Raw genomic sequence first — 576,716 nt, forward strand, 5'->3', positions numbered from 1 at the left:
TGGTCTATTTTACTGAAGGAAGGGCCCTTGTGTTTAAATCAGTATCTCCACATAATGCATGAGGATAGCTTTGCTAGCATTAAGTCCATAGTGTTGGGTTAGAATTTGTGTAACACAGATAGCTCTAACGCAAAGTTAGACAGACAGATCTGTACAGAGAATTTCACTATATCCGTCCCTCCTGATCCTCCAGAATGTGCATGAGGACCCAACAGAGACATGCTATGTCCCAAGGCAGTAAAAGGAAATTTGTCCTTTTCCTTGTCTATCACATAGAAATACCTCTCATTTGTCTATATTTGCAGATAACTAGCTGATGAGGTGGGCTGATAGTTGATCACAGACACTGAATTTTGTGTAGAAACATGTATTGGATGAAAAGTTGATGGAGCTGGGCTTGTTGTTTGGAGAATGAGCCTTCCAGTACCTAAAGGGAGCTTATAAACAGGAGGGAAACCAACTTCTTACATGCACAGATAGTGATATGACAAGGGACAAGGTTTCAAACTAAAAGAGGAGATATTTCAATAAGATACTAGAAGGAAATTCTTACTATCAAGGTGGCAAGGCATAGGAACAGGACACACAGTAAAGCTGTGAATGTCCCATTCCTGGTGGTGTTGAAGGCTAAGTCAGATGGAGCCCTGGGCAACCTGGTCTGGTGGGTGGCAACCCTTCCCACAGCAGGGGGGTTGGACCTGGATGGTGTTTCAAGTTCCTTTCAGTCCAGGCTATTATACAATTCTACGATCATGGGAAAAAAATTCTCCTTGCAACTATGTGAAGGCACATGGAAAACAGGGAGGAGATTCAAGATAGCCAGTGTGGTTTCAGCAAGAGCAAAACTTGCCTGACCAATCTAGAAGCCTTCAATGATGGAATGACTATATCAGTAGACACCTCGACTTTTATATGGTCCCAAACAGCATCCTTGTCTCTAAATTGGAGACTTATGGATTTGAAAGGTAGACTATCCAGTGGAATGGGTTGGATGGTTGCATCCAGAGTTGTGGTCAATGTCTCTGTGTTCAAGTGAAGACCAGTGAAGACTGGCATTCATCAGAGTTCCATATTATGACCAGTTATGTTTAATGTCTTTATCAGTAAAATATGTTATTATGAATTGGTACGGTTTGGTTAAGTGAAGGTTCTGGAGAGACCTTATAGCAACCTTCCAGTACTTGAAAGGTACCTACAGGGAAGATGAAGAGTGGCTTTTTATCAGGGATTGTAGTGATAGGATAGGAGGGAACCGTTTAAAATGAAATAGGGCTGATTTGTATTAAGTATATCTGTCACGTAGTTATCTAGATCAATCTGTGTCCGTGACAGGGGGGCAGTTGGCCCATGGGCCCGCTGGCCCCCAAAAATGGGAAGGAAAAAGGTAAAAGAGGCAGGGAGATGGGAACTGGGCTCAAGGAAACAAAAGGAGCAGCAGCAACGATCTAAGGAGGAAAAACTTATTTTACTAGCTATGATATTGGAATGCAAGACAATACACCATAATACAGTCTAATTGAAATTGAGGCTAATAAATCAAATAAAATAAGAGAGAGTGAGTTTTCCGAAGACCGAGAAGCCAACTTTGAAACTGAAGGCTCATGTCTTGGAAGCACAACCACATCTGTTGCCAGGCAGTGAGAGAGAGAGGACCAGTGTCACTTCCATGATGTATTTTCCTCTTTGACCATAAGGTTCTCTGGGACGTGTAGTTCTTCTTCTCTGTGCTCCACATGATGTCATGATGTGGAATACCAATAGAAAAAATTACAAAACCATAACAATATGGAAGAAATTCTTCACTGTGAGGGTTGTGAGGCACTGGAAGAGATTGCCCAGAGAAGCTGTGGATGTCTGCTCCACAGGGCAAAGGTTCTTCAAAGGAATCTTTAGAGATTCCTTTCACCCCAAACCACTCTATGATGGTGGTTCTATGAAATTTAGCCCTGACTTTAATTGATTCTGTCATCTTTAAGACAGAAATTGGAGGGAGAAGGAGATTCCCACTCTGCTAGGTATCTACTTGTACAGATGTGTACAGTACAGTTTTGATGATTTCAAAATTGATTCTTACACATTCAGACTTCCTATGTTTCTATCTCCTTGCTTTCCTCTGCAATAAGCGTACATACTTTGCTTTGTTAGAGTATTCAAATGGTGGAGATTTGTCTTTACTGAAATTGTCTTATATCACACACCATGAACATACTTCTATTTTTTTTTTTTTTTTTTTAATCATGATGAAGATAGCTGTTAACAAAGGTTGCTAAATTAGTTCCTTAAACTCAATGAAAAGTAACAGTAACAGACTGGTTATGAAATTAAGTATCTTGTTTTGCTTCCAAGGAAATAGCAGAAACTATTTTGTGGTTGAAATAATTATGGATATGGGTGTGTTTTATATAACATGGGGACTTAATTGCTGCATTTAAAGCACTCTGACTATTTTTAAAGGGCTTTTATTTATAATAAACTTCTGCATGTCCAAAATTGGTTGCAGCAGTTTTAAAAACTGTAGACAAAATGCATGAGACAGAGCCTTGAAATTTACACCACTTCCAAAACACGGCCATCCTGAGATGGCTGCTGCTGACAGTGCTCCCAAGTTCATTTGAATTTCTGCAGCATTACAGAGAAATAATTAAAATCCTTGGCCTCATTTTTCTGCCCAAGTACAAATTTTCTGACATTTTAGTGTGCTCAATTTACAAGTGGAAATCAGTGTTTAGTTGTAAAGAGTAACCTGTTTCTGGTTTTCGTATCCCTTTCTGGATGTAGAAATTAAGCTATGTGGTAGAAAGCAAGCTCTGAAGTTAATATGTAATGGAGAACTGCAGAACTGCACAGGCAACATAAACACTAATGGCTGGAAGGTCAAGTGATGGGAAGACCTAGACTTGTTCAGTGGCAGTGAATTGCTGACTGATGTTGTCCAGAAATCCATGAAGGGTCAGATGATGCAGGAAAAAAGCAAAAAAAAAAAAAGAAAAAGCAGCATTTGTCATGCAGAACTTCCAGTATTTCCTGGAATATACATATATATTTATCATTCTGAAGCATTAACACTGGAGAGATGTTGAGAAACAAGATCAGTTTATCTCCCTGACCATAATAATGAGCAGAAGCCTTCTGAAGGAAACAGCATTGAAAAATGTACCCACCAGTAAATGACTGAGTGTCCCAGCATATGATGTACAAAATACATAGCCCCTGCTTGAGGCAGAGTTCCTGACCCATTGCAGAGAGCCTGGAGGAGCTCTGGAGTAGCAGATCAGACAAAACATTCTATACGAATTCAGATATCTTTGATAGCAAGATCAAGAGTGAGTAAACGGGGCCAAAAAGCCCTTTGGGAAGAGTCACCAGAGGGAAGAGCAATGTGGTTCCTGAGCTTTGCAACAGACAGAAGATGGAGCAGAGTATAATTCAGGTCTTTGTGCCTTGTGGCCCTGTCTGGGTTTAAAAAAGAAGTAGTATTAAACTGTCCAGAAGGTGAAATATAGGCAATTCAAGAGCCCATAGAGCATTCACTCATTCTGGGCAATATGGGATGATTTGCTAGACTCAAGTCTACATTCTGACCAGCGCAGCTTCCTGAGACTTTGATGCATGAATTTACAGGACAGATTTACGGGGGAGACAAAAGAGCAATTTGACATCTTGTTGGTTTTTTTTTTCATTCTTTCATTTTTTCTTTTTCCCCCTCTGCTTCCTGACTGGCATTACACACAGCTCCCACACTTCTCCAGTTCAACTGAGACTCAATCCATCACTGATTTATATGTATATAAATCACAGATGAGATCAGAGGCAGAGTGTTTGCATAAAGGAAAAGTCTACTTTTGTAGCTTGAGCAGGATCAGTAATTAGCAATAGGATTAACCCCAAACTGGATGTACGGAGTACAGTAATATTGTGAAACAGATTTCAGAGCTGAAGTTTGTGGCTGACATTATCAAACCCAGTAAAGAAAAATGAATCTTTAAAGAAAGTTTTAAGCTACTCTGTCAGTTCTTTCCAAAGCAATGGAATTGGTAAAAAAAAAAAAGGGACATGAAAAGCAACTGTTTTTTTTTTTTTTTTTTTTTTTTTTTGTGAAACTGACAGTTGTGCATTTCTATTTGCCCCCTTTTTTCTCTCCATGTCATTCAGCAGTTTATCCGTATGATTCTGAGACAATCGCAAAGAGAATAAACAAGAACTGTAAATGCTTTTGAAAAAAGTTTGTTCTTTGTGGGTTTTTGTTTTGTTTTGTTTTGTTTTTAAAGAGTATTAAAGCTGTGCATCAAGCAGTTCTGAATGATGTCATTAAAAATTAGAAAATACAGATGCAAAAATTGATGGGAAACATCAAATCTTTCTAGAGAAGACAGATCCTAGGCTATTCAACTTGCAGTCCTGGGTTTACTGCCTTTGCACTGCTCAAGCTATCTTTCCTTTGGCATTTCTCATTGATGGTTTTGGCATTAGCATGGTTCATCTGCTGGTTTTGTGGCTATCAGTCTGCCCATGTTTGGTCATGAGGATGAGCCGTTCAGCTTGTAAGGAGAGTGGAGGTTAGATGTTATCTGCTATACAGAGAGATAGATGTCCATCACCTTTCCCTTTGGCTTTCCAGAACAGCTTGTCTCCTCCTTTCGAGTAGCATTTAACTCTTCTGCTGATAGAACCCAGGAAAACCTCAGTTGGTCCCTCTACTTTTGGTGAAATTTGGGATACAGTTATGTTGTCCTGTTTGCCTCTAGAAGTCATTCAGGTCCTGGATATGACCTGGGAACTGGGATATTCAAAGCTTGATCAGAAGTTTGTAATTCCCTTGAAACACTGTCTGACAGGAAAAGGGAGATAGCAAATACTGAAGACTACATCTGTGCTATTAAAGAAGGCATGACAAGGGCTATACTAGAGCCCTGTTGTGCTATCCTCTATACTGTTTAATACTTAGCACCTTTCCTGCCAAATATCCCTCTCTCAGACAATGCTTGGCCTCAGCTTAGAGCTATAACAGAGGCCAAGGACTATTCCCAGCAGGCGTGATGAAAGAGGCCCTCTTGTTTGAGGGAAAACAGAGCTTGGTTGTGTGGACTCAGCAGCACTAAGGAGAGAGCCCAGCTGCTTGTCTCTCTCCTATTTGATTCTCTGGTAAAAATACTAGCAATGAAGAACTGATATGTGGAAGAAAAGTAGCCATATTTTATCAATTGGATTATACATAGTTCAGCTGTTTGCAACATGACTGCTACAAGAAAACAGCTGAACAGAGTTGGGGCTTCTGGTTTTCCATGGTTCTCAGCTGGTTCTGGGACAGCCATGAACAAACCTCTGGACTCTGATGCTGCTGATTCCCACCAGCAGAAACCCAAGTAAAATACAGGCACTATTCAGATACCAAATAACCCTGAAGGTGACTAAAGAAAGAAATTCCACAACTTTGCCTGAGGATTGGCACAGAGGTTCTTGGGGGAGAAAAGCATGGCTCACATAGTCTGCTTTTGAGCAAAAAAACAATCCAGAAAATGGCAAAAGATTTCTACCATTAATTCAAAAACATTACAGCATCATTTGTAAGGGCGTACAGTGTATGGACAGCTTTAAACAGTAACTATTTCAAATAGTGTCTTCACAGATCATTTTTAGAGTGTTATTTTCACGGCAAAAATGTCTGCATTCATAATTACAGAAGGAAGTTCAAGGCTTCTGGAAAAGGAGAGTGAAAAGATGGAATAAAAGATTGCATGTGGGGAAAAGAGATTGAGAGTTACTCAAGCACTGAAGTGATAATATATTCTTATATTAATCTGAATAATTTCCTAGTTTCTATTTTAATATGTAGAATAGGGAATTCTGCATCCCTCATGTACTGATTTGGTCAGAAAAATCACCCGTGCTGTTTTATACAAAACACTGCAGCAGACAGAACCAATTTCCATTAGTGTTCACATTTTTTTCCCTAAAGCATCTACTTACCGTTAATGTAACTGCTCTACATTGTCCTCTTATTGTCCTGGACATGAATAAATCATTAGCCTTATTTTATTAATGAGGCCTAGCTAACAATATTCCCAAACTGACTGTGCTCTCATATCTTTCAGTGTTACAAATAGGTGCATGCTATACTTTTGTTTCTCTACTGGGAAAGTATGGAAGCTTCACCAAGGTGATTATGCAGATAAATCAATAAGCAAGACTTGTTCCAGGCAAAGCTGGAAGGAAGAGGTCAGGTTCAATTTATGATTCATTTTTTTCTTAAGCACTGGAAACTTTTTTCTGCTTTTACATGTTATACTTGGCATCTGTATTAGATAGTACCTTTGTATCTTCAGTATTGTAATGAAAAGCCTTAAGCATCCTTAAGCATGTGTATTCCTGAACACTGTTACAGCAAACCACTGTTTTGGAAGCTGGTGTAACCTTACAGATAATTGTGAGCAGCAGTAGGAACAACTCTGTGCCAGTACTGGGAGAAGTGATGGTTTTACAATGCCATATTGCAGGGTAGAACTTTGCTTCTTTATTTGCACTGACTTGTTTCAGGGTCATTTTGTGATGCAGCCTGTGAGGGGAGATTGAAGGGAAGTGTGTATGGGAAAAGAAATGAGAAGAAAAAAAAAAAAAGAGAGAGAGAGAGAGAGAGAGAGAGAGAGAAATAAGAAAAGAAATGAGAAAAAGCTGATATGATATAAAGAAAATCATAAAAGACAAGAACTGGGGTGGACAGAAGCTTGAAGATGATACAGAGAATGTTGTACTGGGTGAGCTGCTGAAATGACCACAGAATTAACAAGAACGCAGTATGAAGACTAGAATTTGAGTTAGATGAGACTAAGGGGAAAGCCAGCAGTTCTGTATTAATGGCACTGTGGCTGTGCTTGCTTCTGAAGATATTCTACTTGAACTCCATAATAGCCATATCCCAAGATATTTAATTCTGGCATTTGGCCTTAAAATTGATTTCCCTCAGTGTTCTCACTGCCTGATTGGGGATGGACAGATTATCTTACAAACATGATGCATCATCACAGTTGCATGGATGGATTTCTCTCCAGCTATAACTCCCAGCCCTTTGAATATTTTTGTTGACCTGAGAACAGAGAGCTTTCATTATATATTTTCTGCCTTTTCACTATGATTTGGAAAATTACCTTAGCCACTGTTTACTCCATCTATGGTAATACACACTCACAGGGGATCTTTCCTGCCTATCTCACATTACGTACCTTATTCCCATAACAGTAAATGGTCCCTCTTGCATTTCTCCCTCCATGAATCCAGATACTCTTGAGAACGGTGCTATATAAATGCCTAAATGGATAAATCAACAAGATACTGCTTTTCTCTGTACCCCTATAGGAAGGAATATGGGGACTGTGCACTCCTCAGTAGTCTCTCTTTGCTTTTAGAATGAAGTATATTTTCTACCACTCCAGCAAGAGAAGACAAGAGGTGTCTGATGCCAGTGAACTCCTGTACTTGCTTTGAATACTACAGTGCTATTGTTTTTAATATTTAAAGCTGCAATGTTGCCATGTAACTGGGGAAATAGCTTTTTGTGTTTAAATATTTTATGGCTTGTTGGAGTCCAAGTACAAGAAGAATTTCTTTAGTATGCTAGAGGCCCACCCTGACTGAAAAGTTTTTGTTAACCCTTGAATGTATCAAAATTACTCTGCATTGCAGAAATATGTTAAGCATGATCTGACTCATTTAGAGACCATGAAGGTCTGCAAAGTTTCTATCTTTTCACTTTTCTATAGACCTTTGTTTATCTTGTTAATAGGCTTTCAATATTGAAGAAAATCTTTTATTTCATATTGGATTATTTGTTCAGCATTTTATAAATATAACATTTAAAAGTGTGTTTATTTATAAACTGTTCCATCATTGCAAGCTTCCAGAACTCATTGATATCAGAAATAAAAGCTTAATTGTGAGTATTGGCTACTGTTTGCTATTTCAAAGTTGAACAAATTGCTCTGCCCTCGCTGCCAAAGAAGGCCAATGGTATCTTGGGGTGCATTAAAAGGAAGGTGGACAGCAGGTCAGGGAACGTGATCCTCCCACCTCTTCTCTGTCCTGGTAAGGCCACATTTAGAATATTGTGTCCAGTTCTAGGCTCCCCAGTTCAAAAAAAGACTGGGCTTTTTTGGAAGGAGTCCAGCAGGGAGCCACCAAGATGATAAAAGATCTGGAATATCTGCCATATGAGGACAGATGGACTAAATGAGTCTGTTCAGCCTGGGGAAGACTGAGGGGGAGTCTGATTAATGTTTATAAATATGTTAAGAGAGGTGGGAAGGAAATGGAGGAGGCCAAGCTCTGCTTGATGGTGTATAGCAGTAGGACAAGGAGCAGTGGCATAGAACTTAAACATCGGAAGTTTCAACAAACATGCATGAGAACTTCTTTACAGCAAGGGTGACGGAGCACTGGAGCAGGGTGCCCAGAGAGGTTGTGGAGTCTTCTCCTATCAAGACCCAAATGGATGCCAACCTGTGTGATCTATTGCAAAGTAATAGCTAAGGAGTTGGACTCAATGATCTCTTGAGGTCCCTTCCAACCCCTGTGATTCTGTGAATGTCTCTTAAAAATCTGGGAAAGAGCTACAGCCCATTTGGCTCCTGTGAGGTATGTTCAGGGTGTCACCAACCCTGCAAAGTTTCTTCTCATCCCAACTGGAATCTGCTGAAATTTGATCTCTTCAGAAGGTTTGTGTTTGTGCACTGATGGTGAAATCAGAAAAAATAAAAATAAAATAAAATAAATTGAGGACAGAAAAACCAATTTCTGATATTAGCAATGAAACAAATTGTTTTGAATCAGTTACTGAATTGCAACAATTGTCTGCCTGTCCCCTTTCATTGATCTCATTGCAAATACAGTAAGTACTGACCACATATGGGAGATGGGTTTTGCCACTGCTTTGCATAGACAACTAAAGTAGTAGGTTTATTGTGAAATTAAGGAATAGGGTTAGGGTCGAGCAACATCATGGGGACACTTGAGAATGCTGACTGCACAGGACACTCATAGATAGCAGTGTTACAAAACCAAAATCTCTTAAAATATAGCAATAAAACAAACAAACAAACAAACAAACAAACTTTTCTCGTGAGCTTCTATAAATTACAGAAATATTTGCCTAAAATCCTAATGTTAATGAAGTATTTTAGGGGAAACCATAATTAACTTCTTCAAGGATGAAAAAAATATACAGCGGATAATCACTCTGCTGAAAAACACGTTTGTTTTCTCTTTACATTAAAAGTTAATGATGTGCGTTGGCAAGCAGAATGAAGTACAGATGATGGTTTGAAAGCACCCATGCCAGATGTTTGGAGTAGTTTTTCTCTATGCTCTGTTGCTCACACGTCACTCCCAAATGTTGCCTGCAAGGCTGGCCTCAGGGCTCCTGATGCAGGATCTGAAAATCTGTGGGTGAAACTTTGTATTTGCTGACCTAACCTGAGCACGGAGAGCATTACAGATAGGATGCAGGTGCTGTAAGACTTTTGCAGGTAATGTCAGCACCTGCCAGGCACTGGAACTTGCAGCCCTGGTCTGAGTGCATGGCTGTCTGTATGACATGGAACACAGAGAAACATCTCATTTATAACCGATGAAAAGCAATGAACTGAGTAAGGAGACCTAAGGTCCAAAATGAAACTGGAGAGGAAAAGTCTGTGTATTTTCAACTTTACTCTCTCCAGTTTCTAGATGTATAATTTATTCTTTTCCTAAACACCGCAAGGATATCTGCTTCAGTTGGCAGCCATAGGTTTAGCACACTGACCTTGGATATGAGAAATCACATTCAATTTTCTTTTCTGCCTGAAGGTATGTGAATTGAGATCTATGTGAGAGACTTGGCCATCATGCTAGTCTGGGAGAAATGTGTTGAAAATTGCTCTTGCTTCTCCACTGTGTGTGAAGAAATTCGGAATTACTGTGGCATAGAGAGGAAGTGAACCTCAGAAGGACTCTGTGCTCCTGTGCTGACAGCAGAGAGGAAGATCTGGGAATCAGCCACGTTCCAACAGTTACTTGCAATGTAGTTAAAATTTATATCAGTATTGGAAAAGGGAGGATTGAAATTCTTTTCTTTTTTGTTCCATTGCTCGACTGCAAAATCAGGCTTGCTCCCTTCAGCAGTTAAGCACCCCTATGCCAACACAGCAACAATCCAGAGCAACACTCCAATGGTACCTGAGTGTGTGCAGCCCACATATAGCAAGCGTAGGGCCCTGTGGAGAAATTGGCTTCTCATCAGAGGAAAAGTGGCTGTTAGCTCTGCAAGGGAGGGAGCCCTGCAAGGCATGTGATGTGGACATGTACAGGAAGGTCAGTGGGATGTGGTGTACTTGAGCGCTGGCTATAGCACAGGCCCTTCAGCGCATGGAGGGAGCCCTTGCTGCTCCAGCAGAACAGGGTGGGGGATAAGAAGGCAATATCTTGCTTGGTGCATTTAGGATTCTGTTTATGATATCAAAGCTGTTGGATAAAAAGCTGGGAGGTGAGAGGGAGTGAAAAGTGTGAGAATGAGGGGGAGCAGCTTCTGCAGAATGTGTGAGAGGAACAAGTGCAAGGGGGTGTGGATGGAAGGCACTGTATGTGACTAAATACCCAAGAAATACAACTTTAAGACCCATTCCTCCCTCCTGCCTTCTTCTGGCATCTCTGGGAGCTGTGTGTGAGCACCAGTGATGCTTCTTGCTTTCACTCGGTTACAAAGTTCCTGTTGCAATAGGTTATGCCTCAATTTTTAGATGATCCCAGGAAAGTCTGAGACAAACATATACATCTGAGAGTAATATTTGGCCTGTTGTGCTTTGATCTTTCAGTGAATATTGAATTTTAACTATTAAAAATACATGAAAAGTATTCAACTGCAATCAAACATCACCTACACCGTGAAAAATAAACCCTTCCCAGTTTTGTTGCTCTCTTGAAGTCTTAAATATATCAGATAATGCGCTGAATTCCTGCCTCTGAAATAGCTTAGTTTTTTCTCTTCAGACAGTCCTCTTCCCCGTAGAAGACTACCTTGACCCAGGCTCTGTGGAAGTCCAAGTCCAAAGACACTCTGCAAAACAAAGGAATAATGAATGGCCTGTGATATAAAACTGGTGTGGAATGGCAGCTTAGAAAAATCTCAGTGAAGAAACAGACTGAGTAAAAAGTGGCATCACATGCAGCAGATTTTTATTCCTGATTTTCATATTCAAGGGATGGTTCATGTCTGCATCTTCCAATATGATTGGCTGTACAGGGCTCTGAGCAACCTGATCTAGCTGTAGATGTCCCTGTTCCCTGCAGGGGATGATGGATGATGATGATGGACCAGATGATTTTAAAGGTCCCTTCAAACTCAAAGGATTCCATGATTCTATGAACATTACGTTTGATGAGTCCAGTTGCCCTGTGTGGAGTTCCTTCCTTGGAAACCCTATAGCAGGTCACTGAGTTACTAATTCTGGATGCAGTGAGTCCCTGGGAAGTTTCAGGTTCATATACCCGCTCCTCCCATTTCATTCATCTGAAAGGACCCAATTGGGCTTTTGCCCATTCAAAAAGAAAAATAAACAAAAGACAGCAGGACATCCATGACTGTTTCAGGGGAGAAGTTAAACAAGGAATCTGAATCCAAATCAGGCAGAAATGAAGGGTAGGAGATGTAGGGCACAACGTCATAATTACTTAACTTCCTTATTCCTAGGTAATTCATGGGAGAAATAACCTTCCCTGATTTGAGGGTATGGATTCATTTTATCAGTCTCTGAGGAGTAGGAACTCACTGAATTAGAAACATGAAGAAATAGCCTGTGCCATCTTTCCAGAGGAGATTTTGTCAGAATCTGAATAGTTTCATAGGAAAATGAAAGACCATTCCTGATATTTTGATGACATAAATACAAAGAAAGTTAAATGAGTATATTCATATTTTGAAATTGTTATGGTTTTGCAATTTGGTTGGTGTTGGTATTCCACATCAGAACACCATGCTAATAATGGGAGTAAAGGGGACAAGTTTTTTTTTTTTGTGAACTGCCTTAATGAGCATGTGGGGAGGGGCACCGGAAGGGAAGTGAGGAAGGGGACGGCGTTGCTGGACCGGCTCCCTGCGAGGAGACAGCGTGGTCAGACCTTCCTGCCTTCCACAGCTCCATCGGTGAGATTTGGGACTTGGTATTCTCTTTGTTGATACTCTCTTGTTGTTGTTTAGTGTTATTAGGTTATTAAACTGCCATTCGTTCTCAGATCACCTTTTTCCTCCCTTATTTTTTGTTAGACCTAATCGCAATCTCCCTTCCCTTCCCCTCTTCTGAAACGCACGTGGCCGGGCCGGGCCGCGCCGCACTCTGCCGTACCCTGCCGCTAGAGAAAAGGGGGGGGGGGCTTTTGTTCCTGCTGCCCCGGGTCTGTGCCCACTGTCCCGGAGTGAGCTCTAGAGAGAACCCCGTGACATTTTTGGTGGAGGATGCGGGCAGAGCTCAGGGCAATGTTTTGGGCAGTAATTAGGTGGTTTTTTTCAGCAGCCCTGTATGTAGGACTGATAGTCCGTAGGTTCCTGTGGTCCTGGCTTAAGGACTTCCTGATGTTGGGGGTAGGGGTAGATTTATTAAGCCGATGGCTGGCAGGGATAGAGATATCTGCCTGGCTCCCTTCCAGAGTAAGGAACATCACAGGCACCGTGCTTGAACTGGCTCACGAATGCTCTGAATTCCTTAAGTATGACTGGGGTGTCAATTGGAATACTGTGTTGTTAGTCTCTCTAATTGTAGTAGTTTACTATAAATTGCAGAGAGACTTGCAAAGAATAGTGCAGAGAGACTCAGGAAAAGGGCCAGAAGCATCGGGACCCCCAGTATCAGGTAATCTCACCCCTGAACACCAGAGGGACCTTGGGAAATTAATAGAACCCCTGAGTGAGTGTGGGAGATCAGGGGGATCTCAGATCGAATGGCTTATGAAAAAGATAGAGAGTCTCGAGAATGAGATCCAAACCCTAAGGGGAAGGCAACAAGTTAATCCCAGCCGACCACAGGAAGCACCAGCATCAGTGTCAGTCGCCCCAGTGGAAGGCCAGAGATGGGAACGTGTGTCCTCACGTCTGGAACGGATGGAGGAAGTAGAGGAAGATCCTGGTGAGGGACCCTCCCCAAAACCACCGAGAAAGGCAACCCAGAAGACTAACAGACACAGAGAAGATAGTGATGATGAGGGAAAAGTCACTGCTTCCTCTACTCGTAAACCTCTGAAAATTACTGAAATCCAAAGTGCAAGAAAGGAGTTTGCCCGACTCCCAGGTGAACGCCTTGTCACTTGGCTGCTCCGGTGTTGGGACAATGGGGCCTCCTGCATGTCCCTAAGCTGCGATGAGGCTCGTCAATTAGGAAACATCGCTCGAGACTCATCTATTGATAGAGGGATCAGCAGATGTCTCGATGGAGTCGCCAATCTCTGGGAGAGGATTCTATCAGCTGTAAAGGCAACCGGTCTTCTCAAAGGTGATTTGGAGCCTGTACTGGAAAAATGGAGTACAGCTGAGGAAGGTATCCAGTACCTGAGAGAAATGGCTGTGGCAGAAATGCTGTTCGATCCCACGTTTGTCCCTGGGGACCCAGAGTATTACCATGACCCAGAAAAGGTGAGCGGTACTCCGGAAATATGCAAGAAACTCATACGGTCAGCACCAGTGAAGTATTCCAGTGTACTATTAACGAACTCTGATAGGTATGATGAGCTGGGTAGGAGACCTGAAATTTTTGAGCTCATCCTTTCACTGCAAAATATCGAATACTCACTACTGCCACACCGTACCACCATCGCAACCATCTGTAAAATGGTGGATAGAATGGACCAAATGGAGAGAAGACAGGACAACATGCAGAAGAGCTGGTCTGCGGCAAGGAACCACAGTGAACCTGTGGCAGTCTCAGCCGTCAGACGCAAACGCACACCTGTCCGAGTGAAGGACCGCAGTGAGCCTATGTCACGTGGTGCCATGTGGAACTACCTGCGTGACCATGGAGAGGATATGAAGAAGTGGCATGACGAACCCAATTTTGTACTGCGAGCACGGGTAAGAAAATTACAAAAGAGGTCAGCCACTACTGAGGTTGCCTCTACCGCCTCAGACAACCAATAGAGGGGCCCTGCCCTCAGCTGGGGGGGGAGAGGGATAATAGAGTGTATTGGACTGTGTGGATTCGGTGGCCTGGCACATCAGAACCACAAAAATATAAAGCACTGGTGGATACCGGTGCACAGTGCACTCTGATACCCTCAGGTTTCGAAGGGACAGAACGGATACATATACATGGGGTGACTGGGGGTTCGCAGGAACTGTCTGTATTGGAGGCCGAGATAAGCCTCACTGGTAGAGACTGGCAGAAACATCGTATAGTGACTGGCCAGGGGGCTCCTTGCATACCTGGAGGGGTGTTCAGTACACTTGGAATCGTTTGCCCCAGGGGTGGAAACACAGCCCGACCATCTGCCATGGGCTGATCCAAGCCACGTTGGAACAGGGCGGTGCTCCAGAGCACCTGCAGTACATAGATGATATCGTTGTGTGGGGTGATACAGCGATGGAGGTTTTTAAAAAAGGAGAACGGATAATCCAAATCCTCCTGTCTGCTGGTTTCGCTATTAAGCGAGACAAAGTGAAGGGCCCTGCCCAAGAAATCCAGTTTCTTGGGGTGAAATGGCAAGATGGGCGTCGCCACATCCCAACTGATGTGATCAACAAAATTACTGCAATGTCTGCGCCCACTGACAAAAAAGAGACACAGTCCTTCCTGGGTGTGGTAGGCTTCTGGAGGATGCATATCCCAAATTATAGCCTCATTGTGAGCCCCCTCTATCAGGTGACCCGAAAGAAGAATAGCTTCGCGTGGGGCCCTGAACAGCAGCAGGCCTTTGAGCAAATCAAGCAAGAGATAGCCCGTGCTGTGGCCCTGGGGCCAGTACGGATGGGACAGGATGTGAAGAACATCCTTTACACGGCTGCTGGGGAGAAAGGTCCCACTTGGAGCTTGTGGCAGAGAACCTCAGATGAGACCCGAGGCCGACCCCTAGGATTCTGGAGTAGAGCATACAGGGGGTCGGAAGAGGGCTACACTCCAACTGAGAAGGAGATCCTAGCCGCATATGAAGGGATCCGGGCTGCCTCTGAGGTAATTGGCACCGAAACACAGCTTCTCCTGGCACCTCGACTTCCAGTGCTGAATTGGATGTTTAAAGGGCAGGTTCCCTCCACTCACCATGCCACAGACGCCACATGGAGTAAGTGGGTTGCACTAATCACACAGCGGGCCCGGATGGGGAACCTCAGCCGTCCAGGGATCCTAGAAGTGATCATGGACTGGCCTGAAGGTAAAAAGTTTGAAGCACCACCAGCAGAAGAGGTGTCACGCGCCAAAGAGGCTCCCCCATACAATGAACTTCCAGAAAACGAAAAGAAGTTCGCCCTGTTCACTGATGGATCGTGCCGCATTGTTGGGAAACATCGCAGATGGAAGGCTGCAGTGTGGAGCCCCACACGACAAGTTGCAGAGGCCACGGAAGGAAGAGGAGAATCGAGTCAATTTGCGGAGGTAAAGGCTGTCCAGCTGGCCCTAGACATTGCTGAGCGGGAGAAATGGCCAGTGCTTTACCTCTATACTGACTCGTGGATGGTGGCCAATGCCTTATGGGGGTGGTTGCAGCAATGGGAGCAAAACAACTGGCAGCGGAAAGGTAAACCTATTTGGGCTGCTGAACTATGGAAGAACATTGCTGCCCGAATAAAGAACATGGTCCTAAAGGTGCGTCACGTAGATGCCCACGTGCCCAAGAGTCGAGCGACAGAGGAGCAACAAAATAACCACCAGGTAGATCGAGCTGCCAGAATTGAGGTGGCTGAGATAGACCTGGATTGGCAGAATAAGGGAGAGTTATTCCTAGCTCGGTGGGCCCATGAGACCTCAGGCCATCAAGGCAGAGATGGAACACATAAGTGGGCTAGAGACCGAGGGGTGGACATAACTATGGACGCTATTGCGCAGATCATCCATGATTGTGACACCTGTGCCATGATCAAACAGGCCAAGAGGATGAGACCTCTCTGGGGGGAAGGGCGATGGGAAAAGTATAAATATGGGGAGGCATGGCAGATTGATTATATCACCCTGCCAAAGACTCGTAATGGTAAGCATTATGTACTCACCATGGTGGAGGTAACCACCGGATGGCTTGAGACATATGCGGTGCCCCACGCCACTGCCAGAAACACCATATTAGGCCTAGAGACACAAATCCTGTGGCGACATGGCACCCCAGAGAGGATCGAATCAGACAATGGGACTCATTTCAAAAATTCACTGGTGAGCACTTGGGCCAAAGAACATGGCATCGAGTGGATCTATCACATCCCCTATCACGCACCAGCCGCTGGTAAGATCGAGCGCCACAACGGTTTGCTGAAAACCATGCTGAAAGCGATGGGTGGTAGAACATTTAAGAACTGGGAGAAACATCTAGCGGAAGCCACCTGGCTGGTAAACACCCGAGGATCAGCCAACCGAGACGGCCCTACACAGTCCAACTCCCTGCGTACCGTGGAGGGAGACAAGGTTCCTGTGGTGCATGTAAAGAATATGCTGGGAAAAGCGGTTTGGGTCCTTCCAGCCTCTGGAAAAGGGAGGCCCCTCCGTGGAACTGTCTTTGCACAGGGACCTGGGTGCACCTGGTGGGTGATGCAGAAGGATGGGGATGTTCAGTGTGTGCCACAGGAAAACTTGATGCTGGGGGAGTGCAGCCTGTGACTCCATGTGTGTATATATATATATATATATCTGTATGTACATATGTAATGCATGTTAACTAATGTTCTGTTTTATATGTTGATAAAAGTTAGGCATGATGTGATGATGTGTAATAAGGGGTGGAATGTTATGGTTTTGCAATTTGGTTGGTGTTGGTATTCCACATCAGAACACCATGCTTCATAATGGGAGTAAAGGGGACAAGTTTTTTTTTTTGTGAACTGCCTTAATGAGCATGTGGGGAGGGGCACCGGAAGGGAAGTGAGGAAGGGGACGGCGTTGCTGGACCGGCTCCCTGCGAGGAGACAACGTGGTCAGACCTTCCTGCCTTCCACAGCTCCATCGGTGAGATTTGGGACTTGGTATTCTCTTTGTTGATACTCTCTTGTTGTTGTTTAGTGTTATTAGGTTATTAAACTGCCATTCGTTCTCAGATCACCTTTTTCCTCCCTTATTTTTTGTTAGACCTAATCGCAATCTCCCTTCCCTTCCCCTCTTCTGAAACGCACGTGGCCGGGCCGGGCCGCGCCGCACTCTGCCGTACCCTGCCGCTAGAGAAAAGGGGGGGGGGGCTTTTGTTCCTGCTGCCCCGGGTCTGTGCCCACTGTCCCGGAGTGAGCTCTAGAGAGAACCCCGTGACAGAAATGTACTGTTGCAAAACGAAACAAGTTTAGAGAATGTAATTGTGCAGTACACTAGAAGCTCTATTTTCAGTCATGTCAGAACTAAAAAAACCTATAAAATAAAATGAAATTTAATAGCCTGCTTTTATCAAGACAGCCCTGAAGTACAGCAATCCAAAGAGACACAGTGGCAGAGTTGGTCTGGAATTTTCTGGTGAAACTTTTTTGATCTGAAAATAGTAGTTCCATCTAAGCTGAAGAGTTTTGTGGAAACTAGTCAGCTGAGAAGAATTTCCAGTAAAATAAAACCCAGGGCACATCAGAAATTGTCTTGACTTCTTGCCAAACTGTCTCATGTTCTGCTTGAAGAACAGATTTCAGAATGTGGCTCAAATTCTTTATCATGCAAAATCCCTCACCCCAGTTACTCCTGAGCTTTCTGACCTTTGCTCTTACTGTAATCTTTCCATATAGCTGCTTGTGTGACACAAGTTGTCCTCCAGAAGTGCAGCTTTTGATTATGCTCATTGTGACTCTGCTTTGCATCAATCCAGAGCGAGCTGGAAAAATTCAGGTACTTCTCTGAACCCTCTACTTTATAGGGTGACAGTCAGTTCATCCTGAGCTGGGTGGCTTTTCTTCATTGCTTACTGCCTGGTTTACCCCAGGTCCCACAGGACTGGACAATTATTTCTCTGTCTTGTTTCAGAAAAACAGAGGACTAATCACATTTACCCAAAACAGCATGTTTTTCGGAATGATATTTCCATCAAGTTTTCCTACTTACTTGCTATACTGGAATAAATCAACAATTGATACATGGGTTTTACAATCAAATCAAAACCCTGAGTTTTAAATGTCCTCAAAGAAGGAATGAAATCCCATGGGATGAAGTCTCTTTCAAAGAAGTGACTACATATCTCACACTTTTCTAATCCTACATTTTCAGTCTTCCAAGAGCCGGAACTGGGAGCTATTAATATCAGCAATGACTAGCAGTCTAATAGAGAAAGAAAACTGATTGCTCCTTCCCTGCATATCTATTCATGTCTGTGTTAGTTATCCTGTGGACTTATTAAAGCCCCATGCTGTTAGAAGCATAGAGTCAAAGTTCATAATGAAGACCACCAAATACTGTGTGAGTTACATCACCAGATTGACTCGTCTCTATTGCAGGAAGTCTACTACTTAATTTTTCTTGCCTGTAATAGAAGAGACTGCTGAAGAATGATAACAGAAAGCTCAGGGGCTGTAGGACTGTATGCAGCTGTGTTTGTAATGGGGAAGCTGCATGACCTGCAACTTTTTACCTTAACCAGATTAATCTTGTTAGTTTGAAGCTGACTTTTGCATTAGATTTCCCCTCTCCTTTCTCAGAATTATTGAATAAACTGAAATTACTGCCTACAAAACAGTCACTGAAGCTGAAATAACCAAACAGCATCTGTGAGATCAATCATAATAACGTTTTTGTTCTCCACTAACAACAAAATTTACCTCTTTCCCTTACCCCACACATACCTCTATTGATTCAATTTGTAATTAGCAATTCTTGCTGTTTGTAACACATGGAAATAAAATGTTTGCTATCAAGATTTTTTGTTTTGTTCACTCACACATGCACAAAATGAGAGTTAGCCCTAAGTATATGTACATCTGAAAGAATATGGCAGTAAATAAATTCTGTGGCAGACCTTCAAGCAAATGCTCATGGATCATATTAGATATATGTAAAATTAAATCTGAAATTAGTATGTGGGTGGTAATTTATCTTGAGGGACAAAGACTGTAGCAGGCCTCTTACCACAACACCTGCCAGGGATATCTAGCCCAAAAATCACAGTTTCCCATCTGGAGGGAATCAAAAGGGGTGGGAAGCAGGCGGCAGGCCTGGCCAGCCCACACACAGCTCTGGGCTTGGGACAGAGACCCAGCCACGCTGAAAATCCCCGAGCTGGCTCCCCTGAGGCCAGCCGGGTGCTGGCGGTGTCTGGGAGCAGAGGAGTGCCGGGAGGAGCTGAGGTCTCGCAGCAGATGTACTGGCATACTTGCTGCAATGCTGAAGAGCCCTGTCAAGGGAAAATTATTTATCTTCGGCTTTTTGTCAGGGTTTTCAGTAGCTGAGGCTTTCTGCTCGTGAAATATTTCCTTGGTGCTTAAATTGTTCTCTTGTGCTGCTCTTCTGAGCTTTCAGATGCTTCATCCAGTACGGTCTGACAGGCTCCACAACAGCCCACTAAAATCAGATGCATGATGCCAGATAGAGATTTGCCAAACCCCATTTCTATGAAAGCTATCTCCATTTGGTTACTACAGCGGTGATCTAAAGTAGAAAGTAATCTTGTATTCATGAATACATGTATTCATCTGCTGTATTTGCCTTTGATGGCTAGGTACCAATAATTTAGCAAGTGACACGTACCGACATTCACTCCAGAAGTTCAGACTGTCCCAATAGAATAGCAGCACCAGTAATATAAAGTACACCGCCTTTTTCTCTAGAGCAACATTATTTATGCATGACATGGAATAATGCCTAACAGGAGCCATGAAAGGAAGAAAAGTGCAACGAGCGAGTGTGTATATGATATGACCTTGTTAACATTTCACCGCAGCATAATCTTTTTGTACTTTCAAGCATGATAAGTTAATGCATGCCACTGTGAGACATATTGGAAGTGACAGATAGACATCTATTTTAAAAACCTGGTTCAGGGACTGTCACTTTGCCACTAAGCAAAACAAACAATGGACTAAAGAACAAAAATGAAAAACCTTATAGAAACAATAAAAATCCATCCTTTTTTTCTTCTGAATATTCTCGAACACCCCGCAGCTTCCATCTGTAGAATTTGATGAGGTAAATCTGAGTAATAAATGTACACTGTGACAAACAATTTACAGTTTAATCTAGAAAGCATGAATATTGGCATGAAAGACTGCCAATCATGTGTGAATCTGAGGATATGCTAGTCATATAGAAAGCACCCAGACAGAAATGTGAAAACTGGTCTTGAAAAAAGTTATATCGCTGAATTTTTGTGTATATTCAATGCAGGGCCTTTCCTGGAACTAACTTAAAAGAATGAATGTTGTACAAATAGGATGTATATCATAAAATGAGATTGCTTAGATTTAGGTTTTTGAAACTGGCAAAGCACTTTCTTCCTTGCATATACAACAGTGCAGCTTGACTAAGTGAGAAATTGGGAGCTGTCAAGTGGATGTCCAATGACACAAAACAAACAAGTGGTTGCTTGATCCATAGTACACCATCAGTTCAAGGTAGACATCAAGAAAGGTTTCTCTAATGCAATGCTGACAGACAGCTTGTCTGTTGCATGCTTGTGGCATAATTCTGATTTATAAGAATGCTTAGCAAAATTGCTTCACTTTTACATAGCAAAAGCAAGATCTAGACATATGTCTTCCACGGGGAGAAAAACTGTCCCATGGAACAAGCAATGAAGTCCAGACTGTTCTTCCTCTGGAACTACATCTTTCACTTTCTCAACAAAAATATACAATTTCAAAATGAACAGGGGACATTTGCATGGTTCAAGCTATACACTGATTGCTCAGAACACTTTGCCATTTAACTTCTTCAAAGACTACCTTGCTTGGGTTTAGGTTTTGAATAGTCTGATGATAGTCTTGCCTCTACTCAACAGCAAGTCTATTGCCAAATGATCCCAGTCATCCTGACAGAATATGGAGTGGAAATTCTTCTGTGTGATTTTTCTCTCTTTCCTTCACATAAAATTTATTTGGTCAAAACCCAGTGTGGAAATGAGTTTTGTTTTCCAATTTTGCGGTCACTGGATGCTGGTAAAATGAACTAATAGTGATGTAGCATTTGAAGAGAACTATGAGAGCCCTAACATTCAAAAAGGTGAGCAGAGAACTTTCTAAACAAACTACAGTTATCTTGAGCATTCTCTGGAGTTTCTATGCATGCTAAGGGTATCATCAAAGAATCATAGAACCACAGAATGGCTTGGGTTGGAAGGGAACTTAAAGCCCTTCCATTTCCAACCCCTTTGCCATGAACAGGGACACCTGCCACCAGATCAGTCTACCCAGGGTCCCATCCAACCTGGCCTTGAACCTCCCACTGCCTCTCTGGGCCACCATCCACTCTCTTGAAAATTTAATCCAAACATCTGAACTAAATCTATGCCATTTTGGCTTAAAGCCACCAACCCCTGTCCAATCACTACACTGTTTGATAAAGTCTTTCCCAATCTTTTCTGTAGGCCTCTTTAAGGACTGAAAGACCACAATGAGGTCTCCTCTCACCCTTCTCTGCTCCAGACTGAGCAAGACCAGCTCCCTCAGCCTGTCTTTGTAGGAGAGGTGCTTCAGCCCTTTGATCACGTTTGTGGCCTCCTCTGGACCTGCACCAACAGCTTCTCATCGTTACTGTGTGTGGTCCCAAGACCTGGATGCAGTGCTCCAGGTGGGTCCTTGCAAGAGAGGAGCAGAGAGAGACAGTCACTTCCCTTACCCTTCTAATCATGTTTTAAGGTGCAATTGACGTTTCTGCAGTAAATACTTTTTGACTTTAATTGTGTAGAATACACCGCTTACTCCATATTTTTGTTTTGTTCTGTTTTGTTCTTTTTTCTGTTTATGGTGAGAAATAGGACACCACTGGAGAAACAGTTTTACTGTCAATGGAGGAAAAAGTAATTTTCCTTGACATTTTCCCCATGAAATAAATTTAAAGAAAAAAAAAAAAAAAAAAGGAAAAAAAGAAAGGTTACACAGATCGGAAACAGTTTGTATCCAGAGCTTTAAAACAGAAAAAAAAGCCATGTTCCTAGACCAAAAGCTTGAAAATGTACATGGCAGCCTCACACGCTTCCATGGAACTGCAATGAATGTAATGAAGTATTAAACAGTAAATTTAGCACAAAATAGATTGGAATTATAGTTGCCTAACTTCATAAAGCTTAGTTACAGAATAAATACAGTGGAAATGCCTAATAATTTCACCGAAAACCCTGTTCATTGTTGAGAGTAGTTGAGAGGACTGACAGGAAGCAGTAAATGCAGCATTAAAGCAAATCAGTAATAACAACTTTTTGGACATTATTTCATCCTTTTTTTTTTTTTTTTTTTTTTAAATTTTCTTCCTATTTTCATTTTAAAGCAAACAATTTCCTGTAATTTTTCTCTCTCTTTTTTTTCTTCTCTCAAGTTTTTGCTTTTTCCATCACAAGCCTTCCAAAAGAATTGAAGAAAAGGGTAAGGAGATTTTTTTTTTTTTTCTGGAAGTCTTTCCATGATCTTTAATCATGGAAGAGAATTTGTTAAGAAGTCTGACGGAATAGATTGTTCTCATGCCACACATCATATTTAATTCTTTCAAACCAGCGTTGGGTGGAAAAAAATTCCAAATCATGGACTGAACCATTCTTGTTTCAGCTTCGTCCCTCTATAAGGCAAATGCAAACTTCAGATCTGGTCCCCATCTCTTTAGTATTCAGATTGATGTTTATTTTTGTAATTACTATAAAGAGATTTGCTGTAAAATGTTGATCCTGAGTGGAAGTATCCCAGAATCCCTGCTGCTGAGTTCCTGGGTTTGGCTTCCAGCTGTAAACCTGAACCCGCATCTGACCTTTAAAAGAATTTGGGATGATCTTTTCTATGTGTGTCTTCTGAGGATGTGTGCTACTCCCTGCTACAGCTACAGCTGCAACCATGGAACTTCAGCTGATGGTTTCTCTTTCAACACGATGCACCTTTCACATTACTGTGTAGAATACATTTAGTATTGAGAGCAAAAGCTTGTTTCTTTTCCTAGTATTCCTCAAGTAATCCCTGACCTTAATAAAATCTGAATATTTTTCTAGCTTGTTATTTACATTCATCCCAAGATCATTACCAAAAGTCATCTGTAGAAAAGGATTTTCACAGAAATGATGGCTTCCAAAAATGGCAGAGACACTCATCAAAGAGCTTACAAAAATGAAACAAGTGGTTGTGCTCCACAGATGTTTTGAAATTTTTCATCATCATTATTAATTAGCTCAATGAAATTACTGTTCAAAAGAGAAATGCATGCCAGTAACTGCTCATCTCATAGAGTGTTTTGTTTTAAGACTGTGTAATACCACTGATGGATAAAGTTCTAAAGATTTGAAAGTTGGATTGTTGATATGAACAAATCACAGTTCATATTTCTGTCTGACTTTTCCTGAGGTTGAAAACAGACTCACAGATGAAACATCTCTTTGGGGAGGCTGAGGGGAGTGCTTTTAAAACAGAGGAGACTTGGTTAAGCAAATGAGACTGATATCTCATTGGTTTTAGGGACATGTTTCTGCAAAATCAAAAGCAGGATTTTCTTTCCATAATTTTATTTAGAGGTTGTCACAGCCAAACCTGCCTTAATCATTTAAGTCTAAGTTTTGATGGCATATGATATCTGTCACGAAGCTTAAGTTCTTGCACTTTATTCATCCCCTCCCAATTATCTCCAAATTCTCCTTCCTCCTCCCTGCATCTGATTTCATCCAAAAACAATCCGTGACCTCGCAGGCATCTTCTTCACTCCAGCATTCACCATCAAGGAAGTCTTTTGCCATTTCATTTCTGCCTCTCCTCATTGACTTCCCTGCAATATGATGCTGAGCTGTCCTCAAAGCTCAGGAGATTTGCACTTAATTTTAGAAAGAGGCCAAATAAATGAATCTTAGATCTAGATCCAAATCTGAAGTTTTCTGTGTCTCTGGCCTTTTGATAAATCTCTCCAGTTTTGTCACTCCCCTGCTTATTTCATACGTACATTCCCCAGCATGTGGGAGTGCTGTTGTTTGGGTCAGAGAACTGGAATCCTGGAGTTGGGAACTCACATTCTTCTAAATTACTCCCTTCGTGGTCTTTATGACTAGTTACTAACTTGTTTATTTAAGTGACACTGACCCAGGGTGTTCCTCATTTTTTGTGCCAACTTGACACATAGTTGACATAATTTTTGGAAGCTATATTTATCTATTTTAGAAGCCAATAACACTTTGAAGCTATGAAAATTGGCACAGATCCCTAAGTTGGCCTCTGCAAAACTTAAGTGTACTAACTCAGCGGCAACTTTTGATAATTAGTTATTAAAAGACCGAGTTTATCAGTCATCTACCTAAACAAAAGGTACAATTAGTAACCTCACAGGATGGGAATTAGTTGCTTTTTCTTGCAGACCCAGATGTTTTTCGAACTTTCTTATCCTCTCTAGATCCAGATGCTCCATTCTTCTGGTCACCGTACGTGTTGCCTAAGGCCACTCTCAACTGAACTAGATCAGCTTTGCAACTCACTGTGATCCTAAACATCCTTGTTTTAGCAGCAAAGTGTCAGTAAGTTGGTAACAAGTTTGTTTTTTTTTACCAATCTACTATCTCTGATATTGCTGCTGTGAGCCACAATGCAGTTATCACTGCTTTTGGTGCACTTAACCACGTCCTTCATGTTTTGCAAAGCACTGAGTGCTGTTTCAAAGGAGCTTGAGAACTCGCCTGCATTATACACAGCATGTTCTCCACTTTTGCTTGTTTCACTGTAGTAAAGAACTTTGTCACAATGATTTTCTCTGCTTATAGGATGAACTATTGATTTAAACTGTCACTGTAGAGAAATATTATCATTCTCTCAGACAGTGCTGGAATTTGGCTCTCAAAGTGTACTGGAAAGACATACTTGAGGCAATTTCTGTGCTGCACATCGTGCCAAGCATCTGAGTTTTCCTTTCAGAAGCGCCCAAAGATGTTATTGCCAAGTCTCACCATTAAACCAGGAGACATTATTTTTGGTTTTCAATTTTGTTTCTCTCTCATGGGTTTGCATTTTTTTCCAAATCCAATTTACATTTCATTCTACATCTGCCTTCTTAGGAGATCAAAGTGTTTGTACACTGTACAAATGTAGGTTTCCACACCCATCCCTATTTTTTCAGTTTTAGAAGGCACATTATAACATGCGAAATCAGTTTTTCACAGAGCCAGTAGTAACAGAGGCACATATTTCTGCAGATTAATAATTCTCTTTACTGTTGCTCTCATGAATTCTTCTCCTCCCTTTTCCTTCTTCCCTCACAATTTCAAAGTCCACCCAGTGATTTCAGTGATCAAGTCACATTTATACAATTATCTGCTTCAAAGACATTTTTAAGGAGAAAATTAAAAAACAAAATAAAGGATGAACTGGCAACACGAACAATTTCCTCTTCACTTTAATCATTACCATATCCATTTAAAAAATAAATCAATCCTTCTGATTTCAAATAGAAAGGATCTTTTCTAACTTGGTGGTGTGCACCACTGCTATTATCACTACCACAAAATAGAAGAGTAGGAACCAGAAGAAATGCAAAATTCTAGATCAGTTGGCTTCACAAAAGAAAGAGTTGGTTTGGGTTTCCTGTTCCTAACTTTAGGTTTCTGAAAGCTATGTGTTTGCTCTGAATTAGTTACATAGGCTTTCTCTGCAGGCAATGGCAAGAGATGCATACCTCCAGTTCTAAGGTAGCTGAATGCAATGGACCAGCCCCTGACACTGCTTGCGTTTCTCCATGGGCTTCAGAGATTGCCTGCATGACTGCCTTAGAAGAGATGACATCACTCTGGCAGGTAAATATAGGTGAGATTAATCTTATCCTCCATGTCTTCCTAATGAGATAAGTATATTTTTACTATGTATGTAACCTACAACTATTTGTGAACTCGTATGGATATGCACAGATATAAATACACATATAAATGCAGATAAATAAAGAACGCATGTGTGCTAACCCAATATTGCAGTTGGGTTAATGAACAATAAACACTCAGCTCAGAATGCTTTTGTGCAACCAAACATTAAATTGACATAAATTGCTTTATTCAAAACAATGGAGCAGTTCTCTCCAGTCCTTCAATGGAATGTAAGCAGAAACAAAGAAATCCATAAAATACATCAAGATTGTGCAAATATTTTTAGACCTCCTCTGAGGCATTTTAAAGCTACCCATTCAAAAACAAACAAAAAACAACAACAACCAACCAACCAAACAAAAAAGATGATGAAAATGTTCAGTTCCATGTATTTATTGTTCTGTGTGACAATGCCTGTTTTGTGATACATTAGTGAGCTTAACACAGCTATGGAGTCAACAACCATGACCTGTTAGGCACATATGATACAATACAATAAGATGGCTGGCCCATTTGGGTGAGATATGGAGAAATCAGAAAGCTCAGTGCTCACACTGTTAAACCTCAGGAGCTACACAGAGCCAATGGGACAGCGCGGCATGCATTTATTTCCCTGAATCTCAACACAGATGGTAGCCCTAATTACAGGCTGCCAGCTTCAGCATTTCCTCCTTCATGCTGGTTTTATTTTGGTTTGTTTTCAAATGATGTATTTCTTCTCTGGTACCACAAGGACAATGAAATAACAGTCTAGGGCTACTGTTATTGAAATTTCTAAACACAAAGCAAAGTAATATATATGGGTGAAAAGGCTGCTTCATTTTATTTTTTTAAACACTTGGAAGCTTGTAAAATGCCATATATCCCATATGTCTTTGTGGCAGTTATTGTTGAGTAATGCAGAAAATGACCTTGCTTGGTCTCTGTTAGTGCAACTGCCTCTTTCTTTTGGCAGAGAGCAGCATAATTGCATGGAGGCTGAAGTTTCCATTTCACTTCTTGTGAATAAAATATATTGGTATGTACATGTACATAAGGATGACGCAGCCATATCGTTTTCTTTCTTTCTTTTTTTTTTTTTTTCTTTTGTTTTGTTTTAATGGTGCGCTCATAGTTCATGATGCTAGTAGATGATTATGCAGTTACCACTCCATTTTCTGACTTTGCTTTTCAGACCTGCAGTGAAAATGGTGAGCAAGGTGGGCAGTGCTTTTCTTCCCATGGTACCACCTGTGAGTGCATAGCTGGATCAGTGCAGTTGTGATTCTTGAAGTCCGTCAATTTAGTAAATTTTCCCTTGGATTTATTATACTTTGCCTACTTGGAATTAAATATATATATATATATATATATATATATGGTAGAAAAATTGGCTGCTTTTTTTGTTTGTTTTCACTTCAGTGCTTCATAGGACATGGATGATCAGGAATAAACAGTATAAAAAAATAAATAAAACAGTATGTTCTTAATAAAGGTGTTTAAAAATAATAATAATTTAAAGAACTACCTCTCACAGAGCTGGTCATTTGCAGGAGCTCATAAAATGCCGACAGAAAATACTGTGTTCCAAGTACAGCATCTTTTCTGTATTGTCCTTATACACTACTTAGAATTTTGTTAAAAGGTGGGGTGCTGGAAATGAGACACATCCTGGCAGAAGCACAAGCAGTTTTTTGTGAGAGTCCACCCACTGAGAAATCTGTGAAAGCAGCTGTAGGCAGAGGAATGATAGCAGTGGGATCTGGAAGTGATCCTCAGAAAGAGTGAAACAACAGGAGCACAACACTCAGTTCCACCTTTACTGTGTCCAAAAGAAAAGAAGTAATGCTTCAGTATTTCCAGTCAGAAAGTGCATTGTGAAATCCACCCTGCTCCTCAACTCCTGATCTATTTTGGAAGTTATTTCTGGTACTGAGAACACTGGTAAAATAATTAGGAAAAGCTTTAAAAACAATAACCACACATTAAGGTCATTTACTTGCAATTGTAGACAAACATATCACCGCACTTTACAAACACAGCTTAAAAAATGGCTTCAAACTGTGGTTATAGAGCTCAGTAAGTTTCCAGAAGTCCAGCTGAGACTCTCACTCATTTCATTGTTAGTTCTTTTTGTATTCTCCAACATGAATGCGCGTGCATCCATTTTATATCCACTTGTCCTTGTACTCACTTGCCCTTCAGAAGAAAAGACTCTTTCCTCTCAGAGACATGCTTAAAGAAATAAACAGTGTATTCTCTGAGACTTTCTTGTGCTACATAAAGCTATCAAAGTCCTTTCAACTTCTATGTGATGTGTTTTCCATTCTGTGGTTATTGTCCTAGCCCGAGCTTTCACCTGTTCTGTTCTGTTCTGTACTCACCTATCAGTGATGGAGGTAGCAGAGACTACTCTAGCAGTGCATTGTGTAATCATGTCAATAGTTCTTTCTTTAACTACAAAACATACCGTAAATCCTTGGCAAAACCTTAAAAACTGCCTCAGAGGAAGTAAATGGTTGTGCAGTATTTCTATTTGGTTGAAATTCAGACCCACGAGTTACTAAAGATTTGAACCTTATTCAGTGAAGTTTTGTAGGTAACTTGCTCATTTGTCAGCCAAAGGACATGAGCTACCTTTTCAGCGTGCAGCTAAGCATAGCTGTTTCTTAATGATCTTAAAGAGAAAAAATTGGTAGGATGGGACTTGCGGGAGTGTTTGTTCCAGGCTGGAAAACTGTAAATTAGCTTTAACAAGAATGTGATAAAATTGTAATAAAAGTAGAATTTATTATTTGTATTCTTTGGATCCTGAAGCTTAGTGTCTACTTCAGACAAAGAAGTCTACGTCCCTGCCCATCCTGTCCTCCTCCAGCACGGGAGGAGCTCAGGATCCCTGCCAGCCATGTCCTCCTCTCGCTTTCTGTTTTTATAAAGCACTTTATGTATATTCATTTTTGCTTTACCTTTTACATTGTTATGTATTTTTTAGTATAAAAAATACCTACCCTGGAGTCAGGAGAGAAAACTACAAAATTGTTTAACGTTTATCCCCATTCAAATGTGCCTGTCTGTTCTGGAGGATGCCAGGTGCTTCAAAGGCTGCCAAACTTATGGCAGGGCCGTGTGGCGCAGCCGCCTTCAACAGGGAACTGAGCTAATAGCCCCACATGTATTTCATTTAAAAATATGGACAAGCATTCAATCAAAATGAATTTTGTCATCTTGGTCAGGACTGCATTCAATCTGCATTGAGAGACATGAAAGGACGCTCTGTTACCCATATTTTATAACAATGACTCATTCAGCTACTGTAATCCCAGTCAGATATAGCACAATGCCATTCCTTGCCTCTTTCTTTTCTTTCAGCTGTAACTTCTCCTTTGCTACACACAAAACTCAGTGGTTGTCAAGAAGGTCTTGTTAGCACCCGCTTTAGGGGCTACCTACTTACATGCAAGGCTTTGCACTTTCATACCATTTTCTCCCTCTAACTCTGACCCTTTTTCTCCAAGTATGAAAATGTGTTTCATCTTCCACTTGCAGCTGCAGGACAGGAAAACAGCTCCAGTCACAGATCTGTGCGATACAGTCTTTTTGCCTGATTTGTCTGATGAAAAATGTATAAGCAAGTAGAAAACATTATTATCCCAAAGCAATTCGTACACAAAAGCATTACAGCCCCACTCGCCCCAGCAGAGGCAGCAGATAACTCAGCTACATACATATATTTTATTATTATTATTATTATCTAAAAGGGATTTACCTTCTATCATTGTTTCCTAAACTGTTTCCAATGCTCATTAAAAGAACTGGATAAAAAAGAAAAGCCTTAGTGAAATCCTGTACTCAGTGAACACTGAATTTGCTCACAACAAAATCAGAAATAATAATTGGGAGAAATAAGCATGTAAATTAATCTGTGGTTCTCGTTAGATAGCACTGAGAAAGAGATGCTTTCTTGGGAAGCTGACTGACTCAGATACTGAAGACATGAAGCAATTTTAGTAGCAATGATCAAATGAAATAAAAAGGATTTTCTGTCAGAAAAATCACCATTAAATAACCAAACATGCAGCACCAGATTGCACTCATGTCAGAACATGCAGTTTCCCTTAAGCCGGTGGGAGAAAATAAAGAAAGAAATGTAAGGACTGTGTGTAACCCACACAGAAATCAATTAATTGTATTTAAAACAATCTGCCACCTCCCGCCTGCCTGCTGCCTGCCTCGCACCAGCTGGGTGCGTGAGCTGCAGGACTCAGGGCAGGGCACAAGCCAAGGTCTGTGCTCCTCTCCAGGCAAAGGTGGGTTTGAGGTGATGTGTTCCCCACCCCAGCTCCCAGCTGGCCCCAACACGATGTGACAGCCCTGACCCCATAGCCAGACCATGGGCAGTGGGCACCCCCAGCCATGGACTGTGAAGAGACAGCAGCTGGGTTGGGTTTCCCTGAGTGGCTCCGCATTTGGTTCTTGTCAGGCCGGAGGGAGCCGAAAGCGTAGCGATGGGTGGATTATTTCAGCTAAGTGATCAGCAGACTGAAGTAAGTGGCTAGACCACAGGTATTTGGAGACAGTAACTGTAAGCTCAGTGTATGCACTGACTAAAATAGCTTCTCGGCAGCTGTAAGTTATTATGTAAACACTGGAATCTTACATCCTTTAATAAAAGCCACTGAGGAACCAGAGCAAATTTAGTTTTGTCTTATGCACAGTCTTATGAAAAAACATATAAAAATGTTCCACGGTAGACTGTTGCAACATTTCTAAAGACATAGCGTTTTATAAGAATCCAACCAAGTAAATTAGGCTAGAGTTTATTAAAAGTCAATTTAATAAATAAATATATAAACTGTATTGGGGACATCCAAAAGGAGGAAATACTTCTATCTAACAACCTTTTGTATGTGCTCATTTCTCCCTTGGAATCAAAGCAAAGCACATGAATCAAAATGATACTTATGGCCAATGAATGCAACTGCTTCTCAGCCTGTTTAGGGATGTGGGTCCCTTAGGTCAGAAGGGCCTCACATGTTCTGATTCCAAAGGAGGGAGAGATGTTTCTGAGCACCGCACCCAACTATGCTCATTGTGTGTGGGAAATCACAACAGCTGCACAGAGTTTAAAATGCATGCTTGTGGATACAAGCTATCTTCTACCAGCTAAGCTGCGTCTGGGAACTCCTAATGCAAAGATGACTACATTTTTGGAAGAAAATCACTAAAACAGGTGACAGTCTATTTCCATGTAATTTAAACATCCAGGTATGTGTTTCCTCTCGGGAACAAAGAACATTTTCAAAAACCTGAAGAAAGAGCCTCCTGTCTCTTTTGCACTCATACACAGGATAGACATTCTATGACTTTTATACAACTAGCTGAATTCCTTCTGCTTAAGATTATAATAAACAAAATGCAAAACAAACTCATAAACGACAGAGTATACTTACAAATCAATGAGCAGAAGTGAGCTGAAGTCTCAACTGACCAGGAGAGGCAGAGATGCTAATCAGATGTAAAATGGAGCTCTGTGTACCTGGGACCTGGCTAAGGATGATGCCCTGGTATCAGGAGTTTATGCTTGTGATGCTTACTTTTGCTACTGGTCTCCAGATGAAGGAGGTCATACTTGTCTGTTGTGTTCATTTATTCCTCGAGTGTATAATTACAGGCCTCAGGCTTCTCTTGGACTTTTAGGCCAAGAAATAGAGACTTTTTATTTCCCCTCTTCAGAGAAACTTGAACTCTGATTTGCTTAGCTCCCACCTGAAGCATCAGAGGCAGCTAGAACCTGGACAAGCTACATCAGTGCTTCTGTTGAAACACAAATCACTCAGGTGCCTCCTAGGTGTATACAGAAAATCTGTGTACACCTGCAACATCTGGGTTTGCAGAGGGATTTTCCTCAAAATTATACTGGTGAGGATGGTTGAATATCATCTACCTACCTTGTTATGATAACTAAGACCATAAATGCTCTTTTGTTAGAAAACACAAATCAGTAGTAAAGCACTTGACCAGTCAGCTGTCTCTTTGATGTATAACAGTGTGCTATAGATCTGCAAATTGTTACAGGGAGCTGGCAAGCTTTATGTGGCTCCTTTGTGGCTGAACATCTATTGAATGGTCAAATGCAGTAAAAGAGGCTAGGCACAGTAATCTAAATGATGCTTTTCACTCCATGTTCATGTAATAAGTTCACTATTTGCACAGGCTACAGGTATACAGAAGAGAGAAAGATGAATGATGCACAACAGCAGGGACATCATGGCATAGCAGATGTTCAATGTTCCCAGCATCCAAATGAATGACCTGGTGGTCTTTCTCTAGGAGCTGAGGCCATGTGCAACACTACTAGGGCGGATCTGCTGACCTACCAACATCGACCTTTTTAAAAAATAACAACTCTGCTCTAAAATTCATTATCTACTTTTGCTCTAAAGCTGTAAAATTCCTATGAATTTGTTTCACAAAAGCTTATATTTCAATATGTCTTAAATATTTTACTAAAAGTATTATTCTTTTATTATCATTTAATCCAATGTAGTATGAACATGACATTTGACAGCCTGTGACTGAAAATTCCAGCTGCCTTTCTGGATTACTAGCATAAAGTTTTTCAGCTGTATATAGCAAGCCGGTAGGGTCAGAAAAAAAAAAAAAAAAAAAAAAGCAGCCTGAATTTTCTATGCAGATCAGTGAAGCTGCTGCTGGATTGTTATTCCTCCCCTTAGTGGGAATCTGAAGAGACCAAATGAGTAGAATTATCTTCTCTTCACTAGTGGACTCGTTTCTCAGAGGAAGGGTCCAGGGAGTACATGAAAAGCACTGGGTACACTTTGAAGTCTTTGGAGCTTCATGATAGTCAAGAATGCAGGCATGAGGGTCCAGTGAGAAGGCCATCATGGTTCCCATGTTATGCTGGTCCTTACATAAACCTCCTTCCCATGGAAAGCCATTTTTTAAGTGGTCAGGCTGTGGCAGGAGGGGAGTTGTGTTTGGCAGCTTCTTTGGAATTCAGTGATGAGAAGTAAGCCAACTGTATATCCCAGAGAATGAAACTTCTGCCTCTGTCCAGCCGGTGCACATACAGGGACCTGAAGTCTTCTACCATCGAGGCTGTGGCATAGGAGAGTGCTCACAGTTTACATATGGTATGCCAGTGAAAACATGGGTGTGAGGAAACCAGAAGTGGTAGCTCAGCCATAGGGTGGAGAAGCAGATTCTCAGCACTAATGTGGGTCAGTGATAGCTCCAGGCTTCAAAGTGCCCAGGGTATGGCGTGGGACTGCTTTAAGCTGTGTGAACCCAGAGCAAAGAAATGGTTTCTGTTGCAAAGTTTTACTAACATGTAACTTAATCTGAGCAATCTCATCTAAGTGATATACATTTTAATGTCAATAACTCAGACTAGAAAAATCTGAATAATATTGAAGGTGCAGAGATCATTTCATGTAAGTAAGTAATTTATTCTGAGAAGATGGAATAGTATCCATTAGGAAACAGACTTTGGGCTCATGGCAATCTGATGTGGCGGAGACATCCTACACGATTTCTGTGGAATTTATTCTTTACAGTTTTCTCTTAATTATACTAGTTATCATTGGAGTATGCAAAACACTGTCCAAATAGTTATAAGCCTTTAGAATTTTGAGTTAGAAAAGTCACAGCTTGTGATGAAGACTGAAAAGCGTCAGATGAGGAAATAAAACTCTTCCTCCCAGAACTGAATAGCTTTTTTTTCCCTGAAAAACAGCCAGTAAAGCCACCCTAAATGGCTCTAAAATTATACTGAGGAACACAACTGCAATGTACTAAAAAGGTTGTCACACATGAAAAATCATTCTTCTCAAAAAAGGCCAACTTCTGTTCAGTCACGATAATGGCTCAGCTAAAACATAACAAAAGGCGTAGAAGTCCAGCTCTCTTTCCTCGGGCAGCACTTTCACAGAAAACAAATTGCTTGTTTCCTGGGGAAAGCCAGGCAAAACATAAAACTGAGGCAAGGAGTAGATAGACACAGTGCAGGAGCACTGGGTAGGGCAGGAAAGAAGACTTCAGCCACAAAATCCAGCTGTTATTAGGCAGGAGCAAGGCAGCCCTCTGAGCATGATCCTGTGTAATAAGGCATGGAGCTGCAGGGAACCTGGCACAGTGAGGCACAACTTTACAGTTTTGAACAGCAAAATAAACCTAGCCACTCAAAGTCATTTGTTTCCCTTCTCTCCCAACTCTCACTTTGCATTTGTAAATGTGTCCATGGGGGTGAAATATCCTTCCTTCTGAGCATCCATCCACACAGGCACTTTTCTTCCTAGCAGGACCATCTCTGTGCCATGCACCATCATCTCCAGCCTTCCCATGAACAAAAGGAGGAAGGGAGAGGGGAAGAAAAATGTGACTTGCATCATGGTCACTTCTCAAAGCTTTGTCATGCTCAGCTAGGCTGGGCTGGGCTGGTGGCTCTGCTGTACTGTGGCAAGTAAAGGGTGTCAGAGGCAACAGCAGAGATGGGGAGAGCTGGTGTCAAGGGCAGCGATGGGGGACAGAGTAGGCTGGTCTGGTAACTAGAGATTAACAGAAGCAAGCTGTATCTTTTTTGTTTAGATAGCAGTTAGGCCTTTTTTTACCCAGCCACAGGGACAGATGAGCTGCCTACAGGCTCTACTGACATGGGAATGAGCAGTGAGTCCTGGGGACAGAGATCAGGCATGAGTGCGCCCTGAGATGCAGAATAAGATCAACCCAGCAAGACCTGCATAAAGCACTGTCCCAGAAGCCTCCATAAACCCAGAATAGGAAAGGATTTAAGCCACTTTATCCCACCTGACTTCTGGGCTGAATCTGCCTAACTTAGAACAATTCAAATATTTCCTTTGTCTGTGTATACCAGTGCCAGTACTGGGCATTTGACTCTTCCTGTACTATTTCCTGCTCAAATAGCTTTTCCCATCTCAGCTTTTCCCACTCTTCCTGAAGTAAAACACCTCAATAACAGATAGTTAATTACAGCAGGCACTTGAAGGCTAAGGATGAATTGAGGATGGCAGAAGTGGCCATGGGAATTTAGGGGAGTGATACTAATGGAAACATCTGAATCGCAAGCAGGGATGTGCTACCACAGACTTACAGGGAGAGGTGATCTGGTCCAGATCCCAGCTCCAAAACCAGGCAGATGATACTCAGCCCCTCTTGGCAGGCGTTCATCTGAGTGCTCCATAATGGGCATGTTGATGGAGATCCTGCAGACTGCCTCTAAAGCCCTGTCCTTGTGGTGAGAAGCATTCACTGCAGTGACTTGCTGCTCCACATTATCCCAACCTAGCTTTTAGCTTAGGCCTGCCTTTGAATAAAGTATTCTTAAGTTTTACCTTTTTCTTTTGTAAAAGTGGAAACAAATAAATATTCTCCTCCTTAATAAGTGTGCTTATATGAAGATGAGCTTCATGCCCTTCAGACTGCTCTCCCAGTTTTCACTCATTTCTGCCCCCTGAGCCAAAGCAAGAGGTGTGATAAAAGAACAACAACCCAAAAGCAAGCAGCAAGCACAGCTCCTTACTGAATGCCCTCTTTAAACCTTTATTGTGCCAGGAAGAGCAATTTTTCCAAGTCCCTGGTAAAGCAAAGTAATATTGTAATAAGGCACTGCTATGACTCATTGCATCAATCAGTAATCATTTCTCTGGTATCTGGGCTGCTTGATGGATTTATCTGTTGTCTCTCGTTTTATGTTTAGTCTGTGAGAAATATGGAAGAGAAACCGTCTTCTGTGTGCTGTTGGGAGGCATCAGTCTCTGAGAGTGCTAATTGCTGCCCTAATGTAAAATAATAGACAACAACAATTGCTACATTACAAGTGAATATTGAGAATGATGGCAAATCACACTGATCCCTCTGGTAGCGATCGTTGTAGCAAAATCAGGTAATTACCATCTACTGTTGAATGAAGCAGAAAAAGCTGTGTCCTGCAACTACATATGTTGGGGTGCTCTCCAGTTTATCTGTGAAGTCAGGCTTGCCAGCTGCTGAAATGCAATTTGGGAGATAACTGGAACAGTTCTTCTCAATGGATGTAAAGCAATGAAGGCTCTGATGAGAGACAAAGGGAGAAGGATTAGGTCACCTCGTATGTTCCAAAATAAACAAAAGGAAAAATAAATCTTTAAGAAGGACTTAAAGAAGGAAGGTGGGAGAAAAGTAGAGATAAAGAAAAATACTGTGAGATACTGTGGAAAAGCATAGCGCTCTATTTGAATGTGTGTCACTGGGCATGGAAATGAAAGGAGATGCTGCTATTCCATTTTCTGTGCACTGAATGTTTAAAGTGCAGATGAATCCCTTTGCCTATGGTGGGGGCTGCTCCAAAGTCACTGCTGTCCTGTGTTTCAGTGCAGAGGAAGAAAAGCACCGGAGCAAGTGGCTTCCTCCTATTTGCTGACTAACAACTTGTAAAAGAAATATTTATCTTTTTTTGTTTGTTTGTTTTTGTGTTTTGGGTTTTTTTTTTTTTTTTTGCATTATTCTCCTACAAGCAGTAAAAGCAGTCTAGCCTGGAAGAGACAAGTAATTTGTTCTGTCAGCTGCTAAATGTCCTGGGCACTCAGTGCAACCCTGCAGAAACATCCCAGCAGCCAGGAGGTAGCAGGGCAGCTCTGTGCCCCAGGAAGGCTGGACAACAAGGTAGGTTCTCATCTGTGTTGCAGCACAAGCAACAAGCTTTCTCCTGCCCCTGTTTGGTTTATATCCATCACTAACAAACCTTAAAACATGTCATCAATAGTCAGATCAGAGGATTGCGCCCAGAAGTGCATTTGGAATGGCTCAGAGCACAGCTTTTCTTGTTCATCTCTATTTTGAGAGCCAGAAATCGGTGGGGTCACAGCTTAGTTTCTGCCTTGGGCTCCCTGGAATATTTCTCTCCAAACATTGCATACTGTAATGCACAGTACACATGCCATGTTTCTTTATGAAAATCTCTGCCTTTTGCATAATTACATGCAAATGGGGTCACTGTACCACAGACCTTAATCTAGCATTAAACCCCTCAAATATCACTTGCACTAGAATATCCTATATGTTATTCTCATTCCACTGTGAATTTATCCCAAAGCTAATACCCATTTGTGTGTTTTTTTCTAAATGTGCAATAGCCTAAGCACACACTTTCATCCATTAACCTCATACTGATGGAGACAGCACAGAACTCACAGGGCTAAATTCTAACCTAAGTTCAACTTGTGGACTTCAGTGCAGCTGAATGCATATAGTTGGACTCTAATTTTGACTCACACATGAGAAACAGTAGGGCTGTGTAACACGTACTTGTGACTATGCAGGAATTACACATATGAAAAATTACGTTACAGAAAACCTATCCATCAAGAAAATGACAGCCTAAGGAAATTGTAACTTTCAGTCTTTCTCCTCCATTGGCAACATTAATTGTTTTGAAAACATCAAGTCTGACCACTCACTACATTGGCTCCCTATAGAGCTTCTCTTCAGATTCATGTTCCCATTAAATGGCCTAAAACATTTGCAGAGGCAAGGAATGTACTTGAGTATTGAATTAGCTTGGCATGAAGGATCCATCTGTAACAAGAAATGTCTTTTGTCCAAGAGCTTTCCAGGAAGAAGAGTCAGTTCTCTGGCCTGTGCATCTGACAGGATTTTAATCCACTTTCATTAGTAAAATAAGAAAAAAATATATATTTTAATTAAAACAAAACAAAACAAACAAACAAAGAAAAGCACAGAGTTTGTAACGTTCCAGAAATGTCTATGTACATGAACAGAATCACAGAATAACAGAATCACAGAATGACCCAGGTTGGAAAGGACCTCAAGGATCATGTAGTTCCAACCCCCCTGCCTAGCAGGGCCACCAAACATACACCTTTACTAGATCAGGTTGCCCAGGGCCCCGTCCAACCTGGTCTTGAACACCTCCAAGGACGGGGCATCCACAACCTCCCTGGGCAGCCTGTTCCAGGGCCTAACCACTCTCCTAGTGAAGAACTTCCCCCTAACATCCAACCTAAATCTTCCCTCTTTTAACTTAAAACCATTTCCCCTAGTCCTGCTATTGTCAGAATGACATGCATGTCCTTCCTTTTGTGTTGCCAGAAAGCATAACAGTGAAAGCATTCAGCTACAGTGGAGAGTAGTATACAAGAGCTTGAATGGAAAGACTAAGAATATTAGCACATGATATACAAAATAAAAGGAAATGGATAATCTTTCAGCTACCAGGTCAGTGGGTCAAATCTATCCCTCATGAGCTCCAGAAGTAATGCCTCTTATTTTATTATGTTGGCCCACAGTGTCAGAAGTGGATACTGGTGGTAAGGCAGCAGAGGTTGACCTTTCCCTCCAATATTTATTTCATTACATTTTCTTGCTGTGTGACAGATGGCAACAGAAGGGCAAGTTGACAGAATGGTGTCTGACATGGAAGTATATATAGACTAAAGGTATGTCACCAATTTCCTTCATGAAGAAAAAATGGCACCATTGACATTCCTTGACTCTTGATGAATGTTTATGGAGACCAAACAGTGGATATGAGCACAGTGAGGCAGTGGGTGGTGTGTTTCAACAGTGACAATAGTGACTTAAGGGCAAGCCCATTCTAGATGACCATGCACAGGTGTAACAGCACAAAATCAAGAGCTCACCTGCACAAATCAGCTAATGGTGGAGACAATGTTGAAAAACAGCGTTTTGTGGCTGAGAAATCAATCTCTATCAAATAGTGTCACTGTGCTCTTTGCATCTGTTGTAGTTTCCATGGAAATAGGAGGTATTACTTCCAGAATTACCTACGTAATAACAGATCTGCATGCAGCTTTTTGGTTTATCAGTTCCTCTACTTGGAAGAAATCAGCAATCAAATTTGACTCAACTAGAGGCCAACAATCTTGAAATGAACTAAGACAACATCTAAGGTTACATTGTACTGCACAGAGCTGAATGCTCTCTAGTATTCTGGGACGCAAGAGGAGTTTACAGGGTCATGAAGAAAACTTTCCTTGTGAATGTTCACTGCTGGATTCTCAGCTCCTTCCTCCAAGTCCTCTGCAGTTCACCATTACCCAATGAGAAAAAGCAAGCTGTGAAGTGCAGGAAGTCCAAGTGTTAAATGCAGGTCATTGTATGAAGTCTTGGCGAGATGGCAGTAAAAATTTCAGCTGGTACCAAAGTTAAATTTCACAGTGAGGCTTCATTTTATACTGCCCCCTTCTACAGACCACAGACCCAAAACAAGATCATGGAAGAAATCTGCAGCCTTGGGCAGAGCAGCAGCAGGATTGCTTGGCCATTTCTACAACTAAACTTTGTTCAAGTATCTACAATCTGGAATACTGCTGTAATATTAAGATTAATCAATTAATCTTCCCACTGACAGTGATCTTTTGTGTACAGTGCTTTATGATGCAAAATTTTAGCAGCACGTGTTAGATACATACATAGCCTTACAACAGTTTCTTTGGCACAGAATTTCATCTATCTATCCGCATATTTTAAATGTGGTTAGTAATTTGTTTTTGAGTCCATTTATATCAATACTTTATTATGGATTTTAAGGAGGGGTATAAAACATTTCTGTCATTCTCAACTTTAAATTTACCCGGTGTGATTAAACATTACCTATGGGAGGATAGGTGTGATGGAAAAAATGGAGGTTTGCCAGACAAATATTGCTTGAAGAAGGTTTAATTTTGCAAGTGAAGAAATTCACGCAGTGCAGGGTAAAGTCTTGAAAGCTTGAACCTGTCCCCTCTTACACAGTCCATAAGCTGCCCCAGACCTCCAGTTAGCTTTGCGGTCAGCCAGTCTGGAGATTTACAAGCACTGTAGTGATGGTGATTAGAAACCACAAGGTCGGAAGTCCAGCCTCACAAGGAGGTCTGAAGATATGGTGCCTACACTCTGGGGTTCACAATGCATTGAGGTGTCCCACAAGAAACGCTGGATCCTTTCAGCCACCCTGGAGATGTTACACATCAGGAGGCAAATCTGATGTGAAACATCCCAGCATTGTAAGGGCTTCACAGTCCTGCCTTATATTTTTTTTTCTGGAGGCCATTTTAAAAAATCTATCTGTAGATGAAGGAGTTAAATGCTATATTTCACCTCCACCGCGACTCATATTGCAAGGCTTGTCTAATTCATGTTTATGTGCAGTCTGATTCCTCTGCTAAGTGCATTTACTCTCCCACCCAATTTGGCATGCAGTGAACAGTGCACAAAATAGATTTAATTGATTTGTACAGGTATTAAAACAGATTATCATCTACGCAGATTTGGAGCACAGTCACTGTGTGTTAGCCAAATAGATGATGTAAATAATAATTGTATGAAACAGAGGGTTTCAGAGAGCTGGGTATTAGTGGATCGTGTTAGACAGCAAAAGAATTTCACATTTACCCAGCAGACAACAAAGGACGTCCAAACATATCGTGAGATGAACTGAATATCCAGGAATGGATGATATAGAATGTCAGTGTGGATATTAAGAATAACATTTTTATGCAAAGGCACTTGATCTTAGGTATTCCTGTAAATAATATGCATGATGAAATGCACCAATTTCCAATGCAGTCCAGAACTTCCCATATAGGCACTGACCACAGATAAAAGCCTCACGTAGGAGGCATAACTGAGCATATGTGTGCAGACCCAGCAAGAAAATTCTGCTCTAAAACTCATATATGCCCAACATCCAACGGACAATACTGACATACTGATATATCACTGATAAATAAGCAAAGCAAATGTTACCAAATCTCCACCTTCTGCATACAGTTAATGAAGGAGAAACATAAAACAGAATCACAGAATCATTAAGGTTGTAAAAGACCATCAAGATCATCTAGTCCAACCATCAACCCATCACCACTGTGCCTGGTAAACCATGTCCCTCAGCGCCACAAGTTATGTGAGCCATTGTCCTCTCTCTTGGAAAGGTTGTTGTCCCTGATATTTTGGAACACTGTTACATATTCATCCCACCTTGCTCCAGTCTGGCACAAGATGACCATGGGCTCCTGGAACTGCACTGATCTGAGTGCAGCACCAGGACATGCTGGTTGCCTGGGGATGAGGATAAAACCATTGCACGCAGTGATCTTTCCATGCAGCATCCGCAGTGACCGTGCTTTTCTATTAAATGAAATTGTGGAAGGAAAATGAAAAACCTTGCCTGGAGAAAAAAGGAGGCACGCTGTGAAGACGTAGAGTAAAAGACTCCCTTTTGTGTGCAAAAGGGGGAGGGTTGTTTTTCCAAGGGCACAGGACGCTCTTACATGATCAGGGCTGTAGAAACTGAAAAAGAAATTGCACAGCATATTCTTTAATGAAATGTCTATGACAGCTGAATTAAAACATTATTTAATAGAGTTTGCTCTGAGATTTGAAGTTTGTTTCTCTTTGTTCCACAGCCCAAGAGACCACTCTTTCTTTATGTCTCCCTGATGTATGAAATCACTGCAGTGTCCCTTGCACGGCTTCAGGAACAACGAAGGCTGGAAAAATACTCTTCTCAGGTAATAAACTCTTAGCTGGCCCATTTTTTTCCCCCTTTTACAATGAATGTGCAGTTGAACAGTCTCCTTATTCAGCAATGATCGCTGTGCAGTTCTGACCAAAACTCTGTTGTTCCAGTTGATTTTGAAAGGTGTCTGTTCAGAACAACGTAAACTCCAACAAAACTCCCTTCTGTGATTTTAAGGCTCTTGCACAATTACAGACATCATAGCTCCCAGGCTTTGATTCAGAAAAATACTTACATGTTGGACTTCAAGGGGATTTTTCAGACACAGTGTAAGTTGCCTATGCATATTATTGCATAGAGGTCTGAAGACAGAGTGCTAGTAATTATAGTTCTCTAAGAGCATGAAAAACAATCAGGAATTATTGGGCTTGGTGTTCAGAGGCTGAATAGTTTAAAATGTTGATTATTCTATGGTATGATAAGAAAACAAAAGCCAAAACAACTAACACTTCCTAGCAAATATCTGAAAAATATTAGAAAGGTTACAGAAGGATGGATTACAGAATTGATTGTGTGCCTACGAAGAATTATTCATCACCCAGCACCTCAAAGGGCATTATAAACCAGGACTGCATTTTACTTTGTGGTTAGAGGAAACATGAAGCTCTTGCTTTCAAAACCCCAGTCCAGCTTCTAGGAGATTTCTCCTTGAACCAAGGTCAGCCACTGCTTTTGCAATGTATCAGCTGATGTATCACATGTAGATCCAGTGTGGTTCTCTCCCATCCCCTGACCTGTTCTTCCCTACTGCATGTTGCTGTCTATACAGTTCCTCCTCAGTAAGTGGAAAAAAGGAAACCAGATCAAATTTCAAAGACTAAAATACTGCCTCTAAATAAAAAGAATAAAAAGAAAATTGATTGCGGTAGGCCCAGATTGTATCCAGAGATGTCAGCGGTATTAGTTTTAGAAAGTAGTGAAATAATAAAAAGCCTTGTCAAATAAAATCTTCAAATAAAATTTAAGATTTCCACTGAAAGTGGAAAATAGCACTTTATTGTGTACTATTATTATTGTGTACTAATACAGTTTTGAAAACAGTGTTATATAACCTTCAGTTGCTTCAGTTTAAACCTATTTATTTATGATACAACTGACCTATTCTTATCTTACAGTATTTTTATAGACAAACGTAGCTTGCATTCAACAACAGTCCTTCTTCTGTGGGTAGCAGAGAGATTTGTACTTTTATTACAACTAAAGTGCAGGTACAGCTTTGTCAAGACAAACTAATTGCATCAAACACAGACCTGATAGAGTCTTAATAACAACAGAGCTACACGGTTGAAATGTGTGCTCCTCTCCTCCTGGGAAATCTAAAATCCACAGAGGTACTTCTTCAGGTAAATGTGTCTTAGAGGCTTTTCAGTGTCACTGTTCACTGACGTATTTGCCATCAGCAGAAGAGAATGTCATGGGACAGAATATAAACTTTTTTTTGGAGAGCAGGCAGCACAAAGCTGGCCTTATTTTGTTTTTCTAAAGTTACTTGGCACTGTGGATCTCTAAATAAATATAAAGTCATTCACAATCAAACGGGCAAGCAAGAAATGACAAGTGTTTTGACAGTGTTCAAAATACTTTGAGGTATTTTTAGCATATTTCTGAGTCGTATTAGCTTAACCTGTAATAGAATATAAATGAGCCCATATGGCAGAGATGTAATTATGTTCCATGTGAGAAATCCCTGTGGTAGATTTGGGGAAAAAAAACTCACCACATGTGCCTTCTGGAGGGCACGATTTACACATGATTACCTACTCATTTGCATCGAGAAGAATATGAAGTAACACAATGCTAACAACACTGTAATGAAAAGGGCAAGCAAAGACTCCAGATCCCTGGGGGTGCTGATCCCTCTGACTGACATCCAGTTAGGAGCAGGGAATTCTTCCCTTTAGGGAGTACATTTTATGAAGCGATCTTTGATTATGTGGGCACAGTAATCACAAGTCTTAATTATTATTACTGTGAGAGAATGGGCTACAAATCTCCGGGGAACGTCTCTGTCACAGATACTTTGCCGGCGAACGCTCTAAATGAGTGTTTTCCCAAGGATCATTTTCATTCCAACCTGATATTTAGCTGAAGTTTCTTTGACTACTAGTCATGAAACATTAAATATAGATTAGAGGCAGAGAGATGTTGAAAGTTAAAATTCACCGGAGGTGCACACCCGTGCACTTGAGAGACAGCCCCAAATGTTGTCCAGATGTTGTAGCAACAAGGCTGAGGGTTCCCAAGCTGCAGCACAGCCACAACAGAAGAGAAAGTGGATGTTTAGCATTCCACCGGCCTTCTGTTTAGTTTGCTTGTAGTGTATTAATTTAGCAGAAAGTCCTAACAGCCTGTTAGCGGTAGATGTTACCAAGTATACACTGCCCTGAAAGAATGAAGAAATTCTTTTATAGCAATAAAGGGAGTAATTCAAAGCATGTAATTGATTTTCCACATTTTCAAACTGTGATAAGACTAAGCTTTAGCAACAGAAACATATGTTTGCAGTTTTGCCAATGTTCCTCAATGAATTAAAAAAAAGAGCCTATAACTTATTGGTTAGATTGTTAACATGCATTGGGCATTTCAGTGGCTATTAAAGCACTTGCCAAAACACTATCATCTTCTAAACAGAGGTGGTAGGTACGGCTTTTTTTCATGCCACGGGACACGTTTTCATGATTATCTAAAGTAACAGTTTTTGGAGGAGGAATGCGACAGAAGAACAACTAGGCTTTCTTAATGAGCTATTGTCAGGTTTCTGTGCTGTCCTCCCTTACCTCCTCCAGCCTTTTCACTCTGAAGAGGCAGACTGAGGCACAGCTTGTGCCTTAGTATACTCTCACAGCACTTCAGCCTGCTGCTGAGCAGTGTCTGACAGCCACGCTGCTGTCCCCAGGCTTCACACTGGTCCTCACAGCCCACTCTGGGTCTCTGATGAACCTCCCTGATAACATCCAACTCAGAGTAGAAGCATTTGAGTAATTTCCAAATGTCAAGCAATGCACTGCAGAACAGCAGCAGGAGGCTCAGGTGAACTCCTGCAGCTGTCATTTCAGATAGAGTTTAAGTCCAGAAGGAACATTTAGAATTATTATTGTGGCCTTTTGCCTCAAACAAGCCTCAAAATTGTAACAGGAATACCTGTATCAAATAAAATAATTTGATGGTGTGTAAGAGCTTATCTCTTGGAAAGACAGCCAATCTGAGTTTAAAGGCTCCAAGTAACAGAGCTTCCAGCAAAATCTTTTGATGTTTCTCTCATTCAGCAGTTTTACTGTTAAAAATATGTGCTTGTTTCCATATTAACAATGTCAGAATTCATCACTGCAGTTCAGAACAATATTTGCTTTCTCCTGACACCACAAACAGACAGTGCAGAGTGCTACGGCCAGACTACAGAACCCACCCTCAGGTTTGTCATGTTTCAGCAAGAGGTCACCTTCCTTTTTCGGACATATTGCAACTTCCGTTTTCTTTCTATCATCTTGCATTGTGAAAAATGTAGGATGCCTTATAATTCCTTTACAGGGAGAATAAAAGAAAAAAAAGCTAGGTGACGGCCTCAAAATAATCTTACCTGCCAAGATACACAAGGGAGATACAGAAAAATTGAGTCCTATTCCCACTTTCTTGGCCTTGGAGTTGACATTTCAAACTTAAAGTCCTGTTGGGCGTGCTAAGGCCTGAACTGCAAACTCAGATTCCCTTTGTGTTTCAGTAAATGCTCATGGAAAGCAACTTAGTCGGAGGTGGCAACATTCACTGGGACCCACCAGAGAGCTGAGATAGTTACAGTGGAGAAAGAAGCAGAGGTTCGTGTCATCACATGTCATTTGCTCCAACTCCCATGTCGGAAGACTTGCCAGAGAAGGAAACAGCTTGGAGGGTTGCCTGCTCCCAGTCAGGAGGGTGTTTGCAGTATAGGGGTAAGGAAACCATCTTTTGGCATAGCAAGAAGTTGGCAACACTGACTGAGAATCAAACAGGGCATGGGGGAAAAACCCTCAAAGACTGGAAGTGCAAGTTGGTTCATGTTCATTCCCTCAGGACAGCACAGAGCATCCCCCGCAATGGGTGAATTAGTAGGTTTTAAACCACGTAAGCAGGCTTCAGACAACAGGAAATGGGAATACAAGACCTTTTAAACAAGACTCTCTAGGTTTGAGTTGGCAGATGGTGGGAATAAGTACTGAAGTTTGTCACCATTTCACTGCCGTTTGGTGCCAGGAAGCAGCACCTTGTGTGACTTCCCCCTGGACAAACACAGCAAAGATCAGCATCTGAACGAAGGCAGGTTTCCTGGAGGTCAGAGAAAGGAGAATATAGAGGCCAGGAGTTTCTTCCACCTCTGCAAGTTCTTCTGCAAGCAGGGACAGACTTGTTGTTGCTTCTGACACAACGGTGGGTGATGCATTTCATGAGGCAGCCGCACTCTTCCAGCACAAAGTGGGGTTTTAAAATCTCTATACATGAAGTATAGAGATTGGCTGAGAGATGTGCTTGCTGCCCCCTTTCCCCACAGGAACTGGTATTTGTAGAGTCACAAGGCTTTTCTTCTACAAAACAATAAAAGTAGAAAGGCAAAATACTGCTGAATTCATTCTGTTGTTTAATCTGACAGCCTGGAAGAAACAGAAAAACAAACAAAATCCCCAACGGTTGCACTAACCTATCCTTCCTCCATACATGCCTCCTCCCTTTCAAAAGCTATGCACAGTGAAAACACAAAAGGAATGCTGCTAACTTCCCTGGGGTTTAGAGAGCTGTTTGCAGTGACCACTGCGGGCAGTGTTGTTTACATGGATATATTAACAGCAGCAAAACCTAACTGCTCAGCTCCAGGTTTTAGCAGCTTTTAAGACCTTAGTGAGTAGCTGTGCAGTGTCCAAAGAATACTATGGACTGTGCAAGGTACTGGCATGAGGGTAATGTGAATGGAGGGTGTTCCTCCACAGATATAGCCAAAACCTTGATGATCCCAGATATTCCTGCTTTCTACTCTCAATTTGCACTTAAGAACTCCAAATAAACAGAGCCTTCGTACAACAAATTTGTTTCTGCCGCTTTCCAGCCCTTCTTTTGTTTGTTTGTTTGTTTTTTTCCCAGTAGTTTGGAATATAGTAATAATAACAATTACAGTAATAAAGAAAAAAACAAAGAAAGAAGAAAGGGAAAAGCTACAGGAACTGCGTGTGCTTCACTGCAAATGCTGCTGATGTAATTCTCTTTGAAGTGAGCAGCAAACTCCTTTGGAGGTTAATGAGAAGAGGATCAGGCCCTCCACACTGAACTCGCATTGAGAGCAGATAAGATCTTGAATCACTCAGAGCCAAGCATGTTATTTGTGCAATATGGGCAGGCTGAGTCAATCTCTGAATATTTTTAATGGGTGTCAACGTGAAGTGTTAATTCCACAAGTTATGTTGTTTGCCAGTGCCTGCTCTCCAGGCTGCCTCCATAGATGGTATACATGCCTCCATCACCTATGAAGAATAGCTATTGCACAGAAATTTCCAGAGCCACTGCAAGAAAAAACAGCATTGAGAAAATAGAAAATGAAACTTTTACAAAGAACTGGAAAAATAAAATGATTGAAGAAATACCTGCTTTACCTTCACATTCTTGGCTTGCATAGAAGTAAAAGTAGCCCCATTTTAAAGAGGTACAACAACTTTTCTAAAAAGACTCCCAAGTCAAAACAAGTGTTTTGTAACTGGTCATTCTTGGGAAACTAATCTTAATCTCCTTTTTATGATAAAATAGAGGAAAAAGGTTCTGAAGAGTCAAACATTATTATCTGCCCCTGGAAAATGCCTTTATGTAGAGGATCAGAAAAAATGAAAGGAGCGAAGCATTATGAACATCTTTGGAATGAGAAATCTTTAATTTTTACATTACATTTTTTCTATCCTCGTGATCTCAAAGCACTTGTTAATGCATCTTGAACCCAAGAATAAATTACGACCCTACCAGGGGCAACAGGAAACTTGCTGTTGCCTTAGCAGGGTGAGGATTTTACCCTTACTGTAAAGATATCTTTAGAAGCACTGGGCCCACATGCCCACTTGTATGGAAAAAGTCAGCTGGAAACATAGCAAAGCCTACCACACAATTTCCTTTTCATTCTCCCCTGAGGGAAGATTTTTAATCTCGGAGTAGAAAACAGGATCCAAGGAAAGCTGAAGGAAAGCCTGTGGTTGCCATCTAGAAGGAACTCCCAACCCACCACCACCCGCAGCCACAGCTGGGCCCATGCCTGCCCTGGTGCAGTGCCTGCCTGCTGCCCTGGGCCATGCTGTCAGGCAGGCTGGGCACCCATAAGCAGCCAAGAGAGCAGCGGGGAGGGTGCAGGAGGCTGCTTTGTGTCAGAAGGATTTTGTCTAGTCTTCAGAAACACCCAAGCAGAAGTTGTGTCTCAGTTTCTACCTTCCCTGGCTCTGGAACACACTGATGGAGAATTCTCAGTGGTTTCTGCAAGCTCTGGTGAGCCATTTCCTTTCCACATCAGTTGTAGTGACCCTTCAGCTACCTTTGGCAGGGGCCGCAGTTTCCAATTCATCTCAAATCTTGCCAATGCAGAAGATATCTCCTGCTGCCCTTCTCTTCTGCCTCCTTGGCCTCTCCTTGCTCACACAACACAGCCTCCTGCCTTCCCAGCCCCCATTTCTATCTCTTTCTCCCCATATCCTCAGCAGTGGGGGACAGGAGCCCCAGCACGATGCCAAGAGTTACAGGACTAGAAGCACTCGTTACAGCATTCTTTACATGTTGGTGCTTCTGGGCTTAGGGCTCTTATGCGTTGCCACTCAGGAACTGCTAACCTTTGCCTTTGTGTCAGGAAGCAAAGATGGCACTCAGACATCATGTTACAGCAATGCCGGTTGCGGCTCTTCACTGGAATGGGAGAGATTCAATTTCTTCACCTTTACAGCTGGGCACAATTTGTTTCTAACAGTTTCACTAACATTAATGTACCCAGTCCTACAAAACACTAATCTCTTTAGCACATTGCAAAATTTAATTTCCCTCTGAACTTATTTTTTTTTTAAATTAAGAAGTAAATAATGTTTTAGCTTAGGGCTTCATGTTAAGAAGTGACTAATTCCTGTCTCTGCTCACAGAAGGCAGAAGGAAAGCCTGCAGTTGACATCTAGAAGGAGCTCCCAACCCACCACCACCTGCAGCCACATTGAAGTGAAGATTTTTTACTTTTACTGCCATCGACAAATAAGTACTGAAAAGTCAACAAGAATTACAGTAAACTTTTTTCCTTCCTTCCTTCCTTCCTTCCTTCCTTCCTTCCTTCCTTCCTTCCTTCCTTCCTTCCTTCCTTCCTTCCTTCCTTCCTTCCTTCCTTCCTTCCTTCCTTCCTTCCTTCCTTCCTTCCTTCCTTCCTTCCTTCCTTCCTTCCTTCCTTCCTTCCTTCCTTCCTTCCTTCCTTCCTTCCTTCCTTCCTTCCTTCCTTCCTTCCTTCCTTCCTTCCTTCCTTCCTTTTCTTCCCTTCCTTCCTTCCTTTCCTTCCTTCCTTCCTTCCTTCCTTCCTTCCTTCCTTCCTTCCTTCCTTCCTTCCTTCCTTCCTTCCTTCCTTCCTTCCTTCCTTCCTTCCTTCCTTCCTTCCTTCCTTCCTTCCTTCCTTCCTTCCTTCCTTCCTTCCTTCCTTCCTTCCTTCCTTCCTTCCTTCCTTCCTTCCTTCCTTCCTTCCTTCCTTCCTTCCTTCCTTTTCTTCCCTTCCTTCCTTCCTTTCCTTCCCTTCCTTTTTTCCTTCCTTCCTCCCTTCCTTTCCTCCCTTCCTTTCCTCCCTTCCTTATATATAAAAATATTTTTAGAAACCTGCCTGGATATTTTGAGGTTTTAATTTCCCTGAAGGTAATCATGAAGGTGTGATTGTACCCTTTTCTTCTCAATTTTATACAGAGCCAATTTATCATAATGCACAGTAACATCTGAACAAGTGGAAAATCCTTATTTGCTCATGCTATACTTTCAGTGCTAACTCAAGATCAGCTATGTTTGGATAACATCTGTTCTTGTATTTAAGAGTAAAAAGTCTCAAACAAAGAAGCTGTAGAATCGCTTCAGGGCCATTTGGTTCTTTGGCCAGCAAAGACTCTGTGATGAATGTTGCGTGGTCAGACCTCAAAAATAAACTGGTATCTGAATGACTTGTGTTCTGACAACTGCAAGAGCAATGTAGCTCCTACTAAAGTCACAGAGATGGCATAGGCGAGCAAGCAGCAGAATGGGATCCACACAAAACTGGCTAGGGATGCTTTAATGGCACATGCTGCCGGTAACTTCCTCTGTCAACTGCAGGGATTGAGGGCAGCCAGGATAGCCTCCGCCCTAGGTAGGTGGGGGAAAAACAAAACAAAATCCAACACATAACCTGGTAAGCCAGGAAAATGAGCCAATTCAGCACACCCCCTATAGTGCTTCTGCCAGTAGGACACCCATGGAGTTCACAGAAGAAGCAAATGTTACCTCTGAGGGAGGGTGGGAACCTGGGAGGGTGGGAACTCAAGTGTCCAGGATGAAGCTGCAGGCACTGAATCAGTGGTGGGGAAACTGCCAGGGAAGACTGACACGCTCTCGTCTTTCAGAAACAGACTGCAATCTCCTGTGGCTACCAGCTCCATCCTTCACTTCTGTAGTAATCTAGGCATGGTAGTGGAGGTCAAACTAGTCACCAGTGATAACACAATAGTAATTAATGTAAGGAAGACAACACAACAAGTCATACGGCATTGATGAGTCATACTGTTAGTCTCTTAACAGCAATGAGACCAACACTGAGTCATCACAGTAATGTAAAATCTGATACGGATCAAATATGAAACAAAACAACATAAACCCATCCCAGCTTGGGGATACAGAACAATTCTGTTTTTTTTCTTATAATCTTTATCACACGATAAACGACTTTTTAAATTGTGTTGCAGTAAGTAGTTAATATTTTTAAGGGTTGTACTAGAACTAGTCAAAAACACTCCTCCATTCAGAGGGATTCTGCTGATATGAACAAATGAACATGAGCAGACTTCATTTAATGTGATATACTACTGAACCTTATATGTTAGCCTTATATGTTAGCCTACAATTACACCTTCCTAGACATTGCAGACCATTAATAACGAAACAGTCTAAAAGACAGCTAATTGCAGATAAATGTCTATCTCTTCAGTTATAAATCTGGTGAAGTTATTTCTACGATAGCCCATCAGGAATATCTGTCACAGTGGCAGATACACCCTTCCCAATGCACCATGTTTACATTGTAGCTTTATGGTTAGTGTGAAGTTCCACCTAAATGCAGACACACCACAGCCAGCACTATGAACCTGGGGAGAGAGCCTTGGAATACTTGGAGAAGACAAGGTTTGCAGGGTCTCCTCTGTCTGCAACATTTCAAGTGACATCTGTGGCTAATTATGGGTCTTCACTGAGAGTCATCTGACTGGAAGGCTAGAGGCTATTTATTCAACCTCAAGATAAGCAACGTAATTTTGCTGATTTGAATGCAAACAAGGGCAAGACCTCATGCATGGAAGGCTCTCTGATGTGGTTACGCTGGAAGTTTAGACTAAACACAACTTGAGATCTGAAGCACAGTTGTCAAGGCCTACAAAATCAGGATGCTTCCTTAAAAATATATAAATTGTTTGAAGTGTTGACTACAACTAAACTGCCAAAGTGTCATTGCTTTTATCTGCAAACTGTAGCACTTGCACTTATATATTGCTTATTATGACCTATTCTGCTGATTCACAAATACTCTCCCAATATTTTCTACTTGATTCTGTGTTCATATAGGAGTTATTACTGACCTAAAATGATTAACAAAATGCCTTTCATGTTTCTTAAAGGGCCTAGTTAGTGTTATCTAATCTGTTTTAACACAGTTACTGAGCTACTCTCAAATCAGCATGGGGGCTCAAATGCTTGTGATATGTCCAGGACCCAAAACTGGGGCGCTTAGTTTGTTCTTACACAGCTATTTCAGGTTTAAAGTGTTTGGAGACTTATAAAAACTGAAAAGGGAAAGCAAAACCTCAGCCTCAAAGTCACCATGCCTTGTTTCCTAAGCTCAACTCCACCCCATTCTTAAAATTATGATACTGTTTCAAAAATGATCAGGAACTCAGAACAAAGCCCTTCTGTGGCAGCACTTCTGTACAAGGGGTTCAACCTAAAGCAAGAAAAACAAAGTTCCCTTTCTCTTCGTGAGTGTGAATCATTGCCAAAGCCTTCCAACACAACCTATGAGCTACAGATGCAAGTATGTGTGAGAGCTACAAGGGCAAGAGCATGAGAAACCCCCACAGCTGTGGAACGGAGAGTGACCCTCGCTTCTAATGGGAACACACAACAGAAGGACTCGCATTTTTAATCAGTCTTTACGTTCAGAATCCATATGATCTATTTGCTCTACATCTGCAAACCATGCAGAACAATGATGCTCCAGTTCAACAAGTGCAAACAGTGATTAATACAAATCTAATAATGAAAAAAGGGAGGGAATTATTTGATATTTAGGATGTTTAAAGCTGATTTTACACAGTATTGCTACAGAATCCTGAAGGACTATCAATGCAAACTTCTATAATGCAATTCCAGTGTTTGAGCACTATAGGGTCAATTAGTGATGAAAACAGAGCCTTACCTCAGTTTCCTTGCTTATAAAGGTAAGCAGTTTGACCTTTTCTCACCTCTTCAACTGTCAGAAGAAATTCTGCTAGCTGAAGCTTTTTGTGATGCCATGCAGTACTGGGATGGAGGAGTCGTCACACAAATGCAACCCTTTTGCAGACAGTACCACCAATAATTACATATGTCACACCAAGATCTTGACATATTTCCCTGCTCAGCTGTTGCGTGCACACCTTTCAAATGGATCATGGGGTTGTTCTACAAGTTGCCTCTTTTGACTAGGGGGACAAGAGACCGATGAGGTACTACTAGTCTGTGGCCCATTTTCAGAAGTACTCATCTTGTGCATTTATGGCAGCCTCATTTCATATCTAATGATCACCCTTTTGAATTATACCAAGTTTCCAACTACTGTCCACTTAAACAAATTACACCATCTGTAACACACTTGCACCCAACAGAAATCACTGAGATGGCAGTAGAAAGGTGGGCACCATCCACAGGGCAGAGTTCAGACCATGTAGACTTCAGCTTTTCCATTTGATCAGGGGAAGGGGGGAAAAACAAACAAACAAAAAAGCAAAAAAAACCCAAACAAGCAAACAAAAAAAAAAGCAACACTTTTTAAAGTATATGCATGGACTAGAAATTTGGGGCATTACGTTATGAACTAACCAGAAATCCTTCCCCTTACCAATAGGATTTGTTATGGAAACAGCATATAATTTCATTCCAATACCACAAATTTGCCACTACATTAAAGAGCATTACTGTTACTGAAGGATGAACAGTAAATCAGCATCCCCAGTTCTCCAGGCTACAGCCCTCTTCAGCGGAATGGTTTGAGTAACTTGGTAATTCCCAGTGCCCCTTCATTTCAGGCTATAAATACACCCTGTGAGAGACAGCAAAGTTGTCGACTAAGGAATGCCTTAACAAGTACTTCTAAACCTAGGATACTTTGCTATACCGCAGCTTTTGTTCTTACATTATTCATCTTGTCAGGGAGGAGAGGAACTGGGCAACACTGCTTCTTTTTAGACAGGGATGCTGTCTCTGGAAAACACAGTACATCAATTACACAGATGGTGCTGTAAAGAATCCTCTCTGAATTCCCCAGGGCAGCGGACAGATTTTGTTTAAGGAGCAAGGTAAAAGTATCAGTGATCACCACGCTATACCTGTGCAGAAGACACCTTTATATTATATGAGTAGAAAGTCTCCAATAGAACGATATTTGACACGTTGAGAAATAAAAGCGTAAGAAACGAGGGAAGTCACACAGATAGCACCAGAGTGTTCAGTAATGGCTGTGACCTTTCAAATTACTGCAATGTGAAAGTTCACAAAAATTAGCAAACAAAAAGGCAGAGGTTTGCTCTTCTAAACAAGGCGAGTCATTTCAATGACTGTACTGTGCTCCTGAGTGTGTTTATTGAAACAACCAAGACTGAACGTGGAAATCAGCTTGGCAATATATGGAAAAAAAAAAATCTAAGAACTGGAGAGATCCCATATTTGTTGCAAAGCACAAACTGCAAAGATTAATGTTTTACTTCATAAGGAAACAATTCTATTACTGAACTTTCCAAAGTATTTTGTTTTTAAATTGGTCCTCCATCCCTCCCTGCCATAAATACAAAGTTTCTATCACAATCAAACGCGTTCTCTCATGCATAAATAAATCACACGCATTCAGCTGCAAGAAGACAGATCAGTCAAAATGGCTCAAATGTAATTATACACTGCCCAAAAAGAATTCCATTGCAAATGAAACGGAATGGCTCGCAGCCCAGGTCATCAGCTGAATGCTGACCGGTACAACTTTTAATGCTAAAATTCTATAGAAGAAAAAAAGAAAATACTGGGGAAAAATGGGGAAAATATCTGAGGAAGCAAAAAAGTAAAGTTATTTGAAACAAATTACAAATGAGGGAACAAACCTCCATCCTCTCATCTCACGTCATTACAGGAGGTTTGAAGCTTCCCTTATTTCTCTATGGCTGTTTACGCACCACAAAAAAAAAAAAAAAACCAACAAAGTAAATGCGCCTCAAATTATTCCCACCTTTCTCTCACTCTGCAGAATGAGACGCTGTACAGGGTTACAGCAGCGGAAATCAGATCCCCATAATTAGGCACTCTTTCCTAAGAAAACCACGCACACAGAACGGCACTTGGAACGGTGAATACTGAGACACACACAAAAAAATGGTGTGTTTAAAGGTTTAAGAATGCGCGCAGTTTTTGTAAAGCTGGAATATTTCCACGAAGACACCCTTTAACTCTGGATTAACTGAATGCTTCGGGAAAACAAAACTATTTTACTCATTAAAATATTCTGACAATATTGCAACATAATCTGAGTTTCACTCGGAGCAGTGAGAAAATCTTTTTATTTTAATAGGAAAGAGAGAAGAAAGGCTAAGTTGAGAGAACCCTTTTCTTTAAGGGGAAAAAAAAATAAAAGAACTGGTGAGCTTCTTTCTTCTCCTGCCATATAGCAGATCTCTTCTTGGATTTCACACCACCAACCATACCCTGTCAGAGATCTTGAACAGTTTACATTACTTCTTTTGAAGGATTAATCTAGACCGGCCCAGAGATAAAAACCAAAACGCACAATGAATTCCTGCATTGAATTCCAGCTTGTTACTGTGAACTCAACACAAGAAAAGAAAAAAGTAATCCCACACATCTTGTAGCATACACACTGCTTTCACACAGCATCTGACTTACACAGAGGAATACGTGAAAGGACAAGATAGTTTTGTACAAAACCTCAATTTATTTCAGAGAAATTAAAAATATGGTATTTAATATATATAAATTTCTATTCCTCTATAAATATAGATGATCTCGTGATAATGAACAGAAATAAATGCATACCAAATTCAAATAATTTTGCATTTCAGGGTATGGTAGCCATAGATAATGCTTATGAACCTAAATACAGGCATTTGTAATATAAAAAGTTTAAAACAATACAATCAGGAGAGAAGCATTCTGCTGTTTCTCATACAGAGGACTAAATATTCAAACGCATCCGTTGAAAGTTACATTTCATTTTTAAACCTTTTTATTTTATTGTATTGTATTTTTGCAAGAAGCAGCACATTCCCAGGAGCATACAAGGGAGTAGATACACTGCACACATGGCATCAGATCTTCGTAGTGTGCCATGTTATTACCATAGTGGAGGAAAAAAAATAATAAAAGGAAAAAAGAAAAGCCAGCACAAGGTCTTTAAGGTCTAACACCCCACCAGAGCGCTCAGACGTTCTCATTTTCTGTTTTCCCTTTGTTTTTACTACCGGCAAAAATCATCACACCCTCAGAATGTGTAATGAATTAAATGTCAATGAATTAAAATTCAGGGGAACGGCAACGGCTCAAACGCTTCCAAACTGAGGAGCCAGCTTATGGATTTAATTAAAAGAAAAAAAAATCTGAACGCTGCATTTTATTCCGATGAAGCTCTTTTTACTGAGCTCATATTTCCTGATCCTGTTTGCGCAGAGCCCGCAGTTAACCCCAATGAGCACCAGCAGGCAGCAAGGCGTTCCAGGTAGTTCTCCCTCAATGTTTTCCTTATGGGGAGAACAACGCCAACGCACACGAGCTGCCCCATGAGGACAGAGGAAGCTGCAACTGACTCCTGGGTCTGGATTTGCAGGTGGCCTTTATCTTTTTCTCCAAAAACTCTGCACTTTGTCAATGACAAGAGCAACATTTCATTTCTGAGGGAGAACGCAGAGTGGGCACCTCCCGGCTTTACAGCTCAGAAGTTCACCAGGGTGGCTAAAATATATAGATATATAAAGGAAATTTGGTATACCTGTGTCCCCATTCACCTCCAAAGCCATCAGACATGCTACAAGTGCAGACAGTGATTGACCTCAACTCCTGGCCGAAGCGCAACAGAACAGCCAACTCCTTCTTCAACTATGTGGTGCATTTCAATCAATTTAACAAGGAGAAAGGACAGCCAGCAGCCAGTCCCTAATACAGGACACTGTGGTAATACTCTCCCTTTGCAAATAAAGGACGAATAGACCTTCGAGCAGGACAGGCTATTGTTTGTCACCTCCCAGAAAATTGGGCCCCATGGACAAAACTTGTCCTGGGAGGGTTGGGGCGTGCCAAAGCGTGGTCCAACAGCAGTGCCAGGCCACATAAATGGCTGGGTGGCCCTCCCGGACATGCTGTCCCCACATGGTATGGGGCAGGAGGCTGTGAGGCAGTGCACTCCTCCCCACCCTGCCACCCCCATAGTCCTCAGGCAGGCAGGGAGCGGTACCCAGGCCAAGGTTGGCTGGAGCTGCTCCACGCCGGCACTGGGCAACCGCCCCAGCCCAGGCTCTGCTGCTCCTGAAACTCTGAGCAAAGCCACTGCAAAACCTGCGTGAGGGAGAGGGAAGGGGGCTGGTTTGGTTTCTTTTGCCGGAAATTTTTCCCATCCTGCCTTACAAAATAAAATCCCAATGCCTTTTTTTAAAGTTAAAAAAAATAACAAAAAGTGGTGGCAAGGCAGTAAAATCTGCAAATGGGTTAAAAATGTCCTAAATAATTAAAAAAAAGTGAGTTGTTTTTTTGTTTTTGTAATTTAAATACAAATATACTTACAAAATCTTACAGAAGCTATTTACATCTCTCTCTTCCAGCCTCACAGTATGTTCAGTTCCTATGGGAAACTGCAAGAGAGAGGAGAGGGAGAACAAAAACCCCCAAGTCTGTCCCAAGCACAGAGTTCCCCACCTGACTTCCTCTGCAGGAACACCAGCAGTCCGCACTGTTTTCCAGCCCGGCCGTGGGCTCACACGGTGGTCTCGCCCTGTTTGCTGTTGGTGAGCCTGGTGTAGAACTTCCGCCAGGAGTTGAGTGTTTTCCCTGACCAGATCCAGAAGCCCGAGGTGATGCCCACAATTAAGGTCATGAGATACTTGATCATGAAGACAGTGAAGTCTGGGCTCATGGGTGGGTGATGGCTGCTGTGGTTATTGGGGCAGGGGATGGCATAGCTCTTACAGCTCTGCGTGACCCAGCTCCTTTCCCACTGTTCCCTAAAAGCTTGCTCGTAAAAATAGCAGGCAATGACGATGGTGGCCGGTACCGTGTAGAGGACGCTAAAGATCCCTATCCTCACCATCAGCTTCTCCAGCTTCTCTGTCTTGGTGCCATCGTGCTTCATGATGGTCCTGATCCTGAAGAGGGACACGAAGCCGGCCAGCAGGAAGGAGGTGCCGATGAACAGGTAGACGAACAGAGGGGCCAGCACAAAGCCCCGCAAAGCGTCCACGTTGTTGATGCCCACAAAGCAGACTCCGCTGAGCACATCTCCGTCCACCTGCCCCAAGGCCAGGATGGTGATGGTCTTGATGGCTGGCACAGCCCAGGCGGCCAGGTGGAAGTACTGGGAGTTGGCCTCAATGGCCTCGTGGCCCCACTTCATGCCGGCCGCCAGGAACCAGGTGAGGGAGAGGATGACCCACCAGATGGAGCTGGCCATGCCGAAGAAGTAGAGCATCATGAAGAGGATGGTGCAGCCCTCCCGCTTCGTGCCCTGTGCCACGGTCCGTGAGCCGTCCTCGGCAAAGCGCTCGTTGCAGACCACCCTCTCCTCCAGCAGGAAGCCGGCGATATAGGCCACGGCCACGGCAGTGTAGCAGCCCGAGAGGAAGATGATGGGCCGCTCGGGGTAGCTGAAGCGCTTCATGTCCACCAAGTAGGTGAGGACGGTGAAGAGCGTGGAGGCGCAGCAGAGCACCGACCAGATGCCGATCCAGGTGCGGGAGAAGCGCAGCTCCTCGGGCCCGAAGTACATGAGCCCGTAGAGGCGGCCGGGCTCGCAGGGCGCCCCGCAGTCCTTCTCGCCCAGGAAGCGGTAGTTCAGGTACGAGGGCACCTTCAGCGCCCGCGGGCAAGAGAAGCGCCCTCGGGCCTCGCCCGGCCCCGAGCCCCCCGCGCCGCCCCCGCGCTGGGGGTTGCTGGTCCAGCTCTCGGGGCGCAGCGCGGGCGTGGGGGTGCCGCGCTCGGAGGCGTTCTGCCCCACGCACAGCTCGCCGGCCCCGTGCACCGGGAACTTCTCGCAGCGCAGCGTGTCGGGCCACTGGAAGCCGAACTTGTTCATGAGGGCCTCGCAGCCCTGCCGGGCGCGCTCGCAAAGAGAGCGGCAGGGCGGCAGGGCCTGCTCCAGCACGGTGCACACCGGGGCGTACATGGAGCACAGGAAGAACTTGAGCTCGGCCGAGCACTGCACCTTCACCAGCGGGTAGAACTGGTGCACCTCCAGCCCCGCGTCCTCCTGGTTGGTGTGGCCCAGCAGGTTGGGCATGATGGTCTGGTTGTAGGCGATGTCTGTGCACAGCGGGATGGAGATGGGCTGGCAGTAGCCGTGGTCCGGGATGGAGATGCCCCGCTCGCTGAGCGCCGCGGGCTGCGCCGCGGGCTGCCCCCCGGCCGGCAGCGCCGCCGCCCACAGCAGCAGTAACAGCGGCAGCGCCGGCGGCCGCCGCGGGCCCCGCTCTCCGCCCGCCCGCCGCCCGCCGCCAACTTCCCCGGAGCCGCCGCCCGCCGTCCCGCGCCGCTCGGCCATGCTCAGTCGGTGCCGCCCGCCCGGCCGGGCTCCCGCCGCCGCGCCGCCGCCGCTGCTCCTCCCGGCCCGAAGTTGCGACTCATGAAGGGAGCGGGGCGCAGTGACGGGGCGGCCCCGGCCGCCGCTCCGGAGGCAGCTCCCTCCCGCCGCGCTCCGACTACCGCCGCCGCCTCCTCCGCCGCCGCCGCCGCCTGACCATTTGTGCCGGCCCCTCGAGCCCGCGCCCCTCGCCTCGCCGCGCCGCGCCGCGCTCCCTCCGACCGGTTTCCAGGCGCCCCGCAGTCTGCCTTTCACCGGGAGGGAGGAGCCTTGAAACCGACGCCGAACTTTCCTGCGTAAGGGACCGTCTCCCAACGCCTCAGCCGGGGGCGGGCGCAGGCGGGAGCGGGGCCGCACAAAGGCGGCGGGGGCGGCGCGGGGGCGGGACGGGACGCGATGGGACGGGGGGCGGGACGGAGGGGCCCGGGGGGGGGCGAGCGCCTCTTGTGCCGCCGGAGGAGGGGGGGGAGGCTGCCCCGGGGGACCCCCCGTCCCCCTCCTCCTCCTCCTCAGGCCGCCTCAGCAGGCAGCGCGGTCCCGCGGTCGCCGCTTCCATCGGGCGGGACAAAGGACGAAGCCTCACACAAAGCCCCGGCCCCGCGCACCACGCGCTGCCCTCAGCGGGCGGCCGCCCCCCTCCGGCGGCGCCGCGGCCCGGGTCCCCCCTGTGCTGTACGGAGATGGGGCACTGCCGGTTCCCCTCGGCGTCCCCCTCCCAGGACGGGCAGCTGCGCTAATTCCGGCTCCGTGAAAGCCCAGCGGGAGCTCGGGAGGGGAAATCGATATTTGCCAAATGGAGACGGGCGCGGTGCTGTGGGGAGGGGGACACGGGACCCGGGCCGTGCTGCTGTCGGGCTGCCAGGACTATGTTTGCAGGGGGTGAAGGAAAGTGGGGACGGGAAACAATAGCGGGGCATCTTTGCGGGAGTTGTGTCGGGACGGAACGATCGCTGGGACAACTTTGGAGGAGAGGCGGTAGTATGAAGGCTGAGATGGTGATAGCTGCTCTGAGCTGTGCAGGGAGGTGTGGGAGCAGCCAGAGGCATCGCAAGTGTCTCGCTATTCGATGTCGATGTACGTCCTCTGTCTAAAACCTGTACAGCAGTAGCCTGAAATACAAATCATGATAATATGGCTTTGCCATCACCCTTGCTCCACTTGCCCAATGGACAGCTATTCGAGTTTAATTTAAGGTGAATGCTGCCTTAAAGTACTTCAGGTCGGGCTTTTACCCTATTTGCTATATCCTGATTAGGAAGTGTTCTGCCATGGGCACACAGTAGTTGCCAGCAGTGGCCATTTCTTCCCGTGTGTCTGGAGTGCAGAGTGGCAGTTCTGTTTGTTCTTCCAAAATGTGTAACCAGAAAAATGGTGGTGGCTGGATGGGGGATTTACTGTACTCACTGACATTGGATATGAATAAGATACTGCTGCTGGAGGTGAGGAGGATGCTAGCACGTTTTCCAAGCAGTGAGTAACCAATCCTCTGTGCCGTGGACATGGAATCATTAAGGTTGTAAGAGACTCCTGAGATCACCTAGTCCAACCATCAGCCCATCCCCACCATGTCCACTGACCTTGTCCCTCAGTGCCATATCTACATGTTTCTTGGACACCTCCAGGGACAGTGAGCACTGATGGGTTGCAAAAACCCATTAGGAATGGGACAAGCCCAGCATTTATTCCAGGCTGCCACAAGTGGCAAGTGTTAATGAAAGACATTCGTATCTCTGGGAGAGCTGCAGATAAAACTTGGACGTGCTATTTAGGCCACTGTCTTTCTCCCAGCAGTGCTGTCCCACATTCAGACTAATTAATAGCGAGATCTATGCTGTGTAACGACTGTAGGAGTGGGATCATGTTTAGGAATTGCACAACCTTAAAGATGTCGATTGCTGATGTCCTCAATTACTGAGGTTCATCGGATTCTTTCAAGAGCTCTCTTCTTTGAGGACCGTAGTTCAAAAACAACGTGTGCAAATGTTGCTTTTTTCCATCGTTTACTGAAAAAAAAAGTTTGATTCATTGCAGAATGTATTTACAGGTTTAATCTGCAGATTCTCCTCTTCAGATCTGCCTCAGTAATTAAAATTACCCCTTCCTAGCTCAAGGCTTAATTTGCATTCAGCTAGAATTGTTTTCCTATTCACTCTGAAACAATTCAACACTGCATCTTTGGACAGGATCATGTTTCATGCTGACTCTTTCTCACTTAAAATGAATATGGACTTCAAGCCACTACCAGGAAGCTTCTGTGGCTTTCCACCTGTGGTTTCTAACCCTAGGAGTACATTTTGCAGTCCATGACAGGTGGTTAAGATACACAGGTCCATCTTCAGTTGTCTTAGATTTTCTCTACAGGGGTGATTGTTTTATTGTTTGTAATATTTAGAAAAGGTTTCTCAAACTTAAACGACAACAACAACAGAAAACCCACTGAAAAGTCACTAAGTTGCTGTGTGCAACAAGCCAGAAGTTTTCAAGGAGAAGGATTGGTGTATACCAGACAAGGTTGGCACACACTTGTAATACCTGTTATCAGACCAGCTGGTATGGAAGAAAAAACAGACATGTGTCTGGGTTAACACACCGTTTTTGTGGTTCTGAAGCAGTAGCTACTAAAGCTAAATGTGGCTTGGGAACAGTTACTTAGATTTCAGGTATGGGTGTACCAGTGAGACCAGCTTAGAAAGGAAGAAAGAAGCAACTGGGATGAATGGGGTGCTGCGGGGAAAAGAACCTGGCTGAGAGCTGTTAAGTTCACGCACATTCATTCCTAGGACTTGATGGTTTTAACTGTTTACTGAGTTTTCCTGTAACAAAAGAAAATTCTTTGTGGTAAAAAATCCTCCCAGTAGCACTTGTCCTAGATTTCAAGTACCCCAAACCACAAAACTCATCAGTAGAAGCATAATTCTCTGTGGCTCAAAACACCAGCTTCATTTAAACTGAGCCAGAACAAGAAAAAGACACAAGTTCAAGTCTGTCAGCTACTACTGCTACAAATGCCCCTGCCACCAAACCATCGGCATGCTCCAGTCTCACAGTTGCAGCTCCAGCAGTGGAATGTTCTGTGTCCTGCACATGGCAGTGCTATCAGTGGATGAAAGTTTCCCCCCAAACAAGACCTTCTTCCCCTGCTTCCATCACCCCACTTATCTCTCTCTGAAAAAGGCCTTGAAGTAATTGTTTCTCCTTATCGTAAAATCATAAATCATTTGAGTTGGAAGGAACCTCTAAAGGTCATCTAGTCCAACTCTCCTGCAGCAAACAGGGACACCTACAGCTGCATCAGGTGTCCAGATCCCTGTCCTCCCTGACCTTGGCTGTCTGCAGGGATGGGGAATCCACCACCTCTCTGGACAACCTATTCCAGTGCCTCACCTCCCTTACCGTAAACAACTTTTTCCTTACATCCAATCTAAATCTTCCCTTTTTGGTTCGAAACTATTTCTCCTTGTGTTGTCAACACAGACCCTGCTAAAGGGTCTAACCCTTTCCTTCTTATAGCCCCCCTTTAGATGCTGTTCTCCCCGGTGCATTCTCCAAGCTGAACAGCCCCATCTCTCTCTTCCTCATAGAAGACGTGTTCCATTTTTGTGGCCTTCCTCTGGACACACTCCAACAGGTCCACATCTCTCCTGTACTGAGGACTCCACATCTGGACGCAGTGCTCCAGGTGAGGTCTCACAGTGCAGAGTAGAGGGGCAGGATCAGGTGATGGCCCTGACTTGCTGGCCACGTTACTTTTGATGCAGCCCAGGATATGGTTGGCTTTCTGGGCTGTGAAGGTACACTGCTGGCTCATATCCAGCTGCCATCCACTGTTCATGTCACTGACGAGGAAAGAACACTGGTCCCAGTACTGACCCATGAGGAATACCACTTTTCACTGATCTCCATCTGGATATTGGCCACCACTCTGGGTACAATTTCCCAACCAGTTCCTCATCCATTGAAGAATGTTGTGGGGGACCATGTCCAAGACTTGCTGGAGTCTAAATAGGTGACATCAATGTGTCTTCTACTGTGTCTCCATTGACACAGTAATGCTATCACAGAAGGCCACTAGATAGATCACACAGGACCTGCCCTTGGTGAACCTGTGCTGGTTATCCCGTATCACCTCCCTTTCTTCCGTGTGCCCGGTGGAGGTGTTTAAGGTCTCAAACTTACATTATTTCTATCTCAGTAGCATCCTCACTATGCTGCTGTCATCAGGGTGCATATCTGAACTTTACTTGTTTTGATGAGAGGGATGAAAATTAAAAATATTTGAGGAAAAGCAAATGAATTTCTAATTTTGGAAAGAAAAAGTAGTTGCACTATTTTCTTGCTTTCCTGTAAGGGGTTGACAGAAATAAAGTGAATGTTTCATTCCCACAGCCTTTAAGGAAAGCTTTTTCCCTAGAGGAAATCAGTTTTATATCACAGACCTATGCTACAGACTGATAATGCAGTACAACCACAAATGATGTGTGTAGTAAGGTTAATGCCCCCACATATCAATGAGAACTAAAGACAAATGATGACATAAATGTATCTTTGTCCAGTAAATTAAAACAAAACCTAATGAACTTTTTTGCTCACAATTTTTTGGGGGTTTTTTGGGGGGGGGGGTAGGGGGCAGAGGGAGTGCAGCATTACTGCTAGATGGAAAGAAAGGCTTTTTATTAGCTCAGTAGAGATAAGTATTCAAGTACGTAACGTACAGAGATTAGTAATAAGTAGATGTAATATGTAGAATGTATACTACATTCATGAATCCGCTCAGCATGACCTAGAATCCCCTCTAGACAGGGGATGAAATAGAACAGATCTTCGGTTCAGATGGGCCTCATTTCAGCATCTCTCTTTCCAGTGCTGGCAGCACAGGTTATGTCAAATCCTCACCAAGCACAGAAGAAGATGGTGGCTGAAGAATCAGTATGGACTGCACAAGTGTGGTGAAATGAAGGTGGTCACAGTGTCATACATCTCAAACTGTACGATGAAACAGGGTACTTTCTTCCATTGCCATGTTAAAGCTACTGCATATTTCTGATGATAAAATCTTGAATCCACATAATACAGACTCCTTAAACTAAATTGTTTAATTCTCTAATTTGATACAGAAATATACAGACCAAACTTCCGGAGAAGAATTATCTCAGGCAGTGTTTATGGTTGTGTAGTAAGACAATTTCACTTTGCAGCATACCGATGACTTAGCCATCTTCCCAAAGGCCACGAGTGTCTCACAGATCTATTCCTGCCGGAAGAATAAAATCCTGACAATGTAAAAGCCTACCTTGGTTACTGACTATTTCTTGGAACATCTAGAAGACTTGGAAGTATGCCTGCATGGACAGAAATAGCAAACACATGCAGCAACTGGCAGAGCAGATTGGTAGGAGCTGACCACGAGCCCTATTTGATGGTGCAGCCAGCAGCCAGAGGACTGCAGCAAAGCATCTCACAGCTGTACAGCCAAGTGCTCAGAAGGCCATTTCAGCCATTTCAGCTCTGAGCCAGTTGTTATTCACAGGTGCTTGACAAGATACCAAGTAATTCCCTTACCATCAGGTCTCCTAGGTCGTCTCACTCTCAGATTTCTCCCAGATGCCTTTGTACTTGCCTTTTATTAATTGGCTGCATTCCTTTGTGGTTGTTGATTTCGGTAAAAAATTTACTTTGTATCTGGGGGTTGTGAGAATAGGAGAAATAGAATGGAAATGGAGCTCTAGCCACCGAAGTCAGTGGTAATTTACTCCTGCTGTGTGACACCTATTGTAACCCAAACTCCTATGGTGTAGCACTGGCTAGGAATAAAGAGCAATCTCTGACTGGCGCTCCTGTAAGTCAGACCCCCATTACAGTTAGTTTATACACTTTAAAGATGCACAAGGAGAAACGCTGTGCACAGTCAAAGCAGACTACAAAGAGCCTCTTCCTCCTGATACCAGCAGCATTTTTTTTTTTTTCCTTACTATCATTTATTCAAGATAGATTGAGTACGTGGAGATTTGATTTTGTTTTCTTTTCAGAAGAAATGCAGATGCTCCCTTGCAAATTGAAGCCGCATGTTGCCTGCCTTTCCTGACGCTGGCGGAGAGGCGTGGGGCTGCAGCCTCTATGCTGCTGCAAGAAGTTTTCTGGGGAATGAGACAAAGTCACAGCTCTTAAAAGGGCAATTGCGGATCACAGCTCATTTTGTTCAGAGGAAACGTGAACATTTTTACTATCTTTTTACTTCCCTTTATTGGGTGAGTTCTCCTGCAGTTACGTACTGTGCCTGAGAACAACACAGCCTCTCTCTTGTTCCTTAGACACAGATGATGATTTAAGGGCTGGAGCCTGCAGTCCTTACTCCCCAGAGCAGACCTGCTGCTTTTATTGATGCAAAGGAAGTGAGTAGAACTCGGTAAGGCTGGGATGTGAGGAGAAATTACAGGAGGAACTTTCACTGTTTCTGGCCTTGTGCTGCTTCTGCCGTGCTTTAAGCATGTTTCCATTAGTGAAATTACTCCCTATTTACACTGATGTAAATGAGATTAAGATCATATTTATTTGTCATATTTAGTATTTTAAAGCATCACATGTAAAGGCATATGTGACAGGATAGAGCGGAGGGAAGTTTGTCTTTGTCTTTTAGGCACACATGCATTTTCCATGAATGTTATTGAGAGAATGAGCAGGATGAGGTCAGAGCTGGGAGTAATTCAGAGCTTCGATTTGCCTTTATCTACAGAATGTGGCTTGGTGCAGATTAGAAGAGAATCTCAGCTTTCACTTTAAAAGAAATCTTTTGGGCTTTTGTTTTACTTTGGAAAGACAGTTTTAAATATTTAACCAGTGTAAACAGAGGCAAACTGCCCAGGAAGATTGAAAGGACTGAGCTGCTAGGATCTGCTTGTAAGCATTTCTTCTCCCCTGAATGCATTCTTTTTCATGTCAGAGGAGTCAGCTCTATTTTGAAGTAAATTCTTTTCAGAAACTTCGGGCTGGTTTTGTGAAAGGAATTGTCCTAGGGATGGGGAGCACTGGTTTTCTAGGCCTTCTCTGGTTCTGCAGCTGGTTTTTCCTGTTGGAATTTCCACTGCTCTGTGACCCTGGCCGCACACCCACTTTTTGACAAGGCAGCACCTCCAAGAGTATTCAAGATACTGCACGTGGATCCCATGTAAACCATTTCTTAGCCTCATCTTGGTGTCCTGAGTGATCTGTTCTCTTCAGCTGCCCGTGTGCTGAATGCAGCATCTGAATCAAGGTTTTCTTCCTTATACTGGAGTCTCATGCTCAAGTGTCCCATGTCATGTCTGAGATGGCCAGTATGCAAACAGCCACAGCCTTGGGGCTGCTGGGCGGGAGTCAGCCCATGTACAGGATTTATTCTGGCTAGACAGAAACACATAATATTTCTGCAAAGCCACTGAATTTTTGTATTTCTATTTATATACTTTTTTAGTATTATATAGCTTCCCCTTGGACATACCTTAGCTCTTAAAAAAATGCAGACTGATATAAATAGCTGCTGTTTGCAATAGGAGTGCACTGTGCCTACACGTACATCCTTCCAAGTACGTATCTGACTGCAGATAAGCTTTGGAGATTGAGGTCTTCTTTTTGGCACAGAAGGGCTAGCAGCATCCTTAACTTTATCTACACTAATACAGGCTGATACACTGATTCTGGTTTAGCTACAAGAATCATATGTATTTGACTGCTTGACTGATATATTAGTTGAGAAAAAGGAATCAGTGAGTGCTAGTTCTAAAACTTCTCATTTTAACTTTGCTTGGCATGAGAACAGCCTTGTTTTTCTCAACCATTCTGCTTCACAGGAGAACTGGAGTCACAATAACTACTTTTATCTTTGCATCCACCAGGTGCGGGGACTTTTTCCTCAGATTTCACATATATTGTGTTGGATTAGGATGTACTAAGGATAGAAAGTTGCTCATTATGGCCTAACGAGCAGTGGAAATTTGCCAAATTGGGGAAAAATAGCTAGAGGTCAGCCAAAAGTCACTGGGATGAGGCTGATGATGGAAGAATGAGGAGAAAGTACACGGTTGTACGACCACCTTGGATGCTATTACACATCCTCAGAGGGACATTAGCATATATTAATGAGTTCTTGGGAAAGAATGAATATGTATGCAAATATACTGCATATGTATGTATTAACTGTTTAAATGTAGAACCTGAACTCTGAGAGAGCGCACCTGATTTGTGAAGTTGCCTGGTACATATTATAAGGAATAAAGGAATGCCACTTGCTAACACCACACTGGCTTTATAGAGTTTTCTTCACAGATTTTGGATGACAACAGCACTGCCACAACTAGCAAAAGGGTTTAGTGAACTGCTTTGGGAGATACTTTTCCCTCCTTCTTGCGTTGGCTGCTTCCAGGTTACATGATGGAGACTTTTTACAGCTGTAGTTGATCTGCAGCAGCGGTTCCAGTGAAACTGCTGTGAAACCACATCCTTGAACCCACATCTCTGGGATAGGCCAGTCAGCATCATTTCAACCATTAGAAAGCCATGAAAAACTGTATTCTCAAATGAAGTGCTAGACAGGAGAAGATTTAGAGATGCTTCAAATGAAAGCAAGCCTGACTTTGAGACAATGCAACACTCAGAATGCCAAGGAAAAGCAAGGAATATCTTAAACCTAATTGTTTTGCCATCTCTACCACTTCTTTTCTTTTTCTTTTTTTTTTTTTTTTTAATTTTCTTTTGAAATGTTCCACACTGGGGATATGAGGCTTAAAGGCTTGTCTGTTTCGGAAGAAAGTGCCAATATTAAACGAACCCCCTGTGCAGACACTCTTATTTCAGTTTAAATGTATCTTTCAAGGAATTAGCAAGTTGATTCCTTGCTGACATAAGCTTAATCAATATGAAGCACTCAGGCTGATGTAAATTTGTCTCCTCGATGGGGTTGCTCCAGTTTCTCTAGATCTCTTTCAGAAAGCATTTAGTTAAATCAGTTTTTTCTTCAAATGGACAAGCCCGCATTCATTGAAGGTTTGCATGACAGCATTGTTGCCAGCTAAAAAAAAATGAATCACTTTAGCAGTACGTAAATAACTTTTCTTTTGTTGAGTACCACCCATTAGAGATCTTGGAGCTGAAAATATCAATAACTTTGAACAGCTTTGCATCAGTGTTCTTAATCCCCATTTTCCAAATGCAGGAGCAAACGCACAGAGAAACAATGTGTTTCCAAGGTCAGAGAAAATGTGTGTGGTAAAGCTGGAGAGGAAATATAGGCACGTGATTTTGGAAATAGCCCAATGGCTTTGAATATCTTTGGCCCCAGCATCTTTTGGGGACCTTATACTTAAAAACTGGTGATGCCCAAGCTGTCTGGTAATTGGCCCTTTAAAGTCAGATTGCCAGAGCTGGACTGATATATCCCAGAGTAACTAGTCTGTAACCTCTCATTTGAGATTTGTAAATACAAGGCCGACTTTTTCCTTTTGAATGATGATCTGTCCTTGTAATAAAATCACCAACTTGATAAATATTTATTTCTAATGGTATCCTCATCTAGTTATACATATAGACATTCTAATCTCAAATTCTGAGGCAAAAAGGGTATTCTACCACTTGTTATGGCTGTACCAAGTATATTTTCTCTAGAGATAAACATTTCAAATATTACTCTCAGAGTAGAGCTTTTTAGACTAAGAAGAGGAACACAATGACAGTATTTATATAGTACTATCATCCATTCTGGAAAAATGGTCAAGGTCCAAACAACCATTCCATCTGCTCTGTATTAAAGCAAGTTTTTTATTTTGAAGTCCTGTAAGTGTTGGTTCTGGTCTAGACTGTCCATTAGCTCTGCTGGAAAAAAAAGATAAAGGTCTGGTGAGCTTGAACTGAGCTTCCCAGATCAGGTGTGGGTTCAGAAGAAGAGCATAATGCTATGGCATGAATGATTGCAAGGTAACTGTGTGTAACATAGACCAGAGCTAATGTTGTTGTCACCACAAAGTGCTTGCTCATTCTTTTGTTGAGTGATGTTACTGGAAATTACTGTGTCTTGAAACACACTGAAAATGCTTCCAAAGCTTGAAAAAAAGCCTTCTGCCCTTTGCCATACATGTTGTTCTTACACCATGAAGTCTCTCTGGAGTTCAGTTGCACCAATAATTTGCCAAAAGAAGGGAGACAGCATTTTTAGCTACTAAGAACTTAGCTGTGCGGTACTGAAGCAGTACATGATTACTGCAATTAAAAGGGGAAGCTTGAGACAAAAGCTGTTTAAAAATATTTGCAGACCTCTCAGATCTGTCTGTTCCCCTGCTCCCTGGGTACTTGGACACCTTGGCACCTCAAAGTCTCTAACATATTTCTTCTGAGGGATAAAAGCACAGCTCTGTTATTTCAGAGAGGGAAATCTAAGGCAGAATGAGATGAAAATGGCCTGAATCAAATTCAGGTGAGAAGTCTCTGTTAGAAGAGGGAATTTAACCTGAAGCTTGCGATTGCATTTCTTTTTCGGGAGTCTATGTTCCCTCCATGGAAAACTTTGGAGGGTTGTGAATTGTGATTTTTTTAAGGTCCCTGATCCCTTCATCAAACTTCTGGCCATTTCTCCCAGCCCTCAGAAGAACAGGGCCGAGTCACCTTGAGCTAACTGCCCTGAGAATTGAGAACTGGATGGCAGGGCTCTTTAAAATGGATTTATTTAATCTCACAGTGTTGGTCTGTAGCCAGGATAGGACCTTAAACTGTAATCTCTCATAGTAGCATGTCAGTTTCTTAACGTATCTTCTCTTGTCTTAAAAGCAATCAGTGTGATAAGATGAACATCCTGACTAAGCATTTTTATAGTTATATATTTATTTCTTGCTTCAGCTCCAGTTTCCTCTCCCTACATCCCTCATGCGCTCTAAGTAACAAATGTCTCTCTCAGCATGCACTGTCAATAGCCACTGAAATACCTATCAAAGCAGCACTCATGTTGTCAGTTAGTAGGAAGGGAAGCCTCAAGGCCAAGACTATATAGCAGACTTTCCATCTCTACTAACCTGCCGGTTTTTACAGGGGCTCTGGTGCTGTGATGGGATAAATGCCTGGCACTGAGGTGCACTGCACACATGGTTTTAATTTACACACCAGACCAGCTGTGATACATCTCAAGTGACTTATCACTGGTCACTCTAGAGAGCAGATATCTTCCTTAAAAAAGGAGGAGGCCAAGATGAGACTGTCACTTTTTCATTGTGGATAGAAGAAAGGAATCCTAAATGCTTCTCAGCAAGCCTAACTAATGAGGTGGAGGGTGTGGAGCATGTCACTGGCAAACTGATATTTGTCATACTATTCAGCAAGTCCTCCAGCAGTAAATTGGAGCAAGAGGTTAAGATTGGAGGCAGCCTGGGCTGTATTGACCATGCCTTGGTGGAGTTTGTGATCTGGAGGAATGCAGGCCTGGCTAAAAGCAGAGCTAGGACCCTGTGCTTCAGGAGAGAAAACTTCAGCTACTCAAGGAACTACTGACTAGGATCCCCTGGGAAACTGTCCTTAAGGGCATGGGTGCAGAACAGTGCTGGCAGCTCTTAAAGGACACCATTTTGAGAGAGCAACGGCTGATCTGCTGGTTGCTGATCTGCTCTCCATCATATTTGAAAAATCCTGGCTGTCTTGTGAAGTCCCTGGAGACTGGAAAAAAGGAAACATTACTCCCATTTATAAGAAAGGGAGACCTGGGGAACTACAGGCTTTGGTCTTGGGACTGGTGCTCTTCAACATTTTCATCAATGACACAGATGATGGCATTGAGTACACCCTCAGCAAGTTTGTGGATGATACCAAGCAGAGTGGTGCCGTTGATACATTGGAAGGAAGGGAAGCCATCCAGAGGGACCTGAACAGGCTGGAGAAGTGGCTCGTGTACACATAATGGGGTTCAGCAAGGCCAACTGCAGGGCGCTGCACTTGGGTCAGGGCAACCCCAGGTATTTATACAAACTGGGGGAAGATCTCCTTGAGAGCAGCCCTTTGGAGAGGCACAAGGGGGTCCTGGTGGACGGGAAGCTGGAGATGAGCCAGTGTGCAGCCTGCAAGGCCAACTCTATTTTGGGCTGCATTAAAAAAGTGGTGGCCAGCAGGGAGAGGGAGGTGATTGTCCCCCTCTACTTGGCACTTGTGAGGCCACATCTGGAGTATTGCATCCATGCCTGGGGCCCCCAATATGGGAAGCTCTTGGAGTGGGACCAGAGGAGGGCCCCTATGATGATCAGAGGGCTGGAGCACCTCTCCTATGAGGAAAGGTTGAGGGAACTGGGCTTGTTTAGCTTAGAGAAGACTCCTGGGAGACCTCATTGCGATCTTCCAGTACTTGAAGGGAGTGTTTGAACAGGAGGGGGAATGGCTGTTTATGAGGGTGGATAGTGATAGGTCAAGGGGGAATGGTTTTAAATTAAGGGAGGTTTAGGTTAGAGATTTGGAGAAAGGTTTTCACTCAGAGGGTGGTGACGCACTGGAACAGGTTGCCATCCCTGGAGGCATTCAAGGCCAGGCTGGATGTGGCTATGGGCAGCCTGGTCTGGTGGTTGGCGGCCCTGAATATGGCGGGGGTGTTGAAACTGGATGATCATTGTGGTCCTTTTCAACCCAGGCCATTCTATGATTCTATGATTCTATGATTCTATGTTTCTATGTTTCTATGATTCTATGAATTGATTTAAGCCCCCCCCCCAAAAAAAAAATAAAAAAAATAAAAAAAATAAGGACCAGAGACATGGCATCCTGTAAACTGATGTCGTCATTGTCAGAATTCACATCTAAGTTAGACTTGAAAATATTCTTAGTAACTATGCAGCAGGAAATTTTTATGTGCAGAATTGCTGAATTAAAACAGAGGTCAAATAGAGGTTGATAAACATTTTGACATTGTCAATTTATGGCTTTGCTACACTAATTTGTCTGTTGGGTGACTACTTATCTGAAGCTACTCGGAGAAGACTCGACCAGGAATTAAGTGGAAGTTTCATGGTTACACGGCCCTTGGTATGCACCCAAATATTTCTCCTTCTCTTACTTTGACCTGTATATGGGAAGTGATACTTTGGTAAATGTTGACAGCACGTGGAAGCAAGTTTTCCTTCAGTATGTGTATATACATTGCCTTCAGAACTCTCCTACTCTTTGACATCTTCCTTCAGCTCAAGAATGCAACAGAACTGATTGATCTTTTAAAAACAAGAAGACAAATAATGATATTTGGCTGAGGTAATGGACCTAAAATCAGCAAAAAGCAATATTTTACAGAAGGAACTACCAACATAATACGCAAATTCTGCCTGCGTGCATGTCGTTTTCATGGTAATTAGTTCACTATTACTCAGGGGGATTTTATTTTTGTTTTGTTTTGTTGTTGTTGTTTTTTAATTCTCTCTCTCTTTTCTTGAAGCAGAAAGCAACCAATGAACTCAAAACCTCCTACTTACGCTAACAGCTTTTGACCCAAGAAACATAACATGCCTTTATGTTTTATCAAGATAAATTTCAGACATAATTAGTTTTTGTAGATCCAAGTCTTGGCCTGTTCATCTCACAAGAGGATAACCATGCAATAAAAATAAATAAAATTGTCACCCTTCTGAATTCAGAACTTCTGATACTATCTGACCCCATTCAGAGATTTCTTTCACATTTGCTGCTGACAGCTGCATCTTTCTCTGTTCTGCTCCCCCTACCAATTCCATTCAGCCTGTATAGCTTCTGCCTCTGACTTGGACATGTGTAGCCTTCTCATATTGCTGTACACTAATGACATAAAAAGAACTTTTAGGAGGTACTCATGCTGTAACCAGACATCTACCATATATAATACAGTGCTACTTACAGTTTGTTTCCATTCCATGCTGGGGGATTAGATCGAAGGTTGAAGGCCAGAGTATTTCAAATGAAGAAGCCTCTTCTGCAAGTCCTTTCTTTAGAACTGTCCAGGATGCAACCTCCTTATTGAGTTCTATTGGGAACTACAAAGTTCCCAAGTAAAGCATTTTTATCATTTATTTTTTTGTCCTGGCATCTGTATCTTCTATCACAGGCTGTCCACATCTATAGCCAGGAATATGCCTCTGATCTGAATTGCTTTTGCTCCTGCCCTGGAGAGCTGCTGGGCAGGCAGAACGGTAGGGAACAGGCAGCACCCCAGGTGATAAAATGTCCCATTTCCATTCTGCTGTATGGAAAAATTTAAAAGCTTTGATGTCTGAAGGCATATGCACTCCAGCAGAGAGAACTTCACATCTCATCCTCTCCCTAGTCTAGAGTATTCCATTATTTCACAAGCTGCCTGACAATGCAACACATACAAAAGTTGGATCACCATATCAGATCATGAACCAGCTTTCCTGAGTGTTGTACTTAAGACAATTCTTAACTGGGATGAAAAATGGTAGTTTAAAAACCCATCCAGAGAAGGATGTTTGGTGTACCTGAAATAAGGTTCAGTACAATTAATTTGACTAAACAATTCCAAGGAAATTATCATATCAATATGAAAAATGTAATGGAGGAGTTACTGCATGAATGCTCTGATTACCTACATTCTATAACACATAGGGATATCAAGAAGCTTGTGGGCACCAAAATCCATAATTTCCACCATCATGTGTTTTTGCAGTAGAAAGTAGAATTAAGCAAACACATTCTTTACTATTTAATAAAGCAACTCATAATGTTACAGATATTAGTCTTGATACTGACACAGAAAGCACGGCCCTGCTTCCATGCTCATAGCCAAGACATTATTGGCATTTCCTCCACAGAGTGTACTGTGGTAGTTTATCACCTTGATGCTGAACAGGTAAATATGCTCTCCGCAGGGCTACTCTTTAAATTCATCCAGAAAGGGAGTCAGAATTCATCCTCTCATTTATGCTTTGCCTCCAAGTCCTGCTGCATGCTCAGCTTAAGAAAGTGGGAGAGCTTAACACCCAGCAGTGCAATGGCTGAGCTGCTGAATGCTGTCAGAACAAGAGCCAACAAAGCAGTACAAACTGCCAAAGGATGCACAGGAACACAAGATGGTCAGGGAGCAGCTAGAAGCAATACCTGTACTGGTTTTAAAGAAAGGAAAATCCTGCCTATCCAGATAATTACATAAGTTTGGTCTTAGTCACTGGTAGGAAAAATAATCCTGAATGTAATTATGAACAGATTAAAGCCAGTTTCAGAGGAAGCAGTTGGCTTGAAACGGTGTGATTGCACAGCACCCGGTGGCGCAGTGGTTAAAGACGCCGCCTTGCAACACTGGGGCCCGGAGTTCGAATCCCCCCTGTGGCGCAAGTGGTAGAAGTGCCGCTCTGCTACACAGAGGCTCGAATTCCGGGGGCTGGACTCGATGATCTCTAAGGTCCCTTCCAACCCGCACGAAACTATGAAACTATGAAACTATGAAACAAGCTGTATTGATTAAATTATCACTCTTGACAACTGATGGGGGAAGCAATAAAGCTGTTTTAAGAAAGCAACCCACTTGGTTTGAGCAGATACAATATAGAGGGCAGGGTTATCATATGGAGTTTTAGATAACTGTAATTACAAAAGCTGTTCATTGTAGTGCTGTAAGAAATTGTAGGAAAATCAAGCAATTGAGTTAGTCAGAGTTTAATTTAGGAGTTGGAGACATGGAATCACACTCAGTTTTCATCAGGAAGCTGCATGTTGGTGCTAAATGGCTTGGAGGGCATAATTTTGGAAGATCTACAGCAAAACATTTTAGCACATGTAAGTGATAGGGCACCAGTAACAGATATGTCTGATCTGAAAATTAAAACAATGACCATCTGCTGCCTTGGAAAACTAGTTTTGTGGATCTGAACTACTAATTCCAAGAAGAGGCAACAGCTGCATCTTGGAGAAGGAAGACTACATCCCATGCTGATGTGCAGCACAAGGAAGTTTAGGACAAGTTAATATCCACATCAGTGTCAGGCAGCTTAGCACTGATAGTACAGTATAGACTAATTTAAAATGGGTGTGTACCTTAGTTACACTTGATGCACAATAGCTTGTTAAATTGTGGTTCAGTAAGGATAACATGTTTCACACACATACGTGGTTTTTTTCCCAAGCTTTTCTATCTTGGGTAAGAGCAGCTCAGTTGAATAAGATAAAATGGCAAAAGCTGGAGACAGGGGAAGTTCTTCAAAAGGTTGCAGGCAAAAATGGAAAACATTTGAAAAGATCACAGACTGAGACAGGAAATCAAGGCAAGGGATTGGCTTTAATTAAAAGGATTATAATGATGATGATGGTGCGTCAGACAACAGCAATACATGTTCAAACCAAAAACCAAAGAAATGCCGTCAAGGCCTAAAAGCTGATATAAAGTTCATGACTGAATATTACATTTCATTAGTCTATTTTTAATAGTGAAATAATTCCTGAATGTGAACGAACAACAATGTCATAGTGTTCCCCACATCTGGAAGGACATTCTAAAGCAGACAGAGAAGAAAAGGACCATTTAACTAATTTTGATAATTAAAATTCCTGAGTTTTCTACAGCTCCAAAATTTAGCTGTCTGTCTGTAGAAATCAGAAGTCAGAAACAACCATCACCACTTGCAATAAAACCACAAATTCAGAAGTTTTGCTAGACAAAGGAGGCAGTGTAGATTCATTAGTCATGTGTATTTAGCACACACACACACATGCAGGACACAGATTTGCACAGTAAGAAGAGACAACAGGCAAATCAAATGCACAGAAACTGCAGAAGTATGATGTGCTTGCCAAGACTCAGACACAAGTCTTCACAGGAGTCTGCTTGTGAGCCAATTTCATATTTGAATAATTGAAACAACATCTACTGGAAATTAAATATACACCATAAAATACATGTGTGTATTCACCTTTATGACAAAAGTATTAATACAAAGGTGTGATATTGAGATTGTCTAGGAAAACATCTTGTCCTAGAAAATATAAGAGCTTTGTGTTCAAAGGAATTAGAAAATAAACTCCCTTTCTATGAAGCCCCCTTCCCTTGGGATTTGGAGTAAGAAAGAACAGAGAATTTCTAAGAAATGCCAGGTTTTCTTTGCTGGCGTATTTCTCACTTTGTTCTGAATGGAAACAACTTGAGCTCAAAAGGTAAAATTCATTGACTGTAGATTTTACTAAGTGTAAGTTTAGCAGAGAAAGCAGAAGAAAGTGAAGGATGTGCTAAATATGACTGCATTTTACAACCCCTTTCTTCTTCTTTTGATAAGCACTTAACAGAAGTCTATTCAGCGAGAGCTGCCAATTCTTATTTTTACCATATGTACAGATCGAGAATGTCAGAGGAAATGTGTACTGCAAATTAGGGTGAACTCTGTGGCCTGAATGTTAAATAAGAGGGCAAATTATGCAGGATTTGTCTACTATTTTGCTGCTCTCATTTGTGATTTCTTTGGGCAGGGCACCTTTATAAGACTGTCCTAAAGATTTTATCATAATGGAATGTTTTGCATAATGGAAAACACAATCACCTCAGATCTTCTTTTGCATGACAAACCCTTGATTAGAAAAATAATAGGATGGAAATGGAATTTGTATTTATACAGGCAGGCATCGCAACCAAGGAGAATGGCAGCTGACCTCAATACACTAGAGAACTGACATAGGCAGATGCAAAACCTCTCTCTTTACAGTAAATTTAGCCTAGAAATAGATTGGGAAATGAGTGCGAGTCATATAAAAGCCTTCCTATGGTGAAAAGTTTCTTATTCATGAGGAAGGCATCTGAGATATACAAAGATAGCGCATATTTTCAAATGATTCATAGCTGTTTCTATACTGTAAAAATCACATTACACCACCGTGAAAACAAAACTGTTTTGATATGGAAGAAAACTTGAAATGCCTGAGATTTTGTAATATACATCTGATTCAGCTTTTGCAACTGAGAGTGTTTAACTTCCTCGATGCACTGTTACAAAACAAAGAATAAATATAATGGTCTAAATCAGCTTAACCAACCATCTATCTGCATGGTTAGGAATTGCTGGATTGTTATTTCAGAACTGAATGAAGCCGTGCTCCTATCTTGGTCCAGATTCACACTCACATCTGTATAAACATTTGCTGATACGCCTTTGTCGCAAGACACATAGACCCATTGGATTTATTTAATTATTCAGTTCTAAGAACAAGGTTTATTTAGCAAGCAGAAGCATGGAAATAAAATGCTGCACTGTCAGGGAAATTGTAAAATCAGAAGATGTATTTTGCACACTGCAGTTTTCTTATTAATCTAAGAATATAATGTGGCCCTGTGTGATAGGAAGTAATGAGTTCAGTTTAGAAGATAACAATGTAATTTCATTGCTGTCAATGATCTTGATGGCACAAAACAGTGTTGTTCTCTGCCAAGTTCATACTTTGCATAGGTCTGACATTGATTTTGGTTGATAAGGATTCCAACACAGCTGGTTTAAAGGAGAAGACTGTAATGCAACCGCTTAAAATGTGCCTTGCTAAAAAAATGCTACCATCTGCTATTACTGTTGTAATAGCAGGAGTTACATGTGCTGGCAAAGTGCTAATTACAGATGGGTTTGTGGTTAGTTCTGAAGTTGTCCTGAACTGAAGTGCATTGGCCAGTTTTGATACATCAGTTAGCCTGGGAAAGGATCAGTATATTTCTGTAAGCCACTTCACCTCAGCCAGATAAGGATAAAATCTTGGCCTACCTTTGGTTTTCTGATAGCCATTTCCTCTGTACCTTCCTCACTGTGATTTGATGGGATGCTCTTAGTCTAATCCAAATTCTCCAGAACTGCTATTGAAAGCTGCAAGGGTGGGTGTATCCAGCACTGCTCGGTATCAAGCTTGTCATTTTAGCTGTACGTATCTGTATGACTAGAGTTACATGTGTCAGCTTTGAGATAATCTCACAACTTCATTGTGGTCAAAGATCCTGAAAAAGCAAAGCATGGCTGATCTCTGTGCAGTACCTCTTCATGTTATTATCTTAACAGTAAACTCTCAGCTGATTGCAGTTTGGCCCTTATCAGTTTTACCTTCAAGCAACAGATAAAATCATTTCAGTTTGCTCAGGAGTAGACCCACCTTAAATAACGCACATCTTTACAGACAGCTGACAGGTAACAGCAACCTTTTCAGGAGAAGTATCCTTTCAGTATAAAAAATGTCACAAAATTGGCCACAACAATTAACACACACACACATGAACAATGGGTAAAGAAATCCAGGTCTGCAGCTTTTCAGTGCCTGAAGAAGAAGATTTAATTGGGGATTAGTACTGCAAATTGCTTCACCTGGCTTCAAGCAAGCTCTAAATGGACTGGTTGATGAGAAGACTAAAAAGATAAGCCATTTTAATGATCATACATAACATGCCTACAGGATCCTCTACCTGAACAGCAGTATAACAACTTTCTTTGAGGAATAGTTTGCAGTATATTACAGAGTGAATCTCTCACATCACCTAACCAACTCCTTCCAGTTGTCTGAACACAGAAACACATCCATGCATGTTTCCAAATGCTGTTTAATATCATGTATTAGCCTTCTCCAAATTACTGGGAACAAATCCTGTGCCAACATTGGATACTCAGCATGTGTATTTGTTCCCTCCCTCTGCTTTCCTGTAATTGATTACAAAGCTGCAAATAATCCATCATGACATTGGTTTCATTTGTGGGGGGAAAAAAGCGTTTATGAAGCATACTCTGAAATAGGAATCTTAGTTGTAGTAGTCTGCTCAGCCCAGCTCAGTGGCAGCTCTGAGCACACCCCCAGATTACAGCAATAAGCCAAACTCTGTAATGATAACCACTTTCAGCTGCAGCATTCCTTTCTTTTCCCCCCCTCCTCTGTACTACACTTCCAGTAAGCTGATCCTGGATGCTGTTTAGCCAGTTCCAGTTTTGGTGTCTCCTCTATCCAACCAGTGAAACACAAGCAAACAAACAAATCCCGTAAGGAAGGGAAGGAAGTTGTGAGAGCAGTGTCATGGTTATTGTTACTAGGGAAACCACTTCCTTAGTATTCATGTGTTCAGCAGAACTGTCTGCCTGTGTCTACAAGTCTCAGGCAATGTCATGAAATGAATGGCAACCAGGCAGATAAACTCAGACCAGCACAAAATGCACTACCAATGTCCATGATGTTTCAAATGAAAATCCAATTTCTGTAAATCAGCTCTAAGCTGAACTATCTCACCATAATGTGCTTTTATGACAAGTGTGTGTGTGTTTGGAAGAGGAGTCACTCTTTTCTCTGGCTATACTCTGCTCTTCTTTTGCTCAACATTAATACAATGTCTGTGAAGGCAATCCGTATTGAGAGGCTAGAATTAAAATCCTAAACTCAGACACTTTCATTTTTTTTTGTTCTGACCCTAATTCCAGTTTCACAGCCAAGCTAAGGAAGGGTAGAGCTAGGATGCTGCTGTTGAGGTGCTTGAAAACTGGATCTAGATGTTGGGAGTTAGCTCGAACAGGACACAGCATGCTCCCATTTGGTGTTGGATGGGGGTTTGTTGTGTGAGGCTTTTTAGTTCTCATGTCAAACACAACTTGTTTCTGAGCTGAGTCACAGATGAGTGTGTGTCGACTTTCAGAACAGTGGTAAGAAGCATCTCAAGGATGATGTCTGTTAACACCCCCCACCCTTATCCTTGCATTGTTTAAACAAGCAGCTGTTTTCACAGCTTCAATGACAGAAAGCAGGAAGGGCTCTCAAGAAATCAGCTACACTGAGTGGGCTGCAAAATATCTATCCTGCACACAGATGCTCAAGAGTTCCTTAATCTCCCCAGTGGTAGAAATATAATGTACCTTGTTTTCAATCAGAATTCCACAGCTGATAAATTGATTTTGCCTCTCCTCCATTTTGCTGAAAATCTCAAATGACTGATAAAGCCTGAAGATGGTTTCACACACCTTCCCTGAACGTTTTCAGTCCTGTGCTGTTAGTTTCAGTGCTGGCGTTATTGCAAAGCAGCTCTGTGGTACTGCTGTACCCGCTGGACTCCAGGCACAGTGTGGGTTTCCTCATTCAGCAGAGGTCCAGGCTGGCATTTGAGAAAGTTATCATTCTCGAGGACCTCAGTAACCCCAAGCTGAGCCAAAACCAGCCATCTCAGTAGGTTTGCTCTTGCTTTAGAGCAGAATGAATTGCAATCAGGGAGTAGTGTGCAGCATCACTGACTATTTGAAAGTTCACTTTGAAAGGAGGACTTTTCTAACCTGACCTTTTAGAACACAGCAAGGGTGAGGCAAAGTTACTGGCAATGCCGCAGGAAGAATTGCAGTGCGTGGCTTTCTAAAGAAAAATGGTGGGAAAATAGCAGAAAATGAAAATATCTTCTAGTGTAACCAGATGATCAACAGTTATTTGCGCCTTGCTGAAGCAGTAGGGTAACAAAGAGTAATGTAAAACTCAATCTATACATTGAGGTAAATCTTAACACAGAAAATAGATAAAGAGGAAGATGCTTTTGAAAGTCAATATTGTGACAGAGATGGATGTATTTAAAAACATACGACTTGCTTCCATTTCACAAGTTTTATCTTTAAAGCTTAGCGACTATAGTGAACATGTTTTGCTTTACACTGAAGAGAGTAAAACAGAGAACAAGGCCCATAGGATTTAGAAATATCCCTGCCATGAAGATCTGCAATACAGAACAGCAGATATATTGAGATGCAAAACCTGAGTTCAAGTACAGCTCATTTTTGTCTCTGTGCATTTGTGACTTTGCATGATCCTCAGCCTGATCCTCAGTCTACAGTGTGATATGGACTCACCTGACCATTGTCTCTCCTGGTCTACAGTCTGATTATATAAAACAGGCAATGAAAGATCACTGGGAAGAGACTTTGGCAACTAGAAATATCCAGCACAAACCAAAAGAGTCTAGTTGTTAAATCTCTGATGACACTAAATAGATAGAAATCTGTGCTACAGTGTATAAGAGCAGCGAAGGCCTTTATTTTGCCTAAGTTGTACCTAATGGCCTCCACCACAGGTTGTACTTGAGCTGGACACCATTGAGAGTGGAGAGATTACAAAGAGGCAGTGCTGACCTGAGCCTGCTGTATTCACATACCCTTCCTAAGGCACTGTCTGTGTGGGGATGGCTATAGGATATTGATCTTGAAGATTTTTGTGCTGAGAATTAAGGTCATTTTGATGAGGCAGGATACATATGGAACACACAGTAAGCCCTGCAAGTTGCCCGCTGCTCCTAGGGCTTGCATAACAGACCTGGGTTAAGTCTCCAGGAGCCTCATGCAGTGGCTGGTGAATTTCTGGGGACATTCATGGGAACAGAGTTGTGCCCACTGGGGATCTCCATGTGGTAAAAGTACCCCACAGAAGGAAGCTATCACTTCACTTTCACAGGAACCTACAGTCACAGAGGCACAGCTAACAAAAGATGGTGACAAAAGGAGGGCCCACATGTGGTGGTTTGGACAAAGAGGCAGCCTAGGGAGCCAAGAAAGAAAACCTGCTCATTTGTCAGACAAGGAGTGCAGGCAGCAGAGCTGGAAGCACCTCCTGTGGTTCCCGAAGCTGTAGCTGTTGGAGGAGGGCAGGGGCCAAATCACCTGCCTCTCTTGTGCTTTGAGATGTACAGTCTCTAGCAAGTTGGAAAAGGAAGCAAGCCCCACTCCAGCTGTGTTCACACTTGGCAGGAGCTTTAATAAGAAGCCTGGTTGGCAGGGGAGAAGAGGAAGGAGAAACATAGGGCAGCCCTGACATACCTGTAAAAATTCTCCAGAGAGACAGGGCATCTTGCTGTGGTGCAAATGAACAGCATGGTTTCATTGCTTCCTGCCTCAGAATGTGCCTGAAAGCCCTACATTTAAGATGACTACATCTGTGTCTGCTTTCCTACCTTCCCATCTCTACTTTCAATATCCTGAAGAGCAGCAGAAACCAGCTGAGAAGCCCATAATGGATATTGATGGTTGCAGGCTGCAGTTCGATCAGAGGACGGCGTGCCTGCAGTAGGCCATACTGACAGTCAGTGCAGACAGCGGGGCTTCCAGCCAGGAGCTGCATAGAAATCAAATCTTCCAAAAAGACACTTATACTCTCCCAAGTGAAAAAAATAAGATAAAAATGAAAATGAAAAAGCATTATGGCTGTGGATTTTTGCAGCGCTGCTGAGAGATCCATTCTTTATGTTCTCCATAGATTATCGATCAAATGAAATGTTCGCAAGAGTCAAATATATATAGGCAACAGTTGTTTGATGCAGATTTGGGAAGGGGAGGGTTGAAGTTGTAATTCTTTAGTTTATCACAGCAAACATTTTGCTGGAAATGTCAGTGCAACTGCAAAGTGAGCACATCCACTTGTCCATGCAGAGGCGGATGCTGCCCCGCAATGCAGCAGTGATTGTGGATGCTCCCAGAGAAGAACCCGGGGAGGGCAAAGAAATGGCAGAGCTTGAGCTAGGGCTGCGTGCAGGGTGTGTAAGGAATCACTTGATCACAGCAAAATGCACACACTTTGTAACCTCAAGACAAATGTAGTCAACAGTTTCACCTGAAATAAAATGTAGAAGGTGTTATGTCAGTGGGCAGAATCTTTATTTGAGCTGCCTTTGAGGCCCTTTGAGGTCAGCCAGCCCTATGACTTGGCATTTAGGATATTTTTGTGAGAAGAAAACCTGGAGATTGCAGAGCAGCTGGAGCCTCCCACATAAGGAGGGGAAGTTTTCACTGCTGCGTGCCAAGGGGAACGTCCTCTTCCTAGTTTTATGAACACTGCTCTATTTACCCTGCATGAGTTTATTTCCACATTGCTTTCATGTTCTTTAGAATTGCCTCAAATCAGTATGTAATGTTTTATTCAACCTGAAACAAAACCTTTCCCATTTGCCATGCAGCCTGAAAAATTCTTCTGGTTTCTTGTCAATACAAAAATGTTTGTATGTTTTAAATTATTATTATTTATTTTTTAAAATTGATTTATTGCTCTGGAGCACATGCACATACTCATGCTGCCTCGTGCTGTCATTTGACACCAAAAGTAAAGGCAGACAGATAGAAAAAGTAGGCCAGAGAGCAGGAAGCCTTCCTGAATGAACCAAGTTCTTTGAGCTCAGCAGCATCAATAAGTGTGTAATGATCAGCTTGTCCTGACTGCAAGCAGGGGAAGGAACATCCACGGGCAGTGCATTGGATGGGCTCTGAGCGCTTCCCATCTACAGGATCTACCTAAAATCCTTTTATGACAAATTCAGATGAACTGTGCATTTCTGCTGCGGCCCAAAGTAAATGTCTGTAATTGCTCTGCCCAGCAGTAGTTTGCTCTCTTTATGTTCTTCAGAAAGTTAACAAAAAGCCCTCTTCACAGGATAAACTGCCTATAGGGGCCAAATTCTGATCTCGTGAAATTAAGATCTTATTCCAGTAGGATCAGAATTAGCCAAAACCAGTGAATTTAATCTGTCTCAGATTCCCCTGGTCTTTAGAACAAAGACAGATGGAGACAGCTTATTTGGCCAGTCATCATCTTTACCCCCAGATGGTCAGTTCAACACAGTGAGCAGAGGTGTGACACTTGAGGCCACAGCAGACCTTTCTGGTTTCCTCCTTACACCAAGTAAAATCATTTTTTGTTTTCATTTATAACCAAGCTAAATAGCATTACCTTGGTGATAATTTTAAGGGTGATGGTTTAAACATTCCCTGAAACTTGGAACTGATGACACACAATGTTTTCAATATTCCATGCCACAAGCAGCCACAGCTGGGCTCAGACATGACTGTCCTCATAGCAGGATTCCCAAGGACAAGTTTCACACTAGGGCTCCTCTGCAGAGGTTCCTTGGTAGAAGCAGAAAGTAGCTCTGGAGCATCTGGGAAACCCCATCTTTTTATTTACATAATTTATGTTTAACTTGTTTAAAAGACAATATAGAGATATAGGAAAATCCGTGTGCATAATCATCTAATTCCCCAGACTGTTACCCACATAAACAATAAGAATCAGTATGGACTTTGAATACAGTCATGCAGGAATTCCTTTATGGTTATAGCATGTGTGATGGAGCAAGCACCTGTGTCCTGGGTTAAAGAAAGCAGACTGCTTTAAAGGAGAAAATAAATAGTTGGCATATTCTCCATAGCAAAATGAGAAGGTCCAGATCTTCCTATTTCCACTTGGCATTGTATTTAAGAGCAGTATTAGTCTAAAAACCAGCAAATTTCACTCAAGTTGATTTAAAATGCATCTCAGCGCATCTGAGCTACTGTCTAATCCTTTTGTTGGAGATGTTCTGCATTAGTGAGCCACTTTTGATTTATGTGCTAACAATCCCCCTGAAGGCAGGTAATTCACAGGCGATGTTCACCATGTGCAGAGTGGTGCTCTCGTTCCCACAGACAGAAGTCAGGAAACTTTAAATCCCAGAGAGCCTAAACTTGCTTTGCATAAATTGCCCTCATGGGAGCTGAGATCTGTTTATATTCATCTCCTCTATCACCTTAGAATTCAAATAATTTTCTTACAACAGTGGGAATGCAGATTAGAGACAATCATGGCAGAAAACAAAGGTTGCAACCAATTGTGAGTACAAACGAAATGTGAATTGCCTCGCTGTAACCTTTATTCAGTCAGATACATCCTACTGCAGTATGTTTGCAATAGAAGGTTTATTGGAGGAATGATTAACAGAAGGCAAGTGCATTTTTATTAAGTAACAGTTAAGAACTGCTGATTTCTCCAAGACTGCAAATGAGACCTTCACACTATGGGGAATTCAGATTTCAGTCTTTCCACTGTGAACATCTTGAGATAAATCCATTACAAACAACACAATATTGGCTGTAGTGGAGAGCTTGTCTTCATTTTTCCAAGTACTGACATTTCTTTTCCCTCGCTAACATCTATATTCATCTATATTCTATATTTGTTCTCTCATTCAGGTGAAAAAGAAGACTATGAGCCAATGCTACCGGAACATCTGCAGATGTGTTAGAACAGGACAAAACATAAATTCTATCATAAGTAAACCACAGACATTGCAATCTCTTCTATAATTAACAAATTAGAAAGCTATCAGCTGTGACTTCTCCCTTGTATGCACCACTGACATTCATAAAGTGGAATCTAGCCTCAAGTTCCAATTTGTTTTTAAGCTGAAGCATCTGTTTTAGCATAGAATATATTAGAAAGTTGTCAAACTACTGAAATCAATGCAAAAAAAGAAAGAAAAGAAAATAAAGAAAAGAAATAATCATTTACTACAAGACTGCTAGAATTCTAAATGATTTCAAACTTGATAATAACACGCCTTTCCTGCATCACTCGTGATGGTCTATTAAGTCATTATTTTTCTTTAAAGAAAATACATCCTATTTGTCTGAATTTAATTAGTGTCTCTGACAGCTGGTGAAGCTTGTGTCCCCTTTTGATAGGTTACATTGCTAATGCTGATCAGTAATTCATTCCTTTATGGAGCCAGTGTTTTTTTTAGAAATATTTCATTAGGAACTAGCAGCAAAACCATGAGTGTGTAGACTTGAACACTGTGTTCAAGCAGTGAAATATTGAAATATATGGGGACAGCTATTCACCCAGTTTCACATCCTAAAGTCTGTGGTGCCCAGAACCAAAATAAACCTATTGGTTTTCAGTAGCTGCACACACTGGTAGATCACATTGGCTCCCAGCTGTACAGTGAAGGGACAAGGATCCCTGAGGTCTGCAACCCCACAGTCTCTCAGCTGGAAACCTGTCACTGAGCTGGCAAATTTCAGCTTCTGACACTCACAGTTGAAGGGATTTAATTGGAAGATAACTGTTTATCTCCTGATGCATCATGGTTTTCCAAAGCTGTTAAACAACCTTGTTTTGTTGGGGACAATATCCAACCAACTCTAATTAGACAGACCAAATTAAATTAAGGAAAGTAATTTAACTGACAGAAGGTGCAGGGAGGTCTGGGAGATTTGTACAAGTGCTGAGGGACATCTCCAAAGAAAAAAGCATATGCACAGCTGCGATGCTGATTTTTCTGTTGGGACAGTGCAGTACTGTGGGGTATGTCAGAATAAAAACGCGTGGATTTCATTTTTACCTTCATCACAGCCCAGAGCTAGGAGCATTGCACGCTGATCCCCCCTCTGCTAATCACTTGTTTAGAAGACGGCTACCAGAGAACAAAGGAGACTGCATGGGGGAGAATAAACCAGGTAGAGACTGAGGATCACATGAGAAGAGAGATTAAACAGCACCTTTTCTGCCTATCTTTGTAGTAAATGTCCAAGTTAAAAAAGGAAAAAAAAGCCCACCTAAGGCCTTTTCTTTAACTCAGACTCCAGAGATATCTTTAAAAGAACTTGGTTGTAATTTGTTTTTCTTCTCTGTATGGAAGAAATTAATAAAAGATCAGGGTCTGGGGCAAGTGTGACTTTGATACTGTGCTTTATAGATGCCATGATGTCCAATTCAGGTTTCAAGTGTTCACACAGCAGATACAGTAAATACAATTTAAGGTGTTCAAATGTATGCTGGGATGCAGCAAAGTACCTTCAAGCACTTGCTGAGCTCGCGGAACCCTGCTCTCATTCAGTTTTTCAATGGAAAAGGGGAAATCTTATTGGGGGGTCTCCTGGAGCTTGATGTAGGCTCAAGTGACTTGATGCCAGCTTTCACCTGAAAAAGCTTCCTGATGTTCTGTACATGTTTTGAAGGTGCAAGGTGCACTTTGGGGACAAGGCAGGCGTGAGGAGCACAAGGAGCCTGAGCTGTCAGAGCAATCCAAACCCCAAGCCTGCTCTGCCCTGTAGGTCTGTGCAAGCCTGGTGCTGTGGCTGAGGTAAAGAGGGCCTGCATTCACAGAGAGATTTTCTACAACATTCCAAAAAATGTCAGTGAACATTTTTTGCAGGTGTGGTGGGGAGTGGGTGGGTGGGAGGGGCAGTTCTCCACCGGGGCCCCCTCTGAGCTGAGCAGGCTGCTCGCCAGGCTAAGGCTGTAGCAGGCAACCAAGCAGGAGCTCGATGCAGCCAATAATGAGCAGTTTCCAACCAGAGGTGCCATTTTCTGTGGGATAACCCTTGAACGTTGCTTCAGTGTAAGGGCCCGTCTTGCTGGTGGGCCTCCTTCATGCCTGGTGTACAGCGACATTTCTGTGGCCTTCCCACCATGACGCCAGGCCCGCGCTGCTGGGCCTGAGCCAGCAGGGCTTCTGAGAAGTGGGTGTTTGTTCAGAACAGGGCACCTGAAGTGATGTTCAGCGAGCCCAGCAAACGTAAATGTGCTCCTTGTTTGTTACTGGCACATTCTTGTACCAGACAGATTCCTGCAGTCAAAATATTTTGGTGAGAGGAGAGTGCAGGAGCCAGATTTACAGATGCAGGAATTCACCAAGCACAGTGTTCTGAAGGGCACTGCAGGTCTCTCTTCATAAAGTTACTTTATTCCTGATACAGTCATATCAGGCAGGTGGGATGAGAGAAAACAAGTGAACAAATGATGCGCTGTGTCTCAAAGGCTGGATTTTGATTTACGCACAGTAACAAATACCACACTAATAATTTGCAGCTGAGAGTCCTAGTGGCAGGAGGCAAAGCTGGCTTTAGCCCCTATTTGTCATCTGTCCTGTGGTAAGAGGCTCATGTCATTTCCAGGCTCTGTCTCCTTTCTTTCCCTTGTGAAGTCAGTGTGTGCTCCAGCCCATGTGGCACTGCCACTTCCCACAGAATGGGCGCTTGTCACAAGCCTCCCCTCCCCAAAACCAGGTATTTTCACACTTGTTTATTTCTGCAGTGTTGGCACAGGAAACCAAACTGAGTAATACTGCAGAAACACACTGAGGTGTTCAAAACCCCATGTTAGTACAAAAGGTGAATGTGTAGCACACTTCCTCATATTTAGGGACTTGTAAGGGCTCATCCAAAACCCTCCTCTTTCCTTTGATCAATTGGTTGTCTTAAATCTAAATTACAGTTGGTTGGGGAGAGGGCTTGGGAGGATGTTCAAATGTCCTCTTGTCTAGGGATCAGAAGAGAGAAACCCTGTTAGCAGGAGGGTGAGCATTCAGTTGATTTCTAAACCAAGGAAACTTGCCCCTTGACCACTTACTATGAACTACTGGGCTCTTGGCCTTGCCCTCAGACAGCACCGCACATCTCCATCTGGTGCCCTCTCTCCTGCTTCCTCCTCCTCCAGCCTTGCTGCACCCACACATGCTGTGTTTGAGTGGAAATCAAAAACAGCAGCTGGAGCAAAGGTGCAGTGAAGGGCCAGGCTGCTGCATGCTGCCAAGTAGAACTCGCTCCCTGCTGTCCTGGGCTATCAGAGGAGTGAGATACCTGTGACTTCTAATAGACTGGCTCCAAAATTATGGGTTATGCTTCTCTGGGTTAGTCACTAAATATGCACAAGCACAAACTAAAAAACAGCCTGCAGTAAAAACACTGCTGTCACCCAGATGCATACAGGTTTCTGGATAGGACATGGTGGATGTGGGAGTCCAGAAGAGCAGTACTGCTTTCTCCACCGAAGAAGCAGTTGTATTCCAAAATGGTTGTTCTCCGGGTGTTCAATAGATAGATGAGCGCTTTTAACAGTCAGCAATGTACATAAAAAGGGCAAGTTGTGGCTATAGTGGTTTGCAATTATCAGGTGCAATGGGCCAGAACAACGTGCTGGGAAAGAAGTACCTATAAAATATCATCTAGCTATATGAAAGGGGCTTCTTCCATAAAGACACAGAATCATAGAATCATTAAGGTTGGAAAAGACCTCCAAGATCATCTAGTCCAACTGTTCGCCTACCACTAATATTTCACCACCAAACCATGTCTATAAGTAGGAAGACACTTTTGCTTTGCTGTATGGATTCAGGAGGACAACTGGAACAGCCTCTGAGGAGTTTGATGTTTGTACCTATGTCTCCTGAAGTGTTCAAGGGGCAGTTCATGTTTACAGTGTTTCCCAGTGAAGCTGACACGATGGTTCATGCAGGTTCTCTTGCTCCACAGTGACATCACGTTCATCATCTGGTCAATAAACCACTCTGTGCAGTTGATAGCAACATTCCATCATTTAATGTGTCAGCATCTTTCCATCTGCCTGTACAGAGAAATATAACTTGTTTTGAACACAGGAGTTTTACATTTTTCTGTTGTGATAAACTATTTTAAAACATATTTTGAATGTTCAGTCTTCAGCAGACAAAGTACTCTTGGCTGCTTGTGCCCATGAAAAGCTTTGAAAACAGAGAGCTGAATCACTGCCTTGGTTTTTAGGGGCTGTTTATTTTTTCCTTCCACATAGTGTGGATCTTTATATATTCAGGGTATGTCCCAGGGCTGCGTGTACAGCTCATTTCATTAATGCATGAATATCTCTGAGCTCCTCGGGTGGAAGCCAGGGGCAAGCTATTGGTAATTAGCTGGATTATATGCTGCACACCTACACTGTAGTCCGAATTCTGGTTAAAAGGTGAGGCTGCCATAAACCTCTTTAAGCTTCAGGACTTTCCTGGAGTATAAATAGCACAGTGGCATTTTCTTGCACAACTCTTAAGGCTGTTATGTGCTTTATGTGAATCACCCATATCGATCCTTGGAACATTAATGTGAAAATATGTCTGATTTTAGTTTAGCGGTTCTTTCACAGCAGCGCATCCCCAGCAATCAGCACCAGGCCCTCTGGGAAACAGGAGAAAAGGAAGAAAAGGAACATTTTTTGGAATCCCTTTCTCTCTCCCAACTCAGTCTCAACCAGTGCAGGCAATAACGAAGGGGCTGCAGGACTGCTCTCCGCTATTATTGTGCCTGGCTCGCTCTCAGCATGACTCACTGCAGACAATATGTAACACCACTCACATGGGAATGAACAGTAAATACTTGGCCCTGGATTTTTTTTTTTTTTTTTAATCTCTTCAGGTTTTTCTCTCTGATTTGTATCCCTTTATCCTCGCCCATGTGCTATATAAGCTTCTCAAATCTAATGTCCATAACACCACCCCCCACTGGTAGCAGCAAGCCCTTCCGCTGCTGTAGGGTTTACTTTGCAAAGGTTTACAACGAAAGGCATTATTTAGAAACTGTGTGTGTTAACCTAGTGGCAGAAGGTTGCTCCAACACCTTCCCTCTGGTTTTTCTTCTGCCGGGGGAGGGGAGGCTGCTATTGTGTGGTAAGTGCATCTCTTGCTTCGCTGCAGCAGCCAGGCCAGCTTGCAAAGAAAGCCCTGGGGCTGAAGAGGCTCGGAGTGCAGCCAAGGGGGTCAGGAGACGGTTTTAAGGATTATACTACATAATTAAATGCTCACTCCGAATGTGCTTCCTGGTACTCGGTGCTCAAACATACAAAGCTTTTACAGTCATAATTCCTGGTCCTCATTTGTATCTGAGAGATTTGTAGGGTAAAGTTGTCACACAGGTAGTGAGTCAGGAGTGCCAAACAAATCAGCTACAGAACTGCAAGCACAAGTCATTCATCAAAGCTGTGGCAAGGAAACAACCCAAATGTGCCCTGGTTGGTGAAACTGAGAGCTAGAAATGGACAAACACACACATTTTTCCTTGGGTGGTTTTTTGTTTGTTTGTTTTTTGGTGCAGTTCCTTTGGGGTGTAGCTGATGTCATTTTGCGGCAACTAGATTTAAAACTGGGGATTAACTTCCTGAAGAGATTTGCTGTCGGAGCTGGGACAGAAATGGTGCTACCCAAGTAAAACCTGGAAGATGGCAGCCCCATGATTGAACCTACCTTGTCTTAACCCTAAAAACATGAACATTTTATCTTCAATTACTCCTAGTTGGCCAGAGCCAAGACCAGCACTTTAGCCTCCTCTATCCATTCTCTAGGCTGGTGGCTTCCAGCACAAGCATGCAGCCCTCCTCAGTGATGACCAAAGTGACATTAAAATCGATAGATTCCAATAGATTCCTGCACTTGCTAAAAGTGCATATTCTGACATTTCAGTCAAATCTTCCAATCAAGTCTGTGCAATCTGCATCAATTTAATGTGCATTGTCTAAAAATAGGTCTTAACAGGATGTTGATATCAAAAAGCTAGAAGTAATGGAAAGTACTGAAGGTGCATATTGATTATATACACTGTATGTAAGCACTTGCCTATTGAAAGCTGTAATGCACAAATAAATGACTGGCTTAAGAACCCAAGCAGCACTTTCTTACTGACTGAGACAAGTACAAGCAGGTGTAAATCCAGCTCCTGCATCAAAGTTGTGAAAAACTCTGCTTTATATAATTTTCCACCAGGATTCTCAGGTCTTTATTTCAAGAGCAGCTGCATTAAGCCAGAATTTATTCTCCGTATGAAGACAGATTCAAATTTGGCAGAAAACTCTCCCTTCTACCACTTTCAGTTAAATACTGGGGTACCATAACTATGTTGTCACCCAGGGATATAAGGCATGGAAAGAGACACCAGGCAGTGAACTCAGTAACCAGTGCAGACAGCAGTGCGCTGTGTGCAGAGCCTTGCCCCATGCAGCCTCCTAATTCTGATTAAGCTCACGTGTTTGGCTGAATTGGTGCCTGATCTTCTCAATTAATTGCTGTGTAAATGCCTGCCTGCTTCTGGGTGCTTTCCATTTCATAAAAATCTGTTGTTTACAACCATCTCTTATTCATTTGCCATAGAACAAAACAGAAAAGAAAGGCTTTATTCCATTATTTAGGTCTACACCACATATACAAAGGAGAAGAGAGATTCTGCTACACTTTATTCAATATGATGTTACAAGAAAACAACAGTTACAGCTGACAAACCATTACATCTTTCATAATACAGACAAATTACAAGGTGTAACAAATAATGCAACATTTATTTACTGTACTGCTTACTATGCTGTTCTTCTGAAGTATATATATATGTATATATATATATATATTTAATTACATTAACATTGTTTTCATGTACCAGCCCTCGCTTTTTATTTGTTATAAAAAGAACACCTCTCAGTGCACCATACGAAAACCCGCGTGGAAGCTGGCAAGCTGGGATTCTGTATGCAGCACCATTGAAATGCATTTTGGGGGATGGGAATTTGTAGTGCATCCTTTACTTTTAGATTTCTTTTTTGCTGACGTGAAAAACACAAGGCAGTAACATACGGTCACTCCACCTAACTGCTGGTAGGGGAGAGTTTTGTTATGCTCAGTAATACAATGTAATTCTACTTATATGGGGTGTCAGTGTTTTGCTCCCCAGTCTGTACAGCCTAAACGTTTTGTATAACAAAGATTACAAAACCCAGTTATATTCACAGCTGAGTATTTTGTATGTGAGTGTACCGGAGCACTGACTACACATTCAGTTGTGTGCACTGACACAGAGCACATAGGAGTGGATGTCACCCACCAGCCAAAGGCAATTTATTTCCCTACTCTCTTCCACAGGAGTCTGAAGTCCGTCATCACACAACAAAGACAAAATGGAAACCCCGGTGCCTCTGTCTACTGCAGATTGAATTCCCAGTGTTGCATTTACTGGCATTATCCTCAAACATGATCCTGTTTAAAAACAATAGTGAGAATTGGAAGGACTCAACGATCAGGGATGTCATACAACAGAGTAATGTTGAGTGTTGGAGTGACCTGCCTGGAGCTGTGCCTGCTGGAGTATGGATTGGAGCTGAGCTGACCCCAGCTGAAGTGGGACCAAACTATCTCCAGGTGTTTCACTTGTAATAAAGTTGGGTTCTGTGAACGTGAACTTGTAAGGAATCTCTGTATCACACAAGCCATCTCTATCATCACCTTCCCTTCCCTGTTCACCTGGTATTGTACAGAGTCAGAATATGCTCTCCTACTTTTATCTGCCTGCTTCTGCCCTGTGGCTGCTCATCCCTCTCGTAGCTGAGCCACATCCTTTCTCTCAGTATCATCTGGAAGGATCTGCTGGGGCTCAGGCAAGAAGACAAGAATTACACTGTTGATGGCTGTCAGCTCCAGGCAAGTCCCACAGTTTGTCAAGGACTGCACCCCACAGAATACCGTCCATTTAAACTAACTTTTGACTGCTGATGGCATGAAACACTGCACTCCCAAGACCTGCAGCATGTCTGGAAGACCGGGCTGATTGTTTTCTTGTCCCTTTGAATATTCTGCAGGGAACTGGTTTGGGAAGGATGAGAATGAAAGAGGATAGTGCTACTGATATTCCCTGACTCTGCCTTAAGGACATCGATGGGGTTTAAAAAGTCCATTCATCAGCCCTGAAAAGGGTTGTGGTGAAAACCTGCAAGATGCTGGAGAGGTGGGATAACTGCCAGGGGACCCTAACTGAGGGGGACTGTCAGGTTGCTGATGCAGGACAGGACAAGAAGGGAGAAAAAGGCTGTACAGTCCATTCTCTGCATAGAGGCATTCCCAGTTTCTCAAAATAAAGAAAAAATAAAGTAAAATAAAAATTTAGGTTTCCCAGAGGATTTCATGATCTGGGAGAATAATGTGCAGCAGATCTCCTTAGTGCAGGAAGAAAAACCTCTGCGGGTGACAGCAAACCAGTGTCAGCACGGGCAGTCAGAAGAACCAGAAAGGAGGTGCTCAAGAGATTCGTGCCATTCTTTAACTGATCAGTGGCCAAGACAGACCCACTACTGCTAAAAATCCAGTTACTGTTGAGGAACCCGGATGTTTGTGTGCTTTAGGCAACTGAGTCTGAAGATTTTTGGACCAACAACTCTAATTATTTCAGTGGTTGCTTAAAAGTGGGAATGGGGCAGAGAAGATAATCTCACATGCATGTGTGTACACACACACACACACACACACACACACCGTAAGTAAACATGACATGATTCACTACGGACAGCAATGATGTGCTGGGCTAGTGGGTACAGTTAGGGAATCAGTCTCTATATTAAACCTTCAGATGTTTAGTCAGGCAGTGTAACTGCGTGCCTCCCAATTGAAGCTGCCCAGTAGATGTGTCTATGCAACTACTATTATACTCCTAATTGAAATCTTACATTTTCAAAAATTCATCAGATTATTATTATTATCTTTTTTTTTTTTTGCAGCATGATTTTTTTCCCTAAAAATAGCTAATTTCAATCATCAAACTGCACAGCGTTTCAGTAGCAAAGATAACGTATAAAAGATTTTCTCTTACAAAAAAAAAAAAAAAAAAAGAAACATGAAATCCAAACAAACCACGTCTAAGGCAGTTTCAGTGTGTGATAAAGTCAAAAGTTCAGCGGTCACTTGTTTTCCCCTCCTAAATACAGGAGGAAAACTGTAGTAACTTCTAAATAGGATTGTGACTGAAAGTGGCTTTCAGATGGCTTTTACCAGATCCTGAAAGAGAGATGTCATTGGGGGAAACTGTTTTAATGGCTGTGCAAATATTGAGAATATTTCCTCGGTTCAACTCTTTGAAAGTGTAGACTCATACGCCAGTTCATTAAGAGGCCTTCCGTAGCTACTTGAGCATTCAAGGATTTGCCTTATTGGGTGTTCTTTTCTTATTAAACACTGCTGGAGTTTAATAAGATGGCAGTAGCACAAATCCTTCTCCCCTCCTTTTAAACAGTGAAAGCTAACCCAAGTGTTACCGCACTTCTTAAAAATGTAATTCAATGCATCCAGCAAGCAAGGGATGTCAAATTTATGTGCAGAATAATATTGCCGAGCAAGCGGTACAGTCTGAGCAGGAGCATAACTCAACAGCAGTTTTCGCACTGTGCCTTGCTCTTTCTGAATGCAAAGCATTGTATATGATCAGGGCAGTTTTATCCACCCCCCAACACAATGTTCTCCCCAGCCACAATGTGGCAGGGGCTTCCTCGCCTAAAGTCACACAGCTTTGTTTCTTGCAAAGTTTGCATTTGAATGATTCATTCAGAAAAGCGATTTAAAGACACATCGTCTGGTAGTGCCTTCCAATCAGATCGGGATACCTATAGAAAATGATTTGAAAAGTGCTTTGGTGTGGAACAGCAAACCGTCTGGGATAAGGAGAACTCTCGCTCTGTAAGCAGCAAAATAACACAGTTAGACTTAATGGCTCATTCAACAAAAATTTCTCTGTACCTTTGTATCTGCCTTGAATTAAATGGAACAGTTTCAGAATCTCTGTTTTCTTTTGAGGAAAACATTCCAAAAGGTAAACAGCATGAGGAAAAACATGGAGATGTGAGCCAAGGCCCACAAAAGAAAGAAATACTCACAAAGGGAATAAAACCATAAAGAATTTGTCGTGTATCTGTCAGCTGAGCGCATCTCATTTTTGCGTCATCTTTCTCACAGGCCTATTTCCAAAACTGGCATGCTACATAGCCTAAGCAGAGTAACCAAATTCAGAGTGCTGGAGTAAACATGCGGTTATTGCCATGTTTTTAAAATGGATATAAATGATCTGAGGATACAATGAGAAAAGAAAGTACCCAACACCACTTCAGGAACAGTGGCAAGGTGCTGTAACTGTCAGCCCAAATCGGGCTTGCTCTGGCAGAAATTGTCTTCCCATTGGTTGCAATATGTGCACGACTCTCAAAGAAAGCATGGTCCTTTATGCCACCGCTGGCTTTTTTTGTACAGTCATTACTGAAGAAGTGTGAACACCGAATGTGTTGTCTTAATGTATTTAAGACATTGCTGGTGAAAGCATAAAAATCCTTACAAAGATGCAGCGCTGCAGTGGAAAATCAAACAAAATCAAACACAAAAGACTGAAAGAGTACATGCCATGTATCAGTAAGCAAAAGCTTAATCTTCACATAGTTCTCTGAAATCACAAGGTATCCAAAATGCGTGCAAGGTTTTAAATAAATTGCAGGGAAAAACAGGGTCTTGCCAGCTTCAGTTTTCTTTTGAATGAAATCCACCATAGAGAAAGAAAGGAAACAGGCCATGGCTCCTTCCTGGTGTCGGACTCCTCGTTAGGTTTTTGTTTCCCTCCTCCAAACTGGTAAATTTAATCCTGTAAGGAAACAATATAAATTATAATAAGCTTCATGACTTGCATTTTTAAATGACTTTTTTACTTGGTATATAACAGATTAGTCCAAAGCCAGTTCTGAAGACACCAGCTCAGAGCGAAGGACAAACACCCAAAACACTTTTAGAGGTGGAACCTCAAGAAAACAAGCTTAGAACACTGATGTTTTCATGGTGCCAGTTGCCTAAGAGAGATATGTTTATCCGTCTTCATGCCTATCTGTCCCAAATGCTAATCTTCAGAGATGCCATCAGCTCTCACGTTCACCATGGAAATTACAGGCAGCTATATATAGACTGCCAGCTCTTCTAAAGGTGGTCACACCCCAGGAATGCAAAGGAAGGTTACTAAACGCTGGCACAGCTTCAGGAGTTTACGAGCTTTTTGCCCCTTTTCTTATGGAGTTCCGAGTGATCAGCTTTGCAGGAACACTTGTGACCAGGGTGTGGAAAAGTTTCCTCAGCTTTGCTTCCCAAAAGTTACTGGAGGTACCTCACAGTAACATCACTTCACTTGTAAACACTGCTGGGTTACGGAGCAACATGGCGCGCTGCAATCAAACACATTCACCCTTAGTTGGGTGTTTTTCTATTTGTAAAAAGATAACAAAAACATCTCCTTTCATATACAGAAAGTAAACACTGTACCAAGAGCTTTGCTTACATTGTCTTTCCCTCTACTAATGGTTCCTGGCTATAGGGGCTCAATGCAGTGACAGGACCTATAAAGATGTACTGCATTGTCTCTGAGATTTACACCAAGCAGGAGGCAGGCCAACAATGTGGGAAGCATTACTTTAAAACAAAACTAACAACTGCAGGACCAGCTTGGTGAGGGCTTGGTGAGGGCTAAATGAAGGCTAGATAGACTGGAGCCATTGGAAGGATTTTATAATTAACATACTTAATAAATGTTCAGGTAGAATTCTATGCTGAGTAATAAAGTGGGACTGCATCTTCTGATAATGTTCTGCAGTTTTATGAAGTTCAAAATGTGTTTGTTTCACAGAGATTTTCAAAACCAAAGATTCTAACTAAAAACCTGCTACCCCTCAGAAATGTAGTTTCAGGAAGACAGGCAGATATGGAGAAATTTTAGCACTTAATTAAAAGAAAACTTAAAATTAAATATTCATTGAGCTTAGAACTGGTTTGTATTAGCATGTCCTAGAACTATTTAAATCAACTCAATGCAGGTGCCAGTGAATCTAGTCTAGCCCTCATTTCAAAAGCAGGAGAAAAACAAGGCATCAGTTTCAAGCATAAAATTTTAATTGTGGCTTTCATCATACCAGCCTAATCTCTACACTACATCTGACTTTCATAGTATGCAGCGTTTCTGTCGTGGCTCTCGAGAGCACTTCTTCTGCCCTTCAATTGCCAGAACTCCTGAACTGGATTAACCAAAGCCTGTTCTTAATGATGCACGGCAGCATCTCCTGGAGCTTGGTCTGCCACCTCCTGAGTCCTGCTTGGGTTGTTTCCCAAATGCCTCTGGAATGTCTGTTCCACATGAAAGTCCCCAGGGTCGAGGAGTCTGGCTGAAGCCCCAATAAATCTTGTTTCGAGGAATAAATTAGAGTTTAGTTTACTCTTCATAAACTCAGGAAGAAAAGCAATATTTGGAACATGCTGAGATTCACCGCTGCTGACTGGTGAAACATGATTGACACTGTTGCCAAATTCTACATCTGCCTTCCTTAAAAAAATCCCTCAAAAACAGACCAAATCAAACCAAATCAAACCAAACCACAATACTTTTGGGGGATGACCACTTCAGAACCCCCCTTACAAAGGATGAAGCTTGCAGTTTGGAAACCTGGGTCTGCACAGGCACAAGACAAGTTCTTGGTTTTATAAGCCCAAACTGCTGGAGTTCCAGAGCCTGCCATAATGCTGTCTTAACATTAAGGACAAGTGACTAAAGAAGCTTCTCTAAGAGTTACCAATCTCCTCATGTTTGATGAAAATTGCATATTAATTAGATAATTACATTAATTACAGAGAGCTTTTCCTTTCTATCAGTTGACCTCAAGGCACTATCCAAAGGAGGCCAGTATCACACTTCCTCCCAGGGATATGCTAAAATTCACCAGTGACAATACTACATTTTCTGAATTCAAGTATCACTCTGCAGGCAAAGCTGGTCACACATTCCCAAGCCAAAGTCAGGCCTTGAGCTTCAGAGATGGGGAATTCCTTCATCGGAAGCTTGAACTTTCAGAATCAATCCCCGTAATGCTAAAAGCTTTCCTAGAAATAAACAAAGCTGCCAGCATTTAATATCTTAGCATAGTGCAACTGCTGCCAGCATCACTGCAGAACAAGGCTGTGATCTAACAGGAAAATCAGTGGAAAAAAGGAAGGTGATTTCAATTCAAAATTCCCAAAAGGATCTGGCTGGGTAAGGCTGGAAGACAGAGTGCAAGCAGAACCAGAGCGTGGCCAGTGATCCCCATCTCTCTGAAGATGTATTCGCCTGCCCCATTTAGGGCACTCACACAGCCCTCCCACTGCTCCTACCCGCACACCGATGGTCAGGTGGTTCTGATGTTGAACCCTGAGTTTTGGCCACTGAGGCAGTTCTGCTTTGCATAAAATCCTTACAGGAACAGGCCCGGTGGTTAGGAATACATTTGCTGGGGAATACATAATGCTTTCATTGGAGTCCCTAATTCACTGAATGCTTATTGATGATTCCAAGTAGAGTCAACAGGTGAAATCCCTTCCCTCTGCCTTGTGGTTAACGCCTTCTCCTGGGAAATGGGGAACAGAGGTTCACCTGTCCTGAGGCAGAGGAAGGAGCTGACACAGGGAGGCCCTCTCAGGGACGTGCTGTAACCGCTGTGCCATGGGGCAGAAGGCCTTCTTCCCTTTTTGTTTGCCTTACAACAAGACTTGCTGTGTTACATCTCTAGACACCGCCCTACACTGGAGGAAGAAGAGGGTCTCTATTTGTCCACAGCAGAAAATTCACAGTAAAACAAACATGAAATTGTAGATTGGTGGGAACCAGGCTTTTTATTAAAAAAAGCATTGTTTCTCCAGTGAGGCTGTTGAACTGAAGCATGGGTTGTTCACACAAGCAGGACCCGAGGCAGTTCCTGAAGCAAGGCTCACCACACAGTGCTGCTGTTCAGTCCCCAGATGGCCTAGTGTTCCATGTTTGCATTTTTTAAAGATGTATTTTAGAAATACCCTTGCTTAGAATTTAATACACTTTCCTGATCATACAAATCAAAGTTTTGCTTTGTGACTTGGCAGATTGTGTTTATGGCCTCTGGTCACAGCTTTGCTTATAAAAGCATAAATTGTTAAATGGAATATTTACAACTTGTGATTTCCCAAGAGCAGAATAGGGTTCTTTCAGATCTCCTTTCAGAAAAAAAAAAAAAGAAAAAAAAAAAAAGAAAGGGCCCTGAAACAGACCACCTTAAAAACAAACCTATACTCTTTTTCACCACAGATCCAGGCAGTTTTGATTTTCATGATGTCTTATTGAACCCAGTGGCAGATTGCAACCAAGGTAATGATGTGCTTGAAAGCAAAAATTAAAAAAAAATAAAAATCAAGCGACCTAAATCAAGGAACTCAATTGTGTATTTGTTATCTAGAGAAATCATCTGCTGCATGCATCCTGCTTGGCACAGATCCTAAGTAGGATAAAATAAGGTGTTCACCCACCTTAAAATGGTAGTGGCCAGTGTCAGAGTATAGGAGCTCTTGATGTAACAAAGGATACCAAAGCTTATAATTTAAACATTAATCATGCACTCAGCACATGAGGCAGACGAGGATGACTCAATGTCCCTCAGATCCCAAATATTTTCCATTATTTTAATTAATAAAAGAATGCCATTTCCTTTAAAAATGCAAATCACCAATTCAATACATGCCCTTTTTGGCAGCATCAGCATCCTTCTCTAGGTGCTTTTAATTTCTGTATAAATTATAAAGTTGGGTGGAGCTGTGCTCCCGCAGTGTCCTTAGCATGCAAAACACACCCAGAGTGTAGGTCTATTTACGTTGCAGCTGATTTAGCATCATTATAAGAGTATTCATTTTACAACACCCGATTTAAAATCAGAATGTGAGCTGACAACTAGAGATGCTGCATTCCTGTGAGCTGATACGTGGGGTATTGAAGATGATCAACAATACATTCATTCTCTCCCTCCACCAGACATACACACGCCACAGATACCATTCATCCCCTCTAAAAGAAGTACACTATTAACAGGTGATTTTTTTCCCCTACAGCTTTTATTCCTCTCCTCATTACAGAAGTCATTTTAAAAAGCCAACCAAACATTATCAATATTATTTGCACTCGGGTAATATCTGCATGCAGTTCGATGCTATAAATATTAATTAATTGGATCACCAATACCCATAATGCAATTTTATTGTGACCTACATGCCCTATGAACCAGATATTTTTTGGATTCCGTTTTCTTAAAACCAACTGTCAGCATCATGTGATGGAGGAGATGAAAAATGAAAATGAGCGTTCCCGCTGTGCAGGTGAGTGACCTGTGGGAGACAGCTCTGCCTGCCAGGATTTTTACACGTACCATCAGACACAGACCAATTGATTAGATCATTTTATACCCGCCACCAACTAGGCTCAAGAGACTAATTAGAGAGAGTACTGCCTGCGCAGGCACCCCATTGACACCTAATTTGCTCAGCCAAAGCCTTTGGGGAGAATGTATTATCTCTGCAGCTGCACTTCATGCATTTCTGATTTGAGGCATAAGCAAGGAGTACTTCTTCACTCTTTTGAGCAAACTGAGTATATAAGCCCTTAAGTGCTAAATACAAGCCGACAAATTAAATCCAGCCAGCCTCCTGTAAATTCTTTTTCCCTTCAGATCTATATATACATATGTACATACATACACAATTTATATCTGTCTGCAGTATATGTACACAAGCGTACAAATAACATGTATGTATGTGTGCATGTGGAAAGTGTAGGTGCACAAAAAATATTTCGATGAGTATATGCTTTAGAATATGGAATCGCTCTCTTTCTCTGGAAACTTTTATTTCTGTGAGATATAACAGCCAAGCAATTGTTGTAATATATGAAAAATAAATGATCCACAGTACTGTTAGCTCAGGCTCTGAATTACCCCATGGACAAAGCTCAGCAGACTGCTGCCTGTAAAGTTTCTCTGCATATCTTCAGAGGTCTTCAGTGCGCTGCCTAGCTTTGTTGAAAGCTTTTCTTCCATGGACTGCACCTCGTTTGTGGTTCCTGAGGAACACCGCTCACTAAGGCTAAATATAAGATTGCTACAATTGCTTTCTGCTGGGCTTTGGTTTTGTCTAGTTACTCAAGCCCCAGAATACACTGGAGAGGTAAGACTTAAGGCTGTCATTAAAAATTTATTTAAAAGAAAAAAAAAAAAAAGACACTAGAAAAACTATGGTTGGTGTGTTTTTTTTTAACAGACTGAGAAGTGTTGGAAGAAAATATTCTTTGTTGCAGGTTGGTTTGTGGTTCCTGAACTCAAACATATTGTAACACACAGAGAAAATGGTGGATTTATATCACTTCAAAAATAGCACTGAAATGAACTCTGAAATGAACATGTCTTCTCTGAGATGTGGTTATAAAGGAATATTCAGGAGTTTAATGAAGGAGAATTAATAACTCAATTTAATTTCAGCTCATGAGGAAGCTTGTGTTGATTTGGTCAGTTAACTCAAGATTTTGCAGTAAGAAAAGTATTAAAGAAGCCTTAGCTTAACATGGGTGAGATACCAGTGTGACAGAGACATCAGTTATAACCTTCTTTGCTAAATGCAACATGAATGTGACTTCCTATCTTTTTCTTAAGTTGGCACATTATAAAGAGAGGACATTCTCACCTTTCTCTACTTATACGCACCTTTTAAAATTTGCTTTAAATTTATTCAATAACATTAAATCTCACTGAACTTTCAGCCAACACCCCTGAGTTATCGCGGTAAATGCTGGCTGTTCAAAGAACACGGTACTGCATGGGACTTACACATCATAAAAATAACTACTAATAGTCAACACAAATAAATCATATTTGACAAATAACTAACAAGGCATTTACTGATGCTTTTGTCTTTTCCCAGCTCTTTCCCCTTTCCTAGCTCTTTTCTACCATTTCTGTGTTTTTATTATATTTGCTGGATCTACCAGACTGTATCTTCTGCCTTGGATACTGCTGTATAACAGATTCTATATAAACACATCACTGTCTTCAGAATTTATCTTCCTGCATTTTATTTTTTTGTTCCCAGATGGGCTTTGTGCAGATCCCTGAAACTACAGACAAAGTAATTTGCGTGACAGGGTGACCACGGGATCACTGCCTGCTGCCAGGGTGAGTGAGGGGATGACCCTGAAAGAGCTGAGCACTGGGCGAGGACTGTGCACCAGTCAGAAAATAAAACTTTGGAATAGAAACACAAGTTCATAAACAAACCAATTTTATGAGTATACATACATTGAAGTAAACAACGTGGCATAACCTTCATAAAGGTGAACAGCCAGTGCCTCAGTGGATATGGAGCTGAGAAGCAGGAAACCAAGATCTGCCTTCACTACTGAATGTTCCCATAAGCAATTCACTTTATCCCGCTGCAACTTCTGTTTCATAACAGAGGTTCTGTTTTACGTTCTAGCCTTTGGGTTTAGAATGTCTCCCCAAATGAGTGCCCAATTTTAGTCAGAGCCACCAACAGTTCAAATTACATAAATACAGTTAAACTTAACAGAAAAAAATATATAATATTAAAACAGCTGTAAATTTTGGTGCTTGTTGAAATCCTTGCTTAGACTGTCAGTTTTCCAATTTGTGCCTCTGTGTATAATAGCAGTCCAAAATGGGAATCCTGCATCACCTAGAACTTTGTGAATGTCTCTCCAATGAACAAATGTGGGAGGCTGATTCTGCATAACCCTTAAACTTAAGTTGCTAAGTAGCATTTATGCATATCAATAATTGCAAACCAACCAAGCATAATGTTTTGCACAGAGCCCTCTTCAAAATATTATAATTAATTCCCTCGTAGCATGTCTTGCTAGGAAAAAAGGAATACAAGTCCTGACCATTACTGTAATATTTTATCAACAGTATTCACTTCCAATGACATTTAATAACATGTTTGGTTTCACAGTTGATTTGCAGGTATACCTTAAACTTTTCAGTGGTTGTGGTAACTTCCAAATTAGTTTTCTCCAAGTCTTTCAGCAAAAATTCTTTACTGCCCTGGCTGTCCACAGCTGAAGTTTTTTTCTTTGAGTGGAGAACAAAGTCCACAAAGCCTTTTACAATTACCATTTGAATAAGGCTTCACATGAAAAATGGCCAGGACTGAATCTACTACATGTCTTCTAGTTTTTGAGAATAAAGCACAGCCCTCTGTGAGTGAGCTTTGGGAAAAGTAATACTTCAGACAAAGTTACAAAAATAGCAGCGTTATTCAGCTCGATGTAGTTTGCAAGCACAGCCACAGAAACTTTATTAAAAACAAAATAAGAAATCAAAAAAGCAAACAAACAAAAAAGGCACACATCATGACCAGAAAAATATTAGTGTTGTTTGTTTGCAAGAATATACTTTACACTTGGGATTATATGAGTAGAAAAACTCCAAGATGTAATATAAAATCCTTCAGATTCCAATATACAGGAAACCCAAACAAGTCCCAACCCATCTCCTCCTCTCCCTCTATTTTTTTGATTGATGTGGGGTATCTAAAACATTATGTTTCTAACCCTGATACTTGCAAAAAAGTCTGCCAAAGTGAATGAATGTGAACTGGAGCTGCAATGAAAGAACCAAAACCTATTTTTTTTTGCCAGTGTTTGACACAGTGCGATCCTTATGCCAGCTGCAGCATCAGATCTTTACTCTGAAACAGATCAATAAATGCTATGCCTGAATCAAATTCATATACAGTTTAATTAAAATATCTAAAGGAAAGAAAAAATGGTCTATCAGTTATCGTGATAGATTTCTTCTTGCTGAAGAAGAAAGAGGCTGGACATTCAAGCACAAATAATAAGGTGCAAGACAGATGAGCTGTGGTCCCCTTCCACAATGTCTCATCTTTGTAGCAAAGTTAAGAAATCCCCACTGCCCACAAAGCTCACTCACTACTAATTCCTGCCCTGCAATTTGTATTCCTGTTACTTCTAATAAAACTGCCTATGTCTCCCCCTATACACTGGATAACTAAAAGTATCAGAAGTGACATTATGATAAACCCAGGTCATCTCAGTGATTCAGTCTGATGTAAACAGTTGCACCAGCACAACTAGAGGGACTGAAACTGGTAGGGGAGCTTGAAGTTTGGAGCCTGAATAGAGCTGGGTAGAATTTTTTTCATGCTGTTCTTGCCTGTAAAGATAAAATCTTGGAATTACATCCTTATTTTTCATTAGCAGCACTTCCCTAGTGCATTGCTCATAGCAAAGCTTCACTTTCTGAAGGCTGAAGCCACCTCCAAAACCACAAATGGCTAATTATTTTCAGGTATCCAGAAACACAGAAAAATCTGCCTTAGCTGGCTACTTAGGGAAGCAGACAGAAATCGCATAATGACCTACTAATTAAAAAGAAAGCAAACTATATTCAGAAGATCTGGGAATACCCCTAAGATTGCCTAATAAGGATAATCTCCTGTGCATGTTTCAAGGGAGCAGCAAATAAGAGATGGCTGAGATCCCAAGCATCTAACTAAAAGTTTGGGTTTTTTTTTTTTCATTTTTGGGGTTAGTTTCCATTTCTTTGCAGTGCAAATATATTGGCCCACTAACACATCAAGGAGATGTTAAACAGATAGTTTAGCTTATATTCAATCAGAGCTCAGAAACCTGAGAAGAGATAGAAAAACTTCAGATTCTTTATATGAAGGTATTTAGCTTTGGATGAAGAAACCCAGTGTTTGGGGAGAGCAGATCAACTAGACCCCAGCTCAAATACCATACCATGCCCAAAGCTTCCTGACTGCTAATCTCAGGTCTGACAGTCACTGCTATTTATCAACTTGAACTTAAGCACATTTCTAGTATCTGCTGACCAGCTCACAAGTCAGATGTGATAACATGCCTGACTGTCTTCCCCATCCAAATAATACATTCAGAGAAGTTATTCAGAAATTTATTCGTGGTTCTCCCTGTCATGTTTTTTATCCCCATGGTTGCCATAGAGCTGCTAGGTTGTACCCTGCTGGAGCAGTCTGCTGGAGAAAATGACGTACAATAGACTAAATGCCTGCCAGATGACTCATTAGCATTCACCTCCTCCTGAAAATCAGGCACTACCTCATGCAAAGATTGATTTATCCATATGTTCTTTAAAATAGGGCGTTTTGTATGCATATAATTGCTAATATTACACACGTTACTTTTTGAAAGATAAGTGCTCTTGGAACAAATGCAGTACTTCTAATGCAAACCAGTGCAAAGCAGCAGTGGCATAGTCTTGAAATTGGTGTGGATCATTTTTCTAATCAACTTCAGAGAACCAAAGACAGCTTGAATCTTATCTCTGCAATGGATCCACAACACTATAAATTACTTTAGTTCCCAAACAGTAAACATTAAGAAAACAAAGAGAATGATTATCATTACCAAAATCATTGTAGTAGCTTGAAAGTATCTACAGACAGTTTGGGATTAAGTTAAGTTATGCTTGTCAGTTGTTCATTGGCCAAGAAAGGCAAAGGAAAAAGAAGGAAGAAGGAAGGCTAAATTAAGAAAAAAAAAAGAAATCCATTTTCACCTGTGTTTTTTTTTTTTCTTTTTTCGTAGTGTTTTCCCCAGAGTTTCTTTTTAAAAAGAGTACTTTTTAAACCAGCAAGAAATTTTTAATTAATCCAGAATGTGGAGTTGTAACAGCTTTTGTTTTAGCTGGACCAAACAGACATCATTACAGTCACATTCTGGATAGCTTAGATCCTTGTAGCTGAAAGCTGCTATTTGTAAGAACCATCTGGTTATACAGCCTATTTGCTGCTGTAGCTTTTCAGAAACCAAACACTGTGCCAAAATAGTCATGTCAGTTAAAATAAAATTTTTAGGACAGCACTGCAACGCTTAAGCATACGTACAATTAAACAGAATGTAGACCTCACATGCTGAAACACAAGGATTTTTCCCACAATTACAGCATATAAAATGAATGGCAAGATTAAGTAACAGATACATTTAAATTTTGGAATATGTTTCCAAATACCATTATGTCCAGAGCTCTTAAGCTATGTGTCCACCCATTCCACAGATGTCATACAATATAATTGACAGAGAGATCAGAAAGTCTTCAGAGCTGACCTTTCCAAGCTTGAATTGTTTCCCAAACTAACAGTCATTAAGACCAGAACGGGGCAGGGCAAAAGCACTGGCGTCTATATGGAATATTAGCTGCCTCCATACTCATTCCACATTGGCTCTGCTAGTACTTACTGTAGCCCTTTCATCTATACAAACCCCACTTGGAATTATTGCTAAAAATCTATGACATTAGAAACAGTTACTGGCAGCTTCAGACCAGCTGAATTTTTCCCTGTCAGTTTCATTTTCACATACAAAACCATATGGAGCACTGAAACAGATATATTTCCACAGTGTGGTCTGGTCTCTGTGGCATTAAATTGAAAAAACATTCCCGAATTGGCATCTCAATAGAGCATCAACACAGCAGTGAGGATCTCCTGTCTAGTGCATAGAGAGATCACAAAGCAGCTCAGTGATTTTATTTCTCATAGTTCCCACTCTGGCTGTGGTGAGAGCTTTTTCCACTTGTATGACTAAGATGCTCAAATATAACACATGATTTGGGAAACTCAGACAGTGGTTATTTCACATAGACACAATTTTTAGACGATGTGGAGCAACTGCATCCTTTGAAAATCAGGCCTCCTTCCGATATCACAGAGGCTTTTTCCACAATCCTGATTTGTTTTTGAAACATAATGTTTTTAAAAAGCAGTTTCACACATCACGAGGTTTCATATATGTGGCAAAAATAGTAGATAATCAGGCGTAACATTCCATGCATTTTATGGCCTGCAAGGACAAGGATTGTGGTCAGATAGAGAACTAAGGGTTTTTCTTTCAGTACTGTAAGCATCAGTTTTCTCGGACCTGAAAGAAATAATCTTTTGTTTTGAAGCTCCGTTAAAAATGTGAAGTTTTGCATACCTCATTTAAATAGTTTAAATGACACAAGGTTAAGAACAGGAAAGCCTTTCACTAAAGGTAGTTAGACCTTTCCAAAGATTTCATATTATTTGATGCTTACTTTCATTGCATTATTCTACCTTGGCTGCTTCCCAAGTGGGTATAAGTTAATTAAACAGGATTTTGATCCTCTAAATTCTTTGCAAACTGCATCTTTACCTAACTATTTAAAGAAATCAGATTAAAAAAACAATCATGTGGCAGAATATGTATTTTTACAGCTGTGGAAAAAACAAACATGACTATTAAGCTTATTTGTAAGTACTTTGTAGTCAAAGCAGCAGCCAAGAATCATAGATGATTTCAATTAAAATAATTCTGGGTGGGCACACAAATTCGTTTACCATGGGTTTTCTCAAACTGGAACTTCTCTAGCATTACTGAATAGCACGACACTCCCGTAAGGCTTCGTTTGTTCATGGCAACTGAAGTTCAAACTGTCTGATTAGCTTGTATTCATTTTATGAGCCATGTAAACTGGGCTCTATGAAAAATACCAAAGCCATGTTGCTACAACCCCTTCCCTTGCTCAACTGGCAGTGCTGGGCCTGATGGCATCATGCATCATGTTTTGTCCACCTTTGCCATTACATTTGACCAGAGCTGTTACCATGCACAGACTGTGGTAATAAAAGTTGATAGGAATAAAGTCTTCCATATTATACATCACATTGCGTACAAGTAAATCATAGGGTCTCACAGCAAAGTTTCTCTTTTCTCCTTCTCCCCTTCTCAGTATTCCCAAAACAAAAGATTCTAAAGTAAGATCTAGAAGTAGTGTATGTTAAAAAATGAAAAGAAAAAAAAAAGTGATCCAAAAAAGGCACTGGAAGTTCTGAAAATTCTAATAAATATTTTGAAGGAAGGTCAACAGCCTGTAACTCTTATGTATCAGAGCATTTTTATCCCTACAAGCAAAGGCTACAATAACGGTACTGAAAACTCAATAAGTTATATACTCTGTACTTTGCAAGAGCTTTGCACTGAGTTATTTTAATTATTTTTCTTATGTAGTAAGTGGAGGCTGAAAAGGAGATTTTTGAAATAAGAAATGTTATTGTTAACTCACTAATAACAGCTTAGGGACTTGGGATTACTATAATTTCTGAAATACCTTTTAGCTTATTTTACCTAATGGACTAAGTTGGTGGTATCCCTTTCACTTGGATTTTAATGTAAGGCACCAAAACTTCCTTTATGCTGAAATACAATAGACAACACTGGGCACTGATATCACATCCTGGAAAATTTTAGAACACCAATATTTGAAACAGGGCATTTTTATTAATTCCAAGAAGTTAATTTTTCATTTGTAAATGCCTAAGTAGTGATTAAGTTTAGTGCTGATATATAACGTACACAGTACATTATTTATTTTTAAAATATAAAATACACATTCCCCCTGTTCTGAGAAAACACTGATCCTAAAGAGTCAAAGTAAGGGTTTGATTTCTCTCTTTTGATTCTGGAGGCCCCACAGATGAGAAGGTTGTGAGCTTCCCTATTTTGCTTCTGACATTCAGCCTGAGTATGGCTTGCAACCAACAAAGAGCTGGGGGCAATACAGGTAGCAATACTTAGGTAAAGCTGCTGGAAGGGATCTCAGGAAAAAGCAGAGGTGACAGCAAAGGTGCCCAGCAGGGCAGGGCAGGGAAGACTAGAAGGACATAATGCAGCCAATGCCAGGCAGCAACACTGTTAACAAATGATGAGGTATCACAGCAGAAGCTGCTATAATATGGAAATAGATTCTTACCCTCCAGGCCCATATGTCATCACACCAAGCTAAACTGAAGCGGCCTGCTAAAACGGGCAATTTCACATGAACTTGGCAGGAGAACTGCCAACACAGGGCTTGTTTTCTACTGCTGCCACCCACTCTGCTAATTCAATTTTGCTTCCTGATTTGCTTTTAAATAATAATGAACGAAGCAGATGGGAGGGGAAAACATTCCTGGCAGTTAAGTGAGCATATGAGTGAGGCTCTTTGCTTTTCATATACCTTGTGCAAACTAGGCTCTAAACACGATGTCAAGTGAGTAACAGTGGTTAAACAAGAAAGCCAGGATTTGCCATGTTCTCAGTCATTCAATCTTTGACCAGGACAGGCAGACAAACAAAACAGGCAGAAGGATAACATGTTGAAAGAGTAAGCAGCACCTTTCATAACATTTAACTTTTACAGGCAGAGGGATGGACGACTCCTTTTCCCATCCTCACAAATACCAATTCTTTTTTGGGAGGGTGAAAGGAATTAAACTGCAGAGCAACATTAAAAATATCTTTTGAGTTAAACCCCTAATAATAAGGACAGGCACCTATTGCTGTCTCCTTTTTGACAAAGAGAGGGGAATCAGGCTGAAGCACCAAATTATATGACAGTAAGAAAAAGGGCAGAAGAAGACTCAGAAAGACAGAGGGCAGATGGCAAAAAGCATACAGCCGGGTAGCTACACGTCTTTTCAGCAGCAGCAATAGAAACTATTATTCCTGGGTCACACAACATTATTTCCTGTCCAACAAACAGCAGGTAAGCTTGTTTGCACAGCACATGGTGTTTTCTCTTGTGTCAGCCTGACACCGAGGACAATCACCTCCTACTGCTACTGACTGGCCTCACACTGTGGGTTTAAAGGTACAAATCCTACAGACAACACAACTTGATGAAGGTGAGAGACGGTATTGTTGTGATTCACTACACACAAACCTTCTTCTTCCAACCCTTTAGTTTCTGAAAGTTTTGGATGTTAAAAATGCTCGTGCAGTGTCGTGTCTATTCCTTCTAAACCTGTACTACACACTCTTTAAGTTACAATAACCATAACTCTTCCCCATGGGACCCCCTTCACTGACCAAACTATCTGCCACTTCTGTAAGGCAATGAGTTTTATTGAAAATTAGACCTGCATCTCCTTTACTTTGGAAACTGGAAGGCTTCAAGTAACTGGAGCAGGAAACAAGAAAGAGTTTCATTAGATGAATGCCTAGAAAATTGCATTTGAGTCCTTTTTCTTCTAGAGCTCCAATGTGATGCTAGAAAAATTATATCCCAGCTCCGACATGATGCTAAGGAAGTTATATTAACCTCTTTTATTATTATTATTATTATTATTATTATTTTTAACAGGAATTTGGCAACTCTAATTTTCCGTATAATACAAGATGTTGCCTGGCTTGGACTACTGATACACCGAGCATTCACTGCTGCAGCTGAAGTCACTGCAAAATGAAATTCAATCTGAACACATTAAGCACTAAAAGATGCTAGGAGCTCTGAGAAATCAGGCAGGAAAAATTGATTTATTTTTAACAATTGTCATTTTAATACCTGAGCCTCAGCTCCTGGTGTGTCAAATAAACACCTCTGCACCATCTGAGCTCATGGATGCACTGCAAGGGTAGCTCCCCAGTGCTGAGAAGGAGCTAAACTATAATGCATCACAAAAAGCCTCCACTGAAATTACTGACTCTGTATATGCAGTCTATGGATGTTGTAGCCATAATGCATCGGGTCAAACGCTGAGTTATGAAAAGGAAAATTAACATTAAATATCTTTCAATATTTACAATCTACTATCTTGCAAAAAACAAAACAAAAACAACAAAACAGTGATTTCAAGTCCCAAAGAAATGATAGTTTATCATCCTGTAAGTGAAGACTGTAGATGCGTAAACAACATCTGGAAGAAATTAAATTTGAAACCTTAGTTATTTTTTTCTTAACTTCTGTTTGAATTTGCCACTTTATAAAAGTTTTTGAGACAGACACTTTAGGAGAAAAGAATATTGCTAAAACCTAATGGACTGTTTATCTTCCCACTTAGTCACAAATAATATGAAGAGATTCATAATATAAAACACAAGCCTGGCTCAAATTTACTATCAGCTTCTACTTCTTTCAACTGAAATATTTTGTCTGGTTTGATCTTGCAAGACCACAGTAATTTAATTTGAGGCAGTAGTCTTTGACAACACAGGATAACATGTATTCCATTGTGTCAATTTTCTGATCTTTGTTTTTCCATCTGATGTAGCTATTTCAGTGTATGGCTTCTAAAAACTGAAAGAATTTTACACAGGCATCAGTACTGGCCTGTTCTTTGTAGTAATTAAATTAGTTTCCTGTTGAGTAAGTAAAATACTGGCATCCAGGAATAGTTGGGGAGACAGCTCTGAGGCTTAAGCACTGAACCATGAACTTTCCTGTTCACCACAATATTAAACGAGTAGACACTCTTGCTGACATTATGGGGAATGAAAGAGCATTCTGTTAAGATATTTGTTTCGTTCCTGTTCATGAGCCACTGATCTTCTAAAAGAGAGACTTCTAAAGATACAATGAGTATTCCATGTTACAGAGTTAACCAAACAAATGTATTATTTGGTTTAAAAATACGCACGTCAATGTTAAAGCTGAATTTGAACTTCACATCTAAGGGGTCAAAACTCAAAGGGGAGAAAAAAGCCCAACAGCCACACAATGGCCCAGTCTCATCGCAGGCTCCTTGCCTCCATCCTAGCAATCACAGAAGTGAAAGTTGATACAAGGCACAGATCTTTGGCCCAAGCACAGCACAAGTGGTGCTGACACCCTGAAGGATTAGGGCAAGAGACATCGCGTCTCTGATCTTCTATTCTACTGCATCTCAGCAAGCGCTGCAGAGTTTGCTATATAGGTAAATAAGGCATAACAGCAAAGCAGCACACACAGCGCATGAATGGGATGTCTAAACACCCATCCTTACTTCAGTTTCATTTTCCCTTGTAATGCAAGAGTTCTTAAAGCATTATACATTGTTTGCATTAAAATATACGTGCTTACTACAGTACATGTACACTGAGACCTTGTGTGCATATATTTAGCTTAATGCTAATCTCTGAGTAAAAGCTCCTTCTGAAAATAGAGATTTATAAAAAGAAACACTGATAAACCTTTAGCTACAGAGACTGGTGGTCACTGCAAAAACAGCACTGCAACACAAAACCTGTGTGATTTTGCTGATCACCCCATAAATCTTCCTTTGTCCCCTGAGTTTAAGTTTTCAGCCAAGAAAAACAACATTCTTCATAAAATTAATGAAAACAAGCTGCTCTTTGCCTACAGAAAAAGATTTTTCTTAATTACATTTTTTGCTTTGAATCATATATCCTGTAGTTTGATTAAATCCTCTTAGAAGTCAACTAAAAATTAGAGCTTTGCAGCGTGAACCTCAAAGATGGTGTTTACTTGGAGAATATAAACCCACTGTGCCTCTGGAAGCTGATATCTAAAGCAAGAACGAGAGCAATATGCAGGACAGTTTTTATTATTTTTATTATGTCACTGCATAAATTTATTTTCAGGGCTTAAAGTTTTCAGAGAAATATGATCTGGCCAATGTATTTATTAGAAATAAATGGGCTGTATAAATGAATGTAGATAAAGCAAGAATACTGGAATTCTGGTTAATCCCTTGAGGCAGTAAATCAGGATTTCTAAAGCACTTAATGCAAAATATCTGCATCAAGGGGTTAAATATATAAAATATGAAAAGTCAAAGACGGACTAGATTAAAAGGTTACATGGAGATGGTGCTGTAAAAAACGGAGCCCACTGCTGAATAGATATCCAACAGACATTTATTTAGGTTCACTGGCTGCAGCAGCCGCTGGCACACTCTAAATGAACTCATACAACAAACAAAAATCGAATTCTAGTGACAGTCTTTGATCATTTTTAGTACCAAAGCAGAAAATTTCCTTGTGAGAACCAAGTTACATAGATGTGATTGAACTAACACAACTAATTGCCCTGGCTGAAAACCCTCTCTGAATCCTTACAGTCCCAGCAGTCCAAATAAGCCTAGTGACCTTCCTAGCAAACAAGACAGTAGACAGTGAGAAGACATCACTCATTACTTTAAACACTAATTGAATCAATTCCTATCCTCAAAATCTCCCTTTGCTCAAGGGTGAAACTAGCTGAAGAACTATGGCTTTGCCAGGCCTGTGTCACGTTCTATCCAGGTCACCCAGCTCCCTGCTCTTACAGCTCTTTCCCTCTTTCTCTCAGATACAACAGTGTCCACTGGCTTCAGCATCACTATGCCCATGCGTGCCATGAGGGAAGGTGCTTATACAGCTCATATCCATCTTATTTTTTAGAAAGTTTCCACACGTGCAAAGTGTTATCACCACTGAACTACTTGCACTTTGAGGTTTATTTTTCCCCCAACAAAACTGCAAGGCTGAAGAACAATTTCCTTTCACTCTAGCTCATGATGCTTCCATATACGAATGTATTCAAAAATCTTGTTTTTATGTAGTACAATAGATCAAATTTAAAAAACAACAAAAAACAAAGACAAAAATAAACAAACAAACAAAAAAAAAAACCCAAATATTCTGACCAACAAAAAATTATTGTTCATACAAACACAATCTTCCCTTTGATTCTCTGTACAGGTGCTTATTTCTAACACAACTTCAACCATCACCCAGGACCAGTAAGAGTTGGCTCTGAAGCCCATTCTTGTAAGGTATAAAGCAACAAGACATACCTTGATATGTATATTCCTGCTTTCATGCACATGCATGGATAAATCTGAACTTCCCTTTTGTACTACCATATGAAGACAGTAACCCTGATCCTTTAAGGGACTCCATGCAAAGAAACCAGTACTGACACAGAGGTTGTTTGAAGTCAGTGTGGTTTTTCCAGTGGGAGACAGGAAGAGACAGGAATTACTGAGTTAAAGTTGTGTATTAATATTTTCAACATAAATTAAATACTTGCAGCTAAAGCAATAAATACTGAAATCCTACTGTGAATCAATACCTTTTAGTTCTTTGGGAAGACAAGTGACCTTGATCCTGCCTCTGTCATTCTAAGCTTAAAATTTTTAATTTTTTAAGGGAAATTTAGTCCAGATTGAGAGAATTCCTTTTCCCCACTCTGGCATCTCCAGAAACTTCGCTTGCTTCAGTAGGTCTTAATCACATCCTTAAAGCTAAATATTTGTTCAGCTACATTCCTAAATTGAGGTTTGTATGAACAGGAGATGAAAGGAGACTTTTCTTTGTATGACAAATTACAGTACTCATCACTTTTGTTCAGCAAGGTCATATCAAATACCATTTCACAAATCAAGTAATGTCTTAAAATTCCTATGAAGAGACGCAGCAGATTACATCCTGCATTTCTGTTTGGGACAAGGCTGACAGAATCCAGTAATACCCTGAATACAGGTAATATGAGCTTGTTAAACCTTTTAACCAAAATTTGATAGCACAAAAGAGAGTTTCAAACACTGTATTTTCTTCCTTTTCCCACCTCTAATTTTTTTACTGTTAAAGATGCATGGCTACATTACAGACAAAATCATTAAAATGAACATTAAAATGAACTTCCACTTAATTTCTTGAAAGCTCTGGTACCTTGAAAATACTTTTTAACAGAATCTTCCACCTTGTTTTATTTAATGTTCTTACCTCCCTGTGGAGAACCCATATCACCTGGATGTTGTCAAACGTTAGCCCTGCTGAGCAAGCTTTAGGGTATCTTCTCACTTGTTACTTAGCCCCTTGATTTTCACTCATGCACAGGAAGAAATTACCAAAAAATAAAAAAATAAAAAAAATGCCCAGGGAATGGTTAATAGACTCAAAGCTACTATTTTAAGTGATGATATTGATAGAACTAGCTAGCGTATAACAAAACGTGTGAACTGTGAATTGTGCTCAGTAAGCATCCATTTTATTTGTGGAAAGTGGCTACTGTGATTACCATACGGATGTCAAAATTCATTGTAAACTACTCCTCTAACAACTTAGTTTCACAGTGACACTTGAAAATACTACACTAAGACAACAGACAAGTACACAGAAGAAGCAAATACTGAACAAAATTACACTTTTATACACTTTTATCACTAGATTCACTCATCTCACAGAGCTGATACGTTTACTCCCATGGGTCTGCATCAGTGTGGGAATGCACGGGGAATGTGCTATCACAGCATTGCTAATTCATCTGTATTTGACCTCCAAGGAGCAGTTTGTGTCATTGTGGAGTGGAAGCACTGGTAAAACATTTGTCTAGATAAAAGACCTCAAGCAGTTAACCTGCTCAGCAGAGGCAACGCAACCAGGCACCAGGATAATGACCTCTACCCAAATGGGGAAGGTACATCAGTGTCATACCATGACAGCAAGACAAAGGATGATGGTATCTCAGCAGGGAAACATTAGCAATGATATAACTCTTGGTACTGTATGGGAATGAAATGCCTTAACAAGTACAATAGCAACCTGTCTTTACCTAGCAATGATTTCAAGTTTAGGTATTTTAAAAAAGCAATAAACCACTTTGTTCTTCAGTTGTCTTTCAAGCTCCTGCTTTCATTCCATTTTACTTTTTCCTAAAAAAAAAAAAAACAACAAATAAAATATCCTGATAAGAGCAAATCTACCATGTGGGTAAAAGTTATAATTCAGAGCAAACCAGCTTTTCACATTTGATACGTGAACTGCAGGATGGCTGAGTTTGTCTCACTTCAGTCAGTTGTGACACCATTCTCTAGCACAAACTAGAAGAACCTGATGAACCTCGTTCAGCGAGTCCAACCTGTCCCAACAGACAGATTAACTACTTTTTTATGCAGATTATTTAGGTTCAAGATGCCTTTTGTTGTTTATAGTGAACTCTTCTTTCTTTTTTTAAAGAGAGACACTGTGTCACATGGCCATTATTTTTACTGTAGAGAATGCCTTGAATACTTAGCTACCACTCTTTTAGCCCCACACAAAAAGTTCTGGCTTTAAACTGTTTATTTTTAAAGTAGTAGCATGATCAGACTTGTATGTTTATCTAAAGATCTTTACTTTATGAGAGTGATTTTAGTCTGTGAGGTTTCCTCTACACATGGTAGGCAGCTGTCAGAAGCAGTGAGCAGGGCGAGGGGTCACCACAGCTGCTCTGCTAAATCACAGGGTTCCATCAACATCGCAGAAATCCTGCCGAGTGGGAGCTGGGAGACCGTGGATTAGAGTGCACTGGAGTGTGTATATAAGGTCACACCATGTCTATCAAAGTGATATCAAACTGGTACGCCGTACAATACATTTTACTGTGTTCTGTGTTCAAAGAAAATAAAAGGAAAATGGACATGTGTGTAGCAGACCACAGTTTAACACAAAATTTCACATTGTCCTTTCAAACAGATGGATTTACTAAGTTCACAAAGAAATGAGTACATATACATAGTAGAGATGTGTTGACCAAGAGCTGCATTTCCTAAATTCTACAAGATAAACATGAATTAAAGTAGCTCTCATTAATTACATAGTAGAAGAGGCTATTCAGAGAAACATTCTCTAAGTGCTTTACCTTCATTTACATAAGACAACAGTTTCCTATAAAATACTTAGTGATATCTCCTCATGAAACTTTTACCAAACAAGTAATCTTATCCACTTAAGATAACACTCAGGCTAGGCTTGATAGGTAGCAAACACATCGTTTTGATGTGCGGGTCACCCTCAAACCCGCCTGTTTCATAGGAAATCACCCTCAAACCCGCCTGTTTCATAGGACAGCTATAAGACTTTGCATGCTGCATCTGTCATGTACACAATCCACAGATTGGGGTGTATGTAATTCTCTTTGTTAGGATGTTTCAACCAGAAGCACAAAACTATGTTTTCTGACCAAAAAGAAAAAAAAGATTCAGAGCTCACATCTTGCATGAGGACAGAAGGAAATGTGTAGGGCTGCAGAGAATTTGTTTTGGCTGAAGTGTGGAACAAATAAGATGACTAGACAGTAGACAATGTCTCGTACTTCTGGCAATCTTGTGCAAGCTGAAAGTTGGTAGAAGTATTGAGACAAGGTTTTATCAAACCACATCTGTCTGTGAAGTTAAAATGTTGATGTTGCCATTGCAAAATAGTTTCCACAATTTTATAATTACTGGTAATCACTTTTTGCAATAGGAAAAATGAAAATAGGTGCAAAGATTAAAACACTGAAAAAGCATCTTGATTAGAAACTATTTAGTTGAGAGGCATGAACTGCCAAAAGAATCCAAATCCTATGATTTAAGAGGAAGTCACCCAAATATCTGAACCAACAGATAATTTTTCTCTTTAAAGTTCTGAAGTTTCACTACTTAATCTGGTTCTGTGAGGTACCCATCATGGGCTTGTGGACCACTTCAATGGCTGACCCTGGCAAAGTTTGTACAGTTCTCAAAAAGAAAAAAAAAAATTACCACCTTAAGCAGAAGTAAATTACAAACCTCCTTTTCTCCTTCCCATAAATACCAACACCCACTTGCTCAGTAAACCCTTTAATCTCTTCGTCACAAAACCCTTCGTGCCTGGCATTCACTCACACATGCATCCACAGTTCTTTTTCACAGCAGATTACCATCCTCGCCTGTTCATTGCTCAACCTTTCTGGACAAACACATTCTCAGTTCATTTGCAGGCGTCCTCCTCCACCTCACTTCCACCCTGCCAAAGTCCTGTATTCTTAACCGCTGGCCCAAGTACACCTGAGTTGCCAAGAGATTTTTTTCTCAGCCACTGGAGCTCAGCCTGAGGTCTTTCCTACCATTGGATGTATCCAGTTTTGTTTTGTTTTAAGCAGAACACTTTGATTCTGAACAGTTTCTTCCTGGGAAAGGCTTACTCTTATACTGGACAAGCACGAGTTGGTACAATTAAATTGAAGAAAAATGCAGACAAATCATCCTGGCGGTGCCAAGCCCTTCCCTCAGCTCAGCTGCTGCTGGCTGGGGATGGCCTCCAACCTCTGCTGCTCTTTGGTCTTGGACAGTTGGTGGCAAAAATGAGAGAGAGGGAAGTTTCCCATGGCTTTCAGCCCTGTGAGTACTCTTCAAAGCCATGGCCTTGCAGAAACAGAAATATACACAAAGAAAAGGACCTAATTCAAAAACATCACCAAAAAGCACTTGTCAAATGCTACCTTATTTACATGAAAGAAAATAATCTTATTTTAATGGAAGAATAGGTTTCTATTTTTAATTTTTTTTCTATAATTTTCAATCCCTCCTCAGGATTGCTCTTCATCAGAGAAGAAACATGCCAAAGAGACTGGAAGGAGCAATGAGTTGTAAGACAAACTATATCTCTATAACATAAAAACAAACAACCAAAAACTTTACACCAAAATTATCAGAAATTCTGTCACCAATTTGTCTTTGAAATCCTCTGTTTCCATCCTCTAGTAAAAAAAGCAGAATTTGGTAAATACTTTAGTCTGAAGAGCACAACTCCCACAGAGACATTGTATATCTGGTATATCAAGCCAGTTCTGCCACGTTTCTGGGCACAATTTCTGGGATGACCATTTCCCTGTTTTCTGTGGGTCATAGCAACTTTTCCACAGGATAGATCAGCCAGCTACATAATCAATACATGCAGAGCTGAAAGCCCTGAGAGTCATCCGGTAAGCATGATAATTACATCTGAAACACTGTAATTAAGACCACGCTGCACTACAAGTTCCACAGAACCAGTGGATGAGGGGATGACTCAGATACAGCCTTCTGTCCAGCTCCCTGCCTGGGCTGTAGCATTGGCTTCTGCAGGCTGAGCTGGGAACAGCCGTGCAGGCTGCATGCTGGCTCCATGGGCTTCCTTGACATCAGTCAGCTGTGGGGCACACGTTTCAGAAATCTTCCCTGTGGCACGCTGTCAAGCTTTTATAAGTAACAGCAAATCAGTCAAACGTTTCACAGATCAGCTGCCGCAGTACGGTCTAAATGAAGAAGTCTGTAATTAGCATTACTAGTTTAATAAGAAGAACTTTTCAATAATTCTATATTAAAAATGTCCTGGTTATAATTATTATGTTAGGCTGGTAACATAATTATGTATATCATTATTAACCCATATTAGAAGAGTAGGGCAAACAGGAGCTAGCTTATAGCAGTTAACTCACAATTAGCTCATAATGATTTCATTATTTGGCACATTGTTTTCTACACAAAGCCCTCATGATTTCTTTTCTGAAATTACAGAGAGAATCGCTGATTGAGAATCTCTGCGTGAGCCTGGAATTTATGCACTTGCTTCATTGCAAAATAAATAAAACTAAATTGTGTATTTACACACATATGGGCCAGGCCCACTGAGATCTTTCAGACAAAGATCTTCAGGCTTTCAAAACAGATACTGCCACTAACAAAATAATCTCTAGCTGCAAACCAGCCTTTCCTTCCCTTTACAATAATTTAGGAATGAAACAAATATTTTTGAAAGCAATTTTCATTTTTTAATAGGTTTTTAGAAGCTCTTTCTGGTCCCTATATATATTTTTTACAGAATGAATAGCTGTGCATTTGGCAACCATTCCAAATGTTTTGGTTATATTTGAAGAAAATAAAAGCCTTTTATCAGCATCTTTAGAAAGATATAAAATATTACTTATACACATTTCGTTTTGTTGTTTTTTTTTTCCCAGGAAAATCCTTACACATTACAAAATAGCAACAAAGAACTGCACTCTTCATGTTTCCCTTTCTTATTCCTGGTAATTTCATCCCTGTCTCCTCACTGATTTCCCTATTTGCACTTCTACTTTGGCAAGAAACACCACAGCGTGTCTGGGAGAGGTGGTAAGAAAAATAAGGTCTTGTGGTGACAGAGCTTCTCTGCATGCTGACTGTGCAAGACATGGCCTCTAAATAATTCAGTTTGGGACCAGAAATAGCCATTCTATGTAAATAAAAATAACTCAGCTCAGAAGTCAAACACTTCACATTCCCGAGAACTCACAATCAGATCTCTGTTGCAATTGCTAAGTGGAATTTCCACATTTTTAAATGGGTTCATCATTTGCTTTCAACAATGAGTAAGAAAGATTAGCATGTATAGAACCTGTGTCAATATCCTTAAAAGTATTGCACCCTATTTTAAATTATTTGGGAGTTATTTGATTTTTCTCACACATTTCAGCTTTTCCGTAAAGTGAGCTTATAAATAGGAGAAAGATGTTTTATATGGTCTGACAGTGATAGGAAAAGTCAGTTTTAAACTAAAAGTTTAAAGTCAGTTTTTAAGTCAGTTTTAAACTAAACAGTTTTAAACTAAAAGAGGGGAAATGTGGATGAGATGTTAGTTGGAAATTCTTTACTCAGAAGGTGGTGAGGCACTGGCACTGGATGGGGTGTTGTACAGCTTGAGCTGGTGGGGGCAGCCCTGTCCATGGCAGGGGTTGGGTAAGGGGGAACTTCAAGATTCCTTCCGAATCAAACCATTCTATGACTCCATGATTAATTTCACATTTCCTGGTCAGGAAAGTTGAGAAGTAAAAGAACCAGATGTCATACATTCATTAGAAGAGTAAGATACCTTAAAAGAAAAACATTTCATACATAGCATAGTGGTAGGATAAGAGTGAGAGGTGTTATCTCTATCCTTTAGGGTGTTAGGGGTGGTAGTATGAGAATGTTAGGCACAATGCTATTAATCAGAAAAGGCAAAGCAAGAAAAAAGGTATGATATCCAAAGAGAGCACTGAAATACCACACAAGCAAATATTTCACGTTTGTACATCACATGTGCATATAACTTACTTTTTTCTTAAGTACATAAACACCAGTCCATTCCATTTTGACCCTTACACTTTAGACAAGCCCAACCCTATAAGTGCAGAAGACAGTCTAAAGCCACCTGCAAGCTCTGCCCTCCCTCCAAGTGCATGAAGGCCTCCCTGCAATACAGCTGGCACACAAGGGCACTTCCAGCCCCTGGGGAGGAGAGGAGCTCTTAGCACAGCCCTTTCTGGGCTGTATAAGACAAAAGTTGATGACAGCAATAGGAATAATAATTCTATAACAAAGGAGCTGCTTAGTTTAAGCCTACAGAATACAAGTTCACATTTGGAAATATGTGCTATTTAGCATGCAAGTTCTTTTTACCTAGATAAAGCATTTCTTTCTTTTTCTTTTTCTTTTTCTTTTTCTTTTTTTTTTTTTTTCTTTTTTTTTTTTTAACTAACTCTCCTTGGTCTGGAAGCAATCAAACCAAATGTGAATGTGAAGTAAAACTCCAAAAATGCAGCACAACTCTGGCCTATGGCAGTGCTGTTATTACAGCCCCAGCTTCTGCTGGAGCTGCCAGAATGAAGCTGCACAGGAATTGCGATCACAAAAATATCTTTTTCCCCGCTGTCCCTCCAGAAACACAGATCAAATAACTGCTTCTCAGCTGTCTGTCTTTTAAATAAAAATATTTTCATCATTGTACATGTCTCAGTGCCAGGTTGGGAGGTGTTTTGCCTCTGTTGTTTTGATTTCTGCACTCCCAGCCTTGGATCACCAGGCAGCACTGCGGCGATAAAAGGTCTGCTGTGTTTCACAAAGTATACTTGTTTCCTTTAGGTAGAGGAAAAGGTGTGCCCAGAGGAGATACTAACTTCTTTTCTCTTGTTTAGCACAAACAAAAACTGTCAGACACCAGTAATTATACAGATCAGACAGAAAAGTGGTAGAAACATACTTCTATTTCACAAGAAATTTTAGCTGTTCTCTGGGACATGACCTATGCCTATGATAGGCATGAACACTCAGTACTATTGTTTTTCTTCTATTTTATGCTACTGTCATGAATATTTTTATAGGAAATATAGTTTCTCCTGTAGCTTTATTCTCAAAAATATGTGTGTCTTTCTCACGGAACTGGAAGTGTTGCGGAAAAGATGAGCACCATGTAAAGTGGTTCATAGGAAGACGAGAAATAGAAACAGGTTGGTGGAAGAGGATGTGGGAGTGATTATGCCATCTGTTAGAAAACTCCAGATTCAATCTTTAAAAGGTTTCCACAGGGAGGATTTCTTGGGAGGCATATTGGGAACACAGTATTAGGTATTTCTGGCATCATCTCTCCACCCTACCACTTGCACAGGCAACTGCCAAGGAGAAGATACTTCTCTAGATGAACTCTCAGTCTGCCTTAATATGGATGCTTTCATGTTTGAAAACTGGTTAGGGAGACAGGTAACCCTGACACCCTGAGACAGGCAAGCCAACTATCTGCCTGGTGAAGCCATTCAGATATTCTTTGAGAAATCACAGAATGATAGAATGATAAAATTACAGAGTAGTTTGGTTTGGAAGTGATCTTAAAGACTCCCCAGCTCCAACTACCTGCTGTGCGTAGGGCTGTCACCCACCAGATCAGGCCGCACTAGGCCCCATCCAAGCTAGCCTTGAATGCCTCCAGAAATGTAGTTTTTAAGCCCAGAACATCATTTTAAAGTTGTATTGTGGTTACTCACAGGGATTCTAACACTGAATTACAAGCTTAATTGCATATAGTCATAGTTTTCTGAATTGCATTTCAATTAATTTCTTCATTATTATAACTAGCAGATAGGTAATTACAAGGTCTGATTCAGTATATGTTCTATAAATTCCATTTTTTCTGCAATGAAACACAGCACTTTATGAAGAGAATGTTTATTTACTGTAGTAGACAAAAGTACTTGTAGCAGTATACAAACAGCAAGAATTGTTCTGACTCTCTGGGATAGCCTCTGAGTTCTTCAGCAAAGAAAATCACGGTGGTTGTCCATTAATGATTAACAGGCCTCCTTAGATGCCTAGCTATTTCCCTTCATTATCACAGATGCAACGCAGTCCTTTCAGCATTTATCTAGCTTTCAAGTGCTTGGCTGGGTAGAGGACCCAGCTCACACCCATGCCCCATCGCCCATCATGGGGATGCAGGAAGGGCTTCACACAGAGGCACGATCAGCCCCACTCATGAACATGAATGTTAGGAGCTGGAGATAGAATCAAGCCTTAGAAGTGGTATACAAAGTTTAACTCAGTTCTTTTACTTATATGGCAAAGCTGAGGAACAAGCTTTTTATACATATTTTCTCCCATTACACCTCCTCTCCTCCCTCCCCCTGCAAATACTGTCCCTTGTGAGGACAGTAGATGGGAGCGGTTGAGGGAAATGTTCCTATATATGGAAAAGCTCTGAGTTAAAGATAGCTCTGGATGACAGATCATGTTAAATTCTCATCATGCCCAGGCTCCTCGCGGTTACAGTAGTAGAGATTAAGTGATGAAGGAAAAACCCGCTATTTAATTCCAGGGGCTTCCTGACAGGAAAAAATACTTCAGAAACTGAGAAAGAGTCCTAAATTCCCAGCTATTTCCTCCTGTGATATCATCCATAATGTTACCCTATAGTTTCCAGTGAACCCGACACCTGAGCACGTATTTTATGTTTTGAGTTAACAGGAGTTCAGAGGTGCCAGATAATATTTGTCAAAAAAGGGTGCTGTTTCTCATTTAGGAGAGCTATCTTCACAGCCAAATGACTGCAGGATCAGTGTTGCACTGTAGCCGTAATTCAAACCACAAGTCTGTAATACATTGTTTCTACTGCCAACATGTAATGTTTGCTGAATATTAAATAAAGTGTTCACAGATTCTAACGCTATACACACGCATTTTCCTTAAACGGATAAGGACACTGATAAGCAATGTGGCTGCCATTTTTATTGGCAGCTGTGAGGTATGTGTTTAAAGTCTTAATCTTTACAATCTGGATCTACACAGGCAGATCTTATCCACCTACTTCATCATTTTTAAATTAGATATGTTTGCTATAATAAATATTTCTACTGTGTACGTTTTATTTCTATTAAGGTTAAAGATTTATCTTTTCTTAAAGATGACAATTTATCCAACCATTCTTTTCCCCTTAAGTTCCTGTGCCACTTAAAAGATATAATGAAGAATACTTCTCCCAACGGAGAGATGTTTTTAACGGAAAAACATCTAGTACCTAAATTTTAAGTCAAACAAAAGAGGCTTTATAGTGTATAACCCCAAATCACAGAAGTCAGTTCTCACTCCCTGTGCCATGCTTACAGAAACTGGCACAGATGAGGACCTTGCTGTTCTGGACATGAGTCTCCTCCTCCTTCTTTCCATTCCACAGGAAATGAAGAACGGCTGGTTGGTCTGCATAGCTGCAAACCCATTATTACTTCTACCTCACCTTCTGCTATCATCCCATCTGCCTCCAAGGCGCTGCAAAAGACTGTCCCATGGAGCACAACTCCTTGGTGTAAGAGCAGGCAGCATTTGACACGAGTTCCTACATCATGGATTTGACTCCTTCTCTGATTTCAGGAGGAAAAAAACATTCTCTCTATCATGTGCATCTTGGTCGGTTGCTGAAGGCTTTCTCTCTAAAGATGCTGCCTCTGTGCCCTACTCAAAACACCAGATTCAGCAAAGCTGGTCCCAGGAGATGCCGAATGCCCTCTTCTCTTACTCGGAGAGAGTAGATCTGCCTGTTGTTATTGTTTTGTGTTTCCCTCCCAGTATGGGACAGGAAGAAAGCTTTAGACTGCCAGAGGCTTCAGGGGAACTGAAGCCCCAGATGCAATGCTGGACCAAACCCAGCATCTCCAGCCCCCGAACTCTCCCTCACTCACTCCCATGTTGGCCTTTCCATAGGGGCCTTCAGAGGGGCTGTGAAAATAGAGCATAGTAGCTTCAGGATGAATATGTAAAGGTATGTGTACATGGGCTATTCAAGATTCATTTCACAGTTGGATTTCAAAACTGGCAAAGCCAAAATGCAAAACACACTGAGGAGTTTGGTCAGCTTTATCTTGTATTAAGAAGCAGTATTTGAAGGATGAAATAGCACTCAGGGACTCCTGATATTCCTGCAGCTTCTATCCTGGTTTCAGCTATTCTCTCCATCTCTCCATGGGTAATAGTAAGTATCCCATAAACACATGTGGTGAGAATGGAGAGCAGGACTGAGAAGAAAATAGGACCAACTTCCATAGTCATCACAGGCAAATGGAAAAAGAAAAAGCAATCCAAGTACCAAACCATTTTTCAGTATAGATTAATGGCAGAATTCTATGCTCTGGTATTTTCCAAAATGTTCTGTAAGCAGATAATAATAATAATTATTTAATAGGAAGCTCAATATATTGTGTGTAGTTTGGTTACAAGCTGCACAGATTTCTTCATCTTTAAAGAGTGGATAAAATAAAAACTTACTATGTGCTAGAAGCTTCTTTCTTTGCTGACAGGAACCAACTACACTTTTGCTCCCTCTTAAACAAACCAGTGTACTTTTCACTCCATAAATCTCATATTACTTCCTTCCTTTTCATTTATTTTGAACCAGAAGGAGGAGTTTTTAACAGAAGTGCTCTATGGCAGCAGGAGGAAAACAGCAAATGAGGATGGAAGCTGCATAAGGAAAGTAAATCAAAAGTAATAAAATCACACAGATCCAGCAAGCTTTGTGGGGGGAAATGAAGTCGAAGTTGACTGAATCCAGAGCTGGAGAAACATTACACATGAGAAAACATCATTAAAAATAGGCTGCTCTTAACAGATGATATGGGAAATGAAGCAATAATTTATAATGCAGATAGGAAAAAACCTGCCACGCTTGCAAATTTCAAATGAGATGCAAGTTTGAATAACAAGTGATAATGAAATGCAAACATGCATTCTTAAGGGTAGAACACCATGGAACAATTTAATTAAAAGGAAAACAATATGCTCTGCAACCCAGGATCAGAAATAACATACTGCCTATGCTCCTGTTCATCTAACCAGACAGCTATTTAGCAGATAGGGTAAGCAGTGCATTCTGGGGCTTGAAAAAAATGTGCATGTAGGTTTTAACTTGACCTGGAAAATATCAGTAATGATGCAAATCTTTTCAAGCAAGTATTTTAGAGAAAGTCTTTCAGCTGACTTTAGGTGACACAAGTATAAAACAAATTGAAACGTCTCTGGTAATAAGAACTTCTGCTCCGCATTTATAATTCTTAAAAGTAGTTTTACTTTCTAGAAAAGAATATGGCAAACATCTCCTGTAATAAAATACAGCTACTTTTCCCAGATTTCTAATAATGGTTTTAAAAATATTTGCACTGTTCTGTACCCTGAAAACCTCCCATAGCCATGATATTAAGCAGTGCAATGAAAGAATAGCTTGGTTTATGTTAAAGGATATTAACTCCAGTAAAAGATACTGTAGACGAAAAAGGCCTGCAGATTTGCAAATGAGTTTCACACATGATTTATAAATGCAAATGTGAATAGTAGGTGATAATGGAATCCAAGGAAATGTGTGCACATGACAGATCAGATATCCCAGAGAGGCGGGGGAACTGTGCTGTGCTAAATGTAATTTTTCAGACTCAAAAATGCCAAGTACTTGGGTCTAAGTAGCATGAGAAAGAACCATCTTGATAGAGTGGAATTACAGGAAAATAGCATCTGGGTAATGCCAAATGGTATCAAGAAGGTAAGAACAAAGTAAGTATTAGCAGTTGAGAAAGAAATTATAGAACGAAGATATATTAAAAAAAAGACACCACTCAATTCTGAAAGAGAGCAATAGATTTAGTAAAGACTATAAAACCTCACAGAATCCACAGAAGAGAACACTGTGTGTGTATGAATACAATAGTTGCCCTAAAGAATGGTTTAAGCAAGTGGGTATTCTGGAGTTGCCATTATATTTAACACCCAGATACATACAGGAAACATACATGGAACACAGAACTGCAGCTTCCAGGTTTTAATATGTGACCTGAGGATTAATTACACAGGGTTTTATTAAAAATTAATTACTAAAACAGAACACTAATAAAAACAGTGAAAGATAAAAAGGTTAGATATATACAGCTACCTGCAACTTACAACTTGATGCCTCATGCAGAGCATATGTGAGATTAAAAAGCAGTCTCAGATAATCACAGAATCACAGAATCACAGAATCACAGAATCACAGAATGACCCGGGTTGGAAGGGACCTCAAGGATCATGTAGTTCCAACCCCCCTGCCTGGCAGGGCCACCAAACATACACATTTACTAGATCAGGTTGCCCAGGGCCCCGTCCAACCTGGTCTTGAACACCTCCAAGGACGGGGCATCCACAACCTCCCTGGGCAGCCTGTTCCAGGGCCTAACCACTCTCCTAGTGAAGAACTCCCCCCTAACATCCAACCTAAATCTTCCCTTTTTTAACTTAAAACCATTTCCCCGTGTCCTGCTATTGTCATCCCTTTCGAATAGTTTACTCCCCTCCTGAGAGTAAGTTCCCTTAAGGTATTGAAAGGCTGCAATGAGGTCACCTCGCAACTTTCTCTTCTCTAGGCTGAGCAAGCCCAACTACTTCAGCCTGTCCTCATAGGGGAGGTGCTCCAGCCCCCTGATCATTTTAGTGGCCCTCCTCTGGACCCTTTCAATAATAATAATAATAATAATAATAATAATAATAATAATAATAATAATAATAATAATAATAATAATAATAATAATAATAATAATCATCATCATCATCATCATCATCCCCAAGTGCCAGAATGATCACTAGACAACTCTGACAGTTCACTTTTTAGGGAAGCTTTAAATCAATTTAAATCAGAGATCAGCCTGAAACAGAGCTCTATAAGGGTTGGCCATCTGGCCTGATCTTCTTTTGGACATCCCATGAGTTCCACTCATAGCAGCTAAACCAGGCCAAAGAATTTAGCAAAATGTTTCAGGTGATGCATGGAAAGATGCGTTACACACAATTACAGCAACATTGTAAACCAAACATTAAATGTAAGAAGAGAGAAAAACTGATCTTTAAAATGAATATATGAAACACTTAAAATATTTATATGAATTATATTATAGACTGACAGTACTGCAGTGTACCTTCAGTGACTGAGATCTCTCCAGGCTATTACAAGGAAGGCATTCAGAAAAAGGGTGTCCCTTCTTTCACACAAGCTGCACCATGTTCATGACATTCAAGGGGTTAATTACACAGTTGAGCATCTGCTCCATTTACTGATAAGCAGAGAATGGTGTAATTATTTGGATTTATAAATTGCTATGGTCAGTCAGCATTTTGTGCATGACAGCTCCTTTCTAGATGTATCCCTTACCTGCCGGGCAGAGACAATTCCTTGCTTGCTTGGAACCCTGAAGCCCCTTAAGCCATTTGCTCTGTAACCTTGGCATCTGGGCTGAACACAATTCTTTATTTTTTTGCAGCTGGGCCTCTCTAAATAAAAACTATGGAGCCTTGTTAGCCAATAACATACCATGAAATCACTACACTGCAATTCCCTACTCTAAGAGTCAATCAATTTTTTTTCATTATAGATTTGTATGCTAGGGTCAACAAGTAGAAAAAGCACATACAATAATCCAAACTGTAAATTTATATTCACTATCATGAAGCACAGCTTGGAAAAATAGGTATTAATATAAAAAATAATTTATAAAAACAAAGAAAATGTCATGGTTAATACTGCGTCTCTTGAACGCTAGCTCACACAAGACTGGACGCAACTAAGCAATCAGTGCAGCTTGCACTCCTATGTCTTTACGGTATGATGATCTGTGTTCAAAATTTTTACTATTCCCTTTTAAAAAATTACATCATTTTACACTAAGCAGAGTGTAAATGTAAGTGACGGGTCTAAACTGCTAAATTTTCTGGGTGATATTTTCATTGCATTGATTAGTAGGAAGGAGGATTAGATAAAGTCATGTGGCTAAGTTGATACACGGTAGCTTGAGAATCAGGGCCGATCTGCTCCACTTTCACTTTGATCCATTTCCAACAAGTTGTTTCTTGTTTGGTAGTACTCACTGGACCCTCCATATGTCTGATCCATGATAAAAAGTGTTTGATACAGCCTGAAACAGATCCAAATGCACCTGAAGTTGTTGGTAATGTAACAGTGGTCACCTTTTTGGAAGGCTGTCTAGCAATCCCTACTATGAGATCTGATACTACTAATATTAATATGAAATAATGGTATTGATCTGAAGTATTGCCATCACAGAGGGATTTAGACATGTGCTGAATGTAATCCTGAAAATCATTTTGCCCTAGTCAAGTTATTTCTTAAAAATTTTGAGGTCAGATTTTCTCCTGATATAAATAGCCCTGAAAACAGTGAATTTGTTGCTACTGGTCTATACAGCTGAACTATTTATCTACCATAGGAGAATCTAATCTCTGATCCAAAGAAAGTCACCCATCTCACTGCTGGGTGGGAATTTGCCTCTTCTCACTTCAGTTCTCAGACTTCTGAATTCCAAACCCCTCTCTGTTCAAACTTGAGTTCAAAAAGCCAAAATCTGAAGACTGGGGAAAAAAATAGAGATCACTTACAATCTACAAGAATGCTTTTGCAAAACCAGCAGCTCTCCATGTTTGTAGTAAATAGGAAAAGTAACAGTGGACTCAGACTGCAGCAGGAGAGGCCAAGCTGGAAGTTTTTCTTGATGTCTGAGAGGATGGATAGCAAAGCTCTGGAAAGGACTGCCTGGGGGAGGTTGTGGGATCGCTATTATTGGATGTTTTTAAAAACAGGTTAGTCAAACATCTGTCAGAATGACACAGATACAGCTGATCCTGCCTTGGGGAAGGCACGATAGTCTAGGTGACCTCTCGAGGCTCTTCCTGCCCTATTTCATATGATTCAGTGATTCAGCACATACCTCTGAAACACCCTGGGGCTTGATTCCTTTCTCAGCTCATGTTATTTTTAAACTGGTGCAATTCCACTGATTTCAGCAGAGCTTTTTCTCCCTCTCTTGCAGTAAGTGTGAGAAGAATCTACTTGCTGCTGCACTTCTGGTTTCCTAAAATTGCTCTAAGGCTGGCAATATCACTGATTTGATTCAACTTTTGTACTATTTAGGCAAAAATCTCAGTCCCATCATGTACAGCAGAGGCAAAAAAGTGTTTTATGTGGAAAAAATATTGAATAAAGAGTCTTTCAAGTTGCCAGCAACTCTTAACTTTTTCTCCCCAATGCAGGTACAGAGATAGAGCTTAAAATGGGCAGAAAGTTCACCTCATCTACTAGAAGAAGCCAGAGTAGAGATGGCAAAGAGGAAATGATGCAGGATGAGCCATACTAAAGTACATAGCAGTACCTTAGAAAGAAGGACACAACCTACCTCAGACACAAGGACACAATACATTACAGTTGACTGCAACATCTTATTGACAGAGTATTCCAAACACATTAGGGAGTGGGGTCAGGTTTAGCACAACAGCTAATAAGCATGGGAGCTAATCACATTCCCCTCTATCAATGGCCAAAGAGACAGATAAAATATGTCAAAAGCCCCTGAAGCAGAATCTAGAATACAAATTATTTTAAAATGTCAAAACTATCCAGATACCCACACCAACAGCAGATTACACAGAGCTTCAAACAGCCAAAAAAACTGCAGTCTCTAACACTAAGTGAAATATAGTTACATTGCACTAGCTCCAAACAACAAAGGAACCACAGAAAACACATTTCAGATCACCTAATTTGTTCTTTGGCCATTGCCACTGTCCATAGATTTTAAATATCCAGACAGTCATCATTTCTCTTACAGCACTTCTGTATACATGTAAAATCTCTTGAGTCTTCACTGCTCTTTTTGTTTGTTTGTTTTTCTGGTTTCAGTGCATAACACATTCTTGTTCTCCAAGTGTTAAAAAAGATACAGCACCAGGAACTAAACTACATGTTTCAGAAATTGCCTCCAATCAAAAATAATAATAAAATAATAAAATGATTCTTGCAAATTTACTGTCTTCAAAGCTGATCAGCTATATATATATACATGTATGTATAATATATATACACATACACACATACACACATCTGTATGTGTAGGTGGATTTCCACCTCCAGAAAATTTGTAGAATGAAGATTTTAAAAAATATGACTTGGAATTCACCTGAAATGCTTAGGACTGCAGCAGCCTCTGAGACTTCTGACTGATTCTTTCTTCTCATTGGGTTTTAAGTGGTCACCCCTTTTCTGTGATCCTGCAGCCCAGGAAAAGCTTATGCACAACATCATGAAAAAGATAGTAAAGATGCAAACGAGGAAATCTCAGAGGCTGATAACTCCAGTGGTAATTGAACCTGATGTATTTCCTCTATTCTGGTCTAACAGGGATTTGAATATTTGTTTCCCTCAAGTAAAGGTTGTGAAATCCCTTGAAACACAAAACTATGATGAAAAGGTCTCCAGTGTGCAAAAGACATTTCATTTACTTGTGCGGTGCTTTGAGATTTGATTCTTCACTTAAGAGTAGTCAGTTTCCTTGGGATGATGAAAGATTGTATAAACCCCAAAGGAGCACAGAAAGGTTTAACTCCTACTTCTGAGCTCCTTTAATTAAGAAAATGTTATCTGCAGATTTGGCAGGAGTGGGGGTGTCAGTTCTTGGCTTGAGGAACAGTGAAAACATAGTGAAAGCTTTCAAGATGTGTTCAAGAACTGTATTGAAACAAAGAATTTTTGACCCTTTTAACAACAAATCACTCAGTCAATCCTGCACATTAAGTTTCATCCAACTGAAAACTGAGCAGCCTTTTAAAAATTCCTTTGACTACCCAAGATCCCTCCACACTATGTCAGATACACGTGTTCTCTTCTGAATGTGAGGCAGTTTTGCCTCATTACTTTGGTAAGGCCTGCTCTGCATCTGAGTTCATCACAAGGGCATTTTCCTTTCTCCACCTTTTATCTCAGGACATTTGCTTATCCCAAATAGATTTTGTCACTTTGTTCAAATGTTGAAGCTTGAGTGATGGCAATCAGAGATACCTGCATGGTATCATGTTGGCTCCTACATGCTTGTTCATTTTGAACAACATGGCTCTTCCATGATTAAATGCACCCAGCTTTTCTAGGATTTAATACTCCTGTACTTCCAATTGGGCTGGATGTATGGCAAGTGCTCTGGCAACAACAGACAAGGCTGTTCTTTAGTCAGAACACCAAGCATTCTGTGTATTTTCTGGGAGACAAAAGCAAACAAACTTATCTGGAGCATGTGGTATTTGAAAGCTTTTGCCTTATCTTACTGGTGAGCTACCCATCAGATATACTCCGTGGTAAAGACTGAAATATCTGCAGCAATAGACTAGACGCAAAAGAGTTGAAATCTTTATAATTGCAACCCTTTATAATGAGTTAATGACAGGAATGTCTTTGTATTCTGTATTCCATCTCCTCTGTCACTGGCCAATGGCTCCTGAATCTTTTCTAAAATAAGTCCTATATAAAAGCACTATCAGTATCTGTATTCTGAACCTTTCTGAACTATTGTTAACAAACTGCCAACACAAATGAAGGACTCTTTGGTCTATTTGTTGTCCTTCCAGATCAGTACTAATATTTTAAAAGCTCAAGCCACTTATTCAGCCTAAAGAATGCTTAATATAATGAAAGGAAAATAGTTCAACTGGACTACTAGTTAAGACAATACCTGTTTTCACATTTCTAACATCCATGACTAAAAAATCAGCAAGCCAGGTAAAGACAGAGGATTGCTTTATCATGTACTTGAAAAACATGAATTAAAGTCCACTGAAGGAGATAAACAAGTGAGAGTAAATCTTTACATTAGGGACCTAGCAGAAATATTTTATAGCTGACAAAAAGTCCTTTGTTTGATTATGCTGGTGCTGCACATTTCAAACAATTAATTATAGGCAAGGAAGTACAAGTTTTATTTACTTTTGTATCAGATTTTTAGCTCTTCTCATAATTGTGAAGAATTCAATTAATAATATGCATTCAAGGAGTTGTCTGCAATTATGCATAAATTAACATTTCTCCTAAAGCAATATTTTTTTTATTTACTTGCAATTATCCTATCTATTGGCACAAGCAGAGGGCCAAAAAGATTATAAAGGCCTAAAGCATCTCCCGTATGTGGAAGCGCTGAGTAACCTGGGTCTGTTCAGCCTGGGGAAGACTGAGAAGGGATCTGATTAATGTTTGTAAATATCTAACAGAATGTGGGAGTCAAATGAATGAGGACAGGCTCTTCTCAGTGGTGTGTAGTAACAGGACAAGGAGCAATGGCTCAAAACTTGAAGGCAGTAAGGTCCATACAAGCATGTGGAAGAACTTCCTTACAGCAAGGGTGATGCGCACTGAAACAGGTTTCCCAGAAAGTCACCTCCCTGGAGATATTCAAGACATATCTGGATGCCTATCTATGTGATCTACTGTAGGGAACCTACTACAGTGGTGGGACTGGACTCAAAGATCTCTTGAAGTCCCTTCCAACCCCTGCAATTCTGTGATTCTGCGATAAGAAATCTAGAATATTTCATAAGATATAGAAATCCAGTAATTTCTCAAGAATTCTGTCTACAAATTAATGTGATGACTGGAGCATTTAAGTACCATTGAACATTCAGTAATGAATTCTGAACTGACAGGCCAGCCAGTTATGTGAATAAAAGCAGATTTTTTTTGCAGAGTGGGGTTGCAGTCTGCAAAGCTGAAGGCATGGCAAGAGTTCTCTGCATGTAAGAAGTACTGCATGATACTTAGCATCACTGAGTTTCACTATTCTGATCTAACTGAGCCACAACTCAAGATAAACACAAAATTAGATTACCTTCCCATAATATGGAAAACATACTCTCAGCCCAAAGGAAGCTCAAAAGTTCTAGAGGAAAAAAATATTGCTAATTTGTAAGTATTGAAATGTCAAAAGCTTATTCTTTACTTCAGACAATTGAGCAGCCACACTGTACAGATCATGAAGCACTTCCAAATAGGAACAAATAACAAAATTAACAGCAAACACAGGGACTGATCATCACAACATGGTAACTATAAAGAAAAGAAAACATGACATTGGAATGCATCAAGTAGAAGTTGATAGCATAAAGATGACAACTTCTTAGCATGTAAACGTTGTGGCTGGAGGCAAGTTAATAAGTCATGTATGTGTAAGTCATTAGGATTTCTTTGTGCTAGCCCTGTAAATTATACATGGATCTGCTTTTAAGGAAATCACATTTTTTGCACAACTGTAGATTTTATGCCAAATCAAAAAGCAAGGAAGCAAGCAGAATTATTCTTGCTTAAATGGCAGTTTTAAGAAACATAAAAGAGTCGAATCATTTAGGAAAAAAAAATTGTTAAAGGAATATCAGGTTACCTAAAAATTAGTTAATGCAGTATAAAGGCAGAACAGTTTGTCTTCTTTACCCAGTGGCTACTGGGGGAGTGCTGGAAAGCTCCCTAATAAACACATTTACACACAATTTGTGTCTACTATTAGTCAAGCACTTTAGAAACTCTCTAAATTAAGACATCTGTAGGGATGATATGGATGATATGCAAAGCTGCCAAAGTACAGAATAGCCCATATTAAAAAATGCTAATGAGTATTAAACCATATGAATTAATAAATAATTAACATGCAACAATCTCTTTTCATTTAAAGAAGACATCTGAAAATCTTTCAGTGCACTCAGATTAGATTATAATCTCCCGAGCAAGCAGTTTTTTCAGCAACATCAGCTATAAAACCTTTCTTATTTCCATGACATCAGGATTTCCCAATCTGATTGAAATTTTTATCACCACTTAAAATAAATTATTCAGCAATATTCTTTTAATGTAATCAAATATTAGAAGATAATTTTTCAGCTAACAGTTCAGTAAAAATGGATTGACAGAGGTATGTGTGACAATGCCACAAACACAGCTTTAAAATTCTTATGGCTGAGTGAAAATCATTTTGATCCTGTATAACCTAACCCTGTAGTTTCAAATCTGATAAATAAAAATCTGATGGATTTAATTTGAACCAGAAACTTTAGAATGGGCCAGGAACTCTGTTCCCCAGTAACCAGCATGAAGCCACTGTGCACTCTGAAAATGAGATCAGGTGTCCATTCTTGATCCATATCAAACATGTTCTGCTGGGCAAAACAGGAGTGCACAGACCCCATGTTAACAACAGTGGAAGCACAGCTTTATTGTATTAAATGGAAAATCTTTATGTCCAATACATACGCAGAAGTCAGTGGGGTGAAAATATCTCAAAGCCCTTAAAATAATTAAGAAATCTATTTCCTAGAATAACATTTCAAGTGATTTAAAAGAAAAAAAAATGTAGAAGAGACAGCTCTCCCATATATATTATCTTATGCTAAAGAAAAATAAATCTAACAAAATAGAAAAGTTTTATTTAGAAAATAATTCTAGTGAATATCTGGGCTCAGAGATGACCTGATTTAACACTTAAAAAAAATTGTTTCTAACGACTTTGCTGCTCTTAGCAGGAAAGTAGAATACAGATTTCACTGCTGAAATATAATTGACCATATGCATGTACTCTCTAGTACTACAAAGGCAGGCCCACTCTTCCAGGCTGAGGTACATTCCTGTAGTTCAAGAAACAGAATAGAGCAAATGCTGACTTCAATGCGAGACCTAAATGAATAGTTGCACTTAGAGAATTCTTACACATTTCAGTTGGGACTAAAATGCTGTCACTTCATGACAAAGAGCAAGGGTACTGTATTTCTGTACATCTGACAACAGCCTTCCGACTGCTTATCCTTTGGCCAGGAACTCCAAACAGTTCTGGATGCACTAGGCATGCAGAGAAAGCAATTCTGAGATTCACTCAGAAGAAGGAAGGATGACCAGCTAAATCCAGATCTGTAGTTCAAGGGACCCTGTTCAGATTATTTTCCCCTTTGATATTGGAGTTTGATTTTGGAGGGTTTGACTTTTGGTCTTAAATGTTTTATTACCCATTTGAAATTCACTGTAAGAGAAAAGTCACAAAACCAAAAAGCAAAAAACATTAAGCAAAAACTTGTTTTCTCCTTTAAGTCAAAACCACTGTGTCAGTTTGGAAGACACACATGACAACACCGGCTCAAGACAGAACAATGTCACAGTCACTTACGCTAAATATCAGAAAGTGAAATCAGTATTTTGTAGATGGAAAGCAAAAGCCTAACAGGAGGCCATTATTCTGTCAGAACATTATTCCTAAACACAATGTAGCTCACCTGAATGAGCAACCAGAACACCAAGAAAACTGTGCAACTCTTTTGATGACCTTCTTGTGGTCCATCTAACTCATCTTCAGAATATATGAAAAATGAGTAGTAATTACTTTTGGAAATGAGCAATGATCTACTTCCTACCTGCTCTGCTGCTTCCCAGTGAATTTACGTGCATTTGCAATATGAGTTTCTACTTAAAAATTAAAGCCTCACGCTATGGCTTAAAGCTCTCCAATGGGATAGGCAAGTCCACAGCACTATGCATGCATGTATACATGGTCACGATCTCTTCTTCTAACTTTTCTTCAGTTGTATCCCAAAAAATTTCACATTATTTCCAAGGATTTGTTTGCTCTGTTGTATCACTTGTACCACAGTGTGTACTTCACACATAGTTTCAGGAAGCTCTCAGTAGTGTACTGTACAAAGTTGCATCCTCCAACCTTATGAATTGGCAATTCTTTCAACAAATTGTGCCCAAAGAGTAGTTAGCAGTTGTCTGAGCACGGTGAGTCACGTAAGCTCCCTACCATTACTGTCATAAAAAGAAATGACCGTTCTTTTATTAATATTCAAGTTGATAAAGATAGCTTTTGATATACACACTTGCATTTCAATTTGTGTATTACTCTAAAAATCTGGAACAAAGACTTTTAAAAGAAATTTTTACATAACAGTTGTAAAAGTATCCTTTATCTTATACACTCTTTTAAAAAGCTCACTCCCTGTTTACAAAAAATGCCCTGCATAAAATCCATTTACAATAGCGAATCAGAAAATAGATGCTCTAATTTTCTTTTAAAATAAATAAATAAATAAATAAGAAAATGTAATAAAAAGATAAAACCTTCATAGAGAATTGCAGCAATTATATCTCCACAGCTACAATATAACCCAAAACTTTGCAAAGCCTTTGATTATTGAACCATGGCTGAAGTGAATAATTTGGCTTTCACTAAGAAAACAAGCACATTCATTCTCACCACAATGGAGAGAGGCAGTTTTAATTAAACCTTATCAAAAGATGAATAAAGAATAAACTCAATACCCATTCCACAGGACTCTATTTTCATCTGTTTAGTTTAAGCTTGCCGTGTTCATGCAGTAATTAACTACTGTCCAAGGAATGCTGGAGTTGTGTTAATGTTGGTAAAGATTTAATTAGTTCAATTATCTGGAGAGTATTGAAGGCTCAGCACAGTACCAATTTCTTTAGGCTCTATACATACCTCAGATCAAAATATATTAAGCTGAAGTATAAGTGAACAAAGAAAACTTACTATTTCACTTCAGTTGCTGAATGAGAGTGTGTTTAAAACTTTTATTACCATAATTTTAAAATGAGGTTTCAGAAATAGAATGTAAGCTGTGACTCACCCATTCTTCCATATAAGTTTTTTTTTTCTGTCAGCCTATAGATGTATTTTAAACAGAATTAAGTTTACTTTAGAGAAGAAAACCCAGTCCCCCTTTATACAGGAGAAAGCATTGCTCCTTTAACAATTTTTTCCCCCCATTGCCTAATATTTTATGTCTTTCATGGAAAGTGAGGCATTTAAAAAGCATTGAAAACTGTGACACAGACAACTGTTTCAATCTGTCAGACAGCATGGACAGACAGTAGGGATCATTTCAGAAAATAGCCCGGCCCCCCAGCGGCCTTGACCTTCCTGGTGGGAAAGCGAGCGCTGCGCTGTGCTCAACAAGCTCGCCAACAAAGAAGTATATTTAGTTCCCCCAAATTCTGACACGCTTCTCACAGGAAAAACGCAAACCAGGATGAGGTGCAGATGACTACAGCTAACAAAGGGTAATTTCTAATTGGAGACTGCACATTTACCTTGAAACAAAAAGGAAGAGAAGTGAAAACATTCCTTCATCCTGCTACATGCTGACTATAAGTGCTGTAGTGAGCCTGGCTCCTAGTTTTTAACACTGCTCAGTTTCGTGTTAGATGCTGTTCGAGATGCAAGCACTGGGAGCTGTACGTGCAGCTCCTGCTGCCTTCAATGGGAACAGAGCCTGAGAATGAGAGCAGCAGCAGATCTCTCTTTGTGTTACTAAAATATTAGCATTAGCTATCATTTAAAATAGATGTTTAAATAAACCATGCTCATTTTCCTGTAAGGTTTAAATGACATGTTTATTACTACCACGTTCCTGTCTTTGTTTTCCCAATACTGTTTCTTTCTGAGGTTGGGTTCTTTATAACCACTGAAGGCAGCAGAAAAGATGGCCAGCATGTGAGGCATTCACATCAGTTTATTTCCTTGAGGAGGGAAGAACTGTAGGAGGATGCTATCGCTTTCTTATGAAGCAATAAAGACTCACGACTTAATAAAAAAGTAATTGCTCTGAAATTGTGTACGACATTATACCCATGTTGGACTTAAACTCTTTATCCTTCTCTGTAGCCAGTCAAAAACTACATTATGGATAGTGCTGCTTTGCTTCCTGGCAGTGGATACCATTTGGTAAATAGCCCTTATAGCGCAGAGTTTCTACTACACTAATTAGCTAGAAAAATGTAAACACTTTAAGGCATAAACTAGTAGAAGGAGGTGTGAAGTGCATACTGAGTGCCAGCTGACACCTCAGTTTAGCACCCGTCTTGGACAACCTTTGATCTCCCTTTCCAGTTTTCTGTAGGGTGGAAGAAAAGGAGATACCAAAATTCATTCAGGCTTTTCTAGAGTCCAGATGGCAAACAATGCTCAGCAAGCAGCTGGATACAGCACATTTTCCATTACCTGACACCCTTTCTTGTGCTTGATTTTTAAGTCGCATCAACACTCTGAAGACTGGGGGTGCTCTGGTGTCTTATAGCTCACTTCTTACAGACTTTCTTCTGTCTCATATTTCTGCGAGGTTTTATGATCCGTGTGGGAGTAAACAAGGCTAAGTATTTAATGATTCATGTTTATCATTATTAGTTGAACAAAAGTTATGTTGAAACACCAGCATCTGTATCTGAATGAGCATAATGAAGTGTCTGAGGTTAAAAAAAAAGCCACCGAAACAACTGAGTGCCAAATTTCATCATATGTTCAATCATTTATTAGTATTAAAGAGATATTTATTTTCTCCTTAATTGTAACTATTGAACAACTGCAGAGCAAACACACATACCCATGCAGGTATATCCAACCTCATATTCCAAGCTAACTTAGAAATTGCTCTGCATGTTCTTTCCCAGGATTTGACCAAGATAAAGATAATACACACTTCTATTAAAGAAAACGCAAGCTATATTCAAGCAGGGACTTTGCTGTCTGTCACACTCACAGAGCATGACAGGGAAACATATGTTGCTTTACAATGACCATTAAGAAACAGAGCTGAAGGGAAAATGAGTAACTAGATGTTGACAGAGATATTTATAGAATTGATTTTGTAATATTATACATTCCACAAAGAATGGGATCTTTACTGAGATTAACATAATTAAAAGCTATTTAAAATCATTTGGACTATGGCCGTGACACAAAACTTACTGCAACAAAACCCAAAAGCCATATATTTCAAATGCTGTACTGTAATGCAGCTTGTTTGGTTCCTAAATATTAAAATCATATTCCTGAAATGATGCATTTTCTTCATTGTGAAAACCTCAGAAGGTAGTTGTGTGCTCTGTCAGCAGAGTTATTACTCCAAGGAGGAGTAATTTGCCTGCCAACACTTTTAAATAGGTTTTGGCTTTGAAACGCTAATCACTTATTTTATCCAGAAAAGTTCTAGGAATGGAATAGCTCTACTACACATTTTCTACAAAATGGATTTAGCTTAGGGCTTCTGACCCATCTCTCAGGCGAGAAAAAAAAAAATAGGACAGAAAAGATCCGAGAGGAGGTACAGTTCTTTACCCCAACTGACTTTTAAAACACTATTTTTAGTTGGCAGGATGCTGTTCCCTTTACAAAGAATTGTTTTGGAGGAGGCAGCAAGCATTTGGCTGCCTTAAGACTGGAGGTTATCTGATTTCTCTGCTATCTCAGCTTTGAGAACATAATTCTCCTGGTTTTATTTTTACTAGTCTGAAAGAATTTTGTGATATATGATCCCGGCTGAGAAATACCAGGAAACTTTGTCTGCACCAAAAAAGGAACTTGAGGGTATTTTGTGCACATAATGAAAAGAACTCGTTCGGTTTTGCAGCGTAAGTCATTTTTACCACACAAATTCCCCGCTTTTGTGTTAGCAAAGAAGAATACTTTGGATCTTTCAGTTTAGAAGATCTCCAAACAGACAATAGTGTGTAAACAATCCCAAAGTACATAACTTCACTAGAACAACCTCACGTCTGTGAGTAAGGGCTTCAGAAAGGCCCCTTCATCAGATTTCCTTCTGCTCTTCGCCCTGAACAAAGCCTTGGCTGACAATACAGAAATCTCCCTCTTTCTTTGGATTAAATCCCCTTTGCAGGAGAAGTATGCAAATGCCATACGTGTTTCCCTTGCTGAGGCTACCCTCACCCAGCTATCTTTTCATTGTCTATTTTACTCAGGCAGACCATCCTACTGGCTGACAGGGAGCCCAGCCTTCCAATTCAATATCTTTCACAACACTGACAGTTGGATGCTGGGGCCTGCCATGAACTCTAAAAGGAGCTCATTTAGTCATAATTAACTATTCCCTGCATATTTCCTAAGGTATGGTAATTGTGCTAAAAGACAACAAGTGAAGCATTCATTCTGGTTTTCTTTTAAACTTTTATTTTTCCACAGCAGTCTCTCTTTCCCCCACTCTTTTTTTTTTTTTTTTAATCTTTTCTTTCTTTCTTTCTTTCTTTCTTTCTTTCTTTCTTTCTTTCTTTCTTTCTTTCTTTCTTTCTTTCTTTCTTTCTTTCTTTCTTTCCCTCTTTCCCTCTTTCCCTCTTTCCCTCTTTCTCTCTTTCTCTCTCTTTCTTTCTCTCTTTCTTTCTCTCTCTTTCTTTCTGGAAACATTTAGAGTAAAGAAAAAGAATGACAGTGGAGATAGGGAGCCACTGAAAACTGATGCAGGCAGCTCAAAAGGCAAAGCTAGCCATATAATACAGGACACTATGGCAGCACTGAGCTATTCAGCTGGGTAAAACATAAAGAAAAATGAAATGAGTCGAATAAAGCTATGTCATTAACATAGAATGATGGACATCCTATTTGGGTAACAGGGTGTAATTAATACACATTTCTAATTCCTTAGATATGGTGATAAGTGATCTGTTTCTATTAGTACCAGATCATATGTATTTGACCAACCAAAAATCTTCAAGTTTTGCAGATGTGATGCATATTACATAGTAATCTGTGTGCGTCTTCATAAGACACACACAGACCAAGTCCAGCCCTGCCTTGTGTTGCACAGCCCTTGTGTGTCAAGGTTCTCACAGGAATCAGGTTTGATGGACCCAGCCCCATATAGCAACTGCATTTATCCTTGTTGAGGCTGAATGCTGTGGGAAGCTCACATGGATTATTTACCTTAAAAGGCAAAACGTGACCTCATGTCTGCCCTTATCTGTTTTCTATTTTAGGTTAAATGAAGGAAAGGCTGACAGCACTCTCTATTTAATTACTGAGTTTACATCTGCTGGAATTCTTTTGCCTTTCAGAAAGATTGGGTCTTAAAGGATACCTATCCATCATAACTGCATGCAGTCTATATACAAAAGCAAGTGACTACAAAGCTAAGTCTCTTTACATTCCAATCTCCCCCTTGGATGTGCACCAAGAGCAAAGAAATTTCTGGCTGTGCAAAGAATCCACAATGGAATCAGTATCCTCTCACCTTTAGCACATAACCTTACACTATGTTTGCTTCGAACTTGGAGACTATTTTATGATTGTAGAAAGGTTGCCATTTTTTCTTTAAACATTGAAATCCAACCATCTTTTGAGGAACACGTCATAATATTAAGAGTAAGGATAGTTACACGCTTCTAAAATCCACTTTATTTTTCTTTATTTCTTGACCACAGCAAATATGTGTATGTGTATGTGTGTGGGGGTGGCTGCTGTGGCAGGTGTGTCTGCTAAATTCTGTGCATTATCATGATCAAAATTCATAGTGGATTCAGAACAGAAAATCAGAATATCCAGTAAAGAGTATGTTTCTTTCACAGATATGAGCTGAAATTTTGTTGATTCCACTAAACACACACTGAACAAAGAAATTTTATGGATGACATCTGGTGGACTTCCTGCCTCTTCTTGGCATCCGGTGCTTTAGGTGCTCTTGAATAGTGTATCTTCCTACAATCCTGAGTCTGAGATGTGTTTCTCCCTCTTGTATTTCTGTAAGGATTCATGCATTCAGACTGAGCTCCGTTTACTCTCTGCCTTTCACAGTAGCTCAGGGAAAGAGAATTAGATTTCTGAATCACTTTGTTCCAGTGAGATGCATTTAAAACATCCACCTAAACCCCCAGGTGTTTTTGCAGTTTCTCTATGCTGCATTTAGAATTCTCGGAGAGGGGGAGATGACTCTGTCCTGCCATTTCATGACGGAAGCAGTGCTGTGACCTACTGGTAACCTTCCTAATTTCAGTACCACATAAGCTGGTACAGTAGCTTCCCAGAAAGCCAAGAGGTTTGGAGAAGATTAAAGGAAGAGAGGAGTGTAGTCCATACAAGAGAGCCCATGTAGTATTTGAAAAATAAGAAATTCTCAGTTTTTAACTTCTCTGAGGAAATATGGCAAGGGTTAATGATCCCTAAATAATACCCCATTTTCTAGGTATCAAAATTAAGACTTAAAGTTCCTGATCAAGGATTTTTACAGTCAGGTCAAGAAACCTCCTATGTGGCTGACTCTACATAAACATCCCTACAAAAAGTTTAGTCATATATGTAAACAGTCTTCTGGGAACTGTAATGTTGGAGGGGAAAAAAAAAAAAAAAAAGAGTGAGGCAAAGTCTTAGGAAAAGATTTTGAGCTTGTATCAGTTTACTTCAACCCACAGGTTGGAAAAGAAAACTACAAAGTAACTGATATCAAAGACACAGAATATAGATTAAAAAGAATAAAGGAATAAAAGAAAAAGGACATGGCCAGATCCTATGTTCAAAGTATGGATTGTTTTATCTTGTCCTATTTAAGTCGAAACATAATATATAAAAACAAAGGTTGAAATTTTATTGATTGAACCAGGTTTCATCAACAACTGCTCACATTACACCAGAGCTGTTTAGATGACCTCAAGCCTCATTAGATTTTTCCAGTGCACTCTGTATGTCCACTTCCACCCAAAAAGACACAAGCAACTTGTGCAGTAAGTGTTTTTACAGACAGATAGTGATAAAAGGAGCCACTGACGTGGAATACGGACTGTGTGTTGGAGATCCTTTCTGGCTGAGAAGTGGTTCACAAAGATGGGTAACTTCACAGAACACATCCTGGCAGGTGTGTACAACTTTGGAGCAGAGATGTAGAGATGAAACGATGAGTATGTGATTTCCCCATTACTGCTACTCTCTGATATTCCCCAAAGAGTCAAGGAACAAACCATTATGCATTAAGGATAGATGGCTCAGGATTGGAGTGAATGTCAAAGAACTGTAGGAATGCTTTCCTGGTAAGTCTGAGGGACAGTGGGCATTTACTAATTCCTTCCTTACTACCATTCTTCATTTTGATTATAAAGCTCCTAGAAGCTAAGAAAACATTGAGTCAATAATGAAAATACAGAAGCCTTCCAGCTTAAAAAAAAAAAAAAAAAAAAAAAAAAAGAAAAGAAGAAGAAAAAGGATTAAATTCCTTCTTCTGCTTCACGCTACTTTCCTTTACTTGCAAAAAAATAGATTGTTGGAAATATTAGCTGTTGAACTCTAACTACGTTCTTCTAATCCTGAAAGATAACTTCCTTGGTCAGGAACACAGGACTCGCACAGGTCACCAACCTGTGGAATACACAATCTGAGGAAAAGTGATTATCCATGCTTGCCTGATTTCCTGGCCAAAACATTCCTCTCCTTGTGTCCCAGCAGCTGCTGCCAGATGCAGACAGACAGCACTGGTCTCTCAGATACATCTCATGGTTAAAGTCTAGCAGGTCTTCCCAGGTTTGTATGCTTACTGGTCTTTGCTTTACTCCACTGATCTAACATACTTGGAGATTTCCCAGACAGCTTGCTCTCCTTTCTTAATAAAAGCCTCGTCGTCAAACTCCATTCAAATAATTTAAATGCATATCACTTCCCCAAACAAAGCACCAGAGCAGATACTGAGTAATGAATACCTTCTGTACTTTTCAAACTAACTTCCAGTTTTTTACTTAAAGAGTAGCTGGGCAAGTGCAGAGCTACCCAAGATGTGAAAAATTCTCCTAGGGGATCTGTTAGAGGATATTTTTACTCCAATATTTTCCTCTCTGTATTGAACTTTGCAGAGGTCTGAGGCTGTGCATTCATTAGAGTGGACTATGGCAGCCAATATTCACAGTGCGTTTCTGAAAGAAGGTTGCACTGAAAAGTTATCTGAAAGGTAAAGAATGCTTGTGCTTACTGTGCTTTATTAACTCTTTGTTTTGGCAAACTAGCAGAATGTTAATGCTAAGCTTTTTATATTAAATGCAAAACAGAAAACACTAATCTGTAAGTCTCTGTACAAATATTTTGATTAAGAAAGTCCTTTCAAAAAATCTGATTCTGATTCACATTAGGTAGAGAAAGGGAAATTCAACAGCCTGTGGTTACTCAATAAAACAAACCCTGGCTACTCCATTACTAACTGTAAATCTTTGATGGATAAAAGAAAATGAAAGCTGAAAAAAATCATCAAGGATCAGAACACTAAGCAAACACTCCTCAGTATTCAGCCCAGGGACTGCATAAGCACAAGCTGCAAACTTCTGAAGGAAGTTCACATTCAATATATAAAAGACCACATTCCTCAACAATAAGATATATAGTTTGAAGGAAAAAAAAAAAAAAAAGATCGTTGGGGAGAGCTTGCAGCCTTTAAATCTAATTTCCTCAGCCCTTGATGGTATTGCTGTCTCTAAGTTAGTTTGGATAAGGGAGCCAGTTCTGCTCCCACTGAAGAACATGGCACCCTCCTGTTGTCTTTAGGAGGAGCAGAGCTAGAATCAAAGCCTCTAAAAGATGCTGTGATAAAAAGCTCTGGAAGGTATCATGGTCCTCTACTGCTTTTCACATTTCTGAAAAAAACAAAACAAAACAAAACAAAACAAAACAAACAAACAAACAAAACTATGGTGGAAAAAAAATCCATGTAATTCATTTCCATTGATATTAATTGTGTCTTTTATACAAAAATATAGACCAGCAAAACAAATGACTATTTGGCAACATTAATGACCATGAACTAGTTAAAGTGCCTGGAATAGAAAATTTCCCTGCAATTTTATCATTACAGAATGCTTCAGATAAAGTATTCTGTAACTCTGGCATTTATACAAGCATTCTTTTAGTCCCTAACAGCCAGCAGAGCTTGCTGTCTTCATTACAGATTAAATTTCAAACTCCAATCCAAAATGCTTTGTTTATTTTTAAATCCATACTTTCTAGAAGTATGCACTCCTTCCTGGAACTGAAACCGTATCAGGCAGCTGGAATTGGCTCCTGATTTTATGCAGTCTGATAAGGGTTAAGAAGGAGCTACGTTATAATTCAACATACAACAGAAACACATCTCTTTACAAGAGCAGCTTGCTAAAAAATTCACCAGCGCACCCAGAAAACAAAACATTGCCCCATGCTAATAATGAATGTGGCTCATATCTACCATGTTCTGTTAAATTGCTAAAATTACCCAGATAAACCATTGGAGAGTATGTCAAGTTTAATTAATGCAACATGACCTGATCATTTCCACACTTAGGAAGAAAGAAGTTTGCATTCTTTAAATCTGGAGCTCAACCTGGAGATTATGCTAAGTTGCTTCATTCATAGTCCACACTCCTCTGCACATGTCAGGAGGACAGCATTTGTCCCCTCTAGTGATAAACAAATTATACATGAAATCAATTCCACTTCACAATAATTTTCCCTATTGGGTATTATCTTTCCTCCTCTGCTCCATCCAGTTAAGCTTGAGTCCTGTAACTTGCTAATGAGCTGGGGGCTTTCTGTTCCAGGTGGCACCCCCTGCCTCGAAGTCATGACATTTCCCATTTCGAATGCTGCTGGCATTTTTCGACAGCTCCTGCTAACTAGCCTTTTTGACCTGCACTAAGAGGAACTCATCTGATCGAATCCTCTAACCTGCCAATCATTTCAGCAAATGATCTTCACAGTCACTCCCAAGGCAGGAGCGGGGGGAAGAGAGGGAAAGAAAGAGAAGGAGATGGATAGAGAGGGAGAATGCTAGCACGAGCGTGATGCAGCAGGCAGGCAGGCAGCTCTGCAGCTACCTAATGAGAGTGCTTTAAGGCTCTGAGGCAGCTGAAACACTGAAAAACTGGGGGGAAAATTAGGGCAGAACTGAATGCCTGGTGCTGTAATTACTGATTTCTTTCCAGCCTGAGATCATTTTGAGAGCAATACCTCCGAGATGTGCCATTTTCTGAAGAACACAAGTTAATTTTCCATATAAATAGAAAACAGATATATTTTTCCCTGCCACCATCAATATGCAAACCTCATAATTCTGCTCTGCCAAATGGCGTTCCTTACAGAATTAATTAGGAGCTGTAAGCTTGTTAAATGAGTGTCTTCACCTAGGGATGATTATGAATATATTTTGTTGTTGATGTAAGCCATAAATAGCATTTCTAACCTAATTTAAATGCTGACAACATTTACACCTCTGTGTTTACAAGTGTCTGCACACAGACACATAAAACAACAAATACAATATCTACATAGTCTAGATGAGACTTTCTGGGCTGAAACCAAGCAGAGTCACGATAATGACTAACTTGTTTTGATTTTGTTCTTTTTATGATGTGACAGATTACTCACTGTTAAAGCTTTCAAGCACACAAGGACAGATTTAATTGTGTAGACTTTCTTTGCCTACATACAGCTAGTTTTATTGTTAATCAAACTTAACAGGTAGATTGTAAAATACCCAGATTTCAGCAGATGAGCAATGCACAAAGTGAAGATGACAGATACTAAAAGTAATTGTATAATGTAAATTTCAAGGAAAACTTAAACAAAAAGGCTAATACCATGACATCACATGCTGTGATAGTATTGTTACAGTGTCCATGTAGGAATGTACAACTCACAGTCAGTCCTTACATTAACTTCAAGAGAGTTATAGAAATGTCTCTACAGAATTAATGGCAAGGTATTAATGGCAGAACATGATCACTCATAATTCCTAATTCAGAACACTCATATGTTCCAAAACAACATTATTAATTTATAATAGGGTCACAAAGTAACAAAAACAGCCAATTTGTCTCTTCTTAAAATATTGGATGATACAGTTTCAGATGTATTCTTCTGTATCATATTTCTATCGGAAAATTTAATTATTTTTTTCTCCCATGGATTTTTTAGATTGATTTGATACTAGAAGCATGAGGAACATGCTCTCATCCCCAGTGATGAGGCACAATAGATTCATCTATTTTTATTAGTTGAGTTTTAAACTACTGCTGCGTTTTTAAGCAAGGCTCTCCCCACACCTAGGAGTATTCAGTGCACATATTTTGCACTGGTTGGGTTGATTTTTTTGTTTCATAAGGAATCAGGCAACATAAACTACACACTCAGTATACAAATGTAAAGCTCTCTCTTCATATAAAAATTAGGGTTTTCTTGTTTTTTGGACTGTATTTTGTTACTTTTGAATGCTACAAATTGTGCCTCAGAGGCAATGCCGCTCATTAGCTGTGCTGTCTCTCTGGGTTACAGACCGTGTTTCAGCACTGGAAGCCTCTGCTTTGTCTGGAAACCTCAGTTTCTCCCCTTCAGTGGTTCCACTTTTCCTCTTAGACAAAGCCTAACTGAGGGGTCACGTGATGAAATAATCCCGGAGGAGAGGTGACTGTCCATGGGAGAATAGGGATAGCTCAGAACAGCTTTTGCCTCCCTCCCAGTCATTGTCATTTATACATTGTCCTCTCTGTATTCAAACGTCATCCCAGGCTATCAGCCCACTTTAACTCAAACCGCCTTTCATGCCTAGACACTTCTTAAAGCATCAGCAGACCACAAAGCCTGTCTAGTAGGAATCGTTTGCTATCCTAATATTAATAATACAATACAGTGTTCTGTGCTCTTCTGGCATAGAGGCTCCACTTTCTGTGTCCTAAGCAAACCAGAAGACAGATGAACAGCATTGCAGCTGAGCACATGCATTCACGCAAATATCACTATCATCTTTCCTACAGCTTTAGCAATTGTTAAATTAAAACCTCTGCACTAAAAACGATTTCAAAAGCGAATCTCTGCAGTGCTGAAGGCAAGTCATTGTGCGTTAGAACTGAACTAAAAATAGGCTCCAGACCATGCTATGGAACGAGAAAATATGGTGTTCTCCCTCAACAAAAACATATCTCTAATAGCAGTAATGTACCTTTTCCTTCAGCCAGCTCTGTAGCTGATATGGTTATGAAACTCTGTGACTTAAACAGATCACACCAGTAAGCAGCCAATAATTTCATGCACAATAACATGGGATCAACCTCTCCTGGCTATGGAGGTTGGAAATTCTTGTCCTACCAAGTGAAGTTCGTACCAATAGAAGTGGAGTTGCTTCTCTCTGTTCTGCTTTCTTTCTCTTCACTTTCTTCAGTCCCAAAGAAACTCTCAGACTAACTCTGAATCCAGAATACTACCTGCATTTCTGGAAATCCTGTTTATTCTCACTTATTCATATGCATCAGCCTTTCCTCACATCCCTTCTACTCTCTTCCCATGTGACTCAGGACACTCATGAACAAAGCTCTTTTGCTCATTAGGTGATGCCAGATGGAGGCCACATCATCCCAGACAAATGTTTCCCCCAGACACTTCCAGAGCTCCCTGACCATTCAATTACCACAACCCATGATCCACACTTACGTTAAGTGGTGCTTCTGGTTCAGGAATTTCAGGCACAGGTGCAGGTACTGTTACATGCTGTGTATAGGAAAGGTCTGGGTCCCAGTGGTTAGATGGCCAAGTGGTTCTGCAGAACAACTTCACTGATTCACTTTCCCAAATGCTATGCAGTAGAATATCCATGCTCCGAATGGATTTTTTTATCAGGAAGTCAAGAGATTGCATTTTTGCCTGCTTTTCCTGAGTGTGACCAAGTGGCAGGGTATTTACATTGCCATTGCCAATGGAAGCTGTACTGACTCAGCACTGATGTAGTACTGACACAGGAGCACCATCAAACCTATTTCCAGCTCCCACCAGCTCCATGAGGGGATGGTGGGTCACCTTTCCCTGTGGCACACCACAGGTACCTGGAGAACTTCTGTGTGGGCACCTGCTCCACCTTCCAGCCTGACACGTGCTTAAGGGAGATGGGAGGTTTATATGACAGGGGCCTTGCGCAGGCCAGCAATTTCCTCAATTCTTTTCATCATCTGAGCAGATCTTACTGATGACAGCAGGATTTTCTTTATGGCTGAATTAAGGGCAAAATTCAGTCTATAACTCTCATTTTACACTAATAGGAATGAGATAATAAATTCTTAGCTATCAAGAGGAAAATGTAACCCAATGCCTGGAGTTTCTCCCTTGTGTGTTAAATTTAGGGCATATTCTATCAGTGTGGTGATCTTATTCTTTGATATTAAGTAAAGCACAGCTGGAACAGTCTCATAAAACCATTATGTTGTTAACATATGAAAATAATGGCACTAAAAATATTAAACAGACAAAATATGTCTTGGATCCTGCAGTCATCTTTCACAGCTTAACACTAATTTAACATTTTACAAAATTGATGCTACAATTTCAGCTCTGTTTAGTACTATCATTACTGGACTCGAACCCAAATTACTTTCAGCTGCCCACCACAACTGCATCTTATTAGCCTTTTCATGAAAGCCAATTTATGTAAATCCAGTATTAGTTAAATAATTAAACTGACCCTCAACATTCATGTATAGACACTGTCTGGTACTAAAAGATGCAGGAGAAATTTAAACATCCCATCTTCAGTACTTAGCACTCCATCTTTTTCAGCTGCAGCAGCACAATGACTATATACATCTACTTGGATCTATTAAGAAAAAGGTGCATTTAAAAATGAGACTAATAACTGCTATTCTTCTAGGACTGAGCTTTTATCTCCCAAGCCAGGCATACACTGAATTTCTAAATCTAGCACATCTAAAACATTACTGGCTACTTTCAGCTTTTTTACAATGACAAAACGTGGCTGACACACAGACCTTCCTGCACAGTAATTACAAGGTTTTATCCCCTGAAGCTGGACAGACGAAGACTCAGAAGCACAATATACAGTGTTCCACAGTGATTCAGCAATGCTGGGATACCCAGGATAGAGTAAACACGTGGAAGCACTGAATTAGAATGACTTTTCAGTACTGACTGCTGACACACACACTGCTGTAGCTTCCCTGCAGCTTGACTAGTGCAAAGCAGGCAACAACTCTTGTTTCCACACATCAGTGCAAAAGAAGCACTCATACACAATTTGCAAAAGCAACAATGAAGATTTAAAAGGGACAAAAATCAAAAATGAAATTATTTGAATAGGGCTGAAACAGTCCTCTCCCCAGATAGCAAGTAGAAAGGGATTTTTTTAGGTAACAGTTTTGGGCTTTGGAACACTGTTGGTGAGAAGCAGCCAAATCAGACAAGCTCTTCAGTAAGCAGCCCTTTTTGCCACTACACTGGTAACTGTCACCTATTCAGCTTTATTTTGTTTTACACGGCTGAGCTGACCCGAATGACAACATCGTCCCTTCCATTGGCTGGGCTTGTGTCAGTTGCCAGCTTAAATGGGCGAGGAAGAAAGAATTCAGCATCCTGCAATTGATATTCAGGATTGCTCCGTTGCATGTGCGTGTGGTGAAGCAACACAAATAAAGACCACTTTTTGTTTTGCTCCAGTGAATTGTCAAAGTGATTTTGAAAGCCAGGGGATTTCATTATGGTAATACAGGTTAAATACTTTAAAAGCATATGGTGTTACCATCCTGAATGAAGCTGTCCCTGTGGCTCTGGGAGGCACACAATAGGTCAGGAGCACATCTCATGTCTCTGGTCAGCCAATGAGAACTGGGGATTATAAATCACCACGAGAAAACACTGCCTGCTATCTGGTACCAGGTAATGCCTTGTCTTTCCAATTACAATTTGACTCATCCTGCTCCAGAAAGAAACACACTCTAGCCGTGTATTCCGCCAGTCAAAGCAAAAAGCAGCTCTAGAGGTTCGTATGGTCCACCCTCATATTGATAAAACAATACATGTGCAGATAGATGAATATTATATACAGTGTACCTCAACAGAATATATAGAGATGGGGAATGTTTCCACAGAAATGCCTTCTGACCACTGGCAAAAACAAAAGCAAAAACAAAAAACAAAAGGCAAGACAGAAAACCTTCAGGCACAAAATAAGAATATAAAAATCTTGGTGTTACCACAAAGGTTGAAGATACTTGGATATGGTCAAAAGATTTCTTCCCTCTCTCCCTGAAATGCCCCCATCTAATTCACTGCTGACAGATTCTTCTGCGTAAAATAGAGCTCATTACTACATATTTATTTAGGGACTAGCCTGAAAATTGATCTTGATAACTCCAAATGCCAGCTCTTTCCCCATGGGCACTGAAATAATGTGTTGTCTTTCTCCTGGAGTCCACGACAATGACAATTTAGTCCACAAAAGCCCTATTACCAGTACAGGTCTGACACAGGCATTACTTTTCAGAAACATATCCCAAGTCATCGCTATTTTAGGCAATTTTTTACTGCAGGCAGGCAATTGAAGTGCTGCAATATTTTAAAGAGTAGAAATTCTCTGGGATGCACCAGTTTCTTCATCTTCTTTGAAGCTATTTCTGGGGGCAGCAGGTGAGCTCTAACACATGATGATAGAGACATTTACAAAGTTGCTGCCTTTAGCTTCTCTCCGTCACCGATCTGTCAGAAATTGCTGCTTCCAAAGTTGGCAGATGCTGATGTTTGCTCATGCCTCAGCCTCTCCTGGGCAAAGCCCAATCTCTTTGCTCTCCAAAACCTAACGAAAGGTGGATTTAATTCAGTGGGTGTACTGTTAGGGCAGCAGCTTCTGGCAAGCATATGGAGAGCACAGCAGGAAATAGTAACTTTCTAAATTATCACAGCAAGATTTGGCAATGTTTGTTTGTTGGAGCTCTCTATTTTATCCCCTATTCTACCCTGACAAAGAAAATGAGGAACACTGGGATGAAAAGTACAAACATAACAGACACAAAACTAGAATTTCCTTCCACACCGCTGTGGTTTTGACATTGTTTGAAAATGGTCCCTTGGTTTTATGTTTTTATTCATTGTTTGTTGGTTTTGTAGATTATTTTTTTTTTTTGCATGTCTTTTAATTAACAAATACACAAAATCCAGAGTCATTCTCCCCACCTACACTTCAGAAGATTCAGGGATCAACTGCCTACAAATATTTCTCTTCTGCAGCTTCCTGATGAATACTGGATACTGGAATGCCTCAATTCATTTTCAGTGGAAATACATAGATGCTATTTTTGATGGGAACTAAAAAAATGAAATAGGTTGTTCACACACCAAAATTCGGATCCCTGAAAACAGGCAGGAACAGGGATCTTGTCCCTTTGACAAGGCCATTGCACACACTCTACTGCATTTCCATGCTCACCAGCAGTCTCACAGCTGGATACTGAGGCACACAGATATATTTCTGAAAAAAGGCTCCTTTTTATACCACATGATAAGGAATAGTTGTCTCAAGAGTGCAATCAGTTGCATGTATTTAAATACCAACTTTGGCACAAGAAGATCCAAGCTCTGGAAGTACTTCTTTGCATCTGAAAGGATACTCTAGTGATCAGCTCAGATGCCAACATGTGATTGAATAAATTCCACCTCTTCCATTAATTCCTTACCAGCTCTCTATATGCAAAGTCCACTCAAGAAGACAGATAAAAACATGCACGTACTCGTCCTGTCCAGGAGATGGGCTGCAAGTATTTGGTTTCCTCTGTATTTTTTTATAATTTGATCCATTTCCTTGCAACATTGGCATTTTTAAATTTTCTTTTAACTCCACAGGGTATTAAGTTATCCAGCCATTTTTGCTAATACTTAACAGCTCATTCTGCTTGCCTCCTTTCTCACCTCTCTTACGTTCATAGCCCTGAGCAGCTACTGACATCTTCTCACTTTTCATGCATCTTCTTGTTTCACTGAGCCTTATGAATGGTGACTTTGTCTGAATATCTCACACCAAATATCCTACCTGCTACTACAACTTTGTTTACTACAACTCTGCTCCTCTGCTAAAATAACTGACTCAGCTTCTATCTCATCCATTTTTCTACTCGCTTTACTGACTGATCATAATACTTGTCAATCACTGCTCTTCTACTTAAAGTCACAGACAACTGCTATTCAGATTAAGCCTTCACCAGGACTCCCTTTCACATTATCAAGACATCAGTCTGATTTATCCTAACTTGTTACTCTCTCCACATAGACTGATCTTTCCCTCTGCTTGCTAGTTTCACTCCTTTAGAGGTTTCTGCTCAACCCAACACGTCCCCACCAACGTCCAGGTTCCATGTCCATATTTCTTCTGCCTCCCCAGATATTCTAGTTTCATCTGAATGAGTTTGAGTTTTCTAAATAGCAAATGGAAGAGGACTTTTACATTGTACTTTACACTCTTTCAGTATTATCTGCTTTTCTACATCTTATGGCTCAAGCCAAATAGTACAGTCAAGAACTGACCTTTTATTTCACTGTACACATCTACCACAATGCAGTCCCAAGCAGTGATGGAAAACTGTAATCAGTAATGTACACAAACCACTACTTAATATTTGTTAAGTGCCCCCAGCCTTAATACAATGAAAGGTGCAATTTTGTGTTAAAGCTGTGGTTAAACAGCCACAATAGTACAGCAATGTACATCAAAGGTACACATGGCTCTCTCTTTCTGCTTACAGATAAAATTTTTAACAGTCATCTGTATCTGCTTAAACAGATTCAGTAAGAACAACCAAACATATATATATATATACCATGCATTTTGTATAGATGAAAACTTTCATTTGTTTGAAGACAAAGAAAGAAGATTCCGTACATTAGGAATAAGATTCTGCACATTAACTTCCACACAAAAGGTCTTTAGCACACGTGGGCACATTTGAAGTTCAGTTTAGATAGATGATATGTCATGTTAGAGCAGACAAGGTTGAAGAGATGTCTGCAGGGACACACCCCCAGGAAAAAGTAGGGATTAGCTTGTCAATAAAGATGTAAACAGACTGCTCTGAGGCAGACTCATTTCTGACATTAGAAAATCTTAAATGGTTTGCTGGCAAAGAGCACGTGAAAAATTGGGGCAGACTGTCAAGACCGGAATCACTTCTTTTCAGTATTCAGCCATTGATGTCTGCCAGGCAAACAGCCTTTATAACATTATAGATTAAAAATAATAATAATAATAATTGCATGTAAATACCAATAGTAAAACAATGAAGGTAATTCATTATGGAAAGTAACATGACACTGTAACAAGCAGAAATAGCAGAAGATAGACTTCATGTGAAAATATGCCATGTAAATAACAGTTTATACCTTTGAATAGGTACAAGGGCAGCAGAAGAGTTACACAGCAACTGCTCCCTTACTTCAAGTCAGTAAGCCTCTCTACACACTTGCCCTTCTCTGCTCTGTTCTATTATTGGAATATCTGGAGCCAAATTACCTACCGTTCCATCCCCGAACAACTGTGATCGAAAAGATCGAGTATCAAATCCCCAGTGGGTATCAAAGCTGTCTGAGAACAAAAACAATTCTAGCAGATCCAGAGATACTGATCAAATTTATTAACATGTCAACACTCCTGTCTCCATCAAGAACAACCTCCTGCTATCAAGTTTACCAGACTTACTAAAGGAACCATTCCTTTGTCCTTGCCCCAGATTTTAACAAGAGAATTGGTAAGAGGTATTTTATCACTCCCTATCTTACCAGGGGGAAAAGCTCAGTCCAAATTAAAGGCAATTCAATGTTTAATCTGCTGGCACTGACTTCTGTGATGTTTTCAACCTGTCAGTCACACTGATCTTGCCCACAAGGCCAAGAATTTACACTCATCATATTGACAGATGTATACTGCAGAAACAGATTATCTGCTCGAACACGTGCAATTTAAGAAATATGCAGTTCAGTTTTGTAATTAGTCTACCAAAATCCAAAACAAATTGTATTTTCAAAGACATACTTTCCAATAACCATGTCTTACCTGCATTATCAATTATGAACTCAGGTATTCTTCAATGTTTGCTGTTTGATACACCTTTTCCATAACTATTGTTTTTCCCAAAGACTCTCATGCTTTCTCCAGTCTCTGCTTGTAATCTTACATTCGGTACAGTAAAAATAGAAGACACTGCAAAACAGAACGTCAGTTCAGAATCTTTGATTTTTCCCCAAAAAGTAGTAATATAAAAGCATTTGGTTAATATCTATGCCAAACACAACATTGAATAAATACAGCTTTTATGTACACCACCCAATTATGCAAGTAAGCACTGTAAAAACTGTGAATGGAGAGGAATGGCAGGTGCTGTGATGGAAGCTGTCTGATGCCAACATTTTCTGTTGCATGCACCTTTAAATAAAAAACACGACTGTTCCCAGGGAGTGTATTTGCTTGCTTACTTTTCCTTGCCACGCATATAATTCATATTTTCCCTTGAAATTTTCCTGACAACATTTAGGGTTAATTATGAAGATGAAGAAAACCAGCAAATTTTTGCAATAATTTGACATCACATATACCAACTTAAAAATCTCTGCAAGCCTGTAGAAGTGAGCGATTTCATTAGACTTCGTTTCACTAACTGTTAAAGATAATTAGGTTTGTTAAAAATATTCCAGAAATTCAAAAAGCCTTCACATAAGGCAAATCCTTTCTGCATGATTTAGAAAAACCTTGAGGATTTCCACATAACACCAGGCATCTAATTAGCAGCAGACATGACATTAATCACAGGAGTCAGACTGCAAACGGTTAAGGGCTCACACAGTGATGATAAGAAAACTCACTTTTACTCGGGATACCTCAAAATGTTGGGGAAAAATGACTAATTTTTGGTACCTTCCAAGGAAAAACATGCATACAAAAATATCCTCGGATAGCTGCCAGTGCATTACTGCATGAGGAAATGTTAATTGACTGTTAAAAGAAGTGATCAGGGCCACAACAGCTTCCTTTTTGTTTGTTTGTTTGCACTAAAGATTAGCAAAGCTGTATTTCCTGCACTTAAAAGATGAGGATATTTTTATGCAGGTCTTCCCATCATACTTATGACATCTCAACTTGCATTTGATATTCTGATTTCCTCAGCAGCATACGTTACAAATGACAAATTCTATACAAGTAAATCAATATGAGCTTTCAGATATGAAAGCAGGAATTACTTTTTTCAATAGAAAATAGTAAGTAAACACACACAGTAGCAGGGTTAATCTGTAGATTACTGCTCATATCTGACACAAATGAGAACTCTGTTGCTTCATAAACTGCATTGTATTCCCAGACAAGAATATTTTAGCTGAATTGTAAAAGTCTTGCATTTCCATGTAGCATTTTAAAAAGTGAACATGGTTACACAACAGACAGCTCCTGTCTGGAAACCTAACAACCAACTGAAATTGTGCCATGACTTGAAACCAAAGCAAAACCCAAATCAACCCTTTTGGGAATGAAATTTCAAATAAATTTTGCAAGCACATTTAAAATAAAGCACAAGATTAAAATGTCATTCTGTAAAATATTATCCAGAAGATAAATACCTAGTATTTAACCTCAAAAAGAGACAGTGAAACATTTTTTTCTCCTTTATTTATTTAGGCCAAGGCACTGTACTTTTGTGAAATACTGAGATTCTGAAGAAACAATATTTTCAGTTGGAAAATCATACAACTGACTTTTTTTATTTGTCTCTCTCTTTCTTCTGCCTCACCCATGAGTCTTTCACTGGTTTTGGTCCTAAATCCCCAACTTTGCAATTCAGTACTGGAAATGGACAACATTCTGCGATGGATACTGTCACACACACACAGATTCTCAGGGTGTTCATACCAGCATTTAATTAGCTGTGAATAGCAAGTCTTTCTCAGTGTAAAACATTAACCCAGAGAACCAGAATCACAAAGAGCGGTGATTTCTCTATACAGTAAACATTTTTCAAACTCCAAAGTATATGACTTCTTTGTTTTGTAAATATGTTTACAAGTATATCCAAGTCATATTAAATAGAAATGATTGTAGTATTTGATACTGGGATTGTCCTTTCTTGCATCTGGATTTATGCTTCATAATGATTATCTACTAGCCACAGAAATAGTCTTTCAGTAACTCAAAATTTTACTGGAGGCATTTAGAAGAACCTTGCTTTAAAATATAATGATTTTTCATCTTTATTCTCCCCCCTTCAAAAGGTTTCACTGCTCCTGATGTTTAACGTTATGCAAAGACGTGTTTCTGCCAATGAATATCGCCTTATGGTTATGCTTCTGCAAATAACCTGCTGTGAGCTGATAAAAGGATTAATGCAGCCAAAATTCTTAATCTGTGAAATTACAAATTAAATTCTCATATTAAAAATACCACCCTGAGGTATTTTTTGTGGTTTTAATTCCCCTCTGGTGTTCTGCATACATTGTGCTTGTTAATGACTAGGACAAGACTGTCTCTGTTGGCAGCCTGCTGCAGAGTGATAATGTGTAGGCATTTACTTCACTGATAGAACTGGATTTAACCACTGACTGATAAACTAAGTGGCAAGTGGGTAATAAGTCCATATTAACAGAAAAGTACTACTGCAGAATTCAGAATTCAAAATCCTGGCTAGACTAAATCACACAGTCAGAAGGATTGAGATGTCACCAGTGAAGAGTGATTTTTGTTTTCCATTTAGAGGAAAAAGGATAAATGAAATGGCATTCTTGATGTTTCCTTAGTTCTGAAGAAATAAATCTCTTTGCCTCAATTTCAGTAAATGCAGACATTCAGTGGTACCCTTAATTTACGCTGCATCTCTTGAATTTTCAGCTTATGAAGGGCCAGAGTGAGAAAACTGACTGGAGTGGGCAAGGGATTTTCATGGCAGAGGAGGGAGCTGGGAATCTTTTTGTAGAGCAAAGGCCAGATCTGTGACATAACCAACACTGTACAAAAATTAGTGTTGTCACTTCAGTGTTAATGTCCGGGTTCTAAAAATGAGAGAGAGTTATTCAGGACCAAGTCAGGAGTAGGGCACTTAGAATGCCAGTCACAGGGCTAGCTCAGCACATGTGGAGATATACACATATTACACATACTGAGAGTGGATAAATGAAACTTTTGGAAGAGTTTTCTTATTGAGTCTGAAATAAACAAAATCTACTGAGGATTAATATTCAGAAAGTAAACTCAATTTTACAAGCAAAATTCTACATTAGCTACAATTAAGCACATGCACCACTGTTACATACCCAAAGATTTTACCTTGAAGTACTGGATTTAGGTCTTTTGGTACTGGATGTATGTTTGAAAAAAGCAACACAGTGGAACAGGTTTACCAGGGAGGTTGTGGATGCCCCATCCCTGCAGGCGTTCAAAGCCAGGCGGGATGTGGCTCTGGGTAGCCTGGTCTGGTGGCTGGTGACCCTGCACATAGCAGGGGGATTGAAACTCAATGATCATTGTAGTCCTCCCCTACCCAGGCCATTCTATGATTCTTTGATTCTAATGAAAGCATGTTCCTCTTCCTCATATTAAGTTAAATTAAAATAATGATTTGTATTCTCCTGTGAAACCTATTTATTGTTCTAGAATTTTCTCAAGCAACAAATATCATGCACGATGATATTTTTCCATAGAATAAACAGTAGGGCACTTTTAACACTCCAGACAAGAATTAAAGAGACAAATATCAGCATAAATGCTGGTTTTTTCCAGGTCAATTGGAATGCATTTCTTTGATAAAGGACACAAAAAGATGCACATAATCACTGAAAGCATTCTTAATCGGAAATATCATCCCCCATCTTCTACTTACGCTGTTTAATTCAGCAAATTAACCAATTCTCTACTTTGTGTTTTTCAGACTTCTCAATGCCATTTCCCTTCCTAAAGGTTACTGCTATAACAGATAGAGATTCTGGATTTTTATCCTGCATGCTGCAGCTAGTTAAGAAGTACTGTATGTCAGAAAATGAAAAGCACTAAATATGTAAATTGTATTTTTCCTTTTGCTTTATGACAATTCAGATAATTCTCTTGGCTGCACACATAATCAAATACAAAGATAGCTAGCTGCAGACTGCAGAGCAGAGATAGCAAAAAGAAAAAAAGAGAAGAAAAAAAGATTCCATTTTTCCTGTGTCAAGCAAACTACACGCTAACTACGTAATTTCAGATGCACAATGGCACTCATGTATTTTGTGTGTGGATGTGCACATCTGTGAATGTGTTGCACACGAGTGTTAGCATACATACAAGTATACACACATGCATCAGTATGAACTACTGTCTTTGCTTTTAATCGGTTATACTCACTATCAGTTAACTCCCATAGCCGAGGGGGCAGATCACTGAAATACTCATGGCTCAGGGCTGCCTGTGCTGACAATCTGTTCTTTGGGAAACACTGGAGTAGTTTGGAGGCTAGATCTTCCGCATGATTCACATAGCTGAGCCTGAAACACAAACAAGAAGGTTCTTCTGAAAAACAATCTCATCACGCTGTTTACTAATACCATCTGCAGTTGGCCCTGCTGAAACAAGAGTCTTGCTAACCAGTATAGAACAAAGTCTGTTTGGAAGCACTGTAGGGAAACACATTCCTTTGGTTTGGGAGTCAATGAATTATTTCTGGATGGATAGTGGAAAATTTATACACATTTTTCATATACAGATCATATAATGTACCATATAACACATGCCCTACCTAGGACACTGAAAGATCATGAGTAGAAGCATCTTGAAAGCAACAGTTCTGATTTCTTCATTTACATTTTGTTTGAATATAATGACAGGCTGAGGGTTTATAGCACTGCAGATAAATAGTTATTTCTATCTAAAATCCTGAAATCCAGGCTTAAAATAACAATTACTTGTAAAAATTTGTAAGTATCGGATTTTAAAATGCAGTGATAATTAACGCGAAAATATGCATCATGTTTCATACAGGCATTTTGGGAAGCATTGACTTATTTTTCATCTATTCACATGGCAGGAGGCTGACTTCAATAGGTGTTAATGCAAAGCGAACACTAAATTGTGAGTGAATTATCTTTTGTAAACTACCTTGGGAATTCGGGGAAAACTCATTATTTTACCAGGAGTTAAATGCTTGTGGTATAATACAAAAATATAAGCTAAAAATAAAAGATCAGGAAAGGAAAAAGTAAAATGGTGATCATCAGGATGTAGCTTTGGTCTAGGATGGTATGGTCATGCTCTGTTTCCAAAGCCAACAAATTTTTTATAATACGCAGTTCAAACAGAGGTGCTGAATCATGTATACATGGTGTTACTACTGCTATAGGTAACTCTATAAATACTATAAATTGCTCATTACAGATCTCTCATCAGGTAAAAATGTCAAGGTATATAATAGACCTCCTATTTATTTATTATTAGCCAAAATCACCTTCTCAGTTCAGACACCATAAAGATATCAGTTAACCAAGAAGCCAAAGTCAAAAAATGAGTAGATTCCACATAAATACAATATAAAACCAACAAAAGTATCTAAGGCTGCAAAAAAATCCTATCAACTAATGATACAACTGTGAATGCATAAGTCCAAATTAGAACCTGTTTTATAGTTAATAAGTAGGAAAAAGAGTAAGTTTATCACACAGTCCGCAAAAATATTTCAATCTGCTCTTATCATTACATTTTCTTGCCCTACTCCATTTAGGGCTGTGGGGGTTAGTTGCTTATATGGTTCTTTGGAGACTCCTGTTACTGTGTCGTTAGCATCAAGTTCCCAAGCATTTATAGATTTTAAAGTCAGAAGGGACCATAATGATCACATCTCACTTCCTATGTACTACATGTTGAAGAAGCTCATCCAAGTATCTCAAGGAAGAAATCATTACTTTTAGCTAAGCAAATGTCAACATCAAAGTGGCAGTTTTGTTTGTGGAGATTTGCACAAAAATGAAAAAGTTCTCCAAATAGCATGTCTGCTGCTAAGGTCATTTCTGGCGGTAACTGGACATTGCAGCAGGCATATGCATGTGGAATCCTAAGGTTGTCAGTCTTAAAACTGATGCCTTAGAGGAATACATGACAAATTTTATTGCTTTTTATAAGGTCAAGCTATTCTTTTACTTATTAAAAAGGCACTGTATGACCATGTTCATCTAGTACATTAGAATTGCTTGGGGAAACCCATTTAGTGCATAGCCTCAATGGTTTGGAACATCAGAATGTTTGGTTTTGTTTCCAATTTCTTTCTTTCTTTCTTTCTTTCTTTCTTTCTTTCTTTCTTTCTTTCTTTCTTTCTTTCTTTCTTTCTTTCTTTCTTTCTTTCTTTCTTTCTTTCTTTCTTTCTTTCTTTCTTTCTTTCTTTCTTTCTTTCTTTCTTTCTTTCTTTCTTTCTTTCTTTCTTTCTTTCTTTCTTTCTTCCTTCCTTCCTTCCTTCCTTCCTTCCTTCCTTCCTTCCTTCCTTCCTTCCTTCCTTCCTTCCTTCCTTCCTTCCTTCCTTCCTTCCTTCCTTCCTTCCTTCCTTCCTTCCTTCCTTCCTTCCTTCCTTCCTTCCTTCCTTCCTTCCTTCCTTCCTTCCTTCCTTCCTTCCTTCCTTCCTTCCTTCCTTCCTTCCTTCCTTCCTTCCTTCCTTCCTTCCTTCCTTCCTTCCTTCTGCTTCCTTCCTTCCTTCTTCTCTCCCTCTCCTCCTTTCTTCTTTCTCCCCCCCCCCCCCCCTTTTTTTATTATTTTTTTTAATTTTTAATTTTTATTTTTTGCCAATAGTCTCTTTAAAATATCTTCCTTAAAACATGAATGATTTTTCTGATATAAGTTTGAAACAACTCTTCAATAGGGACAAAAGCTGAATGTTCTGATGGGGTTCAGTAGTTAAGTATCTAATACAGAAAAGTTAACAAAAAGGAGTAAAGAAGAAAAGATTAGATTTTTAAATACACCTCCTTCAGTATGCGACAGAATGGAACTTCATACAATATGGCTTTGTGTCTAAAACATAATAGCATGTTTTGTCTCACAGCAGTTGGGCCATATAGGAACTTGGCATGCATGATATGGCAAGTCTCAATATTCACGCTTCACTTACTGTCACACTAATCACCAAGGAATAGTTACTAGCCGTGACAGCATACGTACTTTCAGAAAAAGTGGCATACAGCAGAATACAGATAAATCTTTGACAAAGAGTATTAGATACTACATATACATTATTCTGAGAAATATTGGGAATATTTGTACAGACCTACTCTGGTGACACTTGCAAAAATGCACTGATTTTCAACTTAATCTCTCTGCCTTAGCTCAGCAGAAGCAAACATTATATGAACCTGTCTCACTTTAAACATATTTGAATCTGACTATACTTGAGCAGTTGTAAATCTCACTGGATTACATGAATTTGATTTAATTTTATAAAACAGGCTTGAATGTCTTTCTACTGCAAGGAAGGTCAGTATTTGGTCAAGCAGAACATGACTAAGATCACTGAAGTCTGGTTTAAGCACGTGAGAAAAAAAAAAGTTAGGGGCATGTGCAATGAACTTCTGAACTTGGGGTGATTTGCTTTTAAATGCAATGAAGAATGTAGCTCAAATTCACATTAATAATTAAGACAAATGGGCATTAAGACAAATGGAAATAATATGCTATGTACTCCTAACAGCATGAGGTAAATACTTCCCAAAGCAAAAATCGTTTACTGTGCGTATTTTCCATCTCAAGATACGACTCTCACAGCACATCACTAATTCATTTCTCAACTGCAGCTTACAGCATGGCCTGCAGGGGGGAGACACCTAACTCCCTGTGGGACCCCTGGCTTTGCTTCTTTATTCCCTTGTCACCTGAAGTGCTGAACAACAAAACAACAGCTAACTAGAAAAATCAAATTTAGCGTAGTTTAAAGCTTAGAGACATTTTACCTACAATCACAGCCATGAGGGCCATATTCCAGTCTTAGGATTTTCACTCAAGCCTGCTAGGATCTGGCAGTCTTTCCACCTTTTCTCAGGCTAAAGGCCTCTCCTGACACAAAACTGTGCCAACTTCATGTATTATAGTTAATGACTGCATTGCAAATCCCTTTATCTTCTGACCAGCTGATGCCCCTCTGTGCCTTGACTGCTTTGCATCTCTGAACACATGTGCGACTCTGTTCAGAGCAGCCACACAGTGCACAGACCACAGCAGAACCTACATCAAGTCACTTTTTTTTTACCATATACAAAGAGCATTTTCAGTTGTTACAGCCTTGCAGAGAACATATACCATTTTCCAAGAACCAACATTGTCAGTTCCAGCATGCAAAAGGCCCTGGGGAAATTCTTCTCCAGCACACCTAGAGGGCCTCCATAGTGCAGCCGCACAGGTTGGTCAGCCATCATGAACCAACAAATGAGCCCAAATTGGAATGCCATGCTTTTAGCATTCAATAGAGATGAAGGAATAGAAAACTAGCAGAATAAAAAAGATGCCATTTTTCTAAGTGTTTTACACAGAAGGTACCGAGAACTAAAACCGATGAACAAATTGAGGAAACATTTCTCAAACGTTTCCTGAAGCCATGGCTTACTTGCTCTATTTGATCAATCACAGAAAGTAAGATTTGCTCTACAGCAGAGGGTAGAGGTACACCAAGCCAAAACCACACAGTTAACAGCCTACAAGTGCATCCACGCAACTATATTCTAGCCTGGGGATCATCCCCCACATCTGCTTGAGGCCACCATTTTGTGCAGGGGAGTGTGCCTTCTTTAGAAGAGATGCATCTCCCGATGTTCAGTGCTCCTCTCACTCTAAGTTGCTGGCAGCAGTTTTGGTTAAGAATCACAGAGCTCTCTGCATACAGGTTGGGAAACCATGCTCTCCAGGCTCTGTAGGCCACCATGGTATATTTCTTGGTTTCCCTTACAACAGGTAAGATAGCCACATGAGTGCAAAGTGCTGTTCAGGCTTCTCAGGCGAGCAAAGATGGGGCAGTGAGGTTGGGTACTACACTGCTTCCAGCATCCTTGCTTTGTTTTCTTGTGCACAACTGCACTCCAGTATCTTTAGATTTTCACAATTTCCCATAAGGGTGTATGAAACAATCTCTCTTTGGCATTTTAGAAATAAGGTTAATCACTTTAAAATATATTAGCATATGACAGCATCAGCAGTTCTATCTGTTGAAGTACTGAAAGGGTGATCAAAGTGTTTACTAGCAAAATAAAAGCCATGACAACCATTCACGAGTGCTCTCCTCATATGTGCAGAGAGCTAGAAGTATTGGTGTGTGATTCTTCTTGCTGCTCACACAGATGAGAGGTCATACCCCTTTTTGGGAAACTGTGGAGGTGGGTTCATTCAGTGCATTCCAGCAAGCTAACAACCCTGACACATCTGAACTAATTCTCAATAGCTGGAAAGCAGGCATGGAAAGCAATAGTATTTCACGAAAAAATGAATGAGACAAATGAAGGTTCCAAAACTAGAACTGTATATATTTTTAAATGTAATTACTGCTCATTTACATCTAGATAATTTACTCATATATGTTAGGTAAATTCTAAAAAGAACTTACTGAACCAGGACATAAACCATTATTATACGTAGCTACAGCTCCTGAACTTCTCAGAATGGAGCAATACATCAATCCCTATTTTGAGAACCACTGTTTTTCTCTCAAGCACAAATACACTTAACCATCAGCCCTGTAGTACTCTGGTCTGGGAAAATCAAGACTGTCTGCTTCTGAATGTCTCCAAATAGCACAGCTGATCAGTGCTCCCAAGTCTGAGTCACATAACCACAGCAATTCTGTGTCCCATAGAGACAAACGGGGAAGAGACAATGGCAGTAATAGCAGTGTCACTTCCTGAAGTGACAGTGATTTGCAGTGTCTTCCTCCAATGGAAGCTTAGGTATGCAGGTTAGGTTGTGACTAGAAGATAAAATCATTCAGATCTGCCTGTGTGGATGTCACTGGATTTAATTCAGGCCCAAAACTAACCTACGAGTCTACTTCTCCCTGACTTTTTCTCTACTATATTTGACATGTTTTGGTGTTTGTTTCAGATGCATTATTTTACTTCTCCTACTTGATGTTGCTGGTGATACTCAGTTTGAAACACTTGCATCATACAGGATACAACACCCTTATAGACCACAATTCCTTTAAAAACTGAATGTGGTTGATTTGAGCTTTAAAAAATTTAATATTAAGGCTATAGAGAATCACTCAATAGACAACAGACTTTAAAGTGTCCTGGTTTTCATCCTCCTACGATCTGATACACATCCAGGCTAACTCTTGCTCTGATGTCCCCCAGTAAATATTTTGGGCTATGAAACCTTTAAAAGAATCACACTACCAACGACCGAAAGTGTAAAGCATAAAGATGGTGAAAACTGCTTATTGACAATGTATAATGTTCATCAATAATATACACTGGAGCACCAAAAGAAGTGATTGAGAACAATGTGGTAGATATTAAAGACAGGAAGGAGAAAAAAATATTAAGCAGCAACTGTGCCATATATGTCACATAATAACCTACTCTCAAGTGTGACTTTCTGTGATAAGATCATGTGATTTCCTGGAATTCTGTGAATTCTCAGGTTATGGTATTCCAAGCAACATGATTACTGAGTATAGTATTGTGCTACTGCTTAAAGTCACAACAAATTATTTGAACACAGAATATTTTCTAGCCTGGGTACTTCATTTTCATTCATTACTTCACCCAGTTTGCAGCAGTTTCCTCTCAGATACAGATATTTCCCAGGGAAAGCACTTCCTAAAAAATTTTAATGAGAACATCCCTCACCATTTTGCTCTAGAAAGAATTTAGCAATTATCTCTTTATGATTTTACATGCCACTATCAATCAGGTATCTCTCTTAATTCTTTCAGTATCGAAATAAGTCCAGCACTAAAGATATTCACTATGAAAGACATAATATATCACTTAAATCATCACAGACTGCTACTGAACATGCCAGATTTGCAGTTTACTGGAAGGTCTTTGTTTGCTGTAAATGCAATTAATGAAGAACAACAACATGGTGGTGACATCTAATCAGGAGCTTATGATTATTTTGAAATTATTTAAGGAGTATAAATCTTATGATCAGTAGGGCACCTTTTAAAAGCCTTCTTCATGCATCTCAGCAGGCTGTACAGAAATATCCTTGGAAAATAAAAATATCTAAAAATAATTACAAACACTCCAATCATTTTATGAGCTATTATTTCACCAGAAAATGGGGAAAATATATCTTTAATCCTGAACAAAAGCTCTTCAAGGTTTATGTTCTCTATAAACCTTTCACTGAGAACTGAAAATATAAGTTAGTAATGCAATAAATGCCCTAACAAATATATCAGATTTTTCACTTAATGCTTTTTACAGGCTTAAACCAAACTGAGTGAAAGAAAATCACCTTTTACAGTCTGACTCTTAAAGGAAGAATGCCTTTCTGTTATGCTTTTTAAAAGAAGGCATGGTGAATTTATATCAACTTCGCTGAATCTTGGGGCGTGATAAAAGGAAGAAAATACGGCAGTGAAGTTAACATTCCATAGCGTTTTTTCTTCACATATTTATTTCCTCCCTAGCTGGACATGAGCCAAAAAAAACCAAACAACCCTCTCACCCTCAACAACGCAATTGTTTCCAAAGAAATCCAAATGAAAATACACCAGAGAAAAACCAACCAGCCTCCGGTTTTCAAACTTGTCATTGGGGCAGTACAGAAAGTTTCCCCTATTTTCATGTATTAAATGGCTACTGGAAGACAACATAGTTGGCTTTTTGAACATATTACCACTTGAAAGCTAAAAAAACAAACAAACAAAAAAAACCAACCAAACAAAAAAAAACCAACTAAATTCTGGTAAATATACATTAACACTGCCTTATAAATCTCTGCCCTCCTGTCTGATATTTTATCGTCTTGGGTTTGAAAAGTCTTGATTTCATTCTATTGTAAATAAGAACTGGTCTGTTTGCTCATTACTGCCACAAGAATTTGCTGCAAGGTTGCAGCATGTCAGCAGTGCCCCGTGAAGAGTGACCTTGCTTTACTCTGCGAAGCCAAAGATCATTTATCACAGTTAACTTACAAATCTGTCTTTCTGGGGCCTCAGGTCTGTCAACCACTTGGAAGTAGCTACTTGTCTTGTCCTCCCATAGCATCCTAAAACATCAGAGGGACTGATCTTTTCTATTATTGTATACCTCTCAGCTAATAAAATGTATTTTATGGATATGGAATGATCAAGAGTACTCTGTATTTATTTATACAGCTCATTAAAGGTAGATAGAGATTTGGAGGCAGAGAGAATGCCTCAAGCCTGGAAAGCTCATGAAGATAGACCCCAGGCATATGCATGTGTTTAACTTTATGTATATGAGTTGCCTGGTTGAACCCAATGAGACTAAGCAATTACATGCAAGTAGGCATCTTGGTCTTTTTGGAACTATACTCCTAAACTGAGATGGATGACAGGAAAATGATGAATACCTAACAAACAAGCAAACCAACGTTTTTAAACTGAGAGCATATGGGTAATACATTCAAACCATGATGTAGTATTATGCATATATATTTAGATATCATACAGAACTAGCTGCAGCTCTCATGTACCAGGTACTGGTTCAGGTGACATCAGAAAAGATCCCAGCATGGGAAGCCACATTCACACCTGCACCATAGTACAGAAGATACCATACCTTCTTCAATTCACTCTCACTGCTATTTCTCATTACATTAATGGAAACACTTCCTAAAGGAAACATTGGGAACCATCCAGAAGAGAGAAGCTGGCTGACTAAAAATCCAGTGCCTGCTATGGACGCTAACAGCAACAATATTTGTTAAGAGATAGACATGCACATGCCAATCTTTTATAAGAAGCATGAATTTAACTTTGAACTTGAGCGGGGAAAGAAGTGTTTCTTAGGCACTGCAGTGACTTTTAGAGGTCAGATATCCCAAATAGCCAGCTATCAGTAGAACTAACCGCCAGAAGAGCTCAAGCCTCTTTTAATGACCTCAAGTAAGCAGGGGGATTTTCAAAAGGTTTTATGCAAAAAAAAGTCACATGGAGCTCTGCTCCATGTCTGATCATGTGTGCTACCACTGAGTCAGGACAAGAAGGTAAATACCTACATGGCTGTTATGCTTCAGTAAAAAGGAGACAGACTTCAGACATTCAGAGCAGACCAGGGCTGATCATAGCAGCTTCCATATTGAAAACAAGAAGCCTGGAGAAAAGGACTGCAAAGAAGTGGACACAGGGGACAGAGCAATGTGATTCACAGTAGCTGTGTGTCTGTCAGAGAGATGTGGGTACCAGGAGAAGGACTAAGTATGACTGAGAACAGTGGGAGCACATACAGAGCTTGCTGAAGGAAGAGGCCTAATTATGGAGCATTCCAAAAACGATAAGACAGTGCTCAAACATGATTGACTGAAATAGCCAGTGTTGGAAGGGGAGCTCAACTCAGGAAAAAAAATAAATTGAATGACCTGAAGAAGAGTGTTGGGCAGGAGAAGGTATGAGAAGCATACTATGATAACAGAAAAAGAAGGATGTCAAGATCTGAATGACATAGCTGTTTGGAGCAGGAAAAATGAGTATACTGGAAAAAATGTTTAAAGCAGTCTGGATGCACAGGATAAGACAGATAGACAAAAACATCTCTAAGTCTTCAGGCCTGGGCAAGAAAGGTTGCTAGCATTGTAGAAAGAGAAATGTGGGAAACTTCTCTGGGAACAAGCTTAAGAGTACAAGGGGCAGAGATATTAGCATCTCAGTTAAAGCCTGGTAGCACTGACTTAAGTGGGGCTGGAGTGAGAGCCTGGCTGCTCAACTGCTGAGTGCCCACACTGCTACCTGGATTATTTTGACCCATGCCAACCAACACACTTCATGACCGTTCCTGGTCACAGCAGAGGGAACAAGCCATGCCAGAATCTGTTCCCTAATGGTTGTACCTAGAAATGTCCTACAAAGGGCATGCAACAAATTTCCTTCAATCTTATGCTACAAAATACTAATTCTGCAGTTTGCAACATGGGTCTTGTCTTATCCTGGAAATTTTGAATTCAAAAACCAATACTGAACACCCTAAAAATAGTAATTGTACCTGCAGCTGCATGGGAAGTGCACAAAACCCACAGGAGATACATACCCAAGCGCTTCCTCCTACAGATGTAGCTAAGGTCTGCCACATGGCCTCAGGGCCAGAAGATAGGGCCTGGCTCTGCTTTAGTTAGCACTATAGACATAGGCTGTATCTGACAGAAAAATGATACACACCAAACACTGTCTGTCAACATCTCAGGAAGGATTCATGCCCTCATGGTTGCAGAATAAAGCTTGACTTAGGGGCACCTTAAAGATCAAATATGAAAGAAATAAAAGGAATATAACAATCTATTCCAAAACAGTCATAATGCTGAAAGAAAGCTGGCAATATTCTGGAGATGAGTTTTTATGTTACGGTGGTAAAATTAAATTGAAGCACACTAACAGTACACAGTTAATATTAAGTAGTAAACACAGTTTTGAGATTGCTACTAATCCAACCAAAGGAAGCAAATCAAAAACAAAGGTCCATTCTTAATGGGCACCTAAGAGAAAAACATACATTTCATCTATTTATACAAGATTTCCCTTTTTTTTTTTTTTAAGTTTGATTCAAAACAACAGCAATATTTAAAAGCATTCCTGCATTCCTAAATAAAGCAAACAATACATTCATGAGAACATGACAGATGAAAAAAATTTCTTTTTTCCATGTAAATTCTTTGGAGTAAGATTCTGAGTTCACAAATTCAACACGAAAAATTAGAGCTTTTATTTGTCTGTATTTCTACCCTCCTACTGCAGCAGTGATCATAAAACACACGCAGCTGGCATCTTTATTATTTTATTCACTGAAGGATTTAGCTGGACAAACATCACAAAGATGGTGGCTGCTTTCATTGAATTTATGATCAAACATATTCCAGCATAAGATCAACTCTGTAAGATCAATTATTATGAGATGTGAATAATTTAACAGAAAGTTTTCTCTATTTGTAAATCAGATCTTACAGATATAAATTCAGCTTGTAGCAAACCTTAGATACACTGTATTATACATTACAGTATATAAAAGGATGCTTTTTTTTTTATGAATTTGTATTTACTGCTATATCTTATCATTTACATTTTGAGGAGACGTGCTAATTCAGACAAAAAACAAAACAAAACAAACAAACAAAAAAAACCCACATTTTTTTCTAAAGTCCAATTAAATTTATCATAACCAAACCAATGAGCAAAATAACTGTTTTAGTGACATTATTCAAAGTTATAGAATGTATTTCCTATAATTTAAAACAATATATGAACAACCACCACCTTAATTTTATGTATTCCTTTCATAGATTCTCACCATAGTCTGTTGTTCAACCTAATATCAGGGGAGTTATAATAATTTTAACGCAGAACATGTGCCTCAGGATATGGGATTGACTCAATGCCTAAAAGAAAAAGGTCAGTTCCCTTTGGAACCACTTGCCTCTTTGCCCTCCAGCAATGACAGGTGCTCCAGTCCTATGCTGAGTCTCTTTGTTCACCAGCATACTGCTGAAGATAAATAATGTAACCTCTCCATTTTAATACCTCAGTACGGATTATTATCTTATCATCTTCCCTCTTCCCATATTGACAATTAGCTCAAGAAGGCACCGAACCTTTCTATATACATGCTGGCCTGCCTGTAACCAGCATCTTCCACAAATTCTCAAACAATTGCCCTAGACTTTCTACAACAAGCTACTGAAAGACATCACTAAGTTTAGATATGAAGGTTATTAGTCACTTGGCTAGCAAATAACTGCAAGTTTCCTTGCAATCACTGCTAGGATGCAGTCCTTTGCAATCACTAGTTTCCTAAAACACCATTTGTTTCTAGATCTGTAATTCAAAAATACCACATGAAAAAGGTAAAATTGTTTCTCTGTCCTACACATCAGGAAAGAAGTGCTCCAATTGGAAACACAGGAAAGGAAGCAATGAGAAAGTGGTATTTTACAATTTTCTAGTCAAAATGGCAATGAATTTTGGGAGATGGTCACAGGAGGTCCTAATGAATGACAATATCAGTGACCACAAAAGCTACTGAAAAACTCAAATCAACATAAAAGGCAGTAAGATAAGTATTTCTTTTAGGTGAAGCCATTTTGTGATGTTTTCACTACTGCAGAAACCTTAGTTATTCTCTGTAATTCTTTGGTGTCAACAGAGCCAAACAGCATGGGTTTTGAGACTGCCTTGAAGTATTTGCAGGAGCTGAGAAAAATCAGTACCATTATTGATATTTGTAACACTTATTGCCTGTCTGCACCACCTCCCAAACTGATATCAATTTCTGAGACACTGAGATAAGAAGCAGAGAAACTGACGAGTTAAAGAAAAATTATCAATGATACCTGACAATAAGCAGACGAAAATATCAAGCCACTGAAGCCAGTGGCAGCTGCTTAGCGCTAAGCACTTTTGAGTGCCAGCCCAATTCTTAAGATGCACAGGATATTTTGGCACTCATTTTGGAAAAATCCTGCCCTTAGTGGACACATGCAAATAATGAGATACCCAGCAGCAAGGTTGACTTCATTTATATTGTGACTTCAAAGTATGTCTCCAATTCTTCAGACAAATGTTTTTAAAATACATCTCAGAGTAAATTTTGTCAGCAATGTTATTACCTAGAGAAGAAAGATTTCAGCACAAAGGCCAATGGTACAGAATTGTAGCAATAGGGCAGACTTTGAAATGTAAGGATATAAAGATGCTTGGTGCCTCTGATCAGAGCACATTTGACTTCAAACCAAGAAATGAACAGAGACACTATGGCAACACAAAAGTAACAGATTACCAAAAGCACAATTCTGAGAAATTAATAAAACATTGGCATGTAGAAATGTATAAGCAAAAACAAAAACAAAAACAAACAACCAAACAACAAAAAAATCAAACCAATGAAATAAAATACCACCACCACCACCCCCCCAAAAAAACACAACAAAAAGACAACAACAAAAAGACAACAAAAACCCACCAATTGGAAACATCTGAAAAGAGTTGATCAGTACTCAAAACCATTAATAAGGAACATACTTGGAAAAAAATCATACCTGGAAACACCAAATAAACATGTCTACCTGATATACGTCTCAATATCTTCAGGAATTCTTACAGAATTAATAAATATCACAAACAAATGCAAGGAGTCTTTTGATTCTTTCTATGAAAACCACCTTAGAACAGTTTGCTCTCTTTCCTCCTTTCTCTTCACAGGCTTACTGCTGTAGATAATTAGAGGCGATGTTTACTAACTCTGCTCTGCACTCTGAGTTATTTCTTGTTTTTCAAATAAGGAAGAGAATCTTGGCAAATATTTTGCTGGACGTTGACACACAACACAGTAGCAAAAGACAGAGAACAGAAACAAAATATGGACAATATAGAAGCCAAAACAGATTGCTAATAAACAAACAAGACATTGGATGAATTGATTAGCTTTAAAAATGGATTTTTTTTCTTTGGTGGAACAAAGTGACAAGAGAACTTTTCATGTAGTTTCTCTAAAAATCCTTCACTATAGACTAACTCAGAAGAGATGGGATGGGATATGCCATCTCACAGACTGAAAACTGGCTGACAGACCATAAGGAAAGGGTAATGGTAAGTGGCAATGAACTGAGTTGGAAGGAAAGTGTCCAGCTGTGTGCCACAGGGATTAGTGTTAGTCACAGTTTTATTTAACATCTTTATTAATGAACTGGACTAAGGAATACGCTGCATTCTGAATCAGTTTGTAGATGAAACTAAACGCAAAGACATTAACAAAGACAAAAAATTACTAAGAGAAGTAAGAGATATGGACAGAAAATCTACCCACAAGATAGAATGTAGAGAATTACAAACAACTAATTCCAGGGGGGCACTAAAAGAAATATGGATTGGTTCAGAAATAATAGGCTAGCCATTGAGCCAACAAGATCCAATCTACCGCTAGATAGAATTAATATTGAATAATACAACAAGGATTATCTATGCTGTTTTTGGCTGTATTTTTTACAGTTGTTGTAGATAGGAATGTTATAGAATGGTAACAGTGTGATTTTGCTTAAGAAACAGCATAGTAGCATACAGAAAAAGGGCACAAAGGTCTTTGTGGACCAGTTTAGGAGGTCTATTAATACTTTTAACTGGGCCAAGAGGATGTAACACATAAAGCATATCAACATCACAAAAGAAGGGGAATTAAGTGTAAAAAAAAACTAAATTAAATATCAGGATAGGCATTATGAGACAGTTAGGCAGGGCGATAATCTCTGCCCAAATGTATAGAAGCTGAAATATTTGTGTCATTTACAATTAGAATTAAATATATATTCACATTTAAATTGTAAAGAATTTTTGATCATGGCAAAGGAATAAACAGAAGAACTCTATAACTCTTTCTCAGCCATGGGTTTCAATCTGGATAATATGATTCATTGTACAAAGCTGGCAAAACATAGAGTGCATTTCAACTGCAGCATGAACATTCCTGAGCTGGGCTGAGAACTTTGACTTTTGCACTTTTCCTCTTGAGTCCCTTTATGATGCCAGAAACATAAAATACAGTATTAAGTGGGTTCTATGAATAGTAACAGGCAACAAAAAAAGGCACAGGCGTGTAAACACGCCACTTCCACCCCCTAAAATCTATTTAATAAACCCCACAAGGCAGCGAAATAAACAACGACAACAAAAAGATGGTGTTAGGAAGACAGAAAGAAATATTTCCTCTGCTGAGGAGGGTCTGTGCCAGCAGAGAAGAGGCTGCTGCCTCGGCTCAAGCGCTCCTCCTGCTGCAGGGAGCTCTGCAGTGCTGCAGCCTGCCTGCCCCCGCTGCGGCTGTATGCGGGAGGCTCGCTGTGGGCTGCCCTGCCGGAGGCTTCTGTTGTATTGTATTGAGTTTTATTTTTAATAATATAGGGTAATAAATACTATGTCTGGGAAATGGCTTTTTATTTGTATCCCTTGTTAATGTAGGCTTCATCATGATATACTTCCTAAGGTCCCCTGGGGAAAAGATAATGACTGATAAAGGAGGTATTTATAGGAAGCAGGAAACAAAATAGGAAATGAAAAAGCATACACCAGTATCACAGCAAGCAAATCACTGAGAGGCTAGAGCAGGCTATACGGCTCTACTTTACAAACAAAAAATCTCTTCATTTTGTGCCTGGTTTCCATCTTTGCCTCCCCAGCTTGATTCTGAGCTCCACTGAGATGCAGGCAAAGAGTCAGCCTCAGCATAACCACGGGGTGTGCTCTGACTGTGCACTCATACATTTATCACCCGTCCTTGGCCAAGGTGCACTCCAGCTTCTGCAAAGGCCTGCTTTTAAACCATCGCTGCTTGCTTTTGTCTATCAGAAAGGTTTTACTGACAACACTGGGGAGGTTTTTGCTTCTACTGTGCTTGAGAGCTTGAATATTTTTTCAGTGGCACTACAGACTGTGTTGCAATGAACAATGCAGCTTACAGGGTGGTGGGTGAAAGGGATTAAAATGATGATTAGAAGAATTTTCTCTTTACTCAAAAACTCACTAGGGCAAAAGTTTTCTTAAAACAAGCAAATAATAAAACAAACAAAACAACAAAGCAAACTAACAGGAAAAACAAACAAACAAAAAACAACAACAATCAAACCCATCCCCAAGTCTCAGCTTCTAACAGTTCCAAAGTCTATGTCATGGTTGAAATGAAATACAGATTCAAAGCGAATGGACTCATCTCTATCTGCTTGCTTTGCTTTATTCAAGAAGTTTTCACAGAAGCAGTCCCAAAATAGAGAAGGCCATCATGGAATGCAACACTGTGCCCTCAGGAAGAGCAGTCGCAAATACAGAGGCCATTTTATTGGAGGAAGAAATCCTCAGCAGTGGGACTAGCTGTAAGAATGAAGTCTTACTTCTATAATAAATACTACATGTTGGAGAATTATGAAGTAGCAGTGCTATTTATGCAGAGCAGAATTTGTGTTTTCAATTGCACCTTTTCTTTCCAACCTAATTTCTCACAATGCAACCCATTATGACAGAAGGATCTGAAAAAGCTTTTTATATCCTACCAAATACATACAAGGATAATTAGTTCTCTTTTGTCATTCGTCCATAAGGGTTTATTATTGTGGAGAAGCTTTTGCAAATTGAAAGAGGCTGCACTGCATTCTGAAGGCAGAGCTGTTCTTGGTTTTTATTGTGTAGAAATAATTGAACAGAAAAGTTCAGAAAAAAGGTGAAAATATAATTCACTACGGTCTCTCTGGGAAGATCATATTACCACATCTTAATTATTTTTAGACCAGCATTTTATAATCACATTCCATAGTGTTAGGTCACACAATGTTCACAAAGCTTTATACCAGAGGGAAGTCAAGGAAACTTTCGTTTCCTAACACAATAAGTATTTTCTACAAAACTTATAAAGCAGATCTTACCTGGTAAATATTATCTTTATAATTTGTAGATGATTTCACAACACTGAGGAAACATCCTCAAAAGGACTTAATTCATTACAAGTGCCTGGTACATTACTTCCCCCAAACACTGTCCAAAATCAGGATTAAATATTGACTTGTTCTGTTAAGGTATCTGGTTCCTTATAGAACAAGGGTGCTGGGTTTCACTTAGATATTCCACACTTTCTGCTAATATTCAGTCAGTCTGGGAATTAAAGAGTCACTGTCTTATATGCATCGTTGTTCCATTGGCCAGCTCCGCCTTTAAACTTCACATCATACAGAAGCCTGTATAGTCAGTCAAGTGTAAATATTTCACCTTCAGTTTACATCTATGACTTTCTAGGGGTTCTTTGGTCAGTGTTTTCTTTTTGCTGTTGTTGCTGATTAATTGGTTCTTGTTTGTTTGTTTGTATCTTCTGCCTTATAGACATGAGCCCAGTTTTGTGGAAGCTGGAAGAGCATTACTCTTCCTACTACTAACCTATCCTGACATAAATTGTAATGTATACTTTGAGGTAAGTCTATCTGAAGACTTCTGAAACAATGTAGTTATTCTTCCATGTTAAGGTCTTAAAAGATATACACAAATGGCATAAATTGATGAACTGTGCATATTCTGAAAGACAGAGGAGTAAATGGCAACTCACTGTGTTTAGAAAATGAAAGATGTAATCTCTGGAGCTGGGAGCACCAATTTCAATTCTTGCACTGTCTTACAGTTTCTGTGTAACAAATTTCTTAATATCTTTGTACTTCAACCTCTGGTCTATGAAATGCAATAACAAGATTTCACCTCAGAGAAGTACTGCGCAGATAAATATATTGTCCACTGCAATACAGTTATGAGAGAGGTTGTTGAAACTGTTCACAAGAGTTTCTGTTGCCTCTGTCCACATTTGTAAGCCTGAGGGGTGCAGAGTTGAGTAACTGAGAAGTACCATAGCCCTGTCCCTGACACCTATGCTGGGTAGAAATATCTACTGTGGCATGACAGTGATTAATAGCTGTATCAATGGTAAGCCAATTTTCAGACAACCCCTTCCTAACATTGTTCTTTAAGGTTTATCTATCAAAGGTGCTTAGCTAGATGTATAGAGAAACTACAACTGTGTAAGCCACAGAACTCTAATACAGAACACAGATAAAGACTTACAGCAGAAACAGAGAAAATCCTTTACATTTTGAATGTAAATGATACATCATTTTGGGGCACTAAATATTTCCTGTTATAGTAGAACAGCACATATGAAGCACTGAAGTTATGTTAGTCTTTCAGTCCCTTCATTCATGCTGAAAAATTGCAAATCCTTTATGCATGGAGCATTGAAAATGTGTAAATATGTTTTGAAGAGGTTTCTTAGAAACGAAGAAGCTCTGGTATTCTTTGAAACAGCCTCTGATGTGATCATGAACTGTGTCAATTATGAAGTCTCAGAGACCGAGGAGTTGTTTTAAGCAAACTGGCTTTTGTTCCTTTTTGATATTTAAAAAAATATATCATGAAATTGAAATATATATTTTTCAATTCAAATCTATTGTTATCCTGATTTGTGCACAGGAGAAACTGTTAGGTCTAATTGCTGTTAAATATGGAAAAACAATCAGTCCATGCTTGCAGAATGGATGAAATAGTGTGGCTATATCTATTCACATTACTAACATATATAAATGCCCCCAAGCAAACACATTCACATAAGCATTAGTTTCCTTGTCCCTCTTTCCCAATCCAAATCTAATTGCCTATGTTGTAATACAGTTGCTTCTTCCAAAGTTTTGTATTTCATTAGTTGCTTTCAAAGAAAAGATGAACTTACAAGTTTGTTCCTTGTTAAAGGACAGAAAATAGACAATTTTAGTAAGTTTTTAAATGAAAGCTGTGACTTTCAGGGAATTACATCAGTCTAAGCAGCATGACTGAGGTAGAATGAGATGCAGCAGGATGACTGCAACAATCACAAGAAATGGCAAAACTACTTGGAAATCTTCCCAAAAACTAATAGTAAGAGATGCTAATCCCTCTATTGCTTTTTTTATTGAAAATGAGAGGTAGTCTCTTCCACAAAAGCCACTAAATCAGGCCTCCAGTCTGAACTGGACTACCCAGGAACTTGACTACAGACTGTTGAAAGTCAGTTGACTATGGCAGGTGACACTCAACATTTGTGAAGGTCTGCACTGGCTTTTGGTCTGTCAGCTTTCTGTCTCTAATTGCAGGAATGAGAAAGTAGCAAAGGAGAATGTTGTAGTAATGGAGAGGAAGCTACATAGTCTTGAAAAGCATTATAGAAATGCAGATTCTGACCAGAAGGATGGGCATTTGATGACATCCTATCTGAGAACTAACTTCTGATTTTAGCAATGATCCTGGCACATTAAGAGATTTCTCCTTTCTCATTTAACCACAATTTTGTGTTTTGTTTGGTTTTAATGAAGAATGCCTTTGTGATTCAGTCCACTGTGTTGGACCAAACGGGATGGGAAAGAGCAGAAGTAGAAGGAATAACAGACTGGCAAATTGAGAATAAACCTAATCACATCTCGGGCAGATGGCTGTGAATTTTAGAGTGGTAGGCACACACTATTGTTAATAAATATGGTATTGAAAAAGGATTTTGACTTTTACTGCTGGTTGGTATCAACAGTAACATTTGCAAGGAGTATCAGAAAAAAAAAAAAAAAACAAGAAAAAAAAAAAACAAGCAGAGGCCAACCCCTACTAAAATAAAATAAAATAAAATGTCAAAAGGAGGAAAAAAAATCTGATTTTTTCTGTCCAGAAAATTTGTTCATATAGTTGTTATCCTACTCATTCAACTGAAACAGTATACGCTTTCTTCAAAGTATAGGAGATACTAATTACTCCAGACAGTGCTGCCCAAATATTCTGCATACAAAGAATCTGCATGTGCTAAAAAATCTAGTAAACTTCACACAGATGGTGGGTTAGGCAGTCCTGGTTCAGTAGGCAATGCTTCTGGATTTGGAGCACACAACCTTTATATCAGTATCCATCTGATATAAACACAGCAAACTTCGGGAAATACTAAAAGGAAAAAGTAAATTAAATTCGCATTGACTTTCTCAGTCAAATTAATTAAAATATACAACAGTATGGCTGTTAACTCACAGCAACGAACCTGCAACAGAGGATGATTACTTGAAAACAACAATCAATTTAAAGTTGATTAGAAACAGATCATTTAAAAGTCTCATAATGTTTATAGTTGAATGGAGAAAACAAGATTCAAAACTGATTGTCTGAAATAATAATGAAACATCTTGCAGTAAGTTCAACAACCTTCCTAGTTGACATTCCCTTGAATAAAGTATTATGCAACACAGTTTCTCCATATTTACAGAAAATTGGCAATTCAAAAAACATTCAAATTTGACAGAAGCAAGAAAGAACAATATTTCAGCAATTTTATATATGTACTGTGATTTTCAAAGTTAAAGCCATTATAAGTTAATTGAGATAACTTCAGATGGGCGTGAGTCATATCCCTGAAGAGTCAAGAAAAAAAGAAAAAAAAAAGGGAATTAAAACAAAAATGACTTACTTATTCCATGCTTGTCTAAGGTTTTTAGGGCTGTACTGCGTAAACCGTTCTGTAACAAAAAAAGACGTACATTCAATTATCTGTGCTAAAACCAGTTAATTTTATTTTTTTCAAAGATAGTGATTTACCCTCCATTTTCATCATTTTTGCACAACTACAGCAGCTCATGACCCTACAGAGGGAAAGAAAAACAACACAGAAGCAACTGCCATGCAAACACAATGTTCTTATTAAAGAAAAAAGCAACCCAAGATACCACGACAAAAAACTCACTGCAACATCACCAGAAATGGAAACTTTTAAAAGTATTTTTAAAATACTAAAAAGATGCCTGACATCTCAAATTAATTTTATTTTTCTTAATCAGGAATATAGTTCTCTGCGACCTCACCATCATGTTTTCATGGTTCCCATGAGGAATTAATGTGGGTCTGTGTGATGTGCAAAACATGATGGACACATAAGAGTTCACCTTCTAAAGAACACATACAAATAACCAGCAGAGGTAACACGTGGGCAGCTTATTCAGATGTAATTACTTTTCCTCCCAGATCCAACAAAATCCTTGCTCTGCATTAGGGCTCCTGTTGGCTAATGAAGATGCTATGAAAACTGCTGCAAAATTGAAGAGCCCACACTCGGTTAATGCTTTGAACAGGAGCTAAATGCCTCTCAGTAAGGAACAAATGCTATTTGGCAGAAGAATATAAAAACATTTTCCACAACTCCTTATCACACTAAAATGCAAACTAGTACTCACCTTGGCCATCTGCCCCAGTGTGATGGCATTAGGTGCTCTGAATAAACTCTACATTTAGAAAACATTCAAAAAGGAACCTACAAAACTATTTAATTTTGTTTCAACTGTACTCAAGAGAATGACACGTGATGTACCATATGGTTACAGGAGTATTTTTACATGTACATATGTACACATGCAGACTTTACTGAGCAAAATGACTATAAAAGTAATTTTGGGGGGAGTGAGGTATTCAGTCTCTGTATATATATATTTCATTTATGTCAATATAGTCAGCTCTCAAGTCAAGTTGTAACAAAGCGTGGTTTCTGATATGTCTGATTGTTAAACGTGTTACTCTATCTCTTAGTGTGAACTTGAGAACCATTTACATTGAATAGCACACCACTGATATTATTTTAAATGTTGTAAATGACAAATACTGCACTGCTGTTACAGTCAGTTACCCCAGGCACTTGGCACCAAAAAGTATGAGCACTATGGTAGTTTTAAAAACTGTTTTCTGTTAGGCCTTGATACTACAATGAGTGCAGAATGCAGGGTTAAACTGAGAGAAAAGAATGGGTACTTTCTTACCAAGAGACTCCATGACAGTCTGCTGTGTGCATGCAATGGATTTAATGGAGATTAAAACTGTAGGAAATGCCTTCTTTTTATCATGATTATACATTACATATATTGCATCTACTAGAGCTGTGGCAATTCACAAGCACAGATCTTTAAATCAAAAGAACAAAGAAGTCAAGATAATTATTAGATGCAACCACGGTTCAGTACCAGTTGCACAGGAGTCAGTGCCTCTGATTGAGTTTAAAGATCCAATACCACAAACAAAAACTCAGTGCTGGATTCCTTCTTCTGGACTAAATAGTTCAAGCATCATGATAGCACTGAAAGCACAATCCAAATTTACGAATGAAATTGCTATTCAATGACTCAGTCTGCTGCTCTCTTGGGGAGAAGCCTGAGCTCCATCAACGTCAACAGCTTACGCTGACCTCAGAAGGACCTGAACAAACCCTTACATGTAATTTTTTACATGTGAATTACAAATGTCTATGCAAGCAGATATATATACCGATAATAACTGGAAGAAAATGACGTTCTGTGCTTTATAAGTAAACATAATACATTCCTTTACATATATATTCCTTTATGTATATGTGTATCAGAAAGTTTGCAGATCACACCAAGCTGAGAGATGCAGCTGACTTACTGGAGGGAAGGGATGCCATCCAGGACCTGGACAAGCTTGAGATGTGGGCCTATGCCAACCTCATGAAGTTCAACAAGGCCAAGTGCAAGGTCCTGCACCTGGGTCAAGGCAATTCCAAGCACAGATACAGGCTAGGCAGAGAATGGATTGAGAGCTGCCTTGAGGAAAAGGATTTGGGAGTTTCAGTTGACTCAGCAAGTGCCAGCAGTGTGCTCTTGCAACCCAGAAAGCCAACAGTATCCTGAGTAGCATCAAGAGAAGTGTGACCAGCAGGTTAAAGGTGATTCTGCCCCTCTACTTTGCTCTTGTGAGATCCCACCTGAAGTACTGTGTCCAGTTCTGTGGCCCACAACACAAGGACACAGAGCTGTTGGAGGGGGTCCAAAGGAGGATGACAAAGATCATCAGAAGGCTGAAGCACCTCCCTGTAGGAACAGGCTGAGAGAATTGAGGCTCTTCAGCCTGGAGAAGGCCTGGAGTACCTGAAGAGAGCCTATGGAAAAGCTGAGGAAGGACTTTTTATGAGGGCATGTAGTGACAAGCTTCTGATTCAGAAGTGAGCAGCCAGTGGTAGGAGAGGGAGATTTCTTGAGCTGGTTAATATGACAATTCTGATGCATCAAAAAGCACACTTTAAAGCAACTGCTGCCAAACCATTTTCAGCTTGCAGATACAGAAAACTAAAGGAAATTTAAAAAAGGCTGGTGTTGGAAAGCTCATCCATTACACCCAGCTGCATTTAGTGGTCTTAGAAATTACAATATTTTTACAGAGCTTGCCTCTTACTTCCTTTTTGTTTTCTTTAGACAAGTGCTCTAGAGCAATTCTGTTATATATGCCTATTTGTGTGCCCACATATACCTATATGCTCTTCACTGTAAACATCATTATCTGCCCAATAAACACACTCCATCTGACAGCCTTGCATCAAGGGCAGGTTCAAACAGAAGAGAATTTCAGCAGAACTCACTAGTGAGCTTATTAGCAGACCACTGAAGAGCTACTGGTCTGCTGTGAGAATTGAAAAAATAAGCACTTGCATTTTAAGTAACATAAAGCAGGATGAGGCTTAATTCTCCTTTATCTGTCAGAAAGACACATGAACTATTGTACCTTTGGCACATTCGCCTTGCAATAACATAGAATAGGCAAGAAGAGATACACAAGGATTAGAAGCAGACTACATTTTGATTTTTAGCTCCTTTTTTACACTATTGATAATCAGCTCCTAGTCTAAACCAAAGAATTTAAAATGCAGTTTGACTTCAAGGCATTTTCTATGTTGCTAATCAAAACATGCTGGCTAATATGCATTCCTTGATTAACGTTCTTCTGTATTTAAAACCAAATGTGATTAGCTTAAATGCAAATATTTAATCACCACCATAATTAATATTTTGAAAAATCTGTTGCACCATTTCTTTAAACTATTTTCTTTATATTTCTTTAAATTAAATCTAAAGTGACTAACATTGTATTGTGGTAGTATGACTCAGATATACCATTTTTATTAAATATTTGATCCAAAAAGCATTTACATTATCTGGGCTAAAGACGTGAAGACAAGTGTCCATTCTGACAAGAAAAAATTTCAAGCCCTGTTTGCAGTTCTAATGTGCAATTTAAATTTTTACTGAAGTTAAACCAAAAGAGGAGTTTTATTGTAATAATGAATTAAACTTTGTTTTCTTTGTATGCCAGATATCTTGAGAAAAAATACTTCAGTTCCCTGCTCTCCACTCCGTTGCTTTTCCTCTCCTCCTCTCCCTTTCAAAAGGGAGGCTTTGGTGTAAGTCTGTAGGAAAAACTGTTATGGAACTTTGAAAAGCCGTATGTCCACATATGCAGTATTTGCATGACTTTGTGTCAAAGGAGTTTCTTTTCTCAATCCAGTCCTATTCCAGACTGGATGAAATGAAGACTCAATTCCTTGATAAATCTTGGTTATCAGTCAGCTGTTAGGATGCAGGTAGTCAGATCCTATTTCTAAATTAAACCTATATTTATTGATCATCTGGGAAGCAAAGCAGAATTCCCCAGTCAGAACAGCAGCTCTTCGGTGATTTTGTCAGTCACACAGTCAGGAATTTTTGTTTTGTTTTTTAATAAATAATAAATCCACAAAGTTTCTATCAATCTTTGGCAAACTCTGTAACATTTCCTATGAAACTACAATATTTCCTATGAATGCTGCTTTCCCTACAAAGTTTCCTTTTGCTTTCTCCTTGAGGAGAGTCTCTTTCTCTTAAGTGTTTTCATCTTCACCTTACAGATTCTGTTTTAGAAAACAATAATACTCTGTAGATATTTCTTCTGTCTCATAAAAGGCACCAATTTCAGATATATTACTTTATATTATTCCTGATAGTCTGCTGAACACAGTCATATTCAGACTCCCATATTACCAGCCCAAGGTTTAATATTAAACTTTCTCTCACCTAGAGACAGTATTGTATACAGAGGCACACACACTGAATATTGCAAACCACTCTCCTTGACAGTTCACATCTCTTAATGGCCAGCATCACCTCATTTATCTTCTGTTCTGACTTCTACCCCTTTCCTCACTGCCAAATCCCTATTCAGCTTCCCAGTATGGATGTTAAACATTCACAATTCCATAAAAATTAATTGAGAATGCAGGAAAAGCAGAAAATTAAGTGTGGATGTTGATATGAATGGCTTATCTTGCTCAGTTATTTGGAAGGGGCTCTGAATCCATCAGAAATTGCTAGAGAAAAAAAGGAAAATTAGAGTCTGGACTAAGAGAAATGGGAGAATTAATGTAGATGGAGAGAATAATACACAAAACCCAGGAAGATTTAAATGTGATAAGGAAAATGATCTGGGGTTGTTGGACAGTGCTCAGATGAACTTGAGCCAGCAGTGTGCCCAGGTGGCCAAGAAAACCAGTGGCATCCTGGCTTGTACTGGAAATAGCATAGCCAGCAGCTCCAGAGAGGTGATCATCCCTCTCTACTCAGCTCTGGTGAGGTCACACCTCAAGGACTGTGTTCAGTTCTGGGCCACTCGCTACCAGAAAGACATTGAGGCCTTGTAATTTATTCAAACTGCCTTCTATTTGAGGGCAAATAAGTTATTTTTACAATGATCATAAATGGATGAGTTTCTTTGGTTGTGTCTGAGTACAGGAAGACACATTCAAGAATACAGCAATCATGAAAGCCTCAAAATGAATCACAGAAGAAAAACCCCAACCCTAACTTCAGAATTTTCAAATGCATTTTTTACATCATTCATTAAAGTAATTTACAAAGTAGGATGTGTTTATGCATCTGCAAACACAAACAATGACAAATGATGTTGAGGCTGATCTTGATAGAGCTCAAAGAATAGGCCAAATTTTATCTGTAAGTATCTCACATATCACTTTCAGTGTTTGCAAGATGCAATGCAATCAAAGATCTCAAAGCAGGCACATAAAATACAAGCTGTTTTACCACTTTTTTAATGGCAAAACAAATTATGTCAATTTTATTTCAATAGTTACAGGCTGTTAAAATTACTGAGGTCAGGAGTTTAGCTGATGTAGAGCCACCCACTGCTACCCTTAGTAATGCATCTCTAATTCAGCATCAGAAAAGTTCCTGCATATTAATATGTCAGAGATCATCATTTATGCACTGGCTGCTTACCAGAATAATCAGACCTTTGGCCACTCTATGGGAGAAGAGGCTAATGTCATGTTTTTCTGTCATTACTTGTTTCCCATTAAAATGTGATTAGTTGCCTGCAGCACTGGACTGTGTCCTATCAAATCACAGCATGAAAATTAGTTATTTAAATCTATGCAAACAAGAAATACAATGAAATCTTGTTTCTGCTCTTGCTAGTCCTTTTACTATTATTATTATTATTTTAACTAGAGTTACTACTGATACTGCCTGTTTAAATCCCATTGTTTTATGTTCACTTAACTCAGTTTATGGCATCAAAACCTTCTCTGAGTGGGCATTGATACTCTCATCACCAGTGCTGTCTTAAAACTCACAGTCCACACAAAGATACACAAAGCACCGTGGTTATTTAACCCTGTATCATACATATTCAAATACAGTAATGTCACAGATCTTAAAGAATAATGGAATTGGTTCAGAGCTGGTGAGACATTTCAGGTTACTCTGTGTTCTATGGCTAACAAAAGGAAAAGAGTAAGTTATCCTAAATGTATTAATCTAAGAAATAAATGAAATCAATCAACTTTGCTCTGAAGAAATTATTCAAGAAAGAAGGGTCTTTTGGTCCCATAAACTGTTTTTCTAGGGTATAATATAGAGTGTAACAACAATTTCAGACCAACAGGAAAAGGAGCATGGCTGGCTGAGCATTGGTAGACGGAGCCAGTCAGCCTTGCCATTGACAGAAAGCTTCTGCGCACAGAAGTGCACAAATGAAAATCTTTTCCTTAAGAAGCAACAGAGAACCTGGTATCCATGACTAAACAGCACTATTGACCCCAACAGCATGAACACACAGTGTAAATCCAGCACAGTCCATGGGTCAGAGCACTGTGTGCAGAACCTGTGATCCCAGAGGTAATGTCTTTTGCTGCTCACACAAATCCATCTTCTACCAGCATAAAGTCCTATTACATTGTTTTGGGGTATTTAGACCAAATTTTGCTTGTCCAGCTAGATTATTGTTTCCATTACTGTATTTTTACTTATTTATTAACCAAGACACAAAGGGAATATAGAACATAATATGTATTTCAAGCAATTACAGAGGAAGGCTTTTTTCCTTTGGAGTACTCTTAGACCTCCACAGTACATGGGAACTAAGGAGCTCAGCACCCTGCATTAACAGGCCCTAGAATCATTAAACAATTTCCAGACAGGATAATAATTATTCTAACTTGCAGATAGATCTGCATACTTCAGAGGTGAAAAGGACCTGAGAGAACAAAGAGTACACTGAGCAGCAATTGTGAAAACACCCAGTGACAGCCCCATGACTGAGGGACACCTTCCCTCCTTTCCCCTATTTTATAACTGTTAAATACTCACAGCTGACAAAATACTGGGATAGAGAAAATAAAAGCAAATCTAATACAAAGCCTGTATAAAAATCAGATTTAATGGAGTATGCACTGTGGATTTATTTCCTGATGTTCTGCTGTGGTAATAAACTCACATTCCTAAACACAATTAGAAGGCAAAGAATTAAGCCAGGAAGTTTCTTGGCTGCCATCTACTGTTCAAAACTTTAGAATGCAGAATGTGAAAGAAAAAAATCCATACAACGTACAACAGCATTTCCAGGTTTTCTCCTTTCCTTCAGTCTCTTTAGATAAAATCAGTACCTTTGAAATGTTGTTAAAGGCCGCAAAATTTTTGTAAGGATTCTGCATGTGTACTCACTTATTAATCAGTAACAAAAATGAGAAACTTCACTGTAGCATAATGAAGGTGACTCTGTACTTTTGTATATTCTGGTCATTTTGAACATTGTGGAGGCTCTAGTAAATTAGGAGCTGCCAAAAATATTCAAGGGATGCCTTCACAAAGAAGTTCCTACCCTGTGGTCAGGAATTACCTGTGTCTTGTATTTCCAGGTAAAGGAAAAAGGGGGGTATTTAGACCTACCTGGTTTGAAATGTGGTAATGAGTGCACTCCGGGCCACGTATCTTCATTTGGTGTTCCAAGTACCTGTGCACAACAGAAAAAGAAAAAAGGGCAAAGAAAAGAAAAGAAAAAGAAACACACAGCTTTAATGGGAAATCATGATGATTCATTGCACTGCACAAAGCAATTCTGCCAAAGAGCTCAATTTACCTCAAAATCTAAACTGTAAATAGGCTTAATTATTAGGAATACAAAAAGTTAAAAGTTACTGTGGTTACAAGGCACCACTGGAGCCAGCACAGGATGCTGCATATGTGTCAGACATCCTGTTTGACCAATACACATTAAAGCTACTTTCCATTGACTAGTTCAAGCTACTTGCATGATACAGAATGCTGATGTTACACAGGCTAAATTTTTGAGCTTGGAAATACTTTCAATCCATGTAAACTTAACTGAGCAGACATTTAGTAATAGATGTCAAGATAGAAGATTTATACAGATGATAAAGTGGATGACTAAGAGCATGGTGTGAGTAGCAACACAACAAGAATAGCTGTCATTTTAAATAGATATAGCAAGCTTCAAACAAGTGAATTTTTAGAAATTACAGAAATTATTGACTCATAAATTGTGTTTTGTTTCTATTCTATTCAACTCATAGGATAGATTACACTAACTTTTAGCAGGGAACAGCTTAGCACTTCTCACTTGCATCTTATATTCTTTGCCCACATGAAAAGTGCAACTCGTGATGCCTTTGGCAGAGAAGATAATTTGGTTGAGAGAACAGCTATATTTAATTCTTCCACAATTGTTTTTACTTCATGATATGTAAGTGACAGCACTTGCTTTAAGTGTGGCTGGGGGGAACATCTGAAACAGGAGCTCTAAAAATGGGTTTCTGAATGAACTGCAGAATTAGGAAGTTCTTCTGTGGGATCTTCCCTGTTACAAATTTTCATACACTTTCTAGCATCAATGAAAATCATAGGGACCATTTTCAGTATTTGCTGTAAGCTCAGGCCCTGGAATAAAGGCCTGATTTTGTGAAGTGCATTTCACACTGGTATTCTGCTCATTTTGCATTGTCACAAACCTACAAAGCCCCTCTGCCAGCCCTGCCTCTACCTGCACCACTGATCTTCTGAATAAATCTTTTATCCTGTGTAGCTTATGTCACTCTGACACTGTGTGGTCACTTACTTCAGCACAAAATGAGCACCAAGAAAGCGATTTGTATTTATAAGTTAATGCTTAAAAAATTCAGTGGAAAACAGAAAAAAAGCCTGCTTCTAATATGAAAATAGTAACGCAAAGACACTCTACATAATGATTAATACCTCAAATGGAAGAAAATACATCTAAATTGGACCATTTGTAGGTCCATAGTAGGAACTGAAACACCAAGGTGTCAGAGAAACAAAGACAACAGTCTCCTTTCAATTAGACAGTATACATTCATGCAGTTATTTGGATATGCAAGTTCGTTGATTCCATTTGTTAACATTATTATTTGCAGAATCTTGCTGTCAATCCTTGTGAAACAAGACCTAATCAGCATTTGAAGGATAAATCTGGCCCTTCAACCCAGTTCATCACAACACCAGAATTCACTTCATTATTGCTATAAATGCTTCGAGTGCTACTGCTAACAGTGCTGTGGTTAAACATAAAAGAAGTCAGAGACAGCGCTGACCCATTATTACATGATTAAATCAATTTGTTTTTGTAAGTAACTTTCACCTCTCCTGTACGGAAGATACAGGTGTTAGTGCCAAGCAACACTCAGACCAGGAGAGGGAGCCCGTGGATTAGAAACAGAGCTTCTTCAGTCTGCTGGCTTACACTGAGAAATGGGGCTGGCACTCTGCAGCCCCACTTTCAAGTGAGAGAATATTCACTCACAAAATGCTATGAATATCGTAAAATTAGCCAACCTTTCCAAATACATATTTTCAATGTTCTCTTATTTTAGATGAGATATAGGCAGCTAAGGAACTGTACAGCTAAATATTAAAATCCACTAACAACATCTGAAGCTTACAGTAAGATTAATTTAAGGTAGAACTTGGAGCTATGGAAATGGACTATTCTGATTTTCAGTGTAACAGTAGACCCAACAACAGAGGGCTCTATGGGAAATCACTTCTGTAATGAATATTATGTGACTCACAGTTTTTCTGTTTCACTAGTTTTCCAAACCATTCCTTTAATAACATTCCGGCACATCTGCTGTTATAATGTTTAAGAGCCAGCTACAAATGAGTGCTGTGCAATGCATCACTCAGAATGCCTACCACATTTATACCTTCTGTCAAGGGTAGCAGCAGTTTAGAAACAACCAGGTTTTTCTATCATCTAAATGCCTACCATTTCCAGGTAGGAGCAGCTGGTAGTTCAGGCAGTGATCCAGACCCTGTATTTCAATTCTTTGTACAAACACCAGAAAGATCATCCTTATTCCATACACATATTAACATACACAGTGCAGAAATTCACAATATGTGACTATCAATCAACAAATAAGGAGGAGAAGGTGGCAGGGAAACAACTGCGTTTTTAATAAGATAAAACAATCACTGCCCACAGGTATGTCACTATAAAGTGATTTGTAGGCAGCACTTAAAGCAAGTAATGCTTCTAAGTAGCAGTCCATCCCATTTTGATGAGCAGGGATTAGGCAACTTAAAGTGATGAGTTTTGACACCTGCTATAAACAAAGAAACGAGAGTTCACATCACACCACAGTGAAAGATAGGGACCGATCTGAAGGAGGAAAGCAGAGCCAAACAATCTTCTGTTTTTACTTCAGAACACCATCCTGTAGCTGTTAAGAGTGTTTATCTAGACCCAACCACTGTCAACAGTTTGACACTGCAGGTAAATCTGATTACATGAGGGATTTGCAGCTGCTGTGAAAGTGGAAGATATAGGAAACCCGGCTGGCTGAGACATCCACCTAATGCCAAGGGATGTTACTTTGTGGCTGACCTCACAGCTGTGATCATCTTTCATGGGCAACCACTTCCCATCCCAAGCATGCCACCAAGAGTTCTGCCTCTTCTACATACTAACACTTTTCCTTTCAATTTCACACAGGTTCCAGAAACAAGAAAATAATCACTGCAGCCACATAATTCAAGCCCCTGTTTAAGACTGGAAATAATCTTTTCTTTATTACTGGTAATTGTTTGGAAAAAATAAGAATAACTTATATACTTTTTCTACTCATAATCTACATATCAGAAAGATAAACATTCAACTTCTATTCTTTGATATCCTATTTTTAATTGAATTACTCACCCAAAACAAATCAAACCCCTGCAATTCTCAAATTTGGAATGGATTTAGTGTTTGCCACAGGCCAAGAGGGTTATAGCTTCTGTAATGAAAAGTCCATGCCCTCATGGGGTATTGCTCTTCCATAATACATACGATAACAACATGAAAAACACCCTGAACTCATTTATTGCCTAACAAACAAGATAAAATGACCTTAATTTGTCATCTGAAATTTGATGTTCAAAATCAAGATTAGGTTCTGATTTAATTTGCATGGTGAGAAATCTATTTATATGAAAATAACAGATTTACAGTGCATGAGGGTACTGAGGGCCAAATACCCTCACTGCCAGTTGACATTGTTATGGTTTGGCAGCAACAATACATGGAAAGTTATGGAAAGAGAACCTGCCAATATCTGTATACAAGCATAACATAGACAGATTGCCCAGGAAATGCAACACAAAAGCAAGAAGGTCTTCTGTATTACTGTAACTTTTTGATGAAAGAAAGAAGTTGCTTGCTTTTTACATCTCATTTTACAAAGACTCATCATTCACCTCATGAATGTGCTCTCTTGTGCCCATGGGAATCATTATTTTATGGTGAGCATTATGCCAATCTATCAACACAATTAGCTGTGATGTCCTGCATTCTGCTTAGAAAGCAATCCCTGTTATATCCATGTAATAAGGTCATTCTGGGTAGCTATTTGTCCAGTGAAGTCACCAGACTCCCTTATGAGATGAGCAGTCGTGCACATCTTTCCCACCAGCTCTTTCTCTAGTGCCACAATTAGTATAAAAAAAATAAGCATTTTCATTTCTAGTAAAGCTTTTGAACATATTGAGCTGTATATCTTTGAAATAGTGCTTTCACTCTTTGCTAAATACAATGATACTCAAGAAAAGCGATGGTCTGGATTTCAACAAGAATGTGCAGCTAGTGGATTATTCAGGGTTTTCCAGCAACAGAGCAGAATGAAAAACAAGATCAGCATGTAAATGAGATGCCTTTCCTTAGAAAAAAAAAATATGGAAATTAGGTTAAGCAATTTGCTGAATTTTCAAGTGTTCTCGTTATTAGGTCAACTTGGTGAACAAACAAAGTTTAGTGAAAAATAAATATCAGGACAGTTAATCATATTTTTCCTTCAATGAAAAGACCTTAAAATTTAAACTGGAAAGAATTACAAACTGTTTGTAAAAATGCTATTAGAACTTTTTTATTATTATTATTATTCCTTCTAAAGGTCATCAAGATGGTCTTCCTATTCATTTACTGAGTAAATCTCACTGTATTTATTGTGAGCTCTGGGCTGTCAGACACCATGGGAGAGTAGATCTGTCTGAGGAATTGAATTTATTAAGAGAGTAAAAGAATAATCATTGCCATTTCCAAATCGTCACTCTCTATCTTTTCAGTGGGATATGGAGGCCTCAGGTGTTCTCTTTTTCTACAAAAATCTGCTACATTCACCCAAACTAGACATTTCTAGTGAAACTTTCAAACTTCCAACTTAGTCAGAACCCCAGGTTTCCTTTCCATTTTGGTTGGACAAAGGTAAGTTAGCTGTTTAGATATGGCTCTTGAGAATCTGAGCAAATTCCAGGATGCTCCACCCCTCATAGAGCTTCTGAATGGGGAATCCTGCATTTGGGAAATACAAACTTATGTGATCATGCTCTCTTTCCTGGTGATAAGCCTTTGCCCAGCTGATACAGCCAGTGCTGCATTCCCCTCCTGAGGGTTCACTGTTAGTTACACCTTTATCACATCCTCTACCATCAGCAAAACACTGCAACACCAGCTGGTAATGTCAGTGAGCAGTAACGAGTGCAGTAACGAGGACTGAAGGGGGAACTTTGTCCTTCAGCTTCGTATTTTGCTAACGGGTTAAGTGAGATTCAGCTACTATTTGTGTATTATGCATGCTGACTCAGACTGCTGACTGACAACTGCAGCTACGCTTCCTTCTACTCTCTGCTGGGCACAACAGATGACAGCTGAGTGTCAAATTTGATATCCAGAAGACAGAGACAGAAATGGAATTGTCTTAGTAACGGTCTTTTCTTCACTTTGGGAGCTTAGCTGTTCAGTTTCCTTAAGGGACAATAAGTCTCTCAGTTTGTGTAATGCACTTACATTTTTGTTAGAGGATGAATGTATTTTAACTCAGGGAAGGCACTGGATATTCCAGGAATCTGGCTGAAACAATAAAGTAACCCATATTTTCTCTACAGAAAAAGCCTATCAGTTAGGATTACAATAACATATATATTTGGATTCAGTAGAAACAAAAAAGCACCTTCCTCTCAAGGACTACTGTCATCAAGACTGAAAATTCTGAAGTCTTTCTTTATTAAGTGTATGGCAAAAATTACACACAGTCCCAAATCTGGAAACTCATATTAGATCAAAGTTAAAGCAACTGAAGTGAGACTACGCAACAAAAGCAGAGTCTTCCCCCATGCTTAAAACAGTTCTTCAGAGCCTGAAAACTATATGTTGGTACAAATGATGTTTCACACTTACAAATCTTGCTGTATTTTTTCAGCCAATTGTCATCAAAGCAACTCTCAATTATTCCCATACATGTAAGAAAGAAAATACCAGCCAGACATATTAAATGTGCAGAAAATGAGGTAATGTATCTAGTGAGATATTCCTCTTCAGAATGCAAGTGTTAATAAACAACATCCCATCATTCTCTACTGACAAAATCAGGTTTTCAAATTCTGGTTTTCTTGTATAAAGCAGGTTGCATTTTTTGCTTCCTTATGTCCCTTTAAAGCTTCCAAAATCATAAAAAAAAAAGCTTTAAGTGACAATATCTGATAAAAGGAAGTAAAAACAGCCACAGCTTCATATGTAATATGTTGCAGAATAAATTTAATTGCAGAAATATAAAAGTATATAAATACATATTTATATATATATATATAAATATATATATAAGTTATACACATATATTATATATATATTATATATATACATATATATTATATATATTATATATATTATATATAATATATATTATATATAATATATATATCATAATATATATAATATATATTATATATATATTATATAATTATATATTATTATATATATTTTATATATATATTATATATATATAAAATATATATATAAGTATATACTTTATATATATCTTTTGCAAGTTATTTTGCGAAATGTTTTGTCTCAGAACAAACAAAATAAAACCTAAATATAAAATTATTTCTCCTGTGCAGTGAACTAATGCTGTTTTACGAAAAACTAAAGTTACTGAGACTTATTGTCTAAGTTGAAAAAAGAACAGAACCACACGCACCTACACTAAGATGCCAGCTCCTTCTGGCATTTAAGTGGTATATCATTGTTACATTATAAGGAATTAATAAAAACAGCTGCTTTGAACATAAGGAGGGATTTATTTATGATGAAACTAGCTTCAAAAACATTTAGGTAGCATGCTAGTATGGATGAGGGAAGCAAAACATGAAATTAATATCAACCTCCCCCCACCCCCTGAGAATCTTAACAAAACATATTAATTAAAAAAATATCAAGCTCAACAAATATTTGTGCTTTTAGCTCCATCAAAATACAACAAAATCTTAACATGAATCACAGAATCATAGAATAGTTTGAGCTGGAAGGAACCTGGAAGATCATCTGGTTCTAACCCCCTGCCATAGGCAGGGCTGCTCCCCACCAGCTCAGCTGCCAAGGGTCCCATCCAATCTGGCCCTGAGCAAGGCCTCCAGTGATGGGGCACCTACTGCTCTCTGGACAGCAGTACCAGAGCCTCAGCACCCCATGGGTGAAAAATGTTCCCTTCATATCAAATCTAAATCCCCTTCATTTGTTTAAATATGTTCCCCCTTGTCACATCACTATCTACCTGTGTAAAAAGTTGATTTCACTCCTGTTTATAAGATTCCTTTAAGTATTGGAAGGCCACTATCAGGAGCCTTCTCTTCTTCAGACTGAAGAAGCCCATCTCCCTCAGTCTGTCTTTGTAGGAGAGGTGCTCCAGCCCTCTGAGCATTCTCCCAGTCCCCTCCACACCCCCTCCAAAAACTTTATATCTTTCTTGTGTTGTGGCCCCCGAGCTCAGATGTAAACCAGATGGGGACTCACAAGGTCAAAATAGAGGGGGAGAATCCCCTCCCTCTCCCTCCTGACCACCACTCTGTTGATGAAGCACAGGATACCACTGGCCTTCATGGCTGCAAGTACATACTGCTGGCTCATGCTAAACTCTTTTTCTATCAGGAGTCCCAAAGACCTTCTCAATAGGGCTACTCTCAAGGAGTTCTCCCAGTCTGTATGTATACCTGGGAAATCTATTCAATATTTGATTTTCCCAAAGTTATTTGGTGCAATTAAAAGATATTTGAGTTGCTTTATGTATCAAAAATTTAAATCTACCCCAACACTGCTTCTGCTCTCTTTACAGCTTGAGTATACAAACTCAGAGCTCTCTTCATCCCTGCGGTAACCAAAGCTACCTTTCTGAGGGACACTACCAGAATAACACCTCTGTCACCTGATGGGAGAAGGGGACCAGACACTTCCCAGCCCTGCTCCTCTGCCAAGCTGTGCCTGCTGCCCTGTGTCAGGAGCAGGGCAGGCACTGAGACAGAGCAAGCCCTCTGCTGATGGACAGCATGGGGTGAAATGCAATCCCCACTTGTTTAAAAATGCACTGCCAAGGTTTGTCCTGTCAGCACTCAGCCAGGGGACAGTTTAGTTTATTCCAAAAAGGACCTGATAAACAAATATTTTACCTTGAACCACAGAAATAGCTCTGTCAATGAGATGACTGTTAGAAAATAATTCTGTCCATAATCCAATCTAAATTAGAGAGGAATGAAAGCCAGAATCATTTCCTCTACATTTCACAATGAGACAAAAAAGCTGGCTTAAAGCAGCTTGTACTGGGCTATAGCATCCTCTTCCTAAAGCTAATCAGCACATCTCATTACAACACTATGCCTTCATTAAGGTTCATATGGTGGAAGAAACTGGTTTCTGACACAGTGATTCTTAATAAAACATTCCCATGAATGAGGCAAACACTAAAAAACATTAAGAAAACAAGATCTGAAAAACTTACTGAGAAAACAAATGGGCCAGTGTTGTAGAAAGAATCTGAAATTAGCAGCAGGAAGTTTGAAGAAAGTGAACTGACAGAGACTGCACTTTCACTCAAACCAGTGAAAACATGCAACGATTCAATCTGAAACTGCAGCACATATGAAGAGGAGACACTGATTAGCTCCAAAGTGAAAAGAGAGCTCCTTTGTGCTCTCCTTCAGTCTCTCTGAGGCCCAAATGGGCTGAGGCAGTGGAACTGGGGTCCTGTCCTTCCAGTTCTCCCAGCCACCAGGCTGAAAAATCTTCCTCAGTCAGGAAACACCCAAATCATCAGAATAAAAAGTCCTTGAACTTAAACAGTGGTGTCTGTTTTGTAGAACCTTTAGAGCAGCTCAATAGGATGAGACTGAGTCTTAGTGCAAGAGAATCTGAAAAATTCTGTGTACCTTGAAACCGTGGATTAAGAAAGGGCTGGGAAGAAAACTCATGCCTAAGGCTACTGCTGACCTCGACAGATTTCTCTTCCCTTCTTCCTTTCTTCCAAGGAGAGAAGTTTGCTCTTCTATCAGTGCCACTTGTGAGCAATCCAACAACAGAGGTGGAAAGTCTTCACTAAGAAAGACCTTGCTGTTAATGCATGCAAAGAAGCCCCTGCTTCTTACTTCTGTACTAATAGCTATTTTCCTTACTGTATGGGAGTAGAATTGTTTACTTCTCCACAAAGCGGGAGTACTGTAACCATTTATCAGAAGAACTCCTTGCTCACAAGCCATGCTTGTTTACTTACCCTTCAAAATCTGCTGTGATTTACTGTGTAAAGAAAGGTAAAGGCTCTGCAAGCAAGATTTCCTGCCTTGGTTATGTTGTAAAGCCTTTGGAACAGCCCATCCAAAGACAATCCCTTCCTAAACGTACTCTTTAAAGATTTATTTCAAGATTTTTTACTGACTTTTTTTCTTTAAGCTGCAGAGAGAAAAAATAAAAATAAAAAAAAAAATCTAAAAGCCTGTGGGAGGCTGTTATGAAATGTACTTCCACATGCCCTGCTGTGCTGCCTCAGCAGCTGGTTCATTTGAATTCCAGGTATGCGCTACTGAGGTCTGCGTTGCTGTTGTAGGGTTTTTTTCAAAACACCAGCTTATCAGAGGAGCAATGGTGCTTTTGGATCACAGCCCCTTTTTGAAGACCTCAAAGCTGGCTCAGCTCACACACACACACACACACACACACACCTTCCTATAAATGTCACAGTGCCCATCCTCTCTGGCATGATTAACACACCATTTTGTTAGGATGCCTAGAGTGCTTAAAGCCAGAGAGCTTATTTAAATAAGTAGCAGACCAAACTCATGCAAATTCCTGTGAATCATCATAAAATTAGCACAGAAAACATTTAAAATAAAATGATAAGTCTTCCGTATACCAATATTTAACTGAAATGATTGGAATAAATAAGCATGTGTATGATCAAACCTGTTCCTGACCAGAATCACTGCTGCACCATGACCTGATGGTTTAGTTTGCATAGAAACCGATCTACAATTTCCCAGAGCAAAATCCCACTCTAAGCAGCAAAACACAGAGCTTCTTGGGTACTGGAAACCCTTCCTCCCTGGCCAGGCGCCCAGTCACATCACATCTGAGGAATGAGTGCATCTCATTGTGACACTACATCGGGACATGTCATTCCTTATGCACAAGCAACAACATACGCATGGCACAACGGAAGCTCATTACATGACAGAAATACATTTGCGGTGCAAAGGAAAGCTGTTGTTCTGAGTGAGATAGAATATTGTATATGGGCTAGCAACTGCCAGGCTCACAATCTGGAATAAAATGGTGATATAAAGAAAATTCTTTTTCTCACCTAAAAATTCTGGGAAGATTACCAAGACCTATACATTAACCCTGGTGCTCAGCACCACAGAACAAATACTAGAATCAGATCATCCAGAAGTTTACCGAGCTCTTATTTTGCCAGTCAAGGTCTTGATCTTGCAATAATCTCAATTCTGAATAGATTCATGCAGTCACATGGAGTCAAGTGAAGCAGTGGGTATTCTGTCAAGGCTTTTTTAAGCAGCCATTTGTTCAATCTGCAGCAAATGAAGGCAGCTAGTCATGCTGCCATTTGAAGAATGTGCAGGTCCAGGTGTTACAATATTTCTGAAACAGCGAGTGCATTAATAATGAGCTCCAATTGTGTTGGGTATGTGTGTGGATATAAGTGCACTTTTCCTTGCTAAATATCCTGCTGATTCCCTGCACTGAACCATATCAGAATTCTCAATTCAAATCACTTTAAAAAATGTCTAACCTTATCACTTAAAAACCACCTCAGTGGTCCAGTTTCAAGTGCGCCTCACAACAAACTGCAGCATGATGCTTAGTACACACAGAGCTCATTCCAAATAACACTATTTAGTGCTAAAAAAAATCCAGAGGTTTATACTTCTAACTTTCTGATTCCTAGAAACTGAACAGAAGAAGAATAACATCATCAACAACCAAAAATTCTTGAAAAAAGAGAAAATATCACCCTATCTTGATGAACATACCCTGGCCAAAAAAGCAGCTGGGGTATTTTACATGGTGTTGGAGCAGAACACCATTGCTGTCCTTTAACACACAAAGACGTAGCTGAGTCACACATTGCAGCCTGCTTTCAGGAGAAGCCATTTGTATGTTCCTTCCCAGGAACAGAAAGATGGAATCTGGGGTTCAAAAGCAAACCTATTTCCCAGGCTGGCAGACTTCCCCAGCTGTCAAGAGAGATTAGTAGATCCCATAGTATCACCAAACACTTCGTGGCTGAAATTAAGGTGATTTTAGCTAATTATATGTCTGTTTGCCATTAAGTAGCAATGAATTTGTTGCCATATCATGCTGTTATTTCATTTTAAGAAAAAACAGTACACTATATAATTCTGAAATGACAATTTGATTATATTTGCTTGATGAGGAATTTAACTGGGGGGAGGGCAAAGATAGGAAGTAGTTTTTGAAAGAATGCCAAATTTTGAGAATCAAATTTCCTGAAAATTCAAAAGTGTGAGATTTAGCAATTTATTGATTTTTTAGCAGCTGGAGCATTAACAATCAGTTGGCAGGTGGCCTAGGACTTCTCACTTTGCTTATTTAAATGAAGGTGGAAGCAGGTGTCCCTCAACTGGAAGAGGCAGCTGCACTCCCAGCTTCAGTGAACCCATTTGTTTTCTTTGACATTCATTCACTCAATAACTTTGCTCTCAACTTCGGAGCTTTCAAAAACACTGGGCAAGAAGGATTAGGGTGTAGTCATCTACTGTCTTCTCTTGAATGTACTTCAAGCCATGTGCAAGCTATCCACGTTGGCAGTCTTTGCTCTTTGTAGACTCTGTGCTGGGCAGAAGGGAACCCCTTCCTCTCTGCTCACAGGGAAGGAGGCTGCAAATGGCAGCTATGAGGGGACTTGTAGAACACACTGCCTACAGCTCTAAAAGGAATTTAGGAGGTTGTACTGAAACAGCTGGTGACAAAGTGTGAATGAATAAAGGCAAATCCCTAAAAGATCAGAGCTGCTTAACACCTGCATACCACACACCTTTTTTAGAGAAAAAAAAAAGCACACAACATTGACAACAGAGAAGGCTGAAAAATGATTGGGAGTCAGGTACAGAAACACTGAATGTGAGCAATGCTATTATTATATGGAAAAAACAACATTGCATAGGTAAGTTTTAAAGATGTTGCTGCATTATCAGAAATGAAGATGTTATATCTGTGAAACAAGGGTAACTACACAAGTTAGAGAGAAAAATCAACCTCTCAACAGTATAGGTGAAGTTGATCTCTTGAATCATGTAAGGAATGCAGAACAGCAGCATGATTTTATCATTAGGGTAGTTGAAAGGTTGCAAATGTAACAAAAATGTGGAAATATTGGCCAAAAAAAAGATAATGTGAGGAAAAAGTGATAGGCAGCTGTGCTGAACATAAATGAAGCTCAAAGAAGTGATGACTCTAGGAAGAAACAGATGTTTCACTATCCTGAGTTTTCAGCTACATTCATTGGCCAAACAAACATTCTTTACATGATTGTGTAGTCTAAAGATTTCATGAAAAACGAACACAAGACAAACAAAAGATTTACCCTGGCTACAGTTATTACCCTTCTTGGAACCACCGAGCAGCTGATAAAGTGGTATGTTAAAGTGAGGTCAGCAGCACCACATCTCTACCTATCCCTCTCTATGAGAATGCAGTGGTACTCGTGCACTGTAACTGTTGTTCACCAAATATCTTGGTCATCATACCAAAGCAGATTGGACCAAAATGCTGAGGATCTTGAGTATTCAAATTATTGAGAACTCCTTTGAAGTAACTAGGGCAACCTGCTTTATATATGCACGCCAAGATGAGAAATTTAGGATAACTAAAAGATTGACAAATTCTCTGGCTGCATTCCCACTGATTTCACTGATGGGTTAGTTCAGTGATATAAAATGGACCTTTCATTTTTCATATGAGAGGAGCACAGTTACCAGCTGCTGCACAACAATTACCTTCTGGATACATGGGTGAGGGGGACACGCAGCAAATATAATACATGTTATGATGAATATGAGATACAATATCATTAATTAATTTTTTTTTAAGGTTCTTTTTGGTACCTTTTATAAAATTGTCCATTTTTCTATCCCTGTGTTTCTTCCTGAATCTTTCTTTAACAGAAATAACCCACTACAAAACATTATTAAGTATGACTGTATAACAACAAAGTTAAAGAACATCATCTGTTATAAAGTTTCTCTTAGAACTATTTGACTCTGACATTTGACTCTTTACAGCCACACAGCAAATATACTGCCTGAGTGCAAGAGATGATGAACAACAGCTTTCCTATCAGTCAACATAACCTTTACATAAGCAAGAACATGTGTGAGAAAGGATGGACTTAGCTCCATATTACCAGTTGAACTACTTAAAACTTGTCCAAAGCAAGCCTGCTGATTTATATTCCTGATAATGGCAACTCTCAGAAATGCAACTGACGCTCAAAATATTTTCAAAACAAGACCTGACTCAGTGACCTCTCAGATCTCGTAGAACCATACACAGATATTCTGCAAAAGTGGCTCACAAGATGCAAAGATTAAGGAGCTGAGGGGCTGTAGACTGAAATTCCCCAGCCCACTGTAACAGAAGACAACGTGATTAGAAATTATACTAGCAAAGTCAATGAATACGACTATATGGAATTTAGGTATTACTTTTATCTTCTTATTGCTATTATTTGTTATTTATAGCTCTCCTAAATTTTCTAATGATGTCGACTAAGTATGGGCAAAGCTATTCTTGTGCTGGCATATTCATATCATCAGCAAGGCTTCAGCCAGCACATAAATAAAGACACAAAAGCAAACCCTTCTAAATACACAATTCCATAACAAGAAAACTGATACTTAGAAATATAGGATTATTATTATTCTATTTTTTTTGTTTGTTTGTTTGTTTGTTTTTTCATGAGTGTAGAATACATTAATTTACACTACAGCAAGATGGACAGAAGAGACTGGCTACCTTGAGACATTAACAGATGGAACGGAACTGAAAGTAGTAGTTGATACACCAGGTCTTAATGTCATTGTTCAGGAAGATTTGACAGACTGGAGAACAGGGTGACAGGAATGTCATGAACAGAAGGCAAGGCTAAGTCCTGCACCTCAGGAAGAATAATTCCATCCTCTGTACAGGCTTCATGTCAACCAGCTGGAGATCAGCTTGGCAGAAATAGGTCTAGGAGTCTGGGTGGACACTAAGTTGAAAATGAGCCAGCAGTGTGCCCTCGTAGTAAAGGCCAAGAGGGCATTGTCTGCCTTAAAAAAAACCAACCTGTTAACGGCAGTTTTAGGGATGTGACTCTCCTTCTCTACCCAGCACTGGGAAGACATATAAAAAGTGCTTAATGCCCAGCATAAAACATGGACATAGTGGAGCAAGTACAGCGAAGATGTTTAAGGGCTTGGAGCATTTGACACACAAGAGGAGCCAGAGATGGCTGGGACTGTTCATGCTGGAGGAGAGAGAAGGTTCTAAGTGATGGTATCAATACTAATCTGCTAAATAAATACCTATTGTGAGTGTGTGAAGAAGACAGTGTTACCAATGGTATCTGGTGACACAACAAAAGATAAGGTTCTCAGACTGAACTGCAAGAAATATAATGTAAACATTTAAAAAATCTTTTTTTATTCTAAAAGTGTTTGAACACTGTGACAGGCCGCCAGAGAGACTATGAAGTCTCCATTATTGGGAATACTCAACAGTTCTGGGCAACCTGCTCTTGCTGACCTTGCACTGAGCAAGAGGTTGGACTTGACTTTCTCCAGAGGTTTCTTCCAACCTCAACTCTCTGTGATTCTGAGCAATTGCTATGGTTAAGAGCTCTTTTGCAAAAACTGTTTCTTGATCATAGGTTGTTCTCTCAAAAGAGTTAATAGAAAACCCACACTGAATACAGACTTGGCAGCATCTTGGCAAGTTCTATGAAACCCAAGGGAGAAAGACTATGTTAAACCCAAAGAGGACCCACAGAAACATGGAAGGGAAGACAGGAACTGTGAGCCTGAGGGACACTTTCCATGGACGTTAATACTATTCTGACACAAGACTGCAACTCAAAACACACCAAGAATGTATCAGCATAAGAATAAGAACATAATATCTTTAATGACCATGAAAGTAATTAAACAAGTGTTTTAAAAATGTCTTTCTTTAAGACACAGTAAATTTTAATCAAATAGAAAGTTTAAAAGTTTACATGGTCTGCTGTTTTTTGACCCAAGGTACATAAATTTAACCTATAACTTTCAGCACAATAAATATATGCCTCAAAAAATTCCTTGATTTCTCCTCCAGATGTAATTATTTTGAGGACCGCCATATTTATGTGAGCACCACACAACTCTTTTTGTTAAGAATTTACGTTGTGCTTCTCTGCTCCATCAGGAGGAAGGTTTTAGTTTACACCACAGCTGTTTGGATCATCTTGTGTACAGAAAAAGTACTGTGAGTTGTTCTCATTATGTCCTCATTATACAATATATATTAATAGTTCTCTCTAGTGTACTCAGAAACAGACCTCAACTGCCAGAAATACTGCTATGCAGTGATAAAGATATATGCACTCTAAAGACAAATGGTGAAAATTGGGCATTTTTCTTTCGACAATTGACAACTAGAAATCAGTTTTGTTATTGTCTGTGAGTTATTTTAATTAGAGAACTCAGAATACTGTGAAGGAAGAGCCAAAGCAACAAGAATGAAACATAATACTTATTATCTGGAGCTATTTATTTCACTCTCAAACACCTGAAAATACCTACTGCATTAAGAACCTAGTCAGGCAATTCACCTACTCTCACTTGAAAACCTGAAATCTCAATAAATAAGTAAGCTTATCTGCAGATTAGGATTTTCTTTAGATAAAGATGTTAATCAGCAGCTTGAATAAATGTCAGTGATAGCTGACTACAATCATATGGCACATGTTCAGTATCTTGATGAATTAAGATATACTCCAGGGTACTGATTCAGGAAACACTTGAACAGGTATCAAAATCCATCTTTATTCAAATTAGCCATATTGCTTATTTGCAGTATTGCAAAATATACTTTTTATGTACATGCAGACCTTCTACTAACTGTGCTGAAAGGGGATGTTTCCCTGAAATAATATCTAAAAAATGATAAAATAGATGTATATTTCTTCCAGTCCTTAATAGGGCAAGAAAAATTAGTCTTGAAATCTTTTAGGGAACATGTGCAGACAGATAGCACACATCAGTCATATTCTCATAATCTCCTTCTAAAAACATCGTCTCAAATTTCCACACAATAAGTTTTAGACGTTTTCAATAGTAACAATGTTTGACCTTGAACTACAGATTATAAGTAACAATTTTGGCAATCAAGATGCTCTTAGGAAAACCTGCTTGGAATGCAGTATGCAGTTGGATATAAGTAAATGAGGAAAAGAAAAAGAAGATTATGGCTTATTAAACATTGCTCCTTTATGTATGAAATGGAAAGAGAAGGCAATATAAGTGCTTGATATTTCATCATTTATCTTTTGTAGGAGATACAGCTAGCATATCAGAGCAGGTTTTTGAATAGTCCTGTACAATTGTATAGCACAATACTGACTCGAAGAGTAAGTTTTAAGATAAGAGAATAACACTATGGCTAAGAACAGACTTCAACCTAATTTGTAATATACACAAATTGCTTATCATTGCACTGTTTTTCAATGTCACCTGCATCCATTTGAAACATTAGAAATTACCTCTCTGTAACACATATGGATACAACCTGCACAGAGGAAGATTTTACATGGGCACAATTTGTTTGTATGGGGCCAACAAGGAAGGTGCCTGCAATGACACACACATGTAAGTAACCAGAGCTACACTGATTTACACCGGCTGAGCCTCAGCACATTTTTTTTTAAAGTATTGCCTGTAACCACCCTCTGGAGGGACAGATGAGCCTAGGAAAGAAACAATGCTTCTTTATAATTATAGAACATTTGTCATTCAGCAACTGAAATATGGCAGATACTGAAGAAACATTCCAATTCCAAAGAAAACCACAAAGCCATTGCATTTCACTGAACCGTTTCTTAATTTGTTTTCTTATTCTGATAGCCAATTACTCTTCACATTTTGCACTACCAAGCTGATAATGAGCCAAACTCTGGGGGTTTGGCTCAGAGTTAGCAGGCTGAATGAGAACAATTTACCACAAGCAAAGGATGACACCTGTATTAGAAGGAAGCCACCAAAAACAGTATGGCACATCAAGTTGTATGACTGGCTGATCCAGCACCCAGCCATCCTTTCAAAGTCAACAACAGAGTCATACATCCATGCATTTTTTCCCCTCTGCTGCCAGCTGGTAGCTTCCCCAGCAAGTGTCTGTCATGTTCTACCAGTGTTTTTATGACACGGAGGTTACTTCTCCCCTCTTCTAATGGAATTGTTAATAGAGTACAAGATATATAAATTATCATCAAGAACCTTGTGCCCTCTTATAAGGGAAAAGGAATACATATGCATTGAAAGTAAACAACACAGTGAAGGCCAAGTTAAAATTAAGCTGAAAATTTTTCTAAAAATCTCTTAAGAAATCCATAACCCTTTACAAAAAATGAAAAGATACAAGATTTTTGTTTGTTTGTTTTAAGACCACTTTATTAATTCACCACGTGCTAGCTTATAATTATATGCATTTTAAGTTTGGCAAAAAGCACAGATAGCCTGGAGAGGAGCCATGCAAAAGTGGTGCCAGTGCAAAACCTGCAGGCAATTACTGTAAAATACTGAGTACGTGAAAGCAGTGAAATATTTTGTGTATTATTATAATAACGTGAAATAGATATAAATTTAATACCAAGATGTAATACATTGCCCTCCTCTTGTTCTATGTGTACTGAAGTTACTGAAGAAAACTCAGCAGTCAAGTTTCCACAGTTTCAATAAAAATTGTGTTGGCATCATGAAATCATCAGTGGGAGGGAAGCAGAGAGAGATGGGAGGAAAACAGAACTCCTTCCCCTCACCCCCACCAAGAAAGAACAATCACTTTCACAAAGATGAAGAAATTGTCTTGAATCCAATTCATCATCAGTAGCATTCAAGACACCAAAGATGTCATGCCTACAGAAAATGAAATTTCAGACCAGGTCCAGCCTTACAAGTGCATCTATTCCATCTGATATGAGTGAGCTGTATATCAGGGCCAAAGTACTTAACATATGACAGAAAAAAATGTGTGTACTGAATAAAGACATAGGAATAGAAGACCAATAAAGGTAACTAAACATCTGATTACTGAGATAAACTTCAAAAAAATCCCAATAGTTGGAATTATTCTTCCCTTGGGCATGGCTAGTTTCCCCAGAGACATTATTAACACGGTGTACCACACAGCAGGCTTCCTATGGGCTCTTCATAAGTTTAAATGAAAGTGAGGCTTGTTAAAATATATTATTTCTGTCTTTAGAGGATGTACCTGACATGAAGCAGCACTTTGGGTTCAGAATAGAGGGAGAAACTTTGCAGCTTCACAAATGCCTGTTACTATCTGAATCTTGGAGGAAACTAATGATGATCCTGCTTTAAATGACTTAGTAGGCGTGTGGTTATAAATATATACTAGAGAATATATTGCTAGCATTTTAAATCTTCAGTACCAGAAGCAATACATATGTTTCCATTTTAAAACAAAAATTCCATTTGAAAAAATATAGTTACTGGAAATGGCAAACCCTTGCAAATCTTTGCTCTATGAAGAAAGTGGTTTCAGAATCACTCTTTGGAATACCAGGATTCTGGGCTGAACAGAAGCACATTGTTCTCTTTAAATTATATTTAATACTGTGCATGATGGCACCCAACAGAGCTACAGCACCCATGACCAAGAGCAGGCCCTGCTTTTTGCAATATGTGTGTCAGGAAGGAGTTCCAGGCTCTGAGCTCCCCACTGTGCCATGTCAACTACAGCAGAAAAGCCCACACAGGGCACCCACGCTGCCATCCTGTCTGCCGACTGAAGGCTCATTTACAGAGGAAACATCATTTAAGAGCCATTATCCTGCACAGAGATCTGCAAAGTATTAGAAGAACTGCTTGTGCATTACTCTCACAGTGCAATGTAATTTTTAGTGTAGCTGGCACCAAGACAGTAGTTCAGCCAACACAAAGATTATTCCCTTATCAGGAGGGCTTCAGAGCCCAAGAGGGAAATTCACTTTGATCTGTAGTAGCTCACCAAAACCTCAGGAAAATTGGAAGAGACTGAAATACCTTCCCACTTAAAAACATATCTTTAGAAGAAAAATAAAGCTAGCACAAGGAATTCAACACTGATCTGGTTTCAATCTGTGAAGAACACTGAGTATAAAAGCATATAAAAGCACAGCCTTACATCAAAACCAGGGCGTACCCAAGCTGGTGCTTCCAGCATGGCTCAGGGTGAGGCCTGCACAGTGCACCACAGCCTCCCACTGGGAGCAAAAACTAAGTGCTGCTTAGCTGTCAGCTCCTCTCCAGACAAGGCTCACATGCATGCATTTGGTGCAGCTTTGACTTCCAGATAAAATTAAAGCCATTTTTACGATGGCAAATTCTCCTTGACACAGAAAACCTTCAAGTCTTCATTTACAGAAATGCATGCTAAAAAATGATCAAAAGGAAGTATCTCTTTATAAAGAATGCAGCAACCTTGTATTGGAATCCATATAATGTTTCCCAGTTTTGTACAGTTTTATTCAGATTCAACAGACTGCCTCACATTTTCCCTTTTACCAGGGCAGAACAGTTTCTCTCTTCACACAATCCAACCTTCATCAGTCTCATGCATACATCACAAGACCAAAGAGCAGTGCTGAGATTATCCTATCAGATCATTACTCCAGCAGATCTAGCATCTTGTAACAAAAGATTGGGCTGCTAATCTCAGAAAATGGTGAAATAGTTTTCTGGATCTTCTCAGCTATGTGGGATAGGATACATGTGAGGAATAATAACAGCACATCACTTCTGTGATAGTTTAAGGCACAAGACTTGTTAGCTTTTACAGTCCGCAATTATGGATTTATCTCCAATTGTATATAATACAGTTCTAGCCAGGAAATAATCCAAGTCCCAATAAGTAGGAGAAAAGTATGGCTAAAGATGTAGCAGTGCACCGATTAAGCCAAATCACCCTGCATTAAGACATTTTTTTTGCTGTTAAGCCTTTCTAAAAAAGCAACCTACTCAGAGGTGTTATTTCCCTTTTACCTGGTAAGTACTTTTTCTCATTGTAATTATTTGCACTTTTAAATATATGTGGGGAAAAAGCAATCATATTATTAGATCCAAACTGTGACAATAACAGTATGCAGCCTGCTCATTCACAGCAACTCTACTGCTGCTCTGTTTCAGAGAAAAGATTCTCATTTATAAACCCTTGTTTTTTTTATTGAGTTCTACTACAGTAATGGAAACTGAGAATGTTTATTAACAACAGCTCTTGCAACACAAACATAGAATCAGTTCATATTCCTGTTTATAAAAATCTGCAAGTGTCTAAAACAATGGAAGTCAAGAAATACACATTTAAAAAGATGCCTTCTTTAAGATAACTGAAAGACCAACCTATTTTCCTAATCTACTATACACAATCACTTAATTAAGCCATTATTAAACATAAATATCAGTCATAAACAGGAAGAAACACTGTGCTGTGCTGTGTTGGATCTATTCTTGCTATGTATATATTTAAAATGCCTACGGTAGAATTATGTAGAAACATTTACAGAATCTCTTTGCCTTAGACTTGACAGCCACTGAAGCAGCATACATACAACATATTCTATTTTAATCTATATAATAACGGAGAACTATACAACAGGAAAATAAACAGTAAGAATTTCAAACTATTACTCACATTACATAGTGTTTAGTTTTCCTGGTTTTCTCAGTTTTTAGTGCAACATAACAGACTTCCTGAAAGTTCTGTTCTGCAACCCAGACTCTAGCAGGCCATTACAGTATGACTATGTCTGATAACAGTGGCAAGAGATAAAACAGAGACAGGTGCATGTAGCAAAGGAGAGGGCTAAAGAAAAAAAAAGCATCACCAAGAAGGTGGGCTGCAGCCTTTACCATGAGGAACACATTACTGATGGATGTTGAAAAACTGAACTACAGGAAGACTTGTGGGAGAAATCTTGTAGTGGTTGATCTCGTTCATTATTGCCGTGAGTCTTCACTGTGAGGAACTTTATTAGTTATCTTGTGTAAAAACCTGATTAATTTTGTACTTCGGAGTAGTTAACTAATATACCGTACGCGATTCACTGGTGAATGGATGAATTTAATCCTTCTCTTCAAATACAAAAACAAACAAGAATAATCCTTTGTTTTATAACTTTTAAATAGGTAAATTTTTAATGATGCTTAGAGTACATTAGGAAGGCATTCTCTGAAACTGTTTAGCTAAGGGTAACTAGTAAGATTAACTCTGATTTAACAACAGATCATAAACCTATTCTTTCTCACTTTTTCTTCTAAGATTTGTAAAAGATCAAGTTATAGAAACAAGATTAATAATTTATCTCCTGCTGTTTCAGCACTGTCCTCAGTATTTCAGCTTCAATTTGAAAACAGAATCATAAAATTGGGAAGACTCAGAACTCACTGTGGGATGTATTTGTTTCAGCATTTTGACACATAAACAGTTGTAGGGAATAGGGAAGAGGAGGGAATATAGGAACAAACAGCAGGTTTATAAAAGATATATAAACATAGAATTTTATGACATACCTAGTACCAAAAAACACATGAAAAGAGGCACTAATTTCTGCTGTTATCAGTCTACTCTACATCCAACACAGACATACTCACTCAAATTTTACCATAATATTAGGGATGAAACACAAGAGAAGAATTTTTATTTCAAAGTTCTGTGTTGAACAACAGGAAGAAATTTCATCGAAATAAATGAGAGGCATAGTTTTTAAAACGAGGAACTCTAAAACTTCGCCCAGTAGTTGCTAGCTTAAAACAAACACGCTGGCAAACTAACAAAGCAATTGAACACATCACAAAAACACTTGAAGAACTGCTTCTGGTTGGTTACATTGCAGGAAAGCTATTTTAACTTAGCAGAGGATTTTGTATTAGCCAAGTGTGCAGAGTATCAAAATACTTGACATGAAATGAGATATTTCTATATCATAGTCAAATAAAGTCTTGTTTTATAGATTATTTTTTTTCAGTCACTCCTAAGAGCAGGTGATAAATTCATTGATGTTCCCCAAAAAAGAGAGGTAATAAAGGCAAGTTGGAGTGAAATTAAGACCAGAAGTTTTATAAACCCAATATGAAATCTTTTTTTCCCCTTTCTCTTCATATGCCATAAAAGAATTCCAAATAAATCATGTGTGTGTGAAATAAATCTGGCTTATGACAGATTAATCTTTAAAGGCAAGGCTGTACTCATGTTTTCCTCCAAAACTTGTGGTCAGAATCAAAGTAGATTGACAGGATGAGGGAAGATGCTGTTCTTACAATGCCTTCCCCCCAGCCAATCCACCCACACACATTACGAAGGGTACAGTGCACTCTATGAGCAGCATTATGTCTGTGTGAGTGCTTCCCAGGGAGCACACACATGCTCCCAAAGAGACCACAGAAGTAGTAGCCAAGAGCTCCCATTGGACTTGACTAAAATCCCAATTTCTGATTTCCCATTTTCTGTTCAGTTTTCTGTCTTGCTCTTTCCTTTGCATGTTTATCTCACAGAAGAATTCTTCCCACTGACATTACAACATTAGCATAAAATTTATAGCAAGCCAATCAAAGCTGTAGTTTTTGATCACTTGTGAAGTGAGCATAACAAGACAGTTTGATTTCCATGGGCTTACAACTGGAAAACTATTTTTCTGCAGCTATATAAGAATCTTTTCTTGGATTATTTGTAAAATATTTGTTGAAAAGAAAAATAATATTGTACAAGATCTGAACATACTGAAAAATCCTCAAGAATATACAAAGTAAATTAAACCTAGTTTGTAAACTAGACTTCTGATCCTTGGCGCAATCACCAACTTCACTCCTGACACAAAGACATACACAAACATTTGCCAGCCATTGTTTTGCGTATGTTACGTCAGCAAGAAAGAACTCACCAGAAATATCCTTTCAAGTTGATCTTGAATGTCTTTCATTCCTGGAAAAGCAGCAACCCCTTGAATCATTTCTACAAAGATACATCCCACTCCCCTACAGAGGGAAAAAAAAAAGCATGCAATATTAGAAGATTTATTTTAGATTAAAGAGCTATAAACAATGATTTGTCTCTATCATCAATATTCAATATTCAAATAATGTATTTTATTTGTGTTGTATTTTAAATCAGTGCCAGCCTAAATGACAAGCACTTGTACTTGCTGAAAAACAATGTACGCAAATACTTTGTTTTGTGGGTTTTTGAAAGCAAAGAGTAGAGATAAGAGGAAAATGAATGGCTGTTGTTGACACCAGTAAAGCCACAGCACCAACTTTCTGTCTCTATGAGTGCTTCCCAAGGAACACACACATGCTCCCAAACAGACTCTGGGGATGTGGGAGTGGCACTGAGAGAGCATCTTTGGGAGAAGCTAAATTGGATGGGACCATGGCACAGAGGCACATTGGAAGAGTTCAGAGTGAAGGCAAATCTGGGAAAATGAATCAAAAAGACACATGGCTGCTCACAGACAATAAAATATGCTACTGCTCAAATGCAGTTGACTCATGGGATAGGCTTGCAGTTACAGCCTCTCTCCTCATCACCACAGCTGCCTTGCTACAGCTCCTTGCTCCATGCTATCATAAAGGTATTTTGTGCTGATCCCCTCATCTCACTCATTTAAGCCACTGACAGAAGTACTAGGAAACTGGGGAAGAAATATGCAGCCAAAAGAATGGATTCTAAAGAACTGAGGAAAATGTCTGCAGGACGTAAATAAACTACCTGTGTAATTCTTGTGTCTGAGAAGCAAAAGAAGTTAGAAATTTGCATTTGCTCATTTTCTGAATGAAAGAAGCTCAACACTTGTTCCATCAGTCAAAATAAGATTAAGAGAGAATATGTCTCTCAGCTGCAATAGGATGCAGAATTCAACTAAATGCTGTAGCTTGTTGAATTACTATTTCCCATACATATACAACTTGGACATGCAAAATCCTGTGTATGACATAACCCATATCTGTGTGGCAACCACAGAAAAAAAAATTAACTCAGTGCAAATGTCAATTCAATAACCCAAAGTGTATACCAGAATGAAGCAATAACTCCCCAAAGACAATTTCCACCTTCCCCTTAAACTGTGAGTTTTGTCTTTTCAGTCTGAAAACTCCAGCAGTAATCTCTAATTTAACTCTGTTTTCAGAGGTAAACTATTACAACTGGGATTATCAGCAGATAAGCCATGTTTTACTCGTTTCTGAAGGCTCTGACTACTACAGAGCAGAATGAAATAACTCTGTTTCAAGACGATGAGAGTTGATGGTTAAATCACTAGGAAAGAAAATTAAACAGGCAGCCCTATTTCCCATTTCTAGATCCCAAATCAGAGATACAGTAAACAAAGTTTCTCCCTAGACATTGAAAAAGTGGATGAAAACATTGAAGGCAGGGTTCTGGTCCAATTTTGGAATAATTCAGGTGTTTATAAAAGGGAGAGGCTGAAATTTATGTTCCATATGCTGCTGCTGATTACTGAATGAACAGAATTGATTAAACTGCCAGTCATCATTCACTCTGGTTTGTGCTCCATTAGGCACAGATAGGCACAATATATCTTAGTCAAATACTCACAAACAGTATCAGGATCTCAGGCAAAGAAAAATTCAAGATTTCTGTTGGAAGTCGTTTATTTAAGATAGGAAAAAATAAAACCAAAACAGTTCTACAGAAAAGGGGATTAGAGCTCTGTTGCAGCCAGAAAGAGGGCATTTCATCAAACCAGTTTATCATTATAACCCTAAAATGATGCACTACTGCAGAGAAAGTACAGCTAGCTCTGATGGAAAAGAAACACACAGATTTTTCCAGATTATTCTATGCTTTTTGAAAAATACATTTTCAAAATTTTCCAGTCCTAGCAGATCTTGGACAAGAAGGAGCCAAAAATCTAGAAAAAAACTGCAAATACCACAGAAGAAAAATTTCCTGCTTGGAAAGAAGAATCCTATTATGTGGCTTGGGCTGTTGTGTAACCTAGTACTCCGTTTAGTCATATACTGAAATGAGGAGTTAGATGAGCAACTAGTACAAAAATGAAAAGGTTATTAAAATCACTGAGAGAAACATGAAAAAGCTTCCAGCCTTGGGCTGGAGGACTGCTGTTCACTTTGGCCCACTTCAAAATTATGCTTGGTTTCAAAGCTTATGGCACTCAACCAGCACTCTGAAGAACAAGCCCACAGAAAGGAAAGATTAAATGAATACTAAAGAGGGAGAGAAAGAGGAGGGGGAAAAAAAAACACAACATTGAACTGATATGAAATACTCAGAAAGGCAAAAAATCACATAAAGACTTTAAATGGATGTAATGGTATTTTAGATGCTTTAGTGTACTTAGTGAGTTTTTTATTAAGCTCACAGCAAGTAGAAACTAAATGTATGGCAGGAATCCTGAATCACAGACCTTAAATACACACCTGGAACATGAACAGACATAAAAGTCTGTACAAGGCCGTTACATTTAGACTTGTTTTTGGAAAGCTCACAAACCACTAAACAGCTTAGAGATTTTTGAGCAAAGTCATAATGATTTAGAGGCCAGAAGAGCTTGTTTTTAAGGAAAGAAATAAAAGAACTATGTCATTCTTGGCTAAAAGAAAACACAGAGGACAGGGAGAACACAATGACTCTGTATTTAATGTTATGTAAAATGAAAAGCAGTGAAGAATTGGCTAGGATTTTAATGGTTCCCAAAACCATAGATAGATCAAAGATAATCAGAAATGGGAAAAAGCGTTTAGGAAATGAAAACTTCAGGATGTGTTAGAGAAATACTCTTAACAATTATGCTGTACCCAGGCCTCCCAAAGGATGGGAACTCCACAGTTACAGTCATGTGAAACCAGGCAAGCTGAAACACTTAAGAATATCCTTCAGGGAGCAGATTTGCATTAACAGTGGGGTGGATAAGATTATCTCACAGATCACTCCCATCTCTAGTTTCTGTGATGCAAAGATTACATCTTGATATGTGAAATATGACCAATTAACTTGGTTGTACTGTGCATGAATCTCCAAGGGCATGTTATCTATGTATCATCTGGGCACACTGCACACATTGTCATTTCCAGGCAGCATTTCAGAAATCATTTTTGTGGCAGAAATATATTTCAGTACATTCAAATTAAATTTTCCTACTTCCTTGGTAGATCTCCTGACTTTTAATAAGTAAACCAAATGCTGCTAAGTCTGAGATGGTTTTTTAGAGATCTTCCCCGTGGAACAGCATAGGATAACCTTACAAAGTAAAGTGACAGCCATTTAATGTTGAAATGTGCGGCTTACTCTCTGATGACAAAAAGCATGACTAAACCTATTGATGTATTGATGAGACCATATGTGGCCATACCATCTAATATTGCTCTTCTATTGTCCTGCTTAATTTGCTGGGACTTCAGCTGCCACCACCCGTCCTAATATGGGCTAAGAGTTAATAGCACGGCCAAATGAGTTACTCTTGCATTTGAAATAACACAGTAAATGAGACTGTAAAAACGAAGTGGGATGCCTCAGGAAACTACTTATGAGGTGGACTGTTCTGTTTTTCCTCTGCACAAATTCTGTAACTCAAGAACTTATTGTCATAAAATTAGCTTGCTTACTTGGAGCTTGGTTTTGTATTTTTGGTTTACGAATTTGCATTCCTCTGTGCAGCAAAGATTCTTACTGCAACAAGAAGAATCTACAGCCTATCTGCATTTGGATACTACAGTAATATAATATAGATCCAGATACTTTTCTGAAGTACTTTCCCAACACACACACTAAGTATTTTTAGCAGTTTAAAAAGGATGGTACATCTCTCGTTTCAGATGGATAAAAGTTGTTTCTTTGATAGGAACTGCCCTTCCAGTAACCAGAGACAAAGATGTTTTCCTCACGGTCAGTATTTCTTTATATCAGACCTCATGACAATTTTTCAATCAAAAGTTAACTGAGCTGTTAAAAATTTTGAGGAGCTCACTAGCAGTAAGAAGTTTAATTAACAATAGCTTGATTGTTATTGCAATACCCTCGCCTTAATATCCTAATCCTGAAGATTAGCTTTTCTTTCTAGTGGCAATGTCAATCACAACAAACACTGAGGGCAGAAGAACTGATCAACTCTGCACTGTTTGCTCTCTTGGGCCCGAAGCAGCATTTCTTCAGTGTGTACTGGGACTCCTACTCACAGATTTCTGTCATTGCAAATTGTTTACAGCAGATATGGGATAAAGATGCCTTTGTAATATCTCCTATGTAAAAACAATTTCATACACCTGTGTCTAAGACAAGATTCATTATTATTATTTCTTTTTCATAATAAATATCTTAATTACTATCATAGGCCTTTACTGGCCAAATATTCATGAAAGCACACATAGAATTACATCAAATACTCAAATCTACCTCAGGGCAAGTAATATATAGAAAGTGCCAAACACCTTAAAATTACCATTTATTTGTCTAACAATATAATAGAAAATCTTCATGTGAACAGCTGTCCCCAGACTATGATCTGAATTGACATCATGTCCATCAATCCAGATGTTACAAAGTTAAATAACAGTGATTTGATAAGCAATTTCATAACATTTGACTTGCCTAGTTATGAGCAATTTCTTTCACAGCTCTAAGCACAGTTGACGTTCATTACTAAAAGTGAATTTAAAGAGTCAACATGAGGTTACCTGAATTGTTTCTAAGGTTCATTTTTTAAAAGCAAAACAGGATATGCAAAATTTGCCAGCTGTCAGTAAAAACAGTTTTTAGCCAGCTGCATTGGAAAATAAAACATCCCCTGTGACTTCCTGATCTGAGAAACCCAGATGTAGCAGCACATGCATTAACAGAACCAAAAATGGTTTAATAAGCTGTTTAAATTACTTCATTTACTACGACTATATTCTTTCTGTAAGGAACAAATGGGAGAGGTTCATTTGGGGATTTTTCCCTATGTTTCTGTATCACTTATATATGGTTTTTAGTAATTCATAAACCCTTTATGTACTGAAGCTTATTTTCCTTGCACTGACTTTCAAAGGACTGTAAAATTCAAGGATTAAGGAAAGTTACACCAGAGGCAATGCAAAGCCATTTTCATAAGCTACCAGTAAGTCCTCATCAAGAGGAAAAAAAGAAAAAAGAAAAAAGCAGGCATATCAAAGGTTATCACAACTCTTTGATGCAGTTTTAGGTAGCGTAGCACATTCACACAATGCCACTGTATCAAATGCTGTCAGCAGTAAATCACAAAGCCCACTGCATTCATTGATTTCCATCACTAGCCTGACACCGCTAATGCATGTATGTCTTCATTAATATTATTTTATTGCCAATGGCTATTTAAAAAGAAAGCAGGAGAATGTAATATTGTATGTGGATCATTAGCTTTTAGTTACTCCCCTAATGCCCTACACCAGCAAATGAAGTGTAAAAATAGCCTGCAGCCTCTGCCACCTGCTTCCCCACCACTGTCCAGTGGTTAATATTTGGACTCCTTTTTCATGCAGCTGGGCTTTCTCCTCAGTAGGAGCTCCACTTTCCCTTCCCTGGGAGCCCCCATGAAATGTTATTTATCATGGGTAAAGCAAAGGCCCCTTGCTGGTCTTTTTTTTTTTTTTTTCCTAAGCAGAAGACACAGCTGTGCTTTGTGCCTCAACGTTATTTAAATATTTAGTGAAGTGGCTGCCTAGTTTTGACATAATGTGGATTATCAATAAGGACACAAGAGAGCATGCAGTTTCTGCCATAAGGACATAATGCCAGTAATTGCATAAAAATGCTAATGCTACAAACACACTTTTGATAACAAATTACCAAATTATCTTTGTAGCTGATGGAAGATAGGTTTTTCCATGTCTCTGCCTTCCTCTCACTCTGGGAAATCACCAGGTGGTTTTAATGTAATTATGGCCCAGATTTGAGGAGCCTTGCACAAGGAGAGCCCCATGGCTGCCTGAGCTCCAGCAGATCTTGATGCTGAATATGCCATGTCCATGGCAGTAACCCAGGCAGGGACAAACACCTCTCACCAGCACACAGCAAAAACTATCATAGGCAATACAGCAAACACACAAGTAAAACCCAAAGCTCTTCTGTCACATGCAATAGAAATTTGCTGTAAACTGACTTCAGATGCAGCAGTAGATCAGCCTACCATGTGAATGAAACTGTATTACCAGGGCCTTCTAAGCCATCCATAGTTGGCCAGTTTGTGAGGGGTAGCAGAAATCTGAAGGCCAAGTGAATTCAGGACTGCATCAAAGGAGAAGTGGTAGCAGGGTGATGGAGTTGACTGTCCCTCTCTACTCTGACCCTGTAAGGGCCCATCTGCAGTACTGTGCCCATGTCTGGGCCCTCAGCACAAGAAGGATGCAGAGCTGATGGAAAGAGTCCTGAAGGGGGCTACGAGGAGAACCAAAGGGAGGGCTGGAGCACCTCTTGTATAAGGGCAGTCTGAGGAACCTCTACCTTGGTTTCTAACAGTCAAAAAAACACACACACCTTCACTGTTCAACATGGAATTAACTGATGTCATCAAAAGAAGCTAGGTGCTGTAACTTGCATGCATCATGCTGTTCTTTCAAATCTTCAGGCCTAAACAAAGCCTGCAAGTTTGAAAGAAATTTGTCCAACAATATGTCACACACTGACTTTCTGCTAATGGGCAGAGCAGATGAATAGATGCAGTATTTTTGCATCCAGAGAATCCTGGGATTTTCCTTGCTACATCTCATACAATCTGATGGACAGGGCAAATTTGGGCATTTCAGTCGTAAATGCAATGCTTTACCAGTTATGTACTTTAGCAGATATTGATAGTATAGCACTATCCACCATGTGGATCATCATGTGGTATCATAGTTACCAGTTGAATCATAGTTACCAGCTGTTCGCTAAGGAGCAGCAAGCAACAACTCCTAGTATTCTGAAAAGCATTACTGGCTCTGCTAATGCTATGCCAACAGCAGGTACCCACCTGGGTACCATGTGGGTTGCAGGAGGGTATTCATTTATGGAAATAACTGAGTCAACCACAGAGATTACTGCACATGAACTATACCACCATAACATTAAGCTTTAACTACACCATTAACTGTGCCACATATTTGTTTTACACTCACAAAATCGGAGCTAAAGCACCTACATAGTGTGTTGCGCAAAGATGCTATACTGACCACATGTCAAGGCAGGTTGAATATTCTGTTGATCCCAAAAGGACATCTGGAGGTCTGTACCATAGGGTTACCACTTCATTAGAATACGTATGGCTGGGAACTGATTTAGCTCTTGCAAGACCTGTTGGGTAAACACAAAGAAATTAATAAAAACTGAACCAAAGAAATGGTTTGCTGTAGAGTTAAGATCCTTAAAGTATATATGAGATCACATCACGTTAACATGAACACATGTTGCAAGCAACTTTTTTCTACTAGTAACAAAATAAGTTGCTTAATGGAAGAAAGCATCGTTGATTTAATACTTGGCTAAACATAGCTGTGATTACTATGAAAGAATAATAAAATTTGACTTTGATAATGACAACCAGAAGCCCTGGGGAGATGTAAAGTTACAATGTGGTATACTTAAATGAAAGACAAATAAATAAAGTTATTCATTTCCATTAACTACTCATCCTTAGGCATCAAAAGTCTTTCATTTAAGTGCTTAGGAAAAGAGAATGGAAAGGGAACTCCCATACATACAGTGACACAGATTAGATGTTTTTTAGGGGAGCCTAAGAAAACCTGCTGTTGATGCTGCAAATTCCAGCCTGCTTATTCAAATTTGTATTTGAAAGCAGTAGAAACACTCAGACATTTCCATTCAAATAAATATTAATATTGCAGCAATACATCCAAAAATGTTACATGCAAAATTCTTCTCTCTCAAAATATATACATTGGCAGTGCAGCAATCTCAGAAACAGAAATCAAAATGATGAAAGCTGTAACCTACTAAAAATATACTATTTACAATAATTGTCTTTCAAGTTTGTCAGACATTTAAAATGACTCACAGAACTATATAACTATAATCTACCCCATGTAAAACTGGAAAGATTTTAGGAGAGATTCTCATGTGCTTTTATAAGCATCAGTAAAATGTGTATCTTTCTAATGGTTCTCCTACAAGTGCGTCACTCATCAAGAAACTGGAAAAAAAACATTTCCAGGACTTTTGGTGACTGTTCCCATCACCTACAAACACCTTTTCCAAGCAGCTTGCTCCTGCTTAGTGCCTTGAGACCACCCTGTCCCTCACTGGGAACACCAGACATGCAGAAGTAATAGAAATCAGTGCAATGCACCACTGCTTTTTTTCTTCCTAAACAAAGACTTACTGGTTTCCCTTTCACACAAATAAAAAAATGAAATCACTAACAGGTCACAGTCATGTCTTACACCTCACATAAACCAGAAAGCGGCTATGCCCTCAGAAAGAAATACACAAAATGAGAATCACATAAAAGTAATGATGAGAGTCCTTTGCACCTTTCTTAATGCACTGGAGAAGCTATTTAAGAACAGTTAATCTCAGTGAATACATCTCCATAGTAATGATGGCAAATCTTGCCAGTAGGTTGCATTATCAGCTGATTATAGCAATTAGACCAGTGTAGGGGAATAATTTGACCTGTATGCCAAAATGTCTTTTAAAAAAAAAAAAAACAAAACATAAAACAAAACAGCAACAAGAACATTTTAAATATGAACAAACTATTTTTTTTTCCCCGCTTCAGTTTTCAGACTCCCATCTCCCTTATATTTGTCCACTTGATCACTAGCTTGACCAATACTTGGCTCATGTAAAGAACGCAAGGTCGGCAACTGCAGCACACCTCAGAAGAGGAGAGGTAGCCTTATGCTACCTGCAGTACCTGTCATAGAATCATAGAATGGCCTGGGTTGAAAAGGACCTTAAAAACCATTTAGTTTCAACCCCCCTGCTCTGTGGTTGCCAGCCACTAGATGAGGCTTCCCACAGCCACATCCAGCTTGGTCTTGAATGCCTCCAGGGATGGGGCATTCACAAGTTACTTGGGCAGGCACCTTTGAGGTTGCTACATCTGGTTTCTCAGTTATAAGAGGATCATTACTGGAACTGAGAAAGTTAGGAAACAAAACATTAATTTGTAAGAGCAAATCAAGCTCATACACTGACATCAAATGGCATAAGTGATCCAGGTTTAAGAGGTTTCAAGCCATAAGTTTTATATAGTGGCCAACTGGTTTCCTGCTCATGCACTTACACTAAATTTGCAGATTACATGGCCAAATTTAGCAGAACTGAACAACCAAGGGAAATACATGGAAAGGCTAAAATTTGACACAAGAACATTTGGCGCAGCCCTCTGTTTTAGTCAATTGCTTTTCCAGTACAGAATTCAAAGGGCCCAAATTAGGCTAATGCCTTGGAGGAGCTTCTTTTTCTTAGGAATGAGAACAAAGTTTGCTTTTCTGAAGAACACTCTGCACAAATACAGCATTTGCAATTATGAACACTTTCATTTGAAGACTCAAAATTAATGTAAATGTCTCTCGTCCCACTTGAAGCATGAAAAACACCCTCATCTTTCAGACATATTTACAGTTTAAAAGCAGCGCTACCAAAATATATATATATAAATACTGACAAGATTCCGTACTTCTTGTTTTGATGTTCCAGATGTGCACAGATGACAGTTACCATCTTGGGTTACTTTGGGGAGATTTTTTGTTTGTTTAAAAAATATGCAGAAAAAAGCAAACAAACAAACAAACAAAACCCCTATGCATTTCATACCCCTTTGCACATTAAAATATGCTTACCCATGCAAAATTTATTTAACCACATCCTTCAACTGAAAGGAAACTGAAAGGTAGGATTAATTAGCACAGCATGTTCAATCACTTTCTTTGAGGGTTCCCTGTCTGTTTCCATGGATACCCTACAGGAAGTGTGACAGTCTCCTTTGAAAAAGACAGAGCTCATGGTTGATCATCTAAACTTCAGATCTTAATGGATATGACAAACAAAAGCCAAAAGGGAGATGGTGACATCGCCAGGTGAAGGCACAGCATTTACATATGGCTGCCTGCACCTTTCTTGTCTGTGAAGAGGCATAGACAGCTCACTGACAGTTGGTGAAGTCCCTCCCAGATCCTACAGCCTCCAAAACATAAAAGGTCACCACGCAGCCTGTGTCTGGCCTCATTTGGAAAGGGCGAAGCCAAGCATAAGGCCCAGTGATTAAAGTCAGGTGGCATCAGCCCTGCTGAGTATAATTATGGCAACAACAGACATTCCTGTTATCCAGGGAGTTACTTCATTGTCTATTATTTATCCTAGCTGGAAGAAGAAACTTTCCTCATGCATTACATGCCACTAAGCTTGCGCAGCAACATCTACTTGTGCTGTGCCACAAAACATAGCTGTATTTTATATCATTCATTAAATAACAGCTCATGTGATCCTGTAATGCCCTTTATTTAAAACACAGGCTGACAGTATGCTGGTGTATGGAATAGAACAGAATGGAATGGAACGGAATGGAATCTAACCCTAACTGTCTGAGCTCTGCAGGACAACTCAAAAGCAAGAAGATATTTCCCTGCATGGTAAACACAACTTTCTCTGCTTCATCTGTTTTTACATTTTATCTCAGACCCAGAGACTATCTCTGATTTCACCTAGCATCAGTTAGTGATATATCAGATTTATTTGTACTGATTTATCACCTTTGATTTTTTTTTGTTTGTTTGTTTTTAATTTATTTTATTTTAGTTGGCTTTTCAAAGAGAAAGCAGTTATATCCAGACCCAAATCCTATTCAGTACAGATACCTTTGGTTATGAGCACAAATATTAATATTTGATATCTTTTTGCTGCAGGATTACTTTCTAGTCAAATTCATGCGACAACCAGCAAGCCTTTGTTCACAGTGAGCTTCATCCTGCAAATGTCAAAGACAGTAATGGCTGCAAAAAGGAGGGCTTGCCAAGTATGTGCATTGTTTTCCTTTCCATCATACTTTAAATATATTGATTTGTTTACTTTTTTTATTTAGATATAACAAAAAGGGCTTTAGTAAGGCATGCTGCGAACAAAAAAAAAAAAAAAGTTTTTTCTCTTTCAGTGTTGCTTATCCTTGATTCCTTTCTTTCATGCTTCTCTTCTTTGATTCTTGTCCATTTTTATTTTTTTTTCAACTACTTTAATGTACATGGTTTGTTACCATTGTTCAGTAACAATATTAAAATATTATTAAGTTAATCTATTGAAGATCATGTGTTGTCAACTTTGCTTAAGCTATTTATTCAGTTACTTATTTACAAACAGAGACATATTTATTCAGTGAATACCCAAATTACAGCAAAACAGAAGTAAAATGGGTAGAAACTGATGCTGTTTCAACAAGGCACTCGGCTCTCCACCCCAGAATTCAGTTCTTGGCAAGTAAACGTACTGCAGCCTGAAGGTCCATCTGCTGAACAGAACTCATCTGTCCCTTATCTGTAGCTTATCTGAGCTAAATTTCTTTCAACTATGATAAATTACCTACAATATCCTTTGCCTTACTCCTAATGCAGCCACCAGTTCACTGTAGTGATATTCATTTACAAAAGTCACCCAATACTAGAGAGAGCCTAATTAGGTTCCCTGGTTAATATTCCCTAAATACACTTGGGCAATGACTAGTCTTCCCAAGCAGAGAGCATGAGTCAACCTTCACAAGACAGGCAGCAATAAGTCAAGCAAAAGGCATGTGTGCCTGACAGCCTGGGTTTTCCCACACTATCACTTTTTCTAATAAAAGACTTTTCTCCCTGCAAATCTTATCTCACGCATGCCTTCAGGCAATCCCCGTGTAGGTGATAATTATTCTGGTCTGTGTAACGGTCTCCACCATCAATGTGACAAACACAAGGGTTTGGATGAAGGGAAGATGCAGAAATATTTTTTTCTACTAACAAGAAACAAGAATTTACCCTTCATGAAAAGCACTTCTTTTTAACAACTCAGCATCAACTCTTTCATCTACCTCCAAAGCCATCCACAAGACCATAGGTAAGGGATAAGGAGATGTTCAGTATATTAAAGGCCTTTGTGATTAATGTGACTGAAAACCATCCTAACTATAAAGCTGTTTGTTTCTCTGCTTTAAAAACTTCCTGATACATATTGAAAAAGCCTGCTGATGATGAACACATACAATGACTGCCAAACTCATTCATTCTCCATTAGCAGAAAGGAACACACAAACAGTTCCGTTCCAATCAAAAAATAGATGGCACAGAAATGCGAAAGAATACATGTTCCATTTTTGACATAGTGAAATTATATATATTCCCATGATTTTCTGGGTCAGCATAAGTGTGTTCAAACTGCCTCTCCAATCTAGAAGCTGAAAAATAACGGTGTGGGTAGGATAAAAAGAAAAAGAAAAGAAATCCACACTAACACTGCCAACACTGTAAATATACACACAGCCGTGACAGCTCACAAAATTCAAGGACAGCAAGCAATTTCACATCAAAGATAACTTCTGCATTAATGAAAAGACTTGGATTCATTAGAAACATGAGATACATGCCCATGATATTTTAACTATTCACTGTTTCATATCTTGCTATTCACTTTCTGGATCTTTGCTTAATGATCCTCATTTTCTTCTGCCACAAAACATTCTACATGAAAATGATTACCTCTCCTCTTAACAACATCCCAGCACGAATACATTGCTTTGCTAATAAGGCCACAAGTGAAGAAGTCAGTATTGCTCATTCCAGTTAAGTTTTTAGGTTTGAAGCAAAGAGTTAACAATGCCAGAACAGATGGTTTTACATTGGGAGGATCTGCAAAGAACAGGGAGGAAGTTCTAGAAAGGACAAACTATAAGAAAATAATTCTCAGTTGAAAATGAGAGGTAATACATTTGAGAATGTTTCAATATTCCCCGAGAAAAGAGGTAACTGGGAAGCAGCTATGAATCAACGAGCAATGTACTAAACAGTTAGAGTTCAGAATATAGGAACATTAAAAAACAAAACACAAAACAACAACATGGAGTTTTAAGACTTATGAATAAAGCTCTTGCTGAAGACAACACAGGTTGCAGACTACTTTCATGCAGATTTGAGGAGTAATGTTCTTGTTTCCCTATCATCAGACTTTTTCCCTTATAAACCAAAGGAACTCAGAAAAGAAAATGTAAAGTGATTCAGACCATGAGGGAAAAATTGCACTGCAGAGATGAAGATAAACCTCTGTATGTGCAATCTGGTGTAGTGTAATAGCCCATCAAGCAATGACCGTAGAAATCAACATCTTACTGCAATGCTACTTGTGTTAACAATTGACTGTGTTCCCCATCTGGCCAACTAAAAGCATGACTACAAGAGCCAATTTTGGATTATTCCATCGTGGGACCAAGTAAAAATGAATCAACCTTTATCAACTGCTATCTTGATAATTTATCATTCAATAAAATGCAGTAGGTACTTGACATATTGCATGAGACAGGCTAAATAGGAAATACTGGCAAGGAAATAAATAACCTTTCTCAGAGCTGTTTAAGACTTATATTTGCAGAAAAATGTCATGTAGACAAACAACCTTCCCCTTTGTTCAGGTGCTAAGGGGACTGAACACACACCAGACTCAAACTCTTTCGATACATGACAGCAGTACCATTTAAATCCTTCCACCGCAATGTTTCATTAAATCTGACAGCTGAAGAACTGTTAAATAAGCATGTTTCGTTGCTAGTGTAGTGACTCACCAACATCCACAGAGAAACACAAAAGCTAAGTTTCACCATGGGTTTTATATGCAGATATCTAAACTCAGTTGTTTACACTCAGGTAATTTTGTTTCTGAAGTGACCATACAGCACTGATCCTGACTATATCCTAATGAGGACCACAGCTCAGTGATACCAATCTGGGGCTGCTGGAACTCGGCTCAAAGGCTAAGATACTTCGGCGTCTATTAGAATGTTGCTGCATGGAGTGAGACAATAACATTTTTCTGATCCATCATTTCTAGTTCAGAGGTAAAATACCCAGAGAATTTTGATGAAAATAATGGTTGGGTTAAGAAGCTTATTAAAGTATCTGTAAATTTATTTACAAACAAGGAAGATCCCAGGACTTAGTTTAGGCTAATTTAACAAGAGCAAGGCTACATGAAAAAGCAAGTGTTAGAACAATGTTACTACAATCTACAAACAATAATCACCCCTGAAAATTAGATCTAATAATTATTTCTATTTGTATATCCAATGCTGATGATACCATTTTGCATTATACACAAAAGTGGAACTTGTGAATCTCAGTGTGGGCACTGAAACACCATTTCTTACAACACAAGTCCTGGCCTATGCGCGTATAAATGGCCCCATTCTGCAACTAACAGATCCGCCAGTGCCTGGCTCCTGCACTTCACACCCAATGCCATTAAGTTTGATGTGCCTGCGCTACCAGCTAAGAGCCCCCCGCCATGCACGTCCCTGCTGCAGGACACAGCTGCACTGGTTCCACCTCACAGGCCTGGCATCTGAGCCATGGCTGGCACAAATGGTTCTGTAGCAATGGGGAAGTTTAACCCAGGCTGCTTCCAGGACCCATGCCAGAATGTTCATAGATAACAAAGATATTCAGCTAATACTTGGTATTCCTGCAATACATTATTCTCTTTAACTTACATATTTTCTTAAAACATTGTCGTGGCTTTTCTGTGGAAGAAGTCTGGTACATTTTGCATGCACTACCACATCAGTACATATATTTGCATGCTAGATAATGCCTGCAGAATCTAAAAACACATCTATCCGTACTGGCTTAAGTCAGAGAAAAATGATCTGAAAAGATAGGGCAATACAGTACAAGCATCGACACAAAGCTAACAAAACGAAGCAGAAGTCTATGCTATTTGAAGAAGAAAATAACTATAGGAGACCTAAAGATTTCACTAAATTTTAACATTATTTTCACTTTGCCTTAAAGTGTGAGACCATTAAGAAAACCTATGTAAGTACAGCTGCTTCTGTGTTATAATGCAGCAACATATTATGACAGTGATCTCTGGAGCCTCAGATGCATCTGTTCAATTGAATTGCTCCTCAAAACTCATTTAATGTCGATGTCATCTTGAATTAGCTGAATCACAAATCTTACAAGGAAAGTTTTGTGAGAGACATTCCAATATGCTTAAGTCTAAATGATGATCTGACTTTACATCAGTAGTCACGCATCTGTATTCCTGCAGAGCCACCTAATCAGTTCATAATACAATTTTGTCACAGAGAAAGAAGAAATGAAAACAGGCAATTTCGTTTTAAAAAATTTACATTAGAAATGCATTAAAGCTGTGGATTCTACAATGTAATTCTGGAAAGAGGTAGTCAAAAAGCAAATGCTTGTCATGTGGCATCTTTCTAGAAAGTGATACTGAAATGCCACTGCCAGCAAGGCAAAATTGGAGCTCTTAGAACAAAATCTACACTGTTACATAGTTGTAACCTTACTAAGCCAGTGGAACTGCAAATCCCTTTATTGAAAAAATGAAAACGTTAGTACTGAATCCAAAGCATTCACTTCTCTGCTTTTTCAGACTATTGCTGTGCTTCTCCATGCAGTGCTTGATGGAAACTACTTCTATATTGCAAGAATCACAGAATCACAGAATTACCCGGGTTGGAAGGGACCTCAAGGATCATGTAGTTCCAACCCCCCTGCCTCTAATTGTATTTTCACATGGGCAAAATACCACTGCCATATTATTAGGAACTTTGCAACATTTGATATTTTCTTTAAACCATTTCTTATTACAAGTTTGCATGTATGAACAAATCTGAGGTACACAGGTGAGAACATCTTATTTTGATAATCCATTCAGCATCACATCCTGCAACCTGCATGGCCATAATTTTGAGCACCATCCTGAGCAAGGAACTGTCAGTTTCCAGAAGGTAAATTAGAATTTCATGTTTATAAAGTACATTTCAGTAAGACAGTGCTTTTTATTATCATTGATTTTTGAGTTCTTTTCCTAAGATCTATAGATCTTTCTTATGATCTCTAGTTTAAAGCTGAATTGAATTTCCACCTTGCTTGATAATTCCAGAACTTAGTGTCAATTATTATAGTATCAACACAATAAAGACATTTTCTTCTAGTGCATCAGAGTCAGTACCTGCCTCTATCATCAAACATACCCACTACAGTTAGTAAGTAACTTAAACACCATTACAATGAAATAGTGTTAAAACCAAATATAGCCACAAGAGTGAATAAGAATAAAAAATAAAAAAAAAAAAAGAAGTTACTAAGAAGTGACTTTAAAATGATGAAATAGAATTTGAGTATCATAGAATCCTTAGAGTTGGAAGGGACCTAGGTCATCTAGTCCAACTCTCCTATGACGAACAGGGACACCTACAGCTAGAGCAGGTTGCCCAGGGCCTGATCCAGTCTCATCTTGAAAGTCTCCAGGGACAGGGCATCCACCACGTCTCTGGGTAACATCTGCCAGTGCCTTACCATTGTCAACAAAGCATACAGCAAGGCATGCACGCTCTTGTTCATGGCTTGTGAAAACACATAGCTACTGGTTGTGACTACATTGAAAAACAGTGTTTTGTAAGTGAGAATTTTCTCTATTCAGTAGTGTTATTGTGCTCTATCTGTTGTAGTTGCCAAGAAAATAAATAGGAGACATTACTTTCGGAGCGACTGTAAAGGACCTTTTCCTTATATCCAACTTAAATCTCCCCTCTTTAAGCTTGAAGCCATTTCCCCTTGTTCTATCACCACAGAACCTGCTAAAGGGTCTGTCCTGTTCTTTCCTGTAGCTCCCCTCTAGATACTGTAAGGTTGCTCTCAGATCTCCCCAGAGCCCTTTCTTCTCCAGGCTGCACAGCTCCAGCTCTTTCAGCCTGTCCTCACAGGAGGGGTGTTATATGATACATTTGTAGAAACATATGTTCATAAATAGGGGTGACCATAAAAGAGATGACACCTGAACATCTCCTTCTCCCTTATTTTCAATGGCCATAGGAGAAAAAAAAAAGCTAAAAATTCCCCAGGCTGCCAGGGAAATTCTCCTCTCAATACATTAATACGAATTGTGCAACTGAAATAATATAAATACAGCCAACATTGTACCTTTCAGAAAGAGTGAAAAAAACTTGCATTAACTATTAAAAATTAATAGATAAAATGTGAATCTATTGCAGTAACACAAGGACTTAAAACAACTGGGACAAAACAAATCATGGCATAAATTATAGAGCCAGCACTTCCTTAAAATGCTCTCTGAATCGTGGCATTATTTCATATCATGCTAAACAGCACATTTCTCTTAATGAACTGCCATTCTCGTTTCAAGTTAATCTTTTCTTTCCATATCAATATTTTTGTTCTGAGTGATGATGAATTCTTTCTTCCTGAAGCCACACCCTTTTCCACTTTCCCTTTCATTTCCACACAGCCGATTATTTCCTGCATAAAATAAATCTGCATAATTAACAACACATCAAAGAAATTTAAATGATTTTAAAATTTGGTGTAGTTTTCTCCCTTTATTATGTAATATGCTCTCCCAAATAAGGAAGCAATAAACAAAACCGCGATCAGACCAATAAGTCCTAAGGGGTAAGCAGTGCTAGACCAAACCAGGATGCCTGTATTCAAAAGCTTTACCAGGTGCACAGCCGGCATTCACATACAGCTGCACTGACAAAAGCAGCTTGCCATTTTTCAGGCAGGAGGCAACCACTCCTCAAATATCCCCATGGACTGAGGCACAGGAAGCTCCCTTTAGACTGAAGTTAGTCTGGCTGCAGCTGCTCAGCGTGTCTGAAAATATCGTGTGACATATTAAACTTCAGAAACCAGACTGGCAATACAAAATGCCAAGGTGTTTCTCTCTTGTTTTCTAAGTTGAGAAAGGAGGAGAAGCTACATTTTTAAGAAAGTTTGGTGCTTTAAACACAGACATTTATAGTCTCACTATTTACAAGGCTACAGACTAAGGCTAGAGAAGCAGCAAAACGTGTAGACACGAGTGGTCACATGACAAAGTAAGGCTTTTTTTTATGATGAAAAAAATTCTTTACTGCCCAGATTCAAAATACATCTACAGACTCTTGTAGATGGATGGGCTTCTCTTGTGGTAATAACTGCTGTGGTAATAATGCAGGGTCACGATCAGAACTGAGCCAGCTGCATTGCAGATGACATCTAAAGACCATATTCTTCCTAAGCACAAAACACCCTAACAGAATTTTTATCACAGTTGTTTTAACAGTGTCATAACCAACTTCCTTTATTGCCTTTAATGGATAATTAAGATGCTTTCCTCCTACTTAAAGGCTCAATATATCTCTGACTTCTAACAATGAGAAACTGGATTGAACAATAAGTAATCTGAGATGCTTTTAACAGGGGATTCATTTAGTGACTCAAGCCAACCTCCAGTTCCTTATTGGTTTAAAAACAAATTATTATTTTATTCCATAGTATCCAATAATTCTACATGGTGTTTCTCAGTGGGAAGAACTCAAGTTATGAAATCTACTCACTACTATGGCAGAAAAGATGGGTATTTTCCAAGCATTTTATTTTCAACTGTTAAACCACAGTCAGTGGAGACTGACATGGACAAAAATTCAGCGTGTGGCTCAATCCTGTGTCAAATCTATTACTTCTCCATAGGCTAGCAAACCCAATTTCTGTCCATAAAATACTGTTCCTGCATCAGCTCTCACAATGGCAATTTTAAAATTAGATACATCTGACTCCTCAATAAAGCCATCAGATCAGTCAAACAAACAAGACTGAGGTCCACAATAGGAAACAACAAACTAAATATGCATGAGAAGCAAGAGGCACCAAACGGTACTAGGCTACAAATTCTCTGCCATCTTCATCTCGCTAAAACAATGCACAAAAGAATTAATCAGCCCAAATATCAGAAATCAAATCCACCTCTCTGCACTTCTGCTGCTTGAGACTTCCTGCCACCTACACATCTCTTCTTGCTCCTTACCACAAGCCTCTTCTGGAGAAAACATGAGAAGGTCACACGAGCTGCACAGGAAGGCCTTGCTTTGGGGAGGGGAAGGGGGTGGCTCTGGCTAACCACTACCATAATCGTCCATAATTGATACTCTGTGGACCATGACACAGAATAACATAGCAGTTATCCACGCAATCTTTTGTGCTATCCAGCCTTTCATATGAATGTATGTGGTAGTTTATAAAGTGATTCCTTATGGGATTCTTTCTGTGGAAAAGATTTTTTTTATTCAAGTTATCAACATAGCTTTAATCATTTTAATGATAAACAAACTATACATCAATAGCTTTTTCCCCTGTGATAGATTTCCAGCATGCACCTAGTAGTAATATCTGTACAGAAATTCATGAAAACATGTTCTTTAATACTCAGCTGCAGCTTAAAATTGCAACTCCATTGAGTGTAATTCTTTTTATTGCAAACCTCAAGCTTCTTTGCCCCATCTATCTATTATTAATTGTACTATATATCTAAAAGTATGCAAGGAAGGGCATCTCTGACTGCATGAACAAGTCCCAAAGCATTAAAACACCAGTTTCTGATATTCTAACTCATCTTGTAGCATTAGAACTCTCTAGGATATTACCACAGCTTGTTTAACGGGCTGAAATATTGAAAAATCAGGGCAGAGAAGTGAGTGGACAATTTCTATTCAAACTTTTAAAAATATAATTAAAAAAAAACAAACAATAATATTAACGAATCAGTCAGCAAGTGTTCTTATCCTGTAAACTATATTCGAGCTAACCTTCTGGAGTTTCTGTTTCATGATTTGAAAGTGTTTTTTACTTCTGCTTGCATAGGTGCCTACACAGTCTCGGCCTTACACTGTCTTGCAGCCATAGCACAGTGAGAAAGTCAGTGTTTATGCTAACTAGAATGGCACCCCAATTAATATATGTGACCACACAGGACATATTCATATTTGAAATCGCACAATCCAATGTGCAGACCAAGCAGACCTACTGCACACGTTGTGCAATTCATCTATACTGCAGACCGAGCAGAAAAGTCAAATGGAAAAGATGGCTGCAGGGAAGTTTCACCAATGAGCAAGTCCCTGAACTACAACTCATAGCAGCAGGTTGATCAACTCACAGATAAAGCAGGAAAAGGACCCTAATAATTTGGCCAGTTTCTCTCACAGCCTGAGGTGCTATGACTGCCTCACATGCAAGACAAATGAATGCTCCTGCCCTGAGGAGTTTTTTCATGTATCAGTAGGTGACATGTCATGCCTGCCCCTAAAAGCTCTGTAAATCTTTCATGTGATAACTTCTAGTAATAACTGTATGCTTCCAAGCCAGAAAGCACAAAATTATTCTAACAATTTGTAAGACAAAACATACTACAATCAGATGAAAGGTCCAAATTGTCCCCAGAAGAATCAGAATATTAGGCAGTTAGTTGAAATTTTGGGATAGACAGTAAGACACAGGGGGGCAAATCCTTCCTGGGAAGTACTACTTGGATGGTGGGATTCACTTCCCACCTCCTCACTGCGTGCTGTACACTATTTAGAGAATTTGAGCTGCAGTTTCTTAAGCATGATTACATGGATGCAAACATAACTGATTAGCCAATCTTGATTTAGATTAGTATAAACAATACTTAAATGCTATTGTGCGCAGGAGGACTTGCTTCATTGTTTTTACAAGGATGGGGATTGCTCAGCCCCAGACCTTCCTTCTAGCTCTTTCTGAAAACAAAGACAACGGTCACCTTTCCTCAGTTACTAGGAACCTAGACTAGCCAACACAGTTTTGCAAAGATGATAGAAAAAGCCCTCATGATAACATCAGTCATCCTTGTCAGTACCCTCCAGATGCCTTCTGTCTGGTCCCATGAACATCCATGGGTCAAGACTTTTGAGAAGATCCCTGGCTCAATTCTCTTCCACTCATTTCTCTCCTCCCTGAACCCTGTTTCAGAAAACAAAGGACTGTGAAATTTTATTTGTGAAGACCAAGAAAAGGAAGTCATTGAGCACTACATCCCTACGTGAGTCTGCTGCCCCACTTATGAAAGGGCCAAAATGTTCCACAACCACTTATTTCTTCTCTTACATATTTTCCTCCAGTCCCTTACCTTTGACTCCTCAGCAGTCTGTTGCCTTCTAGTTCACCTCAACCCATCTACCTCCCAGTTGCCTTAATCTTCCCACAGAATGCAAAGCTGAGCTGCTGCCATCTAAGCCCCTTCAACACCTCAGACCCTTCTGCATGAGTATCACTCAGAAGCACCTTCACGCAGAGCCCAAGATAATATGCTTGGCAGGGTTTTTTCTGAATTTGCTCCTCTAGTCTTTGGTATATATCTTTCAGAGGTCTGACGCTGAAAAATGGATCACTGAAATAACACATTGTACTGCTTATAATGTGTGCTTCATATACAAATAAACCAAAGAAATCTTGAATGATTTTTCAGTATGAATACAAACCACGTATCCTTAGGTAGCTGTTTTGCTTAGATTATTAATCGTCTGATCACAAGTAACTTTTGAAAAAGACATTTTCTTAGTGTTCAGTCTTTGAGCTCACACTCCTCTCCACTGTTGTACAGTTACTTGACACTTTAAAGTTAACATAAATGCATTTGTCCTAGAAACACACTTTGCTTTCAAAGCTGCTCAATGCTTTCCTAGACAGAAGCTCAAAGATAATTTTTTTCTAAGTCAATAAACATCCAAAGGCCAAACAAACACATCTGTAAGCAGTGTACAGAAAAGTTAAAGTGGAGAAATTACTAACCAACGTATGAGTAACAGCTGTGCAGCCCAGTCTGTGTAGTAAACAGCAACAAAAACAAGGATCTATTCATTTAGGTTTGTAACTGATTAAGGTGTTAATCACTAAAGGTTTACAATACTTTATTTCTAGTCAAGACATACATGTGCAGGGAGGAAATAAATAAAAATAGAGACAAATTTACACTACAGAATAAAAAATAATTCTCACATTTATTCAATCATTTCATAACAAAAACTCCTAATACACTTTAATTTCCTCTGGAATTTTAATTAGATGGAAAAAAGAATGCAGGAAATTCAAGGACTATTTTTCAGAGCAGTAATTATTCAGGTAGTAGTCTTCCCTATTATATCTTCTCAAGAAAAGCCATTTTTTATACCTCATAAATTTTTAATTTGATAAGGTCTCTGTGTTGTGTTATCCCTTTTCATTTTGCTGCTGTCTTCTCATAAATGTTCATTTCATAGCAGCTATAACACACGAATAGCAAAGCAGGCTGCCGCTCAGCCGAACAAAGGCACTCCCACACAGCCGAGTGTCAATGTCTGGGAGCTGTGCTGTAGAAAAACACATGCCCACGGTTGCTCAAAGATTCCACTTCAGCTGCAATGCAATGCACTGGCAGGCATGAATAGCCTTTCTTTTACCTTGTTTGTTCAAGAACTATGATCTACTACAGCCTGCTTTTATTTGATATCCTGTGCTGAGAAGACTAAATAAGCCTCATTCCAAATTAAAAACCTTCAGTCAAGCTGTTAGTTTTTTGTAAACTTATGAAACCAAAATATAAAGGTCTTATCCTTAGAGACAAAAAGGCTTTTGCTCTAGGATTTCATATTTATTGTGCTGGCAAAGTCAATGCTATCTCTGACAGAAACTGATTTTGTGATAGGTTCTCTTCTGCCTCGAGTGCATTTAAAAACAAAGCATTCATTTCTCTAATTTCCATACTGCTTCTCATGTAATTAATCAAAAGCATAATCTAAACCATCTTCCTCTCCAAGCACATTATCGTGAATTAGGCAATTGTGGGAGAAAAACGTAAAGAGAAGCAAGTCTCTATTTTACATCTCGTTTAAGAGTCTGATCCTGGGAACGAGGAAGATGGGCTGTGGCAATGCAGTGTTTCAATAAGTAAATGTGCACATGCACGCCTGTGTGCGCACACGTGTGTGCTCTCATTTCTCATGCCTCCAGTGAGAGGGGTCACAACCCTTCAGACTTCAACCCCATCACTTCTAATTTTTCAACTCAGTTCTCAGAAGAGAAATTCAACCCATCTGGTTTTCAATTTTACAAGGTCATCAGCCACAAAAGAAAATACAGCTTGAAAAAAAAAAAAAAACAGAGACATATAATCCCCTCTCAGTATATAAGAGTAGATTACACAGATGTTTTGGTTAGGTCAAGACAAACTACAAGAAGGAAAAAAAAAATCCTCACCACATCATTATACATTTGTGCACCTACTATTGGTAATTTCTTTCTGTCTTTACCTTCTACGTTTCTATTCTTCATTTCATAGTAATGCACAATTGTCAACCTTTAATGCCTATCAATACAAAGCTGAGAAAGTTTTGCCTTTGGTGTCACTGAAAGGCACATTTGGCCTAGAGCTGCAAAAAAGGGAGTTCTATTTCCTAATACAATGGGGTGAAAGCAGACAATGAGAACAAACATCCCAGCCTTTCTTCTGTTTTGCTGGCCACAACAGCCAGCACACCCAGAGAATAGTCAGTTGTGCATCTGAGCTGGGCACTGCACTGATCAGTTCACATTTCCAACAAATTGCTTAGAAGTGCCGGTGAAAGGCTTTTTGTTTGTTTTCTTAAGAATGGGACTGAAAAGTCTGCAGGCTCCCTGCCTGCAACCAAAAAAGGGAGGCTACTGAACTTTGCCCAAAGAAAGGGCTGGCTACTGTGGAATTTAGCAGAGGCCACTGACTTTTTCAGACCTCTGATTTGCTCTTCGTTTTTAATAGGCTTTTCAAGGATTTCACTAAACATTACAATAAAACATAAAGACCTAAGTCTGGTAACTCTGATGTGTCTTGTCAGACAAGTTGCCTGGGAGGAACTTCATTATACTACAGATGGATCAGTATTTAACCAACAAACTTAATCAAGGTAGGACTGTTTTACCTATATGTTATATAGCAATGCCTTGCAGTCCAAGATGAGAATCAGTGTCAATATATACATTTACTCACCAACCTAACATGGGTTTCAAGCTCTAGAGAGACTAAAACCAGAGAAACAAATAGTGAATGCAAAATTACAATGGATGGACAATATCTGTATCTGATAGATGACAATTCTATTATTATAGTGACAAACTTACTACAGAAGGTTATTTTTGAGAGGGATATTTTTTTCAATTGTGATTCTTCTTGAATTGACTTTCTCTATCTCTTTTAAAAAAGCTTCAAATTGGACATTTAGCTTCAGGGGGAAAGAAAAAGTAAAGAAAGGAAAAGCATCACATGATCATATGAAGTACTCAAAATAGCTAAAGAGACTGCAAAGTTATCTACAGAATTCTCAGTATCTTCCAAACTGGAGGACCATCATAACAAGGTCTTAAAGAATTTATAATATAGATATATTTGGGGATATTTAAGATAACTGCACAGTGTATTGCAGATATGAATGACACAAAAAAACTAGCCATTTCAAACAGCATGACACCTTCAACAGACAGCTAATTCATACTTCACTACAATCAAAAACACTTCACAATTCACATATTGCAATAATTTAAGAATAAAAGATGCAGGAAAGCTTTTTTAAAACATTTAAGGAGCTTTTGGTATCTTCCAAGTTTTGAGAAACAGTAACAGAAAACCATATGTAAAAATGGACTTTTTTTATTTTTAAGTCTATTGTTCTTTCTTTAATCACCTCATGATCTACAGGCCAATCAAGTTATGGAGTGTGTCTACCTGAAGCTCTGTTCCCTTCTCTAGCACAGCAAATACACACAGAGCTGTTAATTGGAGTAATACTAATTAAAAGACAAAACACATGACTACATTAACAGTGAAATTGCCAATTAGCACATAAGGCTTCCTCATTACTGCTGGTGAATGAAATGTGAAGCCTGATGTGGATAGCAGTCATAAAAATAAAAGACATTTCAAAAAAGCTGATTTTCAGCTTACATCAGAAGTTCGGCTGGAATCAGTAAATGAAAAGTTGACCTATAGGAAAAAGAGAAGTTCCTACATGTTGTGAAAATTGCTAAAGAATTATACTGTCATGCTCCACATTTCTACTCACAATGATATTCATAAAGAAAGAGTACTGCTCCAGTGCAGCCACTAGAAAGTACTTTAAAATACATTTATAAAGCCAAAAAGGGTAATATTTCAGTTGACAATTTCCCATGCCTTTATACTTCACATACATACTACTACTTCATATATATACTCCCCTAAAGGGACTAAGAATGGATGCTGAAAGCAGTCCAGATGATCTTAGTTTCCTTTCATCTTTAGAAAGAATAAATATTCTTGTATCCTTCAGTCTCTTTCAATCAATCATCATTTTATGAAAGTTAATCCTACTTTCAGATCTCCCCAACCCTAAAGCTGCTTGCATAAAGTGCTTGTGTTCTTCACATATCCTGTATTTCCTCAACTCTCGCTCCCTCTTTCTTCATCTCTCTTTTCAAAAGTTTGGAATTCTAATTCAGAGGTCTCACAGGAAGAAAAACTGAAATACTTCCAGCATTATTTTCCTGGTGAGAACTGGAATATATATTTGTTTTTCATTTGCTCCCTTTTAATCAAGCATTTTGTTGACCATAATCAATTTCTTCGCTCAGGAGAAAAATGTGCAATTATCTACAATAAAGAACGTGTGTCTAAGGAATAGGGTGGGGGGAAGAGAAATCAATGGAACCATCTGTCTGACATTCCTACAACATTATAAGAGACTTGTAATTAACTGCTTGCCTACCAAAGTCTGCCAGCTTTAACTCCCCCGTGTCACTGATCAGAAGATTCTGTGGTTTCAGGTCCCTGTGCAAAATGTAACGCTGGTGGATGTAAGACAGTCCTCGCAGCAACTGAAATAAAAATAACTGAAAAAGAGGGGGACAAAAAATGACCTCTGTTAATATTTTGCATATAACCACAGATGATTGCTTCACAGTATGCAGGATGCTTGCATATTGTGGTAACATTGTGTTAGAATTCCTCCCAAACTGTGTAATTCCCACCCCAATTTAACACATGAAATTTCAATCTAAAAGGTATGTACTTTTAAAGGACTAACCCCATTTTCCAAGCCCTGCTATACTGTAGATTCTTCTTGCCTATGTTAAACAGAACAAAAACAATATAACCATGTGCAGAAGGCTCAGTTCCTACCAAATTATAATTATATTCCATTTACCCATATGGCCTTAGAGATTAGGTGGTAGCCTGAAGACAGATGTGTATCTTCTCTAATTATAGGAAACAACAGTATGGGGTGGATAGGAATGGGGAGATAAGGCTGGGGGATGGAACACTGAAGCTAAAACAAAGAAATTAATAGTATAACAATAATGCCTGCGTACCCAAGCAAATCTCCAAGTAGGGGAGGTTTCCCTCTTTAAAGCTTTTTACAGGAGTTATTTAGGTATATTTCATAAAGAAATAATAATTCTTAGCAAACCTAAAGATGACTTTTTAATTACACTTATAAAAGTTTTTAAAGTAGATTTAGATAAGAACCCAACTCATTTCACCAAGGATTTTTTTTTTTAACTCTTCACTATGCTCTACAAATGTTTCCATAGAGCTAAGTATTAATGCTGTGTATTTTTGGAATTTACAATTGTGAATACAGACTTGGAAGATGGAGATCTTTTGTCCTCCCCTTTTCATCTTCTCTCCCATCACTCTCCTGCATTCTAGTAGTGTCTGATGGAAAAGGTTGTAAATCTTATCCTAGCAGATTTCTGTCAATGCAAAGGGTGAAGAATTGCTTCCTTGGAGCTTTCTTTGCACTCTGAAAAAATGTATTGAAATTTATTGAAAAATTACGCAGATCATTCCTATTGCCTGACATAGTCAAAGAAATATGGTTTCCATGTGGAAACAGAACAGGCATGTCTAATACCAAAAAGATGGGATATTCAAGAGTGGATATGGACCTTGTGACCCACAGCTTGCTGGCTGGTAAAATGTGCTCTCCTGTGCAATCCACACCCAAGATTCAAGGAAAGTCAACCCGAGTGCATGTGAATCTCTAATTAACTTGCAACACAAGCATCCTATTTAGTGACTGCTGAAGTGAGGAGACATTATAGAAGGGGTTACAAAATCTGATTATAGAAGAGAATAAAGCCTGACATGAAAGAAACAGAAATGTCATGTTACTGAAGTTGAAATGAATTTAATTGCATTTCTTTTTTCTTTTTCTTTTTTTTCCCCTCCAAGAGCAGACACAATACACTGACGTTTAGCTATTTAGCCAGGGCGCAAAGAGCCATATCAATCACCTTCTTGCCAGAGCTTGGTCTAACAATGTGCTGAGGAAACTTAACAGCAAAAGACAGAAATAAAAGAAAGAATAGCAGGAAAGTCATAAGTAACATGCACATTCCTTTTTAGAATTGTGGTTAAAATGGAATTCACAGTACGCAAAATCCATCTTAAGGGCAGGAAGCAGAAATGGCTTTCATTACAGCCTTAAAAAATAAATTCTATTAAATTACTTTCAAATATATATTTTTCAATAAAAGATATTGTAAATAGCCATTTTGCTATACTAAGTCAGTTGTGTTAAACTTCAACTACTATTTTGAAATATGCAAAATAATGTCTAACATCACATTATCTTACAGCATTATGATCTTTATAATTCAAGTGTACTAACTAATGTGGCCTTTCATTTGGCTTAAATGCAGATAGTCAAGTGATTTGACATGACACATTATACTAAGGAAATAAAGAGCAATTTTGCAGCTAAACAGCACAAACATACACTCCTGAGGACAGCACTGGAATATGAGTTTATTCCAAACTTCTGGACACGTTGTTCTTGTGAAATACTTCCACAAAAGTCAATTAAACCAGTCCCATACACTACATGAATTGTTTCTTCTTTGGATGAAGATCATAAGAGAGAAGGGGAAAAATCTCCCCAAACTCATTTCAGGGTAAACTTTGCCAAGTTTTTGCTGTCTTTTCCCTGTCAGTGTTGTTTTACTTTGGTTTTATGAAACGTGAGAAGATTTAAGTGAAAATATGAGCATAACTCCTGGCAGTATTCTGCAAACTGTGTGTCCTCTGGGATTGCCTGGAAAGAGAGAACAGCAGAAAAGCCTCTCTGTTTCCAATTGTTACCCACTCCACAAGAACAGATGAATTGGAAAGAATTGTTTCTCATACCTCAGGAAACACCTTTCAGGCAAGTAACCTTCACTGCATTTAAGGAAAGCTCTGTAAGAGAAACCTCTGCTTCCCTTCAAAGCTATCTGTGTTATCTTCATAAGGACTGAAATTAATTCTGAATTAGGTACCTTTACCCATTATATACATATATACTTGACCTGAAATCATCATTCCCCCAAAACCACAGTCAAATCCTCATTTAACCTGTTCTTTGCTCAGCTTCCTCCATCTTGCTCAACTTTGACAGTGCTGAAACTTCAGCCTGGGGCTTATGGAGGGGTTGTGAACAGGTCCCTCAACTAACATCTCCTCTCAGCTCTAATGGTGGACCTGTAGACCAAGGGAAGACTCTAAACAGAGTCAAGCCAATATCAACTCATGTCAACGGGCTTTTTGTGAGGAGAAATTATATATAAGAGCTCTTGAGCTTGTGAATTACTAGCTTTAAAATTTCCATTGTCATAAACAAAGCTATATAGCCTTCAAATAACCTGTAATAAAAAAGCTGGGACATTACTTGTGTACTGTTTGCTGTTTATTACTAACAATGGAGATTTGGTGATAAAATGAGAGACTCATAAAATGATAAGGGTTGTTGTGATGAGAATTGGAAGAGACAGAAAAAAGAAGCAGGTTAAGTCTATAGAAATAAGGCTTTTGGAAAGATTTAATCTCGTGCTAGTTTTCATATTCAGACAAAAAAAAAGTTTATATATATATGTGTGTGTGTGTGTGTGTGTGTGCGCGTGTGTGTGTGTTTCAGGCCTTTCTTATTTAGGATGCCTGTAAAAATAAAAACATAACAAACTTCTTCAGCCTGAACAATTACACTGAGCTTTCACTTTAATCTGAGCTACATGTTCTAATGAAGAATTTTCATTGTCACAGTGAGAAAAACGCACGCAGGCCAAAGACAATCTGGAGTTTATAGACTGTGATATTAAAAGATTATTAGCACCCTTTAAAACTTAAAAGAAAAAGTTATCAATGACAAAAATACTGCCATCTATAACACATGAACCTAGTTTTATGGTTTATGTCCTGGCGGCTACTTGAGCTACATGTAACTTTTGACCAAATGCCTGTTTAAACCAATTAAATATTTTGAGAGACTTGCCAGCTCCCTGGTTTTACAGCCCTGTTTTCAGTTTATTGTGAGTCTGGGCAAGTGTACAAGTTAGACCATTGTACAGATGCAAGACAGCTCACATGCAGCAAAGTGCTTTACTATCTTGTTGGCCCCCAGAAGTCATATAGCAACTCTAGCTCTTCTCATCCAAATGAACATATAAGCTACACTTTAACAGAGGCCATCCAAAGCGCATCTACAGGGTAAGACTGATGGGAGTTAATGCTCTCTGACTTAGCTCTGAATAGTATTATGATAAAGGGGGGTGACCACATACAGACGATCTGTGTAGAGCTTGCCCAGATGAGGCCACATAATTGCTTTCCATTTCCAGAGAAGGTAAAGAGAGTTTTTGGCAAAGCATGCTGAAGTGAGTGAAAAGCAGGAAATAATTCACAACATTGCCAAACAGACCCTCCAGAAAATGTATAATTTCTGCATGGTGTCTGCTGAGGCATCAAGGATCCCAGTGACAATAAAGACACTGCCCCAGAGGCCTGCAGGGGATTTTTTAAAGAGAGGAATTGTCTTTTACTGATGACAAAGAGTGATTTCTGAATGGAGCATTTGAACTCCCTTACCCCATGTTTTATTGCAAAAATAAAGAACCTGGCCCTAAATACTAAAGCAGAAAGCTGCATGAAACCTTTTAGTCTACAGAAGATGCACAGAAATCTTTGTAGCAAGAGAACATAAAAGGAGCTGAGCTAAACTGGACCTTGAGTTCACATCAGCAGGTCAGAAGTAAGCTGAAGCAAGACTAGATTAATGTGCCAATCCTTTAGCAAGCTCATAGCACTGAATTAACACAGTTACTTTCAAAAAATAATGCACAATACTGCCCAAGCTTTATCATCACTGATAACACAAATGCTCCTGCTTGCTGAATGTATTAATAAACACCAGCTGGGTACCACATAATCATTGGAATTCTCTTGTGTCCATTCAGCATCAATCAATATTATATTCAGTCTTAATAAGCCATCAAATATAAAAATGCCAGTAAAAGTAACCCAACTCAGGACACCTCATGCTTTCAACCATCATTCTCTGCCTACACAGTACAATCACACAGCCTGAGAAATGAACTCAACCAAACACTGTGCTCAGCTAGGTTTATGTTTACAACATGGTTTGGGAATTTTAGATCTAGTTATCTTAAGCCATTAGCATACAAAAAACCTACCTGATAATATTTATGAACACTGAGACAATGAGAAATATTTGTGTGACTTCAGGTAAGTGCCAAAAGCTGAACACGCACGATCTTTAACCACTGCTGGTTTTGATATTCTTTTATCATCTCCTAACCAGGATAATACTCACAAGATAAAACACAAGTTTTCACTTCTAAGAATGTCCTGGGGAAATACCTAACTTTTTAGGTCAGAGCTTCATAGGCTCTTTTGCTTAAACAGTCAGATGAAGAAATTCCAGGAATAAAATGTTGATTTGAGATGAATTTGAGTCCTGAGGAATAAATGATCTTATCCGGATAAAAAAAAAAGTTAGCTATTTGAATCAGTGTGTCTTTCATGATCATAATAAGCTTTATATAATAGAAGATATTCCTCTCTGACCTTCCTCAAACCGAATTTTCTCAAAAAGAATTTTAAAATACTTCTATCCAAAAATCATTTTGAAAGGCTTCTAACTTTTTCTTGTCTTCCTTACACAAAAGTTCTCCAAAGACAATTCTACAAAGAAATATATAAGGATACAGCCACTGAGAACACAGATCACATAATTTATCATTTAAAAGATCCTAAAAATACAGACTTTTCTACTTACTGGCTGCAGAGCTGAACAGGAAAGGGTCTGGAAAGTGTTAATTGGATTACTTCTATTCTCTTTGATGTTCCTTTAATCATTTTTTCTCCCCTCAGGGTACAACTACAGCCATTTGCAATGAGGAAGGTGTGCTTAATTAACTGAATATAAAGGCACTCCCTTATGATCAGTTACAGTCATCTACTAATGTTCAATAAGCGGAAGGCTTATTGAACTTATAGACTTTAAGACTTATAAAATAAATAAATAAATCCCAACAAAATCCCCTATTTTCCCTTTCATCAATACTCTCCCATGATGAATGAGGCTGGGATTGCAATTGGTACCTCACCAGTTTTAGATGCCCAGGAAAATGCTTTCTTCAGGCCTACAATATTCTATTTATTTTATTTTATTTTTTTGCCATATGTGAACCATGTGGATCATACACTGCACATATAGACAAAACATTACATATGCATACATTCATTTTGATGTAGGGTTTGCACATATTTCTCACTGCAGTAAATGTAAAAATGACGTTCTTCTAGCATGAATTTTAACACACTGATAAAGATTCTGTGTTTACTATTCACAGTTGTGCATATTATCAAATCATTACTTTAAGTGACAAGACTGACACAAAGTCGAGTGAAATGCTGGTGCCATATTTAACGTCTGATAACTAAAAAGTCTAATTTAAATAATCAATTCTCAATGCCATGTGTAAAAGGCAACCTTAATTTAGCATAACATTATTCTGTCTGCTGTACACCTGCTTGTTCAGTGGATGAGAAATGAAAAATACCAACTTCTCAACCACATTAAGCAGCCTTGCTTCCTATTTAACATATCTGTTGGAATACATTTTTTATTCAGCTCTACTTTAGCAAAATCACTAATTTCAGTGTGCAGGAGAGAGATTTCAAAAGCATCACATTCGTTTGATTTGCTTTCAGTAATGACCGCTAAAATTAAAAGGACCACCATAATAGACACACGTTTCAGAGTAAAAAGTTTGTTTTCACCAGATTACAGTGAGTTAATGAGAAAGGTGAAACAAGATATGAAATTTCACTGTAGCCAGATATAATGGTTTCATTGTAGAGCTCCTATGTCTGTGGCAATCAGACACCACTAGAAAGGAGCTCACATGTCCTCTCCAACATCACTTAGTCCCACATATGTCCCATATAGACACAGGACAGGCTACGTGCTTCAACATACATTCCCCCAAAGGGTACCACAGTGCAATCACATCACGGGGAAAAAAAACAGAAGCACCACAGGGAGGTCACGACCAAAACCCAGAAAAAAATACTAATAATAATCATTCTTTTCAGATACTATGCTTTACTAACAAACACGGTTTTTGTATTACAAATCACAACTACAGTTTCTGCCTAGCAAGAGCCAATACATAATGCTCTGCTACTGCCAAAGTTTCAGCAACTGCATCTCCTACTCAGTAAGCCTTGTGGAGCTGGATACAAATTACCTAATCTATCTATCCTTTCATATTCCAAATGTTTCCCTATCCTTTGTGCTTCAGGTTATTATACAACAGTAATCAGTTTATTTATAAATATTTATGTTTACAGAAGGCATAAGATAACTCGAATTATTAATTTTCACATTAGTCATTAAACACCAAAATTATTCATCTGTCAAGAGTGGATTCTACTCTAAAAACTCCAATCATTTGTTAAGGACAACATTCATAGTACTGCTGTATGGAGAGAGAAATAAATGAATGCTGCAAAAGACTTAAGTGCCAGAGCAAGCCTAAGATTCCTGATAACATCACATAACTGTATTTTAGTATTCTCAATTCATCCAGCACTTCATTTTGTTTAGGAGGCCAGTAATAAAACCTTAGTTTAATAAATCAGGTATTTTTGGCATAGCTGATATAGGATTCTTTTTCATTTTTGTTAACTTAGATCACTGATTGCTTCTTGAGCACTTGCATGGAAAAATCTTGCTGCACCCCATAATGTTTCAACAGTTCCTATTCATTACATTTCTTTTCATCTTTTTTTTTTTTTCTGTAGAAGATTTAATACTAAAACTAGATTGTATTTTTATTTTTTTTATTTAAACATATTTGTACTAGAGATTAAAGGGCTGCCACTGGAATTCCATCCAATACTTTGCCATAGATATCACATCACCTTGAGAGTCAACAGTTTTCTCTGACTTAGAACTTCAGTCTTAGAGTGATAAAGTGCTTTCTAAAGGCTGTAGGCAGGGGCTGAGATTTTGCTTAAAAACAAAAATATCCATCAGTTCTACATGGATGTCTGCTGCATCTCACTTCCTGGGAGAAAGGAAGGTTCAGAATTGAGAAGGGTAACAGCTGAAGTTGTGCACTCCTGGGAGAAGGCTGAATACTCCTGTTCCCTGCATGCAAAGTTCATCAACAGTAGCTTGCCTATTTCTCCTTATTGCTTTTTGGCCCTGGGAAGAGAAAAGGTGCCCAGGGAGAGGAACAAATTAGAGCAGCAATATTAGATGGAAGACGAACAAACTGGAAGCTCTTGCTCCCTCCGGTCACAGTAGATGATAGGAACCTTCCAAGTTGCTTGAAGTGAAAGATTTAGCAAGTGATTTTAAGAGATGCAGACAGTTTCTGTCTGGTTGACAAGCACATTGTCATTCAGGCCAGTGTTGCACAGATTGAAAAACAGTGGGTAAGAAGAAAGTGACTTTTTATTTTGTCAGAGATGCCTTTTCTTTTTGAAGTCAAATTTACTCACACAAACCAATATTACCAATATTACAAATATGACCAATAATTACCAATATTACCTCAGTGCGAGCAGGGAAACAAGAGAAAAAAAAAAAAGGCAGAGAGAAAAACTCTCTTTTTGCTTTTCCCAAAAGACTACAGCTATTTCAATGCAGCATCACTAATTAAGAAGCAAACCAGCTTTCGTTAATGTATGTATTTTAAGGGAAGGAATACAAAGAGGCATGACAGATGTGAGCCTGCGCTCCACTTGTTTTGCCAGTAATAGGAGTTAGAGAAAATGAACTCAGCTATAAAACAAATGAATCAAAAGGGAAAAATGATTTTAAGTACATATAAAAATAAAATGTGACTGGGAATGCAATAATACGGGGTAAAAAATGCAGTTAAACTGCTCCATTATTTCAAAGGTAAAAGGAAGGTTAAGAACAGTTTTAGCGGTGTGATACATTTTCATAGAATGTGCAGGTGTGCCCAAAAGTAGATCTTTAAAAAATAAATTGTATGTTTATGAAACAAGAGCCATCTGTAGACAGCTGTTACAAAGACTGAGGAGAATCAAGAAGATATGTCAAAATGGTGGGGAGGTGGCCCTGTACCAGACCAAAAGAGGCACAAATCAAAATGAAGCTTATCACAAAAAGGATCTTGCATACTCAGTTCGCTACCATGAACATTTGAGCTTATTCTGTAGAAAGAAACCCAGATATTTCAAGAGTCCAAGAAGCATAAACTGTAGGAAGTCAGAAATAAGTCCTGTTCCTCCAGTCTTACATAGTCACACTTAGAATCTTGGTAGCTCCACACAGCACACTGCTCCATCCAGGTTGCATCAGAACCTTACTGTAGATGCAGAACAGGGCATAACTTATACCTGGGGACATATATTTAAGATATTTGCCTGCCTTCAGTTTTGAAAAAACTGAAAAAGACATGTTCAAAACCAGAGTAAAGAAGATGAGATTGTGCCTATTAAACAATGACTTATTTAATGGTTAGCTTTTTTCTTTCCTTATCTCTGGCTGTAATACCACACACAGTATATTCACATATAGTTATAAAAAAAAGAATAGTAGATACTCAAGCTTGTTACCTACCAAAGTTGTATACAATTGCACATTTGGAAGTAACAGTCTTTGGAGAAATTATAGACTGAAATTACTCTTTTCTGCTGATTTCCCTTCTAGCTAATAAAGATGTTGCAAGCATTTAGCACACTTAAGTAACCAAGATCAAAGAATAATGAACCGTTTGAGTTGGAAGAGACTTTTAAAGGTCATCTACTTCCATTTCCCACACAATGAACAGGGACACCTGCAGCTAGATCAGGCTGTTCACAGCCTGATTCAGCTTGACCTTAAACATACCCAGGGACAGGGCATCCAGCACCTTTACAGGCAACCTGTGCCAGTGCTTCACCACCCTTAACATATTAACATATTCTTTATATCCAAGTATAATCTCATCATTTTTAATTTTAACTAATTTGCCTTCGTTTTATCACAAGAGAGCCTGCTAAAGAGGTAGTCCCCATCTTTCTTACAGCCCTCCTTCAAAATACTGAAAGGCCGCTCAGAGGTCTCTCCAAAGTGTTTTCTTCTGCAGGCTGTATTTTTTGTTTGCTTGCACATATCATCCCAAGACTCTTATAACTACAAATAGAGACATTCTTCTTCATGTTTCCATGTACTTGTAATATTCTGTTAATTCTTTACTTAAATTATCTAAGTGACAGCAAAAATTCTATCCTACACCACAAAGAAAGGCAATGTCAAACACAACACCCAAGGGGACAGCAGTGTGTGTGTCCATCAAAGTAATTTGGATTTTATTTTATTTACAGTTCTTCATCTAAAAGTAAGCCTGAGGGAACAGCATTGTTTTAGCCTGTAAGTATGGTGAGAATTCAGAAATGTAATTAGGATTAATATGTTCCACAGAAACCAAAATATAAGTAAATAATGTCTTTGCTTCTGCATTTCTGCAAAGTGCTGTTTTACAGTAACTAATGTACCATACTTTTAGAAAAAAAGAAAGATTACCTGGCTTTGTATTTATTACAGCTGGCAACAAGCCAGAAAGAAATATCCATCAGAAGGCTGGAGCTTCCTCTAGGACAAAATTAAAAGGCAGGGAGCCTTTGGTCACACAGGGAGAGCATCAATGGCTTAATCCCACAGGTTAGCCCCAGAGAGCCGAGAGTAATTTGTTGCTTCTGGGATATAATTGCTCAAGTGGAAGTTTTTAAAAATGGATTTGGAGGTCACGTAACCAGCAGTTCTGAACAAACAATGTCTAAATTCTGAAACTGTAGCAAGAAGGGGCTGGCAGGGAGAGAAGGCTAATTAACACAGCTCAGTTCAACCCTTAAATATCAGCTATAGTTTTGGATGGACAACCGCATCCAGAAGCTAAAACCAAAATAGGTGACAGTGCTTCAGAGCAGGGATTATGCACGTTAACAAATTGAGTACAGTGCAACAAAGCATAAAGATACTAAGCAGTAACCATCATAGCCCTTTGCAAGAAAAGAGCAATGTAAGCTTTTAATTTACAGGCTGGCTATGGTCTGGGAGTTGTTTGGGTTCAGGACTGAGTTCCTTGCTCTGCACAGCTTGTCCTCCTCACTGAAGAAAGCCTTGTGTTTGGCTGAGCAGTTTTATTTGCCTCACAGCTTCAGAGCAGGTAAAGATTCCACTGAAACCCCAGACAGGCTGATTCAGTGTTTGAATGGTAGGAGATCAAATCACCATGCTAGGTTTTAGTACAGCTATAAATTAAGGCTAGCTTTTGCTGCTGGCCTCCTAATAGACCCTATGTAGCAAAGACAATCAATCTTCATTAATGTTGTCTAAGAGAAGAAAAACTAATTTTAATAGTCTGACAGGACACTTACAGCAGAAAGACAGTTCCATCTGCTCCAGCTTCCCCATGTTTTCCCCTCTTTTTCCCGTTTCCTTTCTATTAATAGTCCATTTGGATTTAATTTAAAAAAAATAATAATAATTAAAAAAAAAAAATTGGAACTAGCAGTACATCAGACTTAGCTACCTAAATAAATATTTCTCATTAACTGGGAGTGCTGCTGAACACTGCTCCTAGATTGTAAAGGCAGCTGCAGGAATATATGCAGCAAGCTTTGAGAGGAAAAAGCTTCTCCTGTTGCAGCTCTGTCCACAACTCACCCAGCACTTAGCAATGCCCCTAGGGCAGCTAGCTCACTAAACAGCAAAGCTTTTCTGCTGAGCCTTCCTCCTGCCTCAACATTTATATATGGCTTCTGCAATAAATTTTCTTCAGAAGACAGGTAACTCAGGATTTAGTGGAGTGATGCATTAGCAAGCCTAATTATCCATGTATGCCTGTCCTCCTCCAACACAAACTCACTGGGCCCTGATATTGTCAAGAAAAAGTAGAATTATGTGAATACCAATCTCTGCACACTGGGGAGCAATTAAAGCTACAATAACTTCTACATATTAGGTCTTAAGTTACCCAGTGCTGCAGCCTTGCAGTATTCCTATGAGGCTGAAGCAGCATAAGGGACTTTCAAACCAATAGTTGTTTATCCCAAAGCTCACAGAGCAGAAAGTTCAGCTTTCCACAAAGGGAAGTGGAACACAAAGCCACTGTATCATGAAACACATTCAGTACATAAAACGAAACAAAAGAAACTCATCAGTGAGGAAGCTCAGAAGCTGTGATGAAGAAGATCTCCCACATGGCCCACACTGGAGGGCTGTACTCAGAGAGGGGCTGTAAAGCCAGCACCTTCTGAAAGACCTTTCCTGTTCATACTGCCAAAATGTCTGAGTGACAGTCACAGGTTACAAGGATGCTCTCTTGTGCCATGCATATCGCTTATTTTCAAAAGGAAATCTGTTTATTTCAGTTTGGCTAAATATGTACAACAAGGAAGAACTGTAGTTTCTTTTTTGGCATCAGTCATATTCATTTAATTTAATATATTGCACATGTCACTTTTCAGTAAAAGATGGTAGAAAATAAACCCATGTTATACAACAGACTGATGTACAAGAATGATCAGCTATTGCAAAGAAAGTATTTATTGCCACATTTGAAATATTTTGCTTCCTTAAACCAAAAAGGTCTTTTGAATTTTCCAGAGAAAACATACTTTGAATTTCTCGATTTCTGTGTTTGGGAAACAAGATACTGAGTAAAATTCTCAGCATAAAAAGAGAAGATTTAAGCACTTCCAAAGAACAACAATGGGAATGATGTCAAAGTGCAAGACAAGTGTAACAACTATCTGTGTGATCTACATGCACAAGACACCCTCTGCATGTCTGACTGACTTCCCTTTAATGCTAAAATAATTTGGCTTAATTCCCAGAAGGCAACTGAATCAAGCCTCTACCAATCTATTTATCCAGTAAATCCTGCTAATAACACCCCTTGCTGCACAATGATTCTTAATATCTGCCTTAGAACAGAAAAATGAAAAACAGTGAGATCAGCTACAAAAATGGCTAATCAGAATGAAGGAGCTAAAGGATTTTATATGTTCATACAAAAAGCAGTACAATCAGATAATACGACTTGCCATAGTCCTCTCAGACTCCATGACCCTATAGTGAGGTACCTCACTGGAGCCTCCATCATGTTTACTCGGGGCTTTTATGGCCATATTGTCTTGTTGTAAAAGTAAACCTTTCAATGGAACAGAGGGATTACCAACGCTGTAACACTATACTTACTCATACCTTCTGTCTTGGAATCCTTTTAGAGATTACAAAAGTTCCTTTTACAGTAAAGTTCAAATATTTTTACTTTATATATATACTTATACTTTATATTATACTATATATATATATTATATTATATATATATAATATGCATGTGTATATATAAATATAATTCAAATGCCAATCATTTTCCCTTTAGCTAGTAATTAGCCTCAACAAAACCACTGACAGGAGTTTATACATACATTTATCATTACTGTACTTGTCGTGCATGTCCTCTTTTTGACTCTTACCTTCACATTTTCTGGATGAAGCCCTCCAGGGTGTTTGTCCATGTACTGACATAAATCAGTGTGCTAGAAGAAAGCCAGATGGAAAAAAGTGTATTAATATCTGTATGACTACAATAATAAATATCCTTCTACTTAGGAGTGGAGAGAACAAATGGAAAATAAGGAGATTTTTCACACACATACGTGTACCTTTAGGCTATTATTTTTTTAATAATCTTAACCTGACTGATATGAATATTCAATGAATGTAAATTGAATTTGCTTCTATTGTCCTGCATATGGTAAATGAATTATTTGAATTTCAGCATCATTTTATAGTTTGTATGACCATATCACTGTCAATGCCATATAGATAATATATGGGGGAAGAGGAAAAAACTAAGATAGAACCTCAAATGCTACTTGTATTATTTGTTAAAACATTGCCTTTTAAATATAATTTTAGGTTAAGATGGTTTAATGATTTTGAAAATAAATTTAAAAGGCACAGCATATCAGAGAATTTGATGATATTTTTCAGCTCAAATAGAAGCCCATGTTATAAACATACACGTGTACATCTATTAATTACAGAAGTTTTAGCAAAGTTCCTCACTGAAGACTCAAACACTACTTTCCACTTCACAGTTGTGTATCTTTCCTGCAAATATACCATAAAATATTTAAGAAAACAAGGAGACTTGCAGTGTATTGATTAAATCTATTAATTGGTATAATATGTAGTGCTTACTAATGGATATTTATTATTTTTACTATGGAATCATTATTTTCTCTGAATTTTTCTCTTGCTTTTCCTCACTTTCCTACCAACCAGAAGCATACTCAGTGAAGAGGCATTTTGCTTCTCTTTTGCTCGCATAACTCAGCTTCTGGAATTATGTTCAGAATAAACAAAGCAAAAATATGCACTGGAATAACCACCAAAACCACTCTGACTTCTAAATCTGGTTTCAGAACACATCTGGTAAAAATCATCCAGCATTCCTTGAAAAGCTGCTTGGTGATGCCTGCATCCAGAACCGACCAGCTAAATAGGGGAAGTCTGAAGGTGAGAGTTTTGGATATAAACTGCCTTCCACATATCGAAGTAGTTTCTCTGTGCAGCATAGTGCTGTTTTGGAGAATCGTCAAACAGATACATAGGGAAATTTAATCTTCTGTGATGCAGGATCAATGCTGACCACAACTGTGTATCATCTTTGAAGATGACGACAATGCAGTGCACATATGGAATTGATGTTGCAATGGTGGGAGATGCTCAGGTTGATGAGGCTGTGCACTATCACAATTTTTTTGTTGATCTTCCTTGGTTTCAAGATAGCAAAATTCTTCACTGCAAGACATTGCTTGGGTCCCAAAGTGAGCCATGCAAATCTCACAGTCAAACAGCTTCATCACCACAGGTATCACAGAACAGAACTTCCTCCAAAACACGAGCTGCAGTAATACATACTTCATCTTACAGTTACCACTGAAAAATTAGTGAACACGTTTACAAAGTAACTGAAAAACATATCCAAGTTAGTGAATATTTACTGTCCATACAGTGGTTCCCCATTAGTTTTCTGTGACTGTATCAATAAGCTGTGCCAAAAAGGTACCGGGTATCATCCTTCAGTACTCATCAGCACATAAGGCAGCTTTATTGTGTTACTGTTATCAACAATAAGGAAACCAATAAAGTCACCTGTTGACCCTGTCATTTAAAAAAAAAAAAAAACAACTAAAAGCTTTCACCCCACTCTTCAGTCACATCACTAGAAACACCAATTGTTTTATTTCCAATAGACTTGCTATGATAAACCCATTTTCTTCCACGTACATGTCAGTAAGTGGATGCTGTTCTTCCATGCATGATCATCAGCTATGATCTCATTTGTGTTATGTATCGTTCTCTACTTACTTCTTCCTCTCCCAAGGACCAGGACAACTGACAGCCTGGTATAACTTGCATCAGTAGTTCTCCTGTAAAAACTGATTACGAGTGTCTACTGCAAATTTCATACATGCAACAACTTCTAGAGAATCCTTGAAAACTAACAGTCAGTTGGGCAACAACTGCAGCAGCCTCTTGGCATCTATTTTTCCCCTTCTCACAAGTTACAAACATAGAGAAGCCTCTAGTAGATCTTCATTCAGACTGTAAAGAGAAATGCAAAGTACTCTTAAGAGTAAGTTAATCTTTTTCATAAATGCAACCAAACACTATGTTACCAACCAGGAAAGCAGCTCATAAAATCATAGTAAGTTGTTCCTCACTTAAAAATAAAAAAAAGAAGATAGAGAGACAGCACAACATCAGCTGCTATTCTTTTCCCAAGGTAGAGGCTCAATGTGCACTGAATTAAATAGTACAGCCAGGAAAGCTGAGAGTACAGCACAGAGCTATTTCTAAACCATATTCCCTTCTGGCAGGCAAGTGCCCTCTCCAGTGCTTGCATGCTCGGCTGGCAGTGCAGATGACAACATGAACGCAAGACTCAGGAAAGCATGAGAAAAGAAAACAGAGAAAACTGAGCAAAAGTACTTTTCTAATGGTATTCACTATATATCTATTGCACCATATAGAAGACTAATCTTTTCCCCTCTCACTATATTTTAAGGCAGAAGGCAACATGCTTTGCCAAGTGGAACAGTGGCTGCAGATACAACATGACATACCACACTCTAAGGGTTTGCTGTGGCTAGCGCTTTGGTCTAAATTAAACACAGTCTCTAAAAGAAAATTCAGGACAGAATTATATATTGGTTATAACACAAAACTATGCTGAAAAGAGGTAGCAAAGAAGAAAACAATTGAACCTAACACCTTTGACAGTCTTCTCTCTAGTATCTCCAAGGTGAGGATGCCTTACAGGTAAGCAGGATACACTAGGAATGCATTAGGGACTCCCCAGTAATTGGCAATGCCTGCCTCACACATTCTGATCTCAAGCTGACCTGGCTAGGCCAGTTCTGCTTCAAGCTATAGCTTCTAACAGCTCTGTCAGTTGCACTGTAAATCCTCAACACAGATAAATTACCACAGGTAATTCCACACTGACAGATTATTTGATATTTCAAAGATAAATTAAAAATCACGTTCTTTCCTGCTCCAACAATTCCACTGATCTACCCACAAGTATATGTACAAATAGCATGTTAGCAGTCATCTGTTTATCTCAGCTACATAGAACTAAACAGAGATAAATCAAGCTTCCATTGTGAAGAATTCAAAAGCAAGGAAACTCCATGATTAATAGTGTTTATCCAACCTTTCATTTGTTTGCTCAATGAATTTACACTGTGATAACTTTACAAATGCCTGATGTGATCGCATACATTCCTCCTTGCAGGATGAGACATACTCATTGAGCAGAATTAGGAGCATTTGATTACAGAACAGCTGTTCTGGTTTTGCAGTGGGTTGGTTTTTTTCTCCTTTCCTTTCTCACACAGCTTGCAGTCTCTGGCTTATTTACTACTTGAAGGCAGAAATATTAATCTCATGGGCTTTCCTGCCCTGTTTATTGCTATGCTATTCACATGCTTCACAAACATAAATGATTTTGAGAGCAATTCAGGGGAGATGTGACATTATTCCTTTTTATCAGGTAGGGAATTGAAGCACAGAGAAAAGAGTCTGCAGGAACACTGATTTAGGGAAGTCAATAAAAGCACTTTGGTTTTCAATTTTCAGAGTATTTGGCCTTCTCTCTTTTGACTGACTTTTGTTACAGGTGTGAGTGTGTGAAACTTGCAAGGGAGACAGAATCTCATGTGGAATAACAGAAGTCCATCATTTCTGAACTGCAATGCAAACTTGCAATGACAGCAAAAACTTGGTTAAGATGAGGGTTAAGATGAGAGAGAGCTATGCAATAAATACAAGGCCATACCTCCACTGCACATTCCTCTGCAGACCTTCACAACAGGCTCTTCCAAGGATGCCAGAAAGAGATCACACAGGCACTTCTATTGGCACTCATTAATTTTAAGAACTTGACTTTGCCACTTAACACATTTTGTGCAAAATCTGTTATGCTTTAAGGAAGTAATTCAACCTCCTCCCACCAATGCTTCCCACAGAAGCAATTTCACTGGCTCTGTGGATGCAATCTACATCATTAGGAGTTGTGAAAGACTAAAGCAAAGTTTCTGTGAGGAAACAGCGAAACTTGAAAAAAAGAGCTCTTAGGTACAAATGAGAATTTTTCTGCAAATTAATGGATCAATGTTTTTAGCGTCAGATTTCTTCAAGTAGATGTATTTTACTAAATTAGACCAGAAGATCATTGCTCCAGAGATGCAACTTGAATTTGGGGTTCTGGCACATGTAGCTTCATGTCCTTGAGGTAGGTTCTATCAAGTCTTTCTCACAGTTATATAAAATGCAAGCCTTTACCTCAGTGCACATAGCAAGTAACTGGACCTCAAGCAGAACACTCTGCAAGTCTCAGGATCCTCCCTGGATTGTGTGAATTCTAGTTAGGGACTAGAGGAAAGGAAATAAAAATTATTTCCCTTCTTCTGCTTCTAAAGTCTACGTAGAAGTACATCAGACAATGCCTACTTTTGACCCACTCCAACCTCAATAGATAACAATTATTTTTCTCCCAGTAAATTTTGTATTTGAGTTTACATGAATACATGTTTTGAGGTTTTGCTGTAGATTCATGGCAGTGCATAAGTGTGCAGGTCATTTCTGTTCAGCAAGGCTCTGTTTTATGTTAGCAGACACACGCATGTGTATGTTTGTGAGCATACTCTGTATAATTGTCTGCTGAGGGAAAAAGAACTCAGGCTAATATTTATACAGCTGAACCAAGGTTTGCATACATTGCATTCTACTTCTGGAAGAAAGAGTCTGCAAACAGAAATAAAAGAAAGAAAAGGAGACAAATGTTGATGATACACACTCCCCTTGAAGAAAGAATTCTAATTATGAATAAATGAGTAAACCACAACCTACAAATGTCCTCAGATGTGCTCTGTGCTTCACTTGAACGTCAAATATTTTGCTCAGCTCTCTTGCTCAGAAATCAAAGGCTCTCCTAACCAACACAAAATGTGTTCAGACAAATAGCAGGATGTCTACTTTTAAAGGCACTGCCAATGACATGAATTGGGCTCTACTTCCCCAGCCCTTTTCCATAATAATTTGACCATCGTTCTCTTCTAATTAAATTAGCCATTTCTACTTTCCATGCAATACATTCTCTTTCCCTCCTCATCCTCAGTGATGATTAATCTACATGTGACTTAGCTGTCCCATAATTCTGCCTAATTGGTTTCAGCTGTCATTTTTGAAGCTGAAATGCATGCAGAGCCCGGGGCTTGTGAACGGAACAGGAAGCATTTCCAACCACATTCCCATCATGTAAAACCAGCAATGTGAAAGAACCCTTCCATTAAAACAAAAACTGCACTATTTGGCTTCTGGCAATGACATCATGCAGCAGACAGATTGTATTGTTTCACTTGGGCAGCAAGACTGTTGCAAGCCATTCTTTTCTGTTAAAAGGAGAGAACACATTATTCATGCCCTAGCAGTTTTACTGACTAAAATACTGTCCCTTTTGTCACCGACAAATTCTCAAACTGATAATGCAATTTACCAATAAAAGCACAGGCAGTGGTAATATTTGATGTGACAACAGAACAAAGAGAAGTTAATTCTATTTAAATTGAATGTATCCTCTAGCCAAAGTGTTCTGCAGATTACTGCACAACAGTTCAATACTTCTGGTATTTTCAAAAATGTCACAGACCTTCATTTCCATGTATTTCTGTGACTCTCTACAATTCAGGCTTCTCCCCATATGAGAACACACAGCTTTAGCCACGCTCAGAGTGCCCTAAAAGCCATCTCTGAGTAACATACAGAAAAACAGCAGAAGGGAGTAACAGCAGCTGGCTTAAGTAGCAAGGGAAGGACTTTTATTAAGGATTCAAGAAAAAATATAAAAGAGAACAAAAACAAGACATCTTTAATGAAAACAATTTTGCTAACAGATGTTTCCAGTGACTTGGATCTCTCTCACATGGCCAATAAAGGCAAATATATGAAAACATACAATCATTACCATATAGAAAAGGAGGCTGGGAGGTGTGGGAGTACATGATACATAAACAAATCTACCTGCAAATCCCAGAGAAAAAAAGAGAATGCACAGTTGTTTGGGTGGTATTAAACAATATATATTTATTAATTATGTTTCCTCATAAGCCTTTCATTCTAAATGGTTGCTCTTTCCTCCTCAGCTTTCCAGTTGATTTATAGAATCATAGAATCCTTAGAGTTGGAAGGGACCTTTAAAGGTCATCTAGACCAACTCCCTGGCAATAAACAGGCACATCCACAACTAGATCAGTTTGCCTAAGGCCTGATCCAGACTCACCTTGAAAGTCCCCAAGGATGGGACATCCACCAGTTAATTTCTGTTTTCCTAGTGTATACAAGTGTGGGAGCCTTACCTGTACTGAGTGGAGCATTACATAAAATATCTTCCTTGTTTCTACAATTTCATTCGCCTGCTCAACTATGATATTTCTTATGCTCTGATTTTTATTGTTGCTTCAGGTTTTTTAACACTCTATATTGAATACACTTCTTACTACTTCATAAAAAGAAGAATAAATAATCAATACTAATAACAGAACATTGGAAAGCACACTGCAAAACTAAACATTTGATAAGGTAATAAAAAACACTGGTAAATGGTACAAATAGATACTTAGATAAACAAAGCCTCCCAGTTCATTAGGCTGACAGTCTTGATTAATCTTCAGATGAAGTCTGCATATACTTTGTGAGACCTTCAAAGCCAAACTGAGTAACATTCCTCCCCATGCTAGGCCTATGTTGACCTCTCACCAGACCTCCTTCACCTAGCAGGAGTAGCTGAGCTTTAAAAATAGATTTTTTCATTCCTTCTTCATCTGGCAATCTCCACCAGACACCAAAGCAGCAAGCAATTTCCTTCTGAAATCCGTTCGGAATCCCTGCCTCCTGAGGCTGAGTTTGCATTTCCAACCTACACATGGACAGTAGCATCTCCCATCTACAATTTGCTCATTAAAAACTGAAAAATAAAGCTTTCCCAAGAGCAGTATTCCCCTTCAGCCTGTTCCTAACAGTACAGGATTTGTTTTCTCTCTGCTCCCTTATTCTGTTGCCTTATTGACTGCAATTTAAATAGACCAACTTGGGGTAAATCTGGGGAATGAGGCAGGGGTTTAAAAAACAAGGGAATTGTCAAGGACAGTGAAAACATCAAATTCACTGTTGTCATGCCTGGGTGCCCTCAAAAACTCTGCTCCTTCCCTGAGCTGGACAAAGATAGGTCACTGCAAGAACCCCCTGGTCTGACAAACATCTTGACCTAAAAGGGAAAGAAAATGGCCCAACATTTCACTCAAATCAAAATAAGGTAGCTAAGCTGAAATAAGGCAGCTCTGGGATTCTACAGGGTTTCCATACTCTCTCTTCTATAAAGACAACATTGTTTTTACATAACACCAATTCCATCCTACCTGTAAATTCACTGTGTTTTCACTAATAAATTAAACAGAAGACAAATAATATGGTTTGATCCACATTATCAATGCAAACATTTTTTATCCTTTTAGGTAAATAGTGTTGACACTTCTTGCATAACACTTTTCTAAGGCATCCCCTGTCCAAATCAAAATCTCAGAACTTCATCTCTGTGATGCTTAATTGCAATAAACAGTGCATACCTGATTTTTCAATCAGCACTAAAATGAAAAACTGGCATCCTTCCTTACAGGAAACAGGAGGAAAATGCAATTGGTTTACTTCATGAAGCCAATTCATATAACAAGTTATTTTAGCTGTGGTAATCAAGCAATAAAGATTGAGCTTTCTTCTTAAACATAAAGTAATCTTTAAGAAGGAAAAGCATACAGAAATATTAAAATGGGCAAGGTAATTGAAAATGTTTGGTTCTAAATTATACTATTAGATTAGTCCAAAGCTTTATTTTTTTTTACTGTTGAGGCAGAAATAATATTACTCATTCCTCATACTTCCAATTATAAATGTATTTGTTCTCATTTAAAATCTAGTTCATAAATATTGAAAGCATAATGTAAAGTACTGCTATACAAGCTCAGCATTATAAGTCAGGAATAGGATAAGTTACCAATTCATTTATGGATAATAATGTACTTACATAATTACATATAATATTAAAGTCCTCATTATCATTCTAACAAGCTAGTTGCATTGGTTTGGATTGCCTTTCAGGAACTGAGTGTTTCTAAATAGATTTGTTTCTAAATAAAAAAGTCAGGAATCAGATGGGATCAGCCACTGACAATTTCAGAAGAAAGGGCTGTGAACTCATCTTCAAAGATGTCTGTAAGGTGTGAGATCCAGTCTGTAAAATTCTTATTTTCCTTTGGCAACATTGGCCACACCAGTGCCACAGAAATATCTAGCTTTCCTTACAATACCAAAATGTTTATTGTCTGTAACATGAAATTCCCCTGCTGTACAACTGTCACATATATTTTTAAAGATTGATTTGTCTTGCTTCCTGTTACTACCGAGGTTGGAAAGTTCTGTCACATTTACTTGTCTAACAAACATCCACGCAAAAGAAAAATTCTAGGTTGAGGTACTCAGGCAATTCAATCACTACCGTGTTTCCTTTTAGAGGATATTCTGCTTGCAGCTTTTAACTTATTATTGTAATGCATTTTGCTCTGAAAAGTGCTATGTGAAATTAAATTTCATTCTACTCTTTTAGGCTGAAACTGAATACCTCTGATAACCTCAGACATTTCATCAGTGTTAATTCTCCAATGGAATCATCACCAAACTAGCAACCCAAAGTTTCCATCTGCTGGATTAGTAACTGTTCATTCCAAATTTAATTGTGAAATCTAATTCAAAAGATTTTTATTGCATTTGAAATGGCCAATAGTAATTAAAGGCAATACTGTATGAGTTCCATGATGTTCCTTTACAAAGTAAATCAAACTCAAACCCTCCAAGGTTTGTTCAACTTCAGCCCTTTTAAAATGTCCACCACTCTGTAGCTTTAATTGCATAAGTATCTCTATTGATTTTGGTAGAAATCACACTTAATATTGAGTTAAGCCCTGTACAGGTGTTTTAAAAAGCATTACAGACACGGAGCTCAATAACATCCATTATATAGCTAGATTGCATAATTAACCAGACAAAATTGGTAGATTTAAATGGGCAACCTTAATTCTTGTTTCTGCACATTCATATTGTACACTGAATGAAAAAAAAAATAAAGAAGGACTTAATGATCATGCAGTTGGAACTGTATTGTGTACATAGTTTAGGATACCATCAAGCATTAAGCCTTATCAGAGAGCATTATCTATCCGATCAACTCAAAACTTCTCATTAAAGAATAATGAAAACAGCCTTCCTAAAGCAGTTCTGCCATCTCAAGAGTAGGAGTAAGATACAACATCATTAATATATATTCCATAGGCTGGTTAGAGAGAACAAAATATTCTTCCCTTTCTTCCTCAGCACCATCTTTCCAGGCTTTCCATCAGCCAAAATAGCGTAATAATAAAATACTACTTGAATCAGTTGCCTGAAACTGTTATCAAACAAGATCCTCCCACAATTTTGATTTCTACCAAACACAAGGGGAATAAAAAGGTGTAGCACCAGTAGTTTTGATCACAAAAGTGCTCTGTTTAAAAGTAAATATCTAAGTGGATTCAAAATAAACATCTGCTACACGAGGTTCGGTCTGTGCCCATGCTTAATAAGGGTGCCAACCTGATATAAAGTGATTGAGAGATAGAGTTTATAAACACTACTATTGCATGAAAAATTCAGAAATTTGATATTAGTATAATATGCAAAAACATCTATTTTAGAGGTAAATATATTCTACATATCTAATTTCTCAATCACTTCAGACTAAAGCAGCTAAATACAGCCAAAGATAAAAAGAACTGCATGAACTTGCATTCATGTTTGCAAGTAATTCTACAGTGACTGTTAAATGAAATTAGATATGTAAGCTTTTCCTATGCTAATACAGTTTATAAGTTAAGGACATAGGAAACACGTTTTAAGAAAAAGTATTAGATTTGCATCAATATTCTCATACACGACAAAAAAATATGTAATGCATGCAACTTCTCAGTAGGCTCCTGTAGCTGAATACCCTGATTATTAAAACGTAGCATTTCTGTGCAAATAGAGAAGGTAAATGGTTTCTTCATACAAGAAGCTGGGGACTATCATGTAATGATTAAGGCATGCTCTCAAGAAACACACAAAAAAAATCTCATCTGCATTAAGTAGGGACACAGTAACAGTAAGTAGGCAATTTCCCATTTCTAAAACTAAATGAGTAATCACAGTATGTTATAAATGCAAAGCCTTACTGACTGCAACACAATAAGAGATATTATGCTGAAAATTCAACCTTCCCTAAACTCATTTGTTTCTTCTAAATTACATGTTCTTGGACCCTTCTGTGAAAACTGGGAGGTTAATTGTGATAGAACATTACATAATTCCAAAGCCAAATGCTGAAGTACTTCTACATAAATACCATATGTTTGTCTCACAGAAAGTGAAACGATTAATTAGGAGTTCAAGCCCAAGAGTTTGGAAAGTAATGCTCTGAACACAATTAGATCGTTACACTGTACACTGTGAAAACTGAGGTTTTAATTAGTAGTTAAACCATGAGCCATCGCAAAAATAACAATAATCCGAAATTCTGAATTGTGTGTCAGATTTTGCTTTTTTAACTGATGCTGTTTATAACAAGACACTACGCGGAAGCCAGTCACAAAAGAAGCCTATCTTAACTACCTGTTAAGAACTTCGATTTTGTTTTTCTTCTTACCTACACTATCCTCATCTACTTTAAAATGTTCTGTATTACATTAATCAAGTAAATGCCCTAACATTCCTAGTTACAAGCATAACTAGGAAGCAAAATAATGAACCAGTTTGGAAGAACAGTTTGGAACAGAGCCCTACAAGCCATGTCTCCAGCGCTGACTGTGGTCTAGCCCACCCAGCCCTCTGCTTTAGCACACTTTATTACAAAGCATCATCTTCTTCAATCTCCGCTTTGAACCCTCAAAGTACAGGGTTATTTTGGCGCAGTTCATAGATCATTCACAGCAAATAGCTTTTCCATACTACTCAATGCATTATGAAACGTATTGCGAACACTAATAATTCTACTCACCACATATTCGAAAACGAGTGTTAAAGTCTCCTTGGTATGAATGATGTCATGAAGCAGCACAATGTTTGCATGTTTCAGTCCTTTCAAAAGAGAAGCTGAAAAGGAAAACATATGTGTTAACTTAAAAGGATCAAAATATTTCACATTGACTGGCCTATTTTTTTTAGTGACTTGGATGATTATTTGAAATCTTGAACTTCATAACCTGATAACCAAGAGTCATATTTCAGCATCCTTTAAGTCTACAGATCTCTATTCAGTGCAGTTGAAGAAAGTGTGTGCGTGTGTTTAATCCTAGTTAATTATGGTTTGTTTGTACATATTAAGCATGATGTAGTGATGTAGAATAAGGGGTGGAATGTCATGGTTTTATGATTTTTGGTTACTGGTATTCCACATCATAACATCATGTAGTGCATTGGGAATTGACGTGTTAAAGCTCCAGTTCCAGATACATGTCCATATGAGAAGACCAACTACATTCCCCAGGGGTCTTTGCATTCAGGGAGGAGATAGAACTTTTGGCAAGGTCACCTGATTGGGCATTTCTCTTATGCACTCTTCTCCTTCACCCCTGTTAACTGCTGCCTGCCCCAACTGCATGCATCACTTCAGTATCAGTGTAAGGCCTTCAAATTTTCGGACAGTCTCACTCTCATTATATTTGCTATACTAGCTTCAATTCTAATTATAGGGTATGATAGTGTGCTATCTTGCATTCCGATACCATATTTAGAAAAAGTAGTGTTTCTCCTCAGATCATTGCCACTGTTTTTAATTATTTTGGGGTCCTCTGTATTCCTTTTCCGGAGGTGTGGATTTTGCTAAATCCCTCTGCTCCACTCATCACAGAACTGGGCCAAACCAGCCCGTAAACCATTGACATCTATCTAGTGTGATGCAGCAGTGTGATGGCTAGAGGTATACAGCCTACCTCCTGTAGGTGAACCAAGATACTTCTAGAGAGTAGACTGGGAATTTCTAGAGAGAGTCCAGTGGAGGGCCACAAAGATGATGAGGGGCCTGGAGCATTCCCCTTACGAGGAAAGGCTGAGCAAACTGGAACTGTTCAGTCTGGAGGAAATTGAAGGCTAATCTTATCAATGCTTATAAATATCTAAAGGGCAGGAGCCAAGGGAGAGGTTCTTTTTGGTGGTGCCCGGTGATAGGATAAGAGGCAACAGGCAAAAACTGGACCATAGGAATTTCCAGCTAAACATTAGGAAAATAATACTAACTTTGTGGGTAACAGAACACTGGAACAGGCTTCCTGAAGAGGTTGTGCAGTTACCTTCTCTGGAGACACTGAAGATCCACCTGGATACTTTTCTGTTAGACCTGCTCTAGGGAACCTGCTCTAGCAGTGGGTTGGACTTGAATCTCCAGAGGTCCCTTCCAACCCCCACGATTCCAAAAACCAAGTTTGCTTCTATACTCAAAAGAGCACATTTTTGTCTGAGCCTGAGAGGGTTTTGTGTGTTTTTTTTTCTTAAACATTCCAACACAACAAAGCAAATTTCCAACCAAATTCTAAATCTATCATATAAATGATGTTTTAAGCAGTAATTGTCCTTTATCTTACCCTAAGAATATTATAGATTTGATAGAATCTCTTCCATTAGTTCATGAGGATAGAAAAATGGTATTGTCACCATATATTTTTTCCTTAATGGAACCAGTTCATGTTTTCAGACCAGTGACAAATAAAGACTTGGCAAACTTCTAGATGATCTCCCTCACTAAATTTATTTTCCTTCAGAATGCATATTTTATGTTTATACCATAATACATATTAAATATTCCACAAGTATGGCATATTTCAGTAATATGTGCTGACAAGCCATGTGTTGTTACCAAAGTCATGCTGTTTTGTCACCTCATGCATTCATCTGAACAGGACTATCAGTCACTACAACAAAGTAAATAATAGATACAAAGACATGCAAATGAGTGGCATAGTTCAGTAGTGAATAACAGGGAACTTTCTCTTCTCATCCTTCTTCTGTCAAAGAAAATAACAAACCACCAAAATGACAATGTCAACCTCTAAGACAGCATGTGTCCCTCTCCACTGCTGTGTAAAATGGAAGTCAAGGAGCTCGCACAACACAATTACCCTTTGCTATCCTATCGTAGGTTCTCCTTCAGATTGAGGTAACTCCAGGGGTTATCTGGCTCTGTATTAGGCTAAGTACAAATCACAACTCATAATGGTCTTTAAGAGATCCAACAAGCTGATGCCATTCAAGGAAGAAACATGAGAGAAACACACAGCATCTGGCTGGATCAATGCTGTCCTACAAGCACCCTTGGCAGCAAAACTCCAGATCTTAGTACAGGCGAAAAAAAGCACACAGCAGTTTCAAAGCAAGTCCACGGATATCCTGATGCCAGATTTGTGAACCTGAGAGTAAGCTCTATGACCAGGAATGTGGCAGCACTCCAGCTTGACTGAGAAGGTGAGAAGCAATGTCTGCAGTGAGCTGATTCAGCTTGTGCAAAACAGCTCGTGTCACAGAGAGTCAGAATAGAGGAACCTTTCCTGTGCCCTGAATATGATGCTACTGAGCTATAAATTTGCTATTACAATTACAATTATTAAGCACTTGATCAACGCATCTCTAGTCCCCATTAGCATTATACAAATAAAGTAGAAATTTTTTCTTCTGAAAGGAAAAACCATGTACAGTTTTTCACAGGAGATTTTCATAGAGTAAATTTTCAAAGGACAACAGTGAAAAAAAAAAATGCTACTGAAAGGGATAAGGACACAAACAGCAGACAATTAGAACAATTATTCCAAAAGAGTGTTGTTTCTACCAGAAATATTTCTATCACTTGCAGCAATTGAGCTTTTCCCAGCTCTATTGACAAATAACCACACATGCAGAGAGATTGGGAACATAAAAAATCTATGTCCTGGCAGAGCCTCTGTCAAACCATAATCGTATTTATGACCTCTGTCAGCTTTTGCTGTTCAGCCCATCACCTGAGGCCTCTAAATCCTCTGGTTGGCCATTACTATGTTACTAAAATCTGTATATGGGTCATTAAAGCTTAAACAGTACATTGAAAGCAGCTTACCCTGAGGTCTTTGCAAATATTCTTTCCTCTTCAGTCCCCTCCCCCTCTTATTTATCTTCTCTAATATGCAATTCTCTCCTTTTACAATCTCAGCATTCAATATCTGCTATAAATTACAAGAACTACAATGTATCACTTGCAAGCTGAAATTGCTGACTTCTTCCCTGGTCCACGTGAAATACAGTAAACAATAAGAAAGTAAAATCTTCTTAATTAAGCTAATTTTACACTGTGGAAGCAAGAAGCATTTGCACTATCAATTTCCATTGCAACAAACCAAGTGCAACTGTGGATGCTGACAGAATTAACCCTTGGGCTCGCCTGTCAGTACTGTGACTCTATTACTGATAGGATCACCAGCCTTTGTGGGGATGTTACCTTGTCCTAATGAATTAAAAACAGATAAAGAAAAAAAGAACTAGAAAAAAATATATATGAAAAAGAAATTAAACAGAAAAAAAAAAAAAAAAAAGGAAAATAGACCTGTCTGAAATAGGAAAGCTGTTTCTTTTTCCACAGAGCACTTTAAAAACAAAATAAAATATGAACTGATGGTGCTTGGGTGCTTTTTTCAGAAACAGTCCCTTTGAGAACAAATGACAAACACACCTACTCAGTTGGGCAACTTTTTGCTTGAAGGGGATGGAACTTTGGATGAACTCCACTTATTCAAAGACAAAACCCAGAAAGTCACATTCAAGAGAACGAAAAACAGAGTCCGGGGAATTCATCAGCATCACTCTGAGGCAAATTTGACTTCAACTTTGAAGTTACCAAAGCAGCTGCTGCTGGAGCTCCATGAGACACCAAGTGCTGCTGTGCCTGATGTTAATTCTAGAACAAAACATTTTCCCTTGGAATGCCAACTCAGTCCAGCGGTTATCACCCACAGATCTCACACAAAGATGTTTTCTTTTAAGATAAAAGGACAGAAAATTGGTTAAGAAAATTACAACAAATCAAACGTGGGAAAAACATACCAGCACTCTCTTATCCTTAACACATATTCTTAAAAACAAAATTATATAATGCTACTTCAATGCTGCTGACTTTCTTTTTTCACCCTCTGTGTTCTATGTAAGATAAACAGATGGCAGCATTTTTAATTCATTTCCCCAAAGAGTTTTCAGGAAGCACAGTAGCACATGATGCTAAAATGCTTTTTTAAAACACTCTGGACAAAATATTGTATGCATTTGAGTGGACAGGTGTTTTTTCTGTCACATGTTTGCACGTTCACTTACAGCAAATTCTAGCAATAAAAAACAGGGCAGAGGAATTAGTGTCATATTCAGTAATTAATGATGTCCAAGATGATCATTTGTGTGACTCGTACAGAAGTTCATGACATGAGCCACTAAAAAGTAATGACACTCAGCACTTATCCATCAAGGCCTAATAACCATATTTGCATACCTAAAGGAAACACATTGCATTTCCCTGAATAACCATTACAGATTTCTCCTCCAACAAGGAGATGCTCTCATCTATTATGAACTCCTGGCACTCTGCCTTATTGCTTGTGGTGGTCAAGAAGCTTTTTGCTATTCCCAGAGGAGCTGGGTTCTAAAGTATGCTCCCTCCATGAGCAAGCCAATCCAGATGGACAGCAGCCAACTCCTACCCAAAACCTGAGCAGCACCAGTAAATCAGTGCCTTGCTCCCTGCAGGGTTTACAGCATCAGCTCAATCCTGGCACTCCACTAACATAGCCAGATCAGCAGTGACTTACACCTGAAAGGTTTGGAGAGCAGGCAGGATCCAAACAGTCCTCTGAAAAAGGCTATTCCATGCTCATAATGTCACATTTCAAAGCTGCTCTTCACAATCAACAAAAGTAACTACTGCTATCAACTGCCAGGCCTCACGCAGGTAGAAAGTCTCACAAGAAGCTCTGTCAAAGGTGGTACCTTCAGACACGAGGAGCACAGTGAGCCTGAACATTAATTGCAGAGCTTGGATCATCCTATCACAATTTGTTCACTCTTGCAATTCCTGGCTATCATCTTGTTCTCACTTCATGAAAAATCATAAGTCTCCACAGTGGCCCTAGATAAAAGAGTCTCTCATGATTTCTAAATTGCCTGGTATTGCAGCAGCCTTGAAACTCTTCTCAGCAGTAACAAAACATCTCAGCTCTCATGCTGCTCAGATTTACCATAACTTACAACTGCTGCTGATCCTCTCACAGATTACATTCTGTATGCAAAGGCCCCAGCCTATTCCCACCATCCTATCCAAAAAGTGTGACTGTGGCAATGTTCAGTGTAGAGTAATTGTGGTATTCTCTGGGGCTGCCATGTACAAGTGCTCACCATCTCAGCAGCTTGCACGCTGCTCCTCACGTGTTCTCCTTTTTCACTAATGTCACCATTACACTCCTAATATTTGCCATTAGAAGAGTTTTAATCTTCAAAACAACACGTCGTGGCAGTTTGCACTAATTTCATATTGTTAACATAACATCTTGGCTGCCCTGTTTAATTTCTGAGACACTAAATCATGCAGGTTGTAGTCAGTATCACAAATTTGGGAAAGCAAGTGATTTGCTCTGTTTCAGAGCCAAATAACATATCTGCAAAATTCTGTGGCTTGTCACATTCTGCAGACACAAAGACACTCTCTGACAGAGTGCCAACTTCTCATAAACAGTTGAGTTCAGTCTCTTAATTCTGAGCTCTCCTGGAAAGATGTTTTCAGTGAGAAAACTTTCACAGTTTTTTTCCTTATCATGTCTTCAGAACAAATATACCCCAAAGTGCCTTAGTGACTGCACAAACCACAGAAGTTCTGCAACTTATGTTTTCATCTACACATCTTTTATAGCTTTTTTTTAAAAATTATTATTATTTTTCATTTGGTCTCCTTTTTTTAAAAAATTATTATTATTTTTCATTTGGTCTCCAAGGACAATGACCTTTATGCTTCTCATCCACGTCCTACACAAAAAAAAAAATACCCAGAACTATAGCACAGGAACAGGAATTCACCGCTCTGTGTTAGTTTTACATTAATAAATGTGCAGAAACTTCCTTCTCAGAAACACAGTCGCCCAATCTACACTTTGATACTTTCAAGTTTGTCCATTTGTAATAATTTACTAAGAGCAAATAGATTCATTTTCCTACAACCCCTATATGACACAATTCAATTCAAGTGGGACTGTACATCCCTGGTAAGACCACAGTGGCCACAGACTCCCCACGTTCTCACTGCAGGATACATTCTGCAAAGCGATCATTATTTGTAATCTCAGGTAATTGACTTCAGACCTGCACACCAGTAAATGCACAGAATTAGCTACCTTCTGCTGTGATCTTAGCGAGCACAATGCAATGAAGATACACACAGGTCGCAGTTCAGCTTTGAAAGATCTCTAGGAAGAAACTTCTTAACAAATTTCAAATATCCATGAGCTATAGGAAGAGCAGAAAAAGCAACCAAATTCCAACTGGTGATAAGGAAGGCTTAGGTGAATTACCTACTTTATAGCCAACTCCAACCTCATGATGGCCTCTGCTAGATTTAATAAATGTCTTTTATTCTAGTTTTCATTAAGTCACAAGAAAAATGACAGTCTGGCATTAAGGAAGTGCCTCAAATCCTTGCAATAAAGAATTTGCCAGCCCCTCAACTGTAGGCTGCTTTGCTGAAGGACTGCTTGGAACACATGACCTGCATCTACCTCCTCAGGCTGAAATTCAGTCTGACACATGAGTGGGCTGAACTTTTATCCAAGCATTTTTTATTTGTGAAATTTCTCCTTACTGCTCCTACTTGAAAGTGCAGTATATTATTTAAACCAGATACACAGAAAAAGAGCGTGTATAACAACAGAAGCACCTTTAGCTTTTCTAAAGAGGCCAAAGCCACTTTGCCTATTGAACTGTAACAGTGCGTTAGAAAGTCTGATCAAATAAGCTCTGAAAAGCATTACAAAATAATATACTCACAGATATACAGAAGACTGCTGCCATGTGAAATGAATGTCTCTTTCGTTATGTCCTAGATACAAATTTATGGGTTGTGTATTGTTCCTGATGTTCTTCAAACACAAGTACACATAGAGGTTAAAAATAATGAGATATTATCTTATTAAAGCCAGACTGTCATGGAAAAAGACTGTAACAAGCTGCTCATATCTTGACAGAGCCAGTCATATCCTGCCTTCGCTTCACTTTCAGTACTCAATAGAAAGGAACTATGTAAACCAAAAACACATCAGTGCTTATGGAAAACAATTCTACAACACAGTAAGCAAGTGATAGCAACTGTGACTATTACTTTTTTGTACACAAGTGCCATTACTGGGACTTATAGCACAATGTACTAATAAAACTGCCACTGTTTTATCATGAGCTGCTTTTTATTAGTTTTGCCATTTTGCAGAATTTCAGACATTTTTCATTTAAATATCTGTACTTTATCATAAATTCTTTGCAAATTTTCAGTGTAATCAGTTCCTCCATTTCTCAAAATGGGCTTAAGTAACATCTCCTGTAACCCATCAGTAATCTTCCCCTTGAAAAAAAAAAACAATCCTCTATTTGAGTTAATACTTGAAACCTGAAAATAATTAGGATTTAAAACAGAAATACACATTTTGCCTTCCCTATGAAAACCCTTTAAATTTGGTCAGGTTACAAGCTTTTGAAATTACTTCTTTGGGTCAGACTGACAGTAGGTCTGCCATTATGTAGTGACAGCATACACCTACACAATAGCCCTATATGAACAAAAGAAGAGAAAGTCTGTGGAAGAGGGAGGAACAAAATTTTTGAAAATACTCTTGTGACTGTTGGTTCTCAAAGCAGAAAAGATAGACACCTGGACTCAGAGATGGACAGTGAATGACAGGGATCCAGGACTCAGAGAGGAAACCCAGATTACCCCAGCAATGACTCTGCAACTGAGTCGCAGCAGAGAAAAAGGAATGAGGAATGCAGAAAAGGGGAGAATGCATGAGGGGTTACAATCCACAGTGGAAGTTAGGATGACAGTGTAAAGAGAAATAAAAGCCAGAGAACAACCAGAGAAAGGGAGAGAGTGCATAGTGCTGTGGCGCAAGTGGTAGAAGTGCTGCTCTGCTACACAGGAGGCTCGAATCCTGGGGGGTTGGACTCGATGATCTCTAAGGTCCCTTCCAACCTGCATGAGACTGTGATACTATAATGATGATACAAGGCAGAATAGGGACAGAACATAGAGTGTGGGATGAGTGAGTATTGAAACTTAGGGCAAAGTAAAGGAGTGTACAGACTAGTAGCACATATTCTCCATTTAAGCCCATATCAGAACACAAGATTCCTGTAGATTACCAACCTGCTGCTTTCAGCAGAAAACAGTGAAAACGCCTCTTCATTTCACTCTAACTTGAGTTAATAGATAAAAGCAAGCTAACATAACTGCCAGCTGGTGTTTCAGTTCAAGTAGGACATGCCCATATGAGACACAAAGCTTTCAAATACAATGAAACAGGAGTGTAGATGCAACATCACAAAATGGAATGTGGATTTCCACTTGATTTTTCGAACAGAAAATGACATAAACAAAAATCTGAATCAAAATAAAGCAAACCATGCCAAATGAAGTGAAGAAAGAATACATTTTTAGTGGCTTCTGCACAGTCACTACTATGAGATAAGCTAGAGCTTTCAGCACACAGTTGCTTCATTAGCTATCTTGCATTTATCCTGCACGCTGACAACCTTTAAAATCAGTCTAACTTAAGCAGTATGGACTGCTTTGTGTGCTTGTACAGAACTCCAGAACGGTTGAGGTGGGTATGGACCTCTGCAGGTCATCTGGTCCAACTCCTGCTCAAGTTGTGCCATTTGAAGCATTAATTGTTCTCAGTTCTTTTTTTCTTTCTTTCTTTCTTTCTTTTTTTTTTTTTTTTTTGTTTTTAACCCCACAGATGGAAGAAGTGGTTATTTAAGTCTAAATTTTATACAGAATCAAGTGTGAATTTGATTTAGCAACACGTCCAGCTTCACTGGAAGGCACAGTGTTCTTTGTGGGATCTTGATCATTCGCTAGAGAAGTTGAAATGTCCATAGGACCAAGTTGGAAGAAAATTCTCCAGACCTTTACCCTTACCAAGAGGTAAGTCACTCAAGCTGAGATCATTACCATGATCCTTATTTTCTGGGCATGTGCACTTGAGATCTTCATTCATGATTATCGCAACCAAGAAGTTCTCAGGCAATGACTATGGAACCCCAGGTGCCTCTGTGCACTCATGTTATTCAACATTATGCAAGTGTTTGAATAACTTGAAAGTTATAATAAATTAAATAGCAGTGAAGGCGTTTGAAAGTCAGCGAATATCACAAAATCAACATTTAGAAAAAGCACACCTCAGCAAATGGGGTGGATAGGAAGATGAACAAATATTTGCCAACTAGTCATGGTACAGCGATAAGTAGTCTAGAAAAATCTCAAAACCATCTGTTTTAATAATGCACAGTAGGTGCATACAGCCAGAGCCACACAAAGAGAACACTGAACAAAATTAATCATTCAGCATCTGACACAGGCAGAGATCACACAGCAGGAGCAAATATGGTGCTACTGTGTAATTAAAGAACTGCACTGTACAAACAGATTAAGTTTTCACAGATAATCTTAGTTCTGACAACTTCTGAACAATTGACTTTGTAGTTGTAATAAAGACCTGCTGCAGTACATGGGATACATGCAATACTGGTATTACATGATCCAAATGAGGGCCTAACTGAGCACTTACTGAAATCCTTGACCTACAGAAGTTGGTGTTGGTTTTGTTACTCATTTTTCCCAATGCATTATGTTCAACAAGAAATCACTTGACTGCATTTAACTTCAGTGTGTGATTTCTTCGTACAAAGAACATAGGAAGTAGTCTTGGGGAAGTATTTAATTGCATTAACATGAAATTCAATCACCCACAAGCATATTTTATCCACTACTTAGAGTGAGGAATGCTAAAAAAACAAAACAGAACAAAATACAACACATCCCCGTTTATTAAAACCTTTTGCTATATTTTTCTGTGGGGCATTTCCTCCAGCAAAAACATTGCATGAAAAGTAGAAAGAATTATTTCTGGCAGTGTATACTTAAAGCAGGAAAAAAAAGGCTAGCGGCATGTTGGTTTTTTTTTAGGTTTTTTTAGGGTTTTTTTTTTTTTTTTGGTAGAGAGAGTAAGACAGAAGCCTTTAAAGGATCACATCAATTCTCTTCTGGGTGGGTAAGGCCTACTCACTCACAGCTGGAAAATAATGCTGGAGTGAACATGGCATTGTTTGTCACTTGAGGAGTGATGTAAAGGTTAAAGAAAGGCAGGCTCAGTAAGAAGTTGGCAGATATTATTTTTATGAATATTTTAGTAAACAGAATCACTGTGAAGATAAGGCAGGCTGTTCTGCAACTGATAGGAGAATGACAGTGAGTATAGGAAATTAACATGGATTTCATAACAGTAAGTGAAACCCAATCACAGAGTAACTAGCACTAAAAATCATCTCAAAACAATGAATTAGTAAACAAGTATAATTAGAAAACCAATAGTATCCAGAACATTTACAAATATTTTTAGGGACAGGAAATAACTTTCATTCTGCCTACACCTCCTTGATGCATATTATTTCATTTGCATGAAATCTTTCTTTCCCATCCAAAAATGTGCTAATCACACAGACTATGAAATGGCAAGATTCCCTCAAGTAACCTGTAAACTCATTTCCAAAATGAAAAATCTGGCAGACGCTACAGCACAAAAACACAGTGATAATTACAGTGAAGGTTAGAGCAAAGTGTTTCCCAGACAAAAGAGGCTGCATTACGAACTACTAATGATGCTGTACAACCAGCAGCAAAGAACTTTGGTGCCAGTGCTGGCAATTATCAGCTTAGCAATCATATCTGAACTTCAGCATTCTTTTCACATCTAAAGGACCTACCAGCTCATGAAGAGTACATATGCTGTCCTCCTTCAGTCTTTGCCCTGGGTATTCCCTTCATTCTCACCTTAACTGTCACTTACTCTTGCAACTCTTGCAATTCATAGCATCCATCATCAATGTTAATTGAATTTAGAGCGTAATCAAGTGGGAAGAAACAGGAAACCTTACAATGGACTCACATGATTTTTGCTTTGTTCACCCTGGAATACAACTGAACCTAAATCAGGGTGACTGCAAACTTTACAAGTTTACATTTAAATGACATGAAGATCCGTACTACGCTGTCAGTGTCTAGAGCACTGAGTGCTTATTTAAACTTTATGGACAATGTTCAGTTTTTAAAAGGACAAAAAATTCCTTTAAGCAAAATATGACAAGCACTGTATGTTACTTTGTAAAGCAGCTGCCCCTCACAGAAAGCAAGAGAGGTGTCAATACAGAAAAGAGGGGCTGCAGGAATGTCTCGGCTTCACAAAGCTGACAGCCACAGCTGATAGTGACAGGGTGATGATAAAGTTAAGTGATGCTAACATCAACAAGGAACACAGTTAAGGTAAGTTTGTCATTTCAAGCCCCTACTTTGTGCAGGGGGATAAAAAACAACAACAAAAACCAAAAACAACAGCAACAAAAACCCATAATTTTCAAAGACAGACTTTGAATTACCTGTATAAATACACTGTATCAACAAAATTTTACATCTAGAACCATACTGGAAGTCATTCCGAGCAACAACATAAACAAAACACACCCAAGAAACATAAAAATGTACATTATGAGATCTGTCAGCATGACCCATTAACACCACAGGTGGTGAGAAATTACATATATATTTTAAAAAGGCCAACTCAATGACTAGCAGCTTGCCTGTCTGCTACTTGCAGACATAAAACATCACTTTCCAGTTCTCCTGAAAATGTACTCGCTTCTTCCATCCTGTCGTGTCATGCATCAATTATGAAATAATTATGTCAATTTAATATTTGCTTTTCCAGATAATATTCTTTTTATAGAATCATAGTAATTAGTAATGATGGTATTAAAATTGATAGTGCGGCCTCTTAAAGAACCAGTTTCTTCCAGACAACACTATTACCTTGCCAAACTTTAATCAGATGTCCTGATCTTTTACAGTTTGTGTCTGACAGTGTTTGTTCCAGTCAAAACAGGTCAGCCTTTTCCAAGAAAGAACTTGAGGACAAAACCACTCTTTAATGCTGGTGACCTTATCTTCAAACAGTTCTCAGATCTTTTGCACTGAAAGGCAGCCATCAAAAGTTACACTTTGGGTCAAGGACGTGTTTTTTCTTGTTTCTTGAAAATCTGTCTAATTTGTCAAAGTTTATATCTGGTCAGTGGAAAATTCTACTTCAAAGCTACTCTTTGACAGCTAAAGCCTCCCAAAGAATCCATTTTTCCTGAGCACGCTCAAACATTCAGATATTTGGCAAAAGCAAAAGAAATTTGAGCCAATGAGTTTGAAATCAAATGTCAGCTATAGATGGGACTATGCTAGCAATAAACCTCTTCTAACAGTTCCCCCCAGAGTACAGTCCCAAAATTGTTCTTGTATGAACACATTTCCAAGCCCCTTGTTTGATTGCTGCTCCCTCTTTATTGCTGCTAATGACAAAAAGGCTGAGAAATGCTGCCATGCCCAAGTCCCTATCTTAGCCCTATAGGCTCCCGGCTGAGGCCACAGACCCTTCCCGTCTGCCTGTGACTGCTTTCCATACCTAGTGCTGCACTGAATGGCCTCTGTGACTTGAATTCTTCCAGACCCACCAACCATTCCTAACTGACAGTTTTCAACATCACTTCTCTCCTAGTTCACCTTTCTACCAGTACTCAGATACAGGCATTGTCAAGTATCTCAGTGAGGCAGGCATGGGGGAAAAAAAACAACACACTAATATGTGGGTGGGATTTTTATTATTATTTTCTTACACTTCTGCATTGCAATATGGCATTTGAAAAGTGCCCTTGTGAAACTGGCTTAAGTGACATCCAGAAATTCAGGATAAACCAACAAACCTAAACCATACAACTTAGATCTAGGTCCATCTTCACCTGCATGAGCCCTAAGACAAAGCTAATTCTTTAATAGAACCCTTCAAGCCTGTTTTTATTATTATTATGGTTGAACACAGCAGTGACCTGATAACCAGAAGTATGAGACATAAAATGGAGCAGAAAACAAGCAGGGTGCCCTAGTGAGCAGCTGGATCTAGAATTACTACAACCAGCATAAACCACTGCATTTCTCTGTAACTTCCATTTTTAATTAGAAGGATCAAAGTGAGTAAAATACTCCTAGGCTGAGTGATTCAATCAATAGATGTAGCACTTACTATTACTGATGAGTTCCTTTGTATTTACAGAAATCAGGTGAGGAAGAAATGAAACTTTAGCTGCTAATTCAGTTTGACAGAGCACAGATTATACCATTCAGTGTACCAATGTACCAACTATCATCTCACCAGCTGAACCCTAAAAGATTGTCCAGCACTGACACGAGGCTTCTTGGTGCTGTGCAACAGAAGTTGAATACTTCCAGTGCCAGTGACAGTGCTATGACCACACATTAAGAATTTAACAAAAACATCATGGCTATGAAGCAGTTTCTGTACCTCTAAAAGGCTCTGGAGCACATGTTGTTCTAAGCTTTCTCTATATGCAAGTTCATTTGGAACAGTATTTTGGCATACCACAAAAGGTCAAGCACATTCTTAGTCTCTACAGTTTAAGTGAGAACACCTAAATATGCAGAACACAGATCAGGCACTGTGAAGTCCTTGGGGCTCTTTGCTTATTGTGAGTAAATTGAAGAATGACTTCAACAAAGCCACCAAATTTCTGGAGCCAAGTTTCTCTGTTAAGGGAACACATTAACCAGGAAAAGAAAGCCACAGGAATTAGGATAGAAACATATACCCTCAGATACTAAGGAATTTCTGTACCAGCATAGCTAATTAGTGTGCATGCTACTTGAGGCACTCCTCAACAATAGACTGCAGCTCTGAAGGAACTTGCTAAATGATGTACACCAAATTCCTCTTCCAACACATGCCAGAAAATTTTGGCAAAAAATCAAGAACTGAATGCATCTGAAAGTCTAAGAGCAAATTCCAGTTCAGGCATACATATTAAAACACTGGCAGCCAAAATGCTAACACTCACAGTGCTAAACCCTAAATTCCCACCTCGGTTCAATGTTTCAAATAGCACCAGCACTTTGGAAGCAGAAAAAAATATTTCCCAACAGGAAAAGGAAAGATCAGCCCATGAAACAGGCATGAGAGCACTTCTCGTTTATATCTAATTAGAGCTCAGCAACCTAGTGATGACAGATCACAGACTTCAGCAAGTCCATCAAAATCCCTTTCTTCCAGCTGGTTGTGATGCTTATATTTGACAGACTGATAATATTCAAAACAAACAGATGAGATCTCTACAGATAAACAAACCTGGTCTGAAGTATATTTAACTCCCAAACTTCTGCATGAACAAGATAAGCTACACATAAAATATCTGAGGATAAATTACAGTTATGTACCTTTATCTCAAAGGTATCTTTAACCTTAACTACACAATGAGTTCTACGCATTGTAGTAACTGGGATGTTAGTATAACTGCCATGAAAAATTATCTGCTGTTTTTCTTCAGTATTTTCTTGGCCATTAATACGCACTGTTAATAAGACCTCATCCTTTGCTGTGGTTTGGCTTTCATATAATTCAAGGAAGTTCTATAAACTTGTTTACATAATTCTCAAAGATGTTGATTTATAATTCTGTCAATGATTTTACAAGGTTAATGGCCTCTGCAATTAAATAAACAAATGAGAAACTGAATGACTTCAATTTCATGCACTTCAGTCAGCCATAAAAACAGCATACTGTGCATGGATCTTGGACATATGAAACACGGAGAAAAAAACACCCTTCTGCTGACAGCTCCAAAAAAATGTACAGAAAGGGGCATACTCCTCTTAATGCTGAGCCATGGTGTGCTTTGACTCAGAGGCACATTGCAGAGCAGAGATTGAGGCAGTTTCCCATATGGACCTGAGAAACATCAATACTCCATAGGAATTTCAAGTTAAATAAAACCCAGTCCAGTGAATAAAAGCTCAACTTGTGATGCTGAAGGCTCGGAACAATAGCTTCTCTTTTCAGAAGCATATCTATTACTCAAAATGCTTGTCATTTAATTTTATTTTTTTAATTTTAAATTTAAACTTCAAATGAATGTAATAAGAACTGAGCAGCACTAATAAAGGAAGCTCTAGGCCCCTTATTCTAAGAAAATACACCTGCTTCCATCAGTCTAAAAGGAAGCCAGTTAAGACTTGAAAATATCACAAAACTGGTGAAAATATATCATGCTGTGCCCTTTATAACTGGTTTTTTTATTATTCAATTAGTTGATATCTATTAGCAGTAAAAGTCTGGATTCCATCACACTCCTTTTTAACATCAAAAAAAATCAGAAGTTGCAATAATTATATCCAAGTTTCTTTGTGTAAATAAAAGTATGTCTGTCCAAACTTCACTGGAAAACTTGATTTAACAACAACAATGTATCAGAAATTCATTGCAGGAAGGAAAGGAAAAAAATCAAAAGGAACAAAATCCCTTGGTTTTGGGAGGGATGGAGGGATGTGAGTTGGTTGGTTGGTTTTTAATGCCCAGAGTTTTCCTGCTACCTCAGAGAGGTTAGAAGTTGCTTCATGCCCTTGAACTCTGATCAAGAGTTATTTACAGTCAATGAAATGAATTGTTTGAATGAGGCATCCCAGCATCTTGTCCGCAGACATAAAAAAAACGATAGAAAACATAAATGAATGGGCTGATGGAGAGATGCAAAGGTTATTAATGCAATTTATAAGCCTCTTGGACCAGTGGCCAGAAATCTGACAGAAAGGTGTTAAGAAAATCTTGAACCCATTATCCACAGACATATACACTTACAGCTTATTCAGTTTGACCTCTTCAATAGAAGGAGCAATTTCCAAGCTCATAATTTTTTACTGAGTTTATTTTTTAGAAAGACATCTATCCTCCTGCAACAAGCATGGCCTAAAAGTGTCCCCAGTTCTCATCCACATTTGGGAGAGTAAGAAACCCACCTAATCCTATACAGACTTTGAATGAAGACTACACATTTCCCCAAGATCTTTTATTTTGGGTAGATTTATGTGAGCAGGGCTGACAACAGCATATAGACAGAGACACTTCAATATCTGTAACTTGAATTTTGTTTGTGAACTGCTTCTCTAAGCCTTAGTTTCTCCACTGACATGCAAAATAATGCATTTTTGATTATGCAAATAGCCCACGGCTTTGTGAATAGGGCCTCATGTGATTCAAATGGTAATTCAGTCAGAAATCTTGATGCAAAGCCAGCATTTCAACCATGTCAGTTTTATAACCAAGACTTTCTGAGAAATACAGAATTAAAAATTGAAAAAATACAATTTATGATCACAAGTACATTGAAATAAAGTAACCTGAAGAGTGTGGAAATTCTTAACAAGATTTTGTCAGTGGGTCTGCAACCTGCTGGGTCTGTGTTTAGTTACACATACCTTCAGGAACAGACAGTTTCCTAATGGCATCAGGGTAGCACTGCTATGAGGTGAGAACCCAAACCAAAACAACAAAAGCAAAATTTTATCCAGAGCTTAATGTGCTCAGGGTTTGCATTTTTTTATTTTTATTTTTTTGTTTTGAAATAAAATCCCCATACAATCCAGCACATATTCTTATGAAAACATTCTCATGTTAAACACTGTTTCAGACTTCACAACACACAAAAGAGCAAGCGTGCATTCTATACTCCAAAGACAGACAGGGATTGTGTGAGTGATTTATCCTGACGTTTGAGGGTGACATTTATAAAAAAAGTATTGTACATTGATTACAAAATTTTAGACAGACTACATAAAAGGAGACACATTTTAATTGTGTCCAAACTAGAACTCCAAAACTGATCTAGTGACTGTTCCTTTCATTTTATTTCTTCTCAGTCTTTAGCTACAAGAGTGATTTGAGCTACTTTGTCCTCTCACATTTTGGGAGATATGAAGGTCAAGGAGTATGTTTCCAGATGGAAATCAGTCATACCAACACTGCTGTCACCCAATCTGTAAGACTAGCTTGGAGATGCATAGATTTTCTACCATTCTTGTGACCTCCTTCGTTGTTTCTGCTCAGGGAAAATCAGGTGATAATTGAGACTAAATGAAGCCCAAGGACATTTGATATTTAATTACCTGACCTGTACAGCTAAGAGGGCTTTACATTCTGAATTCTCCATTTAAGTCACTTATAAACAAAAAAAGGTGTTAGGATGCTTCCTCAGGAGATTTAGAGCAAAAAGCTAAATACATAAAATCAGCTCTCATTGACCATGCAAGTTTTGAGCATCTTTTCAAGTCAAAGTCAACAGCAGCCCTATTCACATTAATCACTTTCTAACATCCTAGATTAATGGGCAAATAAAACTTGTTGGTATGACTGCTGCATTAATTAATATAATTCTGAAGTGACCTTCATCAAAGAAGGACAAGTATCTGTATCAAATCAGAACTGACACAAATCACCAACTTCAGCTAATAGATCCTCATTTACAAAGCTTCCTCCATTCATTTTATTTCTCAGTTCATTTTTCACTTGGCTTCAGCTAAATCCACTGCCAGATGAGAGGTTGCTGGGTTTTGTGCCAAGTGGCCCAGACCTTAAAAATTCACAGGTTGCACCATTACAGATTCTGCAGCTGTGGAATATATCCCGTACTGATAACTACTAGACACCACTATCATGTCTTATATGTTAATAAATGGGTCAGAGGTGGAAGGTCATGATATCCTATTACCAGTCTCTGAACCATTCAGTTCCCTTTCATCTTAGAAAAACACAATGAATTATCAGTTTCTTTTTTATATTGCTTACTCAGGAGGAAAATTCCCAAGAAAAATAATGTGGATATCCATTTTCATTGCTTTGAAGATGACAGTAAAGGTCAATTTCTGATTTTGAAATGCTGCTCTCTTCATATTGATTATAATGACCCAAAGCAGTAAATTCACTGTTGCTGCAAGAAGAGATCCCATTATGAAGCATGTATTTCAACTTCACATCATTCCTGAATGATAAATCTCACACACTGGAGAAAAGAACTAAGACGTTTGCAACACAGTCTTCAGCATAGGGGAAAACAGGAGTGAGGAAAAAGGCCGATGTTATTTCCCTAAGGGCCTGAGCCAGACATCTGAGCCTACAGCATCTAGCGGAAGCTAGACCTAGACACAAAAGTTGAGGAGAAAACTAAAGCTAACTGAACTGTCTCAAATACTGAACCACTATCTTAGAGTCACCAAGGTTGGAAAAGACTCACAGGATCATCCAGTCCAACCATCCACCCATCACCAATACTTCTTACTAAACTATGCCCCTCAGTACAATGTCTAACCATTCCTGGAACACCTCCAGGGTCAGTGACTCCACGACCTCCCTGGGCAGCCCATTCCAGTGCCTGACCATTCTTTTGGAAAAGTGGTATTTCCTATCATCCAGCTTAACCCCCCCTCCCCCCCGGCACAGCTTGAGGCAGTTCCCTCTAGTCCTATCACTAGTTGCATGAGAGAAGTATAAAATATCCTGTTCATATATTTTTGAAATTCAGGACATAGCAGTGATAGAAAACACACACAAAGATCTAGACAAAGACAAATGTCTTTGTGTAGATTTGAAGACACCATTTTAGTCACAAGGCTAAATAGTATAGTGGCTGGGGTTGTTCCTTTCATAAAAGGGAGACATAACAAAGAAAAAAACAATCTGAAGAACTGGCTATGTTTAAGAGACACCAGTTGATACAATCACTTTGCTTCACCAGATTGCTATGGATGGCATTGGCATTTGGAAGGTGTGCCCCTGAAAGGTCTCTAATCAATTCAAGCAGAGATGCCAGAACTTACTATCACCTTCATTTACATTAACAACCAATTAGTATTCCTACGCCTGGTCAAGTCATACTAAGAGATATATGGTCACAGAGAAAAAGTTGTTGTTACTCTGAGCAGGATTAACTTGAGCTCTCCATTTTATGGCTGTAGTATAGCTGTAAAATGAGATTAAATTTGCATCTAGAATTAAAAGAGGCTCTCACCAACTTCCACTTAAGCAATAAAGCCATGAGGGCTGTACAAGGGTTCTGTAAGATGTATAGTTATGTGCTATAGTTATGCATGAAGAAAAGATTGTACCCCTCTTAATATCTCCCTATATTTTGTATTTGCCACTTTTTCCTACCCTTGCTGTCATAAAAATACAGTAGAGCAGAGAACAGTTCTGAATTATGCCTTAAAAACAGATTTAATGAGCAGAATGCCCCAGCTGGGCCAAGGTGGAGAGCTTGAAGCTCAGGTGAGGCATAAACAGGGTTAGACAGAGGAATCAATGGCTTCCCTGAATTAATGGACTTTTAAGCTCCTAGTGCTGGAATTAGCACATCCCTTACCCACCGGTTTCCATATGAATACTGACAATTTCTGCAACAAAAATAAGGCAGAGCCTATAAGGTCTGCCATCAAGCTCACTGGTAACAGCCATGAAGAAAGGACTCTGAATGGTGAAATGATGATAACACAAATAAAAATAATAACAATAATAATTCCCTAGTGTGCCACCATAAAGACCACAGAAGAACCCTTTTTGTAGTTTTCAAAAGCCAGCTCGGGTTTATATGGGAATCTCTCCACACCAGTTCTACACCAGCAATCAAATGCATTAAGTTTTCTGCCACAAGTTCAGTATGCATTTAGTCTCTGTATAGGAAGTTGAACTTGATGATCTCTGGAGGTTGCTTCCAGCCCCTAGAATTCTGTGATTCTGTGATCTTGTGTTCCTCTCTTACCTTGAGGCAGCATACAACTCATGTAAGGCTGTAGGATGGCCACAGCAGACAGAGATCAGAGAGAAAACACTTCTGGAGTTTCTTTACCTCTGAATACTTCTTGACCTTAAAAAAGCCTTTGGTTCAGTGTCCCAAAGGCTCTTGGCTTGTGTGCTTTATTTTTAACAACACTGAGAAACAAAGCTGTTATGATTACAAACTGCACTGGCTTTATAGCTAATTGAGCTGTAGCTATTTAGCCTGCAGAAGACTCCAGCTTTGCCAATTCTATAGGCAATGAAAAAGTTCCCAAAGCTACAGCAAAGCTCCCGTTCATTTTTTTTAACTTCAGAGCTCCAAATTGATCCAGCTTCTAGGGAGAGAGAACTTAGCTTCAGCCTCTAAAAACAAACAGGCCAAAATTCTATCATAACTCATGTGATGTGAATGCTTAGAATAGCTACATCTCCACACTCTTAAAGTTCCCCGAGGCCTGCTGAGCCAAACACAGATGAAGCTGTAAGGCATTTCAGTTATGCAAATTTGAATTTCTTGACTAGACTTCATGAAGGAAATGCATAAGTCCTCCAAATTCCTATCACTCAAAATAAAGCAGATGTCAAGCTTCCTTAACAAAAATAAATTAAAAGGTAGACTACTACTGCATAAAAGGTAGAATAGATTTGACACGTGGTTTGTTTGTTGGTTTTTGTTTGTTTGTTTTGTATAAGAATGATCTAACTTTAAAGCAGAAAAAAAAAGTAACTTGCACTTTACTGAGTTTCAATGAATGGACTACAACTCCTGTTTCCATGTTTACCTCCTAGCAGTAAACTGACCAATGACTCTTCAGAAATATGCAGATATTGTTTTCTCTGTGTCCTTGTCCTACAGAATACAACCTCATATAATGAATAGGAGGTTTATCACCATGAGTCATCTGGCTGGTGCCATGAGGTCATTGGTTGACTTTAATTTGTAAAGATTATCATGCTACATATCAGTCCAGAATCACAGAACTGGGATAGAAGTACAATAATTCATCTACTCTTTTCAGATAATATTTCAATATGAGATCACAAGTTTGTCTATTGAGTACAAATATAATTTTCTGCAGCACTTCCTTAGAGAGTACAAGCACAGACTGTACTACTTCTCTTGGATAATATAAAAGCATAAATGTTTTATAGCACCTGCAGTATTTTTCCTACAAAGCAGTATTTGCTATTGTGCTCTTATGAGGAAATCTTTGCAATGAATCTCACAGTCACTTTGGCCAAGAAGCCTCTCGTGACGAACAGCTGATTTTGTAATTTTCACTTGGCAGTTACTCTGCACTAATTTTACAAAGATTTATTCCCTCCACACAGCCAACTTCGGATTGAGAGGCCTCAAAAAAGCCCCTAACTTCGGGAAGTCTGTCCAGAATGGGACAATGAAGGGAGACTCAGATTTGCTAACTGAACACCCTTTGGGTATTCAGTTTTTTGTTTGGGATGATATGGAGGCCCTTTTTAGTCTGTTGGATCTTGTGTTAAGAATGATAACTGTAGGGGGATGTAGCAAGATTTCACAAATAGCACACAAAAATGTACATTTCCTTGAATGTAAATGTATGTTCAAGGAAAGAGTGGATGTTGTGTTGAGGGACATGGTTCAGTGGGAGCTATTGGTAACAGGTGAACGGTTGGACTGGATGATCTTTATGTCTTTTCCAACCTTGGTGATTCTGTTATTCTATGATTCTGCTATTTCCAAAGAAGTTCATACCATGTGTTTTCCATTTTAAAATTGTAGCATGCCTGCTGGTGAAATTTTTGACATCAACAGTTCCCAGACAGGTTTATTATGTAGGGAAGAGGTAGGAAGGTGTAGCACTGAAGGGAAGCCAGAAAAAGGAAGACAAAGGGGTAAGGATGAAGGAAGCCTGAAACTCTGATGATGTTTTGTGGCCAGGAATTAAGCCTCTCTCCACACCAGTTCTATACCAGCAATCAAATACATTGACTTCCCTCCTACAAATTAAGTATACACAGTGAACTTTTCTATAATTTAATTTTTTTTTTTTTAAAGAAATTTGTTCAGCAAATCTTGTGTTCTTTGTCTAACACAAGACAGGTGGCTGTTCCCAAGGCACTTATATGTTATTTTTTACACCATGTGTTTCTGCTGGATCTTATGAAAAACTATTATCTGGGCAACTGTCAAATCAAAGGCATGGAGACAGTCTCTGACAGGAACACTTTTGGATGTAAAATGCAAATATATTTCACTAACAAGAAGTAAACAAAGATAATAATAAATAAGAGCAATAAACTAAAAGTTGCTTACTTATTATGTAACCATATAATAAAACAATATAATAAAGTTTTACTAATAATATCAAATCAAATTCAGGAGAATAAAGAAGCATTAATATTTCCATGGGAGGAAGTTGGAATTAAAACTAAATACAAAACATTATTCATGATTAGAACAGGAAAAACATTTTATTGCCCAAGTAACTGCACAAACAACGTAGTAGTAAAACCAGGACATGCTCATCTACATGTATACTTCAAAAGTGGGACCTTTGTCCTGCAGGCTAAAAGGAATATTATTGTTCTGAAACCAAAGATGATACCTATGGAATAGTAAGTCAAGCTGCTTCCAGATTTATAACTTATCGTGCAGTTCAGTATTTAGCCTAGATGGAAGTGATATTACAGGAAATTAAAGGAATGAAATATGTGAGATAAAGTTTAGGTCATTGAACTTTTCTGCTGGCTGCAGTGGATTTAATCACACTGACTCTGCTGTTGAGGCATCTCTGAACAGCCAGTAATGACCGTTACAGTGAAAGAATAAAACACAACTACAATCACTGGCTGATCTGTACTCTACTGAATTTAGTTTAAATGAGAAATAGTGTGTAGATGACTGCCAGACTCCATACTGTCTCAGCAATCAAAGTTGCAGTACATTTTGGATAGAATGGTAATCTGCTGTTTTAAAAACAGAAGGGAAGCCTGCACCACATTCAGAAAATCACGCTGGTTAACTCAGTCATATGCATACACCTAATCATTTTTTTCTTTTTAGTTTTGGGCCCTTTAAAAGTAGATTCTATTATCTCAGACTGAGTAAGTTAAATTCAGAGCACAACATCTTGCAAACCGCGTGCCACTAAATGAAAACTATGGATGCAACTGACTCTGCCAAACTGAAAGATTCTTAGCAAAGACCACCTCTGAATTTTGTTCTACAAATTCAGGGAAGGGCTGAACAGCACTGACAAATAAGCCCCATTTACCTACTTTCATCCAAACCTATGCAGCTTTGATATTTATTATTTTGTGGAAGACACAAAACCACAATTGCTGTGAAAGCAGAAATACTTCACAAGCAGCAGCTTTCATGGAAGCTCTAGTTAAATCTCACCTGGGCAAACTGAATAATAGTGATTTTTCTTACCCTGCTTTTGGTAAGTTGGTATTTTTTTGATGTTTGATTGTTTTTGTTTGTTTTTATTTTCCAGAAAAGTTAGAGTTTATCTCCACAGTCACATAATCCATCTATAAACTCTGCATTATCTTATTCCTCTTAATCTTTTCCCTTCCTACTTTTGGTCTCTACTGAGCTTCATTCCATATCTGCCTGAAGAGTAACAATATGTTTTCCTGTGAACAGACATTTAAAAAATTCCCTCAGCATGGCCACCATGGAAGATTCCAATCTACAGCTTCCCCTAATTAACATCACACAACATTCCGGTAGGAACACAATGCAGATATGCTATTTTCTCTCACAAAACACAAAAACACATTCTACACCACTTTAAACAATTATCGTACAGTAGTTTCAGTTTACAAACAATTAAACTTCTGCCTGAATTTGCCTTACACTGATGGAAAATTAGAGAATAAGGAATAATTCATGCCAACACAGCTCAAGAAAAATCTGTTCACCAGAGTGCCTCATTCTTAGGTTGTTTGTTTTTTCTCAGTCTTACACTAATCAGGTAACCTAAGAGCTTATAGAAGCATTTCCTTTTCATTTCCCACCTATGTTGATGAGCTCAGCATGCTCAAGGTGGATTACATGCTGCTAAGGGGATAGCAACAGCTTCCTTCAGTTCTAACAAAGCTCACAGCTGTAGCACTGCTGTCAAATAACACAAGACTGGCACACCACTGTGGAAATTACCTTCTTAAAGCTATACTTGTAATGTACTGTTCCTCACCTTTCTAGCCCTAATGTTTTTAGGGTGACAAAATCAAAACAAAGAAAACGAAAGCAAGGAATAGATTTTTCCCCTTCCCATCTGATGTCTGCGTTGTCTGCCTTCTACATGATAATGCTCGAACTTCATTTTTTCTAATAGCTTCCACATATGTGAATGAAGCTCCACTACTCAGGAAACAAGGTCACTTCTATGCACACAAAAAAAATCAAACAGCAAATCCACTCTTAACCTGATTGTGACCTGTCCTAAACAAAAGTCTACAAAAGTCCCAAAATAAGCACTTCCATTAGCCTAATAATCTTTGGCTCTAGTCTCAGCCTAGATTAGTACTTACAAATACAAGACAAGAGTATAGCCCTATCAAAATCAGTGACACGTCATATGCTTAAGAAAATATATATAAATTAATAACCTTAAGAGCTTTGTTAGACAAGGGCTTTGTTTTATTTATACTAGGTATAAGAATTTTAATGAACTATAACCACTTTGCTGTAGAAAGAGCTAAAATGAAAATTCCTCCAATGATAGTGTGAAAAAAATTTTCATGTGCAATGAGCTTCTATAATTAAAAAAAAAGTCAAGTGGAAAATCTCTACTCTTGCTCGCAAGAATACTTATTTATACTGAGCTCATACAACAAACTGTCTATAAAGGAAAAGACATTATTCTGTTTATTACAGTTATAACATTTAATCTTTCATCCAGACCAAGCTCTCATTAAAAAACCTTTAAAGTGTCACTAAACAGGCATAAGAAAGCTGTATGTACTACATTCTCTTATTAAATCAGTACTGCATCAACTAAAAGACTGAAGAATAATAAACATATTTGAAAGGCAGGCTGGTACACCTTGAACTCAGCATTTCAAATAGTGAAAGCTGTGCTCATAGCCCTCTGCACACCTCGTTATCACGGAACAGCTGCAGGAACAGGCAACTCCCAGAAAAAAAAAATAAAAAAATAAAAAAAAAATGTAGATCAATATGAATAAATGTGTCAGATCACTCAATAGTTATGATTTAAACAAAGCATAGCACAAGAACTGCAGAAATTCCTTTCTATATTGGCCACCCACGGTTTTCCCTCCTTTGTGGAAGAGCTGCCTTTAAAATGAAAACTGTAGCACAACCTTAGGGTGGTGATCAACCATGCTTTATGGGTTTTTGAGCACAGGATGTCAGCCTCAGCAACCCGAGATATTCTCCCAGGCTGGCCCCAGGCTGGCTCAGGGCACCTGCAGACAGAGCTGAATACACATGAGGGCAGCAGCAAGGAACAGTGAAAGTACAGGTTTGGTACTTTGGCTGAGATGCCTATGGAACCACATGCCTCACATCAGGGTCTACACTGTAGGATGCTACTGGAATGATGCTGATAGTCAACACAATTTTAAATGACACCTCAAAAGTTGCACGTCTCATCTCTCCAGCTCTCGACCAATTTCAGCTGAGTTTGAGTCAGCAGCGTGACAGTAATTTGTTATTTCTCTACCAAAGCTCATATTTAGTTCTATCCAACAGAGGAGGCTCCCACAGAGGTGGCATAACCATTTCTGCAGAGGAGCTCAAGAATGCCCAGCTCAAATCAAGTAGCTGTCAGCAGGGAGCACGAGGCTGACAAGGAGAATAAAGGGAGCAGAGCAGAAAGCATGACAGACCTCTCAGAGTGAGCGGGAGAGGAATTATTTCCAAGCCCTACAGGTTGGAGCCCACAGGGAAGGAAAAACAAACAAAAGCTATCCCAAAACACACACAGCTTTTATGATGCTTTTACTTTTTGTGACCTGATCTTCTGATTGTCTTCAGCAATAAATGCTTTCTTCTTTTCATGCTGCATGTACATGAAAAATTACATCCACCTTCATTTTAACCTTCTGCCCCTAGGCAAGAAGCACCACTTATACGGCTCCTTCATGTTCCAGAGGGACTTCTCACACCCACCTTCAACATGAGTGTGCTCTTAAGTACTCACTGGTATAGTAAATCTAACGCAAGCCACAGCAGAGGCAGAGCTGCATTATTTAACAAGAGCTCCCACAGTACAGGCTTTGTTTTTGTAGCACCCAAGTTTCTTCCCACAGAGAACACAGTTGTATCATTTGAATTCCCAAGCAATTCACTATAGCACTGCACTGCAATAAGGAGTGCAATACCAAAAAGAATCTAAAAAATAAAAAGAAAAACCTATGTATAATTAGTGTGCATACCTTCCCTGATAGCTGTAAACGGGGTTCCTTCCTCTTCTTGTAATCTTATCACCTTCAGTGCCACCAGCTTTCCATTAACCCTAAAAGGGGAAGAAGAAATTTTTAAAAGATTAAAGCAGAAACAGTATTTATCATAAGAGAACTTATTTCCCATCATGTACTTCTTCAATTTCTTCTTGTCAATACCAGTGATTCATTTATAGCAATGTAAGAAACGCTTCATAGCTTCCATAATGTCAACTTTATATTTTCACACTCTTAAGCAATCCAAGAAATGATCTCAGTTTTCTGTGAGTCAGCCTGTTTCCTTTCTATTGCAGCACTAAACCAAAGCTTTGTTAAGAAGTAGCACATTGAAAAATGTTTCTATCCTTTACTTGATCAAAATGTTCAAGCAAAAAGGCATACAATTCTCATCAATCCTTCAACGTGCAGAAAATCCATATTTGTATTGATTGCCTTCTTTCCACTGCATTGCACCCATAATTACTACCGTCCAAAAGCTATGGAAGTTTGATATGGGAAATATTTTTTAGGTCATTCTGGTCATTTCCCTTCAGGGCAGGATTGTTCCTGAGGTACATTCTTGACTACATGGCCCAGGCTAATTTTAGATTGTAATGATTCTCTTTTATAACATTAAAAATATTTGGCACTCCAAGGGTCCAAACTTCACAACAGAAGCCACTGTATTTTCCAATCTATTTGGATGGTTTCACTTCTAGAATTCAAAATTTCACTACACACAAACCCCGTTTAAACCTTAAAAAAATCCAGTTGGTTCGCTTCATGCAGATTAAGTATCACAACAACAGAATTAACATTAAAGATTAATATCAACTCCTCAAGAACAAGCTCATACTTCTGAACCTTTAACAGACTCCTGATGTATGAGAAGAAATGGTAAGGGTAGGCACAAAGGCCACAGTATCATTTCTTCTGCTTAACTTTTACTATTGCCAGATTTTCATTACACCTACACAGTGCATCTCACAATGACTCTGAACAACTTAAGAAAACCTGGTTATCAAAAGATGGTATACTCATCGCCTCCTAACTGTTCACACTTCAGACCAGCCCCAGCTCCAGTCCCAAGACACCAGTCATTGTTGAAAGATAATAAGCAGCTTAGCCCCATTGCATTATCTGGATTTATCCTCACGATTACCAAAATCTTGCCCCAATAAATGTTGTATGTGGTGCACAGACAGGAAAATAAATCTTAATAAAAGCTGAAGAAGAAAGACTGATCACAGACACGTGGTTCATACTATGTGTAGTTTTCAGTTCCCCTGTCAATGCAGCAGCTCACCCACCACATATACATAAGATAGACACCTGGATAACTTAATGATTTTACAATTAATCACACTGCAGGAAGAATTTGAATAAGAAAGCTCATTCTTCAGATCAAGAACAGGATGGATGCTCTACTCAAAAAATACAATGTAGAAAATATGTAAAAAGCAGATCAACAAGATACAAAGGAATGTGCATTTGGACTCTTGCCAAAGAGACCAAAAATTAGCACCTAACACGCAGATCATGTTTTTTGTAATCCAAAGTCCTGCATTTCACTGACTCATTAACAGTAACAACACAAACAGCCATAGTATAGAACTTGATTTGATGGATTCACAATTACACAGTGCTCTCAAACACAGTAGGTGGGCTGTGCTATTTAGTTATTACTGCCACTTTGTCATTGGTACCTATCATCATCTTGACAGACATCATGGCAACTCTTAACACTATTAAAATGACTGAGCTAATCTTAAACAGTGTTCCTCTGGGACTGCTTACTCCCCTTTACTGTTGTTTATATCCTAAATATCCACCTCTAACTTCTAAAAAAGAAAACAGCCTCATTAGTCTCATTTACTCCTCAGTCATTAGAACTTTTTTCTTCAGCTCATTTTCTATAAACAGGGCAATTTTTAAGTGTACATCTGGAAGTATGAGAATTGATGAAGTATCACCAATTAAAAGAGATAGGTGTGTATGTTTAGCTACACCCTTTAGCTGCTCTCCCACTGATGCAACCTCAGGCTGCAGTTAGATGATACCGCAGTGATGAGCTAATGGCTACCTCAGGGTACAGCTCTACTCCTACTAAATCCCTGATGCTGTCTTGTATCAGCTCTCATTCTTGCCAGACCCTACAGCAAGACACTTACTGAGATTAAATAGGAAAAGACTGAAGACTGTCCCTTCTAAAAATTTGAACCTTATTTTCAGGGGGAAAAAAAAAAAAAAAAAAAAAAAAAAAAAAGATGAAAGCATATTTCATATTTTAAAAAGAAAAATAACGCAACCACAACACTATAAAAGATACAAGAAGAAGTGGGACCACCCCTTCGAGAAACATCTTACCATGAGTTCAAGTCAGTTACATCATGAAATTATGCTTTTAATGTTGTAATGACTTGCCAGGATAATGTGGAAATTTCTTTAGAAACATTGGGGAAAAAAAACAAACAAACAAAAAAAAAACAACCATTAGTGTATCAGTGTTGACTTTGGACACTTAAGCAGTGATCAGGTTATAAGAATTTCCCCCCCAGATATTATTTCACATTTGTGTTACAGAACCTACAAAGTATGCTCACTGTTTTTATTATTTTTAAATACAACTAGGAATACTGATAGGCAGAGAGCATTTTAGAATGTAGAAGCCAATGCTCTGTGCCTTTCAACACCTAGGATTCATTAAACCATCTCTCTTGTTCATTGCCCAAAGTAAAGTTTCACAGCATCTCACAGTACACTTCACATTGTCAAGGATTCTTCATATTTTTGAGAAAGTATGGAAGATTTAGTGCTTTAATGCATCATTAAGAACATATAATAATGTTTTCAATACAAAGAATATGAAAGAACTAATGACTTAGTGGCCTTTACTGGGAGTAATGCTGGGGGTGCTGGTAATGCCACACAGAGAACAAAAAGAGTACCGTAACACTATTTTCACAAGTTCTTCAGTTACATTTAGGTGCAATAAATGTTCTAAACATAACATATTCTTTTAACCTCCATGCTGAAAGAAAAGGTACTTTATTTTAAAAGAAACTGGTGATTTAAAGGTATTTCACATTGCTAATGCTTACTAGGGGTTAAAATAATAATAATAATAATAATAATAATAATAATAATAATAATAATAATAATAATAATAATAACAATAATATGAAAAAAAATCAAAGAGTTACAAGAGATGTGACACATTTAAATTTTTAAATTATTAATAAGTAATGTCACTGGAAGCTGGGGATCCAGTTCTTTACAGGACTCAAATTAGCCTTGCAGAAGTAATGCTGTAGCCCTTGTTTAGGTGGGAACCAGAGAGCAGCAGCACAGTATTTACCCCAGGTCCCTCTAGCTCACAACCTGCATCACTCACCTTAGGGCAGCTGCTCACCTCAGTGTATTCGCTACCATTCCTTCTCTCAGAGGGGGTGATGCACTGGCACTGCTGCCCAGAGAACAGTGGGTACCCCATCCCTGAAAGCACTCAGGGTGGGGTTGGACGGGCCCTGGGCAGCCTGACTTGGTGGGGGACAACCCTGCCCATGCAGCAGGGGGTGAGACTGAATGGGCTTTAAGGACCCTTCCAACCCAAGCCATTCTATGTCTCCACGATCCCAATCATACATATACATAATAGTGTCATTGCTGGCAGTCATATTCAATATAATTATGTTCTACTCCAATTTTTCTGTCAAATTCTTCTCTGCAATCCTGGGCAAGACAATGAATTTTCTTCCCTCTGTTTCCACAACTGTCCCTAGAGATGATAATCCATCACCTTTGCAAACAACTTTAAAGGCTGAAGCACAGCATACAGAGCATAATACACTCTTTAATATATACAAATATAGAAAACTACCTCACAATGTTTCTTTTAAACACAAATTCACTCATTAAGTGATTAATATAGTCAATTATTCATCTTCCAGTTACGATCTTCAAGCCTTCATGATTTTAAAATGTTTTCTGAGAGAATAATTATTTAATAACATCTTTTGATACTCAGACCACTTTCATATGTTTTCCACCATCTGGCATTTTAGTTCAGCATCAAGTTGTTATTAGTATTGCATCAAGTTCAACTTTCATTTATAGTTCTTATGAAAGATTAATAAAACTAGAAATGTTTATAAACCATCTACTTACACACTTTATACAATCTTAACTTTCAAGCATATAGTAAAGAGCAGCCTACAAAATATTCAAAATGTGTCACCAACAAATAGAAACTGAGGGAGAAAAAAAAGGAAAAATAAACAAAAGAAAACAAATCAGGCTGCTCTATAAAGTAACTCGGAAGTGCATTTTCATAATTCATGAATATATGTTCCTTTTCCAGCCATCTGATACCCCTCAGATAAAAGCAGTTTCATTTGTAGGTGAACACTGATTTTGAACAATTTGCAAGAAAAGAAACAGCTCAGAAAGTGTAAGTCACTAAGGCAATAGAAACCATAACAATTCTGAAATATTTCATCTAAAGAAATTGGCCAAAAAATTTATCTGTGAACTGGACTGCTGTAAATGAAGCATACAAGGGAGCATGTGAATATAATACTTCACGCTGGCATGGATTAAATCTAAGGGAATGGCTAAAGAGCTAAAGTGTGACAAAGAAAACAACGTCAAGTTCTTCAGGCTATCTGAAGCCTAAGGCACTTGCAATAGATTGTACAAAAAACAAAAGGAAAGTCAATAGAAGAGTCATGGAGGTTTCAAGAGAAATAAATGAAATACTGCAGTTTAAAAGAAAAATAAAGTGGGAATAGCAATTAGCCCTGTCAGGCAAAAAAAATCCTCAGCAAAGGATGCACATCAGAACATAAAAATGAAAATCCCTAGGTGATCTTTCTTTCTTGTGAGCAGCCATCCACAAACATTTATATGAAATACTTCAGTCAGCCATTTTTCATAAAGCATTCTACAATACATCATATGCCAACAACAAACACAGGTGGTTTCCACTCATCATTATACTATTCCCTGTTGCCACAAGAATAATATTGCATAGGAACCACAGCTGGTGCAGGGCACAGGTACTGCCTTTCTGAGCAATATTCCTCTATAAGATCTGCGTTTTATACCTCTAATTTCTTATTGATTTTTTTTTTTTTTTCCCCATTTACACAAAATCTACTGATATGAATGCAAAATGCTCTGCATGGGAGAAAAAAAAAAAAAAAAGCCTTTCATCTTCCTTTCATCTTTAGGTAAAACCTGGAATTACCCTGATTTCAATCCAGTTTCAAACAAAAACTGCATCATCACCTCAGCAGGAGCTGCATCTCACAGCCTCTGTGGACTTTGGCTGACAACACCAGCTGGGACAAGACACCACACTGTACCCCCACCAGACCATTTTTCATGTTAATAATTAGAAGGGATGGGGAAGAGAACTGAATTTAGGACAAGCATTTTATATAGGATACCCTGTTTCAAACTATACAATTTCATGGTAAATTTCATAGGCAAGATTTTATAGATTGATCTCTCTCTTAAGAGTTCTGCATATTATTTCAGTACTTTGTGCACAGCTTAGTGAAGGTTAGTACACTAAAAATCACATGGAGAAGCAAGAAATAGGTCGAGATCACAGCAGGAGACTGGCGGATATACCATTGGCTTGCTTCTCAGAACACAGCTCCATGCTGTGCGAGAAGCAGTCACAGATCACATCACTTTAACTGAAGTAATCTGCTTTAATTCTTTGCCTATAGCTTAAAGGGCAATTAAACACTGTGGGAGAAGAGGATGGAAAGCATGCCAGAACATAATATTGCCAAAAGCACAGGGTTTTTCCTTAGGGGCAGTGAGCGGAGTTCCCAGGGCAAGTACAGGATGCCTTCACACTGCTCTGCAAGGGGTTCCTATTAAGTGCATCTCCTTCCTGCTGTCCCTGGCTTCATCACCAGACTTTCAATGCTCATGTCAACATTTATTTGGCACAGATTAAGCAAGATTCCATTGCTTTAAAATCAGGTATATTTATAGCAATGCTCAAGAGGGAAGAAGGTCAAGTTCTAGAAGGAAGATATGGGTGTCCATGCAGACAGACAGCATTTCTTCAGTTCAACTGCAAGCAGAAATGATACAGTAATTCCAAAGGAACCTATTCCTCTCATTTATTTTCTGCAAACTACTTACAAATAAAGCGATATTTTCCAAACTTGCCCCCAAAATACATGGAGATGAAGAGTTAAGCCACAATACTTATGTTATATTAATCTCTGTTAATCTGTCTCAACAATAATGGAGACTGTGAGTGAAAGACTATCCATTACTTGCCTCCCAAATCAACTGCAGTAGGATTGTATTTATTTCATCTCAAAGACATATTCACAGCATTAGTAAAAAATACAAATCCAGTTTAACTTACAACATTTTTTAGAGTGTAACCAGCAAAATAGTGGGTCTATTTCTCCAAAATTTTACTGGAAATACAAGGAGAAAAGTGATCTGAATTTCAGTACAGATAGTAAGAAGCCTTTTGGGATTTTACACAACCAAGTAATGTGATAAACTAACCTGGGAGAAAGTAGAAAACGAATATACCAAAATAAGTTTTACTATGTGTGTCTGAAGTTCAACATGTGAATTCAAATAGATTTGCCCACTGATGCAATGACTGCCAGCGAAGAAACAAATGGTTGCATGGCTATTTCTGCAATAAACAGAAAAGCCCAATCTGAGAGAACAGTGTTTCAGTTTCCTCAGTCACTCAGTTTTGTTCATTCTGCTGCTTCCCCACACTCCAGGGAACCACTTTTATCTGACTACAAAAAGAAAAATCCATCATCCATTAAAAAGAATTAGCCTGCTTCATTTCACATTCCTGGGATGCTATCAAGAGCCTCACATAGACAGAAAAATCACGTTTAATCAGGAGACAAGGGCTTAGTACTTCCAATCCTGCCCCATTTCCAAAACTTAAGGCTTCTCATGTAGGCAAGTTACTGCACACATTCCTTCAAAAAAGGAATGGGTGATTTTATGTCTTTGTAGGCAGCTGTTTTGTCTATTCATCTTTTCAAGCAGTAAGTTAGAAGCATGGAATTTTTATTCTATCATACTGGACAACAGGGTATAATCTAAAAGGCTCAAGGATTCCTCGTTAAAAGAAATCATCACAGGCAGACATTTAGAAATAGAAAAAATAAAAGAAAAAGAAAAAAGAAACAGTTAACAAGATTTTACCAAACAACTCTACAATAGAAGACTAAGTTTAAAAATGACTTTCTGCCTTTCTGCTTTATGGCATTTCTTGAAATTTCTGTTCAATTGAACAGATGCAAGGAGGGCTTGTTATGGACTCTGCATTCCCAGTGGATCACAGATTCAAATTTAACACAATACTCAAATTTGGGAAATCCTTAACTTCTAAATGATAACATAATTATTATAGTGTCTGCATCACAGAATGGCTGAAGTTGCAAGGTACCTCTGGGTCCATGTGGCTCAGCCCCTGCTCCAGAAGGACATCCTGAGCAAGGTGCTCAGTCCCACACCCAGGTGGCTTCTGAATTTGTCTGAGGAGGAAACCTCATTCTGGGTACCACTGCACAGCCCAGAAGTACTTCCTGGTGCTCAGGGGGCACCTCCTGTATCCCAGTTTTTGCCCATTACCCCTTGTCTTGGCACTGGGCACTGAACAGAGCCTCTCTCTATCTTCATTTCATATCTATCTTCAGGCATTTATAGAGATTGATGATATCCCCCTGAGCCTCATCTTCCCCATCCTAACCAATCTCAGCTATCAAAGCCTTTTCCCATAAGAGAGGTGCTCCAAACATTTCACTATCTTCAGGGCCCTTCTCTGGACTCTCTTCAGTATTTCCATACATTTCTTCTTCTAGTGAGCCAGTACACTCTTAAGGAATATTTTGAGTTAAACAGAGGGCAAGAGCCACCTCCTTTTACCTGCAGGCAGCACTCCTCCTGATGCAGCCCGGGGTACCATTAGTAAAAGGACACATTGCTGAAGTCTTCGAAGTATCAAAAACCATCTAGCAGTGACAGTTTCCATGTCAAGAATGTTCAGCAAGGGATGTGCTTGGAAATGTAAGAATCACTGCATTCAAAAATTATTTTACAAAAAATCATCATGCTTTGCATGTGTCCTAGTTATCTGCTCTGCCTGGGCCTGTTCAGTAGGCCTCAGCTGTTGCAGGGAAAGGAATGATGACAAATAGTTGCCTATGACTTTCCCCAGATACAACTATTTGAGTCATTTATTCAAGTTTTAGGCTTGAAACCGCAACAGTATGGGTGAAAACCCAAACATTAATTTTTTTCCAGTATTTTACTATAAAATATCTTACTGAAAGATGGACAAATTTCACCCCAACAATCCCTGCTTTCAGTGTGCTCATGAGATTATTGTAATCAGGGTAAAAAAAAGAGTTTGGGGTTGAACCTAAATGACCTACATCACTGAAACACACTGCAAATTCCCAAAGCCATCAGAAATGTGGGGGAAAGGAAACTGAAGGCAGAAAACCATGTAATTTTTTTTAATGTTATTGTTTTTAGTAATTTGTAACCATGGAAGTTAGAGACAAGCAGTTTAAGACACTGAAGAAAGGGTAGAATGACCACAACTACTACACAGTGCTCTTCTTAAAAATCTTCCTCAGTTTGCAGTTGTCATACACAAACATTACTAATCTTAAAGATGTCTTACACCCAAATCTGGGGCTGTGCCTGATTGCTCCCAGCTTTCTAACATCTATTTTCTCTTACTTTTTCTTCATGGTTACAGATAAACTTGGACGTGGATTCTCAAAGCTGAACACACGAACAAAGAATAGAAATTATCTGAGATCAATTGTTTAGAAAAAAAAATATTCCTGGCCACGTGAAAAATCTCTTGGTAGAATCTGAAACCAAATTATCCTTGTTCTGGAACTCAATACGCAGTAATATATCTGTAGTAATAGGACAATATCCTTTCCCTCTATTTTCCGCCAACTGATGACTTCACTTGAACTTTGGTAATGAAAACCATCAAGAGCTGCTTTATGCAAAGTATCAATGATCAGCAGTAACACAAGCTGGTTCTGGGAGACATTCTCAGTGATTTGCATGAATGTATCAAATACAGAAACATGATATGTTGATGAGAAATCTAGCAGTCGTTTTTATAATGGGGAAAAAAATTGATTTTGAAATGAAACGGATTTTCTTTCTCTCCTGCCTCAGTTCAATGTAATGTAAACAGAGGTTTTTCTTCCAGACATTCAAAAAGACCATAAATTGAAAGACACTTTTCATTTCATGGAATAAACTTGAATTAGGAGTTGCACACACTTCTATGCAACTATATTGAGTAACCTATAAAACACAAATTTACTCTGATAATGGATCATATGCAGCATGGAGCTGTTCAACCCTTGAAACAGAAACTAAGTAGCATGTAGAGGAATATTACCTCAGGATTAGGAAGACACCAACATATTTACTGCAAACACATTCTTATCCAATCTCTAGTTACCCACATTTTCAAAACAAATTTTAAACCCTTAGCAAAAGATGTTATGAAGCAGCAGAATAAAGTTATGTATAATTATAATAATTCACACCACTTATTTAGAGCTTTCTATTTAAAGTGGAGAATGTAAAACACCCAATAATATCAATTTATTATTCAGCTACCATTAAAATCATTGAAGTATTTCTTACAGATCTGCAGTCAGCTCCATTAAAACAAATGAAGTATTTCCAACCAATCTATGTTTCATAAAACACGCACAAATTACCACTGAATGAAATAGCTTCAGGGAAGTGCTTTGCTTTGCTTTTAACTTTTGGTCAATTCCAGTGATTGACAGGACATCCAGTAACCCCATTTCCTTAGCTCAATCTTATTGAAAGTCAAAGCATATCAGATATCTATCACCAGATCCATGCTGTGATTTTACAAAAGGATCTTAGTGATAAGGCACAAGCTGAAATCTATACATTCTTCTCCTATTATGTAGACCTCAGTTAAAAGATTACTCATGCATTATGTCTGGAATTTATAGTGACATGTAACTGAACCCTTAGCAATGCAAAATAACTGCATTTTCTTGAAGAAAGCTGACTCTGAAATACAACACATGCATTGGTGTGGCAGAAGTCTAAATACTTCTTTTACATTTACAACTTGGAACATGCATTATTTGCTCTTGGTATTTTATTCACGCTTTTTAGAAAGCCAAACAAAATAAACGCATTCAGCATTGCTCTCAGGACATCAGAAAAAAACTACTTGATAGGATACTGTGCTTTTATCCATGAAAATTAAATATCATACTTTTTAACTTGGTGTGTATATTTAGAAAATAGTGCAACAGTAAACTATAAAGAAAACATAAGATTTCTAGATGGAATCTCATCTTGTTCTGACATGAGGTAATGTTACCTCTGCAGTCTCAGTTGCTTTCACTAGAGAACACAGAAATCAGTAGCCATCTGCATTCATTTATAGGGTTCTCTAGCATGTGCAGCAACACCAGCTACTACTTTCTGCTTATTTATTGAAATGAAATGCAATAATAATAATAATAAGGAACAAAGAAACCACGACTTACTTGCTTTTCCCTTTGTATACTGTAGCATAGGACCCTTCCCCTAGTTTTTCCAGTTTTTCATATGAGTCTGCTTTTCCAAATTTGGGACTTGTAGGCTAAACAAGACAAAAGAAATAAATGAATTATGAGCTGTCAGCATCTTTTGCAACCAAAACTTTAACTGCTTTGATTCAGCCTTTAGAGATCAAATACCTTTATGAAACCTCATACACCTACATGCTTCTAGCAGCCAACAATAAAAAAGTTAATAGCAGAACTAATAAACTGACAAAACAGGCTACTCCAGCAAACACTGTGACATCATTAAACACTCCAGATGGTAGTTGCACATATCAACCATATATTTACATCTCCAGAACTATCAAAAGGATTTTGTTCACAATCAAAGGGACACTTCACTTTCATTTTTCACATACATCACTTCATACAGTGAAAAGCATCACTAGCAACTAAGCCAGCTTATCTTTGTTAAGGGATCTAAGCGACAGCTTCAATCTGCTCTTAAACATTAGATTACACAAGCTTCTTAAGTAATTTATGTGAATAAATATATCCACATGAAAGCACTGTAAGTATCCAGTGCCCTTTGCACATTAACTGTTGTTCATATCATCAAAATATTACAGGAAACCACTTTTAAAGAGAATATCTCATTTCTGAATTAAGTTTATCATCTTCAGCCTGTGGATTCATCTTCAGCTGGTAGTTATAATGGCATGCACGAGCAGCACAGTTGAACAAAATTCTGTAGTCTTCACACCTGCAGCCTAAGTGTAGGGCTGAAAACAGGAGCAAGCAAAACATGGCCTCTTGCTACTGGTTCTGACAGCTCAGCCCACATCTCTGCCAAGCAGCCCTGCTGCCATTCCTCCCAAAGGGCACCACAAAGCTGCAGAAACAGAAACTCCTCTGTCATGAAAATGATTCATTTGGAAAGCTGATTTAAAAAAATTAAGAAAGAAGGCACGTGTTACAAGGAACTGAATTGCATAAAATCATGTTTCCAGATTTTTATCCTGTGAAATAACGTTGTTCCAAATGATGCAATATAGTATCTACTTTTCTGAAATCTGTCAGATAAAGACCTGGTCTACAACTAGATGTGACAGATATTAGAATAACTTACATCTTCAATAATAAATAATGTTTTTGGTGTGCAGGTTGATACAGGTATTTTGTTTCTATACTTGCACATCTATTTAAAGATTGGTATATTAAGAAACACAGATATGTAGAAAACAAATGTCATGGTATACAATAGAATATTTCTTAATTCACCTCACAGTACTCACCTGAGTACTTTAAACTCAGTTAAAAGGCCACTTTTACTGCAAATTACTCCTAACTTTTACAAACTGAAGTAATTTGAAGCAGTTTAGCATAAGCATTTTTGTGCACAGCATATGATAAAGTCCCTGGAAATCATTTGAGTCTTTTGAAGCTTACCCTATTTTCCCAATCATCCACATATTCCACTTCCTAGAGAACAAGTGATTTTTATGTCTCCTCGGACCAGAGGTACACAGCAAGAAATCGATTTGCAACTGCCACCATCACTGACAAGTATTTTAGACTGCAGTGTTCCTATGTCCTGTACTTACACCAACCAAAAGAGTGGAGGGCAGAAATTTGGGGGCGGAGGGGAGAGAAGCACTGATGCTCACATCAGATTCAGGAACAGTCTCCATAGCACAAGGAAATTGAATGTTGAATTCAGCTGGGAGACTCTAAGCTGCTGAAGATAATATGGATTCACATTTGGGATCTTCCATCCAATTTACAAGTAGTACTCAAGTTTCAGTGTTTTGGAAGGAAACAATCATTCTAGTGCAGAACACAGCTTTGCCTAAATTGTTTTACAGCCATGGATAAAAGTTTTAAATCAACTGAGCCTAAAAATTGCATCTATTTAAACAGACAAGAGCATCCCAGGTAAGATGACATGGGACCTCATATGCCTTCATTACACCTAATTAAGCATGAACCAGAAGATACAAAAATTCTCTTACCTTGGCTGCTCTAAATATTTCCCAAGCCATAATTCTGTCACTTTGACACACATACACATTTTCTGGGACTAAGACCCCAGCTTTCTGTTGAATTATATCAGGATATATATATATATATATATGCATATATATACATATATATATACACACACATGCAAGTATGTTTGTAAAACTGTCTTGTCATCTCTCTTCAATAACAGAACAATCTACTATTTTGCTATCCAAGTCCTAAAAATGAATAACTGATGAAAATATTTCACATGGGAACTCTCTGATCTTTTTCCACTTGCATTATTGGGACCACTTCATTACAGATAAGAGAGTAGTATGGCTGGCTCCCAGATCAGTGCTTAAAAAGGCATTCTGCTTGGTTAGAAATGCAAGTTTTATTATTTTTTTTTATTGCAGTTGTACTACAGATGTCACTAATAGAGGTGACTAAAACATTTATTCAAGTAGCTTTCTCATTTAATTGTCTAATTATGGACTAATGTAACACTGCAAAACTATAGAAGAAAAGCGCTGAGGTATTTAAGCATCTTTTGTATAATAAAAAATGATAAGAAATTATTTTTCCCATTGCAGACTGCAGTGAACACACAGTTGAGTAGCTTTGTTTGGAGTTCCAACGCTGCCTGAGTTAACAGTAAATAGTTCATATTGCTAGTTTCCTCATATAGCAGGGAAAGAAAAGGACACAGTTTATACACATGTTTCGCATTCACTCTTATTTTCACACTGTAATTTACTTTAATTTTATACCTCTAGAAGCCATAATGTAAAAGGCCATAACAACTTGTAATGCCTTAAGATTTTGATAGGAAACACGGTGCCTTTAATCCATTACCACTCAGTAAATCAACAGCAGTAATTACTCTTACAACCTCAGGCACATTTCCCCATGTTCCAGCTGCCAGCAGCACTGCCCTAGCATTGTGTCTCTTGCCTCATTCTTCCCCTCAGAGCTGCTGCATCCTCACCAAGAACAGACAAACAGATTAGAGCTTGCACTGTCAGGACCAGATCACTCCTCATTGAAAAAAAGGAGCTGGTTGACTGATCTGCCCTCACCAGACAGCTCAAATCCCTTCATCCAGTGCCTGCCCAGCTAAGTGTAGGCCAGAATCAAGCTGAAGCTCAGCCTTTTAGCCACTGTTCATCCTACATGTGGTAAACAATTGTGGATCTCCTTGTCTCCCAAGGTGACCACACTCCAGCAGTGGAGCTCACCCCTCTGCTCCAGAGCTACAATATCGACTGGGTTGGAAGAGACCTTAAAAATAATCTAGCTCCAAACTCCTGCCATGGGCAGGTCTGCCTCCCATCAGATGAAGCAGCACAGGGCTCCATCCAACCCAGCCTTGAAGGCCTCCAGAGATCCACTGCTCCTCCGGGCAGCACTGCCAATGCTTCACAACCCTCTGAGTAAAATGTTCCCCCTAACATTTAACCTAAATCTCCCTTTTTACTTTAAAAGCATTCTCCTTTTTTCATTCACTGTCAGTCTCCAGGGTACTTCCAGTCTCCCCTTAAGTACTGGAAGGCCATAACAACGTCTCCCCAAAACCTATTCTTCTCCAGTTCAAGCAAGTCCATCTCTCTCAGCCTGACTTCATAGAAGAAGAGCACATAGAAGAGGTGCTCCACCACGTTGATCATCTTTGTGGCACATATTCACAGAGATGTGTGTTTGTTGAGTCACAGAAGTCCCATATTCTGCTCAGGACACGGTTGGCTGTAACATTGGCTGTTACATCAGCGAGCGAGATGTAACCAGAGCACACCGAGTTTGCAGTGCTTGCATCAGCCACTGATACATTGCACAAGAAGTCTCCCTACAGTTTAAATAACTACCGCAATCCTCTGATTCGACCCAGACAATGATTTCTCAATGGAAAAGAGTATTAATTTCAGCTGAATGCACATATTTTGATAAATGTTTGTACTGAGCTACTTCTTGAAGCTCAACTACTTCTGTCACTATTCAATTTTTACTTCCTTTTAAAATTATTTATATACTTATATAAATAATATAATATTATAATAATATTATAATTAATACATTATTGTTATTATTATTATATAATATAATTATATATTTATATCCTTTTTTTTTCTTATTATTCCTCCTTCCTTCCTTGCTCTGCAGAACACCTATGGAACATGACTGCTGAGCACACTCTGTTCTTTGCCTGAAAACCAGTTGTTTAATGCATGTGTATACTGTACAGATGACTGTAGATAATTCAAGCCTTCAAAACTCTTCTATGAATTCTTTTATCATAATTTCTTTGATACAAGCTAAAGACTGATCTTTTCCAAAGTTCAGTGTCAGAATTTTGTACTTGCTAAAATAAATAAATAAATAAATGATAGACAAGTCACTGAAATGAGAATCGTCACACCAGGGAGTAAACTTCCAGGGAATTCAGATGAGATACTATGACAGAAGGAAGTCAAGGTGCTTGAGCCTTTGAAGAACTGCAAATAGAACCGAGTCTCCATGGAGGCCAGCACAGATTGCAGCGAATCGTATTATTCCCCTGAGGACAGAAGCACAGAGAGGTGCACTTTTTTCCCTTCAGGAACCTCACTGTTTGCCTTTATGCTTTGCTTTCCTTGAAAACAGTTGTCATTAATGTACTTTTCTTATTATTAGCCCGCAGTTTTCCCAGTGCAAGGTTAGGCTCGTAGCACCACAGAATGCTGGGAGAGGGCACTTTTGTTGGACGGGTTTCATCAACCGAGATTAGATTTTTTCTCTGGCTAATTAAATAAAGATCATAGTAACAAAGATAGAAAGAGTATGCCAAAATGCTGAACATAGAAATAGAAGAAGCTATTTCAAACTGACGTGAGTGCATTAAAAATAACACAGAGAGAAAAAGAAACAGGGGGAAAGTCTTTTCTGACCGGGTCATTTCAAATAAGCATTAAACTGATACAGACTATAGGAGGGATAACAGTTATTCCAAGATCTTGCAGGATGAGTCCTCACACTACGTTCTCATGTGAACACCACCTCTCTCAGAGGTCTCCAAAATATATGTAGTAAAGAAAGCTTTAATGGAAAATTACATTGAAAATCACCTGACTATTCTTACACAAGCTGTGTGGGTTATGTTCTCATGCATTTTTCATAACTATAAAACAGCTTGTGAATGTCACACTTAACTGTCGCACTCCCGAGCCTAAGTTTTAAATAGATTCTCTTTTTTTTTTTTTTTTTTTTTTAAACTGTGGGATATTAAACTTCAATATAAAGCCATCCTCAAGGGAAAAATATTATGTTCACAGTACCTCTGTAAATTATTTAAAATCAAAACTAAAGAGCAGTTCTGTTTTATGACTCAAAAGAAAGAAATTTATTGCTAGAATAACCCAAAAGTGAAAGGTAGGCCAAAAGGCCTGGGATTAAAGTGCAAAAACTGAAGCTTGCTTTTAAATGTTTCATATTTTATCTCCTTTGTTGCAATGGTAAAAAAAATCATTCTACAAAACCTTACGCACATATCACAGTAAGGAGATCTCTTACAGTTTTATCTTACAGGTCAATATGATCCAGTTTTTTCTTTCATTTTTAAACCTTTCAGGACTGGACTGATGTCTAGGGCCATATTCAAGGGATACAAACTGAGCACCCCTGGGAGCTCTCCCACTGCCTGATCTGTTCCCTGCATCTTCCCACCCCCGTGACATGCAGTTGTAAATGAGCAATGCGAGCTACCACAGAGCTCTGCAGAAGGGCTGGGTGCCATTTGTAAAGATGTTTGCTTGTTCCCCAGGCTATTAAAGCACAGGAGCCGGACCAACTGCCACGTTTTATTTGCTTTATCAGATAAAGTGTATCCCCCAGGTTAAGATTCTTAAAGCTTCCCTCTTGCCTGAAAAGAAAAAGCAACACTGCACTGAACTGTGAACTTATCCTACCTCAATTAAAAGCATTATCCAAGAAGGATGCAGCTACTGTTGTTTTGCTTCCTAAAAATAGAGACAGTTCCATCTACCTGAACAGGAACACAGGTGAAAACAGCACACAAAATCTTTAGGCAGACAAAACAATACTTCCCTTTCAGACCAAATTCTAAATTTAGCTTTCAAGTTAGGCCTTTTATGCAACTGATTTGAAAGGAGTTAATAGGATCAGTTCATATTTTTTACTTGCATTTCTTTAGAGGAAAGTTGCAACTGGACTGAAAATCAACAGAAGTTACAGTAACAGATTAGACACTGCTCTTATAAAAAATAGTGCAGACTAAATGCAGTAAGATTAGTTTATCCAACTAATTTTTATCCAATTTTTATATATTGGATATCCAATTTATATATATATATATATATATTTTTTTTTATATATTTATGTAAATTCTATACATTCAGATATATGAAAAAAAAAATATTTCACCACATTTAGTTTTTCTCCTACTGAAAGTGCACTTAACTTAGCATGACATTTGAATTCATTGCCGTGGATCCTAAGTGATCCAAAGAACAAACCAATGTGTAACACCAGCATAGAGCTAAATCTTGACTGGACTGGTTAGTTTATAAAACCTGCAGTACTCTATTTATATACTGTGCAAAGTACTATTGTAGTATATAAAGTATGAATACTGAATACAATGAAACTTTACCTTGGACAACAATAAATATGACTGCATGCCCAAAGAGCAAGCATCTCAAACATAACTTTCAGGGAATTAGTCAAAGCATCTCGCAAAGCAAGAGTTATTTTGGGAAGAGGCACATATGTTTGGTTTTAAGTTGTGTGTTTTCTTGGCTTTTTTTCCTATTGTCTAGCTTATTTCATAGCTTTACTCTTTCATCTAATAGAAAGCACAGAAAAACAAGTTTCTTCTCATGGTAGGCAAAGTCTCAACATAATGATTTGTAAGCAGATGCACATCTTTTCCATATGCGCTCACACATATATATATTACTTGCGCGCTGTGTAGCACTGGATCAGAGCAGAGATCTACCCAGCCACGTTGAGTTCTACCCTCAGTAGCTGACAGATAACCCACAGGTAGGCTAATATCTATTTTATACCCTCCAAAGAGAAGAACAACCGTTATTTCTGAAGTGTTAAAAAGCATGTTTGTTTTGTAGTAGTGTTCATTCCATAATTACATTTCATTACAATCAGTTTAAAGATTCAGGATATCACACTCAAATGTTGTGGGTTTTTCTTATTTTCAAAAGAAGGGCAGGGGAATGCAACGCAATGTCATTGTTTTGCATAAAGAGAATGTAAACATCAGGCGAAAGGGCTTTTCTTTTGTTGTTCTTATAAGACAAACTGATTTTTACATTTAACATGCTAGCTTCTTACTGTGCTAATTATACTGCTACTGCACTAATTGACAACATGGAATTTCCACAGGGTTGCAAGGAGGTGTGACGTTAAGTGTAGAAAATTACTTTGTGCTAAAGAGCAAATAGTTTATTTTCCAAGTGACAATCTGTGGGTAGGAACACTGAATTCCAGCTTTCACAAACTTCCTCATTCCATCCTTCTCATCCCAGCATTTAGAAGGTACAGAATATACAAAATAGATCACATTCTATCTACTGAGTATTATTTGTTGATTTTCACCAAGCATTGATGTTGATAACTGCCAGGGAGTTGCATTATAAAAAAGGGATTTTTATTGAGAAATGTTAATTTTGAGACCAATTAGGAACTACCAGCAGACTGGAAAGAGGCACACATTAACACAAAGCCTGCAAGCCTCAACCTTTTGGAAGACATCGATTCTTCACCTGATGGCTAAGAAGGACTTAAATAATGAAAGGGAAGGAACTAAAAAAAAAGCTTTTTTCTAAAGCAGCCTCTAGTAATCAAGTACAGCAAGTGAAAACTGAAAGTAGTATACTTGTATCAGAGTACCTTAAAAAACAGTTTATATGAAACAGTCAAAACTGCATCACAACTACACAGCTGTAGCCAGTGCAACCCAAAGGGCACAGCATGCTCAAGATTATTTACAGAAATTGGAATGTCAGTTCAGAATGGCATCGTCCACACAGCTTAAGAATTTCCAGAGAAGCAACTTATTGAATTATAAGGGAGAATATGGAGCAGCTCTCTGACAAGAAAGAAAATGTAATAATTTGAAAAGGAAATAGCAAGGGAATATGCTACACTGCACCCAGGGAAGAAAAAAAAAAAAAAAAAAAGCCTTGGTCAATTCAACTGTAGTTTGAAACAAGAGAATGACAAATCCCTGCAACTAACTACACAGGCATCTGTTCAATGAAATGTGCAACAGAACATCTTGTGCTTGAGGCAATGCAGCTCTGGGGAAGGGAATGGCTTGATCTCATCCTTGCCTTGAATGTTCGTATTTCAGGTCTGCTGGTCAGGACCAACTGTGAACCATCAACAGAGTGGTAATACTGACTTTTGCTGTGAACTAATATTCTTTTTTCTTCGTTGACTGGAATACCTTTGTTATTCCACAAACTATTCCCTGCCAGGTGCACTTCTGAACACCCTGTTTGAGGCAGAGTTAAAAAATGACTAACAATGCTTGGGAGCAGAAGGAGGGAGTCCACCGAAAAGAGCTATAAAAATCACAGAGAATTACAGGAAGTTGAGAAATCAGAATTGTTCTTCAGGAAATTCCTATGTATCCACTCTAAAACATGAGACATCCCCAGTAAATGCGTGTGACTCAGACCATGAGAAGATGAGTGAATGGTATGTACGGCAGCGGCTTTAATATCACATATGTGAGAAACTCTGGGGATTACAGGACAGTGCATGGGCACAGAAGAGCACCGGCCCTTTGGAAAAGAAGAACAAGATGCTAATAACACATTTGCAAAATAAATCTGCTTCCAAACTCTGGAAGCAAAGCAAATAAAAACCCTCCAATTTAAATAGAAACAAGGTGCATAAAACATCAACAGAAATTAGTAAAAATTTCTATGAGGAACAAGACAGAACAGCAGAGATGTGGAATAAGCTAAGACCAGAACATAACATGAGAAATATTCAGGAAAAAAAAAAAAAAATTGATATTGATAAATGCTTTGCCAAACAACAGTCAGGCATCATTCACAAGTAAGCAAGGTGAAACTATAAGTGTAGAAATTTCTCACCTTCCAAAAAGTTTTATATTAAGAAACTTTAGCAAGAAATAAACGGCTGAGGTCTGACCAACAGACAGGAACAGGATGCTAAAATTGCTGGGCTTAAACAAAACTATCTCCAAAACAATCCAAGAAAAATAAAAGCTCCATCCTTCCTTACTGGCTATAGCAGTTTTATGGTAAGAACTCCTTGTTATGGGCTGATGTGGGACATGCTGCAGCTATATAACACCATATAATACCAAAAAAATCAAATTTCTTTTTGCTACAGATGGTTACATTTTAAAAGGTAATCTTTTCTCCAAAGGGTAGCCCCCTAGAGGCATGACATCTTATCCATTAAATTCCCATGGGTTAAGAAAAGCTCATCTGCTGAAAATGAATCTCTGTTATTTCTCCTTACAAGTCTGACAGAATTCAAACTTCTGCACAGAGGACAGAAGATATCCAGATGACAGAGCAAAATTATAGAAAAAAAAAAAATGAAAAAAAGAAAAAGGAAGAAAGAAGAATCAACCTTTAAAATTACTTCATGCCAATGAAGATTTGCAGCATTACACACATTCTGCTGAGATCTGTAGTCTTCATCTCAAAGGTCACGTTATTATGATCTCTTTTTCTTGCAGAAGCATAACAGAGATAGTTTTTCAATAATTTTGAAGGTCTTGGGGGGAAAATATGTCTGAGTATTATTCATGGAAGATGTGACATTTTATTTATCTGGTTTCTTTCAAAGTACTTGAGAATAAAAACAACAGTGAAGATGTATGGCCAATGCCTTCTCAGTTGTTTTCTCTCTCACACACACAGACACAGTTTCTGACAGGGAAATAAATGCTAGTTTTACCACTTGATTTTAAAAAGAGGATTTTAAAATGTAAACAAAATCTGTCAAATATGACTTGTTTCTCAAATTACTCTGAAACAAAAATCTAAAAGTCAAAACGCAATACATGTGGTTTCCTACACATCATGGGAAAGAATTTGTCCACAGCAATAAGTAATCTTCTACAAAATCTGCAACATAAGCATCAAGGTGACTGTAATGCCATACCAGGATCAGGAGAAAAATGCTTAGAAATTCCTTAACATGCATAACTGACATAGAATCACAGAACATCCGGAGTTCGAAGGAACCCACAAGGATCACCAAGTCTAACCCACAGCTCCATACAGCACCACCCAAAATCAAACCCTATGACTGAAAGCACTGTCAGAACTCTCCTTGAGCTCTGGCATTTGGGGCTGTGACCCCAAGGAGCCTGTTCTGTGCCCAGCCAACCTCTGCTGCAGGTTGACATCCCCTGACATAGCTCCATGCCTTCCTTCAGGCCCTGTAGAGGTCACAGAGGGCAGAGCTCAGTACTATGAGGAGCTGCAGCTGGCCATGAGGCCTCAGACTCCTCAGCTCTGAGGTGAGCAAACCCAGAGACTGCAGCTGCTCTTTACACACCTTGCTCTTTAGGCCTTTCCTCTACCTTTGTAGCAGCCCTCCTTTGGATGCTAATAGCATCCTTCTTATTGTGATACTCAAAACCACACACAGTGCTCAAGGTGAAAGGAATCTCACAACATGTTATCTTTCAAGATTTCTTTCTTTCTTTGTTTAATACATATATTTAAAATGAAACATTAGAATTTGCATTGTAAACATTTTAGTAGCAACCACAAGCCTCTGCTTTGCTTCTACATTTCTTCTTAAGGAAGATTCAATGTAACTTACTCCACCCATGTACAGACACCAGTATAGCAAACTTACAGAGCTAGGGCTGGAATGCCGTCGGACTTTGGGTGATTCTTTCCCTGTAGATGAAGTTTTGAAGTTAATGCAAGCGTTGTTCTCTGAATGAACCCTCTTCACTTGATTAGTTGGTTTCTCAAAGGGATCGAAGCTACTCTGTGTCCTCTGGACCCTGACTTTCTTATCCTCAGGAATTGTATCCAGAGGTTTGATCACTGAATCCATTCCCTGGCAGTTCCGTGTAGACATCTTTGTGACACATATCTAAAAGGGAAAAAACAGCATTCATTGATTTTAACAGGCTGAGTCTGTATTGATCCATGTATCAGACAGCAACGAAAAAGGCCCCAGCATTCATAGGCATTCACTTTCTATTGAAATATTGAAATCACATATACATTTTACACAGAGAACATAAACTAACAGCAGTAACAATAAATGTTTGTATCGTATACTGAAAGATCCTGAAAAAGATAAAACAAAAGAGAAACATACATAACACTCATATCTGTGTGCTTTCTCATGCAAGGTGTTCTCAGCAACGATGCCATTGCACTTTTTTCTTCAATCCAGCTGCTGATATCTGCAAGCAGTATTGATTTCCATTTGTTTAAAATTGGATGCGCCTAAGCTTAAATAAATGATGGCAGTTTGGGTGTGTACCTTGGTTCTGGCCTGCCAGAGATCCAATCCCAGTATATTACTGTATTTTTAAATAATGCTTACACAGTGTTATTATTATTATCACCATATGTCTTCGCAAATGAAATCAGTAAATCAGTTCCCAGGCACTGAGATATGCAACTGCATCTTAATGGTGCACTAAAGCACAGAACTTCCATTCTTCCTTACAAGGAAGCATGATGCTGTCCAGCCCTACAGATGGGAACTTATTTCCTGCGCCACCCAGGCAGGTTACAGCTCGAGCAACAGAACTCACTGAACAGAGCAGCCAGCTTAAGACACAAAAAACTACACAACTGGAGTATCTTAAGCATTTTTTGCACTCCAATTTATAATACATTTCTTAATGTCTTGTAAGACATTAGACAGAACTGGAGGAGGGAGTGAGGAGGTGGGGTTTGTGTTTGAGTCTTCAGCTTCTGCATTTAGCCATAAAAGATTCAATTCTCAGTTAGGAAAAAGCAAAAATACTTTTTGCTTTTAGGCTACAGGGAAAAGCTACGAAGAGTGATGCAGGCTGGACATCTGTCAGTCAGCCATTTCTCAACCGACTTCATTGTCCACTCTTCTATCCCATTTTATTGTTCTTTGCAGTTTCCCTTGAGGAATTTGGTGCCTTGAAACTCAACTCATTACAACTGATTATAGAAATACTACATGGCTATTCCTTGTGTTTGAGGTTTTGTGATTTAGGTGAGTCACTGTAAAAGCAGATCAGAAATTTCTTTTGTACTTTAAAAACTAAAGTTCGTTCCTCATGCAGTGTCATCTGGCCAAGCTGCCATCCACAGCTAAGCTCCAGTTAGGGCCATTATGGGCATTACAAGTCATCTTCATCAGGGTGCACATTTCTTCTTATTAACGTGAATTCTCCAAGACTAAAACTAAACCAACTTTTAACTGAGAAAATGAACATCCTCTCTTCATTCCAAATGCTAATTGTCTCCCAGGTCAAAATTAAAGCAATTATGTAATTTTGTTCTATTACTTCAGAGAGAAAAGATAAAGAACTGCTGCACAAAGAATTTTTAATTAGCTTTCTTGTAAAACTAATTGGTTTCTTTTGTCCCCTAAAACAATGACCATGAACAGGCACACACCCACATACTTCCCACTGTCCTCTCTTGACTTGCCATCCTGCCATACTTGCTTCCAACAAAGATGCTTTCAGATCATTAAGTGTTTTTTAGCATCTGAAATCCTACAAACTAGACAATGGGGGCAAAAGATGGGAAGAGAAAGTTAAAAGCTGCTCTTGTCTTCCCTCCAAATCACCAAAGAGCACCTGTGACCAGTTAAAATGTTTGGAATCCATAACTGTGAGAGTGCTGTTTCTCAGTACTTTATCCACTGCAAAGTTTCTACATCTCACTCTAATGTGGGCTAAGTAGGCACTGCGTTAAAATAAATATTAAAAGAGCATGCTCATTACTACTATTACATTACTCATAGGAAGCAGTAATAGTTTGTAATTAGATACTGAAGGGGATTGCTTTCACCTTCAGGTTATTCCATTGAGTCAGGAGTGGGATGTAAGTCCCTGCAATCACCCACTAAGAGCCAGCCTTGGACCTGCAACCAGCTGGAGCAAGCCACACACCAGCCAGTCCCCAGAACAGAACTCAGGCAATCCATGGGCACGGGGATACCAGTGTCACCAGGGGAGGAGGCAAAACTGCAGAGAGGTAAGGAAGCAGAGATGCTTGCAGCCACCATGAGAACCTCAGGTGCTGCTGGGTGAAGGGCACACAGACATGCCATCCTCTGTTCCAGTCAACACGTGAGCTCACTTTACTTATTATGTGAGTTATCAAAGTGAATTATCATGCAAATAAGCATGTAAGCGTGTATTGAGCAAAAGTGATGTTTAATATGTTTTGGAAACCTTCTTGTGCACATAAATAATCTTTGATTTCCGTGGGATATCCATGGCACTGTTTGGAACAGCACAGGTCTGAACTCTGATGCTACACTAATTCAACCTTTTAGGTATCGTTTTTCCTAGCTCTGTTTTACAAAAGTGATTCCTACAAATTTCAGCCACTCAAATAGTATGTACAAATGTTTAATGTCAGAAACTCTTAGAACAGTGGCTCACCATATATCACCTGATAACTCCTTGCTGACAAGGAGCATATTCTGTTAACAAGCAGATATTCTGTTGAATATTCTGCTTAGCTACAGTTACTGGAATAAAAAAACAAAGTTCAACAAAGTGTAACAGCTTATGACATATAGGAAGTCAATCTAAATGATTCATTACCTCTTCTTGCCCCTTGCTCTATAAAATCTATCTAGTTCTGTACTTAATACTGTGGCACAGACACTTACTGGGATGCTGTAAATGCTACCCATAGTCTAAAAGCAGTGTTACATGAAGATGCCATCAATGGTACTTTAACCATTACAAACACTTAGACCAAATACACCCCATATAGATGATAACTTGGCTGGTCATAAACAAGATGAAAATTATGATTTATAAAATGCAATCAGGAGAAATAATATAAGTGTCATATTCATTTAACACAAATTCCTCCTAGCATGAGCCATTATGCAGTTTTAATTATTGTTTCTTTAACTTAAATCATCATACAAGTAAATATTAAAGTGTTTTAACACTGAGCATTTCCTTCCCCTTCAGGAGCTTCTACCGTAACTCAGTACTTTTCCCACCACAACTTATATTCAAAGCCAAACTTTCAGAAGTACAAACTATTCCAGAAATGACTTGGCTTTTAGAACACGTGCAGCACAGTCATAGCTTTCTCTTTCAGAACAGGTACTTCTGCCAACATATCTCATAATGTTGGGTTCTCAGTTTATGCCTTCTCTCTTCTTTAGAGGAAACAGGACAAGAAAAGGCCAATCAACTTAATGCATCCAGTAGTAAAGGCCCAAAAAAGTCACCAGTTGATTCACTTTGATCACTCTGTAAGCAGAAGGGAGCTGTGCCTGCTTCCCATTGCTGGCATTCCAGCCTCGCAGGAGCCACATTGAGGGCACTTCCCAAAAGCATGTTGAAAAACAGGTGTAAACAAGAACAGCTACAGAGAGGCAGAAACAAGGGGCAGACTTAGTACCAATGTATGAGACACACGTGCCTGCCAGGAAAAAAAGTAAAACAAAGCAAAGGTGGTATGAAGTATAAATGGTACAAGCAAACTCTACATGTAGGACATCAATACTTCAAATCTCTGAATCTTCTTGTGCTCTTCTCAGTAGAGAATGGAATAGTCCTACAGAAACTCTTTTTTCTGGTTTTGTGTTTTTGTTTCTTTGTTTTGAAGACACTGTTTGGGAAAAGTACTTAGAAATTGTCCAGGGACTCAGCATCTCTATGGGAAATCTGAAAATAGCAACGAGTACTTGTTCCTACACAGTGAGAGTCCTTCAGCCTGGCCTTGGAAAAAAGATTCCTGTCATCCTAGGTGTAATCTGACAGAAGCACTTCCCCATGAACATTTTCCTGTTACAACTCTTATGCAATCTCTAACATAAAATACACAGTTGTATTTCTATATGTTGTCTCACTCCCCACTTCCAGACTCTACATCAACATCCCAAATAGTCACCAGAACTACTAGGGATGTCTCATTCATTCTGCACACACTGATAGCTGAAGGGTATCCCCTTGTTAAACATGTCCCAAATTATTTAGTCTGTCTCAGCTAAAAATCTAAGACAAAATGTGAGATGGTGAGACAAAAGTCACTTGACTCTTAAAACTTACAGCACAAAGACCCACCTGGTAGCTGCCTGAAGAGTTTTCTCTACTTTTGAAAAATAGAGAAAGGATTATTTATCTATCAAATCGTAACAGTCATGACAATTCTAATATTAACTTGAGCTATTACATCTTCTGGCAATGTAACACAAAATAAAACCTAGTGCACTCTTGTACAAGAGGTTATTTTAGTGCTTCTCTTGTTTTTTAAAATAATTAAAGAAAGAACACACTCAGAACATTAGAACATCATACACTTTACAATTCCTAATTTGAGAATCACAAAAAAAGCATGACAGATTATACTTTGCAACTTTCTTAGCTCTTGGTCAGAATCAGAAAATAGCACATAGCAGACAACAAAAAAGCCTGGCCAGCCATTTTTCCCAACATCCTATTCAGTCTCTCAGTCGGTTTGAGAAGATCCCAAGGCCACTCTAGGATAAACATGCTTAATCACCATTACACTAGGAAGAATCACGGGGCTATAGTTTCCTATGTCACCCACTCCAACATCACATTATTTATCATACCTCAAGGCATAATAGCTGCAAACAGCCCCATTTTTTTTTATTTTCCCCATAAAAATTAACACTGACGAGCCTGAAAATTCAAGTTGCTGCATCAAAGAACTCCATAATATGCTCCATTAAATAAATAAAAGTAAGCATAATTGCTCAAGGAATCATTTCTAAATGAAGACGTCTCTTTGATTCACCTTATATCATTTCAGGCAATATTCCTTAATCTGCATCCGGGTTTCAAGTCAAAAAAATCAGCAAATATAGTTACCATGATACCATTCCAATGTAAGTTTGTTTTGGTTTTTTTTTTCATTTCATCGTCATTGGCAAAATTCAGAGCTCCCAAGCAAACCATATTCTTAGAATTAAAGGCTGCGGGATTAATTCATTTACAATTTCAAATCAGATAGTATTTAAAGAGTGAGAGTAATCAGTTAAAACATGTAAGTAATTTATAGTCCTTACGGGTCATGAATTTTAAAACAGCCATGAATGTCCCCTGAATTAATTACCTGCTAAGGTACTTAGTAAAAGAAAGGCTGTCCCATATCACTGGACTTCTTTCAGATGAATAAAGACATTCTCAGTAACGAAAAACAATCTTTTCTTAAGCTTTGGTGTAACAGAACCAACATCTCAACACACTGACAGAAAAAAATAAATAAATGAGTCTGTATAGTGTAAAGACATACTGCTCTAAAGCTCATCGTGTCTTCTAGGAGGACATGTTGTGCTTGGTTTTTTTCCTATACATAGCACGTAGCAAATTTTTGCTTTGGTCATCTACTGTGTAGGTACTTATGCAAAAAGTAAAAAAATATAAATAAAATAAATCATCATTCAAGTTTTGGTGGCACTCTTCCGTATTAGGCATTGCCTAATGTGTACATTCTGGGAAGAAGTGGTCAGTTGGGTAAATACGAGAGTAAAGAACCAAAATCCTTACTAAAAATAGCAAGCAGAACATCTGAATTCCGCTATTTGGACTGTTTTCAGCAGAAGTATATGAAAGGACCCTATACAGGGAAATAAATGACCTGGCACCCATGATGGAGCAATAAAAATAAACAAAAAACAAAAAACGAACTGAATGACTGGAGGCAAGGAAGTCACTCAACCTCCCTGCAGTTTCATTTTCCTGCTTGTAATAACAATCCTGCCTCTGTCACAAGGAGAAACCAGGAGAACCAGGAGCACTAATTAATTTTGCAAAGCACTTGGGCTTTTGTAAGTGAAATGTTATGAAGATATAGATTATAATTTGTAAAGCCAAAGCCCTCTGGAATGTAGCACAACAATCTTATTACTGCTGAGAACAAGATTTAGCACTTGAATTTAGCTGAAAGATATAAGAAGAAAAAAAATAATCATAAATAGTCAAGTGACTACTAACTCAACAACTGAACTGCTGAGAGCATACAGCCAACATTAATTTTACTGAAAAATCCTATCTGCATATGAATTTTCATTATCTTCTATAAGCATGTTCTTTTACATCATGTCTTGGTACCGTGGCAATTGAGAAATACACGACTCATTTGCAGATTCTGGCAGCACTGGAATTTGACATTTGCTACTTACAAAGCATCATTTGGGAATGTTCTGGAATAAAGTGGTTTTGTTCAAAATTAAAAAGGAACTGACAATGTTGGAGGCTCGTTCTCTTTGGAGGAAGCTGTATTGTCACAACAGGCCTGTCACATGCAGATGGCTGTGCTCTATACTCATTCCAAGAAGGCTCGTAGCTGCCCCTGCAACAACCTCAGGTAGAAACTCCGGCACAAACAGACCAAGAAATGAGTTGAATAGGAAGGAAAACTGGGGTCATGTTATTCAGGAAGATCAACAAAGAATGAGCGATAAGGGAACGAAAAATTCTGAAAGGAGAAGTAGAGCATGTAATGCTACAAGACATCATCTGTGATTTCATACTGGAGCAACCAGCACAGTCAGGCCCAAACTTAGGAAATGTCCTTCAGCACTCACCTTTCCCTGTAATTATATGCACCAAGCCTTTGGCTTGAAAATTTGATGGCACGGCTACAAAGAACAGTGAGAGAACTCATGTGAGACAGAAAAATAAAGGGAAAAAATGAAGCAGAAGAAAGAGAGCAATGGTCATGGAAGGAGGGAAGGAGGGAGGGAAGAAATAGTCTGAGGAAAAAAATGGTGGAAAGACATGACCTGTCCTGATGGCCTGCCATTTCTGTCTGGTGACCTCTAGGCTAAAAGGCTCTACTATGTCCCAGAACTGTCATGCATATCCTCAAGTAATATTTATTTAACTTCACATGGATACAGTAATTGCCAACTATGTTAGATATAAACTATCAGCTACAAATGTGGAGAGAGCCCTGAGACTCAAAGTGGCATCTAGTGATATCACAGGATCCATGCTGCACAAACTTGCTCATAAATCTGTGAGACAGCCCATCTCAGAGGCTTATTCCAAAAATGGCCTTTTTATTTTTGAAATCAAAGCTGATGTTAAACCAACTGTCTTTGTCATATGGAAGAACGCAAATATAAAAAGGTCACTGGAGTGCCAGATGGAAGAATTTTTGAACTGAAAGCTCTGACATTAATTCCCTGTTTGTCTGAAACACAGAACTCAATGAGCAGATTAAATGCTTGTGCTGAACTGCCAAGTGTGAAACAAGTCACTCTCATATAAAGGCCAACTGATCAGACCTGAACTAAGAGTCCCATAATCATACCAAACTGAGAAGAAATTTAAACACCTAAATCAAGGGAAAAAAATGTCATCCTGGAAGTTACGGTGGACACTGCTTATACAACTTCCCAGCCAAACTTGCACTACAGCACATATTTATTCTGCTAAATTAGTACCAAAAATTAGCATGATTAGTGAATTGAGCATAATCCTAGGGGTGAGGAATTATTGCACATGATTATATGTCCCTTGAACAAGGCAAGGGGGAGCTGAGCATTTCTGAAATTAATGTTTTTGTTCTGTTCACAGAACAGCTTAGCTTTAGAAAAGTGAGTTTTCAGTCCATTAAATTTGATGTTCATAGAGGGAGAAAAAAAAAAAGCCTGATTTTGAAGAGAGACCAGACTAGACCTAAGGTGTAGAAAAGCCTACATATGTCCTTGTAGCAAATCCTGTTCTGCAACAGCAGCAGTCAGGAGTCACCTAAGGACGGGGTCTCAGCTGAAGGTCACCCAGAAGTCCTGACAGCCTGTGACATACATTAAAAGAGACAGAAACTCAATGGAGCAGATCTAATGGGGAGCATCTCTCTATTTTTGTACTTATGCCCTACAACAGCTATGCTAGCACTGAAGGCACTAGTAAATAAATTCTTTCTTTTACCTGCCTGACGCTTGGGTTTGATGCAAATTAAGTATCACATTATTGAGGTCCTTCATGGAATTAAAACTGGGCTGCTGCTCCCATTGCCCCAGTTCAGGACTAGCTGCACCCAGAGTCAGAAGGGCTGGTCTTCCAGGGACCAAACAGGAGGGCATGAGGGCAGCATGGCAGATGGCTGCCTGCAAGTCACATTCACCAGCAGCACCAGCAAAACTGGGGAAAAACAGCCTGAACACATATTGGCTCCCATGAAATCATGGCAGGTGGTCTCTATATTATTTTGCTTAGTTACTCAGTTGTATCTGTTGTCTAGCCTCCTCTGTAACCATATGAACAGCATTTAAAAATAAAGATTAAAAAAATATATTTTCAATCATACCAACCTCCTGCTCCAACAGATGGCTTCATGTGCCACTGTGAGTTTATGCAGTTTTCTTCTCATAAGTGCATTAATAGATTTTTTTAATGAACATTATATTGTCTGAGTTCACATGTATATATATTTATTTTATCCTCCAACATTCCCCCCAGTCAAAAAGCAATCAAGGGCATATCCATAAATGCAGAAAGTCTTCCCACTACCATTCTGAAGTGTGAGAAATCTTGAGAGACTTGACAGCAAAATGCCTATTCTTGCTGAATTCTAAGGCTGTGTCAGTAGGGTTTCTAAGAAAATAAATGGTAAACAACTCCATGACTTGAAAACAAGTTTTACTTAGCACCCTTAGCCTCCTTTGCCTATGCTTGCAAGCCACTTGATTCTTTTACAGTTATCATCAAGTAATTTCACTTGAAAATAAAAGCACTATTTGTTCTCCTACAAGCAGAGGCTACAACAAAAATACTACTGTTGGTCAGATCTGGTCATGCAACCGAGGATATAAGACCTAAAGTCAACTACAGTATTAAAATTCAACTCAATTCATTTATGTGGTGAGTCTGAAGTCAGATGAAAGCAATGAGATATGATGAGATAAAAGCTTAATTTATAATTAAAATGAACCAGAACGTTTGCTTCAGACTAAAAACCAGTAAAATATTGTTTTAAGAATGCAAGACTGAAGGGCACTTCTCTTATAAAAAGAAAAGAGGAAAGGGATAAGTTATACAATCACCTTTCAAAAATAGATGTATTTGCAGACAGAAAGATTTTACAACCACTTGCCTTCATTACACCAAAGCACATGCTTTATAGTCCGTTGCAAATCAATAGGAATCTCACATACTACCAAAAATAAAACCTTTACTAAGTACATTGCAAAAGATAATCCAAGACTAGAGTAGCAAATTGGTTTGGTTCCTTCTTCCTCCACTCAGGCCAATTCCTTTATAAAAATATGCGCGTATATATATAATTCCTTCATCTCTACATTTTTTTCTTCTTCCCTTTCTTTCCTTCTCTTGCAAAGCCCACCTTCTTACTAACTTTACCAAAAGGTAGATGAAAAACTGGATAATGACTGTTCTTCATTTCAAGTTGCTAGTACATTTCAAAGTTTCATTCTAGAACTAAGAAAGAAATATCCCCTACTCTTAGGTTTTTCATCCCTGAGGTCAACAACCTTACAGCTTAAGAAATGTAGCTTCCCAGGCAAAGCAGTGTCACAAGGAAAGACAATCTCTCCCAGCGATGCCAGATCTGGTCCCTTACATATTATCTTCCAAGCCACTGGATTTGACAAGGTATCCTCTATCATATCAGTATAAAGGTATAGCAAGAAAAAAAATCTAAATCGTTGTCATTATTCTGTCACCTGAATACTCCTCAAAGATCTGAAATAACCTGCATTCCAATCTCATCTCCCAGAAGCCTTAGAAAGAGCCATCCATGACCTTTCTACTGATATTTTCTTTTGTGAAAGTTTGAGAGTTCAGATGAGGATGACAAGTCCAGATTCACACGCTATTAAAGGAGGAGAGTTCTGACCTGTGTTTGGATCCAAAACACCTTTTGTTGTTGTTGCTTTCCAGATAAAAGACCTGGTTACAGAATTCTTCCAAACTGGAACAAAAAGTCTTAAAGGAATTTTCCAGCAACTACTGTAAATTTGTCAGACTTTGCAATACCTTGCAAAGCAGTAAGTGCAAGAAAGCATAATGAAACTTGCTTCTCTGGATACAATGCACTATGTTGGGAAAAAAAAAAAAAAAAGGCAGAATTCCTGAAAATGTCCTACACCTCATAATCCAGGATTTTGTCTGGGGCTCTAATGAATATTGTAACAGTCAAACTTATTCAGCATATGAAGAACACTCAAGGATATCTTCTCTTGCAAAGATGTATAAAGCTTAAATGGAGAGGTTTCAAAGTGAGACAGTGAGAAGAGTTCATTATAAGGACAATGGTAATTTTATGAGAATTCTCTGAACAGCAAAGAGATAATGCTCAATTTTCAAAAAACTAGGTATCTCAACAGAAAAGTGAAAATCACTGCTGCTTCTTTGATGAGTTCAAGGGAAAACGTGTACTGCAGTAGACATATGAGTGTGCTCAAATCAATTCCAGAGAGAAAGCCCTAACAGTACAAAACAATCAAGTCTGCTGCAGTCAGGGGCAATTTGTGCCTCCAAAGCTGGGAGTTCATCTCAAATGACTTGAAACAAACAACAAAATCCAAGCAGTAAATTGGTTTAAAAACTCACGTCCAGCATTCAAGTAAGAACACCAGTAAGAAGTCCTCTATCTTTACAGCTCAGTAAGTTTCTCACGAAAACACTTCACAAAACTACGACTGACTAATTATTTTGTGAGGTTTTTTTTTAAATGGCTGCCTAACAACAGTAAAAACACACTTTGTAATGATACCCTATTTGGTACCCGGTCTACTTGGCCAGAAACAGGTAATTCCTTACCCACATGCCAGTTACAAGTGGCAATTCCTACACTTTGGCAGGTGGTATCAAAACCAGGCACCCTGGAACTTTCCAAAACAACTCTTCTTTATGAAAAAACTATATTTGTATCTGATATTTTATTAACAGAAGATATTTGTTCATAGAGAAAAACTCAATTTACATAGAAATCCAGTAAGATTTCACACACATTCTCTACAGTTTTGAATACTTTTTCTTCACACTTCTATGAAGATTTAATAGTCTGAAAGAGGTTATATTCAAATGTGCTGTGTCTGTAGGAGTAGATTGCATCAGAGATAAATGATGCTGAGCCTTCACAATACACAAACTGACATTATTCTCTTATTTCCAGTTGCTTTATCTCCTCACTGCTCTTTTCGCAACATTTGGTAATTTTCTCTTCAGGTAAGTCATAAACAATTTAATATTAGTAAACATCCTATACGGCAAAACTGAAATATAAATAATGATTTCCTGTATAGAATGATATAAACTGGGTCAAATTCTTGCTGACATGCTCTTTGCAACTAGTTTAGACTACTTTTCATTTATATGAAGTCTAGCTTAAGTTTATCACAAATCTTCTTAAGTCAGAAGCTACAATGGATCCCATAGTCATTAAGACAGCAAGTTCTACCATAGCAGTAACTATCAAAAATCTTAATAATATATAATGAAAAGTTTTGTAAAACAAAGCAAAAATCCCACCAACGATTTTAAATTAAAAATTTCTGACCAGTGTGCCGTCATAGGACAGTTTAGAACTCATATAGGAAATTCAGAGATGACCCACCTACATAAAAGAATGACACAAAAAGGAGTATAATCTCAATACTTACATCCAATAGAAGGAAAATTCTAAAAGTTATTTTGACATGCTCTGCTTATGCTGTTGATTCAAAAATGTGATAAAATGAGGTAATTCTCTGAATGCAACAACCAACACAGCGATAAATCACTACTTGACCATTTGCTCTTTTCTTAATTGCTAAATCCAGAATAGCCTTATATCAGGGCACGAAGAGGAAGATATGCCACACTCAAACAAGATTTATATAACTGTTACTTTTGGAAATGGACAAACTTACGTCAAAAGCAAAAAGTAGTCATACAAAGGTATTGATCAAACTATAGAAAAGTAAAAAATTACACAGAAGCTCTTAATTACACATGAAACTGCTTCTAGTAGAAAACCCAACTTCAATATTGATTATGGGTTTTTTTTTTACTTAAAAAAATTCCTTAGGAATCTTTTCCTTATATAAGCAACTTTCTGTTTGCATACCTTCACATGAAAGACAAGAGATGCTGAAAGCCATTCTGGAACTACCTGAGGGAACTAGAACTCTGAAAGCACTATATTTAACCTGAAATTCCTTATTCAAGAACTAAAGTATATGGATTTTATATAAATAGAAGGATGTAATTTTAAATTTTCTTTAGAAAGAGGCTTTAGAGAACTGGTATCATGAAGCCTCTTTCCCTGTTGTTTCAGTTCACATTTGCCAGGATACTCTCCACTTCAAGACACTATGTAAGATATAATTATCAATCTATTGCTACCTGAAACATCCCAAGACCCCAATGAGAAATAACCCAAGAGAATATGGGTTATGAGAAATAAGTCGTATTTATAGTCAACAAATTTTGCATTGGAAGACCCTCACCTGACCCAGGCTGAGCATTTCCACAAGGTCTGTCCCCTGCAAATTCCTGCTGATCACATAGGTCAGGCCAGGCCAGCACACTGAAAACAGCATGAGTTGAAATGCTCAGCGGTAGATGGCATTGCACATGGATTTTCCTTAAGAACAAAATGATCTCTTACCTATGACAGCTGGATGCCACCGGAGCTTTGTGACTCATGTTTGTGGCGCCCGAGCCAACCACGAGTTGTGATTGACTATGGATTTTTGTACTGCAGTGTAATCACAAATTCTTTTGATAGTACTATCCATTTTCTTGTCTGCAGGGTTTCAGAGAAACAAGACTGGCCTGCCAGAGAAGAGCACCTAACCAAGAGGGAAGTAGCACATAGGTCAGCTCTTTAAATAGCCTGTCTGAACTTACAGGTTTAGAGAAAAACATTAAAAACAGTGTGTTTTTCACAATAAAATAGATTTAAAAACAGTGAGATGATCACTCTTGCTGTAGGACTTCAAGCCACGCTAACATCCTTTGCAAGGAAATATGGTGTTGACAACCGAAACTTCAATATGATCCATAAAACTTTTGAAACTCTTCCTATCTGGAATTATCGAGGATAATACGATGAATATTCTTTCCTTAGATAAATTCTAATCTCCAGATATGATCGTTCTCACTACAAAACTGATTCACCCAGTAAGGTAATAATCTTTATGGAGCATTCAGTCTTACTTGCCTATTGAACTATGCATATTTTACATTTCCCAACTGCATGCATAACTTTTGACCAAGCCTTTCTACGTTATATTTTTTGTCCTAATTAATTTGGGGTTTGTGTTTAACTAAATCTTAGCATTAAAAAATTCCAAAGCGTCACTGATTTCTTAAGATCAGAAAACTAAGATGTGTGAACCCCAGAGACAGTAACACAATGGACAGAGAGGGTGGTTTCAGCATCTGGGGAGAAAATCGGTTTCAGGAAAAAAAGAAAAAAAAAAAAAGAAAAAAAGAAAAAAAAGTTGTTATTAGAAAAAACAGATTTCACGTATATATGTGGATGGAAAAAACATGGCTAAGAAATACTCTAATTGAATATTTTCTTTAAAGAATCTTTAAAGAGCTTCTGGACTTTCACAGCTCATACAAAGTAAAAAGCAAACACAAATGGCTAGTTTACTTCTATGTATCAACCAATGAGATATGCACTAAAGGTATGCAAATGGTCAGACAGCATAAGCAAAGGAAAACTGGCATTAAAAAAATAAATAAATACACACACTGTAAAAACACTTGAAGCTATCGTAACAGAAGCATTTAAGGTTGTTCTTGAACCAAAAAGAAGTATTTCTACTTTTTTCAGGCAAAACTGTGCAAGTTTGTAGACAGTGTGAAACTGCCCACTTCACATCAATTATACTGCAATAGATACAGTATTACATGTTCAAGAGTTGTATTGAAATAAGGAGCACCAGTAAGATAATAATGAAAATTTCAGAAAATAATTAATAGGACTAAATCTTCCCCCTTTAATAGTATTCAGTGACTAAGAAAAAAAAACACTTAATTGGCAAGCACAGAAAAAAAGAAAAAAACCAGAAAACAAAAAACAGGCACTGCTGTCAAACTAGCTATTTGATCCCACTTTGATATACAACTGATTGTTTTTTGGATTGTAATTCACACACTGCACAAAGTATAAACATGCCTGCCTAGAAGTAAAACTCCCCTGCTTTTACCCTTAACCACTAATAGCAAAACACATATTTCATCACTCTACCATTACTACCAGAGTTGGTTTGCTTTAAGTACTAGAACATACGGTGAAATACATTTATTGGATTTCTGTTGAGATTAACCTATGACTTGACTTAACTGTCAGCTACATCAACAAAAATATTTCAAATTATTCCACACAATGGCCACGTTTTAAACTACAAATCATTAGTGCTGCTTTTCCCCTCCTCTCTTTTCCTGAACACGCTGCTTCCTGAAGCTTTCATGCATGTTGAAAAATTCCAGTAAGACCCAAAATGCTACCAACGCACTCCTACATAAGCATTCAAGAAGAATTACTTAAAATGACTCCCTCACTATCTGTTGTATTAAATAAAGACAGCATGTGATAGAAATAATCACAGAGCTTCATAAGGCAAAAAAGATATTCTGACGTCCATGATATAGCCTGTGTTTAGAAAGGATCATTTTAATTTTATCTCCCCACATCAAGCAGATCTGTAACTGATAAAGACATTCATTCGGATCTAGCAAGATGCACTGACTTGTTAGCAGAGATGAAGAAGTGGCTGATCATGTCCTTCACTCACTCGTCCCAGAGGGCATTCAGCCAAGCATATATCAGAAAAAATTGCCCATACTATCCTCTTAATGCAATAATAAATAAGGCTGCCGGAGAGAGAAATACAAAGCAGTAGCAAGAAAAGCATTGCTTTTAAGCTTCTCCTACCTTTTCCCTGATATTTACAAACCGCAGGCAGCGCTGCCGGGGAGTCTCACCGGGGTGGCTGCCGAGAGGTCTCATGTGGCATCCCCAGCTTCCCACCGCCTTCCTCCGTCTGGATTTTAAGCATTCCAATGAAAACCCACCCTGACATGCACAGAACGCATCCTGCTCAAGTTGGAAGCATGTGATAACTAGGCTTCGGGTTTAAGCAGGAAAGCCCAGCGCTCTCCTAATGCCAGGCATTTAAACAAGCCCCATCTTACCGTTGTGTTGTTGCCTCGATCAGGTTAGATCCACCGGCAACTCTTTGACATGTCTCTGGCAATGTTAGTGTTTGCAGCCAGGCCGGGCTCATTCAGCAACTGAATGAATTCACAACATCTTTCTGCACTAGCAAGCTGAAACGCTACGGCTGTACTACAGCTAAGAAAGGGGGAAATCTAAAGCAGAAAACAAAGAAATCCCTAAAGACAGGGTAATCCCAGTGGAATAAAATATAAAGGGCACAGATGAGCACCAAGCGTACAATATTTCTCTGTCTAAATTTCACCAGCAATACCATGCTCTTTCTAAAAACACTTTTTTTTTTTTTTTTTAGATATATGATGGACTTGCCTGTGGAGTTCCCAGAAAGGCAGACTATCCAGGCTCTGCTGCAGCATTGCAGCCAAAGTAACCATGCATATGCTATCTAGGCAATTTACAGCAGTCTTTTTGAAAAGATATTGATTTACAATGCAGCACTGCCTCAACAGAATGCAGAGCTGCAGCCAAACTAGCTAATGGTGATTTCAGAGGAATTAAGGAAAAAAAACCTCAACATTCAATCAAAAGGATGCAACTAATCATCCCCAATTCAATTATGTCCCAGTCCTGAAGGAAGCCAGCAAGTTCTCAAGTGACAAATGACATTAAAACAATAACCTAAGGACATCTGGAAATAAGAACTGTGAACACCACTGCCCACTTCCATAGGAAAAATAAATATGAGAAAGCATCTAAAATTTATTGAGCCAGAATACAAACTAGAAAGTTAATTCTAACACTGTAACAACGAAAACTAACATTTAATTTATGAACATGCAAACATACAGAGCTGTGAGTAAGCAACAGACACCTGTGCTGTGCTGGGAAGACACGGCTGAGCCCAAGCAAGCCTGGGTGTGGTACAAGAGAAAAGAGGGCAGCAGAACAAACACACAAGGAAGGCTTCTCCAACAGAAAGGCAGCAAATCTTCTCCATCTCCTACTCCTACAGCAGCCCCTACTGGCCTCTGCTTTAGATGGCTCCTGGCTCCCCAGAATCCTCCTGGGGCTTTGGGGGGCACTGGACAGACTGTGCTGGGAAAGGGAACAGCCATATATCTGTATTCAGTGCCAGGAGAAAGAGCTTATCCTGAACAGACAGAAACATCTGCTTCACCCAAGGCATAGGTAGTGTTAAGCACAGAAGGACAGCATTTGTACATTACAAAGAGAGGCAATTAAACCAGGAGGCAAAACACAACCCTGGCTCATGACTGGACAGATCCAGTGATTCACCCACCAACTTCAAAAATGTGCCCTTCTGTAGAGTCCCAGTTTGAAGAAAGTACAACATGTCTGAACCCTAAGCCTTTGCTTGGATTCTTCCATAGTTTCTAAAACATGTTTGATTACATCTCATCTCAAAGTTCACAGCTGAGGCAAGCACCAGTGGCTTAAATAAAACTTGAATGACAAAAAATTCTGCAAGATGTTCCCAAAATCCCAAGGTAGAACTTGTTTGTTGCCCTCGTCTGTTTCCCACTCTTTGTCATAGGGGCATATTCCAGAAGACTATTCAGTTTCCTGGGTTGGTTTTTAAGCAGACAAAGGCTTCATTTCACCTGAGAAAAATGTTCCATCCAGGCAAAACTTTTCCTGTCAGGTGTCTCAAATGTCAAGGTCCAAAGAAAACTTGAAAAAGCTTTCAAGATGAAATGATGAAAAAGTATATTCAAAACATTTAGATATCTTACACTATTGACATCAGATTGGTCTGAAAAGGAGAAAAATCAGTCAGAAGGATCCTCAGATAAAAAAACAGAGCTGGTAAGTAAGCAGCTGTGGAGACCAACACACCCCAGAAGACGCATTACACCAAGAACAAAGTGGTAGACAGCATGTGGGGAACTGGAACACAATGCTTTTCATTCCAGAAGCAAGTAAGATTTTGGGCCCAAGGTGTGGAAACTGTAAGCAAGCCAAACAGACTACAAGGTTATAAGATCCAACTCAAAGAAGCCAAAAATCTCCCTTATTATTTTTTCTACATAAAACATTTACATTTATTATATTTCCCTACCATAAACATTCACCTGATAAAAAGAAAGTCTGAAAAATAGAGTCTCTTGTTTGCCTGTAGGAAGCACAGCATTTGTCTTAACAGCTCCAATGAAACTGACAATATCTACATTAGGTGACAACTCCCTCAGACTCACATAACATCTGAGTTAGGAAGGAACCCCTGAAGCCTGCCTAGTTCAGCCCCTGCTCAGGCAGGACCCCTTGAGCAGGCTACCAAAGGATGGGCAGGTTGTTACAGTCAGCTGGTCCACAATGTATACAGGTATCTGAAGTTGCTCCTCCCCAGGTACTGGACTTAGTTCTTCCCTTCGATGAACTGCATGAAATTCCCATCAGTCCACTACTCTGGTCTGTCCAGGACCTTCTGGCTGACAGTAAGACCCTAATACATATCACCCGCTCCCTACAGTTTTGCACCATTGTCAGACAGATTAAGAGTATGCCCCTTCATCCAGGTCACTAAGAAAGATGTTGAACCTCGTAGTGACCAATGGGACACTCTGCTCTAATTAAACTTCATGCCATTGATTACTACCCACCGTGTCCAGACAGCTTTCAATCTACTCCACTGTCTGCCCATCCAGACCATGATTCATCAGTTTCTCCATCAGTTGTAGAGATTAGAGGAAGCCATATTGAAAGCCACTCAGAAGTCTAAGTAGACAATACCCACTGCTTTCCTCAGCTACCCGGGCATCCATTTCACCAAAAAAAATTAAGAAGCTAGTCAAGCATGAAGGAACCTTTGGGTTCCTTTCCCCCCAGAATTCAAGCTGACAGTTCTTGATGACTTTCTTGTGCTTCACATGTCTGAAATAATTTTCTAGATTAGTTCCATACAGCTCCTTCCATATAGCTCCTTCCATATAGGAAGCTCCATACTAACATTCAGAAGAACTTTACAGTCAAGGATGACAGAGCACTGGAACAGGTTGCCCAGAGATGTTATAGAGTCTTCTTCTATGGAGATATTTAAGGCATACATCTGTATACCTAACTGTGCAATCTATTGCAGGGTACCTGTTTTATCCAAGGGACTGGACTTGATGATCTCCTGAGGTCCCTTCCAACCCCTGCAATTCTGTGGTTCTACGATTAAGGTATGGCTGACCAGCCAGTAGATCTGCAAGTCCTTCTCCTAGCCATTTCTGAAAATAAGGAAAACATTTACTTTTCTTCAGTCCTCACGCAACTCTTCCAGTCAGCACAGTGAATCAGCAAGTATTGAGAGTAGCTTCAGTAGACTCTCAGCATGTACGGGTGTAACCCATCAGGACTTCGATATGTCCAGTCTGCTAAAACTTTATTCTCAAAAATAGTCCTTTTTCATTGATGTTACATATACCTTGCTTCAGAATTCCTCCTGGTCTCTAATACCTAGAGATTCTAAAAGGTGGATCTTGCTAGTAAATCCTAAAGGCAAAGACAACATTTGGTACCCCAGACTTTTCTATGTCCTGTGTTACAATGATCCCTGTTGCATTCAGCAGGAGACCAAGATTTTCCCTAGTTTTCTTAGTTCCAATCACATACTTAACAAAAGCCCTTTTTGCTGCTTTTGACATCCCTCAACAGAATCAATTTCCGCTGGGCTTTGGCTTTCTTAACTGCATAATCTGCATGCTTGGATAATGTCTCTGTATTTCTCCAAAGTCACCTGCTCTTGCTTCCACTTTCTGTATGTAACCTTCATGTTTGAATTTTGTCAAGAACTCCATGCTTATTCATGCAGGCCTCCTGGCACTTTTGCTTGAATCCCTACTCTCCTTAACCCCTTCCTTCCCATGTGCTAGTACTAATCCCATCCCTGTCTCTACTCCCAACTCCATCTGCTGACTGTGATTGAGCGCAACTTGGCTGTAGTACAAATATATGCTTATTTCTGCTCATGGAACCACAAACTGGATTGGGAAATCTGGCTGGTAGTCAGAGGCAGTCTAGAATTACAAGTGGAATGTCATGCTACTACTTACATCCTAAGACAAACCCCAAGATGTTTGACTGGCATTCAAAAACAACTTCTTATACATACAGAGTCATCTTTTAAGCTTTTCAAGATAACAGATGTACAGTAATCTACAAATTACTATACTTTGACTGTACAGTGTCAAAGCTCTGCAGGTTTAGTTTGCTGACCATCAGTTCATCATTTGTTAATAGTATACAGCACAAAGAATATCCATAGGCACTTTTTTTTTCCTGTGGTCATATTACATATTGTCTAAAATATAACTTACAAATAACGTACTCAGTTTATTACTTTACATCATCCAGAACAGGGCAAAGTATATGGCAAGTCTAACTGTAATACCCCTTCCTCTGCCCCAGGAGGTAATAACCATATGCAACAGATGAGCAAGTATCTTACAGAGAAACTGCATAACCAAGAAAAAACACAGCTCAGCACTCGGCTTTCAATTTTTAACAACCACCAACTGAATATACTGAAGAAAGAATAAATGCACTGTTTTATTTGTGAAAGTGATTTGGCAATCTAGCCAGCTAATTTATAAACAACAGAGAGTATTTCACAGAAACTGTTCTTAAAAGATGGTTAATGCATTGTAATCAAAACACTGGAATGGATGAGAATACTCCAGTTCAGTATCCTACTATCACTGGCAATCAAAAAATCTGATATCTTTTCTCAACTGATCTGTTCAGTTTTACTTGAACACTGGAAGTTCAGTACTAACATACAGAAGAACTTATTTATGTTAACAGACAGAGAGCAATGGAAAAGGTTGCCCAAAGAGGCTGAGGAGTCTCCTTCTATGGGAACATTCAAGACAAATCTGGGCGCCTACCTGTGCAACCTATTATAGGGTACATGCTTTAGTTGGAGGTTGGACACAATGATCTTTTGAGGTCCCTTCCAACCCCTGCAATTCCATGATTGTGTGATATAAAAATAAATAACTAATATTCCTCCTGCAGCCACATTTCATATCTGCCAAAAAAAGTTATCTATTGCACATGGGCATAATTCTATCTTGGCTAGTACTGTCTTCATGCCTTCGTAATATACTAAAATTATGCTGTTAAAAAACGCGTCTAATCTGAAAAGTAAACATGGCTATACCACAGCAGGTAAAAAACCTGTATCTTGTTTGCCCAAATTCTTTACCACCAACTTGAAAAATAGTAGTCAAACAACATCGTTCATCTTTAGCATCAATTAATTGTCAAAAGCAGCAACATTCACTGCAGAAATAGATGTACCTTCATTACATTAGTAAAATTCTCCACAGAAACGCACCATTGCTACTAAGAATTATGATTTACTTGTATATGTACAGAACCTCATGTCCATGTGCAAACTCTTAATGTTATTAATTAACAAGTAGAAAGCAAAAGAACTTAGACTATTAAGGAAAACAATTAATCAACAACACAGTCACACATTTTTCAAAAACACCACAAAGAATGAAGAAATAAAAAAAATTCAGACTTGTGCAGATTGTCTAGATGATGAGGATCAGTAAGATAGTTTAATGGAGTAGATATAATTAAACTAACTTATCCACAACACTCAGCCCATAAAACCACATAGCTGACAATTCTCACATTGGTAATGAAAAATAAATTCTAGCTAATCGGAAAGGAGTAGCAAAGTTTCTGTGACAAAATTTTCATGATGAACACTACAGACACAGTTTACCAAGCTTTTCTTTAGGGAGAGTTTTAAATAATTAACAATAGATAGTTTTTTTTATATCTGTAAGTATAATCCCCAGGGAAGAATCTCCAAAAACGTTCCATTTTTAAGTCACATTTACTCCTACAGTTGATCTCATACAGAGTTGAAACTCAATGATACCCCATTTCAAAGTCATCTATATGGGATAAGAAAGCTTTCTATAAATGAATTAAGTCTCAGCATAAAAGGACATGTTCACTTTCATCACTTTCTCAAGTTTAAATAAGTCATGCACTGAAACTCTAGCCTCGTTTGAAAGCACTGGGTTTTTAGCTTTCCCTCATTTTCACTTTGAGAAATTCACATGAAAGACTGTTTTGTGTTTTTTTTTTTCATTTCACCTAGTGTCTTTCCATAACGTGTGATTAAAATAAAATAGTTTTCCAACAAAAAGCAATAATCTATGTATAAAATGTGGGTTATAGTCATTATAAAAAGATACCAAGCCGAATCAATCCCAACAATCACGTGATGTAGATAAAAAGGTAGAATAAGTCACGTGCATACAGCATCCACTTATCAAAATCTATCTATACTCCATCATTATGCATTGTTCCTTAGAGCCAAACTATCAGTCCTTCAGGCTTTTGCTATCTGCTAAGTTCGCCATACAATCAAATGGTGGATTCATGCTGTAACAGCAAAACAATCACTTTTAGATGTGTAAAACGGTTGACTCAGCTCTTGTCCTAGAATTAACTACCAACAGACAAGACTGACTTCAACTCACAGAGGTGCTTCAATAACTTCTTTCCCCCCATCTTACAGGCTTTATGAATGAGGATAATCAACATTATAGGTGAAAAATCCTCTGAGGATCATGGCAAGAAATATGCAACCTATGAATTCAAGTTCCAGACAAAAACACCAATGTCTTCTATGCAAAGGATAGAGGCTATTTACAAGAAAGCATCCTACCACTTGATAGCCTGAAGTGAATCTACACTAAGAAATGACGAAACACTGAAGGCACATTATAATTAAGATGAGGCAGTCAACTACCTAATGTCTCATTTAGAATATTTTCATAAAATCAATCAGGACTTCTGAGAGATTACTATGCAATCTATGCAATATGCATGGAAACGACTTCCGTAGGATGTCCAGATAGCTTGATAAGGTGTTCTTGTAGTCTGAATCTTAATCAACTTTAATTTATACTGCATTTACTCAACAAAACAAACAAACAAACAAAAAACTGATGAGTGTTGAGATGAATATAAGTGCTTTATTAAGTAAATATGACTTCTTTAGCATTGAAGGATGATGGAATAATGGAATATCTCCATAAGAGCAAGGACTTTTACAGTAAAGCTGATAAAGCAACAAAATAGAAGGCAAGTGAGAAGTAGATAATCTTTAACTGGGAAGAGAGAACTGAGGAAGGATAACAGTTTTTCTCATCTTCATGACTACGTATTTACCTGAGGTTTATATGCATATAATTCCTATGGAACAACGCTCCAATCTATAGAAAACAAACATACAAACTCCTTATGAGGAAGAACAACTGGTTCACACCCATCTCAGGTATCTTACTAGATTCTACGTATATGATGCAAATGTGTGCATATAAAACATATACATAATGCTCCAGTCTGGCTGCACCTCAAGTACTGTGTTCATTTTGGGGACTCCCACTACAAGAAAGACATACAGACCCTGGAATGTGCCCAGCAAATGGCAGTGAATCTGGTGAAGGGTCTGGAGCACAAGTATCACATGCATCAGCCAACTGGGATTGTTCAGTCCAGAGAAATAAAGGCTAAAGATTTGCTTAGATTCACCATAACACATGCACAGCTGCAGGTAAGTTTAAATATATCATTCTGTAAACATCAGCATAAAATGCTGTTATCACTTTATCATCCAAAGAGTTCGTACTCCAAAATCCTTGAGCAGTTCTTGGCATTTAACTAAACAGATTGCTTAGTATAATGTAGCATTTTTCCATTCCTTTCCCATACCTTGGTCTTCTACCTGGAGGGTTAGTTGTTATTCCTCTCAAAAGGGTATTTTGTTACAATTTATTACAATTGCAATGTCTTATAAGTTCGATGACAGGAAAATAACGGAAAGCATGGTGGCATGCTACAAGACTGAAGGAGGTGCTGACCGAAAGAAAATAAAATTAAATAAAAACTCTGAAGTATCACCTGATAGAGTGAGTGACACTCTTGGAGTAGAGTTTCACTTCAGTCACCTATACCACTGTTCTTCATGGATTAAACTAGGACACATAAAGGTGTATTTAAAAAGCCATGTAAAAGCTCTGCCTGACGCAACATTGAGTCAAGTACTCAAAAGAAACAAAACCAAAGCTGCAAGTATGGCACTAATATTTATCTATTCTTCAGTTAAATACAAAGTGTTAGGTTTGACCTATAGAGCCCTTTATAGTTTGGGTAACCACCACCCTGAAGACTGCTTTTCTTGTCCTGTTTTATCTGGTATTTCAGATAACAAGGTTGCATCCACCTGGGCATTCTCACTGAAGAGCACTTGAGCCCGGAACTTGATAAAGCTTTAATGCACATTGAGCAGCTTATCTATTTTTCCAGCACATCATAGGCAAGAAATAGGAAGCACCTGAGGAGGAGTGAAGTCAGAACTGTAGAAGGGTCAAGAGAAAAAAAAAAAACGAAAAACTTGTCCTCACACTACAAAAACGATATCTGCAAAATACAGCAACTGGTAGCACAGCTGCAGCATCTTCCACGTTTACAGAGCACTCATTCTCACAGGATTTTCTCCCTAAGCTTTTGTTTTTAACCTCCTCAGACTGCCTCTTTTAGCATCTGCAGAGCAGGACCCCACTTACTAGGGCAAATACCCCTAGTATGTTCCTAGGTAGACTCCCCAGAGGCATTCTGCCCTCCCGCTTTCTTCTGAAGCAAGAGAACATGAATTTTCATGTGATGAGCACATAATAGGTACAAAGGTCTGAAATGGATTTATACATGAATTGATTTGTTCCATTCAGCTCAAGAGCATTTCCTTGACTGTTTTCCAGGAAACTGAACTCCATTTCCCTCCTACCAAAATGTGCGTACTGTCAAGAAAGTGCAAAAAGCCTGAAGGGTTTCAGTACTAAAACAGGAGCAAAGTTTCAGGGGAGAGAATAAAAAGATTTTCTGTACTCTCGATTTTATATATTTGGTAATTTTTTGAAGTTCAGCTGAGACAGACAAAGTGATCATAGTGCTTCAATCTAGCAAATTCAAAAGCAAAAACAAAACAAAATCTTTATCTTAGTTATACTGTATGGGAATGATAACACTTGATTAATCTACCTACCCTATATCTCTATTACATCCACCCAAAGACACTCTATCACATGAGGCAAGAAAAAAAAATGAAGGCCTGCAAAAACAGATGGTTATTCTCATAGATCTAATGGGTTAAAGGGTGTGATGCCTTGTTCTGCTTACATCACTACTACAGGATTAACACAACAACATTTCAAGCAAAGTCTATAAAAATGTCAACAACATAATTTTGAGAGAGAGCTGTCTGTAGTATTGGGAGTGAAGCAGGTGGAGTGAGGATACATCTCTCCTAGGGCATGGTTGCCTTGATGCTTGCACACTTACTACCTTCTTTAAAAATTCGAACAAGACTAAACTTACTTGCAAAGTTCTGTGGTAGGAAAAACTAGTACCACATGTAATTACAGACTGATTTGGAAGAGGAATACTATGAAAGAATTCTTACTGCACCACAAAACTAACGTGAAGCCCCTGAAATCAGTCATTCTTACAATCTAAGAGGTCCCATGATTACCTGCATACTAACAGCACGAAAAATATGGTTCTCAAGCAAAATTATGCAAGAGAGCACAGTCTGTTCAAAACTTGTATGTTAAGAAACCTTGTTTATTAAGTAGGATCACTGACATCCACTTGTTCTGTTGTTCTTCAAATTAGTAAGGGGTGGGGAGCAGAAATCAGGATACAGAAGAGAAGTAAGAGAATAGATTAAGAAAATTGCAATATTAACTGTTAAAATTGAAAACCTAAAAAGGAAACTTGTAGCAAGACACATTACTTGTCATTTTAGTTGTGTGCTCTCAGTCACAATGCATATTTTCTTCCACTAAAATGTAGCTTTATTTTGCCCTGGTAACAATATAACTTTTGCAACCATTGTTTTTCCTCACACACTCTACACTCTCATTCCAATAAAGCATTCCACCTTCAGCCAAATTATGCCTGCCTCATATAGCACCAATGAGGAGTAATATGCTTCCCACATGACATTAAGAATTCTTTACATAGCTTTTATGATGCCACACAAAGAAAAAATAGCCCGACCCACAATAGATGTACATATGAATCCCCTTTATATTGGATAAAATTCTGTTTATAAAACGTTTTATGAGACTTGGAAGGGAAAAAAGTTTTACCATAAAAATCAGTACTGGATGTAATTAAGTAATTAAAAATGTTACATGGAAAAAAACAAGAGCCGCAACAGTGGAAGCATCAAAACATCAGAGTTATGTTACCCCTAGAGTATTTCAAGATAAACTGCAACTTTAAGTTTCACTGAAGAAAGGTTTGAAAACATCAGAAGTTTAAATGCTGTAGAACAGCTAAAATTCCTAACAGAAATGGATGTCTTCAAGAGAACGTATGTGCGTGAGACAGTGTAGCATAACATTACAGCTTCTGCCTGACACAATTTTGACAAATATGACTGAAAAAAAAATAAATCATATAATGCTTTCAGAGTTTGCATTACTGGGTGCTTGCACATCTAACAGGGCGTCTGTCCTTCCTCAGAAAAGGTTACAGAAATAAAGTGTAAAAAGACTGAGTACTAACAGCTAAGATTACTAAGACAGTAAAAATTCACAAGAATTCCATCTAAGATTTCTCTGAAGTCACAGTGATAGTAAAAATCTAGTACAAGATCACATTAAGATGTCTTACGGTTCCCTATAAATTTCAAATCTCAAGCACAGATTTCACACATCCCGCATAAAAGTTTTCCCGTTTGAAATGTTACAATAAAAATATAGACCTTGTATTCTACTATGTTTATGTTCCTGAGGAGTCTCATTAACCTCCATGTAACCAATACGCTGTGAGAGAAATACAGAAAGACTGGGCGTTCTGTAACTGCCCATGACAGCATGAGCTACCAATTACAATGCATGCACAGATGGCTAATTGGTTTTAGCGCAGTTTTCACAGCTCAGGAAAGCAGACAGTAACACTCTCTATTACTCTGAAGGCCAGTGCCAGTAGCCCATGCGGAACTCAAGCATCCAGCCCCCCAGCCCCCCTTGGGTCCTGTTGCCCTACTTGATCAAAAGAAAAAAAAAAAAAACCATTTTGAAGTAATTTACACAGACTGCATCCTCAGTGTAATTTTAGGTAGCTCTTCAGTGTACACAATTTCAGCTGTTACATTCTTTTCATAGCCACAAAAACCACAACATTATTTTTGAAGAGCTAAACAGGACAGCTTTATTCAAAACCCACTGCCTGTAATATTCCCCTTTCTGCTAAAATATCTGATAAAATAGATCTCATATGGATTCATCTGTAGCTATAGTGTTATCAGGAAGATTAGACCACAGACTTCTGTCACCAGCATTAAACAGTGACTACAGCTATAGCTTCTATCCCAAAACAGGTCAGGTAAGGCAACATATCAGTGAGTTTGCACATGTCTATTGATGCAGAATAGGAAGACAAGACTTCATATCTGAATTCTCCAAAATAACGTTGGACTTGTCCCCTAACTAATAGGAGGCCTTTCTCATCCTTCAGCACACACACAGGTAAGTCAGCAGAAAGCCTATAAAAAGCTGCAGCACCCTTCTACTATATGAAATCCTAGAAAATTTCCATTACACTTTAACAAATCACTGGCAAGTATTTAATACAAGTTTCCTCTGAATGCCAAGAAAAAAAATGGGGGAAAAAAAAAAAGAAAAAAAAAAAGGGGAGGAAAAGAAGAAAAATCCTTTATGGAATGAAGACAGTTGCTTCCCCAAGTGGAAGTATTTGAGACAATGACTGATTTCTAAAATTACTATTAATTCTTATGTCATTACTTCCCTGAAAAGCTCTTTGAAAGGGCTGACAATAGCAGAACAAGGGGAAATAGTTTTAAGTTGAAAGAGGGAAGATTTAGGTTGCATGTTAGGGGAAGTTCTTCACTAGGAGAGTGGTTAGGTCCTGGAACAGGCTGCCCAGGGAGGTTGTGGATGCCCCGTCCTTGGAGGTGTTCAAGACCAGGTTGGACGGGACCCTGAGCAACCTGATCTAGTAATTGTGTGTGTTTGGTAGCCCTGTTAGGCAGGGGGGGTTGGAACTACATGATCCTTGATGTCCCTTCCAACCCGAGTCATTCTGTGATTCTGTGAAAAGCGACACGCAAAATGGTACAAAAAGTCTTCTGGTTATACACCATGCTCATGGCATTCTGGGGAGAAGAACAACTCAGTTCCTCCCACCTCACCTCGAGGTCATCACAGCTCCAGGCTCTGTTTTTCATTTCTTCACAAATGAAGAGAGAAAACAAAGAATTATTTGGATTTTTATTCAATATAATAAAGGATGCCCTTCATCATACCCCTCACAGTTTCTGCTTCAAACAAGCACTGAAACAAAAGTGGCACACGCAATGATTTTTGCCAGGCCTACTTACTGGCTGTCAAGTGCAAAACGAGAGAGCCAGCTGACAACTGGAGGTCAAGTAATTCAAATCTGTCTTTGAAATGAAAAGTGTAGCTTAATAGTGTTGGCTCACTAAGGACCGCTTTATACAAAGATTACCAGCAAAAGCTGTCAGTTGTGTTTACAGATCTGAAATAAATCTGTCCCATACCTGAACGGTTAGACAATCATTATCTTATTTTTATTCTTCCATAATTGTTACAGGTAACTACCATAAGGCAAATGAAATAGCTTTTGCTGCTGCATAATTCCAAGGGTTATGCACAGGCATTTCCCAAGTTGTCTCCATGCAAAGGAAGAAGTTGCAGTGGTTCATTCACAAGGTACACAGTGAGAGCAGAAGATGTTACTCAGAGAGCATGGAGGGGCAGGAAGAAAGTGCAGGTTTCAGAGTTGGTGCATTGTTTCATATGACCTCACACTGGGAGGATTTCCTTGTGCTAAACTGATCCCTCAGCCCCTATTCTAATTCTGTCAACCACATTCCCCTAACACTCAACTTTTCAGAATAGAAGGGGCAAAGTACCATTGAACATTAAATTGTGTAATATTCCTCCATTGCATGCAGCGTAGGAAACATTAATCAAGTATGCCCCTGGGGTCATTCGAGAGAAATATTCATTTGCATTTTTTAATTGCTGCTTTTTGTTCCAAATCCAGATAATATAAACAACATTAAGCATGTCCTGATCAAACCAAAAATGTCAAAATAAAAAAAAAAAAAAGCATGAATGCACGTTGATACAATGCACAATGAAACAAACCTAGGAGGAGGTTTTTAATCATGTATGCAGGAAAAAAAGCCACAGTATAAAAGCTCACTCTGTTATGTAAGCACAAAGTTAAGAAAGCCACAAACATGGCTCTTCCTCTAGCAAAAGTCTATGCATGAAGAGCACATGCATGCTTATCAGAACCATGAATACACACACAAAGGTAAGGAAAAGAAAATGAAAAAAAAAACAACCAAAAAAACCAAAAATAACAAAACCAAAAACAACAACAACAAAAAAAAACGCCCAATAAATCTGAAGTGATATAAGCATTCCCCAATTCACATGTTACATACAACTAGTATACGTGAACAATGAACATACATAAATCCATTCTGAATAGACTAGGACATTAGCATAAGTGTGACAAAAGTCCAGCTAACACATTTATGTGAAAATCATATGACTACATCCCTTGTTGTTAAATTAAGGAATTAAAACAATATTCTTCTTTGTTCCATCAGAGAAATTAGGTAAAAAGTAGGTTGGTGAACAGCCACCTGTTCGTTTGCACTGCAAAAAGTGTTTTTATCATAATAAGTGATCAAAAGTACAGAAACAGGCTAGCTGTTTTCTAGCAAAAAGATTTTCCCTCGACTATCATATAAAACACTTTTACTCTTAAGAGAAAGAAAAATCAGAAATGAAGTGCTTTTCCACAAGAAAGTGCCAAACTTCAGTCTTAGCTGAGGTTCATTTCATTGTTTTAGACCAAAAGGCTGAAAAAAACCTATACTGATCCAAGAAATACATTACAGAGAATAAAACTTCTTTGTGTTATGGGGGCAAAAGGAAGCGAAATCAAATAACTTTTGTCTGACTTCATCTTTGTACTTCCAAGGCCATTCTCCCTCACTACTACCGTAACATCTGAATATCTTCAAGCTGTACTAAGAAATGTGTTTCAATATTCACTGGGAAAGATAATAATTTCCTCAGCCCTCAGATGGAAAATTAAGGCTTAGATGTTTAATAACTTGCCAAAAGCATCAGAGCACTTTCTGAACTAGAAGGACAGAAACAATATTTCTAAGCAGGTTTGTTCTGTGGTTGGAAGTACTAAGAAATCCAATGTAGTCATTTAAGTCCTGGCCATTGATATCAGTTTTATTCTGCTGCCAGGTTGGAAAACTCCAATGAAAAGTTTAATGCATTCTACTCAATAGATCATCTGTAATGTTTTAAAGTTTTCTATTGAATTATTACCTTGGCTAAAATTACCACCAACAATTATTATTATTAAAGATGTGTATTAAAAATAGATGCAAGCCTTTATGTACATTCCCATAAACACATCGTTTTTACCCCCCACATTCACCTCTCCCTACAGAAACCATCATTCTTCACTCACTGTAAATATGTCTCCATCGTAACATTTCCTTTAAAAGAGAAATTGTTTCTTAGTAAACTATGAACTTCAACTGACTGAAAAGCAACCGTGACTACAGAGCACTTAGAATGCTTTAAAAGCATTGTGCCACAAGTACAGAACACAGTTCAGAGAAAATGCACTGTAATTCACATGGCTTAATGCAAAAGGTAATCACATTATGGAAATGCTCGGTCATTTCCCTGTAGGAGCGCAGACTCCATATTGCATCGTCTTCATCATCTATTGACTCCTTGAATGCATTTTAAACAACATTTTGTACAATACCAAAGTGGATTTTTTATTATTATTATTCATTCTCAACTAGAAAACTTTGCACTTACAGTTTTAAACAAAAATATAGAAGGGAACATCTATTTAATTCAGGTTGTCAGCTTCGTTGAATCATCATCCATGTGCATATGATAACTGTACATAACATAATCCCAGATGCACCCAGACACCTTAGGAGATTCATGGCTGTGGTTCCCAACTACCTCCTATTACATGCCACAAGGGCTTGTTGAACTTACCACAGATTGCTCAGATCTACCTGAGCACAGTTTGAACTGACAAAGAATATTCTAAACAGTTCTGAAGAAGTCTGACTGCCGGCAGTGCTTGCATACGGCCTACTATGCTTGAAAAAAGCACACCTACACAAAGTAATCATTCAGAATAAATTCCACCTTAATGCTATGTGTTTTGAGTTCAACATAGTAAGGAAAGACAGCTTCTTTCTATCTGCTCTCAAAATTCACCAAAACTTTAGCTTAACCTTCATGAGGAACGGAAGCAAATAAAAGGTCCTCAAAAATGTAATGAAAAATGTAAGTAATGCCTTCACTCTGACTGATGACACTCAGAAAAGAGCAGCAATGTCTTGCACTTAGCACTGAAGAATTAGCATTAGTGGATCAGCATTAATCCAGGCATGGTGTTACAAGGTCTCAAAAGACAAATAGGAAAGTCATTGCACATTACTACAGGGTTTGCTTCACCGCCCTCGTAAATGTAGAAGTCATGACTTTACTTACGCAACCTGCACAAGAGACCTGGTTCTTGGGTGCTTTTAAAATTATTATTGTTTTGATTTGTGTCAGAGAGTTTTGTTTTTACACAAGCACACACAGACCAGACACAGTTACATAAGAGGCGAAAAGGTCACTGCTGGAAAATGTTTTGCAAAAATTGTATGGCTTTGTTGAGGAATGGCAGCGCTGAATGAGAATAATTTAAACTGTTTTGTTTTCCGTGCTCTAAGAAAACTACCTCAAAAATGAAAATCTCAGATGCACCAGCTGCCAACTCCTGAGATGAGCTCTGACTCTCAGATATGGTCTATTTTAGATATAGAGTCTAAGCCACATATCTGCACATCTGGATCTTCTACAGGTTACTAGTGGCAGTTCTTTGCTTTCAAGAATAAAAACCACTGACAAATACAGAATACACAGTTTCCACTTGTTTCTACTTCCCACTGAAAACTAAGTTCAATCACCCATTTTGATCAAGCAAAAACTGATTAGTACAAACTTGTAACAAGTTCTGAAAACTATTTTCCTTAAAATGTTATGTTGAAGGATGAGATAAGGGCCCCACAATAAGGAAGAGAAACTACTTTGTGGTTATGGAGTTTGATTCCGCAAGTCAGTGTACTGATAAGCACTAGAGGATGCTTTAAGCTAGAATTTGTGCATTCAATTTGAAGTGTTTTCCTAAACAAGGAATGTGTCACAACAGTGACCTTCAGAAATGACTTATTAAAGACTCAACGTGACTTATAATAAAATACTCAATTTACTTCTTTAATGTTCAGAAACAGGTAATTGTAGCACAATAAATAGAAAATAGGAATTATTTCTACAAAATTTGTCACAAGCACAAGCAGGACACAAGAAACTTCAATATTTGAATGCCATTTTTAAAATGTGATTAAATTAAATTAAGTGTAGATGAGTAGGCAATGAAACCAGTAAGCCTAATCTTTAAACAAGTGTGCTCTTGTCTACAGCTACTATAAGACAAGGAGGATTCTCGCTGCTATTTTCTTATGACTGGGGAACCACAGGTAAGTGCCATAATCTCAAGCTTACTTTTTCAGATGCACTTAAGATGAAAACAAAGAACGCTGATCTTTAGCTTCCAACTGTTTTCCAGTTTATGAATAAACCTGCTCTTCAGTTAAGAAAGAGTTTGTTGAAAATTTTAGTTCTGCAGAAACCACAGTCCTTCAAAAGTTGTCAGAATATGATTTTAAAATGTTAAGAGTGTTTTGTTTAGCATGGGTTTTGCTCATTTGTCTTTAGCATGTTTTTCTCACCAGTACACCCATTCGTATACTACTCAAGTTCATGGTAGCTGCTTGAGAACATACAAAGATGTTGTGTGTTCATGTCAGCAGGTACCCACCTCCACCATACAGAGAAAATTTGCTTGCACCCCAGTGATCTCACTGAAGTCACAGATAAGCTATTTTCTTAATGAGTCTTTTTATCACATCAGATATTAGAGTTAAGACATTATCTTCATTTTTCATAACTAGCTAATAATACAAAAAATACATCCACTAATCACTTCAGCTGGACAAATGCTTGCACTCCTCTCTGCCTCAGCAGCCCCTCTGCCACTCCTCAGAATTGGCAACTGCTCTCCTGCAGCTCTTCAGCTGCTCTCCTGTTGCACAGCTGGCGCAGCTGAAATCCTCTGCTTGCATTCTGCCCACTCACACTCCTGGCACCAATGGATTAAGCCACCCCTCTGCACAGGGCAGATATCAATTTTACAAAGACCTTACCTTCCAAACCACTGATTCAAGTGACTAACCCAGTCTACCACACAACATTATACAACCCTGCAATTTGACACAGTGCGCCACAGGAAAACCAGAACAAATTGGGAGCATTTATTTAGTTACACAGATTAACATGCAACAAGAATGATCCACATTACTGTGTTACATGGGGTCAGTCAGCAGGGAGAGGGATGTCAGTGAAGCCAGGGGGAAAAAAAAAAACAAAAAAAACCAGGATAGAGTCTATAGAGTTGAAATCTCAGCAGTTGCTTATTGTGAAAAAGCTAAAGGGGAAAAAGAAGCAAAAGCTGTGAAGGTAAAGCACTAAGACTACAAAAAGAAAAGCACAGAACACTTTTGGCAAGGGTAACAGAGATGGATGGAAACAGGTCCAGAGAACCCTGAAGCTAAAACTTCAGAGTTTGTGCGAGGCAGGGACAAAAAAAGAGTTTGTACTAAAACAAACCAAGAACCAATCTGCTCATTTCATGTAGGGAAAGATATTTCAGTATTAAATTAAAGAAAGTAGAACTCAGCACCACACAAATTAACCTTCTTCACTGGCAGGACTTAAAGTTTCAAAATGGCTCAGCAAACATTTAGGTGACCATAGTGGTTAGGGTGGGTTTAAGATGCGCAGACCCTTAGGAAAAGTCTGGCATCTGGTTCAGAAAGGCACCTTTCAATGAAATGGTAGCTTTGGTTAGAAAATGTGAATAGGCAGAGTAGATTTACCTAAAACACCAAGATTCAGTTTCCATACATATTCAGAGTGCCTTTTTTGGGGATACTTGAAGGTCACTGCTTGTATTACTCAAAATACTGATTAAGATCTCCACAATATTTGCTCAAGCATTCCAGGATCCTGCCCAGAATCTACTAAGAGCAAAAGTGTCAGCGAACTGAGTGTTCAGCCAAGTGAGTAACGCTTGGAGTTAGGAAATCAGCTGGGCCAGCATAGATGCTAACTAGGTTCCTCATTCAGACAAATGAAACACTACAGCCTCTGATTCAGGCATTGCAGTGAACTGTCAGAACAGGAGCTACCATTGCTCAAAATCCAGGTGACATTAGCCAGAGGTCAGACAGCAATGAAAAACAAAACACAAAAAAAAAAATCAGCACATGATTTTTTGAAGTGAATGTGCATCTTAAATACAGGTACTTATGTAAGAGCATCACTGTTTTTTCCAGAGTCTTAGCCATTCTCCTCACTAAGGAAGAAAATGAGGGATGCTGTCAAACACCTAGCTCACAGTTTTCCTTGGCACTGGGATCCTGTACTAGCAGCTGGCGTCCTCAACTCAACAGGTCACAGTAACCACAGAGACTCTGGCAAGCTCTGGATACAGACACAAGATCAAGGCGTACTGCACAGCAACTTCTGAAGTCTCCAGACAATGACATAATCAGATGTACAAGTTGACCATCAGCTGCATTACAAACAAGGAAATGCTTTCACCATAAGTGAAATCATCCAGTTTAACCATACATAACCATACATTTTATTTTCTATAGGGAACAGAGCATAAGGGGGAGAAAAATACACACCCAAAAGAAAGAAATAACAATAAAAGACATTTCAAATTCTCAAGAGTGCAAGGACATTTTTTCTCTTTCAAGTATTTTCAGACAGCCCGAGAATAAGAATTCCGACTTGCAAAGTAAACAGTATTGCCTGAAGCAGGTTTTGGGAGACATAAAAAAATGAAGATAGCAAAAAAAAAAAAAAAAAGAAAGAAAAAAAAGAAACACCCACACCAAAAGGATAATTAGAGACCTACAGACTGATCCCTCTCACTAAGATCCTTAGGAAAAATGTGCTCCTGGAGCACATTTCCAGCACATTTTCCAAGCAATGGTGACTAAAAAACAGCCTGTATGGATCTAGATCCTGCCTGATAAATGAGTTGCGTTTTCTGATATAGCAACTGCATTTCCAGAAATGTGATGAGTTACCAGCACTGAGTTGAGTGAGGCTTTTGAAAGACTCACAGTATTCCTGTATTCAAGCCAGTATGCTACATCCTGGATGGGTAGAGGAAAAGCATTTGATTACTGTTCTGTAAAGGTCCATAACAAGACATGTCTTGCTTAGCATTACACAAGACATATTGATATATTTTTCTATGCTTTTGACAGTGGGGTAGCACAAAAAAATTACCTGGAGAGGTTGTGAAGTCTCCAGCCAGATTGGTTTTTGAGATACAACTGGATAGAGCTTTGGGAATCCTGGTCTGATTTCAAAGTTGAATGTGCCTTGTGTAGACAGTTGGGCAACAGACTTTCCTGTATCCTTCCTAACTTGGATTATTCCACCACCCTGTCGAATTATTTCTACCAATCAAGAAAACTACAAATAAAAACATCTCTCCAGGGAAACACTGACCCCAGATGCTGGAAGCGCACAACATGGACAACTCAGCCCAACTCTCCTACTGATCTCTGGGAGGTTTCTAAAAGACGTTTGGAGTCTAGCAAGAAGAAAAATAAGTATTTTTTCACCAACTGAATTAATACATTTTTTTTGCCTAGAAAAGTCAGGCAACAATTCAAGTAAACTCTGTTAAATCATGCTTTAAAACTTGAATTTGCAAAATTTTGATATCTACAGACTAAAGCACTTGAGAATTTGGTCCCTTTGATACATAATTTACTGAAACTGGTCAGTTTTCAAACAGCCTCCCATCAAAGACCAAATGTGGGAGAGGAGGACTTTCATTTTCTACAGGAGGAACTACTAATTCGCAGGTTTTCAACATTCAGCATTTCAAGAGAAGAACCATAATACTTGCCTGTCCAAACTAGCGAAATATCTTCTAGAGTATCTAGAAGATATCCAGGGAGAAAATCTCCCAGATTTTGTTCATTCCACTTTGGCAAACCACACGTTAAACTACTGGCAGGATCAGGAAAAAGTAGGTCATACAAATCGAACACATAACTTTTGACCTCTGGTCTTAACACTAAGCAGCCTTCATTCCCAGAACAAGATGATGTTTTACTACAGTTTTCCCCAAAGAAAAATCAAGGTGCTGTTGTTTCAGCATTTTCACAGAGCAGTTCAGCAGCTGAGCATTTGAATTAGCTGATTATGATACTGGTGATGATTCTTTTCTGCAGTTGTTGGATATGCTCCGTTTCTCTTCCAGATGGTCTTCTCCCAGGTCTGCAAAATTGCCTGGGAAGTTGATGTACTTTCATGAATTGACAGCTATCCTAACACTAATCACGAGTTCTTGACATTTTCAGTAATAAAATATCAGACTCTGTTTGGTTTTGTTTGAGGGGTTGGTTTTTTGGATATTCTGGTTTTTTTTTTTCCAATTACATAATTAGACAAGTAAAATTACCACTGATTTGAGGAAATAGAGAAAGAGAAAAACAGGAATTATGCCCCAAGTCTTCACGCGAGCCCACCATGTCACGCCCTTTTGAGAGTAAGGAATGAAAATTCACACTGTCTAAATATTCTAAGCATCACCGAAGTCCAGATGGAGGGAATCAAATCCCAGCACTAAAGCAGTAGCAGACATCCATCGACTGGAGTAAACCACACACTGTGACAAGGAAAGGTCAACAATCTGTTAAGACTTAACATTAACCCAATAATTACCTTGAGAAATCTGAACAGAACCACAAAAAAGATTCCAGAAATTTCAGGACCTCATCTGCTTTTAGCCTCCTTTCTCTCCCACTCCACGAAGTCTGAATATTTCATCAGTTTGTTTGTTTCTCCTTTCACGTATATAAAGTTAGAAACAGCGGTTGACTTAAAAGCAATACCTGATCCCGCTGAGGGTTATGTTTTCACTTCTGGTCAAAATACAGAATTAGTTTTATAAACATTGTGTAATTGACCTGTGATGCTCACTAGCTCAGAACATATTGAGCAAAGAGCTTAGCAATATTCAAGAAGGGATTGAACATAATGATTAATAGCCTCTGTAACTAGACTAAAAATTGCAAGAACCTCAATCGTCATGCTCCAGGGCACAGACTTATAACCAGCTGAGATCAGGAATAAATTTCTCCCGGTACTGCTGTGAAGTTAGCTGCTCTGGGAATGCTTCACAGCTTTAGAGGCTCACAGGGACTTCAGTTTTTTCCATTCACTGAAATCATCTACATTGATCCTTAAATATCTCAGAATATAGGACTAAACAGACATTCTCAGGAACACAATGCCTAAATTGAAACCATTTCTGACAACGGCTCATCTCAGCCCAGTTTTAAACCATTTTGAAATGATGAATATTCTACAATATCATTAGAAAACTGACTGCAAACTTCACCAGCCTTCCCTTTTGATTGGAGAAAACACAGATAAAGAGACAACATACCACAGCCAACTCCAATCATGCCCACCTCCAAAAGCAGAGAAAAGAAAATCAATTCCAGTCAAATTCTTTTTTAATGAAAGAGGGTTATTCTAAATTGCTCTATTCTTATGAAAAAGTGTCTAACATTTCAACAGGAAAAGAAGATCCCTAAAGAACAGTAAAACCCTTCCAGTCCTCACCCTGAAAATATTTCTACTTAGTCAGAACAAGGTTGTGTTTCACTTACTCTACTCCCCCAGCAATCCCTCCATGGGATGTGCTTCTTGCAGGGATTATGCTTTCAGCCACAACCCATACCTGACATTCCCATCACACATTATCCCATTGCAGTGCACTGGAAACAGCCTTGGCAGCCCATGAATTAGTCACACAGGGCAATAAAGATCCATCCCAATTGCAGCATCATTGGTTAACATGGGGTTACCACTGCACTACTAATTTCAGAGTTTGGGGAAATGTTGCTTTTTGTTCTAGTTGTTGACAAAGGGAGGTTATCTCCCCAGTAATAGCATTTACATCATCTTATGTGGTTCTTCACACCTTTAAATGTTTATCACTATTTTGAACAGTTACCCCTGCACAGACAACCCAATGCAGTCCAATTTGCCATTCTGTCATAAGTTCTGCAGTCTCACCAACATTTCATCACATCCTATTGTTCTTTTCTGCTTACCACAATCTCTCAGGCACTAAAGGGCATTGCAATAGAATGGCCAGCTTTGATTCTCAGGGCAACCTGTATATCAAATGCATCCAGTTTAACTAGGATTTGGGCTTCTTGATTTTATTTTTTCAGTGAAGATCATCTTTGCACATAAGAAATATTCCCTGCTGTATAATAAATTAAAAAAAAGACATACATAAAACACATTAACTGTATGAAAATCATGAGGTAGAACCTAGAACTAAATGAATCATGAGGAAAAATAACAGGTAGAAAGAGCTTCCATTGTCATTCTTATCTGAAAAACAAACAAAACAAAGAATTGACATCATATAACAGAGTTTAGAAATTACTCTTATAGCAATAAGAAAGAAATAACAAAAGCAAAGACTTATTTCCCCTGCAGTCAGACTGGGACAAGCTATCCATTATTCTCAGTGCAGAAACACAGAGAGGAATCTCTCTGATGAAAGCCAAGCATATATTAAAGTGAAAGGACATTTTACTACTCCATGTAGAAGGAGAAGCCAGAAAGCCTGAGGCCTAGTATATAGCATTTAGAACCGTAAAGGGAGAAGAAAAAAGCAGCGTTATTGAATCCCCAAACACATTCTGAACAGATGAACCAAAATATATGAAAAATGATAGGAATCAGACTGGTGTGTGTGACTGCACAGCAAAGCACTGGGAAAAAACAAAGCAGGAAAGCTACCAGAAGTTGAAGGACAAACAACTAATAACTGGCAGTTCCATCACACTGCAATAATATAGAGCTATGAGTTCTTTGGAGATGGCTGATGCACACTCCTTTAGACAGGTGAGAAGCTAAAGAGTGGGTCAGGCATTTTTCCCAGCAGGTATCGTAGGTAGTTCTGGAAGGTCAAAAACACTACCTAAAGCAAGCTGGCCAACAGGAAAAATATGGAGCTGACACAATCACATTTGTTTTAAATTCCAGCTTAGAACAAGGCCGTATTTTCAAGTGGGCAGAAACAGGCATCAAAGTCTAGTGGGTCTCAGTGTCTTTTCTGACACCCAAAATAATTAGTAAGAAGGAGCTGGAATGCTTTATGTGGAATTTCTTCTGAATGGCAAGACTGACCACAAGAATCTTGTTCCTATTATGGTTCTGATGCTACAGCACCACAACTGGTTGGCTTGTTTTAAATGGTAATAATTTTTAAAACAAAAAAGTTGTAAGCAGTGAGAGTCCAGAGTTATGCTGACCACGTACAAACGCATTCATTTAATTTACACTGTAAAAGTTATGTATACATGCATACACTGCACAGCATTCATGTAATTAAACTACATTTAGAATTAGCTTACAGTGCTGAATATTTACTTCCCACTTCATAGCCAGGAGCCAGACTCAACGATCCCCGTGGATCCCTTCCAACAGGAAATATTCAATGAGTCACTGAAAACTGCCCCAATCACCTGCATGTTTTCAAGTTTCAGACTTACAGGAGTACTGAATAGGAAGAAGCAAACTGCCGTGCCCCAAATCTCTTATTTCTTGAATGCTATCTCTGTATTTCTTGAATGGCTACAGTTCAACACTAGAGCTTTTTTTGGAAGCCAGTAACCAGCTGAGGATATAAAAGCCCGAGAAAGCTGACCAAATATTCACTAGTTTATTAGCAGCCATAAAGTGCATCTCTGATCCTTTATGTTCTGTGCTATTCCAGGCAATTACAGCAGAGTATTACTATGCAGACATGCGGGATAAACTACATGTTTAATAGACAGTGGCACTCATACACAGACGCAGAGCTGCTTCAAACATGAGTGGGTATATTCTATAGCTTCAGTTCAGTATTTGAAATGCAAAGCATTTCTATGAAACTAGACAAAGTTTGATATTAATTCAGAGTTTTTGTTTTAAAAGATCCTGGTCTAACATAACCTATCCGCACCACAGCTTTTATTGCTCTGTTTTGGAAGGAGTCTCCTCTGTGCCTCAGTTATGGGACACCGTGACTGCTGCCATACTGCGGCTCTGTTCTATGTCTCTCTGACTCATGGGCAGAACAGACTTGATACTGACAGGCCCACACCAAACGCTCACTACTAAAACTACTAAACACATATTCCTTTGCCCATTTTCAGTGGAAATGGTTGTTACAATTACTGCCACCCAGACAGATGTTGTAGTCACTTTAGCTAATACCAACGTTATTATTAACATCAGTTCTTCAGCAGAAAAATGTCACTTGCACCGTAACACTCCTCACTTCCAAAGAAGCCATCTATCTCTGTTTAGCAGTTAACAGGTTTTTGGCTGCAGAGCCCCTCTGGCCACACCAGACCAGCAGCACAGAGCAGGGCAGGTCTGACAGACAGAAGCTGCAGCAGGATCTTAGCCCCTCTGCAAATTAAAGCCTAGTGTGAGAAGCAATAGCATCCAGGTGCTGCAGGGGTTTGGCCATTTTAAACAAAAATTCCACCCCACGGACAAGCTTTCTCCTAAATGAATTGCAAATTATATCCTTGTTGAGTGCCAGCTGGTATTGTTTCTCCATAGTTTCCCTCTCCCCTCACTCAATTAATACAACAATATTCATGCCCTGTCATGTCTTACTGCCTAACTATGTACTTTGTGGAACAAAGCCTTAAAAATGAGACTATCAAGCAGGAGGGGATAACAGGGAGAAGAGGACAACCAGATGTGCAGAGACGAGGTGGGGGGGTGAAGGGGGAGGCGAAACAAAGGGCACTTTGAAAGGGAAGCAAGAGAATTAGGCATGGGAATGAGATTAAAAGATACTACGAAGAGCTGCTGCACAGTTATGCAATGCGGTCACAGTAACCAAGACAGTTTTTCACACTTGGATTTCCTTTTCCTAAACTTTCTTTCTTCAACCAGTATACAGCTGAATTTATTTTGCATACATAGTCAATTAAGGACACTTACTGCTTTTAGTGGGACACAGCTATTAAAAATTAAGACTTTTCAGAAGCCTTTAGGCTTACTGTCTCCTAAAATATCCTTGCAAAAATAATTACTGACAATTCCAAGTATACTATTTTTGCTACATCAAAATACTTTGTACCAAAAATAAAAGGGAGGGAGACTTCTTGTTAGAGAGGGAAAAAAGCCATGCCCAACAGCTAAACAAGGAGCCTGACTGAAGGAAGACCAGCAGAGCCTTTCATATCCCCATTAATCCTAATTTTACAGCATAGAATCACAGAATCATTTGAGTCAGAAGGAACCTTTAAAGGTCATCTAGTCCAAATCCCCCTGCAATGAGCAGGAACACCTACAGCTTGATCACATTGCTCAGAGCCCTGTCCAACGTGATCTTAACTGCCTCCACGTATGGGGCACCCACCACCTCTACTGGCAGCCTCAGCCAGTGCCTCACCACCCTCACCATAAAAACTTCTTTCTTACATCCAGTCTAAATCTCCCTTCCTTCAGTTTGAAACTATTTCCTCTTCTCCTATCACAACAGACCCAGCTAAAGAGTCTCTCCCCTTCTTTCTCACTTAGTATCTGGAGTGGCCGCTAGGTAAAATTAAAGATTTTTCGTACAAACATGAAAACTGAAAAGTTTAGAAACCAACGGCTATTTATTACCACTGCTGAGCAAAGCTGGGAAGAAGGCAATTTGTAATAAAATAATATTGTTTGGGCAACAATTAATAGAAGTAGCAATTCCCTTAAAAGCTTTCTGGAGCAGAAATCACAGCCCTCAATATCACAAACAAAACTCAGAGAACTCATTTACTCGCTTCCACTTTAACTGAATATCCTCCAACTTCACACAAATCATAGATTATTCCACAAGTGAGCATTGTCTCGTTAGAAGAAGTATTTCTGTTGGTTTGAAATTAGATTAGGAGTTACACAGCCTTTATCCATACAGAGAATGTAATGCTATAATGCGACGGAAAGTGCAGAAATGACAGCAGAGCAGCGAGGTCCCAGGTTGCAGCAAGAAAGGACTTGCTTTAATGCAACAGCTCTGTGCACATAAACAAAGAAAACAATCTGCTTACCTTGAGATAGCCTCAGGTACACAGCTATTTCAAGCAAGATAGCCTGGCCTCCACTGCCAACCATTACATGAGGTCTGGGAAGGGGTGGATCCTGGTTGCACCCCTCCCTATCACTCAGATGCATTGCATACACCTGAGCTCCCCTGGGCTAGCCCTACCTTTCCACCAGGTGGTCAATCACTGTGACTTACCATTTCTGCTACAAAGAGAAAACACATTTTCTTTTGACTTTATTACCTACCTGTCTCTGCGAATTTAATGCTTTACATATGTAATGTAACATAACATGAAGTGAGGATCATAAAATTTGTAACATTTGACACAACTTTCATTCGAGCCTTTTCAAAAAAAAAAAAAGAGGGAATACTCTACATTAAACTGACCAGTAACAAAGTAAGCTTGGCTATGTCAGTGCCAAATTTGGGGTAAGTTCCTGAGCCAAGACAACCCAAATGCTATGAAATTTGCAGAGCCCACAGCTATTCACTGTTGATGTCCTTCTCAAACACTGCTGAAACAACTCCTGGTCTTTTCCAGCTGAATTAATTAAAAGCAATAACATAGCTTGATCATCAAATGGCATACGACTAATCCTGACAAAAACTGTTCAATCAAATAGGTTGCTGGATGCTGAAGCCCATGCTCTGTCTTATAAGTGGTTACATTCTCCATAAATAAGTTTTGCTTGCTTGTTGGGTTTTTTTTTGGGTTTTTTTTTTGGGGGGGGGGGGGGGGGGGGGAGGGTGCGGATTGAGAAGTGCACAGTCAAGAACAGAATGTAGAAAAAAAAATACTCTATAGAACAAAACGGTCCTTTTGCCAACAAATCACTGGCAAGGCAATATTTTATATCCAAAGGGGATATAAGCAGGAACGAAGAACTGCACTGGAGACTACAACAACTTTACAAAACACAAACTAAAGAATTCATTTTCAACAGGAGATTCCTATTGCTTATTTCTTTGTTTTTAAGGTAGTTCCCAATAGCATAGCATACCCAGCTTCATATCAGGCTTTATAACAGCAAAGGAACGTATTTAACTAATTAAATCTACGCACTTTGGACACAAGTAAATTTCCCAGCATTTTCAGTCACAGTGTAAGATTTAATTATCATTTAATGTACTCAGTCAGCCAAGTACATGCATGACATCAAGTTTCATAGCTCTATTCTGTCGAGAAAACTAATTTTACAGGAAGGAAAAAAAAAAAACAACACTTTACATGATCTATTTTACCACCCTACTGTAATGTGTTGAATGACACAAAATTGACTCCTCGCTGACATACATCAAATACCATCCCAGCTCATTCGCATAACCTGTACTGACAACAAATACAGACAGTTGCATCTCTGTTCTATACTAAAGCTTTTAAAATATACTAATACATTAAGTTGTAGTTAATTAAGTCCATTATGTTTTTAAATGTGTACATCCCTCTGGGAAAGTAATCCACAGGTATGAGCTCTATTTCTTCTCCTTTCTTACAGCTATTTTTAAAGGGACAACAACAACAACAACAACAACAACAAAAGCAAACAAATCAAACATATTCTTCAACACACAAGGAAACCATATCATAGCTACTGACATCAGATGCAACAGCTAAAATCCTGGCTTCCAGAGCTAGCAATTTTAAACTGCCTGCACTAAGTAATTTCCCCAAAGAACACATGCCATATGATGACCACTAGACATACTAATCTAATCTACCTCAGCTTCATCTATCTACAAAGAAAGAAAAAGAAATACAGATGTATGCATACTGGAAGTGTTTCAGTATTATGCAACCATGGCACTAAATATGTCCTGGGAATTGATACATTTCAAGTTCTCATAGCTGATTACACAAACTTGAAGCCAGATGTGTTCCGGCAGCTAGACACCAGATCTCAAAGCCAGACCTGAATGAAAGAGGGAGGTAAGGGGAGCTTGAACTTAACAGAAACCTATTCACTGCTTAAACAATATTTCCACAAAATGACTTTACCATTTTTTCTTTTTCTGCTGATAAAGCAGTTTCCTCTACTTACAAACACAAAGCAAATTATAGCATCCTAGTTTTCATAACTACTTCCCATGCCTTTTAATTGCATTCTCGTATATTTTCTCCCCTCTTAAGAAATAAATAAAAGCATTTCATTATGCTAAACAAAGCACAGTACCATTTATATTTTAGACACTGCTATGCTCTGAGTACACCTTTTAAATAAGCTACTGCATAAGCAAATATAAGACAACCCTTTTCTACCTGTAACCCTTGCCTTTTGTATACTCTCAAAATCAAATTAAGAATGTGTATTCCTTCTTTATTTTCACCATTGCCGAAATTCACTTTCTCCTTTTAAGAATAAGCAGCAAATCAGTGTACATTCTACCTAGAGGCTGTGTAGTTTACTCCCCAAAATAAATGAATTAATGTGAGCAGAACATAAAAAGTGTCGTTGTTTCTATAACTAGCTCTTAAACCGCAATAACTTGCTTTCTACTCCAATGTAGGGTAAGAAAACCCTAATCTAACAGCAGCACAAGAAAACTATCTAATCCATCACATCCAAGAATAATCAGTAATATTTGAATGTCATGTAGTTACCAGCTGCAAATAGGTTTTGATCTTCTATCTCACTACAGGATAACTTTTGCAACAAGAAGTATGGCTCGAAGGTAATAAAATTATTTCCTCCCAGAATTTAATGAATTCATTTAAAAACATCTAAGCATTGAAATCTACTGGTATTATTGGCTTCTTTCAGTCCTCTTTCTCAGCCATTTGATAACAGAAGTTACAGTGAAGATCCATTCCAACAAACATTTATGATTTCAGTGAACGTACAATAGTGCTGGCAAACTGCAGGCAAGGGGGCACTTGGCTTTGTTAAGGAGTAATTTTTATCTTAAGTTTCAGAACAAATGGACAAACAAGCAAAAGAACAACAATAACAACAAAAAACAATTAAATTCACAGCAGACAAGCACTGAGGGATACTAACTACAGAAGTGGAACATGTGTCTCACACTGCTACACCACCACTTTACGTTACAAGCAGGAATAAGCAGAAAAGACAGCAGCTTTTGTAATCTTAACTGAATGCACTCTTGTGTTTCCTGGTGCTACTTCTTATTTTCAGTACTGTTAGAATGAGAGGGAGCTCAGCCAATTTCTTTTTTCTGTTATCTGGATCTTAATGAAGTTTATGTCCCTGCTTGCTGTTAAATTGCACAGATTAGTAACATGAGTAAAATAAATGCAATCCTTCACATGATGAAGCTTTCAATTACCACATTTGAGAAGAAAAGCACAAACAAGATGTATTTGGCGCAGACAGAGCAGTTGTTGTCCAGGTTTGGAGGCTGGGCTTCTGTTTGAAAGGCTCCATCACCTCAGCCAAAAAAGCTCTTTACTTGGCTGGTTGCTATTAAAGACTTGTCAGCAGGAGGAAGTACCTTCCAACACCTTATGAACACTGCTGCAATGAAATACAAGAACAAGGTACTATTTGGACTTACAGTTAGTTGAGTGTTGTGAAGCCATGGCAACAGCTGACACCACATAGATGCACACAGATTAAGGATGCAAAAGAACACAGACAGCCCACAACCCATTTCCACGCATTTAGATTTCTCAAAGCACTTACCTTAGAGAGAATTATATTCTGCAGTTCTATCCAGAAATTTATCACATACCTGTATTTATGCCTCATCTGGCCAGCTATTAGAGAAGGGATGCATGCTTCCCTTAATCCCATTTACACCTACTCTGCTGAGATTAGGACCAGGTTAGCAGCAGTGTATGCTTGCAAGGTGTTCCTACGAGGTGCTTAGCACACAGCTGCTGACACATCTTCAATAATCAGCCACACTTTACTTTTCAAGCCCTAGCCCCCCATGAGCTGATGCAGATTCAGCATGGAACTGTTGCTGTGGGCTGCTAATTGATGTCACCCCCACTTCCATAGATGCAAGCCATTTTAGCACATCTCAGCACCACTCTTCTGGACCAATTAGTGACAGTTTACAACTCAGGACAGCCTGGGGGGCAAGGGACTGCAAATCTAGTGCCAAGAGAAACCACTTATTGTAGTGATGCCTGATGGTGGAAGTGAGTAGCCTTGCTTAAGCATAGGATGCTCTTCAGCACAATGTGAAAGCACCAAGCCTCAAATGGGGCACAGCTCCATCTGAACAACTTCACCAGCTGGTTTTGGATTAGGAAAGGTCACATACCAAAATGCAAAATCATACTTGTAGCTGCTTGATTACATATCTCTTAATGAAGTACCCTAGATATTTATTCCTCTAGCCTCCAAAGATGGTACAGATTCAATGTATCAATGGCTCACAACACTCAACAGAATCAAAGCATTTTTTCCAGAGTGACTCCTTTTCATAAAGTGATACCAGTTCTGCTGTGCTCACTTCTTGTGAATGCTTCAAGGAAATTGCTTTGGACAGCAGAACTGACACCTCTAGCATCCCTCCCATGAGCTGACTTGCTTCACAGGTAAGCTATAAAATGTTGCAAGACATATCTCCTCACAGGCATCTCCATGCATACTGTGATTCAGAAAGAGAACACCTGCACAGACACTAATAAAAGCCTCCATACACACATCCAACTAGTGCCTCAGCATACAAGTTCCCCCACATGCTCCCCATTATTCCTTTTCCTCTGGCAATACCATCAGGCCAACCACCCTTGATTACCCATCTCCTTCTTTCCTTTGCCTTCTGTGCTAGAAATAAGGCTTTTGCCTATTTGTTTTCTAATATGCTGAGCAAAGCTACAAGAGAATCTTCTTTATGCTTCAAAGCATTAATCGCTGATGGGAGAAATAAATGATAGTATCTTGCTCCTGCTCTTTCCCATGCACTATGATTAGTAATGAAGGCAGTCTATGCACACACTTACACAGTCTTAGAAAAATTAAGCATTCATAAATCTAGAGAGGCTTTGCTAGTGCTCCAAACCTGAAGGAAGCGGCAGTAAGTCTCCCCAGCCATAAACCTACTCTGAAGTTCTTCTGCCAAGTCTAGTTTATTTATACAGTTTGCAGAACTACTTAGGCAAATGTTTTACTTTCAAAGCACGTATAGCTCTTTTCAAATGGCTCATGATCCCCAGAAGAGCTAGGGGAAGGAAGAAAAAGAAACAAACATCTCAGGACATGCATATCATCTGAGCAAGCCTCTGTCCCAGCTGTACTTCCCTCATAAGTATATAATCACTGCATCCTGCATACCTTCCACTGATGGAGAAATGCTCCAATCTGCCTGTCTAGTTTTTAAAAACAGGTATTTGTGCTTAAATGAGAAGAAAGAAAAAGAAGGCTATCACAGAATCACACACAGAATCACAGAATTGCTATCCATCCACTTCATTAGAGTATGCTCCACAGAATCTTTGTAAGTTTTGGTTTCATCTTGTATTTTTACAGTATGGTAACTCTATATTTACTTGTGTCTTCTGACTAAGAAACCAAAGAAAAAGCAGGGAGACATTATCACAGTGAAACTGTTGGGCAAGAAAATTCTTGCTTTTTGCTGAAAATAAAAGAGCCTGGAAAGACAGCAATCAACCTCAAAACACAACCACACACACCAAAAAAGTATTCCAAAATACATTCACAAGCGTATTGAAGTAGTGGTACTTTTCCGTACTATCTGAAAAGTGTGAAAAGAAATGGTAAGATACTTCAAGAGTAATTTTAGGTATCACTTTAAGATTTGTAACATCTCCATTCCATTCCTGCACATTTCTTGTTTCCTGCATACTGAAGCTAGTGATGGAAGTAAAACAGTAAATCATATCCTTCTGCACAAAGCACTTTCAGCTAGAAAAGGTTCAGAAATCTAAATTCACTGCCTTCTCTCAGTAATTCTACCAGAGATGAGCTCTCAGGATCACAACTGGTAGGAAATCAGAACAGACAAGTGATATATTGCTACTCTCTGTTGCTTGAATCTCACCAAAAATACACTAAAGCACTTGCTAGTTATATTGATGAAGTGACCTTATCTCTATTTATCTGCTAAGAAAACAGACAGCATTGTCCATCAATCAAACTGTTTACACTTGCAGCCTACATTCATATACTAACTTAACTGTAATAAGTTGATTAACACCTTCCTACCATCACATTTTAAAAACTGATACACTTTTCAAGCAATTCATCTGGGAAGATCATTTTCTACATTACTGAGATAGTCAGACGACCCCTTTTAGGAACTCACTCATACACAATTCTCAACTTTGATTTCAATCTTTAAGGACAAATCAGTCTTTCCTGCTGTATTATAAAAGCTCCACATTCTGTCACAATTAATTTGTAAGAGCCAAGGTGTCCTTTCTCCCCTCAGTATCTTTACATACACTTGACAGGAACTCATTAGGATGCCTGCTCACACCTGTAATATCTATGCAGTACCAAACAAAGTACGGTGCAAAGATGACAACAAATCTATGAAAAGGAGCATTACAGATGAAGATTTAGGATGTGCAGTCTGTCAGAACATACATCTCACACATTTGAAGCACAATATCAAGCACAAATGATACAATGGTTTAGTGGATCACCTACATCTGTAACACATGGACTTCCGATTATATCTACATTTTAGAATTCAGATTTCCTTTTGGGTAAAGGCCCTCCACATACAGTTAATGTTTCTTTCTCGTTAATTAATGGGAACTGTTTTGTGTTTTTTTTTCTTTTAATATTATTTTAATATTAAATATTCAAATGCATTTGAAATAAGATGCTATATAAAGCATGAACTCTTGCTCTTCTTCCTAGTGCTGGCAATAGAAATTTGTCTCTTGTCTGCGGGAGCTCCCAAATGACAAGACTCTCAGACAAAATTAAAACAATTCAAGGAGTCATTCATCCTAGCAGTTTGAGTGCTGATGTGATTATACCACATTTAGAGCTTCGTGTCAGAATCTCCACTCCCTGATCAAATGACATTTTTCAAGTGCTTAATCACTTCTCAAGATATTTTTTCTTTACGTATGCACATGCAAAGAACCATTCTCAACTTCCACTCATTATCCCACTTTTTTACCTCAAGGTAATAAAATTTTGGTTTACTCCACCTGAAAGACTCATATCGAAGAAACAGTTGCTTTCTCAGTAGACCATGCCAAATCTATCTAAAATCCTTAGCCATGCATTTTCAGCTTAAATTACTTCATCTGCCTGCATTTCAGTGCATTATCTGAAGCAGAGATAATAATTGTTACTTACAACATGGGCAAAAATAATGCAAATTACCAACATGCTCTGGAAACAATTTCCTTTTAAATTCTACAGACAGAAGCTGTTAATCAAGAATTATGAATTTTCTCCAACTCTAGCCACCCCTTAACAGACCTCTCTCACTTTGAACCAGAAAATATATCCCATTCTTGTACGCCACATTCCTGGTTGTGAATTGCAATTCTTACACTTGTGGAAATGTCAGTATCAAAAGCCCACCCAGCTTTGGAGAGCACCTCCTTAGACACCAGTAGCAAGAATTTTTCCATTCCAATTAAAATAAGGCAAATAGGGCTTTAAGCAACTTCATAACTTGCCCCATGTTTCACAACAGGGGGTAATATTAGCAACTCTGGTATCAACTCAAGTGACACTTGCTACATTAAATTTATATAGAGGAAGTATTAGGAAAAAAAGTAATATCTTTGCATTTTCTTAAACAACAAAGAACATGGAAGGCTCAATATTTTCTTCCAGAGCTAGGAGAAAATGTGTTTCATAGTACCTGTCAGTTCAACAGGCCTTCCTCTACTCCACAGCCTTGCTCCTCTGCAACTTCCTAAGCACTGTTTCCCACCTGGCAAGTTCCCCACAATTCTGCTCAGTATGCTTTTTTTTCCCTTTATTTGGTCTCTTCAGCTTGTACCAAATGTTCTGCCTAAGAACAGTCACACCTGATCCAGACAAAAGCCCACATACCTCAAGTTCCTGCCTCTGAGGACCGAGCATGAGAAGTACACAAGCCAGTGTGTAATTCCCAGTGTTCTTCCCCAATGCAGTTCCCAGTTTTATCGAATTCCATCATGTTGGCATTAAATTGTCTTTTCCAGCCTGAAAACTTCTAGTCCAAAGAATCAGTAACTCCCCATACCTATACTGTTATTCCATATTTATAACCATCCTTTCCTTCCTAACTCCTCCATCACTTCTGAGATTCTGGAGACCAAATGCTACAGGAGTATAATATCTTATTTTTGGTTTCACTGTTCACGGTTAACCCATGACATCTGTCTCCAAATTTCTCTTAAGCTTCCATTTGCCAATTTGATCACCACTAACCACCCTCTGTCCACCTTCTTAAGAATCTTGATCTTTCAAGGGATATCTGAAGAGAACTCTGTGGCCTTCCCCATATTTTTCCCCCACCCCTTGTACCAATAAAAGAAAGTGAGAAGCCACACTCCTTCCTTTCTTCTTTGCTGTTGACAGATGTTCCATCACAACACATCTTATTTTTCCCTTTAACACAGACTCTATATCAGTAGCTGTGCACAAGACTTGGTGTTCCCTAAATATTTTCTCTTGAATGCAAGTCATTCAGCACACTAAAGTCCACAAGGAAAACAGGCAGATAAGAGAGCGCAGATATGAGATACCATTATGCCAGAAGACATGAATGGGTCAACTGTTTCTCTTTTGATCTGCAAACAACTACGGATGTCCAAACAATGAAGCTTTGCTTCACAAATGAAAGGGAACTAGAATGCTTTTCCCTCACTTTTTTAGCAGTCTGAGTCCTTTTGTCCAGAACTCCAGGCCTGCCTTTTTCCAGCAAGGCAGTTTTGCTCCTGAAGTTTTGGAGCAAACCACCACAGAGCACTTGTGCCGACTTCTTGTTTTAGGGAACCACATTTAAAGTAGTGCACTCAGAATAGGAGCTCCAGACCTGGCTGCTCTGTCTGGTTTTGTGCCCTTCCAAAGCACTTAAGTGCTCTGGTAAGTTGCATGCTGCTGTTTGTTATAACAACACCTCAAAAACTAAGCAAGCTGTAGTGGGTCTGGCTGGTATGGAGTTTATTTTCTTCATAGCAAACTGCTGCTGTTTACATCTGTGACCAAACAGTGCTGATTACACCCCAATGTCCTAGCAATACTCACACAGCATCAATGGCTTCTTTTTGTCTTCTCTGAGGTTCCTTCAAACATAAATTATAGTATGATTTTCTTTCAGACTAAGTTTTTCTATGCAGAAATATCTTATTACATTCTTGAGAGCTCACACAAAGCTAGTGCTAGCTAGTGGTCTGCTAGCTCTCTGATACCAATAACAGTGTAGATATCAACAACTTTGCAAAAAAGTCAACACAACAGAGCAGAAATAAAGAACTAATAGCCTCATATTAAAATAAAGCTAATTTGAGATATGCAGTACTCTTAACCATAAGCACCAACAAAAAGAGAACAGGAAATGAAAGTGATTCCATAAAAGTAGATATATGTATACCATACAAAAACTGCTTGACACATGCAAAATAGCCTATAATATATTACTGTGTGTTGTGGATTAACCCAGCAGATGGCTCAATACCACGCACTTAGTTGCTCACTCCCTCCTTCCCAGAGGGATGGGGGGAACCAGAAGGGAGGAGGAAAAAAAAAAAAAATTGGTTGAGGTAAAATTATTAACTAAGATAGAAAGATAGAGAGAAGGAAAGCTTAATAATTATGACATATATATATATGTATATATATATATATATATATATATGCATATAAACATACACAACAGGTGATGCTCAAGCAATTGCTTACCACCCCCCAAACAATGCTCAGTTCACCCAGTGAGCAGCATGAGAGTAAGATACTTTCCTACCCAACTTTCAAAACTCCCTCTGCATGACATCATATGCAATGCAATATCCCTTTGGCCATGTAAAGTCAGCTTGCTTAAAAGTAGACATTTAGGCTGATCAAAAAAATTCCAGTGATTAAAATGTCTCCCCCTCCAATTGTTTTAGATAAGCTAACATTTTACCCTTTTTTTTTTTTTTTCTTTTTTTTTTTTTTTTTTCCCCAGGACCAAAACCAGAGATAGATGTGCCTTCTCACACCCCCAAGACAAAGTTATGTGGTGATCACAAAATCCAACTGGGCTGTAAAATACAGAGGCTAAAGCACTATCAGCTTCTCTTTGGTGGCCTGGATCTTTTTTGAGAGTAGGAGAAAGGAAGTTTTTTTTTCCTGTTAAACTAGAAAAGCATCAAAAATCTCAGTACTCTGAAGGACAGATAAAATATTTATTTTTGTGCTGAAAGAGTTAAGCTTATTACACCTCACAGCAAAGGAACCTTTACTCAAATCTGACATTAAACAAAAATGTACATATGCATAAACACCCAAGAAAAATGCCTACAGAGATTCCCAGGCATGAAGGAAACAGAATACAAACAAATTAAAGTAAGTCCCTATGGTCCCATTTGAAAATAATGCACAGGAAACCAAAATGTTGATGAAACTATTCCTAGTAGGAATGTTTTTCTAACTAGTAACAGGAACTGGAGGAAAGTAGTTTCATTTTATTTTGAAGTCTTGAAGAATTATTAGGAAAGCAGAAATAATTCTAATGATAAGCAAGCATTTTATTAAGCAGCTCTTCCTATGATGCTCGCAAAATCGTAGAGACTGAAGTCACATTTTGAATCATACTTTAGTGACGTGACTTTTCCTCTCCACAGAAAACACTCAGATGCTTTCACTATACTCCTTTTTTTCATTGTTCTCTTCATTCTTGTTTCTTGGCTTCATGTTGTACTGCACTGAGTTTGCCAGCAGCTCAATAGATTAGGTGGAATTCCAGGAGACAACTATTTCCAGCAAAGAATTTATTTTGTTCTCTTCACTTATTCTACGCATCTGAGAAAGATAAGTCAAGAACTGCAAAAGATTGACCTATGCATAGCTATGATTAAGCATGGAGTTTCACCAGAAGTAGTATTGATTAACAAGTATTAAGTATTATCTCTACAAAACATTACCAGGTCATTGCAATTTTCAGATGTTCCGAGCTCTGAGCAGTAAAACCCAAACACATGAAAGCCAATATTGGATTGAACCACTCAGCCCAGTTTACTTTCTCCATCACTCAGTAGATAAGCACTCTGATTTGTGCTGGGAGCACATGCCCTTCAGTGAGAGTCACCTCCAGATGGTTCTCATTTGCCCCCTCCTCCAACATCTGCTTTGCTGCCCAGACATGCTTTGTTCTCCCAAATACTGGGGAAAATCCCACACGTACCAAGCCCTGAGAAGGCTTCTGTCACCACAACGGGCCCTGGTGCACCTTTACTACAGGAAGCCAGACAACAACATGGGGTGATGAGATCAATTCAATTAATTTGATTAATTTTCTTCACAGAAAATAAATAAATAAGTAATCCCTTTCTGATTTATTTTTAATCGCCTCATCCACATCGTTCAGAATTTTACACATCTGTCATATTCACCCTTGGTGGTCTTTTCGAGACATAACAACCCAAGACTATTCAATTTCTCCTTACAACACAGCTGTTCCATATCCTCATAACAGTTTGTCTCATTTCCTCCAGCTCCAGCGCCTTCCCAAACAGACTCCAGAAGGCAATTCAACAGATTAGCAAAGAAAGTGAGAGCCAAGAAGGAAATGGTGACCCCTTTCTTCATAGGTAGACAAAGGAAGAACATCCACAACTCTTTCCGTCACCTCCTCAGCTCTTTCAGAGCTTCACTGTAAAACCAAAGAAGCAGGTCAGCACATCTCCTGTCTATAAAAGCTGAGAACACACCAGCAACACAGCTGCTAGCTTCCCCTACCAAATCATTCCTGCTAACATGAGAAAAGTCGTTTATATCAAGCACACAGATGGTAAAGTTTATATAGAATATGTATAACAGATAAAGGCAGGATGAAATGGCCAAGTCAAGACACAACCTGCCAAACATGAGCATCTGTAGTATGAATACATCATTTCATAGATAGCAATTTATTTTGTATTTGCATTCATCTTCAGACTAAACTAGTTTGAATAGGCTTAGAACCAATGTCCAATTTTCACTTACATTAGAGATCAGATTTGTTTCGTAGTCACTGCCTTTAAGGAATGAAAAAAATCACACTATAAATATTTCTGATGTCCTAGTTGCTTCTTAATCATGCATTTGTTTATAACCAGTTGTTTTATAATATGTATTAAAATACTATATAGTAGCTGTATATATTACACATAATGTATGATGCACTTTTTATTATATAAGTAGACAACAGAGTGAGATTTATATAACTCTATATACAGTCTGATATGCATTACAGAGATCTATAGTTGCAGAGTGAGAAAACTCATTTTCTAAGAGAAGCTTAGGGAAGAGCTCATTTGTTCTTAGTACAGCCATGTAAGATCTAAGAGCAGGGAAGGAAAGGGAAGTGAGGATGTATAAGAGCTTCATTTAAACCGTACAGAAGCAGTACATATCAGTTAGGCTGAGGTAGAATTATAGAGACTATGTGCAGAAAAATTATGTAAGATATAATTTTCTCTCCATAACAAAAAGAAATATTCTCTTTCAAAAAAGTACAATTACAGAATATCCAAAAGTCTAGCCTATATGTGTGCTGCAGTTGCAAGGGACAAAAATATTTATGACATGATTTCTACATTGTCATGTTAATCACTTCTACACCTCTTGTCAGACATCAATCAATGCTGCTAAGATTTATCTGTGCAATAACCATTGTTTTCAACAAAAAATTACTACCTTCTGCCTGTTTCTCTTACTAAGTACCATTTTATTAATCAAGGCTCTGATTTTACAAGCACGCAAGTTTTTGACATATTCATGTGTTTTCTTGGAAGTCAGTGAAACTCCCGGTGCACAAAGCAGAGTGCATTTTATTATTCCCAAAAATAAAAATCTCTAAAAATTTAGGAAGCCAATAATCTGCTTCAGTTGCCAACTGAGAAACACGTGATGACCTGTTTATTAACTGGTACCTAAGCTGATGAAATCATGTAGGTTAATACAACAATAAGCTTCTGAAATGTACTTTTGCAATAGAATTCTAGATCTTTTTCACTTCTATCTGAAAAGGGAGAAAAGCAAAGCTCACCAGAAGATTGATGATAGACAACAGAAAAAGTAGAGAATGATGAAGTTGAGCACTGATGTTTAGGGCCTGTCTAGATCTTCCATAAGTAATCAAAAGTGATGGAAAGAGGTCCATAGCTCACATTAATTTTACTAAGATCTTTATGATATTTTTTTAGTGCACAGCTGAGATCCTATTAATTAGAAATGCCAAAACACACCTGAACGCTGGAGTTTTGTTTTGCATTTCATCATTTGTCTCGGTTGTTAACTTGAGCCATTAGGACAAAAAAAAAACCAAAAAACAACAGTCTCTACAATTCACTACCCCATGGCTGATTTTGCATGATTTGCTTTGGGATTAATTTTTTAGTGTTTCACACAGTAATTAGCTACTTTGGGAGCAAACCCTCTCTAGGGGATCATTAATTAATTACATTCATGTTGTTTATTAATGCATGTTTCTCCTTTCCAAAACTGTACAGAGAATGAACATAATTTAGTCCCTTCTCTTATAAACATAAATTAATAATAACTCTGTTTTACTGTACAATTAATTATGGCCCGGTTCTAAAGCATCCCTAAGTTTGATCAAGTAGGAGCCTAGGGGTACCATTTTTTTAGCATAACGAGCACCGTCTTTTGAACTCTTCTATTGAAAAAGTTTGGCACTCAAGACCAAGCTTCAAGAACAGGTCTGCAGGATACAAGCTGCTATTACAGAATGGCAACTCTACAGTAACAGTATGTTAAGGGGTAATTCCAGACAAATGCAAGTTAATATAAAGCAGCTTACACTTTAAAGTTATGTATGTGACCATATGCCCAACTCAAACAGAAAACTGAAATAAAGGGATGCCACACATTCAAACATACAAGTCATTTGATTGTGTTACATGCATGTTGATGGGAACATAACCTTTTTCCATTAGGAATACAACATTATAGTCACCAAATCTCAGAATCATTCCTAGGAATCCAGGAAAAAGCAAGGAATAGCAACCAGGAGTCCTGCTGATAACTTATGAGATGAATAATTTTGGCCACACTCTGGGTCCATGGCTATTTTTTCTCACATAGCATTTCTTCATGCTAATGCCAGGGCCAAAACTGGGAACGTTTCAGTGTCAGGCCCACACGCAGAGGTATCAGATGATCTGTATTTAAGAAGAAGATGAAACATTTTTGAACAACAACTAAATAAGAAAACTAGGAAATACAAACATACACTCAGTAATACATGTGATAGGACACTCCCACTTCTCCTATGCTTATGGAGGAATAACCACTTGCTAACATCAGTTCTTCCCCTCTCCTCTGTACTGCCTAAAAGCAAGACTAAACAGTACACCAAATAAAGAAAGCTGTTCTCTTATGCCATCCTTCCCCAAGCTTTACAAGCATCCTTTAGAAAGAGAAAAATCAAGACACAAAGCAGAATTTCCCTCCTTTGACAAATCTTACTTCTACTCTCATTCTTGCAGCAGAAGTTATTTACTCTTTCCAGACGAATCATCTCAGAATACTTGCACGAGTTTGCTATGAGGGAACAAATCCGGATGAAAGAAGCTTTATATCTGCTAAATGCATATAGTCATTTCAGGCTTCATAAATACAGTTGTTTTCCATCTATAGGTTGCTTTCTCAGAGCCTCTTGCTTTTGAAACTAACCAGCTGAAGAGAGCAGAGGTGATAAGCTTAATAGCAAATACTACGCATATTAATAAAAAATTCCTCAGTGAAATAGGAGATGAGAGGTAAAATTATGCAAGCAGAAAAAAACTGAACCAGCAATAAGCTCTGTGTTACTCTCCCAGAGTATCAAGTGCTAAGGGCTTAAGGAGGGAAAGAAACAGAAGGATTTTTGCAGAGGTGTCGTAAGCAGATGAGTGATGGATAGGAATGAGCTTCTACAGCTTTTTTATTACAAAAACTCCTAGAGAATCTTCACATCTGGATTTCTTTTAACCTTTTATAAACAAGTGCTTTGAAACGGTACATCTGACATTCTTTATAGAACTTAGACCACAAATATTTGCAGTGCAGCATATGGAATTACATCCAAAGGAAATTACCTCTCCTTGCAAAAACATTTGAAATATTATCGGTGCTCATAGATGACAAAAGTAAAAGTCATTCTCTTGAGACACAAAGTGATATAAAAACCTCCAGATAGATTGTAGAAAGGAATTAGCCTGCAATAAATTGCATGAATCACACAGTGGTTGATATTGGAAGGGACAACTGGATTGTCTCCCCATCTTCTCCACCAGAACCCTCACAATAAATATGCTCCCTGATGGTCAGAGAGGACCCACTGTGTTGCAGCTTGTATCCATTGCCTTCTGTCCTGGCACTGAGAAGAGCCTGGCCTTATTCCCTTTGCATCTTCTACTCAGGTACTTTTAGACAGTCTTCTCCAGAAGCAGTTCCACCTCTTTCAGCCTTCCCTTGTAGGAGAGCAGCTTCCTTCCCTTAATTATCTTCACAGCCCTTTGCTGGACTTTGTTCAGCACGTCCAGGTTTCTGGGTTTGTGCAGCCCAAAACTGGACCCAGGAACTCCAGTTGTGGCCTCATCAGCACTGGAGAGGGGGGAACAGTCACCTCCCTCAACCTCTTGGCAACTGTCAGCCTGATGCAGTCCAGGACACCATTAGACACCTTCGCAGCAAAAGCACATGGATGGTTTACATTCAACTTGATGTCCACCAGGACCCTCACATCTTTTTTCTGCAAAACTGCTCTGAAACATAACTTTTAGGAAACAATGTAGCCTGGCCATAGAGATGGAGTATCCTCATTTCTCTAGTCTGAGTTTCATCTAGTAACAGTTATGGCACACAGTAGTTGCCTGCATGATTTGTTGTTACTGTCCTTCAGAGAGGCTCATGGCATTACTGACAGACCATGAGTGCAAACTGTATGACCAGTAATGTGGTTGGACAGCACAGGTGGACTTAGAAAAGTTCTGTCTAACTCATGCCTGTATCACTGATCTGCTATCCATGTTTTAAATTTTGAAGAAAGCTAAGCAGCATACTCAGTACAGTGAATAGTTTCCTACTGAATATCTCCTATTCCATCCATGGTCTTTGGAAAAAGAAATCAATTTTCTGCCACTCTCTCCAAGAGGCCTCTCCTCTCTCTATATATAATTTATTTATCTTTACAAGTGGTAGAAACAGAGCAAGAAAGATTGTCATGGCATTTTTCCACAGTGTAATAATAAAATAAACTGGATTCGCATATTTCCATGATGAGGGTTCTCTAACAGAAGTACATCTACTCCAAAGCCTGACATCACCACTGAACAATATTAGAGTCTTGGAATCACCTTTTGGACTCACCAGCTCATCAGTGACACTCCTGTGCTCTGCTAGGTTCTATGGGCATACGGTCAAGTAGGTGTTCTACTTGAAGTTTGACTTGTGACATCAAAATGAAGCATCACCTCAAGTGTAGAAATCCACACTGTTCCTACCACACTTCTGCAAGAATGAAGTAATTAGCACTACAGCAACTGGAGTATCTCAATTAGACCTTTGATGATATTAATGCAGAAAACAGAAAATTCAGAAAAAAAGAGTCCCAGTTTCCCTGGTAGTATTATTCAAACATTCTGGAACCTTTTCTCATGAAAATAACTTACATTTTTACTTTTCAAATAGCATTTTGCTGAATAACATCACTTTGGTTTCAAAGTACGAGCTTTAATGCTGTCTTAAATCCAAACATAATGCACCATTTTGCATTCTCTCCACAGCACTGAAAATAACTGTTTGAGCTATAAAAAAAATAATACATGTACTTAGTCTAGCTCATAACTGCTAACATCAAAGTTAATATCAAAAATTTCTTTTTTTTTTTTTTTTTTTTTTTAAAAACTAATTTGAACAGAAAGTCCTGAAGTGTTACAGCATGCCTTTTTAAGGGCAAGCAAACTGAGCACACCCCTTCATCTTCTCTGAATTTCCGTCCCGACTTGACAATAGCCAGGCATTTAACTGAGCCATACTGCAACCACATAAATAAATAAGGCATCCCAAGTATTTCTCCAGATGTTCTTCTTTGGTTTCCAGAATTCTGTGCAACTCCAAGGTCATCATGGGAAGCCTGTAACATCCTGTTACTAGATGGTACTTTCTTTAGAAAAAAATATATGTAGATATTCTCCAAACAAGACAAACCTACAGTTCATAGGAAATTTTGCATATTTAGAAACTAAGAATAATAACTAACACAATGCATGGAATTGGCATCATACTTCGCACAGGTAAGCTAAAAAACTTTTTTTCTGAGCAGGCATAAATTATTCTAACAGTAAAACTGCAACAGGACCTGTCATTAGCAAAGCAGAGCATGTTATAGATAATTTAATAAATATGCCTAGAAAGCCAAGAAACACATGGAAGCCACTGAGGTACACTCTGCACCACAGGTAATGCTGCAGCAGCCTGCTGTCCCTGTCTGCTGCCTCTGACATGTGAGACCAACCTCTGGCTGTGCTTCTGGGTTCCCTGAAGCTGCCCTTCAACCAGCAAGCTCTTCAGTAGTATCCCACGTTTGTCTTAAGACTTAACCAACAGCCACCATCTTTGGTCTACAATGCAGCTTTTATCACTGTACTGAGTAGGAGGAAGTATTTTCCAATCAGGTTTCATTTTACAAGTGGTTCAACACCTGCTTCTAGCTCTCAAGTCTGAAAAATATGAACATCTAGATCACATGCAGAAACTTAATTCAGATTAAGTAACTAGCTCAGTAGAACCTGTTAACTAAAATTGTTGATATCAGTTGACTCAAAATCTTCATTACTATGAATGGAATCCTGCAAATAGTCATCAATGATACCATAACACAGCAGATGAGGCATTATGCACACCAAATTTCTCAGGAAAGAGAAGAAAACTAGACACAAACCATTTATTTTCATTCTTTCATGAGAAGAGCATTTAATTATAGTCACATGTATGCTAGTATTGTAGCTTACAGAAGAAATAATTTAAAGAGGGCCACGAAGTACAAGAAATGTAGAAGAGAGAACCATCAATGATGGCATTCAACTACTTCTTGTCTTGCAACTAAGACACCACCCAGCAAGGTCAAGAACAAGAAGCTACTAATCCCATTGATAACATACTCTGTTTTGCTACTCTGCCTTATTTAGTCTGCCATTAAATTACTACATCCTGTGTATCCAAAGAAAATAAAAGGATTTACACATAAGTGCACTTCATCAAAATATTAATAGTTTATAATCTGACTTCATGTCTCTGGAATGCATATATCCTCTCATCTGACCAACTGAAACATCCCACACACAAACACATGTCCAAGTGACAGAAGCAGACCTAGAAATTCATCCCATTTTTCAATGCTTCCCTAATGTTTAAAACATCTTCCTGCTGGCCAGAACAGAGGTTAAAACTTCTTTATCGCAGCGTTTTGGCCAGATCCTCAAATTGCTGCTCTAAGCATGAATTCACATCAAGTTCTGCTTTTTCACCTCATCCTTTCTCAAAGAAAAACTACACAAAAGGCACACACATTAACTAGTGACACAAACACATATTCTATCACACATTCATATGAGAAGGAAAGGCAGAGGAGTAGATGCAGTTTCATAGTTGCCTTAGCTATTTTTCCATCAAAATGAAAACAGGCACTTTCTGAAAAGCATGGAAGTACTGTCAGCAAACCCACCAGGCAGAAGAATGCACAGCTCAACACCAAGAGTGGGTGGGGCCAATAGCTAAACCGTAGTCATCCAACAGCTTTAGGGATACTCCCAGACAAAAATTCTTCCCAAGCACAACAGAAAAGTTCTCAAATTTGGGCCTCTGTAAAATCTAGGTTATCCGACAACAAAAGATCAATTCCTGTTCTGAATGAGTAAAAGTTCAATCTGAACCTTCCAAATGATCTCTGATTTTGCTTCAAAGCCTTGAAACTAGGCACAACAAAGCAGCCATCCTCCAGCCAATTTTGCTTGGACGCTTTTACACCAGCTTTTACATCAGCTTGCACTGCTATCACCTGGACCTGATTCTGATGCATCTCTTTCCTCCCAGAGCCCTCCTTTCTTCCACATGCAACAATCAACAGGGAAGTGATGAGAATCCCTAGCAGCCATATCGAACATGGAATAGAGGTAATTCTCTGAGAAATTAAGCAAGTCTGTCCAAAGGTTGCTGCCTGTTTTAAGCCATGAGAAGTTATACAGAGACATTTTTACCACTGTCAAAGAAGGCATCTTTCACACAGCTCATCAAATAAGGAACCTCTGCACTGCAGCAGAAATATTGCATTTGTTCCCTTCCATCCGTTCTCTTCATTCTCAGACTCATCTGCAGCACATTTATTAATAACATTATCAGTCCTCATCAAGAGGAAAAGATGATTCCTATTAAGCAGTTGAGTACAACTTTGTAAGAGCTGAGGTGTTTGTACCATCCTACAAACCCACACATAGCCACATCACATAACGCTCTCAAGACCTACTGACACAATCCAGATTCATGCTTGGTTAGAATGGCCTTAAGACATGACTAACACAATCAGTAAATGCACAGGGCAGGCTGGTGTCTCAGTCATCTGCTACAGAAGAACTGGACCAAGAACAGAGCCTCCGCAACGTTAGGAAACAGTGCTGGGGGAAGAAAAAGTTGAGTCAAGAGAGGCAGGAACACAAACCCACCTAAATCACCTCCCAGGAAGTCTCATTTGAAAGAGAGGAGAAAATACCAACCCTGCCTATTCCCACTATTGAAGGTGGCAGACTCAAGAAAGTCTCTATCCAACACATAAAGACCTTGTGAATCCAAGGATGACATAAGTGAAGACAGGCCACCCACAGGAAGCATCAGGTAACACTGTTGAGCTTTTACATTCCTCTTTCACAAAAAAAATAAAATAAAATAAAAAACTGTCTGACTTATGTCCCCAGTGACAATTCAGTAGCAGCAATTTTCAGTACTGATTTTGTTCCCTTCTGCCTGGAACTACGTTTCCTCTCACTTGCTTGGTGACATGTCTGAACAGACCCATCTCTCAGGATGCTTCAAGCACCTCTGTACATGATTGGAATACTCTCATAAATCACCAGATGAAGATAACACTGTTTAGCATTATTTATAAACAGATTTCACACCTATACTTCTGTTTGTTCTCCAGATTTAAGTTGTTCTTCCCCAGCACTTCTTCCTAAATCTCTCTCCCATTATCCTTCAGCTTCACATTTTAACAGTTATCCACACATTACCTGCTTGCCCAGCACTAAACACAGACGAGATGTACAAAGTCATCATACACCCCAAGTCCCACCCAAGTTCTCAAGGCAAATAATTCCTCCCTCCACTCTGCCAAAGGCTTTCAGACTATTATTACAGCGCTTATCTTAACCACTTCCTTGGAAACTGTCCACCACTCACAGCATTGCAGTCGTCACCAGTCTACTGCTTTGTAAGCCCAAACAGTCATCAAGAAGCAGACAACCAGGCCATGTCTTGCAATGATTTTGCAATACCTTGATCAGTAAAGAATTATCCCAACAGAGAAGGAGGGATAACAATCAGGCTTCCAGAATCTCTCATATCACAGGCTCTCCCCTAAGTCTGTCACACACCATTCACACTCTTCTAAGTCTTCTGGCTATGAAACAATGATTATTCCAAGATACAACATTAAAATCTCAAGCGAGCTAGTTTTCTTTCTCCTTCACCTCCTTTTGAAGATTCCCATAATCCAGACCCTCTTCTTTAGGAGAAAAAAAGCTAAGATTTAATGCCATATCCATACTTTCCCATGTATGTTGCTCCTTCAAGCTACTACTAATATAAGAAAAACTTGTGGGGAAAAATGCAAAATTGGTACATATCATATTGTGTGCTTCTTGTATTACAGCATTCAAAATTCTCTTGTTTGTTTTTTGGAGAGCTCTGCTTTATTTCCTGCTATAACCTTCCTTTTAACTCCCTGAATTCAAAATGCTCTCTGTGGAAGAGCTCTCATTCAGACATAGGATCCTTCAAATCAACCATTTACTTAATGCAACATCCCACAGAAGGAGCATCCTTTTTGGTTGTGTTTCATTGAGGGATTGCAAGAGCAAGCATATTACAGAACCAAGAAGTAACTTGGCAGAACTCCCTCCTCTTTCACACACTTCTATTTCAAGCACACAGAAGATGTTCAATGAATGAAATAATTAAATAAATGAATTTTGGCATCCTCACTGTTGGACACTCTACACACAGTAAGGAATAGATGAATATTAAGGATTTTGTTGAGGTCAGAGTAGTTGTAACCCTTCCACACAGATTCTCCTATATTCACAAGGCCTTGCATTCCAGGCTCTCAGTCAGAGATTTCATCTCTGTCCTTCAGCCAGCTCACAGGGTCTCTCATCAAGCTTCTAGGAGTCCCAGCACTGGCCAACATCAAAATTACTGGGTGGAGTCAAAAAGAATGATGTATGCAGTAGGCACAATCACATTTCATAATTTCCTAGGAAGGGTGGCCTTAAAACAAAAATAAATACACTAAAAAACCAGCCCTACAGTTACGTCTCTGAGGTGCTCTCAAAGCTCAACAAAATTAACAAGGAAACAGACCTAAATAACAACACAGCTCTGCATACAACCAGCTGTAGTTCTGTAAATTAACCAGAGACTTAAGATTATTTTGCTTTGATTTCATTATGACTTGAATATTAATTCATCTAATGTGTATGACTTATGACAAAAGACCTTAAATTATGATTTAGGTGCTCAGAGAAACCACTAACAACAGAAGGACAAGAACCAACAACTCAAGACTAATAATAATTCAGAAATAAATTGTAAGGGCAAGCAGCTAAGCAAAGGAATAGGATACCGGCATTGCGATGAGATTAGTCACAATATCAACACTGGGTGTCTCTCCAACAAATATGCTGCAATTTAGCTACACATGGTCAACTTTGAACACATTCAAGCAAAAAAAGAAAATAGTTACACCATTACAAGACACAGTGGCCAAATTCTTCATTTCTTGTTACACTAAAAGTCCACAAACATCAAAAAAATCCTGCATAGTTGAAGTTATTACTTTTAACATGGACAGAGATTGACACTACTGGAATGCCAAAAAAGAAAGTGCTCACTCAAAAGCCAAACTTGTGTTTATAGACAGTTCTTTGCTTATATCACTACTCCTCAGAGGTGTTTATCTTACATCTGGTAAGATCTACATCTATCCAGAGTATATAATAAGGCAATGCACTATAGATAATCCTTTTTTTCAGTGCTTTGCCCAAAAGAATGAAACAGATGCTTGCCAGCCAAAGCCTACACTCAGAGAGAAAGGGTTGCCTGGGTTTGGGTTAGGCTGTTTTCAGAGGTAGAGCAACTCTTTCCTATGGCTGGCTTTCTTCAGAGAGCAGGTAACAACATTTCCAGGCACAAAAAGAAGATGGAAAACTCTGTCTTAATCTCTCTCACTCAACTAAAGTAACCCTGAAAACAGGCAAAAACATCCTGTGCTCCCCTACCCCCACATTATAATCATTTTGAAAGAAACTGATCCAGAAACAAATGAAAATTATTATTTCCCTCTGATTTCAGTAGATACTGGGTCAGGACAAGATTCTCACAGGGTGACGAGTAAACATCAATGTGATAGAAAGGAAAAGACAAAGTTTAAAGACAATATAGATAGTGATCTACTCATTTACACACAAGGGCTTCTGGAAGATGCCACAATCAGCACTGCAGAAATCCCTGAAACACTTCTGGAACAACTAAAATTGTATTCTGACATGCATCTTACAGGCTTTGCTATTCATGATTCTTTTGGTCCTCATTTACTAGACAGATTAATTTCATAACCCACAGAAAGCAATTATGGGATATGTTTGCCTGCCATCTTTGATATCTTAATTCTTAGTAGTTTCTCTCCAAAATAAAGGCTTCCTGCAGTGTTGCAGGTTTCTGAGCTACGATATGCAAGTGTTAAGTAGGTAGAAAAAGGCCCACTAAGCAGCTCATTTTTTCCTTTTTATTTCCTTAAGGATAAACAACCAAATGCTTGCTGTAGCACCAAAATTGTACAGAATAATCTGACAACTGACTTAGCTGCAAAGGCAATCCTTGCAACCTTAGACAGGTCTTCCTCTTTAAGTCATTTTCCCTCTCCCTTCAGAGATTTCAGGCCCCTGCTAGCTTGCTTTTGCTTCTGGTGCTTTGCTCACAGTTTAAAGGTCTAAAACCACTACTTCCCTTTTACTACAGAGTCCTCCATCAAGTTCCTTGTCCCGTCACTACAATCCACTACAATATTGTTACTTGAGATCATTTTATTTTCTGATTTCAGGGATGTTTGATACTAAAGGAATTAAGTATTACGTGATACTTCCCATTTGTTGATTCACTCCTGAGGCTAGATGGCTTCCAAGAACTTCTGCACTGAGATTGAAGAAACAAACGAGGACAACATAAAATGTGAATCCTGTCTTCTTCTTTTCAAGAAGTGTCACTAAAACGAGGTAACTGCTTGATACCCCTGTCACATCAAACTCCTCCTTATTTACAGAAAAAACATTCTGTACACTTCTCCCACTAGCATTCCTTTGCAATCAATGCAGTGTGTCAAACAAACAATATGCCCAACCCCATTAAAAACATATTTGGATCTTTTTTTTCTGCACATATCCCTAAATTTATGTAGCAAATCTGTTTGAGTTGTCACTTGTTCGAACAGAAAACCAAGTTTAAAGAAAATGCTCACAAGCCGTAGACAGACAATCCTGTGAAAGGGGAAAGGACAGGAAAATTGGCATCTTTGTAATGCAGCTTTTTTTAAAATTATTTTATTATTTTAAAACTTTTAACAGATCCTTTCAAATTCTGTATCACATGAAATACTTAATGGGTAAGTCGCAACAAAGTCAAACTACTGAAGCCTTCAGAGTAAAGAAAGTACTGAATAAAAACAGATGAGACTTGTATAAGGATTCAGAGTCTACAGGGCACTTATCAAAACAGCCATAATTTTAAAAAGGAATCAAACTCTATCAGTGCTGTCAGGGAATCATAATAGTCAGGACCTCTGCATTATCCAGCAAGGGTTTCTGAAGGCAAATCTGACTCCAGAATATTCGCTCTAGATCTGAGAGAGGCTGAGCTGAATTTGAACTCTGCAAAACGTCAGAAAAGAATAAAACATCTGTATTGCTGTTAGTGAATTTCAGCAGAGGGGTCACAAATTTGCTGTGATCTGTTTAGAAAGAAACAAAGTCTGATTTAATCCAGTATCAAGGATATTACATCACCACTTATTTCAGAATCTGGCATTAGACACCAACTATCTCACTACAATCAGCCAAGATTTAAGATCATTGCATGCAGTGAAGAAGACAGAAGTCTCAGAACCTTAATATCAACATGTGAAAATATTACTATTTGTTTCCAGCTACGGTGATGGAGAGAGGTACAAGGCAAGCACTGCCTACCACACTGACAACACATCACACTGAGATCTACACCCGTTCCTGAGTAAACTTGTGCTGCAGAACAACTCACACCAACCCAGAACTTCCAAGGCCCATCATAAATAAAAGCAAGCACAAACCATGAGCAGCATATTTTACAAGTTAACAAACACATGCATCATATTACAGATAGGACAAGCCCCAAACATGTCTTCACTGAATAATCAAGTACCAGTCTTACCATTCCAGCTAGCTGTTGGGTTTGTGTGTGCTTTGTTGGTTTTGCCTCATTTCAAAGGCAGCATCTACCTCAGTTGAGACACTCAGCACAAAGACAATAAAATGCAGCAGCACTTAACACAGTGTTCTCTGAAGACTTATATTATTATATTGTCTACATACCTACAGTTACGACAACTACTGTAGGTAAAGTTCTATTAAGTATTTTCTCCACATATACCGTTACTCCGCATGTACCTGTTCTACATGAGCACTCTTCACACAGCATTCAGTTTCACTGTGTTCAAGAAAACAAGCATTCCATTCAGAGCCTTCAAGCAACCAATTCATCTGGTAGCTATTTGGAAAATGAACACATGTTCAAGCAATGTGCATGTATTAACACATATGCATATAGTAACACTATGGTCTGTGGGTCTCCGAGCGCAAGTGAGAAATACTAAGAGTGTCTGGACTATCTGAAGTAGAAAGATATTTAACCTACCTCATCAAAGCTGCTGTCTTCTTTCTTCAAGGCTTTAAAATAAAAGGAAAAAAAATAAACAGTTATCTGTGCTGCATTTCAATGAGAACAAAGTAACTAACTCCAGGAAAGAGAAAAACAGAGCAACTCTTTCCTGTTATAATAGAAAAGAACATGCTGGCATGAATAACAATTTTACACTCAAAATATGAAACTAAATGGTATGTAGGACTGCACAGCATGTTTCTGAGAAACCACATTTACATATTTATGAAATATATTATCCTTTCACGTTAAGGAAAATAGAAGTCCACGCATTTCTTTTAATTCTCAGTGAGCGTGAAAACACCTTCCAAAGAGCTTCATACAACAGAAGCACAATGAACTAGCTACATGTTCTTTGTCAAGGACTAAATCTTTGCACTACAGTATGATGTTGTAGAAGGTCTTTCCTCCCTCCCCCCAGTATTCATTTCATTAAAGTAGATAAGATTTCTTTCTTTCTTACCCTACCAACTAGCACAAAACCAACAAAAAGGAAGTAGAAAAACAGTTCCAAACGTGTGAACTGCTGAAGCAAGCACTGCTCTGAAGACTTTGATCCCTCAGCATACAGAGTGCTTTTACTTCAGTGCCCAGCACCTTTCGGAATCTTGACTCAGTAGTTCACAATTTTAGGTGCTCCTTCCCCCTTCAGAATCCCTTCCAAATCCCATCCTCAGGGACTGGAGATTTCCCTGGAGGTGCTCAAGGTGGGTTGGACCCTGGGCAGCCTGATCTGCTGGGGGCAGCCTGCTGTAGGGCTGAGTGGGTTTTAACATCTTTTCCAACCCAAGCTATCCTGTGTTCTATGAAACAAAAGGAATAATAATAAAAAACAAAACCCCCGGCCACCACAGCTGTAACGCAGAGTAACTGAGGCAAGGGAGTGCTGCACTGCCAAAGGACAGTGCTGCAGCTCAGCAACCCTGCCAAGGGCTGTGAGCTACACACCACAGCTCTCCATCTGCAGGAAAGCACACATGTTCCAGCCTTTGTTTGCTCTCATATTGGCATTTCTTCAGGATACAAAAAATGGCTTTGCTCAGATTGCTGGAGATTACTCATCTAGATTTCACACTTAAAGAAAAGGAAAAAAAAAAGAATTTGCTGAGAAGTTTGGGGCAGGCAGGCTGCACATTTTTACCATGAAATGCATTTTTATGGTTGTGAAGGCCTGACAAGGCATTTTCAGACTGCCAATCCCATGCACTTATAAGTTATAAGGCAGGACACAAAGAACAAAAAAACAAACAAAAAAATACACAACTGTGGAACTGTTTTTAAGAACACGTTTTTAATTCTTTTAATTTACCTCTCAGGTCATGATGACACACAGGCTATAAATATGGTCTATGTCACCCCTGGGTCATGTTGACAAGCTGTTCTCCCGCACCAAAACTCACAGCTTTCATAAGACCAAAACGTTTGAGGAATAACCAAACAACACATAACAACAAAATCCCCAGCAGAACAAGAAATGGGAATTTGTGCACATTTCTGGCTTGTCTTTACTTCTACTCTCCACTTAATAATAATAATAAACTGTTTACAAACGCACTTCTCATTATCTCAGGTATGCGAGCTATGCGGGTGTACACTAGAGGAGATAGTGGAGATAACCTTTGTGTCAGTGAGGAGCGGGTAGCACAGCACACGGCTGCTGGGGGCTGCCAGGGACGTTTTTTATGCCCTATGAGCAACTGCAGCAGAGCACCCTGCCCTGCCCCTCCCAGCCAGGTGTTGGGCTTGGGCTACATAGATTGCATATGGGAAAGAAAAAAGCTAAATGGCATGAGCTTAAAGGTTCTCAAAATATGGTTTGGGTCCAACAGACGCATAGCCAGGAATTCCTTATATAACTACAAGATGATGGTAATTTTATAAAATTACTGATAATTTATTTTAATTACATAATTATCAAAGGATAAAAGTAAGAAGCAAACCTAATAAAGGTTTAAGTGCTAAAAGAAACAGTGAATCAAGTCAGTCTCACAAAGTTGGTTAGCATCCAGTGTCATGTGTTTGCGTGTATGGCCAACAGTGTGTATGTAAGCAAGGAAAGGAGAATCTGTAAACTAATTTGACTGCTTGCATAGGAAGGGATGAGCTGCCAAGAACTTATCAATAAAAAGAATTCTGTAAATTGTTCAGATTCCGAGCAACGTGAATTCTTCAAGATGTGCTACATTTTAGGAGGGATACTCCTTGCAGCACCAGAAACCTTCTGCTAGCTGAAGGGATGCCTTCATTGCAAAGACAGATCATTCTTCTGGAACTGTGAGCTCATCATTCCTGCAATAAAAGCCATCCTGCCAATTTCGGAATATCAGCTTCAGCTTTGCACAAAAGGCCACATGCATTTCTTCCAACAGACCACAGTGCCATACCGCCCTTTACCAGCCTTACAAACAGGACAAGGCTGAGGCAGACAGTTTCACACATCACATTCTTCAGCTCATAAAGCTGAAAGAAACAGTCCCAGTATCAGGTACTCCAACAACTATAGGCTGGATCAGCATTTTGCAGGATATATAACACAGACAAATATTCACCACCCTCTGCCAGTTTCTGGATGCAATGGCTGAAATGTATCAGATCAAAGTTAAGAAAATGGGCCAAGACTGCTCGAGGCTATAACTAGTACTGAATAATGGCTCTTTTCTGTGCCCAGGGGATGACTGGGCTGGTTATAAGGCTAGCCCCTTTCATCTAAAGATGCTGAGGGAATATCCAGAACTTCCACACCACATTTCATTGTTTTATCCTTTTGGAAAGTAGTTTCAGACATTACTCAGCATACTGTTGCACACTGGGAAAGAAAAAAAAAAGAAATAAATCAGCATTTGGTTTCCTTGCTGATTTTCATCCCCACAAATAGAGACTGTGGTACTCAGTGGGGAGAAAGTGGTCTTGAAGGCAGTTATTGTGTATTGGTTTACCAAAGCAAAAACACACTACCAATGACAACTCCAAGCACTTCTGCTACTCTTACTAAAGAGGTTAACAGGAACCACGGTATCAAAACTAAGGGGCTCTGTAGGATTGGAAGAATTGTATTTAGCAGCTGAGACCTGGTAGCACTGGGGGATGCCCCATGTTGCCCTGCCCAGCTAACCGAGATATCTCTGCTTCAGCAGGGGAAGATCACATCGCTTTGCATCATCTGCACCAGCGTGTTCATAATGCTGCCAGGTACCTGAACCTATGAAAATGCTGAAGAGGAAAAGTTAAAAGACTGTCACAGATTTATAAAAACTTGTAAAGGAATGGATGAAATGGATGACTGACAAAGCTGAAGATCAGATACAGATTCACTCAGTCACTTACTCTCCTGACCAAGGAGCACCCAATTGCCAAAAAGAGATGTGAAAACAGCGTGATAAAAATAAGAGCTTTCTCTGCTGAGGGTTTGGTTTCCTCCCTTTAATCTCAAAACAGAAGTGAAGCGGAGCACGTGTCACACCTGAGCATTTCCTGGTATGCAAACCGAGAGTTTCTGAACAGAGGCTCACTTTGCTTGAGCTTATCTGCGGCTGTGGCTGTCAGGGAGCGGGCTCGGTTCAAACCTCAATCTGATAAATCAGAGCTTTTTGCTCACAGTGCACTTAATAGCGTGATGCTCACATTACCGGAGCATCTGTGGGTGGAACAGCTTTGCTGGTGGCAGCTGACTTACAACAACAGAACAGCACCAACAGGCAAACACAGCTCTGGCACTGCACAAAGGGCCCTGGTACACAGAAAGCACAACAGTGAGGGCACCTAAATCAGCCAAAACTCCCACAGAAACTGAAGTGTTTCATTAGTTCCAGCAACCAAAAGAGACAATCACCCAAGAAAGCCACTAGTTAGCACTCAGAGAGGTCATGGTGCCAAGAAGGCATTAGTGGGACTGATGCTGCAATGATAAAGCAGCACTTCCATTTAAAGTGTTGTCTTTGTTAATGACTTCCACTTGGCAAAGCCTGCCCACAGGTCTGTACCAGGCTGTCTGTGTCCGTACATACACGTAAGCATGTGACAGATCAAACTCCTGAGTGACTTTTTTAATCAAACTGGTAAAATGCCTTAAGACATAAGATTGAATATGGGTGAGAGATATTCTCATACGGAAACAGAGGGACTTGCAACTGTGACTTAATATCCACTTCAGAACTGAAACATTCACCTTTGAAATTTTTTTGCAAACATAAACGAGCTCTTTCCAGTCTAACCCACCTTAGCAATCGAACCAAAAGGAAACGAGGAAGATACCAGATGTCAAATGCTCTCCTAACACTTCAAGCTAAAGTTCATAGAATCACGGAAACATCAAGATTGGAAAGACCTCTGAGATCACCCGGTCCAACCACCAACCCATCCCCACTGTGCCCAGCGACCACATCCCTCAGTGCCACATCCACACTTGTTGTGAACGGTGATGGTGTCCCCGCCACCTCCCTGGGCAGCCTGTGTCAGTACCTCACCACTACTTGGGTATCACAGCTTTACACGTGTTGTGCGCTTCCCTGCCAGGGCTCTGAGGGAGCACAGCTCAGAGAGACACAGAGCAGCTCTGGGAGCCGAGATTTGCCCGACGGCCCCTGACCTGCCTGTGTGAGCGCAGGGTTAGGGCTGTGCCAGGGCCTTCCCCGGTGGCTCTGCGGCCTCCAGCCCAGCCCCTCGCCGCCGCCTCGCACCTCGCCCCGCTCCCCGGCTCTGAGCACGCCGCTGCGGGCAGCCCGCAGCAACACCTCCAACCGGCGCTGGACGAAGCCCAGCATCGCTCCACTATCCGGCAGGAATACGGCTCCAAAGGCGGCTGAACTCTTTGGTATTGTTCTCAGAACAAAACCCGGAGCAAAACGAGCGGTGTCAAAGCCGAACGCGAAGCGGCGGTACCGGGAGACGCCGTGGGTATCGCTGCCTCAGGATGCTGCGCTGCACGGCTCGGCGGCGATGACAGACCGACTTCTTTTGTCCGCCCTCCCCAGTCTCCCACCCGGCTCTATCAGCCTCAGCATCTCATGCCTCAACTTCCAGGAATGTGCAGCCGGAACGAAAAATAAGCGGCCAGAACCGCAGCCACACAATAACACAATTCGCTTCCCCGCATTTTTTTTCCTCAAGGTTTCAGTTTGGCAGCACGCTGGGCAATGCCGATTCTCACTTTGTTAGCCTGTTTCGTGCTAACTCGAGCACGGGCTGAGCGCTCACACCGATCTTCCCCAGCGGTACCGCAAGAGGCTGTTACCGGGCACCCCCCACCCTCAGCCCCGCGCTCCCCCCCGGGACGCCGGGCAGCGCCGCGGGCCTCACCTATTCGACTGAAGCTCTCCGACAAAGTTCTCCGCAACTTTTTCATCCTGCTGATCTTCTCGGCGGACTGAGAGTCGATCATGTCGCACATCTCGGGCCCCTCCGCCCCGAGACGGGACGGCAGCGAGAGCCCTGCCCGGGAGCCGCCGCCTGTAGCGGGACACCCCGGCCCTGCCCGGGGACGGCTCCCTACGGCTCGGCAGCAGCTGCTCTCCCCGCACGGCTCATAGCCCCGGCCCGACCGCTTTACCGGGCTGCCCCGGAGGAGCGAAATGGAAAGTGCAAACGGGAGCGGCGCAAGGAAAGTGCGGCCGGGGGGTGACGGATGGAGGGAGGAGGGAGGGAGCCGGAGGAGAAAGGAGGAGGAGGAGCCCCGCGCCGTGCCTGGGAGAGAAGGAGGGAAGAAGGAGGCGACCGGCCCCGTTCGCGAAGGCTGCCGAGCTGAGCCGGGCTGCGGCCCCGGGCCGCCCACAGGGCGGTGTCCCACCACGCCCCGCCCCGCCGGGCGCTGGGACGGGCGGGGGCCGGGCACGGGGTGCCCCCAGGCGGAGCCGTCCTCCCCCGTCTGCCCTGAGGCTGCTATACAAGACGGGGGCCTTGAAGGGCCGTGCGAGCGCTTTATGTTGGCGGTGCGATGAGGCGACCCTCTTGGCTGAGCCCCTGGCTTTGAGCTGATGCTCGAGTGGCTGTGGGAGAAGGGCACCTGGTCTGCAGTGCCCACCTAGCCCTGAAACGCAGCCAGGTAACTCACCCTCAGATGTGTTATTCTACAGGTTAATGAGCACTGAGAGCTTTTGATCTGGTTAACTCGATTGAACCAATGTTACTGGAAAATAAATCAGTTTGACCCGTCAGGATGGATGCCTGTGACTGGTCTAAAATAGAAAGCACGTCCTTTTCTGAGAACAAACACACTTTAAAACTGAGGTTTACACATTTTAAATGCTGTTTTAATGCATGTTATCTGGTTAAAAAGGACTTGGGTTTTAATGAGGCCAGTTAACGCAATTTACAGGATTAATTTGTGCCCCAGCTCAGAGTGGCTAACTCAATTTTAAAAGCACATTTGTCTAGACAAGCATTTATGTGGGCTGAGTCTGAACCATCTGCAATTGTGAGCAATTTGGGATCAGACCTGCCTGTCACAGGGATGGCAAACGTGGGGCTAACATGGGGCCTTCCTAGGAGGGACGTTGCTTTCTGCTGTGCGTGTGCTCTTGTGGTGTATGAGGTCATGGGGAAGTGTCCTGCCATAAAGCGGGGCCAGAAGGCTGTAGGGTGGCCTGTGCACAAACCCTGAGTCTACAGTTAGACAGAAGGGCTGTCAGAGGTGTGAGTCCTACTGACCCTCTTAGTATCTTTGAAACGGGAGTTAAAATTGATTTCATGTTGGGTATTTTGTATTATGGAAAAAAATAATGGAGACATGGAAACTGAAACACTGAAGAGAGGAAAGCAGGAATATAAGTATATAAAAATTAAGAAGAGACAAGGGACTGGGAGAACACAAGCATTTCAGGATGTTTTATTCAGTCAGTGCAAAAGATGACATTTAAGTCCCTAATAACAGTCAAGGAGTTTGATCTCTGTTTACATCTGGTGCTAGTATCTGTGAGTACTCCTCTGGGTGAAGAGGAAAATGCCACCAGCACGAAACACATATTCTGGTCCAGAAGCAAATGCTGAGCATTCAAGCCCTTCCTCTCCCTGTGCATACAAGTCGCACTGAGGGCTGTGCTGCCCAGCAGAGACTTGCACAAACACTGCCCTAATTCAGTCTGTGGCTTTCTTTGGGCAATTAGGGATAGAGTTTCTGAGGAACTTGTAATTAACCAGGCTTAACTGACAGATGCTTTCTTACCAACGTGAGCCAATGCTTCTAGCACCTACTGAACAACATTCCCATTTTTCCCCCTGCTTCTAGGTAAGCTATAACTCATGGAGACAAACCTCTGCCAGGCAGCTGCGGTGTGCTCTGCTTTCTGTGACTGCGCAGCACTCAGAATTCCTGACAAGTGTCTGGTTTTACAGCTGCTTGGGAATAATCTATTGAGTGCATGTCAGGCTCTTTTAAATCAAGGAAAATTTTGTCTAAATTAGACATCAGCGTGGTGCCAGCCAGAGAAACCCAGTCCTTGTCTGCTGAAAATGGTACACTCTCAGTCTGCAGAGACGTTGCACAGATGTGCACAACCGGAGGGAGGACAAGCTTGAAGCTGTACAGAAATCTTCGTGCTGCACACTGCAGCTCTGTTATTCTTCCCTCTGTGGTTTCCACTTGACAGAAATCTGTGCTGGAGCCCCTCTTTGTTCTTTCCCCCACCCAAACCTTCTCTGTTTCCAAGGGCATTTGTGCTGAAAAGTCATTGGATTCAAGCATGTGAAATCACTTTTGTAGCTTTGATCAAGTCCAGAAGTTGGTGGTTATTTTTCTTCTTCTGTATTTCTACCACCCATCTCAGGAAACCAGCAAGGCAGAAAGGCGCAATTAGCAAACCACAGAGATAGCAGCTATTATAAAGATGACATTTTGCTTCCTTGTAGAGGCAGGTTTTCAACTCTGTTTTTATGCTGCAGTCTTGCAATCTGTGGCATAAGAAAATGCACATGAACAAAATGCTAAAGCATATTGCTGTTGGTCACCTCTTTCCACGAGCATCGCACAGAGTTAAAACCCGTTTGCATTTCATGGGATAGGTGCATTATAAAAAGCCAGGCACTTTGTTTAAAGCATCCTTTTGCACATCAACTCCCCAAAGATACACCCTAGATGAAAGCCCTCTTGCTCTTAATTCATGACTCCCACATCTCCTTGCTGGCTTTGATAAGAATTCACTGAAAGCCTTGACCCCTGCTGCTGCCACCAAGTCAAGCAGAATCAGGTTGAAAATGTAAGGATTATAAAGTCCAATGAAAATATTTGCCAAGCGATCAATTGCAGGTTGGGCAAAACGAAGCATTTGGCTCCACATGTCACTCAGGGCAGTGAGCCTCATAATCTGAATGTTCTGCACTGAGGTGTGGGTTGGGTTTGTTATTTCTGGAGGAGAGGAAGCGGCAGGGTTGGCAGTTTGTTTATTACTGTGTAAACTAACATATTGTTTTAAACTATAAACAGCGAGGTAATGGGCCTGGAGCACGTGGAACAGCAGAAATCTCCTTTCTGGAGATAGATAGGGCGGCCACAGTCATCCAATTCATTAGCTGCAGGAAAAGATGAGATGCCAACAAACAAATCTGCAGCTCACGGTGCAGGTGGTGGTTTGCAGGGTAATGCAGCACTGTGCATTTGCCAGCTCTCAGGCATTGGCAGTTTGGATTCACAAAGTCACTGCGAGGTCTGAGCTCTCTCAGCTCTCCCCACACCCAACTCCCAGCATTTTTTCCTTGGGGACACTAAGAGGCAGTGCACTTAAGTTACATTCCTGCTCTATTTGAACTCGTGTTGGGCCAGGAGGTGGAATTTCAAAAACCTGACAAAATCATAACCCAGAAACCATGAACAAGCAGTGGGTGTTTATGGAAGGGGCAGTGAATAATTTGGGGCTCCAAGTGTACCATGCTGGGAAGCCAGCCGTTGCCTTGAGCTCATTGCCCACTGCTGGGAAGGAGCAGGGCAGGACTGTTGGGTGTGACTCCTCCAGGGAGAGCACAGCCTCATCAGGCCATGGCTGCCAGATGAAGCAGATCTCTACAAATCTCCTTGGCCGAAGACAGCCTCCATTTGCTGGCCTGCTCACCTTGAGAAGCTCTCCCTGCTGCAGTGAGTGGGACTGTAGGCTCAGAGCCATGTTACTTGTTAACACAGCAATTCCTCAGTGACCCTCCCGTGATGAAGATGGATGTAAGGCCACAAAACACCCCCTGGTCCCCCCCAGCCCTGCAATCTCACTTTCACTTGTCCTCTAGCAATACCCAGCCCACAATGGCTGTTATCTGAAGAGAACGCCAAGCTCTGCTCACGCAAACGGTGCCGTGTCCTCAGGGATGTGACCTTTAAGCTCTGCTAGCAAAACACATTAGCGACAAAAATTAAACTTCAGCAATAACAGAAGAACAGTACCTGTGTAATCTATGACCACACTGTAAGTTGTTCCCCAAAAAACCTCTCAGAGCTAACGTATCGTGTATTGCCTTTTGGTGGCCATTATTAAATCACAGCTTTTATGAACCTGCAGAAACCTACCCTGTTTATATTCGGAGCATCCCAGATGATAAATGGAGGGCGCACAGGCTCAGATGTTACATCTCAAGCCTGATGGCTGTTGTCAGCCCCTGCTCCCCGGGTTAGGAGGTGATGAGTTATGTCTCACGTAGCTCCAAAGGCTCAGTGGAAAGTTTGTTTTCCCCGGATCCGATGGCTGCTGGCTGGGGTGACCCCCGAACCACCAGCGGTTTACTTCTCCAGTACCCCCTAGTGGTCAATTTGTTTCACGCCCTGCTGTGTAGAGTCGCTTTCTACTTCGTTCTTACCTTACACTCATATTAGTGGTGAAATGACTACAGGTGCAACACGGCATCTTCAGCTTTGACGTTCTTATGTAGGTACAGTTCTTTCAGCTTTAGGCAGCTCACTCCTGGCATAAGCGAGTGCACTTTCATCGCACAGTGTTGTGGGTTAACCCCAGTGGGCAGCTGAAAACCGCACAGCTGTTCAACCACCACCCCATCACCCCCACTGGGAGGAGAAAAGAAAGGGCAGAAGCAAGAAAACACAGTCGAGAGAAAACAGTTTAGTAAGAAAAGGAGAAGTGGAGAGAAATAACAAAAGAGAGAGAGAGAGAAAGAAAGAAAGATGGAGGGAGGGAAGAAGGGAGAAAGGAAAGAAAGAATCAAGGAAGGAAGAAAGGGAGGGAGAAAGGAATAAAGGAAATAAAAAGAAGAAATAAAAATAAATGAATAATAAAAATAAATAATAAAAATGTCAAAAAGAAGAAATAAAAAAATAAGGAGAGAAGAGAGGAAAGAGAGAAAGAAAAGAAAGAAGAAAATGAAAGAAAGAAGGAAAAGAAACACAGTGATGCAAAGGCAATTGCTCACCACTTCCCACAGGTGGATAAATGGCCAGCCAGCTCCCAGTCTAAAGGTAACTAACCTACTCAAACCATGATCCTCCCTGTTTTATTGCCAACCATGACATCGTATGGCACCCAATTAGCATTTTGGTTAGTTTGGCCTTCTCTCAACCTTCTGCCCAATCCATTCACTGGGCCAAGGCACTGACAACCAGAGAAGACCTTGTCCCTGCACAGACCCTGCTCAGCAATAGCTGTAAAACTTGTTTGAGCTGGTACTATTGTGGTTGTTTTGGCCACAGATCTAAATCACTGCATTACACAGGATAACCAGGAAGAAAATTAACTCCATCTCAGGCAGTGTCTGTACACACAGGTGGAGGGAGTTCACAACAGGGATGAAGAGAGAAAAAATTCAGACTACACATCAGAAAACGACATGCTTCAAACTAGTAAAGTGACATAAGTACTGATTATGAATGTTAAGCTTCTATGGTGCATGTTGCTGGATAAACTGTGTGATCTCAGAGGTTCTGTCCAACTAGCAAACATACTTTAGATCTGCAAGCATTCATGTGCTGAGCTGCCTTCCAGTTTAAGATCGCCTGGCTACCTAGCAACACAACAGCAACGCCAAGTGTTGTTCCTGTGAAGTAAGTGGAAAAACTTTTAATGAGCCCATTTTCTTGTGCCATCTTGGTAAAGGTCTCATAAGAGAGAAAATGATATTCCAAATGTAATGGCCTCAGCCACTGTGATATCAGATCCTGAAGCTTTGAAGCCATTGAAGTGTTCAACAAACACCCTCATAATGACAGTGATGCAAAATGAAACAGCAGGAGTACTGAGGGCGATCCATTTGAGATATTCTCAAAAAGCATGTGTGAATCATGTCATTTTATCATAAATATTGGGTGAAGGGTGTTTACAGGAACACCACTGCTTTTCATCGCAGCAAAGCCTCTGGTATCAGAACTATAGCTCTGTTCGTACAACTTGGAAATGGCGCACATGTGCATACAAAACCCAACTGAGTGGCTGGGAAAACGCAGAGCTTGGAACACACAGCCAGAGGAGATTTCTCATGGACAAGGATACTCTCATGAGTAACCAGTGCTGTGGAAAACATATAGGCACACAAACCAAGCTGATTATGAGTGTGGATATTTGTTACAGATGAAACTAGAAACACGTATGCTGATATCTTGTAAAAACAAGGTTGAAAGATTAACCCTACTTTATTTCTAAGATCTCTTCAACTTTATTTTATTTGTTTTTGCATTTCTTTTTTTCACATTTTTTTGATATATTTTGGTCATTCACAATTCCAATATTTTAGACAAGATGCTTTCGAGAAACAGCATATTGGATGGATTCTGATTATTCAGTGCTCCCTGAGCCTTCTTGGGCTGCTCAAATCTGTAGCAGAGAGCATAACAAGAATGTTAACTCTCAAAGAGAGAAAAACATCTCCCAGAATAATGCAAAACATTTGCAAGGGATATACTTGAAAAGCTGCTATATCAAAATGGAGATCTGAGTTCTTAACAGTAAAACATAGATGGATTTCAGGCACGCATCCAAACATCATTTGTTCTTTCTTCAGGTTTGCTGTTTACACTTCGTTCCATCTCAAAATCAGCGACTAAACCAGAGAAAAACAGTCCAGCCCACATGCCACTCTGCTCAGAAAAGGTTTTGGAAACTGAGTCTTACTGTTTTATTTAGTTCCCATCACTGTGGTAACGAAGCACTGCACAACATTAAGTACTGACTACAAAATTAAGTAAGTGCTTCGCAGCTCTCAGTCCAGGCCTTCCCTACCCTGAAGCAGCAGTTCCAGCCCCTTGTTGTTCAGGGACCTTTGTAGACTAATTGAGTCCATGCAGGTCATGCAGATACAGAGACTGTTGCAAAAATGAAATTTACAGTGATAAGTAGAGAATGGTGCAACATGAGTCACATGCACAAAGCACAGCAAATTGGCCACTGTAGAATATATTTCCCAGTAAAAAAAAAAAAAAAAGAAGAAGATTAAAGAGAACGGAGAAGTGCATTGAAGCAAGTTACTGAAAGCTTTAGGAGAAAAGAAAAGGAGGGGGTATTTGTAGCAGTCCCTGCAATAGAGAGAAGCAGCAGAACAAAACAAAGGGAGAAATAAAAACACAGGATGATAAGTGGGAATTGTGGCCCACAAAGCAGGATTTGGGTGATGTATAGAAAACATCTGTCAAAACAGAATGGCAGCATCTTGTGGCAGCCAGACTTTGAGGTGAGGTGGATTTTAGCTGTGTGGAGAAAGGGGAAAAGCCACACTGGACAAGAAGTAGCTGTCAGATTTAGAGCGCCTGGGCCTTTGTGCAAATAGCACGTTACAATTCCCTTGATATGTTTTTTAGATAAAACATTGAGTAAATGCTAAAAGGTGAGACCTCCTGCAAAATTAGGAGGAGAAAAGCCCAAGTTATTTTATTAAAGATGTGACAAACTCCAGGCGTAGCAACTAATTATGAGACTCATGACAGCCTTGTCAGTACACTGCTGTGAAAACTTGTGTTGGCTGACCTACGAGCCAGGGAACAACACAAGTTATTTTAATGAAGTGTCTTTAAAAACAAACCAGCAAGAAACTATTGATAGTGGAGAGCATCTGTGTTAGAATTAATGGTGTCACAGTTCATTGCATTCTTGGTAGTCTATGCTGAGTCCATTTTGCTCATTGCCTGGGCACTCACTCACCAACCTTGCACTGTGGTGGACTCACTGTGATGCTGCTCACTCTTGGGAGAGCTTGTTAAAACCTGCAGCCCTACGTGGGTGTTGGAAAGGAAAAGTGAATATTGCAGGGAGACATTGGGTGGAGGGCATGCTCTCTAACACAAGGAGCTGACCAGCTCTCCATGGCAGGAGAGGGGAAAGAGGTGGGCCAGGTGGTGGCCAGCAAGGGGGAAATAGCAGCCTGAAACCATTAGGCTGGATGTACAGGAGGAGCTGACAGAGAAGAGGGCTGAAACCTAAGCAGAAGGAGGTCAGTCTGACATAGAGAAGAAGACCTGAGTCATCCCTGTAAAGCTGCTGGAAAGAACACATGGTGATTCCAGAACTTAATATGGAGGTCTTAGGACTCTGATGAGGAAATTCGTTACTGCTGTTGGTCTATGTAAACATGGATTATTACTGCTTACATCAGTAACGGATCAATCCCAGAACATCTGCTGCATTGCAACTCAATTTCACTTTATTCAAACGTTATAACTTCTCACTGTTTATGTTACTGAGATTTAAAGATTAAATCTCAGAACAAATTTCAAGCCTCAGAACAAAATTCAGCCATCAGTGAGGGCTGTGAGGCACTGGCACGGGTTGCCCAGAGAGTTGATTGATGGCCCATCCCTAGAGACAGTCAAGGTCAGGCTGGACAGAGCTCTGAGCACCTGATGTAGATGTAGGTGACCCTGTTTGTTGCAGAGGAGTTGGATCAGATGACTTTTAAAGGTCCCTTCCAAATCTAAGGATCCTACGATCTAATCTCAAGCTTTACATTATGTACCTAAAATTTTTATGTATGATCAAAAGAAATGGGAAAACCAGGAGTAATTCCCATTCTTATTAATGCACCCAAAAAATTGCCCAACAGAAGTACTCCAGCAGGACTCCATTCACTTATATGTAATTTTCCAGATTTCGTATTTTGTTTCTTCTGTATAAGGAGACACCTCTAAAATGTAACAAAGTGGATGGGGCTCTTGTGGCGATTCAATTAGTATGGTAAGTGTTTAGAAAGTAAGCAGTCCCACACTACTTGCCAAAGTATTTATGATATTTCTGAAAATCCTCTTGCACTCACAATCATTCAGGATGGTCAGATCTCTAAGATTTATAAAAAGAGGTGCTCTATATAAATAAATGCATATACCCAAGGAAAAAGATCCCTGTGGAGTTATTTCCAAGACAAATTCCCTATATATTTTTCTTCTTTTTTCTAGTGAAAGCTTTGCCTGATAGAATCCCTACTAAGAAAAATGTCTTTCAGAAAACATCTGAGGGCTCCAGAGTCCTAAGGAAAGAGCCTGGTAATTCCTTCTACCTGAGCTGAAAAAAAAGCAGCTCTCATAATTGCATGTTGTGCTCCAAGGATCCCAATGGAGGTGAACTTAAACCCCCATTACTCCACCCCAATTAAAAGGAACAAAATCTATATTGCCTCAAACCCACCTTTTCACCTGGCTTCCCCAGTTTGTAGATAGCTACTTTGCAGTAGAAGAACATTATAGTGTATGAAACTTTAATGCTCTGTTTCTCAGTTTAGAGAGAGAAGGGACATGGAAAGCCAATAAATCAGAATAACACGTGTCCTTATACAGGTACTATAGCAACACCAGAGAAAAACAAATGACTGTCACACAGAAGAGAAGGGAATACATAATGGGCATTCTTCAGGAGAAAACAGGTTAGGAAGTGAAAGAAACAGTCCTTTAGGGATCGAATGTGTCTTCAGCTTTTCTCTATCAGTGGAAAAAAGGAAGTCCCCAGTAGGATCAGAACCTCTTGTCCTGCAGGATGAGGGTGTGAGTGCACAGCAGTGCTCCCAGTGCTGGCTGTCCTCGCTGCAAGATCCTTTTTAACCCCCACAAAGCATTTCTGTAGTGTCCTAGTGCAGCTACAAGCCAGCAGAACCCCTCTCCAGCAATCATACACATCTCCTGCAACTCTAAAAGCATTCCTCAGATTCCGCACTTCTGGATACGAGGTGTCTTCCTTCTGTAAAGAAGCTTTTTTTATTTACTTTGGGGAGACGGTGTCTAAATGTGCTTTTTTTTTACTGTTTGCTACTAGAATCACTGTTGTTCAGCACTGCTCCATGGTTTCCTACTTTCACACTGAGGATTAGAGGTTGGCCTTGGAAGCGCTAATGAATGACCTAACGGTGCAGAGCTGTCAAAGATCATCTGTCATTTCAGACACAGGACTCAGATGTCATGATTCATGGTCTGTGTTTGGTGTCAACAGGAACATTGTCCCAATAATGACAAACAGCTCAGCCTGAGTCTCCTTCTGCCCACCTGAGCAGCTCCCATGGTAAGTGAGTTAGCATTTGTGTTTCATGGCTCTTCCAAGAACAACATGAGAAGGTTTGCTTTCCTGTGCTCAGAACACTTCAGACAGATGTCTGGAACTTCCTTTCTTGCTGCAAGTCCCGGCTCCCAAGGTATGTTTTGTGATGCTTCAGTAGAGTACTTCATTAAGTATACTCCTGTCATAATTGTACTAGGGTCACGTATCTGTATTTTACAGTAGCATTTCATCATGTAATGCAAATAAGGCACACAAAGAAAAATGAAATTTATAAAAATGTATTTGCTGTACCCAAAAGAATGCCAGGAAGGAGATTTGTAATAAAAGATGTAGGATTTATGGCTCTTTTTTTGCTTCACATCCTAATCTAATTATGAACTCCTTCGAACGGCAGTTCCCTTGTGACGCTCATTTAAGAAAAGTAATAACCAGCACAATGATTAAAACCAACATTGCAGAACTACTCCATCACATCCAAGATCCATCACGGAGCCGTCTGATCCGATCTGCTGCTGCCCAGCCTCAGGGTATTAAATACCTTCTCTGACTGATATAATTATGCATATTTGACAAATTTACGTATTCCTACTTTTTTTCAAGTTGAAAAATGCTTCATTTTGAACAAAGTCTTCCCATATGAACTAAAATGGAAGCAGCATAGTGCTTTTCTTCAGGCAGCCCCACCCCACAGCTCCTCCCTGCAGCTGCTGACAGGTGGTTTCTGACCCCCTGCACCACCCGCACTCCTTGTCTATGGCCAGGCTTTGACACTTGGTGGCTGCTCAGCAGACCAGGTCAGGAACCAATTGAGCTGGAAATAAATGCCCAGTGCAGGACTCCCTCTAAAAAGTCACTAATTTTCAACTTCCCTTGCTGTATAGGCAAGAAAAAGGAGTCAGGAATACATGGCTGCAAGCATTTCTGAACTCACACATTCTTTCAAATGGAAGCAAAGAGGCTCTTATCTCCAGAGATCTAAATCTGATTGCAACGCAGACTAACAAGGGGTCCAGAAGTATCTTGAATGTCACAAGAACATGAAAGTGAGAGCCTAAATTCTTGTTCTGAGAATTAGACTGATAACAGACTCTACAGATAACATTTTTAATTTATTCATTATATTCAGATAACTTTTGTAATTACATTAATAAAGTGGATATCATTCTTTGAAGTTTAATTTAGAAAGCACCGTGTTATCGGCACGTAATAAACCTCGTGTATCTGTCCTCCTTCTTTTACTACCATGTCTAGAGACTCCTATTAAAAGCTTTTACAAATATTCCTCCGCTCAGTTTAATAGGATTTTTACAATATCATTACACATCCTAATTGGGTGATTAGGGTTTTTACACCAATTATAGAAACATGGGATGACTAACTGCAACTATGGCAAGTTGTGTAATAAAAATGAGATCATCTTCATCACAGAGTGATGAAACCCAGAGTAGAGTACCAGGATAAGGCACCACAGCCCAGAAACAGAGCATCAGCCTGCTGAGAACAGGACTAGGATGCTCCAGAATCCACAGGGAGAAGTGTTTTACACCATCCCTTCCTCTCTTTTTTTTCAGTTTTGAGGGACAAAAAAAAAATAAGTTCTGCAGCAGGACTTTTCTGCACCCAACCCTTCTATTGACAGTTTCAGGTCAGTATCTTTGGCCAACCATTGCATTTTGCACTTAGTGAAAGGACTGGCTCAGAACCGGGACAGTCCTGAAGACCCCACTCCCATTTTCCCGTTGCTTTGTGCAGAAACCCAGATGTTGATATGTTTAATGTCATAATTATGAGGGCTTTTTGATTATTTCCCTCAGACAGGAATGGCAGCTACAAGCCACTTCTAGCAACACATAGTAGAAAAATTCAAGTTCAGCTCAACTGAAAGGATTACTTTGTCTTAAAAGCTGAGAAGAGATTGGGGTCACAGAATCACTCAGATTGGAAATGACCTTCAAGATCATCAAGTCCAACCTCAACCTAACCATACTTACCCTAACTGATGAAGATACAGCAGATGATGAGGTTTTTATGTTTTGCAGCCTGGTTCCTGTCCCTAAGCTCTGGGTTCTGCTCTGGCTTTGAAGGCCTTCCCACCAGTTAGTATTATTCTACCATGCTCAGGCTAAAGTTAACTCTGCACAGCAAAAGGGATCATCTCTGCTTCTTGCACAAATAGCTTCAGACAGGAGGAGAGAGATCATCCATGAAGTACAACCACGTGGCACAATTGGGAGCGTGAAGTCTGAAACCCATTGCTCATAATGGCTGTGCCAGCAACTGGCATCCCAAAATGAACTGAGGCAAAGGGCAGCGCTTCCTCTGCTGGCTTTGCTCAAATGAAGTACTGCAGCCCTACCCCAGGCTGTTACAACAGGGACAATCCTGCCACAAAACATGGCTCTTTTAAATTAGATATTCAGTGCATGTGAATGAAAATGGTGAGAAAACATTGACAAAGGCAACTGCTGTTTTTAAGGAGGAAATGTACTGAACCAACCATTCACAGAATCTTTAGAGTTGCAATGTGTCTATAAAGGTCATCCAGTCCAGCTCCCTGCACTGGACCAGTGCTCTTCCGCACTCATCTCCTCTGCCCATTCCTTCATTAATCTGAGTTCACTCTCTTGAGATTGAAACTGATCAAGAAAAACATACAGGAAGACCACCACATCATTAACCAGAATAGTGTAACATCTGAAATGCAGTAGCGAAACTGTCACCTTGCAGATCCTCACAATGCTTTGTAAAGACCTGTTTACCAGAGCTGAGGACTTCAGCGGCCACCTGGTTATAAGGAGTTAAGAACCGCTACAATGATAGAAAGGAAAAAGAAGTAATGAGAGCTTGATGGCCTTTTTTTCTGGAGGGCAAAAGCGAGGTGTGCATGTCATACCTGACTGCTGCTTGGGAAATGAGTAACCAGGGCCGCTCTGAGAACACCAAGCGCTCAGTGCTGCTCCAAGGCAGGTGACAGCAAAGGCATAGGAAAGGTCGCCCTGGAGGTGCAGGTCAGAGCTGCAGTTAAGCTCAGGAACCGTGACAGAAGCAGTGCTATGAAAATCCACCTCAACTTGAGATAATTAAACATCTCCTGACTGCTTCTGCTGTGCTCCCAGTTGACAGCTCTGTGCACAGGGTGGACTGAAGGGAGGAATTAAAAGAAGAAAACAACACATCTCTGGACCCGCTCCCAACAGCTTCATCTTCATCCTGCATCTAACTTTATCACATTAACACACACAGATGCAAGCTTACATGTTTCTCAAAGTTTCTCAAAGTGACTTTGCTTACTCTGTTACCCATTTATCTGCCAAGCAAGCACTTGACTCAGAGTGACAGCTCAAAAACTCTGCCCCCTATTACTTTTTCTTGCTGAGTAGCATTTGCCAAACCAGCAAGAGAAAATTCACTCCAACATTTCACCAGCAATATATAACACTGGTCCAGGCATTCCAGCAGAAGACAAGTTCAAACTGCTGGAACCTGCTTTGTCTAGGTCCGGACTTACCTTCTGCCGTCCTGTTTTGTGCAAGCTCACATAACACACCACTAAACATTTCCTTTGTTAACTATGTAAGATAGGTCAGGAAAGCTCTGTATTTTTAACCACTCTTCCTGTGCACAGGAAGCCTGGTTACTGAAACAAGTAAATCAGCCTGAGTAGGTCTGATAGTTAGATGGCCTGAGAATGCCTGAATGTTAGATGTTGTACTGAGGGACATGCTTCAGTGGGGAAATAGTGGCGGTAGGTGGGTGGTTGGACTGAATAATCTTGGAGGTCTCAAGTGAGAATCAACTTCAGTGATTATGGCTCTATAATACAGCAACCCACTAGAGCTCAGCATTTTGATTTAATATGACAGGACATATAACACAAAAGGAAGTTTCATCTAAGATGTACAAAAGGAAATACCCTTCTTTTGACCACCAATCTGATGCTTCCCTACTGAGGGCAATAATATCCCTTTTGTTCCCTCCATCCACACAACCTCCTGGATCCTCAATTTGCAGCAAAGAGCAATCAGAGCTGCCTGCAGCCCCAAACCAAAGGCAATCAAGCTCAGGTACAGGCAGGGAACGCAGTTGTTTGCCACTGCTGCCAGCATTACTGTCTCCCAGACTACAGACATCCCCATTCCCTCAATCATCTCCTTACCATGTCCTCTCAAAGAGTCTCTCAGTGACCCAACAGGTCCCTGGCACAAGGACAGAAGAGGGGAAGAAGCACATGCTGGCTGCTACTTTCGCACCTGAACCAAGTAAAAAAAATAATCTAAAGAACTGCACATTCAGCAGTTCTACTAGTGGCATCCATAGCAGGACACCACCTACCTGGCCAGTTGGCTACAATGCTCAAGCATATCCTTAGTGTAATAGTAAACTGAAGTTTAGCATGCTCATCTTTTGAAAGGACAGGCAGTGAAAAAGACATGCGAGTCTGATGCCAAGAAGGTGCTATAAGAGAAAACGAAACAAAACCCAGAGGCATTCCAGCTCTCGGAAGTCATGCTGTCTCCCTACCTTCATTCTGTTTGTATGCTGCATGCATCCCTTCTCTCTTCCTATTAGAAAGCATGAAGGGGAAGAAACTTATCATTGAAAATGATAAAATGCCGCAGTTGACACAGCTGAGAACCAAAGACAGGCTGTTACCTCTTTTTACAGCTGTATCCCCCATTTCTTGTGACTACAGTAAAACACAAAGGCTGGTAACCTTCCTGCAGATAAGCCAAATCCAGCAGCCCTGTAAAAAATATGAAATACTGACATACAGGAGAGCTCAGAGAAGGCTGCAGTTAAATTACCAAAGTAAGAATACGTTCCATCCAGTTAACTCCTCCAATGATCACAGCAAACAAATAATCTGAGAAGTCTGGGTACAGACTGGGGATTTCTGCATTTTCTATGAAGTTTTAAGGCTGCTGCCCACAAAAGACTCATCATCAACAGCTATTTTAAACTGTATAAGCAAAATATTCTAGTACTGGGTGACCAGCTTGACTTTGGTAGAAATTACAGCCTATACTATGAAGTTAACATACACAAACACAGCAGTTAAAATACATTTGGTCAGTTGTTATTTCTTGATACCCACAAGTACAGTTTAGGAAAGCCAAGCAAACGAGTTGTTTACAATAGCATTTATCCCCCTCAACCTTCTCTCTAAACGCAATACCCAAATATCCTCCACGTTCTCAAAACATTTGGCTCTCTAATACCACTCCCATCTTTGAAATTATAAGAAAGGTTTTCCCCTCCTCCCCCTTTTGTTAGAATTCATGACAGCCCTTCACATAACGTAGCAGGTGCTGAAGAAAAATGCTTTTCTATTAAGCCAGGAATGTCACTACTTGGGCCGTGAGACAGCAGGCAGACCTTCATCATTTTTGCAAAAGCCCTCTCCAGGGAAAACCATCAGCACATTTTATTTCCACGCTATCAACTCACTCTTATCACAGACCATAATTTTTCCAGGACAGCCATTTGAGTAAGACTTCAGCTGAGCTGAGGAAACACAAAATTAGACGTTCTCTACTAATAAAGTGTCAAATGCAAGTTAAGAAAAAGAAGCATCCCCTGCTATTTGATTAATGCTAATTCCACTACAGATCCGGGAACCAGGTGCCATGTTTTTACATAAGCCCTCAAGGAACTGTACACTCTGAAAATCACAGTGCAAAAAAAAATGGATGGGAACACTGAACCTAAAGCAGCAATAGAAGACAGTCACTAAAGCTGAAGTACAGGCAGGTTCATTGGCACTGCAAGGAATGGCAATTCACCTCCACACACACACAAGCAAAACCTAATTCCTATTGCACTTCCATGGCATTAAATTCTTATTCTTTTATCAGGAAAAAAACAAAAGTAGAATACCTTCTTTTCCCAAACTCATACATGATCATTTATTTTATAGCAAGATCATAAAGAACAGAACTAAACAAACTAAGGATGTTAAAGTATTTATTTTAAGAACATTGATAAAAATAACATATCTTCAATACTGTACATTTTTTTGGTAATACACAGATAGGATGTTAGCTAAATGGCTGGTTAACAAGCTCCTTGCTTGCTTCATTATACTGGTAAGCAAGTAAAAATGCCCAATGAAATACCTCTAGGAAAGGAGGAAGTAAATCACATTATGGAGAAGAATAAAAGGTTAACAAAATGCTTAGTACACAGCGTCCAGCTGGAATGGATTTAACATTCTCCACAGTACAGTCTGCACAGTGCAGTGTTTTGTGTCTGTGGCTAAAGCAGAGCTGATAACACACCAATGCTTTGGCCTTTCCAAAGCATCAGAGTTTCTTTTTTTTCCTCCCCTGCCTGCCCCCACCAGCAAACAGGCTGAAGCTGTGCAAGGAGGTGGAAAAAGAGAAGTGTTGGGACAGCAGACGCAAGCTGACCAAAGGGATAGTCCATGCCATGTGACATCATGCTCAGCAATAAAACCCGAGGGGAATGTGTTTTGGTGGGAGTCAGCTGCTAAACAGACTGCATCACCTTTTTCCTTCCCGCCCTCCCCACCTCCCTCCTTCTGCTTGCTTCACTTACTAAACCGTCATAATCTTGACACACAGGTTTTCTCACTTGAGCTGTTCCCATTTTCTCCCTCATGCACTGCAGGAAGGTAAGCAAGCACATGAGCAGGCTCAAATCACCAAGCTCACTCCATTACAACTATAGAACACCGGTGACATACAAAAAAGCATACAAAAGAAGTGTTCACAGAGGCTGATGTTCCTCCTTAAACGTAGGCACAAACACACCTAGCCATGTTCCATGTTCATTTCAAAAATTACCTTCTGCCAATTTCACTAACCGAATTTCTTTTTCAAAATCAGTAATTTCTACAACTGCACTTAATTACTCAAAAACAAATAATCTCCCCTCATTAAGCCCTTAGACAGCAGTTTTGAAAACCATTTTCCAAAGGGAAAAGAAAGAAAACCGCTTTCATGTTATGGTGGTACATAAGAATGTGCCTGCTGAAGTTTCACCTACCCTCAGTAGCGACATCAGCTATTTTTGCTGTGTGAAGCTATGCTCCATTGTTGCCTTCTATTTTTATAAAGCAGATACAATAACAAAAAATCTTTATTTAGGAACACAAGAACAACGGTTTAGGTGGCAGTTGATGGTGAATTTAAGTACATGACTGTGACTGTTAACCATCTAAATCAGGTAACAGAAGACAATTTTAAGAGGAAGAAAGGTAACATTTCACAGACGTCAATATGATCAGAAATCATTTCTACAAACAAAAACTATTTATAAGAAAAACAGTTCCATATAGATAAAAGATAGAGACGTGTACTGCATGAAATCTTCACCCACACCAAAGTTTTATAACCAGCAGGAGGAGGTAGGGAACCATCTTTGGAAACAAAAGACAAACTCAAAGAGCAAATGAAAATAAGCAACAAAGGAAACCACCATAATCCCACAATCTTTCTGTATCATGGAGCTGCGTCTCCAAAGGAAGGTGCACAGCTTCACTCATTCTCAAATCTGCTGTATGGATTATCAGATTCCTGGAGCAGACCTGCAAAACAAAAGAAATGATAAATGCAGTTTTGTTTTATCGTGAATGCTTTATCATAAACATTGCTCAGGTTTGTGTTGGCAATCTCATTACAACTGATAACTATATATAACAAAACTAAGGAACTTTTGTATTGTAAGAGATGGTCTATCACTTAGACATTCAAGTGAAATAATGAACTGAAGGTTCTATTAAGCCCACTTAATTCTTGGACTATACTCACGATCGGGTATTTCATGGTTTAACAGAGAAAATATTTCCACAAGGGAAGTCTTGCAGAGAACACATTTATTATATATTACATATTTTATGTCTTATTTATGAGGTATTGTCCACAGAACACATCTGAAAGAGACAGGCCTACCAAACTTAAGTACAGAGCTGGCTCAGAAAGAGCAAATTCAGACTAGTCAGTTTATAAACTCAAATTATACGATCACAATCCTTTCAGATATATGATGCTGTTATTTTGTCTCAACTCTACTTCAAATATGCACAACCACTCGTTACGTCCAGCCATTTAGGGCATTTCTGCAACAGGACAACAATCTCTAGGAACAAAGATCACCCCTACACTCAATAAAGCTACCAGGGACCAGCACCACTTAATCCAAGTTGGCAGAGTGTTTCCATCACAAAGACTCTTGATGTTTTAACCAGAATGCTGTCAGAAAACACTAAAGCCACCCAATGATACTGAGTGACTGGATTTGCATATCATCTTCTTTAAAGGTTAGTTTGAGCAATCACTGTTTCATACAGCTTTTATTTCAAAAGGATTTTAAACCACACACCAGATCTGGGCTAGGCAGAAGCACACACTGAAAATAAGGAGTCCTGTTAAGAGTCAAGAGGCTGATCTGTCATTGTGAAAGAGCAGGGCAAGTGCCAATCTCTTTCATACTGATGGCTTTTTAACTGCTGTCTGGCAAGCCTGGTTGCTCTTCTCTAGCTCATTTATTTGTGATACAGAGTGAGAAGACAAAGCCAAACAAGATAAGCCAAACAGTCCCAATTCACCAATATTCACACTCACAGCAGTAGAAAAGAAACTACAGCCAGAGAATCATCAACCAGTCTCGTAAGAACTCCTCATAGATCTTTTATTCAGAAGTACTGAAGGCAGACAATACTTCACTGCCTTACTGCTATTCTTTCAAAGTAACAGCACACCTTATGATGCCAAGCAAGCAGGCGTGCCTGATTATTGTATCTGTAACTGCAACTGACTATCTGATAGGGAACAGCAGTATTAAGGAACCTGCACACCAATTCCAATAATAATTCAAATTACAAAGATTTCAAGCAGACCATTTCTAAGAAGTTAAAACAGGCCCTCACATCTAATGGCTGTTACTTGTCTAAGAACGGGTCAGTCACTTTGTAAAGCTTTGATCAGGTGAAAAGAAGACCCGGTTACCTGATAGAGTACCTTGCCTGGAAGGCACTACCCCTTTCTCATTATTCAGAGAAAGTCATCTTTTAGGCATTTGTGCAGGAATTAATCAATGGTATTTTGAGACCTCAAATTTTTTTTCCCTATTCTTTAAACCTGTAGAAGGCAGAGCCACTCATTAACCAAGGTGCCAAAGGTGAGAACAATCTTCCACAAAGTGGCAAGAGGTGGTGCTAGACATCCTGACAAAATAGCTTTGGAATAAAAGGGATAACCTCAATTTTGAGCTTAACCACATAAAGGACTCATAAACTGACAAAACCATGAAGATAATCAAAGAAGCAAGTCAAGTGCCTTGGTTGAGTTGCCTTGACCAGTAAGTATCATTGACCCGTTACAGCTACAGAACATATCAAAAAACATTATCATATCCCTGAAAAAGGACATTTATATAATGTATACACACCTATAACTCTGCTCATTTTACTTAGTTTGTGTATCTTTCTGTAAATAGTTTGGTAAGAGTTTATAGTGTCTTTCCTATAATTCAATCTAAACAAATACCTTCCGATGTATGAAGTGCAAAATAACACAGTAACACCATAGAAATGTTCTCTTACAGCTCAAATAGCTGAGATGCAAAGAGGTGGCATTCCACATCCAGTACTGCCAACTTGCAGTTAATCAGAGGAAGGCACACTTCATATATCATTTTCAAGAGGACAAACAGTCTTCTACTCACCTTCCCCCAACACACTCAGCCAAGAGCCACTTCACACTAGTCCTGATAGTTCAAGTGAATGAGTCAGTTTTGTTTGTTACCGCAAATGCATTTCTTTGCAGAGCTTCTTTTAACATTATTAAACTAACAGGTTTGATGATAAGCAGATATAATTTCCACATTCTAAGTTAAATTCAAGTTATCTGATCTGTTTGTACAGTACTGGAACTAATTGCTGAGGCATTAAGAACTATGGATGAATCGCAGGAAAGAAGGTACAAGCCCTCCTTCTAAATGAGGATAATTACGCTGGTTGTAACACTAGATAAACTATGGAGCTCAATCTTGCTCTCAGATATGCAGCCAGTTGATAAAGTCTCTTCAGTCCTTAGTATTTTAAGTAGATAATTAGATTGCATTAAGTGAGAAAGGAGAGAGAGCAACTCATCACTTGCATCAATTCTTAGCAAAGATGTTGTCTCAGGCCCCAGTAAGCGGACAAAAGAGGAGTCATAAAAAAAGGCAACATGACAGAAAGCTGCTGTCAGCTGCCACAGCTGCTCTTAGCCGCGATACTTACAGAGGAATTGCAAGCCTATGCTAATTGGATAGCATGTTCAGCACAACTGAAGCTCACAGACTGCCTTGAACCAGACATGAAGGCTGTTTACCATTTGGCTTAGGAGCAACTACCCAACTTGTAATTTATGCTCACAGCTACACACTTGCATGCTCAAGAGTCTTGTTTGCAACAAAGTCCTTTAAACCTTACTGTAATCTTAAATATTGATGTGCAGGACACTTATAAGAAGTTCTTACAAGAATAAGAACTTATCTTCATTACCAGATTACTATTTGACCTACTTACCAGTATTTAAGTAGGACTAGGAAATTTGAAAAGCTAACAGTCAAACATCTTTCCTCAGTTTGTATGAAATTAGGCCTCCCACTACATACTGAATTTCTACAATTACCTTGTCATTTCATAAGTCTTCTCAGCATGTTCATTCATATTATATACCATGCTAACTATGCAGCTTCTTACCCTCATCACATACCAGCATTGCTGGAAAACAGAATCAAAAGAAACACAACACATTGTATACACCTCAGAAATTGAGCTGGTTTCCTGAATGCTGCATATCTTCATTTCCTCTTTAACATCCAAATGAACAACCCTACTCTTAACATACAAACTAAACAGCTTCAAGCGTACAGCAATACAAGTTTCACTGTTCTACATCCAGAATGCTAAGCAAGGTCAACATGAAGAATGCACGCCAAACAGAAGGAACATTTGCTGAGACAAACTACTGAATATAAAAATCAATGTGTCACATCAAATAAAACAGACAGGAATATGTACCACTAAATTAGCTATCAAAACCTTTGCAGTATTTAAGTAAGTGGTTTGGAAGCCCAAAACCATGGAAAGCAATCACTTTGTAAAACAGGAGATACAGAATCCTTCCACGAATACCAGGCAAAATCCCAGGAAAAAAATAAAGCAGCTTCTTACTAATGCTACGCTGAACATACAATAGCAGCAAATTCAGCAGCAATTAAGTTGTAGTTCCTTTGTATGTTACACAAGCTGCAGAGTGCTCTGAATTCTACTTTAACATTTTCTAACAGTCAACATATAATTTGTGTAATCATATTGCATTCATATATGTGAGCAAATGAGAAATACTATCAAATTTTCCCACAAAGAAAGAATTCAAAGTGTGTATTCCTGGTTGCTAAAGCTCTCTATAGCTTCCTAAGCTCCCAAAGGACTGTGGCTAGAGTGACACCTGCAATGCATTATAAATGCATAATTACCATTTAAATGGGGTAATGAAAGCTGGTGGATGAAATGGGAAAAGGCATTCCCTTAAAGCCAAGCAAATACTGAAATTTCAGGCATGATCATCTTAATCTATAGAGTCAGGTTAACAAAGTCATTGTCATTCTGCCACTCATCCATGCCTACTTAACTGAGAATCATCTCTGCAGTGCGTAAGAGTGCAAAATAATCTAGTGTCTCCGTAATTATTTGCAGCAATTTTTATTAGATTACGTTTAATATGCTAACATATGTATTTGCTAGACAGCTAAAAATGAAGACGGAAGATTAAAGGTTATAGCAGGACTTACTGCATTGTCTCACTGACTTATTATGACAGCCACGTGTCTGCGTGTTATCAGAATACAAGCTGTACAGATCAGCAATGATACTTAGGAATTGCTGATGTTAAATGTTTTGTCTTTCACTTTTCTTCAGTCACGTGGCTCCTTTCAGTATGTTCCAAAGAGTTCAATTTTCCTTTAGAGCATACAATGAATTATTGAAATACAGGACTCGAACACATCTGATAACACCAGTGAAACTCTGACTTCACAATAAAGCAAAGCTGTCAGCAAATAGACCTTACATAAAAATTTCCTACTGAAATCTGACAGTTAAATTGTGATCTTTTGTGGGTAAGCTGCCTTGCAAAGTCTAACTACATGAAGGAATGGACATTCCTAACTCTTCATGACAAAATACACCTTCCACTAACAAAGAATGCATGAACTTGATCCTAAATACATCACTGACAGCCTACCATGCTTCAGCTGAGGTGCAAAATGACACTAACTCTCAGGATAGTTACAAGCAGGATTTTGAATTTGGTATATGTATCCCAGAGGCACTGAATCACAGCTGCCTTCTTCAGAAAACTCAAGTAGTGCAGACAAGGTCCAACCAAGCAATCCTGAAGTTAAGCACTGACAAGAGAAGTGCATCTTCAGTAAGATGTATGGCCATCCAGAGACAAACTAAAATCTCACAACCAGAATATAACCGCACACAGCTATTTGAGATGTCACTTAACCCCAGTGCGGTGCTTTGATATACTAACTGCTATTCCAAAGTCGAGTCCTAAGGCTGTTGGTTATTTAAAAAAAATAATAAATTTTAAAAAGATTCAGACCTATTGAAGCTGATCCTATCTGCCAGCCACAGTTCAATTACCCTAAAAACACTACAGGACTGGAGATCATGACTGATGTTTAACAAGAATTCTTCTCTCAACAACACCCTTCAGCTTAAGCTTCCCACTGATTTTCTCCTCTGTTCCAGCAGAAGAGTTTACTTCCCAGGGAGAGAACTCATACAGACCAACAGAACTACTTCTGCATCAGCACTGCACATTCATGGAGGCATTGCCAGTCTCTGCCAATCAGTTGAAGAGGAGGATAAATTAACAGTTTTGAGCGACTCTTCAGACCCCTGGAATCACCTTCTCTGACATTATAGCAATTTGCATAATAAGTGCAGGATAGTTTTAGCATATCTGTCTCTGAACACACAGTACTATTAACCCAACGAGCAAGTCAGATGAAAGGACTGACAGGCCTAGATAATAAGTCTCCTATATGATACTGCAGGTCCCACGGCCTCGCAATGCACATCTCCCACTGGATCCCAGTTCCACTTAAGAAACAAACTCCAACAATTTGAATCACTATGTGAGACTGAATTCCCCATCATTTTATCTTTTTTTTTTTTTTTTAAGCTTGATTTTAAAAGCCTGTTATTTTCTAGCCAGTCTGCCCTCCATCAATAGCCATAGGTCTGTTTTGTTGGCTTCAAGAATTAAAACAAACAAAACCAGTACTCCTAGGGAGATGCAGAAAGAATTTCTTACAATATACTTAAATGTCTGTCCCAAGTAAACAACCCATTCAGCACATCTACTCTCAACCAGCTGGAAAATCAGCTCAAGAAAAGAACAAGAACGTGACAGCAATGAGATCAGGTGTTCAGGTAGCAGAAGACACGTGAGCAAGAAACCGGGTTTGATTAGTTCTGCTGCTCATAAGGCAGCATGTCTCCACTGCAAATTCTAAAAACAATTAGGAGAAGGGAAGAAATAAATGTAGATACTGAATACTGAAATAAGGATACCACATACCATACTTCTTACGTATTTCGTCATGCTTCTGTTTTCTTTCATGTTTCCTGCAACAAATAAAGGCATCAGAAGAACATTCAGACTATTTTAAGCTGCAAGCAAAATGAGAATTAGTTAAAAATACACAATAAATTTTAAATAACTATTCGTCAGGTATGTATCTTAAAGATAGGATTCTCTGTAACTTCTCACTAACCAATATAATTTCTATAAATACATTTGCAAGCACAACAAAACAATTATTTTTTAATGTAAGTAGTGTACCCAGATGTATGTATATATACACACAGGAATCAAGGAGCAATAGTAGAAGACTCCCTAATGCTTCCCAGCTAAGAATATAAATGTAATATTTAGCTGCAAAGACAGTGTGCTTCAGAATCATGAATCAATATAATATTTTCATGAAGACCAAAGGTGCTGTATTACTGCTTTATTCACACAGCACAGCAAGTGTGAGAACTACCAGGTTCTATGATTTAACAGCGTACTGAAGCAAACACTAAAATGATGCACTATGTAAAAAAAAAAATAAAAAAATCCACAAAAAATATCTAGTTCTGTTGTCTAAGTTTTCAAGACAGAATCTGATACTGCCAAACTTCAACCATCTCCATGAACCAAGTACCTCACGAGTTAATTTCTCCTCTCTCTTCCTCCTCTCTTCCTTGCAAATGTATGGAGGGAAAAATGAAGGAATTTTAAATGGAAACCATTTCTCAGATAATTTCTTTTAGTTCCAACAAAAGGATCATCTGTTTTGCTTAGTTTAAAAAAGCAGGAAACTCCTACAAGGCCATTTCACCAGAAGGATCCAGGTCCTATATATTTTGAGGACGTGAAGTTTGACAAAAGATTGTTCCTCTAAATAAAAAAAAAAAGCATCTACATCAAAATTCAGCTCAATTAGACAAGTTGTGAGTTTCTTCAATTTTAATTTGCACGTATTCAGCAAAGAGCTGTTAAGCATTGACAGCTTAATTTACCGAAGATCCCATCTGCCCTGTGTATATTCCACCTTCAAACAACTCCTACTGCTAATAAGATTCCGTGTGTTCTCAGAAGCAACTGTCCTGTTTTTTGTGGATCTGAAGGGTTGAACAGGCCTCTCCATGCAACTGCACTTCTGAAAAGCTTGCAGATAAAGCATGATGACAAAACCAAATAGACTGACTCAAAATCTTCCATGACTGTTTCCCTAAAATACAGCCTCCTTTCTGTCCCATTGGAAGAAAAAGGGAAACAAAGAAACCTGGCCAAACTGAAGGGGGAGGAGAAAGAAAATGTAGAGATCAGGGTGCCAAGATGAAACTTGGGCCTGAAAGGCTGAAAAGAACAGGAAGAAGGGAGCTTACCTACTGAGGGTAAGCTGATGATAGGATTCTTGCTTTCTGTGCTGTGCTAGGAGGAAGAAATGATGTGAGGCAAGGGATATATCTGGAAGATAATGGAACGATTCTGCGTAAAGCAGTCTTATGCATAAAAACACTCCTTACTTGTGCACAGTTTCCACATGACGCCATATGCCATTACCTCAGACTGAGCATTTTGGGTTTTCTCGTTTGTTTCTTTCTTTCTTTTTACTGATGGTACTCACATACGTGATTGTTTTGCCTATCCTGGCTAAAATAACGGTGAATGACTGCTGCAGTTTCAACTGAAATCTCAGCACACAGTGCCGAATATGATCTGAACACAGAAAGTACTAAGAATCAGCAAAAGAACTTGGACTGAAATCAGCTTGTGCAAGCCTTACATCTCAGAAACTCTTTAGGAAACCTCTCTAAAAAAAATCTGATGTTCTGAAATCCTTACATTTACCCATCTGATGGATAAAACTATTCATATTTGGGAAACATTCAACAGATTCAGTCTTAGTTCTGCCTTGTAAACTGTCCAGTGCAACAACACTTGTGTGCACAGCAAAGTATACATTCCAAAAACATCAGATTTCCTAAAGATTAACTATATTAACAATTTGAAGATGATGCACACATCAGAGTAGATTAAGGTACACAGTTATCCCCTGTGCCCTGGTTATGAGCTATTGCTTTAGAACAAATACACATTAAGTGCTGATTTAACTGAACATAGCATACACATGGCCTAAATAAGTTTAGCACAACAGGGCACATGGTTTTAACATACAAGAAAATGCTCACATTCCTCACAGGATTCTCTGTGAGGATTCCTTTTAGTAGTAAACCACTTTTCTTTGTTGTTCTTTATTTCAGTTTCACCAATCCAATTTTCAAAAAACTAAAATGGACAGAATAACAGTGGAAGGGTGAATAAGAAACACAGCAACACATCATCCACTTATTGCTGACACTGGAATTTCTGCCTACTAGCAGTACTATTCTGTAAAGGTTAAACCTTGACATTAGACAGGGTGACAAAAAATGAATGAGTGACAAAGCTTGTCAAGGTTCTTGATGAAAAACTGGGATCCATATTAGTGCACCAGAAGATATGGAACCAATTAGTCTTATCAAATCATCACAAACAGTTTGCTATCGAAAGAACATTTCATGACAACTCTGGATGTACTCATGATATCAGAAAAGTTATCTTAGGGGATACAGAATCATGTCTTTTTAAAAGCTTGTTCATAACAGTCAAAGAGCAAGGACTATCACACAACTACTTGAAGTTTTCCCTAAAGATTAAAAAAAGGCAGCAATGGTAATACACTCAATGCAAACAATGTAAAGTGGTGTACTGCCAAAATAAATAATCAAAAAATACCAAGAAATAATGAAAGAAAGACATGCATATTTTTTCACATGCATTCTACGGTATTTTTCAGTGAGTCTGAGAGACAGAGGAATCAAGCCCTGAATTTAACCATCAGTAGTTTGACTGCTTGATGTATTTCCTAAGAAAGCACAATTATCAGGTGGTACTGGAGGAAGCTCTCAACAGCAGGTTGTAATGGTTTTAATAGACAAACACTGACAAATGTTTGTAGCAAGGTGGGTTTGGATATCTGTACTCTGACATGTTGATTTAACAAGTAATAGAAGATAACAGGAAAACAACAATAATTGGCTGTGAATAAATGCTTCCTGGGATGTTTCACTTAGTTTCCTGCCTTCAAAAAAGGCTTTCACCATCAATGACTTATAGGAAAGTTCATGAGAACTAAGCCTACAGATTGACACAAGTGTTTCAAACTGAAACAAAAGATGATAGGACAGAAGGGAAGAAGGAAAGGAATATAATGGAAAATCCCCTTAACGGAACATAAAGAGAAGCATATGACTAGCACAGAAGCCTGTCACTTACTACAATAAATTGTTAGCCTAGTCAACACATCAGCGGTCAGGGTTGGTCTTAAGAACATGCACCCTTTTACAGCAAGACTCAGATTAACATATTCAGAAGCATCAAGCTGGAATAACTGTACTGCTGCAACAACATGCTCCATGCTAAGGTGTCAACATGTGGATTATTCCCATATGAGAAACTTAATGCCTTCATTCAAAAGCTCCCCAAGGGGTCTTACCCAGAAGTAAGGCATCAGTCCAGACAGAACCCTCCCATTTGCTCTCAGCAGGCACAGAGAGCTCAGGGTACTTACTCTCAGCTTCTCAGAGGTTACAGAAATGCCAGCCCTAATTGAGTCTGCAAATCTCACATTGAGCCTAGCTCTTAAAAAGTCTGACACTGTCAAGGAAACTACACAGTATCTCTATTGGAGTCTTCATTTAGCTTTAGTGCATGCATTCCTTAGAAAGGCAGAATACTCCTATACTACTGCAAGTGTGTAGCTATACATCAACCTGCCAAGACTTACCTCTGAAGAGACTGCAGTCTTCGTTCCTCTCTCTTTCTAGCCAGCTGTTCTTCTTCTTCATCTGGCCTACTAGAAGGCATATGAGGAAGAAAAAGCAACTTCAGTGCAAGACAATTCGTGTTTAGTCATTTATGTTCAGAAAGAATTTGTGGTCTGATCCAAGACACTTCTTCACGGCCATGTAAAATTTCATTGCCAAATAATGGAATAGTTTGCGGAATTACCCTTACACGTTTTATTACACCCATCTGCTTTGTTCATCATATTCAAATGAGGACATCACCATTCAAAATCTACAGGACAATTTAAAGCCTCAGACAGGTTGCAGACCATTCCAGAAGCAGGGATCCTACTTGCTATTTCCTTTATTTGTCGCACCCCATTTAGAGTAAGCCAACTGCACACATACATGCACAGTTAAGTTCATTGTTGCTTCTTGGAAGAAGACTGATGGCTCATAAGCCTTCAGTGTCAGGACAATTTATCTTTCCCAACAACCACTGCTATCCAATCTCAAGTTGCCCTCAGGAAAGCAGTCTGAATGAACTGTCTTGTCAGCTGTCTGCCTTGTTATGAAGTAAGCAAGGACTTATCAGAGTGCACCAGCTATGTGAATCTGGGAAATGCTGAGTCTACACGGTACATCTGAGCTGTGTGTGCACAGATACACCCTACTGAATGCACATACTGAAACTGCATAACACAGTAAGAGATGCAGCATACAGCCTTCACCTGCCATTAGGAAAAGCTTTGTGATTTGCTTTGAGAAAACTCACCTTCACTTATCAGCTATACCATATGAGAACTGTAAGACTCTAAACCATATGCTAAACAAAATTTATCTGTTAACTGTTTGACAGTATCAAATCACAATTCTTCAGGACCAGCGAATGGACACTTGCAATGCTTCTCTAGAGGCTGATAATCTTCCAGAACTCAATGGAGATGGAATATTATTAATGTCTGCAATACTAACATACCTGCTAATAGTGAAACACAGTTACAATGCCACACATCCGCAGCAACCAATACACAAGTTAAACAAGAGTGACATCCAGTGGTTAATTAGAGCATGTCTAATGTTTTAACAAAAAACAGAGGTCAGAGCTGGAAATCTGAACTCAACTTTCCCACCTGTTTAATCAGTCTATACACATTTGAATGCATTAGCTGTTTAAATGCAATCCACCAATTCAAAATCCACATTGCATTTAATGTACAAATTTTCTAGTCCCTCCATTTTTGTTACCACTTAAAGTTAGCAAGTCTAACTCTATGAATTTTAGGGCGTTAACAGTAAAAAAGCAACAGGCACACTTTGCTAGAAAACTATGCTAGATAATTTTCTCTGACTAATTAATTCCCCATATTTGCATGTCCAAGAACACTAGAAGCTTCTGTTCACGAGGATCCTTCTGTAAAACTACCTTTCTGGAGATCCCAATGTCTTATTGACCATCTCATCTCACATTGGTCTTGCAAAATATAAAGCCACCAAATCAACAAAACGATGGTATAGGATTCAGAGAATGCATTTATTCCCTATAACTAAGAAAGCATTAACTAACTTCTGACTTCTGGATATTGCAAACAAATGAAGTTTTTCATCAAATTCAGATAGTCTGAAATGGACAATCACTTTTTCAAGGGGGAGGGGTGGGTAATCTGAAGTAGTTAAGGAGAAAGTTTATTTTAGTACAGTTTCATGAATAGCTGTATCTTAAGTACATGGAATGAAACTTGAAGTCCAAGCACATGGTAAAAACAACAAAATACAACAACGCCCTAAAAAGCCAAAGGATGCTGCAGGGATGGAGTCAGACACTGCCTTCTAAAACATTCTGTAACTGTACAGCTGTGAACTCCCAGAAGGAATAGCAATGCTCCTGAAAACCCAATAAATCAATAAAACAGTTCTTATACTACACTCCTACAAGTTTTCATTTTTCCAATTAATACCTAGCTTTTTTGGTGGAAAAGGAGAGTCCTTGAATCTCAGAAAGTAAAGGGCAAAAGAATTCCTGCTGAGAATGAGTGGGTTTAAAGCTACTAATACCTCAGACTACAGCATAATAATACATTCTGAATCTCCCTGAAATAAGCTGGACCCCACATTGACAAGACCTTTAAATCCTCTAAGTGTCAAAAGATTAAGCTTGACACCTTTGGAGCAGTGGCATAAGATGACTCTCAACTAACCCTCTATTTTTAGAATTAGATGTTACAGCAGTGATTGACGACTTAGCTACTAAAACTGAAGTCTAACACAAATCTCTTTTTTCACAGGAATCAGGCTCTATTTGTTGGCATGTCAGCCACAGGAGCCTACACAGTTCTTCTGTAGAAGAAGCTGACAGATCTTACATAAAATCTAAGGCAGTTTTATGCAGTCCTCAGGGCTTATCAGCACAGGGCTATGGAGTTAGCAATTTCTGCACTGGGATGGATGTGCACTAGGAAAGACCAATCCACCAGCAGAGCAGGTACATGCATCTTCAAGGTAAAGAGAGAAGAATGATATTTTCTCCTCTTTTTTCCTTGAAAGCCACAGATGTATAATTTTTCTCTGGCTTGAAGGACAGCACTAAACAATGCTCAAGTGCATAAATTCTAACAAAAGAATCAAACAAGGACAGTGAATTACACCTACCTCAAACAGAACAGAAATCATTTCAGATCAAGAAATGAGGGCCCACATATTATTCCAAAGCACAAAAGGTACAGAGCTGGAATTGCACTGCCCAGAAACCTAAAACTCTAAAATTTCATTGATGCTAAGGAGAATAATGTGATGCCCCAATAAACATGGTCTTTCAGGTATTTCACTAGAAAATAAACACTTACCACTTCAGATGACAGCACTGAGTTTGTGTGTGCTACCTGCTCATCAACTAATACTCCCTCCTTCAGAAGGACACTGGCCAATTAAAGTACACCAAAAAAGTTCTACTAGTTCTCCAGTATTTTTAATTTCTTTAGTATTACTTTACATGTAAATAAGTCAGTCATGCTTAATATTCCAGAGCAAAAGAGTAGCATCTTACATTTAGAATATTTTATTGAATTAGCAAACATAATGGGATACTGACAACCCTCTGACAGACCCTGGAGCAAACTCTGGAGCATGGGTACCAAATACCACAGGACACTGTCACTCAGTCGCTCATATTCCCCACCCAACACCTTTCTGCTTGCTTTAGAAGACATCACTCACTCAGCAATCACAAGTAGTATTTATTTTGGCCATTTAAATACTTCCAGTCTTAATAAGGAAATGAAAAATGTAGAACTGTAAAGCAGTAGCTTATTTTAAAAACACATCTGTGATTCTGTCACTAGTAACATCACTTCACTGTCATTTCAGCATCACTTCCACTGTCACTAAATATTTTTCTGTAGTCTTTCTGAAACAAATAAAATAATGTGAACCAAAATATGCTTTCAAATTATAGGACTCTTAATATGTTGGAATGCAAATAGTTGGGAGTTTTTGTTTTGTTTCTGGTGCGTGCATCAGCAGGTAAGGAAGAACTGCAGACAAAGTTAGTAAAGAAAACAAACATACGTACTTACCTCTTGAAACGTTTCCTGCAGTAACAGCAGTAACAGCAACAGACTGCTATGGACACCAGAATGATTCCGGCTACTACAGCTATGGCAATAATTAAAGCCTCAAAGTTTACTGAAAAATACAAATACATTTAACTTGTTAAACTCCAGCATTAGCATTTATCTTTCTGATAGTTCTTTCTTCTACTTCCCAAGCCTTTTTTCAGCTCTGTGTACAAAAAAAACCCACCAACACCCTACCCCAATCAGAACTCCATATGTCACATTAGAATCTTGCTACTATGCAATATCTACACTGAGAATTATTTTAATTCCATTTTACATATTGAAAACTATTACAACTCGTTCTGTAGTTCTTTATATTATACTTATCTTCTGCTGCAGTTCCACAGTTCTACACACCCAATTACTACTTCAGTCACTGTACTGTGACCAAAAAGCTGTGTAGATGCAGCAGCATACGTGTGATATGGACACCAGCAATTGATAACGCATTAATATTTTATTCCATAAAAAAGTGCAACTGAAAGTCGGTCATTTGTTTTTGAATTTTGAGAGCTGCAATATTCACCTTTGTTTTCAGCAACACCGACCCAATGCCTGTCTCTTCATTTCATTTGCAAATAAAGAAAATTAAGATGACCATCCTCACAGATTAATTAAAGTTTCCTACTAAATCTGAAGGGGAGAGCCTCAATAGGGCTTGACCACTGAACCATAGAATAGCAGGCTGCTCTTTGTCTGACTTGCTACTGCAGCAGTGAGTCTGCAGGCTGGGAGGGGGCACTGCTGAGACACCTGTCCTGATCTGACCAAAGGATATTCCACATTCCAATCGTAACCTCTGCCCCTCCCCACCCCTCCCAGTGAATTACCAGGGAAAAGCTGCAGCCTCACTTCAGACTTTGTGCGCCCTGATGGTGCAGTGGTAGAAGTGCCACGTTGCAACACCAGGGCCCGGGTTTGAATCCCCCCTGTGGCGCAAGTGGTAGAAGTGCTGCTCTGCTACACAGGAGGCTTGAATCCCGGGGGTTGGAATCGATGATCTCTAAGGTCCATTCCAACCCCACGAGACTATTATCTATTATAGACTGAGCATACATGTAGATACATCCCTACCGCAGAAAAAGAATTAGTACCTACTCCAGCAAACTCCCCATCGAGCATTTGAGAGTGAACATAACGAAGATGATGGAAGAATGCTTCTTACAGGATAATCAATGCAAGTGTTGTTGGTGAAGCACCAAAGGCACTGTGCAAAACAAAGAAAGAATGATTACTGATGTTCAGAAAACAATTTATAACAATTAAAAAGCAATTTATAATCAAGTGCTCCTCTCCACAGACAGAAGTATGATACAGTATTACACACTGGCAGCATCTTGTAGTATGGAACCTACTGAAGCTCTGGCACAGCTCCAAAGTAAGCCTAGTTTGAATATTGTACTTGGAGATAATAAATATTTACACAGGTCTGGAATCATTCGGGTGACATATTAAGGTACTCAGTACATCTGAGAATAGAAAGGTTTTGTGTTTGTGTTTACCAAAATTAACAATTAACCCAGTATATCAAGTAGGCCAAATGGAGAATCACACAAAGAGACAATTCTCTTAAGATGTCAAAAGCAGCCTCCACACATTATCTCATAACATAAATTTCTCAGATTTTACTGTAATGGTAATCTTATAGTAATAAATGCTTCTTTTGAGTTAGTTGAGTTTCAGGATTCCAAAGCTCTAACCAAAACACACACACATTATTCCTTACTTAATAGTACCTCTAAAATGAAACCCAACAGTGTATCCATAACAATACCAAGTATTCAGAGCTTCTTGATAGAGAAAAGACAAAGAAACATGAGAAAATAGGTGCCCAGAAGATGAACTCAACTATAATTAAGATAAAGATCCCATTATTTTCTATCATAATTCTATTTTAACTGAATCAAATGACTACATTTTAGAGTTTGTTTGGATTTTTACCTATTCACTATTAGTTAAGTTTTCATTTTTTATCTGCTGCTATTACTTACACAATTGTCAATTCATAACTTCTTCAACTAAAGCAATTTACCTAATTCCAGCAACCCTTCACTTTCATATTGCTCAAACAAATGCTGATAGCTTTACTTATAGCCTTTTTCTTCTTTAAATGTAAACATGAATTGTTTGAATTAAGTCACCTCTTCAAGGTTAACAGTGATGCTATTGCACTAGTAGCCCCAGATCATCCATCATTCTGTCATAGGCACAAGACTGGTCTCCATCATTGGTTTGACAGGTTCAGAGGATAATATATCTGTAACTGCTACAGTGCCTTCAGAGCACATTGACATCTAAAGGACTTTTTCCTCTCTCAAGGTGAACACACAGCTCTCAGCTTAATAAAGCGGTGCTCGTATGCCAGTTTTGGTCCTCCCAGGCACCAGCCACAGCACCTATTTGAAGTGACAGTCACACCACTGGTAGCAACGAACATTTAATCTGCAGTGACCCGTATTTCCTGTTTCCTACTTTGCATTTTTGGAGATGAAGAGTTCTTTACACAATGCCAGGTTTATGATAACAAACACAGAAGTCCATCAGCCCACAAACAATGGCTACATCTACCCAGCAACCCACAAACAATGGCTACATCTACCCAAAGCAACTGCTTTTTTGTTTTTAAAGAAAGATACATAAACGCTTAAAACAAGCACAAAACAGATAAGCTTGGATATTTCTCAATTTTCCCTTGTGAAAGCTTTGCAGTAACTTATGTAATTGCAGGACTCCTGAAGCAGTTCTTCCCAGTGACATCTAAAGCCAGAACTGGAAACACTCTCACATTGCAGGGACAGGCACACTTGGACGTTTGTCACAACTACCCATGCTACAGAGCTACAAAGGTTTTGAGTAAAGGACACAGAATCAAATTCCACTGATTTAAATGTCTTCATTACTACAGTCTCTTTGGAAATCAAACCGCTTTGCTATTGTGACCTAGCCTGGAGGTGGAGAGGCCAACAAATCCGAACATCTACAAAGCAATAATCCAGTTGAATGCACTGCTTAGGACATATCTAGAAAAAGGCATTTCCAGCCTGCTTCATTCATAGCTAGCTCTCGTCATCTGGATACAAGAAATGCAAGGCACTTTATCCACCTATGAGTCAGATTACCCAGCTCTCCTATAAGGTGGAAACGCAACCAATGCTGCTTGCAAATTGAGGGCAAGAATTAAAACCAGGAGCAGTGATTTGCTTGGTGGCATCGTGGAAGCACCCAGCACCCACAGCAACAGGCAGCCTATGTTCTACTTTGTCAGTGCTCTCCAGCCAAGGCAAAGAATTACCCTCAGCAACTGACCAGACCAGAGAGCACCTGGAGAGGGAAAGTACAGCGTGAAAGATGGAGGGAAGGACATCAAGGGACCACTACTGACAACTCAAAACCAGCCTAGAACTTACTGATCTGGATCTCCTCTTAGTAAGGGTAGTTTAACCAGGTTCATCATTTCTAGAGAACAAGAACAAAAACAAACCCAACCGAGCAGCCAAGTGAACAACGCACAACTCAGCTTAATAGGAAGTGGAAAAGCATCAAGTTCCCAGTCAAAACAAAACTTTTAAAAGATACTTAAAATCTTACCGAAACATTTCTCAGACATTCTTCACAGGACCGCTGGGAAAACTCTGAGCATGCTGGAGAAGGAAAAAACAACCACATGTATCACATTTATGTGTATTCAGTAACATTAAACATTTAACACGATACTTTGTTTTTTCCCCCCTCACACACACTACTGCGTACAAGCAAAAATTCTGACTATGAAAGGGATGCTGTTGTTACAAAATGTAATGCAGCCCCAGCAACTGAAACAACAGTTTCGTTCTGCTTTATACACTTCTCTGGGCTGCCTAACTTAGAAGATACGCAGATCTCCCACCAGTTGCGTGTTCCCTTCAAGAGTAGAGAACAGAACACAACTTCTCTCAAGGTAAGGAACACCCAGCCCCTCCAATCCGCCTGGAAACAGCACTATGTACATGTACAGGCACAGAGAACTTGGAAGTTTTCAGATTCAAATATATGATTTCAAGGCGCTACCATAATAACTTCATCAGGGAAAAGAAAATCGTCAGGCATAGCACTACTACCAACAGTAATATGTTTTTAGATATTCATCAGTCATCCCTTCTATAGCAACACATGAAATAAGCATTAGGCATCTAATGTGAGATAAAATGACAAACTGTTTTTACACAGCAAGTCTGGTTTACCAAGAAGCAGAAGCAGCATTTGATAAGCAGAATCATTCTTACCACAGCATTTTACCAAGAAGCAGAAGCGGGATTTGATAAGCAGTACCACCTTTATGAAGTGTTTTACTCTGCATAACACACCTTGCACAGAGGTATCGAGATCTATACACTACAGTATCAAGATCAGATTCTCACAGGGAAATAGATAAGAACTATGACTGTCTACACTCAATTTACTTCTTTCAATGACTAGAATTCTGTCAGCACATACAGGAATTGTAATTACCTTAATTACTTGCATGACCTCATCTACTAGGGAATGTACTCGTGGACCTGTGCAACAACACAGTTAAAGCACACAGGCCCTTCCTTCACAAAATACACGTATAGTGGAATGCACAGACAAAAAACCTCTGTTTAAAAGCATTGCTCCACACCTCTCCTCCCTAATATGCAGGAAGGCAGCATTCACAAAGGGTTGGTTTTATTACTACTACTTTTTAAGGAAGACAAGGCTCTGAAACGCTAAGAACTGTGCCATAGCCTTCAGTTCAGTAACCCTTCCAGAAGGAAGCTCCTACTATCCCACTAAAAACAAAACAGTACAACCGCTCAGATAGTCAGAAACCTTTTCACACTTATGTTATTCATGGATAGTTTGTTTGTTATTAATTTGTTTTCTACCTACATTCTGAGTTTACACCACCCATCCCATCTGGCATAGTTAGAAAACATACTCTTACTACCCTTAACTTTTCTTTTACTCCAGTAATCAAAACTCATAGAGCATCCCTCTTATAGTGGCTTTTGCAAGCAGAAAACCTTTGTAGCCCTGCTTTGTGCACATCCAACTGTGCCGAACTTCTACAACAAGGAGGAGCACAGCACACCATGTCCTCCAGCCACAGACTGAACGGCCTCACTCTTCATGAGACCATTGCTTTGGGAACTGAGCCACCTGACAGCAAGGCCTTATGTTTTACCAACTACTTCGCTTTAGGTTTAAAATAAGATTATAAACTACTCATACAACAAAGCAATCCAGCCATTCTTCTTCATTTTAATCTTTTCTCTAGCACTTGCTCCTTAAAGGTCACTGAATCTTCCCGCAGCAACAACAAACTCTGTGCCATGAGCAACCTCCTAAAATCATGTGGAAGTAAAAACACACATAAAGTCCTTGCTAAGGAACCTTGCTGCCAACTCAATCCAGCTTTTGTCTCAAGCTAAGTTATCTGCTTTGGTTTAACTGATTAACAGGCAGCTGTCAGCAAGTTCCTTCCCTAACTGTTTAGGATCTATTGAGAAACAGACAGTTCCCTTCCTCTGCTGTTCCAGGTCTCACCAAGTCTGATGTTTCTTCTCAAGCACAAACCGTACCACAAAATAAACGAGACTCCTCAAATGGGACTTTAAAAGCAGATGTCACAGTCACAGAATCACAGAATGACCCGGGTTGGAAGGGACCTCAAGGATCATGTAGTTCCAACCCCCCTGCCTGGCAGGGCCACCAAACATACACATTTACTAGATCAGGTTGCCCAGGGCCCTGTCCAACCTGGCCTTGAACACCTCCAAGGACGGGGCATCCACAACCTCCCTGGGCAGCCTGTTCCGGGGCCTAACCACTCTCCTAGTGAAGAACTTCCCCCTAACATCCAACCTAAATCTTCCCTCTTTTAACTTAAAACCATTTCCCCGTGTCCTGCTATTGTCAGCCCTTTCGAAGAGTTTACTACTTGAATTTAAGGAAGACTAACCCAACCTTTCTACCCACATCTGCTACCACCACTCAAATACGAGGAAGCACTCCATCAACCGCCTTCCAAAAGCAGCTAGGATATAAACGACCCCAAGACAACGAGCAGGATGGACTCTCCTGCAGTCAGCTTCCTCTTCCTGGGCGATTTCCTCCTTATCAGCGAGGAAACAGGGGCGGCCGCCCCCAGACCCCATTCCCCATTCCCTGGGGCCGCCCACCCCGCTCCGTGCCGCGGGTCTGTCCCGCCCCACCCGCAGGGAAGGAGGACGAGAAGGCGAAGGCACCCGCCCCTCTACACGGCGCCCGGTGGCTTCGGGGAGAGCTTCGCAATGCCCAGAGCTCCCGCAGACTTTCATCCGCCCCCTCCTTACCCTGCGTCGGTGCCGGCGGAGCGGTGGTAGCGAGGAGCTCCTCGGCCATCCCTGCACAGCTCCAGAGCAGCAGCAGGCCCAACAGCCGCAAACCCCGCACACACCCCGCGCCCATCGCCCCGCGCAGGCCCAGCCGGTGCTATGGGCGGGCACTGCGCCTGCTCCGAGCGGGGCGCATCACAGCTGTATGATGGGGTTCTTGTCAGGATGTGAGTCCGGCTTTGTGCTGCTGAGCTTTGTTAGCTCCTGGACAAGGAAAGGGAGGTGTGATATTGGGCAGTAGGTAGCCAGGGTACGAGTGTAGGTTCTTTAGTGCTGAATGACTGCTTCACGTGGGAAATGAATGGTCACAGAAGTACAGAATAGCAGGGGCTAGAAGGGACCTCGAGATCATCAAGGCCACCCCCTGATAAAAGCAGGTTCCTACAGTAAGGCCCCCAGGAAGGTGTCCATATCTTGAATATCTCCAGAGAGGGAGACTCCACCAGCTCTCAGTGTTCTGTTACCCTCACAGATGGTACTGCCTATGTTCCAGTTTGTGCCCGTTAGCTCTTGTTCTGTCACCAGGCACCTCTGAAAATAGCCCGGCTCCATCCATTTGACTCCCACACGTTAGATGTTTATAAGCATTGATTTTAGTGGGAACTATTAGTAATAGGTGAGCAGTTGGACTGGATGATCTTTTAGGTCTTTTCCAACCTTGGTGATTCTATGATTCTAAGATTCTCCATTAAGCCTTCTCCAGGCTGAACAGCCCCAGGTCTCTCAGCCTTCCTTCATACAAGGGATGCTTCAGGCCCTTAATCGTCTTTGTCACTCCCTCCAAGAGTGGCTCTGACTATTTCAGTCAGCAGTGATGCCCAATTCTTCTGACCCTCTTTCACAAATTAAGTGGCATTTAGACCACTTTTGTCAGTCACATCATTATGAAATCAAGTTTGTGAGTGTAGAGAGAACAGCTCTTCACTGTTTGAGTCTTTGAAAATGCACTTGACCCTTTAGGAATGTTCTTCATAGAGTTTGACTTTGCCACCCCCTCTGTCTTCAGACATCTGTTTCACCTTACCGTGGAAATTAATCACCCTAAAATCCCCCACAGTGAGAGACGAGTAGCTCCAGAAAACCATTCAAAGCGAAACAGCCTAACTGCTGGTAACTTGGGTGACTTAGGGAACTAATCTTGTCCATTGGTTCTAAGGTGGGCTATTGGCCTTCAAAGCTGACATATATCACACCAGGATGGTTTTGTGAGAGATCTGGCAGTTTCAGATTGGAAGGTGCCCTCACCTTAAATGACATTTCAGCCCATATATTGAAGAGTTAGTTACATTTCATGCAGTTTATGTCATCTTTGGATTTCTGCCCACAGCACTTGCATTTCTGCTTCTCTGTTTTCAGTAAGTGTTCGAAAACTGAAGTCAAAGTGTGGGTGAAGGCACCATATGCAAACCAAGGTGTTTTTACTTGAACTTAATGTACGACAATAATGATTCACGAGTTCTTCAGCCTTCTTGAGTTGGCTGAAGACCAAGTTTTGCCATGTGTTAAGGTTCATAAATCCTTATGCTCTGAAACACTATTTTATTTCATGTCTCCATATTCTTAAATCACTAGTAACTTGCTCTTGGGATAGCAGATACATGACAAGCATTATCAAAGGTAAACAACTGCTCACGTAAATAGAAGTAATTCAATAAACTGCAGCTAATGAGTCATATGACAGAGATGTAGAAAGTCATGACACAGAAAAACTGAAGACAGAGTGGTTGCCCTTTCTAATAGAAGACCTAAATTGTACTGAACAAAATTATCAAGTAGAAAATGGAAAACAGAAGTCCTCAGAATAAAATAAGGTGCTTGAAGTATAGCTAAGCTATACTGTCTTTGGACAACTTTGGACAACTTTACATCCAGCTGTCTTTGAATGTTAAGGACACTTAAGTTTAGATCAGTCAGAAAAGACCTTTTAGGTTTGGTTTTATTTCTTCTCCAAGAACATCTGCTTACAGGTACTGAATACTGAAATATCACATCTAGTTCAGAAGGTCTCTGAACCACACTGCCAGAAGCCATGTGTGATTGCCAAGGAAGATGCATTATTTGAGATGTGTTATTTGTTTGCCTCATTCTGACACTTCTTCCTTGGGCATCTGATGTTAACTGCAGTTTCAGGCTAGATGCTGAGCAAAAAGTGCCCTTGCAATGACCCTATATAGCTGTTTTCATTCATTTTCTTCACTTTTCCCCAAACTTCTGTTATATTCCATGTATTTTTTGATTAAATGCACAGAATTGTGTTTGAGGCAGGGTGGAAGCCCTCTAGCTATTTTTTTTGTATCTCAGTGTCAGGTAGTTTTAAGTACGCAGTGAAGAATGACTTCTCATAAGACAGTTCAAGCCAGACCTTGTAATTTTGCCTTGAAATGCTTCTAGCGTGGTAATTCCAAAGGAAGTGTCTCTCAGCTGGAGCAAAGAGTGATGGGAGAAGAGGAAATTAAAGAATTTGCTGAGGGCTCTTTGGAAGCGTGGCTATATCCATCTTCTCTGCTCTATCCTTTTGGGGGACAAAAGCATTAATATAATTTATGAACAGCTTCAGTAATTCTCTCACATAATAATGAATTAGTTTTTTTCTTGATTAGGTAAGCACTCCCTTGACAGACATAAATTCCCAGAAAATGGAGAGCAGAAGACATGAAGAAGTGTTCTAACAGGCACCTGGGTTTGGAACAAGCATTATGTATTTAAATTATACACAAAAAGAAAATCTCAGAAAATAAACAAGTATTTTTTTTTCCCCATCATAATTCCCATATTCATTTCAAATGATATCACTGACTTTTCTGCCAGCCCCACAGACACTGCCTGGGAGCTCGAACCAGGTTTCTATGAAAGCTGTTTCAGCAGCAGCTCTGGCTGGGGCCCCTTTTTGTCATCTCTGCTTCAGTTCCTGCTATGTGTTAGAATGGCTGAATGTGCCATTCACTCAGTAGCTGAACAAAGGACTGATCTGGCTGTTTTTAGATGGTTTATTTTCCATTATTACCACTGATAACAATCTCAGAAATTATGTAGCAGTTACAAAGTCTGTGTATGTTCAGTTGATAGCCTTAGTGACAGTATTACTGCACCACCCCGAGTCTGCCCAGCTTGTCCTATTACAGTGTACATAATTAATTTAGCTGATAAATTCTGTAGGCAATTAGAACATCACTTTGTTTGTTTGTCTGTTTACTTTGCATTTTTGGTCTTATATGCTTTGGTAAAAGGTATCTGAGCAAGAAGCTGTTTGGTAGGTTGTTTTACTTTGCGCACAGCTGAAACACAAATGTCTCTAGGTTGCAGTTTGGTGGTTAGGTCAGCGTTGTCCCCACAAAACTAGTCTGTGCTTCCCTCTACCTGAATGCTTATACTTACATGCAACAAAAACAATGCTAACAAATACATTTCTGCTGTCCTGTAGTGAACTGATGCTGTTGAAAGTTTGTTTTTCAGGTAGATCAGTGGTACCCCCTGTCTGGGTCACTGAGCACATGACCAAGTCCTCGTGCTGGTGCAGCAGAGAAGGAATTGAGGGGACACAACTAATACCCCAGGGAGGAAGAAGGACCTCTTTAGTTTTCTTTCACAGGACCAGCTTAAATACACATTGGTTTGATATTAAGGCTTCATCGAAGCCATGCTAGAAAGTATATACGAGCTCTAGAACTTTGTTAAAGAAGGTGCTAGGATTAAATACATACAGACCTGAATGTGTGCCATCCTTATGAGGATGTTCAGATTTCAATAAATGAGATTTCACAATTCTTTCCTTAAAACAGGAAGCGTTAACAATGCTATTTTATAGAGGAAAAGCCCCACAAGTTATTTCTCAAGGTCAAATAAAATAGGATTTTGCAGGTGAAAATGACCACCATTCCATAAATAATCTTCGTTGAAACAGAACTCATAGAGATCCTAATAGTTCGAAGTAATAAATATCATAAACAGATGAGCTTCAGTCCTGCAGATACATATTTCATCAGCTATCTTCAGGGATCAGAACAATGCAGTATAGGGACAAATTGATATACTTGAGGTTTTGCAGTTTTACTATAAATACAATGACCCAACTAAACTTTCAGGCATACCCTGTGATTAAACTGCCTATTGAAAGGTCTTAATAAATTCAGATGTGATTAGCTGAATGCTACCGGGGCAATTAAAATAAGCCATTCCTCTCAATTGATGTGGATCACTGCTGTCACAGAACAAAGGTTTGTACCCACAGTGCAAAGAGAGAGCCTAGAGGTACATTTAAGATCAGTTCGGTATCTTTGCTAAGGGCACTGGTATGTAGAAGCTGATTTTAATTTGCTTTTCATTGCACAATGCTCATGTGACCACACAATGTTTAGGGAATAAATATACTTTTTAGAGAGTAGCTACATAATGACTCCATTCTCTTGTGGCTACAACAGAGAGATAAAAATGTTAGTCTTGTCAAAAAAAGGCATGTGGTAAAATTTGTTGCCCCCTGACTCCTGCAGCTCACGTTACACATACAGTTCTTATGGCAGAGGACCAGTTGTGAATATCAGTACCAAGTGCACTACTTGACAGGATGGTTCATAGTACTAAATTGTAATCTAAGTGAATTATAGTCTGTTGTTAGGTTTATGGTAACACTGCTCCACCCAAAACAAAAAGCCACGTGCATCCAAGTTGACTGGATGTCAGTAAAATCTGGCACTGCATAAACAGCTGTTAACATTCAGTCCTCCCCGATATTTCAAGCAAGAGAAAGCACTGAATTTTCTGTTACAGCTTGTACTGAACAGATCGGTTCCAGCAAGGCCAACTGATTTATTTTGAAAGCCATTGGACTATATTAACCATGTACAATGAGTGTGTCCTGTGTGATCATTTGTGCTTCTGCAGAAACTGTTTCCACGCACCATTTACTATCATCCTATCTGCATACAAGTTTGGTCAGCCTGTGGAAGGACCAGCTTCTCACCCAGGATGTTAACTGACAAATTTGGATGTAGGATTTTGTCTTGGCTCTGTAGTTGCTGTGTGAGGAGAGTCTGCAGGACAGTCTGAAATCCCCACCCGAAGCCCTGCTGCAAACAGGGGTCTGTCACCTTGTCTCACTCAGTCCATTGTCTGTCCCCAGCTGTGCCTCATCCATCCAGGGATGGGCTGAGTTGTTCCCGAACCACTGGCAGGTAAATGACTTCAGGGCAATGTGTGCACACAGGGACATCCCTAACATCCAGCTACACCACATTATGACTTAAAGACAACTTGACTGGCGCCCATATGTCTCACATACAACTTAACATTCCTCAACTGCAGCACCTCTGTAATTGAAAACTGTGCTGAACAGCATTCATCCAGCTATGAAATATGATCAGCAACTTGTGACTGCCTGTGGGATGCATTCTGCATTGTGGTTTAACTAGGCCCAGGCTTTCCCTGGGCATGTGTCTGTAATGCCACACGGATCACAGTGCCTTGGTTTCTGCTATTTAATATTGCCATTGCTCTCTAAGGAAACCTATTTCCAGGATACTGTGTTTTTCCCCAGAATAAGTGGAGTTACAGGTGATAGGTAATAATATGCAATTACCTATGGACTTAATTGCATGTTTTACACTTTTAATTGTTTTTGCTTTATTAAATTTCCTTAACTGTAGCTGGAGCAAGAGAGGCTTTGAAGAACTACAGGCAATTGGAGTTAGGGTAAAACAGGAGCATCGTGAAATAGAAAGGCCCAGAAGAAGAAGGATCTTGTTGCATTTCAACAATGAATAACTCCACTTGATTTAAGCCATTAGTTTAGCAGACTGACAGAAAATATCCCTCAGTTGCCATTTGCCAGCCCTTATCTAACTTCTGGGGGATTTCTTTTGCTAAATCTGATAAAAATCAGCTAACTATTTAGTGTCAGAGTACGGGAGAAGAATTTCACCACACAGCTGCTTTCATTTAGATCATTTTCTGTACTGTGAGGGGTCCAGATTTTCCCTTGACAGTTCACAGTCTATTACACGTGACTTAATGTACTGTTTAACTTGGACACTGGATCTTGCTTTCAACGCAGTGCATTTCAGCTTTCCTTTACCCCCTGCAACACACTCAGATTGGGTCCAGAATGCTAAATATCAGTACTGCAGTCTTTAGAAAGATCGTATCTGTCTCAAATAACTCTGTCCTGTTTACTTTCAACATAAAGTACTGATAGAAACTTCTAATCAACTGGAGTAATTCAAGAATTGAATGACAACACACCTTGCTGTAGCTTGAATCCATCTTCCCCTGTCTGTCCCCCTAATTCAAGAATAAGGTGCATTGCACAAAACTCCTGGCCAGTAACTAGGCATGGATACTAATTCCACATCAGTAACTAGGCATGGATACTAATTCCACATCACCGAAGCGAAGAGATCCTTCTTATTATATCATTTGCAGCATAAAATTATCGTATTTAAAAGCAGGAATGCAGCACCCATCACAGAATTGCTTATGCTGCAGATCTGACTGTAGCACTTATTACACCTTTCTCCTTTGAAGGAGCTGAAATACATAAGTTGCACAGTATAGGCTTACCTGGACTCAAGGTAGCAAGCTTCTGTTTCAGAACTAATAGCAGTCTGAGCATAGGAATAAACCAAAGAAAACGTGTTAAATTGCTGCAGTAGAGGAATATCAGTAACAAAATAAAATTCAAAATACTATAAAATAGCTCTGGAAAGAAATAAATAAATTCATTTCCAGGAGCAGCCCAGGGAACGTGATCAATTGATCTTGCTGATGTATGGCAGCAATCAAGCAAATCAATACAGGTGTTTGCAATGTTATCTGTGACAGACCACACAGAAGCTTTTGCAGACCATGATGCATTTGAATCTTACTGTAAGTAGGGAATTGTAGCCCAAACAGATTCTGTTCTGCCCAACGCTCAGAATCTCCATCAGGAACTCTAAGCAGATTAGTGCTGAGAGCATGAGAGAATTACAGCTCTCAGCAGACATCTTGGGTGAGGCATGTAGGCTTCAGCAGCTAAGATTAGTGGTTCTCAAGGTTCCCATAACTCCGTGGCTAATTAAGAGGCAGCCACACAGCATCTGAACGCGTACAAGCAAACTAACCGGAACTGATGTACCATAATGAACTATGAGCTCTCTAACCCAGCAAGCAGCTGACAAAAGAACTGATGAAAGCCCCACCAGCACCTCAGTACTTCTAATACCATCGCACTGAGTTTGTTCTGGGAGGATGCAATTCCGAGCCAGCTGTTTCCAGAGGTGATACTTTTAAACACAGGCTGAATTTGCTGGTGAAACATTTTAGCATAGCAATAGAACGAACCTGAGCACTTTATTGCTGCTGAACTGGTTAGAGACAAAGCAATGCAGTAAGTCATCCAGCGTGCTATCTTGAGAGATAACATTAAGCCATTCAGATCAAACCGTAAGCTAATGCAAATAAGTCAATATTCAGATCTGTCACTTACCATATATGGTTTAAAGCAGTGCAACCTTCACATTTAATTTAAAAAGCAAATTCCATAGCGTGGTCTTTCTTACACCCAATAATCCTTAAAACAAAGGTCTCAAAGTAAGGGCTCACGAAGAATCAACCTCAGGCTCCCATCTTGCCCTTTACTCACACATTCCTGCTGTCTTTGTTGACAGTGGAACTCACATGGCCAGGAAGGAAACCTGTGTGAAAGCCTGAAAACTAAGTAAGCAGAAGAGAAAATAAACAGCAAAAGGAGCAAGAAGATGGGATTTAATTACATATTTTTCTCTTCACTAGGGCAGAAGCTTGGACAGCCATCTTGCCCTTGTAGTCCAGCTTCCCAGTTTCACTCCTCCAGAGAGACCTCCTTAACCTTCATACACCCATAGCTCACTGTGTTTCTGTTGCCCTGTGTTCAGCATTTACAGCTCCTTTGAGCTGCTGTGCTCAAAAGACAAAGCCCTATCCCTAACAACCTAATACCCGGATGAGCAAAGAGACAGGAACACAGATAAGAAGCAGTGTTGAAATCAGAAACCATGTGCTTGCTTACCCTTGGATGAGGCCTCTGTGTCTGGTTCAATGAATGCTGATACGGCAGTGGAGCAAAAACATAAAAGCAAACATACAAACCCATTTGCTGCTACTTAGTTGTGGTGCCTGCTCATGGAAGGGATAAGTAATATTACATAGCTGCTGAACCACAGATGTAAACTCAGTTCCTGTGATCTAAAGATAGGAAAATCTGCCCTCAGAGATTTGTTTTCAGTGAGCAAAGATAGGTGGGTGAGCTTATTTGGAATGTTAGTACAAAAATACAGGGCACACCCATGTTTTGGTAGAAGCTGAGCTCTCCACTGAGCTCTGTTTTTGTGTCAGCAGCCGATCAGCCCATAGGCTCACAGCAGCTCTCAGAACACAAAAGGTCTGTCTGAACCTGGAGCGAATGAGGAAGTGAAAGCAAAGCAGCAGAGGATATCCAGGCATTTTTCCACCTCCTCAAGTAAGGCACAGCGCTGGCAGCTGCCTCACGCCGTGTGTATTCCACAAGAATTGTTCTCATCTAAGCCGTACTTTCCCAAACAGATGAATTTTACCACAGTGCCAGTTTAAAACAGAAGCCTAGGGAGCAATTATCAGCAATTCTCGTTATATTCATAGTAACATTATCCAGACCGTTTCGTGAACTTACAGTATGGCATCAGCATTCCCAGTGCTCAGTTTGTGTTTTGTCCCATGACAACGAACCCTCACAGAGCTGCTGAGCTGGGGCTGGAGGAAGCAGCACTTCATTGGGTGAGTGAGGGCTGAGCAAGCAGAACCTACTCAAAGGAAAAGACAGGGGTTGGCTCTGAGGCAAAGCACCGTGCTCTCCCTTATGTCACACTGCTACTTTGGCTCTGCCGTGGCACCGACCAGATTCTGACCTGGAGCCTGCAAGATGGCCACAAAATCATCTAGATTAATGGAAAACACAGAAATAATAAGTAACAGACTTTCAGAAAGTGTCTTTTTTCTTCTTAAGCAGCAGGACTACAACATTAGGGAGCTAAAAATGCAGCGTATTATGTATTCTAAGCCTGTTATCTGAAACTGCCTGAGGAGATTGGTGATCAACGTCAGAGCAGATCAAATCTTTAGTTACTGTCCCCCACAAAATGAAATGAAATAACTGGCATCTGTATGAGAATGTTTTATTAAAAATACATATCTTCTGTTTCACATAAAAAGAACCCACACTGTATGTAACACAACTCGAAAGCCTGGACAGGAATTACTTGGAAACAAAACCAAAACAGATTCCCAAAAGCCAGAGCACCCAACCTTTGACTGCATGAGCTGCAAATTAAAATCTTGTGTTCGAGACCCAGAGTGCCCGTCCAGGAAGGAGCAGCTGCCAAAGGCTGGGGTGCCAATGGCTCCACAGCAGCTCGTCCCTGCCATAGGACCGTGTGGGACTGGGTACAGCAGTTACCTTAGCAAGAGACCCATTGGAGTGGCACTCAGCTCAAGCATTGCAGGTTGGCCACCCCTTCTGTAAACAAGGCGAAAAAGAGCACGGCACTTCCAGCTCACTTCACTGAGGATCCAGTGGCAATTCACGTTAACAGCACTGTTGAAAGAGACTCAGCTGTGCTTTCATGATACAACATGAAGCAGCAGCCTTTTTGATGAAGACTACCCTAACTACAGCTTACACTGGAATCCATTAACTTTTGGATTCCCGCTTTTCATAGATCAGACTTTTGAAAAGACATCATTTACAAAGCAACAAGTTATCAGCTCAGGCAGCAGCAAATACTAATCAAAAGTTTACTGCATATAAATCAAAGTCGGAATGCAAAAGAGTTGTCACAGATGTCTGCTATCTAAACTATACAGAACAAAACACTTGCTGCACTTACAGTCCGAAGAAAGCATTGGCCTGCCAGGCTCTGAAGATATTGAAGATTCAGGTCCTTTTAAGGTCACTCACAGATGTACTCATCACCCCTCCAAGACAGTCACGATGCTTTATAAATTCAAGCTCAAAAAGCACTCCAGACACTGACGATAAAGAGACATTTGCTGGGCAACTCATAATTGAAGCAAGGCACAAAGAAGAAAAGACACTGGAGGAGGAAGCAAAGCGACGTGAAATCACAAAGCAGCAACAGTGTCTGTGGTTAGACAGCAAGAGTAACTCCAAAGCAAAGTTCCATTTCAAAGTAAAGAAACAGTGACCTTGCATGGCATTATACATGTTCAAATCCCATACAAATCATGATCTGATTCAAGAAAAATGATCCTTCATCTAACATCATGTCTTCAAAACTTAACGGGTATAATGTTCGTGCAACTCCAGAGGCCTATCTCTTTAAGGATTCTTTATCATCTACAATGATTACTTAAGACTGTTACTTCACCGAACACATTGTCACCTTCTAGAAGGGCTTTGTAGCTCCACTGACTGTGCTGGGAACTTACAACAGAGAACAGCTTCCCCACTTGGTCCACTAGCTTTGCACAAAGAGATTCCTCTCAATGCAGTGTCACTGCACAGACTGTAACACAACAAGATTTGCCCCAAGGGAGCATTTGTTCATATTTCTACTATAAAGGAAATTAACTGATTTTCAAGACCTTCCAGGAGTTCACAGAAATAAAGATTTCTTACTTCGTTTTTAGCCAATTTGTTCTGAGATTAATGAAATTCAAGTATCTGCTAAACTCCGGAACGCTGCCAATCAAAACAGCTTTCCCTACTGCCGTGATATCTCAAAACACAAACCTCAACTTGCCAAAATCTGATAAAGTCAAATAACTGCCTTAACTGTAACAGTGTCCAATGTGCTACCATCAAAATTCTGAGTCATTTCAAAGTCCATATTGAAAAGCTTTGATCCCACAGGGTTGGCCCACACTGCATTTGAGGAGGTAAAAATGACTTCAAAACATCCCAGGTTGTGAATTTATAACCCTTCCTCATAATTGAAGCTTCCAATAACTCATGAGCTCACATCTTACAGAAAACAGGAACAGGACACCTTCTCCAGTAGGAAGATAGAAGTGTAGGAAACAAGTGGATTTTAAAATGGCTCAGTGTGAAAGGTGTGGAAAAACAAGGCTGAAAAGGCAAAGCCTTAATCAGTAATTGAATAAGCTACAGCATGAAAGTCCTGCAACAACCGCAGACTATAAAACTTCCTGTAAACAGCAGCAGTGAAAAATACACAAACTCATTGTTATTTGTATATACACGTTAAAAAATAAATAGATCTAGATTTAAAAATCTCTCCACAGGATCACAATTCCCTTCCTAGAGAGACACTGTAACAGCCTGATTGCAGCACTCCAAAACCAGCTTTCACAGCCTTCAGAATTCTTCATGGTTTTCTTAATCCATTTGTAGTGACGACGTTTCTCTCCAGAACTGAATAATACTTTAAAGCATTTTAAGCTCATTTGACTTGCAAATCCATCTCTCGGGTCTTGAAGAGTCCAAATAAAATATTTAATCTTTCGAACAGATTTTGTTTTAAATACAAGTTGTCTTTGTTTTAACTTCAAAATAGATCTGAAGAATTCACCAACTTCTTAAAAAAAAGACTAGAAGGAACATTCACAAATGTTTCCAGTCCCCAGCGATTCACAAAACGTTATCACAGCACAGAGGAAAGTTCTCAGCTAAATCACTTATACCTTTCAAAAGCTACTTTGAAAATAAAAGGTAATTTGACACTATTTTCTACTGCAGAGGTTCATAAGCAAGTGGCTTTTTGTGTGTGCTGCAAAACAAAGAGCAGTGCTACGGAACTGAATTAGTCTGACAAATCTCCTTTTTAGTCATCCAGTCTTAAAACACACACGTCCAGATGAAAGCCCTGCAGCCCATTTCTTAATCACCTTCCTGCTCCTGCTAATAACACACTTCTGACTACACTAGGTTATCTTCTCTAACAAGGAACTTAATGAAACTCCTATATCCATTCCCACTGCCTGCACCTGGATAATACACAGCCACAAAAGTCCGTGTACACAGCTCCTCTAATGGGATCAGAACTTAAATATAGTTCATCAAAATAGCAAAGGGGTTCGAACCTGCTTTGATCACAATAAGCAGAAGGATGAACAGATATACAAGACAATTGGCACAAACAGATACTACTGTAGTGTCCTATCCCAGCATTAGCAGCAGCTTTTGTCTGCAGTGAGCTCAGAGGAAAAAGCAAAGAAATAAAGAAACAAAAACTACAAAGGCTGTTCAGGGAAGAACACATGAGAACAGCAGAGATACTTGAGATCTGAAGTCTCCATTGCACTGCACCTTGGGGAAAATGACCTTACAAACGGATTACACCCAATGCAAGGCAGGAGAGAGAATCAAGCCCGCAATTTGCATGGGTTGAGTGAGCTCAACAACTTGACTTCCAAGACTTTGCCTCTTTAAGATGTGTGTGTCACAACAGGAATGTCGATTTCCATGGCAGAAAGGCGAGAGCGCGCAGAATATGGCTGAGAGGCATAGCTGTGCATGCTGGGGGCATGTGAATAGAGGGGCTGCCAGAAGGGGGATGGCAGGCTCTTACATGCACAATACCATAGAAATAAAAGAACAGAAGTGAAAAACAGACCACCAGCACTGGCAATGGCAATAAATACAGAGATGTCAAAGCTAAAGACAGGCTCGTATTTTCTGTTCAGATAATTGTTGTAAAAAATGACCCAGACTGACGGGGTGAGACAAATTGCACATGCGAGGAGGAACAAGAGGCCAGCCACGAGGTGGCAGCCCGCACTGTTCACAAGGCATTTTGCCAGTTTGACGTTGGGCACGCTGGATACAAAGGCTGTGTTACACATGCCAATCATGCAGAGAAACAGAGCTGAGACAGCAGTAAACATACTCAGTGGAAGGGCAAACTGAAGAACACGCAAGTCCAGTTGATCTACCGCCGTGTACCACTGCGGGTCGTATATCACACAGTCTCTGCTCCCGTCAAAGCGAGCACACTTAATCCAGAGTCCAGTGTAAATGGTCACATTCCTCTCGTTCTTGTTGTACGTGTACAGTCTCATTTGCCTCCAGTTTGGAAGTAGAACTGCTGCAAGGAGTCCGGCCACCGACGCCGTCCCACTGAGGAAGGCCAGCACTGTTGCTGCATGAACATCCCTGCAGCCCATGCCTGCCCGCTACAGACGTCTCCTGCAGTTAAAGAGAAAAATTAAATTGAAAAATTAATCAGGAGGTGCAAGGTTGTTGATATAAGACTGATTACAGCTGACTTGTGCTGGCTAAATCAAGTTGGTAGGCAGTAACACTGGCACCTTTCTTGCTTTATACACTTGGGTGGTGATAACACTACCGAGTCCACACTTTAATGAGAGCACAGCCCATTATGACTGCTCAGCTGACAGAGTGCTAAATAAGTCTTCAAAACCAAAAAAAGAACATTTTAACATGCGATTCTATGTAACGCTTAAGTGTGTGTCACTGTGTGGGCTTTTACAGAGGCTACCAGGAGGTCAGTCACTGCGTTAGCTGATTTAAGCTCACCTCTCCTCAACTGGCAGCTCCCCCTCTGTACCCTAGATGCAATACCACAGTGCATGCTCAGTCCTACTATGCTGCCACATAAGTACAAAGGAATTGCTCAGTACCAGCATCATTAGGCCGGGCAGGAATGCATCCATGGGCAGTAACCCACAATTTAGATGGGCCAAATTCAGAGCTGCAAGCTAGTGAAGAAGGCGCTGCTGAGTAAGCTGCAATAATGCTTTTTCAAAAGCAATTAATTCTTCTGCACAACTTCTGCTTTCCAAAGCCTCGTTTCTACCAGCCCGTCCTGCATTTTGCTCGAGTATTTTTGAATGAAAGAATTCTCAGTGCTTCTCATGGGGGTAGGAAGGATAAGATGTAGAAAACAGCTTATTTTTTAGTTAGAGGGTAGGAAAGAAAAGTGCATTTGTATGTACATTACACACAATCCCCCCAGCAGGGGAACCTCGTCCCATCCTGCACATGCTGAAGCCATAATTAGAGCAGCCAAGCGAGCAGCAACAAATCCTTGGTTAAAAGAAGCACTGATTCAGTGTACTCACCAGTGGTGTGTTCAAATCAAGAGGAGCCTCAGTAGCTTTTAGAACCAGGAAAAAGCTGTTACTGGATCTAGAAAACAGAGCATGGAGAGTCAGCATTACGTTTGTTTCATGCAGTGCCAACAACAGTGTTTATACTGCAATACAGAAATATGAGGCTTCAAATATGTTTGCATTAAGCCAACTCCTAGAATTTCCTCTTCCATTTAAAACACAAAACTCAGGCCTGGAAAACAACTACTTCTCTATGGATGTTCTAGGCTACAGAGACACTCACCAAAAAACAGAAGTCCATACAGACACACAGAAGGACTGCTTCAGATGTCGGGCTCCCAGCTCCACTTTCACAACAGGGAGGAAAAGCTGAATCATTTTTCATGTCAAAGAACAAAAGAGAGTCTGAATTGTTTATGTACTTGTGGGTCTCTATTCCTTCCTCTACACACAAAGGTTTGTAGGAAAATGGAACAAGGCAGGAAGCACTCACTGGTGATGGCTTTTCAGTGCCTGCCCAGCATTTCCAGAGAAAGAATCCCCACCTGGATTCTCTTTACACAGCAACACCCAGTTCCAAAACTAGCTTTGCAGGTCCTAATAGGAGAATCATTTCCATGCTAGATAGGAAGAGTGTCAGACCTACAAACACGTTATTGTGCAACTTCAAGGATGTGAAGGTGAGTTTGCTGTGCTAGCCTGCACAGAGATCTAAAGTTCACCTTAAATCACCTGTGTCAATACCTGAAATATAACATTCACATGCACACGGTCTCCTAGGGTGAAGCATCACAGAAACTTCTATAATACCATGTAGGCAAGAAAGGCTTTACAGCATTACTCATGTGACCCTAAGAAACAAACTTCCAAGTCCAGAATCCTCCAATATGAATGCTAGTGTATGAGACACCAAGGGCAGACAACTCTGACATGCACTGCACTCCAGCTGCCAGGTTAAACAGCCACAACTGCAGTGGCTGAATGCTGGAAATGGGCAGGGTACCTTGGCAGATGGCAGAGGTCAGCATCACCATGTTCTGCTCCACTGGAGCAGTAGCAGTTTGTTAACTTTTTCTCCTAGAGTTCAGGACTCAAAAAGTAAAGAAAGTATTACTGAACTGGTGGGAGCATTGCTGAGCAGCTGTCAGTGTGTGCTTAGCTACAACCTAAGCTAAGACAAACATACGGATCTCCCTCTGGAGGTTCACACCCTTAAAAGCATCAGGCAGTGCTCATGAACAACCATAATTAAGTAGAAAACGTCAGAAGGGCTGTGCCCGGCCCAGTCCCTCCCATTACCTGATGGATACCTGTGGTCACCAGCCGCTGAAATGCACACATATAGCACAGGCATGGAACACTCCTCAACACCCACCTCAGGAAGAGCTCCATGTCTGTAAATACAGAGTTCCTCCCCTTCTCTGTTATGGTTTAGGGTACCTGTGTTATTCTCTCTCCCTGGTAGTGTCGAGCAACCATCAGTCTCGGTGGCACTTGGGCACCAGTCCAAGGGAAGCAAGACGCTTTGGCCAGTGCAGGGGAGGCCTTTTTCTGCCTTAGATTTCAGACTCCGGTTTCTCACAGCCAACGCGCCTCACAGCTCTCATAACCGGCTCATAAGAACTACCAGTCCCAGCGCCACTACAGGGACGGATTTCCCCACAGACGCTGTTGTGAAGGTCCATATTTAAGCTACTACGAGTTGTGGCCACGCTGACCACGAGGAGCCCAGAGCTGCCCCGTTTCTCCACAGCTCGAAGCGGCCGATACAGAGTAACCGCTGCCACTCAACGCTTCTCTTCCACAAATGTCCCGCGCGGCTCCAAGTTCTACAATAATCCCGTTCGAAATTAACCCCCGACGCAACAGGCCGGAGGCAGCACCCTCAGCTACCGCACGGGGAGCTTCCAGAAAGCCAACGCGATGAGAACAGCGGGCGGCTCAGCGCCATCAGCCCGGCCGCACGGCGCCCAGCCCGCAGCTCCGCCCGCCCACGGCCGCGCGGCTCCCGGGCACCGAGCCGCCCCAGCTCCCGGCCGCTCACCTGGCAGAACGGGCACCATGTCCTTCTCCTCCCGCCGGAGCGGTCTCTTTCCTCTGCTCCTCGCTGGAGGCCGCGGCCCGTCGCACTGCGGGATTGCGGTCCGGCGCCGCCGCAGTGCCGCAACTACAGCTCCCAGCCGCCCCGCAGCACCTCCCCTCACGGCGGTGCCCGCCCCAATGCGCGGCGATACCGTAAAACGAGGAACATAACCGCACCTCTATCGATTAATTGCATTACGAATAATAAACCCTCTTCCCAGAGACTGCTTTTAACAAGAGGAAGGATTTTTTAACAGAGGAAGGATTTCATCGATGCTCTCACAAAACAAAGATCACGTTAAGAAGCATGTGATGAATTCGGTCTTATTTTAATTGCGATCAATAACAGACATCCTGTATAACAAACGACTTCTATTTTAACTTTTTAATGTGATGCTTGTAAAAAAATCAGCACTATTCCCGAAAACACGGGGCTCTGCCGAAAAGCATCCCTCATTTCTCCACCGCATCTCCATAAAAGGGAGAACTGCCAAATTAAGGCTGGGGAATATAGGATCAGGGTTTATATAACAAAGAAAAGTACAGCAGGCAGCAGCAGGTGTGGAAAACAAACCAGCAGGCAGCAGCCCTGCTTCTCCACGCTCCTACATGTTGCTTTCTTGTGACTACTTATTTGCATTCTCCTTTCCACCTTTAAAAATAACAAAACCCCTCCGTCTGTCAGAGCAGCAGCACTTGGTTCACCTCTGAAGCAATGCAACCCAGAACATTCCTCCGTCAGAGATTTCCTCAGGTACCTCTGACGTCCATAGCTAAAGGTGCAAGTGGTTCAGGTTGCTCCTTTGCTACCTCCATAGGTTTTATTTCCTCTGTTCATCCAGTGTGGCAAGCATTATTTCCAGGGTTCATCAGCTGTAAGGCAATGCTTTGAGCTGCACTTTGTTCTCTACTTAGTTCAGTCAGTAGCCAGCATAAACCTGAAAGACTGTTCCTCTCAGCACTGTGCTCTAGCTAAGCACCAAAAGGAACTGAGGCAATGTGGTAGAGAAGCGGGCAGCGGTGGCAGAGGGTCTATAAGAAGATCTATTTAGCAGTGAGTTCATGAATGTACAAAAATAGCTTAAAATCTAGCGAGGAATGCTAGCCTTTATTCATTTGTTCTCCTGAAGTGTGTAAAAGTAACAGTTTCTTTTTCCGATATGCTTCATTCTGCTGCTCTGCTTCCTCATCCAGTGATCTTCTTACACATGCTTTTAGTTCCTCGATCCCTTCTCCGGTATACGTAGATATAGGAATTATATCTCTGAAATCAAGTGTGTTCTCAGGAATCACTTCTTCCTCTAGTAAGTGGAAGAAGCCTGAAAAATCACAGTCTGAGAGTTAGTAAAAGCTCACACAGTGAATCACCACAAAGCCCATTGCATTTAGAAAGTAGACTTTCATCAGTTACAACAGAAAAACATAACTGGAACAAGCATGGTTAGGCCCTGGAACAGGCTGCCCAGGGAGGCTGTGGATGCCACATCCTTGGAGGTGTTCAAGACCAGGTTGGACGGGGCCCTGGGCAACCTGATCTAGTAAAGGCATATGTTTAGTGGCCCTGCCAGGCAAGGGGGTTAGAACTACATGATCCTTGATGTCCCTTCCAACCCAGGTCATTCTGTGATTCTGTGTGACCTTAATAAATAATACATCACTGTCACAGAAGACGAGTACTAACAGCCCTTGCATTATCGCATATTACACTCTCACAAGAGCCATATCCTTATTTGAAGCTGCATCTGAAGAAATCCCAAGTTGCAGAACATGCAAGATATGTGTAAGAATCAGGAAAGCTTAAAACCATCCTTCAGGAAATAGAAAGGAATTCACTGCAATGCAACAGCAAAATGGACCTGCATAGGACTGCCCAGAATCTTCATGTGCCTCAGACAGAGTTGTGTGATAAACTATATCCATCAGTGTCTCTAAGGGGATCCTAAAAGGTCACTGTTTGATACTCAGGACACCTACACTAGAAACTAAAATGAACTCTCCCGTATCGTAGCTGAGCAAAGTCTTTCGGGATCTCTGTTTTAACAGCAAAAGCAGCACTAAAGGCACACAAAACCAGAGCTCTATATCAGAAATTTGTTTTGAAACATACATAGTCTGTGACCCTGTGAAATAGTAAATTTAATAACCAGTTTCCACCCAATTTCAAACAACCTGCCAATGCAGAGTTACTCCAATCTTATTAGATACATTAAAGGTAACTGTTGAAAGTTAATTTACCTTCTGGATTCTGTAGTTGTTTCATAAGTTCATTCAGGTTATCTTTCGCACAAGGCAAATCCATTTTATTAATGGCAAGAAGTGCAGGCTTTGTTAGAAGTTCTTCATTGTACAGCTCCAGTTCCTTAACAAACAAATACATTTGCTTGAATAAGTATTTGTAATTTAAAAAGCGCTGCTTCAATTTTACATATACTCTCTCATTTACTCCATAGTCTAAACAGTTTCTACATCTAAGCAGCTGTAAGGGTTGCAAGAGCTGCATCTTTTCACCTTCACTTGACCATGATAAACATCCCAGATCAATGAAGGGACCAGTAAGCTCAAAGTAAAGAAGTTTTGTCAGACTGTTAAAGAATTTATCACTTATGAGAAGCTAAGCTCGTTAATTGATCCTTGTATTGTAATCCTAGAAAACAAACATTTGAAATTTCTTCATTAAAACTAATGCTTTCCTGGCTCAATGCACAACTACAGCTGAGAGATAGGATGATAAGAAGTTACCTTTGTTAGAAGCAATACAGTTTCAAAGGCTGTTCTGAACTTGGTCTTAGTAGAGAGCTGAAACCCAGAAATATCAACCTGAAAAAGTTACAAGAAACAAAACAAAACACATAAGCTTAGTGTTATGAAATTATGCCACAGTATCAAGGCTCTGTCCAACAGCTACTCTGCCATACAGCCTCTGTGAACATGTCCTCATTCCTGGGCAAACAACAGAAGGCCACACCAAATGAAAGCCATAGCATACTGCAATGAAGACACGTTTTATTTACTACCTTGTCTTTGATTTCAATACGCTGTAGATTTTATTCAACTTACAACTAAGAGGAGCTGTTTGGTTCTTTCCACGTGTTTGAGAAATTTGTGCCCCCTGCCCTTGTTCATATGTGCACCTTCAATCAGTCCTGGGAGATCAGCTACTAAAATCTGGGGAAACAAAAGTTTCAAACAAAAGATTTCCAATAAGTTGAAAGCGATTTTAAACTATTCACATCTACTACAACTTCATGTAAACAATATAATCCAGACAAAAACCACAAAGAATATCTACTGTCAGAGGCTCCTTTTACAAACACGCACTCCTTGGAATTGAGTGGGGGATCAGTTCTTTGGCACTACACACTGGCTTTTTCCATACATTAAAAACCCATCATCAGAAATAGATTTAAACACAACACTACTATTCCACAGTCATCTTGCTCCTCGTGTTTTCCCCCTGTTTATTTATAGCTGTCTACAAAGCAGAGGCATAAAAATGTCTCCGCAACATTTACCTGAGAATAAAGCACATTCTAGAAACCAGAACCACACAGAATTCAAACTGTGAACAGAAAAGAAAATGAAGTCTGTTCCTCTTGGCTACAGGAAATTGTGATGTCAAATACAAACCCACTTAGCACTGCCCCCCTGAGCATGAGAAGCAGCAAGCATTTATCTTCTGCTCTCCAACTGAAATGAGATTTTTATTAGTATACCAGCTGCCAACCAGAGCCCAGCAAGAACTGCCAAAGTGAACAGGAATCACTGGTTGGGAGGGCTATGTGCAGCTGTAAAAAAGAGCAGAATATTAAGGAATCCCACAGCTACCCAGTAACTCAGAAGTCAGGACACAGAGAGAAGCAAGGGCAAAAGTAAGGGCTCACACCTACCTGACAGCCATTTAGACAGCAGCTCAATTCACCTAAGCAGGGTTCAAGGCCAGCACACAATACAATTTCCAGCATGTAATCTACTTTCTGCTATGAGCAAGTTGCACTCTCCCTTACCAGCCCCACCAACGTTTTAGCTATTATGCATTTCCCAAGCACTTCAAGCCTTGCTTCAGAATTTCCCATCTACAGGGACAGGAGATACAGTTGGGTGAACTGCAGATTTGTGAGTAAAAATAGGGAGAGAATAACTACCAGGCTGGAATAAAACCACCCGCTTCCTGACATGATGCGTTTGGTTTCATGGCTTGAGTTGTCTTCTAAAAAATATTTTTATAGATCTCAAAGAAACTCAGATTCTCTCAGAACAGCACTTGGTTCAGATATTCTGGTACGATACGTGAAAGGTTCTGACAGCTTTCATGATCTGGTGCTATGAGCTGAACCTCAGGCTCATGCTCTCTACTTCTGTATTGCTGTGTATCAAGGTCCTTTTGCAAGCAGTGCACAACTCAAGTGGCCTTTACTTTTTTCTTCTTTTTTTTTGTAATGTACTAAAATAAAACAGGCACTGCAATGTATTGCTTTAAAAACCTCAATGTTCTCTAGGAAAATAAAAAGATACAGTGAACTAGCCTCCCCTGAACGATACAGGACAGCCACCTCACACATTGCTCTTAGCTGCTCCTGCTGTTTTGTTTTCAGCATCGCAATACTGCGAGCCAAATTACTTCCTCCCACTCCCAGATGCTCAGTGCAATCACAGCCACTAGTTCCCTTGGTTTTAGAACAGAGGTATGTTGCCCGTATAGCTTTTATATAGCACCCAGCACTGATGTATAAAAGCCATGAAATGCAGAATCAGCCGAAACATAAAGGTCATTGGAACTGATAAACCAGCTGCAGAGAAGAATGGCAGCAGTACAAGTAGCTCTCCTGCTCAAACATAACACACCAGTAGAAGCAAGAGTTCCTGGTTCATAGCAGGCAGTCTTCCAAAGGCTACAATATAAACCAGCTTATTATTTGCAACACAGTTTTCTAGGATGTTACCCGTAACCAGCAGATAAAATGAATAGACAAAAAGTTTCCTTTAGGTGCTTGAATGTCTGTAGAGATCTGCCCACTTCAAAGGAGATAACCATTTCCTGAGAGAGCTGCGCTTCATATATTGCACAGACTGATGGGTTTGTCTCAACTTGAATACTAATCGACTGCAAATCTGCATGTTTTTAAAAGCCTGGCAAATTACATCTCCTTCCTTTAGTACACAATGATGTTGAACGTTGGTAAATGGAAATTTCAAGTATCAGCTACCGAATCCCCCTAAGATTATTGCTTCTGAATGGGAAAAGAAGAACTTGCCTTTCCACATCTGAAGGGTAAGCTTTTCTGGTTAACTCACATGAAGTCCACTTATGCATTTGTCTTTTATCTTTGAAGTGATGATCTCAGTGTCACACACTTAAAAAGAAAACTACATCAAAGATTCAAGCTTGAGGAACTAAAATGTTTGCTTAGCCCTACATGGTCCAACTCTGTAACAAAATCTGGTAGTAAGAACCTTATTTTGCATTGGTTTTTCTCTCCAGTGTTTGAATCCTCGGAAAGCATTCAGAGCACCACAGAATTACCTGACAAGTTACCTGAAAATGGTAGGTAAAACTGGGATCACAAAAAGTGAGGCAGTCTGCAGCTACCACAAGGGGAACTGGACCCAGCCACCTCATAGGGATCACACTATTCTGGCTGCTTATGCAGTCACCCTCACTTCATTTTAATTTAGCTTTTTATTTAGAGTAAATAAGAAGTTAACCCAGAAAGGCAGAACAGGAAGTCACAGTAACTGCATTCCATTTCATTCACTCCTGTGAATCTGTAGCTGCTGGACAAATTTGCTCCTATTTTGAATTGATTCTGAGAATAACTCATAAATCCCTGAGCTCTCCACATAGTCCCAATGTGCCTCTTGTGAGTAAAATATTAAGTTATTCTTTGAAACATTTAATTGGCTCCTAAACTTAATAGGAGTAAGCTAGGACAGAGCAATCTTATTCCCAAACATAAACCCATCACAACTTTAAGATCATAACACAGGATTAGAATCACACAAAAAATGCAGAAGAAATGAGAAGCCATTTATTAAAGTGACTTCAGACCAATTCATCATGATATGATGATATTACTGCACTTGACTATAGAACTATCTTCTTATTACTTGTCTTTTTAAGATTTTCTCCACAATCTCTATTTAATCCATGTAATTGTCTTACGTGTGTGTATATATATATATACACACATATACACACAGATGCTCAGAAAACTCTACTATTTAAGTTTCCATTTCTTTTTGGAGTACTGTTAAGCAACATAAATAACCATTACACACAACTTAAACAACCAGAATAAACCTTCATACCAACCTGTTTAAAATCTTCATACATGATCTTTCCTAGCTCAGGCTGTATCGTCGTAACTATGACAAGAGGGAAAAAGAGGAAGGGAAAGAATCAAAACTGTTTTAATTACTAAAAAAAGAATCAGAAATGGTTGGACTCAAAAGGGTTATTCAGAGCATGGAATGGCTGTCAAATTAGGCAATGTAAGTGAGCTAGGATTCTTCTTAAAAAAAGACAATAGAGAACCAGGAGCTACATGAGTAGATCAGTAGAAATTATCAGAACTCAGATCCTTGTACAGCTCTACTATAAACAAAATATGTGACAGCAAACTCAGGACACACACAAAAAGAGGGAGATGGTCTTCAAACATGCAGTTAAAGCTTCAGTACCCCTTGCTAAAGACACATGGATACTCAAAACAATCGCTTATGGGCAGATCGGACAGCTACATTGAGGATTACTAAAGATACATAAATTGTATACAGCTCAGAAAGCCCCTAAATCACAAATGTAAGCACATACAAGGGAGTATCCGGAGTATTTATTATGTACTTCTCTCCAATCATCTGCTTTTGGTTCCATTCAGAAGGCTGCTAAACATCTCCAAAATTGTATGGTTATCATTTCTTAATGTTTCCACCTATAACAATTCTATTGTCTTAATGATCAGAACCATCAAGATTATTTTTGGACATGCAGAATGTTCCAGTGCCATTGGCAGCTTTTAAGTTGACTGTCAGGAAAACATAGGCTCTGTAGTCATGCTATCATCAATGCTAGGTATAATCGTAGCTTACTTAAGAGCAACTTTAAAACAGAAATGCTGGAGACAGAGAGATGGAGTAATGGAGATCAGGAAGACCAGGAGGATCAGTGTGGTGGTTTTTTTGTTGTTCCATTTAATTACTTGCAGAATTGATGATGATGATGCAAAGGCCTGATATTTTTATCAGTAAATCCAGAACTAAAGTCTGGAAGAAAGGGAGGGAAGGCAAACATCTGCAGTCTTCATCTGGGAATCTATTATAGTTACTTCAAAGTGTTATTCACCACACGGTTTGTTTTGCAAGTCATCTGCTTAATTAAATAATTTGGACTAGCCTCCAAATTTTCCTCTGTAATATCATCAAACAGAAATCCATCACATGGACCTCTCCTCATGCATGAGTCCCTCCATGTGATTACTGGATGTCTCCACAGATTTCAACACTTATCTATTGAACACAAAGCATCTGAAGAGACAGTGGGTGAGGACAACATCTTTTCACAGGTAGAACTCTGGATAAATGATCTATGCAAAATACAGGCAGCAATAGCACAGCACGCTGAATTACTTTTTAGTTAAAGAATGTTCAGATGGTTAATCCTTAGGTAATAATAAAGTGTATCTTTCAGTAGATAGACTCAAAACCAAAGCCTTACTCTGTTGCAAGAACAGGTGGTAGCTATTTCCAAAGATGCTTATGCAAAAGAACACGATGCTGTACATTCAGTAGACTGAGGGTGCTGCTCCCACAGAGTCTCAAAGGAAACAAAAAGGAGTGAGACTAAAATAAGTAGACCTCGTATTAACAGCTTCAAGCACTATGGAGGTGTACCTGTGAACAACTGAGGTCGTAAAAGGAACTAGTTACTGAAATGGCGACCTATTGCTAAAGGTATTTGATACAACTCATAATCTGTGTAACAAATTTAGCAAGCAACGTGATTATCTCCTATTCATTACTATAAACCTGTAAAATTTCATTATAAACCTTCTTGCTCTGATGAAATATTATGGCACTAAAAATAAGAGTGTGAACTTACAGGCGTAACTCGCAATCTCGGGTTTGGCCTGAGAAATCTTGCTTAGCAAGGATGATTTTCCTGCATTTGGAAACCTAGAGGGAAAGTCAGGATTTATACAGTGAATAAACACATGTGATTATTGTACATTTTATTACCCAACATACTGTATCACTTTAGTCAAACTCAATGCTATAGGCTCATTTATGACCTTTTCACACTTTTCTTTGAAACAGTTACTTTCTTTTTTATTTAAACCAGAACTGAATTATTCATATATATATATATATATAATGTATTATTATATATATATATTATATGAAGGGCTGCAGGAAGTGAAGTACGCGAGGTACCTGCGTAGATTTATGGTAACAAAGATTGTATGAGTGATCCTAAAATTTCCACTGCTTACCCATGGAAAGAGAAAGCTCCAGGAATCTCATCAGGGTAAATACCTGAAAGGAAGGTGCCAAGAGAATGCAGCTCTTTTCAATGGTTGCCAGTGCCAGGAAAAGCAGTGGGCACAAACTGGAACAAAGGAGACTGAACACCAGGCAGTACTTCTGTGCTCTGCAGGTGACAGAGCAGTGGTACACACTGCCTAGAGGCTGTGGGGCATCCTACTTAATCACCCCAATATGGGCACCCTGCTATGGGTGGCCCTGCTTATTTTAAAGAACTGTCTGAGCTGTAAAGGACACGACAGTTGTGATCCCTGTCAAACATGAAGTTGTGGTCACAGTCCATAGTTTTTTTCTTATAGCCACCTGCTCCACATAGGAGTCCACACAAGACTTATATTCCACCCAAGTTCAATTATTCAACACAGTGCTTCATTGCAACAGGGATCAAAAGAAACTGATTATTGGTCACAAAGATGTGGGTACCTCACAATGTGCCATACAAAAAACTCTGCACTCTCCACCTGAACCCACACACAATCGTAACCTGTTAGCAAGGACAACTAATATGAAAAATAAGACTAATATTAAATTAAGGGGCATTATAGAGGGGCAGTTAGGATAGACTGGTAAAGGCTTCCTTCAAAAAAGATCAGAGACACAAAGACTCTGTTAGAGCAGAAAATTATTCAGGGTAATTTTATTGCTCTGTGATATTGAAAGGTGCCTTAAAGACAGCCTGAAAGGTTACTTCAGTCATCTCCTCAAGCATGTATTTTGATTCCACTGAGGCACAATATCCTCTTTGAAGTTTAAATTGCAACCTACACCACACATCACAACGTGTACCCAAACTTGAGGGCCCTTTTCTCAAGCCCAGACATTTTCAGACTTGATTTAATAGCAAACCACTTACAGATCTACTGAAGTAAAAATAATGAACTCTACAAGATCAAAGTACAATCACAAATCAGAGGTTGATTCATGCTCTCAACAAGAAAATAATCATCTCCTCCAATTAACTGGTATTTATTTCATGATTTTTAAAGGGAAACTATTAGATAAAACACAAGCTAAAAAGTAGAGATCAAGAAGCACCACAGAACTCCTGTATTTTGCATAACTCTAAAACCAATATATTCTGTATAAGTTAATAACTGGAGATCACTTGAAATTGATATAACTAATATTTCTGTTATTAACGGGGCTACTAAGTTATCTGTAATAAATAAATAAGAAAAAATCTGGCTGTATTCAGGGTTCCATTCTATGAGGGGACACACAGAATAAACTACTTCAGCCTGACACCAGTTGCTTTTACTTTACAATGTTAATAGTTTGGGGTTTTTGTTTTTTATGAATAGGGACCAAAAGGGAAAAATAACACCAAGCAAACCAACACTTATACAACTGTAGTTTGCTAAAAGCTCTGTCCAAATAAACATTTACCTGCATTGTTAATAAGCAGCAACACTGAAAAGCACCAGTGCAAAAGACAAACCCTATAGTTCTAGCCTGTAATTTCTTCCTTCCCACATTCCATGCTGTTTATTAGGAAAGCAGACTATGTAGCCTTCAACAGTTTCTTTAAGGCTACTACTGAAAGGATCCACTTATGCCAATACCATAAAGCGGAAGAACCAAGATGGATACTGCCCTTGGCTTTGTTTTGTACCTACTACTCAAACTACAAATCTTCACTAATAATAACCTGAAAATCCCCGCAGTCGCTAAATTCACGTACATTAAATTGATGACCATGATTAATGAAGAATAACCAGTGTTTTCCAAATTTTAGAATTAATTTTAACCTATTTTAAACCCTTATTTTTACAAACCTGAAGTAATTGCAAGTTATAACGACACTCAAACTCCACCAGTGCAATTTCTTTCAGATCCCTTTAGAAACGTACTGCTTTATTTTTGATGTCAGTTCTCGAACCACAACGCGGAACTGCAGCACTTACCCAACTAAGCCCACATCGGCTATAAGTTTCAAATCAAGATGAACAATTCGTCTCTGGCCTTTGCAAGGCAAGAAGTTTGTAACCAAAGAGCCACCGAGACCTCCCCGAGCTGCCAGGAATCTCTCTCCTGCTCTGTTAAGTTCTCCTGAAAATAAAACAATTAGTGAAAAGGTGTCATTCCCTGCGATGGTTCAGGTGTGATTTCCCATTTCAATGAAGAAAGAATCTTCCTTGCTGTTTTACAAAGAGATATCTCTATTGAATGGATATATATATATATATATATATATATATATATATATATATATATATATTCTTCCTGGTTATCAGCAAGCATTACTTCTTCTTATTATTATTTTTTAATAATAAAAATTTTAGATAACCTGAAATACTGACACTCAGCAAGGACCTTTATTTTTTTTAAGCTAAGTCGTAATTCAGTAAAGTCAGTGAGACACTTAACTGAGCCTAAGTACATCCTTAATCCAATAGTAGATCACTATGGCTTCCAGCCATAGGAAACTGTTGCAACAAGTGTTTTTCTGCAGCATACAGTGATACAAATTAACTATTACTAATTTCTGGAAGGGGTCTCTGCCAGTCCAGCAGTTTCTAAGTTAAATTTTTGTCAACTTCTGTTTGGCCAACAAAAACGAAACAGAACAAAAATAAACAACCAAAAAAAGCAGCAAACAACACATATGCTGAGAGTTGTGTAACATAAGTTTACAAGATGCTATTGATAAATGACATTATCTACTGGGGTCTATTAAATCAAAGCAGAAGTTCTTACCAAGCTTCTTCCCATCGTCATCAAGAACTGAAATCCCTGGTGGCACGTGCACTTCACAGTCTTTCCCTTTTTCACCTTTCAGTGCTTTAACACTGGGAGAAATTAAGGCAGGCTGAGTAACTACAGTGTTTTGCTACCCAGGAAGGACAGATGTTAACAACTATCACCAACCAGACGAACCTGCTGTTGGCTCCTGCTCCAGCCACAAATCGCTTCTGTGGGTACCTCGCCTTAATGCTCTTTAGGGTCGATCTTTCCTGGGCAATGAACCAGACATCGCCTCCTCTCCCTCCTTCCCCTCCCAGTCGGGGATAACCCATTCCACCTGTTCCTCCTCTCACATACAGCCGCAAATCATCAATGAAGTTCCCATACTAAGAAAGCACAAAGTTTCACATCAGCATTTCATCACAGAATCACAGAATGACCTGGGTTGGAAGGGACCTCAAGGATCATGTAGTTCCAACCCCCCTGCCTGGCAGGGCCACCAAACATACACATTTACTAGATCAGGTTGCCCAGGGCCCCATCCAACCTGTATACCTTTCATTTTAGAGTCACTAGATAGAGGGTGGCTAAAATGCCTCACACAGCACTACTTTTCTCTGGCAATTAAGTTCTGAAATAGCCACCAATTACCCCCCCTTCCCCCCCCCTCTCTCTCGCAGTACCGGAGCCCCAAGTCCACAGCAGCCACGCCGAGGGCCACACAGCCAGCAGACCTGTCCTATCCCCGCCTGCCCCTCACTGACCCTCCGCAGCAGCGCTGCTCCGCCCCGCACCATGCTGCGGGACACCGCCTGCCCTCAGGCCCGGCGTGTGGAAAGACCCGATCGGATCAACCGCCGGCAGCCGCCATCACTGCGGCGGCGCGGTGAGGTGAGGCCGCACTACGGCTGCGCGGCCCTTCCCGCCCTGAGGGGGGTTGTATCCCGGCTCAGCTCTCACCTGTTACGTGATGAAAAGAGCGGTTTATAAACGTGTGTTGCGCCATGTATAGTCTCACTAGCACAACACAACGTTTATCCAGCGCCCAGGGTGCGTCCCATTGTCATCCCAAGTCTGGAAAGAAAACTCTCAGGCTCCAAAGTGCTGTTAGAAATCGGCGTGCTGTTATTCCTTCACAACACGTACCCGGTGACTTGACAAACGAGAGCGCCCTCTCAGAGTTCAGGTTCCACATTGAAACAGTTAAGACATACATTATGCAGTGCTTTACATACATATTCATTCTTTTCCAAAGACTCATTAATATATGCTATATATATTAATGCTATATGTGCATTAATATATGCCCTCTGGGCATGCTTACTAGCAACTAGGCTGGTCGAGTGCCCACCTATTTCTTCCCCATTTTCCACCACCAGCTCCACGACAGAGACCTTAGGCTGACTTTCAGCTGCTTTTCTCCAATGTGGAAAATCTGCATTGCTTATTAGGCCACGGTGAGCAATAATGTGTGAAATCATGTGTGGAAGATGTCCTTGTGCCTACTGGGTGCAAAAGATAAACGTATTGTTTTATGACTCCTGTGCTTCTTGTGAGGCCAAATCATCGAGGCAAAAGGTTAAAGTGTTGTTATGTCCCCAGTGCAAAATCATTGAGGAAAACATGACTGCATGACCCACTGAAGTTGAAACTGAAAGTGTTAGAATTCTCACTCATGGGTTCCTCCTGCTGAACTCATATATTGGTTCTTAAACTAATTCCTATTGCTAAACAAACCAACCTATGTGACCATCAGGTGCCATCTCAAGAATTTGCATGTGTTGTTTCATGGCCTAGGGCGAGATTTGGAAAGGATTTACAAAGTATAAGCAAAACAAAATCAAATCAAAACTTCTGGGAAGTACAGATTTACCAGTGAGATGTGGTTTCATTAAAAAATACTTCAATAAAACATCTGGTATTTTATCACCTGGGAAGGCAAATACTGGGTCAGGAGAGAAACTGTGAAGCAAAACAGCCATAGATAACATTGAAAAGAAAACTCAGTCATCAAGGGCTGTTTTTTGGATATTTGATAATTTTTCCGGTAGTCCTGGTAAGATTAATAAGCGCATAGTATTGAAATGTGATGGTAATTTATGCTTGGGAATCACCGTAACAGAGAACATCTCAGGACATATATTTTCATTTGAAAAAAGAGGTATCAGCGTCACTGCTTAAAGGCCTTAAGGCCCTTAGCTGAAAGCTCATCTGGGGTATCATGGAAGTCAGTAGTTGTTCTATAGTTGAGCTAAGGTGGAAATGAAGCAGAGAAAGAATGAGATGAGGTGGGTCACCCTGAGACACTGGGAGCATTTTGTACAAACAGATTTGGCTCAGCTTGTTTATTTCAGTAAAACAAAAAACAGAGGAGATAGGAGTGTTCTCTATAAATATACTGGGAAAATAAAAGCAAAGGATGAAAACCATTTAATTTGCAGGGCAGTGTTGATACAAAAATAAACAGATATGAGCTATCCATTAATAAATTTAGTCAGAAAATTAAGAATGTTTCCAATCATCACAGCAGTCCGATTCTGAAACAGTGTTTCCTTGGAATTAGTGGGAACAAAAATATACCCATTTTTGATGTGGTACTTGATAAATTGAAAGGCAATTGTACAGCACAGCGTTCTGTAGTGGCAGGGAGCTAGGCTCTGTGATTCAGGAGTGCCTTTTTGTTGCATGTTACTATGCAAATAAATAGTAAGAAGAGCAGAACATTTTGTCCAGATTTAAGGTTGTTAAAATGGGAAGGACTTGTCTGTCTGAACAGTAAGCAAGGCTCAGGTGTCCTTGCATATGTAAAAGCTAGATTGTGCTACAGTATAGAGTATGATGTCAGCATTATATAGAAAAAGAATGGAGAAAGAAAAAAAAAGATTAGCAGTAGAATGGTATTGGAGAACGTCATGGAGGAGCTGCAGATGGCAAGAAGGTTATCGGCAAAGATCTTTTAGGGTAAAATCCTAATCTCCATGCTCTCCTTGGATACCAGTGTAGGCACATCTAATTACTCTGGTTTCTCATGCTATGCTCTTCTTTTGAGATAAATACTCTTTGATTTTAGCACTACTGCATCATTATAATAGAGCTAAATTCATTCATCGTGAATCACTGGTGACATTACTGAACATCAGCAAACAAGAGAAGAGTGAATGATGTCAACTATCTGGGATCCATCAAGGTCTTTGGCACAGTTCTCCACAACATCCGTCTCTCCAGATTGGAAATATATGGATTTAGTGGGTGGACTCTTCAAAGAGGAACTGGTTGTGAGGTCGTACCCGGAGAGTGGAGCTCAGTAGCTCAGTGTCCGAATGGTGCCTTCCAAATCAAATGATTCATGATTGAATTGTGTCACTGATGTAGTCATTGATTGTGACTACTGAGAGCGATGGGGTCTGTAGCTTGTCAACCTGACAGACCTTATCTTCTGTGTGCTGAGTTTCCCTCATACACAGCAGGAGGTCAAACCCAATAATGAGTTAATGTGTAGAGTAGACGAGACGTGACAGCAGGGCTGCTAACTAGCAGTCACAGAATCACAGAATTGTAGGGGTTGGAAGGGACCTCTAGAGATCATCGAGTCCAACCCCCCTGCCAAAGCAGGCTCCCTACACCACATCACACAGGAAGGCGTCCAGTCGGGTCTTGAATATCTCCAGAGAAGGAGACTCCACCACCTCCCTGGGCAGCCTGTTCCAGTGCTCCGTCACCCTCACAGTCACATGTAATCAATCAACAGCATGACCAGAAAAGAGAGAAATAAAGAAAAACTGATCTACATATGTTGCAAATAGAAGGTATTAAATCCATCGACTTCGACTCTAGGTTTATTTGACACTGAGCAGGCTCACACCAACAAATTCCTACCATCAAGAAGTCAAACTATGAAACTATGAAATAACATTTCCTTTGAAATGTGCCATTGTGCATTTTCTGGAACCTTTTATACTGCTAAGTACATGAGCACGCACACAAGACACTTCAGATGCTGCTAATCAGTGATGTGGAGGGTGACTCAATTCTTGATATTCATTCAGTCCTGTTTGTGTAAGAGTGTGCAGATGTGTAGGCACAGAGATGTCTGTAATTCAGCCATACAAAAAGCTGTTAGTGTTTCCAAACTGATTTAATACGTAGTAAATACATGGTGAGTTCCATGCTCAATAAAGCTTCAGTTCCTGCTATTTCTGTTCTTGCTGGGTACTTCAAATCCTATATATGACAGCCTGAAATTCACAAAGGTACTGCTACATCAAGTCACAGCTGTCCATTTCCTTTCTGGCATGCTATAAATCGCTAGGCAGTGCGCTGTGTCGCCAACATGAACAACAAGAAACCATAAGAATCCATGAGAATTTTAAAGCTCTCGGATGCTGTTTTTACTGTTTGTACTTTACATGCAGTTTTTCACAGTCTAAAGAAGAAGAAACTGGCATGAAAATATTTGGAAGTGAACTGAAATCATTGGAGTGACACAGCTGTATTTTAAAGTAGAGTCGAAGTAATTAAACAATGCAGGTCGATTCTCTTCCCTTACCTTTACAAACATGCAGATAATGCCTCCTTACAATGCCACAAATGAAGTAACAATATCGGCAAAGCCAAAGCTCAGGTGCTCCCCAGAATTGTGGTATTATTTCCACCGTTGTGGTTCTTCTTCTTCTTCTTCTTCTTCTTCTTCTTCTTCTTATTATTATTATTATTATTATTATTATTATTATTATTATTATTATTATTATTATTATCTTCTTCTATTTTTTAATAAAAGATTTTACCACCAACTGAAAAAAAGAAATAATAATAAAAAGCCATTTTCCTAAGCATACACACAGGGTCTTCGATTTTAAGGCCTTTCACCTAAAATCTGAGAGCTTCTGTAGCTTTGGGATGCGTTAGGCTCTATAAAGATGGTCACAAATTTATGTTCCTGGATGTTGTTCTGAAACAGAATGTTAATAACAATGCTTGCGTAAATGCAAAGTCTTTCTTCATTGTGTTTCTTTTGTTCTATCCTGCGTAGCTCCTGGGACATCCTTCACCATTATTAACTACCAATAATTTGATCCCTGAAAGTTTAAATTCGGGGCAGTCTCTAATGGATAATCCTTATGTGTCTGACTGCCAAATGGAATTGATGACATGAGGAAAATGATACATGTAATTCCGCCTTCAGAACCACTCTTGGCCAAAGGGGTGAATTTTTAGATTTCACCAAAGGAATTTCATAGACTCGTAGAATCACAGGATCATAGAATGATCTGGGTTGAAAAGGACCACAATGATCACCCAGATTCAACCCCCTGCTATGCACAGGGTCCCCAACCACCAGACCAGGCTGCCCAGAGCCACATCCATCCTGGCCTTGAATGCCTCCAGGGATGGGGCATCCACAGCCTCCTTGGGCAACCTGTTCCAATGCATCACCACCCTATGTGTGAAAAACTTCCTCCTAAGATCTAACCTAAACACCTGTCTCAGTTTAAAACCATTCCCCCTATAACTGTCCACCATTGTAAACAGATGTTCCCCCTCCTGTTTATATGCTCCCTTCAAACATTAGAAGACCACAGTGAGGTCTCCCCTAAGCCTTCTCTTTTCCAAGCTATATTTGCCATAAATAGATTATGGAGAGAACGCTGTTGATGCAAAGGGACTTGAAATAGTGGGCTGATTTTTTTTGTTTGTTTGAAAGAATTTGTCCTAAGGAAAACAAAATAACCTCCCTTAACATTTTGATTGCTGCAGTTGTGTTCTGGAATATGATGGCAAATGTATTAACTAGATTAGGAGATGTAGTGATAAAAATAAATCCATATGATGAAGAAAAGGGGTTGTGGACTGCGATCAGTGGCAGTTGGAGCAGAAGGAACCATTGTGTTTGTGCCAGTGCTCACACACCTACACACACACCTCACACATCCCACATGGAGTGGGAACCAAGTGGCAGGAAGGAACTGCTGCAGTGGTAAAGCACCTATTTGCTTCTTTACAAGCCCTGCTTCCTGCACATCGCTGGTTATTGGGAGCGCTGCCATTTCAGAGCAGATTTGTGTCTGCCTTTAAGTCCTGTATACATTGTTTTCACAGCAGAATTCAGAACACTTTCAGTTACAAGAACAGGCTGTTCCTGCCATGTTCTGTTCCACCAAAGCATGTTATGAAAGTGAGATAGACCCAATTTTACTGCATATTAGTCCATGTTCACATCAGCCATGCTTTCCCATAGTGAAAGGACCTTCTGGAACTGATCCCAATACCAGTTTTACATGTCTGAGTGCTTGAGCCACCAGTATTCCAGTAGACTCTACATCCTGAGAGCACCTGCAAGCCCTTAGTGGGAGGGGGAAGACCTTCCTTCTATGTTTCACAGCATGAAAAGGGCTGGAAATCCTGTATGCAGTTCTCAGGCTCTGAACTGTTCCTCTTGTCTACGTTTCTGAGCTGCTCTGAGGCACCAGTGTTGGTGGACTTCAGTGCTGCAGCAGCATCCTCAGCAGGCACAGGAGCCCAGAGCAGTGCTGAGCCACGATCAGTGGCATTGCTGTTTCTTAGAGCTGATTTTGTGGCTTTTCCCCAGCGGAAGGAATTGAGGTCATTTTGCCCCAGAGGTTGGTGTTGTACTAAGAGAGCACTGAGATCACAATGCCTCAAAGGGCTTCTAAGGCCCTTGGTTCCCTGATGCTCCTGTCAACTAAAGCAGTGTTCCTAACCTCGTTTTGCCAGCAGGATGTACAAGTTATTTTAAATAGTGTAACCGATCTGGCTGGGTTACACCCAATGTAGAGACACATGGAAAGCTGAAGCTTCTCTTCAGCGCCTGCCCAGAGGTCCTGGCTGGGGACTGAGGGAACGAGCTGCAGCGTGCAGGGCTGGTGTGTGTGTGTGTGTGTGTGTGTGCAGGGTCTGGAGGGGCTGAGTGCGATCAAACGGCTTTGAAAACTCCTGTGGCAGCCAAGTTCCGGGCGATCTAAAAAGTAACGATGGTGTAACATCAGCCTCTGCGAAACGTCAACCGGAATACCGGGTGCACACTGTACCTTGAACTACTTCGTTGCTTTGATTTGCTGTTTTGATGTGCGTCTGTCCTGGCGGGCAGGCGGGACTGCAGGTGGGAACGGTGTGTTTGTAAATGAGGAGGGCGTTCATATTGCCGAACTGGGGAAGATCTGCTCCCTGTTGCGCCGTGTCCTCCCGCAGCCCTGCCCTGCCCTGCCCACACGCGTGGCCCCTCCGAGGTGACACCGCCGAGCGCAGGGGGCGGCTGCGGGGAGAGCAGTGTCGGTCGCAGCCCCGCTGCCTCCCGCTGTGCCCTGCCCGCTGCTCCACTGCCGCCGCTCCGCGCTCAGCCCCGCCGCCCAGCTTCAGCCCGGCGTCCGCTGCACGGTCGGGGATTGCTTTGCTTTCTCTCCAGGTGGCTGAGTGCTGTTGTTTCGGGGCTGGTGTTCTTCGTCTCAGCACAGGAACGCTGTGAGTATGACTCCCACTACAGCTTTTTAGTTACCGCCGGTGTGAAACTCTTCTGTTTTGTACTGAGCGATAGGATAGTCGTGCTGCCTGCTGGAGTGTAGTGAGCAAGTGAGGTTTTAGAAAGGAGTTATGTGGGTGGGCACCTGACTGGGACCTCTTTTGTGGTTAGAAACAGAACACCACTCTGTACTATGCAGAACCAAAAAGCATAAATAATCCCTTGGGTATAGAATCACAGAATCATTAAAGTTGGAAAAGATCACTAATATCTCTTAGTCCAAACATCAGCCCATCCCCACCGTGCCCACATCCTTCAGTGCCACATCTACATGGTGGCTCCAGCACCCCCCTGAGCAGCCCGTTCCAGCACCTCACCTTTCTTTTAGAGAATGTTTCTCAGTATCCAGCCTGAACCTCCCCTGTTGCAACTTCAAAGTTACGTGAGAATGAAATACGCGATGGCAGAATCACCGTGACTTTGTACGCTTTCTTTCAGGTATCATCTTGGAGTATGGAAATCGTATGGAAGAGAAGGTGGTATCTTCAGTTGGGCTGCGTACTGATAATGAACCTGGTTTATGCCAATCTAGACTATCTGAAAGAAGCTCCTGCAAGCCTGGGTCAGATTGACCACCAGTGCTGGGAGGTGTCGTCCCATGGGCTGGTGGAAATGAAGAAACTCAAGGTAGCAGATCCGGTCATTGCTCTCTGGGACTTCATGTTATTCCTAAAGGAATCCCCCAAGCCCAAACACAATGAACTTTTCAATGATCTGGCCCAGAACTTTTGGGATATGTATGTAGACTGTGTGCTCTCAAGATCCCATGGAATGGGCAGAAGACAATTAGTATCTCCCAGATACTCTTCTACATACTCACATAGAACTTTAGAAGGTAACTATAGGATATGATGTTGGTCTGTTATCTCCTACTATTAAACCAGACCACTGTCTCATCCTCATCCTTGGTTGTTCCAACAGTACAATAATATTAATTTCCAGTTTTCTGTCTCTGCATGTCAAATGTGTTTGCATCCTTCAGCAGTAGCTACTTTCACAATATACAAGTCAAAAGTTGTTAGAGCACTAAATTTCTGTATGAGGTATAAATAATGACAGGTATATATGTGGGACGGTGTGTAAGTAGATGCTGCATGCTCTGTTTATCACCGTGTGCACATGAATGATGTCACAATACTAATAGTTTTCTAGTCAGTCTCAACTTCAGAGAATCATCCCTCTGTGAGAAGGGAAGCGCACAGCTCCAGCAATTTAAACCTTGCACTTCTCATTGATATGAAATGTGAGCTCATGGTCACTGAATCACCGAAGTGATAGATTCCAGTCATCCTGGTTGGGATGAACCTGAATTGAGATCATACAGGATTATTATCCAGCCCTAGATCTATTAGCTTCCTTCTTCCTCTGCAACAGACATATGTTTTCTTCCCCGATTAACCAGTCAAACACTTTAGGTTTCCAAACTGAAATGGAGATCATTTAATCCCAGCACTCCAAGCCACAATGCTTGGAAAATAACTGCCTTTCTCTCATAATCTTACAGGGTCTGCTTTCACCAGCCCATTTTAGGTCAAAAGGGGAGGACACAAAGAGATACCTCAACAAAGTAATGTCAAAATGAAGGAGGACAGAAAGCACAGCATTTCCTGTAGATGCTTAGACAAATCAATTGGTGTGGTTCAACTTTCTTTTTCTATATTAAGTTTGATGGAAACCCAATATATTTTTATACATTAAGCAACAGAGAAAATGTCCACATGTGTATTTTATAAACTGTGTTGTAAGTACAATCAACTTTAGTGGTAAGAATTGCAAAGAAGCGTGATGCCAAGTTTAAGGGAAGGTTTATATTCATTGTAATGTCTTGTGCAGCCTAAGCTTTGTATTTTACCACTGCTTAGACTAGGCTATGGATTAATTAAAATATTTTTCTATGCAGCAGGGTCTGTATAATAGTCATTTCCTTGCCTATTAATGCAGTATTTGCAGAAACACCATTACACTGCTTTAAGAAAGATACTTTGCATGAGACTGTTCTTTAATTACACATTCATGCAGGTAAGGAAGGGAATGCAATCCATCACTGTCACAGCAGGAAACACTCATGAGTGAAGTGGTTTGAAAGTGCAAGACTGGCTTGAGAACAGTTCACAACAAAAGAAACCATCCAGCCGGGCAAAACTAATTCAAAGAGCTTAACCATCTAGTGAGCACAGCATTGCTATGGTGAAACAGATAGATCTCTTACTGGAGGGAACATGGGTAATAAAACCCATGAAATAAATAGAGTTGAATGACCAGTTAAAGAATGGTGAGAAATCCACAAACCACAGAACATTTCAGCTAGTCTCCCTGACAGACCTAGAGAAACCATTGGCACAGATGTGCCTGTTAGTGAGCCTTAAGCTGAAGTCCCAGTGCTAAAGGCAGTAATTCAGGAAACAAAATGGGCTGGAACAAACACCGTGTGGGTACTTTATCCAGTGTGGATCCGTCATCTAGGAAAATGAAACGCTGGGTATATTTACGTGAAGGTTCATCACCCTGCTCAAAGAAAGAGATACTTAAACTGCAGTGCGTTGTGTGCGTCAACAGAAGATGGAAATCCAAACAGTCGAACTGCTGACAGTGGATCAGGGCAACCTGACACTAACAGACAAAATCTTCAGACTCAGCATGCCTTTGTACTACGCTATATAGGATATTTTATTAGTATGTCATCCCCATGTTTGCATTAGTTATAAATATAAAAAATATCATTTTACTCTCAAGATGTTCTATGCCATTTATCAAAACTATATGACATGTTTCATCTGTACCTAAAATACATATGCAGTTAACTCAAATATTAAAAGCCCTGCTCAGAACACTATTTACCCTACAAGTACATAATCTTTCTTGGCTGAGTCCAACGTGTTAACTCTTTTTGTTCTTGTTTAAGGTTCCTTCAGAAAACGATATCTTTTTAGGAGGGAGGTCTGTAGCAGCCAGTGGTCCTTCAACTAAATGATAAGGTGTACTTTCAACTGTTACTAAGCGACCAGATCCAACCTGAAAAGCAAAATAAATGCATTGCTTGATATCCATGTTACTATTTCAAAGATGAGAATTAAACCATGAACTGGTCTTTTGAAAATACTATTCAGAAGGTGGAGACGCATGCTGAAATTTCCTAGGTCTACTCAAATCATTCTTTATACTGAATTCACAAATTGTTCCCATCAACACAAAGGAAAAGACAGAGGGGTTTTATAACTTTATATACTCTGCTGTTTTGCTTTCACGCTTGTTCTTATTAATAGAAGAAAAGAACACCAAGACTTTATTACAATAGAAGTTTGTTGTGCAGCGCTATTTGGATTTGCACATCATATCAGCCACAGATTTTTGCTATATATTAATACTTAAAAATGAAAAAAAAAAAGTAGAACCTGTTTCTCTGAACGTAATTGCCTGTATCTGAAAGAGACCTGCTGCTTCCAGTTTCATTAATACTCTTTATACTGAATAGGTTTGTGTATTTGAGGAAAAATCCTTGGGTGACACCTCTATCTTCTAGCCATGACCTACTGAGACAGTGCTGCGCCTTGAGTGCACATGGCTCATTTGTCTAGTTACTTGACTTTGACTGGTTTGCACCAACCATCTCAGCTTCATTTTCATCTTTCACTACTGAAGACGTTTGGCAAAGAGAAGGAAAGAAGATTTTCCACCAAAATAAACTACCAGCAATATTTGACATTTGCAACACTTCTAAGCAATGCAGACAAGGAATTTCACCTGGTGTTGGCGATACGTTCCTTTTCCTAAAACACTCCTGCAAAATGATTGCCTGCTTCCTTGCTTTCATCTACACTTATTGCAGTAATGACTACAGAATCGTGAGGATATTTTTCCTGTTAAATTCTCTCCCTCCAGAGAAATGAATTATATCATCTTGAAGACCAAAATGAAACCTAACAATGTGTTTCTCTCTACTAGCAATTTTCAGAACATTCCTGTTTATATCTACATCTTCCAGATGCTTTCTGCAAAATATTGCTGATTAAAAGTCTTTCTTATATATGCACGTAACTACATGTATTCCATCCTACATCCTGTGTTACTTACTGTTGTGCCCAGGCCTTTAATGTCCGTAGAATGGAAAGCTCCATTTTGAGTCTTTAATTTTGATTTGGAAGCCTCTATTGATTTTTCCTGAAGCCTTTTTGCTTTCTAGAGATAGTTAGGAAAAAAAAAAAAAAGGTAAAATTGTTTTAATCAGAATGATCGTATTATTTGCATCTGCAAGAAAATACACAAACAAAATGACAAAACAAATGAGGTAAAAAATCTGTTGGCCTTTCATCTCAATACTCTCCCTCTGGTTTGTGACCCTCTTGTACTGAGGAGGTGAAAACAGAATGAAGGGGTGCAGTTTCACAGTGACCAGAAGCAAATAATCATTTCCTGTATCTTGTAGGCCTTAATCTTCTGATTGCAGCTTGATGTGCTGTTAGCCATTATCACCACAAGAGCACACTGTTGCCTCCTGTTTTGTATGTCATCTCCCAGGATTCCCATATACTACATATTTACACAGCTAATCAGACCCAAGGCTGTACTGAGCCACAAAAGCTTTTATACATCCCAAAAGCAAGAAATTACATTCTATTTTCCTGAATTTCATGAAGTTGGAGCCAGTCCATACTTCAAGATTGTCAAAACCTTTCTGAATGGCAGCCATCCTCACTGCATGTGGATTGTTTCATCCAGCTTGGTGTTACGTATGAAAGTGAGAAGACTGCATGCTTATCCAATATCCGAGACACTAATGAGAATGTTACAGCATTACTGTCCTGTATATAGATATATATACACAGATACATGTATGTATGAGTATATATATACACCTACAACCATGAACCATGATAATCACCACTTTGTGTCTATAATCAGAACAGTGGAAGTACCAAGGACTGTATTGCTCTGCCAATACAACTTACAGTTCATTCCTCTATGTTTGTGTGAATACAACATTTACTGCGTCTTCTACTTGAATAACTTCATCATTCATTAAGAAAAGCATTAGGAACTTCCCAACTATTATAACTTCACTATGACTGCACATTTTGCTCCAACACTCAGATTTTTTACCTTCAGTGTTTCATAGTTTGATGTCCGAGTTAAGAAATCTTCCCAAGATTTCTTTGCCATTTCTTTCTGTTTATGGACAGCACGAATCTGTAATGAAAAGGAGATTAACAAAATACAACACAATCCTCTTTCCGTGAGCTTTCCCCAATTCTTTGCTTGCGCTGTTAAGACAGTACAACCATGTCCCTTTATATCATCTTAGCTCATCCCACTCACTTGAATCTGAATGACAATGCTGTAGAGATACATTTGTCCTTTAAATAATTCAGGTATGCACCCCCTTAAAAAAACAACAGCAACAGAAACAAAACTTATCTTCACCTATGGATTTCACTTGTATAAATATTCCTTGCCTTACCCTTGTGTATGTTTTTTTTTCCTCATGGATTTCTTGGTGATGATGATTTTCAAGCACTTCAGTCTGGTAAGCTGTGACCATTTTTCCAACATTTTCTGACACCTCTGAAATAACTTTCAGGATCTCCTCATCTGAACCAATAGGTCTGAATTCTTCTTTTAGTTCTGCACACACTTCACTCCAAACTTCTCCAACCTGCAGATGGAATACACACGACACGCTGATATTTATCTCCTTTTTATTGTTGTTTAACTTCCCAAAGTTGTTACACAAGGTTAAACTTCAGTAACGTTATGCAAAAATCATTTAGGATAATCTGCCCGTAAGTCCCAAATTCACAAACTGAGCAACAGGAATGCTGATAACTACAGAAGAAACAGAAATACAAGGTACCAAATTACAGGAGAGAAGAGTTGAGTCTTGATGGCTTTTTTCCCCTGTAAAGTCTCACACTGTGTATGCTATCACATACACAGTAACATGAAATGTAAATGGAGAAGGGAATTATCAACTCAAGGTTGATAATGATCAGTGGTTCCTGAACATCCCAGGCTCTCACAGACTTTGTTCCTAAGCTGAAAATTGGCATGAACTAAAGTGTATTTTAAGCAGGATTGTTTTAAGCAGGATGCACAGAAGTTGTTATCTTATTCTTGCTTCCTGTACAGAATCACAGAATTATCAACGTTGGAAAAGACCTTGAAGATCATCCAGTCCAACCATCACCAATACTTTTCAGCTAAATCATATCCCTCAACACCTGTACGCACACCACTGTGATACCTTACATTTGACAATATGGATGGGAACTGAGTGTGGGTACAAGGATGGGAAAGCACAGAAAAGCCTTCATAAGAATGTGTGTTTATTGTGATCTTTAGTAGCAAAACCCATACATATGCTGACCCTGCTGCACAAAGAGGCAGGCCTGCTCTTCAGTCCCTCCCCAGATCCCTACCCCACACCTGGCCCAATCCTATTTCTTGGGCTGGCAAGCAGTTAAAACCACTTTTATTTTCCTGAGTTATTCTTAATTAGCATTGTTTTCTAGTCTGGTTCACTATGCAGACACAAATATTTGTAGAAATACAAAAGAAGAGCCAGGAAATGCTGGAATTATGGAGGTGGGATAGTTTCCTTTAATGCCAAATAGCAGTTTACGCTTTTTATAAAGCAACAGGTGACTTGTGGTATAGCTTACAGCTTGTGGAGGGTTATTACTTTCTCATATCCCAAGATAATTTCCTATTCCTCCAAACATACATGCAGAAGAAATATTTTCTTCCACAGTACTCACCTTAAAGTCAATATACCGCCGTATGATAGCGAGTGTGACAAAATCCTTAGCAGACAAACCAGGCAAATTATCAAAACCTAAAGGAATATTAATCAAATCAGTAGCGACAGCATGGTTAATTCATCTTAAAATATAACAGTCTAAAAAAGACACCACCTTATTTATATATAATCACATGCAAAATCTTCATCGCAAGTACATCAGTAAATCCCTCTTCCAATCCTGGAGCAGGATTTAGGTGATAAAATCACTGTCTTTTCAAATTCAGTCTATAGTAAGTCTTCACTCTTGGGTGGCTCCAGTGACCTTCCAATTGCTTGTAAAGCCAGGATAGTGCTGCATTTGCTGGTTTTTTTTCTTTGGGTTTTTTATTTTTGTGAGCTTGATTTTCAGTTAAGGCAGACAAACAGCTTAGTCTACAGATTCCAATTTATCAAGAAGCGTTATAGCACAGGGTTTGCTTTAGCTGTGAAATATCCCACAGGAGAATGGTATTACAGGATCACCAACACCTTGTTTCAAAGCTGAGTAATGAAGCTAATCTCTACCTCATGAGCTTGAGCACAGTAAATCCATCTTAAAAGTATATTTTTAACAATCTGTGTGAAGGAATAAGGAAGAGTAGTATGATTGCTGGGACTGTGCCTCATATTTTTTTGTATGCTGAATGCTTATTCTACTTGGTGTTTTAAAAAGCTATTTCTATATAGCCTATGAAAGCTATTTCTACATTTCAACATGCCATCTGTGTGATCACTGGAAACACAGCATCTGTTTATTATAATTACATCATGTTTTGAAGTTAAGAAATTTCGTAAGTAAAGATCAATTAACACTGGGACCACTCTGTTGCAGGCTATTGTGAAGTATAACTACACTAAGAAAAAGATGGTAGAAAAGGACTATAAGAATTTATCTCAGTTCTTCCACATCGTTTCAGGACTTCATGGGAAATGTTAAAAAGTACATAAGTAATATAGGAGATATGTATAAATACTGAAAAAGCTGGAACAAAATCTCATGCCTTTTTGATTTAATAAAGAATTCAGCTGTGATGATCAAAGATTAACATAATTAATGCTAATAAGAAGTTGGGTTAAAGAAGAGAAAAAACTGGCTAAAGTTTGTTAGAGAAACTGCAGATGTTTTCAAACCAGCTGGTTCCAAGGGTAGCCAGGGAACTGGATGAAGCAGTCTCAGAACTATTACTCGCTATCTTTGAACCCGTTGAGGTCAGACTTGAAAAGAACAAACATAATGTCTATCTTTAAAAAGAAAAAAATAGAAGTAACAACAGTTAAATACATTTTGTGTAGCTAAACGGTAACAGTGGAAACATTAATATCCATCATGAAGTAGTAAAAAAAGACCATGTCATTCTGGCTAGTTTTTTTGTACAGCCAAGCAAGAAGGCTTATCAAGCATCTGAACTTCAGATTAGGTTTTTAGACAAAGGTGTAATAACTATTCAGTGGGCAAACAACACGTAATCAGAAGAGAATGCAGCAAGTTGAAGCCAAAGATTAGAATGCAAATTAAAATAGCCAGCTTGAAAAGTTATTTTAAAAACACAGAATGTAATTCAGTAAGGACAAATGCAAAATTCTAAATGCAGAAATAGTCAGCTGCTCAGATCCAGATGTTAGATGACTGGAGGCTGTACAAGATCACACATATCAAGCGAGGAAATGCCATCATAACAATAGCAATTGTTATATTAATGTCAGTATGGTTATTTTCAAGATGAGAAATATACTTCTATTTGGCTGTGAGGATTCCGCTGGAGTGAGCTCAGTTTTGGGACATGACAGAAGAATGCGAACAAAATGAAAAGACTCAAGGAAAAAAAAAATGATGAAAATAATCAGAGGCTATTCTAGAAAATGAGAACCAGGGGGTAAAGGCTGCAGAATGTAGGATTTCTAGTGATATGTAAAGAGTTAATAGATGTGAAAGATACTATATGCAGGAAAACAAATGGCAGAACATTTTGATGAAACTTCAGATTTGATTCTAGGAAAGCTTACTAATGGTAATGGCAGCAAAACATCTCAGAATCCCCATCAAGAGAGGCTTCTAAGAAGAGGATGAGCAAGCATCTAATAGTAACAGAAGACTGATGACGCATCTCAAGTTTCCTTTTTTTTTTTTTTTTTTTTTTTTAATAGAGACTTGATCAACTGCCAGTGAACAAGTTTTGTAGTTTTGTTTAATGACAGATATGACACTGAGAAGGCAATTCAATTCAAGGCAATTCAAGACATTCAGTTGTCTTACCTAGCTTGCACAGCAATGAGTAAAGTTTTGCCCGTATGTTTTCTGAAATCTCCACAATGGCAAAGCTGGGACAGCCAGAAGGCACAGGGACGACCTCCTGCTCTTTCTGGAAGCTGCCAGCAATAGGACTCTTCACATCTAAGCAATTCAAAATGTAATCACAACATTTCAACAATCTGCCCAGAAATTTGGGCCACAAAATAGTAATTAATTAGCATGACTAAAGATTTGCGATATCATAGTGCTCTCCTCATTTATTTTTATAATACATGAAGAAACAGATTGTCATTTTTTAGAAGAAATTAAATAATTTTCCAGCGTTAGAAAGCCAGTTTAAGGTACTTGTAATGGTTCATTTTCTCCAGCTCATGTAGGAAGTGACATCTAGCGGCCACACTCCAATAAAACATAAACAAAGTATATTCTGGCTTTGGTGAGAACTGCAGCATAAAGCCATAAATATTACAAATTTACTCTCGTTATGATTCTGGCATCAAAAGCCAGAAATACATTTTATTTATTTATTTATTACACGAGCAGTTTCACTGGCTAACGGTTTCACATGTATCATAAAACGTACCAGCAATCCTTCCGTATCGATCACGTTGGACTCCCAGGTCCATTTCCTCCTGTCTCCAGAGCTGTATTAGCAGTTTAGCTGCTGTTTGATCGTTCTCGCCCCTCCAGGTACTGATGTGAATAACGGTTTTGGGATTGTCACAAAACTCACTGAGGATCCCAAGAATTATATTGCACAGGTTTTTTTGCTTAAACTTGGTGAAGAGAAATGGAAAAAAAAATGTTTCAATTTGTCATAGCACAGTATTAATCTACATCCAAACTTAAAAAAAACCCACAACAACAACAACAAAAAGAGGAGTTCTGTAATATGTAATCGAGTAACTTGAAGCTTTTAATCACAGATATTTGCCTCCCCTCCCTCCAAAAAAAAGAAAGAAGGTTTGAATTTCAATCTTTCAAGATTCTTGCCATGCAAAGTTCCATAAATCGAGGATTGTGAAGGGGAATTTGTGTAGGATCATGTGAGATGCCTGTGTGTCAAATTACTTAATAGGTGCCTCCAGGCTCACATACAGATGAACTACTGTATTTGATTATGTGCTTCTACCAAGATTTATTTTCATAAGAAACAGACTCAGAAGGCAGAGGCTGAGCAGTACTGTGGAAGATCTCTTTTCTTCTGTGACCAGATCTTTGAGCAGCAGAAAAGGGTCTTCAGCTTCGTGAAATGCTTGAATGCTAGTGCCAGATGCAAGCCATAGATCCATAACAGCAGCTATTACACTACTTGTAGCTGTTATGTTGCATGTACAAAATAACTTCAAACATCAAAACTTTTAAAGCCTTGAAGAGTATACTAACTCTAATAAGAAGAATGGAGATGCTTTTCTAAGCAGATATGTCATTCAAATTAAAGCATAACTTGAGTTTCATTGCATAAAAAGAACAAGCCTTGGTAAATTTAAGACTCTTTGCCAACTGCTTATTTAACAAAAAAGATACAGGGAATATCTGTCCAGTCATGTCTCAGCAGATATCCTGGTGTGCAGATTACCTTCCTATCTCAGGGAATTACACAGACTGGCCTTCTTGTCATTACTGCAACAGTCTTAGGAGATAACCATTAAAAAGACAATTTTCCATGTTATTTTACTACTCTTTTATTTTGTAAGAAAAATAATAAAAATACCTACTGCCAGCAAATCCAGGAGGAAAAAAATGCCCTGTTTTTCTAGAAAATAATCCTCTGCAATGTAGCATCCAATGACACAGGACCTTAAACAGAAATAATTTCAATATGAAGCAACATTTTTACGTTTTAGAGCATTCTACAAATATTTCACTTATTTTACCAAATTATATAAAAATTTTTAGCATTCAATAAGCTTGATACCTTCAGGGAGTAAAAGAAATGATTTTCATATACTTACCCTTGTGTATTTTCATTTACACTGTATAATTAAATGGAACCTACTTCACCACAATTTCTTTTTCCTGTAGGTGGCACAGCTTCCTCACAGCAGCCAAGAAATTCAGCAGGTTCACTACAAACTGGATTAGAATATTAACAGTAGAAGATGCTAACATTTAGCTACATGATACCATTGATCTGGCTCACTGCAAGCTACGTAAATATTCCAGCTGCAAAATTAAGAGAGGAAGAGACTTTCTTTGGTCAACAGGGCTGGCTTCTCCCAGCTTAAACCAATCATAAAAGCAGCACTCATGATAGTGCTGTCTTCAATAATCTCCAGATTTCAGGATTAATTCAGATACTGAAGCGTTTGCCTGCATCACTGAGCTGTCTGTTCTCCCAGACAATGATACTATTTAGCTTTCTGCATATTTATCAAACTCAGACTTCAAACAGATTAACTTTGGTTTATCTGTGTCTCTGATAGCAATTCTTGAAAAATTTCCAGTCCAATACAGGCAGTATAGGTAATTAGCAAACAATTTTTTGCTAACAATGGTCTATTATCAACATGTGTTTATTCTTCTGAAGTAATTTAAAGACTCCAATCAGAAAATTTTTTTCCAGAAAGTTTCAGGTAGTTCTGCACTGAAATGTCAGGAGGTCTTTGGAGGCATTCAAGGCCAGGCTGGATGTGGCCCTGGGCAGCCTGATCTGATGGCTGGTGACACTGCCTGTGGCAGGGGGTTGAAACCAGATGATCATTGTGGTCCTTTTCAACCCAGGCCATTGTATGATGCTATGAGGTCATCCTGTGCAGGGAGTTATACTGCTGTGCAGGGAAGCAGGGAATTTGACTGTCATACAGTCATACATACTGTCATATGTCATACAGAGTGGTTAGGTCCTGGAACAGGCTGCCCAGGGAGGTTGTGGATGCCCCGTCCTTGGAGGTGTTCAAGACCAGGTTGGATGGGGCTCTGGGCAACCTGATCTAGTAAAGGTGTATGTTTGGTGGCCCTGCTAGGCAGGGGGGTTGGAACTACATGACCCTTGAGGTCCCTTCCGACCTGGGTGATTCTGTGATTCTGTGATTCTGTGATTCATACTGTGCCCCTGTCTAGGTAATCTATGCAAAATATCTGTTATTTTTGTATTCTTTTTTAATTAGTCAAACATTAATTTTTACATGCTTTAAATGGAAGAAGGACCCATATGTGCAGAGGAAGGTCATAATATTGCAAATGAAAAATCCACGAGCTGCTGTTTTTAACAGCTGACACTGCTAAAATACTTCTTTACTAACCACAAGCAGTCCAGTGCACTGAAAAGGAGACGATTGTGGCCCAATCCACTGTGCAGCTTCTTTGGATCCATCTGAATGAATGAGATAAGTAAATCCACTCCATCATAGCGGAAGAGTTCCTGCTAAAAATAATTAAAGCAACATTTTTTCTGAAATAGTATTTACTAAATAGCTACGCATAAGAAAAAGCAAAGAAAATTTAAAATTTAAAGTGTATATATTGTAATAAATTTGCTCCCCTGCTTAGAGCAGGATATATTTCTCATAATAAACATAAGAAAACTGTTCATTTCTTCTTAACTGATAATCCCATTCTTCAACACTTTTTCATATGTTCATTAAAAACATGTAAATTAACAACTGAATAGCTGAGACAGTTGCTAATGGATTTCTGAGTGATTTTATTTTTAACAGTCACTGTCACATATAGCAGTTATCAGCTCCGAGCAATGAACTACAACTGGCATCTGCTATCGATCTAAGAAACAAGCAAACAAAATAATTTCTGTTCATGATGAGGTAGGAGGATACAAACCTTCCTGTGGACGTCATTTTCACAGAGGGCAGACAAAATAAATAATGTATTAGCCTGGATTTCCAGCACAATGGCATCATCGCTTTGTTCCGAATTGTTTGCTGTGTACTTCAGGACGTCTACAAATGAGAACATTTTATACACGTGAATGTTCTGTATGGAAGTCAGGAATCTGATACATAAGACATATAGCTAATGTTGCTCTCGTTAAAATCTGAACATTTTCACAGAGTTTTTTGTTTTGGTTTTGCTTTGTTTTTGTTTTCTTTCAGAGGAGCTCAATTTTCAGCTGAGGATATAAAATCTATTGTTTCTAGGCTTTCTTTGGACCATACTCTGAATCCCAAACAATCTTACCTAGTTGTTCTTTCAGTGCAATTCCTTCAGAGTACTGGAAAATTTATTATTATAAGGTAAGAATTTAAAATAGAATCAGAACTTAAAAAGTACATGTAATAGTAAGAATGTGTTGCTGAAAGGAAAAAAAGCCTAAATCATAGGAACAATGGTTATGCAGCTTTATACTGATTTTAATCTTTATAATGTCATTTACATAAAAATACACTGGTTTTGATTTTCCTTTATTCTTAAAAAGAAATTGTGGAAAGTCACAGTGTAACAAGATTTAGGTAGAACCAGACTCACAACAGGATTCCCTACATACAGTGCAAATAATGTGCAACAAACGTGGTGTAATGACAGAGGAAGAATAGGGTCAGCTTTAATTCAATTAAAAATCAAATTACTTTTAGTATTTAGGGTGTACACATCTACGGGTGTTACTAAGTAGTAACGCACTAAAAACACATTGTATGAAAAGGCGTGAAAATTCCCAGTGTATAAAGAAATATACAACTGTAAGCAATAAAAACATTGCTTTACCCAAAAGCTGGCCAATCGCTCCCTGGTCACACAGGTTAAGGTTCACAGCATCATCATAAAGGGATACAACAGATTTCAGCACTCTCAGACTGTAGCGCATTTGTGCAAGTTTGCTGCCGCGACCACCTGTTCCATGGAAACTGTTACCCTGACCAAAGAAAGGATCTGTGGAGCAAACATAAAGAGTATTTTCTTTGGCAGACAATGTGTGTCCATAACAATAATGTTCCCAGAATTTTCCATAAATAAAAAGAAGGCCTTGCCAGTGCAGGTAAGCTAAAACAAGTAAACATCTTACTGCTAAACAAACTTCTTGATTGAAATAGCCAATTAAGAAGCCATTCTGTGAAGGGCTATACTATATGCAAAAGAATAGTTTGATTTTGATTAATGTCGAAAATTATTACAGAATTATTTTTTTTTAATTATTTTTAATTTTTACTTTTTTAGGTTAATAAGTAGTTTCCAAAACTTAAAACATGCCATATGTAAAAAAAGAGTCATTTCAGCATCACAAGTTTTCCATTTTTCCTTCCTGCCAAAGAAATCAAGGCCAGGTGAACTGTGTGCTGAGGTTACCGTGGTACAAAAGCCATGAACTTCTACTGACCTTGACCTATACACCATTCTAGAAACACAAGGAGAAGAGTATTCGCTTGGCAAGACAAATATTTATCAACTAACAAGGGAGCCACTGAAGCTAAAATAGCAATTGCATGAAGCTGTAATTCCTCATATTGGGCGGCAGACCAGTCATGAAGTCCAGGCTTTTTATGTGGTTTTACATAATACAGCAATGCTGGCATCACATCATTTTCACTGAGAAGCTGCAGATTCAAAAAAGAAAGAGACAGCTTACAGGTTTCACATGCAAATAAGAAAAATCATTACAGTTTGCTTTATCCATCCTACACTAGGAAAATTATTTTTTATTGGGAAAGGATGTCAGGAACAGCACAAGTACAGACAAGCTGTGTTTATACTCTAGCATTCCCAAAGTCTGTGGTTTGTAAAACTTTATTATACTCTTCAATTGTATCTCAAAAATGCTTTGCAGTCACTTGTCAGCTCATTTTTCTTTCATGGTCTAGGTTTGCAGCTTCTCTAAAACAAAGCACATGCTGCTTTCAAACAGCAAACTTGGTTTGGAGCTACATATGGTGTGTAGTTTTGAATTCTTGATCTAGAAAACAGTTTCAGTTTACTGGACAATGTCAGATGAACAGACAAATAGGAATCATGATTTTTTAAAATTTATTTTCTTTTTTTACCTGCTGTACCTTCTGTTATCTTAGAACTTACCTGTAAAGCATGAGGGTCTTTAGAAAAGATCCCTATAATGTTAAACAATAACTTCTTCATCTCAAAGTCTTCATGAGAGTAGGTAAATTTAAGACCTTTTAACAAGGGATTGGGAATTTTAACTGTGAAGAAAATTGATATGTTAATAGATACATTATGTCAAAATTTCAATTAAAAGAAAAAAACACTGTAATTACACAGTATGAAATCTCTTACCTTCAGTAAACGTAGCAAGTACTATTAACAGCATTGTAAATCCACATTCCTAGTAAGAATTCAAAATAAACATATTAATTGAAATAAATTGCTGTAAAATTAAAATAGATTATTTAATTCTGTTATCTTTTCTCTTCAGAACATGGAATTTAATGTATTCTATAGCAAAATACAAAATTTTATCAAAGAATTCAATTTAGACACTGTACAATACTCATTAACTATAGGGCTAAGTGTACAATCCTTTAAACCCATGTCTCACACAGTGCAAATCTGAACTTGTATGGGGAAGTCCCAAGCACCTGTACTCACTATTGCAATCTACCACACAAGAAAACAGCATTCACAGTACTGTGAGAGGTGTGTTTTCTTTTTTCAGAATGCATTTGTGCACACAGAACTTTGTGCATCAAGATCACCGCAACATACAACTTCAGCTTCAGTGTTTTACAAGTAAGCTTATGAAAACTGCATGTATGAGCAACTTGCATTTACAAATATAACATTACCTACCAGACCACCAGAAGGATAATTATGTCCAATTTAATGAAGGACAACAGGGATTGTCCACAGAGCACACAAGAGACTAAAGAGCCATTTCTGAGATGATTAGAAGCCATGTAAATGCAGTTAGTAGGACATAGCTCATAAACAAAAAAACACAATAACTCGGCCTCGGCCCTCAGGCAAACTCACCACAGGGCCTTCCACCAGCACACAGTGTGAGCAGAGCTCACACTATTTATTTTTAGTACAAGGACTTAAATGTCACGTCCTTGTTATTGTTTCTTGTAGGAAATGAAACTGCCCTGTTTCTGCAGCCTCGTAAACAAGCTGAACGCTTTAGACAACAAATATCTTTCTGCAGCAGCATGACAGACACTCCTTAATGTGATAAGTGATAAAAGGGAAAACCTGAATGAAGAATCTGTAATCTTCACAACAGACTATAAAATCTATTTGGTAACATTGTCAAATAGGAAAATTCTACAGAGGTTTAGATATGAATCCCCTGATAATAATCCTTTCTGGTACAGCCAGTTGATCAACACAGACAGTAATTTGATTACTTAGCCATTCTATTTCTATGCCACATTTCTAAATCTCAACCATAAATCAAGAGAGTAGAAGAATATTAACAGCCATAAAAGTTGCCTTCTATCAGATTCCTCATGAAAACTCTGGGAAGAAAACATTCAGGAGCAAAAGAACAAGTCATCTACTTTTATAGACAAGTCATGATAATGCATTTAGGGCTGCATTTAGGTGATCTAGTTTTAGAAGGAATTTATGTGTCTCATTAACTGGATCTAGTCAATTCTCAGCATCTTATTTAAAGCTTCTGAGGGCCTTTTTGGAAGACTCTTCTTACAAGGCAAAGGTACTTTGGCTGAATTTAGGTTATATGAATACAGTTGGTTGTTTTACATCTTCAGACAACAAATGAAACATAGTACAAAACTCACTGCTACAGAATGGCGCATCTGAGAATATGCAGAGGAGCTAACTTTTGCACATTAAAAGTATTAGCTAGTTTCCTAAGTACCAAATAAAGCTGATGCTAGCACACCAAACTAATGACATATAGACTTGTAATCTCTGCAATAGAAGGAATGGCAGAAAGGTTTCTGGCTTAGCTAAGCATTGGAGACAGAGTATAACAAACAGAAAATTAACAGTGAAAATTATAAAGTATACAATAGAAAAGGAAAGGTTATTAGCCTTAAAAATATATAATTATGAATACTTACAATCATAGATGCTGCAGAGTTTTGAGCTATTAATGTGGCAATCACCAGGAGGTCGTTCCTTAGCTGATGATCACAATGGCGGAAACCATTTATGAGCCGGTCCACAAATGCTTCCTTCAATGCACTTAAAGTGAAAAGCATTTTATTCTCTCCATATTCTAATTTTATACAGCTCTAGGTATAAGGATCCTCATTCAGCATCATACTTTTCAAAGCCTTATTGTTCAATAATGACAAAATATGAAATGAATTCTTATGCATACTGCTAGAAGCACAATTAAAGCATATATGCAAGGTGCATGAATGTATTTCAAATTGCATCTTCTATTGTATGTGCTATAATGACTTACTTCATTGAAAGACATAGTTTTTACTCAATCATGGATGTTGTTGAACGGCTACTGAGAAGAGATGATATAATCCCAAATAGTAAAAACAGTGTAACTCACTAAGGGAGAACTCATTACCTACCTCAGCAGAGGATTTGGAACAAAGGCTCATACGCCATAACATAGACTTTCTTACTAATTTTACCACAGAATCAAAAAAAGGCTTAGGTTGGAATGGACCTTAAAGATCATCTGTTTCCAACTCCCTGCCATGGGCAGTGTTGTCAGCCACTAGACCAGGCTGCCCAGGATCCCATCTGACCTGGCCCTCCAGAGATGGGGCACCCATACTTTCTCTGGGCAGCCTGTTCCAGCACCCCACCACCACTTATAATTATGCAACACAATAACAGTGCTTTAGGTTTCTCCAAAATTATAGCAGTAATTCATAAAATGCTTCACTGTACTTACTGTACACATTCCAAGCTACTGAGTTCATTAACAACTTCTTTTTTTGAGGTACTTTCTAGTAGGTTCCATAGGATTTCTGATGAGCGGAACACCAGCTGTCCTGAGGGATCAGTGCCATTTAGATACAAACAGATTCTGCTGGCTGCTTGAGCCTTCATCATATGTCTGCAATTTACTCCTGAAATGATGAAAATCTGAACAATTAATTCTAACTAGGTCACTCATTGTTCTAGAGAACAAATGATCAAGGAAGGTAAGACTGTTGAAAGAACAATCTGTACTAACCAGAGGTGGAGAGATGCTGGAGAGCTTTAAGAACCCACAACTTCTCAGTAAGTTTATTTTCAACTAATGCTAGAGATAAAACAAGAGTTTCTGCTAATCCTCCTAATTCAGCCATCTGAATCTTATAGTTTGCACTTGTTGGTTGGTAACCTGCACATAGAATAGGTTTTATTATAAGACAGTAAATTCAGATATTTGGTTATTTTATGAATTATTCAACCTTTATCAAAAAAGAATTGAAATGGGAGTGGAATATTTCCCTAGATTTAGATCAATGGAAAAAATCTAATAACACAACAGGAGCTGATTATATCTGAGTATTAACAGTGCCTAAAGCATACTCAATAGGTTTAACCTCCAGAAGACTAGAATACTATATAAACTCTTAAACTGCTTTCTAGAAAAAGAAGGGTAAAATGATATGCAGGGAGAGGTCTTCCTTCAGGTCATGCGGTACATGCTGGTACAGGATCTAGTTCTTTTCTTTATTCTCTTCACCTATAGTTAATGCTTTCCATTATCACTATCATACCATCACTATCATTACCATTATCATTATCATAATCCATTCCATTATTATTCACCTAAAGCATGTGAATCCAAACTTAGATTTACATGCCTGAATTTCTAACGTATCCCTGGTTTTCCTTTTGCTCATGAATATGTAAATTCATATTTTATCACTGAATCACGGAGGAAAGGGAAACACTGAGAGTCTACACTTATACATGTTGACTTGTGAATGTAAAGTGTATCTTAAATAGTTTAAATATATATATAAAATAACATGAAATGCAAGACTAAGAAATGTAAATAATGCACATAGTGAAAGGCAGTTTTAATTAAGTATAAACTCTCATAGGTTCTAAATTGGTATCATTTTATAAGTAAGAGATCCTTATGGACTGCTCTAGGAAAATATCAGCTCAATTTCTGAGGGACAAAAGATCAAAGGAAATATTAGCAATTATTAAAAAGTACAGTAGACAAAACAGAATAACACTGCAACACTGCCTGGCATGCCAGCATCCCATACATTTGGCAATAGCAGCCTCCCACATCTCAAAAAACAGAGCAGACCAAAAAAAATTATAGGATTATAGGTGGCAAGGTAACAAGTATTACTAAGGGCTTTGAAAAGCTTACATACTAACAAGTTCAAACAGATTTAGCGTCTTGACCTGGTAAATATGTGAATAAGGGAGGATAGCACAGACACATAAAATGGAGCATGCTGAGATGAAGAATTTGATTCACAAAATCAGACTGAAATACTTTTTCTTTTAAATGAGATAGCACTTTTTTTTCCCCCCAGAAATCTGAAGAAGAAGAATTAAATCTCTCTGTATTTTAACATTTGATTATGTTGATTGAACTATACATATATACACAACTAAATGCGCACAAAACTGCTCATAGGACTTGGAATCTCACTTGTAAGTTAAGAACAGATTTAAATACTTCTATGCTTCCAGAACCTTGTGAGGGCTGTTGCAGTGACAGCTTCTTTAGACGTCCAGAAATAAATGACAACTATCAAGAGGGCACAGGAGCTAGTGCCACATTGTGGGAACGCAGCAGGGGGGCAGACTGAAGTCCAACATGATACCTCAGCTGCACTCTGGATCCACACTGAACCAATGCTCATCTGTAGCTTGGCCATATTGCCAACCTAGAACTGTCTTCCAGCACTGATCATGTGTCCCTCTAAGAGGGGATCCATGACTGACTTTTTCTGGTAACAGACTCTGACATCTTCGTATGTGTTGAAGGAATAAATAGTACTGCATTCTGATTACAGTTTCATACATATCCATACTTCCAAAGGGTCATGCCTGAGCTTATCTGCAACTATCACCAGCCTCTTTCTGCAGATAAGTTCCATAATTTATTCAAGGTCTATACTGAAATGTTTCCAAAAGAACGTAATTAAAATTAGATGGGTTCAGACTTATCCCTTACAAGCAGCACAAGTGAAACTAGAGTTGCTTTTCTCCAGGCTGCATATACATAGCTGAAAATTATGCTTCCTTTCTATAAATCTGGTCCTAATTAGTCTTTTTTCCTCCATTACCCATTCTTTCAGAGAACTTGTGACTGCTTCACATTTTCTGGATACTATTTAATCCTAGTTCCATAAATGTAATAAATAATTCACTGCACATTGATGAAATAATTTAATATTTTGGGTATGTATCTCTGTAAGAATATATTAATTGCACACTCAGCAATGCTACATATTTAATATAAGAGACGCAGTGACTACGGTTATACAGAAAAAAATCACCTAATTAAAGGACCCATTTCAAACTGGCTATAAACACAGATTTCTTCTGACATTCCTTCTTGAAAACACTGTACTTTACCTGGAAGTAGTTTTTTTGGTAGCTCCATCTTATAAAAGCCAATTATAGACTTACAGATTTGTATTCTAACTTGAGTGCTTGGCACCCTCATCAAACAACCTGCCAGAAACAGAAAAACAAAATAACACACAAAGGTATTAACTGTTGAGGAAATTCACCACCACTCTATTTTCAGTACTTTGTTTTTCCTCTGGCCATACCCCCTAAAAATCTTTCTACGCAGCAAGCAGTTTGACTACAAAATACTCAAGGAACCAGGACCCCAACACTGAATAAGACAAAGTAGCCTAGGAGGAGTAGAATAAGTTTTATCCAAAGGTGACCTCCTCTGCTTTACAGCTACAGATCCTTATGAGACAGGATGTTATTCCAGAAGGTACTCAGGAGAAAGCTACAACACCAGGCTGCTGTCATCATGTCAGACACTCTTCCAGAAGACATGAAATGACACAATGGGAGCACGAAAAGCATTCCTTTTCCACAAGGTAAAAAGAAACCCTTTGAGACCTACCAGGGCCTAGCATGCATAATATAAATAAAATTTTGGATTTTAGTATCTCTCTATATGGAACATTTTCTATCAGGTGAGTTGATAAGTCACTACTGCTTCATTCTTTACCCTTTTGATCAGCAATACTTTCAATACTTGCTTTGAAAATCACAAATATTATATGCAAGGTCATTTAACATGATACTTTGGAACTAAGACGTCCAGTGACACTGATATATAAGTTTCACACCTTTTGCTCTAAAGGTCTCTTAAAATGGATAGAAGCTTAAAGCTCAGATGCAAGACAAAAGCCAAGTCAGGAACTGCTGCTCCTAGTAAGGCACAGCATTACACTGACTTGCTGTACTTTGCCTTTGTAGGTAATAAAACTCAGGCTTTCAAGTTTTGAAGGCAAAAGCTGAAATTTAAGTGTTACTGTTTCTAACTTCTTTATTCCATTTGGTTTCAAAGAACAATAAAAAGAACATATTCCCCTTATCCCACATTTCAGTGTAGTAATGTGCACATTTCTCATAACAAAAGGCAATCAAACAAGCTGCAGACAAGTACAGTTCTTCACCTGTACTGATAAAATTATCTCACATAGCTTCTGACACTGGCAAACAGGTAACTTTAAGCTAATCTCTGGGTTAGCTGCACAGCAAAATAAGAGCGGTATCTAAATACTAAAAAGCACAGAGTACTGACTGAATAATCAAAAGAGATGACTTGCACTTACTACAGATGTAACAAGCAATTGAAATTGTGATAATAATAGAGTTCATGTTATATACTGGTGGCATTATGGCATCTCAGCCTACACTCACCAAGTTGTGCAATGCATTTTGAAACTGTCACAGAATAGTTTACTTCATCAGATAATTTCTTCTTTTGAAATGGCAAGCTACAAAAGAAAATAAAGAAATATTACAAGCATGTTTAAAATCCCGCAGAACACTTTAATAAACCATCAGAAAAGCTCAACAGCTTTTTTTCCTTCAAACATTTTTGCAAATACAGACACTTTTTGCAAGACAAATACATTCTTTGCCATGCTGTTTCAAGGCTGAGAATTCCTGCTCCATAATATGGCAACCTCATTTTGGCAAACAGTGACATGTATTTCACAGAGAACATTTCCATAATTCATATCTGGTACAATCAGAAATTCTCTGAACGAACAAATGTCATTTAAATGTGAAAGATGGAATTCTCAAACTGAGGTGCTATCAAACTATTCCAGAGTCTCACTATGAATAGATATAAGCAGAGATGGAAAACAAAATCATATCCCTGGGCAAGACCTCTAGAAATAGATGAAAATAAAACCAATAAACTGACTCAAAATAGTCCAATTACATATTCATTTTTTAAAAAACAGGATATTAAGACATATCCAATAACATTTGCGAAATACTCGAGAATACAACATGAACATATAAGAGCTAAAAATTCTCTAAGAGTACACACTACAGTATTACGCTGAGGTCTCTGCTGCTCAGTGTACAGAAACAGCTTTCCGGTAGGTTTACCTCTGTAAACACAGTCAGAGAAGAGGAAAGACTGAAAAATAGAATAGAATAAATGTGTGGGGTGGGGAAGGGGTGGGGAAAGAAACAGACACTGAAATAAGTGGGAAGATGGGCAAATAGCTGCAGTTACAAAAGAGTGGAAAATTCTGCTATGAGTATCAAAAAGGAATTGTTGAGTCGCAGCCCCTCCTCTAGTTAGAGGCTTTGTAGTGAACTGTGGAGGAATTTCCATAATCCAAAAATTAAAGTAAAACCCAAGGGCGCAATCTTCCCAAATATATTTATTACATAACCCAAGTTGCTGAGCTACTACAAAAAAACGAAAGCCACTACTCACAACTACATTCTATCCACTTTATGTATATTCTCAGTTTTGCCATGTTTCTGCCACACAAATGAGTAAATGAACATCCATCATTTACTTTTTCATTCTCCACTGAGTGGCAGCAAAGGAAAGCAGTATAACTGCTCTTTGAAGTAAAAGATTCAGCTCAAAATCGTTACGTTTATTAAAGCCAACAGCTGAAAGGAAGCTATGCAAAACCCTGTTTGAATACCCAGCTTACTCATTTACCGCATGGCATAATTATTTTCCTCCTTGTTCCCACCAATTGCAATTGAATACCTGAGTAACTAGCTACAGAAAGTCCATGAGCAACTTGTAAGATCTTCAGAAGCAGGAGACAGGTATGGACAGGTACGGGTAACACCTGAACTCTATTCTACCAGTAATCTGCAGTACAGTATGATGATGCAGTACAATGAAGATGCCAAAAAGTTTCTAACACATGTTTGTAAAGCAATTTGAAATCCTCCAAATGCCAAAACACTTCCTCTTTCACAACATGGCTTGTCATTTACCAAAGTTTGCCTTCAGGTATTTAAGTGTCAGTTTTTTAAACTCACTGAGGAAGCTCATTTGAAACATCAAAAACATAATTCAGTAAGTCTTAACAGCTGAATCTCTTGAGGGCAGCAGTCTTAGAATGACTTAATTGTAGGCAATGAAGCACCTTGGGGAATCTTACTTCCAAGTAAGCTGGGGTTAACTATAATACTATTCTGAATGATGTAATATGTGGCTCCACAGATACTTGGCTCCTAAATCGTGTCCTTCATGCCAATAGAAAATGGACTCAAGCTAAAAACTGTTCATGAAAAGGAAGGGTGACATAACAGGAACCTTGCAAAAGCAGATGCCTTCTATTGAAGGTGCCATAGGAATACAGGAGTTCTTTTAGAAACTGTATGAATGTGTTAATAAGTGGTGTTTGAAATCTATAAAAGGGCTTAAGTACTTACCCACATAATTTAATAAGTTCACATATGGGTTCAATAAAAGCTTCGTCTTCTTTCACTTTTTCTGCAGACAGGTTAAGAATGTCCATTATTTGTGTTAAATCCTTAAGGGGCTTTCAGTTTAAAGATAAGGAAATCCAACTGTTTGTTTTACTATGAATTAAATGAAAAGCTTGAAAACTGAGTTGTATTTCAAAGACAAAACCAAGGCCAATGCTTTTAAAGCCAGAAGACTAAAACGAAGCTCATGAGTATACACTTCGATCTTTGGAAGCAGCATTCCTTTTACAGAAGCTAAACTCCTGCAGGTCTCATTTAGCTTTCTTCTCAGCTGAGCTCAATGCAAGTTCAGAACTGAGTAGCTAAAAATATAGGGCAGAAACATCACAGTGTCAGATTTATCTACCTAAATTCTGTCTGAAACAGCCTTGTGGTATTTAAATCCTTTCCTATTCTAGTCCCAGGTGTAATACTTTAGTACTTGGAGTACTAAAACTTGAGAATTTGAACCTAAGCATATATTACCAAATTTAGAGGCACATCATCAAAACTGGTCACTGGAACTCAGAAGTTACTGCAAATCAACTTACTCATGAATACCGACTGTAAGTGCTTAGCCACAACTCAATTATGAACTAATCTGAAAGCTAAAATCATTGTGGCAATGAATTGAACTGTATGAAATTAATCACATTTTTCCAAATGCCCACATTTTTCCCTAGTACTTCCAATTAATTTCTTCAGTTTTACTGAAAACATACATAAGTTTCAGATTAACAGTCTTGGTTTTTCTTCAAAGACTACAAAGCTGAGATTCCTCTATTTAATATTGTAACAAATGAATCAGGCAACCAGGAATCTTGCCATCCTAACAACCTCAGCTGTATGTGCATAAGATCAGTGATGAGAACACCCTTGGACTATCACTGTTTTTCATGTGGAAACAAGAACAGTTTGCTGAAAAGACAGAATATTATCATACATAACATACAGCAACTCCAGCATTCTACAGAGTGGAAAAAAGGATACAAGCCCATTTTCAAAAGACTTGACTACCTTCTTGAGGACTTTCAGCTGCTCATCTTCCAAATCGCGCTTAAATAGAAGAATGGAAAGTAGCTTTTAATTGCAGTTTGCCTTAGAACATTAAATGATTATATTTGTCCCCTTTAATTTTAAATGAAAGTAGAAACCAGATTAAAAAGTCACAAGACACAATGAAAAGTGCTTTGCAAGAGGATTAACTCTTTGATCAAACTGCGAGCTCCTAATACAGAGCCTGTACTCTTGTAACTAAAGAGATTTTAAAACTGCGTCTTTTGTTCTAACAACGTGTGAGCTCTTTCTCCTACATTCTTTGGGATCCTGCGAGAGCATGCTACAAAAATCCAACCTGTGTCTCCCATGAGATAAATGTGTATGTATAAATGTAGTTATAAGTTGAACTCTTCCACCATTAGGAAACAGTCTGGAAATACAAAGTTTGAAAAAGGCAATGCCAGTTTACCAGGGCATGTAGTATTCATTACAACCCTCCTGAGCACCTCCACACCGAGCCAGAGCACTGCAAATTGAGGCAGACCAGAAAGTTATGTCAGGAGTCTACAAGCCCAGAATCCTGAGAGCATTTCATCAGATACTCCATATTGTGCAGAGGAACAAAAACAGTGTCATCCAGAATATCTTTATTCAGTCTGTACGTTTACTCTATCAGTGTCAAAAGGGGGGAAAAAAAGGCACAGACTAGTTCTCTGCAAGACATGAACTTAAGAGGTGCTATAAAAACACCATTCAAGGTCTTATTTGAAGAATATAAATTATTAAGCTTCCAGATCAAAGTGACTAATGGTGTAGTGAATTTAGCCTGTCAAATCATTCTGTGAACACCAAAGACAGTCTGGAAGACTATGAGATACTGCTCTCCTGTATGCCCAGGCGGTCATCTTTGCTGTTGAAAATGGTGATCCTTCCCTTAACATCAGTTCCTTGGAGAAATGCTAGCAGTTAACTTGGGGGATTGGCTACATTTCTGACATATCACTCTATCTATTTCCATTTTTCAGCTGAGGGCTTCAGCATTGTAAAACTCCAGATAAACCACTAACTGCACATCCAGCTTTTGAGTGAGCATTTGTCCCTTCTGGGACAGTGCCCACGTGAAGACACATAGGGATATTTAACAGGCAAAAAACTCATCGGTGCCATTTTCTATTAAAATGACTATCTTTAGCTTTGTGCTTTGGAGCCCCAGCCACCAGAGCAGGTGGTTTATTGGGTGCAGGTACCAACGTAGTTGTGTCAAATGCTTTTCCACACCGTTATTGCCTGTTCAGCAGAAACGATGTCTTCTCAGCTTTACTTACAGAGCTTGAATCTTCCAGCAGCTTGATGGCATGGTTCAGATCCACCGGCCGTACCTGTGTCTCCTGGAAAAGTCACACCTCTTAGACACGGCTGTCAGACTGCGCTTGTAAGGCGCTTAGACCTTAAATATACAAGCGCCACTTTATTCCAACAAGAAACGACACGCCGACACAAGGCAACGTCCGTGCGGGGCCGGGCGCTGGGGAGCTCACCTGTACGACGCCTGAGGCGGCCTTGCGAGAGGGGCCGAGCGCCGGGGACAGCCCCGGGGAGCGGGCGGGGGAACGGGCGGGGGTGCGGGAGTGCGGCCGTGTGCCGGGGGGCTCGGCCAGGGAGGCCATGGAGCCGACCTGCCACCCGTCCTCCAAGCGCGGCCTCCGCTGTTGCCATGGGAGCGGAGCGGCACCGCCTCCCGGAGCGCAGGACAAGGCCCCGGGCGGGCGGCTCTGCGCCTTATCACAGCGTGTGGTAGAGATAGGGACATATCGCAAGTGTTTGGCTGCTGGGGTGGCTGATATTAACCTCGGTTTTCATTAACAATTCATTTTTAACTCCTGTGGCAACAAAGAAATGCGGCAATGGGTTTATTAAAAGCTGCGGTAGCTGTTTGGATCTCCTGATGGCTTTTATAAGAAATGAAATGAAAGATAAGAAACAAAACAAGAAAAAAACTTTAATGACTCCAACTATAACCAAAGCAGTTCTTGCTCTCTCTCTTCCCAGCTGCATGCTACACTCTCATATAATGCCTGCCCTATTCAGAAATATGTAATACATGTTGTGTTTACTCCTCACCTCCAGCACCGGGTGCAACGTGCCTGATACAATATAAGAAGGACACGAAACTGTTCCAAAGTGCCCAAAGGTGGGCTACAAAGATGCTGAAAGTTCTAGAGGACAAGATACACCAGGAGCAGCTGAGGTCCCTGGGTTAGATCAGCCCAGAGCAGAGGAGCTGAGGGAGGTCTGATGGCAGCTGCAGCTCCTCACAGGGAGCGGAGGGCAGAGCTCTGCTTTGTGACAGCGACAGGGCCCGAGGGAATGCCATGGATGATGCTTTTCCTCCATCCAGTTACACACATCTCCCGTTATCCATTTTATGAGCCCCTCCATGTTTTACTTAAAAATTTGCCATTTTGAATATATTCTCAGCTGAGGTCTAATATCTAGGCCTACAAGGGATGAATCAAGATTTATTATTTGAAATATATCATAATAATGCCTACAGGTCTGCAATTATACATTTTTTTGTATCATGCCCAGATACTTACTGAAGGTGTACACAGTCAAACAGTTTTAAGGCTCATGAAAAAAGAAGAAACAACATCAAAAAACTACTATCTACATTTATTGTGGCCTAAATGGTTTTAAGCTCTGCTGCTTTGAATGACAATCACAATGAGAATGTGCCTAAACTGAGAAACATAGTCTGTAAATTATAAACTTAGGTCATGTGCCATTTGTTGGCTCAGTGTTCCAAAGATCATACTGCAAATGTTCACTGTGAATCTTCTTCATAAGTGAAGAAGAATTTAGATAGAAGCAACACTGTGCAAGTTTGACTTACAGGGATTCTGCTGCCCTCTGCAAACTGGCAAGTGCCCATTCTAAAAAGCCTGCAGTCAACTGTGAAAATATTTACTTAACAGTTTTCTACCTCAAACAACAGGCTTCCATTGTTTTTCATCACAGCTACTGTTTCCATTGGGAACAAATAATATCTGAGACATGAAGACCTTAGTACCTTACCCCTGAGAGTATTAATTCCCAATTGTTAACAACTAAGCTTTACAAACGCTAACAAAATATACTTCAAAAGTAAGCGATTTATATTTCTGTTTTAATTGAAGACCTTATTTTGTTGTGAAATTTCAGCAGTTTTGTTTGTTAAGATAGACTTCAATTACATAAAACCACATGACTATGTATTCAAATGTGTGGGATAGCTGTGCATTAGAAGATTAAAGTTTTGTACCTAGTTCTACCATCAATCTCCTGCTGACTTTGTTGAGTGAATTATTGTCACTCACAATCTTTATTTGCTCTTTTACAAATGAAGTTGTAAGCTTTTGAAATAATATATTCTGCAAGGGATACACCTTTCCTTGTGCTGCAGCAGGGGGGTCTTCTGCCATAGCCAAGTAATGTCCTTTTCTTGGCTGTACAGAACCTGTAGGCTTTTTCAAAGCGATCTATTCGGTGCATCAAACATGACGCCAAGCTCCTTACAGTACAGAAATGAGACTCTAAGGATCAGTTGGTTGAGTTCTTGTCTTCCTTTTCAATCTTGTTTCTTGTTTTGATCGGTAGGACAGGGAAAAAGAAGGGCAACAGGAAAGTGCAGTACTGTACTGCCAGACTTCCTGTGTTAGTAATTCACAGAAGGAAAAAGAACCAACAAAACAAGCAAAGTGGTTGGCAGTAATCAAGTATGTGAAGTCAACAAAATTTTAAGCATCTGAATTTACCTACCTATCTATCACAGTGCAGCGTTTAGGTCACTAGGTGCTGTGGATTTGATGAGAACCTCCATCTGATCTGTTATTAACAGGAATTGAAGTCACAGTAACCAGAACTTAGATTTTTCCACAATTTTAGTTGGGCAAAGGTACAATTCAGGGTTCCCAGCTGCTAATACAGTATCAACACTCAGAAAAACAAGCAGTGTGATATACAGAAACACAGCAAGATTTTAAAGCAGCTCAGAAATGACAGATCTCTAGGACCAAAAAGTCATTTTTATGACAGGCAGGACACAAACAGAGATAAAATACTCTAATTTTTAAACATGTCTAAATTCTGTTGCTTCTAGGGAATGGCTTTGTTTGAGAGTACAGGAAAGCCATGCTACTAATATGAAAGTAATGTGAATCATGATAGCTTCACTGACTGGTGCATCTTGATTTCTATGAATTCAGAACTGTTTATGCTGCTGACCTCTACTTAAGCAGGGTTTCACTTCATACATATTATCTTCCTCTTTCCTCTTATGTTGGCATAAGCCTCCTAGGAAAAAAGGTGCATACTTTGAAAGTGAAGAACTGCAAAGTAGTTCACCTGTTTTTCTCATTTAAACAGCAATGCTTTCTCACATGCACAGCCAAACACAAGAGGTGTCTTCCCCTGGCAAACTTACTTGTGCTCAGCAGTATCAATTTTGACACAGATGTTTTTTGAATAGCAAGTAATACTGATAGTAGTGTCTTTTTGGTAGTAGTAGTAGTAGTGTCTTTTTGTGCCCTCAAAACATTAAGAGTACTTTACAATCAGATAAGGGAAATGGTTGTAATGTGTTGTAATGTGTAAATGTGTTGTAAAAGAAACAAATCGCTTTTTAGAATTTTACTATGAATTTTCATTCAAGTTCTACCTCTTAGAAAAACTGTTAATCAGAGTACACATGTATTATAAAGGAAAACAAACTGGATTTTATTATGCATAAGAACAGAAGAGGAAGCCAAATACCTGACATTAACCTTTTATTGATTTTTGTGTAAATCAGAGTCTATGAAAAAATAGGTAAAAGCATTTTACTAATATTTTATAATAGCCCTGTTCAGAGAAACAGCACAAAAAACCCTCTGACAAACAGCTACAAAGAGAATACCAGGAAAATATTGCATATGAGAGACTAACTATGGTCATTGCAAGACATTGCCAGCAAGGCATGAAACACGATATATAATGATAAAGATCACTGTTGAGGTCAGTTCTGTGTGTCACTTGTTTCATAGGCTGCAATCTAATTAATTCAAGCAGTATCATATAACGATACAATGTCAGTACTGCAACTTTACTTATTACATTTATAGAAAATACTACCAAATGAACATCCAAGAAATCCCAAACTTGTGCATTAAGAGATGTACGATCTGAAAGTAACTATGCATGTGCAGCTACTACCACTGCATAAATTCACTGCTACAGCTGAAAATATTGCACTTAAAAACTCAATCTATCTAATCTTTATGCAGCTGATACATCTAACTTTAACAACATTCAGAGGAAAACTGTTTCTTAACTATAGTCATACCTGTGAAATCTATATCCACTTGGGAATTTTTTGCCTTATATTAATCAGTAATTTCCCTTAGTGCAAGTTGAGCAGCATGTATAGCTAATTGCATATAGACACACACAATATTTTATAGCCAATTAATGCCAAATAAAAACACAAATGTACTTTCTTTCTCATGTTGGCACATCACATTATGCACAATGCTGGAACAAAACATTAAATGTGGCACCAATTCACAACAACTATTACCACAGGCTATGTATGCAAACAACTTGCAAAACTGAATTTCAAAACAGCTAATCTCTAAATAATTCAAAAACATGAGGACTTAATTAACTTGTATGTAGTTGCCACAGTTAATGGAACTGTAATATAAAATTAAAGACAGATATGGAATCTGGAATAGAACTGCGTTTTAAACAAAGCTAAGAAATACCTTCATGTCCATAGAAAACAGACATCCTGTTGCTAAATACATAGAGGTTTCTACTTTCTAACATAACATGTAAAGTTCTGCATCACATATCAAGCAGTATTTTGTTTTTATTTAACAGTAATTAAGAGAAGTGAATGTTATTTTCACATTAGGCAGAGCATCCCTACCATCAGTAAACAATTTATACAATGTTAAAGTATTTTTATAGCAGCCTATTCCTCAAATACATGTATATTCTCCTAAATAACTAAAGGGTCTAAATGATTTTATTTGAGAATACTTAGGCAACTGAAACCGAACTTTTAGCCTCAGGTGTCTTTCCAGTAACTCCTTACTCAAGTTCTCCCACAGAAACCAATGTCATTAATCATACGAATAGTTTCCTGATGTGACTGAACATATGCATGTGTAACAAATGCATGAGCGTCCTTTTATTTTCAGACTTACAGTGCCTCGTTGGAGTGAATTGGTCCTTACAATAAAGAACACTACACAAGATTAAATAACAAGTCATCTTGTTATTCCAGTTAGAAATAAATACACGGCCTAACTGGAAACCATATGTCACATGACAGCGCAAATACTTAACAAAATGTCTTCACATACTGCATCTAAAAATATCATCTATTTATTAATACTTCAGTATTTCAACCTTTCAAGTAAAATTAAACCACATTTTTGATGTTCAATACACGTAGTTTGAAAAAAGGAACAACACGTTACTATTCCCTCCAGACACTTCTGTCAGTTCAAAATTTAACAGTTTTAACACTCTTGAAGAAGTCTAATGAAGAAGTAACTTTGCATAGGAAAGACGGCAAGTACATTTCTGTATATACTGTGAGTGGCTGCATGACATATTACAACATATATTGACTTTGACATAATGTACAGCTACTACAGCTCTGCAACATTATCGCTACTGCATCAAACAAGAATTAGACATGAATGATAATTATACATCATACGGAAGTGTATAATTGCTATAAAAATAATAGCAGCATATTTAATTTGGAAACTGTCAAAAGCAGTGGTTTCTATCCTAAATTTGTTAAAAGGTAGGAAATTCTACTTTCAGTTATACTGCTCAATTCTAGTGACTTTAATTAGGTTTCATGCACAGAACTGGGACAGAACGTAGCATGGTATTTATCTCATTACAGTTCTCCAAGACTTTGTGTATTTTAATATCAGACACACATGCTGTTTTCTCTAGCATGAAATTAATAACAAAGAGTTGAAATAGTTCTACACAAACAATACCACAGGTTTGTGAAGATTAACTGCCTTCCAGACAACTCACAAGCAAATATTCCTGCAAACACCTGGATATGTGAGTAATTAGAACCAAGAGAATAGTTGTATCAGTTGAACTATTTATGCTAATTCTGTAATTAAATTTATTTAAAGTAATGGAGTAAAAATGCCCAAGCTTTCTTTGTTTCTGTCTGTAACAGAATAAGAAACCTTGGCTAGGAAATTTGGTTACAGGCCTTTCAAAGCCTTCCAAAAATATACAGCTTTCTGTACTGAAATGAATTTACACACAGGCAAAGTAAGTTAGCAGTTGTAAATGACATTTGTTCTCCATTTTTATGAGAAAATTGGATTCCTACTAGCTTCGCCTCCTGTCTGTATGTAATAATGACAGCTTTTTTGCTAAATATCTAGTTTGATAAAACGGTATTGGGCTCACGTATTACATTTGTCACTGAAATAGCTGTATATTGGAAATAGGACGGTAACGTTATTACCCTGGTGAACGTGCTTGGAATTAAAAAGAACCAGCTGTCTCTTGATTTTCAACAAACCCTGAATGTACAGACTTGATGTTTGGAGAACACAGGTACTACAATCAAACTAAAACTGTAGTACATCCTTGAGTTTGAAATGAAATTAAGAACAGCTAACAAACTCTTTACATTTAGGCTACTGTAACTGGGAGCAGAATTTGATTCCAGATTCTATTTCCATGGAGCTGTCGGTTTCATTATAGAAGTACTGAGATTCAAAGGATTGATGATATTTCAGGATAAATTCAATGTAAGTACACTGTATTTCTCACAGGTATCATATTGATGGCAAATTCTTGCAAAGAAATAGTAAGTGAACACCCAGCTAAGAAAATCAGAGACTCAGTGCAAAAATAGTTAAGAAAAATATAATTTCTTATATCCAAGGAAAATTTGGACCAATTCTCATTCATTAAAATAAAGGTTTTGCTAATTAAGACTAGCCTGAAGGTACATAAATTGGGTTTAGTTATTTTGTTAAAGTGATGAAGTAGTAGTAATAAATCATTTTCAATGTTCTTCTGAATCCCACAGAAGACATAAATGTCAAGTCTTAGAGGTAAAATTTCATTTATAAGTTTGAGAATAATCATTTTGTTTCTCAAAAACTCAGGTATATCTCAGAAACTTCTCCTGTTGTAAAAGTAAGACTATATATAAAAATAGAAGATTGTATTTACACCAAATGATACTAAGACTGTAAGACAGATTGTGGGACATTCATATATAACTAAAATTCCAGTGTAAATGTGATGCTTCCCTGTTGTACCAACATGTTGGAAGTTTCACAGTGAAAATGGATTTTTACTGTTGCAGATTTCTCAGTATTTTAATTTTAAAACGTCTTCTGGTAGTTTAAAATAATTATTACATCAAAAAGTAGTTGCTTGCATATGTATCTGCAAGTCTTTCCACTCATGTATAATCATGCTCTCATTATATGACACACAGAAATAAAGAGATGCTAAGGTTTAAAATTCCATGGGATTCTTTTTAGAAAAGCCCTATAAGGTACAATACAATCTGCTTACAAGACGTCTAATTTGGCCACAATTGAAATTGGTTTTGCATATTCAAATCATGGAATATTGTAAAACCACAAAAATAAATACAATGTACATGTGCAACACATCATTACAAATTAATTTCGATTACTTCAAAATCTGAACATGTCCTAAATTATTATCTCTATTAGTCAATATTCTGAACTCAGTAACCCAGAAGTGTGGTTTAAATGACAGATGTGGTAAAGTATGGTATTAAGACACAGCACTCTGACACACTCTCTGAGTCAAAGAAATATCTCAATAGCATCATTATAATGAAACATTATTGTGATACAACTGTGCAAAGGAGCATTAAAACATCTGATTTCATGATTACCTGCCCTCTGTAATTAAAAATAAAATATTTTGGTAGACATCAGAAATAGTATTTTCCTAGTTATAAATTTCTCACAACTCCATAGAGGGCTTGTATGTATGCCAAGCAAGTCCATGCTGACTTTACACATACATTGCATAAACTCCTGAAAATACAAGTTTATGACAAAAAAAGCAAAACACAACAAAGAAAAAGTCAAACATCTGCAATAGTACTAACAAATAGTAGTCTATCATCACATCACAGTTATTCTTTCCGGAGAGAAATGTGGAACGGACCCACTTGTTTCTTCTATTGCATGGCTTTTCTCCCATCCTCTTCTAATTCTCCTTAGTTTCCTACTTACACATGGCAGAAGTAAAATGATCTTACCTAGAATTACAATGGAAGGCAGAACAAGGGCAAGAACAAAATTTGGCGGTGTGTAAAATCTGTAATATTCCTCTTCAAAAGCTCTTTTCCATCCATAAATCAGTACATGGAAAGTACTTATGAGCAGAGCAACGTATCCAAGTGTAGACTTCAAAAACAAAAAAAGAGAAATTGGGGAAAAAAGATGAGAAAGTAGTACTTGGTCCTTCATTGGATTAAGTCTTACCCATTGTTTTAATGTTTCTTTCAGACACTGCATTATGATGTCATACCTATGCATTACTTTGAAATATCATTATGCGGTTTTAAGTTCACATTCTGAAAACTACAGACTGAATTAAGCAGTGATTAAAAGCACTAGTATCTATAGGGTGTAGTGAAAACCAAAATGAAAATGTTTGTACAAGCTGTAAGTAACGTAAGCCAACCACAAGACTTGTACTTAAGTAAGCAACAATCCCAGCAAAGTTACTGGAACAACATCAGTTGACTTTACAAATAATTTCTGAACTACATTTTCTCAACTCCATAGGTAGATTGTATCAAGAGTCACACTTTTTATGGAACAGTGCCATTTTGCTGAAAGAGATCTGGGTTTATCAATGGAAATTTTTATTGCTTCAAGCGGTGTAGTTTGCTTCTTCATAACAGTGAGCTTCCCTGTAACAGCCCACATGCACTTGTCTGAAGTTAGCAGAAACCATTCCTTACCTTTCTCCATCCATTGGTTAATGAGAAGGAATATCGGGACTACAGGATTTGTATAGAATGACACAAGGTAACAAAGCATTTCATAAACAGGTACTGTTGAATTTAATGTCAAGTAGAAGGTTCCCATAACACCCTGCAAGGACTTTATCATGTAACCTACAGCAAGCTGCAGAAGAAACCACATTCACAGTTGGACTTGATGGTCCTAGTAGGTCCCTTCCAACTTGGGATATTCTGTGATTGTCTGATTTGATGTGCTTTCAAATGACACTTATTAGTACTGCTCTTCAGGCTTGATTTGAAGTTATTAAGTTTGTCTTTCCCTATTGACAGTATTTTCTTCCAGTAGGCACTCAATTGCCTCTGTCATTGTATTTCAGTGCTTAACTAGAAAGAGAATGTTCCTCATACAACTTAGCATTTTGCAGGCTTTTTTTCTTTAGCCAGAGTAGACCTGTCAGACAGAGTTCCATTAAGACCATTTATTCTAGTTTGCAGTTACTGCCAATGACTTTTCCAGATGTATAGGCAAAAACAGCTGCCTTTGCAAATTGAGTAAAAGCTCACTGTATGAGGCTGTGTCTTGGCTGGGAGACACAGGACACTAACATCTTTAAGAGCAGAGGACATTTGAAAGCAGCAGAAAAAAATACTTTTCCTTGGCTGGTAAAACCACATTGGTCAGTAGTAGAAATAGCAGTTGAAAATCCTGGGAACATTTTTCCCAGGCTCTAGAATGGTTGCTGGGAATTGCCTTGGTTCCTGAGGCTGGAATTTTTGGAGCTACTGTCACCTGTGTTGTGAAATCAAGCTAGGTAAGATGGAAGCATTTACAAAATAATTTAGGATATCAAAGACAACCATGATTTCCAGGCAACAACATTCTCTACAGTATTAGAAACACTATGATAGAGGCCTGTACCACAGTGCATAAGGGTGATACCATTGAGAGTTTGTTCTACCGCAGCAGGGTCAGAAAACCATCTGTGCTTGTGTATGTAAATAACTTGCTAAGCCAAAACTCAGATTTTGCCGGTAGACTCCAGGATGAGTGTATTTTAGAGGTAATCCTCCTTAGAGGAGGTCACACTCTTATTCTGATCAAACTGTACCTACTAAGATGAGCAAGCAATAGTGTGTTGTTCTCTGAGAAATGCTGAGGTGAGAAATTGACTGAGTGTGCTGACTACCTGACTCTTCATCTGTGAGATATGAAACAGAGATTCAGCAACTATTTTGGCAGATTATCTCAGGAATCAGGACTAAAGCTAGAGACATACTGATTTCCCCAGCTAAAAAAAAAGCAACACTGAGATGATAGGCTGCAGTTTCAATGCTCATCCCGCTAACTTAGAGAAATGCAAACTCCTTTTACTTTAGCGGGGAATCACTGAAAGCCTCTTTTCTGATCGAGTAAAGCAAGCAACTTTTTCTAAGGAACAGTAACTACCTGAAGAATAACTTATTTATTACTGAAAAATTAAAGTACCACATAGTGGTCATTAACTTTAAGGAAATTTTAGTATTTCAATTTATTATGTGCAGTTCAAAATGGCAAATGATCATAAATAATTACCTCTGTTAATTCTCTTTGACATGCAAAACAGAACCAACTATACCATCCCTCCAAAGACAACAACTTGTTCCCAATTTGCCAAAACACTGAGAGATAATTTGTTAAAGTTCATCATTAAAATCTGAATTATTTTGCCTTCAATTACAGTGCAAATAACTACAGAAAATACAACACAAACAAACATGTCTTTGTAGGCATATAATTATGTAATTATTATGTGGGTTTTGACTAAATCACACAAGCCAGAGATCTGGAAATCTGTGCAAGGAAAAATTAGATACAAAATCTGGGTCTGAGGCTGAAAGTCATGACCACATGATTGAATATGTATTTTTTCCTTTTGCACTGAAGTTTTATGTTATACAACAGCAGTTCTGTTATCCACAGAGAACTCCGAATGGCAGGAATGTTTCAACATTACAAAATGAGTATTTACTTCCTGTGAAGGCTCAAAATGGTGAGTGAGAATAAATTAGTCAACAATTTCATTACAGTGGGTATGTCCAAAAACTCTTAAGGAGACAAGAGAGACCCTAAATCATAAAGCAAATCAAAACAAACCTCCAACCTGATAAAAAATACACTTAGGGATTCAAACAGTAGAAGGGTCACCAGGACCTAGAAAAGCTACTGTTTTAATAAACAAAACTGCATATTTTCCTAATGGGAATTTTTACCTGATGAGAATAACGCAGCTGAGAAATGTATTAATTCCCACAAAATTCAGAGGAAGCAAAACTGAATTAATAACACCACGGTTGTGAGTGCTGTACAAAAATAATTCTTTGAAGCAAGATTTCATTTTTACCATTGAGTTCATCTACGTTCAACATCTCATCTCATCATTCTCACTGCTTTTAGTGAGTCTGTGCAACTTTAACCAATTTGAACTTAGAAATAAATTCTAACGGTGGAAAGGAATTTATAGATTTATGCTCATTTGGTCCTATCTGTGTTGATTCTTCAATGCCAACATGAGTAAAAGGCTAATTCTTGTTTTGACACTCATGAAATGCTGAATTTGCCTACATGCTTATCTATTTGCTGAGTAAGGATATGTTGCTCTTATTAACTTACTAGATAGAAAAAACAACAACATACTCTGATCATGTTGCAAAGTGCTTTTCCTAATAGTAATAATTATCATTAAAAAGAAATTCATGTTAACAACAAAAATCTATTATTTTGAAGTAACACACCTGAATAAAACTGAACTCCCTCCAGTTTAGGGCACTGTTGACTGAAGGGATAGAAGTCACTGCCAGCAAAGAAAGCAACCCAAGACTCATTATTCCAAAGGAGATATACATTTCAATTCGCCACACTTCTTCTTCATTCCAAGAATTTTCAACATTTGCATGAACCTGATGAAGGAGCAGAAAGGAGGCACTTCATTCTCCAAAATATTAAAAGCATTAACACGAGTTATTTTGCTGAGTAAATGTCTGCAGTAATAGAACAATTATAAAATGGGGTCAAATATTTCAGAGGTTTCCTCATGTCTTGGAGGAAAACAACAATTTCCTTACTGTTGGTATTGGCTCTTCTTGTATGCTAAATGGGAAAACTAGAGGAGCTGGTAAAAGAAAACACAGCATTACAACAATTATTTTATAAAAACAAGCAGTTCTACATTTCTCTATAGTGTGTAAGTATACTCTATACTGTAGAAAAGTTATCATATTCTGACTTTGGAAACATATCTTCTGTAGCATAAACTGGGTGAATCTACAGTGTTTCAGTTCTTCACACTTGGAAACAATTTAGCATCATTTCCTTAGTGCTTCAGCTCCTTATACCAAAGCCAAATTGTTTTGCCTCTTTCACTGTTGATATTAAATACATTTGAAAATGTTCTGGTTGGAGAGCTTTACCAGAAAAAAGAAGCAGCTCAGGTCCTTAAAAGTTAAGTTGCTTGGATATTCAACTATTTTTTTCCGTTTTAAGATAACTAAAGTGATTTGATGTGTCGCAGAAGAGGTCCATTATGAACATTATCAATTGAGATTTTTACAGTACCATTAGAAATGAGAGTTAGTAAAAATATCAGTAGACCCTTTACTACATATGAACAATCACAATCACAATTCTTTGCTGTTTTTCATAGTCTTGTTCTTTCTGCCTTTCTCTGAAGTTCAATTTCTCACTTCTTTTATAATCTGTGGACCCAATCTGCTTTTGTTCTGTTATTAGGATCTGATTCCCTTAATTTTTCTTTCTGTTCCATGTCATCTGTCTTTCCTGCAGATTTTATATGCTGAATGGCAATGCTGCTCTTCTGCCACTTTAAAGGTGGCGATAAGCTGACAGACAGAAGCAGTAGTTCTTCTAAAGGAGGACCAGTTAGTTAGAGACTGTTTTAAGATTACACAAGACCAGTTATTGTTCCTGGGAACTGTGAGTCAATTTCTATTGCCTGTAATAGATGATATTCCCAGAATTTCTGATGACCACAATATTTCTACCACTGGTCCAAAAAGTTACAAAGCATCAGAATTTTCACTGCAAAAATACAGATGTATTTATGAATATTATCATAATAATACCTACTGTAAGTAATTTCTCACATTTGTAAATGCACTTACCATATACATACATCTCCTGCACCTTAAAAACACACAAAGAGGAACTTACGTTGGAAGATTCCTTTGGTGTTGCTCTTACCCTGTCTAACCTACATTCTCATTGTATATATTGCTGCCAAAGATTTAAGTAGAATATATCCTTAATTCAACCCATTATACAAACGTGAACACAACCTGACATCACGTACACAGGTGTTTCTTTTACACTTCCTTCTTACTAAGTATTATCTATGCATAAAATAACCCTAAAGATTTTTGATTGAAAACAATGGAAAAGATGCAGAAAACATGAACTTTGTATTAATGTATCACATATAAAACCAAGGCATTTTTGGCTTACTTAACTAAAGATCAACTTACCTGTTGATAAGCCATATTGAGGAACAAGTACCGCTCTGATCTCCTCATAGGCAAGCAAAGGCTGTATGCCACATGTACCACTGCAAAGAAAAAACTGAGCAGTCCAAGCTGCTTTCGACACTGCAGCCAGTTGTCCAGCCAAGGCGGAAATCGCCTGTACTTAGTGCCGTAGTAAAGCTGATAAGCAGCTGCAATAAGTCCTGATAAATACACTAGGGAAAGTAACGTGATGGCGACAATTGGTAGAGTCTTGTTGACAATCTCAATAGGGATCTTGTAAAAGTCACTCTGTTCATTTCTCACGTATGGATGGATTACGTCTCTGATGAAGGAATAGATGAAGAAAAATGTTGCCAGACTAATGGCAATCACTACAGGCCCCTTCCACAGTGTGAAGAGTCGCAGAGGTAAGTTTTCAATCTCTCTTGAAGATGACAATGCCCCCAAATCAACAGGAATAAAACCGAGCTGACGAGCAAGCTCAGTAACTTGATGGCGAGCGTGAACATTGTTACTGCATATATAGACCTGTTGGAAAAGTCAGGTGAATTGTAGACACAGAAAGACATACAGGTTAAAAACAAACTAACTCAACAAAACAGAAACAAAAAACTCAAACCCAAAACAAAACCAACAAACCCCTCATCCCCTGCCCCAGCTGAAAGGCCTCCAGGGCAAAACTGCAGCACTACTGCTATCTGTACGTGGCTTTGACAGATTTATCACCATTACAAGAAATATTTAATAAAAACAAGACTATACACAAATCCAGTAAAGGTAAAAAATACGCATGCTTATTTAGCCACAGAGCAACCAAAATAGCATTGGCACATTCTTGAAGTTGATGGTGAGGTGACTGGCACGTACAGGTAATCCACACACTGAAACGTCTCATACTCCTTATACTGAAATGCCTATAGGAATGGACTGAACCTGAAACAATGGCTAAAACCATTTCCAAACTTTATGAGTCTCTTGAATGTACACTTATCTTAAAGGATGACCCCAAAACAGCTGTAGCACAAACACAATGCAAAGCAGAGAACTGTGTAATCTCTATATAAGAATTTTTCCAATCATGTGTATTACAGAAAACATAATGAGGTTTGACAGAAGACAATTACGAACAAAAATAGTGCAATGAGATTATTTTTAAAATCATGCTAATTCAATATTGATTGCACACTACCTAAAATTTGCCTTAAAAAGTGCCAGGGAACTCAGTAATCTCCAGTAGTCACATTACACTCACCACTTCTCATGTAACTCTTGCAACTCACGAAGCTGTGAAGGACTGAGCTCTTGCATATCTTTCTATTGCTTCAGCAAAGCAAGAAAAACATACAGCTTTACCTTCTATGTGCGGGATGGAGTCAGGGAATACACTGGGAATGAATTTGAACATGATGTTCCCAAGCAATTCTGGATCAAATGAATGATCACTTTGAAACATATGTGCCTCCATCTGTTTCCTCATATTTATGATATTGGGATATTCCAGGAGATAAATAATGGGTTATATTCTCTCTGTGGTTACACTGAATGCAAGCATTTCTAGAAGACTGGACTCCAAAGCCTTGGGGTCAGGACCTCAGATTTCTGTGTATCTCTTTAAACAGTTCATCCCACAAAAAAATCAACATTTAAACTAAAATAAACTGGAAAATCTGCCTTCATTCTTTGAAGCACTGGAATATAAATTAACATATTTCCTACAGGAAACTTTAGGATCCTACTCTTCTTATTGTAGTCATTTAAATGTCAGCTAGCTGATCTAAGCTAGTGCCTACATTTCTCTGCAATCCATAAAGACACACAGGCATCCCAGAGCACAATTTGGATCATTTATTCTGTACATGATTGTCATTTCATCTTACAAGCAAGTCAAATAAATACAAACACAATGTTTACCTGTCTGCTGGCATCCTTAGGTCCTAACTGGAGTGACCAAGCTGAAACAACATTGAATCCTTTGACAACTAGGGAATCTGGGAAAAGTGATGCCAAATACTCTGCATTGGAGTCTGGATATTGGTCTATTCTAGTATTGTTGCTGACATCAACCAGAATTTTACCGACGAGTAAATGCTTGAGGTCCCACAGAGACGTGTAGTGTTCTCTGTGAATAGCTACAAAAATGATGTTTGTTTTTGTTACTGCATCTTCATGGTGAGTGACGTCAACCACGTGGGGAAAGAACTCTGCAGCAAGTTTAGGGTTTCTGCTTCCTACAACAACATGGTACCCACATCTGATCAGCCGAATGGTCAATGATTTCGCAAAGTCTCCACTTCCAATGATGCCTACAGTGACCTTACTGGCATCCTTGATGCCATTGGCCACATTTGGTAGAAAAGTTTCATTGAGGTTCTTAGGGCTTCCCATCATAGAGATTGATTCCATACTTCTAAGACACCGAACCTACGATGACTTCTTCTGGAAATAAAAGCAGAGAAAGTGAGATGAGGAAAAAAAAGCAGCATCAGACATTTTTACAAGCCATTGCAAACAACTCTGAAGCAAGTTCTGTGGTTCTAATTTTCAGGTTCTATCTTTTCTTTCATAAAGCATGCACTGAACAATTCTTTTTTCTTCTTGTGCTGTGTCACTAATCCAAGGAAGAACACAAAGATGTCAGAAGTTTTAATAACAGAGTTGTAGAAGTACGTAAAAATCAAATCAAAACAAAAAAAAACCTAAAAAAAAAAAAAAAAAAAAGTATGTGCAAAGAAGTACATACATTTTAAAAATCACTCAAATTAATATCAGTGAGTCATAGAGATGCACAACCACTTTTCCTGGTAAAGAATGCACAATGCAGAAGAATTTAGTGACTCCAAATGTTCATAGGGAGACAGTGAAGTCAGAGATTAATGAACAAAGACAAAAATGGGGGCAACAAGTTAGATTTCTTCATTACAGACTGTGATCTATTGAACAGAATGTAATTCCTTACTTCCATTCCAAAAACCCACATTGATTACACACATGAACCACATTCTTTCCAAAGATAAAAATCTGATTTAGAGAGATTTTGATGTGGGAATCCTGATCTTAGGTATAATGCACCTTTGTTCTGTTGTCCATAAACTTAACATGATAATTCATTTAGTTTTGAAAGGGGATTGTGATGACAGCTACATATTCTGGTCATCTGCATTACAGCAAAGATGATGAGTTTTGACAGCAGTCAATTGTTTATAATGCAGTGCTATTCTGAAAGGGGATAAAAATACTGCAGTGATATTTGTATGCAGTTTTTAAAAAGAACTGCAATGAGAGCTACACATAAGAAAAATTCATCCTGCATATAACAGATACTATTCCTGTGGTAAATTTACATGGGTGGATAGTGATAGAACAAGGGGGAATGGTTTCAAACTGAGACAGGGAAGATGTAGGTTAGATCTTAAGAGGAAGTTTTTCACACAGAGGGTGGTGATACACTGGAACAGGTTGCCCAAGGAGGTTGTGGATGCCCCATCCCTGCAGGCATTCAAGGCCAGGCTGGATGTGGCTCTGGACAGCCTGGTCTGGTGGTTGGTGACCCTGCACAGAGCAAGGGGGTTGAAATTAGATAATCTTTGAGGTCCTTTTCAATTCAGGCCATTCTATGACTATATTCTATAATGTTTCTTAGTTTGTCATGGCGAATCTCACAACAGTTTTCAAAACCATATCTCAACTTTTTTTTGGGGGGGAACCCAATAAAGGTTATGTGAAAGACAAGAGGGTGAAATAACTGTGTCATCTAAAAGATCAATAATTCTGTCAGCACACAGAAATCCTTCTTTACATTTGAACAGATCTTTGTATAAAAGCAGATATGTGTTTTACAAAGAGAAGTAAGACTTACTAATCTAAAAGCACGAGTTTAATTTAGGCCAGTTTTACTACTTGAAATGAAAGCCTTTGAAGAGTGAAGTATCTACACAGCAATTTCTGATGCAGGGTGCATTTCAGGTTAAGGATGGAGTGACCTTACATGACACATGTTTCAAATTACAAGCACTGTTGTGACGTCCAGACATAACACTGCATCATCTGTGACCTCCAACTTCAAATGAAGGAAAAAATTGAACTCTCAGACAGCGGAGAGGAACATTTTCTAAGGCTGACCACTAGATTAAAAACTGAACATCTCTGAGCTCCTTTGCCACAACACTCAGCAGACAATCTGCCAGCTCTGCATCACATTACAGACTGAGTTTTGAGCATTACATGACCAACATTTGTAGTGATGTCATTGCTTTCCCATCCTTCCACTTCTTTGTGTAAGAATGAAACTTGGTCTGTGAACACACAGATAAAGATGGATCTGAATGATATTTTTCCATCTTCAGCTGCCTCAAAATATTGACCCACAAAACCAACTTGTGCTTCTGAAGTGAATGGTCAATGAAATGATGAGAATAAGCATATAAAGAAAATTGGGGAACTATATAAAGTATTAGAAGGTGAGACAGCTGGCCTGAGACTGGTGTAAGGATGGTGAGTCCACAAAAAGCTGGATTTGATTAAAAAATTATGCTGGTTTTTATTGTGGTATTCGATACTGACCAGGAATGAACACAGAACTCTGAAGGCTGCAGAATGTTACAACAACCACACGACACAGACATCTGTCTGACTTCCTCAACTTTCAGTCTGGGGAACAAGCTGCCCACATGTACCCAATGGCAAGAAAAACAAGAGAAATTTCCCCAGGCCTGTTCATGAGATCACTAATGACACAGTTAGGTCAGGCTACCGGATCTGGCCATTTATACGGCTTAACCACTAGCGGTGCAAGGGTAACGGATTCAAGGACACAGGCCTAAGTGAATTTTCTGACTGGGCAGGGAATATAAATCCTGAAGAAAAGCAAATGAGATGTACTCCATGAAAAGGTAATGGCAAAAAGAAATAGATTTCACACAATAACAACAGGTTAGAAAGTCTCAAGACTTAAGTTTATCGTTGCAGAAAGAGAGGCTTTGCAGAGGAACAGAGGCAAAGGCTCACTGAAAATTAAAAGGAATACTGCTATAATTTTGGAGAAAAGAGCTCAGATGATATATTAAAGCAGTAACAAACACACACACACAAAAGACGTATGAAAACCACAAAACAACCCTCAGGAAGGAAGCATTCACATGAAAGCACAGTTCTGACATAAGTGGTTTCTGCATTCTAGAATAGGAATAAGCTCTGAAAAGTACTGAAGCAATAAGGAAAGGCACATTAGGAAGGAGTTAAGGGAAAACTTCAGGTTGCTTCTCTTTATAGAATCATAGAATGACCTGGGTTGGAAGGGACCTCAAGGATCATGTAGTTCCAACCCCCCTGCCTGGCAGGGCCACCAAACTTCCACAATTACTAGATCAGGTTGCCCAGGGCCCCATCCAACCTGGCCTTGAACACCTCCAAGGACGGGGCATCCACAACCTCACTGAGCAGCCTGTCCCAGCCTCTTCTGGGAGCTATGAACAATAAAGGAGAATGAAGCTCCTTCTGAGCAAGCATGCCAGTAACCAGTGGGTGACTTCATTCACCCATCAGCTGGGAACACAATGTCCTACAACCAAAAGAAACTGTTCTTCACAGGTGTAAAGGAAGCTATTAGGAGAACGTACTTCAGAAGGCACCTCTCAGTTTCTGAATAAAGGGAGAAACTCACTGAAACTGTACCGAGATTCTAAAGATGAAAAATAATATGTTAAAGAGACCATAGAATCCATACCCAAAAAGATCCAAAGAGAATTAGAATCCAAAGAGATTCTAATAGTGAAAGTTTCTGGCAGAGCTCATTAATTTTTATACACTGAAAAAGCATTGACTTCTTTCTTGCTACACAAACTGAATTGTATCCAATGCATGACCAAAATACCAGCATTTCTTGTATCCTGATGGGTTCACATCCAGGAAAATAATGAGAAGAGCTGTACTCTCATCAGCTGAGATACATACATCAACTGGATATGACAGAATACGTATGAATTCATTGTATGATTACAGAGATCCATTTCAGTTCATGCCATATGATGCAAAGGTAATCACAAAACTTACAGAGTATATACTGTGAAACTTAAAGGAATAGAAATTGAGCTGCCATGAGAAAATGGGCAATGAGTTCTATTCAGCCCCACAGCAGCCTACTTCCATTTTTTGTCCAAAGAATCTACAAGGGGGATATCAAGGATTAGGATATGACAAATTGCTCTGCTGAGCTGGATTTGGTGCAATTCACAGCTTCATCATCACCTGTTTTAAGGAAAAAAGAATGTGAGGAATGGAATAAACTTAACAGAATGTATGTTTTTATGAAAATAGCCTTAGGAAACAGACAAGCGTGACTCTTGGGCTCTGAGAGATTATAGAAACAAGAGTTGGAAGTCATGGGAAGGGACTATACTCAATGTACAATAGCAATTCAGAGGTAAGAGTGTGTAAGACTGAAATTAATCTCACAGGGAGGCAGATGAGGTAATTTAAAAGACAAAGATAAGATAAAGACCTTCAAGTCAGCAGACACTTGTGAAACCCACCTTTGGTGCCTGAAGAGCTGACAGAAGCGATGTCTTTAGAATGCAGAAGGGACATGAGAGGCAGACAAGTACCTATCTTAGAAGAGGAAAGGAGGAGGGCTGAGGGAAGCAAAAACTTGTTAGCTTAACTTCAGTCTCTAGATTTTCCTGCAAGTTGTTGAGCAACCAACTTGTAAACAGTGAGATAGGAAGCTGATAAGAAGTTAATCTGGGTTGTTCAGGAATGGAATGTGAGGAAACCCATCTTTTCCAAAACGACTGCCCTCGTGGATACAAGAAACAGCAGGAGTGATTTAAGTCTGACGTTTGTCCTTAGATAAGCCTAAGAAAACACGACAGAGCTATGCCAGCTGTGAAGAGCCGCTCTGGGAAGCGTAATCCCTTCAGGAGCGAACCGAACAAGCGGAAAACCTGACCGCGTTGCTGATGTGATTGAGTGAATCCTGCGCCACTCTCGGGACAGCGGCACCGCAGCTCGGGCGCGGAGCGGCCATCCGCCTCAGGTGAGCGCATCGCAGCGCGGGGCCCGGCCAGCTGTAACGACGGCGCCGCCCGTGACGACAGCGGCGATCCCGAAGCCCCTCGCTCCCAAACCTCCGCCCCGGCCGCCTCCAAACCCGGGCATCCCGAGGCACGGCAGCCAGGCCCGGCTCTGCGGGCCGCCACCACCAGCCACCGGGCCGACCCTCCGCGCCCGCACCGGCTCCGGGCAGACCGTCACCGCCAGGCCAGCGGGAGCCCGCACCTCTGGGACACAGAGGAGCCCCGGCGGAGCGGCGGTGTGAACGGCCTGCGGAGGCGTCCGGCGGGATCGCAGCCCCCTCCCGCGTCGGCCCCGCTCACCTCCGCCCGCCCGCCAGAGGAGCAGCGGCTCCGCTCCGGCTCCTCAGCCTCCAGCCCCGCAGTGCCGGGCGGGCGAGAAGGCGGCGCCTCTCCGCGCTGCATCCCGCCCCCTGCGCTCACCGCGCTGTCCGAGTGCCCGCCGTGCCCTAAGCAGTGCCGTGCCATAGCGGTGAGGTGAGGGGACGGATGCGTTCAGCTGTGTAAACGCAAGGCCTGGATTTGTTAGCTGAGGAAATTTCCAGTTGAGGACAAATGCAGCTTTGAACAGGCATGGCTAATGTTCTGGTTTGCCTCCCGTTAAGCACAGCGGGTTGTGTAACAGCGTGCCTTCACCCTTTAACACGCTTAAAACCAACGCGTACACTGCTGTATGTTGTTCATGTCTCAGCAAAAGGCTGACATGTGCACAGATGCAGTCACAGAATCACAGAATGACCCGGGTTGGAAGGGACCTCAAGGATCATGTAGTTCCAACCCCCCTGCCTGGCAGGGCCACCAAACATACACCTTTACTAGATCAGGTTGCCCAGGGCCCCGTCCAACCTGGCCTTGAACACCTCCAAGGACGGGGCATCCACAACCTCCCTGGGCAGCCTGTTCCAGGGCCTAACCACTCTCCTAGTGAAGAACTTCCCCCTAACATCCAACCTAAATCTTCCCTCTTTTAACTTAAAACCATTTCCCCGTGTCCTGCTATTGTCAGCCCTTTCGAAGAGTTTACTCCCCTCCTGGGAGTAAGTTCCCTTCAGGTATTGAAAGACTGCAATGAGGTCACCCCGCAACCTTCTCTTCTCTAGGCTGAACAAGCCCAGCTCCCTCAGCCTGTCCTCATAGGGGAGGCGCTCCAGCCCCCTGATCATCTTCGTGGCCCTCCTCTGGACCCTTTCCAAAATCTCCATATCTTTTTTGTACTGAGGGCTCCACACCTGGACACACCTCCACAGCAGTCATAGCCCTTCTGCTGCTCTGTGTGCAGGCACTGCCTGACCGTGTAGTCACGAAGAGACATATAAACCATTCCAACATTTGTTTCAATAAATCACAAACACGCTGCTGAATTGAAAATAGGCAGAGGAACCTTTTAATTGTAGTTCAGAAGCCACTTTTTCCAACAGATATTTTCTGTTTCTCTGACACCGAAAATGCATATTTTTGAAGTGTTTCTTAATCTGCTAAAAACACACACAGAAAATCTATTGCCTGGTTTTCCATACAGTGTTTTCAGCTCCTTTATTTGAATTTTAATCTCAGTGAGAAGGCTGTGATTTTAAATGACCAGCTGTCTGCCAGCTCAGACTCTGACCCTTCATGCCTAACTTCAGTTCTTAGTAAGGTCATTCAGTGTCATCTCTCACCAACACATAATTTCTTCTGTAGCTGTTTCTGTATGTTACTAGAATTAGTGAATTAGATTCAAAATCAGTGTTAGTCATAAAATTGTGAGATACATTACATTGCTTTGCATCTTAATGTTGTTAGGCATCTCCACTATTTTTCTGGTGTTTTACAGAATCGTATAGGATGTGAGGGAATGACTTGAAGCTGCATCAGGGGAAGTTCAGATTGGATAGTAGGAAAAAGTTCTTCACTGAAAGAAGGCTTCCCAGAGAAGCAGTCACGGTCCCAAGCCTGTCCAGGTTCAAGAAGCATTTGGACAATGCTCTTAGGTACACGGACAATGATCTTCAGTATTTGGTTTAACTCTTAGGTTGTCTTAGGAGACAGCAGTTGGGCTGGATGATCTTCATGGGTCCCTTCCAACTCAGGAGATTCTTTGATTCTGTGACAGAAAAAATTAAGAGTGGTCCTTGGCAACTGGACCACTGTACTTTTCTCTGTTTTGGTTTGTGTTTTGTTTTGAATGTGATCCTTCTGCTGCCTGTGTGCAAACCTATCTGGCTTTAGCTTTTGTGAATAGGGGCAAGCAAGAAAACCTTTTGAGTTGTCATTTACCAGCCTATTTAAGCAGATACCACTAAGTTGATATGTAGTACGTTCAAACAGTAAGACAATTTGGAGAGAACTGGAAAAAAAAACAGCTATGGCCTCCCTTCCTGATACACTGAAGTTTTTGTGCAAGGAAAGGGTATTTACATACCTTCATATATGTAAAACTCCTTACAAAATTGGCCCACGTCTATTCAGTGAAATAATGAAATTGGATTAGATATCTCGGATTATGTACAAAGATCTATTGACAATATTCTGATGTCTTTTTAAAGGACTGTCTATATTTAAAAAAGGAGATTATGTTTTCTTAGCAGGTGTTTTGCTTTCTTTAGGAGAGTCCAGGGAAGCATTATTATTTCTTCCCTTAAGGAATGGAACATAACAAAGGAGTTTCCAGTTTGTAAATGGAGACAGATATTCTGGTTCTTCCTCTTGGCAAAAGGAAAACAAAGCCCCAGGGTTCTCCCCGTGGAAAACAAGTGAAAACAAACACACAAAAATTTGCTTCCTATCAGGGCAACAAACCCAAATACAGTAATTTCTAGCATACGAGCCTCAACAGAGCCAGTTTTATACCTTAGCAGAAAAAAGCAGTATTTTCCAGATGGGAACATTCAGGCCAACTAATTTTTTTCTTAGGGCTGCCAGCAATTCTTTTTAAAATAAAACTCATACCTGTTAAACATTCTTTATAAAGACAAAATGGACCTGAGAAACTTAGAAAATTGAAACTTGGTGTTTTTTGTTCATCTTTTTACATTTGGAGAGATGTATATTTTTAGTGTTCTGATTTTTTTAATTAATTTGTTGATGCTTTTTTCTAAAGGTACTCTTTTAAAAAAGTTCTGATCATTAGCTGAACTAAGAACAAGAAATAACGTTAAACGCCTCAATTGAAATATTGTCCCTTCGCTCTTTGTATTTCACCAGTTTGTGATGTCCCCTATTCCCCAGCTCTCCTGGTTATCACTGTCCCTCTCAGGCCACATGGATTCTCAGCTGCCTTAGGCAAGGAATGAAAGACAAGGTGAAATAAATAAATAAAGACAACTAGATATTTTCTTGAGGAGGAGAGGAGAAAAAGAAGGAAAGAAAAAAGAAAAAAGATAGAAAGATGGAAAGAAAGAAGGAAAGGACAAGAAATCTTTTCTAAAGCACATTTAGTAAGCCAGAGTTGAGAATACTTAGTAGGTCATGTGAAAAAAGACAGAGTGTATCCTTGTTCCCAGCAGGAAGTACAAATTAAGGCTGATTCACTCAAAACAGGGGACAGATACCCCACCCGCCTTGAAATAAACCCAAACAACCAAAGCAAGAACAACAACAAAAAAAACAACCCCAAACCAAACCAACAAAAGCCAGAAAAGATCCAGGGTTATTATTTCATTTTTACGGCAAGTCAAATAACAGTGAGTATTGTTTTTGCTTTTATGATCTGGTAGATAGATTTTATATACCAGAAACAATCTGAAGGAAGGAAACCTCTGACTGTGGTTTTCCATAGTCATTGTTGCGGCACATTGTTGAGGAGTTTCAGAATCTTTGTTCTTTGGCCTTTAGTAGAGCACAAGACCTTTCCACTTTTCCCTACAAATTTTGAAACACCCTTTGCTTTGTGTTGCAAGTTATAGAAGGTCAAACTTCTTCCTGGTTCATGGCTGCTCATCCTAAAAGGCATCTTCAGAGGGAGACAGCGGGTCCTAAAAATGTGATCTTGTGTCTGCAACAATTGTTGGACCCAAAGCTGGGAAAAAAAACAACCACATCCATAGTAAATATTTTTGTCAGCTGACTTGATAACCAAGAACAGAGGTGTTCCCCTCTTAGTAAAACATGGATATTGAAAAAAACATTGCAACAGTCATTTAAAAGACTTTAAGACTTACTTGAATACCAAAGCATCTGACTGAAGCAGAGGCCACGTTGTGGCTTGACCACCATTTGAGCGTAAGACTAGAATGTTTGTATTACTAACAGTTTAGGACTTCAGCTCTTGAGGTCAAATATCCTTCACCAATCTGCAGACCACAGGTTTTGTGTAAGAGCAGTAGAGAAATTAAAAACAATCAATACCACACTGTACAGTATGTAGTATAATAGATGTGAAATAATTGTTATGGGATGTTTGAGAAAAGGAAAAAAGGGAGGATCAATGTGGATCAAGGAGGAACATGAATAAGAGAATAGAGGAAAAGTGCATTAAATGAGCTTGTCAGGTGTTATGCTACATACTACGTCATGATCCTGATATTTTTAGAGGCTTTTGTTGAGTGGTCCACAGCAGAATAGAGTCCACCCCATCTCCCAGCTGGAGAAAGTGAACAGTTTTTTTTTGTGATTTTGTCAAAGAAAAAGCAGACTCTTAAGTATTTATGTATCTGCAGAGGAAAAGCCTTGATTTTGAATAGCTAAGTAGAAGTCCCATTGACTTCTCTGGGAATTTTGCCCATAAATGGTGAGGATTAAACATGTGCAGTAGAATAGAAATATCAAAACAAGGATAAAATCTGAAGTCATTAGCGATTACTTTTCTAAATATAGTCTAATGCACCATCCGATTCCCTGGTTTCAGTTGCTTTTTTTGCGTAGGCAATGCTTAAAAGTGTCTTGGTTGTGTCTTGAATAAATGCTCGCCTTCATTTAAAGCAGCTCATTTAACGCAGTTCCTGTAGTGTTTACCAGGAAGCAAAATAGCAATGCCTGTTCCAATGTAAGCACAATTTATTTGAAAATAAAACAGTTTATATTTAAACTGTTAGGAAAAGTGAAGCAATAACTGTAGCTCATGTCCCTCCAGCTTCAGAGACAGTTATGTTCCGCATCCAAAATAAAATTGTAGGGCAACATCTCAGAGCACAGTTCCTCTGAATTACTTATAACCTCGCTGAGGTTATAGGTAATCTCTGCGACTAGATTTCCCCAGAAATACCTGAAATGGTACCATTTCCAGGGATAGAGACATGATTGCAACTTAATAGGTTCTGCAGGCTGAGCTTTGCATACACTTGGTTCTTTGTATTTGTTCATTCCACTTTTCAGCTGCGTGTGGAAAAAACTCACATCCCATCCATTTCACAGATTCAATTCATGCTCTTCAGATTCCATGCTATCCATCACTGACTCATCCTTCATTTTACCCATCTCCTGTACTAAAAATTTCTGCTCCCTACTATCATGATGATATTGCATTCATTAAATCCCTTTCCTTTGTGTCCCTGTCATTTCATAAGGGGATCTCCAGATGTCCTGTTACTTCCCATTCCATGTTAATGCCTCTTTACATAGCTTCATAGTCCCACACTTCCTCTGTCCCAGAATACCCTTCTCTGTAACTAATTAATTGGAAATAAATAACAGCACATTTACATTGTGAAAATCCTAACTCTATGGGACAAGACTGAACAAAAAGGTAGAGGACAAATCAGAGAAGTGTTATGTGCTCATTCTTCAAGTCCAGCATTAAGATATTTCACAGATTTTCAAGTAATGGAGACATTCACATTGAATATTTCTTTTTCAGCAAGTACGTCCAACAAAGCCATGTAAGGTTGTATATCAAGGCTTCATAACTTCAGCCTACAACATTGACTGGCCATTCAAAATATTCCATACATGCCACACTTCTTTTTTAATAGTGATTTCCACAGATGAAATGTAAGCACAAAATATTTCTTAGCACACTGAGCAAATGAGCCCCAACACACCTACTCAAATAATACATTAAATGAATGGAAAAATTCAAACTATGACACAGAGGCTGAACTTTGGCTTAACTGAATTCAGTGAGATTTTGTTAAAGAGTTGAAGGTCCTACCAAAATAAGTTATTTTACTATCAGCAACAGAATGTGCTGATCAGATCAAGAAATCCTGGCAGTACTGAAAAAAATCAGTGGCAATGATCAGCTGCTGACAGTGATTACAGCAGACTACATTTTCCAAGGGTGGATATTTTCAGAAATCTGTCTTTGTTTTTAATTTTGTTCTCTTAAACTATTACTGTAAGGTCATTTGAAGAAAATCAGCTTAAAGGAAATTAGTCTGTATTTCAGCAATATTTGACACGTTTAATGTTATCAAGGGACAAAAGTAGAGGTTGTGAATATAGCAGACAAGAAATGAAGAATTCAGATCATCATTTCTCAAGTGAAGCCACAAGATCCACAGTCATGTAGAGGTCAGTCAGTTTTGTTTTCTGTTGATAACTTCTAGAACACATTTTTCCCTACTGATTCATGGAAAACTAAGAACCTGACAAATAAGTGAAGCAGTGGAACATTCTTGCTACCGGAATTGGATGAAATAATTTAAGCTTTCAGTTTTAGGGGCGCTTACAAAGGTATAAAATGTTTAAATTAAAAACTATCTTTACACCACTGAACAAGAGCAAGTGCTGTATTCTGCACCTGGGATGGGGCAGCTGTGGTTATGTTCCGGTTGCGGAAGAGAAGTTGGAGAGCAGCCCCATGGAAAGGGACCTGAATTGGGGAGGAGGAGGAGGTTCTGGCTGAGATCATGAGGCAGCAGTGTACCCTGGCAGCCAGAAGGGCCAGCCATTATCATGGGGGGCTGTAGGCCCAGCACTGTAAATGGATGAGGGGAGGGGTGGTCCCACTGCTCTGCAGCCTCACCTTCAGCACTCTGTGCAGGTTTGGGCACCACAGTGTAAGAAGGGCGTAAAACAGAGTGTCCAAGAGAGAGCTATGAAAATGGTGAAGATTAGTTCAGAGGGCAGTATGTATGAGGAGCAGCTGAGGTCCCTGGGTTTGCTCAGCCCAGAGCAGAGGAGCTGAGGGGAGGCCTGATGGCGGCTGCAGCTCCTCATAGGGAGTGGAGGGGCTGAGCTCTGCTCTGTGACAGCATCAGGGCCCAAGGGAACGGCATGGAGTTGTGCCAGGGGAGGGGCGGGTGGGGGTCAGGGACAGGGTCTGCACCAGAGGTTGTCTGGGGCATGAAATGGGCTCCTCAGGGTCATGGCCCCAAGTGCCAGAGTTTAAATAGTGTTTGGACAGTGCTCTCAGATGCAGGGTTTGGATTTTGGGTGGTGCTTGTGGGTCTCTTCCAACCCAGAGCTATTATACGATTCTATAATTTCTCTGCCTGTCCTTCATGCTGCATGTATACACGGCTGTCAAATTAATTACACCAGTGCATGGATCTGGATGAATCATTCTTTTCCATGCATTGCTTTTAATAGAATCAAACTCCCTGGTCTGATTAACTTCATGGCTTTAAACTCTTCTGTTAGCAGAACTGAGAGAACCGAGAAGAGTGGCCAAAGGGAGGGGCAGGTTACAGTAAAGACTGCTGTCAACAGGAATTGACATTAAACCAGAGCCAGCACAGCCCTTGTTCTGACTTCCTGGGCACATTTACAGAGTAGTATTATGGGATCTGGCTATCCCAGGTAATCTTGGCACAAAATTCCTCAAGTCCCTTTAACAATTTAAAAGTTCTCTCTGCAGTGAGTTTCAGTTCTGTATGTCTGATTTAATTATATCTGTGATATGTAACAACTGAGGGAATTACTTTACAGCTTCTGTAGAGGCATTGCAAAACCATTTACACTAGAGTGATGGATTCTTACCAAATATGTCTGTATTATTTTTCCTTCCTGAATGTCTTCATTATTCTTGATCTTTCCTGGTCTTTGATCAATGTTTTCAGGGATTATAGATCTTTCTCCAAAGCACTTCACAACTAGCTCAGCTTTCTCTTCCTTCTCACAAATTCTTATACAGATGCTAGAATACTTGGACTGTCAGCTAAAAGATCTGTCAAAATTGCTTTTCATTACATCCCCCTATCAAACTGTCCATTAGGTATTTCATATATTTATCTTTCCTCCTTTGGAAACTCCAGACTCTTCAGCCACCATGGAGAGAATGATCTCCCTTGACTGAAGATGTTTTATTGTTCCCATCAGCAGCTCTTCTAGCTTTTAAAGTACCTTTTTTTGCCCTTATATAGGTCTGGATATAAATTACACAATGGCAGACACAATATATACATTGAAGCATTTAATGATGCATGATTTTATAAAAATAATCAATTATTATACAAGTAAGTGCCTCAAAGTGGCATACACATAATTTTTTTAATATTTTATAGTAGTATATAGGCACATTAATACACTGAATTTTGAACCAGGCACATAAACTAAAAGGCACATTTATTTTAGCTACTGAAACTAAATTATATCTATTACAAAGGGAGAAATAAAATATTGTCAATAGCATTTTCTTCTGTAGCCCTTTTTACACCTTACATGATCCTCCCCACTCCTGTTGTATTTGCATGCTTTAAAAGCTGGAACATACTGTTGCAATGTCCTGTGAAGGAATACTCCTCCAGTACTACAGATTGGTGAGTTACTTAGAGGTGAAGTAGTTTACTAAAGACTAAAGCAGAAAACAGACTTGATATAAGATCTCAAATTCTGGCTGTAAGCATTCAACAGTACTTTATAAAGAAAAAGTTATCTGTTGCACAGAAAACCTGGCTCATATTTGAGATTTTGTTTTGCACATGCCATACAGCTTTGAATGGCCTCTTCCAAGGGGTGTTTTCATTAATCTTTCTTCAGTTTTCATTCCTGTTTCAAACGGTTGACTCCTATGATCAGCTGTACATAACAAAGCCAACTACTTGACCAGAATTTAGCAAAATTGGAGACTGCACTAATTTCTCCAGACTTTCTTAGTAGGGGAGCAGCAGAGCTGATTCTGGAGAGAGTAATTTAACCCATTCTGATAAAAACACACATTAATCTGTTAAACACTGGGGTTGCTTGCAGTACTTAAAATCCCAGCTTAGTCCTAAGTGGTAAATTGGAGCAGAACTTTTGATTAGCAAAAAGAAGAGTAGCTTATAGAAGGTAATTGAATTACTTTGTTGTTGCACTGGTCTTAACCTGTTCCAATGAAAAAAAAAATAAAACAAAGTATATGACTCCTGACCACAAGTGCAATTAATATTCCAAGTAAGTCTTTGATGTTTCTTCTCTCTAATTAATTTTATTTCCTTTAAAGAAATGAAAATGCTGATGTATTGACAACAACCATTTTCTTTTAGAGATTTCTGAAATTCACAGGCTGGCTTTCTGTGTTTCAGTGCTCATCTCTGTCATGCATTACTAACACACACTGCCACTCAAGTCTCTTCAGTCTACATTACAGAGGCCACCTTGTTCCCATTGTTTTCAAAGTACTACATTTTCAAAGTGCAAAACACAAGCACAACTTCTAAGCTGCAATAATTGAATGGAGTTAAAACCAGGAAGATACAAAATGTAGTAATAGTTATTTATTTGTTATTTATACCCAGTGCACCAAGTCCACAAACGTAAAACAGAATCATTAGCACCATGTATTACATATTCTCTTGCATAGACATTTTCTTGTTTGTTTAACACCAGAACCACTGCAATTCTTATTTGGATGATTCCAGCAATAGGTGGCATCATAAATCCATGTTCCAGTCAGCTCATGCAGGGAAACTGCAACAATGTTTCTGATGCTGTGTGAAAATACTAACTGCTGCATTAAGTATTTAAAATAGATGTTAACAAATGAATTATTCAGTTAAGATGTTCAGGCAAATCTATGTAAAACAAAGAAAGGGAAGTTTCACCAACTTACACTACAATTTAAATAAAAGCAAATGCATTCAGAAGACATGAAAATCTCATCAAATCAGTGTCAAGGTTCAAACGTCTGTTTTTAATGATTTGCTTCCAGTCACACAATTGTGCTGGCTCTATAGTAAAACAGTAAAACATATTTACTGGATGTGTGAGCTATCCCCACTGGAATAATTTGTGTTAATAAAGATAAGCACGTGTCAAAGACTGCAGGCTTAGGTCAAAAGCATGGAAAATTTCCAGCATAAGAAACAAAAGAATATGTTCATGGAAAAAAAAAGAAAACATTTTATAGTTATAAATAAACAGACACACCTAGTCCTGTATAAGATGTAGATCTGAATCTAAAAACTCTTGTTTTTTAGACTGTGCCTTAGCCTCAGGAGAGATTTTCCCTGCAAAGTTCCTCAGACTTCTGCTTACTTGATTATTTAAATTCAAAGCATGGTGGGAATGCAAACTCTCATTTGGCTGTAGTACTACAGGATCCCTTCCACAGTTAAACATAAGATGCAGGAGATAACGGGAAATGGGACAATAAATACTCAAGTAGTTGTCCCTTTATAATACTGAGATTTAACCAGGGAACAAACGTGGCTGTGGGATGCAGAAAGCATTCCTGGATTTTGTGGTGTAATGATTTATTTACTTTCTGTGGTCATCTGGAGCAATGATTTATGATTGCATTTCCCAGGGAAAGAATTACGATTGAAGCAATGAAGCACTGGCATTTTAAGAGCAGTGAGTCAGAAGAAAGAAATGATCAAATACTAGAACACCAAATAGATTAAAGTGTAAAATTAATGTTTCCAATTTCTGTCTCAACAGAAGTTCGAATTGCATCAGGTATTCCATAACCCTGTGGCTGAAATGAAAAGTAAACAAGAAACACCTAAGAAATAGATGAAAACAAAGCTCGCAGGTAAACATTTTGTTGACTTGAGCACATTTACATGCATCAGATAGGGAATGTCCTTATTTGATCTATAGTCTGGAAGTCAGGTTAGTTTGATTGGTCTGTGTATTAGCTTCCCAACCACATCTGATCTTTTTTATCCTCCTCCTGAAACATGGGAAGAACAGTATGCATTTACAGAGCAGGACCACAATAGGAAGAAAAACTGCTACCATAAATGAAGGTGGTGTGTACCAGATAAATTGGTTAACATCAACCCACTTATTCCAAGCAAACACCAATGCGTGAACTGTGCATAGCAACAGAGCTACGTATCCCATCTTGCTCTGTAAAAAAAGAAAGATAATAAGTCATTATTTTTTCCATCTTGGCAAAAGATTACTCTGTTGGTGGTAGACAAGAGAACATTAGGTTGTAATTACAATTTAAAATCTATAATTGAAGCATTCAGTTGTACACCTATATGCCACCTTCAAAAAAAAGGGAAGGGGGAGCACATATTTCTTCTGTTGCTGTCACACTGTGGTAACATACAAAAGAGATAAAAGATTCCCAAAAATGGGTCAGTTCTCGGTATCTCAATTTGTAGACGTCATCTGTATCCTGGTGTCTTTTCTGATAAAATATTATGAGTTCAAAAGCAAGTTTATGAGCAGTTTAATCAATTGCTGCAAAGGGAATTTTTAAAGTTAATTTAAATCAGTAACCATAGTAAGTATAGTACTATGATAAATTTGGCTTAGGACTTGAATTTCAAGAGGAAAGGAAGAGTTATGCTAGAGTTACTAGCAGTTTTGAGTTTCCTGTGTACATAATAACCTTGTTTTTATTACAAAAATGGAACTGCCATTAGTGTTAAGTCCAACACTGCCCTTCCAATTGCTAAATCAATGGGATCTAATTTTTAAATATACAAGTTATTTGTTTATAAAACTAATTCAATATTTTACTATTTATCTTTTAGATATTATTATTATTATTATAGATTTCTTCACAATGATAATTTAATCCAAGAAGTAATCATGCACAGGAAAACTCCCTCCTATACCAGTCTATATAAGTCTCTGCTTAATTTTTTCCTGCAACTGGTGCATTAAATAGAAATTTTGAATCTACTTTTCAAACTGATAGCATATTTTCAAATGATAGGTGCTCAGTAGGTCTCCAAATTTTCAGATTTTGTTGTTCAGAGACCTAACTCAATACTTGTTTAACACCGTATGGTCATATTGATGCAGAGCTATACCTGATTATTATTGTATTTTAATACTATTTTATAATAAGATATATTATTGTATTTTATACTTAGGTAAATGAAAAAGAAACCACCAAGCATCTGTAGCAATACCAATTACTAGGTGGGTTTGATTATTTGTCTGTTCCTTCTCATAATGCCTCATTCTCAGAATACTACTTTTTGGAGTATGGATGATGTCGGCAGAAAACATACAGCCCTAAAAACAGGGAGTGATGACATGAAGTGTGTACCTGAATATAATGGAACTCTCTCCAGGTCAAAGAGTGACTGACAGATGGGATTGATGCTATTGCCAATAAGGCCAGCAAAGCAAGTCCCAGAATTCCTAGGGATACATAAATCTCCATTCTCCAAACATCATGTTCAATCCAGGCATTTTCTTTTTTCTGTTTGACCTGCAAAAAGAATAACAGAATGGTTTGAACTGAAAGAGACTTTAAAAGGCCATGTAGTCTAAACCCATGCATGCTATGGGCAAGGATGTTTCACTAGATCAGGTTTCACAAAGCCCCATCCAACCTGACTTTGAACACTTCCATTGATGAGGCACCCACCCCCTCTCTGGGCAGCCTGTCCCATTGTCTCACCACCCTCACTATGAAAAAATTCTTCTTTATATCCAACCTAAATCTTTCTGTTTTCAGTTTATAATCATTGCCCTTTGTCCTGTCACTACATGCCCTTGTAAAAAAAGTCATTCTAACTCTTTTGTAAGCTCCCTTTATATACTGAAAGGCCAGAATAAAGTCTCCCTGGAACCTTCTTGTCTCCAGGATGAACAACCTCAACTCTCTCAGCCATTTTCAGTAGTAGAGGTGCTCCAGCCCCCTGGTTATTTTCCTAGCTTTCCTATTAACTTGCTTTAACATGTTCATGTCTTTCTTGTACTGCATACTCCAGAACTGGAGGCAGTACTCAACATGGGGTCTCAAGAGAGTGAAGTAGAGTGGAAGAATCACCTCACCTTTGTCCTGTTGGCCATGCTTCTTTTTATGCAGCCCAGAATACAATTGGCTTTCTGGTGCACTCAGCCACTTTCATAACATATAGTTGTTTTCACAATGGTAATTAGGAAGTAAGATGTGAAACATGGTATTTTTGTTTGCTTGAATGTTTCTGAATGTAACTGCTGTTTAACTGCAATGAAAAAGTCCCTTCTAATATCTACAGAGCAAAGGTAGGCTTTGAATGAAAAGAATGTACAGATTGCATCAGCGTCTTGGCTTAGTAAAGACATGTTCTGAGGCACGTTAGCCTGCCTTCACAGCAGGAGAAATCTTATTTGGCAAAAAATTCCATCTGTAACTAAATACCGTACCTGGGAGCTGATAACAACAGGAAATATATTTACAGCTCTGTTTTATGGTGCCAATTTAGCAAACATTCCTAACAACATTATCGTTCCAGAATAGCTACTTAGTCCTGTTTATTCAACAACAACTTGGTGCATTCAGCTGCACAGAATACAATGGTTGATATGGATGAAAATAATAAGCGGATGTCAAAGCTTCTCCTACTTGTAACAGTTCTTTGGTGCTATTGAAATCACCATCATATAATGTGCTCCAAATATGAGAATTTCTTTATCTGCATTTAAGGACTGGAATCTCACAGAAAATTCTGGTAAACCATTCAAACCTGACTACCAGGATAGCTGATCTTCAATGATTTCATCAGGTTGTCTGATAGAATTGTTAAGAAAACATCCTACTCTGCTTTTTATAAAAGATTATATTAGACTTTGAGGATACTAAAACTACCTTTGCAGTTTACACCTTATATTGGAATACTCCTTACAATGGAATAGTTATGGCACTCAGAGTGATATATAGGCATGTAGTAGATACTCTCCAGTAACAGAGAACCTCAGATAGCTTTGCAAGCCATTTATTGCCCATGACTTGGAACCATGATAGAAATTGTTTTAATTGGGTTGTTTTAACAAGTTATTGTGTACCAGCCAAACTGTGGAGTCATCAGTGTTCACATGTTTAGCCCGTGGCAAATAAAAATTATGATAATTTAGCTCAGCTTTGTTGCTGGATAATTCACTTTACAAAGATGATGTCTAAGAATAGCATGTGCAGCAGTTTTTGTAGATAGTTAGATTCTGCTGAGATGGTGCTGAGAAAATTAATCCACACTAAATTAAGACCGTGCCAAAGACTTACGTGTACCTGTGAGGCATTTATAATTATTATACACAGAGTCAAAAATTCCTAGATGAAGAAAGTGACTTATTGAATACACACCGGTACAGCTGACTCCCTGTTACATGCTTCAACTAGTAGGTCCTGCTCAATTCCTTAACTGTACTTTGTGGGGAGTTGTTACCAAATCAGAGGCAATTTCTAAACCCATCATACCTGCTGGAATGCCCAGTTCAGCAGCTTGTATCTGTATGATCTTCTCATCGGATAGCACAAGCTATAGCAGGCATGCATCACAGCGAAGAAGAAACTGAGAAGTCCGAATTGCTTTCTTGACAACATCCATCTATCCAGCCACAGGGGAAACCTTTTGTACTTAGTGCCAAAGTACAGCTGGAAACCAGCAGCTAATATTCCTGGCAAATATACCAGTGCTAAAAGGGTAATTGAAACCACTGGTAAGACTTTGTTTATGACAAGGATTGGAATTCTATAGAAAACTTTTTCATTTTTTGTTATAAAAGGATATATGACATCTCTCAGAGAAGTGTAAATAAACGTCAATAATGAGATCACAGATGCTATCTTCAGTGGCATGTGCCACCTGGGGAACAAATCCTGCTTGTAGTGCTGTTCTGAAGAGTATTCAAACTCACTGAAATGGTGTGCTTGATGTAAGTTAAAAAGTGCAGCTACTTCTGGTGGATTGGCAACGTTCATATCCACACTCTAGGAAGGACAGAAAGGAAATACCAGTGAGAACAAAAGAAGATTAAAACTACAAGCACAGTATTTGCTATCATAACTTTTACACTATGCATTACTGAAACAATACACAATTAACATGCACACTATTAGAGATAAGGTAGCTGAAAAAGTATAATGTTACAAGTAGCACAATCGGTAGTTGAGCAATTTTAGTGTTGATTTTCTATTCTTCATTCCTTATGTATGGTGATTTCAAAACAGGTTTTCATTCCAGGAAGTTAAACACACCACAAGAGAAGATTACGTTATATAAAGCATCACTAAAGCTTCTTATGATAGGTGTTCAAGATTTCACATTTCAGCTACAGATTTATTGAAGTAACTCAAATAAATATGTTCAACAACAGAATCCAGAGACATGACAGTACAGTATTTCTTCCAGTCACTGCTGTGTTAATGGCAATTAATTTAGGTAATAAAGGTGCAAGTAGAAATATTTGAAATACAGCATATTAGCTGTGCCCTTTTCAACCCCCGGTTCAATTCCCAGTCTTTTCTTTCTGTCCACCCTCAATGCAATAATATTCTCTTAATTTTTATGAAAACTTGTGAAACTGAGTCACTTCAGCTCAAAAAGCTGAATCTTTCTCTGCCAAGTTGTCATTATTTGATTCTAGTTTCAATGAAGATCTTGGCAGAACTACCACAGGCTTTAGAAGGAGCTAGGCTGGGACAAAACATTAGCATATTATAGATTGTTTTACACTGATATAATATGCTTAAAGATTGCCCAACACTTGTGGCTAGAGAAGAGGTATTTGATCCAAATGAAAGTACACACGTGCACCAACAGCAGGACTTTGCAGCTGATGTAGCAGACAGCTGTCCCAGTGAGGAGGCTGGGACTTCAGAGCATTAATAAACATGCGACTCCTAATATTCCAGCAAACCTGAACTAATATGGCAACAGCTCAGCTTTAGAATGGCTAATGTTGCAGGTGTCCTGATCTCCAGAAAATTATATGGCAATGTCAGGTTTGAGGAAGGCAGCTACTAGTAGTTTTAAAGATGTAAATTGGCATTCACAGAATCATTAGGTTGGAAAAGGCCTTCATGATCATCAACTTCAAATCATTCTGCTAGGACACAGGAGATTTGCCTATTTCTGTGATATTACCTGTCTTTATTCTTAAGAATCAAATATATTGAAAGTGACCAAGATGTCAATTCAAGCAAGATGCTACTTGTGAATAAAGCAAGGGTAAGTGGATGCAAGTTGGGTGTTCATCCTCTCTGATACAGGGTGTTTTGCTTTCTATTAACTGAGTGGTAACAAATGTTCATTGCTATCTTGCCATAAAATCTTAAATGAAGTCATGGTAGCCTGTTCCTGCACGTCTGAATGACTTGCCTACAGTACCCCAGAGTAAAATTAAAGGGCATAGTTTTTATTAGGGTTTTATAGTTGAAGATGCTTATCAAATGATAAAAATGTATGTTTTTTGATGAACAGTGAAGGTATACACTAAGTAACTTACATTCTCTAGTCAGTGAAGAATAGTGTAGTTCATGCATTACACAATGTGATGTTAGTATAAATCATATAAACTGAGATTTTAGCACTTTCAACTAGCACAAGACTTGTGCATCTTTAAAGTATGGAATGTGATTTAGTTGAATCGATTGCTCATTATCTTTTTAATCTCTTGATGTCAATTTGTGAGAAGACTTTAAATGCATTGGTGATATGCCAGCGTTATGGGAACATGGTGCTTTTGGACAAAATCAGATAAAAGACTGCAATTTTCTGCATTATGTATGAACTACTCTTTTACAGAAACATTACCAAGTCACTAAGGTTTTCTCTATTTCTTCTTGGTGTGATGTTCTGAAATGCATTCTTGTCAATGGTATGACTGTCACCTTCCCTCTTCTCCATTGCAGAAACTCCCTACAAAACAAACACAGGATGTAAAACAGGTTTTGAAATGCCCTACTGTAAATTTGAGGCCTCTTTGTCCACAAAATGTTTTCTTGCCCCTTCTCCATCTGTTCGACAGAAAAGTTATTTTTATTTTTCCTAACTAAAGCAGAGAGCATTTGAATCAACAGAACAAAGTAATGGAAGAAAAGGAATATTTAAGCTAAATGACTGCATCTCAAGTGGAATTAAAGATTTAATTCAGGGTGAAAGTTTTTAAAATAGAACAATATAAGTCTGAAACAGCTTTTGCTTGTGGCATAGCAGGTAAAGCCTTATAAAGATGGACTGTTGATATGTTTACAAAAAGCTTCAACAAAACAGTGTCTAACCTGATAACAGCATCTAACCTGAGCCTGCTGATGTAAGAAACCCACACCAATTTGTGGTTGCTAATACTTCTTAGGTTTTATGATTCAAATGTTTAAACTTGGTCTACCTGATAGTCAGCCTGTGGCATCAAGATTGTCAGGAAACTCCAGCTGGAGCTTTGTTCATGCTGCTCCAAGGTACACTCTCAATTCTTATCACCCACAAGAGGCAGCGGAAATTATTCTTAAAGATTGCAAGAAATCAGAAGCCAGAAAACAAAGAAGAGAAAAGATCTCTCTAGAGAGCCTAAGATAACAGTAGAGATGCTAGCCTGGAGTCCTGGGAAGGCTGTTAAGCAACTGCAAGGAGTTACCTTCCACAAGGACTTCCAACACACACGTCATCTTACCATGAACTGCCAGAAGAGATGTGCTTGTGCCACACCACTGGCTCAAGTGCTCAAATGCCAGACCAGTGTAAGCTTTCTGTGGCTGCCTTCAAGACTGGGACTAATTAGCTCCTCTGTGTAGACATCCCACTGAACAGCTGAGTAGATACATATGAAATTAGTTTTCTAAATACAGATTATTTTATACCCACCAAACTTGTCTTGGTTCTACTAGGCCACCAGACTTCCAAAGCCTAAGTATTTTTCCCTAAGTATTTATCTTCTGATGTTTTTCCCTCCTGCTAAAAAAGCTCCCACTTTGGGCATACCCTTTTAGCCAAGTGTTGCGGAGCAGGGTCAACAAGTGCTTCTCTCCAAAGGTCAAGCCATAAACCCTTTCCAATGCCAGCTAATGGGCAGTCTGTATATCCTGCTCACAAGAAAACATGCTGCTACAGACACATTTCTACTTTCTTTCCCTATAACTAAAACTAGATCCAGTGTTTTTATCACAGATATCTTCCTCAAGCTTCAGCTCTTCCCATCCCATCATTTGTTCAGAAATTCTACTTTTATCTGCTTTAATATATAGTGCATTTCTAGTTGTTACAATGGCAAAGGATACTTTAAGACTTCAGGTAACAATATGAGTTTCAGATCTGTTTTTAAAGGAACTCAGAATATTTAAAGTATGAAGCATGGTGGGGTGGTGGGGGAAAGGACATGAACAGCACTGAGACTGACATTTTGCTTTCTTGGGTAATGAAAAAGACTTTTAAAAATTGTTAAAGCTGCTTACGAGTCACATCTTTGCTGCTTCTTTGTCTTTTTTTCTATACTGACCTCAGTTGAGCTTTCAGCTGATAATATCACCTGTCTGCAGGGGCTTACACAGTGATGCCAGCCTCTTTGGAACTGTCCTCTTCTGGCTACCACATTGTCTAGGAAGTCCAAAGGTAAATTTTTCATTGGGAAGCTCTGCGCAGGAGACCTTAACTCACCTGAGTCTCATGCCGCTATCACTTCTAATTTAGAAATGGCAAATCCAGAAACAGTTTCTAGCTAAAGGTCTGTACTGGTGTTAATGTCGTAAATTATGTCATGCTGAGAAAAAGAAGAAAATCAAGAGCTGGGCAGTTTCTGGTTCAAAAAGTTGATTTGGGGAAACAATCTTTGATAGAATCTTAAACATCCTCTTAACGCTTCATGTGGCAGGGAAAAACAAACAAACATGGAAACAGAAGATAAACTTGTGTGAGTGAATACATACGCTCTAAAAGGGAAACACATGGGTTACAGCCATGTAACAGCATGCAAGGAAGCATAGGTGCTGAACCACTATATTGTACTTGGCCTCTGACACCAGAGTTGACAAAGAACTACTTTTTATTCACTCAGTAATACAGTAATAGCTTTGGGAAACCTTAAATACGAATACTTACAGTTCTATCATTCAGTGGCTTATGAACTGTCAGAACGAAGTCATCATCAGCATGGCTCTGTCTGGGACACGTCTGAAGAAAATCCTATGGAAGACAGAAAACAACTACAGCCGTGTGTCAGTCACAACTGCCCTAAAAGAAAACAGTTTAACAATGCCTGTACTCTGTGCCCACCCCTTGCCCACAAGGCAGCAGTGCCAGCAGCTGGCAATGAGGATGGAGGGCCTGCAGCTGAGCTCCCAGTGTTGTGAGCCCTGAGAAACAGGCTGATGGTAGCGCTGAACCAGCAGGGACACAAACCGGGCAGACCTGACTGCAAAAACATCCTCCCAAACCAATGAAAGGTTTTCCTGAATAAGAGTTTTTAGCGCTGGCCCCGTGGAAATAAAGAAATAAATAAATAAAATGTCCAAAATAAACAGCCTGAGATAACAACGATGAGATGGGAGAGCGTGGGACAGCGACAGCGTCCCACTGCGCCCTTGGCACCGCTGGAAGATGACAACGTGACAGCGCTCGGACGGACAGCCGCCAGCCTTCAGGACTGATGTACGGCGCGGCATCCGGCACACAGCAGAACTCGTCGTTCTCCTCCGGAAAGCCTCGAACGGAGGGTTCGGAGCTCGTTCCACTTTGTCGGAGGGCGCCTCGGGCCCGGCCGTCCCGCACCGCTGTTCCGGACCCACCGCCGAGACCCGTCCGGTGCCGTCCCGTCACCCACCTGAGCCCGCCGGCAGCGCTGCCTCTTCGGCCCGGCGGGGGGCGGCGGAGCGGGGCTTCCCTCGCTATCGGCTGAGAACCCGGCGAGCCCCGGTGCGGCTCCGTGAGTTACGGGGCCAGGCGCCTCCGTGCGGGAGCCGGTGCGGCTGCGTCGTGGAAGGCGGCCTCAAGTTAATCACGGAGCGCCCGGCAGCCTCCGAGAAGGGGAGCGGCGGGGGCAGCCGGCTTCAGCCTCCACCCCCCCCCCGCCCGGCCCCACCCTCCGCGCCCATCCCTCGGTGCCGACGGGCCGATGCCCCGGTTCCCGTCTAGCGGCGGTTCGGGGCCGCTCTCCGGCGCCGCCTGGAGCCCGCGGAGCGCGGGGCTGCGGCTCGTGGCCCGGCGGGACAAAGGGCGCATTCACCTGTGCCCTGCCCACGGCGGAGAAGGAAGGAGGGGGAGGGAGCAGGGCTCCGCTAAATGCGGCCCTTCACGCTCCTGCTCCGCGCCCTTTGGCTCGGCTCTTCCTTTACTGCTCCTTCCCAGCTCGTCGCTCCCGCAGCCCGGCAAAAAGCTGAATGTAAGAGCAGTCCTCACTTGAAAAACTACGTTTGTTGGTTTCTTTTTTTTTCTCCTCCAAGTACCACCGTCTCCTGTCCTCTTCCTGCGCTGGTTATTCGGAAAAGGCACTTTTGTCACGCAGCAGCGTGGACGGTCATTATCTCATGCAAACTCCGTATTAGTGGCTATGTCAGCGTTTAGTGGCTGACTGGCACTGCAGAGCAGTCCGCCTCAGGAATGTTTTCATTTCTCCACGCAGAGCTCATCGTGCCTTTCCCGGGATGGCTCTGCAGAAACCACGCCAAATTCCAGCTCTCTTTCATTTTTAACCTTGGGAACATATCAGCATTCTTCCTTGTTAAGAGAAGTTCGATGGACGCAGCCTCCAGCCGAATGCTGTGCGTGCCTTAGGAGGGATATGGGTGGAATGATGGCCCCCCTCCTGGGTTAAAGCAAAACTATAACTTCTTTTATTACGGTTGCCATCATGAGGATATTTGTGCTTTTCATGAGGGCTGTTTCCCGTGTGCTTTTCATTCATTTCTTTATTTTGCCGCGATTGCTAAGTTTCGTACACTCTCATATGTGCTCTCACTTTCTGAAAGCGCCGTTTCGTTTTCTTCTCAACTCCTTTTTCCTACTGTCGGTTTTGGGTTGCTTCAGTGGCGGTGAGCAGCATCAGCAGAGGGACACCTAGCGGTGGGCTCGGAGTTCGTGGTCTGCAGGGCGACAGCAGCGTCTTAATTCGAGTGAGTTCAGCGACTCTTGACTTCTCGTGGGAAGTCACTGGTGTGAGTTTGTGTTATAGGGACTGCGTTTATAGACCAAAATGTAGCTCAGGAGGTGGTTCAGCATCCGGATAGCTCATTTTAGCTTAAGCTTTTTTAATAAGAGGCACAAGAGCTCAGCTCCTGAATAAGCATTCTCAGATGAGACAGAAAGCCAGGCCCAAGTGAACCAAGCTAACAGATGACCAGGCAGCTGCTCTGCCCAGATGCTCCTGGTAGTTCTGACCACCAACTTTCCAGTCCCTGCACCCTGAGGGCTATAAACATTCAGCAAGCATCAGTGAATGTCAGTGTTGCCATTTGTTCTGCATGTATGAATTCAGTTCCACACCTTTGTTTCATACACATTTCTGTGTCAGATGCCATTTTGTCAGGGTATCCCTCTGCTGCCATCTGTCACACAGCAACAAAATGTAATGGAATACTGGCGGGCAGGCTCAATCTCTACTGCCATTCCATCACATCTTACTCTGACATCATGCTCCAATGTAATAAAATAGGAGGCATTACTTTTGGAGCAGTCCATGGAGGTTAAAATGTCAGAGAGAACCTTGTTGCCTAAGGCATGATTTTCAGAGTCTGTGGGTGATGTTGATGTGAGGGAATGGTAGACTGTGTTTTCTGGAGGAAAAAATAAAAGATTACATCATTGACAAGATGACCTGACAGTGGTGAGTCAGGAGAATGTTTTCACCACAGTTTATACAGGAAGAAGTCTGTGGGCAGGGCAAGTCTTCCACAAATGCAACTGCTCTTTGGACTATGAGCTCTGAGAACAACTTGCCAAATGGTTGGGAATGTGGTACAGCCTTCCAGTAACATACAGGCCTGCATATAATCATCCCAATGCTTCCTCTTGCTCTGAACTTGTTTAGTAAGCTAAGTATAACTCTTAGTGTCACCAAGATGACTCCAGCATGACCTGGGCTACTCAGAAATGATGCTGTACAAGAGGAAATGGTGTGGAAGGCTGGAAACTGTTCCCTGTAATTTAAAGAAGTGCAAATGGGCCTGGTTCAGCTGTTGAAATGATGGCTGGGCTTCCAGGACAGCTCCGGAGGAGGTTCAGCAGAGGCAATCCAAAGTGGTGAGGGCTCACAGCAAATAGTCTCTGAGAACATATGAACATAGTTTGGTGAAGAACAGAGTATGGGGTGCAGCAGCAGAAGCCCTTAGGAGGAGTATAAAGGTGATTAAAAGAGGGGTGGCAGCAGGGTGTGAGAGATGATTATGCCCCTCTGCTCTGCTGCTGTGGGGCTCCATCTGGAGCCAGGTCCATCTTGTGACCAGGACTGGGGCCCCCAGTACAGGAAGGATGTGGAGTTATTGGAGCAGGTCCAGGGGGAGGGCCACAAAGGTGGTCAGAGGTCTGGAGCACCTCTCTTGTGAAGAAAGACTGAGGCCGCTGGGCTTCTTCAGTTTGAGAAGTATCCAGGGACATCTCATTGCTACCTTCCAACACTTAAATGGAGCTTGTAAGCAGGGGAGAGATCAACATTTGACATGGTCTAATAGTGACAGGACAAGGGGGAATGGTTTTGTACTAAAAGAGGGGAAATTTAAATTAGATGTTAGGGGGAAAATTTTCTCTGAGATGGCGGTGAGGTGCTGGCACAGGCTGCTCAGAGAAGCTGTAGATGCATCATCCCCAGAGGTGTTGAAGGCCAGGTTGGATGGGGCCTTGTGCAATCCGATCCAGTACCTGATTTAGTGGCTGGCAACCCCCCTGTGGCAGAGGGCTTGGAACTGGATCTTTTGAGGTCCCTTCAAATTCAAGCAGTTCTATGAAGCTCAACTCCTGCTGGTAGTGCCAGAGAGTATGACAGACAGAGACTGATGATCTTTTAGTCCACCACCTCCACTCTCACTCAAAGCAACATTAACTATAGCTGGGTTTTGCAAGGACTGAGACTCCACAACCTCCCTGGGCAACTTATTCCAGAATTTAGGCACTATCTCAGTAAACAAGACCCACCTTCCTGAGCCTTTCCTTCTATGTCAGATGCTCTCGTCCCTTAATTGTTCTCATGCCCCATGCTGAAGGTCACCTCAGTTCACTCGTGCCCTACTTCTAGTGGGCAGCTCAGAACAAGACACAGCGTTGCTGATGGGTATCAAAGGTGCTGAGGGAAGGTGAAACGTTGCTTGTCTTGTCCAGCTGGCGCTGTTCCTCCTAGCACAGCCCAGAACTTGATCTTACTTTGTGGAGGACAGTGGACTGGAGACCTCCAGAAGTCCTTACAACCACAATTCCCAAGTTTTCCCAAAGAGTATATCCCAGTAGTTCATGAGTAGATGTAGCCAGGAGAATAGACTCGGTCCATCCCTTTTTGCTGCTTGTAAAAAACATGGATATTAAAGTTGAAATATTGTGAAAGACACAGGAAGAAACACCCAGTATTTTTGAGATTTTTTTTTTTTTTTTTTTCTGGTTGGATACCAATGAAATACACAACACTGGAAGGCAATGTTCCACAATTGAGATTCTATGAAAACAATAATTCCTCAGAGAATGACTGAAAGTGACTGAGATGAAGCAGAAAAATTACTGTGTGGTTTGGATTTGGCAACCGATTTGTTTTGGCAATGTGGAGAAAACTCTGTTTATAGCATTAGGTTTTAAAAACTGTTCTTTTTCTTTTTGATTCTTTTATATATATATATATATATTTTCCCCAGCACAATTCCTGGACTCTCAAGACAATGATTAGAACTGATGTAGGGTTATTGCACTCTTGTCTGGACAACCTGAACACGTCTGACGCTGCTTTTCATCTTCAGGCAACCAAGAAAGGCAAATGCCTCTTCCCTTGCTGAGAACTGTAATAAGGTCAAAACTAAAACTAAGTGAGTGAAGAATCCTCAAAGAGTATTGTTACTATTGTCTGCACCATAGAGCTGCAGTTTGCTTCACCTAGCACAGGGCCAGGAAAGTTACAGGTGTAGCAGGAAAAATGCCAAGGATCCAAGTAAACAGCAAAGAAACCAAGACCCAGAGTTGCAGTTAGCAGTTGCTAATCATAGAATTATTGTAGAATCACAGAATGGCCTGGGTTGGAAGGGACTTCAAGAATCATCAAGTTCCATCCCTCTGCCACAGGCAGGTTGCCAGCTGCTACATCAAGTACTGGACCAGATTGCCCAGGGCCTCCTCCAACCTGGCCTTAAACACCTTTAGGGATGAAGCATCCACAGCCTCTCTGGGCAACCTGCCCACTCTCTCAGCATAAAAACTTCCCCTTGACATCTAATCTGAATCTCTCCTTGCAGTCTGTGTTCTCACATCCCCTTCTTTAGTTTATTAGAAGCATTTTCCCTTGTCCAATCACTATCTACCGTTGTACAAAGTTGAACTCCCTCATGTTTATAAACTCGCTTTTAAAATTGGAAGGCCACAATGAGGTCTCCCTGCAGCCTTCTTGTTTCCAGGCTGAACAAGCCTAGTTCCTTCAGCCTATCCTCAAAGAAGGGGTGCCCCAGCTCTTTGATCATCTTAGTGGCTGTTCCTACTGGGTGTGACAGGAAATACTTCTTTTCTTGGCTGCTGCCTCATTCTTCTGTGCAAGGTATCACCTTCAGATTCTCCCCTGCTGCTGCCATAAACAATAGTTTAGCACTGTACATTTTAATGAGCCAGGCTGCCTTGGTGAGGATGACTTAGTGCTGTCTGTCACAGGTGCTGCCAATTAAAGAGGTGGACATCTTGGAGCAGTTAAACTGCATGTCCAGGCTTAAGACTGCACTTCCAGACTTAAAACTGCACTTGTAGTTTGATCCATAGGAGAAACTAAGAGCAGTTCTTTGGGGCAGAGACTTGTCTGGAGAAAAGCTAATGTTGGAGAGCAAATTATTCCTACTGCTTGATTTTTGCTTGTCCAGAGCAATTCACTTGTAAAATAAACACAAAGAAATATGTATTACATTTTTTTCCTTTTTTTTTTTTTTTTTTTTTTTTTTTCCCCCTTTCTCTTTTTTCTTCTAATGGAATCAATTTCTAAGGCTCTGATCACTGGGTAAGTGCTCAGGTCAAAAGGGTCAGCATTGCTGATATCAGCATATTCACTTGAGTGTTGGTTATTCCAACTTAAACACATCCTATGTTTTTTATATTTGTGTTTACACATTCTTAAATTTCGTAGTTCTGCTCTAGCTGTCAAGTACATCTTGACAAATTCAAGTCTGTGAGCTGCTGCAGTACAGAAGAGAATGAGTGAAGTGAGAAGTTAGGAGTCCCTGAAAAGATCCATTGGGTTGCAAGGAAGTGAATAATGTGATACAGTGCTGGTTAGTAATGCTATCTGGATCTGGTGGGTTTTTTTTGGTTTTTTTTTTTTGAGAAAAAAACAAAGTAGTTTGCTTTCATTTGTCATCTCAATTGTATTAAATAAAACATATAAATCTTGCAGACTAGTGACTTGTGGGTTTACATAAGCGTCTACTCCTAAATAGGATAGAGCTGAAGTGTGAAGTACCCGCTGTTCCTACCGTGAATGGAAACTGCAGGTATACTTGGCAGTTTTGCATCTGCACCAGTGTGCTTTTTCCCTCTTCGATAATGTCATTTGAGAACAAAGACATCAGACAACATATTTGATTTACTGTCATGTAATAAGTTTCCTTTATCCAAGGGAATATTATAGAAGAGATCAGATAAGCAAGCAACTGCTCTGTCCCCTGGTGAAGTAAAGGATGGCTGTCCTTAGTGAGTAACATTGTTAAAGTCAAACAAATGTCTTACTTGGTCTGGATTTATCACAGAAATTCTAATTCAAAGAAGTGGCTCTCAAACTACTTGAAATACTTGAATTCTCTAAGAGAGTTTAAATCATCAGTGCCAAGTTGCAGGGAGCTGAGGAAAAGAAATACACTGGAAAAACTCCAAAGCTCAAGATTGTTTGAGAGGACTGTTCAATCCAGACCAACACGTGGAAGAAACAGAATTATGTACTACTTGTCATGAATTAAGAAAGCTCAATAGAACCACAAGCACTAAATAATTTTTAACAGTGATGCTTTTAGACACTGTTGAAAGTACAAGTAAAGGCCACATGACTTTTTTTTCAGTTAAAGTTCAATTCATTGAGTTGAAAAACAACTCAAAGTAGAGGACAATAGCAGTATTTTATTTTCTTACTGCTTTTAAAAGAAATTCCATCCTGCTTTTCAAGTATATAAATTACAGATGAGTATAGAAAGAGCTTCCACTCCTACTTTACCAAGGTAACAGGGTACTTAGAATTCCTTTCTGATAACACATATCATTTACTGGAAACAATCCAGAAGTATTTTTTGGTATTTAAAATCATAATTTGATTGAACCAAGCATAGTGCTATCCTTTGTGTTTAATACTTTTAAATACTCTGTATTTATATCAGTAATTCTGGCCTTTCTCACTCTTCTTTTACTTATATAACATTTAACATTGTACTGTTATCCCTTGAAGCAGTTATGATACTGCTCTGATTGTGGTGTTGTGATCATTTCATGATTTCATCACACAGATGCCTCTGTAGTATAGAACTGACTGCCTTAAAGTATTTGTAATATCAAAACTACTGATAATAAAAGTAATGATAATTGATACATCAATTACCAAAGAACTTCAGCACTTTAAGGCTGTAAAACAGAAAGGATACAGTGGAAGGACTGGGCCCCAGAGAGGCAGGATTATTGAGCAAAGAGGACATTGGGTATGTTGGTGAGCATTTGGCTTCTCTCAGGAGCTCTTTTATATTTGTCTATGGTTTTTCTTTCAGAAAGGCACTTTGTTTAAATCTGATTATGAAATATCTGTGATAGATTTTCTGCTGTGACATATACGAGTATTTATTATTTCTAATTGTTAGGAAGAACTTTTTTTTTTTTTAAATTTTTTTTTTTAAACAATATTTGTACAAATGTTAATTTGAAATTAAGATGCTTTGGAATATACCCAATGAAAAACATTTTATGTGCTTTATTGCCCTTAGCTAAGGCTCCCAGATAAATGTGGTTTAGGAATGGTGTTCTAATGTCATTATACTTGCTGTTGAGGACTTCTGAAGGTATGTGGTGAGACCACAAAATTGCCAAAATGCTGTATGAGCCTACAGCCATGTCCTTTACCAAACCTTCCATCTCAGGAATCTCTTGGGAAATCTTTGTTCTTCCCATATCATTTAAAATCCTTACAATATGTAAGGCATTTTTTTGTACTATACTGTGCATTTAGGCCATTGATTTGTTTGTCTGTTCTGTAGCTCCAAGAAATGCTAGCATAGTTTGGAGTGTTAAACACAAACACAAATACTGACACTGCAGGGCGCAGTGTAGGATTCACATTCAAAACAACAGGAAATACAAGCATATATGGAAGCAGCAGAGTTAGGCACAGTTTTAAGAGCATAGTGAGACAACGAGTAGCGGGATGTCAGGTTGTGGTGATAACTCTCCATTGTGTTCAGCTGCTGGATATCATTGTAGCAACAGCAATTTAATGATTTTAATGGAAGGTAGAATTAATTTTAGCTGTACTCATAAGGCTTTTATTGGTTATAATGACATCTTTGAGAAGTGAACAGGTGTGAGGAATTCTTCAAACTCTAAGTGAAGTGCACTGATGTACTTGAAAAAAAGTGATTTATCAGACAGTTGTTACAAATTTGATGAAATTTAAGTAAATAAGGAACAGAATCTGCCAAAACATTTGGAATTATTTAAATAATTGGACCAATTATTAACAATTTAAAATAATACAATAATTAAATAAAGCTGTGGATGTTTCAAAGTTGTCTGCCTTCACATTTTGGGCAATTTTTTTGTGTGTGGGAGTAATACATTGATACATTTATTATGACTGACTGGTAAGGGAATTGTTGCTCTTATCCAAAGACTGACAGCATAGTTAGACATATGACATATTTCAATAGAGAAATAATTGTGCTAATTAGAGCTTGTTTATTTGAACATTTTGCCAGAGATGGAATTATTTCTCAAAATGGAAGTGTTAATATTGATATTTTACACCAATTACAAGGTCTTAGAGAAAGAATATTTTTTGAATCCAGACAGTTTTACTACCTATGAAGAAAAAGACTTTCTGTGCAAAACTACGTACTAGAATTCTATCTTAAGATTTGGACAGGTCAAAAATTATATCTGTGGTCAAAAGTAAAAGTTCCTATTGTCCAGAAGCACCAGTTATATTACATGACCAACTGCACACTACAAACAACTGTGGATAGCTGAAATTAGTTGTAAGAAATAATCCTTAGATAATCAAATAATCTGAGAGATGAAGTCCTAGATCAGACCTTTTGCTGCTGATTGGGACACTCATCAGCTCTGGAAGTAGAAGGAGGACAAGAGCAGAGACTGAAGGATGAAATGGAGCAGGAAACCAGGCAGGACTGCAAGAGATAGGAAGCTCAGATAGGGCAGGAATAGCAGGCTGTATCATGCCAGAGGCTCAAGGGAAATATTACAAGCATCCATCCAGCAAACATGGAGTTAGAAGAGGATTTTGCAGGTGGCTTGAAAGCTGGGATTAGTGATTGGTACAGCAAGCGGTTGTGCAACTGTTCAAAGTGGCTTCAGCAGACTGGAGAGATAAGCTGCTATAAATCCTGAGAAGTTCAGCAAAAGGAGGACAGACTGCAGGGCGAACAGCTGGAAAGGAGCTTGGAAGAAGAATATCCAGATGTGGACACCAAATGAACACTGAACCACTAAACACTGGCAACCGAGGCCTGCAGGCTCCTGGACTGTAGGAAGCAGAGCTTTGTGATCAGGTTGAAGGAGGTGATCCTTCTGCTTTTCTTGGCACTCCACATCTGTGCCATGTACAGTTCTCAGCTCCCCATGTCCAGCAAAGGGTTACAACAGTGCTTAAAGAATTGAAGTGTCTAACACAAAGGAGATGGACTGCATAGCCTGGGGAAGAGGAGGTGTAGGAGTATCTTATCTGCATGTGTGAATACCTGATGGGAGGGAGTAACGAAAAAGGAGCCAGTCTTTTCTATGTGACAAGAAGAGACAATGGACGCAAATCAAAATACGGGAAAATCTAGTTAAACATAAGAAAAATCATCCTAATTAGCTTCAGGTCACCCCAAAATGACCGAGAAAATGTGAAAAGACTGGAATCAAACCGCTCAGTGATTTGTCATCCTAATGACTGTGGATGGTTTCAAAAACTGGACTCGAGAGTGCCTTAGCTCAAATATGGATGTTGGATGGTGCACAAGAGTTTGGTGAGAGCTCTAAGTCCACATCATCACAGTAAGTACACTCAGAAATCTACTTTCATGTCTTTTTTTTGTTGTTGTCTGGTTATTGGCCCTTACTTGAAGTCAAGAGTAGAGATCTGTTTTTCTGCTGTTCTGTTATTTTTTTTAGCACACCTGTTTTAATAGGGCTGTTGAACTAAGATGGCTTACAGCTAATGGCCCTCTGAGAATTCTCTCTCTGTCAATTCTACTTGAGATATCAGTGAAATTGTAGGCAGAGAGAGCGTAGCGAAAACTAAGACAGACATTGACATGGACTAAACTGTTGCAGGTTACAAAATGAGTTTGGAAGTATATCCACAAAGAGATGACAGTCAAGCTAGAAGATTTTTAAACTACTTAGATAGCTGCAAGATTGCTTTCATCTCTTCTCTTATCTCTTTTCAGACATACTGTCTGAAGATGAAGCATTGTAGAGAAGCTTGTTCTGAGCATTCTTAAGAGAGCAGCAGAGCCAAGGAAATGAGCTTTTTCTTAAAGTGATTTACTATTACAGTTGCCTGATTGTCAGCATGGATCTGTATATTTGTGGGCTTTGGCATAGACTATGACATTTCCTCCACAGCAGCAGCAGCTGACAACATTGCCCAACTTTGTTAGTCAATAGTTCATGGAATTAGAGACTTCAAAGACTCCTAAATGTTATTAGGTGATTTACAAAGTGTTATTAGTCTCACTAAGAAATCACATATCTTTACAAGCACTTTCTTCTTATTGCCTAAGACAGCTGTTTGGAACTTTGTGAATTCCATTCTGCAGTACATATATCTATTATATGCTGTGCTACTTCATGTATCTAAGAAACCTAAATAAACACTTAGGGCTGCCTTAATATCTGTGAGGAATTTGCTGAAAAACAAATGCCTATAGAAGTGTCTAGTGAATGTTATTTAATAAACTAGTCTGCAAAACTATAAACCTCTTATATTTGTCTTTAAGAAGATGCTCCTGTTGGTTGACTTATGACTAAATTTTTCCCAGTTCCACCAATTTGCACCTGTTGTATAATTACAACTTTCATGAAAACATAAATCCTGATAACCCGTTCACAGGTTGTATGCTCACAAAACACAATTTAGAAGGGAAATTTAGAACAAAGTACTTTCAAAAGCTGGAATGTAATATACTTTGTGTTTTATGATCTAGAGTGTTACTTAATTTTTAGAGTCAGAAAGACTACTTTATGGAGACAGAAATTGGAAGTCTTAATTTTCCTCATGTTTTGCATATCTGGTTTAAAAAATAACTCCATGTATGTGCTTATGTTTTCCAAAAGTCACTAGTATAAAAAGAATTGAAGGGATTTGCTTACATTTCTGTAAAGGTGTTCGCAAAATCATAAAAATGAAGCAAAAATTGTTTAGATTTTTGCTCTATCTCATACCAGGCTTTGCCTAACTATTAGTGTTTTGGTACTACAAAAGACAGTACAAATGCTGCCTTAGTATTCTTGTGTACAGTCATTTTGTATAAAGCATAAATAAAGCAATTCTTAATTCTAGAAAAGATGACAGGTCCTTCCTTTTTAGAACGGCTTTCAAGGGAAGAGAGGTGCAACACATTTCACAGATCAGTAGAGCAAAGTCAAATGGCGATGAAATAAATTCTCTTGGTAGTACATTAATTTCAAACACAAGTTTACACAGAAGACTGGGATGTTGTGAGGATTTTCGTAACTGAATCAAATGCTCTAGCAGTACTAAATATATATACAATTGGAATGAAGAAAAAGCACTGAAATTTGAGAAAAAGAAACAACTTATCCTGATATGAGCCTTCCTGCTTTAGTACATAGTTATACTATAGAATTAGAAATACTAAAGGAAGCTCTGATGCTGTTTGGTGTAGAGTAGTGCCTGCAATTTAGAATAAATAGCACTGCGTTGAAGCAGAGGTATAAATTGTCTTGCATTTGAATATAAATTAATAATTTGAAAACGGTTCACAGGGATTCCTAATTCTACTTTTGTAGACTTGACTCAGCATCCTATCTGCTTGACACTACTGCTGTGGTTACTTTTGTTGGAATTGTTCCTTATTTAGTATCAGAACATCATTTAGCCCTACAGAGTATCCTCTATGGAAATTCTCCAGTAAATTTAGGGGCAATTTCATTCCTGTATGTAATGCTGGAATATTCCCTACTGAAAGAGTTGGCTGCTGTGTTCCTTTAAATTGTGTTGAAAAATATTCTTGGTCTTACTTTCAGCCTTGTGTTGCAGCACCTTATAGTATAATCCACAGGAGTATTAATCCATATGCTAGCAAGCGATTTTTGTGTTAGAAAGGTTTTCAAGATCTGATCGTACAGGAAATTGGCACAACTCTCATGAGAAACACCATCTCCACCAAAAATTGTTCTGACCACTTCTGTTTTCATTCTCAAAACATACACTCTTTCGTGTAGATTGCTGCCCTTGATTAGTAGAAACTGTGTGTGTTTGCTTGTACATGTGTCTGCTTATGCAACCGCACACACACTTCCCTTCTTCCCCACAGCCTGTCTGTCTGTATTTTCATTCAGTGACAAAACAACTGCTTCCTGTGTATTTTCCCTCCTTATCCCATCTGTTGCCTTCTGTGCATGTGTCCAGCTGTTTCCCTCTGAGAACCTCCTGTTCCAAAGAGCATATTTTGGAAACTATAAATTACTTCTGAATAACATTTTTTTCCTCTCTTCTTTATACTCCCCTATCCAAATGATAAGGCCCAAAGGCCAGAATTTTATTGGAAGGTGGATTTTTATTGTTAAGAAGCATAGCAGCTGAATAAACTATTTTCATTGTCCTAATTCACCTGCTTTATCAAGGAGAAAATGAAACTTAGGTGTAGACTGCTTCTTTTAGAAATAAATAAATAAATAAATAAATAAATAAATAAATAAATAACTGAGATGCTTGAAGTCCAACTCTAATAAGATAAAGGAAAAAGTACTGGGTGGGAAAAACAAATTCTCAGAGTTGTGTCAATCTGGTTTTGGTTCTCTGGCAAGTTTTTTCTTCACCCTCCAAGCCATTACAACATTAGTTACAATACCACTTATGTGCTTTGGATGTACAGGAGCCAGCCTTTCATGATAAAAATGATATAGGAAGTCAGTAGTCCCTGATTCGCAAAGATAGACTGATGGAGCATGTGCCTTTTCTTATGAATGACTTCTTAAGATTAAGTCACACAGGATCGGAGGGGTTGTGTCACTATTTAACCAATCCATTTGACACTGAAATGGCATGTATCCTTTAGGATTGAAAGCCTGATCAAAACATTACTGAGGTTTAGAGAAGGCGTTTCTCTTCCTACTTCAGCAGTTTTGTATCTGCTCCTTTTTTAGAAGTTCTTATACGAAAATTTCAAAAGTAAAGGTCCATGTCAGATGTGGTGCTTGTTTTCCTCTGACATTGGACATTAGAGAAGAACACAGCTGTGGTTACAGAGGGAAAATACACAGTGCCTGGTGACACTCCATTGTGGCACCTGAGATAGAAGGCTGGGTTTTGTTTGTTTTTTTTTTGACTTTCTGTGTTGTCACCGAGGGCACCTTCAGAGTGAAACCGAGTGCCTAAGTTAGGATTCTGCTCTGAGTGGTTCTTTAGAGAAGCTCTTTTTTTCTCTCTAGGCTGTATAAGGAGCTTAGGGAAACTATCCTTTTGCTACTGGTATCTAAATTGGGAAGAACAATTATGCTTTAGGGGCTCAAATAAAGAGACGGTGTAACATGACTCTTTGTGCACTTTGCTTGCAGTTTGTGTTAAGCTGTGCTATCTTACATGTACTGTGCACTAAGAGCAGGCACTTTAAAATTTCTTATAATTCTGCTGATATTTTCTAACTTGTTGAGCTACTGTCACTATTTAATTAGATTACTAAGATGAAGTATTAATAAAACTACCACTCCTAGCAACAAATGGGAATCAGAATGTTGTGTTAGTTATGGTTTCTATAGCAGGAGCAAATCTGTTTTAATTACAGAAATGGATGTAATCATGTCCAACAAGAGCACAAACAAAGTCAAAACATTTATATCGTTATAAATGAGCAGTGACATGAAACAGACTCTTATCTGAAAGACCATCCTTAACACTTGGAATTAAACAATGAGGTCTTTGTAATTAAATACTTCATAATGAAGCCATAACCTTACCATGAAGGAGGCAGCAAGGTGAAATAAGCACTAAAAGAATCTTAATGTTTTAATTGAGGTTATTTAAATTTAAATCTTATTATTTTACTGCTTCCACAATTCCTCTTTACTTCATATATCCACAGCAAAGAGAAGTCTGCCAAGTTATAACGTGGACTGAAAAGAAAGGTGCCAGTTTATGTGTCAGCATGTTCTGCACATCAGGACTTGGCAGTGCTAAAGCAGGAGAAAGATTTCAGAGGGGTATCTGCCATGGTGCTCTTTGAACAGTGTAAAGCAGCGTAAGCACAGAACCTAACAAAAGTACTTCCAAACTACTTCAGAATATTGTTTTGTTTTTTCTTTTTCAACAGGACACCTGTCCCCTAAGTCAGTTCATTGCATACAACAGGCAATACCCTGAGGGAGCATTGCCAGAGGAACCACTGGGTAGATGATGTGAGAGGCAAGGTGGGCAGGAGGAAAACATCCTGGAGTATCACTCCAGAGATTCTACTTCTTGTCTGTGTAAAACGTGTTTAATAAGTGAAAGGTTAAGCCCTTAATGAATGAGCTCACACATCCTAGGTGATGATCAAATTTGTGAGGCTGTGTAATATATGATTGTAAAAAATCTTTTATGGCAGTACAACTAAAATAGTGTTTTGTCTATCATCTTGCTTTTTTCCCCTTTTTTTCTTTTTTATTAGAACGCAAAATAACTTCACTAGGAAACAGATTTCCTGTTATGTCTACTGGGGATAGAGGATGATTTGGGTGGTGTCTGTGAGAAAAATAGTTATCCTCTGTCCCTATGCAACATGTGTTAGAACAGCCTGAATGTGATTTTAACTGATGCCAATCAGAGCTGGTTCTCGTAAGAACCACTCATTATGTGGAAAGACCTTGAAGGTGGCAACTTTTCTCCCTCTTCACCTTTCTGTCTGCTAAGACTGTAGGAAGGAGAGAGAGCTGACTGCCAGCTTTGTGCTACTTTGAGTCTCCTCAGTGCTGAACACAAGTTATTCAAGGAAGCAGCAAATTTAGAACAAAATAGATCCTTTTTTTCTCATCCAAACTTTTTCTGATTTGTTTGCTTTTCTTCTTTTAGCCTGTGAAAATGCTGATACTGCAAAACTGTATTTATATCTTCTTGCATATGTACTTGCTCTGGATGTACTTTTGGTTTGTTTCTTTTTGCTCTTTATGTATTTAAAATATCATAACTAAAAAAACCAAACAAACCAAAGGAAAGCAACACGATAAAAATATTGGCCAAAAGGTGGCAGTGGAGATACATAAAATATGCCATCCTACATTTGTGTAGTAAACAGTTTAAAAGAAAAATTGCATTTTCCTAAGTTTTAAGAGCATTATTGTTAAAAAAGTTACCTATTGGGCTGAATGGTAATGTAAAAACTCCAGCAGGAGTTTGACTTACTGAAGTAACTTATTACTGGATAAAAACCTGCCACTGACTAGTGTGTGAGCTTTGTGTAAGACAGAAAAAGAATGGCTTTGCCTTGATCTAGTCTCCTGCTGCTCAGAGAATAGATCACAGGGTTAGGATGGCTCTTCCTATCTGGGTGGAAGCACCCGAGGCACTGCTCATCCATCATTCAGTTCATACTCTATATGTCTAAACAGCCGTTCTCTTCTCCCTATTCCAGCTCTATTTGAGAGTCACTTATGAAACAAAGGGGGTAAGAACATTTGAACTCTTCAAACCATTGTGAAATCTGTCTGCTGAGCTCTGTTCACTATGGTCTGATGCTGGCACGCCAAGGGGTGTGTGGATACGTGATCTATGGCCCTCCTTCAGCTGTGTCTGCCAAATGTTTATCCAATTAAGTAACATATAAAGTTGCACTTTTCTTCCCTAGCCATGGATTTTGACCTTAAAATGTACTTTCCTTTAATATCCTTATTAATGATGACTGTAGTTAAATACAGCGGTTGTGCCCTATAGGAAACATTAATTAAATAGGTAGCTTCTCCCTTATGCAGTTACACCCTAGGGCTTAGTTTCATTTTCCATTCCAAAATAGTTCCCCATTTGCACAGAAGCATAAAATTTGAAGTGCATGCACACGGCCATACACATTTTTAAATATCACTGCTGGAGCAGATTGTGTTTCTGGCTCTAGCTCTTTGATAGTGTCAGACTTCTGTAAAAGTATTTTGATTCTCTGTGTAATTTTCAGTATACTTGTTCCCGAATGTTTTGTAGAAAGTGGGAACAATGTATACCACGAAAGTTAGCTTAATTTATCTCAATGTCTGCTTTTCACAGCTTGTTATCCATGGATAACTGTTTATCTATAAAACATCAAAAACTCATCTTGGAGGAATTTGGTAAAGAATGAGCAAAGGTATCCTTGGGAACAAACAAGGAAGTAAGCATATAAAACAGTGGACAATAAAGGTAAATAAATAAATAAATAAATAAATAAAAGGATGATCTAGAGTTAGCCTGATTTTCATTTGGTTGGAAATATCAAGGTACTGTGAGAACCTGTACAAGGCAGGCTTAAGATTGCTTTAAATTTGTAAATGGTTTTCTGCATAAGAAGATCATAGAACCCCTCAGGTTGGAAAAGATGTTAAAGATCATCAAGTCCAAATGCAACCTAACCAAACTACCCTAAAAGTCCTCCACTAAATCATGTCCCTGAGCACCATGTCCAAGATGGTTGGATATAATTATTAGCTACTCTCCTACCTAGTGTGTGAACCAACCAGTTGCTGCCACACAGACAGCATTAACATCAGTAATGTCAAGAATCAGCACTGGCTGCCTTTTTACTTTGCTGAAGTCCATTTGGTCAGCATGCCTGTTTTTCTCTGACTGCAGTGCTGAGGACTGAGCAGTTTCATGCCTGCAACCAGCCCTGATAAGGAGTTTGGCTGTGCACTAAACTGTGCCCGGGACTGGGAACTTGAAAGCACAGAGAATTTGCAAACAAAATGTAGCGTTTATGAAATAGCTGGAGCCCAATCAGGGAATGATAATGCTATCAGTGTCTGCTAAGTTTCAAAGTGAGGCATAGAGAATCTCTGGGTAATGGTTGATTTGAATAAATCTTTGGATAATGCATTTTTCCTCTCTCAATCTCCTGTTATGCAAAGAACTGATGACTTAGCTTGTCCTGTGTATCAAATATGTATCTTTTTTCAGGTCATCCTCCCTAGTTCATTCTGATTATTTCCATCTCAAAGGTATTTAGGGAATGTTTTCTACTTTCCCTTGCAGTTGGAAAAATATTTACTGAGGTTTATCTTATTCTTAAATTAGATATTAATCTAAATCTGTTGTCAGCATTAGTTGTGTTTGTTATATAATAAAACATACCCATCTAGTAAACCAAAGCAGGCCTGCCCTGCAGCCTTGTCTAATAACAGCACGAGATGCACATTAAACTCACAGTATGTTCACATTAGTTTCACAGTAACTCTTGTACATTATCAGAGGACAAAAATAAAATTAGCAGCCAATAATGTTGTAACCAAGAAGACAGCATACAGAGAGTAGATGGGAGGGGGATATAAAGAGCAGTTTAGAGCTGCCAATTACAAACATTTAATGCTAAGAAGGTACTTTTATAGAAGGCTTATCTTAGCTGGATTCCTCTTTGTAAAAAGAGCTTCTATGTTTATTCTTTTTCACGACATCCAAATTTTAATAACATTTAATGTTGCTTTAAACAGTAACTAACCACATTCATACAATTTCTTCTGTCCCCTTCTTAGACAATTGGTATAAGCCTTCAATCCAAGAGTCTAAAACAGGCTTCACCTTTCCTCCTATTGAAAACTTTCTGCTCCTTACACTGTGGGGAGTGGTGGTAAGGAAAAAAGCAAAAAGAATATTCTACTCATAAGAGAGAAGTAATGTGTTCTTTTCAAATGCATATTGCTCAAAGTATCAACCAAGCTCTTGTTAGTTGTTAAAGCTAACATAAACCGAGCTCTTTTTAATCTTCAGATGGTGTCATTGATTTGTGTATCTGTTGACATCGGCTGTTTTGAGGCTGAATCACTTACGCTGAATACCACTAATTGTTCATTGCACTAAGGAGCCTTTTGTGCAATTAGGTCTCATTTTTTGATGATGAAATCAATTTTAGATTAAAGTACTGCAGTAGGAAAAGGTGTAGTTAAAGGATTTTACTAAGAGGAAATAGGAAAACTATACAAGTACTAAAGTGCTTTATCATGCAATAGTTCTGAAGTGCTTTTATTTCTTCAATGAACTTCGATACCTGGAGAATAGCTTTTTGCAAAACCTGGTAATTTGATGTCAGAAGATTAGTTACGCTGTTTTGAAATGAGCATGATGATTGATGCCGTGCTGATGACAAGACAGTATTTGGAGATTATAGGGTATGCTCAAATAGGCAAACCAACTCAGACAAGAAAGAAAAGCCACTGAGCTACTCCACTTTGTACAAATTACAGCAAAGTGAATCTGCGTTCTTCTACAGCTCTTCTACTGAATGCAAAATCACCTTCCTCTCAGACTGTGTCACCCTACTGTCTCCCACAATATTCTCCTGGAGAAGCTAGCAGCCTGTGGCTTGGACAGGTACACTTCTTCCTGGGTCAAGATCTGGCTGGATGGCCAAGCCCAGAGAGCAGTGGTGAATGGAGTTAAATCCAGCTAGCAACTCATCATGAATGGTGTTTCCCAGGGGTCAGTATTGGGGCCTGTTCAATATCTTTATCAGTGACCTGGATGAGGGGATTGAATGCACCCTCAGTAAGTTTGCAGATGACACCAGACTGGGAGGAAGTATAGATCTACCATCAAGTAGGAAGGCCCTGCAGAGATAACTGGACAGGCTGGATCACTGGCCTGAGTCTAGTGGAATGAAGTTCAACACAACCAAGTGCTGGGCCCTGCACTTTGGCTGCAATAATCCTAGGCAGTGCTACAGGCTTAGGGCAGAGTGGCTGGAAGACTATGAGGAAGAAACAGACATGGGGGTGCAGCTTGTCACTCAGCTGAGCATGAGTCAACAGTGTGCCCAGGTGGCCAAGAAAGCCAATGGCATCCTGATTTATATCAGAAATAGTGCTGCCAGCACGAGAGGGAAGTGATCATTCCCCTCTATTCATTTCTGGTGAGGCTGCACCTTGAGTACCATGTTCAGTTTTGAGCCCCTTGCTACAAGAAAGACACGGAGGCCCTGGAATATGCCCACAGAAGGGCAATGATGCTGGTGAAGTGTCTGGGGCACAAGTCTGAGGGATCTGGGATTGTCCAGTCTGGTGAAGGGAAGGCTCATGGGAGACCTTGTAGCTCTCTACAACTACCTAAAAGGAGGTTGTGATGAGGTGGGTGTTGGCATCTTGTCACACATAACTCTTGATAAGACTAGAGGAAATTGCCTTAAATTGCACCAGGGGAGGCTCAGGTTGGATGTTAGGGAAAAATTTCTTCTCTGAAAGAGTGATCAGGCACTGGAATGGGCTGACCATGGAAGTGTTTGAGTCACCATCCCTGGAGATATTCAAGAAATGTTTAGATATTCTACTGAGGAACATGGTTTAGTCTGGAAATATCTGTGGTAGGTGGATGATTGGACTGGATGATCTTAGAGATCTTTTCCAACATTGGTGATTCTATAATTCTATAACTCTGTGATTCCAAGTGTATGTGAGATGCTTCTGCTTCAGTGTCAGATAAAGGTGTGAGACTGGAGAAAGTTTTTAGTTTACTGGCCCATTTGTCAAACCTCCGTGGTCTTGTTTTTGATTACTATTGTTACTTAATCTGGCTTTATTTGAGTAAGTTAACTGATGAGTTCACACTGATGCAACGAGACTCATTTAGGCTGAACTGCTTGAATCCTCCCCTCTAGTCATGGACAGATGGACTGGTGACGCACAGACATATCAGTGTCGAATATGCAGAAGACTATCACCTCACAAGGTCAGAAATACTGATTTTTCCAAGAATACAATATACCTTGCTCACCTAGAATCTACTTGATTTTCTTTTGAGAAAAGAGAACATATTGGTGGTGTGCAAAATTTAGAATGTATAAGGATTTTGCGTAGTGCATAAATACAGGCATATCTATGCATGTGCAAACATGAGGCCTTTAAGTTTCATGTGTTCTTTAAAGTTCCAAAGCATGACTTGCATAAAGTGTCAGTGGTAGCTTTGCTGCACCTTCAGTAGATAGTGAAAACACTCATCTCCTCCCAGTCTAAAAGGAGGTATTATTTTCATTTGACTTATTAATGATGTTTTCAATCAATTCTGAAAAAAATAAATCAATAAATAAAAATACTATAAATATACCTTTATATCTCAATTAAATATTTTCTTCTTTAACAGGTCTACCAGGGACCTTTTATTAGAAGTGATTAGAATAGTGATCACAATGAAAAATTTACATTATATTGTCTTTTTATTTAACATGCCCTTGATATCTATGCCAGTAATTCTGCACACTGCTTCTCATGAGGAGAACTGCAGAGAGATACTAAGGGCATTATACAAATTTATTATGTTCTTTTCAGGCTAGTAAGTGCTTTTCTTGCAGAGAGATTATTTCTACATAATTTTGCTCAGCGAATTACATAGAATATCTGAGTCTCAAGGTAAGAATTCAGCAAGTTGCTGGCATGTACCTTAAATGTAGACTGGTTATAATAGACAAAATAAATGACAACAGCTGTGAAAGGCAGTGTATCAAATTCCTATGTAATTGCCCCATGTCTTTTCTATCTTCCCAGTTTCTCTTATTCTTCTCCCATGATATTTTCCTTTATTCCTCCTTTGGTGAATAGAAATGTAGTGATGACTTTTCCTGATAAGGAGCACTCTCTTGCACGTTGATCATGACTGTCAGGAACTTTTAGCTGCTTGAGTCCTTGAGCTCACTCCAGCTTGTTCTAACAGACATAAACTATATTTTGTTGCACTACTATAGCTGTGTGCTAAGGGGATTAATTCCAAGAGAGTGTTTATGATTCTGTCTTACTCTTATCTGTACCTTGCAAAATCTGAAAGCATTTTTAATTTTTTCTCTATTGATTGACATGGAGACATTGATTCCATTTCTTATCCATGCTTTGGCTTTATTTCCTCCCTGGAGTAAAGTGATCCATGGCTTGTATAGAAATAGACAGATCTTCCATATGTGAATGCTGGTCTTAACCTCATAATATCATGCACTGTTAAAGGATACTTGTGAAGTTCATGGCTAGACCTTACCTGTGTGCTCGATCACTTGTCTCTGTGTTGTTTTGAACCCAGTTCCTCTGGTGAAACCTGTTGACATGTATAATGACTTCTAGCTGAGGCAGTCTTTAGTACAGCCATAACAAGCATGCCTTGAAAAGTGAGCTCTTACAAAGCTTGCATGCAGAAGTAGCACATTTGATGTCTTGCTCGCTTGAACAGACTACCGTCGCTGTCTGGTTAAATCGAGGTGGGGATAAGAATAAGCATTTAAGTTATTTGTGTAATTAATATCAAGAAAACCTATGCATTCATTAAGACAATCCTTTATGCTGTCTCAAACCCAGGCACATTTAATTTAATTCTCTGAATTTTTATTAGTGAAGCAGATAACTGTCAGCAGCTTACCTGTGTGTCTGTAGTTAGCAGTTGTCTTTCTTGACCAGTTAGAACTTCCAGAATGGAAACTCTGCTTGTTAGCTTGCATAAATATGATTAACGTCTGCAAATGTTTTTACTTCCTGAATTTTACTTTTCTAGTAGAACATGCACAGACATGCAAGGATTGAAATTCCAGGGAAACATAGTGGATCACAAAAGGGTTTTTCCTAATTACAGCCTTGATCTTCCTAATGCATACCCTCAAAGTTTCACATAAAATAGGACATATATGGACTGTAAGACCCAGGAATGTTTCTTGAGTCTTTATCAGTTTTTCATTCTGGCTGCATCTGGATGTCATGATAGATTGAAACCTGAATGTTAGTATTTGGTCTCTTGAGCTATCCCCCTCTCTGAGCTCTCCATCTCCTCACTCTTAATGACCCGGTTTCTTCTGAAAGGAATTGGAAGTGCATGTAGGAAGACAGATGAAGGGCATGTTGACTGTCCTTCAGTTTATGTAATCAAAGGACTAGGACTGTACTTGTCCCAAGGAATTCACTTGTAAAGTAGTTCTATGCCAGTAGGTTTTTACTATAGAGAAGTGATTCAATAATGGATGACTGTAATTAAATAAAAACTAAAAACAAAAACGAGAAACAAACAACATTCCACCAAAACAAAACAAAAACAAAACACAAGAAAACTCAAACCAAAACAAGCAACATGATTATTTAATGTGGTAATTATACTACCTGTTTTTCTCAATTTGTTCTTTAAAATTATATTTTTATTTCCTTATGCTTTACCTCAACATCATGAATAAAACAGAAGTATAACCAGGTTAAATGCAGACATACTGATGTGTCATAATAGATAATCTAGTAGATTCACAGTGCCAGTAGATTCACAATGTCTGTGCAGAAGTGTAATTTCTGTTAAACAAGATAAGTGTGTCTCCAAATTCTTCTTTATTATTATGCCAGTGTTCATATTTCTGACTGTTTACTCAGGACTTATTGTGCACAGACTCCACAAAAGAGCAAGGAAAAGAGAGCAAGAGCCTGGCCGCCTGGAATGTAGTTTGGATTGATGTGGAGCAATTTTTTTTGTTTCTAAGAAGTTGAATCAGAGTTTGTGTGATTTGTTTGCTGCCTGCATTTTGGGGCTGTGTCAACGATTGAGAAAATTATATGATAGGAGAGGGTGTGAGGCAGACATCTGACTTTCAGTTCCTAATGGTAAATGGATGTTAATGAAAGAAAAAAAAGGGTGATTAGGATTAGCCCATACCAAATGTTTAGCAGACAGGTTCCCAGCAATAAACCCAACAATCAAAGTGTGGCTCACCTGGTGCGCTCTCTGGAGGAAGGATTGCTCCCTTCTTTGATTACACTGGCTGGAAAGAACTGAAGACAAGAACTCTTCTCTTAATGAAGAGTCAGTAAAGATGAGTGGATACATACTCCACAGTATGAAAATTATCCCAAAATAGGTGCTTTAGAGAAACGTTTGGGTTTGAAATGCCACCTCCAGATGCTAACTTAAAAACTAAGAGGGACGTAGATGGAGGCAGTATTGCTCTTCAGAAAAGGGTATGAAAAATGATGGAGAGAAGGCTGTATAGAAAATGTTGTACCTGCAGATGAATCAAGAAAAGCGGTTTTTATGGACAGCCCTAAATGAATACTGGGAAAACGTGACTAGGAATACAAGGTACAGGAATACACAGACTGATTAAGAAGTTAAAGTTGCTACAGCTTCTTGTTTAAAACATAGGAGCTTTTGATCTGTAGAAGACTATTCAGTAGAAGGGCTAGAACGTATGAAATGTAGGATGTGTGTTGAGGTAAATTATGAAGACAACCACAAAATCAGAGAACTCTGTTTTACTAGTGTGTTACGAATGTTCCTCAGAGAACACCAATAACACACCAGAAATCATATGCTTACCAAATTGTTGCATAATTTGTACTTTTTACGAATAAGAAGGATAGCAAAGTCAAGAAAGTGTTAACATTTGTCTTCTTTCTGTGGAAGGAAGAATATGTTAAAATTGCAATATAAAGGTCTTCTTAAACTGGAAATGGGGAGAGAAAAGGAGTCATGATTCCAGGAAGTACTTTGAATATCAAAAGCGCCCTGAATATTTCATTTGCTTTGAAAGGACACTGATCAAGCTTTGAATGTTTCATTTACATTAAAAAAGAACAGGAGTACACAGCCTAAGAAAAATCGTCCAGGATTGGTGGGGATCACCCAGCAGATGGAGTAATTGGATGAATTCTGCACCTACAGCTTTTGCAACAGGAGGTTTTGGTGATTATTTGTTCACCTTTGGATAAACTATTATTTTGCTGTTAAAATGTAGAAATGAATTTTTAAATTTATCTACTCTTTGCAATCCACTCTTCAGATTTGTAATTTATATTTTGATCTCTATCTTCATGAGCTAACTTTTATACATTTTAACATTTAATATTTTCATTAGGAGTAGTCTGGATCAATCAGAGAATTTGGAGATTTATAATCTCTTTGGAAGTAAAAATAATCTAGGTGAAACAGCTGCCCTGAGAAAATCTGCATTGAAAGTCATGTTTTTAAGAAATAAAAGTGCTTTCCTTGTAGGCTAGAAGTGCTGGTATGTAGGCTGTTACATACAGAAGTTGTTCCAGTGAACAACCTTCCTAAAGACAGGAGGCCATATTGATAGTGATATTTCAGTGGTAGATATGTGGAATAGAGCCAGTTCCTTCAAGACTTTTTCATCTGGTCTACTTGACTTTAGGATAATTTGGATAGAAGTAGAGCCAAGTTACAGTGGCTATTCTGTCTGTATCTTCAAATAAGACATTTAAAGATTGTCCTGCCTTGATGCCTAAATTAGATCTCAGTTTGACTGTAGCTTTCAAACCTTATTTTGTGTCCCACTTTCCTGTGCCCTCTGCAAAGAAAAGCCTTTCTCTCTCTTCACAAACATAGAATGCAAAGATTTTGCAGTCTTCAAATTATTTTTGGATGTCTTCGTGGATTCAAAAGATTTAGCTTTTGCAGATAGGCAAAGATTTTGTGAATCTCCACTTTTTGTCAATCTGTTAATTTTTAATAAGAAAAAAAATATTGAATTAAGGAAGAAGGATACTGGTAAAAACATTAGCGATGAGTAAATGATAATGCAAAAAAATCAACTAATTTGCTAGAATTAACCTTTGGGCCTCTTCAAAGACAAAGAAAGTTTGGTAAGCAAAACCAGACATTACTACAAGAGTTGGAAAAATTAAGAAAGTTGAAAAACCCTCATTGCAGAAGTTTGGAAGTTACTTGCAAGTGGCACAAATTACTGCTCAATTTACTTGATCTATTGAGACAGAAAGATTCTTGCTGGAGCCCTTGGCTTGTGGACTGAAATATCCCAAACCTCTTATTATTCTAATTAGACACATAAATCAGGTCAGATTTATTCATTCTTGGCAAGAAGCAGACAACTCATGAAGTTGTAATAGTCCTTGATGGAACATTTGTAGTGTTGCAGCTTAACACTGAAAAAGAATAGGATTACTTGGAATATTTTTTCCAGCCCTTGAAAGAAGAGGATTCAGTGTTCACTTTGAGAATCAGATTAGTTTGTTCTTTACTGACCCCTTGTTAAGGGAAATAATAGATAATTATATTTCAGAATCATTCTCATTAAAGAGGAACAATGTTTTTTTTTGCTTCAGTATACTGCTGGCTGTGCTAGTAAGGACAACACGGGGAAAGGAAACAACTGTTGTGTTCTATATATTGTATCATATGCAACAAAGGAACAAAAAGTTTTATGCAGAGGATGTGGTAGTTCTAAAACCCATAAAGACTTATTTCCAAATTATGAGAATTCAATAAAAACCTCATGCATTGCTTTATGCTTATTTCATGTAAAAATCCCAGGTCAAGTGAACATCAAGTCAAATACTGAAAGGTGGAGAAAAGACTGGCTGCCATACATGTGGCAAGACTTAGTGAATGAGTCTGGATTCCTGGATTCCACCTATCCTGAGCTGCCAAAAAGTCTAACATGTACAGAAATAAGGCAATATATTTAGATATAACACATTCATCAGAATAAGGCCCCCAAATATATATGCCATTGAAATAACCAACTCCTCTCCTTACTGAAAGTGATGCTATTTATACAGTACCAACTACATAGTAGTAGATCCCAATGACAAGTATAACAAAACTATTTAGATATAAGTATATATGAAAGATATGTATACATGTATAAATTATGCAGTGGACATAGGTTAGTATTTGCAGATGTATACACGGAAACACAAAGTTAAACAATGTAACAAGAATCAGCAGTGTCTGACTAAGAATAAAAAAGAGCAATGTATGAGATTATGGGAGCCATACTTGACTGCCATGTATATCACATTTGGTTTTAATAGAAATAATATTTTAATGCATTGGCCACTTCAGAGGTCTTGTGACATGAAAGCTAAACATGTTGACTGATGTTGGTGGTGCACAGTAAGAAATATCATGTAGGTTTTTGTGCTCTGTCTTTTAAATACAGTGGGGTAATAATGCAGCTTGTTGGTCTTAACAAATAGTGTCTCTGTATAGAGCAGGTAATTATTAAGTTTTTGGTGTTTGTTGGATCTGAGAAAGTGGAAAAATGGATGAGTAGCAATTGCTAAGGAATCTAGTTCACTTAAATCAGCTAAATAGTTAAATTTCACTGTGGGAGACTTAGGCAAACAGCTGGTTTACAACCCATGTGCTTCTTCCCTCTCTATTTTCTTCCTCTCCTCTTCACTCTGCATTCTTTACCTTCTGATTTTATTTGACCTTTGATGTTTTTGTTTGTTTTATTATGTGTTATATTAATTAATGCACAGGGAATGCTGTGTTTAATATATGGGCATCCAATCACAAAGAGAGTACTTTCATCTGTTCTCATGGTTAATACTTTTTACTTATGTTGACACAGTTTGTTTGATTTGATGTAAGAAAGCAAACAAACAACAAAGAAAGACTGAAAATATTTAGTAAATAATAAATGGAAATGTTGGTAACCTTTTGACATTGTGAGAAAGAAATAGATAAAGAAATTTTAATGAGAACATGACCTCATCAGGACATGAATGCAGCATTTTGGAAACAGATGACAAATACTTTATCCACTAGTTAAAAACAAGAACAACAAACCCCTATGTTCATAGAATCTTAGAGTCATTAAGGAGCAGGCAACTTGGGAAGAGTACAAGGATGTTTCGAGAATATGCAGAGTGAATATAAGAAAGGTGAAAGCCCAGCTAGAATTTAATATGTCCATCACTGTAAAAGATAACAAATATTTTTAGAATTACATTAGCAATAAAAGGAGGGCCAAGGAGAATCTCTATCCTTTATTGGATGCGGTGAGAAAAATTACCACCAAGGATGAGGAAAAGGCTGAGGTACTCAGTGCTTTCACTGCTTATCAGTCAGTTATCAGCAGGGTACTCAACCAGGTAGTTCAGGAGGAAACAGCAACGGTCTATTCCACCTAGAGGGTACAGAGGGAGCTGGCAGAAGATTCTTCTTGACCAACCTGATCTCCTTCTATGACTACGTGACACACCTGGTGGATGAGACAAGGGATGTGGATATAGTCTACAAAGACTCTAGTAAAGCCTTTGACTATGTCTACACAGCATTCTCCTGGAGAAGCTGGCAGCTCATGACTTATACAGATGTATTCTTAGCATCGATGAAATATTGATGGGGTGGCTGGGCTCAGAGAGAGTTGGTGAATGAAATTAAATCCAGCTGGTGGCTGGTCATGAGTGGGGTTCCTCAGGGGTTGGTACTGGGGCTGTTCCTGTAAAATATCTTTACTAAAGTGTTACTGCTCAGTCGAGTTAGAGAGCTCTCTTAGTTTCTTGTAACATCAGAATTGTTCTTCTTTACTGTGTTCAATGTACATCTTGTATTCCATTTACTTCAAACAAGAATTCCCTGTTCCTCTAACAGTTCCTCTAATCAGTTAATTGGTCCTAGCTTCTCCCAGACAACACTGATAAAGGATGAAAAGTTTCTTAAGGGTAACAGGATTAACAATGCATATAAAAAAAACCACCAGTCTATCCTTAGGCACAAACAAACGCTGCTTGCTCTTGGTCTCACACCCGGATCTCCCAGGGTTTCACAGTGATAAGGTCTATCAGAGAGTCTGATAAACTCTTTGGTGTCTCACTCACAGTTGCATCTTCCCCCACACTAATGATGTAGATGAGGGGACTGAATGCACCCTCAGTAATTTTGCAGATGACACCAAGTTGGAAGGAAGCGTTAATCTACTTGGGAGTAGGAAGGTCCTACAGAGGGATCTGGATAGGCTGGATTGATGGGCCAAGCGCAATTGTGTGAGGTTCAAGAGGACCATATGCTGGGTCCTGTATGTTGATCACAACAACCTGATGCAACACTACAGGCTTGGGGCAGAGTGATTGGAATACTGTGTGGTAGAAAAGCATCTGGATTTATTAAATATCTCCAGATACCACAATTCTACTACTTCCTTGTTTAAATGCCTAACCACTCTTGAAGAAATTCTTCCTAGTGTCCGCTATAAGTCCCCCCTGGATCAACTTGAGGCTATTTCTTCACATCCTAACCTATAAGCTAGCTGTATATTTTTGCCATGGACCAAAAAGTTTCTTTGTAAATGGAAGTGAAACTGAATCTTAATCCCACAGAGTTTGGAACTAATTTTCCTGATAGAGCACAGTGATGTCTTTTAGGTAGAAATATTTCCAAGTTCTAACTGGGACTAAGTCATAGAGAAGCTAGAAGTGTCAGAAATTTAAGACTTGAGTTTCTTGAAACTACATTTATGTAAATCTTTATTTCGAATGTAAGTTTTTCCTTTATGTATCTTAAGATGAACCTTTTGTCCTTGTGAAGACAAAGTTCAAATTTGTGGACACAGTGACCATTGGATAGTATGAATTCCATGCATGAATTCCATGCAAACAGCCCAGAGAGTCGCAAGAGCTGTACAAGTGACATATACAAATACACATACAAAACCAGCTACAAGCTACAAGGAAAGATGAAAAACAAGTAAGGCAAAATGGATTTGACTGTAAACCTTTTTGTCTCAGTGGGATTCAGTAGGTAAATAAATCTTGTCTGTTTTGAGTAGCCTAGCATTGTCCTAGCATTTATCATCAGGTTAGCCCTGTTGCAAGAAGCAGAAAAAAACATTGTCTAGTAAAAAAGCATCTTTAACTCTGAGGGAAGAACAGGCCTGAGAGCAGAGGAGATCCAAGATTCAAATCATTCTTATACTGCCAGCTACCAAGGCAGGCTTCTCACTTGTGCATTTTGCCAAGCCCACGAGGTAAGATGGGCTGAGTTAGTTTAACTTGCATTAAGAAGGTAGATTTAAGTAAATGAGAGTGGACAAGAAAGTATTTTTATTTGTATTTCACAGCTTATAGATTAATTGAAATTATTCTATTATCTAGGAAACTCAAAACAGTTAAAATCTATTTTTTTAAGACTAAGTACAGCTCCAGCAGAACTAACTCACTGTGTTATAGCAACAGCTACATTCTCTTTCACAAACTCTCAAGTTTTCAGTGCGTACCAATAACTTTGTGTGTGTGTTTGTGTTTGTTTGTGTGTGTGTGTATTATTGGACTGTTGGGCAAACAAGTTCATCCTCTTTATAAATACAGAGTTTGTTCCATTATACATAGTCTTTTCTTTTGCAGTTCACTCATAAAAGGTTCCTAAATTTCAAGCCAAGTGGTGAAATAATTACATGTACTATTGAGGAAGTTTCCACAGCAACTAGGCCAGCATTTCAAAACTCAGAAAACCCTCAGCATTTTCTTAAGTCACAATGGAGAAGCCCTTTGTTCCATTTTTCTAAAAATTTCTCTTCCCTTTGGATAATTTTTTCTTGTCTTCCTCAATTCCTTATCCAGCTAAAGAGAAGAGTAATGGCAATGTAAACTCTGAATTAAAGAGGTTCTTTCTTTCACAGTAGAAACCTGCTATGTGTGCACCACCCTAGCAGGCATGAAAGGATTCCAACAACACTGGGAGAGATAGAAGGTGGGTGTTTTTATGCTATCTGTTCCACACATTTTGAGGAAGAGCAAGGAGCTAGAAAATCTGTCAGGGAATTGTAACAGTGTACATTTAAAGCCTGAAAGTTAGATAACATGGCTTTTATAGATGCACTTCAGCTGTGAATGTCCTCAACCACCTACTGCCATATATATATATGGTACTGGGGACAGAATGGGAATAAAACCTTGCTTTTAAAGGGCAGTGAGGGCTGCTATGGTATGTACTATGGTCGCAACAGTCTTTCTCCTTCAGTTTATATTAGTAACATGAGAGACCCTTAATAAAATTAGGTCCACTGTATTACATTCTGCCTTGCTTCTCTCTCAGTAGTTCATTTAGTAATAGGAGGACAGCGAGAGAAAATTAATGTAGTGGAACAGCAAGCAGACAATATCAGAGAAACTCTGGTACAGAAGTGGATTTCCTTCCTCCCACAGCTGAGATCTATTTATTTTTCCCTCTGCAATGGCTCCACATGACAGCCTATCTTTCAAATATTCGTGTTTTCTGTTCTAGCAGAAGGTGTGATTTGTGCTTGTACTGTTTCAGCACTGGTGGAGCCCACTTGCACTGCTGTAGTAATCTGAGCACTAAATCTAGGGTGATCCCTTTTGCATTTTCTGTCTGTAATCCTTTGCTTAGTTCAGTGCTTGATGTGTTTGAAGATTCCCATACAGCTGAATAATTGAGCATTTTTATTCTGCAACAGTAAGAACAGTGGCTTTTGAGCAGGATTGCATGGTGGCCATACAAGTCCTGTAGTCTTTAAACAACAAGAGCAAAAATAATCAAGATCTCAGCCTTCGTGCCCTTACCTCATCTTCATAATATATTCATGTACTTTTTTGATGGAAAAACTTTTGAAAGTTTCTAGTTAAGCCAGAATCAAAAATTTCATCTACTTTATGACTTAAAAAGGAATTATAAATTAATAAACTTCATGCCTATAACAAAGTTTTCAGTTTTTGGATGAGAGATGGGGATAGATATGTTAGACTGAATCTTGGACACAGTTCTAAAACTTGTATGAAACTAGAGTGTTTCTGAAAGTTACATCAAAGAATAGAGAGGTCATAAAGAAAACGTGCCAGGCCAGAATGAAGGATATGATGAGATTCCAGAGATATACATAGGTGTGAAACTAGCTTGTCAGAGAAGGTTGTAAAAAAAGTGCCTGTACATCAGGAAAATGTAGCATTATCTTGTACTACAAAGACTGCAAGAAGTAGGGACTATAATTGAGAAGGTTGTTGTGAAGTTGTGAAGTTGTAGGCCCAATGGCCTCAAGCAAATAAAGGCATAAATTTATTGTATCATTTTTATACCCTTCAGTTGGCATTCACAAAATGTAAGCTAGAAAACAAATAATAGGGGTTTTAAAAGAGAAAGGATGCTTTACAGTGGAATTGAATGAGAAAATCTGAATTTAAATGAAAGAAAAAGTATACAAGTATGATAAGTTATGGCAGAATGAGAATAACAAGAAATTACGAAGCCTAGTGTATGATAATCTGTTTTATCATGGGATCTTTATCATGAATGTATAATAACAAAATTATTTCATAGAAAATCAGCTTCATTCATTGTCTTATGAGCCTTTTAGAAAGTGACACCAGTGAGCACTGTTAGAAGAACAAGCTAAAGGATAACTGTAAGCACGTGGGTATTGTGGTCTAAATTAGCACACAGTAAAGATGTGGTTTTTTTTTTTCCTTCTCTGAGATTCTGAGATACCAATAATGATGATTCCTTCCCAGATATGAAAAAGAGACACTTTTTTTTTTTTTTTTTTTATTCTTCATTGTTTCAAATAATTGTTACTCCTTTGTAGAAGAAATAGCTTGATTCCTTTACAGCGATATTGTTTACTTTTGCTTTTGCTGTTTTGGATGTGATGTACATGATGTATAGAAGTACTTACAGGAGTGAAAAGCCTAAGAGAGAAAGCTAAAATGACCATAGGAATTTTGCACTAGTCTTAGAAAATTTTTAGATTCTGTGTCACTGGTAGTTTAAAAGAAATGAGATAGCACTAAAGTATGGTCTTAGAAGATCAAAACTAGTGTTTGGGTTTTTTAAAAATCTTATTAAATGAAATTCTCTTATACTTGGAGTAGATCAAGATAGATATATCTAGTTCTTTCCTGTTCCTCAAATCATAAAAGTAAGTGGTGGTATTTTCAATGTCAGTTCGGCTGGGTGCCTACTTTTCTTGAGTTTTCAGTCAGAAGTGAGGCTGCTGGAATAGAATTCAAGAGAACAGAATTCAAATGTTGTTTACATTGCTTCCATATGAAACGAGAGTTTATAATTTATACATGGATATTAGTTGTATCATTGGATTTAAAATACAGCACATGAAGCAGTTGTTGAAGATGACTGGTAGAAAGCACTGGAGAGAGTCCATTGGGTTCTCTTAGGTTTTTTTTCCTTAGTTATATCTCTTTGTGAAACTGTTTTTTCAGAAATAGAAACTCTTTCCTGTGTTGAAACACCTACACTGTGCAGCTGGGTGCAGAAAACTGGATCACTCTTTTCTTAGAAAAAGGTGCTGGAACCACTTATATATTTCCTCTTCTGTAAAACAGGATCCTGGATTTCTTCAAAGACTTCAGGGCATCTCCATAAAAAACCATAATCGTATTAAAAGCCTATTACAGGTTCCTGATATTGGGATACCTTTTGTTTCAGATAGGAAGGACAAAGCAAACAAGTTTCAGAAAGATGCCATGTAGAAGCATTTCCAGCTGTCCAAAGTGTATTCAGATACAAAGTACAAAAATAGCCATCAAAGGAACTAGGATCAAGAATATAGTCATAATTGGATATGCCACAAGTGTAGATTAAATAATTAGATACATTAAACCTGAAATAATAATAATAATAATAAAAAACAACCCTTCAGAGAAAGGTGGGGAGCACAATAAATATAACAGGTGATAGATGTAGAGAAAACTTGTTCACAGCGCAAGCAAGGAAGAAAATCTTTTGCACTGAAAATATATTTTATAGCTTTCTCCTAAGGTATGCAGAAAGGTTTGCATGTACAGGTTCAGAGGAAGGCTTTGAAGTTCTGCTTGTTAAGTTGAAAGGAAATTGGAAAGATATCTATCAAGAAATGCTGACCTTCATTAAGTATTGGATATTGCAGTAAACTGGGTAGAATATGGAAGAATCAGTATGTTATCTGCACTAGAAAAAGGTGACTAGATTAATTATTTGAAATGGTTAATCAAAGGATTAACACAGGAAAACAACTAGAAATTAAAGAAAGTTTATGAGAAGAAAGGCAAAGTTTTCAGTTATAAATGACACCATAGTAAAGCATTCTGTAGGATGTTGGACCTAATGCCACATCAAGCAAGGGTGGATGCACATCAATATGTTGCATTTGGTACATATTTGTTTTGCATATAGGAACATCTCAGAACAGTGACTGGAGGTAAATCAGTTTCATGTCTGTTTTTATAACTGTGCTCACACAGTGCAGTAACCAGAACTTTTGTGACCTTCCTCTATTTGTTTCCAGATTTCCTTAATAGTTTCCATTTATTTGACAGCCACATTTTTTCTTATTCATTTATTCACAATTATTATTTCCTTCTATTTTCTTTCTTACTGTGCAACATTTCTAATAGGACAAGAGATACCAAAAAGCTGTATGTAATATCTCTCTCAAAGAACTCCGGGAGTCTTAACTGGATTTAACATGACCTGTGAATATTTTGTGCAACATATATTATCTTTACATTTCCATCTTTTTCCAATTTATAGTCATTTTGCTTCCAGGAAAACAGAGCCAAAATTCACAGAGCTATACAGTATCAAAGTTCTGTTAATGAATATTAAAATTTCAGCAGTTGTTTCTGTATGGGTAACTTATATTAAAGGTTGAAAGTGCAGCTTCACTGGATGTGGCATGTTTAGGAGCAAGGTAATACCTTCTGAATCCAGACTTCTTGAATACTGAAAGGAGAAACTAATACAGAGGCACAAAGTAATCTTGACAAATCCTGTGCACCATTTACGAATCCTGCTAGTAGCATTGGCAGGTAGTTGTGGGTTTGCTTGAATAGGTCAAAGTTTCATTCTAAGTGATAAAATAAGCAGGATTGACAACTTTAAAATGATTTTGCCTGGTTCCAGAACCAATTCTGTATTCTGTTTAAACTTCCATGGGGAAAAGGGGGACACTTTGATCCACATGATTAGCACAGCCCATTAGATGGTATTACTAGAATAGCTGCTCATTTTACCTGGCTACTTCAAATAAATTGTTAAAACTTTAAATATATTTCTTCTAAATACTGTTATTAACAATGGATATTAATTCAAGGAAATGCTCGTTCTACCATAAAAAGCTAAGAAGTAGTATCAGAAATATCCGTGTTACTGTAATATATTGCTTAATTAATTCATGCTTTTCACATTTGGGATTAAGTAGAACTTAGTGGTCTGTAGGACAGCTAAGGTTATATGCAAAATCAAAATAATGTATTGTCCTAATTGAACTTCCACATAGAGTATAAGTGTCTGTACTTGAACAAAACTTCCTGTGTGAAACTAAAATCTTGTTCAAAACTTTTTAGGGTTGCATTTTTATTTTTTTTTTCACGTGATTCAGCCTATCAACTAAATTACAGTGTGAACAAACCCACACAAAAGTCCAACTAATGCCAGTACTCCTTAGTTTCCTTTGGGTAGAAACAGAAAAAGAAATGACATTAGAAAGTAGTGAAACTTGAGATGAGGGCAGGTAGAAATCACTTTATCTTTCACTGTAGTTAATGTATGACACATGGGCTATGTTATCTTACCTTGCTAGGAAGAGTCTGTCTAAACCTTTGGAAACAACTAAATAGTGGGATGTGAATCTGCTCATTATAGCAACTTGAATGACAAACCTTGCAACTGTTTGCCTTTCTTTGGTAAGTTTGGCTGTGTAAGCAGAAGTTAACAATGCACATATTCTCTGTTCTCTCAGGTGCACTTCCAGCAGATTTTGTTTTGTTATTTATTTTCACATGTGAGCTTGACTTTGTTTTTCCAAAGTTCTTGCTTTCTTTGTGTTTGTAAATTTTTATATCCAGTATTGAAGAAGGTAAGAACAAGGGACCTTCAAGGCAGCACGAGGGCACTAAACATCACTCCAAAGACCCCAGCGACAAGTAACACTAAAAAATCCTATCTGCAGACCGAGATGCCATATAGATTGCCTTCTCTTACCTTAGTCCTTAGACTTTGAGGAAAAATGAAACCAGAGTCTGAGAAAAAAGGTTTAAGGAAGTCTATGGAAAAGGTATTCCTTAGCTTATTGCCTGTTAATGCTGAGATGATTAAAGCTGTCAGGACAGATCATCTTCTCAGGCTAATGGTAGCTGTATCTACCATATTTTTTGTACAAAATAATTCTTTCAGTGTATTTAAAGATTTATTTTATTTTATTTTATTTTATTTTATTTTATTTTATTTTATTTTATTTTATTTTATTTTATTTTATTTTATTTTATTTTATTTTATTTTATTTATTTTCTCTTCCACAGAATATACATCTTCAAAAACATTGTTGAAAATTCAAGTTGCAATCCATCCCTTTTGTCTGAGACCCAGGGCATCTTTGTATTTCTCTTCACTGTATGATATCCTGGAAAACTTTTCAGTGCTTTAAATCAATGAAGCCAATGATCATCTGTCTTGGTCTTTGGCTGTCTATGATCCTACTTCTGAGGAAAGTTACAGCTGTTCCACATTTGCTGGGAATTTGAAGTAGAATAGTCCCTTACCATTTCTTCAAAGAAGGAGAACATTCAATTAAATAATATATCTACCAATTTTTTTCTGAGTTTCACAAAACGGGAATATAATCAAATCAGTAGATTTTTATTTTCACTAAGTTGTAAGTAGTATGCACAAAAATCAGTATATCATTATCCCTTTAGAAAACACATAGGAAAGGTCCACAGCTGGTGATTTGTAGCATTTTGGGATAGATCATTTCCAAGTGGTGCAGCAATTAATAATTTGCACAGCCATGCTTATGTTTTTGCTATTTTCTAAGGTATATGACTTTGAGAGACACCAAGGTGATCCTGTTTCATTGAACTTTCAGTCCCAATGGTCTGTTAGCCTTTAGCTACACTGTTCAATGCAGAGGTGACCCAGTACTCCATCTTCATGAGCAATGCCTTAGAACTCCTCAGCAAAACACAACATGAGGAAAATACACTGACATTAAGAATACAGTAAGAGAATTGTAATCCACAAAATTAAATTAAGAGATTGCTGTATTGGCTGGAATCCATAATACGGCGTTATTTACACGATCACATTATTCCTGAAAATCAATAATTTATTGATATTCTTAGGGTCCCTTTTAAAAGGATCTATTAATAAATGTTATTGATTTAAGGATAAAAATTATACTTTTAAAAGCAAAATAATTATCAGGTTTTTACTTTTCAGGCAGCATTTGAAACCTTGCAAACACCCATTCTGGGATTAAAATATCAGCATCATTAAAAAAGGAGCATGTGGCATTTCTGTTAAATTCATTACATCCCCTTTTTTCCTTTGTAACTTTCCAGTTTTTCACAGCTCATCAGATATGAATCATTTATCTCTAAAATAGGTTTCAAAGCTAACATTATTTTTGCAATATTTTTCTTCAGGAAAAAAATGTAGCTTTTGAATGTTGCACACAGCTGAGCCAATGGATTGAACTTTCCAAAGCAAAGATCAGAGTGTATGAAAAAAAAAAAAATTAATCTAAAAATGTTTATGAATTGTGTTAACTTTGCATCTTGCTGTTTTGTTTTATTTTTACTTTAATAAATAATCTTACACACTGTCTTGTAAGTCTAAAGAAAAACTTCGGTGGACAATTTGAATTATCCTATAAGATCTTAACAGCAAATAGAGTGAAGTATTTGACAAAATTTTATATATAGTGCTGAAAATGCCCAGTTGAGTGCCATCCACACTGACAGATAGTGTTTTTGCAGTGCCATAGTTCTTAACTTGTTCTGGCTAATAACAGACACTCTTGGAGCTAAGGTTGAAGTTGCCTTTGCATTTTGTAATGGAAAGGCCTAACTCAATTACCACTGTTAATGGGAAGCTGTGAACAGCACATTGTATCAGATTACTGTGTCCAATGAAAACTCGTGGGTTTTTGACATCTCGGTATTTCAGAAAATCACTTTTCTAACACCATCTTTACACAGGAGAAATTACTTTGGTAAATAGAATGCATCCAACCTTACTGACAGAAATACTCTTAGCCCAAAAGGACTGCAAGCTAGTTTCGGATTTTGTAGAGGAAGCCATTGATTACAGGCTAAGTCCATCCGAGATGCGCCAGGGCTGTTTAGCTGTATCTGTTTGCATGTGTTGTGATGGTGGGAGGGGATATGCATGGCAGTGCAGTTGGTGCTGAGCACCTGACATTTGAGGACCTTAGAGAGCTTATGGGGTTTTTTGCTACCTAGTTAATCCCATGGATCTCTTCAACAGCCCAAGTACCCTAGCTGATGTGCTCCAAAATGAGTCAGATGTGATAGCAAGAGTGTGGTAAGTGCGACTTATTGGGAGATATGCTTCAAAAGTACTTTCCTGTTCTGAACTGCAATGACAATGTAGCTGTATCCTGCCTATGATTTGTGGGATATCTGCTCTGACAGATGGTATCTGTGATATGCTTCCTGCCTATGATACAGTCCTTTCTGCACATCACCAGCAGTGGATCTGCTCAGCCTCTTTGTGAACTACAGCATGAGAGGATGTAAGCACAACCTCCATCTCTCAATGAGCTCACTTGTGGGAACAAAACTCAGCATATTGCTACCATGCAGATGGAAGCTATGCTTGCAGGAATTAATAATGCCTTGAAATTTATCTCCACATCCTTAGATATGTCAGCAGTATTTCTTGTATGCTGTGTGCTGCTTGGACACTTCCAATGCACTGAGCAGAAATCTTTTTTTTTCTGTGGTGAAGCAGCAAGAATCTTGCAGTACTTTGAACAGTTCCAGATGAAAGAGGTGATTTATACCTTGAGCATCATGAAAGACGATTTCAGCATGTTTCATTTCTTGTCGCTGGCAACTCATACTCAGATAAACATAAGTACTAAATTAAGGAAGTGCTGGAATTTTTTAACCTCTAAATTGGATTTGCCTAGCTTCCTTTTAACCCATGGATGGTGGAAGAAGTGTCAGATCAGGCCAGCAGAATTAATTTACTATTTATATTTCTCTACCCTACCAGAGTACCAGAGTAAATGTAAAATATTTGACAAAAATCTCTTATTTATTTTATTAGTCTTGCATTCATTTTAGCTGAAGTGGAAAAAATACATATATTGAGTACTGAGTTTCCCCTTAATACAGAAAAATCTGTTTCCTTCCTTCCTTCCTTCCTTCCTTCCTTCCTTCCTTCCTTCCTTCCTTCCTTCCTTCCTTCCTTCCTTCCTTCCTTCCTTCCTTCCTTCCTTCCTTCCTTCCTTCCTTCCTTCCTTCCTTCCTTCCTTCCTTCCTTCCTTCCTTCCTTCCTTCCTTCCTTCCTTCCTTCCTTCCTTCCTTCCTTCCTTCCTTCCTTCCTTCCTTCCTTCCTTCCTTCCTTCCTTCCTTCCTTCCTTCCTTCCTTCCTTCCTTCCTTCCTTCCTTCCTTCCTTCCTTCCTTCCTTCCTTCCTTCCTTCCTTTCCACCTTCCTTCTTTCCTTCCTCCCGCCCTCTTTCCAATCAGAAAATCTGCTATTTTGAATTAAAAAAATATATCTCTTTCCCAAAAAAGGAAGGATTTTGATCAATTATTAATGGAAATTTGGAATTAGTTAATAATATAAATTCTGAAATTATACTTACTGAGGAAACGGTTATATCTCCTCCATAAATATTATTGTATCAATATAGATGCCGTGGATGCTGAACTATGGAATTTTCCAGAATAAGCTGAAAATTATCTCAAAAAATCTTTCAGATGCAGTGGTTTGAAAGTTAACAACTGAGAGAGTGTAAAAAGTCTCTACAGGTTAACATAATTTTACTGAATGTAGAATCATCTGAGTAACTTCAAAAAAGGCTTTATTTTATTTTAGGATATAGGTTTAATTTTTATGAAATTTTCATTATGAACCACAAAGATTAAGTCTTACATCAATGGAAGACATGAACTATTTTATTTCATCTTATCTGCATTTCTGCTTAGTAAGGGCAGAATTTATCTTCTCAAAATATGATAATGTGATAATTATGAGGACTGCTCTGAAAATACTGCTGCCTCTTTTATTATCACAATGTCAGATGTGGTAGGGCAGTAGAGACTGAACCATCCCACCAATGTTCCGTGACAGATGGTAGCAGAGGGTCAGCCATACAAAATGGCGTCTGACATGTAAGGGTGTATGAAGCATAAGGGTGGAAACAAATTCCTCTATTTAGAAAGAATGACACTCACTGACATTCATTGATGTTCACTGAACATCTCTGGACACAAAACAGGATGTGAGCACAGCGAGGCAGTGGGTGGTGCATTTCAGCAGTGGTGAAAGCAACAGTGGGACGCTGCTGCTGGTGCAGGTGTTTACCTGCAAGCATGCAGGCTCTCGTTCACTACTGGAGAAAATGGATAGCCAATGGTAGTGACTATGTGTAAAAATACTGTTTTGTAGCTGTGAATTTTCTTAAATAATGTTATTGTGTTCTTTGTAGCTGTTGTAGTTTCCATGGAAGTAAATAGGAGGTATTACTTGTTGAGTAGATCTCATATTTTAAACTTTGTAATTTTTGTCATTCTGTGGATGGAGAAATTAAATGAATCTTTCAAAGTACAGAAATAGCAATATTACTTCTTGAGGAGTCAAGAGGCAGCTTTTAAAGAAAGAATTACAATGCAGGAGAAGAGCTTAGTATCATCCTAGTGGTTGTGCTAAACTATTGACCGGCAGGGCTTATACACAGTGTTTTTGTTTCTCAGAGGCAGTTGTTTTAAATCATTTATTACCTGTTTGAAGAAGTTAATGAACAGCATGAAAAGGGGACGCTTTTATTCTTTCCTTTTTTTCCTTCCATAATGATGTTTACTGTCTGGCACAATGATTATTCAATTTTCAGAGATGTTCACCACCTTCTACTTCTGATTAAATTCCTGTTTGGTTTCCACGCCAAATCTGCTGGATTAAATTAACAAACTCTGTTTGCTTCAGTGGGAATGACCTGCACTGACCTTCAGCTTGTACAAAATAATAATCTTTTCAGCAATTTATTGATTCAGAGCTCTTTATTTTTTAAAGAAACGTGCAATAGAAATGTTTGCCTTTGCTTTGCTTGACTTTGCAGACATGCAGTGCTTATTTCAATATCCTAGAGACTTTGATACCTAATAACTTTGCACTCTGTAGTTATTAACACTTTGTCTTCTTCAGAAGATCCACTGGAGCTTGGTTCCTCTAAGGGCAAAACTTCACATGACCCTTCATTCTGTAATAGTGCCCAGAAAAGTAATAAAGTAATTTAAGATTAGTACATTTCTCTTTTCTTTCTTTCTTTCTTTCTTTCTTTCTTTCTTTCTTTCTTTCTTTCTTTCTTTCTTTCTTTCTTTCTTTCTTTCTTTCTTTCTTTCTTTCTTTCTTTCTTTCTTTCTTTCTTTCTTTCTTTCTTTCTTTCTTTCTTTCTTTCTTTCTTTCTTTCTTTCTTTCTTTCTTTCTTTCTTTCTTTCTTTCTTTCTTTCTTTCTTTCTTTTCTTTTCTTTTCTTTTCTTTTCTTTTCTTTTCTTTTCTTTTCTTTTCTTTTCTTTTCTTTTCTTTTCTTTTCTTTTCTTTTCTTTTCTTTTCTTTTCTTTTCTTTTCTTTTCTTTTCTTTTCTTTTCTTTTCTTTTCTTTTCTTTTCTTTTCATTTCTTTATTTCTTTTTTTCTTCCCTAAAGCAAATACAGATTTTATTTTAATTAATTTATTTGTTTTGTTGTTGTTGGTCAGGTAGAGAGGAGACTACATTTGGCTTAAATGATTTTAACACGGGAATGATAAAAACTGTAATGAATGTAAGAATCTTGAGTATTTAATTGTATTTCCACTGCTATTTAAGTTGATTTAATAGCCACTAAGTGAAGATATTACTTTTGAAGTCCAGATAAATGTTAGAGCCAACTTTCCTTTCCTGTTTGCAGGATGGATTTAGGCTGGGTAGTTTTTCAGTCCTTGAGTGGTATGTGTGGGCTCTGAATTATCTCAGCCAATGAAACCTAATGGCCATTGCTAAGGCACAGTACTGGGAATCTGCCATAGAATATATTGCTCTAAGAACACAGTTAATTTCAGCTAGTATCTGTGGAATGAAGAAAAAGAAAAGCTGTTGAAAACAGAGAATCTGTCCAAGCTGAAACTGAAATAGCAGTAGATCTTTAGCTAGCTTTTGGGTAGATTCCCCCTTAGATGTAGTTTCTTTATATCATTGCCTATTGTAGCATCTTAAATGGCACTGTCTTTTTAGAAATTAATGACTAATCTGGGCAGCTGTGGAAGACTGTCAGCTAAGAAAACTGCTGTTCTCTCCCGATACGTAAGATTTTATTTTTTTTCCAGCTGCTGCCATACAAGCTTAATAGTTTATAGTAAACTCAGTGGAGCTGAAGAAGTACAAATCTTGGTATTTTCAACTGCTTCAGTACAGGCCATTTTGTAATTCGTGAAAATAGAATCCATGTCTCTTGCTGAAATATCTTACAGCCTCTGCAGACAGCGTTCTTATAGACAGTTTGACTATCAAATGTGTGATATACTAGTAAGAGCTGTCTTGTTTCAATTCAGGTAATTGCTGAGCTCATGAAACTGGAATGGAAGAACTGGGTATAGAAATGTGTGTGGGGCAGACAGATCTCCAGTCAGGGCTCACATTTCCCATGATGCAGTAGATATCAGTAAAAATGTTCAAGATGAGCAGACTATCTCTACTAAGATCATGTTACACTGTGAAACTAAATGTTTTCTGGGCTGTCTGATCTATTATGTGCATATGGGAAAGGACAAAGCCATTCAAACAGCACATTTCCTTTATATAAATTTTAAATATCTCATGATTTCTAAAAAGTTCTTTGCTAGCCACTTCTTTTACAGTTTTAATATCATGGTTCACCCTTTGGGTTTTTTTTTTTTTTATATTATTATTATTATTTTTTTTTTACTTTAATGCAAGCACTCAAATTGTGCTTTAGCAAGATGTTATATTTCATCCTGTAACTCTTCCTGTTTTTGTTGTCTTCAAGTAGATCTTCTGGATTATGCACTTGTGTTTCATGGTCCTCAGAACAGGAATGGAATAGTTATGGAGCACTGATAATGTCTCTGAGGTTAATCCTGAATACATATATATGACAACTGAATGTCGTAGTGTTTGACTAAGCTGCCCTTGAAGGGGAAAGTACCTTTGACAAACAGTATCTGAGAAGACATAAACACAGCCTGCTATGGAATTAGATAGATATCAACTGCGGACTGGGAAATGTGCATCTGGGACATGGTGATCAGTGTAGATGCACAGCCTTGTGCTTATGGAAGGCAAAACATGCCTTCCATACATCTTCAGACTTCTAAGTCAAAGTACAAATGCAAGAAGGGCAATATATCAGTCTCACTGCCTCAACTGTTTATTGGTGGAAGGAGCTATCAAATGAGAAGTATGGTATTCTGAGACTTTAGCTGAGCAGTAGTGTCTGCTGAGGATTTCTATACTTTGTCATCCATTGAGCTAGCCCATGAAAACTATAATTGGTAGATACTGAGGAAGCATCACAACCATGGATGTTGGTCCTCCATCATATATGCAATGTGTGTTACTGATGACACTTCAGAATTATAGCTTCAAAGCCAATGTTCCAAGTCTTTTACATAGCCCTGGTCACAGTCTGAGTAAAGCTAAATCAGAGATGTGAGTTCTTTGGGTTTTCCAGAAATAAGAGACAATGCTAGGAATGGAAATTTTGCTTAAAGAGTCAGCAGGAAAATGGATCAGGGAAAACTGAAGCTCTGGGTAAACAGTAAACATTATTTCATTTGTTTTGTATTTCTTTTCACCTTTCTTTTCTGTCAGGTTTTCAAGGGTGAAGATATTTTTATTTTATAACACTGGTTGTCACTTCACTTTTTAAAATACAGTTAATAGCGTTGTCTTTGTTTGTAGATCTCAAAGCCCTTCAGGTGAATGTTATTTCCCCTTTAGACAGGTAGGAAAACTTAAAAAAAGAGATTCCCTTTATGTGTGGCTTTGGTGTGGATATTTTTCCTTTGTTGTCAAGAGGAAATTTTAAAAATCTGCTTTGTTGACACCAATGCAATATTCAACCATTTCTAAGCTATTTCAGTAAATCGGGTTCTTTGGTTTATCCCAGTTGCACAGCTTCAGCAAATCCTTTTTATGTGAAACTTAACGGAAAAATGGTTGCAATACATTTCAAGCAAGAGACAAGATGAGCACTTACAGACATCTTAAGTGACCAATTGATTTGTCGGTGACACTGATGAAGGGCAGTGTCCTCCAGCAGAGATGGGGTAACCACATAATGCACTAATATCAGAGTTTTTGTGTAATCGTTGTCTGTGCACACCGATAAGAACCTGAATGGCTGTTGAAACCGTACTTTAGTGCCTGTATTGATTGCTGGTTCTGAAACCAGCCCTGCTATTTATTGGCCATTTATCACTTCGGAGGCAATGAGCATCCCCAGACTCGGTGCTAGGACTAGGCTATAATGAGGGTCTTTTCAGATAAAAAAAGAGGCAACACATAAGATGAAACCAAAAAACAAGAACTATATTTTTCAGCTTTAAATGTGAGATCCAGGATAGCATCACAGGTCATGCTGTTTAGTGTGCATGTTGTCTTCTGTGACACACGGGTTGCACTTGAACACATTCCTGTGCAAAGCCATTTGGTTGCCTTACACCCAGGAGGAAAATAGCTGTCAGTGCACTCTCCAGGACACATTCCTGTGTATTACAGTTGTGATAAAAGTCACTTCTGCACTAAAATAAAAATTTGTTGTGGCCCAAAGGCTGTAGTTCCGAGTCTGATCTTCAAGTCTCATTTAAGAAGTCCTGCATCTGTCTGTATTTTGTAACACCCCCTGCTCTGCTTTGCTTGTTTTCTTAAAGTTTTATATAAAATGATTAGTTGCATTTTGAGAGCACATAAAGACCATATATTAGTGATGATAACTTTTACTTTCAAGGGAGCTCACTTCCCCTCAGTGCATTTGGGAGTTGAAGCTGGTTCGTTTTATTTGCTTTATACAAGACAATAAATGGACAAAGATTTTCTAAATTGACTGACTCAGACTTGGTGTTCTAAATACGTATCGAGTTTTCAATTTAAATGCCCTGCTTTCAACAGCGATACTTCTTGCAGTTCCTGTGGATCTTGGAGAAAAAGCCTTAATAAGTGGTGCTTTTGGAAACTGGTCTTACTTGACTTCTAAATTCATTCTTGACATCTTACTAAATGGTCTGATCTTTGGGTGCTTTACTCTTGTAAATAATTCTCTTAATCTTAATGGGAATAGCTAGCACTTTGGCACTATCACTTAAAACTCCACTCTTAAAGGAATTTGACATTTCCCTGCATGTCTTTCCCATAGGTATTTTCATATTTTGATCTCAATTATTCAGCTAGTGTTGCTGGTTTACCATCCTTTTGAAATCGCTACAGTTGAGAGATCTCACATGATTGCTTATGACTATGTATCATGTTTCAGTGTATCCAACCAGCCAAGCAATAATGTTCTTCCGTATGAAAGCCTCTGAAATCACTCCAGAACCTCTTTAAAATGTAGAAGCTTTTTTAAGGTCTATAAAAATATGGTCTTTGAGTCATTAACTAGTCAAAAATATGGCTTATAACATTTACTAAAATAGTGTTATACCTTGTCTTATAGTACATCTTTTTCATTTCTTTTTTCAAAATAGGTTATTCAGTTGGATCTTAGGTGAAGGTTTTCAAACTGTCTTGGGGTGAAGTGGAAAGGACTGGGGCAATGTATCTGTATACAAACTGTGTCACTCTTGTGACCTTGATCTAGAAGGAATCCTGCTGCACTGTTAAAAAAAAAAAAAAAGTAAAAAAAAAAAAAAAAGTTAATAATGATTATTATTTTGACTGTGTTCTTCCTTATCAATTTTTATTAAAGGCAGAAATCAATTCTTTCCTTATTTTAAAATATCATTGCTGTCTCTAAAAAAATAAATATCTTGACACAATGATGAAATAGGCATCCTTTCACCTGAATGAAATTCACATTTACAGTTGGTAGGGGCTGTTCCACATGATCTTGGTGGATGATGAATTGCAGTTTCCTATACGAAAGATTCATTGACTTCAACTTTGTGTCTCCCTATCAGCAGTCAGAAGATAGGCTATCTCTGTCAGAAATGTGTGATATAAGTGACAGGATGCCAAATACATGATCTTGGGAAGAATTTTCCTTCTCCTGCTGTGAATCATGGAGGTCTAAACAGCCATTTTTCTACATACGATAGGTGATTTTAGGGCAGTCAGACTGCTTACAGATAGGCATGCAAATCAGGTAGCTAAACAAGGGGCCAGAACTTCTCAGGCACCCTGTAGCCAGGCAGGCATTAGGTGGTGTGGGGAATAGTTAGTGAGAAAATCTGCACCTCTCTAATAATTGCTTCCCAAATACATCAACTTATATGAGTGCTCAGACTTATCTAAAGTGTACAATACACCCGATGTTACACAACTTAAAAGCTGAACAGGAATCAGCACATTTCAGTGAGTTACCAGCTTGTGGAGGAAAAGGATCTGAGGTTGCTGATTGACATTCAGCTGAATATGAGCCATCAGTGTGCCCAGGTAGCCAAAAAGGCCAATGACGTCCTGGCTTGTATAGAGGCTTCAGACCTCTAGCACTGGACCTTTCCCTCTGTATCGACATCTTGGATTTGAGCAGGAGTGCCTGGTAAATTGGGGGAACCTGATGCTCTGCCTAGATCAGTACTGGCCTTGGTCAGCACACAATGTACCCCATCATTCTATCGCCCTCTACCACCTTTCTTGGAGGGAGAGTTCTTCTTAGAGAAGTCAAGGTGTCCTCGTATACCTGCAACTGTGCTTTCTTGTTTCTGTATAGGCACACATAGGTCAAGGAACCACTTGAATAGTATCATTTATTTTATTGAGTGAAAAACACACACACAAAAAAGCGTTTGATTTTAAAAATTAAAATCAAACATAAATTTGGTTTAAAGCTTTTCTTGATTTTGCCCTGGTGTTGAGTCTTTGGAAGTTTCAAGCTTTTCTTTGCAGCTGGGTGATCTAGATGGGAGTTATTTTTGAATGAAACCCAAGATTCCCATATTGTTTCATGACCCTGGGAGAAGCTGACTCTAGAGACTGTGCTGTCAATAGAACTTCAGGCTGGCTTTCCCTACTAGAGAAAGGCAATTAAACCAGAAATCAGTCAAAACATGCTAATCTGGTACATGAAGAAAAGTCATTAAGGAAAAAGCTGGCTTTTGCAACTTCTGGTAATTGAAACACAGCTCTTTTTTTAATGTACTTTTTTTATGGTAAAGGTACAGAAAGAGTGGTTCTGGAGGTGCAGTGTTTAAAGATGAAGCATTCATGTTACAAAACCTTTCATAAAATGTATCTTCTGCTCTTAGAGTTGATGGAAAAAATAACACTACTTCTACAAACACTGATTCAAATATAGCTATCCCTTTTCCTGTCTACAGTCTAATCAGTTAAAACTAGGACATAGGTTTGGAAAGCCTGCTGAGTCCCAAAATTCAGTTTTGTTTGAAATGTATTTTCATTAATGCAACCACAAAAAGATTTCTCACTTTTTTTTTTTACGACTACAACTATATTACAAATATAACTATACAAAATGAATAAAATGGCCCTGATTTCAAATGAAATGGTCTCTATTTCATAGAAGGAAGCTGAATGCAACTGTGTACCTTTATTATGACAATGTGATTTCTACCAGTGCTATAGCTCCTGACTTCTTAATATGTGCACTTTGCTTTGCACCAGCATCAGAGCATTAAACAACAGTAAAAAAACGGATGAATTGCCTAGCTAAGGATACTCATATGTAGTTCTCAATGATATGGCAATATTAATGTCTGATATTACATTTTGTAGAACAGGAATATGTAGCCACTGAAAACATGCATGCTCAAAGCATCTTGAGTAGTTGTAGGTAATGAGTATTACATATTAAGGACAGCCCTGAAACTGCTCTAAATAACTCCAAGGAGCTGAGTGTCAAGATATGAGGCAAAGCACATGATTATGGAATTGCAAGTGGATCTAAAAGTCACCTTTAGCTTTTCCAAACCAGCACTTTGATCTGAAATTAGCCTGACCATTGAGTCACTAATTGCTTATATTTGTTTTTCTTTGATTTCTGAAGGAAAGCAAAGACAAATTTCAGTGGTTCAGTGATTAGTGCAGACTTCAAGCTACCTGGAACCTCAGATGAACACAGTAAATCCCAGACAGCTAAGGCTAAAAAACTAGAATGTAAAGCAACTAGACACAAAAATACCAATTAAAAAAACCTCCAGATTATGATGAGCAGCTACCCAAACATTTTCTTTCCATAAAACAAACAGAAATAATGCTGATCTGAGTCTTTGAGGTGCTTTTAACTTAGCAGAGTGTCTTCTTTGCTGAAACTTGGAATACAGGCTTTATACTGTCATTCATTTCTTCTAAGGTCCTAAGCCCAATTTGATCTGCAATATGGTATATTTTATGGTTTATCTGATAGCCAGAGGAAAAAAACATTTCATCTTTATATCTATCTTGGCTAATATAGAACCTCACTTTGACCTTATTTTAAAGCAAAGGAAGAAACATATTCTTGGGTTTACATAGTATTGATAAGAAAGCAGCATTTTTTATAGTTCAACTTGCAAGTAGGATGAACTTGTGAGAAAATTGAGGGTAAAATTTAAATTTGAAGGTGAAATGAAGTGGGTAAAAAGTTGACCTAATCTTTTTTTTCCTCATTCTTTATTTGTCATCATGGTTAACTGCTTCCTGGAGCTCCTATTCCCCATCTACCTCTGATGCTGTCATGGAGAAGGCAATATGAGCTATCCATGTGGCATGGTGCTCTGCCAGTGGCTGCCAGATATTCAATGACCCTTGATACTGTGGTATGGTGCATACAAAACAGAACTACATCATTTTCTAAACACTTTATAAAGTTAAGTTTTCAGTGGGATAGACTATCAAAACGTGCCAATGTTACATAGATACATACACAATTCCAGTTGCCTATGCAATAGTGACAAAGACCACATTCTGACAATCAAGGTAGACTTGAGATTTATTCTAAGATCCAGCTCCTGATGCTGTCCATCTCACAGGTGAACTATTACTACCTCACTGTGTTGATTAGACTGTTCTAACTGCTGCTTGTCTGCTGGTTTGCCACTCCCTACAGCATTTCAAAATCCCTTTATTTTAATGGTCTTAAATATAGCAGTTCTGTCACCAACAATTCTTCAGAGTTCTGCTTCAGCCTCACAACCCTTCCATATCCCTCTTTCTCTCTTTGTTAGAGACCAGCCCAAAAAGAAGTCCACATGTTAAATTGGACTGGAACTCTACTTTGAATATCAACAATGTCTATGACTTCAAGCAGATTGTGTTGTATCAGGATGGCCTAAAAGGGTCAGAATAGCAGAGAGCTGCCCTTAAGCTTGGTGATAAATATCAGCATGAACACATCCTGTATCTCTTTTTGAGTTTTCTTTCCATGTCTTCCGGCACAATGCTTGAATATCTTCTCCTTTCTCTTCTTGTACTGCATGTGCATATACATATATATATTCATTCTTTTAATAATAAATTCTATAGAGACTTTTTTTCCACTGCGGAACAAAACCCCTTAAAAGCATTTATGGAAGTACACTCATTTGTCTATGCAAAATCACTGCCTTCTTCACTTTTGCCTCATTTTTCACAGTGTTCAAATTAAATATTTTATTCATTGGTTTCAGTTATGCCCACCACACATATTACTTCACCATGATGGAATGAGATTGATGTGCTGCTTTGTAATCATCTATCTATACGTGCCATCTTTGTCAATAATGGTTCATTTTTCATTTTCTTTGTCAGGAGGCAAGTGCAGGAAATCAAATAAACTGGCGTTATACTGTTTCAAAATTAAGTTTATTATATGAAATTTGAAAAGTGGTAGGCAAATAAAGAGAGACAATTGGACTAAGTCCAGATGAGGTTCCACACTGTTAGCAGTTAGGTATATTTTTAAAAATTATCATTATTATTACTATTACTTTTATGTCAGTTTCCTTTGTAGCATTTGATGAACAAACATTACCACCAATAAAACACTCAGCTTGGAGAGGAGTCTGCAGCTGTGTTGTGGTGCTCAGTAAAACTGCCTCATTTTCTGTTTTCATGCTGCCAACTTTGTTTTAATCTTTCTTATTACCCATTCAGTAACTGTTTTTGAATATGTTCTACTATATAAACGTAAAATATTTCACTTCTATGCTGTGTGATCAAACTGTAGCACACTTTCTCCATCTGAGGTTCTACTAAAAGTATTCTTCTTGATTTAATATTAGTTCTTTGGAACAAAGACTTTCATTTTTTACTGTTAATCCAGTTAGCACTGGATTTAGCTCTGACACATGGATCCAAGCATAATGAAGCTTGCTGAGGTATGCTCTTACTACAATGCAGTTATGTCATTGTACTTTCAGTGTGTTTTATGTGTCAAGACTTCTGTCTTAAGAGAAAATACTGATACTGAAGACTTCCCTGAAAGATCTGTAGGTCTTCTTTCCTGATTATTCAGTACAATACATATGAATGTCAGGATTCTAGATATGACTTCATTGGTGACTGTTAATTTTCAGTCATTTGCAAAAGGCTAAATTTGAATAGTTCTTTTAGTATGAGTCGATGTGTCCTTAAAACTGAACACCAGCTAAAATAAATGGGTGAATCTGATCTAAATGTAATGATCAATGTGCCTTGTTCTAAAAACTCCTAAGAAGAATTTCAGATTAGAATTCAATTATATCAGTGTTCCCAGTCTTGCCTAGTTTGCTAAGGAATTCATCAAATATAAGTTGATGTGATAAGTTCTTGTATATTTGCCTCACTTCTCACTTGCCCATCAGCAGATGTCTACAGCTGGGGATGATTGGTGACAAAAGATGAGGATACTGCATGATAGTTTGGAGGGTGATTCTTCAGCGGGATTATATGTCACATTTGATGACAATTAATGCTGATATATGTAAATATATATTACATGTATGTATTTTAATTTTACATTTTAATGATTCTAGAAGGCTGAATTGATTCAAATGATTGAATTCTGTACAGGAAGTGGTGGGAGTATCTCCTGCTTGCTTTATGCATATTACCTGCAAAACGCATTTATCTCTTGCTGAAGTGTGTGATCACTCACATTTGGATTTTTTTTTCTTCCCATTTTATTTTTTTCTCAGCATTTTCTTAAGGCAAACCAGAACTAAAAAACAGTGAAATGAATACAAATATTTCAACCTAATTCCAAAACTTTTGGTTAACAAAGTTTGAAGTATCTGGCTAGCAATCTACCATTTTTCCACATTCTCTTTCAAAATATAGCCTTGATCATTACAACCTGGCCTGCAGTGTTCAGATAGGGTGGGGAGCAAACTATGACCCTTCTACACATCCACAATCACAAGGAAATGATTCATTTTTTTTAACCATTGAGCTGTTCCAACTTTCCAAATTCCACCTTGCATTTGAAAGATACTACTTTAAACTTTTTGTGCTTGAACGTGGATGCTGTAAGAGAGTTATTACAGTCTCAGTTCCTGGAAGAGGAAGAGAACTGTATTTAAGATATTTTAAGTAGTTCTCTGGACAAAAAAATATTGATTGTCCGCAAAGGGGAATTGTTATTGGTTTCTTGAAGTGTGCTCTGTCGGAAATATTTTCCATTATTTTGTCTTGTAAAACTTACCTTTCATAATGTTCAACATCTGCCACCATTCTTGTATTTGTACTTAGAAGATCTATTTTGGAAATCAATCTAAAAGGAGCAAAGGCCTTTTCTAATGCTAAAGTAGCACAGTTGAATCACCTCAAATACAATTTCAGTCTTTAAAGTGCTAATAAATAATACTTAAATATACTTTTATTTCATACAAAATTCAGAACATTTCTGTTCATTTGGCCATTTTAATGCCTGATACATGTAAATTATATTTCATTTTGAGCAAGAAATATCACTTCTCAATCATTTTTCAAATGTATGGATTACTGAAATTACACCAGCAGCCATACATAGCTGTGGTTACTCCTAATCTCTGAAATTAATATTATGTTTTGCATGTTCATGCTTACTTATTTCTTATTCCTTGTGGTAACTGAAGACTGAGATACTAAATGTGAGCAAAAATGTCACAATTTGCCCTAACTGAAATTTTTGCTAGGTGCTTAACCTTGGTTAAAATTACCGCTTTTGACGTGGCATCTGGAATTAGCAGCTCAAGTGCAGGGCCATAAAACGGAATCCCCAGCTCTTAGTGCAAAAAGGAATTAATTTTTAAGAGCCTAATTAGCAGTAATGGTAAGCACAGTGGGGCTAATTGTGAGCTTTGTCAATATTATAAATGGAGGGCTTAGTCAAAGGGCTAGGTATCAGTACATAACATTGAATGTCTGTAGTGGGAAGTATACTGAAACAGACTAAAGGGGGAAGATGCCATGACCTTAAAACTACATGCCACTTAAAGGTAAAAATGGGAAATCTAAGCAGGTTTTGTGCAAGCTGCATAGCACAAAGAAAAAAGGTACAGTGGAAAGAAGATATCAAGACCTCTGAGTCTTAGATCTGGGCCTGGCTAGGAGAGAGCAAATTTTCTTGAATGTGAGCATACAGCTGGACATTTGAATAAGACAATCATAAAATTCAAGAATGTCATTAAAGCAAATATAAGTGTATATTCATGCACAGTCATTTTAAAAATTTTGATTGCTTATAAATGAAAATATTGCTTTTATACTATTTTACGGTGAGATATATTTTGTTAAATAAGTACTTTCCTTCATCCATTTCATTCTTTTTCAGTATGTTTTTCAACAGACTGCAGCAAAACAAGAAAAATAGAAAGAATAGCATTATTCTGGCATGCAAGCTATGGCATCTGCTATTCCATGTGTTTTATGCCATTGACAAATGGTAAAGATTCTGTGTTCTTTTCTGGAGAGAGGCTCTGCAAAGGAATGACCTGCCACAAGCTAGTGAAGTCTCTACTGTTGACAATACTATTGCTATGTACAATGTGAGATGCATGCAGAAGAAACTTCCCAGAGTAGAGAAAATATTAGTAGAAGTGTTGTGTCTCTAAATATAAAGGTAAATATAAATAACAGGGACATAACCGTGCATTTCAGTGACATCTAGCTGGATGGCTTTTCTCTTTTTCTCCACTGTTGATGTAGCAGATATTTATTGCACTGTATCTAAGCTGAGTTAGTTCTTAAGAAAGTTCCTGCACAGCAAAGTCCTTCAGAACCTTTTGACTCTACTGAACTGAACTGTTAGCCTAATCTTTTCCTTTGTATTGTAAAGGAGGATATGACAGAAAAAAAGAATAAATCATCACTAGGAAAATAATAATTTAGTTGTATCACATAAGTTGTTTTCAGTTATTTACACTTTGGAAGACCTTAATTTGGGCTTTGTACACCTTGACCCAAAGCTATAGGGCATGTTGTCACATAGATGGGCCATCATGTCCAATGCTCAGCTAACTTCCATTGCTGCTGCAGACAGTGGAGACCCACACTTTTTTTTTTTTTTTTTTTCAATCTTGAAACCTCAAATTCTCTTATTAGAACAAAAAGCATGGCTGCATATTCTTTGCTGTTCAAAGGACTGTGTTTAGGCAGCATCTCAAAATGCATAAACTTATTTGCCACAGCTTGAGTTGGCATTGCACCATGGTTTCAGCCCAGATGGGGTTAATAGCACACTCATGTTTGGTTGGTGCTGAGGGTCTGGGCTGGGCCATTCAGTGGGAAGAGCTGTTGCCATGATGGTATTAGGAAAGCCTGATATTGCCTGATATTAGGAAAGCCATACTGTAGTCTAAATATGACCCATTACTTTTTCCTTATCTGGTGAGGCAGGTAATCACAGAAGGAAGTTAGATTGACTTGACATGTTCTTGATGTTTTCTGTTTTGTATCACCACCTTATTCTCTTGTGGTTTATAAATGTCTTTCTGGGGGGGAAATAAATAAATAAACACAAATTGCCCTGGAATTCTTGAAGGAAAAACTGTCCAGGGGCTGTTCTGAACATTCTCACAAAGAGATGCTCTCCCCTTCTGAAGTGTGATATTGTGATTGCTGTCTGTATATTCTTAGGGAATTCTGCTATCTTTCAACTCCCTGACGTAAGTCCAACAATTCAGAGATTACTCTGATCTCTTGATAAGTATACTGAATTGAAATTCATCAGAATAAGATACATTGAAAATCTCTTTTTGCACTGTCCTTTCCCATAATCAGGAAGACACGACTATCTCTTTTTAAAAAGATTATTTAATTAAGAATTAGATCGTAGTTAACATTTATTTGAAGATTAAAAGAAGACGTTGGGTACCTTAGCCTTCCTTCAGTCACGTTCTTAACACTTCTTTTTATATCTTTAATGTGTAGCATATTTGTAGAATGTTTCCTTGTTGCGTTGCTTATGTTCTTAGTTAATTATAAGTCATTTTAGCCTTGCTGAGTTAAACTAATGTATCTGAGCAATTCTTTTCCAGTCTTAAGAATGTGTCTCTGTTTTCATTCCAAATGCAATTCCTTCTTACAATTTAAGTTCATTAAATTTCTTCTAATGCAGTCAAAGTATCTTCTACTGAACATCTTTCAGATAGTTTCTGTGGTGCTTTTGGCATAATGTAAACATTGTAAACATTGCTTCTATAGGAGGGAAAACAGCTGAAGACTACACTTCCCTTTCATCTGCAGGATTCTGGAAACTAAGCATACATTTTCACGGAGGTGTTGCATTATTTGTACTGTGGGCTGAATCTCAATTCCCACTTCTGTCCTTAGTGCTAAAAAAGCCAACCTTTTCCAAATCTTCTGTTATTTCTACAGATGATAGTAACATTACCTCTGGGTTAATGGCAGAAAAGGAGAGAATACACTAATGGACTTAGTCTATTTGCCATCTTTCTGTCTGATGGAACACAAAAGCCTGTATACATTTGATATCCTGCCTTCGAAGTAAGGCACAGTTCCAGACTTGAAGTGATCACATATAAGAGAAAAAATAATAGCATATTACAAGCCTTTTTTTTTTTTTTTCCCCTCCTGTTTAAAATCATAGGAGAAAACTCAGTTTTCCACGTCTGCTTTCGAGGAAGCTTTGGGCTAGACTTTTTATTCTGATATGAGGGAAAAAGATAACATGAGGAGAAGTATTTGCAGTGATCTGGGTGAAGACTACATTTCTATCATTAAAAGTAGAGATAGTCTCCGTGGGTAAGCCCAAGTAGTTCCAATTTACTGTTAAAATGAAGTTCATTCTGCAACTGTCTAGAGAAATTTTACTTTTAGATATTTCAGCAGCCTGAGTTTCAACATCTCTTGGGAAGCACGGTACTGAAATATGGAGCCCTTTATTTTAAGGTCAGTGACTCAAATCTGCCTCCAGGTGAAAGAGCAAAAAAAAAAAAAAAAAGCCCCTACAGGATTGCTTCTTGATGGAATATTCAAAAAATAAACAATGGAATACAATCATACGGAGAGGTGCCCACACTGCAAAATTACTGTCAGAATCATCCCTGGCTGTGTCCTACAGCTGATGGCAAAATGGCCAAGGACAAAATAGGCAGGGGAGCTCCACTTACTGCAAGTTCCTTCTGGCAGTTGCTGAAAGTGAGTAGTGATGGACGTACACATGCTTTATCAGTGTACTGAGATTCTATGTGTAATTTCTTTGAGACAAAAGAAGCCATGTCATGAGGCTGCATGTAACAGAGGACTCATCTGGGATTAGCTATTTTTATGAAATATTTGAAGCCCACCCACTTATTCTGAAGTGAGAGGTAAAAATGACATGCTAAACACAGTTTAGCATAATAATCTCTTTTGGTAGAAAACTAATACTGGCTACCTGTGATAAAGTAGCTTGTTTTCTTGTAGTGCCAGCTGGTGTGATGAGAAGTAAAGTGGGATACAGTGTAGCTCATTATGTCTGAAGCACAGGCATCAGAAATATAGTGTAGGACTTGCTTTAGTTTGCACTGTGTAGCAGTCCCAGAGTACATGAACTGGGTTGATTCCCTTTGTATGAAACTCAACTGGGAGATGCTCTCCAGGAGTTCACCAGAGGCAAACTGTCAGTCCTTCTGTGAGAGCCGAAGAGCTAGTTCAGCGTTGAAAAGTACATGCAATATGAGCAGCTACTGAGGACCTGATATCCCCAACACTATTTCACTTTACAAAGTTACTTCTGCTGCTCTGCTCTTTTCTGCTTGATAATATAGATGTAGCTTAGCTTGACTAAGTTCTTTAAATATGAGATGTATATTTAGCAGCTACACTAAAAAATTGCACTCAGTATGTGCTCAGAAATGAGATGAAAAAAATATATTTTTGCTTGCACTTTGTTCAGAAGTTTTGATGCCTATGTCATCTATATCAAAAGAAAAGAAAGAATCATAGCAGATTGAACACTTTGCACTTGACATCAGTCTAGTTCTCAAAATGATGCAGGGAGTTCTTGAGATGACCTTGGAGACTATGCATGTAGAACAGACATAGTAAAAAATGCTTGTCTCCTTTTGAAGTCAGTGGACTGAATTTGACCATCAACGTATCACAGAACATCACAAGCTGTCACACTGAGTGCAGTCATTTTGGGTTACTGTGGAAGGCATTTCTACAAATCAGTGAGATTGAAATGCAACTGAAATGCAATTGTGTGTGTGCATTTTTTTATTTTTTTTTTTAAACTTGGAAAATACAACTTTTTAATTCCTGTACTAAATATGTTTGCAGATCTGCTTTGGTGTAGCAGATCTGTTAATTACTAAAATAATTCAAGGGTAAGATTTAAAACAAAAGGCAAGATATAATGAACTTCAGGTTTCTTCCCTTTTGATAATCCTGTGAAAGTCATCTTTCATTCCACGTGAATAAAGTTATGTCAGGAGGACACTAATCATCAATTTGCTACAGCTAAAATCAGTACAGCTGGCAGATGAGTATTTTAATGTATTTCTAGATTAAACAAGACAGTTTGGAGAAAGCATCATACAAAAAATTCCATTGCTATGGGTTTGAAATAAAGTTCTCATTTTGCCATAGCAGTGTGAATAGCTACCTTATGTTTTATCATATTGCAGTGGATTATCTTTCTAATGAAGCCTGTATTCCCATAAGGCATTCTTGAGATATTTGGTGTTTACATTTTTCTCTAACAATGCAATGAATGATTGCAAGAGAGGATTTTCCTTTAGTGGGCTCAATCAGGAATTTTTTCCTTACAAATTAAACTGTAAATGAAAGCAATTCATACATGTAAGGCAAAACAAAATGCTGTATATTAATTTCAGTTAACTATTTTATTCTCATCAAACTGGATTTTTAGTGAAGTTAGTAAGGTTTTTCAAAAAGGAAAAGTATTAGAAATCTGTTTCATGTTTATGTTTGTTTTAATACCTCCTTTTTTTTTTTTTTTTTCCCCTGCAAATCCTTAAATACCTTCATATAGTACAACTTTAGCTGAACTAATACAGCTGGAGCTTAAGAGACTTCAAATCAATACCCAACACTTCTTTGATGGAACTAGTTTTCCATCTTCAATCTCTTAACTCATTTATAGTCAAAAATTTCTCAGTCTTCATGAAGCCCAGCACTGAGGGAGAACTCGATCTTAATTCCCCGTGAGAATTAGCCAGAATATAGTGTCATTAAGCATCTATAAGGCCTCTGAATTGTATAACATGTAAAAAAATCACATGAACAGGTGTTGGGAACATCTGTTTTTAATGATTTGTACCAATTGTCAGAGGTTTGGAACAGATGAGATGTTTGTTCACACCGTTTCATGAAGGAGAATTGAGATTAGGTGGAAATTTTAGACAACTTTACACTTCTCTGGGTCAATGTGGAGTCAGTAACTGCTGTACACTATTTCAGGAATTGGCCTGGTTTTCAGTGGGCCCCTAGGCAAGTGCAACTGCTCCTGAGAGTTTATCCCACAGAGTAAGAGATCTCACAAACACACAGGTTTTCCTTCTTCTGTGTTCAGCAAGGGTTTCAATCACTTAATTACAATCCATCTTGTCTTGCTTTATTGTACTAGATAGTTTCTGAAGTTCTTCAAATAAGCTAAATATAACAGTAGAAAGGCTCTAGATGACCTTTTCACAGGATTTTTTCTTTGCATGCCTCACTGGGAGGAGGGGCAGGGCAGAGGGCATTCACCTTTCCTTTGGTGGCAATAAATTTCAATAGTGAGAACAGCTGGTTGTTTTTCATGCTCTCTCACACTACATGGTGTATTTAAATGCTGTTATCCACTTGTATGCTTTTTTTACGGGGTGGTTTTTAGGGCACTTCCTCCTCACCTCCCAGACTGCCCCTGCAGAACCTTTCCGTGGTTGCCTTTTTAGCTGTGGCCTTCAAAGTCATCATTTAAGTTGAGATTTCCTTCTACATCAGTTTCAGTGCCATCCGTGCCTTTGTTGAGGGCTGTCTGGTGTTCCCCCTCCTTGCCTCAAAATATATGTTAGTCCTTTTCAAAGATGTACTCAGGGTTAATCCTATAAACTACATATGTAAGTCTTGTGATAATCATTTCTTACCCTTGTGTATGTGAAACTGAACCTCTGATTAACCATCTGAGGCAAGCAATGAGTCAGCTATGGGAGCACAGGTGAAGGTAATTCAGCTGTGCTACCGGAAGGGGTAGAGATTGTCTGCACCTCTCCCAGATCTCATTTAAGGGCTAACTACCACTGGAAATTGCTTCTTTGTGGAACTTACTGTGAATTTTCACATTGGTGAGCATTTTCCATTTATCATGGATTATCTTTTTATCACAATAATATTACAAAGCATCTGAATAATTTCGGTTTACCTATTGACTGTATAATTGTACACCCTGTTTTACAAACAATAGCATCTGGTTCTCAAAA

The 576,716-nt window shown here is 39.2% G+C and overlaps 9 protein-coding genes and 2 long non-coding RNA genes across 37 annotated transcripts; 1 reads left to right on the forward strand and 10 right to left on the reverse strand.

Annotated features, from left to right (window-relative positions):
• Positions 1 to 26,487: 26,487 nt before the first annotated feature.
• On the reverse strand, positions 26,488 to 36,805 carry LOC107309046 (uncharacterized). The gene is made up of 2 exons (XR_001553051.3): positions 36,031 to 36,805; positions 26,488 to 35,915 (listed from the first exon to the last, which is right to left on the reverse strand). It is a non-coding gene; the product is annotated as an uncharacterized LOC107309046 (long non-coding RNA).
• Positions 36,806 to 55,071: 18,266 nt separating this feature from the next.
• Positions 55,072 to 59,277, reverse strand: FZD1 (frizzled class receptor 1). Its single transcript, XM_015853491.3, has one exon. It carries the CDS (start codon positions 58,896 to 58,898, stop codon positions 57,120 to 57,122), a length of 1,779 nt encoding a protein of 592 aa, XP_015708977.2. The 5' UTR covers positions 58,899 to 59,277; the 3' UTR covers positions 55,072 to 57,119.
• A 32,343-nt stretch (positions 59,278 to 91,620) lies between these two features.
• Positions 91,621 to 381,009, reverse strand: CDK14 (cyclin dependent kinase 14). 7 transcript variants are annotated; one of them, XR_014943061.1, is made up of 16 exons: positions 380,549 to 381,005; positions 375,230 to 375,261; positions 308,053 to 308,298; positions 297,187 to 297,281; positions 286,589 to 286,668; positions 260,227 to 260,321; positions 249,011 to 249,073; positions 235,932 to 236,055; positions 217,336 to 217,456; positions 210,075 to 210,168; positions 186,982 to 187,045; positions 179,400 to 179,448; positions 159,622 to 159,761; positions 155,317 to 155,463; positions 114,560 to 115,488; positions 91,621 to 95,839 (listed from the first exon to the last, which is right to left on the reverse strand). XR_014943061.1 is itself a non-coding variant. In XM_015853364.3 (15 exons), the coding sequence occupies exons 1-14, from the start codon at positions 380,637 to 380,639 to the stop codon at positions 155,348 to 155,350; spliced, it is 1,410 nt and encodes a 469-aa protein (XP_015708850.1). In that variant the 5' UTR covers positions 380,640 to 381,004; the 3' UTR covers positions 91,621 to 95,839; positions 155,317 to 155,347. The 7 variants fall into 7 exon arrangements, 4 of the variants coding, with proteins under 4 accessions (XP_015708850.1, XP_015708855.1, XP_015708853.1 ...); XR_014943060.1 differs by lacking the exon at positions 114,560 to 115,488 and adding an exon at positions 116,650 to 154,848; XM_015853364.3 differs by lacking the exon at positions 114,560 to 115,488 and having other exon boundaries at positions 380,549 to 381,004.
• A 15,577-nt stretch (positions 381,010 to 396,586) lies between these two features.
• LOC107309053 (pituitary tumor-transforming gene 1 protein-interacting protein-like) lies at positions 396,587 to 418,129 on the reverse strand. 3 transcript variants are annotated; one of them, XM_085538629.1, is made up of 7 exons: positions 417,999 to 418,129; positions 415,252 to 415,304; positions 412,762 to 412,870; positions 411,622 to 411,730; positions 408,049 to 408,114; positions 404,250 to 404,296; positions 396,587 to 398,188 (listed from the first exon to the last, which is right to left on the reverse strand). In XM_085538629.1, the coding sequence occupies exons 1-7, from the start codon at positions 418,111 to 418,113 to the stop codon at positions 398,139 to 398,141; spliced, it is 549 nt and encodes a 182-aa protein (XP_085394755.1). In that variant the 5' UTR covers positions 418,114 to 418,129; the 3' UTR covers positions 396,587 to 398,138. The 3 variants fall into 3 exon arrangements, with proteins under 3 accessions (XP_085394755.1, XP_015708987.2, XP_085394756.1); XM_015853501.2 differs by having other exon boundaries at positions 408,049 to 408,117; XM_085538630.1 differs by lacking the exon at positions 408,049 to 408,114.
• Positions 418,130 to 420,418: 2,289 nt separating this feature from the next.
• LOC146762137 (uncharacterized) lies at positions 420,419 to 425,952 on the reverse strand. Its single transcript, XR_014943065.1, has 3 exons — positions 425,500 to 425,952; positions 424,593 to 424,636; positions 420,419 to 420,552 (listed from the first exon to the last, which is right to left on the reverse strand). It is a non-coding gene; the product is annotated as an uncharacterized LOC146762137 (long non-coding RNA).
• A 1,233-nt stretch (positions 425,953 to 427,185) lies between these two features.
• CLDN12 (claudin 12) lies at positions 427,186 to 434,254 on the reverse strand. Of its 3 annotated transcripts, XM_015853372.3 has the most exons (4): positions 434,125 to 434,254; positions 432,364 to 432,449; positions 432,090 to 432,156; positions 427,186 to 431,193 (listed from the first exon to the last, which is right to left on the reverse strand). In XM_015853372.3, exon 4 carries the CDS (start codon positions 431,169 to 431,171, stop codon positions 430,434 to 430,436), a length of 738 nt encoding a protein of 245 aa, XP_015708858.1. In that variant the 5' UTR covers positions 431,172 to 431,193; positions 432,090 to 432,156; positions 432,364 to 432,449; positions 434,125 to 434,254; the 3' UTR covers positions 427,186 to 430,433. The 3 variants fall into 3 exon arrangements, with proteins under 3 accessions (XP_015708858.1, XP_015708857.1, XP_032298994.1); XM_015853371.3 differs by lacking the exon at positions 432,364 to 432,449; XM_032443103.2 differs by lacking the exons at positions 432,364 to 432,449; positions 434,125 to 434,254 and adding an exon at positions 433,456 to 433,511.
• Positions 434,255 to 434,475: 221 nt separating this feature from the next.
• On the reverse strand, positions 434,476 to 446,551 carry GTPBP10 (GTP binding protein 10). Of its 4 annotated transcripts, none has more exons than XM_085538626.1 (10): positions 446,346 to 446,551; positions 445,578 to 445,771; positions 445,398 to 445,489; positions 444,605 to 444,749; positions 442,258 to 442,331; positions 440,473 to 440,525; positions 437,220 to 437,327; positions 436,902 to 436,979; positions 436,398 to 436,521; positions 434,476 to 435,481 (listed from the first exon to the last, which is right to left on the reverse strand). In XM_085538626.1, exons 2-10 carry the CDS (start codon positions 445,715 to 445,717, stop codon positions 435,264 to 435,266), a joined length of 1,032 nt encoding a protein of 343 aa, XP_085394752.1. In that variant the 5' UTR covers positions 445,718 to 445,771; positions 446,346 to 446,551; the 3' UTR covers positions 434,476 to 435,263. The 4 variants fall into 4 exon arrangements, with proteins under 4 accessions (XP_085394752.1, XP_015708856.2, XP_085394754.1 ...); XM_015853370.3 differs by lacking the exon at positions 446,346 to 446,551 and adding an exon at positions 446,150 to 446,273; XM_085538627.1 differs by lacking the exons at positions 434,476 to 435,481; positions 436,398 to 436,521; positions 436,902 to 436,979; positions 437,220 to 437,327; positions 446,346 to 446,551 and adding exons at positions 438,572 to 439,051; positions 446,150 to 446,273.
• A 6,174-nt stretch (positions 446,552 to 452,725) lies between these two features.
• Positions 452,726 to 453,906, forward strand: FAM237B (family with sequence similarity 237 member B). Its single transcript, XM_085538636.1, has 2 exons — positions 452,726 to 452,861; positions 453,358 to 453,906. Exon 2 carries the CDS (start codon positions 453,373 to 453,375, stop codon positions 453,769 to 453,771), a length of 399 nt encoding a protein of 132 aa, XP_085394762.1. The 5' UTR covers positions 452,726 to 452,861; positions 453,358 to 453,372; the 3' UTR covers positions 453,772 to 453,906.
• A 991-nt stretch (positions 453,907 to 454,897) lies between these two features.
• Positions 454,898 to 481,510, reverse strand: CFAP69 (cilia and flagella associated protein 69). Of its 8 annotated transcripts, none has more exons than XR_014943067.1 (23): positions 479,225 to 479,408; positions 479,012 to 479,074; positions 477,678 to 477,743; positions 476,652 to 476,761; positions 474,645 to 474,721; positions 473,328 to 473,426; positions 470,962 to 471,111; positions 470,677 to 470,854; positions 469,877 to 470,000; positions 468,126 to 468,174; positions 467,910 to 468,031; positions 467,218 to 467,434; positions 466,608 to 466,772; positions 465,726 to 465,844; positions 465,191 to 465,309; positions 463,660 to 463,745; positions 462,529 to 462,721; positions 461,949 to 462,086; positions 459,672 to 459,748; positions 458,375 to 458,569; positions 458,017 to 458,103; positions 456,991 to 457,095; positions 454,898 to 455,931 (listed from the first exon to the last, which is right to left on the reverse strand). XR_014943067.1 is itself a non-coding variant. In XM_085538631.1 (23 exons), the coding sequence occupies exons 4-23, from the start codon at positions 476,735 to 476,737 to the stop codon at positions 455,797 to 455,799; spliced, it is 2,520 nt and encodes an 839-aa protein (XP_085394757.1). In that variant the 5' UTR covers positions 476,738 to 476,761; positions 477,678 to 477,743; positions 479,012 to 479,074; positions 481,485 to 481,510; the 3' UTR covers positions 454,898 to 455,796. The 8 variants fall into 8 exon arrangements, 6 of the variants coding, with proteins under 6 accessions (XP_085394757.1, XP_015709004.2, XP_085394759.1 ...); XM_085538631.1 differs by lacking the exon at positions 479,225 to 479,408 and adding an exon at positions 481,485 to 481,510 and having other exon boundaries at positions 463,664 to 463,745; positions 465,191 to 465,312; XM_015853518.3 differs by having other exon boundaries at positions 463,664 to 463,745; positions 465,191 to 465,312; positions 479,225 to 479,411.
• Positions 481,511 to 482,474: 964 nt separating this feature from the next.
• Positions 482,475 to 499,711, reverse strand: STEAP2 (STEAP2 metalloreductase). Of its 3 annotated transcripts, none has more exons than XM_015853507.3 (5): positions 499,617 to 499,711; positions 494,158 to 494,682; positions 492,247 to 492,774; positions 490,501 to 490,665; positions 482,475 to 487,162 (listed from the first exon to the last, which is right to left on the reverse strand). In XM_015853507.3, exons 2-5 carry the CDS (start codon positions 494,647 to 494,649, stop codon positions 486,878 to 486,880), a joined length of 1,470 nt encoding a protein of 489 aa, XP_015708993.2. In that variant the 5' UTR covers positions 494,650 to 494,682; positions 499,617 to 499,711; the 3' UTR covers positions 482,475 to 486,877. The 3 variants fall into 3 exon arrangements, with proteins under 3 accessions (XP_015708993.2, XP_032298993.2, XP_015708994.2); XM_032443102.2 differs by having other exon boundaries at positions 494,158 to 494,679; positions 499,617 to 499,682; XM_015853508.3 differs by lacking the exon at positions 499,617 to 499,711 and adding an exon at positions 498,774 to 498,903.
• A 7,861-nt stretch (positions 499,712 to 507,572) lies between these two features.
• STEAP1 (STEAP family member 1) lies at positions 507,573 to 519,899 on the reverse strand. 5 transcript variants are annotated; one of them, XM_015853514.3, is made up of 7 exons: positions 519,659 to 519,794; positions 518,363 to 518,446; positions 516,942 to 517,078; positions 516,086 to 516,190; positions 513,748 to 514,260; positions 511,612 to 511,776; positions 507,573 to 510,449 (listed from the first exon to the last, which is right to left on the reverse strand). In XM_015853514.3, the coding sequence occupies exons 3-7, from the start codon at positions 516,942 to 516,944 to the stop codon at positions 510,192 to 510,194; spliced, it is 1,044 nt and encodes a 347-aa protein (XP_015709000.2). In that variant the 5' UTR covers positions 516,945 to 517,078; positions 518,363 to 518,446; positions 519,659 to 519,794; the 3' UTR covers positions 507,573 to 510,191. The 5 variants fall into 5 exon arrangements, with proteins under 5 accessions (XP_015709000.2, XP_015708999.2, XP_015709002.2 ...); XM_015853513.3 differs by lacking the exon at positions 519,659 to 519,794 and adding an exon at positions 519,084 to 519,221; XM_015853516.3 differs by lacking the exon at positions 516,942 to 517,078 and having other exon boundaries at positions 519,659 to 519,899.
• Positions 519,900 to 576,716: the final 56,817 nt, after the last annotated feature.

This window comes from Coturnix japonica, chromosome 2, assembly GCF_054131305.1.
Source record: "Coturnix japonica strain WE chromosome 2, WE-NBRP24, whole genome shotgun sequence".
Classification (NCBI taxonomy): Eukaryota; Metazoa; Chordata; class Aves; order Galliformes; family Phasianidae; genus Coturnix; species Coturnix japonica.

Coding starts and splice junctions, on each gene's coding strand:
- FZD1 (XM_015853491.3), bottom strand. CDS start 58,898: ATGGCCGAGCGGCGCGGGACGGCGGGCGGCGGCTCCGGGGAAGTTGGC.
- CDK14 (XM_015853364.3), bottom strand. CDS start 380,639: ATGTGCGACATGATCGACTCTCAGTCCGCCGAGAAGATCAGCAGGATG. Junction 308,299..375,229: donor AAGACAGCAGCTTTGATGAG/GTAGGTTAAATA, acceptor TTTCCCTTTTAG/ATATGTGTCACAAAGATGTC. Junction 210,169..217,335: donor TCAACCTGCCTTGACATGTG/GTCAGTATAGCA, acceptor TTCCCTCTGTAG/GGGAGTGGGATGTATCTTTG.
- LOC107309053 (XM_015853501.2), bottom strand. CDS start 418,113: ATGGGCGCGGGGTGTGTGCGGGGTTTGCGGCTGTTGGGCCTGCTGCTG. Junction 415,305..417,998: donor TCCGCCGGCACCGACGCAGG/GTAAGGAGGGGG, acceptor TTCCTTCTCCAG/CATGCTCAGAGTTTTCCCAG. Junction 404,297..408,048: donor AGACTGCAGTCTCTTCAGAG/GTAAGTCTTGGC, acceptor TATTTGTTGCAG/GAAACATGAAAGAAAACAGA.
- CLDN12 (XM_015853371.3), bottom strand. CDS start 431,171: ATGGGCTGCAGGGATGTTCATGCAGCAACAGTGCTGGCCTTCCTCAGT.
- GTPBP10 (XM_015853370.3), bottom strand. CDS start 446,182: ATGGTGCGGGGCGGAGCAGCGCTGCTGCGGAGG. Junction 444,750..445,397: donor TGACGATGGGAAGAAGCTTG/GTAAGAACTTCT, acceptor TTTTATTTTCAG/GAGAACTTAACAGAGCAGGA. Junction 437,328..440,472: donor TGTATGAAGATTTTAAACAG/GTTGGTATGAAG, acceptor TTGTTTCCCCAG/ATTTTAGTAGCTGATCTCCC.
- FAM237B (XM_085538636.1), top strand. CDS start 453,373: ATGGAAATCGTATGGAAGAGAAGGTGGTATCTTCAGTTGGGCTGCGTA.
- CFAP69 (XM_015853518.3), bottom strand. CDS start 479,353: ATGGCCTCCCTGGCCGAGCCCCCCGGCACACGGCCGCACTCCCGCACC. Junction 477,744..479,011: donor TGCTGGAAGATTCAAGCTCT/GTAAGTAAAGCT, acceptor CTTCTATTTAAG/CGCGATTTGGAAGATGAGCA. Junction 466,773..467,217: donor AGAATGGTGTATAGGTCAAG/GTCAGTAGAAGT, acceptor TTTGCTCCACAG/ATCCTTTCTTTGGTCAGGGT.
- STEAP2 (XM_015853507.3), bottom strand. CDS start 494,649: ATGGAATCAATCTCTATGATGGGAAGCCCTAAGAACCTCAATGAAACT. Junction 490,666..492,246: donor TCAATATGGCTTATCAACAG/GTAAGTTGATCT, acceptor CTCCTTCATCAG/GTTCATGCAAATGTTGAAAA. Junction 487,163..490,500: donor GGGAGTTCAGTTTTATTCAG/GTGTGTTACTTC, acceptor TTGTTTTTGAAG/TCTACACTTGGATACGTTGC.
- STEAP1 (XM_015853514.3), bottom strand. Junction 514,261..516,085: donor GAGAAAACCTTAGTGACTTG/GTAATGTTTCTG, acceptor TGTCCTTCCTAG/AGTGTGGATATGAACGTTGC. Junction 511,777..513,747: donor TGAACTGGGCATTCCAGCAG/GTATGATGGGTT, acceptor TTCTTTTTGCAG/GTCAAACAGAAAAAAGAAAA.